Below are 514,894 nucleotides of genomic sequence, written 5' to 3'. Positions count from 1 at the left end.
TTGGGGGTGGGGAGGAAAAGCCAGAGAGCAGCAGGAACCCAGCCTGCCTGTGGTCTCCAAACTCGCAAACCACATCAGGCTGAAATATGACACATGCTCACTCGATTGAAAGGGAGGAGATATTTTTACTTAACATCCCCCAGCTGCCTGAACACTGGTCTCTTTCTTTCCCTCCTCTACAAAGTACATAGCTCCTGGGACCAGGTTTTCCCTGCTTCTGCTGGCGTTTTCTCAGGAAATAACCATGGGGAGGGGCGGGCCGGGGAGAGAGATGTTGCCCATTCTTCCTGGCTTCCTCAGAAAGCTTTCCTGAGCAGGGGCTCCAACAGTGAAAGGAGGCTGGGCCCCCAGCTAACTCTCTGAGTGAACCTGGGCAAGTCTTTGTCCTCTCAGAGCCTGGATTTCCTGAAATGGAGGAAAGATGGACCTACACTCTGAGTCCTGTAGGTAGTACAGAAAAGCGTGAATTTAGAGAGTCCCTTGGACTGCAGGGTAATCCAACCAGTCCGTCCTAAAGGAGATCAGTCCTGGGTGTTCATTGGAAGGACTGATGCTGAAGCTGAAACTCCAGTACTTTGGCCACCTCATGCGAAGAGTTGACTCATTGGAAAAGACCCTGATGCTGGGAAAGATTGAGGGCAGGAGGAGAAGGGGACGACAGAGGATGAGATGGTTAGATGGATCACTGACTTGATGGACATGGGTTTGGTGGACTCCGGGAGCTGGTGATGGACAGGGAGGCCTGGCATGCTGTGGTTCATGGGGTCGCAAAGAGTCGGACACGACTGAGCTACTGAACTGAACAAACAGTCCCGAGAGGCCCCTCCAGGCCTAAACTCCCCACGCCATGCATGCGGATCAGCACCCCTCCTCACAGCCCCAGCAGAACTCTCCCTGCAGTTCTCGTAACGTCAGGACTAGATGGCTCTGCCAGTAGAACATTTAAGGCAGTGATTAAGAGCTACCGCCCTACAGTCAGACCTCCGGAATCCTGGCACTGACACCTAACTGCCTCACAAGCCAAAGTGCATTCGTTAGCCTCTCTGAGCCTCAGTTATGTCCTCTACAGAAGCAGATAACAGGACCTAACTCAGACACATGATTGTGAAGAACCAACAAAGTAATTAACGCCCCAGCGCTTGGTTTACTAAAAGGTAGCTTTTTATCATGGAGACCAACATCTCCCCATTTCACAGACGAGGACACTGAGGCCCCGTGAGCCAGGACTTGCCCGAAGTCACTCAAAAGAACTCAGATTACAGCTCCACTCCTAAGTCAGTGCATCTAACTTCTCTCAGTTCTGCCATCTCTAATAACTAATCCACGCTCAGAGACTGTAGATATGGGCTGTCAAGTTCTCTTGAAGAAAACCAGAGACCAGTGCCCCAGCAAGGGATGACAGAATATGCAGAAATCATCTCTATGACCTGACAGCTTCTCACCAGAGACCCAAGCTGCCGACATGAAGTGGGGAGAAGTGACCCTCCAGCACTGGATGGCTAAGAAGCGTGAAGGCATCCAGTCTTCAGCTCTTGCTTGCGACAGTTCTGCAGAACTGCACACACAGCTGTCCACAGGGCCACCTCTGGGGCAAGAAGGGGGTTACAGGGATAAGGCTTACTCTATTCTCTAGGCTTGAATCTTTTTTTTTTTAGAGTTTATTTTCAATTGGAGGATAACTGCTTTACAATATTGTGTTGTCTTTGCCAAACATCAACATGTATCACCCACAGGTACTCACATGCCCCTCCCTCCTGAACCTCCCTTCCACCTCCCACCCCATCCCACTCCTCCAGGTTGTCACAGAGCCCCAGATTTGACCTCCCTGTGTCATACAGCAAGGCTTGAATCTTTAACAATATTTCTTTGCTTTAAAAGTACAACTCAATTCCAAAAATCTCAGAATAACTTGGCAACCTTGTCCAATAGCTACAAGCCCACTGCTTGCTTTTAGATAAAATTTGCTGCCAGTTCTGATGGGTTCTTCAGCTGGGATTCCAGAATCTACCACTCTGGTCCATCCCATGGCCATTGGTCTGGTTCCGACCTGCACTCTCTTTCACTCCACCATCCAGTAGCCTTCTAAGGAATCCCTGTATCTTGAGTGAAAAGTAAAGTGAAGTTGCTCAGTCATGTCTGACTCTTTGCGACCTTATGGACTGTAGCCTACCAGGCTCTGAGAAGCCTCTCAGTCCATGGAATTTTCCAGGCAAGAGTACTGGAGTGGGTGGCCATTTCCTTCTCTGGGGGATCTTCCCAACCCAGGGGTCGAACCCGGGTCTCCGGCATTGCGGGCAGACGCTTTACTGTCTGAGCCACCAGGGAAGCCTTCAGCGCAGCCCCTTCCAAAGCATCTGCTACAAAGCCACCAGATTACTAAGAGTTTTGATCACTGCCCTCAGGCAAAGTCCAAGCCCTTAGTTTACAATCTAGCTCCCTCTTGATTATGGTCTTCCCTGGTGGCTCAGACGGTAAAGCATCTGTCTACAATGCGGGAGACCTGGGTTCCATCACTGTGTCAGGAAGATCCGCTGGAGAAGGAAATGGCAATCCACTCCAGTACTATTGCCTGGAAAATCCCATGGACAGAGGAGCCTGGTAGGCTACACAGTCCGTGGGATCGCAAAGAGTCAGACACAACTGAGTGACTTCACTTTCCTTTCCTTTTCCTTTCCCTCTTGATTTACAGTCTCAACTCCCGCCACTCCACCTTTCCCTCATCTGCATCCTCGCCTTGTGGATTGCTCAGAAAGCCTCAGTGCCTTTGCACGAGCTGTGCCTGCTTCTCAGCATGTCTTACTGCCCATCGCCTTATCTCCTGGGAAACTTTTACTCATTTCTGAGGTCTGGGTGACCCAAACAGACTTAGTCCCCCCTTTATAGGCTGAAGTTAATTCTCAGTATTGCAACTTTGTTCCGACCACTATAGATGAGAAGCATCTTGAGGACAAATATCTTTGCCTTCCTCAAGGCTCTTAGGCCCTCACAGGGCAAGACACTGAACACAAGCCCTGAAGAGTGCTGAATCAAGGAAGAAGGGAAGGAAGGAAACCCCTCCTGGGAGATGCCTGCTTTTCCAAATTCATGTCAGTCCCCAGTAAAAAAGACTATGGAAAATTCTGGAGTAAAGTTCCTTTCCCTGATTCACATGGTAACTTTTTTTGCTTCGAAACTCACCCGGGTGCCAATTCAAGCTCCCAGGGCTGTTTATGATTTCCCTGGCATTTATAAATAGTGAGGCCTCAAAAAGGAAAATGGAGTTTCAGGGGAACTGGAAGCTGCCGTTCCCCCTCCCAACCTTCCTCCTCCATTCCAGGCCTCTTCCCCTTAATTAACATCCCCAAGAAACGTCAACCAGCACTCCAGAGTGTGTGTCTTGGGGGGGGGGGGGGGGCGGGTGCGCGCGCGCGTGCGCAGTGCTCAGTTTCTTAGTGAATGGAACTCGAGGCTCAAGAAGAGTCTAAAGCCCCCAGGGGCTAGAAGTCAGCCAAGTGCGAATGGCGCTGGGTCCCAGGCCGGCCCCTTCCTCACCGTGTATCAGCCGCTCACCAACCCTCAGGGCCCTGCAGCTTTCTCAACGGTGGAACTAGGCTGGTGAGATTCCATCAAGCTGTGGTTACTGTAAAGCGCAGCGCAGCAAGAGTTCACAGGGCTCTGGTTAGAAACACGGTCCTGGGAGAGCCGGACCCGCAGGGTTAGCCTCAGAAAACTCCCCGGAGGCCCTGGCTTCCAGAAAAAGCCGAAAAGCAGTCACCCACAGGGCACCCTGATTGTCCCCGGCTCTCCTGAGTTCTGGGTGTCATAAAGCTGTCCTCCCTGTTTTGAGTTAGATGTGAGGGCGGAATAAAGGGCGGATGTCTGGGTGTCTGAGGCCGAAGCTCCCTGCAGCCTCGCCAGCCTCCTCGGCCCGGGGCCTTGCTTTCGGCCACTGCCGAGAGCAGCCGGGCTGCGCCGGGCCAGGGGACACGCAGTTATGAGATTCTGAGGCGTGTGGACCCAAGCACAGATGGGGGCCCCAGGGAGAAAGTCTGGTTCCAATCCCTGTCCTCACCTCAAAGAAGTTTCCGTGTGAGTCAGGGAAGGGCCCGTGCTCTGCAGGGCGGAGGACGGACAGCGCCGACAGGTAGCAGCGGCAAGCCGATCCCAGACCAGAAAGAGGAAGAACTTTCTAATAGTGCTGGGCCCAGAAAGAGGAAGGAGGTGGGGGTGGGGGCTCCTCATCTCCAGGGGAGCGCAGGCAAAGGCATTACTTCTGGAGATGCGCGAGGCAGACTCCCCGGCGGAGCCGCCGCCCAGACCTTTGCAAGCCTGAGACCACCTGTGGGCGAGTGCGGGGCTGACCCCGGGCCCACGCACCCCACCGGAGCTAAGTGGGTCAAAGTCAGCTCGAGCGCACCACGGGGCCTGTGGGTGGAGGCCTGAATCCCCTCACTTCCCACCCGAGCCCCCCAACTCTCCCCGACCCCCGGAAGACCCGCAAGGTGGGAGAAAGGGGGGCCCTTTTCCCGCGATGCCCCGGCTGCGGGGCCGAGCTCCAGGCGCGGGCGAGCTCGGCCCGCGCGCGGAGGGAGAAAGGACCCAGAAGCCCGGGATCCCCGGGCGTCCCGGGGTCGCGGTCGCTCCCCTCGCCTACCTGCGGCTGCGGCGCTGGCGACGACGGCTGCTGGGTCCAGCTGTGCTCAGCTGGCTGCGGGCGGCGGGGCTCGGGCGCCGCGGGCGCGGGCGGGGCGGGCAGGGCGCGGGCGGGGGCCGCCCTCGGGGCGGGGCCGCCGGGCGGGGCGGGGGAGGAGCGCCGGCCCCGCCCACAGGCGGCAGGGAGCACGGCGACTCTGGCTCCGGACCCGCCTCGGTGTGCTCTTTGCCTAAGGAAAGGATCGAGCTACCTGCTTCACACGGGAGGAAACTGAGGCCCGCAGCGCCACTGGTGGATCGACAGGAGCCTGGGGAGAGGGGAGGAGACTCGGGGGGCACTTGGAGCTGGGCTGGGGCCAAAGAGCTCAGTTGGGATGGGCAGCCTGCGGGGTGAGATTCAGCTCTGGGGTGGTCGGGCTCCAGGAGGCAAAGCCCTCAGAGGATGACCCGGGCAGTTCACAAAAGCAGAAGCGGAGTGTGGGCAGCAGCGAGGGACCCTGAAGGGAACAAAGGAGCAGAATGAGTCCCGGTTGCCTTCAGGAACGAAAAGTAAACGAAATGCCAAAGTGCAGCCCTGTCCTTAAAATGTTAAGCTGGGGCTTTGGAGTCAGACCACCTGAGCTTGACCCCCTGACCTACTAGTCCTGAAACGTTGGACAAGTGACCTAAGGTATCAAAGTGTCAATTTCCTTATCTGTAAAATGGGCATCATAATTTCGTCTTCATGCGTCTGTTGGGAAGACTTAATGAAAGTCTTAACACCATATCAAGTACTGTGAGTTCTCTGTAAATGGAAGGTTTTATTAGTGTGATGTGAAGTCGCTCATTCGTGTCCGATTCTTTGGGACCCCGTGGACACCAGGCTCCTTTGTCCATGGGATTTTCCCTGCAAGAGTACTGGAGTAGGTTGCCATTTCCTTCTCCAGGGAATCTTCCTGACCCAGGGATCAAACCCAGGTCTCCCGCATTGTCAGATGCTTTACCACCTGAGCCACCAGGGAAGGTGGTATTCGTGTGATGGCAGATATTATTTTAGGTGACAGAGCAAATGCACATTGTCAAAAAGATGAATGCAAGGTCACTTCTAAACAAATGTAGTGTTTTATTTATCATAATAGCATCTCTTGCATTTGAGAGAGAGCCATTTATGATGGATAAGGGATTCCCAGGTGGTGCAGTGGTAAAGAATCCACCTGCCAATGCAGGAGACGTAAGAGACACAGATTTGATCCCTGGGTGGGGAAGATCCCCCAGAGAAGGGAATGGCAACCCGCTCCAGTATTCTTGCAGGGAAAATCCCATGGACAGAGGAGCCAGGCAGGCCCCAGTCCATGGAGTCACAAGAGTCAGACACGACTGAGCGACTGGGCAGGCAGGCATTTACAGTGGAGCAGGGCGTAGAACTGGAGAAGGCAATGGCAACCCACTCCAGTACTCTTGCCTGGAAAATCCCATGGATGGAGGAGGCTGGTGGGCTGCAGTCCATGGGGTCGCAAAGAGTTGGACTTGACTGAAGCGACTTAGCAGCAGCAGCAGGGTGTAGAGCAGCTTCTAACAGTCTTGGTGCATGTAAGAGTTCCCCGTCTCCTGCAGCTGCTCTGTGACTCCAAGTTGGGAGACCCACATTGCAGATGAGACCAGAGGACTGAGGTGTCCATTCCCAGCCTAGGTGCTGGCAGCAGCCCCATGTTGAGCTGAGTACATCTCCCTCCAGCACAAGAGAAAATATACGAAGTCAATAATTGCTGGCTGCTGGGAATCAGACAGGAAACCTGGTGTTAGTTAAGTAGCAGAGAGGCTAAGAGCACAGCACTCACTTCCTGGTTTTTCCTAGTTTTTTAATTAAGTAGCAGCCAGGGAGCCACAGGACCTGGAGATTCCCAGCCAGGTTCTTCCCCTGCGGCAACCGTTTTCTACATCTCTAGCCATGACAGGGATGTGATTTAGGTCATACGTGAATGGTCTAGTGGTTTTCCCTACTTTCTTCAATTTAAGTCTGAATTTGGCAATAAGGAGTTCATGATCTGAGCCACAGTCAGGTCCTGGTCTTGTTTTCGCTGACTGTATAGAGCTTCTCCCTCTTTGGCTGCAAAGAATATAATCAATCTGATTTTGGTGTTGACCATCTGGTGATGTCCATGTGCAGAGTCTTCTCTTGTGTTGTTGGAAGAGGGTGTTTGCTATGACCAGTGGGTTCTCTTGGCAAAACTCTATTAGCTTTTGCCCTGCTTCATTCTGTATTCCAAGGCCAAATTTGCCTGTTACTCCAGGTGTTTCTTGACTTTCTACTTTTGCATTCCAGTCCCCTATAATGAATGAAAAGGACACCTTTTTTGGGTGTTAGCTCTAAAAGGTCTTATAGGTCTTCATAGAACCCTTCAACTTCAGCTTCTTCAGTGTTACTGGTTGGGGCATAGGCTTGGACTACTGTGATATTGAATGGTTTGCCTTGGAACGAACAGAGATCATTCTGTCATTTTTGAGATTGCATCCAAGTACTGCATTTTGGACTCTTTTGTTGACCATGATGGCTACTCCATTTCCTCTAAGGGATTCCTGCCCACAGTAGTAGATATAATGGTCATCTGAGTTAAATTCACCCATTCCAGTCCATTTGAGTTCGCTGATTCCTAGAATGTCGACGGTCACTCTTGCCATCTCCTGTTTGACCACTTCCAATTTGCCTTGATTCATGGACCTGACATTCCAGGTTCCTATGCAATATTGCTCTTTACAGCATCGGACCTTGCTTCTATCACCAGTCACATCCACAGATGGGTGTTGTTGTTGCTTTGGCTCCATCCCTTCATTCTTTCTGGAGTTATTTCTCCACTGATCTCCAGTAGCATATTGGGCACCTACCAACCTGGGGAGTTCCTCTTTCAGTATCCTATCCTTTTGCCTTTTCATACTGTTCATGGGGTTCTCAGGGGAAGAATACTGAAGTGGTTTGCCATTCCCTTCTCCAGTAGACCACATTCTGTCAGGTATGACCAAAATAAAATCCCTTATGATTATACAGTGGAAGTGAGAAATAGATTTAAGGGACTAGATCTGATAGACACAGTGACTGATGAACTATGGATGGAGGTTCCTGACATTGTACAGGAGGCAGGGATCAAGACCATTCCCATGCAAAAGAAATGCAAAAAAGCAAAATGGCTGTCTGAGGAGGCCTTACAAATAGCTGTGAAAAGAAGAGAAGTGAAAAGAAAAGATATAAGCATCTGAATGCAGAGTTCCAAAGAATAGCAAGGAGAGATAAGAAAGCCTTCCTCAGCGATCAATGCAAAGAAATAGAGGAAAACAACAGAATGGGAAAGACTAGAGATCTCTTCAAGAAAATTAGAGATGCCAAGGGAACATTTCATGCAAAGATGGGCACAATAAAGGACAGAAATGGTATGGACCTAACAGAAGCAGAAGATATTAAGAAGAGGTGGCAAGAATACACAGGAGAACTGTACAAAAAAGATCTTCATGACCAAGATAATCACGATGGTGTGATCACTCACCTAGAGCCAGACATCCGGGAATGTGAAGTCAAGTGGGCCTTAGAAAGCATCACTACGAACAAAGCTAGTGGAGGTGATGGGATTCCAGTTGAGCTATTTCAAGTCCTAAAAGATGATACTGTGAAGTACTGCATTCAATATGCCAGCAAATTTGGAAAACTCAGCAGTGGCCACAGGACTGGAAAAGGTCAGTTTTCATTCCAATCCCAAAGAAAGGCAATGCCAAAGAATGCTCAAACTACCGCACAGTTGCACTCATCTCACATGCTAGTAAAGTAATGCTCAAAATTCTCCAAGCCAGGCTTCAGCAATACGTGAACAATGAACTTCCAGATGTTCAAGCTGGTTTTAGAAAAGGCAGAGGAACCAGAGATCAAATTGCCAACATCTGCTGGATCATGGAAAAAGCAAGAGAGTTCCAGAAAAACATCTATTTCTGCTGTATTGACTATGCCAAAGCCTTTGACTGTGTGGATCACAATAAACTGTGGAAACTTCTGAAAGAGATGGGAATACCAGACCACCTGACCTGCCTCTTGAGAAACCTATATGCAGGTCAGGAAGCAACAGTTAGAACTGGACATGGAACAACAGACTGGTTCCAAATAGGAAAAGGAGTATGTCAAGGCTGTATATTGTCACCCTGTTTATTTAACTTATATGCAGAGTACATCATGAGAAATGCTGGACTAGAAGAAGCACAAGCTGGAATCAAGATCGCCGGGAGAATATCAATAACCTCAGATATGCAGATAACACCACCCTTATGGCAGAAAGTGAAGAGGAACTCAAAAGCCTCTTGATGAAAGTGAAAGAGGAGAGTGAAAAAGTTGGCTTAAAACTCAACATTCAGAAAACGAAGATCATGGCATCCAGTCCCATCACTTCATGGGAAATAGATGGGGAAACAGTGGAAATGGTGTCAGACTTTATTTTTTAGGGCTCCAAAATCAGTGCAGATGGTGACTGCAGTCATGAAATTAAAAAACGCTTACTCCTTGGAAGGAAAGTTATGACCAACCTAGATAGCGTATTCAAAAGCAGAGAGATTACATTGCCAACAACGGTCCATCTAGTCAAGGCTATGGTTTTTCCTGTGGTCATGTATGGATGTGAGAGTTGGACTGTGAAGAAAGCTGAGCTCCGAAGAATTGATGCTTTTGAACTGTGGTGTTGGAAAAGACTCTTGAGAGTCCCTTGGACTGCAAGGAGGTCTAACCAGTCCATCCTAAGGGAGATCAGTCCTGGGTGTTCATTGGAAGGACTGATGCTAAAGCTGAAAGTCCAATACTTTGGCCCCCTCATGGGAAGAGTTGACTCATTGGAAAAGACTCTGATGCTGGGAGGGATTGGGGGCAGGAGGAGAAGGGGACGACCGAGGATGAGATGGCTGCATGGCATCACCGACTTGATGAACATGAGTTTGAGTGAACTCCGGGAGCTGGTGATGGACAGGGAGGCCTGGCGTGCTGCGATTCATGGGGTCGCAAAGAGTCGGACAGGACTGAGCAACTGAACTGAACTGAACTGAGTGATGGCAGGAACCATTTCTTGAGTGCTTGGGCCATGCTCTGGGCTTCCCAAATGCTGCCGAGCTTCATCCTCACCTCCTTGCCTGCTTGATTCGCCCCCTCCCCTGCACACTCCCCGTCCCCCACACACTCCCTGCACATTCCCCGCACACTCGTCGTCACACACCCTGCACACACCTCGCACACTCCCCATCCGCCGAACACTCCCTGCACACTCCCGCGCACAATCCCCCACCCGAGGCAGGCATCAGGGGTGTAGTTTTCACACGAGGAGACCCAGGCACCACGAGGGTTAAGCAGCTCTCAAGAGCTCACACAAGTGACACCATGCACATCTGGGTGCTTGGCCCCGTCTCTGCTCAGTGTCCTCTGTCTCACTCTGCTGCTCTCCCTGGCTTGGGAAACTGTCCAGTTCCACCTCCTCTGAGAACCAAGCAAGGCGCCTGGCTCACCGCAGGATGCCTCCTGCTCTCTCACTGCACCCTGCCTGCTTTTTCTGGAGGCGGCCTGTGGAACAGGTGGGGAGAAAGGCATAAACACAGACTACTCGGTTCTCAGCTCTCTGATTACAGCCCCTGGCACACACATGACCTGGAATTATCTAACGTGTCATTTCCAACCCCAGCAACTTCTCTCGGGCAAAGAGAGGGAAACCTCTGAATCTGTGTATCCAGAGAACTGGAAGATACGATGTTGGGAGGAAGGCCACATAGGGGAACATCTAGTCCCACCCCTCACTGTAGAAGCAGGGAAACCAAGGTCAAGAATGCAGAGAGGCTTGCCCGCAGAACCCTCTGATGGCTGCATTTGGTGCTGGAGAAGCCCGTGCATCTAGGCTCTCACCGGAAATAATGTAAAATAATGATTATGACAACAGTAGTGACAAGCAATGTGCCCTCAGAGGGCCGAGCACGTCGCCCCGCGCACGTCAGCGGGGCCGCGCGTCAGGGCAGACCAGAGCAGCCGCGCAGGCGTGCCCGACTCTGTGACCCCATGAATCGCAGCACGCCAGGCCTCCCTGTCCATCACCAACTCCCAGAGTTCACTCAGACTCACGTCCATCGAGTCAGTGATGCCATCCAGCCATCTCATCCTCTGTCGTCCCCTTCTCCTCCTGCCCCCAATCCCTCCCAGCATCAGGGTCTTTTCCAATGAGTCAACTCTTCGCATGAGGTGGCCAAAGTCCTGGAGTTTCAGCTTCAGCATCATTCCTTCCAAAGAACAGCCAGGACCAATCTCCTTTAGAATGGATGTGTTGGATCTCCTTGCAGTCCAAGGGACTCTCAAGAGTCTTCTCCAACACCACAGTTCAAAAGCATCAATTCTTCGGAGCTCAGCCTTCTTCACAGTCCAACTCTCACATCCATACATGACCACAGGAAAAACTATAGCCTTGACTAGACGAATCTTTGTTGGCAAAGTAATGTCTCTGCTTTTGAATATGCTATCTAGGTTGGTCATAACTTTCCTTCCAAGGAGTAAGCGTCTTTTAATTTCATGGCTGCAGTCACCATCTGCAGTGATTTTGGAGCCCCGAAAAATAAAGTCTGACACTGTTTCCACTGTTTCCCCATCTATTTCCCATGAAGTGATGGGACTGGATGCCATGATCTTTGTTTTCTGAATGTTGAGCTTTAAGCCAACTTTTTCACTCTCCTCTTTCACTTTCATCAAGAGGCTTTTGAGTTCCTCTTCACTTTCTGCCATAAGGGTGGTGTCATCTGCATATCTGAGGTTATTGATATTCTCCCAGCAATCTTGATTCCAGCTTGTGTTTCTTCCAGTCCAGCGTTTCTCATGATGTACTCTGCATATAAGTTAAATAAACAGGGTGACAATATACAGCCTTGACATACTCCTTTTCCTATTTGGAACCAGTCTGTTGTTCCATGTCCAGTTCTAACTGTTGCTTCCTGACCTGCATACAAATTTCGCAAAAGGCAGATCAGGTAGTCTGGTATTCCCATCTCTTTCAGAAGTTTCCACAGTTTATTGTGATCCACACAGTCAAAGGCTTTGGCATAGTCAATACAGCAGAAATAGATGTTTTTCTGGAACTCTCTTGCTTTTTCTATGATCCAGTGGATGTTGGCAATTTGATCTCTGGTTCCTCTACCTTTTCTAAAACCAGCTTGACATCGGGAAGTTCACGGGTCACACACTGCTGAAGCCTGGGGCCGTGTGTGTCGCCGTAACCGGGGTGTGTCTTGGCCTGACCCCTCAGTCAGGCTCAGGTGTGCCTGGCGTGGATGTACAGACACCCTCTCTTCCTGTCTTTTTCTCATTTCTTTCTAGACTCCTTTTGCACACTTCCCCATTGGTCTAGGGGTCAGTAAAGATTGTTTGCCCCGTGTCTCACCTTCAGAGTGAATGTCTTCTTGTTCTTGCCGACGTGATTCTCCTCTCACGGAAGCACTTTGACATCTTTTGTCAGAAGACCACTTCTTTCCTGGGAGTGAGGATGGGGGAGACAAAAGCCACACCCAGGCCATGCAGTAGGCAACTTGGGGTACCTGTTCCCTCTCTGAAACTGCCTTTCCCCACCCACAGGGGTGGCCCTCACTTGGCACCCATGATTTCATTTTAACTCCGAGCCCACTCCAAACACGTTGACAGCGTTGGTGGTTGACTCCTCCACCAAGCTAGACTATCAGAATGTGGAATTACAGTTTGGAACAGAACAATCACGGTTAGTTAACTGGGCCTGTGAGGACCAGTCATCTGTGAAGGCCAACTTATTAAGACAAGACTTTTTTATATATAATTTTATTTATTTATGTTTAGCGTGCTGGGCCTTCGGCTGCCTCTTGGGCTTTGCTCTAGTTGCAACGCGAGGGCTTCTCATTGTGGAGGCTTCTCCTGCTGCGGAGCACGGTCTCTAGAGTGTTCCCACTTCAGGAGTTACGGCTCCTCAGCTCTAAGAGCTCAGGCTCAGTAGCTCTGACACATGGGATTAGGTGCTCTGCAGTGTGAGGGATCTTCCCAGACCAGGGATCGGACCTGTGTCTCCTTCGTTGGCAGGCAGATTCTTAACCACTGAGCCACCAGGGAAGCCCAAGACAACTGTTTTTTGAGCAGTGAATGCCTTGTATCAGGTTCCTAGAAGCAAAGCCTAAGTGGAGATTTCATGCAAAGGAAGAATTGAAGAAGTGCTCTCAGGAGGTCCTGGAACATCCCAAAGGCCCCAGGGCAGGGATGCAACCGGGCCTCGGGGTCAGACTGAAAACATGGCCTGAGTACTAAGGAAACCCAGCAAGGACTGTCACTTCATCATTTGTATCTCCCCATCTGCTTCGCTGCTCTGCCTCACAACAGAAAGGAATCTCTGCCTTCCACAAAATGACTTTTACCAGCAGTGAGCTGCACTCACTGTCTTTGGCCCACATGCCAACTTGGGTCAGATGCCTACCGGCATGGTGGGGTCAAACCACCCCAAACTGGCCGCTCCCACTGTAACCTGTGGATGGAAAGAAAGGGGGAGAGGAAGCCAGGCAGAGTGATCAGCTTCCCTCGGGGGAAGGCCGTAAAAAGAGTGGAGGTGGAAATGGGATGGCATCTTTCGCTAACGGAAGATGCGGAGGCTGGGAGAAACCAAGGCTGGAGAAAGGGAGGAGCCTGCTTCAGCCTGGGTGCCTCTGGTGGTGTGCTGGAGCCAGCCTGAACTGGCTTACGAGAGCTGCTTATTAAGTTTCTAGGAATTTTTACAGCTAGCTGTTAAACACAGTCTTCAATAAAAATTAATGTTTATATGCTTATTATTGAAAAAATCATAAAGGTGATAATGTCTCAGAACCTGTCACTTCCTAATTATTTTACTCTACTATGACCTATGGGTTTCCTTGATAGCTCAGTGGTAAAGAATCTGCCTGCCCTGCAGGAGACCGGGGTTCGATCCCCTGCTGGTTCGATCCCTGGGTTGGGAAGATCCCCTGGAGAAGGAACTCGTGACTCACTCCAGTGTTCTTGCCCGGGAAATCCCTTGGTCAGAGGAGCATGGCGGGCTACAGTCCATGGCATCGTGAAAGAGTCAGATACAGCTTAGCAAGTAAGCAACAACAACTATGATCTGTCCATGCTCTTAAGGCTTTTGTTTCTAGCCATTTATGGTAAAAATACTATTGCAAATATTGTGCTGCTCCCCATCACTTCCCAGTTTCACATTCAGTGATGTCATACTGGTAACCTGAAATAAACCTTGGTGGGGATATTTACACCAGGGAAACCAGCAAAGGCTGCAGAGATCAGAGCTTCCCTTCTTCCTGACTTACCTCACCCCCCAATCCTACCCAGGAGCCTGTTGTTTAGCATTTGGCAGCACCCTGGGTTTCCCCCATTCAAGTCTCTGCATTGAGACTGCCTGTCTATGTGCGTCTCCTGCTTACTGGTTGGGCACCCGGTGGAAGGAAGAAGTGTGTTTGCTTGGTTTGTCAATATGTACTCAGTGTCAAACAGTGCCTGGCACAGAGCTGGTGCTTAGCAAGTTTTTACTAAATTAATTAATCAATAAATGAGGGAAACGAGACAAGTTTGGTCAGCAGAGTGAGTTGGGAAGCGTCAGAAGGACTATAGCCCTCAGGAGAGGGCTGCACTTTGAATTTCAAAAGCTGCCAACCCTAGTGTCTTCTGAATGCCCTGAGGAGGAAGCTGTGTGTCTTACTATTTTAATGAGGAGTTAGGAGTATGGGCGCCGTAAGGTCGCTGTCAGCTCAGTCCTAACCCATAGTTCATACGTCTCCACATCACTGGGATTCCCAAAAGGCCTGATTCTATAATTGTGCCCCATACATGCCAGTAAGATGTTGAACACCATGAGCTTCAGAGAGGATTCTAATTCTGATTCCCCCGCCATCCGGCCTCCCAGGTTGGATTTTCAAGGAAATTTCAAAAGCCCCCAGACGCCCTTCTTCCTTCTGCCATGCGTGTCACTGCCATCTGCAGCCACAGGTAGCTGGTCCTAAGACGGTAAGTAGCACTTTCAAGAACAAAAACTAGAATTGTAATTATGAGCACCACTTTTGGAATGCTTCTTGGTCACTTTACTATTTCAAGTAAGTCTTGCAGCTACCTCCAAGTTAGGTATCATCTTCAATATTACAAGTAAATAAACAGGCTCATGAATAATCCCAAGGAGATCAAACCAGTCCATCCTAAAGGAAGTCGACCCTGAATATTCACTGGGAGCGCTGATGGTGCGGCTGAAGCTCCAGTACTTTGGCCGCTGGATACGAAAAGCTGACACATCAGAAAAGACCCCGACGCCGGGAAGATTGAAGGCAGAAGTCTGCAGAAGGGAATGACAGAGGACGAGATGGTTGGATGGCATTGCCGACTTGATGGCCATGAGCCTGAGCAAGCTCTGGGAGTTGGTGATGGACAGGGGAGCCTGGCGTGCGCCGTCCACGGGGCTGCAAAGAGTCAGACGCGCCTGAGCCACCGAACAGCAACAAACGGGCTCAGAAGAGGGAAGGGAAGGTGCCTGACCGCGGCGCCGAGCGGCCGGCTGGGGTCTGAATGCAGGTCTGTCTCCAAAGCCCAGGCTCTTTCTACAGCCAAAGTCAAAGTCAAGGGGAAGATAAAGCCTTTTCCATGCCTCCTATTCATGATCAGGAATTTTTTTTCTCTTCATCTTGACAATATTAGAGACTGAGGTCGGGCCCTTGCCTGTAATGCTTTATGAATACTCACTATTTCTTTATGTGGAAAGTACCTGGGGTTGTTTAAGAAATGTAAGACTATTTTAAGAAAAACTGTAAACTGCTGTGCTATACAAATAAAAAGTAATTCATAAAACCCCTTCCACACACACACACCAAAAAAAAAAAAAAAAAAAACCCTTTGATACAGTCTATTTTTGTATTCTTTTATTCTGTACCCACACAGGAAGTTCATGTTTCTGGGTTTTTTCCTTATTTATTATTTACTTACTGTTTTTCTGTGTACAAGCCCTGTGCCTTGGGCAATGGGCATAGAGATGAATCAGTCATAGACTCAACCTTTGCAGGGCCTGTGGCCAAGGAAACGGATAATTACAGTAGGGTGTTACAGGAACTAAGAAAGAGGAAGCTCAGGCTGGGCATGGGAGGAGAGGCTGGGGACAGGATCCGAGAAGACTTCAAAGAAGGAGATGAGCTGGACCTTGGAATATACCTCTTTGTGCCCCAGTTTCTTTATTTGATCACTGTCCACCTCAAAGAGTGGTGGGAAAATGAAGTGGAATATCCATGTTAACTGCTAGCTGCAAGGCCTGGGGCATAGCAGGGCCTCTGTAAACAGAAGCTGGTATCATTCTGGGAAGCCTACAGGTAATGATGTGGAGGAGCTAAGATGGGTGAGCTTGTGCCAACGTGTCTGGAATGCAAGGTACCAGACTGAATTATGAAAGATGACGCCAGATAGCAAGAGGACAAATAGCCATAGGTTCCTGTTCTGGGCATTATCTCCTTCCGGAACTATTTTCACTCCCAGTTCACAGATGGAGAAACTGAGGCTCAGAGAAGTGAAGCTCCTCATTTTCATTGCACCGCTGGGAAATGGCAGGACCAGGAGAGAATCCAGATTTCACTCCCAAGCCACTGCTTCCCGGGGGGGTCTGAGAGCAGGCCAGGCTGAAGGGACGGGGCAGCAGGAAGCTGGCTCTCCTGCCGTGGAGCCCCACCATGGTAGCTGGATGAAGAAGGAGTTTCTGCGGAGGGGCGCAGGGGCCTGCTGGCCTCGCCGCCCTTGATGGCCAGGGATTTAGCAGGAAGAGCTGGCTTTTGTTCTCGATGAATCAGCCCTGCTGTTTCTGAAAGCCCAGCCCCACTCCTCTGGGCTCAGCGGACCAGAAGGCATTCAGCTGTCCCTGCAGGTCACCAGTGGGGTGGAGCGGGCAGCGCTGGGTGCCCTGGACTGCCCCGTTTACAGAGAGTTATAACATCGCTGCATGGAACAATGGGCTTTTCAGAGGCTGGGCTGCATCTTGGGTTGCAAGTCGTGGTAGAAACACAATCAGGCCATCAATGCATTATCTTCTTTGGGCTTTGAGGAAGTAAAAAACAAACAACAAAAGTCATGCATAACAGCTGATTCGGTTGCAGTCATCCCCAACCTTTTTGGCACCAAGGATGGATTTCGTGGAAGACAATTTTCCCACAGACCAGGGTGGGGGAGGATGACTTGGGGATGATTCAAGCACATTAGATTTATTGTGCAATTTATTTCTATTATTATTCCGTCAATGTCACCTCAGACCTAATTAGGCACTAGATCCTGGAGACTGGGCACCTCTAGGTTAAGGTTTTCATCAAAGGTTGATCTCTTCCTCCACTTTCCGGCTCCTCCCCTTCTCCCTTCCCTTCCCCCTATTCTTTTGTGCCTCTCTCTTTCTTTCCCTTCTACTTCTCCTCTTTCTTCTTTCTTACTGCTGTTTCAGCAGTGGCGGTGCTTTGCTGAAGTCCAAATAGCCTTGCCCAGGGAATTAGAACACCTGAGTTCACTCCCGGCCGCACCCCTAGCTTGCAGGATGATTCTGGGCAAGTCAGCCCTCCTTTGAGCCTCCACTGTCTCAGTGGCAAACGGGGACAATAGAACTAACCGCCTCTGAGAAAGCTTAGGCTCCTGTTGCCGTTTAGTCTTGAAGTTGTGTCCGACTCTTTGTGACCCCGCGGACTATAGCCCGCCAGGCTCCTCGGTCCGTGGGACTTCCCAGGCAAGAACACCGAGTGGGTTGCCATTTCCTTCTCCAGGGGATCTTCCCGACCCAGGGATTGAACTGGAGGGGGATCGAACCCATGGGTGATCAAACTCTCATCTCCTGCTTGGCAGGTGGATTTGTTACCACTGATTGCACCTGACTCATAAACCCTGGCGCTTTCCCAGCCCCGCCTTCTACTGCACTGGCCGGAGGGAGAGCCAGAGGGCCTCCGTCTTGTCTTGTAAGGTCTAGTCAACTGTCCTTCAGTTAGAATCTTCAGTCAAATTACTCCAGGTTGTTTTATTTTACAGCTGTGATTTGTTAGACTGTCTTCAAAAATTCAAACGTGCAAATGTGATCCCTTCTTTTTTTCTCAAATCAAAACCACCAACTTGAGAAAGGCAATACCTGATTAACAAGGAACATGGTACTTGGCTGATGGAGCTTTCCTCTCCAGAGCGTTCCCCTGAGCTCCCAGGCTGAAGCAACCCCAGCGGGGGGAGGTCCCCTAACCCCCACAGCAAGCAGGCGATCTGGAGTTTGCTTTCTCCCTGGTGCAGTCGTGCCATATTGACTTTGACGTTGGATGGACAGCTCTGCAGGTCCAGTTCCCCGGCAGGTGCCGGGGGTCTCCAGGAGCTGTCCAGCTCTCGCGCTGGTCACCACACACCCCACGCTCAGTTTCTCAGACAGCCATTCTCCAAGGTTCTAGCCTGCCAGGGGTCCATGTCAAAATCTGTGTGCATTTCTGCCCTTTGGGGCTGCAAACCTCTTTATTTTTGGTCTCCAGGTGTCTTACCTGTCTCCCTTCAGGGAGAGCAAACTTTAGGCCGTTAAAGGTGAGTTACCCAGAGAGGTCCTTTAAGCTCATCTTTCCCTAGAGATGAAAAAGAAAAACACAAAGTGGGCAACTTGTAACACTCTTTTAAAGTATACAACTTAATCATGGCATAAAATACAATCAGTACTGTCTGGTTTTATGAGACCCATAGAAAACTGTGCGAACTTTAAGTGCTGAGGGTCATAGGCTGGTAAGCTCTATACTTTATCATCATCTAAATTCCAAGTGTTTTTAGCCAGGCCTCAGGGGCCACACATGATCTGGCCTTGCTTTATCGCTGCGGCTGCATCTCGTGCCCTCCCACCCGAACCCTTCCCACCTGAACTCTGTACTCCTTTGCCACTGAATCATCTGTTGATCTTCCAGTAGACCCAGATTTTCCATCACCTTGACATCTTCAAACTTTTCTACCCCAGTTCTCTCTCTCTCTTAGGATTGCCCATCTTGACATTCTCCCCGTTTAACTCTTCCCTATCTTTTCAGATTTAACTTTGGGGGAACTCTCTAGCAAAGCCCTCCCCAACTCCTCCAGCATACATTATACTAGCTGCCCTTCCCTGCTCCCATAGTCCCTTCCAATGCCTCCATCATAATATTTCCTGGACCATTCTGCGAAAATAGAGTTCCCTGTCCTGATTATTTTTCATCGCCAAACCTTGTTTAATTCCCTTATAAATGACAGTTATTTGTAATGCATTAGTTACCGTTTTTTTGCTGAAGCTTAAGCTCCAATACTTTGGCCACCTGATGCGAAGAGCCGACTCATTGGAAAAGACCTTGATGCTGGGAAAGACCAAAGGCAAAAGGAGAAGGGGACGACAGAGGATGAGATGGTTGGACAGCCTCACTGACTCAGTGGACATGAATTTGAGCAAACTCCAGGAGATAGTGGAGGACAGAGGAGCCTGGAGTGTTGTGGTCCATGGGGTTGAACAACAACAACAACAATTGTTCACTGTCTTTCTCACTAGACTATGAGCTCCTTGAGGGCAAGGCCAAATCTCTAATTCTCTACTGTCTATGACAGTGGCCACCCCAGCATCCTGGGTTGTGTGGACCATCTGCACACACATTAAACTGCATTGAAAGGACACCGATCAGACTGTGTTATAATTATCTCTTTATGTTTCTAGTTCTACCAGCAAACCCCTCACGGGCAGGCACCCAGTGTTCTTCACTATTATGCTTCCAGTGCCCAACACAGAACTAGGCATACAATAGAAGACTAGGAAATGTGAAATGAATAAACAAAGGAATGAGGTAAATGACTAAGAAGCAGAACTAACATGAAGGCAGGGTGAACAAACGATCAAATAAAGATATCCCAAACAACCTTTCTGAAACAAACAATCGATAGCTGTTACTTTCACATTGGGAATAAACATAGGCCTCCTCTCTGGATTCTGTCTGCTTATACTACTGGGAAAAAATTATAATGGAGCTGGGCAAGGCTAAGCTTTAAAAAACAATCACCACAGAAATCCAGTGACTGGAGCAATGAATAGGTAAGACATTGATATCAATTTACATTAATTAGTAAGGCTAAGCTACTTGCTCAAAATGCCTGCTTCCTTGTATCAAATATCACCTGTAGGCTTTTCCCAAGTTTCATATTTTAAAAAAGTTTGAGTCATCGTAACAACCCTGAAATGCGTGCGTGTGTGTGTGTGTGTGTGTGTGTGTGTGTGTAAAGGGGAAACACTGTTTCTTCTCTACCCACAAAGAACTTTACTTTGTCACCAGATGTGGAGGCGTTTCCCCCACACTGACAACTCTGTGACACCAGCTGGGTGTTCTGCAGTTCAGTTCAATTCTGACATTATCAACTTGGAATTAGGGTCAGATCCCACAGGTTAAAGACAGGCCCACAGGACTGCCCACGGTCCCACTTCAGATGCCAAACGAAAGCCCTAGCCTCCAGTACTTCTGGCCGACCAGCTGTAAGTCAGGGGCTCTCATGACCCTCTCCTCTGATTTGATAATTTGACTGCAGTTTAGATCCTTGCGTGCTCAGTCATGTCCGACTCTTTGTGACCCCACGGACTGTGGCCCACCAGGCTCCTCTGTCAATGGGATTTTCTGGGCAAGAATACTGGAGTGAGTTGCCATGCCCTTCTCTGGGGGATCTTCCCTACCCGGGGATTGAACCCGAGTCTCCTGCACTGCAGGCAGATTCTTTACCACCGAACCACTGTGGAAGCTGGATTTACTTACTAGGTGACCAGTTTATAAAAAAGAATATGCGGGAAAGACTGAAGGCAAAAGGAGAAGGGAGTGGCAGAGGATGAGATGGTTAGATGGCATCACCAACACAATGGACACGATGTTGAGCAAACTCCAGGAGACGGCGGAAGACCAGAGTCTGGAGTGCCACCCGCGATGGAGCCTCAAAGAGCCGGACACAACTTAGCTACTGAACAACAACACGTCAGGAACAGCCAGATGGAAGAGATGCCCTGGGCAAGATGTGGAGGAGGACGGGCCCGGCTTCCATGCCCTCTCTGGGGCCACCACTCTCGGCAGCCGCATGTTTTCAGCAACCTGGAAGCTCTCAGAACCTCAGAGTTCAGGAATTTTTATGGAGGCTTCATTATATAGGCATGATCAAGTATTAACTCAATTTCCAGCCTTTCTCCCCTTCTCGGTGGATGAAAAGTTCCAAACTTCTAATCACAGCTTGGTTTTTTCTGGTGACCAACTCCCATGCTGAAGCATCCATGAGTTTACCAAGAGTCTCCTCATTAGAACAATAGGCACACCTACCCACCCAAATTCTCCTCCTTGAAACAACAGACACTCCTATCACCCAGGACATTCCTAAAGATTTAGGAGCTCTCTGTCGGGAACCAGTATCAAAGACCAAACATCAGTACAAAAGAACTGCCTAGGGACTTCCCTGGTGGTCCAGTGGCTACAGCTCCATCCTCCCAATGCGAGGGGCCTGGTCAGGAGACTAGATCCCACATGTCACAACTATATATATATATGGGCTTCCCTGACAGCTCAGCTGGTAAAGAATCGGCTGCAGTGCAGGAGACCCCGGTTGGATTCCTGGGTCAGGAAGATCCCCTGGAGGAGGAAATGGCAACCCACTCCAGTATTCTTGCCTGGAGAGTCCCCATGGATGGAGGAGCCTGGAGGGCTACAGTCCATGGGGTTGCAAAGAGTCAGACATAACTGAGCTACTAAGCACAGGACAGCATAGATATATACAAGCAAGGTGTATATGTGTGTATATATGTATGCGCCTAGCAACTTTATCACCTTAGGAAGGTTTTAGGAACTCTGTTTGTTCCATAATACTTACGTATTTAAATGTTCAACAGTATTGAAAATACTTAAATGCCTTCAATATAGTCTTTAGTTTTAAGAACAGTAGCCAAATTTCCCCAACTTCCCTAGAGTCAGAGAATAGCGCCAGGACTGCCTTAGACTATTCCAGATGGGTAAGCAGCAAACCCACAGGAATTTCTATTTTTACACAGTTGTGATCATCCTGTTTAAACAATTATGCACACAGTTCCCCGCCCCCACACACGCACTCTTATTTAGCAAACATTTTCCCTCGTTGCAATATATTCTTTGTATTTCCTCTGAAAAAGCCACAACTTCTTGAGTCTCTGTTTTTTCAATTTAATCATTTCATCTTTGCCTACTCCTTCTCCAGAGCTCTGGAGGGTTGAGCAAGCTAATGGGGAGGAGGCCATTTTAGTGGGTAAGAGTGCAGGCTTTGGGGTCACACTACTTTATGGAATCCTGGTTCTGCTACTTCCTTGTTAAGTTGCCTTCAGCAAGTTACTTGTCATCTTTGATTCTCAGTTTTGTCATCTGTAAATTGGAAATAATTGTGCCTAATGCAGAGTTTGTATAAGAATTAAATAGGCTTAAAGAAATGCATGTGTAATAATGCTTCCCTGATAGCTCAGATGATAAAGAATCTGCCTGCAATGCAGGAGACGTGGGTTCAATCCTCGGGTTGGGAAGAGCCTCTGGAGAAGGGCATGACAACCCACTCCAGTATTCTGGCCTGAAGAATCCCCATGGACAGAGGAGCCTGGTGGGCTACAGCCCATGGGGTCACAAAGGGTCAGCCACGACTGAGCAGCTAAGCACAGCAATGTATAATCCAGTGCCTGACACCTTCTTTAAGGAAAAATAGCTGCAGTTAATGCAAAATCGAAAAGCTTGAATTGCTCAGCCCAAGCTAATTCTTTTTCTTAGTCTTATTTTCATATATTATGCTAGTTTTACCAAGACATGGTACTAAACTTAAAGCTTATATGCATGTGTATATTTTTCAGATACAACTTTATCATGTGATTGCAAATCAGGAAAAAATAAATACCTTAGCAAGTATAGAAAACAATAGCTGCTATTCCTATTGATATTATTATTATCATTATACTTTTCTTCTCCATAAAGTTCACATATCATCATTACTTAACCCTCACCAAATGATTTCTTGCTCCTTATTCTTATAGGTAAGTCTGAGGTACATCCTTTAGCATGCAACATTTTTATCCCTCAAAATTATCTTTTCAAATCAAACTACCAGGAAGAGCCAGCCAGCATGGCCACACAGGCTTTTCCTCTGACTGTCTGGGAAACCCCTGACACTTCAAGAGCTTCACTTTCAGAAAGCCTTCTCTGACCTCCAAAGAGCAAATCTCCCCTGGACCACTTTACCTAGAACACACCATCTCCCTCAGGGGCACTTAGGCCTTCTTCCAATCCAATTTCCACATGGCCCCAGAAGCATTTTTTCTAGAAATACATGAAAACAATCTGGGAAAACACACCTCTTAACGGTTAGTGAGAGTGTAAATGGGTACAAGATGGGCAGTTGGAATACTTATCATCTGATCCAGCTATTCCACCCCCAGGAATTTTTTTTTTCTACAGATGTACTCAAAGGTGTGCAAATGGGCACATCTACAAGGTAATCAGGGCTTCACTGCTTACAGTGCTACTAGCAAAAATTGGAAATCACCAAAATGTCCATCAACAGGGATGATTTAAATAAATTATGTAATATACATGCACTAGAATACCGTAGATTGGTGATACTCTATGTAGTGAAATAGGAGCATTCCCAAACTCTATTTGTCAGTGAAAAAAAGCAAGGTGCAGGGACTTCCCTGGTGGTCCCGTGGTTAAGAAATCACCTTTCAGTGCAAAGGATGCAGGTTTGATCTCGATTGGGGAAATAAGATCCCACATGCCTCGGGGCAACTAAGCCCACACACCACAACTGCTGAGGCCACATGCTGCAACCGAGACTCAAAGCAGCTAGCCAAATAAATAAACAAATCTTTTAAAAAAGCAAGTGCAAAGCACCATATGCAATGCTAGCACATGTGAGAAGACTGACAAAAGAGAGAGAGAGAATAGATATGTGTTTGTTTGTTTGTATACTTGCACAATGTACTTTGGAAGGATACGTAAAAAACTAGTAATATTGCTCACCTCTGGGCAGCGTCTGGGGGGTACTTAGGGGCGAACAGAAGATTTTTCTGTGTAGATCCTTTGTTGCCTTTGAATTTTAAATCAGAATGTATCATCTATTCAGAATAGTAGTCATAGAAAACACATGTTGCACAGACAAGAAAATGACTGTATGTGCTTGTTCCTAAAGAGATGGCAGAAGAATTCCTGTCCTGGAGAAAATTGCCCTCGTATTGGGGAGAAAACTTTCTAATGGTCTTTTGGTTGTGCAAAGCTAAAGCCCAGCTAAAATCATCAGAAAACAAAGGGTGACCTCTCTGGGTGAGAAGTAGTTCTGATTTTGGGTAATTCTTTACCTCTTCTGGGGTGGATCCAAGAGCCAGGAGTTTAGGGCACTAAGAATTATGGAGAGAGAATGAACTACTTAAGAATAAAAAATAGGAATAAACCCCCAGGGCTGAAACGACTCCCCATAATGGTGTTAGAACAAGTAACTGTTGAGTTAGGGGAAGCCAGAGCTTGCCACTATGAACGTGGCAGGATGTGAGGGGTCAAACCTTTTCAATATCAAACTAGCTTGCAGATGTCTCCCTTTTTCACCTACTTACCACAGTTACTCGCCCTTATTGTGTGTTTTGAATGGTGAGTCCTCTCTATCCTTAAGAAAAGGAAAATCTTTTTCTTTTTTGGTTTGTTTGTATCAACTGATGATGATCCAGATTTAACAGATCATCACCTCTTCTGTGGACGAGCTAAAGAAGAACAGAGAGAGACTTTGCTGGCGGTCCAGTGGTTGGGAATTCTCCTGCCAGTGCAGGGAACGCGGGTCCCATCCCTGGTTCAAGGAAGATCCCACACGCTGCGGAGCAACTAAGCCCATGCTCCCGAGAGCCTGTGCTCCCCAGCAGGGAAGCCGATGCAGTAAGGAGCCCATGCACTGCGACTCGGACATCACCGAAGCGACTTAGCAGCAGCACTGCGACTGGAGAGCGGCGCCCACTCACCACAGCTCGAGAAAGCCCGCAGGCCCCAAAGAAGGCCCAGTGCAGCCAACAATAGACAAATAAATGAATAAAGGTTTTAGAAGAAGAAGAGCAGAGGGACTAGAATAGAGAGAAGGAATTGCCATGTGCGTGCATGTGTGCCTGCTAAGTCGCTTCAGTCGTGGTGACTCTATGTGACCCCATGGACTGTAGCCCGCCAGGCTCCTCTGTCCATGGGATTCTCCAGGCAAGAATCCTGGACTGCGTTGCTATGCCCTCCTCCAGGGGATCTTCCCGACCCAGGGATCGAACCCTCATCTGGCAGGCAGGTTCTTTACCGCTAGCGACAGCTGGGAAGAGCCATGGTGGAGGTCCAGAGCAGAAAGAAAGGTTTTCCCAAAAGTAGAAGGAGGAGGAGAGGAAGGTGACCGGGAGGCGTTGACCCAAGGACACCTCTGGCCTGGGAGGTGATCCGGGGGAGGTGATCAAAAAGGAACAGGACCCAAAGCACAGCTGGGCCAGGTGAATGGAATTAGCAGAGAGGGCTTCAAGGGAGATGTTTGAGCAACAAGGAGCAAGAGCTGAGTCACTGTCACACGTCGCTCAGGCATGACCCGACACGGCTCACTGCCCCAAGGCCACCCACCCATATTGTTTTTCTTGGGCAGCTGCAGAACAGATCACTCCATTAGCATCGGTAACTCGCTGGATGCCTGCCCAGCTGGACAGATGGCCGTCCATACCACACAGCAACATGAGCCTGCCCCATTACTGCAGGGGACATCAGGGCCCCGGGAAAAAACCTGTAAGCCCAAAGCAAGGGAATGGGGCCCTGGACCCAGTGGAATGGTGACAGGAAAACTGGGCATCTGTACTCAGTGCGGGAAGGGGAATGAGAAAAGCGGGATTTGAACTGAACAAGCTCAAAGCCTCCTGAGATGGGACAGCGGTTAATGACACCGCTGTTACACACAGGCAAGGACAACAGCGTCCGGCAAATCTGACAATGTTACTTTCAAGGGACGCAGGTGACACCACCCTTATGGCAGAAGGTGAAGAGGAACTAAAGAGCCTCTGGATGAAGGTGAAAGAGGAGAGTGAAAAAACTGACTTAAAACTCAGCATTCAAAAAGCTAAGATCATGGCATCCAGTCCCATCACTTCATGCCAAATAGATGGGGAAACAATGGAAACAGTGACAGACTTTATTTTCTTGGGCTCCAAAATCACTGCAGACGGTGACTGCAGCCATGAAATTAAAAGACACTTGTTCCTTGGAAGAAAAGCTAAGATAAACCTAGACAGAGTATTAAAAAAAAAAAAAAAAGCAGAGACCACTTTGCCAACAAAGGTCCGTCTAGTCAAAGCTATGGTTTTTCCAGTAGTCATGTATGGATGTGAGATTTGGACTATTAAAGAAAGCCAAGTGCTGAAGAATTGATGCTTTTGAACTGTGGTGTTGGAGAAGACTCTTGAGAGTCCCTTGGACTGCAAGGAGATCAAACCAGTCAATTGTAAAGGAAATCAGTCCTGAATATTCCTTGGAAGGACTGATGCTGAAGCTGAACCTGCGATACTTTGGCCACCTGATGTGAAGAACTGATTCACTGGAAAAGAACTGACTCATTGGAAAAGTGGAGAAGGCAATGGCAACCCACTCCAGTACTCTTGCCTGGAAAATCCCATGGATGGAGGAGCCTGGTGGGCTACAGCCCATGGGGTCACGAAGAGTTGGACATGACTGAGCGACTTCACTTTCACTTTTCACTTTCATGCATTGGAGAAGGAAATGGCAACCCACTCCAGTGTTCTTGCCTGGAGAATCCCAGGGATGGGAGCCTGGTGGGCTGCCATCTATGGGGTTGCACAGAGTCGGACACGACTGACGTGACTTAGCAGCAGCAGCATTGGAAAAGACCCTGATTCTGGGAAAGACTGAAGGCAGGAGGAGAAGGGGACAACAGAGGATGAGATGGTTGGATGGCATCACTGACTCAATGCACATGAGTTTGAGCAAGCTCCAGGAGTTGGTGATGGACAGCGAAGCCTGGCACGCTGCAGTCTGTGGGCCCACAAAGAGTCGGGCACAGATGAACAATGAACTGACTATACCTCATCTTGCATGGACCACCACTGCCAAATCCTATCTATTCTATCTCCTAAATCGCTTGTGAAATCAGATCAGATCAGATCAGTCACTCAGTCGTGTCCGACTCTTTGCGACCCCATGAATCGCAGCACGCCAGGCCTCCCTGTCCATCACCAACTCCTGGAGTTCACTCAGAGTCACGTCCATCGAGTCAGTGATGCCATCCAGCCATCTCATCCTCTGTCGTCCCCTTCTCCTCCTGCCCCCAATCCCTCCCAGCATCAGAGTCTTTTCCAATGAGTCAACTCTTCGCATGAGGTGGCCAAAGTCCTGGAGTTTCAGCTTCAGCATCATTCCTTCCAAAGAAATCCCAGGGCTGATCTCCTTCAGAATGGACTGGTTGGATCTCTTGCAGTCCAAGGGACTCTCAAGAGTCTTCTCAAAAAAAAAAAAAAAAAAAGAGTCTTCTCCAACACCACAGTTCAAAAGCATCAATTCTTCGGCGCTCAGCCTTCTTCACAGTCCAACTCTCACATCCATACATGACCACAGGAAAAACCATAGCCTTGACTAGACGGACCTTTGTTGGCAAAGTAATGTCTCTGCTTTTGAATATGCCATCTAGGTTGGTCAAAACTTTCCTTCCAAGGAGTAAGCGTCTTTTAATTTCATGGCTGCAGTCACCATCCGTAGTGATTTTGGAGCCCAGAAAAATAAAGTCTGACACCGTTTCCACTGTTTTCCCATCTATTTCCCATGAAGTGGTGGGACTGGATGCCATGATCTTCATTTTCTGAATGTTGAGCTTTAAGCCAACTTTTTCACTCTCCACTTTCACTTTCATCAAGAGGCTTTTTAGCTCCTCTTCACTTTCTGCCATAAGGGTGGTGTCATCTGCATATCTGAGGTTATTGATATTTCTCCCAGCAATCTTGATTCCAGCTTGTGTTTCTTCCAGTCCAGCGTTTCTCATGATGTACTCTGCATAAAAGTTCAATAAACAGGGTGAAATATCTCCCCTCAACTCTGCATGGCAACCCACTCCAGTATTCTTGCCTGGAGAATCCCATGGACAGAGGAGCCTGGTGGGCTATGGTCCATAGGGTCACAAAGAGTTGGGCACATTTGAGGGATTCAGCAGCACCACCTCCAGTGCCTGAGGTCTCACCCTCTTCGGTCTGGAGTGTTGCAAGAGTCTCTCAGCTGGTCCCAGTGTCTCCTATCTAACCTCATTCTAATCTTCCACCACAAGCTGGTCTCCAGAGGATCTTTCTGACAAACACATAATCCTAACGTTTCCCTGCTTAAAACTCTTCGATGGCCCCCATGACCTCCCAAGCTTTGTAGCACAACCTTCAAGGTCCCTTTTGATCCACAACAGCTTCATCAACTTTCCTTCTTTCCTAACAACCAGGACTTCCCCCACATCCTCCCTGCCAGCAGTCTACACTCGCATGTCTTCTCAAGCTTTGCTCTGTCTGTTCCGTCTGCTGATTATAACCTCCCCATTTCCATGATCTCTGTCTGTAGATGCTGCTTTCCCTTCAAGGTCTAGTTAAGTGTGCTCCCTCCTGGCGTGGCGCATCCACATCGTGTTCATTCTTAGCTATGGTTACACCTGACTTCAGCCTTGCACACTCATGATCACAAGGCGGCTACAGCAGCCCCAAGCACCACATCCTCACCCGAGATCCACAGATTTCCCCCCGTTGCTGTTCTTTAAGAAAAATACTGTTGTTGTTGTTTTATTTTGAAAAACTTAAATCGTTTTAAAATAAAATAGAATAGTGGTCCCAACACTCATCACCCAGGTTTCACAACTCTCACTACACAATCATCCTGTATCTTCTACATTTTCACACACCTTTCCCTTCCCCTCAGATTATTTTGAAGCAAATTCTAAACATTTACTTCTTTTGTAAATCTTTCATAATATATCATTGAAAGGTATAAATCCTTTTTTTAAAATTTCCCACAATATTATGGAGAAGGCAATGGCACCCCACTTCAGTACTCTTGCCTGGGAAATCCCATGGATGGAGGAGCGTGGTGGGCTGCAGTCCATGGGGTCATGAAGAGTTGGGCACGACTGAGCGACTTCACTTTCACTTTTCACTTTCATGCGTTGGAGAAGGAAATGGCAACCCACTCCAGTGTTCCTGCCTGGAGAATCCCAGAGATGGGGGAGCCTGGTGGGCTGCCGTCTATGGGGTCACACAGAGTCGGACACGACTGAAGCGACTCAGCAGCAGCAGCAGCCACAATATCACGATCACAAATAAAATATTGTCAACCATTTCCTACTGTCATCAAATCTGCAAAACTGTTCAATTTCCCCTACTAGTCTAAAAAAAATGTGTTTTCCTTTTCACTGTTTACCTGACTTTGAGTTCTTTTTAGTGGTTATAGCTCGAAAATACATATTATTTTCTAAAGATAAAAGGTATAACATGTTCATACTAATAATTTCAATTGAAATGGAGAATTACAGTTTTCAGTTAACCTCAACAATCCTAATCTGTATCTCTATGCCAAATAAATCAGTTCTCAAGGATGCCAACATGAATATATATTTTTTTATCCCATAATACCCAGTCTTTTTGTCCTTGGACACATCCCTCTAGGGATACAGAATCTAATGATGATGATTTAAGGTCACTCAAAGTCTTCTCTGTATGGTTATATCATCCATTGATTCCACATTTAGAACATTTGTATTTTATTTTACTTTCAATTTCTAAGGATTGCTTTCTAATTTTTTTGGTAATTATACAAAAAATTTTTGGTAATTAAACAAAATTTTTTTTATATAAGATACTTGCCTGGCTCCAAAGTTAAATCTACAAAACAAAGTATATTTTTTGAAGAGTAGATTCTACCCCATTCCTTTATTCTATAGTCCCTCCCTCTGCTATAGTAATATTTATTTTTTTTATTTTTTTATGGGTAGAACAGTTTTATTATGGAAATGAAAGGTTACAAATATGTAGAAGGATGTGGGCCTGTGGAGGTCTGAAAGAGAAATGAAATTTAGCAAAAGTCACTAATCAAGAGAATCTGTTTTGGGTGGGCTGATCAGAAATTGCAGAAAAGATTCAGAAGATGCACATGTCTGGTTACTGAACTGTGACTTTATATAAAGGGAGGTGTTTCAGAAGGGTCTGTGGAAGCTCCCACCTTGGTATAGCTTGGTAGTTGGCTTGGAGCTGCTGTTGGTGATCAGTTCAGTTCAGTTCAGTATTAAATTTTTATTTGTAAGTAAATGATAGCATACTCTACACATTTTCTCTTCCATTAATTTAATTTAATTTAATTTAATTTGCTTTAAAAATATATCTTGGGACTTCCCTGGTGGTCCGGTGGTTAAGAATTCACCTGTCAGTGCAGGGGGACATGGGTTCAATCTCTGATCCAGGAACTAAGATTCCACATGCCATGGAGCAAGTAAGCCTGCAGGCCACAACTAGAGAACGTCCGAGGGCCACGATGAAGACACAACATAGTTAGAAAAAAAAAAAACAACAACTGTATTCTGGAGTTCATACTGTAGTAATAGAGAATTCTCTTATTCTTCGCTAGACTTCATTTCGGGGGTGTATCATCATTTATTCAATTAGTCTCCTATTGATAGGCATTTGGGTCGTTTGCAGTCTCTTGCCCTTACAAAGACTGGGTAGCCTTGGACATGCATCTTTTCATCTTTTTGCCACTGAACCTGTCATAGATCTCCAGACGTAGGATTGCTGTATCACTGTACACCCATCAGAATGGCTAAAATTAAGAGAAGACAAAAGTAATAATACCAAATGGTGATGAGAATGCAGGGCCACCGGAGCCCTCATACATTCCTAGTGGAAAGCAAAATGGTGCAGCACTGTGGAAAACAGTCTGGCCGTCCCTTACGAAGCTCAACGCACGGTTACAATATAACCCAGCAATCTCTTTCCTGTATTTACTCAAGACAAATGAAAAGTCGTATTCACATTAAAATCGTGTCTATCTGAACATTTAGAAAGGCTTTATTCATAACTGACCCAAATTGGCAATAGCTCAAGTGTCCTTCAGCTGGTGGGTAAGCTGTGGCACATTACTACAATTGAACCCTACCCAACAATTAGAAGGAACAAGCTACTGATACAGTACAACATGGATGCATTTCCAAAGCATTCTTCTAAGAAAAAGAAGTCAGACTTAAAATGCTGCATACTCCATGGTTCCATTTATATGACATTCTCCAAAAGGTAAAACCACAGAGACAGAGAACACATCAGTGGTTGCCAAGGGCGGAGGTGAGGGGACAGTGGGATGCCTCAAGGGCTGCATGTTGGAATCTGGGAGGGGCGACGGGAGGGGGCCATAGCACTGTGGTAGTAACTATGCAATTATATGTGCTCCTTGAAACTCGTAGAATTGTATACTCAAAAGCGTGAATTTTACTATATGTAACTTATATCTCAGTAAACCTGATTGGCCTCCAAAAAAAGACTAGCGCACAGGTAGTTCTCCTAGTTCGTGCCAAATCCCCTCCATGGGAAGATGATTCGTGGCTCCCACAGATACCCAGGTCCTAATGCCTGGAACACATGGATATTGCCTTTTCATGGGAAAAGGGATTTTGTAGATGAGATTCAATTAGTAATCTTTTTTATTTCTTTGTATTTATTTATTTGGCTGGGGCATGTGGGATCTAGTTCCCTGACCAGGAATTGAACCTGGGCCCCTTGTGTTGGGAGCATGGAGTCTTAGCCACTGGACCACCTGGCAAGTTCCCTAAATTAGGAATCCTGAGGTAGGGAGTGTATCCTGGATTATCCAGGTAAACCCTAACCACAACCATAAGCGTCCCTTTTATAAGGGACATAGAAGGGGAGGCAGAAGATGACTCTGCTAGGAGGAGATGGCCATGTAAACACTGAGCAGGGAGAGCTTTAAAGATGCTGCATTGCTAGCCTCCAAGATGGAAGGAGGAGCCCAGGAACAGAACGAATGAGGCTCTAGAAGAAGAGCAAGGAAAGGAAATAGGTTCTCTCCTGGAGCCTCCAGAGGAAGCACAGCCCTGCCAATCACCTTGCTGCTACTGCTGCTGCTGAGTCACTTCAGTCGTGTCCGACTCTGTATGACCCCATAGACGGCAGCCCAACAGGCTCCCCCGTCCCTGGGATTCTCCAGGCAAGAACACTGGAGTGGGTTGCCATTTCCTTCTCCAATGCATGAAGGTGAAAAGTGAAAGTGAAGTCAGTCGCTCAGTCGTGTCCGACTCTTAGTGACCCCATGGACTGTAGCCTACCACGCTCCTCCGTCCATGGGATTCTCCAGGCAAGAGTACTGGAGTGGGGTGCCATTGCTAGGTAACAGCTAAATGAGGCTTCGGACCTCTGGAACTTTAAGAGACTTATCTGCATTGTTTTAAGTCACCCAGTTGGTGGTAATTTGTTACCATAGCAATTGGAAACTAACGTGCCCTCCATATGAGTTGGGCAGTTTTTGCAGTCCCAGAATGAGGAAAATTTTCCCAGAAGCCCGGGAGAGCACATCTTCTTCATATCTCATTGGCCAGAATTGTGTCACATGGTCTTCTCTAAACCAGTCACTGGCAAGAATAAGCGGACTTCCTTCCATGGCTTAGCCCTGAGGCTGTATCATTCTTTCACCACTCACGCAGCTGCCTGATCCTGACCACATCAGCTTTCTGCCCTCAAGGAAGGAGAAGAGCATAGCTTTGGGTTAACTACCAATGGTGCCTACCTCAAAAATTATTTGCAAAAAAAGAAAAACCCTCAGCTCAATATATATTTTATAAAAGTTAAAAACCCTTAGGCTAAACTTTCTGAGGGGCCATCGGTTGCAGCCTCCCAGGTCAAGGCTTTCCCATGTCCATCTGGCTCTGTCCTCCTCTCTCTTTTTCCACAGGAGGTAGGGCCTAGCTGAGCTCTATTTGTGAGTCACCAAGGTTAAATAAGGCCCCAAGAACACACTGGCCCGCCTTCCAGAAAAATGTCCCACTTGCAATACCGACTCAAGGCCTATTAAGGGAATGTTCTCTGTTCTCTCTATTCTGGCTTTTCTCTGATACATTATCCTAGAATGTCAGGTCCCTGAAAGGTGATAATAATAATAATAATATATGATAACAATAGTGTTTATTATTGTTGTGGTAATTACAACAGCTACATCTATTGAGCACTTATTATATTCCAAGCACTTTGTATTTGTTATCCCATTTAATCCTCAAGTCTTCCTGATGAAGTAGATATTATCATCATCTCCATCTAATAGATTTTGCAACACAGGAGAAAAGAGAATGACTTAGCCAAGATAAGTGATGACACCAGGGTTCAAACTGAGATCTGTGAAGATTCCAGAGTTTTTGCTCTCAAACGGCATGAAGTCCAAAACCTTCTTTCTAAGGGTGGGGGACAATAAATTGGGGTGGGGGAGCGGAGGAGACAGGGCACTAGGAGGTGTAAGCACCCTGCTCAGGCCACGTGTCCAGTGAGTGGGCAAGGGGAGGACTGCCCCTTTACTGTAGCCAGCGGCTCACAGAGCTTTTCTCTCTCTTCTAGAAGAATCAAGTATTTACAAACAGGGCTTCCATGGTGGCTCGGTGGTAAAGAATCCACCTGCCAATGCAAGAGACATGGGTTTGATCCCTGGTCTGGGAAGATCCCACACACCACAGAGCTACTAAACCCTTGTGCCACAACTGTTGAGCCTGAGACCTAGAGCCCTGAGACGCAGCTACTGAGCCCGCGGGCCACACCTACTGAAGCCTGCACGCCCAGAGCCCATGCTCCTGAGGGCGTTAACTTAGGCTCCCAAGGCCCTTCAAGGAGGAGGTGAACTCCAGGCCCCTTCAAGGAGGAGGTGAACATTCTCTTGCTTTAGGCACATAGGCCTCATAGGCTGCAGTATGTCTTGCTCAAGGACATGCTTTTTTTTTGAGCTCAGAACGTATGTAATGGGAGATGGTATGGGTAAAACTTCCACAGCCTTGAGCTTTGGGTTAACCGGTTCCTTCTGGCTAGTCTCATGCTGATGTCACCCCAGGATGTATGTTATGGGACAGGCTCCGGGCAACATTTTCACAGCCTTGAGGTGTTTTTTTTCTATTCTCAGCAGCTAGCAGACGAGGATAGTAATACTCTGCTTACACTAGGGAGGCGTATAATCTTCCCACCCTCTTCTGAGGTCTGTGTCAGAAGCTTTTTCTGCCACTACCACTTTAATAGAATTTCTACTGCACAAAGCTCTGGGTGACGGAGACTGCCTTTGGTCCTGGAGTTAAATCTTCTCCTTCAGAGGCCACAAATCCAGTGGAACACCATAAGCTTTCGTCTATCATCTTGGGGGCTCATCTGAGACCCCAAAACAAGGTGTAGGCTATCACTCCGCAATAAGAGAAACCACTGCGATAAGAACCCTGTGAACTGCAGCGAAGAGTCTCCCCGCTTGCCAAACACAAGCCAGCGTGCAGCAGCAAGACCGAGCACCGCCATGAATAAACAAATCCTTTAAAAAAGCTTTAAAAAATTATTTACAAATCAACTTTTAATTGAGTTTAATGAGATAAAATGTGTTTGTCTTTTTGGCAAAATGAAAGTAGTGAAGTAGAGACTTTCTCATTGTGATTTTGTCACATTTATCCGGTTTCACTGGGGGATTTCAAAAATTGTAGTTATAACACAAAGCCTGCCTGACAGCTTATAAAGCACTTTCAAATAATTTCTCTTACATGATCCTTGCAACAGTTCTTGAAGCAGGAAGATATGCTTATCCCACTTCACAGATGGAGAAAGTAAGTCCCCTAAAGAGTACATTATTTGCTAAAGGTCTCACAAATCAGTGAGTGACAGAGGCAGAATCAAGCCCTGGACCCTGTCCCTTGCAAGGAAACCTGTTGGCTATGAAGGCTTGCTGTCCAAGGACTAGGACTTTTCCTGTGAATTTTAGACTCATATTTTCAAGTTTAAATGTCAAGTCTGCCATCCTTTATCTTTTATGCCTCCAAAACAAATCTGATGGGTTTTGGTTTTGTTTTGTTTTTCACTGTGTTGGTGATAGAGGTGGAGTAAAGGGACAAAGTAAGTGATTAAATAATTAATCCACGAAATGGCAACCCACTCCAGTATTCTTGTCTGGAGAATCCCAGGGACGGGGGAGCCTGATGGGCTGCTGTCTATGGGGTCGCACAGAGTCGGACATGACTGAAGTGACTTAGCCGCAAAGGACTGTAAGCAGGAAAATATGGGACACCTCTGTAAGTTAATGGTTACTCAAGAAAGTAGATTTGCATAACCACAAAACCGAGCAGGCCTGCTTAGCAACAAGATCATCCAACATCAGACACGCCCCAAAGCAATAAAACGCCGCCGCCATGAGACCCACGACCGGCCCAGTGAGCTCAATAAGTTAATGATCCCTAGGACATGCCCTACACACACATACACACACACACACACACACAAGAACAGTAATTTGTGGACCTAGCTTGACCATCTAGGGACAAGAAAACTCACCTGCTCAACCTAGAGGAGGAAATGATGGTGCAGCCTGACGTCTCCTTGAGAAAGAAAAGGAAGTTCTTTTCCCTTCCTCTCTTTTTGTCTGACTTTAAAACGGTAGCCTACTAAGGTCTCGGGGTGCAGCGTGTCTCGCCCGCCCACTTGTAAACCTCACAAGCTTACTGTTCCACTAAATCACTTCTCATGTATCACTTTGTCTCTGAATTCTTTTCTACGCTGAGACATAAAGGACGGTGGTACCGGAGCTCCTCAGAGCGCTCCTGAATGACTCGGAGGCCCCTAAAATGACGCCAGTGCTTCCACTGGTCTTCGCCGCGGCACTGGGGCTTTGTCTAGTGTGGTAACGGGGTCTACTCTCTTGGTTCTGTGCGTGTCTTACTGCGGGGGCGTCTCTTGTGGAGCATGGGCTGTAGGCAGGCGGGCTTCAGGAGTTGTGCACAGGCTTAACTGTTCCAAGGCATGTGGGATTTTCCAGGACCGGGAATTGAACTTGTGTTCCTTGCATTCGCAGTCAGATTCTTAACCACTGGACCCCCAGGGACGTCTCTGATGTGTTTTCTTAGTAAAGAAAAAGCATTTTCTTAAGCTTTGCATTTTCGCTGAGTTGACCCCTTGGTCGATAATTTGGACGCCGCCTCCGGTTCTGTTATGCTTTCCCTTTAGTTGATTTATAATCCGTTATGGGTTTTTTTTCCAGTTAGTGATAACCTTCCTGTTGCTTCCAAGAGCTCTTCAGTGGATTCTCTTCAGTTTCCAAGGCAGAATTATACCGTCTGCAAATATTTTTAAAAAATAAAATCTGCTCTCCTGATCCACCATGAGTGCTTCTTTTACCACATGACAAGCCATTTTTCCACAACTCTGCATTTTCCAGATGACTAAATGGCTTCTTTAAGTGCCAAAATATTTAGAAATATAACTGTCTGAGCTGAAAATCTTCCTCAGATGAATTACAATGTGTAGCAAACAGTTTGTGGTTTTGCCTGCAAAACACATTCCTCTTGCATCTTTTGTAGCAGTCCCTTCCCTGTCTCTTTTGAGTGTCTGCCTCTCTCCTCAATACCCATGAGGTCCCAGCAGGACTGTCTGTCCCATTCACAACTCCCTAAAGAGGCCCTAGCTCCACCACAGGCTGACCCAAATGACTCTTCCAAGAATTCGTGTCTTGAGAGAAGGGATACTTGGCTGGTAGGATGCTGGAGTTGAGCCCTGCAGAAGGCAGACCCTAAGATGTCCCTGAGGTTTTGCCTGGGGCTGCCCTGACTGCTGATTCTGCCCAGACTTTCTCTACTAAAGCCTAGTTAAGTGCTCCGTTGATGCCAGAGGCTACCCAATATCCTTCCGATACATTCTTTGTTTAAGTCTGCTTTTGTTGTAAAGGATACAGAATATTATCAGTGCCCAAGAGTTGGTTGCAGATAATGTGTCTTTTTCTTGAAATTTCTTTGTTTTGGCCTCTCTGGTCTGGGTTGCTGCATGCAGGTTTTCTCTATCTGACAGCGGCGGGCGGCTAGTCTAGCCACGGTGCTCAGGTGTCTCATCGCAGTGGCTTCTCTTATTGAAGAGCACAGGCTCTAGGCGTGCAGACTTCAGGAGTGGTGGTGCTCCAGCTCAGGTACTTGGGCTCTAGAGCACAGGCTAAGTAGTGTGGTTCATGGGCTTAGTTGCTCCGAGGCATGCGAAATCTTCCCCGAGCAGGGACTGAACCCGTGTCTCCTGCACTGGCAGGCGGAGTCCCAACCACTGGACCACTAGGGAAGTCCCAATATATCTTGCTATGGATTAAATTGTGCCTTCCCACCAAAAAAGATATGTTGGAGTCCTAACCCCTAATACTTCTGAATGTTTACCTTATTTGGAAATAAGATCTTCACGGAGATAATTAAGTTAAAATGAGGTCACTAGGGTGAGCCCTAGTCCAATATGATCAGTGTCCTTAAAAAGAAGAAATTTGGTCACAGAGACACACAACCAAAGGGAAGACAATGTGCAGACACAGAGAGAGAAGGCCACGTTGAGGTGGAGAATTGGAACCACACGTCTACAAGCTTAGAATGCAGGAAATGTCTGGAAGCAACCAGAAGCTAGAAAAGAGACAGGAAGAACAGTTCGGAGAGTTCGGAGATAGCATGCCATGCTGAGGACACCTTAATTCCAGAGTCTTGCCTCCAGAATGTGAGACCATAAATTTCTACTGTGTTAAGCCACCTAGTCTGTGGTACTTCATTACGCAGCCCTAGGAAACTAATACAGACCCTCAGGGAAATGCGGACTGTTGGAATGATGCGTGGAAGAAATTGATAGCTGTTCACCAAAACCCTACTCCCCCCCCCCCTTTTTTTTTTTTTTTTGGCCTAGAAGTGGACTTGTAGCCAGTGATGAAAGTAAATTCGTATTTTATGGAAAGACCAGAAAAATACAAACACAAAATTTTCCTCTGTTTGTTTGGGTCTCCTCCCTCCCCTTTAGAGTATAATTATGCATGTGCATTAACCAGATCTTCTTAGGAGATAAGATTCTTTCTCCATTTTGTAAGGGGCCACAATGACTTACTACTTACTCACTTGTAAGGTCTGGATCGTGTCAACTGTCAGTACATCATTTGATGCATAACCTTCTCTTTCAAAAACACCAGTAACTGTGCTCTGACCTCCAGTGGGTAGCACAGTGCTCAGCATTTTCTGAAAGACTTCTCCAGGTTATAATCCTTTCAAGTTGGCTCAAATACATTTTCCATTTCTTTCTTAGATCAACTCTTAATTTTTCCATCGACACACGAACGGCACAGTCAGCTGGATGTCAGTGATTCCCACAGGACACCTGCAGTCTGCCCTGAACCAGCGGCTGCTACCAACACAGACCCCGTTGAGCCCCACCAGCTTCTCAGTGCCCCTCGGGTGTTCCAGGGCTTCCTCCTGATATCTAGATTTCATTGCTTTCAAGTGATGATCCTAAACGTTTCATCCGAGCTGTTTTTACTTGAGACTCGGAGTCTTAAAGGGCACCAGTGCATCTCCCAGAGACGTCGGGGGATACGGGCAGGAGGCCCAGGGAAACATGAGTGGCTGAGTTTTTGCTAAATTTGGTTTAAATGGAAAAACAAAACAAGCTGCTATATGGTCTGAACAAAACTGCTTGAAATGTGAGACTGATTCAACTCCAAAAAAACAAGGGACACTTGCTCCCTCTGGCCACAAGGTGTCCTCAGGCAAATGAGGGCCCAGAGGAAGTGTCTGAGGATTGATCCCCGTGACAATCCTGCGGTTCTACAGGGGACCCCGGTGCAGCCGTTAAGTAAACAGTGCTCTTCCGGGGGTGCAGGAGACAAGAACTGATCAAGTGCTCTGAGCACCCATGGTGGTTTTAGACTTTCCGAGGGAGAAACCGAGACACGTAAGAGTTAAACATACCTGAGGGTAATGTCCTGGGGAGCTGGACCCAGAAGCAGCCCACATGCGACCCACCACACAGTCTTCAGAAACTTGTTCATGGGTTCACACCCTGGTTGGGAAACTAAGATGGCCCCTGAAGCATCTCAGAGAAAGAAATCTTAAACTAATTAGGTTTCTTTGTTACGTTAAATTATAGGGGAAGCATTGTCAAATGAGTGGTAATAAACCTTCAGTTCAGTTCAGTTCAGTCTCTCAGTCATGTCTGATTCTCTGCAACCCCATGGACTGCAGCACTCCAGGCCTCCCTGTCCATCACCAACTCCCGGAGTTTACTCAAACTCACATCCATTGATTCGGTGATGCCATCCAACCATCTCATCCTCTGTCGTCCCCTTCTCCTCCCGCCTTCAATCTTTCCCAGCATCAGGGTCTTTTCAAAAGAGTCAGTTCTTCGCATCAGGTGGCCAAAGTTTTGGAGTTTCAGCTTAAGTATTAATACTTCCGATAAATATTCAGGACTGATTTCCTTTAGGATGGACTGGTTGGATCTCCTTGCTGTCTAAGGGGCTGTCAAGAGTCTTCTTCTTAGGTTATATTGTATGGGTTAATGTTACTAATATTAATGTTCTAGAAATTATATGAAATTTCTAAAAGTTGATCATACCCTGATAAAATATTATTGGTCATAATTAAAGTTATTATCTTAAACGTTGCAAGTTGCAGCAGTGACCACAGTTCTTCGTCAGTTGCGTTGCAGTCACAGCTCTAACCATGATTTTGAAGTCTTTTGTTGGCTGTAAACTGTTCAGTTCAGTCGCTCAGTCGTGTCCGACCCTTTGTGACCCCATGGACTACAGCACGCCAGGCCCCCCTGGCCATCACCAACTCCCGGAGTCCACCCAAACCCATGTCCATTGAGTTGGTGATGCCATCCAACCATCTCATCCTCTGTCGTCCCCTTCTCTGCCTGCCCTCATCTTTCCCACCATCAGAGTCTTTTTAAATAAGTCAGCTTTTCGTATCAGGTGGCCAAAGTATTGGAGTTTCAGCTTCAGCATCAGTCCCTCCAATGAATACTCAGGACTGATCTCCTTTAGGATGGACTGGTTGGATCTCCTTGCAGTCCAAGGGACTCTCAAGAGTCTTCTCCAACACCACAGTTCAAAAGCAACAATTCTTTGGCGCTCAGCTTTCCTTATAGTCCAACTCTCACATCCATACGTGACCACTGGAAAAACCATAGCCTTGACTAGACAAAGTAATGTCTCTGCTTTTCAATATGCTGTCTAGGTTGGTCATAACTTTCCTTCCAAGGAGTAAGTGTCTTTTAATTTCATGGCTGCAGTCACCATCTGCAGTGGTTTTGGGAGCCCAGAAAAATAAAGTCAGCCACTGCTTCCACTGTTTCCCCATCTATTTCCGATGAAGTGATGGGACCAGATGCCATGATCTTAGTTTTCTGAATGTTGAGTTTTAAGCCAACTTTTTCACTCTCCTCTTTCACTTTCATCAAGAGGCTCTTTAGTTCCTCTTCACTTTCTGCCATAAGGGTGGTGTCATCTGCATATCTGAGGTTATTGATATTTCTCCCGGCAATCTTGATTCCAGCTTGTGCTTCCTCCAGCCCAGCATTTCTCATGATGTACTCTGCATATAAGTTAAATAAGCAGGGTGACCATATACAGCCTTGACGTCCTCCTTTTCCTATCTGGAACCAGCCTGTTGTTCCCTGTCCAGTTCTAACTGTTGCTTCCTGACCTGCATTCAGGTAAAGTGTAAACTGTTATTATTTGGGAATTCCCTGACAGCCTAGTGATTCAGACTCTGGTTTCACTGCTGAGAGCAAGGCCTTGATCCCTGGTTGGGGAGCTTAGAGCCCGCAAGTCACCTAGCAGGGCTGAAACAAACAAACAAAAACAGGTATCGTTTGATGCTTCTGCAAAAAAATGCTTACTCTTCAAGAAGATTCACACAGAAGACTTTGTCAAGTACAGGTTTCTGATAACCCTCAGACCACACTGCTGAACTGGGGAAGAAATTAAAGAATTCGAATGGAAAATCTGACGGCTTCACAAGACTATTTACAAAATTAAAATCAAGATTTGGTAACAGAGGACTGAGTGGTAAACAAGTGAATATGATTATAGTTTTTATGGGACTTTTCTGAAATACTATTGGATTGTTTTTTTCTTTTGACTGTGCTGAGTGGCTTCTGGGATCTTGGTTCCCTGAAAAGGGATTGAACTGGGGGCCACAGCAGTGAAAACACCGAGTTCTAACCACTGGACTACCAAGGTTAGTAGTCATTGCCATTATTAGCCATTATTAGCGTTTAATCTGTGTTTTCCAAGTAATTCTGGGCTGCCTTGAAAACAGCTTAGTCAAATGTGTCAAACTTATCTTTATGACTTGTTTTATAAATCACTGAACTGATTTACTCATATTTTTCTTATAACCTACATTTTTAACATTAATTTACTTACATTTAGGTGCTTGGTACACTGGTGATGAGCTAGGAATTCAATTTTATTTTTTCCAAATGGCGTAGCTAATTAGCTAATCATCTCCATTGATTGTCTAATACAAAGAAGAGCTTACTTTTTTTCCTGTGCCACCTGGCACGCAGGGTCTTACTCCCCCCTCCAAGGATGGAACCTGCACCCCTTGCAGTGGAAGCTAGGAATCCTAATCACTAGACCGCCAGGGAATTCCAAGAAGAGCTTCCTTCTGATGGGTGAGAATACCCACTTGTATTCAGACTGAAGGCAACTTGAGGGGCAGGGAGGCTCAGGTAAGACTCTATTCCAAAAAGAAGTCAGACCCTGAGGAGTCCCAGGCCTGCCCTTAAGTCACAGGATGGCCTTGGACAGGTCCCCTCCCCTCCAGGCACCTTGCTCTAAGTTCCCAGCTCTACTAAGAGGTGGGGGTGGGGGGCGGCAGTAGGGAAGCGGGGCAAGATAATCTCTGGCTCTGATAATTATCCTTCTAAAAACGTACTGAAGAATTCTTGCCATAAAAAGAAATGTAGATTTTAATAACACCAAGAAAAAAATTTTTTCACCTATCAGACTGGCAAATATTAAAAGGACTGATAATACTTATTGTTGGCAAGGTGTAGGGCAATTTGCTCACATCAATCAAATGTAAAAAGCATGTTTTCTTGGACCTAGCCATTCCACTTCGAGAAATTCTGAGATGCGAAGAATGATATACTATCTTTCAATAATGAGATTATATTTACTGTCACCTTCATGATAGGAAACAGTGGAGACAACCTGGATGGCCCCAGTCAACAGTCGGACTAACAGCGGTGCCGTGTAGCAGCTTCTCACGTCCTACGTGCGTGATGCTGGCCAAGGTGTTTAACCTCTTTGTATCCACATTTCTCACGGCTCAAAGCAGGATGATAGCATGGTCTAGCTCACAGACTAGTTGTGACGATTAAATAAGATGACACTCTTATAAAAGTACCTACAACAGCTCCTGGCACACATCGAGCGCTCTCATGAAGTGACCTGTTATGCACGCATGCTAAGCTGCTTCAGTCGTGTCCGACTCTTTGCGACCCTATGGACTGTAGCCCACCAGGCTCCTCTGTCCATGGGACTCTTCAGGAAAGAATACTGGAGTGGGTTGCCATTTCCTTCTCCAGGGTTAGCTCTTATAACTACAATATATGTTCAGATGAAAAACTGAAAATTTATTGACTGTCCTTTCAGTGGAATGTTGGGTTTTATTGTTGGGGGCTCCCTAATACCATAGAGGCCTGAATCTTTCACTGTCTTGGACTAGGTTATTTCATAACTCTGTATATTATAGAAAAATGTTTCTATTCTTGCTCACAGAAATGCAAATTGACTTTGTCTTGTAATTTAAAAATTAAGAGATAACTTCAAATATCATGTTATTGTACTAAAGATAATAGCCAACTTTGTATCTATTAACAAATCTATTTCTGCATTACTGATTGCCTATACCTAATACTGCACTCAATATGCCAGCAAATTTGGAAAATTCAGCAGTGGCCACAGGACTGGAAAAGGTCAGTTTTATTCCAATCCCAAAGAAAGGCAATGCCAAAGAATGCTCAAACTACCGCACAATTGCACTCATCTCACATGCTAGTAAAGTAATGCTCAAAATTCTCCAAGCCAGGCTTCAGCAATACGTGAACCATGAACTTCCAGATGTTCAAGCTGGTTTTAGAAAAGGCAGAGGAACCAGAGATCAAATTGCCAACATCTGCTGGATCATGGAAAAAGCAAGAGAGTTCCAGAAAAACATCTATTTCTGCTTTATTGACTATGCCAAAGTCTTTGACTGTGTGGATCACAATAAACTGGAAAATTCTTCAAGAGATGGGAATACCAGACCACCTGACCTGCCTCTTGAGAAACCTATATGCAGGTCAGGAAGCAACAGTTAGAACTGGACATGGAACAACAGACTGGTTCCAAATAGAAAAAGGAGTATGTCAAGGCTGTATATTGTCACCCTACTTATTTAACTTATATGCAGAGTACATCATGAGAAACGCTGGACTGGAAGAAACACAAGCTGGAATCAAGATTGCCGGGAGAAATATCAATAACCTCAGATATGCAGATGATACCACCCTTATGGCAGAAAGTGAAGAGGAACTGAAGAGCCTCTTGATGAAAGTGAAAGAGGAGAGTGAAAAAGTTGGCTTAAAGCTCAACATTCAGAAAACTAAGATCATGGCATCTGGTCCCATCACTTCATCGGAAATAGATGGGGAAACAGTGGAAACAGTGTCAGACATTATTTTTTTGGGCTCCAAAATAACTGCAGATGGTGATTGCAGCCATGAAATTAAGACGGATACTCCTTGGAAGGAAAGTTATGACCAACCTAGATAGCATATTGAAAAGCAGAGACATTACTTTGCCAACAAAGGTCCGTCTAGTCAAGGCTATGGTTTTTCCAGTGGTCATGTATGGATGTGAGAGTTGGACTGTGAAGAAGGCTGAGCGCCGAAGAATTGATGCTTTTGAACTGTGGTGTTGGAGAAGACTCTTGAGAGTCCCTTGGACTGCAAGGAGATCCAACCAGTCCATTCTAAAGGAGATCAATCCTGGGTGTTCTTTGGAAGGAATGATGCTAAAGCTGAAACTCCAGTACTTTGGCCACCTCATGCAAAGAGTTGACTCATTGGAAAAGACTCTGATGCTGGGAGGGATTGGGGGCAGGAGAAGGGGACGACAGAGGATGAGATGGCTGGATGGCATCACCGACTCAATGAACATGAGTTTGAGTGAACTCCGGGGGTTGGTGATGGACAGGGAGGCGTGACGTGCTGCAATTCATGGGGTCACAAAGAGTCGGACACGACTGAGCGACTGAACTGAACTGATACCTATATTATATATATATATATATATACACACACACACACTATACATATACTAATTAATATATTAATATATAAAAGGATGGGAATACCAGACTACCTTACCTACCTCCTGAGAAATCTGTATGAAGGTCAAGAAGCAACAATTAGAACAGGACGTGGAAAAACAGATTCGTTCCAAATTGGGAAAGGAATATCCCAAGGCTGTATATTGTCACTCTGCTTATTTAACTTATATACAGAGTACATCTTTGTATCTTTGAGCAGTCTCCGGGAGATGGTGAAGGACAGGGAAGCCTGGCATGCTGCAGTCCATGGGGTCGCAGAGAGTCGGACACTGAAGGACTGAACACAGTGCAACCAGGCCTTTCGCAGACCGCCGGGCGTTTAACTGCATTGGAGGGAAACCTGGCTGCTCTTTTTGTTTGCTTGAGGGAGGACAATGTCTAGGGGACTTTTGTTATGCAAAAAGAGTTGGAAATCCCCTTTGAAATGGAGAAGTTGGGACCCTAAGCCATCAGAAAGGGAAGGCTGTGCTCCAGGTGGGTCTGGAATATTAAGGTGTTAACTGGTTAACTGGTTCTGCTTGGGGCTGGAGCTGGGCTGGGTCGAGGGGCCTCTTCTCGGGTCCCTGCCAGCCACGGAGGAGAGAGGTGGCCCCTTGGGACTGGAGAGGCCAGGCCATTCTTAAGTTCCTCCTTATTAACATGCACTGTTCCCCAGACTTGAGGCCGCAAATCTCACAGTTTTAGTCATTTCATTGAACTCACCACACTATGGTGGTGAGTTTTTTCACCATTTTCAACATTTTTCTGTAAATCTACTCATTTATAATAATTTAAATATATAAAGAGCATTTATACAGCTACCTCCATGGGAAATCGATATTCTTTCCCTAAAAATAAATACAAAGAAAGCAAAGTGGTGTCATAAAATTCCAGCTCGATTCTGTTGCTTGTGCTCTGGGCGATTGGCACATGTTAGAGAACTTTTAAAAGCTATTAGAAGCAACCCGAGGCTTTCCTTGATTTAATCAGAAGGAAATGAAAGGTAACTGAAAATAGAGTAACCATCTCACAGGCAGTTCAGTTACTTAATGCCGCTGTGAAACAGCTTAAGTGTGCTCTGGCTCTACCAGTGATCACGGCCAAACTCTGGACAGTGCTTTGAGACCTGCTCCTTGACCCATTAGCTGAATAACCTTGGAGTTTCTCAGCCTCTCTGAAACTCAGAGTCCTCATTTGCAAAAGGGATATATTGACAGGATGTATTACCTCCTCTGAAAGGGAATAATGGCGATAAAGGTGAGGATGATAGTGATGCTATTAGGAAAAAAGACTGGAAATGAAAGTGTTACTTGCTCAGTCATGTCCGATTCGTTGCACCCCCGTGGACTGTAGCCCACAGGCTTCTCTGTCCATGGACTTCTCCAGTCAAGAACACTGGAGTGGGTAGCCATTCCCTTCTCCAGGAGATCTGCCTGAGCCAGGGATTGAACCTGGCTCCCCTGCCGGGAGCAAATTGTTTACCATCTGAGCTACCGGGCAAGTCTGATACTATTAGAAACGCTTTGGTAAAATTCGTTAAGCTGAACCTTCAGACATTACTTTTGCTTTGCGGAACTGAATGAACAGTCTGGGTCTTTGCTTTAGTGAAGAGGGGGAGAGTGACCAGCAGAAGGCTGCATGGTCCACAGAATTAACTTCCACGAGGTGGATTTGTGGAAAATGGAAGCATTCCTCAGACTCTCAGAATTATCAAGGAAGTGAAACTGAATAAAGATGTTGGATTTTCATGGTCGTTCAGGACAGATGCTCAGACAGGACTGGTTGAGCAATAAAGTGTGAGTCGCTCAGCTGTGTCTGACTCTTTGTGACCCCACCAGGCTCCTCTGTCCATGGGATTCTCCTGGCATGATCGCTGGAGTGGGTAGCCATTCCCTTGCTGACCCAGGGATTGCACCCAGGTCTCCTGCCTTGCAGGCAGATTCTTTAACATCTGAGTCACCAGGAAAGCCCATTAAAGTGAATGGTGACCACTAAATGACATAACAAACCTACCCTATCCCGTGGTGCTGCCAGGAGGCAACGAGAGAGGATCAGTAAACTTCAGTCATTGCAACAAAGAGCTGCCTTCACACAACCTTCAGAAATCATGCTCCCAAGAGCTAAAGGGCAATTATTTCTCCCTCTCTCTCTCTTTTTTTTTCCCCTAGCAGCTAATTTACTAGGCAGTGCCTAATGAATTTTGTGGAATATACTTTATTTCATGGACAGATAACCAACAACCATTTTAAAAGATCGCTTCAACCTTATTGATGGGAAATACTGTATTGGGTAAAAATTTCAGAAAACATTTAAAATGAAATTAAGCTATCTGAATCTGTCATTCTGGTCCTGCAAACGCTGAGGTGTCCTGATGGTTATATGTGGTATTACAGACCTAAGGAGATGAGTATCATAATTACTGCTTTCCAGCAACGAGACAATGACACTATGATATCACATGATTTTGCCAGAAAACAGAGCAGACCCGTTCTCCACGCCTTCATTCTCTCCAGTATTTCAACAAAGGTTCTGAATATGCTTAAGCACCCAGAAAACTCTGGGTCTGGGCAGGAGGTGGGGTGGCTATATACATGACAAAAATAGTAAGATGAAGATTTGCAGAACAATATAGAAAATGTGATCTTATTTAGATGAAAGAAAACAAAACCCAGCAAAGCTATTCTTTATGTACATGCACCTGTGTTTATAAAAGCTTACAAACAGCTCTGGTAGCAGTGTCCACAGTTGGGTGAAGTGGAAGGGAAAGGAGGACTTTAGTTTTACCTGTGATTGTTTGAGATAATAATACTTACACATTTCTGTATTCTTTAGATTTTAAAAATTTTAAGTATATGACTGTTAACCAGTTGAATTCTGCTGCTGCTGCTGTGTCACTTCAGTTGTGTTCAAATCTTTGCAACCCCAAGAACTGTAGGCTGCCAGGCTCCCCTGTCCATGGGACTCTCCAGGCAGGAATCCTGGAGCGGGCTGCCACACCCTCCCCACGGGACCTTCCCGACCCGGGGATCGAACCCAGGTCTCTGTTTCCCGCACTGGCGGCGGGTTCCTTACCAGAGCACCACCTGTGTCCCCTCACAAATTCCTGTGCTGAAGTCCTGTCCCCCCATACCTCAGAAAGCGGCTATATTGGAAACAGAGCCTTTAAGAGGTAATTAAGCTAAAATAAGGTCATTAGGGTGGGCCATAGTCCAACATAGGGCTTCCCAGGTGGCTCAGAGGTAAATAATCTGCTGCCAATGGAGGAGATGCAAGAGACATGGTTTTGATGCCTGGGTCAGGAAGATCCCCTGGAAGAGGAAATGGCAACCCACGCCAGGATTCTTGCCTGAAGAATCCCATGGACAGAGGAGCCTGGCGGGCTACAGTCTGTGGGGTCACAGAGTCGGACACAACTATGCACCCACATACACGCTAATCTGACTGGTGTCCTTACAGCAAGAGGAAATTTAGGATACAGACACACAGGACCACGTGATGACATCCATCTCAAGCCAAGGAGAGAGGCCTCCAAAGGAATCAACTCTTGATTTCAGACTTGTAGTCTCTAGAATTGTGAGGAAAATGAATTTCTGCTGTTTAAGCTACCCAGTCTGTGATCTTTGTTATGGAAGATGTTAAAGAAAAAAAAATTCAATGGTATTTGTTAAAGACGGCAAGGCAGACTTTATTCAGGACCATAATGACAGGTATAGGGATTACACTGGGATTTCACAATGTGGGAGAGAGACTGGTCTAAACGCAAATACAGCAGGGGCAAGTGGGAATTTATAGTCAGGGAGCAGGGTGGGTTCAGTGGATGGAAAATTACTGGGAGGAAGTATCAAGGGTAAGAGGAATTCTGGCCAGAGCAACCCAACAGGATTTTTGCTGAAGGTGGGCTGGGAAAATCAGACATCACTTGAGAGATGGTAGGTGATAAGGAACCTGATCAGATATCGAGGGCTGGGGATTTGGGTTAAACTGACTTAGCGGGGTTCTGGCTAAAAGTTGATTTTAGAGGGAAGCGCAGAGATGTACCAGGAGCAGGGGCAGAAGGCTGACTACGGTTCGGTCAAGCAAGGAATCTTTGTCACAGGCCTGGTAAACAGATGCAACGACCAAGGCAATGCTCCTGACTTCTGGGAGCTCCTACCCTAGTGGGAGAAGAAGTGAATAGTACAACCTCACTATGATTCCAGAAAAAGTGGGAGAAGTGCTGCAAAATGCGGAAGCAAGATACTATGGAAGTAAGGGCGGGAGACAGTGTCATGCCTGGCAGGTTTCACAGAGAAAGTGGCCTTTGAGCTGGCCCTTGAATGATGAGCAGTGGAGAAAACGGGGGAGCAGGGGCGGGGAGGGTGGTGGTGGTGGGTGGTTTGGTGGGGGTGGGGAATGGGGAAGATGGGATCGTTCAGGAAACACAGAAGCCGGCCGTGAAGGTCCGTTCTGAGTCAGATTAAGACCAGGCAGCTACAGCTGAGTGCAGACCGCGCCAGGGGCCGTGGGCAGGAGGTAACCGAAGCCACTGAAGATAGCTGCAGGCCATCATAGGGGGAGCAACAGCTCATCGTGCTTAGTAGGCCATGCTGGAGGCCATGAGGCCAGGGTCGAAAAGGCATGGCCTGTGCGCCTTCTGGCTTCCCAGGTGGCACTCGTGGTAAAGAACCCACCTGCCAATGCAGGAGACATGAGACGTGGGTTCGATCCCTGGGTTGGGAAGAGGGCATGGCAGCCTACTCTAGTATTCTTGCCTGGAGAATCCATGGACAGAGAAGCCTGGTGGCCTACAGTCTGTGCTAAAGTCTGTGCTCAGGTGTAGCTGCCTGGTCTTAAGAGGGTCGCAAAGAGTCAGACACGACTGAAGCAACTTAGCACGTACACAGGCACAGGCCTCTCCCGTCCATGGGAATGTGTTCTTTGACTTGCGTAGCTATTTTTTAAAAATTAACTGTTCCAATAGTTCAGAAATTATAAATAATTTAGATTCACATTATAATTAATAATTTATTTATATGATTTGAATCTAGATAAGTTATATAATTTATAATATATTAATTTCACAGAAACTAATTAAAGAAAATTATGTTGATATACTTTATATATCAGATCAGATCAGATCAGATCTGTCGCTCAGTCGTGTCCGACTCTTTGCAACCCCATGAATCGCAGCACACCAGGCCTCCTTGTCCATCACCAACTCCCAGAGTTCACTCAGACTCATGTCCATCGAGTCAGTGATGCCATCCAGCCATCTCATCCTCTGTCGTCCCCTTCTCCTCTTACCCCCAATCCCTCCCAGCATCAGAGTCTTTTCCAATGAGTCAACTCTTCGCATGAGGTGGCCAAAGTACTGGAGTTTCAGCTTTAGCATCATTCCTTCCAAAGAACAGCCAGGATTGATCTCCTTTAGAATGGACTGGTTGGATCTCCTTGCAGTCCAAGGGACTCTCAAGAGTCTTCTCCAACACCACAGTTCAAAAGCATCAATTCTTCGGCGCTCAGCCTTATTCACAGTCCAACTCTCACATCCATACATGACCACAGGAAAAACTATAGCCTTGACTAGACGAATCTTTGTTGGCAAAGTAATGTCTCTGCTTTTGAATATGCTATCTAGGTTGGTCATAACTTTCCTTCCAGGGAGTAAGCGTCTTTTAATTTCATGGCCGCAGTCACCATCTATAGTGATTTTGGAGCCCAGAAAAATAAAGTCTGACATTGTTTCCCTTGTTTCTCCGTCTATTTCCGATGAAGTGATGGGACCAGATGCCATGATCTTCGTTTTCTGATTGTTGAGCTTTAAGCCAACTTTTTCGCTCTCCACTTTCACTTTCATCAAGAGGCTCTTTAGTTCCTCTTCACTTTCTGCCATAAGGGTGGTGTCATCTGCATATCTGAGGTTATTGATATTTCTCCCGGCAATCTTGATTCCAGCTTGTGTTTCTTCCAGTCCAGCATTTCTCATGATGTACTCTGCATATAAGTTAAATAAACAGGGTGACAATATACAGCCTTGACATACTCCTTTTCCTATTTGGAACCAGTCTGTTGTTCCATGTCCAGTTCTAACTGTTGCTTCCTGACCTGCATACAAATTTCTCAAGAGGCAGATCAGGTGGTCTGGTATTCCCATCACTTTCAGAATTTTCCACAGTTTATTGTGATCCTCACAGTCAAAGGCTCTGGCATAGTCAATAAAGCAGAAATAGATGTTTTTCTGGAACTCTCTTGCTTTTTCCATGATCCAGAATAATACTGATAAACTGGAAGAGCTCACAAAATTTCAAAGTTTTCAAAAAATCTTTTAACAAGTGTTGTTGGTTGATTGCATCCCCCCAGCAAGATTTGTTGAAGTGCAAACCTGTGGTGACTGACTTCAACTTACTTGGAAATAAGGTCTTTGCAGAGGCAGTTAAGATGTAAATTAAGATGAAGTCTTACTGGAATAGGATGGGCCCTGAATCAAATATGACTGACGTCTGATAAGAAGAGAAGCGAGGCAGATGCACGGTAGGGAGAATGCCACGTGGCTGGCGATGGAGGCGGAGATGGGAGTGATGCAACTGTCAGCCAAGGAGCAGCAAGGATTGACCCCCAGAAGCCAGAAGAGTCAAGGAAGGATCTGACCCAACCTCAGAGGGTACAGGGCCCCGCGACACCTTGATTTCAGATTTCTAACTTCCAACACCGTGGGAGAATGCATTTCTGTTGTTTTATGTGCCAGCTTGTGGTACTTGGTTACAGCAGCCACAGGACACAGATTCAACCGGGGACCTCTCTGTCCCCCTGGCAATTGTCTGGAGCTCAGGAAGGGTGCTCCCTGGAGGGGAGCCTGCAGCCGGCTGGCCTCCGTCATTCCTCTCAAGGTGGAGACTGCAGCCATAGTCCAGGGAGACGAGAGGTCTCAACGGACGCAGTAACAAGGGTGTGTGTGCGTGAAAAGCTTTGTTCTTAGAAACAATTATTCTTGATTTCATGCATGGGAATAAAGTGAGAATACTACTACTTACTTATCCAGCTGCCCTGAGTCTCAGCTGCGGGATGCGGGATCTTCAGCTGTGCTGTGTGAACTCTTGCAGCATGTGGGATCTAGTTCCCTGACCAGGGGTTGAACCCACGCCCCCTGCACTGGGATCGCAGAGTCTTAGCCACTGGACCACCAGGGAAGTCCCTATTATTACAAACTGCATTTTATATCACTACCCTGAGCCGGGTCCTATGTTGAGGGCTTTTTTATAAGGTGCCATTTAATCCTCCCCCCCCAGTGCTATGTAAAATTCTCACTCTGTAGGTGAGAACACTGAGGCTCAGAAAGTTACATGACTGAGACCTGGATTACAAATAAGATAGAACATCGGCGAGGTGCCAGGCACCTGGCTGAGCACTTTATGTCCGAGCTCGCTGAATCCTCACAACACCGTATGAAGCAGGTGCTGCTATTATCCCTGATTATCTCTCCCCTTCCCCACTGAGGTGAGGACAGAGGGCGGTGCAAGAGGCGCAGGAGGTCAGCAGCCTGGTCAAGCTACTCACCAGCGAAGCTGCATGGCTGATACACAAGTTTGTGTTTTTGTCTGGATCCAGAGTCCTTGCTGGCTTATCTTTTCATCCATTGATTCATTCATTCACTGATGAACGCTCTTATGTACTTTTTTTTTTGGCTATGCTGCACAGCACGTTAGCTCCCCAACCAGGGATGGAACCCGTGTCCCTGCAGTGAAGTGTGGAGTCTTAACCACTGGGCCACCAGGGAAGCCCCTGTCATATATTTTTGGAGGCAGCTGTGCTCTGGTGTAGCCTGGACCTCAGTGTCCCCGTCGGTGAAACGTGGGGCTCTGCTGGCCAATCCTGAAGGGCCCGTCTTCCACTGGAATTCAATGATTCCCTGGCCTTGGGAAGGATCGAGCAGTTATTATTAATACAGCAGCTCACAATGCTAACTCCTTTTCCAGTGTCTCAGCAAATGACCGAGCCAGGATTTTAATCTAAGTCCACCCGACTCCAAAAGCTTCTTCGCTTCCTCCTGGGCCAGGAAAAGAGAACTAAAAAAGAAGAGACTGAAGGAGTACTGTCAAGCCAGATTTGTGTGGGCGACACGGGAGGCACCAAAGCCGGGAGCTCCGACCGGGCTGGACCGGCGCGGGCCTGTGCCGCCCTCTTGTGGACCAGGTCCGAAATGCTCTGCTTTGCCAGCTTCTTCCTTTTGATGCCGGAATAGATGTCGGCACTGGGGGAAGCCGGAAGCGGTTTTCCCAGCGGTTTTTGCAAACCAGTGGCCCCGGTTCTTGTTGTAAAATGGAGACTTATTGAAGGCATGAGCCGCTTAGAGCTGCCTGTGCTCTTGATGAAACAAGTCCACAGCTTGCACATGCTTGTGTCGGGTATAAAGCAGTGAGCCCAACAGGAATGGCACTTTTCCTCCTTTGCACTCGGAGTGAAAGGTCAGACGTTAAACGTGTAAAACCCAGAATAAATACCCAGGCAGGAGAGAATTCTTCCTCCTTCATACTCCCTTTTCTCCTTAGCTCTCTTTCCAATATCTGGAGGGGGAAAGGATCTTTGGCAAGACTCAAGAAGAGAGAGAGAGACTTTTAAGAATAATGTAGACTTTTAAGAATAACAAAATGTCTGCTGCTGCTGCTAAGTCGCTTCAGTCGTGTCCGGACTCTGTGCAACCCCATAGACGGCAGCCCACCAGGCTCCGCCGTCCCTGGGATTCTCCAGGCAAGAATACTGGAGCGGGTTGCCATTTCCTTCTCCAATGCATGCATGCATGCTAAGCCACTTCAGTCGTGTCCGACTCTGTGCGACCCCATAGATGGCAGCCCACCAGGATGCCCCGTCCCTGGGATTCTCCAGGCAAAGAACACTGGAGTGGGTTGCCATTCCTTCTCCAATGAATGAAAGTGAAAAGTGAAAGTGAAGTCGCTCAGTCGTGTCCGACTCCATGACTGTGTGTGACCCCATGGACTGCAGCCTACCAGGCTCCTCCGCCCATGGGATTTTCCAGGCAAGAGTACTGGAGTGGGGTGCCATTGCCTTCTCCAAACAAATGTCTATCTGCTTTCAAAAGTTTCATTTATTTCACAGATACCCTGGGAATTGGAAAATAACTAAGTCCTCCTCTGGACTGAGGCACCAGGAGGGAGGGAATCCCTTCACCTGCAGGGAAGCCAGGAGCTGTGCCCAGAATCAGCCTTGAAGGATGCAGGGCCCTCTTTCAGGAGGGAACTGATGCCTGGCAAGGGCATAGAGGGGTGAAACATGGGGTGGGATTGAGGGTTTGGGGAAGAGGGATTTTATATGCGTGTCTGACCTTCACAGCAATTCAAAAAGCAGGGCCACCAGACCTATTTTACAGATGGGAAAACTGAGGCCCAGAGAGATTAAGGTGCCTGCCCACATCTCAGAGCTAATAGGCTGCACTGTTGGAATCTAAGTCTTGGAAAAGCTGTAGATTAGGAATCCCAAGTCTGGCTTCCAGTCCCAGCTCTGAACACACCCGTCGAGTTGGGCAAGTCAGCTAACAACTTGGATCTCTATTTTTTCTCTTGTGCATACCAGGGGCTCAGTTAGAAAGGCATCCACTGGTCTTTCCTTTGAAGGGCCCAAACAGAAAAATAGAAATGAAGCGCTGAGGAGCGCCAGTGGTCAGAAGGAGACAGGGGCCCAAGTCTGAACCTCAGGCGCTGCTGAGCGAATCCCTGATGGGCAAATGCTCAGTTATCTGTGATATGTGGCCTCCTGGCAGCCTCTCCTGAGTGGGTCTCACAGCTGTCTCAGTAAGAGAACCTCAGTAAGTCAGAGACTCCCTTACTCAGTTGATTTCTAAGAGGCACTATTATCTGTCCTATTAGACTCATAGTAGCATAAAAGCCCTTTATGGAAGGGCAGGACTGTACACTTTACAAACCACACTCATACCTGTGATCTCCTTTGAATTCTTACCCCTTTTCGGTGAGGTGCACAGGACAAGTATTGCTGTCTCCACTTCACAGAGGATGAAACTGAGACTCAGGAAGGCCCAGGGTCAGCCAATAAGCAACACTTCATGGCTGTCTACCCCTCGGGCATTTGAGTGTGTTTGGATAGGGAGGTAGCCCACTGTGGTAGATTGGATTTCTCCTCGCCTATGTAACCTCCCTGGAGGAGAATTATGAGCCCCAAATCTGTCATCATGAGGCCACAAGACTTGCTCTGGCCAATGAAACATGAGAAGTAACATGCATCACTTTGGAACAGAAGCTTGAAGATCCAGCATGTTGTTCGCCACGTCTCTTGTCCTTCTGTATTCCGGAGAAAGAGAGAGAGGGCTTCCTCAGTCTGGGTCCTGGCGTAAGGACAACATGGGACAGGACCCATCATGGACGTGGGGGTGAGCAGGAAATACACCTTTGTGGCTGTACACCACTGAGACTTGGGGGTCATTTGTTACACAGCATAAACCTAGTTTGCCCTAACTAATACATCTATAAAGACAATAACCTCTCCTGGGAATAGTGATGTCAGACCCTGGATGAGTACTGGCTGGTCTATGGTTCTGTATGCGTGCGTGTGTGTGTGTGTGTGTGTGTGTGTGTGTGTGTGTGTATGACACAGTGGGTATAGGAAGGACAGACCTAGCCAAGTTTGCCCTGGACTCTTTTCCACTCAGTTTTTCAAACCAGCTATACCTACAGGAGCCTGTTTCCTATTCTTCTCCTCTCCCCTCTCTCTCTAATTTTTATTCTCCTGCAGTAAATTTCAGATCTCTATTGCATTCCATGATAGCAGATAAAGGTTTTTTCCCCCCAATTTATATGGAGGAACTGCTTCAGGAGTTACTGATTGACTCTCAGAAATAATGATTGCAGCTACTGTTTCCTGAGGGCTTGCTGCCGATCAGGCACTTTTTAAGAACTTTTCACGCTTTATCTCGTTTTCTCTTCACAACTACCTGAGGAATTAGATCCTGCTTCTGCTGCTAAGTCGTTTCAGTCGTGTCCGACTCTGTGCAACCCCAAAGACAGCAGCCCACCAGGCTTCTCTGTCCCTGGGATTCTCCAGGCAAGAATACTGGAGCGGGTTGCCATTTCCTTCTCCAATGCATGCATGCATGCTAAGCCACTTTAGTTGTGTCCGACTCTGTGCGACCCTATGGACAGCAGTCCACCAGGCTCGTCTGTCCACGGGAATCTCTAGGCAAGAATACTGGAGTGGGTTGCCATTTCCTTGAATTAGATCCTAGATCCTAGGAATTAGATGCTACTGCTACTAAGTCGCTTCAGTCGTGTCTGACTCTGTGCGACCCCATAGATGGCAGCCCACCAGGCTCCTCTGTCCCTGGGATTCTCCAGGCAAGAACACTGGAGTGGGTTGCCATTGCCTTCTCCAATGCATGAAAGTGAAAAGTGAAAGTGAAGCCGTGTCCGACTCTTAGCGACCCCATGGAGTGCAGCCTACCAGGAACCTCCGTCCATAGGGTTTTCCAGGCAAGAGTACTGGAGTGGGGTGCCATAGGCTCTAATGCCTCATGTTAGAGGCAAGGAAATGAAGACTGAGAGACTTTAAGGAAGTTATCCGAAGCCACACAGCTGCTAAGAAGTAAGGCTGGGACTCGAGTCAAATTAGAGTGTAGGGTAGTTTCCGACTTGTCACTTGGGTCTTCTTTTATTTGCAGAGTCTATTACATTTGTCTCATCTGCTGTTTCTAGCTTCCCTGATAGCTCAGTTGGTAAAGAATCCACCTGCAATGCAGGAGACCCCAGTTCTATTAGGGAATGGCAACCCACTCCAGTATTCTTGGACTTCCCTTGTGGCTCAGCTGGGAAAGAATCCACCTGCAATGCGGGAGACCTGGGTTGGGAAGATCCCCTGGAGAAGGGATAGGCTACCCACCCCAGTATTCTGCCCTGGAGAATTCCGGGGACTGTGTAGTCCATGGGTCGCAAAGAGTCGGACAGGCTATTTGTACACTGCAGTCTTTGGTCACCATGGCTGGAAGAGCAGAATCCCTTTTCTCTAGTCCTGGTTTCAGTGAGGAAGGGTTTTGTTTGTTTGTTTTTCTGAGCATGTCCCTGACTCCTCTCCTTACTTCATCCACTCCTGAGTAGACGAGGGATTGATCTGCTTGGTAAACTTGGGAACACTTGGTCATGCTCAATTTGGCATCATCCTTCTTACTGGGAGGGGACTGCTCTAGAGTCCCCCCACCCCAACAGCGGGTAGCTGGCCCTGGTCTTTACAGCCCAGCTTTGGGATTCACTATTGGCTACCAGTCTAAGAGTGGCTTCTCCAACCTTATGTCAGCGATCAAGGTGATCTTTTGGCCTCCCTCTGCTTCTCTTTGTTTTATTGCTCAACTTTTTCAGAACTCGGGCAAGGCAAATGGGATGCTGTTCACTCAGAGTCTCCCTGAGGGAATTATGCTGATGGGAACGTTTCTGACCTACTGCTGGCTTCAGAGTTTGCCTTGGTGGCTTCAGAGCGTAAAGCCCGCTCCCAGGCCCGCCCTCTCCTGAGCAAAGCAGGGTGGTGTGGAAGAGATGGCCAGCTGCTTCTTAAGATCACTCTTTCCTTCCTCTATTTTTAACAACCCTCCCCAGAATAAAGACTAAGTTTCCCAGCCTCCCTCACAGTGAGGTGTGGCCACCTGACTCGTTAATGAGATGTGAGCAGAGGTGATAAGCACAACTTCTGGATCATATGAAAGGGAGGGTTTGTGCCATCCACTTCTTTTTCTCCCCTCTGCTGGCTGGAACGAGACAGGATTTGGCAGCTGGAATAAGCATTTTGAACCATGTGATGAAAACTATATATTTGACTGGCAGTTCAACCATCAAGGAAGAGCTTAAAAATTGTCATGAGCAACCTGCCGGAGTAGCCCTTGTACTGGTACAAACGTCTATGTGACAGAGGACTTAAACTTCTCACTTGTGAAATCCATTATCATTTCGGGGTCTCTTAGGTACAACATCTGAAGCCATGTATCTTAATTAAGTCAAGAAGGGACCCAAAAATTTCCTTCTCAATTAGGGGGAGGGATTTAAGGCTCCGGCAGGGGTCTAACTGCGTCTGATTCACATATCCGAGGAAGTCAGTGAATGAGGGAAAGATAGAAGGATTGGGCATTTGTTTAATGCTTAGAATATTCCAGATACTGTGACTAATTCTTCCTGTTACCTTTTCCTAGTTGATTTAAACCACAATTATATGGGGGAAGATTTATTATCCCATTATGTCATTGAGGTTCAGAGAAATTAAGTGCTTTGACTAAGGTCATTTAGCTTATAAAAAAGCTATGCTAGGACTCCCCTTGTGGTCTACTGGTTAAGAATCTATCTGCCAATGCAGGGGACACAGGTTCAGTGTCTGTCCGGAAGGATTCCACATGACAAGGGGCAACTCAGGCCATGCACTCCAACTACTGAGCCCACGAGCCCTAGAGACTGTGCTCCACAACAGGAGAAGCCCACCCACCGCAATTAAGAGTGCATTCCCCGCTTGCCGCAACTCCAGAAAGCCTGTGCACAGCAACGCAGACTCAGTGCAGGCAAAAATAAATAAATACATAAAATTTTAAAGTTATGCTAGACATGGAGCTAGGGTCAGTGTGACTCCCCAAACCATTTTCTTTCCTCCAGAGCAAACCATTTACTCACTCTCCCCTTCCACCAAATATAGTGCTATGAACATAATAAACTCTTGCCCTTCTGTGGATCTCTTCCGTCTCTGCACATCTTGCGAGCAGAGGCGCTGACTCTCTTGGTCCCAGACCGTCTTTACATGGATGGCTGGAGAGCAAATGGTCTTCGAAGATACAGGACTTCCCTCCAGAGCAAAGGACAGAAAGGCTTACTCCCCACTACAGAAGATTTGATTTCCCTAAGCTCAGGGTTCCTGATATTCAGTTCCTGATGCTCATGCTGCATATGGTGCTGTGAATAATAAAGTCCTTTGTCTCTGACCTGGAAGTCTCATATCTTCTGCCCATATCTATGAAACTGCATGACGCTAAGTTGTTGACTTGCAATTAGGATAAGATCTTGGCTCCTGACAGCACCTGCCATGTTTGTGCCACGGAAAGACTGACCATGTTGTGTCGCATCGCCAATGTTCTCCACTTACATTATCTCCAACGAAATGTGCAAGGTCAACAAAGCAATAAGGAAAGTTCAGGTGCCACTCTGCCTTCCCTTGTTCTGAATAAGTGCATGCTTTGGAGAGAGCATGCGATGAAAGAGCTGAATCTGCCTTTTCTTACCAGATCTTAATTTTCATGTGGATTTCATGGTGTGGTCATTTTGCCATACTAAGTATGATTCTAATGTTCAAAGATGCATATTATTTCATGGAACATGGCCTCTAAATCCAAACCATCCACTTCTGGTGGTCAACCAACAAGAAGGCTATCAGATCGAATACTGGAGGAAAGTCTAGAGGCGATAAACCTGTTTTCCGTTGACAGCTCTCCTAAGCCATTTTCAAGTACACCTTTCATCTTACACGATTCTCGTTGTTACACCCTCATAAGGGGCTGACCAGGTGGCTCAGTGGTAAGGAACTTGCCCGCCAGTGCAGGAGCCACAGGAGACTTGGGTTCGATCCCTAAGCTAGGAAGATCCCCTGGAGGAGGAAATGACAACCCATTCCAATATTCTTGCCAGTATAATTCCAGAGAGAGAGGAGCCTGGCGGGCTATAGTCCTTGGGGTTGCAAAAAGTTGGACGTGACTAAGCATGCATGCAAACACACCCTCATAAGCTATGACTCCAGAGGATTATATTATAGGGGTGCGACCCTATGGACTGCACCTCGCCAGTCTCCTCTGTCCATGAGATTCTTCAGGCAAGAATACTGGAGTGGGTTGCCATGCCCTCCTCCAGGGGATCTTCCCAACCCAGGGATTGAACCTGAATCTCATGTCTACCTGCATTGGCAGGCAAGTTCTTTACCACTGGTGCCACCTGGGAAGCCCCCATAAGGTGTGGGGTGGATATTTTAATAGTCACAAAATTTCTTTTATAATTCAGTATAGCATGTACTTATCTTTACATTTGTACATCACTTTTCTTCTTTTGTACCATAAATTTGAATCTAATAATTTTCCATATCCAGAGACTAAAGAATCCCATGGACTTAATTTTCATTTCTTGGTCAGTCTGCCAAATTGTGGAGTGCAGTACATAAATCTCCACTTCTTTTTTGATTAAACTAGCATTTTAAAATTATTCATCCTTATTCAATTGAATTATGTATCACTGGAAATTAATCAACTACATTTGAATATATATTAGCTTTTTTAAAATTAGGTAACACATGGTAATAGACATTAGAGTACAAATTGTATTGTTTCTCCTTTATCTTCAATATTACCTCAGGGACTGGGACATCAATATTTTAATATTTGGTTCTGGATTGATGGCAACTCCAAAACCACTACATAAAAATGGGGTGAGCAAAGAGAGAGAGAGAGAGGAAAAAGAATGTACAATCCAAGATAAGTCTAGGCATCAAAATTCTAAAACATACAAAGAAAATTAACAAATAAAGTTAAGCCTATAAAACCTACAAGGAGATGAATCGATTTGGTTTAACTAAACAACAAATAGAGAGATCTGAAAACGAACTTAAATGTTTAGGCTCTGGAAAAAGATAAAGGCCAGAAGAACATCTATTTTTACAAAAGAAATTATATAGGTATAAGTGAAACAAGAACATGCAGATATGGCAAAGAATCGGTGCCTGGAGTGCTCCTGTGCATCTCCTCTAGGAAAGATTGATGTCCCAGTCCCTGAACCCTCATACGCTGGCTGTGTCTTCCAGCTGACTGCCAGCTTGTGCTGTTCGATCTAAGATGGGGAGGTTAAAGGGCTGTGCGAGCATGGTGATCCCAGTTTCAGCCTCCTTCCACCCAGAGCCCTCCAGCATGTCATCCAAAGACCTTCCATGTGGTCTCTCTCCATTTGCATTTTCCTTCGCTTAGGAGGCAATGGGCAGAGCAGATTAGTAAGTAACAGACATCTGGGGGCTGCCAGTCTCCTCCTCCTCCTGCAGGCATGCCCACTCTTCACTAATGATTCTCTTGAGCGCTTTGCTCTTGCGTCTAAGAGACTACAACTCCCCCTGTCCACCCCTTCCCATGGAGGGAGAGGGAAGAGATGGATCTCTTTTCAGAAAACCGTATTTGTCTTTAAGACTGGTTTTCCTACCATCTCTCCATCTCTTCTTTTCATTGACCAGTGGTAATATTTTTGTCTGTGGGGAGATGGGTAGGAATGGGGAATAGGCAGGGAGAAGTAGAATCAGGATTGATGAAGGGCTGGTAGAAAATGGCTCTTCAATGCCCTGCTGGAAGACAGTGGGTTCCAGCCACTGGCAGCTCTTTAAATGTAGAATGTGGGCTCCTTAGGGACTTCTCGGTTCAGATTTAGGTTTCAGCAGCAGTTTCAGAACAATAGGAAAAAGCTCTCTCCATGTCCAATTACACAAGAACATATGTCTATTTTCCTCTCTTTTTAAAATTTAATATGCGTTGGCATGCTATTTATTTTTCCGTATCTTGTTTTTTTTACTTGAAGTATTTCCTAGAGATTGTTCCATGTCAGGACATGCACAAGTGGCCTCTTTCTGTTTTACTGCTTCATATATTCCACAATATGGACACACTAAAATTTGTAACAGTTCTCTAGTGATGGTCTCTAGTCTTTTGCTTTCACAAACAGTGCTGATATTTTGTGCACACTCTTTTCATACAAACAGTGTTTTGTTTTTTAAAGAAAAAGTTAACAGAAACACTGACAAATGTTTGTCATCCAAGGGACATTCCATCTTAATTATGCTGCAATTAGTGAAACACAGCCTCTTCCTACTTTGGAAACTCTGTGAATTATTACAAGAATTGACAATTTCTTCAGTGTTTAATTGCATCGCTTAGCACTGATAGGCATTCTGGATTCACAACAATGTTTCTCTTCAATGCAGCATCAAAGTGTAACGCTTTTGACACAAACTTAAGCAGCTTTAGGGATCTGCATTTAAGCTGCTACAAACACAAATAAACAATGAAGTACAAAGTCGTGCTTAGGATGGGCGACCTGAAGTCATGTGTGCCCGAGTTCAAATCCCAGTACCGATTTTTACTTATATGACTTTGGACCTGTATGACACTCAATTTTCTCATTCGTAAAATGGGGTGAACAGAGCACTGACTTCATCAGGATGTTGTAAGTAACAAATAAGAAAATATGTGTGATTCTTAGGACAGTTTCTGGAGCACAGTAAGGATTCAGTAAGCATGGGGGTGGTGGTTTAGTTGCCAAGTTGTGTCAGATTCTTTTGTGACCTCCATGCCTGCCAGGCTCCTCTGTCCATGGAATTTCCCAGTATTCTTATACTGCAGTGGGTTGCTATTTCTTTCTTCAGTGGATCTTCCTGATCCAGGGATCAAACCCCAGTCTCCTGCACTGGCGGGTGGATTTTCTACCACTTAGTCACCAGGGAAGCCCAAAATAAGCATTAGGGGTTTCAGTTCAGATGACAATTGTGTATATAGAAACTTATTGCTGCTGCTAAGTCACTTCAGTCATGTCCGACTCTGTGTGACCCCATAGACGGCAGCCACCAGGCTCCCCCGTCCCTGGGATTCTCCAGGCAAGAACACTGGAGTGGGTTGCTATTTCCTTCTCCAATGCATGAAAGTGAAAAGTGAAAGTGAAGTCGCTTAGTCATGTCCAACTCTTAGCGACCCCATGGACGGCAGCCTACCAGGCTCCTTCGTCCATGGGATTTTCCAGGCAAAGTACTGGAGTGGGGTGCCTTACTAGCCAGACACAAGTTTGTAGCTGGACAAGAAATGTCAGTTGGTTCACAGCTTTCTCCTTTATTTGGTACAGGCAAATATGATTTCAGAGATGTTAAACTGTGACCACAAACAAATTATACTTATTGGAATTAAAGAATATAGTAATAGAAGCATAGACCTACAGGGCTGGAATGGATTTCAATATTACTTTATATTAGATTATCAAGTATAGTGAAATAGAAAAGTGGCTCAGTCGTGTCCAGGTCTTTGCGACCCCGTGGACAGTAACCTGCTAAGCTCCTCTGTCCATGGAATTCTCTAGACAAGAATACTGGAGTAGGTAGCCATTCCCTTCTCCAGGGGATCTTCCTGACACAGGGCTCTCTGGCATCACAGGCAGATTCTTTACTGTCTTGAGCCACCAGGAAGCCCCATCATGCAATAACAATCCCATGTATTAAATTCTCATATGCCAAGCATTTTGAATATATTATCTTACTTTTCACAAAGACTCATGTGATATATATTATTATTATTATTATTCTTAGTTTTGAGGAGACTGAAGACCTGAGAACTCAAGTGATATGCCCAAAGACCTGATATCATTAGTAAGTTGTAGAGCAGAGATTCACTCTCAAGTCTTTCTAGGAAAAAAAAAAAGTTACTTATAAAGTCCAATACATTTTTTTCCAATTAAATCTTGCTTGCCCATGACAGAACTAGCTTATGAAAGGTTTTGAATGCCCAAAGCAAGCTTGAACTTCATTTTGGTGGACTGAGGCAGGGCCCTCTTATCCACAGTGAATAGGGTCCACAATATTTTTAGGGGGTCTACAAAATCTTTTAAATTCTTTCAAAATCAGAAGAGAAAAACTAACTTTTAGGTTGAAGAAAGTGATTTGCTATATAACAATTTATTCATCTGTATATAAATGCAGTTATAAAGTATGAACTATATATTAAACAAATATTACATATTACATAAATACATAAATCTACAGTTCAGTTCAGTCACTCAGTCATGTTCGACTCTTTGCGACCCCATGGACTGCAGCACGCCAGGCCTCCCTGTCCATCACCAACTCCAGGAGTTTACTCAAACTCATGTCCATTGAGTTGGTGATGCTGTCCAACCATCTCATCCTCTGTCGTCCCCTTCTCCTCCCACCTTCAATCTTTCCCAGCATCAGGGTCTTTTCAAATGAATCAGTTCTTCGCATCAGGTGGCCAAAGTATTGGAGTTTCACCTTCACCATCAGTCCTTCCGTGAATATTCAGGACTGCTTTCCTTTAAGATGGACTGGTTGGATCTCCTTGCAGTCCAAGGGACTCTCAAAAGTCTTCTCCAACACCACAGTTCAAAAGCATCAATTCTTTGGCGCTCAGCTTTATAGTCCAATTCTCACATCCATACATGACCACTGGAAAAACCATAGGTTTGAGCAGACGGACTTTTGTTGGCAAAGTAATGTCTCTGTTTTTAAATATGCTGTCTAGGTTGGTCATAGCTTTTCTTCCAAGGAGGAAGCGCCCTTTAATTTCATGGCTGCAGTCACCATCTGCAGTGATTTTGGAGCCCCCCAAAATAAAGTCTGACACTTTTCCCATTGTTTCTCTATTTGCCATGAAGTGATGGGACCAGATGGCATGATCTTAGTTTTCTGAATGTTGAGTTTTAAGCCAACATATATCCACAATCACAAAGCAAAAGTGTCCAGGGCCCACAAAAGTCAGCATGTGGTCTTGCACGGGTGTGCACTAAACTTTCGAGTGAGGTGATACAGAAGACTAAGCTGGAAGAGGGTAGGTGGTGGCCAAATTCTGAAAAATATTACAAGTTCTCTTTCATTAAAAGTACCCCTCAAAGGGAGGCTGTAAGGGACAGAGGTGAAACTGAGCAGAAAGTGTAACTTCCTAGCTGCAAGATCTTGGACAAGCGACTTGCTCAGTCTGAGCCTCAGTTTTACCATCAGTAAAATCGGGATATGCACATCCTGGGGCTGTTGGACATGGACCTAGCGTGTTCACCGTTAGGTACGAATCGCTCCATACATACATGTTGAATGAGTGCAGTAAATGTGTGCTTAGCATAGTGGCCGGTGTACGGCAAGCGTCCATTAAGTGACAGTAAACAAACAGTCCCCACCACAACAATCCTAGACACGAAGAACCAGAGGTACTTCAGCAGGTCCACGCGAACCTGCGCAGGAGCTCCCCCAGGAGGGCAGGACACGAGACTGCGCTTGCGCGTGAGTGCTTTCCTCCGCCCCTTCTGGCGCGAGGACCAGAGGGGCGGGCTCGGCGGCGTGGCGACGAGCGCAGAGGGGAGGACTGAGGAAGGGGCGTGGCCAACAGGCCGGCCCCGGCCGCCCTCTTCCGGGCTCCCCCAGCTGCGCGCGCATCCTCCCCCCCCCTTCTTTTGTGGTCCGACCCATCGCGAGGGTGACAGGAAACCCTGTGCAGGGAGCGCCGCCATCTTGGACCAGCCCGAGGAAGATCCTGAGGGAGCCGCGGGAGCAGTCGCCGCTGCCACCGCCACTGCCGCCGGCGCGTCTGCAGCTCCTCGGCCTGCCCGCTGCCTGCCCGGGCCCCGGCCGGCCGCCCCCGCCCCTGTCCCGCTGCGCCCGCCCTCCTCTTCCTCGTCCTGACGCCCCCCTCCCGCCCGGAAAGCTGCCCAGCCACCAGCAACCCCCCAGGTAACCCCGGCCTTCCGCAGGGGCCGGCCGGCCGGTCTCCTCGCCGGGCTCTCCCGGGGTCAGCGGTGGGGGCGACGGCGGGCTGGGGGCGCGGGCGCGAGGCGCCGCGGGGCGGGCGGCGTCAGGCCGCCGCGAGCCCGGGGTCGGCTGTGGGCTCCGCGGCGCAGGGCCTGACAGGCGTCCGTGCGGGGGCGAGGGTGTCCCCGCGCGGCGCCCGCCGGAGCCCGGGCCTCCCCGCCCAGCGGCGGGCTCCGGGCGCGGCGTGGGGAAGGGTGGGTGCGGCGTCGCCTTCCCCGCCTCTCTGGCCGGCCTGGGCCGACTGCACCTCCCGCGGGCCCCGTCTCCTTGCCGCCGCCGCATCTGTCCGCTCGAGCCGCGCCGCCCCGCAGCCCGCGAGCCCCGGACGTGGCGGCCCCGGGCCCATAGGCCACGTCTGGCCCGGGGCACAAAAGCCGGCCGCCCGGAGCCCCGCCGGCGTCCTGGCCCGACGCCGGCGTCCTTGCCGGTGGGGGTAGACCGGCGTGGCCTCGGGCTGGGCGGGGGTCTGGGGGTCCGTGCGGCGAGGTTCTGGTTTGGGGGAAGCTCTGTAGCGTCTGTGGCATTCTGTACGGTCTCGATCGTCGGTAGCGTGTGGAGATAACGAGGACAAAAAGTTTTTGGCCTTTCTAGAATTTAAGCAAAGAAGGCGGAGCCAAGTGGTTTCGGTGGTTTGCTCTTTACCGCGTGCTAGACGCGGATTTTAGGTATTTAGACCCGCAGGTTTAGCTTGCTTCACGTTGCTCTGGGTGGTGAGTCCAGGGTCTTCGTCTTCCAGGTGAGGAAGCTGAGGTGTGGAGGTGCGATGTGGCTGATGAACGATGTAACATGCAAACTCAGGTTAGGCCAGGGGTACAGACACGACCATTGAACATGTAGCTACAGTCTGATTCCTTTTTTCCTGTGTTTGCGTTTGGATAACAGCTGACTTCTCCTTTATGACCCAAAGTGCGCCTGCCACTACCCTGCTGGTTCACATTCTTAGAAGCCCAGAGGATAGACGACAAGGTTTCCGTTTTCTGTTTGAAGAAGAAACGAGTTCCCAGAGAGCACATGCTTTCCTGGTGGTCCCACAGCAATTCTCGAGAGTCCAGATTTGAAGTCCTGCGAAGGCCTGCTCGCTTCATCACTGTCAGAACTGCCTAGTATTTCGGTGTGGTGGTCGAGGACAAATTTGACCTTGCAGTAACCCAGCTCCCACTCCCCCATTCCTCAAGTACATGGGTCATGTACACCCATTTACTTGAGACTTGTAGTGGTTAGGAGTTTTGGAGGGTTCCTGCTCCAGTACTTCCACTTCCTAGTGACTTCAAGCAAATTCTTCACCTCTTCAAACTAAGGGTCCTTATCCATTCAAGGGATAACTGTACCTCCATTTTAGAGTTGTTGTGAAGATTTAAGTGGGGTTTAAAACCCTTAGCACATTGCTTAAAGTTTGGTCAGCTTCCATTGTCTCTGACAGTGCCAGGCTAGTAGTGAGTGTCTAAGATTTGTTGAGTGAGTGAGAGGAACATGGCTTTGGAGAGCTATCGAGTTAGATCTGAGCCTTAATCTTAGCTTTCCCTTTAGTGGTATATGACCATGGGTGTATGTCCTCTCTTGAGCTGGCTTCCTTATTTGTAAAGTGAGTTTTTAGAATTATAGATTGCTTATAAAGTAGCTGACATATATTAGGCACTCAGTAAATGGCAGTTACTGTAAAGATGTAAAACTTTTAGAATTTTAATAACCTAACAAATTCCCTTGGAATTAAACTACACTTAAAAACTTTTTTTTTACATTTCATGGTAAACTTCATTGTTGTGCATACTGCAGCCTTACAACAGAATGTGGAGTGATTTTACAACTGATTTTTATCAGTATTAAATATCTTTGCATAATTTTAGTAAAATATTATACAATTAGAGGAAACTTTGTGTAAGGCAAATAAGTTACTTTAAAACTAGGTCTACTGAGATATGTTTAATTTTTTTTAAACTTGAAACATTTTTTTGTGATTAAGAATGCTGTGCATTACTGGAAACAGCAGTGTACATACAAGTTGAGGTATCAAAGATACTATACTTTTAAGAAACTTTTTCTCCTAGATAGTTTTAAACATATGCAGAATAGAGTAGTATATTGAGCTTTCATATACTCATTATCCAGTGTTACCAGTGCTTAGTCTTATTTCATCTATATATACTTGTACCCTCTCCACCAAATTATTATTTTTAAAAGACTTTTCATTGGAGTATAGTTGGTTTACAATGTTGCATTAGTTTCTGCTGTACAGAAAAGTGAATCTGTTATACATACACATATATCCACTCTCTTATTTTTATTTTTTATTTACTTTTTAAAATTCTATTTAATTTTATTTTTGACTGAGTGGGTGTTCGTTGGCGTGCACAGACTTCTCATCGCAGTGGCTTCTCTTGTGAAGCACAGGCTCTGGGGCACTCGGGCTTCAGTAGTTGTGGCACAGGGGCTCAGTAGTTGTGGTGTGTGGGCTTAGTTGCTCCCAAGTATGTGGGATCATCCCGGAACAGGGATTGAACCAATGTCCCCTGCGTTGGCAGGTGGATTCTTATCCATTGCGCCACCGGGAAAGTCCTTCCACTCGACTTTAGATTCTTTTCCATCTACCAAATTATTTTGAAGCAAATCTCAGACATCCTTTCCTCAGTAAATGTTTCACTGTTTCTGATCCTTTTACTTCTAAGTGCAGGGTTTCAGTTTTGTTTTTTCTCGTGAATACTTTCCTTCTGTGCACAGAGGTACAGTATTACTTTATTTCCTATTCACAGCGTGCCATCACAATTAGCAGAAAAATTTTGTCTTTCTCTTGACACATGGAGAAATCAACTCTTTTCTTACCACATTAATTTATAAAAAACTGTGACATTAAATATCTTGTCAAAACTGAGGTGATTTTTAGGTGGGTCTCGGAAATGAGTGGGTTATTTTCAGAGGTTGCTTTAAGGTTGAGGACAGGAAATTGACCACAGATTTTGATTAGTTTAATAGCTTACCTCCCAAAGTTCTGTGTCCACTCGACTGACAGATCAAGTAGTGTCCACTGCAGTGGTCTCGGAAGCACACCAAAGGGCTTCTCTTCTTGAGTTGTATGAAGTGAGGGCCCATGCTATGCTAAGTCACTTCAGTCGTGTCTGACTGTGCAACCCCATAGACGGCAGCCCACCAGGCTCCCCCCCATCCCTGGGATTCTGTAAGTGTATTTTTTGATCATTACTGTATTGTCAAAACCTAACATAATTTAAAAAATTTTATATTGGAATCACAAAAGCAGTTTATCTTGGTTCAGGTGTTTATAACAGCATTTTTCATGTATAAAAAAGCCTCAGTTTAAACTATAAGGGTCAGAATTTAAGTCACCCAGAATATATTTATTTAGGGGTTGCTTTTTTCCTTTGTTGTCTTGAATCGGTTACATAGAAATTACACAGTAACACCTTATGTCCTAAGAGTGGAGTAAAATAGCTGTGTAACAGCTGTGAAAGGATTAGAAAAGCGTGTAAGTTAATACAGCAAGGAGTCAGACCATAAGAAAGTGAAAAAATGGACTCCATTATTGGGAATTAGAGCTGTTTCTAGTTTTTATGTATTTTGTTGTTTTTTGCTTTGTTTTTATTTTTGGCAGCACGAGGGGGCTTCTAGGGTCTTAGTTCCCCCGACCAGGGACTGACCCTGGGCCCTCAGCAGTGAAAGCAGAGTCATGGCCGCCGACAGCTGGCGGACCCCCCTTTTATTTGTGTTTTGACTCTGATCACGAGACACTTCGTATGCTGTTCCCCATATTATTGGTAAACATGGAAGTAATGTTGGAAATATGGCTGGGGATTTTTTGTTCTTGTTTCACATTAGAATTATATGTAAAAATGCTTAAAATATTTTAACTCCTTTTTTTTTTTACTTTTACTATTTTAGAGTATTACTAATGAATATAGTAGATGCTTATAGTGTCTTCCCAGTGATACATAAGTGCTTCCCTGGTGGCTCAGGGGGTCTGCCTGCAGTGCGGGAGACCCAGGTTCGATCCCTTGGTTGGGAAGATCCCCTGGAGAAGGAAATGGCAACCCACTCCAGTATTCTTGCCTGGAGAGTCCCATGGACAGAGGAGCCTGGAAGGCTACAGTCCATAGGGTTGCAAAGAGTCGGACACGACTGAGCGACTTCACTTTCTTTCTTTCTTAGTGATATGTAAAAAAAAATGGTTTTCCCCTTCCTTTTTTCTCTTTCATTCCATGTGTTAATTTTTTAGTTTGGTATGTATCCTTCTATATTGTATCCATATAGGATTGAGTGTGTGTATGTCTTTTAAAATGGGTATATGTTATCTCATGGAACTCTGCAGCATGGTTTTTTTTTTTTTTTTTTCACTTAAAATCATGAATATGCTTCCAGGTTAATGCATGTATCTAAATGGTTTTTCAGTTAGATGTGTATAATTTCATAGGACTGATGTACTTTATTTAATCAAAATATTTTGGCACTTCAGATTCCCACAAGCGCAGTATTTGAAAGTACCTACCTTCCTCTCTATTTGTACATTTCAAAACTAGTCATTTATATGTACAGTTCTATTTGGAACACTGTCTGATTCAGAAGATGGAGACAATGTGACTCTGTTCTGGCACAACAGTGATTAGTGTTTAACATGCGTTTAGTGACCATTAGGTCTATATGTATTGGCCTGGAAATAGATCCGTGCTGTTATGAAGTGAAAAAAAAAGCACCCGTTGTAGAGTTTCATTCAGTAGCATACTCCATTTAAATATATTTCTTACCTTAATAGTGGTATATGTTTCATGTTCACAAGATGAGGTTGAGAAGTCCTTTGCTAAAACAGTATTAATAAGGGCAAGTGTTCAGTCCTGTCCAGCTCTTTGCGACCCCATGGACTGTAGCTTACCAGGCTCCTCTGTCCATGGAATTCTCCAGGCAAGAATACTAGAGTGGGTAGTCATGCCATTCTCCAGGGGATCTTTCCCACCCAGGGATGGAACCCAGGGGTCCTGCACTGCGGGCAGGTTGTTTACCACCTTAGCCACCAGGGAAGCCCCAAGCGTAGTTACAGGGGGCCTCTTGAACATGGTTGTTGCAAATACATAATTCTGAGTGACCTCTGTCAGTTAACTCTGGGAACCTTTTTAAACCTTCTGTTGGTGGCTAGAGTGCTTGGTAGTTTTTGCCTGCCTATCTACTGCAATTAGTTAGTTTGAGTAGTTCTCCTTTAACTCTGCTTTTTAGGATTTTTATTGTAATTTTTAAGAAACTTAACCAGAAAATTGGGTGGTAAGGTGGAGAACAGGGTGCTGACTTTCAGTCTGAAATAGTGATAATTCTCTTTTATTTATAAATAGCTTACTAATTAATGGTTGGAAATAAAATTTCAAAATCAGTCATCTCAAATATTAACAAATGCTTGTATGATTAATTAGCAAGTACACAAATTAGTACAACTAGAACTGGTTTATAATTTCATGATTAGCCTTTAGAGCCTTTCAAGTAGAAACTGGGATTGTTATGAGTCCACAGTTTTAACATAATAAAATGAAAGGAAGCATAGTATGTACAGCTATAACTAAGTTAGAAGAAAGAAAAGATACAGCAACATCAGAGGAGACCCACAAGAGTAGCAGTCTTTTAAAGATGACTAATTACTTTCCCCCAAGTTTGAATGGGGAAAAAGAAGTTTAAAAGAGAAGTTAAAAATGAGTTAGAAGAGAGGAACCTGAAGGGAATGCAGCCCAAGAAGAAATTAATAACCTTTAAATATCGTTCTTATTGTGAGAGATGATTCTTTTCCTTGTCTTCAAAATTTGGTGAATAATACAGACCCGTTTGAACCTCAGGACCAAGGTCATTCTTGTTTCTGGAAAAAGGGAATCAATCATGGTCATGTATGATGTTCAGAATCACAGTTACTTTAACTAGAAACACTTTCTTTTCTGAAAGAACTGGTCAAGGGAGTTTTCTGTGGTGTGACTGATGACAGATGTGTTACAGCGTGTCCCAGTTCTGTTAAGTGTATTTCATACAGCTAAGCAGGAAGACTATTGTGTGAAATGATTGTCTGATAATTTACTATAATTAACAGCTTTCTCTTCCCTAATAACAATAATTCACTTATTTTAAATATGTACTCTTTCTGCAAGTTAAATTTTATTAGTTACTTAGAAATTTTATTTGAAATATAACATATAGTAAGCTGTTAATTACAGTAAATGAGTTTCCCCAATCCTGTTAAGTATCTGGCTTGTGTATGTGACAGTTGGCTAGAACAGTAAAAACCAGGTTAAAAAAAATATTGGAAAATCAGTTTTTGTAAAAATGAGGTTAAACCTTCATATTTATAAAGAATTTTCATCTTCAGCTGAAAACTGCTTTGAGAATAAATTTTTTTTCTTTCAGTTTTATTGGGGAATAAAGTTTATTGTAAGTTATTACCAGTATTAGAATTCACCTCTTATTTCTCTAGGACCTAGCACAGTGTCAGACACAGTCAAGGCATTCATTTGAATAAATTGGAGAGGTTTTTTTAAATTTATTAAAAGTAGGAGAGAAATTAGATTTCTTTAGGTTAAAGTCTTCTGTGGGGGTGAGAAATGAGCTGTGATCTTCAAACATATCTTGTAATACATAAACTTTCAAATTTTACAACTACAATATGTCATTATTTCTCTTAACTCCTGGAAAAATATATAGCAGACATATTTGTTAACCTTCAAATGCTATATTAGGAACTGTATGAAATGATCAGTAATTGACTTAAAAAAAATCTACAACAGAAACAGTTTCATGTGGTTCTATTTCTGACATTTCACTTAGAAATAATATAATTACTTTGGATGCTGTGATTATTTCAAGTAGAGTGAAAAGGTTTTTTGTGTTTATAAGTTGGTGGTTACTTTTTATGACATTCTATTGTAAAATCAAAGTGTTCCAAATAGATCATTAGACTTGAGTTAACAGCAATGGAGACCTTAACAGGGGAGGAGGACTATTTATAATGATACTATTTAAACTTAAATTTATAAAGATTTCCTTGATCGAAATTTTCCAGAGTAGCATTTCTTATCTGGTATTTCCTAAAGTGAAATATTGGAATTGTTTTGATATATGTTCTATTTCTGTGGATAATACATGAGAGTGTTGAAACAGTGTTCATTCAAGAGAATTTGTGTATTTGATTAATTTGGGAAATGCCATTTTTTCTGCTATTGTAACCTACATTTTGTTTATAATCACTGTGGTTAATTTTATATATCTTTACAGGATACACGGCTTGGATAACCTGAGCATACTTTTTCCCTGAAGTAACTCAGTTTTCTTTGTTTCTAGTGCCACCATGGCAACTGCCCCGTACAACTACTCCTACATCTTTAAATATATTATTATTGGTAAGTTTGTTTAACTTATACTCTTGTTCTTCAAAGGTTAAAATGCAAAATGTTTATACGCTAATACTTAACATAGTACCCCAGAGGAAGTGAATACTTGTCTTTTTCACTGCAAAGTTAAAACTCCTTTGGTAGGATTTATTTTTTATCAGTGACCTGTTACTTTGTGACCCTGGGTACAAAGCTGGCTACCTTTGAAGTGACTTGAGGGCTACCTGAAAGTTAATACTGGGAATGAGATTAATTTCCTAGGAGCGTTGATACATTCCAAAAATATGAAATTTCTCAGAGCCCCCTGGATTCCAAAAATTGATAAAAATTCAGAATAATTGTGTAAGATACATGAAATAAATGGTAGTTTTTCTCTTGCTGTTATCCATATGTAAGAGTAAGTTGAAATTTATGTATTTTTCTGTTAATTCTTCCTGTTAGTTTGGTTTAATATTGAGCTTATATGACCGTGTTGTAATGCTTCCTTCACCAAAGGTTAGATTGCTGTCAGTCCAGTCAGAGATGATACCTGTTCCATTCGGATTTTCATGTGATGCACGTTCTTTTGTAGAATTCTGTAAGAAATATGAGATAAAATGGGATCTAGTGAATCAGATTTCCAAAGCTTATTGTTTCTACTTGTTCTGTGCTGCCCTTTTGGTCACTCCTAGGAGTTTTTGGCTTTTATGCATGGGTTAAGGGAAAAAAACAAAAAGTTGTAATAGTTTAAAGTAGAAAACACTGTTACAGCAGTTTTTCTGTTAAAAAGCTTTTCCCAGCTGGTGTCTATTTATTGACATAATTCATAACCAGATTCTACCACCAGTAAAGGTTGGGAATAGTCAATTTATAGATCACAGTGAAAACCTACCTTTAGGATCTTTTGAACTCATTATAAATTATGAAAATGAAAATTTTTAAGTGCCCAGAGGTTTGTGATGCAATATGGTAAAAGAGGTATAGCAATCATTGCATGTAATTATAAGAGGATAAAATTGGAACTTTTTTTTAACAGGGGACATGGGAGTAGGAAAGTCCTGCTTGCTTCACCAGTTTACAGAGAAAAAGTGTAAGTTCAGTGTGTAAGACAAAACATCGGCAGATTCTTACTGTCACTTTCCTGCCTTTTAAAAAGTGTTATTTTCAGTATAGTCTATGCAATAAAATATAACTTTTCCCTATGTATATGTACTTTTGTCTTTAGGAAGTGATTTTTTTTAAAAATAGGTACAAATGGAATATACTTGTATGTATGGTGTTGTTTTTTTCTGCCATATATAGTCTGATTGACTAGATTTTTGATGATACAACCTTTGGTTTTAAATATATATACTATTAAAAAATAAACATATATAATTTCAAATTTAAATTATCTTTTTCTTGTTCTCTGACTTTCCATTGTAGAAATTATCTTATTAGGGGAAATGTGCTTATATATCATTTGCTAATAATTAAATAATAATAGATTGGAAATATTTAAAATGGAATTCTTTCTGCATTCATGACTGGTCATTTTAGACTCAAAGTGCTACTCTGTCTTGTGTGGTAGGAGAAGGGGCCATTTTATTTTATGTAACCGATAGGCTAAATATAGTTGAAATTGTTTCCAGTAGTTAAGATTATTTCTGTGGCATTTTTTAGCTTAATGTAACGTTTTATGAAGTGTTTAGCAGTCTGTGTACTGTAGAGGAGTAATAGTGGATATAGGTTTTCAGTGGCCTAGTTATAAAGAAAGGATTAGTAGACTTGTCCTATTGGATTAGACTTGCAAATATATAATTATAAATACATACTACATTTTGTGACCATCTTTGAAGTATTGATAACATTTTACAGAATAAATACTTGTTTGACTGAAAACACCTAGAGTCTTAAAACCGTTAATTTGTTATTAGGTAAGAATTGTCAGAAGGCTAAATAGTATAATGTTGTTATGAAGAGTTTATTAAGATTCTTTTAGCCCAGAGGTCAGTAAGTAGTAACCTGTGGGCCAGGTCCCGGCGCTGCTTGTTTCAGAAGTAAGGTTTTACTGGGGTGCTGTCATGCCTGTTTTATGTATTGTCTGTGGCTGTTCTTGTGCTTTAGCAGCATGGAGTCCTTGGAACAGAGGTCTTTTGGCCTGCAAAATGTGAAATATTTATTATTTGGTTCCTTGCAGAAATTTCTAAGCCTTGTTCCAGTCACATCCCTGTGACTCCTTAAGGGTTTTTGTTAATTTTTTTCTTTTCATGCAGGCTTTAACCTGTTTATAGCCTATAAGCATTAATGAGTCTTTTGGTTGTCTAGTAGATCATCTTCCCATTGATCTTAATTTGAAGCTTTCTGTAAGTTGGAATATTGTTATTTCTTTTCTTCCCTACCAGTTATGGCTGACTGTCCTCACACAATTGGTGTTGAATTTGGTACAAGAATAATTGAAGTTAGTGGCCAAAAAATCAAACTGCAGATCTGGGATACGGCGGGACAGGAGAGGTTCAGAGCAGTTACCCGAAGCTACTACAGAGGTGCCGCGGGAGCACTGATGGTGTACGACATCACCAGGTGAGAGGCCCGTGGTCCCCAGCCTGCATACTCGAGAAAGGAATCTACTTCAGGCAGTATGGTTTTTTTAAAATTGTTAGGCATTCTATAGTTTGTAATTGTGTATCTGTTAAATGACTTATTATTTGGGTTTTATGGTTTTTTTTCCTCTAAATTGCTGTGTGTGAGATTTTCAGATATATTATCTGAAAGTGGGTAAGACTAAAGAAAACTTTAGGAGATGCTGGTGGAGCTAGTGAAAGAATACTCTTCTGAAAAGCAGTATCAGTTGAATTATTTGAGGTGAAATATTTCACACCAAATATTTTTACTTCAGTAGAAAGCAAGCAAATCTTTAAGAGTTACTCTGTTCAGCCTCTTGCCTAGAGAATCCTGTGGACGGAGGAGCTTGGTGGGCTGCTGTCCATAGGGTCGCAGAGTCGGACACAACTGAAGCGACTTTGCATGCATGCATACATTGGAGAAGGAAATGGCAACCCACTCCAGTGTTCTTGCCTGGAGAATCCCAGGGACGGAGGAGCCTGGTGGGCTGCTGTCTATGGGGTCGTACAGAGTCAGACACGACTGAAGCGACTTAGCAGCAGCAGCAGTGTTAAAGTTCATGTCTTTTCAAAATAAGGCCAAGCAAAGGAATTAAGTAGTTTTGCTAATCCAACGTGGTAGATTATGAAAAATTCTCATACTTGAATCTGAAATATTTGTTTATTAAATTTTTTTGTGTCCTAAAATGGATTGAAGTAGCTCATGATACTTCATGCTGCAAGATTAAATTTATTTCAACTCTGCTATTTATGGAAACTCAAAAGTAATTGATACGGAATAACAAAACTGGACCTTAAATGTTTGATTTGGGAAAATTGAGCCACTTCATTAAACGCTGAGCTGTTTGTCTGCTGTAAGCTAGAAGATGAACTAGACCACCTTTCATATTAATGCAGAGTGTCTAAAGCAGAGGGACTCTTGTCTCACCTTTGAGCGGGTAGGAATCAGTAAGTGGGACCAAGTGATAGACTTTTCACGTGTATTTCCTTTTGGGAAATGCTTTGCCCTGCTTTTGAAGAGTCCCAGTGAGAAGTTCTGTAGTGAAGGGACTCTGCTGCTGCTACTGCTGCTGCTAAGTCGCTTCAGTCGTAAGTTTGTTGAATTTAGTGTTTCCTAAGGTTATTTTCGGAGAAGGCAGTGGCACCCCACTCCAGTACTCTTGTGTCTGGAAAATCCCATGGATGGAGGAGCCTGGTAGGCTGCAGTCCATGGGGTCGTGAAGAGTCGGACATGACTGAACGACTTCACTTTCACTTTTCACTTTCATGCATTGGAAAAGGAAATGGCAACCCACTCCAGTGTCCTTGCCTGGAGAATCCCAGGGACGGGGGAGCCTGGTGGGTTGCCGTCTATGGGGTTGCACAGAGTCGGACATGACTGAAGCGACTTAGCAGCAGCAGTAGCAACAAGGTTATTTTATTTATTTAGAATAAAGATAGTGGATGGTTATGATTATAGTGCTTGTAGTTTTACTAAATTTTTGAATTGGGTGGTCTCAGGGCAAAACAGAGGGAACAGCCTTAAGGCTCTTCACTGGAGCCAGGCAACTGGTAAATAGTTTTGTGGGAAGACAGGTAAAGAACCTGGCCATTTGTACGGACATCCTTTTATGCGGGATGCATTCCTGAAGGCTCTGCATAGTTGAAGACTGCATTCATTATTAAAATCTAACTATGGTGATGTGTACTTAAGTGTATCTATAGATTGTAGATTGTTTTGCTTTATCTTTGTGTGTTCTTTAATTCCAGCCTATTGAGATATGAGTGATAAGGCTTGTGCTTTTTAAAATTTATATTTGATCATTGTTTACTTGGACAAGTTGAAAACACTGGAAAAAAATTTTTATGTGACTTTTTTGACATGTAGGTGGTGGTTTGTGTATAATATGATATAGTACAGTAAAAAATTCTGAGTAAGGAATTCTTTTCAGTTCTCTCTGGGAAAGGAATATATCAGATTCTGTTTGGTATATCAGATTTTATATGAACACTGGCAGCTGGAGATGATGGAATATATTCACTAGACTGAACTCAAAACACTTGAAGGACACAGTGTCTGTAAAAGGCCCTGCACCTGGCTCTGAAATCATTTCTGCCTCTTTATGGGCCTCTGTTGCCTCACCTAATAGATTAATGTTCTATGAGTCTGTATAAATTAGAAATATTTTTAACCATCAAAATTTAAAAAATGTTTTGACCTTTTTGGTAAAGTCTAATAGTGGTAGTATATTCTGTATTAATTTAAATTATTTGGATTTGTTTGCTGTCTTAGGTCCTACTTGGCTAATGCAAAGGAGCCAGGAGTTTTTAAATTCTCAGATTGGAGAAAATGAAGAAATAAGGCATTATGAATCCTCAAATGATTTAGCTGCTGGTACATGAGAGTGTACAGTTAGGATAAACTCACTCTCTGATATATCTGGGGACTTCAGTTTCCAGTCAAATGTATTAACCTTCTTAAAGCCGATTTTTAAAATTCAGAGTTCAGAATTACTTTCCATCAATTTTTTATCTCGTTCTTGCTTATTGGTCTGTTTATGTTTTTAAATGTAAATAATTTACTCCTGACGTATAAGTCATTAGCAAAGTTGTTGACTGTTGAGTTATTTAAAACAAAAGGTTTGGCTAGATATTTGAAAAGTGTGTGTTTACATTCCACAATTCTCTAGGGCAGCAGCCTAGTCAAATCAAAAATATTTTTTAAGTATATATTTAAAATATATTTGATGAAGTTTCTTTTTTTTCCTATTGAAATGGCAACTGTATGTGGCAGTCACAAAAATAAACTTTAATTTTTGCAGAAGAAGTACATATAATCACTTAAGCAGCTGGTTGACAGATGCAAGGAATCTCACCAATCCAAATACTGTAAGTTAAATGATGTCTATTGTACAAAAAGCTTAAGATCTAAGTTGACCCAGAAAGGAAAGCCATTTGCTAAGTGGACTTTTTTTGTATTTGGGTACTAAGAATGAGAGAGTCTTTATTCTTAAATTGAAGAAAATGTAAAACCTTTTTTCGAATATGGACTATGCCAGGTTTCACACTTACACTTGGTTTTTGTTCATGTTTGTGGTTTAAGAAAAATGAAAGTTACTAGTGGGGTGGTGATCTCATGCCAAATGGAGACTATGAAATCTGAAACTTTCACTTTAATCTGCATTAATTTAATAAAATGTTATCATTAGAGGAAACTGGGCAAAGTGTACTAGGGATCTCTATTATTTGTTACTACATGAGTCTCAATAATTTTATTAATGTCAATTAAAAATAAAAACAGTTCTGCATATTATAAAAAATTAGCCAGTCTGAAAAGATAGTTATTTATTTGAGATTTTAAAGACTAGCTTCTCTGGTAGGCTCTGCAGTATACAAAAAAGAATGTGGGTCTTTGGCCAATACAAGGTCATCATCCAGCAGGGAGATCACCTGTGGGGATACAGATAACTACTGGGAAGCAGAGTGAAACAGGCTGGACGCAGCGTGGCCGGGGTAGCGCTCGCTGGTGGTGTGTTTGGGGGCAGCCAGTGTGAACAGTGCCGTCTGGAGAAAGCAGGTTGACAAAGGAGGTGTTGTTTGAGCTGGGACTTAGGAATAGAAAGGTTTTGGTAGATTCTGTGGAGGGTATTCCAGGAACAAGTGAGGAAAGGCCCTGAGCAGGGACAGACTGAGCTTTGTGAGAGTAAGGCCTGTGTCTCACTTAGCTTTGTGCCCCAGAGCCTGGCAGTGGCCTGGTTTAGTAAATATGTAAATCAGTGGTAAGATTGGCTTTCATCAGGGAACAGCAACTTAATTATTTTAAGAGTCAGTTAACATGGTTTGCCTTTTATGCCAGGGACTGTGTATGGAACTTTCCTATCCATTATCACAGTAAACCCACTGTAGGTATACATGCAAATCTATAGGTGAATGTTCATACAGCTTTGTTTGCAATAGTCAAAAAAGCAACCTAGATGGCTATCAGTAGGTAAATGGTGAGACAATTTGGTGCATCTGTTCTGGGGAATACTCTCCAGCCATACAAGGGAATCACCTGTAGATAAATAGATCTCATGGGTGTTGTGCTGAATGAAAAAAGTCAGTCTCGAAAGATTACATTCTGTATGATTCCATTTATATAAAACATTCTCAAAAAGAAAAGTTCTGAGTTGGAGAGCAGATTTGTGGTTGCCAGGGGTTAGTGACGGGGGTGAAAGGTGTGAGCTGACTGTAAAGAGGGCAGCACAGCCCAGTTGCTTTGTAGTGAAGAAGCTGATCGTGGGGACACAGACCTATACCTGCAGTAAAACTGCATAGAGCTACACACAGTAAAACTATACACAGTAAAACTACACACAGTAAAACTACACACAGTAAAACTGAACTCCCAGTGAGGGCTGTAGATTGTGCCAGTGTCAGTTCCCTGGTGTTGCGAGTGTGTTAAGATCCTAGCATTGGGGACGCTTGGTGAAAGGGATACAAGAGCTCTACTCTTCTGTAAACTTTTGTGATTCTTTTGTTATGTAAGTAAAATACTAAAAACATCAAGAAAACAACTTATTGTAGAGAGTCATTAGAGGAGCATAATAAAAAAAAATTAGCCATGTCCTTCTTGTTTCATTTATGCCTCTTAAAATCTTACCAGATTTCATTATAGAAGAAAGAAAACAAATCTGTTACATTTTCTGTAACTTTGCCTTTGATTTCTATGTGGAAGTTACATACTTTCTACTTTTGTTGATAGTGTATGTTGTACCTGTCTTGTTAGCATGCCACTTTGTGCCTCCCCTCTCAGGAAGATGGGAAGTGTGGTTTGGAAATGCTTAAGGGACGGAGAGAGGCAGTGTTGTCTCCATTAAGCAAACCTTTCTTACACTGAGTGCCTGTGTTATAAGGCCCTGTACTACTCAGCCATCGTGACTTGACCAACTTTGATTTTTTAAAAAACTTGATTTCATTTTTTAAGTGTTATTGCCTTATTCTTTACTGGATAGGTGGACTGACCGTATGTGAAAATGTTTTCCCATCCTCAGTGGGCACTTGTCCACACTGATTGAAGAACGCTAAAGGTGGACATTTGGGTCAAAATAGTTACAGTTCATGGACACCATGTTTTGAAAGGACGGCCAGGGACTGAAATTTCACGTGAAAAAAAGTTAGTGATGGACAACCCTTTTAGTTGAAACCATCCATTTCTAAAATATCTGGATTTACCACATCAGTTTTGAAGGGGAACATATTTTGCTTTGAATTTGAACTCGCTGTACAGACGTTCTCCCACCCCCGCTGTCCCCTCTCCTGGATGCAGTCATCGTTATCAGCTGCTACAGACCTCGTCTAGCCGAGGGATAGTGTAGGGGAGGACAGGATTGGAAGGTCACAGTTCAGGTTTTCTGCCTGAATTCTGATGTCCGCCTACCACGGACTCTTGAGTGATCTTTTAACAAGTCCTTATTTGCTTTGAGTATCAGTTTCCTTACTTGTAGCCTCAGAAGTTGAACTAGTAGTTTTAAAGCTTTCTGTGGATTCCAGGAACTTAGGAAAATCTAATGAAAGGCAGAACCCTTCTCTTCCAGGCAGTGTCCTGGAGACACCCTCTGTGCCTCTTCATAGTTACACCTTCACGATTCTGTGGTCATCGTCCGATGGCTCATCGCTAGTATTTAGTTTCCTTTTTAGACCTGCATGTTTTTTCCTCCAGATTTTTGGATTTTAGAGTTTTCATGTCTGATTTAAAGGTTGCTTTTGTGTAAGACGTCTCTCTTTCGGTTACAATCCAGGTGATAATCCTCATAGGGAATAAAGCAGATCTGGAGGCTCAGAGGGATGTGACGTATGAGGAAGCCAAACAGTTTGCTGAAGAAAATGGTGGGTTTCTTTTGAGACTTAATGGCTTTTTTGGGTCATACATGGGAGAATTTCTAAGGAGAAGGGGGGTTTTGACAATGCATATGATTTGACAGTTTTTTCTTTCTTTAAGTGCAAATTGCTCAAATCGAAGAATGAGGAAATACAAAATGCATTTGTATTTGGGATTCATTTTGAGGGCAGTAGAATTATTTAATGACATAAAGATTCCTTCCATTTCAAACTCAGAGCCTTTCATAAAACACTGTGGCAGTACTGAAAGCCGATGGGAGCGTTTTACTCAGACGCACTAAAGAGAACGTCCTTGTGAGCTAATGTGACATGTCTTTCATAGTCTGCATTTTATTTTTAGGTTTATTGTTCCTTGAAGCAAGTGCAAAAACGTAAGTATGACTAAAATTAGTAGATCATTTTAAGTTATATTCAAATTTCTCAAAGTAGAACCACATATATATATATATAAATGTATAATGTATATATCCATATAGTGTATAACATGTAAACGTGTAATGCTTATGGCAGGGAAAACAGCAAAAATCCCTTTGCTTGTTTCACATTTCAAAATAATGTTTTTTGTTACTTTCCCTAAAATATTATACCTTGATTATACCCATTGGTAATACAGGTTAATAAATGAAATTGTGTTAACACAAATTGTGTAAAGGCTAAAAGTGACCTTTACAACCAAGGCTGAATTGGGCATCTTGGACTCAAGGTTGTTCAACCTGTTGATTTAATACTTCTCATTTTAGTAAAAGCGTGACTTTAGGAAATATTCAATGTCTTAAGAGTAATTAGAAGCGTAAGTAAAATTTCTAATTGTTATTCCACGTCCATTATTGAACCCCAGCACTCCTGTCATAGTTCTTCATGTATTAACTCAAATACTCCTTGCAGTGGTGAGAAGCTGGCCCCTTTTTGTGTAGCCTCATCTATACTGTTGGTCCTAAAAGGGCCAATATCAAACGTGAACATGGCTAAGCATGATAAGAACAGCACACTTTATGCTTGGCTGATCAGGCCATACAAATCCTGGAATACTGATTGGAGATCATTTTATTTCTGTTTAGAACACCCCCTATTATGGCCTGCTTAATTATTGTTATATATTACTATATAGCATTTTAATGATTAGAGCACGTACAGTTTCAAATTGGGTTTGTAGAAAGAGCTGTTAGTATTGTTGATATGCTTTCCAAAGAAAATGTTCCCATGTTGTTCCCTTCGCTCAGTCTTCTGGTAATCCCTTATTAGATGACAGTGGCTGAGTTGAAGACATCATGGCAAAGGTTAGCCAAAGGTCAGTGTGTAACGTCTTATGTTTTGTAGAAAGCTATGGTTCGCCAATAAAGTTGTCGATTGCCTCTTAGGGGAGAGAACGTAGAAGATGCTTTCCTTGAGGCTGCCAAGAAGATCTATCAGAACATTCAGGATGGAAGCTTGGATCTGAACGCCGCCGAGTCGGGTGTACAGCACAAACCTTCAGCCCCACAGGGGGGCCGGCTAACCAGCGAGCCCCAGCCCCAGAGGGAAGGCTGCGGCTGCTAGTGACCTCCTCGCCGTGGCTCTCACTCGACCTTTCACCTCTGTCTGTTGGAAGCAGTACTTTTTACTGCCTCACTGTCTTCTGTACATCTTACTGGGTTTAATTAAAAAGAAAAAAACAATTCTGTTGTAAAAACAGTTTAACACAATACTAAACTGCTAAACAACTAGATGTAATCAGGTTATCAAAGGCAAGTAGAGTAATCCATCTCTCCTGCATGGCAAATCGAGACTTTTTTCCCCCGATTGTCCTCGTGATAGGTATGTCACCAGTCCACGATTTAGACTGAGCACTGATGCTGGACTTGATTTTTTTGCCCCTCCCTCTTTTTGGCAAGGCTTTGTCTCATTGTACGGTTTAATTTGATGGTATTTTAAGCTTTCTTCCCATCTTTAACTGTTCAGGTATGTCTGTTGTAACCCATAAATTTATTGCTGTGAAATGACTTCTGATGATAGAGAAAGGGTTCTTCAAAGCCTTTTGTTTTTGTCGGATAAATTCCCTGTTGTGTGGGTGGCATTTTTCTTAAGGCGGTTTGCTTCTGTCTTAGCCTTGCGCAGGGAAAATATCCATTTATCTTTTTTCTTATGCTTAATTAATAGCTTTATCCTTTTTTTTTTTTTTTTTACACCATTTTATCTTTTTCTCTTTAGCAGAAAGTAAATATGTATAAAATTTGAAGGAACCGAACTAACAATACATTCTGTGTATATTATTTTAATGAAGAAAATAAATTGATTACTGGCCTTGGAACAGTATAAAATACCAGTTTGTACAGTAGGACCTTATGTGACCATGTTACTCCCTTCCATTTCACACGAGGAAACAGACACAGCCTCTGTGCACACGATGTGCTGGCTCCGCCCTCTGGTGCTGGCAGGGTCTGGGGACATCACGCTGGAGCGCTCCCGGCGCGAGATGATTCACACTAGCAGGTTCTGTTCCGTCTCTGCGCTGTGGCTCACCTGCTGGTTTTCTTAACTGTTCTCGTGCAATCAGCAATGTGCTAACCTGCTTTTCTCTTTTTGTAAACATTTTGCATTACAGGCTGCATTTCTTGCCTTACTGTATAGAAGAAGAAAAAAGGCTGGTTTCTTATTGCACATTTTAAGCTTTTATACCTGTATCTCAGAATGGTAAGATTCTGAACCAGACAGCCAGAACCGCAGGTCTGCTGTTAAGGGATTTTAAATAGTGCATTTTTAACACTACAGTGAAATAATTTAAGATACCCCTTGTATTCTTAGTGTATTTATGTCATGTTGGCATAAGTTGTTCTGTGAAGGGGAAGGTGTTTCTCACCCTGTTTCAGTGTTTGTACGGATAAAGTAAGTTACTACTTTGCAGTAGGCAGTGTGGCCACTCAAGAATACTGTATTGCAAGGAAATGATCTCATTTCTGTAGACAGCAAACGTACGTTTTACCAAGTTCTTTACTTCTGTTGATTGATTCCTAATTGAGTTTATGGTTCAGGCTGGGAATTGAGAAGTTATTTGAAGTAGGATAGGTAGAACCTCAGCATATTATATAAAATGCACCCTCAGCTCAACTGCTGTGTTTAAAATACACATTTTAAATCCCTATTTACAGACACTAAAGTAAGAAATACTGCTTTCTGGGTTGTAAACGCGTGGTAGTACCAGAGTCTTGTACAGTCAATGTTAAATAAAAGCCACAACTGGAATGTGCAGAAAATAGGATTTGGTTAATTTGTGGACTCATCTTTATTTCTGTCTTTGTTTAACTTTTTTAAAGAACAAGCTACCTGGAGTGTATCGGGTATGTTCTGGTAAGGACGTACAGTGATCTGTTCTGCTTACACTGTTGCATCACGAGGGACTCACCCAGGGACCATGACCTGCTGGTATGTGTGTATATATTTACAAAATCAAAACAAACGAACCACCCACCGGGGTACAAGGCAGCCATCCCAGACTGAAGTCTGTGGCTTGTGCAGGTGCAGTGCCCTGGTTCCCAGAGTCAGTTACAGTGGGTCTTAACTGTTCTGTGACAGGATTTACTCAGACTGCTGTACTCTTCATTTGATGTAACAAAATGCTATTAACCTAAATATTTGTAAATAAAGTACCTGTATCTAGATTAAAGTAAAATTGTTTGCCTTATTTTCTAAATTATAACAGGATTTCATATTTTCTTCAGGCAAATAGCTATTTGGCATTAAGTTGCCAGTTTTTACTGCAGAACTGCCCTTAATTGTTGTTTAAAAAGAGACGTCTGCGTAAATAGTATATAAATCCACAGCACTCGGTAATGGAGCTCCGGTCTGACCCGTGCATTCAGATCCCACTCGCGGTGTTTTTTGGCCTTTTTCAATGTGAGGTCAGCACGTCTGGTGGCTGACACTGTTCTCCCTTGACTCTGCTCAGGACCAGATTCTGGTATTTGCATGTGTGATCCCCTGTAATAAACTTGGGTGCTCAAAGAGAGAGAGGCAGACTGTTGTAAACATCTGTGTGCCAGACATTGGGCAAGTACCTTGGGGAGAATGTGAAATTCTTTTAATTTTTAATCCACGGAGAGCTTATTACTTGTGTGGTCACCTGCTTTTCTGGGTTCCTTGTTGCTCTTGCACCTATGAGGCCCTCCTGAGTAGTACTTGGTGCCCGGTACTCTATGCGTTAGACATTCCGGGATGACGTTCAAGTATTTTTCATGGACAATAAAGTGATGCAGTGATTTTGATTTGGGGGGGGGGGGTGGCGGTGGCTGGTGATTTTTACATAATCCTAGTTGGAGGGAGTAGAGTTTCTTTGGAAAGACGTCTTTTGAGACCAGGTGTTTGGCTTCATACACGAATCACCTTCTAGGTCAATAAGACTGTAGTTTCGGGAACTTCTCCACATCTGTTGTTTTAAGTGTGCTCTTTTCTTATAAACATGTGGCTCAGTTCACAGCCTTAACAGAAGACCAAATGATTCCTGTTCACGTGGCAGTTTAGGAAGAAAATATTTTACTCTCATTCAGCACATGGACAGACCAGGAAACTATCCTTAAAGGATTTCAATAATTGTTGAATTAGGCCAGGCTTCTAAGCATTTTGCCAAGACTTGTGAAAATGAAACAAAGAATGTAAGTAAAAAAGACACCATCAAATCAATTTTACATCGGAAGTAGATGTTTTCTAGAACTTACTGGGTGTTAGTTTTATGACATTTTCACTGTCTTATATTCATCCCATGTCAGTCCCTATCCCAGATCTTAATGGTCCAGCTCTAGGCAAACAACTTCTTAGGAATATAAACCTCAGCAGGTGGTCAGAGAATAGTGCTATACTATATATAGTATAACATGGTATATAATGCCTGTTTTGGTTCAAAAGCTGTCTAGGAACCTAGAAAATAGGATTGTTTTAAAAGATTCCCAAGTCTGAACACAGTTTGAATTTACCACTGGGTAAGATTCTCCAAGGGCTTCCCAGGTGGCTCAATGGTAAGGAATCTAGCTGCCAGTGCAAGAGACACGGGTGCGATCCCTGGGTTAGGAAGATCCCCTGGAAGAGGAAATGGCAACCCACTCCAGTATTCTTGTCTGAATAATCCCTTAGACAGAAGAGCCTGGTGGGATGCAGTCCATGGGGGTCGCAAAAAGTTGGACATGACTGAATGACTAAAAATGCATGTGGATTTTCCAAAGTTCTCCTAATTTTCCACCAAAGAAATGTTTCTCGTTGAAGAAAGGCATCTGAAGTATATATTACAGTTTTATGACAAGTATTTTCAAAGCATTGACAGATACAACATACTTCAACCTGCAAACAGACGGAAAGCCATCTGAAAGACTTGACGTTCTCTTGAAATTAGGGTAAAAAATTTATGGCTTTACTGTAGATCTGTGAAATGTAAAGTCAGATGTCAGACCCACATTTATTTTATCTTTTATTTTCATATGAAAATAGATTTTAAACAAAATCCAAAAATAACTTTTGGCACTATAAATAAAGAGGAGCCTAAGCATGTTGTTTTTAACCTAACTATAGATTTTACCAGTTTATAGATTCAGATCAGCACTGGTTTTATAATAATGCATTTCAAAGGTTAAAAAAAAGAAAACCCTCAGCCATGTAAGACCCTGGTTTAAATAGTATACAATATTCCCATATGTACAGGTGACTTACAAAAACACTGAGAGTTGCTGTAGAAGTGGAATAAGCTACAGTGGAGTTTACAGCATCTGAATTGACTGGATCTTGATAAAAACCAAGTGGCATTCTAATGAAGTTCGTGAGGTAGTGGAGAAGGTTATTTCCTCATATTTAGGCAAGACAGTCTTCCTCCATCTGGCTGAGCCACTCGTCCTACAACAGGATGGGAAAGGATTAAGGGTGAATTCCTGCAACAGTAAAAACAGGTTTTAGCTAAATTCACAGAACTAGATGATAGCATCTGGCTAACAGGTAAAATAAATATATTTGAGTACTTCTTTGGAAAAATGTTTTAGGAAAAATGTTTTAAGATGAACCACCATACAAAATTACCCAGGATAAAAGTTAGATGGTTACTTTGCTTAAGACTATGATAAGCTACAACTCAACATCTGCCAATTGAAAGTGCTAGTTATTTATAAATAAAAGAACTTTTTGTAACATGTACCCTGTGAGCAGGAAGCTGAGGACAGCATCAGTGTCGGTAACTGTCTACTGATTGTGATGGACCTTGTGGAACTTGATGGAAGGAGCTCTGGAAAGAAGGAAGATAAAACTTTAGGCTCAGAAGCCAGCCCCCTAACTTCAACCTAGTTCAGATTTTCATCCCACATACCCCTAGATTAAGACTCCGGGACCCAACATACTTCTAACAAACCCCTCTCTACGTGCTGTGCCTCTCCCGCCACCTCTGTTCCCTTCCTGGACCCGGGGTGCCTCGGGTCTCCGGCTGCCACTGGAGCTGAAGACTTCAGCTGGTGCCCACACCCCCGCACACCTGTCTCCCGCTCTTCCGGGCTCACCTCCAAAGTCACCTCTACAAAGCTCTGTGCCTCTGACCTTCTTCCTGCCCTGAGGCCCCTGACGGTTTTGGCCTGTATCTGACTTGGGTCCTACCGTGGAAGATTTAAGGTGATCATATTCACATCTTGGCTCTGCTGCTAATGAGCAAGCTATGTGTCTATTAAAGACGCAGACTGGCCTTGGATGTTCTTGGGCTCAGACACACAATACACTGCTCTGTGGTAAAGAGAGAGGTCAGCCTCTAAATCCTGGTTTTGTGTTTCGCTGTGACCTTGACATCATTTTTTGTTTTCTACAGTGTCTTTATACAGGAGGACGAATGCTAGTTCCCAGGAGTAAGTGAGGCAGTACGTGTAGAGTGCTAGCACACACAGGCGTGCAGAGGCGCTTCGTCGCGTCCGTACGCACTGCGGCCTGCCCAGGCGCATGTCCGTGGGACTCTCCAGGCAAGGATGCTGGACTGGGTTGCCATGCTTTCCTCCAGGGGATCTTCCCAACCCAGGGATCGAATCCACATCTCCCACATCGCAGGCAGATTCTTTACCGCTGAGCCACCACACCCACACTCTAGGCATGCAAAATGGTAGCTATTATCTGTCTGACAGGAATACTGTCTTACTATTTACGGATTCCATGAATATATTTTATGTTCCTCCTAAATAATTACTAACCTCATCTAGGTCTCACACAGAAAACCTGTGAAATCTTGTGTTGTGCTTTTTTTTTATAGACTCTGAATTAAGAGTTCAGACTTCGCTTAGGACTAACAATTGGCACAATCACCTTTCCCAAGTGGACAGACTAAACTGGGACACAAGTTGGCTTCAGAGGTCCAAACTCTTATATTTTTTACTGTGCCACATGGCTTATGGGATTTTAGCTCCCCAATGAGAGGCTGAACCCGGGCCCTCGGTGGTGAGAACACAGAATCCTTAACCACTGGACCGCCAGGAAATTCCCTAAACTCGTTGTATTTACCAAATAGACGATAAGGAAATCCAAAAGTGGAGAGCCTTCATGGGAGAGTTAACTATGTCCCTGTTTCCTAGTTGATTTCCTAAATCAGCAGCTTATCCTCTTTACACATTTACTACCAACCAGTTGATTCCAGTTTCCCAGGGACCATGACAACTTTTGCGAGTCTTCCCTAAGACAAGTTTCCCCGAGATTTGAAGGTGACAGTCGTGTCCTTCCACCTTCAAATCTTGGGGAAACTCATGCCCTTTGGGCTTCCCTGGTAGCTCAGATGGTAAAGAATCTGCCTGCAATGCAGGAGACCCCGGTTCGATTCCTGGGTTAGGAAGATCCACTGGAGAAAGGATAGGCTACCCACTCCAGTATTCTTGGGCTTCCTTGGTGGCTGAGCTGGTAAAGAATCCGCCTGCAATGCGGGAGACCTGGCTTCAGTCTCTTGGTTGGGAAGATTCCCTGGAGAAGGGAACAGCTACCTACTCCAGTATTCTGGCCTGGAGAAAAACCATGGACTGTATGGTCAACAGCACCACAGAGTTGCACAGGACTGAGCAACTTTCACTTTTCACTTTTTCGTGTCCTTCTGAGTCTAACTCTAGGCTGTGGGCCTCAAAGCTTTCAGGGACTTTCCATGTACAAGTCAGACCACTTGTGAAGAGCCTCCTCCTACCTGACTTGGTCCAAGATGGGAGTCCTCTGCAAGGGAAGATTCGAGCTGAGACAGAGTGGCTGACGACGTGGACTCCACAGACGTGCTGGTGACCAGCTCCCCTAAGGCGTCGACCTGCCTCCTCAGGCTGTGTAACGTGCCCTCGGTCTGCCGCTTCCCTTTGCTTAACACCTCTGCCTGCTTGGACATACAGTGTCGGAGCTGGGCCTGGAAGCATTACGGGAGGACTTAGGGCTTTACAGGGGGAATGTGTCAGAACTAGTAACATTTGAAAGGCAAATCTGTCAGAACACAGAAGTGGCTGCTGAAAATCCTTGTCTTCAAAAGTTAAAAAAGGCGGAGCGGGTGGGCAGGTGCCAGACGGCTCTTCTGCGTCGTCACTAACTGGACCTTAAACTCGGCCTGTGCGCTCCAGTCACCACACTCGGGGTTTCCGCATCCTCCTCGTTAGACGCCTGCTCAGACTTGGATGATGGGTTTACACTGATATCTTCAGTGTTTCCCAGTGTTTGGAATCCTCAACCCCACACTGCTTCCTGGCTTCCCCACGGCACCTCTGAAATGATCCTCTAATTAACGCTGCCAGCAAGCACTGTCCCACAGAACCTTCTGTGACGACAGGAATGTTCCATGTTCTACATCTGCTGCCCTCTATGGTAACCACTAATCATGTGTGGCTGCCGAGCACGTGAAATGTGGTAACTGAATTTTTAACCTGGTTTAATGACAGTGAATTTCCATTTAAACAGCCACGTGTGGCCAGAGGCTATCTGATGTTAAGCGCCTTCACTCACTTGGAACTGCACGTGGCTCCCTCTTAGCCCTCGAGGCGAGTGGCTGCTCTCCAGAGACGCACACTGTCTGTCCTCTCTGGTTCTACCCGCCTCACTCTCATTTCCCAGCTCTCCACTATACTCTTCACTCCTACATTTTTAAGTCAGGCCTTAGGAAGCATCACTACAAACAAAGCTAGTGGAGGTGATGGAATTCCAGTTGAGCTATTTCAAATCCTGAAAGATGATGCTGTGAAAATGCTGCACTCAATACGCCAGCAAATTTGGAAAACTCAGCAGTGGCCACAGAAAGGGAAAAGGTCAGTTTTCATTCCAATCCCAAAGAAAGGCAATGGCAAAGAATGCTCAAACTACTCCACAATTGCACTCATCTCACACACTAGTAAAGTAATGCTTAAAATTCTCCAAGCCAGGCTTCAGCAATACGTGAACCACTGAACTTCCAGATGTTCAAGCTGGTTTTAGAAAAGGCAGAGGAACCAGAGACCAAATTGCCAACATCTGATGGATCATCAAAAAAGCAAGAGTGTTCCAGAAAAACATCTATTTCTGCTTTATTGACTATGCCAAAGCCTTTGACTGTGTGGATCACAATAAACTGGAAAATTCTTCAAGAGATGGGAATACCAGACCACCTGATCTGCCTCTTGAGAAACCTGTATGCAGGTCAGGAAGCAACAGTTAGAACTGGACATGGAACAACAGACTGGTTCCAAATAGGAAAAGGAGTACGTCAAGGCTGTATATTGTCACCCTGCTTATTTAACTTATATGCAGAGTACATCATGAGAAACACTGGGCTGGAGGAATCACAAGCTGGAATCAAGATTGCCGGGAGAAATATCAATAACCTCAGATGTGCAAATGACACCACCCTTATGGCAGAAAAGTGAAGAAGAACTAAAGAGCCTCTTGATGAAAGTGAAAGTGGAGAGTGAAAAAGTTGGCTTAAAGCTCAACATTCAGAAAATTAAGATCATGGCATCTGGTCCCATCACTTCATGGGAAATAGATGGGGAAACAGTGGCTGACTTTATTTTTCTGGGCTCCAAAATCACTGAGGATGGTGATTGCAGCCATGAAATTAAAAGATGCTTGCTCCTTGGAAGGAAAGTTATGACCAACCTAGACAGCATATTAAAAAGCAGAGCCATTATTTTGCCAACAAAGGTCCATCTAATCAAGGCTATGGTTTTTCCAGTAGTCATGTATGGATGTGAGAGTTGGACTATAAAGAAAGCTGAGTACAGAAGAATTGATGCTTTTGAACTATGGTGTTGGAGAAGACTCTTGAGAGTCCCTTGGACTGCAAGGAGATCCAACCAGTCCATCCTAAAGGAGATCAGTCCTGGGTGTTCATTGGAAGGACTGATGCTGAAGCTGAAAGTCCAGTACTTTGGCCACCTGATGCAAAGAGCTGACTGATTGGAAAAGACCCTGATGCTGGGAAAGATTGAGGGCAGGAGGAGAAGATGACGACAGAGGATGAGATGGCTGGATGGGATCACTGACTTGATGGACATGGGTTTGGGTGAACTCCAGGAGTTGGTGATGGACAGGAAGGCCTGGTGTGCTGTGGTTCATGGGGTCGCAAAGAGTCTGACAGGACTGAGCGACTGAACTGAACTACTCCTTGGAAAGAAAGTTATGACCAACCTAGACAGCATTTTGAAAAGCAGAGATATTACTTTGTCAATAAAGGTCCGTCTAGTCAAGGCTATGGTTTTTCCAGTGGTCATGTATGGATGTGAGAGTTGGCCTATAAAGAAAGCTGAGCGCCAAAGAATTGATGCTTTTGAACTGTGGTGTTGGAGAAGACTCTTGAGAGTCCCTTGGACTGCAAGGAGATCCAACCAGTCCATCCTAAAGGAAATCAGTCCTGAATATTCATTGGAAGGACTGATGCTGAAGCTGAAAGTCCAATACTTTGCCCACGTGATGTGAAGAACTGACTCATTAGAAAACACCCTGATGTTGGGAAAGATTGAAGGCGGAAAGAGAACGGGAGGACAGAGGATGAGATGGTTGGATGGGATCACTGACTCGATGGACATGGGTTTGGGTGGACTCCAGAGTTGGTGATGGACAGGGAGGCCTGGTGTGCTGCAGTTCATGGGGTTGCAAAGAGTCAGACAACTGAGCGACTGAACTGAGCTGAACTTACAACTAAATCCTAGACACCTATTTTCAGCTGCCTACAGACAGACACCCTTCCCTGTGTCTCATGAAGCCTTCAAGCTCAACATATCCTGAGCCAAACAGCTTCTCATTTGACACCCAAGCCTAGTTTTCTGGTTTCCCCAATCCCTACCCCGATCCTTGGCCTGTGAGCTGTGTTTTGATCAGCGCATCTCTATTTTCTGTCTGCAGGTCCTGTCAGTTTCAGCTGAGGCAAAGCAGCGTTACCTAGGGTTAGGAAGCCTGCGCTGAGCACCAGAGCACGTGGTTCTGAACCCCGGCCTTGGTGCTGACTAACTGCGATGCCGACCCCTCTGAGCTTCGAGCATGTGACCTACAAATCTGTTGCGCCGGCTGCGAGAGAGCACTCTCCCGCTCTCAGCAGGCCAAGCATCTTATACTTGTTTTTCTTTTAAAAGGGCCACCTTGAGTCGGTCCTCACGGTGCCGCAGCTTCTCCCGGAGCGCTTCTCCACGCCAGTGCTCATCCTTTTCAGAGGAAAAGGGAGCCATCAGAGAGTGAGCAGCACCGTCACAACCAGCCCGCCCTTCCCTCCTCCCACCCTCCAGTCCATGTCAGAACTCATCTGGGGCGGTGGGGACCAAAGGGCCATTTTAGGAAGTCCAGGGAACAGCAGGATAAACAAGCCCTTACCATTATGTGAACGCGAGAAAAATGTAGTTTCTCTTCCAAAGGTGATGGCTTCTCACTCAGGGCGAATGGAAAGTTCTCCTTCAAGCTCTCCAGCCCTCCGTCTAGGTGTTCGCTCCTTTCCAGAATGGCCTCCAGGTCTGCTGGCAGCTCCGGGAGAAACTGGTTGAGGTTCTTCAGGCTGGCTCTGATCTCGTCTTTCACTTCAGACTTAAGTGTCCTCATCGCTTCACTGATTTCTACTTGTCTTCTTTCCAGATCTTTCTGGTTTACCATCTACAGAGCGAGTGAGAGTCAAATACCACCAAGTACTGGAACTGAAGCGTTATTATTTAATGATTTAATATTTTAAATACAGGTATAATATACTGAAAGACCTACAAATGTTACTTATTATGATTAGAACTGTAAAAATTTGCGATTTTTCCAGCTACTCAAGTATGTCTAAGCTACGAGTAAACGATTTTACTGGCCTTCTGACTGGAGCCACGCCCGTTTGGAGAAGCCAGGGCGGCGCTGCCTGCAGGTGGCCCAGACTATGGCAGTCGGTCTCGCTGCCGCGGGGCAGCGCTGGGCGCCAGGCTCACTTCCAATAGCCGTTACCAGTGAGAGTTAGGGCAAGCTAGCTAACTTCTAAACCTCCCGTATCCTGCAACGTGAGAGCTACATGAGAATTTATATGAGGCACCTTACCGGTCCTCAAAGGAGAAAAGGGGCATTTACTGAAACAAGCTTTAAGTGGTCTAGGTTATAAATGTTAGCACGGAAAGGGGCTTAGAAAAGGTCTGCTTGAATGTTTTTATTTTACACGTGAAGAATCTGGTGGTGTGGGGAGAGATCCCTCTATGTGGCTCTGTCCATAAAGAGCTCGGTGAAGATAATACAGTCATCCTCACTGCTAACTGCCCTCCCAAATTTACAGAGGCCAAGGGGCCTTTAGAAGTAATTTTTTCCTGAGCCAAAGGGGTGTGTGTGTGTGTGTGTGTGTGTGTGTGTGTTGGGGGGGTGGTTATAGGAACAGATGAAACTAAATGGCCACGTGGGGTCATCCAAAGGACAAAGTGTAGCAGGGTCATTCGAGGCTCACTCGAGGGGCCCGAGCAGCCTGACGAGAGAGCTCTGGAGTGGGCCAGTCCCTGACACGGGCTGAGGGACACGGCGGGGTCTAGGGTGAGACCCTCCATCGAGGATGAACTATTCTCTCCTTGGCCCGGCTGCACAACAGGCCATCAGAGGTTTCCTTGGGAGTTTGTCTCTTACAGACTTGTTTCTGGCATAAAATCTAGTATTTCAACACAGCACTTTGGGACTTGATAAAATTTTATGCTGAAGAAGTGCCATTTTTCTTTCAAAAACTAACAAGTTTGGTGAACTTAACGCATTTCAAAAGTGTATCTTGGGGGCATTTTAAAAGTGTATCTTGAACAAATACTTTCTTGTGGAAAGTTCTAAATTTCAAGACTAGAAGAACAATCTGATCACTAGTCTGACAGTTTTCACAGAGCCGTGCTCCTTGTACGAGCGCGGCTGAGACACGCCCTGTGCCCAGGGCTGCGGGCGCACCTGCTTCTTGAGCTCCGCGTACTCCTGCTGCATCTGGCTGAGCTCCCGCATCAGGCGCCGGGCCCGCTCGTGGTTGTCCTGCGCCACCTGCTCGATAGTCGCCATCTCCTTCTGCATGGAGCTGTTCTCCTGCTTCTGCTCCTAGCACGGGAGGAGGAGAACGACTCTGGAGGCGCGCGCTGCTGCCTGGCACTCACTAGCTCTGAGAGTTCTTTTCCTGTCTGGCCTCCCGCTATAAAGGGATGATGGCCCAGCCTTCTGCAGCGGCGGTGGCAGAGCTGGAGCAGAAAGCCTGAAGCCTAGGTGTGCCGTGTTACCACTGAGATCAGGCGAGTCTCCCCTGCCTGGGAGACATGAGCAACGGCCACCATCACAGGCTTCCTGGGAGGCGTAAAACCTAGACATCTGCCCACTCTCTTCACAGTCCTGTTGCACGTCACTGGCTGTGAGTGGTATCGCCCTCTGGGAGACACATCCGGATGCAAAGCCACATTCACACTGCAGGGCGCCATGAACCCCTCCAAAGGGGGTTAGAAAATCCTCTTCTGGGACAGCACCTATCGCTGCCCGTTGGTCTCAAGGCATCTGAGTGCCACCACCCACAATTCATCTCAGGGATAAGAGCATGACAGATTGAGCCTCCTAGTTTTAGGATAATGACTAATTAAAGCTGATGCTGACCAAAAAGGGCACGATGAGAAAACCTGTGAGCACAGACTGCAGCTGGGGGAAGAGGCTCGTCAGAAGCTCTCCCACTCCCAAACCCCTGCACCCCCGCTGGAGAGGTGCGCAGAGGCTGGCTCGCCGACGGTGCTGTCTGAGCCTGTGATCAGCGTTCCAGCCAGCCAGCCAACTCCGCTAGGGCTGAGCCCAGACGCAGGCAAAATCTCCCATTAGCTTCAGGCACAAACTATGCACAGATGTACCCAAAACAACAGTTGGGTTAGGGACTGGGTTGCCGTCATTTATTTTCTCTACATGGAAGCTGTCACGGCACAAGCCGCCGGGGGGGGCACGGGGCACAAGCCGCCGGGACGAGGCGGGGGGCACAAGCCGCCGGGGCGGGGCACAGGGCACAAGCCGCCAGGGCGGGGCGGGGGCACTCACGAGAAGGGTCTTCTCATGGAAGGCGTCAAGGCACAAGCTGCTGGGCCTGGGCAGGGGGTATGTCATCGCACAAGCCGCCGGGGCGGGGCGGGGGCACTCACGAGAAGGGTCTTCTCCAGCTGGCTGCGCTGGGTCTTGAGCGCTTCCCTGAGGCTGGCTACCTGCTTCTCGGCTTTCTTCCTCTCCGTCAAGAACTGGTTTCGCAAGAGGCTGAAGTCTGCCCTCATCGAGTCTGCCTCTTTCTGAAGAGCCAGCAGCTCAGCTGACTTTTCCAACAACTGCTGCTCCCTTTCTGAGAGCTGTTGCTCTGAAACAGCAGTTCAGGCAGTTTAGCCCGAGGCCCTGGCTGGCTAAGGGCAGATTGCACAAGGACGTGATGCTCACTCATGCACTTTCTGCCACCAGCCAGTTGTCTAACTCTCCCCTGACCCACACCAGCGGCCCAGAAAAAGGTTCAGAGAAGGCTGCCTTTTGATGTAGTTTGTTCCTGAAGGACCTGATTCCAAAGTGACAGGCGGCCACCATTTTCTCTTTTGAGTCTTTGAGACCCGAGAGCACCAATTCTGTGAGGTGCAAGGAACACGGAGCAGACTACTGAGATGCTATTTATTTATTCACTTGCTTGTTTAAACATCTATTCAAGTCCTTCCTCCACTTTTAAAATTTTTGGCTGCTCCAAGGGGCACGTGGGATCTTAGTTCCCCAGCCAGGGACTGAACCCGTGCCCCCTGCATTGGAGTGCAGAGTCTTAATCACTGGACGCCCAGGGAAGTCCCTGGAACGCTTTTTTATAAACCTACTTTTACATAAAGGCAGGTACACGGTATTTCTTCCTCCATGGGAGGCCGTGCAGGAAAAGAACAGAGGATTTGGAATGGCATGAGTCTTATTTTCTATAGAGGAACCCATTTTCCTGGTATTTAATGGGAATCACGCATGCAGACACCCGGTGCATGGTGAGTACACTCAATAAACGATGCTCATACACCACAGTGGTATTTAACAGATTTTTCTAATCAACCTGTGTAAAGCAACACCCTGCCCAGATATCACTTCTCACGCTTCTGGCACGATCAGACTCAGCACATTTAGGTTTGTTTCAAAATGAAAAAGGTTGGGTCTGAATCAAGAGTTCCCAGGGAAAAAGGAGTAATAACCCTTTCAAAACCCAAGTCCTCAAAGTTTCCGCAGGGGAGAACATTTTGTGAACATTATTAAAACCTGAAGTCTAAGGGAAAAAAATTCATTTACTGACATAAGAACCATCTTTTGCCCTGGGGTCAAGTTCATTTATGTATGGCTCAAAAGAATAAACAGACCCAATGGCCAACAACTGTATCACAGAACTGTTAATATTGCTTTTTGTAACAGGTTGAGATGAAATGGATCACTGTTCCAAAGCTCGGAATTAATGCACTTTTATAGAAAGCCTTTAGGGCACCTTTTGGCACTTCTTTGCCTTAATATTCCACTTCCTTGAAAAAGCATTCTCAAAGAGCGACACAGTCAAGGAGAAACACCTGACCGTGTCGAGATCGAATTCCATCTCCATAAAGACAGAGTCTGCTCCCTCTGGGCCCGCCTCCTCAGCTTTCGCAGGACCCGAAGGACTGAGTGAGGGGCTGCACGGCCCCCATGCCGCTCCTGCCTCCTGCCTGGGCCACGGCCAAGGCCGGGCAGTCAGCGGGTGCCCCCCGCTGCCACGCCCCTGCCCCCGGCAGCGCTCCGGGATACTTACGGGTCTGGGAGAGCGTCTTCTCCAGGGTCTCACCCCACCTCTCCTCCTGCTGCAGAGTCCTGGCGCGTTCCTTGGCCCCCAGCACCTGGCTGAGCACCTGGTCCAGCACGTTCTTCTGGTCTGCGATTTCCTTTTCCAGCTGCTGCTGCTGCTCCTGCAGGGTCGCTCGACTGGCTTCTAACTTTTTTTCTTCACTTTCTCTCTCTTTCTGGAGTCTCTGAAATGTCTTATTAGAGAACAACCTGTTAGTCATCAACTAACAAACTGTGTCGCGCAGGAATCTTCATGGACACTAGTCGGATTCCAGTTCAAACAGAAAGTAGCGAACAGCCCACGGTGATAGAGAGGGAGTTCTCTTTACAAAGGGGGTCAGGTGGGGACAGAAAACGATTTGGCTAGCCTGTGAGGAGGGGATATGCAGGAACTGACACGTGGCCACCACGGTTCTTTATGGGGCCTGTTCTACAGTCTTAATGGTCCATAATATTAATACCAAGGGAGTCAGAGGGTTGGTGTGAAATGCCCCTCAGGTCACACAGGGCAGGTATGGGTGAGCGAGACCGCAAGCGGGAGCTTCTCAGCAGCGCCGCGCCAGGGGAAGAGCGCTCCCCGCGTGGCAGTGCCCCCCTTGCTTGCCACGCAGGTGCGGTACCGTCTCCTGCCGGGCCAGCTCGCTCTCGTTCGCCTCCACCTCAGACCCCAGGGGAAGAGCGCTCCGCGCGTGGCAGTGCCCCCCCGCGCGTGCCCGCGGGTGCGGTACCGTCTCCTGCCGGGCCAGCTCGGCCTCGTTCGCCTCCATCTCCGTCTGAAGCGCTTGCAGGTGCTGCCGCTTTGTTGCCTCTTCTTTTTGGCAGACTTCCAACTTCTTTCTGTGTTCCTGGAGGTCCTCCTGCAGCCTGGTCTGCTCGCCAAGCAGGACATCCTGGCGCTTGGTGGTGTGGAGCAGGTCCTTCAGGTCAAAGAACAAGCTCAAGCCACAGACAGAGCACCTTCTCTACCGGCGCTAGTGGCACGCTGCACCACCTAAGCCCGGCGGAACGACAGCCTGAGAGCTCCACAGCCTTCATCATCGCAGTAAACAGGCGAAGGCACCCAGAGCTGTGTAACCACTGATTCCCTCTGCCTAGTACCTAAGATGGCAGACCCTCAGCAAGAGACTCAGTTCCTCCGAAATTTAGCCATCTTGTCACTGAGGTGGGAATAAACAACACCCACCCCGCAGGATTGCTAAGACTAAGAAAAGCTGTGAACAAGCCTTAACTCGGACTGAAAATAAACCTAAAGTCATGGTTTTGTTACCATCTGAAATATTTATACAGGTTAAAAAAAATTCACAAAACAATAAATACTTTCTTTTTCAAAGAACCCTAATTAAACACTTTTGGAAAAGTTACCATATTTCTAGTAACATAGAAAATGTTCATAAGAACCTGTGTAAGACTTTTTAAAGGACAGAATACTTTAAGCTTTATACATCTTAGAAACACAGAATCTTCAAGGTAGAAGGAAGAGAATTTAGATGTCTAACCTGTAACGTACAGAGTAGAACTAAGGTCTAAAACGTGCTTGAGGTTCTTTGGAACTCAGCTCACGGCAATACCCTCACAGGACAACACTGAATCACTGCAGGAAGATGCTGAGAAGCATAAAGGCCTCATTTGTGCCACCGGGAAGAGAGGTCCGTCTGGTCCCTGAAGCCCTCAGAATGGCGGCTGACCAACTATGGGGCTCTTCTAGCCACCACCCCTTACTTACTAGCTTTGAGCAAAACACTGTTTGAATGGAGAATTCTAGGGCTAAAATAAACTAGAAAATTACTGCTCTGCATCAAAGGTTTTGTATATATTACATTTGTGTTAGATAAATGGCTCCAGAGGACCTGCTCACATGAGAAGGAACCAGCCTCTCGGACCTGTCACTCAGGCAGCCATCTGCACACCCGCAGGACACGACCAGAAGATCACATCTGTTGGGCTCACCTGTTTCGCTAGGTTCAAATGGGCTTGGACATCAGCTAGTTCCTCCTGTAATGAGTTTACTGCTTCTCGTTTTTCTACAGAAATAACATTTACATAGACTAAGAAATACATATGTATACATTTTCCAGTTTCCCATCAGTCCCCTTAAAAATGTAGACTGAAAGTGAATTTATACTTCCTTCTGTTAGGGTGTAACAGGTGACTACGCCACCCTATCTTATTCAAGGCCAAGAGAGAGGTACATGCACAAGCCAGATCTGGGCTTGGAGCCTTACGTTTTTTAAAGACTTAATATGTTTAAAAAAAAAAAAAAAAAGATTAACACGTTCAAAACCTCATGATAAAAAAAACTCACACACAATACCTAGTGTTGATGAGGTGTGTGGTTTAAAAACAGGTACCTTCCGCACTGCTGATAAAAATGTAAATTTGGTACAACCTTTCAGGAAGACAATTTGAAAATAAATTTTATTATCTGTACTGGTTTTGTCACTTACTAACTGGGTGAGCTTGAGCAAGTCACTTCTCGCTTAAGCAATTCCCAAGGAAACTAGGCTTAAGTTGGCTTCTTTAAATGGGTGAAACAATAGTTTCTACCTCATTAAAATGTTATAAGAATTAAATGATAAAATGCATATGAAACATCTACAATCATGCCCAATACACAGGAAGTGTTCAAGTATACTGTTGGCTGGAATTACTTAGTAACTTATAAATAAACAATCATGAGGATTCATAAAGATTTGGTCATAAATATGTTACTTCCATTTTTGCTTTTAAATCTACACACACACACCACCCCTCAAGGAAAGATCTGGAAGGATATTTACTACCTTGCTAGTAGAAATTATCTCTGAAGAGTGTGGTCAATAGTAATTTTTGTCACTTTGCTATGTTTTTAAAATTGTTCTCTAAGGAATATGAATTCATTTTTTAAAAAAAAAAAAGCCAGCTCTACTGAGATATAATTCACATATAATGCATTTCACCCATTTCAAGTGTACAATTTCATGGCTTTTGGTAAATTCAGAGTTGTTCAACCATCACCATACCTAATATTAGGACAATTTCTCACTTCTGTTTCTGTAATAAGAAAGCAAACAATTAAACAAAGACTCCGGCAGAAGGAAGACAGTCGCCTCCCCCGCCGTGCCCTCTCTTACCTTGGACCTGCTGCTGCATGGCCGCGATGTCTCTGTGCAGTGAGAGTTTGTTTCTGTTTAGCTGGTCTAGTTCCTGTTCCAGTTTTCTGATATCCAATTCCAACTTTTCTAAGTCTGATTGCTTTGCTTTGCTATTCTCTTCTGTGGCTGCTAAAACCCTATGATAGAAGCGAGACCATCAAACACAAAAGGTCCAAGCGCGAACACCAGACAGCGAGCAAGCAGTGTTACGTGTCACAGCGCAGCTGCGGGGTCTGGAGGACATTAATAAATTAATAATATTAATAATTTACTAAACTAACAAACATTAATAAGTATTAACAAACTGTAAGGCTCTTCAACTCATTCTCAAAAAAAACCCCTTATTTTCAGCTTTCCAAATAGAACATTTGGAAATGTTTGTCATTTCAAAAAGTGACTTGCTAAAATTGAAGTTTTATAAAAATCAGGGACAACATGGATAGCACTTATAATTCCAAGCGTGATTAAAATGGACTTATAAACTTATAAGTGAAAAAGCAAAAAACACAATTTTATGTATAATAAGATTTGTCAAAAAAAATATGTATGTATGAGCATGTGTTCCTTTACATGAATAGGAATCATACACTATGGACTGGCTTTGGTCTGGCTTCTCTCACTGAGCACAGTCACTTTGAGACGCACCCACGGAGCTGCGTGTTGTTAATACTCCATTGCTTTTTATTGCCCTGTAGTACTCTATGGCACGTTGCTACTGTATAGTCTCTAAGTCATGTCCGACTCTTTTGTGACCCCATGGACTGTAGCCCACCAGGCTCCTCAGTCCATGGGTTTCCTAAGCAAGGATACTGGAGTGGGCTGCCCTTTCCTTCTCCAGGGCATCTTCCCAACCCGGAGATCAAACCCACGTCTCCTGCATCGGCAGGCAGATTCTTTACCACTGAGCCACCAGGGAAGCCCATTCTATGGTATGCCTGTGTGTGTGCTCTGTCATGGCCAACTCTTTGTGACCTCATGGACTGCAGCCTGCCAGGCTCTTCTGTCCACAGAATCTTCCAGGCAATAATACTGGAGAGGGTTGCCATTTCCTACTCCAGGAAATCTTTCCAACCCAGGGATTGAACCTGCATCTCCTGCATTGGTAGGTGGGTTCCATACCACTGTGCCACCTGCAAGTCCATTCGATGGTATGGATACACTATCATCTGCCAATCCATTCATCAGCTGATGGGCATTTAGGGTGTTTTCAGTTTATGGCTACTGCGAATCAAGCTGCTATGAACATCAGTGTACAGTTTTTGTATGGACGTCGGCTTTAACCTCTGGACTTCCCAGGTGGCGCCAGTGGCAAAGAACCCACCTGCCAATGTAGGAGACACAGGAGACGTGGGTTTGATCCCTGGGTTGGGAACATCCCCTGGAAGAGGGCATGCCAACCCACTCTAGTCTTCTTGTCCGGAGAATCCCATGGACAGAGGAGCCTGGTGGGCTACAGTCCACAGGGTCGTGAAGAGTGGGACACAACTGAAGCAATTTAGCATGCTTGCGTGCGCACACACGCACACTACACGTTAGCACCTCTAGGTGTGGGAAAGCCTGATCTTCTGGGAGGTGTATGTTTGCATTTTTAAGTCTAACTGCCAAACTATTTTCCAAAGTGGTCTTCCTGACATTTTATACTCCCACCAACTGTGTATGAAAGTTCCTTGCTAGAATTTGGTATGGTCAGTGTTTAATCTATTCTAATAGGGATGTAATGAATATTTAGTTGTGGTTTTAATTTGCATTTCCTTAATTATTAATGACACTGACCATCTTTTCATGTGCTTATCTGCCATTTATCTATTTTCTTAAATAAAATGTTCAAATTTTTGCCTATTTGAAAATTGGGTTCTTCATTTTCTAATTACTGAGTTTTGAGAGTTTGTTATACATGTACATACATCGTGGGCACAAGTCCTTCATCAGACACACAGTCGCAAAGATTTCTCTCCCAGTCTGAGATGTCTTTTTATTGTCTCAACAAGTGTCTTTTGAGAAACAAGTTTTTTTTCTTCCAGCCACACTGTGCAGCTTGTGGGATCTTAGTTCTACAATAAGGGATTGAACTCGCCCTCTTGGCAGTGAAAACATGGAATCCTAACCACTGGATCACCAGGGAATTCTCAAGAAACAGAAATTTTAAACTTTGATGAAGTTCAATTTTATCAATTTACTTTTTTACGGATCATGCTTTCAGTGTCTTATCTAAGGAATTTTTGCCTAATCCAAGGCCACGAAGATTTTTTTACCTATGTTTTTTCTCTTACAAGTTTTATATTTTGGTTTTACATTTATGTTAACGATCCATTTTGAGTTAATTTTATACTCAGTGTGAGTATAGACAAGGTTCATTTTTTGCAGTGCTTTTAGCAACATCTTTTGAAAAACCATCTCTTCTCTGCTTTGCATCTTTGTCAGCATCAGTTGTGCACGTATTTGCGAGCTCACCTGCAGACTTGCTGCTCTGTTGCGCTGACCTACCTACCTATCTTTACACCGACACCACAGGGTTTTGATCATCATGGTTGTATACTGTCTTAACATCACATAGTGTTAGCTCTAAACTTTTATTCTTTGTTAAAGTTGCTTTGGTGTCATATCTAAAAAGTTTTATATTCTAGGTCCTCTGCATTTCAATATGAATTTCAGAATCAGATGGCCACTTTCTATTTAAAAAGTCTGTTGGGATTTTAATTGTGATTGTTTTGAATCTACAGATCAATCTGAGAAGAACTGAATCTTAACAATGGGTTAATACTGGGCCTTCCTACCCACAACAAGGTATATTTCTCTACTGACTCACATATTCCAAGTATACATTATTTTACTTAAATCACAAGTTATTAAAAAAAAGTGCTTTAAGGGAGGAAAAAAAAGCCTAAAAGGAAAATTCATCCCAAAATGCTACTGGTGAATTGTACTGTGATATTGAGTTTGTGGTGTATTTTTTTTTTTTTTTTTGTCTTTTCCAATTTTTAAAATAGTGTGTTTATAATGCTTTAGCCTTCCAGAAGGGGCCTTGCAAGCTTATTTGTTCCTGCTCTCACCGTTTGGTCTGTGCCAGCTTCTTCTCCCAGCTGTCACATTTCTCCTCAAGATCTTCCTTTTGTTTGCACAAAGACTCAACACACAACTGCAATGCTCGGGTCTCAGCAGTTATCCGCTCAATCTCTCGCTTGTCCCTCTCTAAGAGCTGCTTCTGCCACTCGATCTCCCCTTTCTGTCGCAGGGCTGTCTGCTGCAAATTCTCCAACTCCAGTTTCTCCTAAAGAAGAGAAAAGAGGACTCAGCTATACAAATGGAGACTGCGTGGTTTGCTACCAGTAAAATGCCTTTGCGTATTACCTCCAGCACTTCAACCTGAGCCTTCTCTAACTCAGACATCTTTTGCTCATGCTGTAGCTTCAAAGCTTGCAGCTCATTGTTTTCAAGTTGCAACATGTCCAGAATATTCTTAAGTTCTAAGAGAAACAAAGCATGGTCCAGGCTATTAATTGAATGCGGAAACATTTACAAAATAAACAGAAAATAATGCTATTGGCTGATATAAAAATAGGTAATAAAATACATATTTGTTGTGCTGAATTAATGGAACTAACTAATTGCATTTTGAATGAAAAAAATCCTTTAAAAGTATTGCTAAACATTAATTTGCTGGAAAAATTTAAACACATATTCAAAAAAGATCTAGTTCTAAAAGAACTTACCCTACCTAAAAGAATTTAAATCAAACAAAAACTTCAAACTATATCAGCTGAAATTTATATATCAATTCTTTTGTCCTTTGAAATATAGACTTCTAAATATTAACTATTTTTCTGATTATAAGAATATTTGTTCATTATAGAAAACTTGAAAAAAGTATAAAAGAAAAAAACTAAAGCCCATCGTTATCCTGCCATCCACAGATCATCACTGCTGCAGCAGCGCTTTGATAGCCTCCTTCCAGAAGCTCGTGTGCCGGCACATGCGCACCCCACACACGTACTTTCATATGCGCACCCCACACGCGTACTTTCAGCTTTAGTATTGTGGTGGCTCAGACTGTAAAAAAATCTGCCTGCATTGTGGGAGACCCAGGCTCGCTCCCTGGGTCAGGAAGATCCCCTGGAGAAGGGAATGGCAACCCACTCTAATATTCTTGCTTGGAGAATTCCATCAACAGAGGAGCCTGGCAGGCTACACAGTCTATGGGGTCGCAAAGAGTCGGACACAACGGAGCGACTTTCATTTCACTTAAGACTTTAACAGTCTTCTTTTTTTTAAGTTTTTTTGATGTGGACCATTTTTAAAGTCTTTATTGAATTTGCTGCAACATTGCTTCTAGTTTATGTTTTGGTTTTTCAGCTGTGAGGCATCTTAGCTCCCCGACCAGGATCAAACGTGCAGCCTCTGCACTGGAAGGGGAAGGCTTAGTCACTGGACTGCCAGGGAAGTCCCCACACACATATATTTTAAAACAAATTAAGACTGCATTCAATGTTTAGTTTTTATCTTTTTTTTCACTCTTCTTTTACCACTATTTCTGCATGTCATTAAATGTTAAACTATGGTTTTTAAATTGGTCATTTGTTTCCAAATTTTGTCATTATAAATTCTACTATAAGTAACTCAGCTTAATTTGTAAAACAAGGAAATTAAGGCTTATTTCTTAATAAAATTGAAAAAGAGAAATAAATATTGCTGTGATGTGCATAAATGCTTGCCCTCTCTGCTGCTGCTAAGTCGCTTCAGTCGTGTCTGACTCTGTGCGACCCCACAGACAGAAGCCCACCAGGCTCCCCCGTCCCTGGGATTCTCCAGGCAAGAACACTGGAGTGGGTTGCCATTTCCTTCTCCAATGCATGAAAGTGAAAAGTGAACGTGAAGTGGCTCAGTCGTGTCCGACTCTTAGCGACCCCATGGACTGCAGCCTACCAGGCTCCTCTATCCATGGGATTTTTCCAGGCAAGAGTAATGGAGCTTGCCCTCTCTAGATAAATAGAAATAGCTACCTAGTAAGTTTAACAGCTGTGTATTTTAAGAGTTTAAGACACTGGGAGGTTGTTTCATTTTATAATTCAATCAACAGCCTATAAGTGGTCTTCTTTCATCACACTCTAGTAGCAATGAAAATTCTGCTTTCAGAAAATTTAAATATTTCATTTATAATCTGCTTTTCTTTGATTAGAAATAAGGTTAAACTTTAAACTTACCAGTTTTATGTTTAGACATCTGCCCTAAAACTACCTGAAGATTTTCTTCCTCTTTTTCAATTTCTTGCTTTATAAGTGAAAGTTGATTTTTTTTCTCACTAATCTGGACATTCAGTTCTCCTTTCTGAAAACTCAGTTCTTCCAGAAGACCTTTTAGTTCCTATGCAAAGAAAAAAAAAGAAAAAAGTCAACCCACCTGTACCAAGTTATGAATAGAAAATACTTTAAAATCAATTCTATTATTAACTGTCTCACATATAAATTATCATTTGAAAACAAGCTCATCTTTGTGTTTTACATTAAGAATAGCACTGTATTTACACTAACATATTTTAGTATAATAGAAGTAAAAAAGTAATATAATATCTACATTTAAAATGTATATGCAATTATTACTATGGGCAAGGCTGTATGTTACAGAGAGAAAAGGCTGATTCAGATCCATCTCCTGCCCTCAAGGGGCTGTTAGCACCTTTTGGGGAAGTAAGGCCGGGAACAGAAACATGATCAAGAAAGGCTAAGGTTCTGAAGGAAATGTGCAGAGCGTCACCAAACTCAGAAGCAAGATAAATTGCATCCAGGAAAAGCTGGGGAAGCCCCTTAGTGGCGTGAAGCTGAACTATGCAACTAGGTCAGATCCGGGCATTCCCAGAAAGGGATTCCTGAAGAAACAGCATGGGAAACACAGAAGCAGAAAACCTCAGCACGTCCAGAAAGCATGGAGGGCCAGCTGCACACAGCAGCCCAGCGCGGCTAGAGACCACCAAGCTGATGGGACAGGGGCGGCGGGATTCGGGAATTCATATTTGCATCTTGGGGGGAACCAACGAGAATATCTCACAATAAATCCACAGAACTTCAGGACTCTTAAACACTACTGCAAGACATACCCTGATGTGGTTGCACTTCTCAGTTACTTCAGTTTCTCCCAGCCTCAGCGCTTCCTGGAGGTCAGCTCTGGCCTGGACCATGCTTCCCTGGAGTAGATGCAGCTCCTCCTTCTTATGCCCCAGCTGTCTGTCCAAGACAGCCATCTCCTGCTGCTGACTCGTTACCTGCATTAAAGAGAGGGAAGGAATACGCAGCTTGACAAAAGTGCTGAGATGGAGAACATCTCGTCCAGCCGAATGCTGTGCGGAGGTGGTAGTCTAACTTTAGTTATCTTAGCTGCAAGAGTCAGGGGCCGGGCTGGGGAACGCAGGCATGAAACGCCTGATAAAGGCCCTGAGCTCACTCAAATCACAGCAAACCAGGAACATGAGAACAACGATCGTCCCTCGAGTTACGGTTTTCAAAGAACCTCCCTACCTGTCCTTCATTCCAACTGACAGCACCCTGGCAATGCCCTACCTGTACTTCATTCCAACTGACAGCACCCTGGCAATGCCCTACCTGTACTTCATTCCAACTGACAGCATCCTGGCAATGCCCTACCTGTACTCCATTCCAACTGACACCACCCCGGCAATGAGAGTTAGGCAGGGATGTAAGAAATTTACTCGTTTTGTAAATTTAAAACTTACAATTTTAAGGGCAATACATATTCAGTTACAGAAAAGCAGAAAATGCAGACACGTGAAAGGAAGAAAACAGACAACATTCACTACCCTCCCTCGTCAGATGACCATGTTTGTACTTTGGCAGAGACTAAAAATTCAAACACAAATATTTATACACACATTTAACATAAATGATCTCAGAACAGATCATGTTTTGAGACTCACTCATTCAATAAGATATTGTATTGAGGAGATTCAAATTTGGGTTGGGCTCTATTCTTATCCGCTAGGATATATGGCCTCATTCGTACTTTACTATGTATTTTCCAGTCTCTTCCACAATCAGACACATATCATTTTTATAATCGCAACACGAATGGAGACTTTCCAGCAGCATGAACTGGTTTTCAAGGCAACTGCTGCATACCTGGCTCCTCAGCTTGTCCAGCTCCGCTCTCTTGGCCTGCAGGAGGGCCTCCGACTCTCTCAGGACCTGCAGGTGGTGATCCTCCGTGCGCGCTGCCGTCTCGATGTCTTTCTGCAGCTTCTGCAGCCTACAAGCACCAGCAGTACCAGAGCAAATCGGCAGGGAGACCGAGCCCCAGGAGCCCCCGCCCAGCACAAGCCCACGAAGCCGGGCAGAGGCCGTACTTACTCTTCTGTTAGTTTCTCCTTCTTCGTGTTTAAACACTGGAAGTCTGAGTCTTTTGCTGCAACAACTTTGTTTATCTCTTTCAAGATCTCTTCTTGCTCAGTTTTGTGCTGCTCCAAATCCTTTGTGTCCGCCTGTAACAATCTGAAACACATCGCTTTATTTCCCCCAGACTCCTTAGACTTGACATGCTATTTATCCTAAAGCAATTACCATCCTCTTAGAATCAAACCTCCCGTTCCTCTCACTGGGTGTATCAGTGGCCAAGCGCGTCTGCCTACCTGAGCTGCTGATCAGCCTTGACAAGGCTAACAGCTGTTTCCTGAGCTCTCCTTTCTAACTCCTCAGCATCTTTCTCAGTTTGCAACAAATTCCTCTTGGCATCAGTGAACTTTTCAACAGCATTTTTTGTCTAGAAAAGAAACTGTCATTAAAAGCAATTCAGCTGCAATATTCTCTTACAACTATTGGTATTGTAAATTGGCACAACTCTTGGAAAGCAACAATACCGAAAGAGTGATAAAAATATTCATTCACTTTGACCCGCCAGTTCTCAGAAAAGAATTCAGAAGAACTGCTATATAAAACTGCTCACTGCATACTGAGATAATGTACGACTTGACAAATAAGTGATAATGCATCAACACAATGCAATACTGTGAATACTGTGTAGTCTTTAAAATAAGATGACAAGGTAGTAACATGGAAGAATGTTAATGATAAAATGTTAACTGAAAAAAATAAATTTAAAGGAGTACAAGCACTATAAGAGTGACTATACAAAACTGTGTCTTGTCAACAAAGAGAAAGGCTTTGCAAAATTAAAAATAGTAATTTGAGGGTGGTGTGGTGAGATGGTAGATGATCTTCTATTTAAAAAAAGTCCGTAGTATTGTTATTTTTTCAACTAAAAATTATCTAAACCAAAACAACCACCCCCCCAAAAAAAAAAATTAAAAAAGAGAAGAAAAAAGTGAACAAATAGCTACCCATTTAAGTGGCAAAGACGTTATTTTACCAAAATTCCCTTCACAGAGATTTTTCTTTCAATACATTTACTAGTTCTGAGCTGGTGTTCCCTGCTGCCCGTGAGCTTTCTCTAGTCACGGTGAGGGGGGCTGCTCTCCAGTCGCAGCCGCAGGCTTCTCGCTGCAGTGGCTTCTCCTGTTGTGAAGCGTGGGCGCCGGAGCTCGGGCTCAGCAGCTGTGGCGCACCTGGAAGCCTCCCAGGCCAGGGCTGTGCTGGAGCCTCACACTCTAGCAGGTGGAAGCCTCCCAGGCCAGGGCTGCGCTGGAGCCTCACACTCTGGCAGGTGGGAAGCCTCCCAGGCCAGGGCTGCGCTGGAGCCTCACACTCTGGCAGGTGGGTTGGTTCTTAACCACCGGACCACGGGAGTCCCCAGAGACTCTGGCTTTACTCTCAATATTATCTTAAGTAAAATTCCATTACTCTAAGAATAATTTAATTATGACCAGGAATCAAATATTTAATACTTCTGAAGTATTTCAAAACCTTCCTATACAAGATTTGGCAAAAATAGCATTTTTTCCCCCCTATTAGCTTGGTTTCTTTTTCTGTCTAAAATCAGAGGCTTGAAAACAATGTCATGAGAGATCCAAAAACAGAGCATCGTCAGAACTTGGTTGGGCAGTGACTCACACTGAGCGGAAGCACTCTGTATTGCAGCTGCGTGCAAGTCAGACATGTCTGCATGTGAGGCTCATCTAGTAAATACTCTGTGTGGATGCAAGGGGGTTTGGCTGGCTCCCGAAGTGCTAAATATTTCACCACACTTCTTTCCACTTTGGACGGCCAGTTTCGACCAGATTCATCCGAAAACCACTGGACAGAACTCACTGCCCACTGTGGAAAGCCCGGTGTCTCCAGCAGTCTTTTATCTCCATGTATGTCAGGTTTTAACAAGTCTGGCACATTCCTTGCAGCACTTTCTCCTTCCTCTTCCTCCAGAGGAAGCTGCCTCCCTGAGTCATTTCGGGAGGATGAAGGAGGAGAAGCTTATTAGCCTGAACCTAGGTTCACTTCCTCTCTCTGCCAACTACCAGTCTCAGTAATCTTTTATACACCACCAATAGATTTTTCTCTGGTCCTGCTCACACCTATTTGCTCTCCCAGTGATCCACCATACGACAGAAGAATGGAAAAATGTCCCCAAAGAAGATGGGGACATTTTTCCATTCTTATAAAGCAACCACTCAGAATTACTTTCGTAAGTCCTTCGTTTCAGCTCCTGGGTAACAGATTTCTCATTCATTCAAATTGGTCCGTGTTGAAACAACAATATAAAAACAGTAGTTCCTGAGGTGCCCCGTATGGAAAAGGGACTTTTTTTTAACCCTGGAATTCCCATCTAGCTAAAAAGCTCTTTTGGTGAGGCAGGACTTCAGCTGTGTGCCCACAGGCTAGACCAGGCTCTGTGAGTTACACCTGTGAGCATCTAACAGGGTTGCCAGGAAAGGTAAACGAAGAGGTATTTATAAAACAGGCAACATGTGGCCTAACAGGGGCTCAATAAGAGGCAGTTTCTTTCCCTCCCCAAATTACTCTGTGTTTAAGTCTTAAGAATATTACTTCAGGCCAAAAATTACTTGATTTTGTATCAACTATCAACTTGGAGAATAAACTAAGAGTCTGACTGTGAGGTGCATTGTTATTTTATAAGACTATAAGAGTAACCCGTTTAATAAACATTACAGCCCAAGTAATTTTTAAAACACACAGGATAAGGAGGTGGGGTGTGTTAGGAACTAAACAACTTTCAGGAGCTTTAAGTATCCTACTTCATCTCACTCACACTGGACGGCCTAGGCTGGCTGTTTTTGCTGTGCTGGGTCTTCAGAGGTTCAGCAGTCCAAGCGTGCGGGCTTAGTTGCCACGCAGCATGTTGGATCTTAGCTCCCTGATCAGGAATCGAACCTGTGTTCCCTGCCCTGGAAGGCGGATTCTTAACCAACGGACCACCAGGGAAGTTCCCCAGCTTAGGTTTTCTTAGCCTGAGTTTACAGTTGAGGAAAGCAAAGCTTGGAGATGTAAGTGACTTGCCCAAATCCTCGCAGCTCCTTAACCAGCAGAGTGCAGCCTGACTCTGAGGCCTGCGCTCTCACACGCTCTCTTTCTAACCCATGCTGCTGATGACAGTAAGCCACCTCCAGCAAGCGCAACAGCACATACTTTCTCTGTTGTGCGTGAAAGTTCACTCTCGGCTTCCGCCAGCAGTCGGTCAGCCTCCCTGAGCTCTGCTCGACGTTTCAGGAGAGTCTTCTCGATGCACTCAATTTCATCTACAATATCTTCATGGTGCTTGAGTGATTTTTCTATTTCTAGTTCATTCATAAGACTCTCAACATTTCCATCAATGAAGTCTCTAAAAAAATTCACATACACACACATAGAGAGATTTCAAATGTGACCGTATCAATACCTATAGCCTAGTGATAAAAAGATGCACGGTGACTTTCTAATACAAGAAGGGATGGAACAGACAGCTACATCTGATTAAGCTCAAGCTCTATGTTTACCTTGGTTCAAGGTCTAAGTATACCTAAGTTTAAAGTTATGTTACCGTATTTTTACTCGATGTGGCATATTGCTGACAATCAGTGAATAGTATGTATAATGTATGATGCTGCTGTTTTGTCCTTTTAAATATAAAGATTTTTTTTTTAATCAGCACTTAGTCAAGACAATGCTGATACTTCAACTCTTCTGTGGTATAAAAATAAAGCAAGCCACTCCTAAGACAACCATCCATTTCCCTCAAAATTATTCTATATTTCTGCTAGAGTAAAATTATGGTGATGATATCTGACAAATCAAAAAGCATAACACAGGACTTAGTAACGCAAGGCTAAAGTCAAAACTGCTTGAAAATGGGACTATCTATATAGAAAAACATGAAAATAAACTTAACACATTAACAGTTTGTCTTTAAATGAATACAGACAATTCTTACTTTTTTCTTTGACCATTTTTGTGTTATCCAAATTCCCCCAGATGGTAATTTATTTTTATAACTAGGAAAAGAAGTGGCTGTCCCACTGGCCTACCTCCCCCTCATGTACAAAAATGAAATGACCGTCCTGTAAGCCCTCAAACACCTAGTCGCAACCTTCTCTCGGTAGCCCTCGCTTTTTCCTGCCAGGTCTGTTAGTCACTCTTGCATTTGCTCCTAGAAGGCAGAGACCCCATCTTACCCACCTCAAGGTCTTCCACAGGTCTTCCTCCAACCCTGGCACATGGGCCAGTCTGGCTAAATGGACAAAAACTTAGGAACTGTCATAATTCATGGTCTAGTGCAGAAGATGGGCTTCTGTGTAACTGACCCATGCAGCAGATACTGCATTAGCTAATGAACGCTATGCCAGACACTGGGGCACAGAGAGGGAGGCCCTGCGCCTGCCCGCCTGCCCTCCTGGGTACCTTACAACACAGTATGGACAGCACTATGCCCCATGCTGCCAACTCTTGATTGTGGGAGCCTGAGATGAGAAAGCTCTTATATCAGAGGGGATCCCTGACCTTCACCTGGAGAGACACACTGGAGTTGTGCAGGGCAGGTTGGGAAGCCACTGCAGGCAAAGGACAGTGCATGCAAAGCTGGGGAGGCAGGAGAAAAGGTGGTGCTCAGGGAAACTGCAGCCAAGTACGCAGGGCGCAGGGCCAGAACAAACACTGTATGGGAAGAGAAAGATGAGAGAGAGGCCGGGTTCAGGCCCTGGAGAGCAGCATGACCGCTGCTGGGAGCACGCACGGCCAGGTGTGCAGCCACGTCGAGAGAGGGGCAGAGCACAAGAGACTAGACCTGGAGAGCCTGACCGAGGATGAGAGTGTCTCAAGGCTGGGGCAGCGAAGACGGAGGAAGGGCGCCAGCGGGAGAGCCCTTTGTGCACAGGTCAGCGGGCTGGGAGAGCAGCTGGACGCCTAGGGGAGTGGAGGGAAAGCGGACTGCTGAGGACACCAGCAAGCCTGCAGCCGGGGTAACGGGGAGGGAGGGCCATTCTCCAACAGCGACCACAGGAGATGCTGATGTGGATTATCGGCCACGAGAACTCAGAAATCACCATGTGGCTATTAAATTAATTTAAATTCAATTCTGTTTCCCAGTTTCATTAGCCACATTTCAAGTGCTCAATAACCACACATGGCTAAGGCTATTGTTCTGGACAGGACAGATCTAGAACATTCCCAAGAACACAGAAAGTGCTACGGGACAACACCGATTTTGGTTACCTTAATGAACTAATTCATCTGAATCATAAAAGTAAAATGGCTAATAATTACTTTCGCTGTTGATGTTTCTGGATGGTTCTATGTAATTCTTCTACTTCGTGCTCTAAGTCTTTCTTCTCTTGCAAAAGTTCATCAATATTATGATGCAGTTCTTCTATTTCTTTCTCAGACTGCCGCTTGCATACTCTCATCCTCTGTTCCTGCTTCTTTGATTTTAAATGCTGTATTATGTCTTCCAATCTAGAAACCTCATTCTCCTAATAAAGAAAAAAATGCAATACTGAAATATCACATGAGGTCATTTCCCCTTTTTCCTGCTCCAAACTGAAATGAACTGTGGTTAAAGTGATATCTATGCCCTGAAAATAGTGGCAGCTTCCTAAGACTTCAGTTTGAAAAGAACAATTAAGTCAAGCCAATGTCTTCACACATCATAGATGACATGGATGGACCAAGAGATTCTACGACTCTTCCACCAGTCCAGCTGTGGCTGCCTGATACACAGTCAGCAGGCACCTCCTGCGGGTACTGTCTGGTCCCAGAGTTCAGCGTCTGACAGAGACACAGACATACATGTCTCCCCCTCCTCTGGACACATGGGAGGGGAGTGGGCTGAGAGGCTACTTAGAGGAAGGGGTGCTCTGCTTGGTCTTGAAGAACAAATGAAATAGGAAAAATCTAAGCCGAAGAAGTAATGCACAAACACAGGAGATATAAAGGCACACATGGGGAACCATATAAACAGCTGGGTACTAGTTGACGGTAGAAGAGCCAGTTTACGAGATTAACAAGTGCTGAGCCAACAGAATTGTTATAAAAACAGCGTGCACTAAACCACCGCAGGCTAACAGGAGTAACGACCATTTGTAACCATGTAAACAGCCACAGCTCTGAAACTAGGTTGACCGATTAAAATTGGGCTGGTGGCTTCACACCCAGGTACTAGAATCCTTTACCTTCCTCTCAGTTTGCTGAGAGGAAAAGGAAAAAATCAAGAGCTCGGAAAACATCAGGATCCAAGTGTCCTGAGTTAGAAGGAGGTACTTGTAATGCATTTTATTTCTTTAGTGCCAAAAGCCTGAAAAGTAAGCTAGGGACTAGGAAGGAATCATTTCTAGAATTTAGCCTAGAGGAAAAATATGAAATACATTAAAATTTACACTAAGTTAAATGAACTACACTGCCTACAAATAAAGAAGTGTTATGCAGTCATTAAAATACTGCTTAAAAATGTCTATGAAAACCATGGGAAAAATGCTTGTAACATTAAGTAGGAAAAACAGAACACAAAATTATGGGCACAATAAGAGAACCATGAAAAGAAAGAAAAAATCATCATCAATCTCAGCACCGAGGGGTGATGCCAGCAGAGCCTTGCTGTGTGCTGCTGCTACATGTGCTCACACGCAAACACACGCCTACACGTGTGTGCACAACTACAGGCAGGCACGCGCAGTGCCTGGTCAGAGTCGGACACAAGCACGGTGACTGAGCAAGCACACGCCTACACACACACACTCACTCAAGCACATGCCTACACACACACACTCACACAAGCACACACCTACACACACACACACAAGCACACGCCTACACACACACACACACAGTGCTTGTCAACAAGAACATGCACAGGAAGCCTTCTTTAAAAACGGCTAATTTCTGGGCTGAAAGCACTTTTGTTATAAAATGGTTAAACTAGGTGCACAAAGTGATCTGGCACCCGAACTTCTGACCAGAACAGTATTCTAATAAGAGAACGTCTGCTGGGTTCTGACCATCAGCCTTAAAAGCACACTTCTGGCACGCAGGCTCTGGGGCGGCCCCCGGGAAGCCGTGTGGACCGGGCGCGTGCGCCTCCCCACTTACTAAGGCATGGTGCTCCGGGACGTTGCAGTGCAGCACGCCCACTGGGATGAGGGGGACGGAGAAGCTGGGCGGTGGGGGCCCGTAGACAATGGGGGCACCAGCAGGGGGCGGGCCATACACAACAGTGCCAGGGCTGAGAGGTCGGCTATTGTTGGGCAAGGGAGGCGGCGGTGCGTAGAGGGCCATGCCCTGTGGTACAGGAGAGCCGTCGGGGAACACGGTGTACATCATGTATCCAGGAGGAGGGACGAACGGGCGGTCATCGTGGTCATCCAGCTCGCTCTCCTCCCGGCTCTCTCCTCCACTGTCTGCATCTTCAAACAGAAACACAGAGCGTGTCTTATTCCCGTGGCTTACTAGGTAAACACACTTAGCAGAGAACAGCAGCATTCAGGCCAAGATATCAGAGATGCAAAAATAAAACTTTGTAAAAAAGGTCAAAAGCAGTTTTGAAAAGTGGATCAAAACAGGGATTCCAATTCTTTCCACCAGGTGAACTTGAGTTTCTCCGACACCTATCCATTGGTTTGCCTCTTTACCGTCTTCATTCACTCATCACTCAGCAACATTTGGGTGCCTGCTCCGTGTTACGTGAAGGCCAGCAGAGAAGCGCTATGAGACCCACAGCTCCAAGCTCCACCACCATAAGGGCACAGCCTCTCTCGGTGCTTTGCTCACTCATCTCTCCAGGAAGCAAGAAGTAGCTGTGTGTGCCACTGACGACAGAGCACACAGCCGGCACTCCACTTCCTGAATGAACAGATTCGCAGAATGTAATATTCCCATTTTACAGATTAACACTCTGCTGCTGCTGCTAAGTTGCTTTAGTCGTCTCTGACTCTGCGCAACCCCATAGACGGCAGCCCACCAGGCTCCGCTGTCCCTGGGATTCTCCAGGCAAGAACACTGGAGTGGGTTGCCATTTCCTTCTCCAATGCACGCAAGTGAAAAGCGAAAGTGAAGTCGGTCAGTCCTGTCCGACCCTTAGCGACCCCATGGACTGCAGCCCACCAGGCACCTCCGTCCATGGGATTTTCCAAGCAAGAGTACTGGAGGGGGGTGCCATTGCCTTCTCCGAGAGCAGCTAAATCATTTGCCTAGAATGACACAGCTACTTAGTGAAAGAGCCGGGATTTACCCCAGGTCCGACTCTTTCTCTGGGGCTCCGGGATTTACCCCAGGTCCGACTCTGTCCTCCGGGGCTCCGGGATTTACCCCAGGTCCGACTCTTCCTCCGGGGCTCCGGAAGACAGACTGGCAACACTTCACTTCAGTTGGTGACTAATGCCCTGAAACAAGGATGTGAACTGCCATGTTCCAGCAGCACAGGTGAGCTGCTTAGTGTGCCTGCGTAAGGCAGTGAGGAGGAAGTGTCCAGAAGAAGAGTGCTTTTTGAGGACCTGGGTCTTGCTGAAGTCATCATGAGCAGGAATAGTTTGGGAGAGAAAAGAAGAACGTTCCGAACAGAGGGGTTCAAACGTGGAGGTGTGAGAAACACAGCATGCAGCTGGGTGTGGCTGACAGGCGGGAGAGCGGTGGGAAGCGAGGCAAGGGGCCACCGCCACGGCCAGGTCACAGAGGGCTCCCGAGCAGGCGGAGAGGCTGGACTGTACTTCATGGATTTCAGGGGACCAAAAGTCATTAACCAGCCAAGAAAAGTGCAACTTCCGGGATGTGATCTGACTTACCTTTATTTGAAAACGATTTATGTAAGCCGCTCCTGATGGGGGAATACACCCAGTATCCGGAGGCAGCTGGAGGGGCACCGTCTTCCCTCCCGTTCTGCTGTGGTTTTCTAATAGGAGTCGAGGCTGCGTACTTCAGCCCGACACCAGAGTCCTTTGTGGCCTGGGAGCTGTGGCTGGAAACCTAGACAAACGACAGAGGAGCACAGCGTCTCTTAGAAATAAAGGCTAATGTGGAGAAAGACCAGAGTCTACAGCAAGGCCGACAAAGAGCTGGTTTCTCTTCTGACATCATAATTCTCGTTCTCGCAGGGAGAAGTGAGACGTGGTCACATGGTCATATAACCTGCATGGGTGCCAGCCTCCTGGCTCCCATTCTCATCCTTCCTAGTGGTCTCTCTTCCTTTGGTAAGATCACAGAAAGCAGGTGCCTTCCAGGCTGCCTGGGGTCTCCGTCTCCTGTGGTGCTGGGGGCCAGGCCTCGCCTTAGAGCTCTACTGTTACGCTCCTTCTCCTTCCCAGTTGCAGGTCAGCCCTCCAAACCCTCGGCCAACTCGGGCTCTGCTCTAACTTACGCTGCTTCCGCCTGTGGCCCTGGTTGTGCCAAGATGTCTGGCTTCCTTAGAGATCTGGGAGGAGGATCTTAGATTCTGCTCTTGGGGTTTTGAGGAAGTCCACACGGCCCTGGGATCCCAGCGGGTGAGGGCTGCTTCTCCTGACTGTGGCTGTCAGCAGATTCCAGCAGGATGTCGCTCTCGGCTCTGGAGGAGAGCCTCTCCTTCCTTCCCACATTCAGGCCACAAACCTTCACTCTGTGCCCGCTGACACCCCTCAACCCTCCTCTCCTCCAGCTCCTCTGCTCTAGCCTCTTCCATCCTGCACCCGAATGAGTTCAAATAGCCCCACCAGCGCAGCTCACGCACTGCAAGTCTAGCCTTTGCACTCTGCCAGACTACTCCTCTGAAACTAGAGCTCTGATCATAGCACACACAGCCGCAGTTTCCCAAGGCCTACGTAATTAAGGGTAAGGGATTTTGAAGTCCCTTTAAAAAAAAATTCATGGCCCCAATCTACTTTGCCTTTCACTGTTCCCATCCCACCCTCAAGCCCCGCAAGGCTACCTGCCATGGCTGACCCAACGCTCCTCGTCCTCGCGGGCTGTCCCCTCGCTCCTGAGAGCACATCCCGTGAGGGCTGCTTAGCGCTCACTTCATGCCCCTGCTTGTGAAGGCGTCTCCCTAGACATCCCCGTGAGACGAATCTGTAACTCTCTGCGACGGGGGCAGAGGCTTCTGGTCTGCTGCCACGTGCCGTCACTGCTCCGTAATTGCACGGGGGTAACTGTGCTCCTCCCCAGCTCATCAACCCTTGGAGGACAGGGGCTCTATCATTCATCACGGCTTCCCACCAAAGTCCTGCACTTGACCTAGACCTCAGGAAGCACTGAATAAATGTCCGTTAAAAGGAAATGAAATCCAGGTGCCTATTTTTCTGTCTCAGCCTCTGTATAATTCTACTGCCATTTTCAACAGTTTCAATAGGCTCTCTGGGCTCAAGTCACTTTATCTCCCTTACAGGATCCTTATTCCAGGACCCCACCACATACACCTGAGCATGGGTGGGCAACTGCCACGCTCCTTGGGAATGCCCCATTTCCATCTCAGTATAAACACTTAAGAACCTCAACGCATGGCTTAGCCTAGATATGTTGTTCTTGACACCTGATCACAGATTTATGGCAGGCAACTTTGTTATATTTTCTTAAAGAAAACTTAGTATACATTCCCAACAACACAGACTTCCTACTTTTGATGATGATGGTGGTGGCATAAAGTACCAATAGCCTCGTCTTTTGAAAGGATCTGCCATGCTGCTGATGTAATCATTCTGGTAAGAAACTTCACGTCGGAGTTCAGCTATTTCTTCCAAAATATTTTCAATGCCTCCTCTGTTATCTGTAAAGGAAAGTTATTCCATGAGTTGGGCATGAAATCATCTACTTCCTTTCTCTCTCAAACGTGATTCCATGAGAGCCAATGATTCTTAGTTCCTCACAGCTGTCCTTTGGTAATAAGTGTTTGCTGACACTTAAAGAGGACAGACATATCCTGCTGCTATTCACTTAGAAAGCGAGCCAGAGAAAGAAACAGATTTGTAAACATTCCTTTTTTTGAAAATACAAAAATGAATCTCTTCTCTCTCTGTAATCAAGTCCCTTGATACTGCACTTACATACATTGGAAAAAGTTATTTATTTATTAAGCTAATTATCACAGCTCTATAAATCAAGCATGGGCTCGATTGGTAACAAATAAATCTGCTAAAGGGAAAAAACCAACAGAACGACCTGATTTTAAAACCAAAGCCCAGTACTTTACCCGCCCCGGTGCGGTCTAGTGAGTCCCGTAGCCTTGCGATCTCGCTCCTCTGTCTCTCCATGGTCTCATTCCACCTCTCGATTTCCAGCGCCTGTGAGCTTGCTCCTCGGGTGCCTGCCTCTACCTTCTCCATCTCAATTCGAAGATATTAAAAAAATCACATATGAGAAGTTGCCAGTGAATGTTCTTTCCCAGATGCATTTCTCCTTGCAGTATGATTTATAATCCCCTGATTTTTTACTTCTACTTTACTAATGAGGAACCCCATTACTCCAGACATTTAAACCCTGCAACGCCTGGCAGCCAGCAGAGGATCGAGTACTGACTGCCGACGGGACCTCAGAACCCTTGGAGAGGGCCCCTACTGCAATTCAGTCGCTTAGGAACTGAGAAGGACCCAAGAAGGAGGTGGTCTCACGGGGTCCCGGCACTGACCTGCTCCTCTCTCTCCCTGAGGAGGTTCTGCAGGAGTTCGATCTCCGCTTCCGCTCGGGTCAGATCCCTCGCGGCCTGTGCTGCCTTTCTGCTGAACCGCTCTGCTTCCTGCAGGTCCTGCTGGGACGGAGGCGCGGGGAAGGCAGCGCGGCACTGTGGGCTGCGCTCTTCTTCTCTCTCCCTCCCAGACTCAGCCTCTGCTCTCATCAGCTCGCACGCCTGGCTACCCCCTGCACAGGTGGCGCCCGGCACCACCTCGCCTACCCATCACTTGGCAGCTCCCCCAACCCCTCTGTGGGGTCCAAGTGGGCAGGGTGCTACATCAGAAAAGCACAGACCAGCTTTTCCTCCCCTGTCCTACAGTCTCCCATGACTGGGGGGGACTCTGGGCTCCCTTGGTGAGGCTTCTCCCTCCTACGACCTGTGGTCTTAATCGCATCAGCATTTGCGTCCTATACAGGTTGTGACAGACTTATCTCGGGCAGGACTCATAATAACACTGTGAAGAGATATACGATCCTCTATACATGATGAAAGGGCTGAGGTTCAGAAGGATGACATCGCAGGCCTGAAGACTTCTGCTTAGCTGTGCGTTGACAGCTGCCTCCCTCAGCGGACCCCTGCACTCTGAGGTGAGGACGGTACGCTTCATTTATGGTTCTTTGGGGACTCCCTAGAGCATCACACCCATGGCAGGGCTGTGATGGGGAACTGCACCCATCAGGTCTGAAGAGAAGCAGACAACTTTACGCAAGAGCCAGAGTCTCTAATGAGAGCTCAAAAACGCAAGTGGCTAGGTGTCTCGGCAGGGCAGCCTCGGTGGGCACTTGCTCTGTGCGTAGGACTCACCTCTGCACGCTCCTGGTTAATTTTCATAACAGTTCCATGAAGGGACTTGAGCTGGTCTTTGGCGATGGTGAGCTCAGCTGTGGCTATCTTATCAGAGGCGGCCACAGCCTTCTTTAGTTTCTTCAATTCTTTATCTAAACCTAGAACCTGTGCCTGAGATTTGGCATCTTCAAGTTTCTTCTGAGATAAAAAAAACAAAAAACAAAGAGAGATGACTCATTTGGTAGCAATGAACTAAGATGCAAGCCCCATGAGAGCAGGAACTCTGTTCACAAGCCCCACGCGAGCAGGGACTCTGTTCACAAGCCCCACGTGAGCAGGGACTCTGTTCACAAGCCCCACGCCTAGAACAATGCCGGGTACACAGCAGGGGCTCCGAGTGAAAAATAAAAATGCCTCCACACTGTACAGTAACTAAGAATGAAATCAGGACACCTCGTCTGGGGGCTTTGTGCCCCTAAACCCATTCATCTGTTGGGAAAGCATTTCTTGGCACCACTGTCAAGCAATGGACCAGCCCCTGTGATCACTGGGGCATGTAGTGGTAAACCAGATAGACTTGCCTGCTGCCCTCGAGGGGCTTATGAGACAGACATATTAAACAAATGCTGAGGCAAACGTGTAACTAAAACTGTGATTGCTGCTCTCAAGGGAGAGAACAAGGCACCCACCTCTGTGAGAGGCTGGCAGGAGAGACCTAGACTGGTGGAAGAGGGAGTCAGGGAGAAGAGAGGGGGAGAGACGTGGTGCAGGGGGGAAGCCAGAACTCAGGGTCTCGGGAACTGCAAGCAGCAGCACGGTGAGAAGAGGAGAGCGCTAACGGAGGCCAACCGCGCAGCGCCTCAGAGGCGAAAGCGCTTTTGTCTTTATCCTAGAAACAACAGAGGCTGCTGGAGAGAAGGGAAGATGGCAGGGACTGACAGGGGTCTATTTGTGCTTTGTGCTGGCTGCTCCTCGGAGCCGGTGTAAGTGGAAATGGGGGCTGTCCCGTGGCCGCAGCCGTTGTCCAGAAGAGATGACGCGTCAGGGTGGATGAGGGTGGTGACCCTGGAGAAGGACACCATGCAGATATTCCAGAGAGATTTTGGAGGCAGACTCGTAAGACTAGGGAACTGATGTGTTCTCACTGAAGCATGAAGCAGGCCACTCGCTGGGGCTGGGAGAAGGTACAGAACAGCGCAGCCTGAGAGCACGCTTCCAGAGGGCAGTGAGGCGGCCGCCAGCCGAGGCTGCAGACACTCAGTGCCACCGCTATGCCCGGATGGGTGGCTTTTAATTCAGGAATAGTCAGCCAGAGTGTAGGGCTAAAGAAAGCAGACAGCTGCTGTTTTGTCACAGAAGATAGGAGAAAGGAGCAAGGAATTTGAGGATATTTGCAAACAATGGTGATAGTGGGAGATCGTGGAACTTAAGTTGGACGACGAAGAAAGTAAAGACAGGAAAGCCGTACGCCAGGAAAGCTGGGGCTCAGGCACTGGGATCGTCCAGCGCGAGGGTGCTGACAGGAAAGGAGGCTGTGGTCAGAGCGGGGTGCTCCAGCTCATGACCTCAGAGACGCTGGGTGCAGCTTCTGAATCGGACAAGGTGTGACAAGGGGAGTAGTGGCTGGGGTAGCTTTGGAGAAGCTTAAAAAGAGGCCAGGGAATCAGAAAGAAAAGTGAGGAGTTGAAAAGTAATGTTCCACAGACATGTCCAGTTTGGAAAGGGGTGTAGAAGGAGGCAAATTATCCCAACAGCATTTAAGTACCACCCAGCCAACTCTCCACTCGCTCCTTACATCCCAATTGCCTTGTTTCCATCTACCACGCTCCCTCGTCTCAGGCCCCAGATCCAGTGATTTGCATCCAGCCGTCTCTAGGGCCCCCCCCCCCCGCCACCAGTGCAGCCAGAGGTGACCGTGGGTCACAGCCCTCTCAGCGGCCCCCGCGCTGACAGCAGGACCCGGCAGCAGGGACTCGTGTGTCTTTTTCCTGGTCTTGCCCACCTTCTTCTCTAACTCCTGGAGTTGGGCTAGAATTCTCTCCTTCTCTTCATCAGCTTCCTGCAGCTGCAGATCTGTAAGCCCTTGGATTTCCTCCATACTTTTTAGATTTTCTTGTAAATAGTGAATCTCATTCTCTAACTGCTGAATTCTTGCTTCATGTTGCCTCTTGTCAAAATTAATCTGTGAGGAAATCAAGTTTCAAAAATGATTTTTAAGCAAAATATTTTTTGAGCAAAATAAACATCTTCTGGAGAATTGCATTTCATTTTACTAAAGAGTATTAATGGCTTACTGTGGGTGGGTTAGTCACAACTATTCTCTAGGATCCATTTTAACATTTGCCTCATCATTAAAACAGTTACATCAAAAACTCAGATTCAGGCACCATACTGTGCTCTAGCAATGTGGTGTTACTGACCTGCACATTAAGAAACAGCTCACTTGCTTCCAAAGAAAGGAAAACACAGCGTCATGCCGAAGCCTGACTCTGACATCGGTCACCACACTCAGGGCTACATTTCAGTCACACACAGTCTGACTTACTAGAAGTGAAACTTAACAGCAATTACTGTATTTTTTAAAAACTATAGCTTTATTAATTATACCTTGAAGGTATAATTACCTTTATTAAGGTATCATTAATATAGCAAACACTTTTTTTTTTGTGGCCATGCCATGCTGCTTGTGGAATCTCAGTTTCCCACCCAGGGATCCAACCCCACTTTCTTGGCCATGAAAGTGAGGAGTCTTAACTCCTGGACCACCAGGTAATGCCCTACTCTGTATTTACACAAAAAAGGAAGCAATGTGACTTGCTGAAAAGCGTGCATGTTTTCTAAACGCTTCCCTCCGGCTGCCTCATGCCCATCTCTTACCCTTGCTTCTAGCGCTCTCTCACAGGCCTGCCTGAACGCTTCCTGTCCATCCACCAGCTTCTCCTGATGCAGAGCCATTTCTTCTTGGAGTTTTCTTTCCCTCCCTTGGGCTTCCTCTTTCTCCCACTGAGAACGTGTCAGCATTTCACTGAATTGTATCTGCAAGTCAGCAAGACTTTTCCCTAAGACATCTGAAGGACTGTGGATTCTGCTAAGGGGGGAGAGGAAAGATGGTATAAATGTGTCACTTCATTCTTGGCGCTGGACACAGGCATGCCAGTAGCATCAGTCCACGAGTAAGAAGGGCTGTGTGGACGGCAGCTGTTGTCAATCCACGGCAAATCACTCTGCACCTCTGGAGCGCAAAGCGTTGTTTTATCAACCGACTGCTGCCACTCTGAGAGCACAGACTACCTTCAGGCTAACAATGTGTGTTCAAAGAATAAACGCCCATTTCACATTTTCAAATTAGCCTGTTTTTCTTTAGCTATTTGTTTTCTACTTAAAGTGTATAATGTAACTCTACTTCCTGAACATCTGCAGTAAGCTTGCAAGAATGCGTTACTCATAAAACCTTTATGTTTTTTAAATTAAATAATAACAAAACATATAAAAGATTAAAAAAATCAGTGACGGACAACTTGAATTAAGTAATCTGTGTCTCAAACATGGTCATACGATAAGGAGAAAACCTTATAAAAGAAATCAGCCATGCACAGTTGCAGAAAGGGGATTTCATCACTGAAGCCCACATTCACGACTCAGCCCACTCTACACCTGGCGGTCCTAACCTTCTATTACCTCATCTCTCCAGCGCCTGATTTCAATTTTCTCCTTACTTCATCTACACGAGCTGCCACTTCTTCTGGACGAATCAGACCATCAGCTACCTGATTAAGGTGATTCTGGAAATCTTTAAGTTGCTGTTTTAACAGGTTATTGTCATCCTATGGAGGGAGGCAAAATGAAGAGGGCTAAAAGTTACCAAAACAAATTAAAAAATACAGTCACACACACACACAGCCTATATTATTTACCATATAATAATTCTCGTCAACTTCTTTTACCAATTTTTTAAAACCCTTTTCCACTATGGCTGACAATATCTGAATCTACTGATTAACCCAAAGTCACAAAAGACACAAACAAGCATGATGATGTGTGTCTTGGTGACGCAAAAGGAAGTGCCGTTGGACACTACCTTCTTCTTGCCAAAAACTAAACACTGTGAATCTAAATGAACCTCTGTATAAGAACACATCAATCAACGCCGCAGGGACGCAGCCAGCAAAATCTAGATTACGGGAAACTCTACAAGACAAAGACCCGGTCTTCTTCAGTATGGAACAAAGGTCAAAAAAGAGCAAACCCATAGATTACAAGAGACTTAAGAATCAAGTCAACTAAATGCACTGTGTACACATCATTTGGATTCCAAAAAACACTTCTAAAAAACCTATGAGACAATTTGAATATTCTTAAGGTATTTGGTGATATTAGGGAGTGACTATAATTTTAAGGTATCACAATGGCATCCATGTTTACTTTTTTTTTTTTTTTTTCCTGTCCATGCCACGCAGCTTGTGGGATCTCAGCTCCCCAACCAGGAACTAAACCCTGGCCACGGCAGTGAAAGCCCAGAAGCCTAACCACAAGGCCTTCAGGGAACTCCTTTATGCTTCTTTCTAAAGCCCTTATTTTTCAGAGACAGATACAGTAGTATGTTATTTACAGACAAAATCAGATGTTTTGGATTTACTTCAGAATAATTCAGTGTGAACAGATGTGGGGGTGGGGTGTGGAGGATGTTCAGTTCAGTCGCTCAGTCGTGTCCGACTCTTTGTGACCCCATGAATCACAGCACGCCAGGCCTCCCTGTACATCACCAACTCCTGGAGTTCACTCAGACTCATGTCCATCAAGTCGGTGATGCCATCCAGCCATCTCATCCTCTGTCATCCCCTTCTCCTCCTGCCCCCAGTCCCTCCCAGCATCAGAGTCTTTTCCAATGAGTCAACTCTTCACACGAGGTGGCCAAAGTACTGGAGTTTCAGCTTCAGCATCAGTCCTTCCAATGAACACCCAGGACTGGTCTCCTTTAGGATGGACTGGTTGGATCTCCCTGCAGTCCAAGGGACACGTAACAGTTTTCTCCAGCACCATAGTTCAAAAACATCAATTCTTCGGTGCTCAGCTTTCTTCACAGTCCAACTCTCACATCCATACATGACCACTGGAAAAACCATAGCCTTGACTAGACGGACCTTTGTTGGCAAAGTAATGTCTCTGCTTTTGAATATGCTATCTAGGTTGGTCATAACTTTCCTTCCAAGAAGTAAGCATCTTTTAATTTCATGGCTGCAATCACCATCTGCAGTGATTTTGGAGCCCCCAAAAATAAAGTCTGACACTGTTTCCCCATCTATTTCCCATGAAGTGATGGGACCAAATGCCATGATCTTAGTTTTCTGAATGTTGAGCTTTAAGCCAACTTTTTCACTCTCCGCTTTCACTTTCATCAAGAGGCTCTTCAGTTCCTCTTCACTTTCTGCCATAAGGGTGGTATCATCTGCATATCTGAGGTTATTTATATTTCTCCCGGCAATCTTGATTCCAGCTTGTGCTTCCTCCAGCCCAGCGTTTCTCATGATGTACTCTGCATAGAAGTTAAATAAGTAGGGTGACAATATACAGCCTTGATGTACTCCTTTTCCTATTTGGAACCAGTCTGTTGTTCCATGTCCAGTTCTAACTGTTGCTTCCTGACCTGCATATAGGTTTCTCAAGAGGCAGGTCAGGTGGTCTGGTATTGCCATCTCTTTCAGAATTTTCCACAGTTTATTGTGATCCACACAGTCAAAGGCTTTGGCATAGTCAATAAAGCAGAAATAGATGTTTTTCTGGAACACTCTTGCTTTTTTGATGATCCAGCAGATGTTGGCAATTTGGTCTCTGGTTCTTCTGCCTTTTCTAAAACCAGCTTGAACAACTGGAAGTTCACAGTTCACATTTTGCTAAAGCCTGGCTTGGAGAATTTTGAGCATTACTTTACTAGCGTGTGAGATGAGTGCAGTTGTGCGGTAGTTTGAGCATTCTTTGGCATTGCCTTTCTTTGGGATTGGAATGAAAACTGACCTTTTCCAGACCTGTGGCCACTGCTGAGTTTTCCAAATTTGCTGGCATATTGAGTGCAGCACTTTCACAGCATCATTCTAGAACCTCCAAACAAGCTCTCAAGGTGGAGGATGTTACAGATTAAATAAGACTGGATGTGTGTTACTGATGAAGTAAGATAGGCCATGTGTGGAAACTGTTGAAGATGAGTGATGTATACATTTGGGCTCACTTTGGTACTCTACTTTGGTATACACTGGAGAACGCACACAATTCAGAGTTAGAATAAACAGAAACAGAACCAGAACCAGCTCCCCGTAACACCAAAGCTTCTCTAGCAGCTTACAATGCTCTGTGGGAGTATTCGTTATCTGCGAGCATACTTTCATGAACAAACTAGTGAACATATCTAGACCCCAGAATTAAATCCACATAATGTCTCTTTCAAGTGAAAAAAAAAAACAAAACTGATAAAATTGCCCTAAATTAGACAGAAAAATAGTTCTACATCCTAAGTTCCCCCAAATACCTATATGCTACTTCAGTGATTAATTTTCTTCAAACCTGGTATAATATTGGGTTTTTGTTTCAACACTGTTAGCTCAAATGGTGAATTCAGCGCTACAGTGCACAGGTGTGTCCACCTGGAGCCTCTTATGTTACCTGTCCCTGCCCTTTGCCCCGAGGCACCCGTACCTGCACTGCTGTCTAATCCTGGTCCCAGGTGACCTGACCCGGGGGAAGCCAACCCGCTGACTAGATGAGTTCTCACTCCCTCCAGCATTAGAACCAAAATCCAGTCCAGCAAGTCTGCAGGAGAGCTAGTCCTGTAAAGCCACGCTGGCGCAGGGCTGGAGTCGATGCTGGGTCCAGGGAGACAGAGCGGGAGAAACGAGAGCCGCCTCGACAGGAGGCTGGCAGAGCAGCTCTGGTCACCAGCGGGCTGCCCGCCTCCTCCCTCGAGCTAGCACTAGTAGGTTTTGGCTCACGGCAACGAAACCATTTCTGACAAAGATAAATGCCGTGAGTTTAACTTGAACTCGGTATCAGGAGTTTAGAAGGCCAAGCAACCAAACGACCCAGTTCCAACTAAGAGAATCTCATAGCATGGACCAGCATTCTGGAAAGCTGCTCTCAGTTTCTCCTTTGCATAGAAGGCTCCTGAAGTCCTTTTCTTTAAGAGATATATACTGAAGTACTTAGGGTTGAAATAAAGAGGTATGATATTTTCTTTAAAGTATCCCAGCAATAAAAAAAAAAAGTGGACTAACTGAAACAAGAATGGCAGAATGTTGACGACTGTTTGAGCTGAGTAAACAAAAGGGCATGAGGCTATTTTTTCTCTGATTTTGTAATGATTTGCAAATTTCCATAGTAAAAATAAAAAATAATACAATGAATACCTAACAAACACAGAACTCACACAAGAATAGAAAGCATGTATATCTTTTATGATATTCACTTCAGAAGCTGAAATGATAGCAGTAAAAACGAGATTCTAGGTAACTAGATTTCCTTAAACTTCGAGAAAAAAATATTCTATGCATTGGGAGAAAAGAGAGAATTCAGGTGAGCTCATATAGTCTTACTTGTCACAAACCCCCTACATGAATTTTTGGAGCCCTCCTCACAAATAAACACAACTCTGCCCCTTGGTTTCTGGTGACGTGGAACAGCTGGCGCCTCAGCTGTGAGGCCCCCGACCTCACAGACCTGGAAACCTGTGTGTTGGTCCAGGTACTCATTTTTTCAGACATCTGTCCTCTTTGAGAACGTTTAATTACCTGGAAAATCCTGTCCACCTGCTTCTCCTGCAGTTTATGGGGCAGGTTATTGTGAAAATAGCTGTAAAATTAATTTGCCCAAGAAAACTCGCATAAATGTAAAATGACTGCAATTTTAATGACATCACTTCTGAGAAGGGGACTGTGAAACCTTTACAATTAAGAGGTTCTACTGCAACCCATTCTAGTTATATTCCTGGATAATTACAAAAATATTTCAGTGGAGGAAGAATGCATCCAACTGCTTACTTTAGCCCAGTCTGGTAATAATGGTATTATTAGGGGAAATGCAAGGTATTGCTGTGATCCATCAGTTTACAGTATTCTCTGTTTATGATCAACACAGCCTCCATCTCTTAGCACCATCTGCTACTGCTAAGTCGCTTCAGTCCTGTGCGACTCTGTGCGACCCCATAGATGGCAGCCCACCAGGCTCCGCCGTCCCTGGGATTCTCCAGGCAAAAACACTGGAGTGGGTTGCCATTTCCTTCTCCAATGCATGAAAGTGAAAAGTGAAAGTGAAGTTGCTCAGTCGTGCCCGACTCTTAGTGACCCCATGGACTGCAGCCCACCAGGCTCCCCGTCCATGGAATTTTCCAGGCAAGAGTACTGGAGTGGGCTGCCACTGCCTTCTCCGCTTAGCACCATCATAACAACACAAAGGACATACACAGCAATCATCTCAAAACATTGGGCTCACAAGGAACAGAAGCTATGGTGCTATCCTAGCTCAAATTCCTTTTTTCAAATAACTTACTGCATTTAAGAGCAGGTTGTAGAGTGTCTGACTAATGGATGGCAACATCTCTGGGCGTCCCAAGTCAGAATGTATCTGGAGCCAGCAAGTCCCTACCTGTAGCTGTTTAAGCTGGGTGCGGAGCTCACTGTTTTCTTGTTCTTTTTCTTCCGAGAGCTGGGCTTTTCCCAGGGCGTTCTTGAGGGCTTGTTTTTCTTTCTCAAGTTCTGTTTGTAGAGTTGACTGTTCTAGCTATTGCCATAGGAAGCAATGATACAAAAAAGTAAAACAGCAATGATTTATGATCTAATAAGGCATAAATAAACTGAAGGGACTTAGCACGCATGCATAAACTTACATACACATACAATCCCTTGGGAGCTTTGGTTTTATAATTCAGTTTTATGTTTGTACCTCCAAATTAAAAGGCCCAAGGTAGGTTTTTCACAGGCCTCCTTCAACTATTAATACATAAGGAAGGGTAAGCATCAGAATCTCCAGGAGGGAGCCCAGATACCAGATACAGGAGGGAGCTCTGTGAGGGAGTCAACAATTACTGCTCTCCCTTCCCTTAGACCAACATTTCTTACACTGTGGTCCTCAACCACCTGCATCAGAATCACTTGGCATGCTTGTTAAACACGCAGAGGCCTGGTCTCCATCTCAGACTTGATGGGCCAGAGTCTCTAGGATGTGGCCCAGGAACCTGCATTTAACAAGCATCACAAGTGACTTCAACAACTAAAAGGTGCCAATCAGAGACCTGTAAAGCTGAGAGAGAGGAGGCCTGTCACGCCGTGCTCTCAGCATGTGGCTGGAAGACCAGTGCTGGTAGTCTTGATGCCAAGGAAGGGAATGCCCTTTTAAATGCCACATGAATTTGTGAAAAGGCCTATTTTTGTCAAGACTTTTAAGAAAAATTAAAAAAGGACAAGGGAAGTACAAAAGATTTTTAAGTTAGTAAGGGCTGGCTTAAACATTTAAATTTTATTTCAAAGGAGATACCATCTAGAAATTGTATTTACTATTAGTTACAAAATATATTAATATTTACTGCTATTTTAATTGTTTTTCTTCCCAATCTCCTCTTTTCCACACTCTGATCAGGTCAACTACAGTTTTATAAAACTTGGTACTCTTAAGAAATATAATGCTGTCAACTGGTAAATGGTCATTTAGTATTTAATAAGTAAACGAATGGAAAGTAACACAATTACTATAATAAGCCAACCTATTTTTATTTCCTTTTCTAATCATATGAAAGCAATTTTACATGAATTCCTGGGATTCAAACTACTTCATTTTTTATTTAACTACCTTATTTTTAATTGACATATAATTGATTTATGTTTCAGTGTACACCTATTCTTTTTCAGATTCTTTTCCATTATAGGTTACTATAAGATACTGCATACAGTTCCCTGTGCTACAGGGTGGGTCCTTGTTTGCCTATTTTAAATGCAGCAGCATGTACATATTAATACCAAATTCCCAATTTACCTCTCCTCTTCCCTTTCCCCTTTGGTAACCATAAATTTGTCTTCTATGTCTATGAGTCTATTTCTGTTTTGTAAATAAGTTCATTTGTATCATTTTTTTTTTAGATTCTTCATGTAAGTGATATATGCTAATTGCTTTTCTCTGATTTACTTCACTTAGTATGATCATCTCTCGGCCTCTCCACTTTACTGCAAATGGTATTTCATTCCCTTTTATGGCTAAGTAATATTACACACATACACTGCATCTTCTTTATCCATTCATCTGTTTATAGACATTTAAGTTGCTCCCAAAGTCTTGGTTCCTGTATCAATAAATAGTGCTGCTATGAACACTGGCATGCATGTATCTTTTCAAATAGTTTTCCTCTTTTCCAGATATAGATCCAGGAGTGGGACTGCTGGATCATATGTAACTGTTTTCAGTTTTTTAAGAAACCTCCATACTGTTCTCCACAATGGCTGTACCAACTTACACTCCCCCCAGCAGTGCAGGAGGGTTCCCTTTTCTCCACACCCTCGCCAGCATTTACTGTTTGTAGATGATGGGCATTCTGATTAGTGTGAGGTGGTACCTCACTGTAGTTTTGATTCGTATTTCTCTAATAATAAGCAGTGTTGAGCGTCTTTTCCTGTGCCCGTTTCCAACTATCTTCCCTAACTCTCACCCAGTGAGAAGCTATCACCCTGCTCGGGTGTGGGTACTGGACAGGCACCTACAGTCTGGGCATTCACTGTGCTGAGTCTAGCAGGAGAGACGGATGGTCTAAACAGATGCTTTCACACGCAGGATAAAATGCTTTGAGCACAAGTTAAAGGAAAATCAGAGTCCTGAACCCAGATTTTCAGCAGATACAGTGGAAGGTCTGAGTGGGCTTCCTGGTGGAAAATGCAACCCATTTGTCTAAAAGCTAAACAAAATTGTATTTTAATGAGATCAAAAATACACTATAACTGGTCACTGTCTGCCTCTCTGCCCTTATTTCTCACTCATTCCCTACTCCTCTCCTCATCCCTGGCATACTGGAGGCATACTTTCAGTATTTCAAATGCATTATGCTCTCTCTCCTTGCCTCTCTGCCTAGAACACATCCCTGACCTCTGCTCATCTCGCCCCTGCACCCTCTGCACGGCCAAGCCCTAGTCAACATCATTACCACGGGCAGTTTTCCCTGACCACTGCTCCCCTAGCACAGGGCCCTACCCCTTTCTCCCTCTAACACCTGTTTCACCTACTGGACTGTCAGCTTCACAAGGACTGTAACCATGGCTGTGCTGCTCTCTGCAGCAACCAGGGCATCTGGTCTTTAATGGCCAATCAATAAGTGTTTATTGGATGAATAAATATTTATCTAATTTTCAAGGTATAATTTAAACTAGCGGATGTTTCACCCAAACAAAACAGAAAGCAGCACAGTAAAATTTAATATCAACTTGAAAGAGGTCTCTTGAAGCTGGTTTGAGAAAGAAAAACTAGAATTTACTGATTACCAACTGTCAGTGCTTCCTGTCCATTGTCTCACTTATCCTCACCATAACCCACATGACAGAAGAGGTCAGTATTTGTCAGAAGCGCGGAGCCATGAAGTGACTTGCCCCTGTTCACACAGGGGTCATACTTAGGCTCAGACCGTCTGACTCCAAACATGTGCTCTTCTCATCACTTCACACTGTTGTTCAGTTGCTAAGTTGTGTTTGACTCTTCTGCGACCCCATGGACTGTAGCCTGCCAGGGTCCTCTGTCTATACAATTTCTCAGGCAAGAATACTGGAGTGGGTTGCCACTTCCATCTCCAGGGGATCTTCTCAACCCAGGGCTTGATCAAACCTGCATCTCCTGCATTGTGGGTGGATACTTTACCACTGAGCCACTGGGGAAGCCCATCAGTCCACATGGGCTTAAAAAGTGTTTAATATAACAGTAAATGAAAGGAAAGCTGTTATGTTAAGGCCCAGGCTACTTGGTTTCTACATGGCTTCTGCTCTTACTCACCTGGCTGAGCCTTGTTAGTTCTCCCAGCTCTTCTTTGAGCTGGCTGGCTTCGGCATCCCTCATCCTCAGCTGTGCCTCTAGCTCAGCCTCGTAGGCACTGAGGTCTCCGTGGGTCTGCTGCAGGGACGCGTTCACCTCATGCTGCTCTTGGAGGGCGCTTTCTAGCTCTGCAAGCTCCTGCAAGGATTCAGTGTATGTTTAAGTACAGAACCCTCATTGTGCTGCTTAAGCATCTGCAAGTCATTATAAGTAACCCGAGCACTTAAACCAAATGCTGGCCAGCCACTGCTGCCCAGGCGCGGAGAGCATTCACCGGCCATACGAGGAAGCCGCAGGCTGTGTGAGTCCAGGATGGAGAACAAAACCCTGACTGCCATCAGAAAAATCAGCAAGCTACAACGTGTTTTTCAGAGTAACCAGATGTGTGATCCTTTAAACGAGTCTTATGTATTCATAAGAAGAAAAAAAAAGGAGGATAAAATTTAAGGCCTATTTTCCTTCAGACATTGGAATAAATGTTTTCACATTCATTATTTCACTATACTCTCAGAGTAACTATGTAAGGCAAGGTATTATCCCCGATTTACAGATGAGGAAGTGGAGAATGAACATCGAGGTAAACAGCACCGGGCTGTGCAGCTAAAAAAACGATGAGTCAGAATATGAACTGGGATTTCTGACTCCAAAGCCCAGACTTTCTATTAAACCATAGTATGTTCACTTACCAGAAGAGCGAAATGGGACCATCCTCTAATATTAAGGAAGATAGAGAAACGTAAACCAATGTCGACACGGGTAGTACATACTGATTAGTATGCCACAGTTCTGATCCACTTTAGTCCATTTTTTAATGATTAAACATTATAATTTTCATCTATTTATTTGGGATCTTGAAGAATTAGACCAAACTACTCTGGATTACAAAGGAGAACCTTGTGATGAGAGCTTCTTAGAAGAGTTTCTCAGTGGGCGATAGAAGACCACCCTGCATCTGAACCACCGGGGCCGGTTGTCTGGACGCAGACGCTACACATAACCAACAGAGGATTCACATCCAGAAGATACAAAGAGCTTCTACAGATCGTTAAGAAAAAGACAGGCAATCCAACAGAAAAAAACGGGCAAGGAATATGAAGAGGGAATTCACTGAAGAGAAAAACTGAAGGGCAAATAAACAGATGAAAAGTACTTAACTTCTGCAGTAATTCGGGGGAAGCGCAGTTAAAACAAGACAGTATTTTGCACAGAGCATAGAGGAACAAGCTAAACCAAGCATGAGGAAACAATCAGACGAATCTAGACGCTGGGGTGCCATTCAGAACCACTAGCTGGATTCTACACACACACAAGCTATAAACAACAGAAAAAATGGCTCAGATATTAAACAGTATTAAGGAACTGCTGCTGACTTTCTAGGTGTAATAATGGTATCATAGTGATGGAAGAAAATAGCCCCGTTTTAAAGAGATGTGGACTAAAGGGATGATGTCTTAACACCTGCAACTTTCAAATGACCCAGCAAAATATATATATATATATATATGGTAAACTATTTGTTTGATTTAGGAGAACACACAGAAGCTCAATGAACTCTTCTTTCAACTGTCCTGTAAATGTAAAAAATACAAAGATCATTTCAAACCCAGCAGATTGGCAAACACTAAGTCTGGCAAAATATTATATTTCCTGAACTTGATCCTTATTCTGTGCTTACGTTAGAAAATGTGCTTGTTCTTAGGAAAGACATGCTGAAGTATTTCAAAGCTCAAGACCATGACTGCCTACAACTAATTCTAACATGATTAAGAAAAAAATTAATATAAAAATGGACATAAAATCATGTAAAATTAAATATGAGATAAAGCAAATGTGGTAAAGTATTAATCGGTGACTCTGAATGGAAATTACATTGAGTGATTCTTGCAACTCTCCTGTATGCTTGAAATTATTTCAAAATTAAGGCTTACAAAATAGAAGTTAGATAACTGTAAGGTCATGGCAAGGACGTGGTGTAATGGTAGCTTTCACACTGCTGGTGGGAACAGAAGCTCACAGAATGCTATGGACAGTAATTTGATAATGTCTAGTGAACCGGGGAGGCACACACACTCTGACCCACAGCCCGCCTGTGAGCGCAGTCCCCATGCTCCGGATATACGTAAGAATGTCACTCTCAGTATCGTAATAGCGCAAGACTAGAAACCATCTCAATATCCCCCAAGAAGAGGATGAATAAGCAATGAATTCTGCGGTATGCACAGACAATGGGATGTTACATACATCGAAAAAAAAAAAAGTAGAGCTCTAAATGCATCAATGTGCACAATTCTCAAAAACATAAACATGAAGGAAGAAAGGAAGTGGCCAAAGAATACACAATGTGCTTCTTATATAAATCCTAAAACTATGCAAAACAATACTACATATTTTTATAGATGGCCACACATAAAATAAAAGAAGAGATATAGAGGGAAATAATAACCATACTCAGTGTTTCACTACTTCTAAGAGGCAGTACACAGAGGGCTTCAAGGATGTCTGTATGTTTTATTTTTAAGCTGAGTTGTTGGTACATGGTGCTAAATATTTTTGATATTCTTATATGCCTGATAAATTTCATAACATTAAAACACGTTAATTCAAATTTTCAAAGACATGCCTACTGGGCATGAGGTTTGGGAACCTGGATTCTCTTGCAGTATAAAGTCTGCCAAACAACTAAAACAAAGCAAATGAAATCTCTGAATGAATGTCAACAAATCAAGTATGGAAGGGTTTAATTTACAATGCTGTGCCTGTCTTGTTATCTGTAAAATAACACTAACATTACGAAGTAATAACAACAAGGATAAGAAAAATTATGTTGTACTTAATTTTGCTGCACAAATAATAAAATATGAACATCTAATATAGTAATTTGAAAAGCTACACTTTCTTATCCTTTCAAGTTATTTGAACACAGTACTTTTCAGGGATAGAAATTCTGCTAAAATAATCTTCCTTTTCTTAGTAAAGTAAAAAAAAAAAATCACTCCAAGCATATCACAAAGGGGAAAAAAGCCCAAGCTCTGCACGGCCACTGCCCGCTCTGTCACCTACAACCGCAGGGCCGCTAGCGCCCCTCACCAGCTTCATCTGGACGCCACCTGCTTCTGAGGCGAAGAGCAGACAAGAAGAAACAAAGCACACCTTCCTCATAGCTTCTGCATCTAAGGCGACTGCTTCCAGCTGGTCCCTTTCCTGCTCGACCTCGGCCAACCTCTGCAGCAGCGCCTCTTTCTCATCCTGCAGCCTTCTGCACTCGCTCTGGGCCTGAGCGGCCTGGCCCTTCACAGTGCCCAGGTATTCTTGCAGGCCACTGATGACGCCTTCTAAGTCCTTCTTCAGGGCTTCATTTGCTGCTATCTGGCCTAAGCAAGACAGAGAAAGGGAAGGTGATGATGTACACAAGAAAATGCTTTCAGGGATATATTATTACTGCATTTAGACTCCTTAGCTATTTGTTACTAGCTAAGAATGAAATTCTAAGCTTCCAATTATTTCCTACTATCTTATTTTTCATATTTAAGATACAATAACAGCTTCCCCCCTATTATCCATGGAACAGGACTATCAAGCACATACACAGTAAAAATAGTGTAGTCATTGGCATTGCTTATGAAATGCTTAATTCATGCTGTAAAAAGTTTAAAGTAGTAATTTCCAAATAAAATAATGAAGAATGTGCAACAAAACTGAGATCTTACTACTGGACACACGAAACAAAACCAAGTCAAGCAGCATTAACCTATAACCTGAAGACTTAAGAAAACAACCACCAATCACATACTGGGCACCTACTATGTCCAGGCACTTTATGAACACTTTCTCATATAATCCTCTCCAAAACTAATGATCACGACAAAAATAACTTGTCCCAGGTCACACAGCTGATAACAGCAAAACAAGGACTGGGATCTTTTTACACCAAGCCAAGGTGCTTATCACTACGGTCTAGTATCTTCCTCTATTTTGGCAATGTCACAATTTAAATTTGCATTGAAAAAACAGATTCAAAAATTCTTTCTGCACTCTCCTTATAACCAGATACTGAGTGCTTGATAGCAGGGATAAGTGACAAGGATTTTATGCCTTAGAAGAAGACAACCACGTGCCAGTGTTTATCATGATCATGTATGGACTTCCTGCCATAGTGACCTGACTCAGTAGGACATCAACCCAAGAAAACCAAAATAAAAATGTTTACCTTTATTAAACATTTTTGAGAACTCTGTAAATATTTCCCTATCAAATACTAGCACTAACAGCTGAAGCATATTCAGCTAATATGTGGATTAACGCCTGTCATTTGTCTTTTACTAACACTGAAACCGATACACCTCAAATCATGCTTAGAATTCTCACCTTCAGTAAGCTGTTGTTCAAGGTCCTTAATCTCTTCAGTTTCTTTAGCAATTCTAGAAAGTATCTCGTCCAAACGGCTCTCAAGTTGTTTGTACTGCTTGTTCATAATGTCAAATTGTTGTTCTTTACCCCTTTTCTGAGCCTTCATATGGCACTAAATTGAAAAAAAAAAAAAATCCAAATTCTTTTAATGTTTATAAAGATAATAATCCTTAATAACATTTCTAAGGAAGAATGGAAAAGAAAATGTAACAGTTTGCATCTGTTTTGTGTCAGACACTGTGTTGTTTCCACATGAGCAGTTTTCTTTGCAACCCCGTGGACTGTAGCACACCAGGCCTCCCTGTCCATCACCAACCCCTGGAGCTTGCTCAGACTCATGTCCATTGAGTCAGTGATGCCAGCCATCTTGTTCTCTGTCGTCCCTTCTCCTCCTGTCTTTAATCTTTCCCAGCATCAAGGTCTTTTCCAACGAATCAGCTCTTTGCATCAGGTGGCCAAAGTATTGGAGCTTCAGCTTCAGCATCAGTCCTTCCAATGAATATTCAGGACTGATTTCCTTTAGGATTGACTGGTGTGATCTCCTTGAAGTTGAAGGGACTCTCAAGAGTCTTCTCCAACTCCATAGTTCAAAAGCATCAATTCTTTGGCACTCAGTGTTCTTTATGGTCCAACTCTCACATCCATACATGACTACAGGAAAAACCACAGCTTTGACTAGATGGATCTTTGTCGGCAAAGTAATGTTTTTATAATATTTTGGGGGAGATAGAGACATGGAATAAATACTTCCTTAGAATTCAATTTTATTTTCAATTCTTTATACAAAGAAACATTTTGCTTTTAAGTTCTATAAACTGGGAGTTGAGAGAGGCCTCAAAGACCATTTAGGCCAGTCATCCTCAAGATGGAGGGCCCTATGGAGGCACTCCCTTCTCCTCCAACCACTACATATATTCCTGGTACAAAAAGAGCTTTCACACACCCACATATACCTTGACATTGCGTTCGGGAGCTACTGTTAACTGAAAGGATTGGATTGTATTTCTCAGGTGTGCTGGGATAAAAAACTGAGAACCAATGATCTAGTCTTAACTCTTTCTTTCACGCATGAGAACTGAGTCTCAGGTCCACCACATGACTCGCCCAGGTCTCCTCAGGCAACTGTTCATGTGGAGACAAAACAATTCCCCGGAGAACCTGTGTCCTCCCACTCACACCTGCACAGCTCTAGTTTGCCCCCACAGGACCAGAGGAACAGAACAAAAATAACTCAAGAGAAAGTTATCAGGAGAAAGAACTATATCCATCTGAGTAACAAACTCCATTCTTCTCAAGTCTAAGACTAATTTGACTACAAAACAACAGTCCTCAATTTTACATGCTGCTGCCTCCAAAGACAAGAAAGTCCCCTCATTTCTGAAGAACAGATGAGAGCCAGCTTGACTCTGTGGGATTTTCAAAACTCCTCCTACTCTCCCAAAATACCCATCTGAAATCTTTCTCAAAAGGTAACTAAAGATAAAAGCTTAAATTCTAAGTAAATTTAGGATTTTTGTGGCTCAGAGTGAATTTTTAATATCTTCTGCCCTCATATCTGTATCAACAAATCTTAAAAATTCACCGTTAAAACTTCTATTGAAATCTCTACATGCAGGACAAAAAATTAGTTCAATACATCAATGATCTGCATTAAACACATGGGAGCAAAAGTATATTCAGCGATTTTCACTACGGTGGAGCTCACAATAGAGGTATTGTAAAAACAGGAACTTACATCTCTGACTCCTCCTCCTGTCTAAGTCCTTTGTACACAGAGAGAGAGAAAATGATCATACCTTAACTTAGAATGTGTCCTGTTAAAACTGAGCCGTTGAGAACAGAGAAGCTGTGGGCGGAACGCTTTCTAATGTTGCCTTGAAACTCATGTGCACTTCCCTGACAGCCACATTTTTGTAAGCGCCTCCGAGCCTCTAACCTCCCAGCACTTCAAACCACATTCCTGGCGGAGACTGAGCGGCAACCTAGCCCGTCCAATCCCAAGCAGCCTCTGCAAGCAGGCCCCACCCTCCACGCTTTAAATCACAACACAGGAAGCTGCCCCAGGCCAATCACGAAAACCTCTGCAACAGATTACTACAGGCGGATTCCCTCTAGGGGTACCGGTACCTTTTGCTTCCATAGGGCATAGCTAGATAGTGAACAGGGATACAAATCTCCCCTTATTCCGTTTGTCCCTTGTTCCTCTGATATTTCTGCTTCTAGCTAGCTGTGAAGCGTTTTCTCTAACTAAAAGGGGATTTGATTTTCACATAGTATCTTTTGTTTTTGAAAACTAGTTAAATGCTTACGTTTGTTGAAAACTTGATTAGGCTTGGCACTGAGCTAATTTTAAAAGTAATTAATCTCTTTAGATGTGTAACTCCTTTGTGAGCAGAAAGTCATCTAATAGCATAAGCATGGACTCTGCCTCTTCCTAAAAGGGAGACTTGGGAAATCATTTAATCTTTCTAAATCATATTTTTATCTTATTTGTTGTTATTCAGTCACTAAGTTGAGTCTGATTTCTTTTGTGACCCCATGGACTGTATGTAGCCTGCCAGACTCCTCTGTCCGTGGAATTTTCCAGGCAAGAATACTGGAGTGGGTTGCCATTTCCTTCTTTAGGGGATCTTCCCGACCCAGGGATAGAACCCACATTGCCTGCATTAGCAGGCAGATTTTTTTTAATTCACTGAGCAACTAGGGAAGCCCCACCCCCCCACCCCCCCGCCTTTTTTTTAATCTTATGTAAGTTAAAAAGTCACCAATCTCATTTGGATGCTGTAATAAAATAAAGTTCCTCACAGTATATGCCTAAAACCAAGTGCAATGCAAGACACATCATTGTCACTTAATACATGTTTCTCATCATATCTCATTTACTGCTTTCTGATCTCTCAAGCTTTTACTTTTAAATTCTATTTGCAATTCAGAAAAATACTTCATCTGATTAGATAATAAAAGTTAGTCTATATCTGCAGAAAAATATGCACAATACCATGCTTGATTCTTTCCCTCTTGCTAAAATGTTCACATTCTGCAGCAATAAAATGGGGTGCCAGACACTAGCCAATAAGGTAACTATGTGCAAACTAGAAAAAAGATGCTCCTTCTGGATAAATGAATTAAAAAGAGACATCCTCTGATACTCAGACTAAAGCTACAACCCTAGAACTAAACTTCAGGAGTCTTAAAATCCGGCCTGCATGCTTCATCTCCACTAACACACTGATTTTGACTACCTTCAAAACTTGCATGCCTTTCCTACTTGTCATTTAACCTCTTTCTATATGTAATGCTTTACAGACATCCAGTGTGTATTAGACTCCCTGTATGCCAAGACCACCACAGGTGTCTGTTGAAAGCAACAGACAATCTAGGGTTTAATTCGGAGAAGGCGATGGCATCCCACTCCAGTGCTCTTGCCTGGAGAATCCCAGGGATGGGGGAGCCTGGCAGGCTGCCGTCTATGGGGTCGCACAGAGTCGGACACGACTGAAGTGACTTAGCAGCAGCAGGGTCTAATTACACTCATAGATCACAGAACTCAAACAGGGAGAAAAGGAGCTTTGGGTAGTACCTATAAGGCCTGTTCGTGACTATTTTCCTTAATGCAATCATTCTAAACATAGGATTGGCCCCTGGGGATACAGTTCCTGTCCTCAGGGGCCTTACATGGGGTGGTCGACTTTTGAGCAAATAAACGTGATAAGGGAAGATATTATAGGCCATATTATATATTATTTAAAGTCTCTAATTTATCATGTGGGCTTCCCAGTGGCTCAGTGGTAAAATATCCGCCTGCAGTGCAGGAGATCAGGTTCGATCTCTGCATTGGGAAGACTCCCCAGAGAAGAAAATGGCAACCCATTCCAGTATTCTTGCCTGGGAAATCCCAGAGGAGCCTGGCAGGTTACAGCTGGGTCGCGCAACAGTCAGATATGACTTAGTGACTAAATAAAAACAACAAACAATATGTATATACACACATGTTAAATACACACACATAGACATGTCGCTCACATTTGTGCACCAAATTAAGAGATCTTCAGAAAGGACTCTGAGGCTAAAAATGATGAGACATAATATCTATTAACAAAAAAAATGATATTCTCACTCCCACAGAACAAGCCAGAGCTCTCTTCATTTACTTACATGTTTTGGGTCTTTGGAATCCAGACTATCAATAACTCTTTGGAGGTCCTTGATTTCCTCCTGCTTTTCAGCAATTTCTCCTCTTTGCTTTTCCATCTGCATTTCTAGATCAAGAGCTTCCTGGCGTAATTTATTTAGAAGCTGTATCCTGCCACTCAGCTGCTTGAGAAGAAAGTCTTTCTCTGCTTCTGAAATCTAGTTCCCCCCACACCCCAATACACAATTAGCAAAGGACAGAAACGCTGATTTTCAAATTTACAGAAAACAACTAGTACAATTTTAAAAAGTATAATCGCATGCTCTGCCAGATTTTTTTAGTAAAAGTAAAATGTAAGAGTTATCTAGGCAATCCACGCATATCGTATACTTTTATCTTTATTACATGTAAAAATGTTTATTTTATAAGAGCTTATTAAAAAATAAATGCAGGTAGTAATGAAATTTTTCATTCTAGTACAAATAACATAAATTATTAATAATAATAACCACAGCTTTAATGGTAGTTGACTTTATATAACACTTACCCTTGTATTAGAATATAAAACTGACAGTGTAATGAAAAGCCTTTATTATATTTAAAAATATAAATATTTAAAAAATATTTAAATAACTCACTTAAAATAGCTATTTTTTTCCTAAGGACATTTTATAAGGATCTATTAAATATTTTGTACACTTTTGACTTCTATCAATTTATCCATATAAAGCTTTGGCCAGTGCTGTTTTAAAACATTCTTATTTAATTATTCTTATAAATTGTAAATTCTTATAAACTATTCTTGACAGCTCTGTCCGCCTCATCTCCCACTTTCAATCCTTCTTTAGCTCCCGTCATTTCTCCTGCCAGATTTTTACCTAATCTCCTTTCTCTCCATGACTGCCATCACCTTGGTAGTCCAGGCCATTACCACATCTTGCCTGACCTAGCAACAGCCTCCAAACCAACGTGCACACCTCCATTCTTTCCATCTCCCTCAGCCCACTTCACTCTCATCAAGTAGGAGAGTGACCTTATAAAAATACAAAGATCAGCCACTCTACCACCTAAAGTCCCTCACAGGTTTCCTATTCCATTCAGGATAAAACTTGTACCCCTTAAAGTGGTCTATGATGCCTGGCATGAGCTTTAACCTCATCTGCCACTGCACTCTCCCTCACTCTGCAGAGGACTCTTCAGTCTGAAGCCTTTTGCACACTCTGTCACCTCTGCCTGGAAGGCCTCACTGGCTCCCCGTCATCCTTTCTCAGCCTAAGTGTCGCCCCCTCAGTGAGGCCTCTGTGGGCTGCCACACTCTACAAACTTTTTATTGTTCCTCCTAATTTTAGTTTTTCCCTCCCTACAACCTGTGCTGTTTATCTACACATGTCTTCTAAACTCATTTTTACTATCTGTTGCCTACTTCCTGTCCCTGGGGGAGGAACACGGCTGCTCATTACTCAGGGCGCAGCCAGTCAGCAACTGCCACACAAACCCGACTCAGTTTCTGGTTACTCAACAATCTGGAAGTAGCAACACAGGGCATCTTTTTAAAAGAATATATAACTTGGACTTCATGTTCTTTTCTACTTACTGTGGTGTGAATACAGTTACCATCATAATTTTGAAATACTGATTTTTAGAAGTTGCAAATAATTAAAACCTTTTACATACTTAAAAACTAAAATGTCAGAATACTTCCTTTTTTGAACTTTCTTCCTATTCAACTATGTCACAGGTTTTGAGCTGTTTACTTCTTCATGACATCATCTTTTAATATACTGCATTTTATATCACTTATATTTTTGCTGCCTGTGTTTAATAATGTTATTACAGAGATGTCTTCTGGCTCTTAATCTAGGTCCCAGGATCTTAATGGTGGGGACTGTTTAATTAAATTAAGAAAGATATTAGGAAGCAGCTTCCCTTGATAAATTAGACACTTTCATAATAGAGTAGATGGAATGTATCTTTTTTATGTAATAGGATGTAATATCATGTCTGACTCGAAATGTGTTATTCCACAATTAAATAGGCAGCACTGATTTCAAGACTGTTTGAAGACAGTCTTTACACGTTATGAAGAGGGAAGCACATTTCATTCCTGGCATTTCCTCTTAGCAATGCAGCTTTACTTCTACCTACCTTTTTAAGTTGTACAGCTTCTTCCAGTTGTTTAAATTCTTCAGTGGCTCTTAAAATTTGTTGTTCTGCTTTTTCTATTTCATCATGCAGTGCTGATAGTCGAGCTTGTGCTACAAATTTAAAAACCATGCACAAAGACACACACAAGAAAAATATTTAATTCTCAAATTTCTACCTTTTTATTAGCAATAACTTCCCCTACCCCAATTCTGTAATTATACATCACATGAATAAAAAAAGTAATTGCTTATGATGGTTTTCCTCTCTATTAATCTATAGAATAGTTTTATGATATGACATAGAGCTATAATTGATCCATTTACCTGTAAAATTATTAACATAAAAGGGGCATTACTTTATAGTCCCAAAATTAAGGAACTTTTGAGAGACTAAGGATTTTACTTGAAAATATGCACTTACAAATCAATGATTTTCTACCTCAAATTTCTAATTTATCTCTCCCTTCCTCCTTCCCCATCTCCTATAAAACTATGAGCCCCTTGAAGCTAGTCAGTACATATATCTGATTTAGTTTTGCTTTTCCCTTCCAGAGCCTTGAATATAGTATATGCAGACATGGACAGCCAGCCCTTTTTTCCTGTCTCCAGGTCAACCTCTATTGGCCTTCTGAGTTTTTCCATTTAGCTGCCAACCAAGGGAAGATGGACCACTAATCTCACTGACTGAGATCCCCACAATGGGCCATGATTACCAGTGAGATAGATGCATGAACTCAAGACTGCTTTCTAATTCCTTCATATGCATACAGCTAAGTGGGTAAGTGCATTCAAAGTCTGCCATTTGGAAGTTCTCTAAGTGTCCCCTTGGGTTGATTTCTTTCTCTTTATGACTTGCCAGGAAGTGGTAAGATTCCTTGAATAACATGATTTGGGAGGCAACTGAGGAGGTGGAGTGTGGGACAGGTCAGGAAGAGTCAGAAGTCAGCCTTAGACCCAAGCCTAAGAAGAGGACACTAATCCGGCTTACCCAAAGCACTGCTTCAGGTTTTAGCAACATGTATAGGAATCAATAACCGTACTTGCTTCAGTCATTACTAAACGTGCCTTTGAATGTGCAGGTCCAATGGTGAGAAGAATCTGTTGTCACGACAACCAGATTTAAGCATTCTTGGAGCCCCTGGACATGTTGCCAAATTATGGTCAGATTATAATTCTCCTTTGTAACAGGATTAAAAAATAACCTGGTCAATGAATCACTACTTTTGTTTTAAACTTCTCATGTAAACGCCATCATAATAAATAACTTCATCATGTTTAACTAGGAGAATTTAAAAAATCAGCATATATATTCAGTCTTTTTACATATTTAAAGTATTCAAAGTAACTTGTTTTAACCTGTACTTATTTTGTTCTCTTTGTCTTCCAGCTCCGTGTCCAGTGGCATATGGGCTTTCAAGCTCACATGCTCGTTTCTAAGTTGCTCCCCTTCCTCTGGCTCCATCCTCTTGATCTCAACTGGCTGGGCATTATTCACAATGTAACTCTCTGTGGCGAACATATTTCTCTTGTATCTGGACTTGCCAATGTAAGGGCTTTCATCTGGGGCTTTATCAACGTCAACATACTAAAAACAAAATGAACAGAGCTTATGCTTTAGTAAGTAACTGCTATGCAGTCAAGTGACATTTTTCGTTTTATTAGTGAAGAATAGAGCCCAGGATTGTTTAAATACTAATCTTGCATATACAGAAGTTAAAAATATATATATAATTATATATAAAATTCTTGTATCTTATTCTTAATACTAAAAAGGAACTAGAACAAAAAAATGGTCTCAAAAAGATTCCTCTTCCTATCCCTGAAGAGTGAGCTGGATTGATTGATTATGGAAGTACCTACAGATATGTGCTTTTTTAAGTACTGCTGAATCTCTCAAATCAGAAGTCTAGGTGTTGTGTTTTGGTTTCTTGGCTGGCATATAAGTAAAATCTCAGTCTAATAAATTGTAATTACTGAATTTTTACTAAATGATATATGACATTATTGGAATCACTGGATCTTGGAAGTTAAATGGCTGTCGTTTGCAGTGACATTCACGGTATTTGTATAAATAATGACCGATGAATAGTGAACCCAGTGACTCCTGAACACACAGTGCAGGGAGATGACTGTGCCATGGACACCGAAGCAGGCAGTGCAGTTTTCCTGGAAGTCTGCATTTAAGGAAGCCGATCGAACTACACTTTTGAGTGAGGTAACTGAGGATTAGAAGGTTGCTCCAGGTTATAAATATGGATGTGGGCAAATATCCTTTTGGGGCTTTTAAACTCTTATGGACACTGCTCTATCTCACTGAGCTAGATAATTCACAGATTGAACCAAAATACATTTACTCTGCTGATATCCTCATTAAAAGAATGTGATTAACAATAAAATTTTTTTAAACATCACCACTACCCTGCCCTCCCCTGCCCACTTCTATCCTGACTTTAATTTGGATTACTACAAAATTAAAATAACTCACCTCTGAGGGATAATAATTCAGTGGCTCAAATTTAGCATCGATTTTGTAAAAAGCCAACTCCTGTTCCAGTTCATACTGTTTTTGACATGCTCGCGTTAGTTCCATGGTCTTCTGTCTTAGCTGTTGGCCCAATTTGATAAGAAACAACACACAGATTCAATAAGTTAGTATAAAGGTAGACTGGTGTGGCAAGTTCTAATCATAACTGATTATTTGATTTCAAAAAATCCCACAGCAGATAGAACACTAAGAGCATTTTATCTTAATTCTAAAGTATTTTAACAAATGAAATACAAAATTATCACTTCATAAGAGATCACATAAGAGACCTTTGAAGTTCATTATGTTATTTTAGGATATAATGAAAAGTTTTTTTAAAAAATCATTTAAATTTGTTTTATCCAAATGTGAAAATAATTCTTATCAATTATTTTTAAGTAACTAGTCTACCAAGGATCTGCTTCCTGATTTTTCCAATAATCGGTACTAATTCACTTAATTTATTTACGATAGCTTCATGGATAGGCATGATATTAACATTAATTACAAAGAAATTAGAAGGAGTGAGAAGGATGAAAATAGGAAATTGGTTTTAACTGTTGTACTGCTCTTGCTGTCATATTTTGGCTAACAACATCTTGGTTTTAAGTGTTCAGAACATTATTTTTGTAATAGAGGATAAGGGATATAAATAAGCTCAATCAGATCCAAATATGTGATATTATTAAATTTTTAATAAAGTAATTCTACTATATTACAACTTTTTAGTTATTCTTGGAAATTTTAGGAGCTAAAAGAAAACAAATCATCTAATCTTCTGAATTTATAAATAAACTACAAATGCCCAAGTATTGCCTTTTTTTTTTTTTTTTTTTTTTTTGCCAGAGCTCCAGATTTGTTTCTAATGAGCAGCCATGTTTAAAAACAACTGGAAAAAAAAATAAAAATAAAAACAACTGGACTATATGAGGATCTTTTACATTTATCTAGTTTGTTTCACTCTTTCTATTTCATTTTCAGTGTTCCCATTTCATTTAGTTTGTTTTTCAATTTCTCCATCTCTCTTTTTTTTTTTTTTTAATGTTCTCAAGACTTTATCAAGGGAGAAGGCAATGGCACCCCACTCCAGTACTCTTGCCTGGCAAATCCCATGGACAGAAGAGCCTGGTGGGCTGCAGTCCATGGGGTCGCTAGGAGTCGGACACGACTCAGTGACTTCACTTTCACTTTTCACTTTCCTGCATTGGAGAAGGAAATGGCAACCCACTCCAGTGTTCTTGCCTGGAGAATCCCAGGGACGGCGGAGCCTGGTGGGCTGCCGTCTATGGGGTCGCACAGAGTCGGACACAACTGAAGTGACTTAGCAGTAGCAGACTTTATCAAGCACAGTAGAAAAGCTTTTGTACACACACATATATAAATATATGAATTATATATATATATATTTTAGAAAACTTATGAATTCTTGCCTAACTAAAAAATTTATGACATTTTGATTTCACATGTTTGACAGTATGACTAGAATGCTATATTTCTCATTTAAAACAATATGCAACAAGCGACAAAGGTTTACTATATAGCACACGGAACTACAGTCAATACCTTGTAATAACCTATAATGGAAAATAAATTTTAAAATAACACATATATATGTGTTACAAAAATAACACACATATATATATATAACTGAATCACACACACAAAAAAAGAATTCTACTTTTTGAAATTTAGTAATGCTTATCTTTTTGCCAGTTTTCTACATGTCCTATGGACATCTAATAACAGTGCATGAGATAAAAAATTTTAAATATATTTGTGTAGGATATGATTAACATAGATCAGTTAAATATAAATCTACTATATTTAAATTATTAATGACATCACTTACGATGCTCCTATTCTTATTTTTTCTGCACTTGATAAAATATTCTCAGAGAAATGTATCAATATGATTATGTATTTTTTCTTTTCCCTTATATGTCTTCTCACTTTTGCTTTATATATCTTTGTTTCTTTGCTGTTAAGGTGTCCAGTGGTTTATGATATCTTCTTTGTAAATTGTACCTTTTATCATTAAAAACATTCATCCTTGTTTCACTTAAAATAAATAAATTTAAAAAAGAAACTGAATCCCAGATTGGTTAACTGACTTGCCAGACATTAAATAATTAGTGGTAGAAATTAAATATTTTATTAACTACCAGTACCAGCTCCCTTTCTACTAAACCAATTCTTGATTCATTTCAAAGGTCCACTAAGTGATTTCTGCTTTTTCATTGCCCCCAGCATCCAATAGTAGACACTAGACAAAAAATATGCATGCAGAAAAACTTCTTTCATACAAAAACGCAAGCTGAAGAGAGTAAAACATAAACAAAACATTTTATAAGGCCCACAAAATCAAAGTCGTGCATGATTTAGCTTTCAGTCATCTCCTGACTATCCACCCGAGGGGAAGAAAGGCTACCGTGGATAACAGGCCATCCTGTTATCGCATCATGGTATGCGAGACTCTGTGCTAAGCATCTGGCATGTGCTATCTCACTACATCTTCACCACCACCCTATGAGACGACAGAGCTGCACAAAGAGGTTAAATAAGTTGCCCAGCTGGTAGTGGAAGGGGCAGAGCTCAATTCCAAGTCTCTTGATTTCAAATCTAACACTTATACTACACTGCCTTCTGTGTCCCGCTGCGGGTGCCAAGCACATCAGCCACACAGATGCTTTCACCAATGCTCACGAGTCCCTGAGTCTCAAGAAAGCAACTCATAACCCACAGCGTCAACGACTCTTGGGGTCTTCTCCTCAAAGATCAGCGGCAGTGTGCTGAATCGCCCAGTCGTGTCCGACTCTGCAGCCCCATAAACTGTAGCCTGCTGGGCTCCTCTGTCCACGGGATTTTCCAGGCAAGAATACTGCAGTGGGTTGCCATTGCCTTCTTTGGTGGCAGTGGGGAAAAACAAATGTGACTGAACCATGGAGGATACATGAATTGGCCTCTGCAGGCAAATACAGTCTGACCTTTGAACAATGTGGGTTTGACTGAGCAGGTCCACTTACACGTATTTTCCAATAGTATTTACTGTAGGACTAGACAGTTAGTGGTTGGCTGAATCCGCGGATACCAAGAAACTAAGGATACTGAGGGTCAACTAAAAGTTATACGTGGGTTAGCCCCCATGTTGTTCAAGGGCCAACTTTACCAGTAAATTGTCTATGCTCTGTGTCTTTTACAGCAGTAGGCTTAGCATACAATAAGCACTCAGTAAATGTCCAAGAAATGCATAAATGAGAACAACTGGGAGTCTAAAGCCCTGGAAAGTAGGCTAGTCACAGTATCAGCTGTGGATAATCAAGAGTTGACTGAAGTTAACATATTTACCAGTAGGAAAAATAATACAAATTCTTTCCCCCACATTCATACTCACTCTCCTATGTATACATTCATTAAAAAAAAATATGTACACACACAAGCACATTTCTCACAAGGCAAGCCAGTTTCAAAACTTAAAATGGACGTAAGTATATTAATACAAGTTATCATGCAAACCATGAAAAACAGTATACAATTTAGCCCTGAACAAACTACCTTTAAGGAAGAATAAAGAATCGGCAGACAAGGGTCCGCAAGAAACCGAGACAAGGGCTGGAAGGAGAGAGAGGCAAACAGACAGTGTCACCTGCGGGATTCTAGAGAGTGAGGCCGCGGCGATGTGAGCCGCTAGACAGCGTCACCTGCGGGATTCTAGAGAGTGAGGCCGCCACGACGTGAGCCGCTCTTTACTGACGACTTACCTTAGGAAGATATGTTACTAACACCTGCATTATTTTTATATGGACGCATTTTATCATTATCCTACCTATGAGTTTCAAATTTACTACCATATTACTTTAGTTCCTTTTAAATCATTTTCAGATTCATAACCTCACTTAGTCCCAGGGCAGGTAAATAGTCCTCATTTTAAAACTGAGGAAACAAGAACAAGAGTTAAATAACTTAAATAACTTGAAAAAGACAATGAGAAATATTAATATTAAAGTTAAGTATTTGTTGGTGGCAGGAGAGAAGGACCATTACAGGTTAAATGACCACCAATTTTTCCTTCAATGTTATGACGTTCCACTTAGAAGTTAATCTGCATACTGCATGAGGAATTACTTCATGAAACTAGAATATTTTACAACTACAGATGATATTACCACCAGACATTCTGCATAAGACAATGGAAAATGTTTTTCAAATGTAGGTTCTTAAATAAGACACAGAATTCTTTTTTTAAAACATAGAACAGTTCTTTGGAATCATAAAATAACAAGTAAACCAAGATGAATTTAAAGAAGAAATATAAAATAGCTAATAAACATATATGCAGTACTTCAATAGCTAAAAACATTGTGAAATTAAAGCAGTGAGATTCTCTTTTTTTTCTATCCTATTTACAAGTTCAAAATAATATCAACTGAATAATATCAACTGATTGGGTTCCTTCACCCATTCCTATAGAAGTGTGAAGCAATTATAAGCTTTTTGAGGGGTGCATTAATATTTATCAAAATTAAAAATTTTTAAACTTACAGAGATTATGCTAAGGAATTACTAATATGAATGTATAAGGCATAAAGATTTTTTTTAAAATAAGATTTTATCTACAGTTCTGTTCCTAATAACAAAAAAGTGGCAGCAACCTAAATATTCAGTAGACTGAATAAATTACGCAAAATCCATATAACGGAACACAATACAGACTTTGAACAGAAAAAGAACTTATGTGTGTGTGCATATATGTGTGTACACAACTACATGTGTATGTAGTTTTGGAGAGCTGTCCAATGATATACTCTTATTTTTATAAAAAATAAAAAATATTTTTATTTTATTTATAAAAAATAAGAGGCAGAATTTTAAAAAATATACAGTAAGATCCTTTTTAAATCAGAAAACATTCAAAGGTATATATATGTGTATATATATTCAATTACATGTATAATTAATATATATCACATAAGCATAGAAAACAAAATGGATACATATTAACCTCCAAAGAATGGGATAGGAAAGAATGTCATCTTCATTTTCCGCTGTATACATTTGTGTTGTCTGAATTTGTTATAATAAACATACTAACTTCGTATATAATGTGTTTTAAATAGTTAATGATAAAAATAACATAAAGACTTAAAGAACAGCACAGTCTGCCTTCTAACCAAAAACAGTTACAGAAAAGAAACAGCAAAAACTGTTGATGATTTATAAAACATTTATTTATAGCACAAACACAGCAACATTATAAACAAACAAAAGAGAAAACTAGGTAACTGTAAGAACTCATAATTTTGGGATAGCACACAAATATAAAATACAAATGGGAGGGGACATGGGTAAACCCATGGCTGATTCATGTTGACGCTTGGCAGAAACCAACACAATATGTAAAGCAATTATCCTTCAATTAAAAATAAATAAATAAATAAATACAATACAATACTTTGCCAAGGTTTTCAACAGGTTGACTAACATGCATGGAAAATCTCAGCATATGGAAATGATAATATTCCTTTATCTTAGTAATAAAAGTGAATTTTATATCACCAAAAAAGGTCAGTAACTCAGGAAAATTCATTAAATGATCACCAATGTAATGTGATACCAAAAACTTACCACAGTAAGTACTGTTTTTTGTATTTTAAATACAAACATTAAGTGATGGCACAAAGAGTTCACTGCTAAAATAAAACCGACTGTAATATGTCTTCAACGACTTAATTACTCATCAATCCATTCTATTCTGGAAAGGAGTACAACAGATGTATGTATAAGACCATTGATAATCACTGAATTATTAACATCATATATAATGTGCCTTCAGAATACGGTAGGCATATTTGAAATAAAAGGCATGTGAAGAAAGCCACAAATGTTATGAATGTTTGGCTAACAGAGCTGGGGAAGCTGTCCTGATTTTTACCATGTCCCCCACTGATAAAGAAGTGCTCAAGAAAGAGGTATGTAGACTTCAAGCAACAATTTCTCTCTCCACACAGAGAAGGGAATGTTTCCCTCCTCCTTGCTTAAAAATGCAACCGTTTAGGCAGAATTCTTGTCAACAAATCAAGTAATTAAGCTAGAATGCCAATTTTGAAAGGGATGCCAAAAAAAAAATTAACTGTATACAGGATTCTATTAATTATATGAGAAATACAGTTCTCTAATGGAGAAGGCAATGGCACCCCACTCCAATACTCTTGCCTGGAAAACCCCATGGACAGAGGAGCCTGGTAGGCTGCAGTCCATGGGGTCGCTAAGAGTCGGACATGACTGAGCGACTTCACTTTCACTTTTCACTTGCATGCATTGGAGAAGGAAATGGCAACCCACTCCAGTGTTTTTGCCTGGAGAATCCCAGGGACAAGGGAGCCTGGTGGGCTGCCATCTATGGGGTCGCACAGAGTCGGACACAACTGAAGTGACTTAGCAGCAGCAATAGTTCTCTAAAGTTATGCTTAGATCAGAGAAAGAATTGCCAAATGAAAAAAAAAAGAAAAAAGAGTACCAACAGCTATTTTTTCCTTCAAGGAAAGTAGCCTAATAATATTACAGGATCAGATTCTCTAGGTTGAAAAAGTCTTATAAGGTGATTTAGTCATCTCCCTAACTTTTTTTTAAATCTTTTTCCTAAACCCTGAGTACATGCCTGTTTCAATGAGAGCAAACACAATCCAGAGTCATCACATTTTATCTCAAGACAGCTATTAGATTTCCTCTTCGTTACTAAATGAAAAACTGCTTCCCTATAATACTATTTGCCATTTAGTTTTATCTTGTGGGAGCTTCATCAGTAACTCCAGCCCCTCTTCCATGAAACAGCCCTTTGACTATCAGGCTCCAGGCACAGTCCCAGACAGCACGCACCTTTGGGCAGCCGTACCACGCAGTGCGCAGCCAACTGCGATGCGTCAGGACTGCAGCACGCTGTTTCCGTTAAACCACATCCTCCCCATTCTACGGCCAGGAAGTTGTGTTTTCAGCCCTAAGAACAGAGAATTTTCTATTTCAAGAGAATACAGTCATGGCAATGTAAAACACGGACTTACCAGTTCATTTTTCGTGTTAAGGTTACTCTCGAGCTCCTCACAGCTCTGTTTTTGTAGCATAGCCTCCTCTTTTAACGATCTGTTCAACTTATCTTGATTTTTAATTTCTTCAAGGAACTGTGCTTGTTTGCTTTTAAGCTCTTCAGTTTCCATCATCTTCTTCTCCAGGTCTCTTTCCAGTCTTTCTACCTCTTCTACCAGTACAAATTGAATAGTTTATGAATCATTATATTTTCTACTTGAAGAAAGGCAGGACTATTTCTTAAATAACAGCAAAAGAAGTCTTAGAACAGTAAAAATACAATTCTACTTTTTAAATTATTCACTATGGCTTAGGAAAAAAAAGACTATTTTGAGCTAGAAAGTGATTTATACTAAGAGGAAGGAAGGCATAATCATCTGGATAACGATTTTAAAAGATAACATTTTCATTCCAATCATTTAATTAGTGTTGATAAATGAGGGCTTTTTCCAAGTCTCTTAGAAAAAATTTTATTTGACATTAGTGATTACATTTTAAAGGATGCTGCAAGCATGCTTACAAAATAAAATACCATGTTATCCTTCATGACAGGTGGATTCTTTACCAGCTGAGCTACCAGGGAAGACATCTTAAGAATCCTTCTAAGGCTTCCTATAATGCTTGGGATAGGATCCAAAAGGTTTACATCAAGAACTGACAAGGCTTTTCATGATTTGGTCCCAAATCCCCTCTCCAGTCCCATTTTCAAGCACACATTTCTGAAATGATTCCACTTCTTCAGTTTTCTGATGCCTGTTCTCATCTACACCTTCTGCCTGGAACTGTCTTCCTCCATCTCCTACTGGCCTGTTTTGCATCTTCCAGGTTTGGTTTTTTAAAATAAAACACTACGAGAACCCAGCCCCGACTCTACCCTCCCCAGATAAGATGCTTCTCAGGAATGCTATGATGCCACCCTGCACCTCTGCCGTGGCCCTCGTCACAGCGGGAGTTGGTGTCTGCCTTCCCCACTATAGTTTTATGAAAGCAGAAACTGCATCTATCTGTGTTACCACTGGATCCCAAGAGCTCAGCATCACTAAAAGCTCCTAATTAACATTCAGAGTTGAGAACGAATCATAAGTACTTTAAACACTTCCCCCAACATGACTTCCCTTTGCATCATTTATGTTTTTTAATGATTCCAAAACATCACCTTCTGGGAAACAAATGTTGAGTTAGGGGGATTCCAAACTAATGAAAGTTTACCACATATCTCAAGTGTTGGATCAAATCACATAAAACTGCTGTTTTTATCAATAAACAAGGACTAATGTCAGTTTCAAATGGTTGAACATACAGGTTCATAGCCTGCAACTATTACATAACTATTGTGTTAGGCTATTTCATACCTTCTCTTCTCTTCAAAACTCCCATACTTCTATTTTATTTTTTCAGTTGATGATCTCATACTTTAGACAGAGCCCACCAGAAGAAACTCCTCATTGTCTTACCACCAAAGCAACAAAACTAACACCTACACACATCTTCTCTTCCTTCTGATGGAGAAAGTGTCCCACCGCACTTTTCAAGAGACACTCTTTATGCTTCTTCTCTGGTCTCATCTCCTTGGCCTCCCAAGGACCAAAGAAACTAAGCCACGATTTCTCTCTCCACTTCGCTCTTGAATGTTCTTGATTACCAGCTCTGATGCTTCTGACAATTTCCTGGTGTGGAAGTGATTGGCGAAATTTTTTTTAACTTTTTAAAACTCATTTATTAGGTACTAGGGGAGAGAAACTGTGGGAGGAAATTTCAAATCTTTATCCAAATGTCTTCCTCCCATTCATTCTTCAATCTATAATCTAGCATTTGTTCCAACCACTCCTTAACTGCTCTTGTTGAGCTCATCGTTATGTTGCCAGTCTAAAGCCCTTCTCTGTGCTCATCTTTCTTCTTCCCGTCTCAGTGACATTCAACATAGTTGACCACTTCCTCTTCTGAAAACTTCAGACTTTTGCAACCCACTTCCTGGTTTTGTCCTCCCTTGATGGCCTCTCTTTCTGTTTTCTAAGCTGGCTCCCCTTTTTGCTCTCCCCAAGGGCTGCCCTACCCGACAGAGCTAGTTGATTCAGGTGGAATTAAGTATCATTTTTATGCTGACGACTCCCAAATTTACATCTCTAGGACAGATCTCTTTGAACCCCAGACACACATTTCTGATTCTCTTCTTGACTGCCTCACAGACATTCAAACTCAGAGTTTTAATTCTAAGTTCTCCCATTTTCAAAACAATATTACCAGCAAACTACTTACTTAAGCCAGAAGCCTGAGGATTATGTAATCCATTAGAAAGCGCTGCTGACCCCACTTCCACAGTGGGCCTGCCTGTTCCACATCCATCATCTAAATACAGGCCGCCAACATTCCTAAGCCCATAGCCTTCCAGCTCGCCCTCTATCACCATTTTGCCCTGCTTTAAGTCATTCTCCATCCTGCATCAGAAATAATCTTAAGATGCAACAGCTGCTTAAATGCTGTCAGTACTTCCTGCGGCGCCTGGAACACACCCAAAGCCCAGGCCCCGTGTCACCTCACCAAACTTCAACTTGCGCTATCCTCCTGTCAGATTAATCTTCTTTCTGTCTCTTAACTCACCAGCATCTTCCCAACGGCAAAGTACAAGCTTTTCCCTCTCCCTCCTCCTCTCCCACCTTTGCCTTCAGCTTATATGTCATTTCCTCAGACAGCCATTCCTTTACACCACTTTCCATAAAAGGTGTTTTTTTCCATAAAAGCTGTTACTTTATCTGGGTTTAGTTGTCTTTTGTCTGTCTTCTCCACTGAAACAGAAGCTGCGTCAAGGCCAGGGCCTTACATCTTGCTAGCCGTACCTTCACTGCCACACACAGAGCCTGGCTCGCAGCACATGCCTGATGAGCATTTGCTGAGTCCACTGATCTGTGGCACCCTTTTCTATGCAAATTTTAATAGCATTATAAAGTTAATAACAAATATATCTTTTCTGGATCATTTCTGAAAATAAATTCCTCTCCCATCTGAATTTAGTTTTTTAAAAAATATGTCACCTTACCTAAACTGAATCTCTCAAAAGCTTCTTGCCTGTCCTGAGTGGTTACTGGCTGACCTTCCAAACTTTCCAGTGATCGGAGGTGAAAAATGGTGAACTGAAGGTAATGGGGAAGGGTCACAACTGGATTTTCAGCTAGGATCAGAGAAGTCAAATCTTGAAGTGGTTTCAATTTGCTTACATCTTGGAGCTAAAATGATATTAATAATATTATTGGCATAATTGAATTTAAACATCATAAACATATGTAAGGAAAGTAATAAGTCAAGGAAATTGCTATTATCATGACAAGGAACCTATTCATAAAACCCATTATCCAATGGTAGTTTGAAGGGAGGAACAGAAAGGAATATTTGAGGATCTAGAATGTATCAAGAGCAATATTTGGCATTTTCCACATGCCATGTCATCTGTGACTCCTCACAGAAACCTATGACATAGTGTCTGAATTTTATAGATCATGAAACTGAGGTTCAAAGAGTTTAGGTGACATGCTCAAAGCTCAAAGAGTATATGTGAATGAAATAGGATTTGAATTCAAGACTGGGTAACTCTAATCCTATTATCTTTTCATTACACTGAATGAACAAATCAAAAATATAAATGGCTATAAAAAAGAAGTTTTGTAAATCTTCAGATAACTCTTATAGTTGATAGTTAAAAGAAATAAGGATACATAGAAACATTCACAGTTCTGAAGTGAGGTTTTGCATTTATCCAGAGAGGGATTTCAAAAGGTTGAGAATACTACTACTAATAGCCCGTGCAGACACATCTCCCTGAACGGATGCTCTCGTTGAAGCCAATTCAAACACGAGCTGATGAGAGAGTGGACAAAACTAGAAATGATAATAGGTAAGCATTTATTGAATGAGCTTCCTGATAGCTAACAGTACTATCTAGGGATCAACTACTTTAGGAACATGTGAGGCAATGTTAGATGAATTCCTGACTACCTCCTCCCATCACCCGCTAAACTCCGAGATCTCCACGGTGACGCAGTGTAACCTGGTGTGGGGCTTGGCTCTGAGTCTTTTGGGCTGCCACAGTGAAATGGCAGAGTCACCTTATCAGACCTCCATAAAGATGAAACAGGAAAGCAGAGACACTGCACAGAAGTTACTTATTATTACTACCTTATGCCGGTAAAAGTTTAAAATACTAAATAACTCTAAGGCTATATTCCTTAAAGTTTTTATTTTCATATTTTATCATTCCATCTGAGCCCTATACCACTTCCATAAAGAAGGCAGGGGAGAAACTATTTTTTTCCAATTTAAACAGTGAGTTTTGGACAGATGAAAATTTATCCAAAGATCACAGAAGGCAAATCTAGACCCATACTGGAAGTCACCTCTTTTATTTTCTATTCTAAGGCTTAAGTTCTTTAAATTACCAGAGGATTGTTTCCATTTTAATACAGATTTAAATAAATTAATGCTTTCACTTTGCAATGTTTATTGAATATCTAACTGTATAAATGTTACAAGAAAATTATAAAATATACTCATATATTTTATGACAGAGAAAAATACATGTCACCATCAGCTTATATGAACCGTGATAAAGTTGCTTTACTACAAAAAGCTAGTGATTAACAATTCCTGTAACACTTAATACTATAATCAAGGTTAATTCAGATTAATTCATAAATTAAAAAAAAAAAACTCTTCTCCAGGCATTCAGTGACATGGATTCTGGCACAAGCTGAATGACTTTGGGTAAGAGAGTTAACCTCTCCAACAAGACTTTACTTAAAAATGGGAATAAAAAAATGGTGCCTAATTCACAGAATTATAAAAATAACCCCTGCACTGTCTCTGTAAGAAGAGTACTCAGAGGCTCAAACGAAATGAAAGATGGGAAAATGCTATGGGATCAACTCTCAGTTACTATGTAATCATGCAAAACCAGGTCTGTGTATATTTAATTACCATAGAGAATACTAAGTTATGTCTAAATTTGATGTTTGGTCAAGGACATCAGAAGAAGTCCCATTAAAAAAAAAAACACTTAGATTTTAATCTTTTTACCTCAACAAGTCCAAAAAATGTAAATATTCTTGCTACTTTGAATAACTTACAGATGATATCTTGTTGGCTTTCAGATTGAGGACTCGCAAACATTTTAACTTCTTCCCTAACCACGCTGGAATATGCTCAATTTCATTTCCTGCAAGGTTCAGCTTTTGTAGATTGTGCATATTTTCTATGCCTTCAATTTTGCTAGAAACCAAAGGGTAAAATCAAACTTAGTAAGTACAATGATAGTGTCCCTTCACTGTATTTTAAAAATAAACAGGCTTGGTTTTATGTGGAGTTGCTTTTCATAACTATAATTTACAAATGAGAACTTTAAAATAGTGGCTAAAAACAAATTTAGCAGAACAGCTCCAGTAAACTCTTCATTACTGTCCGTGCCCAGGAATCCCAACTATCTTACTATTGGACTTTAGTGTCCCACAACACAGAAAAGAAGAGGCCGCTTGGGAAAGTCTCCCCAAACACTGTGAAGACTGCCAGTGGACAGCAAGGGGAGAGCCGGGAAGCTCAGCAGCACACACCGTGCTGTGCAGCCTTCTACAGGCTTCCACAGCCCTGCACTCGAGAGGAGGTCCTCAACTGCGACCTTAAGTCACCACCAAAGATCAGCTATGCCAGCCAGGAGATACGGCTGCCATTGTGAGCGGGTGGAACCCCAGAATGTACTGTATTTATGAATAAAGCTGTTTTAATCAATATTTAATAAAACATTTATCACCTGCATTGGTGAATTTTCATTGATGAAATATTTTCCTGAGTTGATTCCAATTTAATTCGTTTGTCAATTCTCTATACTGGGCAAACTTACTTACAGTTTTATTTTGTTGAAAATATTTTCATCAGGATCAATTTTTTTTATACAAACTTTACATTAAGAATTTAATCCATTAATCATATTTTCCCCCCATTTCATTTTTTCCATATTAGAGCTTCTGCTACAGTTAGGCTGTTTTGTTCTTTGGCCATTATATATATACCAAGTCTTACGTGGAGGGAAAATATACAGACGTCAAGATTTTCAACACTTGATAATTGTATCATTTTGCCTAAAATGAGTTTTCTATGTGTACTTTTAGCCTCTGTCAGTTTTATTATGTTTATTTCTCAGAGTAATATATATTATGAAGTAGAAACAAGACTGAGGGCATATTTACTACAGAAATGAGCAAAGAACATCAGGATAAAATGCATAGGCTCAAAACAGGTCGAAATATCTTTAGGATCAAAATGACAGGGTTAAAACATTCTGCTTCATGCCAACTTTATTAATGAATAAGGCAGTTCATCACAGACTACAGCTGGGAAAACTTCCTGTCAAAAATGGAACAAAGATAAAATTTGGTAATCAAAAAGTGTATCTCCTTCTTTGGTAATACTAGGTATTATTCTGTACTTTAGAAATGCCAAAACACGACAATTCTCCTACGTGAAGGGCTAGACTACAAGTGAATAACCAAAGTGCTGGCTCTTCCAAAGGCTTCTTTCAGTAACTTGGGCAGTGTGAACCCACCTCATTAACAAAGATGACGACCCTGCAGTGCCACCCAAAGAAGTATTTACTCACCAGATTTTGTTATATGATAGGTTGAGTTCACGTAACTTTAACAGCTTGTCCACCTTCTCAATCTTCCCTATTAGATTATGGCTGAGATTCAGTATTTCAAGCTTAGTACATTTTTCCAAATTTTCGATATACTAATTGGAAACAAATGAATAAATGCTTTATACAACAGACGCCTTGTCATAAGCTCGACATATAAGCATATGCATCAGGGGCTGTTCTGATCAGTCACAGGAGATTAAGCCATTACTGCTCCCCTTGACAGTACCCTGGTACGGCTCTCTTTGGTCAGGAGGGGCCACTCTCCCCAAGCTGCCACACTTTTCTTGCCCTACAGGAGATGACACTTCCTCCATACTAAGAAACTGAAGACTGTTCAGTGAGAAATTTCTCCATCAGTCCTTTCCTCCTTCTCCACTTTTCTATGCCTCTCCCTCTCTCCCTTCCTTTCTTCAAAGTTCAGCTAAGGTACTCATGCTCTGCCATAATGTTCCTCATCTCCTCTCCTTGTGTTCTTGGTTCCTCAACCTTTCTCTCTCCTGGGTCTTCCCTCAAGTTTAGAAACAGTCACTATTTGGAACTTCCCTAATGATAGAGTGGTTAGGACTCCAAGCTGCCAATGCAATGGGCATGGGTTTGATCCCTGCTTGGGGAACTAAGATCCCACATGCCACGTGTGGTATGGCCAAAAGATAAAAAAAAATAAAAACAGTCACAATTCAACAGATATTCACTACACACTTGCTACATGCCAGATGTGGCACCAGGCAATGGCAACATACCAGTGCACCAGACAGTTTCCCTGTCACTGGAATCTACGTTCAACACACTCAGTTCAGTTCAGTCGCTCAGTGTGTCCAACTCTTCGCAACCCCATGGACTACAGCACGCCAGGCTTCCTTGTCCATCACCAACTCCCAGAGCTTGCTCAAACTCATGTCCATCAAGTGGGTGATGCCATCCAACCATCGCATCCTCTGTTGTCACCTTCTCCTCCTACCTTCAATCTTTCTCAGAATCAGGGTCTTTTCAAATGAATCAGTTCTTCGCATCAGGTGGCCAAAGTATTGGAGTTTCAGCTTCAGCATCAGTCCTTCCAATGAATATTCAGTGTTGATCTCCTTTAGGATGGACTGGCTGGATTTCCTTGCAGTCCAAGGAACTCTCAAGAGTCTTCTTCAACAACACAGTTCAAAAGCATCATTTCTTCAGTGCTCAACTTTCTTTATAGTCCAACTCTCACAACCATACATGACTACTGGAAAAACCATAGCCTTAACTAGACAGGCCTTTGTCGGCAAGGTAATATCTCTGCTTTTTAATATGCTGTCTAGGTTGGTCATAGCTTTTCTTCCAAGGAGCAAGCGTCTTTTAATTTCATGACTCCAGTCACCATCTGCAGTGATTCTGGAGCCCAGGAAAATAAAGTCTGTCACTGTTTTCATTGTTTCCATTGGAAACAAGCTCAGTCTCCTTTATATGATACAAATCACCTCACACAAAACCTGTTCCCTACCCAGCTTTCATGTTACCACCCTTATTTGCCACTCAGTTCAGTTCAGTCGCTCAGTCATGTCCAACTCTTTGCAACCCCATGAATCGCAGCACGCCAGGCCTCCCTGTCCATCGCCAACTCCCACTGTTCACCCAAACTCACGTCCATTGAGTCCGTGATGCCATCCAGCCATCTCATCCTCTGTCGTCCCCTTTTCCTCCTGCCCCCAATCCCTCCCAGCATTAGAGTCTTTTCCAGTCAGTCAACTCTTCGCATGAGGTGGCCAAAGTACTGGGGTTTCAGCTTTAGCATCATTTCTTCCAAAGAAATCCCAGGCCTGGTCTCCTTCAGAATGGATTGGTTGGATCTCCTTGCAGTCCAAGGGACTCTCAGGAGTCTTCTCCAACACCACACTTCAAGAGCATCAATTCTTCAGTGCTCAGCTTTCTTCACAGTCCAACTCTCACATCCATACATGACCACAGGAAAAACCATAGCCTTGGCTACACGGACCTTTGTTGGCAAAGTAATGTCTCTGCTTTTCAATATGCTATCTAGGTTGGCCATAACTTTTCTTCCAAGGAGTAAGCGTCTTGTAATTTCATGGCTGCAGTCACCATCTGCAGTGATTTTGGAGCCCAAAAAAATAAAGTCTGACACTGTTTCCACTGTTTCCCCATCTATTTCCCATGAAGTGATGGGACTGGATGCCATGATCTTCGTTTTCTGAATGTTGAGCTTTAAGCCAACTTTTTCACTCTCCGCTTTCACCTTCATCAAGAGGCTTTTTAGTTCCTCTTCACTTTCTGCCATAAGGGTGGTGTTATCTGCATATCTGAGGTTATTGATATTTCTCCTGGCAATCTTGATTCCAGCTTGTGCTTCTTCCAGCCCAGCATTTCTCATAACGTACTCTGCATATAAGTTAAATAAGTAGGGTGACAATATACAGCCTTGACGTACTCCTTTTCCTATTTGGAACCAGTCTGTTGTTCCATGTCCAGTTCTAACTGTTGCTTCCTGACCTGCATATAGGTTTCTCAAGAGGCAGGTCAGGTGGTCTGGTATTGCCATCTCTTTCAGAATTTTCCACAGTTTATTGTGATCCACATAGTCAAAGGCTTTGGCATAGTCAATAAAGCAGAAATAGATGTTTTTCTGGAACTCTCTTGCTTTTTCCATGATCCAGCAGATGTTGGCAATTTGGTCTCTGGTTCTTCTGCCTTTTCTAAAACCAGCTTGAACATCTGGAAGTTCATGGTTCACGTATTGCTGAAGCCTGGCTTGGAGAATTTTGAGCATTATTTTACTAGCGTGTGAGATGAGTGCAATTGTGGGGTAGTTTGAGCATTCTTTGCCATTGCCTTTCTTTGGGATTGGAATGAAAACTGACCTTTTCCAGTCCTGTGGCCACTGCTGAGTTTTCCAAATTTGCTGGCATACTGAGTGCAACACTTTCACAGCATCATCTTTCAGGATTTGAAATAGCTCAACTGGAATTCCATCACCTCCACTAGCTTTGTTCATAGTGATGCTTTCTAAGGCCCACTTGACTTCACATTCCAGGATGTCTGGCTCTAGGTCAGTGATCACACCATCGTGATTATCTGGGTCATGAAGATCTTTTTTGTACAGTTCTTCTGTGTATTCTTGCCACCTCTTCTTAATATTTTCTGCTCGTGTTAGGTCTATACCATTTCTGTCCTTTATCGAGCCCATCTTTGCATGAAAAGTTCCCTTGGTATCTCTAATTTTCTTGAAGAGATCTCTAGTCTTTCCCATTCTGTTGTTTTCCTCTATTTCTTTGCATTGATCGCTGAGGAAGGCTTTCTTATCTCTGCTTGCCATTCTTTGGAATTCTACATTCAGATGCTTATATCTTTCCTTTTCTCCTTTGCTTTTCACTTCTCTTCTTTTCACAGCTATTTGTAAGGCCTCCCCAGGCAGCCATTTTGCTTTTTTGCATTTCTTTTCCATGGGGATGGTCTTGATCCCTGTCTCCTGTATAATATCACGAACCTCCATCCATAGTTCATCAGGCACTCTATCAGATCTAGTCCCTTAAATCTATTTATCACTTCCACTGTATAATCATAAGGAATTTGATTTAGGTCATACCTGAATGGTCTAGTGGTTTTCCCTACTTTCTTCAATTTCAGTCTGAATTTGGCAATAAGGAGTTCATGATCCGAGCCACAGTCAGCTCCTGGTCTTGTTTTTATTGACTGTATAGAGCTTCTCCATCTTTGGCTGCAAAGAATATAATCAATCTGATTTCTGTGTTGACCATCTGGTGATATCCATGTGTAGAGTCTTCTCTTGTATTAGAGATACAAAGAATACCAGGCAGAAAAAAAAAAAAAAAACAGCAAAGACCCTAAAAGAATGAAGCTGGTGGGCTTCAAGAATGGAGAGGGCTTTTTACACTGCCAAATCAAACAACTTCTTCCAAGTTTTCGTGCTGCTAGATGTTGCTCTGACATTTTACAGCACAGCTGTTTCTCCTGAAGTTCTTCCTCTTCTGGTCTCCATCCATCACACTCTTGGATCTTCTATTCCAACAGCCCCTTCAGACTTTTTCACTGGGTCTGTCTCTCCCAGACCCACTCACTTCCTTTGATTCCTCCTCAGTATTTCTCCTCTTAATTCTAGGCATTTTTCACACTAAGTTCCCAAAATCAGAATAGGCATTTTTCACACTAAGTTCCAAAAATCAGAAACTAAGCTTATTCACGTCTATATTTATTCCTACAGCCTAATGTAATACCTGGCATATACAGAAACCACACAGTAAGGATTTATTAACTTGATATTTTATTTTTATAATCTTTAAACTCCAGGATGTCTCCTTTTTTCCTATTTAATTACATAAAACATAAATATATTCTAATAAAAATTTCAAACAAAACATAAAAAGCTCTCTTCATCAGGTCTCCAGTTCAGCTTCCCCACCAAAAAATCTCACTGCTCAAAGGTAACCCTTGTTAACAGACCAGTGTATATACACACAGACCTTTCTATTCATTAAAAAAAGTATTTTTAATGAATTAAAAAAGTACTTTTAATGAATTAAAAAAGTATTTTGAGACCTTACTAAAAATATTTTAGAATTTGTTTTTTCCATTAAATATACTGGACCATTTTCCCACATTAATACATAGAGTTCTGGGAGTTTTTGTTTCTGTTCTTGTTTTCCAAGACACTTGATAGTATTTCATGGTATGCGTGCATGCTAAGTCACTTTAGTTGTATCCAACTCTTTGTGACCCTATGGACTGTAGCCCACCAGGCTCCTCTGTTCATGGGATTCTCCAGGCAAGAATACTGGAGTGGGCTGCCATGCCCTCCTTCAGGGGATCTTCCTGACCAGGGATTAACCTATATCTCCTGCAACTCCTGCACTGCAGATGGATTCTTAACCACTGAGCCACCAGAGAAGCCCATTTCATGGTATACTGCACCATAATTTTTAAGCAATTCCCTACTGACAGACAATTGGTTATTTCCAATTTTTCTATTTTAAATAATGCCTAATAAACATTACTTTTCAGATACTTTTGGATACATGTGTAAATATTAATAGACATCAAGAAGTAGAACTGCTATGTTGGTGAGTATAAACTCAGTAAGTATAAATTTAATTGCTGGATCAAATAAGTACATTTGAAATTCTGATAAATACTATCAAACTGTTTTCCTAAAATGCTGTAACCATTTATACATCCACTAAGACCAAATGAGAAGATCCATTTCTCACATCTTTCTGAATGCTGAAATAATCTTTTTAATTCTTATCCATTAGACATACAAGATGGAAAATGGCATCAAACCACTGTTCTATTTCTCATCTCTTTGACATTAATGAAACTGAATATACTTTCATGTTAACAGCCATTTATAATCCTTCTGTGAACAGACTTATCCTCTGCACATTTACCATTTGGTGTCTCTTTCTACTGAATCACAGGCGCTCTTTATATTATGCGGATCCTGTTACACACGCTGGAGACACTACCTGCCAGCTTGTTGTTTTTCTTTAACTTTTTAAAAGATAATAATTCGTTAAACACCACTTTTTAATCTTTATGTAAGCTAAATCTGTCAATATTTTTCTTTGTAGTATTAGGGTTGGTGTTCGATTAGAAGGGCCTTCCCAACTCTAAGATTTAAAAATATATTCTTTCCTAATACTTTTATAGCACTTTTGTTGGTTGATTTTTGTTTTGTTTTCATTAAGATTGTCAATCTCCTGGAATTAATTTTTGTGACTGGAGTAGGAGGCATCTAAGTTTATATTTTTTCCAACCAAAAATATTATGTTGTAAATAATAAAAATAATAATAATAAACAAAAATAATAAAATAAACAATAAGAAATTATTTTTATTTAAAAAAATAAAAATTAAATTCCAGTGTACTCATGGTGTATGCTGCTAAGTCGCTTCAGTTGTGTCCGACTCTGTGTGACCCCACAGACGGCAGCACACCCGGCTCCCCCGTCCCTGGGATTCTCCAGGCAAGAACACTGGAGTGGATTGCCATTTTCTTCTCCAATGCATGAAAGTGAAAAGTGAAAGTGAAGTCGCTCAGTCGTGTCCGACCCTCAGTGACCCCATGGATTGCAGCCTACCAGGCTCCTCCGTCCATGGGATTTTCCAGGCAGGAGTACTGGAGTGGGGTGCCATTGCCTTCTCCACATGGTGTATAGTTTATGAATAGAATAAAGTAGTAAACAGTTTGGAGCAGGGATCAGTAATCTTTTTCTGCAAAAGGCCAGGTAGTAAATATTTTTTGGCTTTGTGAGGCATATATAGTTACTTTGACAATCACTTACTTCTGATATTGTAACACAAAAACAGCCACAGGCAATATGTAAATAAATGTGTAGCTGTGCTCCAATAAAGCTTTATTAACAAAAACAAGCAGTAGGCCTAACCTGGCATTTAGACTGTAGTTTGCTGACCCTTTCTAGAGAGAATCACTAACATGTAGAATAACAGGAGGTTATGAATTTGAAGAAGTCACACTTCACACTTCTGATGGAGGACTGTCACTAGAAACAGTAAAAGATCCGCAACGAATCCAGCGACATTAGGATGAAATAGTACTGTAAATCCCATATATATTTATGTTTTCATTTTAAAGCACAAAAATTAAAATAATGTCTGTATTCAGAAATGTTGGTAACCTACCTTAAATTTCTTGCCACCATCTTTGGAAAGTGAAAGGTTCAGAGATTTTACCAAGGTCAAATTTTCCTGTTTAGTAAGTTTTTTAACAAGGGCTTCTGTAATATATCGAACTCCTGCATGTGAATCAGCTTCTGAAGTTATGCAAACAGATCATTATCAGAAGAGGAAGACATGAATACTTTGAGAAACAAACTGTCTTAATGTTAAACAACAACAACAAAAATTTAAACCATGCAATTGTAAAAACAGCTGGCTAGTTCTAATTGGAATGTTTAAATAATATTTTACTTTATGTAGCATTTCATAATGATGACAATAAGTTATATTTCATAAATATTAACTATGTATAAGCTTTGTATTAAATGCTTTACATTAAAAAATGAAATTTGTACAACAAACCTTTGAGATAGAAATTACTATTCTCCTTTATAAAAAAAATTAGAAAAACAATTTGTTCAACCCTTACAGCTAAAAATGTGCAAATCTAGGACTTGAACCTAGCAGATGAATCTAAAATTTATACTTTTAAGTATGGGCAGCACTGAGGTTTTTAGCAGTATTTTAATGTTAGTTTTTAAAACTAACAACTTAGCAGCAGCAGCAGCAGTATTCATCAATAGAATTTGATGACCATGATTTCATGACATAGCAAAGAAATCACAAAAAAGTTTTCTTTGTATTTAATCACAGTAAGTAAATTTCTTAAGAAAAGAACCCATTTTTGAAAACAGATTCCTAGACTGACAGAATGCTTTTAAGAAAAACATAAAAACCTTGGTGAACATTCATGTGTGTCCCTGATGTGTGAATCAGTCCATTCACAGATTGGAAGCTTGCGGATAAGCAGACTGGAACAGCCCAGGGGTGGACAACATGTTTATACTGAATGAAGGCATCCATTCTGAAGTGACCAGATATGCCTTCCCCTCAGCCAAGGACGATGGTAAACTGGCATATGAACTTTAAAGCACTCTCCTACCACAGGAAATAAAGCTTCCTCTTTCTGGAAACCCTTCTCCTAACCCTTCACCCTCAACCAGAAGCCTCCATCCTCCACTGTCCTTAGACAATTTCTGTCAAAAACAATGGGTCAAGTTACTAGTAGGATGGATACATGTTATATTTGGACCAAAAATGTAAGTTCAGTATTTTCCATCTGTACTTAGAAGAGTATTTGGTGAAATTTGCAGATTAAAAAGCATTACCTTTCTGGTCATGGTAGTCCAAAAGCATAGAGTTTTCACCTATAATCTCGACTTGCCCATACCACTGTCTTCCAGAATGAAAAGGCAGAGTCTCAGATCCGTTTAAAGGTGAAAGTGACCTAGATCTCATATTGGACGTAAGAGATGATGGACTAGGAGAGTGAGATGATGGTGGCATCTTTGTTTTGGAAATTTTTTGCTGAGGACCTTTCTTCATTGCAAGAATAAAGCCAGGTATCCATCAAAACCTGTAAGAGTTTCCAGTATATTTAACAATGTTAATTTTTAGAGTTATCAAAACTATTAGTCTATTTCTAGAATTTTCAAGACTACAAAATTTTAAATTCAGAAGTTATAGATGCTAGAACCCACACTACTCCAAGCTGATGGAAGCAGACACCATTTCAGACACTGCTGATTACCTTACCAGAGGGAAGAGAGACCTCCAGAGGGTCTTGTACTGACATGTACTCCAGCCAGAAGCCTCATCTGTCACTTTGGTTCTCAGTTTATCAGACCAAACTAGTCACAGTGCCTCTTCTACTTACAAAGAGTTCTAGAGTGCATAAAGCTGGAAATACTGGACAACCAGCAGCATTTCATGCTGATCAGTGCTCTCTCATTCCTGCAACAGTTTCTTCCTCTGGTTTCTGGTACACCACACTCTCCTCCCATCTCCCTGGCCACTCCTCAGCCTCCTTTCCCGGCCAAGGCGCATCCATTCACTCTTTAAATGTCAGAGCTCCTCAGGTCTCCTCTGATCTCTCTCTAAACTTAATTGAGACAACCTAATGTACACCCATGGTTCCCAATGCCACCTTTTTACTGATGTTTATATTTTCAATCCAACTCTTCTGAGTCCAGACACCTATTCTCAACTGTCTACCTGACATCTCATTGGCATCGTGAATCAACATGTCCAGATTGAACATATCATTTCCCTCATCCCGCCCTCATTTTCTTCCCATCCTGTTCCTCCCCCAGCGTTCCCTTACTAGTGGACAATGCTCTTGGGAATAAGCCAGAAACTGGGAGTCACTTCCTTCTTCCCAAAACCAATCAGTCACCAAGTTTTGTCAATTCTACTTCCTAAGTATCCCTCAAATTAGTCCTCTTCTTTCCATCTCCCCTCTCTTCTACTCTAATCCACACACTCATCAAACTACTATAACAGCTTCTAGCTGATTTGTCTACAAGCTCTCTTCCCTTCCTCTTCCATCACTACATTGCGGCCAGAGTGATCTATTTAAAAGGTTAATCTATGGGTCTGTAATAAATGAAACATTTATCATGACTTATGAGAGCCCCCGGGATGTGGCCCTGTCTCTCTAGCCTCACATCTGTCACTACTTTCCTAGACTCTGTGGGCTGGAGCCGCACCGACCTCTGTATCTAATTTCTGGTGTTGCAAATGCTTGCCTTTGGTCTTTCTTTTTTTAACCTTTTCAGGAGTTCTCACTATATAGTCTGCATATTAACTTTAGTCAAATAAATAATTTGTAAAAGTTTTCTCCCACCCCGTGATTTCCTTTCTACTAATTGATATTGTCTTAAAAAATAAAACTATTTATTTTTAGTGTGCTGGGTCTTCTGCTGCTGCCTGGGCTTTTCTCTAGTTGCAGTGCGGGGGCTTCTTGCTGTGGTGGCTTCTCTTGTTGCGAAGCATGGGCTCTAGGGTGCTCCGGCTTCAGTCACTGGGGCTCCTCTGCTCTAGAGCACGGGCTCAGTAGTTGTGGCACACGGGCTTAGCTGCTCTGTGGCATGTGGGATCTTCCTGGCCTACGGATCAGACCCGTGTCTCCTGCACTGGCAGGCGATTCTTTACCTCTGAGCCACCAGGGAGGTCCCTGAGATATTGTCATTTGATACTCCTTTAAAATTTTTAAAGAAATCCAACTGGTCTATTTTTCCTTTTGCCGCCTGTGCCTTTGATTTCATATCCAAGAAATCACTGCCAAATCCAGTGGTATTAGGTAAAAGTCCAAATTCAGATAGAATGCTAGCTGGAGTAATGATGAGAATCAGTTCTTCTCTCAAATTAACTTGTAAGTCAAATCACACAATTAATCTAGTAGAATTTAAGTTCCATGAAAGTAGCGATATTATTCACTGATGTATTCCAGGCCAAGAACAGAGCCTAGAAGATGGCAGATAATTACTATTTATTGGATGCATTATTCATAAAGAACCTAGAAACAATAAAATGCTATTCAATACTTCAACAAAAGGCTATCTTCATGGGCAGTATCAGTCCTCAATACCAAGAGTCCTAACTTACAAGTTAGGTTTATGCAAAAAAGATTTTCATGATATACAACTGCTCTTATAAGTACATTGCAAAAATTATAAATCTGCCAAACTTTTGAACCAAAAAATGTTATAAGATGTATAGGTCTTGAACAAGCTGCATTAACAATGATTCTACTTTGCTCAATATCCATAATTTCCCATACCCTCACTACTGAAAATGTAGTGTGTGTACGTGTAGATATTAGTCACCCAGTTGGGTCTAACTCTTTGCAACCCCATGGACTGCAGCCCACCAGACTCCTCTGTCCATAGGATTCTCCAGGCAAGAATACTGGAGTGGGTAGCCATTCCCTTGTCCAGAGGATCTTCCCAACTCAGGGGTTGAACCTGGGTCTCCTGCACTGCAGGCAGATTCTCTACCAAGCCACCAGGGAATTCCTAAAGTGTGAAGACAAAACACAAACTATTTTTTAGAAAAGTAATCTGCAACCCAAAGTTTTTGGATAGCTCAAATCCTAATGCCAGGGACTTTTCCAGCTGTCCAGTGGTTAAGTTTCCATGCTTCCAATTCAGGGGCTGTGGGTTCGATCCCTGGTCAGGGAACTAAGGCCCCACAGGCTGTGTGAGGCATGGCCCAAAAAAAGTAATAAAATAAAAACAGGAAGGAAGGAAAATAAATAAAAATAAATGGTAGCTTTTTAAAACATTTTAATTTTTTTGAAGGAAAAACAGAAAATTTAATACAACGAAAGCATCACTGAACTCACGATCTAGCGTCTTAAGGAGACTAGTTTGAAGGTAGCAAAAACCTGCTAAATTTTTTTAAAAAGTGATTATTGTTTCACAGGTATACAGTACAACAAGGACAACTGCCTTGTTCCACAATCTAGATCACTTCAAACTGCAGATCTATGTCTTTACTTTCTCTTTAGTTTTTTCATGTCAAATCATCCACAAAGGTCAGAAAAGCTTCCCTCAATTCACACAACTGCTATTGATGTCTTAATCACAAAGCTTTAGGACCTAATTTCACAAGTGTGGCAAACAATTTCTATCTTAACATTCTGCCAAGGCAAAAAGTCTCTTTGTAATACGCCTCATTCTGTGTTATATTGTACTGGTGCTCTCTTTCTAAATAATGATATACTCAAGCTTGAAAAGAGCTAAGAGGCATGTGCTTTAGTAACACAATTTTATTCATTCCTGAGTTAAATACAATTTTCATAAGGGCAAAGGACTTAAAAAATAAAAGAGAGTGGTACAGGGCCCAGTTCCCACTTCTGTATGTCTTTCTCTATCTCATAGCATGACAGAAAATGATAAAATTAGAATGACAGCATGCTACATGCTCCAGAGATATGCTTTATACACATTTTTAGTTTCTTGGTTTAAAAATGCACGTACATCCTACATTTTTATGCAACACAATTATTCTACACCCTGCACTTTAGTCTTATCTCTAACTTCTTAAAATATTGAACCATCCTGAATTCCTCTCACAACATCCTAATGATCAAGACTCTTTGGGCCTCACTAGAATATCGTGAGATCCCTCTTGATTCGAAAAACTCTGCCTTACTCAATAACAGAGTTAAATAAATACATTAGAATGGATTCCAGAAATCAAAATCAACTCCTTCCTTTAATGAATTGTAACCTGAAAGATTAAATGATGGCTTTGAAGTCACAGTGCATTCCCAGACCTCCTCCCTGGGTCGCCATAGCCCCTGTAAAGCCTGGACATACGATCTCACAGAAGAGCTAACTCAGTAATATGGGCTTAAGGATTTACTGTACTTGAGGAAGGACACCTGGCAGCAGTAAAACCTTGAACCACGAGTTTAAGAGAGAGAGCGATGTTGCTTGACCAAGGCTGTGGTCTGCAATTACATAAACAACAGAAAGACCGAGCAATAGAAAAGAGAAGACAGAGACAAGAGGCAGGGCTAGTGTGTGTGAAGGGGCAGTATAAACTGAAATCAAAACAAGTCCAGAGCTGGAGATACATTTTGAAAACCCAGAAGGTAAGTCTGCAGAATAAAAGAAAGCCACTGGAATGATGTGATAATCAAAGTCATATGATTGAGCATCCTGTCCTCAGATTCAGAAACTGGCCTTGATCTAACAATCCCCTCCACCACAGCTTAGTAGAGTCTACACCTTCACCTCTATCCAGCCTTTCTAAGATTCCATCATCTCTTATCTTTTCCAAATTAGGCTGTTGCTGCTGCTGCTGCTAAGTCACTTCAGTCGTGTCCGACTCTGTGCGACCCCATAGACAGCAGCCCGCCAGGCTCCCCCGTCCCTGGGATTCTCCAGGTAAGAACACTGGAGTGGGTTGCCATTTCCTTCTCCAATGCATGAAAGTGAAAAGTGAAAGTTAAGTCGCTCAGTCGTGTCCGACTCTGCAACCCCATGGACTGCAGCCTACCAGGCTCCTCCATCCATGGGATTTTCCAGGCAAGAGTACTGGAGTGGGGTACCATTGCCTTCTCCGTCCAAATGAAGCAGATCTCTATAATTCCCAAACCTTCCATCTCTCTTCCCAGCTACTCCAATAAGCAAATATCCATCCCTATTTCTTGACCTCCATATCCCTCTCCATGGCACCCCTTAGCCCTTTAATCACATCTCAGTACTTTCCCTATAATTCGACTTCATCCCATACCCTCTGACACATTTAAACACTCTTATTCTCCAACTAGTCCTTTCAAATACCCTGACTCCTATTCTTCACCAAGGGCAATTCTCCCATCCTGTGCTCGTCAACCTTTGCCTCCCACCCTTCATCCCATTCTGATTGCCAAGTTCTCCCACAAAGTCTCTTCCCTAACACTGTACTAGTCTTCTCCATTTCTCTACAGTTCTCTCTAGTGTCCTGCCTCCACATTTCTGTATTCATCCTGATTTCCCAAACTGCTCATCACAGCAAATATTCTGACATCCTAATTCATTCGAATACTCTGGCTTCTAATTATCCCCTCTTCAAACAAAATACTCCAGTCTCCATCCATTCCACTTCATCTCAACCCAACTGGCTATCTATGTGCCTCTCCCTTCTAACGCCCTGACATCTGTGTCCCTCCATATCCTATTAACATCCCGAACTCTCCTCTTACATCTCTCTCCATGCTACTCAGGTATGGGAGAAAAAAAGCTTCCCAAACCTTTCCATGAGTTTATTTTTTTTCAGTCATTCCATTTTATTCCACAACTTTAAGGCACCAAGAACTGTGAGGCTCTAAGAATACAGGGCTGGGAAGGCAGGACTTCCACACTCAAAACACACAACAGGATCAGGTCTCTGCTCCAAATAGCATCCTTCCCAACACCTTACAAGTAGAATTAAATGATTATTTGTGAAACAACTTGATTATTGCTTGTTTCTCCTTCTAGAGTTGAGGCTACAATACAGTAGAGGCTGTATTGTTTGGTGCACAATAAATATTTGTTGCATGAGTGAAGAAAGGCCTGTGCTAAGCACTCTAAAAGACATTACCAAACAAATTCTTGCAGATAATGTGTATTATGATCATTATTAACCTCATTTATAAGTGACAATGTATCCTGAAGAACTAAGAGCTTGGGTTCTACAATTAAGTCTGAGTTCAAAGGTTAATTTTCCACTTTCTGTGTGACACAGACAAATTATTTAACTTCTCTGATCCACAGTTTCATCACTTTTAAGATGGGAATGATAACCTCGTTCAAGTTAAATTCTAAATCAGTTAATGGGAAGGACTAAAGGATGCAGAACCGAATCTGGCACACAAGGTACACTCAAAAGTAGTCAGTGAGTATTTTCACAAACGAGAAAACATGAGCAAGCCCAAACCTCACAGACGGTCAGTAGCACAGGTGGCAGAATCAAGACGTGAAGCCAAGCTTTGACTTGAAAACGCACCTGTCCCTTAACCGTTATAAGACAAAGTATTTACTCTTCCCCTTCTTTTTATTCCCCATATCCCAACTCTCCTTTTTCTCCATGTACTGTGTTCCGGTCGATTTCAGGACGCCCGTCAGGGTACCCACACCATCCTGTATCCCAGCCATTCCCCGCAGACCCCTGGCACATCTCCACCCCGCTCCGCTCGGCAGCGGGACCCTACCTTTCACTCGCCGAACCCCCGCGTCCACACCTCCCCACACTCCGGCCCTTCATCCCAAAGCCCCCACCCCGGAACCTCCTCTCTTCTAATCCAAACCTCCCTCCATCCTCCTCCCCCGCCCCACGCCGGTTCCGGGCCCTCCCCTCCTTCCCATCCAATCCCAACTCCAAGGCACACGCCCCCGCCCCGAATCCATCCCTCGCTGGGTCCAGGCCTTCCCGCCTTCGCCGCTGGTCCCCACCCGCTCCGCCTGGAGGCCGGAGAACGGCCTAGACCAGGCCTGGCACTCACCACGAAGGAGCGAGGCCGAGCGGAGAGGTGCCGGCAGTTCCCTTCAGGCGCCCAGCGGCGCAGCAGCCATTTTGTTGTGTTGTGCCGGTTGCCGTGGGGCCGTGCGCGCCGCGTGGGCGGAGCCTGCAGCGGTCACGCCCCGCCCCGGAGCTTGGGGGCGGGACCAGGCTTCCCGCCTCTCAGTCGGCCAGGGCCGCGGGCGCGCAAAGGCGGGTGGGAGCCCGCGGGAGCCCGCGCGAGGCGAGATTTCCCGCTGCCGGCGGCGAGAGGCCCTGCTCTTTTCTCTGAGGCGAAGCGGCCGACTCATGCTCAGGCCTTGACACACTCCGCGGGGGCTGGGTCTGAGGACGACCTGAGAGACCCATGTAGCTGTCACCAAGCCCCCGCATGTCCATTGCTGGCCGTCTGGCTTTGAACTAGTGTGCCTCGCACGCTCTTCCTTCGCACGGCCCGTTTCTGAGGCGAATTCTCTCCTTCAGGGGCCAGACAGGTCAGACGTAGATGAACCTCTGAGGGAACGCAGTTTAGGCTTCAGATGCACCCGAGAGGTTACGGGAATGAGAGCGGCCTCGGAGTCCTGGCTGAGAATAGTCCTCCGGTTGTGACAGGAAAGCCAAAGCAGCGGAAGAAACTTCGGCTGTGGCCTGCCTGAAAGGGCTGCATTTCACCACATATTTTTAACACATAGTTTAAGAGAATTTAGCACTTACTGTGCTGAATGCTAGGGAAATACGGTGAATTCTTTTTAAAAACGTGGTCTCTAAGGACACCGTTCCTCCATTCCAGCTTCCCATTTCCCAGCTGGTACCCTGGACAGTATTAGGCAAAGGTCATTAGGCAAATGACCTTTGCCAAATGATGCCTCATCCTTCCTTAAGTCTTGTAAGAACCAAAGAACTTAGTCAAGGAGCATGGGAGTGGGGAAAATTTTGCTTGGCAAAGAGAGCAACTTGTGCAAACCCCAGGAGGAATGGGGAGAAGGAGCTTGACAATGAGCTGATGTTAAATAAATCAGGATGGCAGCCAAAAATCTGGAGTGCAGAAGCTAAAGCAAGAATAGAGGCCTTATTATGAACCATCTTGCTGCTGCTCTGCTGCTAAGTCGCTTCAGTCGTGTCCGACTCTGTGCGACCCCAAGGTGGCAGCCCACCAGGCTCCCCCGTCCCTGGGATTCTCCAGGCAAGAATACTGGAGTGGGTTGCCATTTCCTTCTCCAATGCATGAAACTGAAGAGTGAAAGTGAAGTCGCTCAGTCGTGTCCGACTCTTCGCGACCCCCTGGACTGCAGCTTACCAGGCTCCTCCGTCCATGGGATTTTCAAGGCAAGAGTACTGGAGTGGGGTGCCATTGAACCATCTTAAGCCCTTGTAATTTTTCTGAAAGGCAGAGATGGATTTAGGAATCAGAAGTTCAGGTAGTTTTCAACAGGGGGCGCCATTCACGTTCACATTTAAGTGAATGCTTCTCTCTCCCCCACTAGTATTTAAGCGACACAGGAGACCCTTTGAGCTCTAGAAATGTCAAAATTCATGAAAAGCCCCACATTTTAAATTGAAAGGAAGATCTATCCTTTCTTAAAAAAATTCTAATCTTAGATGATATTTATTAGTTTGGAATGTGTACATTGCTGACTTTCAGTTCTATTATTTTTTGTTTTGTTCTGACACTTGGTTGTTGTTTTTTTTCTTCTCTTTTCCCACAGAGAATTAGATTTATTGTGTCACCTCACTGCTATACCCCTTAAAGTCTGTAATGATATTCAGGTAGGATCCATTATCAAAACATGGTATGCTGGTATAGTTCATTATCAATCTAATAAGTAGCTGTCGAAAATATACACAAAATCCAGAGAATGGTCACTCAGTCAATTCAGTTGCTCAGTCATGTCTGACTCTGTGACCCCTTGGACTGCAGCACACCATGCCTCCCTGTCCATCACCAACTCCCAGAGTTTACTCAAACTCATGTCCATTGAGTCATTGATGCCATCCAACCACCTCATTCTCTGTTGTCCCCTTCTCCTCCCGCCTTCAATCTTTCCCAGCATCAGGGTCTTTTCAAATGAGTCAGTTGTTTGCATCAGGTGGCCAAAATATTGGAGTTTCAACTTCAACATCAGTCCTTCCAATGAACACCCAGGACTGATCTCCTTTAGGATGGACTGGTTGGATCTCCTTGCAGTCCAAGGGACTGTCAAGAGTCTTCTCCAACACCACAGTTCAAAACCATCAATTCTTCAGCACTCAGCTTTCTTTATAGTCCAACTCTCACATCCGTACATGACTACTGGAAAAACCATAGCCTTGACTAGACGGACCTTTGCTGGCAAAGTAATATCTCTGCTTTTTAATATGCTGTCTAGGTTGGTCATCATAACTTTCCTTCCAAGGAGCAAGCATCTTTTAATTTCATGGCTGCAATCACCATCACTAGATCATTCAGGTATGACCTAAATCAAATCCCAAAGTGACAAATAGATTCAAGGGATTAGATCTGATAAACAGAGTGCCTAAAGAACTATGGGTGGAGGTTCATGACATTGTACAGGAGGCAGTAATCAAGACCATCCCCCCAAAAAGAAATGCAAAAAGGCAAAATGGTTGTCTGAGGAGGCCTTACAAATAGATGAAAAAAGAAGAGAAGCAAAAGGCAAAGGAGAAAAGGAAAGATATACCCATCTGAATGTGGAGTTTCAAAGAATCGCAAGGAGAGATAAGAAAGCCTTCCTCAGTGATTAGTGCAAAGAAATAAAGCAAAACAATAAAATGGGAAAGACTAAAAATCCCTTCAAGAAAATTAGAGATACCAAGGGAACATTTCGTGCAAAGATGGGCACAATAAAGGACAGAAATGGTATGGACCTAACAGAAGCAGAAGATATTAACAAGAGGTAGCAAGAATACACAGAAGAACTATACAAAAAAGATCTTCATGACCCAGATAACCATAGTGGTATGATCACTCACCTAGAGCCAGATATCCTGGAATGTGAAGTCAAGTGGGCCTTAGGAAGCATCACTAAAAACAAAGCTAGTGGAGGTGATAGAATTCCAGTTGAACTATTTCAAATCCTAAAAGATGATGCTGTGAAAGTGTTGCACTCAATATGCCAGCAAATTTGGAAAACTCAGCAGTGGCCACAGGACTGGAAAAGGTCAGATTTCATTCCAATCCCAAAGAAAGTTCAAACTATCACACAATTGCACTCATCTCACATGCTGGCAAAGTAATGCTCAAAATTCTCCAAGCCAGGCTTCAACAGTATGTGAACTGAGAACTTCTAGATGTTCAAGCTGGATTTAGAAAAGTCAGAGGAACCAGAGAAGAAATTGCCAACATCCATTGGATCATCGAAAAAGCAAGAGAGTTCCAGAAAAACATCTGCTTCATTGGCTATGCTAAAGCCCTTGACTGTGTGGATCATGACAAACTGTGGGAAATTCTTCAAGAGATGGGAACACCAGACCATCTTTCCTGCCTCCTGAGAAATCTGTATGCAGGTCAGGAAGCAACAGTTAGAACCAGACATGGACTGGTTCCAAATTGGGAAAGGAGTACATCAAGGCTTTATATTGTCACCCTGCTTGTTTAACTTATATGCAGAGTGCATCATGCAAAATGCCGGGCTGGATGAAGCACAAACTGGAATCAAGATTGCCAGGAGAAATAGCAATAACCTCAGATATGCAGATGACACCACCCTTATGGCAGAAAGTGAAGAAGAACTAAAGAGCCTCTTGATGAAAGTGAAAGAAGAGAGTGAACAAGCTGGCTTAAAACTTAACATACAAAAAACTAAGATTGTGGCATCTGGTCCCATCATGGCAAATATATGGGGAAACAATGGAAATAGTGAGAGACTTTATTTTCTTGGGCTCCAAAATCACTGCAGGTGGTGACTGCAGTCATGAAATTAAAAGACACTTGCTCCTTGGAAGAAAAGCTATGACCAACCTAGACAGTATATTAAAAAGCAGAGACATTACTTTGCTGACAAAGGTCTGTCTAATCAAAGCTATAGTTTTTCTAGGAGTCATGTATGGATGTGAGAGTTGGACCATAAAGAAAACTGAGTGCTGAAGAATTGATGCTTTTGAACTGTGGTGTTGGAGAAGGCTCTTAAAGAGTCCCTTGGACTGCAAGGAGATCAAACCAGTCCATCCTAAAGGAAATCAGTCCTGAATATTCACTGGAAGGACTGAGGCTGAAGCTGAACCTGCAATACTTTGGCCACCTGATTCGAAGAACTGACTCATTGGAAAAGACCCTGATGCTGGGAAAGATTGAAGGCGGGAGGAGAAGGGGACGACAGAGGATGAGATGGTTGGATGGCATCACTGACTCGATGGACATGAGTTTGAGCAAGCTCTGGGAGTTTGTGACAGACAGGGAAGCCTGGTGTGCTGCAGTCCATGGGTCACAAAGAGTCAGACATGACTGAGCGACTCTGTAACTCAATGCAGGAGCTTGAATTCCTCCTAATTCTCTCTCATAATGATTTCTGAAGACCTTCTTAGTAATTAGGCCTTTGATGGCCTTCACTTAGAGTGACACTTAGGTTCTGGCTGGTAGGTTTAAAGGATAAAGTGAGAGACCAAACTGAATCTTAGGAGATGATCCCTTAGTATTCCCTTCCTCTTATTGAATGTTGGAAGTAATGTCTCCTGTTTCATTTGTGATTTTAGCAATTTGAGTCTTCTCGTTTTTGGAAAGAGCTTAACTAAAACTTTGTTAATTTTGTTGCTCTTTTCAAAGAACCAGCTTTGGTTAGGTTGATTTTCTCTACTGTTTTTCTACTCTTTTGTTATAATTCATGTTGATATGCTGCATGTTCATTTTTATTCAGTTCAATAAATTTTCTTTTCTTCTTCTTTTTTCTTTTTTTTTTTTGCCAATTGGCATGCAGGATCTTAGTTCCCCGACCAGGGAACCAATCCACATCCCCTGCAGTGGAAGCATGGAGTATTAACCACTGACTCCAAGGGAGTTGCTCTACTCTTTATTTCATTAATTTCCACTCTAATCCTCATCATTTATTTCCTTCTGCTTGCTTTGTATTGGTTTACTCTTTTCACTGTCTTAAAGTGGAGATTAGGTTTTTTATTTGAGATCTTTTTTCCTTTATAATGTAGGCATTTATAACAAAAGATTTTCTGCTAAGTGCTGCTTTAGCTGTATCCCTTTTGTTTTGGTGTGTTGTGTGTTTCATTGTCATTCTTCTAAAACTATTTTCTAATTTCCCTTGTAATTTCTTCTTAGACTTATTGTTGGTTTGTTTTTTTTTTTAGGAATGCTTTGTTTAATTTTCACAGATTTAGAAGTTCCTCAAATTTATCTTGTCATTAATATTTAATTTTGCTCAATTGTGATCAGAAAAATATGTTTTTTCAGTCCTTTTGTACTAACTGAGGCTTGTTTTATAGCCTAGCATATGATCTATCCTGGATAATGTTTCATGTGCACTTGAGAAAAATGTATATTCTGTTCTTTTGGAATAAAACGTTTGTCTACCAGGTCTTGTTGATTTGTGGTGTTGTTCTAGTCTTTTTCCTTGTTGATCTTTTACATAGCTGTTCTATCCATAACTGAAATGATTATTGTTGAAATTTTCTGTTTCTCCCTTCAACTGTCCATTTTTGCTTCACATATTTTGGAGCTCTGGTGGCAAGTATATATGTTTATAATTGTTATATCCTCCTGATGGGTTGACTCTTCTGTTCTTATAAAAATCCCTCTTTATCTCTAGCAATTTTTAAAATTTCAAAGTCTGTTTTGTCTAACATAGTATAGCCACTCCCATTTTCTTATATTAATAGTTGCTGTTTGCATGATATATCTTTTCCTGTCCTTTTACTTTCAACCTATTTTTATCTTTGAACCAAAACTGTATATTCTGTAGATAGCATGTAGTTGAATCTTATTTTTTATTTGCCTGGAAGTTTCTAGCTTTTAATTGTACAATTTAATTTATTCTTTTATTTTTATAATTTATATACCTTGATTTATAGCTGCCATTTTATTTTTTGTTTTTATGTTTTATTTCTTTTTTTCTTAATTCCTCCTTCAGCTTTCTTTTACTTTAAATAAATATTTTGACTATTTAATAATTTTCTAGTTTTAGTATTTTAATTAACTTAAAAAAACTTCTTTTTTAATGATTACTCTAAGGCTTACCATATACACCTTAACTTATACAAGTCTCCTTCATATTTGTACTAATCTAATGCCAGTTAAACATAAAAATGCTACTCCACAGAAATAGCTTTATTTCCTCTTTCCCCATTTTTGTGCTATTATTATAGTACTTACAACCTGCATATATGTTACTAACACACCAAGTAATTTGTTATTATTACCTTATATAATTTAACTTTATTAAAGAAGCTGACAAAAGAAAGGAGAGCACATAAATATTTGTAGAATATATTGTGTTTACCTTCCACTTAGGTTTGATTTTTCTGTAAAAAGTACTCATCACTCTTAAAATGTGTTATTTAATCTTTTACATGGCATTTATCATTTATCACATATATAGAAGAGGTTATAAAAATTTAAATACAGCTTAAAGAATAATAACATAATGAATACTTGCGTATCTACCACCCACATTAAGAAACAAATGCTCTCTTTGTAACCCTAATGTACCCATCCCCTATATCATTTCCCACCCTTTTTCCCAAAGGAAAATGACTTTTATATTAAAAATTCTGAATTTTATTTTAATAATCTTCTTGCTTTTCTCTATAGTTTTTTCAAGTATATATTTGTCCTTAATATAATGTTTGGACTTCCCTGGTGGTTGAATGGTAAAGAATCTGCCTGCCAATGCAGGAGATGTGTGTTCAGTCCTTGGGTCAAGAAGATCCCCTGTAGAAGGAAATGGCAATCCACTCCAGTATTCTTGCCCGGGAAATCCCATGGACAGAAGAGCCTGGCTGGCAAGCTACAGTCCATGGGGTCGCAAAAGAGTCAGACATGACATACTGACTTAACAACAACAACAAATATAATATTTAGCTTTGAATAACTAAGTAGAAAGCCAAAAGTAGAAAGTCTACTTAAAGAAAGGTCAAGATTGCCATTATTAGGATCCCTAAAGTAGATAGGTGAATATTTTCTGGATCACAACCTTGTTTTATCTCTTGAGAGTATACAGGAACTGCTTCTTAGGCTGTCAGTGTACATGGTCACATAGTAAGAACAGAAATCATGGCAACTAGGCATCTGATAGGGAGTAGTGTGGGTCAGGAGCAAAAAGCAGGAATTTCAACAGAATGTGATTGGTGGTGGTGGTTTAGTCGCTGAGTCGTGTCCAACTCTTGCGATCCCTATGGACTGTAGCCCACCAGGCTCCTCTGTCCATGGGATTTTCCAGGCAAGAATACTGGAGTGGGTTGCCTTGCCCTTCTCCAGAGAATGTGATTACAACAAGCCAATACAAATAGGAACCTAGATCAGACTCACGTGGACATTCTTACCTCAAGTTAGAAAAATGATAGAACAGCAACATAAATCTAGGTCCTTTGAGTCCCAGCTGCTCCAAGTGTTTGGGTTTTCCTGTAAATCTTGCATACTGCTGTCATCAAGGATTTTCCCTTCATTATCCTATTGAGAAATCCTTTTGCCTCCCTCTTGCATTTGATCTTCTATTACATGTATCCCATATCTCTATTCTGTTGGTTTTTTTCTCTTTTTTGGTAGAGCACATTCTCTACCTCTCTTTGGTAGTGACACATTTGCATAGTGTTACAGAAGGAAAAAACTTTTTCTAAATCTTGCATTTAAAAAAATGTCTTTGTTGTTACAGTTGATGGATAATTTGGTTGTATATAGAGTTCTACATTAGAAATAATTTTCCTTTAGAACTTTGAAGATATTACTTCATCGTCATCTTCTCCCCATGCTGAAAAGCCCAAATCTTTCTCCATTCTAACTCCTAATCCTTTCAACTCCTACTCCTTTATATGTCACCTCTTTCCTTCTCTCTCTGGAAACTAGTAGGATCTATTTTTCTGTTCTTAGTGTCTCAAAAGTTTCAAATGACATGCTTTGGTATCAATATATATTCATCTTTCTGCTTGGCACTTGGAAGGTTTTTCTAATCTAACAACTATGTCCTTCTGTTGTTAAATTTTTTTCTTATTATTTCATTGATGAAAGTTCCCTCCATTCTTTTCTGTCCCCTCTTTCTGGAGCTCCCATTATTCATGCTGGTCCTCTAATCATCTTATCCTCCATCCCTTTGTCTTTTTGCTTTAATTTTTTCTTTGAAGATTTACTTTACTTTATCTTCCAAAGTTTTCTGCTTATGCTGTCATGTCTTTCATATCCAAGAGCTCATTTTGTTTCTGAATGTTCCTTTTAATTGTATCCTATTCTTGCTTCATGGATGTAATATATCTTTACAAGAATGTTGCATCTTGTTTGTTTTGTGGAAAGGGTAATAGTCTTCTTCACTTTGTATAAGCTATATTTCCTCCAAAGTTTTCCCCTCCTTAATTTTGGGGGGAAAGTTTATGTTAACAAATTTATGTTAGAGGCTTTTTTCAGACATCTGACAATTTTTCATTGTTTGCTCTGTTGTGGTGGAGGAGATCTTTAGAAGTTCAGTTCAGTTCAGTTCAGTCGCTCAGTTGTGTCCGATTCTTTGCGACCCCATGAATCACAGCACGCCAGGCCTCCCTGTTCATCACCAACTCCTGTAGTTCACTCAAACGCATGTCCATTGAGTCGGAGTTGGGATGTATTAAATTTAAGATGCTAATTAGATTGCCAAGTAGAGATTTTAAGTGAGGCAGTAGATATTCAAGTGGAGATTTTGAGTAAGACAGGTAGAAGAGAGCTCCAGGGAGTGAAATTTAGATGTATTGGTGTACAGAGATGGTATTGAAATCCATGCCATTAAATGAGATTGCCTGCCAGTAAATGTATGTAGAAAAAGATTTTTAAAAAGACCAGAACCCTGGAGCAAACCAACATTTAGAAGTAGAGTTTCTCACTGGAGATATCAATTTGGAAGTCATCATTGCTGCTGCTGCTGCTGCTGCTAAGTCAGTTCAGTCCTGTCCGACTCTGTGCGATCCCAGAGATGGCAGCCCACCAGGCCCCCCCATCCCTGGTATTCTCCAGGCAAGAACACTGGAGTGGGTTGCCATTTCCTTCTCCAATGCATGAAAGTGAAAAGTGAAAGTGAAGTCGCTCAGTCGTGTCCGACTTCTAGCGACCCCATGGACTGCAGACTACCAGGCTCCTCCATCCATGGGATTTTCCAGGCAAGAGTACTGGAGTGGGGTGCCATTGCCTTCTCCGAAGTCATCATTAGAGAGATGGTTATTTGAGGTAATATCTTTATGAGGGAAGTCGAGGGAATTGTAGTTTGCAATGTTAACTTAAAATACTCAAACAGCTCAAGTGAAGAGCCTGCTAAATTCTGTATCTTTGATAGGAGCCTAAGTAAGTACTTTCCTCATTCTCCCTTTAAATGCTAAACCATACAGCAGCAACCCACTGATTCTCAACCAAGGGTTATTTTGCCCAGGGGACATTGGTAATGTCTGGGACATTTTGTTTCATGACTGGGAAGGTTCTACTGACACCTAATGGTGCCAGGCATGCTGCTGCATAGCCTGCAGTGCACAGGGCAGCCACTACAATACGCAACTCAGCCCACATGCCAGCGGTGCCATGACTGAGGAAGTCTGAGATAACCTCAGTTGTTATCAGTTTTTGTTCATTGTTATTATCATAGTTTTGTTTATTTGTCACAAGTGGGGAGGAGGGGAATATCCCTCCTCAGTATTAGGGAATGACAAATGTTTGTGGCCTATTTCAGTACTGTGTAAATTAAACTGAAAATGGTATGAAATTTGATCAGAAGCTCTTTTGGCTCCATGTCTGTGTCACTGTCTTTGTTTCTTCTTAGTTATAGTTTAAGTCCATGCATGGGCCTGCATACAAAACAAGAAAAACACATTGTCTTCTTGTGACCAAAGTTTTGAAGCTTGTGTGAGAAGAGTTGGCATTTATTAAATATGACCTTGAAATAAAATGTTTTTCCCTTTGCATGGCTTCAGTTACAGAACCAAATGGCCAAAAATTAAAATACAGCTACAGTCACTCTCAGCAGAGCTGAGAGTTTTTCTGACTCTCAGTGTGAAAATGTTCTGGACTGAATTGATGCCAGACTTATCAGTTGCGCCAGTTGCAATCTAAAAATCTTTTTACATTAAATCTTTTTAGTATACTTTTGCTTAGTAATTGTCTTATCATTGTTCCTGCTTGATATGATTCAGACCTCAGTGGTTCAAATATTAGCCTACTGGTCACAGTTTAGAAGATGGTCTTGCAACATCATAAATGTCAGTGGCATCAATTCCATGAGACTGTTCATTCACTACTCATACAATTGCATTATTATTACAATTACCAACAAAATGAAGTCTCACTTAACAGCAATGAGGTTCCTACTTAACAAACACGATCAAAATCTTATGCTTTTATGGTAGATCATTTTTTAAAGTTGCTGTTGTGAATTAATGTTTGACATCTCACACTTTCAATAATTTCTGCTTGTGTTTTACCTTAGAGAACAATTTTCTTAATTCTTTGTATAGCATGTACTACCTGTCTATTCTTTTCATAAAATAAAGAATACTTGAAAGTCCAAGTAAAGTTGCTCAGTCGTGTCCAACTCTCTGCGACACCATGGACTGTAGCCTACCAGGCTCCTCTGTCCATGGGGTTTTCCAGGCAAGAATACTGGAGTGGGTTGCCATTTCCTTCTCCAGGGGATCTTCCCAACCCAGGGATTGAACTCGGGTCTCCTGCATTGCAGGCAGACGCTTTACTGTCTGAGCCACCAAGGAAGCCTATAAAGAATATTAGTACATTAAAAAGGATAGCTACATCTTCAGTGTCAGAGCAGCAAGTTCAAAATGTGCTTAATTTCCATTCTACGCTCCTTACTGTGACATTCATGGCCATATACAATCCGGCCCTCAACTGCCCTTTCAGCATCATCTTCTTTGGACGCACCTGATGATGCATTTATTTGTTCATTCATTTAGCAGCAGTTTGTTAAGTGGCTAAGTACGTTTTAGGTGCTGTGAAAAGTTCTGTGTGTATCCCTATTGTATATGTTAGACTCAGTACCTGTCATCATACAGCTGTAATCTAGAAGGGAAAACAGACAAGTGAAGAAGCAACTACACAGTCCATCATCGTAACCACCAGCCATCCTGATGACATCTGAAAACTTGTAGTTTAGGATGAATCTGTATAGGTAATTGAATGCAACCTTGAGGAAAATAAGACAACAATAGCTTCACAGTTTCCTTGCCCATATCCTGGTCACTGATGGGTCACATCTGACAGAATGTGGTCCACTGGAGAAGAGAATGGCAAATCACTTCAGTATTCTAGCCTTGAGAACCCCATGAACAGTATGAAAAGGCAAAATGATAGGATACTGAAAGAGGAACTCCCCAGGTCGTAGGTGCCCAATATGCTACTGGAGATCAGTGGAGAAAGTAACTCCACAAAGAATGAAGGGATGGAGCCAAAGCAAAAACAATACCCAGTTGGAATGTGACTGGTGATAGAAACAAGGTCGGATGCTGTAAAAAGCAATATTGCATAGGAACCTGTATTGTTAGGTCCATGAATCAAGGCAAATTGGAAGTGGTCAAACAGGAGACAGCAAGAGTGAACGTCGACATTCTAGGAATCAGTGAACTAAAATGGACTGGAAAGGGTGAATTTAACTCGGGTGACCACTATATCTACTACTGTGGGCAGGAATCCCTCAGAAGAAATGGAGTAGTCATCATTGTCAACAAAAGAGTCTGAAATGCAGTACTTGGATACAATCTCAAAAATGACAGAATGATCTCTGTTCGTTTCCAAGGCAAACCATTCAATATCACAGTAATCCAAGTCTATGCCCCAACCAGTAATACTGAAGAAGCTGAAGTTGAACAGTTCTATGAAGACCTCCAAGACCTTTTAGAACTAACACCCAAAAAAGATGTCCTTTTCATTATAGGGGAATGGAACGCAAAAGTTGAAGTCAAGAAACACCTGGAGTAACAGGCAAATTTGGCCTTGGAATACGGAATGAAGCAGGGCAAAGGCTAATAGAGTTTTGCCAAGAGAACCCACTGGTCATAGCAAACACCCTCTTCCAACAACACAAGAGAAGACTCTGCACATGGACATCACCAGATGGTCAACACAGAAATCAGATTGATTATATTCTTTGCAGCCAAAGAGGGAGAAGCTTTATACAGTCAGCAAAAACAAGACCAGGAGCTGACTGTGGCTCAGATCATGAACTCCTTATTGCCAAATTCAGACTTAAATTGAAGAAAGTAGGGAAAACCACTAGACCATTCAGGTACGACCTAAATCAAATTCCTTATGATTATACAGTGGAAGTGAGAAATAGATTTAAGGGACTAGATCTGATAGATAGAGTACCTGATGAACTATGGACGGAGGTTCATGACATTGTACAGAAGACAGGGATCAAGACCATCTCCATGGAAAAGAAATGCAAAAAAGCAAAATGGCTGTCTGAGGAGGCCTTACAAGTAGCTGTGAAAAGAAGAGGAGTGAAAAGCAAAGGAGAAAAGGAAAGATATAAGCATCTGAATGCAGAGTTCCAAAGAATAGCAAGGAGAGATAAGAAAGCCTTCCTCAGCGATCAATGCAAAGAAATAGAGAAAAACAACAGAATGGGAAAGACTAGAGATCTCTTCAAGAAAATTAGAGATACCAAGGGAACATTTCATGCAAAGATGTGCTTGATAAAGGACAGAAATGGTATGGACCTGACAGAAGCAGAAGATATTAAGAAGAGGTGGCAAGAATACACAGAAGAACTGTACAAAAAAGATCTTCATGACCCAGATAATCACAATGGTGTGATCACTCACCTAGAGCCAGACATCCTGGAATGTGAAGTCAAGTGGGCTTTAGAAAGCATCACTACAAACAAAGCTAGTGGAGGTGATGGAATTCCAGTTGAGCTATTTCAAATCCTGGAATATGATGCTGTGAAAGTGTTGCACTCAATATGCCAGCAAATTTGGAAAACTCAGCAGTGGCCAGTTTTCATTCCAATCCCAAAGAAAGGCAATGCCAAAGAATGCTCAAACTACCGCACAATTGCACTCATCTCACATGCTAGTAAAGTAATGCTCAAAATTCTCCAAGCCAGGCTTCAGCAATACACAAACCATGAACTTCCAGATGTTCAAACTGGTTTTATAAAAAGCAGAGGAACCAGAGATCAAATTGCCAACATCCGCTGGATCATGGAAAAAGCAAGAGAGTTCCAGAAAAACATCTAATTCTGCTTTATTGACTATGCCAAAGCCTTTGACTATGTGGATCACAATAAACTGTGGAAAATTCTGAAAGAGATGGGAATACCAGACCACCTGAACTGCCTCTTGAGAAACCTATATGCAGGTCGGGAAGCAACAGTTAGAACTGGACATGGAACAACAGACTGGTTCCAAATAGAAAAAGGAGTACGTCAAGGCTGTATATTGTCACCCTGCTTATTTAACTTATATGCAGAGTACATCATGAGAAATGCTGGGCTGGAAGAAGCACAAGCTGGAATCAAGATTGCCAGGAGAAATATCAATAACCTCAGATATGGAGATAACACCACCCTTATGGCAGAAAGTAAAGAGGAAATAAAAAGCCTCTTGATGAAGGTGAAAGAGGAGAGTGAAAAAGTTGGCTTAAAGCTCAACATTCAGAAAACGAAGATCATGGCATCTGGTCCCATCACTTCATCGGAAATAGATGGGGAAACAGTGGAAACAGTGTCAGACTTTATTTTTCTGGGCTCCAAAATCACTGCAGATGGTGACTGCAGCCATGAAATTAAAAGACACTTACTCCTTGGAAGAAAAGTTATGACCAACCTAGATAGCATATTGAAAAGCAGAGACATTACTTTGCCAACAAAGGTCCGTCTAGTCAAGGCTATGGTTTTTCCTGTGGTCATGTATGGATGTGAGTGTTGGACTGTGAAGAAAGCTGAGCACCGAAGAATTGATGCTTTTGAACTGTGGTGTTGGAGAAGACTCTTGAGAGTCCCTTGGACTGCAAGGAAATCTAACCAGTCCATTCTAAAGGAGATCAGTCCTGGGTGTTCTTTGGAAGGACTGATGCTAAAGCTGAAACTCCAATACCTTGGCCACCTCATGCGAAGAGTTGACTCATCAGAAAAGACTCTGATGCTGGGAGGGATTGGGGGCAGGAGGAAAAGGGGACGACAGAGGATGAGATGGCTGGATGGCATTGCCAGCTCGATGGACATGAGTTTGGGTGAACTCTGAGAGTTGGTGATGGACAGGGAAGCCTGGTGTGCTGCAATTCATGGGGTTGCAAAGAGTCAGACATGACTGAGCAACTGAACTGAACTGAACTGATGGGTCAATTCTAATCCCAGAGTAGATTAGAGTAATCCCTTGGGAACACCCCAGGACTTGGGAAGACTGTCTTGGGATTTCAGATCTGCTCTAAAGTGGATCAGTACAGGTCTTGTGGGCACAATTCAAACCAGACTCACTATAGGGAAACCTCAGAATCATTTCCGTATCTAAGACTTTCTACACAGAGTCCAGGAAGATAGTCCCCTTTCATGTTCATTAAATTTTGAATGGTTTCCTAGAAGCAGAGCCTGAGACTGGGAAACACTCTCTACAAGTGGTTCATGGTTAGACTTTTCTTAAGAGAAGTTTGTAAGTAGCGAGGGAAGCAAGACAGGGCAGGAGAGAAGATAAGCAAAGGTGTGGCTTCAAGCAAGATCTTGCTTCAACCTGATCCCATGAGAGGCTCTGTAGCATGAGTGGTACTACAAGGTTGTCCCAGCTTAAGTCACGGGAGTCATCTGTTGTATTCCCAGAACCGGTCCATTTTAACTGTGGACCAGTCCCAGGAAAAGGATATGACTTCTCAGGCATTTCTGGGCAAGCTGTGTCCAGTGGCTGAAGTGAGTTAGTAATCCCTGGAGAAGTGAGCAATTAGAAAAGTTAAGCAACTGATATTCCCAGCATCTGTAGTGTGCATATACCAGGCCCAGAAAAGGGGATCTGACCAGGGCATCAACTGCATTTACTATATCAGGAAATTGTTCAAGACCACAGCAGCCTCCAAATATTATGTGTCTGTGTCCATCTTTGAAACATTTTTCCTAGAGACTCCCATTTGGGTATCTTTTCTGTTTTAGTCATCAAAACAAGTTTCTCTGCTTTGAATTCCAAAATTATCTGTGGACATTAAAAGGTTATCATTTAAATTCTTAGGTTTCCTTTTCAGTGATCCCATTATCTGATATTAATAATTAACTTGAGGACTTATTTAACCAAATTCTTCAAACTGAGTTCACACACAAAAAGGGCAGTTTCAAGAAAGGTTGTATCAACAGTTGAATCCTAACCCAGCCATGGACATTTTAAGCATAGTGTTTATTTTTTTCTGCTTGGGAAGAAGTTGGGAACAGGAGCAAACGTAAGTTAAGGGTCCCCTTTTCATTTACAATGTGTTTTGATTATAGTTTTATAGACAGCAGAATTCAATCAATGCCACATGAAATTGACTTTCTAGTCCTGAGAAATCCAAGTGAATTCCTTTTCTCTGTTGTCTAATGTTATTTCCCTGCTTTTTAATATGAATACTTTGTGAGCTAGCATAACTTGTATTCTAGTACTCTGTATTTTCCCAGACTATTGCCCATGCCCTGAGGAAGAGTAATTTACTGATTGATGTTTGGTTAAAAATTCCAGACAGAAGCATGATCCCTATTTTCACTTCTTATAGAGGACTCTATTAAGTGTTGCCCTGGCTGCAACTGATTAAAATAATTTCCATCTGCCTCTTTGAAATATCATCCTTAGGATGAAATCCTGCTTTTCAGGACACTGTCCTGGCTTTATCCTAGATGATAAAATTTTGAGAAGTAAAACACATATTGTTAAATGTAAGAAAATTTGCTAATTTGAGTTAAGTAAAAAACATTAAAAATTATGTTGTACTAAATAATTTTAACAGTTTCAGCAGATATGTTGTCCCAGCACCTAATGTATTCTATGTTGGAGCCTCTGAAAATGTAGTAATGCAAGTTCATGGATACACAAAATCATTTCCAGTGACCATTGCTGTTAAAAGTTATCCTGACAGAAGTTTTACATATTCTTCTGACCAAGTTAATTTATCTCCAGAAAATAAATTTCAAAGCTCTGCAAGCCTAACTGTATGTATTCTTCTTATAGTTTCTTTTTACATGCAAAATGTTTCTTTATAAAACCCATATGTAGATGGTACACTGATCCTTGTTACATATGTGGATAAAGATGTGGATACATCACACTATTGAGATCATTAGTTAGTGAGATAAGTGCCATATGATTTTACATGCAAGTAAGTGGGAAATGTTAAATAGAGAATCTGCTTCTGACTTGGGGGCAATGTAGAAAAATGTAAAAGTTTGAATGAAGCAGATAAAGGTTATTAGGTGAAAAGATTTGGTGACATCAGTTGAAAACCAAATTAACCAACACATGTACTTGTTTTAAAATTACACAATAAATACTAAAAAGAGATAATTTAGATACTTGAATATTTAGATACTTATTTATTAGGAGGAAAACAAATGTTAATATATAGAGGCATAAAAATAGGTTTGACTTGATTTTAGAAATTCAGAGAAGTTAATAGAGAACACTTTGAACATTTGTTTTCCTAAACTATATTTAACATTCTAATCCCATGGTATTCTAGAAAAATTATTTTTTTCCCTAACATATGTATCTATCATAGGCTTTTACTACTTTCTGTTTAGACTTGAATCAAGCAAATTTTCTTCTAAACAAATTTGTTAACAATGCTCAAAAAAAATGTCAAAATTCTATTTCTATAAAATATACTGATCATATGCAGTGTACTTGAAGAGGGCTACTTACTAATTATATAATGACCAATGGACATGAAAATCATCATGAAAAGAAAGATTTTGATTTTCAATAAAAGTCGAGGTATAACTAAATAAACATGAGATATTTTATTCACTTATACTACCATGTGATAAGTGATTTAGTCCATTCTCTACCTGATATCTGAATCCTCCCATTCTTCCACTCATCCATTGCTGATTAACTTTTGAGCTTCTTAATGTTTCTTAATGACTTTTGGTTATCTTGTTTATTAAAAATTGAATTCTTTAGTGATTGTCATTTTTAATAGACATTTACCCTGGATCAACTTTTTAAAAATGATTGTTTCAAATGAAATTTGATAAGAAACTAAAATATAGAGGTGTTTGTGGAAAAATACATGTACTGTTTAATTTTATAAAATTTTTATATGTTGCATATAGATAACAACTCATTTTCATATATACCTAAAAGACATATGTTTTTATTATCTTAATATATTTATATTTATATAAGTTAGTTAATAACATATGATTAATATAATCATAATTAATATAATAACTTATATTATCTTAATATCTCAATTATATAATATTCATCCATTAATTTTTTAACAGATACAACCAAAAGAGTTATCTGGAGGACCAAATGCAATTTCACATGTATATTTAGAAGCTTTATCTGCTCATTTTTCAAAAGCAGCAAAAATTCCACTACGCTATGACAATGGATTTCTCGTCATTCAGACAGACAAATCTATTTACGATTCAGATCAGTCAGGTATAATAAAAAAAGAATTATAATTTCTGGGAGGAAAGTGAGATGGTTAATGGTTAATACCTGATTAATGGTATTAGGACAAGTGGTTTATTTTGCGGTGAAAAAATGGAGTTAATTTCCAAATTACACCTTACACAAAAGTAAAGATCTGACAAACTAAAGGTTAAATTATAAAACAAAGAATCAGCAAAATATGAGTATAATTTAGAGGTAGAAAGACCTTTGTTAGAATGATGCCAAGACTCCTTTCAAAATAGTTTTTTAAAAAAACAAAGTGATGTATTATAGAACTTAATACAGAGGCTGAATTTTAACTTTAAAAAATCTAATTTTTAATTCTCAATATCATCTTCCTCTATAAAAATATTTCAATTTCATACTAACATTGAAAATTGTGAACTATATTGCAAAGTTCACCTAGCTATGTCTGCCTCCTTGTTTCCAGTTCGAAATGGTTTCAGTTCGAAATGGTTTCAGTCTTCTTTTGGGAGATTTCGTCTACAAGTTATCTCAAGTGTGGGAAGAAAGGTTGATCTAATGGGGATGTACTGAATGCAGCTGCCCTTTATGAATGACCATTGAAGATGGTGTTAATTAGATAAACAGAATAAGATAAGATGGAGATCAGTTCAGTTCAGTCACTCAGTCGTGTCTGACTCTTTGCTATCCCATGGACTACAGCACGCCAGGCTTCCCTGTCCATCACCAACTCCCAGAGCTTACTCAAACTCATGTCCATCGAGTTGGTGATGCCATCCAACTATCTCATCCTCTGTCATCCCCTTCTCCTCCTGCCTTCAATCTTTCCCAGCATTAGGGTCTTTTCCAATGAGTCAGTTCTTCGCATCAGGTGGCCAAAGTATTGGAGCTTCAGCTTCAGCATCAGTCCTTCCAATGAATATTCAGGACTGATTTCCTATAGGATGGACTGGTTTGATCTCCTTGCAGTCCAAGGGACTCTCAAGAGTCTTCTCCAGCACCATAGTTCAAAAGCATCAATTCTTCAGTGCTCAGCTTTCTTTATGGTCCAACTCTCACATCCATACATGACTACTGGAAAATCTATAGTTCTGACTAGACAGACCCAAGATGGAGATCACCGACATAATTTTAGCATCAGGTCCCTGCCAATACACAATTAACCTGGCTTTAGACTGTCAGAACTATTTCTTAGACACATGATCAGAAATGCCTGTATCTAAGGAAAAGCTTCCATCCTTCTATCCACGTGTGTGATGCTCAGTCGCTCAGTTGTGTCTGACTCTTTGCAACCTCATGGATTGTAGCCCGCCAGGCTCCTCTTGTCCATGGAACTTTTCAAGCAAGAGTACTGGAGTGGGTTGCTATTTCCTCCTCCAGGGAACATTCCCAAACCAGGGATCAAACCTGAGTCTCCTGCATCTCCTGCTTTGGCAGGTAGATTCTTTACCATTAAAGCCACCTGGGAAGCCCCCCAAACTTTGTTTTCCTCCCTCTTAGATTTTGGCATGGGATGGGGTTGGCCTTGTTCAAATTTGAAGCCTGCAGTAGCCTTCCCTGAATGTGTAGGCCTACTTTGTCATTGTTTAGTCGGTAAGTTGTGTCCAACTCTTTGGCGACCACATGCATATAGTCCAGCAGGCTCCTCTGTCCATGGGGTTTCCCAGGCAAGCACACTGGAGTGGGTTACCATTTCATTCTCTAGGGGATCTTCCTGACCCAAGGAGTGAACCTGTGTCTCCTGCATTGCAGGATTCTTTACCGCTGAACCACTGGGGAAGGCCTCCATGTACTCCAGTACTTAAACATGCAGATTTTGTATTACAGAATGCTTCACTAGGTTCTGTCAACACAACTTACTGCTTATGTTCTTTCTCCTCTACTCTATAGTTAATTCAGACACCAGTGAGCTGCAGTCTTTCTTATCTACCAGTGGTTAAAAATACAAAAGGTTGTATAAAGCTACTTTTTAATAAATTTAATACTATTTTAAATGCAAAAAAGAGAAATATTTAAAGGAACCCCATCCAGGAAATTTTTGGTGAAAAGAATATTTTTTTCCACTTTGCAGTTCATGCACAACATGCTGATTCATCTTTCCCTTGGAACTTGGATTTAATGTTTTTTACTTTCTTAATTTTACTTTCAATTTCATGGCCCTCATATTGTAGGATTATTAATAATGTTGTCAGCTTGTGAGTTGAACAGAGTTTCTAATAATGACCATTTTTTTCTTACAGTAAACGTTAGAGTTTATTCATTGGATGAAAACCTAAAACCATTGCAAAAAGAAATTACCTTAACTTTTATAGTAAGTATGCCACTAATTTACATAAAAATTTAACTATGGCATTTTCATTATATGAATAGCTTTCATTATTATAATACCGGTAAAATATGGCATTAAATTATCCATTATTGAATAGAAGCAAGTATATATTTAGCATCTATTGTGGGTACAATTGGTAATTTTACACTTCTGTTATCCTGACTGACTTTTTGTGTGTGTAAATTTAATGTCAGTTGAAATACGTTTTGATGGCCCCGTTAAAGAACGCCTTTTGGTGGTGGTCTTTACACTCTTAAGTGAGTCCTATTAGTTCATACCCTCTTGTTGTTTGTGAAGCGTGGGTGGACGTGGCGCGGGCTGTAGCAGTACAGCTGTGGTGCCAGTGAGAGGCGCATGGTGAGCCTTAGATCATCATACAACCGCATAGCGTCAATACAACCATCTCCTGTTTATAGACGAAAAGACTGAGGCTTAGAGAGGTTAAGTAGCCACTCAGGTTATACTCATCATTATTGGCTGAATCAGGCTTCAAATCCAGGTATTTCTCCAGAGCTTCCACACTTAGCCTTTCTTGATTTATTTGGGGGATTATGGGATGTGTCCTTCATAAGCGTTTGAGTTCAGAAGGGCAAATAAGCACACATACCACAGTAAGCCGAGTAGGGGATGATGTAGGACCAATAGCAGATCAGCCCGAAGGGAAGGAAGTGCTGGAGATGATTATTAGATTACTCTGGAGGGAATTATGAAAGGATGAGAGCAGGTCCTGAGCTTGGTCTTTAAGACCGAGAGAGGCCTTTAAACCACAGAGAGGGTTTGATAGACGTTGGACCACGTTTTGGGTCCATGTTAAAGGTGCAGAGGTCTGGAGCCAGGAAGAAGCAAGGTACAGAGATGACCATGGCAGTGAGTGGACTGGCGGCTGCCAGGCCTAGAAACTCCCAGGAGAATCAGTGGTGGCTTTGGTGGATTATTTTACACTGTGGAAGTTCTTGGAGGGGACAGCAGGTTCAGATGAACTTGTCATAGAGGTAAATGGCCCCACGGAACCCATCGTTCCCTTGTTAGAATTCCCCACGGAGAGAAGACATTGAACAGGTCAGAGGCCATTGCTGTGGCATTGTCCCAAGGTGATCTTGAAGACAAAGGGAGCCCAGGAAGTCTTTCGGGCATGGCATGACATCGTGTAAACGGTGTTTGAAAATTATCCTGGAGGTCCTGTTCAAGAAGAAGCATGGTGGAGAAGAACCTCACTGGGAGTTTATTTAACATATTCTAAATATCTACTGTGCTTCTTTTGTCTGTTGAAAATGTGCCTTTCTGCCTTAGACATTAGTCTTTTTTAACAAGCCTGACCAGTTGACAGCCATCGCCTCAAATCCACATAAACACCATATGGGCTCAGTTTCAACAAAGTTTCATAGAGCTTAATGAATATTTCTATAAGAACTACCAATTACATATTGTGCTCAATGTGTGACCTCTGTACTTAAAGATAGTTTTTAAAAATGAAACTTTTTTTCTTTTCATTCAAAGGACCCAGAAGGGTCAGAAGTTGCTGAGACAACAAAAAAAATTTTACTGGAATTATGAGTTTTCCTGGCTTCAAGATTCCATCTAATCCTAAGTATTTTAAATGATTTGTTGGTACAGTTGTTTCTCTTAAAAGCAGTGAAGGTAACTGGGTTATTGAACAGCCTGCTGGAGCCATCAGCATGTGACTGAAAGATGCTGATGTTCCTTGGCTAATCTGAACATGCCAGTGAATGTCCTTCCTACCTAATACAGGGTGGCACCTGCTGGGACTCTTCCACACTGAGATGGGGGTCAACTGCCAGCTCTAAGCACCACGCTAGACTGCTCATTCAATTTAGTGGGCACCTTCTGCAGCAAAGTCCAGGGACTAGACACTGGCAGATTGACCATACTCCTAAAATGTTGAGCATGAAATACAAAAGAGGAAAAAAACGTGCAAATGGAAGATGTCTGCTAGCAGTGTTTAATATTACATAGATGCTTTGGAATTTTCTCTGACATTTATTCTTAGAACTTGGAAGATATTCTGAGGCGTGATTTGAGGCTTCTACATTGCGTAATGCCTTGAAAATGTAACACTTCAAAGCAGTGAGGGAAAGGACATTTATGGTTCTCCTGTTATGTGCGGAGCACTTTGCTAAGTCCTATATCATTCCTGTTTTCAATATAAGGAAATTTAGGCTCAGAGAAATGTATAAGCTTGTTCAACCACACAGCCTTTGATGGTGGAGCTGAAATGGAAACCCAGATTTCACTAATGACCAGATTCATCCTTTCTCTTTCCTTCTATAATATAATGCTGCAGCTCAAAAACTGGTCTTAAATTGTAAAATTTCCAAAGCTATATACTTATATTATTTTGACACATTTAACCTGACTAAATGGTCCTAGAAATGATGTCTTGATTTTCTAGTATATTATATAGTATATCTATTAGTATGATTAAACTTAAAGATTGCTTCATTAACTGTGTAATCAATGCCACTAAGTGAAAAATATTTTCTAGCTCAATATGTATGTGTACAACTTTTCTTAAAATAACTTTTTGTTTATGATTTTAAAACATTTTTCAAATATGGTATATTAATTAGATGGAGTGTGGCCAAGAACTTTGGAACTGAATGACCACGTTTAAATCCCAGCTCTACCACCTTTTAGCTGTGTGTTCCTGGGCAAGCTACTTTACCTCTCTGGGCCTCATTTTTCTGATAACAAAGTGGTGATAATAATACAAGCTACTCTCTAGTATTTTGGTGAGGATGCAATGTGTCAACATACGTACAGCACATACCAGTGCCTATGTGAATAGTAGCTACAATCACTGGGTGAATTACAGATATGTTATCTGATGATATCTAAAATTTTTAAATGTGTCACTTCCACAGGTATGGCTTATGGACAATTAAAGCTAAATACAAAGAGGACTTTACAACAACAGGAAGTGCGTATTTTGAGACTAAAAATCATGGTAATCTCTCATAAATTACTGAGATTTCCAATGTATGTTTTCACTAAACCATTCTCAATAACTTTGTTGACCAAGAACTCATTAAGAAATAAAGGGCTGAGGGGTGGGGACAGGGCTGGCCTGGGAGTCAGAAGGCCACAGGCCCGGGACTCACGGCCTGGCTCACCTCAGTTCAGTCACTTGACTCTCTGGACCCTAGTTTCTTATCATCGTTCTGCAAAAGTCAAGTCCTATAAGAAGGTAGGATCAGATAATGTTCTTGCAAGATCCATAGTTCTTTGACTCTCTTAAGGATGACCTAGTCTGAGCTCCTCATCTAAAGATGAGTCCAGGTAAGAAGAATCAGACCCCAGAGAAATGGGGAGACTGATCTAGGTTCTCACAGCCACTTTGTCCAGTTGAGAATGAGAATGCAGAATGCCTCCTCTGAATCCCAAGCCAGTGCTCCCTCCTATCAGTCCTAAAAATTGATGATGTGTTTAGACAATTACAAAATATACTTATTTTGGAACTATCTATATTAATTTTACTAGCAGTTTTCTTATATTTCCTTCTGTTCACTTCTCAGAGGCATTTACTGGAATGTTAACATGTATGTTCTTATGTAAACTTGTTAAAGCTATTTAAACGATGATTTCTGCCCATCAGATTGAGCGAGGCAGAGAGGTGTTTATAATGCAGAAAGGGCTGCTGCTGCTGCTGCTGCTAAGTCACTTCAGTCATGTCCGACTCTGTGTGACCCCATAGACAGCAGCCCACCAGGCTCCCCTGTCCCTGGGATTCTCCAGGCAAGAACACTGGAGTGGGTTGCCATTTCCTTCAATGCATGAAAGTGAAAAGTGAAAGTGAAGTCACTCAGTCGTGTCCGACTCTTTGTGACCCCATGGACTGCCGAGGTCCAGCCTCGGCTGATCCAGGGAGTTCGAAGGAGAGACGATACGATAGCTTTAATTAAATATTAATTAGAGATATAAAGAGTAATAGAATGAGGATAGCTCAGCAGGAAAATTCAGTGGAGAAAAGAGGCTGAGTAGCTTGGTTTATGCGGGAGACCAATAAAACTTCAAGACAAGAAGTTTGCACCACTTACGTAGGCCACAGGCATCCTTCCATTCTTCCGAAGGAGAGGAGACACTGAGGCCTCTCCAGTCGGATTTTAGAAGCCCAGGCATAATTAGTAAGCTTGGCGGGCTCCGCGCTCCAGATGGAAACTCAGCTAGAGTTTGAGAGAGAGAACAATATGGGGAGACCAGTCTTTTGAGGAACTGATCCCATTTTTTATTTTTCCAGGGTCTGTTTTTATACACTGAGATGTTATACAAAAGTCACGCGGGGACAGCAGTCCTGACTTTTATTAAAGTCAGGTGCTTCATACAAATGTATACAGACGTCTTAGGGGTGTTACATCATCTTCTGGCCGGGGGGCCTGTTGACAATTTATGACCCTCTCCTTGTGACAGTGGTCAGAAAAACAGAACACTTATTTCTCCAGGGGTGATTCTTTTTGAAACAGACGCTACCTTCTGAAGGTACCAGATAAAGTTACATTCCTATAGGGTGAGGGTGTAGTGGGTTTTAATTAAGGAAAGAATTTGCTTAGCCTTAGGTCTAACGTGATTAATATCAAAGGTTAATACTTATTTCTTCTATATATTCATTAATGTGTATAAGGGCAGGGAATGTGGAGACTTAGCAGTAAACATTGGCTCAACGAATGAAAAATCCTTCACCAATACAATTTCTAATCAGCCCACTATACTTATACTAATAGTTTTCTAACTTCTCTAAGGAACCTGTTTTTAGAAGGTTTAAAGCATCTCGTGCCTCTCACGGTTGGGAGGCTGTGAGCAATCACATGTGGCCGGACAAGCCTGTCAGGCAGGCTAGAGAACCTTCAGAGGAGTTTGTAGGTTGAAACACTCCTATCACGCCCAGGAATTATTATTAACTGGAGCTCTAAGTTAACTCCTTCTCCAAAAGAGGTGGTGGGGGACAGCCCCCCGTAAAGTCAGAGGTGTAGGTGAGAGCACAAAGTAGTAAAGTAGGCAGGCTCTGGTTATGGGGGTAGATGCTCAAGAATTTCCAGGGGGACTCCTGAGGCTTGATCCCGCCTTTGCGTACGTCGACCCTCTTTCCTCATGACCTTTGCCATGGGTGGAGGTCCTCACGCTGGCCCCCTGGCAATGGACTGCAGCCTACCAGGCTCCTCGGCCCATGGGATTTTCCAGGCAAGAGTACTGGAGTGGGGTGCCATTGCCTTCTCCGGAAGAAAGGGCAAGCATATGTAAAAATCTGAAATATTTACCGTGCTAAAATCACAGCAACAGAATGCACTCTGAACCAATTAAACTCAACTTTGGAGTTGTTTAATAGCACTCTTGGACGCGGCTCGTAGTTACCAAGTCCTTGCTCTGTTTTTTCGCCAGTGTGCCAGAGGGCACTTTTCTCTGACATAGAAAGGGCAGCTGGAAGAGTGAGACACTCACACTACCCTTGAACAGTCAGCCCCTCACCATCTGCCCTGGTCACCCTCGAGCCAAGGCTCCTTTCTCTGAAGGGCAGCCTTCTCCCATTGGGTAATCAGCCTGCAGAGCAGTGCATGATAAACAGGATTGTGAAACACAGAATCACTTCCAGGACAGGCATAAGGAAAACACATAGATCTGTAAGTGGTCAGAAGTGTTATTTGTGAATTATAGTATCAAAGAGTTGGAAAGTCTAAAACTCCCCTTTGTTCTAATTCATTTTTGTGAAAAAGTCATTTTCTACAGTTAATAACTAAAAGATGTCTCTCTGATATGTGATTTATGCTCATACTTTGGACACTGAATGGAAGAGAATTGCTAAACACAAGATGCAATTTAATAAATATCTGTCAGACATTATTAATATGTGAAAGGCTTTATGAAGATAAACAAGATCAAGACATAATATCTTGATTGTTATTTAATATCTTAAATATTACTATCATAATTTGACAGTAACACACATGCTTTAGTAAGGACATGACTGCTGGAGCAGAGAGATGAGCTTGACCCCTTAGGGAAGGATGAAGAGACCTCCTGGGGTACTGATGACCCTTATGATGAGGAGGGAAATATGTTACTGAGGTTGCTCTAGCTTATTGTGCTAAAGTTTCTTGTTTGAAATACAGTTACAAATATAGTTTAAACTGTATAATTTTTTTTTGCTTAGGTTTACATTCAGTGAAACCACACTTCTTTATCTTAGTAGAACTAGAGAATTTCTTCATTAGCCATAAAACCTTTGAGGACTTCAAGATTACTATAAAAGCTAGGTAAGAAAATTATTATTTTCATATTCATTTAGCCTCTGAATGGCAAGCAGTTTCCATTCAAGAGTTAAAAAAATGACTTATAGTGCTTGCCTGGGGTCTTGTGTTGAGAAAGACTCTGAGGTTCAGTGTCAAAAATACTGTGGTTAATAATATCTGCCATAGCTGTGGGAAGTGGGTTCAAGGAGATTTGCCTGAAGGGCATTTGCTGATTCCAGTCTTACTGTTGTTTAACAATCTTACAAGCAAAGAATCCTAAAGATTGAAATATCATGGTGGCTGTTCAGGTGACTGTAACTGTTTAAGTATGAAAAATATGATATGAAAATATTCACTTATTTGTTAGTATTAATTGATCATACAACTTAATTAAGAAAAGTGGTTATGGAATTGATTGAACAGGCCCAGAAATCACACTTGGCAGACAAATTCATGGGAGCACTGGCTTGCCTGTTTAATATTTAAATAAGGAAAGTTAATGTTTTTCTTTGACTCAAAGGAAAAATATGAGACTAAATTAAAAATAACAGCTCCAGTACACATTAGGAAGATGATGTCACCCCTTTTGCTAAAAGTATCACTCGGGAGACACATCTGCTGTGGTGTGGAAGAAGTGTGGCCTCTCACAAATAGGAGACCCAGGTTCTAGTTCATTCTCCACTAACTCGCCATGAACTTAAAAACTGTGGGAAGTTTGAGTAAGCTCTTTTTATACCTCTGGGATTCAATTTCCTCATTTGTCATAGGAATAAAAATACATCTATATCTCTTTACAATAATTGCTTTATCAAAAAAGGGGGTAATTCTTTTAAAACAGGTATTCTTACAATAAGAATGTAACTGAAGCTAAAGTTTCTGTTTCTTTTGGGATAAGAGAAAATTTAAATGACAGCAGAAAGGAAATGATGCTTGAAGCAACACAGAAAACAAAGGTAAAGAAGAAATCAAGTTACCTTCATAGAAATGGAGAATTGGGGGTCAATTCATCACAATGTAGAGATTAAAAATGAGCTTTCACCCCCAAGAGTTCACAGCGCCAAACAGAACATAGCAAAACCACTAAAACTTGGGACTTTGGGAAGTTCTGTTAATGAAAGCAGAAAAATTGCAGTGATGTTTGTCTTCCATTTTGAGGCTTGAGTTTGCTAAAACCTACTCCCAGAGGCAGTTTTCTCCCTTTATAGATATGGTATCCTGGACCTGAGGTGAGCTTCCATCAGATAGAGATTGCAAATTATAGTCTCAGTTTCTGAACAGGATGAGACATGGTTTTGAGTCAGAGATTTTCAGCCTCACCCAGGGTTATTTCTCCATGACCGGAGGCTTCAAGCTTAAAAGAAATGACCTAAATATTAGTCAGTTAAAAATATATGCCATAGATGTTGGTGTATGGCAGAAACCAAAGCAATGTTGTAAAGCAATTATCCTTCAGTTAAAAATAAATAACTTTTAAAAATATGTATGCCATAGAATCAAGCTTATACTTTGTATTAACACTAGCTGTAACTATAACATCATTGTTAAGTGAAGATTTTGCAGGCTGATGAAAGCCAATTTGTTAATCCCTGCTGCTGCTGCTAAATTGCTTCAGTCATGTCTGACTCTGTGCGACCCCATAGATGGCCTCCTACCAGGCTCCTCTGTCCCTAGGATTCTCCAGGCAAGAACACTGGAGTGGGTTTGTTAATCCCTAGCAGTGAATTATTCTCTAATACTGTATCTTCTACATTTTTGTCCTCCTGTCAAAAACAGTGGATTGATGGGGTTGCACAAATCATTTTTAACACCTCATAAGTAATTGAAAAACTGTCATATGAAAGTCTAAAAGATTTAAATAACAAGTATCTTAATATTTTTGTGGCAGTCCAAGAAAGTACAGGTGAGTTCCAAACTGATCTATAAATTCTTTTCTCACATTTCTTTCTTTTCCAAAGTTCAGATAGAAATCTGAAACTTATTATTGGTGCAATGTTGGGCAAATACAGTTACCAGATATGCTCTACCATCCATCAGCTCTGTGCAGGGGAAATGCTCATGAAAGACATCTTTCTGCAGTGATGACCCCTACTCCCACAAGTAAAGGAGAGCCTTTTAAGTCATTGAAAAGAATAGGTAATGCTGGTACCAGACAGTTTTGCTTGCAACAAACAAATGATATATTACAATTATTCACATATGAAAGCATTCCTGAGTCACTTGAGTGTTTGCCTACATATTATTAAATATTTAACACATATTTTCTACCACACTACCTGGTACATTTTTGAATGTTCCCTTGGAGATGATAACCAACTATTTCACAAGTGAGTGTCTCTTCTCACAGGATTATTGATATTCTGCTCCATTACTTGAAAAAAAGGGAGGGAGGAGGGATGAATGATCTGATAAACAGTCTAGAGCAGGATGTGCTGTGTTTAGCCGCTCAGTTGTGTTCAACTCTTTGCGACATCATGGACCGAAGCACACCAGGCTCCTTTGTCCATGGGGATTCTCCAGGCAAGAATACTGGAGTGGGTTGCCATGCCCTCCTCCAGGGGATCTTCCCAACCCAGGGATCAAACCCAGTTCTCCTGAATTGCAGGCAGATTCTTTACCAGCTGAGCTACCAAGAGAAGCCCAAGAATCCTGTAGTGGGTAGCCTATCCCTTCTCTAGAAGATCTTCCCAACGCAGGAATTGAACTGGGGTTTCCTGCATTGCAGGTGGATTCTTTACCAGCTGAGCCACAGGGAAGCCCCTGCCGCAGGATACTGTAGTTGAAATTGAGGAATGAGCATCTCACCAACCTCATGCAAATTTAACTTTACTGGTTCATGGAATGGCCAGATTCTTTCAGGGTAACCATAGCAACAATCTGAACTTAGATTCACAATTGCACGTGAAATGACCAAGGGTTTGACGAATGGCATCTCCTTATCCAAATTAAGAAATAGAAAATGAGAGTGGGCTCCAGTGCAGATTAATGGACTACATTGTGCTTGTCAAATTCTCAGATTGATCAACCTATTGTTCCACTAGGTAGACTCTTCCAAGAAACCAAACTAACTGATGTCAAATATGTCCTCTCTCCTTACACACTGGATCTGGCTGCTACTTCACTTTTCCTGAAACCTGGGATTCCATATTCCATAAAGGTTGTTGCTGCTGCTGCTGCTAAGTCATTTCAGTCATGTCCGACTCTGTGCGACCCCATTGATGGCAGCCCACCAGGCTCCCCCGTCCCTGGGATTCTCCAAGCAAGGACACTGGAGTGGGTTGTCATTTCCTTCTCCAGTGCACGAAAGTGAAAAGTGAAAGTGAAGTCACTCAGTCGTGTCCAACTCTTAGTGACCCCATGGACTGCAGCCTACCAGGCTCCTCTGTCCATGGGATTTTCCAGGCAAGAGTACTTCCATAAAGGTTCAGTTCAGTCAGTTCAGTCACTCAGTCATGTCCGACTCTTTGCGACCCCATGAATCACAGCACGCCAGGCCTCCCTGTCCATCACCAACTCCCGGAGTTCACTCAAACTCACATCCATCGAGTCGGTGATGCCATCCAGCCATCTCATCCTCTGTCGTCCCCTTCTCCTCCTGCCCCCAATCCCTCCCAGCATCAGAGTCTTTTCCAATGAGTCAACCCTTCACATGAGGTGGCCAAAGTACTGGAGTTTCAGCTTTAGCATCATTCCTTCCAAAGAAATCCCAGGGCTGATCTCCTTTAGAATGGACTGGTTGGATCTCCTTGCAGTCCAAGGGACTCTCAGGAGTCTTCTCCACCACCACACTTCAAAAGCATCAATTCTTTGGTGCTCAGCTTTCTTCACAGTCCAACTCTCACATCCATACATGACCACTGGAAAAACCATAGCCTTGACTAGATGGACCTTTGTTGGCAAAGTAATGTCTCTGCTTTTCAATATGCTATCTAGGTTAGATGATTATAAAATCTATTACGTTGGACAGACCATAGGGGTGTTCACTGTGGGGGTGAGGAATAGTACAAGCCAATCACCAAGTCTGTGATGAAAAACAGCAGTCTACACACGGTAATCATTTCACCCAATCAGTGGCATGACTGAGCAGGCAGGTGTGCGCGCACATGCTCACACACATGCACGCACGCACACACGCAGCTTACATACAAGCACATAGCACAGTGTCAGGTTCTTATTAAAAAAGCAATATCTATACATTGAATTGACTGTAATTCATATTATATATCCCTGAAGTGGTTAAAGTACCAACTTAAGAGACCCACATTTGACTACTGAGCTAAACTCTGCCAACGTCTTGCTTGGGGCTTAGTCTAGGTTTCCCTTTGGTAAAAGCTTCAATACTAACTACTGAAATGGATTTGACCCAATAGGTCCAGGTGAGGGATGTGTTCGCCCATTTCTTAGGAGGGATTACAGTAACCTTGAAAGCAAGAACAGTGGATAAAACTCAGAAAAAGACAGATGTGGTTCCAAGAAAAAGTACAACAAATTATATTGATGGAGTAGTTTCGTTTATGGTTAATATTCCCTCTGATGTGACAGCTCTGGAGTTTCACGTGAGCCAAATTCTCATTTGTTGTATTTTCTAATAGCCCTTCAGTCTGTGTGGTGGCTAGAATACAAGAAAGATGACGGAAATTTTATATGGAAGTCTAGTCAATTTCTCTGAAACTTTTGACTTGCGGACCCAAGAAATACAACTTAATGTACTGAGTATCATGTAAAGGGTATGAGTTTGTCAATTTTATATTTTAGAAATAACTTTTTTCTTCTTATGCTAAATAGTGCTATTCAGACCTGGACAATTTAGGGTAAGAATTGCCAGTGGAATACAAGAACACAAATAGAGTGTTCTCTCGTCCATTATTTCCAGCTACTATCGTTTCTCCTTCAACCCACATGCTAACTCTAGTAAAGAATACTTACGTTCTCTTTCAGGGGGCACTGCGTATAACCTGGTGTGGGCCCTGTGACTTCACATTTCCTTGCTTTTTTGGTTTAGTTTTGTTTTCTTCTTTATAGTCTCCATTTTGAAGCCACAATCCCTAACTTGCCCTCTAAATGAGGGTGATCCTCAGGGTTCTACTCAGATTCTCTTCTCTTCCTACATGAGATTTTTCTCTATGGTTCCCATAGCTTATACTGAAGACTCATCCTAAAACTCAAGATTCTTATAGAACTGTCTCTTCATATCTTTTTCTTGCTCTTTTGAAGAAGCATAAACATCGCTTTGTCCAAAATTGAGTACTGCCTGTGAGCCTCAAGCCTGGGCCTCCTCCTCCTGCCTGTTTTAGTGAATGGCCCCACAGCCAGCCAGTTCGTCACCCTCCTCCCAGCCACTGTCCTCACTGTGCAAGGGAATGGAGTGATTTCTCTGACACAAATCTCATCTCAACTGACCCCATGCTCCCCTCTCCAAACTCGTTAGTCACCACTCTTTCTATCACCCTTCAAACCCCAGCTACACTGGACAATTTGCAGCTCTCCTGCAGACAATCTGCTGCCTCTTGCCACAAGGCCTTTTAACCCACCTTAGACTCTCCTTCCCAGTTTTTTTATTCTCTAACGCCTACATATTTGGGGGTCAGCTATTAAATCATATCTTCCAAGGAGCCTTCTCTAACTACCCTCTGCTGATCAAGGGAGGTATTCTTACTCCATGAAAGTCTCATGGATTTCAAGTTTCTTGAGGGCAAGAGCTGTGTCTGTCTTGTTCATCTTTGTGTCCCCAGCATCTGCCATAGTTCCTAACATACTATTCAGTTCAGTTCAGTTCAGTTCAGTCGCTCAGTCGTGTCCGTCTCTTTGCGACCCCATAAATCGCAGCACGCCAGGCCTCCCTGTCCATCATCAACTCCCGGAGTTCACTCAGACTCACGTCCATTGAGTCAGTGATGCCATCCAGCCATCTCAGCCTCGGTTGTCCCCTTCTCCTCTTGCCCCCAATCCCTCCCAGCATCAGAGTCTTTTCCAATGAGTCAACTCTTCGCATGAGGTGGCCAAAGTATTGGAGTTTCAGCTTTAGCATCATTCCTTCCAAAGAACACCCAGGGCTGATATCCTTCAGAATGGACTGGTTGGATCTCCTTGCAGTCCAAGGGACTCTCAGGAGTCTTCTCCAACACCACAGTTCAAAAGCATCAATTCTTTGGTGCTCTGCTTTCTTCACAGTCCAACTCTCACATCCATACATGACCACAGGAAAAACCATAGCCTTGACTAGATGGACCTTTGTTATCAAAGTAATGTCTCTGCTTTTCAATATGCTATCTAGGTTGGTCATAACTTTCCTTCCAAGGAGTAAGCATCTTTTAACTTCATGGCTGCAGTCACCACCTGCAGTGATTTTGGAGCCCAGAAAAATAAAGTCTGACACTGTTTCCACTGTTTCCCCATCTATTTCCGGTGAAGTGATAGGACCAGATGCCATGATCTTCGTTTTCTGAATGTTGAGCTTTAAGCCAACTTTTTCACTCTCCTCTTTCACTTTCATCAAGAGGCTTTTTAGTTCCTCTTCACTTTCTGCCATAAGGGTGCTTTCATCTGCATATCTGAGGTTATTGATATTTCTCCTGGAAATCTTGATTCCAGCTTGTGCTTCTGCCAGCCCATCGTTTCTCATGATGTACTCTGCATATAAGTTAAATAAGCAGGGTGACAATATACAGCCTTGACGTACTCCTTTTTCTATTTGGAACCAGTCTGTTGTTCCATGTCCAGTTCTAACTGTTGCTTCCCGACCTGCATACAGGTTTCTCAAGAGGCAGGTCAGGTGGTCTGGTATTCCCATCTCTTTCAGAATTTTCCACAGTTTATTGTGATCCACACAGTCAAAGGTTTTGGCATAGTCAATAAAGCAGAAATAGATGTTTTTCTGGAACTCTCTTGCTTTTTCCATGATCCAGCGGATGTTGGCAATTTGGTCTCTGATTCCTCTGCCTTTTCTAAAACCAGCTTAAACATCTGGAAGTTCACGGTTCACATATTGCTGAAGCCTGGCTTGGAGAATTTTGAGCATTACTTTACTAGCATGTGAGATGAGTGCAACTGTGCAGTAGTTTGAGCATTCTTTGGCATTGCCTTTCTTTGGGATTGGAATGAAAACTGACCTTTTCCCTTTCTGTGGCCACTGCTGAGTTTTCCAAATTTGCTGGCATATTGAGTGCAACACTTTCACAGCATCATCTTCCAGGATTTGAAATAGCTCCACTGGAATTCCATCACCTCCACTAGCTTTGTTCATAGTGATGCTTTCTAAGGCCCACTTGACTTCACATTCCAGGATGTCTGGCTCTAGGTGAGTGATCACACCATCGTGATTATCTTGGTCATGAAGATCTTTTTTGTATAGTTCTTCTGTGTATTCTTGCCACCTCTTCTTGATCTCTTCTGCTTCTGTTAGGTCCATACCATTTCTGTCCTTTATCGAGCCCATCTTTGCATGGAAAGTTCTCTTGGTATCTCTAATTTTCTTGAAGAGATCTCTAGTCTTTCCCATTCTGCTGTTTTCCTTTGTTTCTTTGCATTGATCGCTGAGGAAGGCTTTCTTATCTATTCTTGCTATTCTTTGGAACTCTGCATTCAGATGCTTGTATCTTTCCTTTTCTCCTTTGCTTTTCACTTCTCTTCTTTTCACAGCTATTTGTAAGGCCTCCCCAGACAGCCATTTTGCTTTTTTGCATTTCTTTTCCATGGAGATGGTCTTGTTCCCTGTCTCCTGTACAATGTCACGAACCTCCATCCATAGTTCATCAGGCACTCTATCTATCAGATCTAGTCCCTTAAATCTATTTCTCACTTCCACTGTATAATCATAAGGGATTTGATTTAGGTCATACCTGAATGGTCTAGTGGTTTTCCCCACTTTCTTCTACTATTAGGGAACATAAAGTATTGACTGGTTAGTGCATGTTTCTCTTTCCAAACCTACACAAGAGCCAAGTGTCACAGTCCCCCTTTACTCTAACAGCATGAACTATGTTTTCTTTGTTCTTTTGTTCATTAGTTGTCATATTACCTTCACTAGCAAATAATATCAAAATGTTCAGCTTCAGGAAAAACACAGATGGTTCCAATCTCTTGTTTGAGCTGGCACAGCGTAACTCTTGTATTTATGAGTTCCCCACTACCCTGTACTTTGCCATCATGAACAGATGTTTACTGTCCTAGATTCTTCTCCCTGTCCCTTTTCTGAGAAGTAGGGAGATTATTCACCACTATTTCCATTCAGAACCAACATTGCTATTAACTTTTAAGAACCATTGCCACATTCCTACCCACATTTTCCCACTCGTCAAATTCCTAATTCCTACTAGCCTATGGCAGAAGGAAATGAGTCAGTAAGTTGGCATGTCATTTAAGAAAGAAGGTCAACCTAGGTCTAGGATCTTTTCTCTCTCTCTCTGTCTTTTTTTAAATTGTTTATTTAATTTATTTGTTTTGGCTATGTTGGGTCTTAGTTGCAGCACGTGGAATCTTCATTGCATCATGCGAATCTTTTGTTGTGGAGATGGACTTTCTACTTGCGGTGTGTGGGCAGTGTGTGGGCTCCAGAGCATGTAGGCTTCAGTGGCTGGGACACCTGGGCTCTCTAGTTGTGGCACGCAGACTCGAGCATGCGGGCTCAGTGGCTGCAGCACGGGCTTGGTTGCTCCACTGCATGTAGGGTCTTAGTTCCCCAGTTAGGGATCAAATTGGCATCCCCTACACTGCAAGGCAGATTTCTTAATCACTGGGTCATCAGGGAGGTCCCTGGGATCTTTCCTCTATTTTACTTCACTGGACTCTTCCACAGTTAGGCTAGACATTCACATATAATTTTATTATTTTTTAAAATCAGTAGCCTTTCTGTAGTTACTTGATAACATAGCTTATCATGATTAGGGCAACAGAATGCTAATTTACCTTCTCGTAAGATGTTTTCACAGAACCAGACCTGGCACTAAGTGAATGCTAGCTAAGTGCTAATAATTACCTCCCCCGCCACTACGACCACCATCATCATTATTAGCAATGCAAAGTAAAGTAGCAGGTTTTACATGTTTTTGACACTGTCTTCTTTAGGTTAGAACTGATGACCAGGCCTTCCAGAAGAATATCAGGCCAGCAATGACTATCAAGCAGTAGCCTACTCATCACGCAGTCAAAGTTTCCTTTCGCTTAGCTGGACAGACAGTTACAAGAGTTTGCTTGTGGGAGAACATCTGAGCATAACAGTTACCCCTGAAAGTCCATATGTTGACAAGATTACACACTGCAATTATGTGGTAAGTTCAGTATCTTACTCGCATCTAGTCCCCTACTTGCAACATTTTCTTTACTTATGGAAATAATCCTTTAAATGATTCCTTACCCGACACACAGCACTTGTTGTTGTTGTCGTTTAGTTGCTAAGTTGTGTCCGACTCTTTGTGACCCCATGGACTGTAGCCCTCCAGGCTCCTGTCTCCATGGGGTTTCCCAGGCAAGAATACTGGAATGGATCGCTATTTCCTTCTCCAGGGGATCTTCCCGACCCGGGGATTGAACCCCCCCTCTCCTGAATTGTTAGGTGGATTCTGTACTGCTGAGCCACCAGGGAAGCCCCAGCACTGGGCAGTATCTAGTGGATATTTAGCAAATAAATGGATGAACTTACATCATGCCTTAGAGTCCACAGAGCACGTTCACAAACATCTTCTCCACAGAGTCTCATGACGCCTTTTTGAGCTCAGCAGACAGTGAAACAGCCTGGAGAGGCTGAGTGACCTGCCATATTCACAGGTAGTTAGTAGTTTTAGGATTTCCTTCAAGATCTTCTGACTTCTAGACAGATCTTTCTTCCAGGGCACAATGCCCAGGGTTTGATCAGAGCCTGCGTTCAGTGCCCAGACTAGTCAGTGACCTCAGCAATGTTTTATGGCCAAGCAGAGCATTACCGAGCATTGGACTGCTAAGCCTTGCCAACATTTCTCAAGAACACACCATGTTTACAAAGGGAAGAGTTTAAGTCCTATGCTCAAGGACAGATACAGTGATTCCAAGCATTTTTCATAGCTTTTCAAAATATACACTAGCAAGGATGGCAACATGATATACTGGAAAAGGCGTGAGCTTTGAGTCAACAAGATCAAGGTTCCCCTGCCTCGATAAATCTGCGTTTAGAAGCGAACCTTTGAATACAAACAACTCCAAACTATCTTTCTTTCAGTAACTGATAACATCTTGTTTACTAAGCCCTTTGTTGGAATAAGCAATAACCTTATTGATTCCGAGAGAGGTACCTTTTAATCTAACGGGACAGTTTACATCCGTGAGCTTCAATTTCTGTAACTACTAAGTGGGGTTAGTAAAGCCTCAATATACAGCTGTGAGGATTGAATGTGTTCAAGTACGTGTACCTAATGTATAGAAGATGCTTGATGAACATCAATTCTCTTCCGTTTTATCACCTTCCTAGTTCGTAGCTCAGCATTAGACCCACTCTGAGGCACATTTGTTGCTGTGTATTTTTAGATTTCCTCTAAGGGCAGAATTGTCGGAGAAGGCAATGGCACCCTACTCCAGTGTTCTTGCCTGGAGAATCCCAGGGACAGGGGAGCCTGGTGGGCTGCCATCTATGGGGTCGCAGAGAGTCAGACACGACTGAAGCGACTTAGCAGCAGCAGCAGCAGCAAGGGCAGAATTGTACACTTTGGCACACAGAGGAAACTCCCAGGTTCATCTTACCAACTTCTAAACCATGTGACCCAACACACGGTCCCTGCAGCCTGTGCGCTGGTCCACTGTCTTGTCACAGGAAAGCAGCAGCAGCAGGAGTGTTGGACCCACTCTGCCTAAATGCTGCAGAAAAGTGAGGTAGCCAGCTCCAGGCGAGCCACAGATACTCTCCGCAGCCAGAGTTCCTCTTGAATGACTGTTTAATCTCACACTAAGATACTTTCTTTTTCAGTAGAAAATCACTTTTAATTTTAGATCTGCTGCTGCTGCTAATCTCTGCATAGAGTAGAGTCAAACGAACTTGGTTGGTTAGAGTTAACCCCTTTAGTTATCCTTATAGGTATACAAAGGGTGACTGTCCAGTTAAATTACTGGCTAATTACTTTGTATTAGATGAACACGTATTTGGGAATAGCCTCAATGAAATGCTAAAATGCAGTGTTCTCTGGGAATAAATTAAAACATAACTCAATCTACATTCAGCAACAAACTTTTAAGTGCAACCAATCCCAAACTATCTTCCTTTCAGTGACTGATGACACCATCATGTTTATTATGCCATTCGTTGGAATAAGCAATAACCTTACTGACTTTTAGAAGAGGGTACCTTTTAAGCTAACGCATAAAATTAAAGTTTCTTGCTCACTCCAGGGAAGTTATATGACTGAAAATACTAGAGTTCTGGTGAGTTGAGTGTATTAATTAATTGGAAAAGTGATAAAGAGGGGAGCAGAAAATAGGGGCATGGTTTGGGAAACTACATGGTTACCCATGAAAGCTGCAGCCATGAATCTCTCTTTGCTCACCTGCCCTTTCCCCCTCCTATCCCCTGTTGCTGCTGCTGCTGCTAAGTCACTTCAGTCGTGTCCGACTCTGTGCGACCCCATAGACGGCAGCCCACCAGGCTCCCCCGTCCCTGGGATTCTCCAGGCAAGAACACTGGAGTGGGTTGCCATTTCCTTCTCCAATGCATGAAAGTGAAAAGTGAAAGTGAAGTCGCTCAGTCGTATCCCCTAATAACCCATAATAACTTCTTTTGGGTGCCACAGGTCATGGTCACAAATTTTGATGAGGAGTCAACCCTTCTTATCAAAAATAATTCATTGAGTATCCTTATGCCCTCTGTGCTCTGCTCTATCCTGAGTGGAACAATAAACTAGAGGATGTCATCTGATTCAGAATCTAGAAACTAGGGCTGGTAAGGACCATGAGGGGTAGCCAGTATTTACTTATTCATTCATTCATTCAACTGCTCAAAGGATATCTTATTAGTTAATGCATTGCATAAAGCTCCAAGAAAGGAGAGTGTAAATTGTTTTCTAGGAACTTCCATATCAATGTTATATGCCTAAAGCCTTAGCTGGTGAACAGCGTGTATCTGTAGATACATGAGGTGAAAACTAGGGAAATCAAGAAAGGCTGGGAAAACTGGAGAATTAGATTTTAATATTCAGTCAGTGAATGACTTGAACAGTATCCGTAAGTCAATTGTTTCTTGTAATAGCCACCGAATATTGTTTTTGAGGGAGCGATTTTCTTTCTGAACAGACGCTTCAGTCTTTAGATAACGATGAGCCTGGCTGTGGAATAGGTGGTGGCAGCAGCAATGCTGACGTCCACCGAGCAGGACTCACTGTCCTCACCCGTGGACATGCAGACGGCGCCCAACAAGACGGTGAGTAACAGTTCTCAGCCAAGTCACGTGAAGATGCTTTTTATGAAAACACGCTACCTTTTCTGGACCCACATTGATTCTCCCTCTAAATCCTCACTGCTCCCACAGCATGATTTTTAAAACTAAGTCAAACTTTTAACATTTTATTGTGGTAAGAACATTTAGCATGAACTTTTCCCTAATAATAAATTAAGTGTACAAAGCATTATTTTTTCTTTTTAATTTACTTTTTTATTGAAGGATAATTGCTTTATAGAATTTTGTTGTTTCCTGTCAAACCTCAGTATGAATCAGCCATAGGTATACATATATTCCCTCCCTTTTTGAACCTCCCTCCCATCTCTGACCCCATCCCACCCCTCTGGATTGATACAGAGCCCCTGTTTGAGTTTCCTAATCCATACAGAAATTTCCCATTGGCTGTCTATTTTGCATATGGTAACGTAAGTTTCCATGTTACTCTTTCCATGCATCTCACCCTCTCCTCCCCTCTCCCCATGTCCATAAGTCTGTTCTCTATGTCTGTTTCTCCATTGCTGCCCTGTGAATAATTCTTCAGTACCATTTTTCTAGATTCTTTACATATGTGTTAGAATATGATATTTATCTTTCTCTTTCTGACTCACTTCACTCTGTATAATAGGTTCTAGGTTCATCCACCTCATCAGAACTGACTCAAATGTGTTCCTTTTTGTGGCTGAGTAATATTCCATTGTGTCTATATACCACAACTTCTTTATCCATTCATCTGTTGACGGACATCCAGGTTGCTTCCATGTTCTAGCTATTGTAAATAGTGCTGCAATGAACAACGGGATACATGTGTCTCTTTCAATTTTGGTTTCCTCAGGGTATATGCCTAGGAGTGGGATTGCTGGGTCACATGGTGGTTTAATTCCTAGTTTTTTTTTTTTAAGAAATATCCATACCATCTTCCATAGTGGCTGTATCAATTTACACTCCCACTAACAGTGCAACAGTGTTCCCTTTTCTCCACACCCCCTCCAGCATTTATTGTTTGTAGACTTTTTGATGATGGCGATGCTTACTCCTTGGAAGGAAAGTAATGACCAACCTAGATAGCATATTCAAAAGCAGAGACATTACTTTGCCAACAAAGGTCCGTCTAGTCAAGGCTATGGTTTTTCAAGTAGTCATGTATGGATGTGAGAGTTGGACTGTGAAGAAAGCTGAGCACCAAAGAATTGATGCTTTTGAACTGTGGTGTTGGAGAAGACTCTTGAGAGTCCCTTGGACTGCAAGGAGATCCAACCAGTCCATTCTGAAGGAGATCAGCCCTGGGATTTCTTTGGAAGGAATGATGCTAAAGCTGAAACTCCAGTACTTTGGCCACCTCATGCGAAGAGTTGACTCATTGGAAAAGACTCTGATGCTGGGAGGGATTGGGGGCAGGAGGAGAAGGGGATGACAGAGGATGAGATGGCTGGATGGCATCACTGACTTGATGGACGTGAGTTTAAGTGAACTCTGGGAGTTGGTGATTGACGGGGAGGCCTGGCGTGCTGTGATTCATGGGGTCGCAAAGAGTCGGACACGACTGAGCGACTGAACTGAACTGATTCTGACCGGTGTGAGGTGATATCTCATTGTGGTTTTGATTTGCATTTCTCTAATAATAAGTGATGTTGAGCATCTTTTCATGTGTTTGTTAGCCATCTGTATGTCTTCTTTGGAGAAATGTCTGTTTAGATCTTTTTCCTACTTTCTGATTGGGTTGTTTGTTTTTCTGGCATTGAGTTGTGTGCTTATACATTTTGGAAATTAATCCTTTGCCAGTTGTTTCATTTGTTATTATTTTCTCCCATTCTCAGGGTTGTCTTTTCACCTTGTCTATAGTTTCCTTTGCTATGCAAAAGCTTTTAAGTTTAATCAAGCCCCATTTGTTTACATTTGTTTTTATTTCCACTACTCTAGGAGGTGGGTCATAGAGGCTCTTGCTTTGATTTATGTCATTGAGTGTTCTGCCTATGCTTTCCTCTATGAGTTTTATAGTTTCTTGTCTTACATTTAGGTCTTTAATCCATTTTGAGTTTATATTTGTGTATGATATTAGGAAGTGTTCTAATTTCATTCTTTTACATGTAGCTGTCCAGTTTTCCCAGCACCATTTTATTAAAGAGGCCGTCTTTGCCCCATTGTATATACATACAATGAATATATTTGGACTTGATTGACTATTTCCTTTTCCATGTTGGGGAAATTTTCAACTATAATCTCTTCAGAAAATTTTATCATACCCTTTCTTTTCCTCTCTTCTTCTGGGACCCCTATTATTCGAATGTTGGTGCATTTGGTATTGTCCCAGAGGTCTCTGCAAGTATCCTCAGTTCTGTTCATTCTTTTTACTTTATTCTGCTCTTCAGAAGTTATTTCCACCATTTTACCTTCCAGCTCACTGATTTGTTCTTATGCTTCAGATAATTCTGCTATTGATTCCTTCTAGAGTATTTTTAATTTCAGTAACTGCGTTGTTTGTCTCTGTATGTTTATTCTTTAATTCTTCTAGGTCTTTGTTAACTGATTCTTGAATTTCTCCATTTTGTTTTCAAGGTTTTTGATCATCTTTACTATCATTATTCTGAATTCTTTTTCAGGTAGTTTTCCTATTTCCTCTTCATGAATTTGGACTTTCCTTCATTTGTGTAGTATTTCTCTGTCTTTTCATTATTTTTTTTTAAGTTATTGTGTTTGAGGTCTCCTTTTCCAATTCAAGGTTGAATTCTTTCTTCCTTTTGGTTTCTGCCTTCCTAAGGTTGGTCCAGTTGTTTGTGTAAGCTTTGGATAGGGTGAGATTTGTGCTGAGTTTTTGTTTGTTTGTTTGTTTTTCCTCTGATGGGCAAGGCTGAGTGAGGTGATAATTTTGTCTGCTGATATTTGAGTTTGTATTTTTGTTTCGTTTGTTGTTTGGATGAGGCATGCTGCACAGGGTGCTACTGGTGGTTGGGTGATGCCGGGTCTTGTGTTCAAGTGGTCTCCATTGTGTGAGTTCTCACTATTTGATGCTCCCTAGGGTTAGTTCTCTGTTAATCTAGGGTCTTGGAGTCAGTGCTCCCACTCCAAAGCCTCAAGGCTTGATCTCTTTTCGAATCAAGCTTCTTCATGTACCAGAGAATTCCTTATAAAGCCTTTTGCATGTTTGAATCACTGTTTCATACTTAAAATATACACTGGTCCCAGTTTCCAGAATCCCAAGACAGCAGAGGAAAACATGGCTTTTCCTGAAAGAACTGGGCACAAACTTACAAAACATTGTTGTTGCCTAGAGGTACAGTGTTGCACAGCAGCTCTCTAGAGCTTATTCATCTCACTTAATTGAAACGTTATTCTCATTGATTAGTAACACTCTATTTCCCCCTCCCCTGAAAGTGAAAAGGAAAGCCACTCAGTTGTGTCTGACTCTTTGTGACCCCATGGACTATACAGTCCATGGAATTCTCCAGGCCAGAATACTGGAGTGTGTAGCTGTTCCCTTCTCCAGGGGATCTTCCTAACCCAGGGATTGAACCCAGGTCTCCTGCATTACAGGCAGATTCTTTACCAGCTGAGCCACCAGGGAAGCCCTTTCCCCTAGCACCTGACAACTACCATTTCACTCTTTGATTCTATGAATTTGATTGTTTAGATACTTCATTAAGTAGAATCATACTATTTGTCTTCTTTCATTTAGCATAGTATCCTCAAGGTTTATCCATGTTGTTGCATAATGCAGCATTTTCCCTCTTTTTTAGTGAATAGTAATTCAGTGCATATATATATATATATATACACATACATACATATATATAATAAAGAAAATTTGTATATATACACACAATGGAATATTATGTGTTTGTATACATATTTATGTACATTTCCTTTATTCATTCATCTGTTAATGGACATTTAGGCTGTTCATACATGTTGGCTATTGTGAATAGTGCTGCAGTGAACACAGAGTGCTAATATCTTTTTGAGACCCAGATTTCAATTTTTGGATAATTACCCAGAAATAGGACTCGGAGAAGGCAATGACACCCCACTCCAGTACTTTTGCCTAGAAAATCCCATGGACTGAGAAGCCTGGTAGGCTGCAGTCCATGGGGTCGCTAGAGTTGGACACGACTGAGCGACTTCACTTTCACTTTTCACTTTCATGCATTGGAGAAGGAAATGGCAACCCACTCCAGTGTTCTTGCCTGGAGAATCCCAGGGACGGGAAGCCTGGTGGGCTGCCATCTATGGGGTCACACAGAGTTGGACACGACTAAAGCAACGCAGCAGCAGAATTGCTGGGTCATATGGTAGTACTATTTTTACTTTTCTGAGGAACTTCCATACTGTTTCTCAAGTAGCTGCATCATTTTGCATTCCCACCAACAGTGTGCAAATGTTCTTTTTTCTCCAGATCCTCTCCAACACTTATTGTCTTTTTTTTTTAATAAGAGCCATTTTGATAGGTATTAGGTGATATTGTGGTTTTGCATTGATAATTAGTGACTTGGAGTGTTTTTTTATTCATGTTGGCCATTTTTATGTCTTTCTATGGATAGGGACTGGACTTTACCGATCTTTTGTTCCCAAGCTGCAAGACAGAAGGCACTCACTAAACCTGTTTTAAAGAGACGAATAAAACAACCTTAAAAATGCATGCATTCACTGATTTTTGTCTTGTACTTGTAATTCTTGAGGTAATACTTCTGCAAAGAGCAGATAATGTGTGCCACCAAGAACTCCGCTCACTCTACGCATGTGCACGCCTATACAGAAGGAGTATATAGATCAGAATTGTTGTGGGAGCTGGGACATGCTCTCTGATAAAATGTGCTCAGTCTAATTCTCTAAACTGATAATTTATGTAATTTGATGGAAGTATTTATTCTGGGGCATGTTCTCTCTATTTTGTTACAGATGGATCATTTAAGAAAATTCTCCAATCAAGAAGAAATTTGAAAGAGAAAATTGAAAATCTAGGTGGTTCAAAGATTCGTGTTGTTTTCAGAGTTATAATGGAATAACCCAGGATCTGCTGCATTCTAACCGATTGATGTAAGGCAGTTGAAAAAGATCTGTGGGCACTTCCAACTTTTACTTTCCACAGGGGTAAAGCAGAATGATAAATTAATCACTAGTTATTTAGCACAGTCTTGATCTAAAGGAAATAGGTTACCAGTATGGCCTTTCTCTATAATTAGAGTTAGTTATTAATTGTCTCATAGATTTTACTCTCTATCAGAGTAACTGGTACGCAGTTAAATGCATGGCTTCCATTAAATTCTTGCAAAAGCTAGGTATGATGGACTTCAGGATGAAATAATAATCAGTTCAGTTCAGTTGCTCAGTCATATCTGACTCTTCCTAACTCCGTGGACTGCAGCATGCCAGGCTTCCCTGTTCATCACCAACTCCCGGAGCTTGCTCAAACTCAAGTCCATTGAGTCCTTGATACTTTGTAGCTACTGTTCTACAGCAACAGCACTGCTGAAACTTCCAACTCACTGACTTCACTACTTTTTATTCTTCATTAGCCCTCTCAGGAGAAGGCAATGGCACCCCACTCCAGTTCTCTTGCCTGGAAAATCCCATGGACGGAAGAGCCTGAATTCCGGCTGCAGTCCATGGGGTCACTGAGGGTCGGACACGACTGAGTGACTTCCCTTTCACTTTTCACTTTCATGCACTGAAGAAGGAAATGGCAACCCACTCCAGTGTTCTTGCCTGGAGAATCCCAGGGACGGGGGAGCCTGGTGGGCTGCCGCCTATGGGGTCGCACAGAGTCAGACACGACTGAAGCGACTTAGCAGCAGCAGCAGCATGGGTTATTACCATTCTGCTCCTTGATTTTTATACTTAATATATTTTAGACACTTTAAATCAAGAATTTTATTTTTCTATTTAGATATAACAAAAATTAAATGTTTGGTAAAATTCCTTAAAATTTTTAATTAAAAGTTGAATGACGTACTTTAACAAATCACTCTATTGTATATTATGTTACCCTATCTTTTTATATTTCTAATTTAGATGTATCGAACACATACATAAGAATTGCAAGCAGAATTTGCTTGGAAAATTGGTTATAGAATGTATATCATGTTCCTCAAAGGTATTCTAAAACTTTACTTTTAATTGCCTTAAGAAATTTTAAATTATCTGAGCCTGACAGATAAATGGTCTGTCAGTCTTCCAAGGACTCCCTGGTAATTAAGGAGAGCACTGACATTTGGTCACAGTTAACTTGGTTGATCACTGAGTTGGTTTTCCCCTCAGCACTTAGAAGAATTAATGATCTTTGCAGAAGAGTACTAATTCACTTGGCTTCCCTGGTGGCTCAGTGGTAAACAATCCACCTCCCAGTGCAGGAGACCCAAGTTTGATCCCTGGGTCCAGAAGGTCCCCACTCCAGGATTCTTACTTGGAAAATCCCACGGACAGAGGAGCCTGGCTGGCTACAGTTCATGGGGCCACAAAACAGTGGACATGACTTAGCAACTAAACAATAATAACAACTTTACTCACCTTAAACTTTTACTAAGCAAGTAGTTTAGGGTGGTCTGGGCTTTGCATTTCTACATAATTATTTGAGTCTTTCTAGACAACTGCTTTGTAATAAACACTCTAACAATATATCATCCATTTTGGTATGTATTAAAGTACTGTAAATACTCCGAAGCTACTTATCTAACAAATAAAAGGAGGTGTTATTTTCCTCACATAATGAACACACACTGTGAAACGCTGATGATCTGTAGGCCTTGGGAAGCAGTCAGTTTCTGTTCAGTTATTGTGACCTGTCTGATGCACAACAGCCTCCTTTATGCCATTTCCCTAAAACCATGGTAGATCTCCTTGACCTACCATGCAGAGTCTATGCAGATTAAGACACCCTCAGCAGTGCTCTTGCTTACAGCTCCAGCTTATCTGCCAGCAACCCTCACCACCATCCCTCCACTGTGCACTTTCTGTATCATCAGTACCTGCTCTTTGCAGTCTTCATACTCTTTCCTTGAAGTCCTTTCTTAATCAACACCCACCTCGCCCCTGGCGATCTGCATTTCACATTTAACAACCCAGCTCAGACACTGACCTCTCCAAAAAGTGGCCCCAAAGAATTAAATACTTCTCTGCATTCTCATTACAGTCTGTACACGCTAATATTGAAGCCCTTATTACCCTCTGTGATAACGTGTTTGTTTACCTATTTCTCTCCTTTTATTGAGTGAATTCCTTCAAGGCAGACCCTCTATTATGTATTCCCATACTCGGTCTTAGGACTGTACTATGCACATGATAGACACTTAGGAAATGTCCTTGGAAAAGATAACTAACCAATGGACTCTGGTGTTATGAAAATTCCTTTTGTTTCAGCTCTTTTGTGTACTCTACTTTTCTTAGTAGGGTTCACTGAATGTAATTTAATTTTTATTTGCTAATTTACCACAGTCCTGTCAATGTATGGCAATGAAAACAAAAAGAGGGCCTATAGTCTAGGCTGAACCAGTTCACTCGGGCTGCTATACGAGCATACCACAGACTGTGGCTTACAGACAACAGAGATCCACTTCTATCAGTCATGGAGCCTGGGAAGTCCAAGGTCAAGTTACCAGCAAATCCAGCGTCCGACGAGAGACTGCTTTCTGGTTCATGCACGGCTGTCTTTCATTCCAGCCCCTCATGGCAGAGGGACAAGGGAATTCCCAGGGGTCTTTTTTCTAAGGGCACTAATCTCATTCATGAGAGTTTTACCCTCATGACCTAATCACCTCCCAAAGACCACACCTCCAAGTAACAGCACTTTGGGAATTAAATTTCAACGTATGAATTTGGGGGTGGGCATTCAGTCTATGGCAAACCATATGTATCTGCCTGATCTAAACAATTTTGACCTGCACAAACAGCACTTTCAAGTGGTTCAACCTAATAGATATTCAGGTGATTGGTCTGAATATGTAAGAGGACCTTGTCAGCCTCTTCTTGTCTTAACTTCATTCCCACCTGTGGCCACTGATTTAGCTTTGTCTGTGGTTTGCCTAAAGACCCCATATGGGAAAAGCACAAATATTCTAATTCATAGGAGAGCATGTTAAATTGATTCCAAGTTAATCAAGAATCACCTATGTTTGATGGCTTTGAAATATTTTATTTTCCATCAGGCATCAGCTAGAGTTGATACTACCTGATTTTCTAACACCTGGGAAATTCAAGCTGTTGGTGTTTCAAATAAAGGTAAGCAGCTAGAGGGATATACTGAATTAGGGGGCAGTTCGTTCATCACGTTTGTCATTTTATCAACAGTTCAACCAGGACTTTGGCAATAATATATTTTAGACTCTCATCCAAACCTAGAATAAAAAGAAATATCTATGTATTTGGACATACTTTGTTCATTTAAAGCTTTTACAGGCCAGCCATCATGTTGTGAGCAATGATTTCAAGTTCCAGCTTTCCTAAAATCTTTCTGATTTGCTGGGGAGTTGAGGTAGGGGATTAAAAACAAGTCTCATTACTGAGTTCTCCCCCAAGTTATGGGTAACAGTACACACCCATACCATTTGTAAAATTATTTTTAAAGAAAATTTATTTGATTTTTCACAAGTCAGTATTTTCACCCAATAAATGAGTTCCATAATAATTAATGACTTTTTTGCTACATTGAAAAACAGGATTGGGACAACTGTTAAAAAATATCTATGCAACTGGGTAACCAGAACACTAACAGCAGCAACACAAGAGCAACAATCTGATAAAGTTAAGAGGATATTAAGTTCATCATTAAAAACAAAAAAGTAAGCACAGTAGTGTATCACAAAGAAAAATAGCAAAGGTAGCTTGACAGGAAGTGATGTGAGGTAGGGCTGAGGTGGCTGAGTTATGAAGACTATGAAGTACACAGACGTCTGGACAAGCCGGGCCAGACTGAACCAAGAGGGAAATGCCATAGTGCTGTCCTTCTCATCTGTTTGCTGCATCCAGCCGGTTCATGTGCTTTGTCTTCAGCTGCGCGTATGTGGTAGCAAAAACTTTAAAGTGCTAGGGGGAAAGTGCATATGAATCAGTGGGAGACACTGCTACCCTTCCCTTACTTATCAGTCATTATGAGCGCAGCAACATTCAGTCCTATAGCTACATGTGGTGGGTGTGCTGTGCTGTGCTTAGTCGCTCAGTCACGTCCAGCTCTTTGTGACACCATGGACTGTAGCCCAGCAGGCTCCTCTGTCCATGGGGGTTTTCCAGGCAAGAATACTGCAGTGGGTTGCCGTGCTGTCCTCCAGCAGATCTTCCCAACCCTGGGATTGAACCGAGGTCCCCTGCATTGCAGACAGATTCTTGACCATCAGAGACACGAGGAAAACCCATATGTTGTGGGTATATGTTTCTACCACAGTGCCTCAATGTAAATTACTCTAGAGCTAATGGAAGTGACTCCATGTTCTTTTCTGCTTTCTTTGTTGTTTGTTTCTATAAGTTCATGAACTATTGGTATAACTATAAACTCTGACTATATATTTGATGAGATTAAAAAAATAACCATTGTTTTTGAGGGTGGGGTTTTTAAAAAGGAAGTTATTGTTTTAGAGACATAAATAAATGGAAATGTTTATAAATAAAATAATATGCTGCTGCGATTTGCTTCAGAATAATTCAGGGAGTGCTAGATGAGGTGGGAATAGAGGGGAAAAAACTGACCATGAGTTGATCATCACAGAAGCCGGGTAGTAGACCATTCTCTCTACTTTTTATATAGGCTTGAACTTTTCTGTAACAAAAAGTTTTTTTAACTTTACAGGTAATCATAATACTCTTCTGAAATCTTCTGAAATACTCTATCTGAAATCTTGAGTTGATCATCACAGAAGCCGGGTAGTAGACCATTCTCTCTACTTTTTATATAGGCTTGAACTTTTCTGTAACAAAAAGTTTTTTTAACTTTACAGGTAATCATAATACTCTTCTGAAATCTTGTATGTTTGTTTAGGTCTTTCAGACTAGAGGGAAGATTTTGCTTGTCTCGTTCACCACTGTTATCTGCTTTGGACAGTATGCGGGCTGGCCCTTGGCAGACTCTCAATATATTAATTGATGAGGGGGGAAAAAAGTCACTAAGTAGAACTTTCAGGAGGAGAGAGAAAAAAGGAAACTCAGTTCGTGTTTTTCTTCTCCTCCAAATAAAGAACACATAAGAATTTTAGAGAAGGGAAAGCCCTCCGGGAGGGCCGCAGCACACCTCTGTGCCCTGCCGCCCCTCGCAGGTCTGCGCACGGCTGATGCACTGCCGTGTACAAAAATGTACAAAGATGATTTCCCGGCCATGAACAACAGCGTTACGAGAGTCCATGAAAAGGGCCAATCTCCAGCACGAAAACTCCGGGAGCTTGAGTGAGTAGGTAAGTGTGGCAGGAGAAGCAACGGCTGGGAAGCCTGATGGTGAAAGCCCCGCACGTGGTTCACTTCACCAAGTGCAGGCTGCCCCGCGCACCGGGGGTGGAGAGGGCGAGGGGAGGCACGAAAGACTCAGACTGTATGTGACTCACGTACCGCCGCGAAAGCTTAAGTGGAGGTTCTGGAGAGGGTCAATTCATATTTCTGTTGAGAATGATGGGAGGCGAGAAAAGTCTTCCTTCAGTAAATCGACAGAAACTCTAAGAGGCTGGTGGTTGTCAGTGGTGGGGATGGACTAGGAGTATGTGAAATATCTGCTTACTGGGTAAGAGGTTTTATTTCAAAGCAATGAAAATATTTTGGAAGTAGATAAACGTGGAGGTTGCAGAACATTGTCAGTGTACTAAATGTCACTGAATTGTTCACTTTGAAATGGTTAATTTTCTGTTAGTGAATTTCACCTCAATACAGAAACTACAGAAACGCTAGTGTTGGAGCCAGGAGTGGAAGGCGGCCCCTCTGTAAAAATAGGAAGGTTGGCAGATAAAATCATCAGTGAGTTGATGGCATAGCTAAAACTAGAACCTTGGTCTTTTGATTTCCAGGACCATACTCTTTTTACTAAAAAAAAAAAGAAAAAAGGTTCCAAATGCTCCGGACCAACAAATTGGCCTTAAATTAATTGTGCTACGAACTGCAGTGCAGGGCAGGGGCGTGTGATGGACTGGGAGACAGGCTGACATGTGTGCACTGCTATGAGCAAAACAGATAACTGATGAGAGCCGCTGCACAGCACAGGGCGCTCGGCTCAGCGCCGGGTGGTGGCCTCGATGGGAAGGAAGTCCAAAAAAGAGGGGATATATGTGTATCACTGAGTGCCTTTGCTGTACAGCAGAAACTAACATGTTTAAAAGCAACTATATTCCAATAAAAATTAATTAAACAATCTCAGTGTGTTAAAAATGAATATGTAATACAGGAATTAAAATCCCAAATTCTAGTCTATAATGCTCACTTAGTTAACACCAGTTTGTTTTCTCAGAGCACCACTTACAGCCATTTTCTAAGCAAAACTTCCATGGGCCCCAAGCCCAAGCTCTGATAGAGCTTTTACTTTCCTGTGAATTATTTATCTCAAGTTTATCATAACACATTTAAAATGATGCTTGTGTACTTAATGTCTGTCTCTCTCACTAATTTCTAACAGGGGACTTACTTAAGGTCAGATTCTGTCCTGAACTTTCTATCAGAACTAATCTATCTAATTCTTGCCACAGCCCTATGAAGCAGGTGGCTTATCTGCTCCCCCTTCATAGATAAGGAATCCGAGGCACAAAGTGATGAGGTAATTTGCCTGAGGTCAAACAGCTAATAGAGTCAGGACCCCGCGCAGCCTGATTCCTGAGCCCACGTTCTGACGCTGCCTGGGAGTGGTGACTGTGTTCACTTCCTCAGCACCGGGCACGCACTACATATCTGTCGAGTAAGTGCATGATTTGGATTCTAGCTTAGCAATCTCTCATATTGGGCTGTGTGGTCCTGAGCAAGTCACTTGACCTCTCTGAATTTAACTTTTATAGTAGCCACCATGCTGAGAGTCATAAAAACCCAAATAAGTTTATGGATGTGAAAACAAGTTGAACAAAAATGAATTTTTAAATACAAGTGTAGAGGATGACAAAATAAATATGTTTCATAAATTACATTCTTCTAAATACTTCATCTGGAGAAAGCAATGGCACCCCACTCCAGTACTTCATCTAAAGACTAATTTGTTTAGTGCATATAGGCAGAAAACTTCACTTTTTTCCTCTTAAAATCAAGGTCTTAAACTGAAATATTTAAGTATATTTCTTTATGAACTCTGCCTTCTGCTAGAAGGGAATTCTCTGTATTTCCCAAAATAATAATCTTTCATAGATCTGAGCATCCCATCCTCAGTATTCCTGAATAGCAAAGGCAAAAGATGAAAACTCTGTGTCAGAGACTGCTAGCTAACCAGAATTAATTCTTTCTTTGCTCCTTATTATCAAAACCTGAATTTTAGATTCACATTTTAGATTTTTCACAATCTTAGATTTACATTGCTGCCCTGTTTCCCTTGGATTTGAGTACAGCCAAGTCCCAGGTCTCCAAGGAAATGTAAATTGTATGAGTCTCTCTCTTTTTTTTTTGGCTTCTTTTTTGTTTATAACCCTCAACTCAGAAACAATTGTTGGAGCTCCAGCAGCCATCTTGGATCACGAGGTAGCATTGAGGATGGAAGCTAGCATGGTGGAACAAAATTATAACAGCGCCTGCTTTCGATGGCATGTGGATCTGCCATTCCAGCCTTGGCTCTCTGTTATGTGGGAAATAAATAAATGCGTATTTCATTTAAGCAATAGTTATTTTAGTTGTCTGTTGTATATAGCAGCACCTAATTCTAATTAACATAAATTCATTTTTCTTCACCTTGTTTCCCCGTCATAATACTCATCGCAGGTTGGTATAACTGCTTATTTGATGATCAATCTTCAGTGCTCGACCCAAGCTCCTTCTCTGGTTCCCCATGGCTACTTCACGCCTGGCTCAGTGTCTGGCACATTTTAGGCATTCAGTAAGCATTTGTGGAATGAAGGACTGTAGAAGCGCCTAAACCTCCACCTTGCACCTCTTTTCCCTTTCCTTCTTCCTTTAGAGCTCATCCCAGCTGCCAACCACTTCCGTCCGATTGAGCCACTGTTTATCTCTTCCCATCCCTAAAGCAAACCCAGCCTCCCCTCTACACCATCCAAGCACCTCATCCCCCACCATCCCCTCCGTCTCCACGCAGCTCTCTTCTCCAAGCTAGGGATGGCTGGATGCACTCTGCCAGTTACAAGGATGGAGAAGCTGACTCTTAAAAGGAGGCAGGAGGCATGGGTTCCAATGCAGACCTTCTTGCCAAGCACACAACGCTAGATTCCACGTGGCCCTGCGGGTTTGGGTTCCTACGGCGCTGAGGGAATTTTGAGAGGTAATTGCCTACCTAAATCAGGACCTTACAGCTTCTTGAGGTGCCCCTTAGCCATGGCCTAGGCCTGGACTCCATGGGAGGGGCCCTCCTCACAGGGCAGAGTTCACCCTCAACCTTGCCCAATCCCCGTGGTCTCAGCCCCAGAATCTGTCTCCAGGACCTGGTGCAGTAGCTGCTGAGATGAGGAAACCTGCCCAGGGAAGGGCAGAGGCTGCCGAGGTGTCCATCTCAACCTGCTTTGCCTCCTCCTCTGAAAGAGGAGAAAAGAGTTTTTAACAGCCCTCACCCCATATATATACCCTATGGTATATGTAACTTAATTCTAATCTTTGGATAGCTGGCTCCTCCCTGGTCTGGTAAACTTAATACTCTACTCTATTTCTTTTTTTTTACCTAGAGGTGGTTTTTTTTGTTTTTTTTTTTTTTAAACTATGGCAAAATATACATAACATAATGTTTACCATTTTAATTATGCACAAGTACACAACTCGATGGCATTCACATTCACAATATATTCACAATGTTATGGAACCATCACCACCATTTATACCCCAGACTTTCTCATCATCCACAACAAAAACCCTGACCTACAGACAGCGTCTCTACCTCTCCGTCTGTTTCCTTATCAGGGACTCCGCTTACACTTGACTGTTCTCTGGCCTTGGCCTTGTCGCTGATCCTACCTGTATGCCTGGCCTCCTGAGGAATGCATCCCAGGACTGCCCTGGCTCTTGTAACATCATTTCACTGGACTCCTGATACTGGCTGCCTCTCTGCTCTTGTCCCTTTTGGAAAGGACCCTATAGATACTGGCTGCTAAAAGGGGTGCTCCCTAAGCATCAAGAGTTTAGGACATTGTCTGTCCCACCCTTGGGAGCTGACCTACCTTCAGGTCATAACCCTGACAATCTACATCCACTGTAGGTAATGAGACTGCTCTGTCTTTCTAACCACCATCTCCTTCCAAATACTCAGTACCTCATCCTTCTCCTCTGGGTTTTAATCCCTTCACCCCTACTCTCCCAACCCTCATCCTAATTTTACCCGTTCCCATTATCCTAGTCCTCAGTCCTTCTGTATCTTTGGAACTTCTCTAACCTTCCTGGAGTCAAGACCAGCATTTCAGCGTTGCCTATTGTATAGCCTTTTAAACCTTTCTCACCATCTTGGCGATCTCTGTCACTCTGCCGGTGCCTGCCCTGTGTTGTTCGAGGAGGCCTCCGTGTGATGTGCTGAGACTTGCCCTTGGGGTCAGATGTGAGTTCTTTCCTGGCTTAGCTGCTCCAGAACCGGCTCTGTGGGCCTGAAGCCTATGCAGCGGAGCAGGGCCTGGCACTCTGCAGGGCCCCACGCTAAGTTTGGGGCTCTGTTGTTCCTGTCTTGAAATTATTAATAATTTTATCTTTTTAACTTGTTTTTTGTTGTTGTTTTGTTTTGGTTTCTTTTTCCTTGCCGCACACAGGCTTCTCTGGTTGTCATGCAGGGGCTTAGTTGCCATATACAGGAATCTAAGTTCCCCAATCAGGGATCAAGTCTATGTCCCCTGCACTGGATGGCAGATTCTTAACCACTGGACCACCAGGGGTGTTCCTGAACTTGTGTTTTATAAGTAAAATCTGACAGGACAATGGAGAATGCATTTGAGTTGCCGAAGATGTGTGTGATACAGGTGCCCGTCTCCCCTGGCCACCCCCTTCCTGCGGAGCATTCATAATGCTCTGTGAACACAGGGTTTCAGTGGACCCACAATGAGCAGAGGTTTAATGAGACTCGAAGTGAGTGCACAGTGAGGAGTCATGTCTATGATGCAGTCGGGGGGTGCTGACCCCCTGGAGGCCACATTTCCCACAGGAACCAGAACGCGGTTTGAATCCAGAAAGACGACAGTGGCATTCGAAGGAACGCAGATGTCTGAGGCGCTTCATCACAGTCTTTCTTGTGCTGTTGTTATTAGCCGAACACGTGCATGAAGTATGCTGACACAGAAGGACAGGGAAAGACGGGGTACTCAGTGGCTGCCCTTCCTTTCAGGCCCTTCTTGTTTATCAGGAAGCAAAGGTCTGAGTGCTGACAGAGCGCACACAATCAGGAGGTAAACTGGGGCAGCTGAGGTGGTTTTGTGCAGCAGGTGCGCCTGGCCAGCTAAGGGAAACACCACAGAAGAAAAGGCTTTGTATTTCAAAACGTTTAATAGCTCTATTCTTGCTTAATGGATAAGCAGCTCTACATTTTTTGCCTTCCCTGGGACCTTCAACTTTTACAGATGGCCTTGACTGCTCCTTTCTGTGTGATTCTGGGCAGCCCTGCCCTTCTTCCTTCTTGCCTTCCTGCCATTCTTTTAACCCTTTCTGAGCATCAGTTTCTTTATCTGTAAAATAAAATAATGCCAAACCATGCCAACCATTATCAAGTGGCCTCTGCCGCTGCTCATTCTATTTATTTCTTATATAACTTCCATGCAGATATCCAGAAAACATTCTGAAGGGGTCTATGGATAAATGAGGGAAACAAAAATTATACAAAGTTGTGGGTGGGCAGACCAAACCTTTCAAAGTTATTTGGGGCGAATCCATCAAAAAGCCTTTTGATATTTGCCTTTTTCCTATTAATGGAGACTTTTGTATGTTTGCTGAAAGAAAGGAGTTGGTAAAGCAGGAGAGATACGATGCTAGAGAGAATGGACATATGAGCTCCTTAAATGTTTATATGACTTTTCATTGCTCAGGGATATCACCTTTAAGCATTCCCATGAAGAATTCAGGGCAGGTGTTCTTATTTCCAGGAACTGTAAAGCCTAGCTCTCAGAAGAGACATAAAATGAGAAGCTAGAATTTACCTTGGAAAGATGTCACGGATTAGCTCTGACCCTTAGCTCTCGTTATTCCAGCCGTCTTGGGGTGCTATTAAGTTACTACCAGCAGAGGGCGCCTTTAAGCAGGCCTCTGAGCCCGTAGTTAAGAACTGAAAGTGCACTTGGAAATAAAAGATTTTTTTCTTTTTAACTGAAGTATGACCAAACAGCAACAAGAATAGTTGATTTATAATATTGTGTTAATTTCAGGTGTACAGCATAGTGATTCAGTATTTTTGCGAATTATACTCTATTTTAGGTTATTACCAGAGAATGGGTATAATTCCTTGCACTAAATGGTATATCTTTGTTGCTTATTTATTTTATATATAGTAGTTTAGGCCCCGTGTGGAAAGGAATTGGGGCCTCCTGCTCAGAGTCAAGAGAGTGAGCCACCGCGCAGGGAAATCCTCCAGCCACAGTCAAGCCTTTCGGAGACCGCAGCCTCAGCTGACAGCTTGACTGCAAACTCAAGAGAGAACCTAAGCCAACATTACCCAGTTAAGCCATTCCTGAATTCTTGCCCAATAAAACTGTGAAGATAATTGTTTATTTTAAGCCCCTAAATTTTGGGGTAATTGATAACATAGCAATAGTTAACTTGTCCTCTGTAACAGCTGTTTTTCTAAAGATGCAAGTCTCATGAAAGTGCCTGTATTCACCACCACCAATGGGCAATTGCTCAGTAGAAATGGCTTTGCTGCATAATTTTGTGTTGGGTTCATGTTTTCTCAAGAGTTCACAATCAAGTTGTAGCTGGGGCTGTGGTCACTGAAAGGCATGACTAGGGCCGGGGATTTATCTCCACAGGGACTCACTTGCATGAGGCAGGAGGCCTCAGTTCCTTTCCACATGGGCCTCTCCACAGGCTTCTTGAGTGTCTTTACTACATGGTGGCTGGCCTCCCCCAGAGCAGGCAGTCCCAGAGACAGCCAGGTGGGAAAGGCGACATCTTCCATGACTCCTCTGAAGCCACACACCTCTGCATTTGCTGTATGCTATTGGCCAGATGAGCCGACCCTGATTCAGAGCAGGAGGGGGTCACCCAAGGCCATGAATACCAGGGAGGCAGGGACACTGGGGCCATCCTGGAGACTGGCTACCACGTCTAGCCACTGGATGAGTGGATGAGTACCAGTGCATTACAGGCACTAGAATTATATAAGAGAGCTCATGTTGAACAAGAAGTATATTATCTGAAACAAGTGTGTGACGGTGCAGCCAACAAGAGGTTAACGGCCTGAGCTTCATTCTTCACAAGGTCTAACATATAGAAAAAACAGCTTCAGTGAGGTTGTGAAACTGAGACACACATGGAGAGTGGGCACCTTCTTTTGTCTCTTTTCGTTTCCTCTGAAGAAACGTGCTTAACTGCATTCTATCACAATCAGAATGATTGATTTTCTCTTTGGGCCTTATTACTTTCCACTTCCTCTACATTCTGTCCTCAGAAATCCTCCCCTATTCTGTTGCTGAGTTAGGAACCCGAGTGTTATTTCACTCCACCACTCTGGAGATGTACAAAAATAGTTTGAGCAACAGCTTTCTTCTTTATCTTTCTTCAGTTACCATTTGGGAACTTAAACGCTAAATCATCCCGCCTTGGATTTAAACTTCCTCTGACATGGCTCATCTCACTGCTCTTGGTTCTTCCCTTCTCTAGACTCTGCTACTAATCTCCCCAATACGTCATCTGCCTGGCTGCCCCTCCAGCCAGTCTCAACCTGATGCTCTATGAGGGAGACCCAGAGCAGTGCTTCATTTAGGTCACATCTCTTCCCAACTTGTACTTTTGAACCTTCACCTAGAATGTACAGTGGTATCTAAATGAGAATCAAAATGCGTGGAGTAGGCTACAAATCCTTAAAGAGTCTGTTAAAACAGAGACTCAATCCCAGACAAAAAAGTTGGTGTGTGTGCTAAGTCGCTTCTGTCACGCCCGACTCTTTCAACCCTATGGACCATGGCCCACCAGGCTCCTCTGTCCATGGGGTTCTCCAGGCAAGAATACTGGAGTGGGTTGCCATGCCCTCCTCCAGGGGATCTTCCGGATCCTATCGCCATCTGGGAAGCCCAGGTGGATGAAGACTGTGTCAAAGAGAAGGACAGACTTCAGCAGGGCTTGCTGTCTCTCTTTTTCCCATTGATCCCAACACCGTCAAATCCCCATCTCTGCAAGTTACGGGATGTGTTCCTTGAGGCGAATCACTGTGTTTCTCTGGGGAATCACTGTCTACTCATGGGTCCCCTGAGGTCACAGTACCTTTCAGAGTGGGTGTGAAGATTAGAAACAGTTTATGTAAGTTAATTATCACAACGCCTGTGACATGGAGCTAATAATTGGTATCTGTTGTGTTGTCATTTTTTGGATGATCTCTTTAAAGGTTCAAAGTGTATTCTCCATGTCTGAATTTCATATAGCACCTGGTAAAATGCAGTGGAGTTTGTAGCCCTTCTTGAAATTGCGAATTAACATTTATAAGCTTTCTTCTTAATCACTAGACCTATTCCTGGGCAGTAAGAAAAACGCTTCAGCCAATATCTTTGATACAGAGACAGGAGGATCTTTCCAAGTGTCGATCTTTTACAGCTTATGAGATAAAAGAAGGAGGGTACACGTAATCTGCTAATGGCAATCAACGCCATAAACAAGAGGAAAAAATTCTAAATCTTCTAAAAAATTTCTGTTCTGTTGGGGACTTTTTGTGCTCTTTCACTCACTAAGTCAGAATGTCAGACTCTCAGGAAGTAGCAGTTATTTGGACTTCAAGAGTTCAGTCATCTAATCTCAGATCTTTAATTGACAGCAAATGAACAAACCAGAAAGGAAGTGGGGGCAAAATTCTGCTGGGCCCAATGATAAAGAGATTTTTCATCCTGATAGCCAGTTCTGACTGGCTGCTGTCAGAGGGTAGAACTGTATTTAAAGACAGATTGGTGTGATTCTATACACACACACACACACATATATATATATATATATATATATATTTAAAGTAGAAGATCATGACTGTATCTTACACTACTAGTAAATAATAGAGACTATTTTCAGGTTCATGCTGTGTGCTAAGAGCTTTATACATATTTCATTTCATTCTCCCATCACACTATGGGGTTTTACTGTTTTGATTTTATAGATAAATCACATAGCTAATCAGACAGAGCCAGGGTTTGAATTCAAGCCTGCCTCACTGCAGGCCATACTTCTTTCTCAATGAAATATTTAAAATATTTAGAAAAATACAGCGACTCACCTATACACCCGTATAACTACCACTAAACTTTACTGAATTATTTGTAAGATATTGCCATACTGGCTTCAGAAGTTCCTTTAAAACAAAAGGTAATAGATACAGTGGAAGCATGTGCTTCTTTCCTATCACAAATGTCTCCTTCCCTTCACAGACATAACAACTATTCTGATTTAGTATTTACCTTTCACTTCCCAAGTGGCACTAGCGGTAAAGAACCTGCCAATGCAGGAGACTAAGAGATGCAGGTTCAATCCCTGGGTCAGGAAGATCCCTGGAAGAGGGCATGACAACCCACTCCAGTATTCTTGCCTGGAGAATCCCAGGGACAGAGGAGCCTGGAGGGCTACAGTCCATGAGGTCACAAAGAGTCAGACACGACTAAAGCAACTTAGCATACATGCATTTCACACATATGTGTATGTCATTGCATGCATGCATGCATGCTCAGTTGCTCAGTCATATTCAACTCTTTGTGACCTTACGGACTGTAGCCCGCCAGGCTCCTCTGTCCATGAAATTTTCCAAGCAAGAATACTGGAGTGGGTTGCCATTTCCTCCTCCAGGGGATCTTCTAGAATCAGGGGTCGAACTCACGTCTCCTGCGTTTCCTGCATTGGCAAGCAGATTCTTCACCACTGAGCCACCTGGAAAGCCCATGTATGTTCTTATATTTGCATAAATATAAAAGTTATTATGCTTTTTGTGTCATCCCAGCCAACACTGCATTCCATGGTATGAATACACAGTAATATATTTATCATTGTGACCGTTGCTTTAGGTTGCTCCCAAGATTTTGCTATTGCAAATAATAGTGCATTCCTATACTAGTGTTTGAGGCAAATGTGTGAAAGTTTTCTGGGATATAAACCTAGAGTGTTTATTTTCCTGTTACTCTCTAATAAGGTTTCCTGCAGGCTGGGGTGAATTCCTGATTCAATGTTGGGATATCAGAGTCTTGGATGTGGGATAGACGTACAAGATTGAGAAAAAAAGGGGGGGTTTTAGAGGGTGTGATGTTGATAGCCCAGGTCACTTGAGAGAGGAATTTCACGACGCAGCTAAGCAGTGGATCTTGGACTCAAGGAGAGAGATGCTGGTTTCTCCTTTGGCCTGATCAACTGAAAACTAATTTCAAGGTGGTTGTGGGGATTTATTAAGAGACGAGGGAAATAAGGAATGGGCCAAGTGAAACAGGAACACTTGGAAGAGTGTTATTAAACCAAGTGCCCAGGGACCCTCGGGTTCCCATGGCGCCTCCTAAGGCCATCTGGGAGTGCCCCTGAGCAGACAGCAGGGCCATCCCTTCTACTCGCCTGGAGCAACTCCACTCTAACTACTTTCCACATTGGACTTCCCTGTAAGACTTGGTTTCCATAAACTTGTTGTAGCTAAATGTCTTTTCAAATTTGTTTAAATATTTTGGAAGACAAGTAACCAATGAGAGGCATTTACTGATAAGGTTCCACAGCTAGCTGCGGTGTACACCCCAAGATTCCTCTCCTCGCTGGTGTTACGGGCAAGCACGCGTGTAGATTCCGAGTGAGCCGCATCCCGCAGTGCCGGTAGCAGTGACCCGTATTTAACCCTCGTTTCTGAAAGTGAAAGTGAAGCCGCTCAGTCGTGTCCGACTCCTTGCGACCCCGTGGACTGTAGCCTACCAGGCTTCTCTGTCCATGGGACTCTCCAGGCAAGAGTACTGGAGTGGGTTGCCACTGAAGAGACACCTAAGTGAAGGTATAAATAGGTTAAGCATAATAGTAATAGTACTTGACTGACTGTTTACTGCCCTGCTAGGAGCATTTTCATGTCATGGTGACTTCAGAGAATAATAAGTAATTCAGCTACTTGGCTGCAGTGAAGAAGAGATGCATAGAGGCTGGAGAATCAAGCAAGACTCAGATTAAGAAAGGCCTTGTGAGCTAAGTGAGGTCATGTCGGGTCCATCTGAGGGTCAAACTGAGGTAGCATTAGCAGGAAGGTCAAGAGACCACCAAAGTTCCTGCCAGACCTGGTTTCTCCTCTTTAGAGAGGGGAAGCCCAGGTGGTGCAGTGGTAAAAATCTGCCGGCCAATGCAAGAGATGTGGGTTTGATCCCTGGGTCAGAAAGATCCTCTGGAGTGGAAAATGGCAACCCACTCCAGTATTCTTGCCTGGAAAACCTCAGGGACAGGGAAGCCTGGCGGGCTATAGTCACAGGGTCTCAACAAGTTGGACACAACTGAGCACCATCCACACATCTATATAAAAACCAAAGACTCCTCCAGAGGTCAACATTTTAAAATGTAAAGAATGATCCATCTTTGAGCCATGTTTGTAAGGCAGATTAAAACATTTTAGTTGAAGGCAATTGGAAATCTGTAAGCGGCTGAATTCTAGTTCTATTGAGAACCTGTGAAATCCACTGTTTTTTAAATGTTTTCTACCAGAGAAACATGCCAATGGTAAGTGACTAATATCACTGATCAATATTGACTCCATAATACAAGCAAATAAATTTCCTTCACTTCAGATATATCTATGGTCATTTGAATGTTCTCGCTTTCTCCTGAAGATCTTTTCCCGAAAATGATGGCAAAAGTATTTTGTTTGTTTTAACTTGCCCCATCTTTCGCAACCCAGTTTAATTATTTTACAGATTTCCTTCTGAAACAAATAGGTCAGATAATGGTGGTGGTTTAGTCTCTAAGTTGTGTCCGACTCTTGCAACCCCATGGCGTCTCTGTCCATGGGATTCTTCAGGCAAGAATACCAGAGTGGGTTGCCATTTCCTTCTCCAAGGTCAGACAATAGGGACAGATTTTTGCCATTTCAATAATCTATGTAAGAGACACTGGTAGTGAACTTTGTGTATCAAATTTTCCTTTGTGCACCTTTTTCCCCAATGAATTCAGTACAAAGTGTTGGTAAAATAGAACCTTATTAATTCAAAAGAAGGGTCACCAATGTGAACATAAAACATATGAATTATAGAAAACTGTTTAGAGAAATCTGTTTTACTACTTTGAAATAGAGTACTTATTACATACTAAGCTAGACATCAGTCCTAGTAGAAGGGAAGTAGTAAATAAAAACTTTCTAGCAAGCATCATAAGGCTTCCCGGTGGCTCAGACAGTAAAGAGTCTGCCTGCAATGCGGAAGACCCGGGTTTGATCCCTGGGTCAGGAAGATCCCCTGGAGAAGGGAATTGCTACCCACTCCAGTTTTCTTGCCTGGAAAATTCCATGGACAGAGGAGCCTGGTGGACTACAGTCCCTGGGGTCACAAAGAGTCGGTCACGACTGAGCGACTAACACTTTCACTTTCGAGCATCATAAAAATCTTAAAATTTTTTTTCTAAATTAAGTACAAGACTCATATCATAAGAAGCTTTTTTTCTCTAGGCTCTTATATGAAAATGATTAAAACCTCATTGAAAAGTATAGCATAAGTTTATTTTTTAGAAAAGAAAGATATTCTGTGCCTGAATGAATGCAAATTTTGAATTTGTGGTGTCTGAATTAATAGATATGGAGGATATCCATTCCCTGCTAAAAACTAAAGTATTTGATTCATCATTTATTTTGTAGAAAATGATACAGCATCCTCAGCAGAATATTTTCATTGCCAGTCACAATCTTTTCTCCATCTAACATTCAGTTTCTTTTCTAGACTGGGACAGATGGACAGGGAGGCCTGGCATGCTGCAGTCCATGGGGTCGCAAAGAGTCGGACATGACTGAGCAACTGAACTGACTGAACTGAACTGAACGGACCAAGGACTTATTCCTTTGCAGATCTGTCTTCTTCTGCCATTTCCAACGCCAATGACGCTACCATTCAAGTCTTCTCTGGAAAGATAGCTCACAAGCCCTTCTACACCAGGCCCATTCTAAAATCACCTTCATGTGAAACTGAATCCCGGTGGGTCTCCATCAGAACGTCTCCAGAGGCATGCTTTCATGATAAAACTTTCAGAGCAATTGCCTGGTCAAGAGACAAAAGACAATCAACTTACTGATTTTTAACTTTGAGGCATTCATTGCAGTGCCAAACTTTTATGTTAGACTCCTTTATTTGTATTACTCAAAATAAATTCTCTAGGTGTAAATCTGTATAAAATATCTTCCCATAAAAATCTTCTACTTTTATACCTGGGCATTAAAGAGTGTTTCCATTCCAATTTTACTTTTCCTGCTCAGAAGTCCCTCTTCTTGACATTAATAATTAACCAGTAAACCAACTTACCCAAGTTCTTCAATCTCGGTTTCTTTAAAAAGGAGAGTAACTTCAGGAAGTTCATATCGATGGTTTAACCACTGCCTCCAGCATGGGCCTGTGGGGCTTACTTTGTTTTTTAATCTTTCTGGGGAAGAGTTGGGGCCAGGAACAAACGTAAGTAAAAAAAACTATCTTCATTTTTCAGTGCATCTTATCAAGGCGATGAGTGAAAAATCAAATACAACAGACTGTGTTAATTTGTACATTACTTTCTACTTCTGGGAACACCAGTAGTCTCATCTCTGAATAAGAAAATCATGCAGCATTTTGACTTGATGTGAGGCTAATGATGGGACAGTTTTACAGGTTTGTTTGTGTGTGTGTGTGTGTTTTAACTTTAAATTTTGTATAGGGGTATCGCCTATTAGCAATATTGGGCTTGTTTCAGGTGAACAGTGAAGGCACTTGGCCATATATATACATGTATCCATTCTCCCCCAAACACCCTTCTCATCCTGACTGCCACATAACTTTGAGCAGAATTCCATGCAGGAGTTTATTGGTTAACCATTTTAAATATAGCAGTGTGTATATGTCCATTGCTGCTGCTGCTGCTAAGTCACTTCAGTCGTGTCCGACTCTGTGCAACCCCATAGACGGCAGCCCACCAGGCTCCGCCATCCCTGGGATTCTCCAGGCAAGAACACTGGAGTGGGTTTCCTTCTCCAATGCATGAAATTGAAAAGTGAAAGTGAAGTTGCTCAGTCGTGTCCGACCCTCAGCAACCCCATGGACTGCAACCTTCCAGGCTCCTCCGTCCATGGGATTTTCTAGGCAAGAGTACTGGAGTGGGGTGCCATTGCCTTCTCCGATATGTCCATTAGGGGACTGTTATTTATAAAACTTTACATGAGTTAGTGATCAAATTCTTCTTCAAAAAAAGCACAACTAAATTCAAGATAGCAAACTTTCTTGCATTGATTGCTTATTTCTATTTGGTGTAGAGTTTTCCTGTGTTTTCTGTGTACTCTACTTAGTAAAGCAAGAGTTACTTGGGGATCAATTCTAATACTATGGTTTAAAATCTATTGATGTAAGTACTTCTAAATTTATGAGCTCATGCTTCACAAATTACACACAATAGTTTGTTGAAAATTATTATTGAAACAATTGTATTTAAAACTAGGTCTTAAAATATTGATCTCATATCTAGAAATAACATCTTAGTATTGAAAAGGAACTGGAGAGTATCTAATCAAACCTATATCAAACGTAAGTATAAATCCAGACAGAGGCAGTAACTTGCCAAAGGTCACACCACTAAAACAAACAGAAGTAGAATCTGTATTAAGGACTCCTCTTTATTACTTCAGATTTTTTCCATTTTGTCATAAATGTACACACGTAAAATACACAATAAATATCCATGTGTACCTGAGATGTCGTGAACTTGAGCACTCTCCCACCCCTAATCTCACACGGCCACCCCATTTCCTAGATTCTGTTATTGCGTCTGAAAAGACAGCCAACTGAAGTCAGAGAGATCGGATTGAATGCTTCATTGGATTAAATGCTTCAGATCAGTGGTGGGGCGAGCAGTGGAGCCGAGGTCTCGTGACACTGATTTTCAACTACACTGTACTGACCCTTAATAAGCACATTCTCTGTTTCTCTGAAAAAGTAACAGTATATTATATACAACATGGAAGTCAGTAAATTTAATTGATTCAGCTAAAACTTTTCGAGAACTTGGCACAGAGGATGTACTGGGTTGGCCAAACATTTCGTTCGGCTTCTTGGGGAAAAGCCAAATGAACTTTTTGGCCAACCCAACAGTAGGTGGTGTAGAGCTTGCATTTAAGGAGAGGAAAATGACTCGATGAACAACCAGTGAATGAATGAATAAGGTCAGGTGGCTATTGGTACCAGGAAGAAAAAAATATGAAGGACAATAAGAGGATAAAGAAATGATTGGGCACCATACAAAAGTGTAGACAGGGAACATTCTCTACAGACGCGACACTCGAGCAGAGCTTGCAGGAAGTAACACAGCAAATCAGGCAAACATTTGTGGAAAGAACATTCCAGAAAAAGGCCAAGCTAGCATTTGTGCCTCTTTGCAAGTTCAGTGGCCAAGTTCTCTACAACTATTGAAAGAAAATAAGAAAAATGCAAAATACTTTATATGATAGATTGTGTTGGCATTGCATCAGTAAGGATCAAAATACGTATGAGTAGATGGTTGCAGAGCTATCTTTTAGGGACTTGTGAACATGAATTACATGAATTAGCTAAAAGTTCCTTGGACAGTAAGGAGATCAAACCAGTCAATCTTAAGGGAGATCAACCCTGAATATTCCCTGGAAGGACTGATGCTGAAGCTGAAGCTAGAGTATGTTGGTTATCTGATGTGAACGGACGACTCATTGGAAAAGTCCGTGATGCTGGGAAAGATTGAGGGCAGAAGGAAAAGAGGGCATCAGAGGCTGAGATGGCTGTACGGCCTCACCGACGCAATGAACGTGAACTTGGGCAAACTCCAGGAAATGGTGAGGGACAGGGAGGCCTGGCGTACTGCAGCCCATGGGGTCACAGAGTCTGACACGAGTGGGTGACTGAACAACAACAACAGCAAACATGTATTATTCTCTAGTTCACCAGTACTACCACACAATCAGAATTAAAACAATACTAAACTGAAAAATATAAAACTTCTAATGCTGCTGCTGCTAAGTCGCTTCAGTCATGTCCGACTCTGTGCGACCCCATAGACGCCAGCCCACCAGGCTCCCCCATCCCTGGGATTCTCCAGGCAAGAACACTGGAGTGGGTTGCCATTTCCTTCTCCGATGCATGAAAGTGAAAGTGAATTCACCTAGTCGTGTCTGAGTCTTAGCGACCCCACGGACTGCAGCCTACCAGGCTCCTCCATCCATGGGATTTTCCAGGCAAGAGTACTGGAGTGGGGTGCCATCGCTTTCTCTGAAAACTTATAATAACACCAATTTTAAAAATAACTTTTATTTCAGTTCAGTTCAGTCGCTCAGTCATGTCCAACTCTTTGGGACCCCATGGACTGCAGCACGCCAGGCCTCCCTGTCCATCACCTCCCGGAATTTACTCAAACTCATGTCCATTGAGTCAGTGATGCCATCCAACCATCTCATCCTCTGTCGTCCCCTTCTCTTCCTGTCTTCAATCTTTCCCAGCATCAGGGTCTTTTCAAATGAGTCAGTTCTTCACATCAGGTAGCCAAAGTATTGGAGTTTCAGCTTCAGCATCAGTCCTTCCAATGAACATTCAGGACTAATTTCCTTTAGGATGGACTGGTTGGATCTACTTGCAGTCCAAGGGACTCTCAAGAGTCTTCTCCAACACCACAGTTCAAAACCATCAGTTCTTTGGCGCTCAGATTTCTTTATAGTCCAACTCTCATATCCATACCTGACTACTGGAAAAACCATAACCTTGACTAGACAGACCTTTGTTGGCAAAATAACGTCTCTGCTTTTTAATATGCTATCTAGGTTGGTCATAACTCTCCTCCCAAGGAGCAAGCGTCTTTTAACTTCATGGCTGCAGTCACCATCTGCAGTGATTTTGGAGCCCCCCAAAATAAAGTCTGACACTGTTTCCACTGTTTCTCCGTCCATTTGCCGTGTCTTTCAGAATGTTCCACAGTTCACTGTTACTTATTTATTTACTTTGGTTGTGCTGTGTCTGTGTTGCCTCGTGGCTTTTCTCCAGTTGTGGCAAGCAAGGGCCACTCTCTAGTTGTGGTGCTCAGGCTTCTCCTTGCCGTGGCTTCTCTTGCAGTAGAGCACGGGCTTTCAGGAACTCAGCCTTCAGTAGTCGTGGCTCCTGGGCTCCTGAGCGCAAGAGCACAGGCTCAATAGTTCTGGCACACAGGCTTAGCTGCTCTTTGGCATGTGGGATCTTCCCGGATCGAACCCATGTCTCCTGCATTGGCAGGCAGATTCTTTACCACTGAGCCACCAGGGAAGCCCAATGCCAAAATTAAAACAGCTTTCCCCCACCCCACCCCCTGACTAAACTTCTCTTGAAAAACTCTTGATAAATTCAATTTAGTCTAGCACTTGAAAGTGTTAGTTCAGGAAACAGGTTGCTCAGGTTCAGTTACTAATTCTGTAATTTAATAGCTGTGTGATCTTGGGCAAGTTAACTACCAGCCTCCTCCTCTGTAAAATCAGAATAATAATAAGGTCTTTTTCATAGGATGGTCGTCACAGCACAGTGACGTATATACATATATAAATACATATGTGAATGCATAGTGCTTAAAATAGTGCCTAGAATTGAGTGAGGTTTCAGTAAATATATCTTAGTATCATCAAACCTGAACATTTCTTGTTTTCTGATGTTCCTGCATAAATACATGGGAAATTGAGAAGATGGTTGGAAAACTGGAGATTCTTTTCCCCCTTTTACAATTTTTCTGTAAATGGTTCCAAATTACTTGTCATGTAGAAGAATTATCAGGTGCTTTTAAAGTGTTTATTTGCTTCCAAATTAGTTTCATTGTTATTAGAGACTTGCTGATTTTTAAGCCTTTTGAAATGTCAGTGTTGTGCGCGCATGTGTGGTATGTTGCTTCAGTCGTGTCCAACTCCCTGACCCCTTGGACTGCAGCCCACCAGGCTCCTCTGTCCGTGGGATTCTCCAGGCAAGAACACTGAGTGGGTTGCCATGCCCTTCTCCAAGGGATCTTCCCAGCTCAGAGATCAAACCCGCGCCTCTTACTTCTCGTGCATTGGCAGGCGGGTTCTTTACTGCCAAGCCACTGGGGAAGCCCATAGTGTTGTGAGGAATCTGCAATAATTCTGCCCACTGGCCTGTGCCCTATAGCCCTAATCAGCTGCTTGAATTATTCAATCACATTTTGGGTTGAAACACACTTCTTTTTCTATTAATAGCATAGGTAGCTCTCACTATTCCAATTAGATACTTTTACAATATACAATTAATAACCTTGTTTATATTTGTAAGTTTTCTTTTAATAAAACTATGAAAATTCATCCATTTTAAGATTTCTATTTCAAAAACTTATATTGATTCATGTCCATTCTTGATACATCACATAAAATATAAAACTGAGGGAACAGCCCACTGTTTGCAAACATAGTTTATAACCTTGACCTCAGTTATGCACATAATAGAGAGTGAGGCCTGAATATAAAGACCTGCCTCATTCACTTATAAGCCATGTGACCTTGGTCCAATTAACCTCTTGTCACTTGCAAAATAGGAATAATAATGGCGTCTACATCACTGGCCTGTTGTAAAGATTAAGAGTTGTATGTAAAGCCCTCATACAGCCTTTCATTTCTCATTTTTTGTTATTATCATTATGTTGTATGACTGTTATCATTTGTTCTGCAAGGACCTCCATTACTACTTCCATTTCTAAACGCATTTCCTGGCTCACTGTTATTCTATTCATTTCTTCATCCACCCACTGCTGCTGCTGCTGCTGCTGCTGCTAAGTCGCTTCAGTCGTGTCCGACTCTGTGCGACCCCATAGATGGCAGCCCACCAGGCTCCCCCGTCCCTGGGATTCTCCAGGCAAGAACACTGGAGTGGGTTGCCATTTCCTCCAGTGCATGAAAGTGAAAAGTGAAAAGTGAAAGTGAAGTCGCTCAGTCGTGCCCGACTCTTAGCGACCCCATGGACTGCAGCCTACAGGCTCCTCCGTCCATGGGATTTTCCAGGCAAGAGTACTGGAGTGGGGTGCCATCGCCTTCTCGGATCCACCCACTAGGATAACATAATAGTTATAAGAGTTATTTCCTTTCAACTAATTCAGCAAACATTTATTGAGTACTAAGCATGCTTACTCCTTGGAAGGAAAGTTATGACCAACCTAGATAGTATATTAAAAAGCAGAGACATTACTTTGCCAACAAAGGTCTGTCTAGTCAAGGCTATGGTTTTTCCTGTGTTCATGTATGGATGTGAGAGTTGGACTGTGAAGAAAGCTGAGCACTGAAGAATTGATGCTTTTGAAGTGTGGTGTTGGAGAAGACTCTTGAGAGTCCCTTGGACTGCAAGGAGATCCAACCAGTCCATCCTAAGGGAGATCAGTCCTGGGTGTTCTTTGGAAGGAATGATGTTAAAGCTGAAACTTCAGTACTTTGGCCCCCTCATGCGAAAAGTTGACTCATTGGAAAAGACTCTGATGCTGGGAGGGATTGGGGGCAAGAGGAGAAGGGGACGACAGAGGATGAGATGGCTGGATGGCATCACTGACTCGATGGACATGAGTCTGAGTGAACTCTGGGAGTTGGTGATGGACAGGGAGGCCTGGCGTGCTGCGATTCATGGGGTCGCAAAGAGTCAGACATGACTGAGCGACTGAACTGAACTAAAGTATGCTAGATGCTTTCAGATAGGTATTCTTATTTCCTCCTTAGCACCCTGGTAAAGAAGGTGACTGGGCTTCTGCGCTGGCTCAGCGGTAAAGCATCAGCCTGCCAGTGCAGGAGACGCAGGTTCAGTCCCTGGTTTGGGAAGATCCCTTGAAGTAGGAGATGGCAAAACCCACCCAGTATTCTTGTCTGGGAAATACCATGGACAGAGGAGCCTGGCGGGCTATGGTCTATGGGGTTGCAAAGAGTCAGACACCATTTAGTGGCTAAACAACAAAAAAGGTAATATTTAAGGTATATTATTTAACTCTTCAGAGAGGGTTAGTGACTTTACCATGGTCACTCAGCCAGCAGATGGCAGAGCTGGAATTCAGTCTCTGGTACCTATGTTGCTTTTTTCTGTGTCAGGCAAAAATATTGAACCTATTTATCATTAAAAGTTTTCCTTTGCTACAGACACTCAGGGAAGGTGTTATCACTACCTTTCTAGAGGTTAACAAAGTCACCAGCTGTATTTCTAAAGTCTTAATTCCAAGCTATTTTTTCTTGGAAACTGTGCTGAAATGATTGTAGATAGCAAATAAATGTTAATTTAAAATATCACTTCAAGTTGAGAAAAAGTGCCCATTGTAAATCTAATCTATCAAGTGAGATAAAAAGTCAGAAATATAACAAAAATGTCATATAAAAATACTGATCCTTCTCTTTCCTGTTTCAACAGGTATGTCATTTCAGCACCAAAAGTATTCCATGTTGGAGCATATGAAAATGTTGTAATTCAAGTTTATGGATACACTGAAGAATTTGATGCAACAGTCTCAATCAAAAGCTTTCCCGACAAAAAAGTTACTTACTCTTCAGGCCATGTTACTTTATCCGCAGAAAATAAATTCCAAAATTCTGCTACCTTAACAGTATGTATTTATCCTTCAGTTTCTTTATACATACAGAATATTCTCAATAAAATGTGTATCCAGTTTGAATATTGATAACAGAGATTTCGTCATTTACACCAAACTACCACTGTGTGATTCCTAGATGATGTCAGTCACTAATGATGATATGGGTGGAAAAGAAAATTCCAAATAGGAGAGTTGTATCTGCTTTTTAAGTAGTATATGAAAACTTTAACATTCTTATTGGAAAATAAAGTTGTCCTAATGTGAGCATATGGAGAAGGAGGTGGCAACTCACTCCAGTATTCTCCTGGACAGAGGAGCCTGATGGGCTGCAGTCTGTGCGGTTGCAAGGAGTCGGACACGACTGAGAGACTAACACCAATGTGAACAGATTTGGAAATGAATGGAAAGTACTCGTTTACTGTGAAAATTACTAATGCAAAGAAACAGACTGATATGAACACGCATATTGATCTGTCATGCATTGCCTACAAAAATCCCTGGATGCTATTTGTTTAAACTCCAATATCCTACAATCAAAACTTCTAAAACTAATGAATTATTGATTACTAAAGTGAATAGCTCTTATGTATAACCATAGTTAAAAGAAAGAACAACCTGTATCAAATAAATTTTCCTTCTATTGGGCTTCCCTGGTGGCTCAGACGGTAAAAGAATCTGCCTGCAGTGCAGGAGACTGAATTTCGATCCCTGGATCGGGAAGATCCCCTGGAGAAGGGAATGGTAACCCACTCAGGCATTCTTGCCTGGAGAATTTCATGGACAGAAGAGCCCGGAGGGCTACAATCCATGGGTTCAGAAAGAGTTGGACACAACTGAGGGATTAAGATATTGCTGTATAGTTTGGTTAGAGAATTGCTCGTAATTCATTTCTTATTAAGAACTCTGATAACTAAAAATAACTTTCATATTTACTGTTTCTTTATCCAAGTGAAAAATATTGTTTTAAATTCTGATATAAATTCAAAAATAAAGAACCAAAAAATCAAAGACTTCTAGACTTGGAAGGGCCTCTGAGGCTTATTAGACCAGTGTTTCTTTAACGTGAGTTCTTTAAAAAGAGATTAAACTTTGAAATTTTATAAAGAGCTGAAAGTTAGAATTACGTTGATATTTACCATTTTGAGTTTATTTTATAAATGTTTAGATTTTATAATTATAGAAAAGTGATAAGCACAAGAATATTATACTGACTTTTAGGTCTGTACATATTTAACATTGTACTGAAAATATTTCTTTATTTTTATAAATAACAAAAAGTCAACACTTGAGAGTCCTCCAGAATATTTTATCCTTTAAAAGAGTTCTATATATTACTCAAATTTCAGAAACACTGATCTAAATAAATTCTAACCAAACGTAGGAATTCTTTGCTTCATGTCCTTGATGATAAGTGCTCTAACCTTTTAGCAAACAGGTCCACTTATTAGGTTTATGAGGAAATAAAATTCATTTCCCCAAAGAAGTCACTTTTATCTGCTGCCATTAGCCACAAACATGTGGCTGTTATCTTTAAATTTAAATCAATCAAATGTAACTAATATAAAAAATTCAGTTCATCACTCATACTAGCCATGTTTCTAGTGCTTAAATAGGTACAGATGGCCTGTACTGAGTAGCATAGATATAGGACATTCCCCTCACCACAGAAAACGCTATTGATCAGTGCTAACTTAAATGGCTAATTTGGAAAATAAATTAGGGTGGGGAAATCATAAAAACTGATGCATATCTTAAGCATTTAAATTTATCTCAACATTACAATGTATCTTTATTTGCTAATCGTTTGATGTTGTGCCAAGGTCTTTTCTTGGGTCCACTTGCAGCAGCCAGCCTTATTCATAATGGGTCACACCTTTAACGAATCATCTGTTCTGCAGTTTCTGTTTCCTTGAAGTAGAGAAAAAACTTAGGTACTCACAAAGCAATCTGAGTGCAGAATCTTTATAGATTCTTACTGCTTTTCCAAACGTTTACAGTACTCTCATATATCTAATTCACCATGGTTGGTTGTATTAATTAGCTTTTATCTCAAACTGGAAAGTGTACTGCTCAACCGTGGGAACAGAGGATGTAAATATAATACAGTGTCCTGAACACCAGTCAGGATGTTGAACAGAGGGAGTGGAGAACAGGGACTAACCCAGCAAACGGAAGAGGTTAAAGCTTGTTAGGAGAGCTGTGGTTCAGATGCTAAAGGACCTGCCCACAGTGCAGGAGACCCAGGTTTGATCCCTGGGTCAATTCTTGCCTGGAGAATTCCATGGACAGAGGAGCCTGGTGGGCTACAGTCCGTGGGGTCACAAAGAGTCAGACACGACTGAGCAGCTAACACTTTCATAGTAGTAGTTTTAATAAATGTGTATAAAATTTGGGAAACATAGAACCAAAAATTTTTAATTACTTAAAGCTGAATGTTGATTATGATGTTTGATACTGAAGGGCTTGGAGCAAAATTTATTTACTACTTTGGCTCCTATACTACTTTTTAAATAGCAATGTTTTATAACTTTGGAATTATTATACTCTTTGCCATCAACATTTTCTTTTACAGATACAACCCAAACAGTTGTCTGAAAGACAAAGCTCCGTTTCACATGTGTATCTGGAAGTTACATCAAAGCATTTTTCAAAAGCAAAAAAAATGCCAGTAACCTACGACAATGGATTCCTCTTCATTCACACAGACAAACCTGTGTACACTCCACACCAGTCAGGTAGAGTATGAGATGCCTCTTTCTCTGGGGAGCAGTGGGACGGGCACTGACACTGTGCTGTGGAGCTTTATCCTTCAAGCTGGAGCAACTGGATAGCGGACGGCGGCATTTGTTCAAACTGAACTCTGGATGTGGGGAAGAATCATTTATTTTTAATGTTTGTTTTGCATTGGAGTAAAATTGGTTTACAAAGCTGTCTTAGTTTCAGGTGTATAGCAAAGTGATTCATTTGTACATAAACATGTATCAAATTATTTTCACTTTTAGGTTATTACAGACTGTTGAGCAGAGGTCCCTGGGCTATGCAATAGGTCCTCGCTGGTTATCTATCTAAATACAGCAGCATGAACACTGCCAAGCTCATTCTATGAGGCCACCAGCACTGTGATGACAGAAGCAGACAGGACACCACGAAATAAGATGACAGGCCAATGTCACTGTGAGCTTTTAACGCTTGCGTTTAAGTGGAGACGGGCTTCCAACTTGATCAAAAGAGTCTCAATCCCCAGTGATTTCTACACTTATAAATATAATTTTAATTTTAAATTCATATGGAAATTGTTAAATAATTATATGGAATTTAGTTTTTAAATTTTAAATATAAATCTCAGATTCATATGGAAATCACAAAAGTCAACAAGTACATTATCTACCCTGTCAGTTGTTCCCACATAGGAAAAAAGCTATTTAAGAATTGTGAGATGTAGTGTTAGGTTTTATTATTAAACAAGCTATAAGAGGTAACTGCAAATATAATTTTAGCAATGTGAAAATAATTTGTTATAAAGTAGCGATCATAAAAACATTCTATTACTTTGCAGCTAATTCTCAAATTCAGAAAACAAATCAAACCCTAGGGTATCAGATGATTCAGCAAAAAGTAAGTGAAGTCACATAAATAAATGGATATTAATTTTCTAAGGAGATCTACCTAAAGAAAGTTCCTATTAGAACACTGGTTTGTATTAGTGGTTTATCTGTTAGAGTGGGAAAGGACAGGGTAGCCCATCAAACCTCTGATTGGTGAGTGGCTGGATTTATTCCCAGTGAACGAAAAACGAAACACAGAAAAGTGTGAATGCTGCCCACATATGTTCACGTATCTGCAAAATCTTCAATTCCTCCATCACTCCCTGTTGCTAAAATTAACTTTTGAGCAAATCAGGATGGAATTATAAGAGTACATGGAAGGGGGAGGTTCCAGAGTTTCAATAATGGCATTATTGGTGAAGGAAAGAGGACGAGAGGCCAGACCAGCCAGTTTTGTTGAAAACCTTTCAGGTAGCACATGCTTGCTACATGTTGACTGATGCTGATGACAGAATGGAGTGGAATGGGCCTGCACCATTGCCTTTCAGCAGGAGCTCCTGTTATGACCATCTCAGAAAGAAAAGGCCTAGAAAGGTTGGGGTATCGCTTCCAGCTTGGACATAATGTCGTTGCCAGAATAGCATCCTATTGACTCCAAGAAGATGACTTGGTGTTCATTGAGATAGTCTCTGCCCATAAAGTTTGAGCCCTTTTTAAACATCATACCCTGAAACAAATATACCCTCACCCTTGCCCTGCTCCCATATTAGAGGATGCTTCTTTAATTGGGTCTTGCTGACACTACTTACCGTTTAGGGTTCTCATCTTTCTTTTTCTTGTTTAATTTTTGGCCGTGCCCCATGGCATGCTGGACATTACTTCCCTGACCAGGGATTGAACCTGTGCCCCTTGCAATGGAAGCATGCAGTCTTAACCACTGGCCCTCCAGGCAAGTCCCTAGGGTCCTCATCTTTGTCCATCAAGCAGCCTGATACCCAGACCCTGGGACTTCTGTTAGCTCTCAAGTTTTCCCTTAAGAACAGCCCCATTTATTATTTCTTTATCAGAACTTTACCATAAAAATATGTAGTGTCTTCATCTTAGAATAGAGATGAGAGATCTCCAAGATCTCTCTAACACCTATTCTATCTTAGAATAGATCATACAGAAAACCAGAGCACCTCCCTCTAAATTTTGACTCATTATTGAGAGGTAGTGAAATATAGTTGTGAACAGCAGACTCTGGAGCCAAATTGTCTGGGTTCAAATCACGGTTGGGGCTCTTATTAGCTCCATGACCCTGTGTGAGTTAATTTTTCTGAGTCCCGTTTTCCTCATCTGTATAGTGGAGATAGTAATAGAACTTACCTCACAGAGTTGTGAGAGTTCGGTGAATTCATATGTATAAAGCACTTGAAACACTGCCTACCCCAGAGTAAGCATCAGGAAAGTATTTTCCATTATCATTTAATCTATGGAATAGCACAAAGCCTTATTAACACAGAAGAAAAAAGAATTACTGAAAAGTAATTCTTTTAGAAATTAATTACATCTTGCTATTTATAACTCTAATGTCCCAGTTCTCACATTTTAATCTGAAGATCCTGGAGGGATTTTTCATATAAGTATCTTTAGGATAGAGGCTTAGATCTTCAAAGCTTTACAGGATGAAGGATATCAGAATATTGACCAAAATGCTTCCAGTTTCACACAGCCTGTGTCCTGCCTGCCCCTCCTGCCTCATCACCCACCGTGCCGGCTCTCGTCCATGGACAGCAGCCAAACTGACGTCTGTGCAGTTGCTTTCTTGCACCGTTTTCCCGTTCGTAGTAAGGCCTGTGCGCCTCTTCCCGGTACATTCATCGCCCTCCTCGCTCTCTGAACTTCCACTCACCTCTTCCGTGCCATCACACAGAGGGCAGCCTTCTCTGCTTCAAAGCTCCCTCTGTCGGCCTCAGAAAGCCGGGGAGTGTCCTTGGCAGCATTTCCCAGCCCTGGAGTTTGCAGTTACTTGTGGGAGCTTGTGTTTGCGTCTCTACTCCACTGCATTGGAGGAGTTCCGCGTCCGATTTGCCACCATCGTGTCTCGGTGCCTAGCATAGTGTCTGCACATAGAAGGCATTCAATATATATTTTAAACGTCTATAAGCTATACCTTTGGTACAAAAAGCATTTATTGAACTTGCCTTTGATATACCATCGCTATGAAGACAAGATTAATTTTCTAACCTAGCACAAACTGAGTTAGGAAGTGGACAAGTGGTAGCTATAGAAATAATAAAAATAAAATAAAAATAATAAGCATTCATGGTTAGTTATTATGCGCTGGGTTATGCAAAGCTTTGTCTCATTTAATCTCACGTGCTATGAAGCAGATACTAGCAGTCCTGTGTTACAGATGTGGGACCTAAGGGCTAAGAGGGATTAGGTATCCTGTTCTGGGTCACGTTAGAAAGTGGCAGAGATAGGAATGAAACCAAAGTTTTGAATTTTGGGGCCCAAACTCTTAACTTTTGCGGTGCACTGCCTCTGGCAGCAGCTCAATGATGCTCAGGGCTGGACCAGGTATGTTCATAAAGCAGGAGAGAGGACTCGAGCTGAGAGACAGGGGTGAGCGGACAACAGGGCAGAGGGATTTACTGAGCATTTCATTTTGATCTTAAGGTCTTAGTGAAATCAATTTTAGAGAGCTTAATATGTGGCTTCTTAGGTAGAGCTTTGCATAATACTGACCCTTTAAAGGTTTGTGACGTCAGTTCAGTTTTATTTTGTGGTTCAAGTTTTGGCCATGAAATGATTTGAGCATCAGAAAAACCCTAGAGAAATTATAATATGTCATTGGAAGGAATTAAACCAGCATGTTCAAGCAGCTAAGAGTTAAAAGCTAAGCAGACGTATTTGTTTAAAAGGCAGGGATCTATTACCTGACAGGAAGAAGTGGAAGGGAACTAATTGTTATTGAGTCCCTGCCATTATTCTTTTAACAATGTGTGAATAATTGTAGGATCTGGCTCAATAAATGTAACAAAACTGTACAATTCAAAACTATCCTTAGCAACAGTAAAAGACAATTTGGGGCCTTGCTGTAAGAGTATATAGTCTGAAACAAATCACCTAATTTTTCATTAAAATCTTCAATTCTGAGATGATTTATTATACTCCCAGTGTAACCACTCCAGTATTCTTGGGCTTCCCCGTGGCTCAGATAGTAAAGAATCTGACTGCAGTGCAGGAGGCCTGGGTTCGATCCCAGGTTGGGTTGGGAAGATCCCCTGGAGGGGTGCATGGCGACCTGCTCCAGCATTCTTGCCTGGAGAATCCCATGGACAGAGGAGCCTGATGGGCTACAGTCCATGGGGTCGCAGGAGTCAGACATGACTGAGTGACTAAGCTCAATATAACCATAGGGTAGACATCACTATTTTGCTACTGTGAAATTTCTTATAAATACTGGCCTAATTACAGGTATAACCAATTTTGTACTATATATTTGTTCCCCAAAAGATATATGCAAATACATTTTAATAAAGTGAACTGTTCTTTAAATTCATTAGAAGTAGCTCTTTAAAGAAATCCAAAAGGATTCTCTTTAAAAGAAAAAATTTTTAGTGATGTGCTGGGAAAGACTGAGGGCAGGAGGAGAAGGGTACGACAGAGGATGAGGTGGTTGGATGGCATCACCGACTCGATGGACATGAGTTTGAGCAAACTCCGGGAGTTGGTGATGGACAGGGAGGCCTGGCGTGCTGCAGTTCACGGGTTGGAAAGAGTCAAACATGACTGAGCTACCGAACTGAACTGAACTGAAAAGGATTCTCAATAAAAGAAAAAGTTTTTAGTGATGTATTTGTCTATAAGCTAACTTTTTCTTTCTTTTAAATACGAATTTTCATATATGATTATATATTGAATCTTTAAGATGAGGCTCATCTCTTTTAAGGATGATTATTGCATTTATCAAAATACTGTGCTTCACAAAGTTATTGATGATATCAATTATTCTTACAGTAAAGGTTAGAGTTTATTCACTGAATGATGACCTGAAGCCAGCCAAAAGAGAAACGGTCTTAACTTTCATAGTAAGTATGTTTATTTAAATAATAATTTTATATAAAATTTTTTTAATTATTTAAATTTTCATCAGGACAAGATACTTTGCTCCATAACCCTGTCCTGACACCATACTAATTTATTCAGAAATGGCTATTGAACACCTTCTATGTGTATAACGTTGTAGGTTTATTCCCTTTACAATATGTAAAAATCTCATGAAAATGAAAATCTCAAAAAGTTATGGTTTTGAACTAAATCATTTAAATACATCCTTCATGATACATTTCTTAAAGACCACCCCTCAATCACTAAGAATTCAACTTAGTGAATTAATCCATCAACTAAGAATTAGTTGAATGTCTATTAAGTACGATATTTTTGATTTGCACAATACAAGGTAAAGAATTACAGCCTGTGGCACTTACGCTTGAGGAGTTTAGAGTTTAGTAAGTAACACACACTAGCGCATGGAAAATAGTGCTAACCCCACGAGCTAAAGATCAGTAATTTTCAGCCTTTCGCGAGCCATGATGTACATAACAGATGTGTGCAGTAAATTCCCATGGTCTTCCCAGTTCGCGTCAGAACCCTACAAATGCTTGTGAGGACATAGCTGCTCACCTATTAACAGGACGTCCCCACTGCAGGTTGCAGCACCGTTTTCCTACTCAAGGAACCAAAAACCAAAAACCTTAACAGAACACGAGTGAAAAAGAGGGCTGTACAGGAATAACCTTGAACCCTTTATAACTTACAAAAATTATGAAACTTTCATCAACTTTCACATCTGAGTATTTTATAAGGAATGATTTGAGAAGCATTAGTGTGTTCCAAGACTGTGGTTGATAATTATTGACATAACCTGTAAACTTTCAAAATTTCTAGCTAATAAATGAATTTTACAGCATATTTTCTTTGGAAAGTTCCAAATGAACACATACAAAATTTAGATTCCGGTATCTATAAAGTGTGTAAGATATTATTTGGTTCATTATAACATCAGTTTTTGTCATAGGTCTTTTTTTAACCAAACAATAGAGAGTTGAATCTCTTCTAGATAATTGAGACGAGGATACCCTGGACACTGATTTACTTTTTTTGTTTTTGTTTTTGTTTTTTAAGTGAGGCAGGAGATGAAAGAAAGTCAAAAAAAGGAGGAAATGCCTTAAATGAGCCATATTTGTCTTTCACAACATTTAAATGGTTTTCCTCCTTCATATTTAATTCGAAGACATGGATATTTGTTAGTAAATATTTCTATCAATCAAAGACAACGTAATCAGTTAATTTTTTAAATGTGATTTATATGCTTGGAAATTGTCTGTTTTTATTCAAAGGATCCCGAAGGATCAGAAGTTGACATGGTAGAAGAAAATGATTATACTGGAATTATTTCTTTTCCTGACTTCAAGATTCCATCTAATCCTAAGTATTTTAAAGTTTTTTGTTGTTTTTTTAATAAAGTTTTCTGTAAAACAGACATCTGGACCTTTTGGTCGTGAGGTAGATAACCAGTCAAATGGAGCCACCTAGTGTTAACAAAAAGTAAGTGTGAGAGAAATGAAGATGGGCAGTCTTTTCAGGTCTAATGAAAAGCTAGGCTCGGGTTCTGGCAAAACAAACAAACCACTCCCAATACTTCTCACCAATCTTCTTTACAGATAGAAATTAAAATTTGGAAGAAGCAAAAAAATAGTTCCCAGGCCTTTTTCTATCAAAACCATCAACCTTCCACCCTTCAAGGAATCTAATAGACTATCAGTCTAAAAGGCTGGTGTTGTCCCATGTCTTGCTATGACCAATAAAAATACTGGTCTTCTGTAGTCTTTACTGCATAGACTACCAGTAGACAGATTTCAGGAGGGAAGATCTTAGTGAAGTCATTTCCTCCATTTGGTCTCATGCTAGAGGATTAAGAACATGTTTAAACAGAACCCAATGCGATAAAAATTTAGTGAACACATTCCTGGGAAATGCAAAGTACAACGGGAATGAGAAATTTAAAATAGAAATAAAAAATTCATAGTCCCTGTCTCCCACAAACTTAAAGAAGGACGAATAAGTGCATATAAAAATGACTGCAATATCACTTTAAAATCTTCTTATGGTCGTTTTTGCTCTGCCCTCTAGAAGGGAGTTCACAGTTAATTAACTGTACTGAAGATCTTCTAGAAATTTGGATGAAATTGGGGGATTTACATAATTTGGGTAATTTTAAAATTGTGTACCTCCTTGAAAATATTCCATAATAGGGAAGAGTGGAGCCAATTATTGTATAACTCTTATCATTTCTCCACCTCCATCTTATGCCAAGTGGTAGATCATGCCAGAGTATGCATCAGCCATGATAGCCTCCTACAACCATTGCTTTCCTACCCCAGTACCTTTTCACAGGTCGTCCCCTCTGCTTAAAATGTGCTTCGTCTCACTCTTTACAAAGCTGGCTTCCTCTCATCCTTTAGGACGTGGGTTAAATGCTCTCTTTTCTAAGAAGCTACCTTGGATGCAACATCGAATGCAGTCCCTCTCTTCCTTTTTCTTTTCTCTCTCCTCATTTTACTGTCTTATTTTCTTCATGGCACTTGTCTCAATTTTGTAAGTAATTCTTTATTAATTTACTTGCCTTTACTCCCCACTAGACTATAAACTTCTTGAGGACAGGGGTCTTGTCTCTATTGGTCACTTTTGTATCACTAGCCCCTCAATGTAACAGGCACATTTCATGACTTCCATAATTTTAAATATTTTGCTTCCATAGATACGGTGTGTGGACCATTCGAGCTAAATATAAAGAAGACTTTTCAACAACTGGAACCGCATATTTTGAAATTAAAGAATATGGTAATTTCTGATGATTAAAAGTTTACCTATGTAGAGTTAGCATTTTTGCAATAATTCTTTTCATGAATGAACTTAATGTTAAATCACTCCCAGATGAAGATGAGGCTGCTTTCTGGTATGGTTAGAAGTACTGATGGAGGCGGTGGGAGGATGGGCGTTGTCTGAATGCCTAAGCTCTGGGTGTAGCTGCCCTGTTGGCCTTAAACAAGCACACCAGCCCTCTGGACTTGTCTTCCTCATCATAGAGCTCCAAGAGACCCAGCCCCCGAGGAGCTCGACTGGTCCAGGTCCTTTCCAGAATTAGGCTTTTAGAAGCAACCAGAGTTGAGGTGAGCGGAACCTGGTTAGACTGACAGGTGATTTACTCACTTCATCCCAACCTGTCAGTGACAGAACAGGAACGTCTGGATTCCTTACCCGAGTCCAGTGTGGTTTTCCTGCTGACTCAGAAATTCCTAATACATTGATCCAAAAATGTCAGATAGTCTTACTTTGAAATCAGTCATGTTAATGGGTTAATAATTAAACATATAAACCGCTTAACCTTCCCATTTCTTGTAGTTGTTGAGTATCTGTGTGGTCTGATACAGAGTTTCTGTATCAGAAGTTTCTGTAATAAAAAACTTTATTTTGTTTGAAGTCATATTTTAATTCTCCCAATAGACTCATAATAATGTGGCGAATAAACACGTGAATTTTAACAATTAACAAACAGTGACAAAACAAATTTACTATGATGAAGCTCAACTTTAAAGATTACAGGCTCTAAACAACATATAATCCTAACTGGTCCCCTTTCCTCCAAGCGTTTTTGCTGCTTCTTGTGCATATCTAAAAGTTATCCACCTCTTATTATCTGCAGCCACACGTTGATTTTACCACCAGGCTCCCTCATGGACTACTGCAAACCCACCCTCAACCCCCAGCTGTTATCTCTGCTTTGAAGCTATTCTTGCCGTCGTGTTATTTCATTATTGAAGTCCCCAACGCCTCCTCATCGCCATCCCCTCCTCAGCCTCGTTTATGCCACTCCAGTAACGGTGACTTTGCATATGATCTGCCTACAACCCCCTCCCCCTCCCTCTCACCTAGCCAACTCCTACTCACCTGCAAGTCTTGGTTGAAAAACCATTTATCCAGTGACGTTTTCCCTGAATTCTCTTTCCTGGGAAGGACTCCCTGTACTCACTTATAAATATCAGCTTTCATAACGGTCTTAAGTGTTTGTGTAATTCTTTGGTTATGCTTGTCTTCCCTGCTCGACTATGAGCTCATTGAGGGCAGGGTTTGTCTGTTGTGTTCATGGGTGTGTCCGTCTTGGTAGGAGTGTGCAGGCTACATGGCGGGTGCTGGATGAAACGATGAAATATTTTCCTCTACTTCATATCTTAGAGAGAACATATCTGCCTTGATCTTTAATAACATAGGAACGCAGCCCAGAGCAATAGATTGCATTGCTCTTTGACTTCTGTTTCCTCCCACATTGCAGGCAGATTCTTTACCGTTTGTGTTATGCAGGAAGGCCCTTTCACCATCTAGAAAACATATAAGCCATATCTGACTCCATCTCACTTACTCTCATGTGACAGTCTTTATCTACAATATCAAGGTCATACAATCACCCAATTTCTGTTAGGTGTTGTGCAGGTTAATAGAATCTGTAAACCTTACTACACAGGTTATGTTAGAACAAAGAGAAGACCGTGCTTTTTTGGACAGGTGAAATTGTTTTCTCTTGGGCAATCAGAATACCAAAGAGACAGGGAAAAAACTCCTCCTTCCTTTCTGCCCTAATTTTTAATTTTACATGAAGCTTTTTTCTTGTAGCTAATCGTAAGCTCTCGCTTTTTGACTAAAGGGAGAGTTTTATGTTGGAATTTGGAGACTGGGTGGATTTTATCTATTAGGCAATAAAGGGAAATGTTAAACAAGCAAGAAATTTCTTTTTCCATTTTCAATTTAATAAACATTTGTTGAACACATGCTCTATTTGTGGCTCATGAGAAGGTTGAGGGAGGAGACACGCAAAAATAAAGAGAATAGTCTTTTTTGTTTCAAGGAGCCCATCCTCGAGCGGAGGAAGTAGTCAGTTGCCTGTAAGTGCTGAAATCAAAGTTGAAGTCAAGTCTTCCAGCACGTAGCGTATGAACTAGCCTCTGATTGGTGGGACAGGAGGCTCCCCGAGATCCTGCTGTTGGTGATGACAAGGTGGATGCTGCGCTGATGTTGCAGCTTATCCAGCTATACCAGAAATACAGTTGGTTGCTATGCTTTAAAGACTACTCTAATTCAAATGGTAACGTTGCTTCTTTGTTTTTATTTTCAGTGTTGCCACATTTTTCTATCTCAATAGAACCAAAGAGTAATTTCATTGGTTATAAGGACTTTACTAATTTTGAAATTACTATAAGAGCAAGGTAAGAAAGTGTTTTGTTTTGTTTTCAGATTTTTCAGTTAAACTGAATGCTAACTTTGCCCAGAGTGAGATCTTTGATTTTTACCCCCAGTTTCATTGAGATATAATTGACCTATGACATTGGGAAAGTTTAAGGTGTACTGTGTGGTGAGTTGATACATTTATATATCGCTGAGATCTGTGATTTAGTGGCAATGTCTGGCATGACTTTGAAACTACCTGACTGAGAAGACATCACACCTATGGTTTATTTGCTCATCGTCACGCCTATGAGTTTATTTGCTCATCCTGATTTTAGCTGATTCCGATTTTAGTCTGGTTGATTATTCACCAGCCAAAAAAAAAAATCCTAAAAACGTAAGTTCAGTGTGTATGTTTAGGAGGCAGCATGCCTTAGGATACTGGGACTGAGACATGAAACTTTAACTTCTTATCATTTTTAATGGCTTCATCCGCCAGCTAATGCTGCATAACTACTTTGGGACCCAGTGCCTTAACACCACAACTACTTACGAGTCAGCTGGGCAGTTCTGCTGTCTGGGCCAGGCTGGTGTCAGTGGGGCTCACCCACGTGCCTGCAGTCAGTTGGCAGGTCAGCTGGGGGCTGGCTGGCCTAGGGAGGTCTTACTCAGATGCCTGACAGTTAACTGGCAGTTGACTGAAGCTGCAAGGATGACTGGCCCATGTGTGTTTCTCATCAACCAACGGGCTAGCTTGTAGCAGCAGCAATGCTCGAAGAGAGACAATGGGAGCATAAAAGTCCTTTTGAGGTCACTTCCACCACATTCTTTTGTCCAAAGCAAATTGCAGCACCAGCCTGAAGGAAACAGCCTCCCTTCACACCATTTGCAGGCAAAGAGCTGCAAAGGCAGTAGACACATGGGGAGGTGGAGAATTGGGGTTATTTTTATAAGCGACCTACCTTTTAAAAATGACCTAGTATAATTATTAAAAACAATAACCAATTTATGTAACTATATATGTCAGGCACTTTTCAAAGCATTCTGTATGTATCTGCTCATTTAATCTTTACAAAACTCTGTGTGATAGATACAATTACTATCCCCACATTACAAACAGAAAACCGAAGGTACATAAATGTTAAGTAATATGCGCAAGATCATACAGCTAATAAATCACATGGTCTCTCTTGTTCCAGAACCCATGCCCTCAAAGGCTACCATAGACTGCCTCTCTTACTAGTGTTTATTCCTCAGATAGAGTGTTTGTCACTTAATCTAAGCCACTGTAAAAGGCTCACTTGACAGAGAATTGTAGAAATGGACTTCTTTTAACGGAGAGACTTACTTTTTTTGTTCAAACTACGAATAACAAGAGTAAGATCTTGCTATCATGTTGGCTATACAGGAAGTTTTCTTTATCATTGTTTTAATTCTAAACTGAAAAAGGAAATATGCAGTTAGAGTTTTTAAAAAGAACTTATATAACTGTGAGACTGGGCATGCTGCTTTAAAAGATGTAAAAGAAAATAAAGAGCAGTTCTCCACTGTTATCAAAATCATTGAGGAAGTGATGTGTTTTGTAAGAAAGAGGCCCAGAACTGACTCTTTTGATCTCCTCAAAATCAGTTTATTTCATCTAGCACATAGTAATAAAAATCTGTACTTTGGCTTTATTATGGTGGCTTTATGAGGATAAAATATAATAGTGGATGGAAAGGCACTTTAAAGTATGTCAAATGCTTTATGTGATTTTAAATTGTTATATTTTATCTGGATTTTATGATTGTAACCGTGTTAGCAGAACAGTTTTATGGTATGATTGTTTGACAGATATTTTTATAATAAAGTCGTCAACGAGGCTGACGTTTATATCACTTTTGGAATAAGAGACAACTTAGAAGATAATCAAAAAGAAATGATGCAAAAAGCAATGCAAAGCACAGCGGTAAGAGGTTCACTTGTACCTAAAGATCCGTCATGAACGCTAGAGCTGGAAAGTCACTTCTGTATCATCTAGTCCACGGTACTGTTTCGTGTAGGTGTGGAAATTGAAGCTTAAAAACCTTCCATTGACTTCTCACTGTCCTGAGGATAAAGTTCAGTTTCCTTGTCACCAAGCCCCCTGCCGGCCCATCTCTCCCTTTCTTCCCCCTTGCGCTGGTCACCCCAGTTTTGCAAACTCCCCCCAGTCTCCCTCGCCTCCAGGTGTCTGCAGAGCTGCTCCTTCGGCCAGGGAATGCCCTTTCCCGTTGTCACCTGCTGGCTCTTCTCTGCCTGGCTGAGCCGTCCCGTTCTTTGTCTCCACATCATCAGCCACCCGCCCCTCAGGCCTTGAGTCGCTCTTGGTGGAGTGTGTTTCACACTTTATATTGCAGTGGTTTTCAACCCAGGGTGATTTTTACCCCCAAGGAGGCATTTGGTAATGTCCAGAGACATCTGTGGTTGTCACAACTGGGCAAGAGGGTCACACGAGCATTTCGTGGGTCGAGGCCAGGGATGTTGTGAAACTCCTTCAGAGCAGTGCTCCCCCAACAATGAATTACCCTGTCCAAAATGTCAATAGTGCTGAGGTTGAAAAACCATTACAATTAGTAATGCTTTATTTACTCTATCGTTCTCTACACAAAACTCTTTGGGGGTCTGAATCATTCCCACTATATGCCTAGAGCCAGCTTGGTTGCTGGCAAATTCTGCAGGAGCTCTATAAAAATTTATAAGTGAGTGAATTAACCGTGAGCTTGCTGAGAAGCTGTCGGCCAACAGTCAAGGCCCAGTGGCTGCTGGAGCTCAGAGTGCCCTGTGGCCCTTGCCCCAGCTCAGTGCTCTCTGCGTCGCCCTGGATGGTAAGGGCTCACGTCATTTTGTCCACTGCTGCACTTTCACAGAGGAGAAGGCAGTGGCACCCCACTCCAGTGCCCTTGCCTGGAGAATCCCATGGATGGAGGAGCTGGCGGGCTGCCGTCTATGGGGTCGCACAGAGTCGGACACGACTGAAGCGACTTTGCAGCAGCAGCCACACTTTCACAGAGCTTCTATCACCAGTTACTGAGCCCTTGCTCTTTCAAAGTACAGTTTTATTTAAGATATAAACGCCTCTTTTTTAATGCAAGATTCTATGTTAAACACTGAGGTTTAAAGCTACGTAAGACAAAAATCCCTGGCCTCGAAGTACTCGATTTTAGAAGAAAAAATAAGGCAAAATCTGTCTTACTGTTGTGGTTAATAATTAAATAATATCATATGCTTTGCTGGTGGCTCAGACAGTAAAAATCTGACCAGGGTTTGATCTCTGGGTCGGGAAGATCCCCTGGAGAAGGAATGGGAACCCACTCCAGTATTCTTGCCTGGAGAATTCCATGGACAGAGGAGCCTGGCAGGCTGCAGTCTGTGGGGAGGCAAGGAGTCGGACACAACTTAGCGATTAACATATCGTAGATAACCCTATATCCCATTATCCACTGTGCGTTTTTAAATTAGTGTCTTAATATGCAAGCAGTAAAGTACAGAGTAAATATCATAAAATCCCATAAACTCTCAGTTAAGAGCAAAAGTAGGCTGAGAGGCCTAGAAAGATGATGATGACTCAGTGATGTGAGGAAGTCATCTTTGCCAGCTAGTACAAAAAAGACCTGTGGAACCAAATGATGTTTAAGATTCTTCCACATCTATAATTCTAAACAAATAGATTAGAAGATAACACTCTGGGCTTAACTGTGGACTCAGTTACTCGCGTTAGTGCTAAAGCTTTCGTCTTTGTCTTTGATTGAGAGGCTAGTAAAGGCATATTTTATTCATTTTTTCCTTATAAATTCTCCTCTGAAATAATTTGTTTATTTTCCCCCTTTAAAAAGTTGATAAACGGAATGGCTCAAGTCACATTTAACTCTGAAACAGCAGTTAAAGAATTGTCCTATGAAAGTCTAGAAGATTTAAACAACAAGTACCTCTATATCGGTGTGACAGTCATAGAGTCTACAGGTAAGCTTGTTTTCCCTCTTAAACTTTCTCTTGGCAAATATTTGTTGTCGTTTATTTGCGAAGTCGTGTCCGACTCTTTTACAGCTCCATATACTGCAGCCCACCAGGCTCCTCTGTCCATGGAATTTTCCAGGCAAGAATAGTGGAGTGGGTTGCCATTTCCTTCTCCAGGGGACCTTCCTGACCCAGGGATTGAACCTGCAGCTCCTGTGTCTCCTGCATTGGAAGGCAGATTCTTTACCACTGACTGAGCCACCAGAGAAGATTCCCTGGAGGAGGGCATGTCAACCCACTCCAGTAGTCTTGCCTGAAGAATCCCATGGACAGAGAAGCCTGGCGGACTAGAGTCCATGGGCTCACAAAGAGTTGGATATAACCGAAGCGACTTAGCATACACCAGAGAAGGGACTTTCTCTTGGGAAATATTTAGACAGCATATTAAAGGTATAAATAATTACTACATTCTTTCACATTTTACTTCCTTTCATAGTTAAATTTTATTTTTCCATCATTAAAACTGGGATTGGAGTGTAGCTTTGTCACTCCCTAGCCACTGGGTCTTACTGTCTTGATGTCAAGAAGGGATGACACCCGCCCACTTAACACTCCAAGTGGCTCACAGCCTGTCTGGCTTGAACATCTGGCACCTCAGTTTTCTCACCCAGGAGGAATCAAAACCAAAGAGATTATGTGTGTAAAGACATTTGGTGAAGTACCATGCAAACGAAAGTTACCACGACTACCACAGTTTTATCCACTTAGTTGTATGATGATAGAGTTGAACAAAGTACATCATAAAGCCCTTTTCTTCTGGAATAGTAATTCTATCCAAAACTGGAGGTAATGTTTCTAACATGGGTCCAGTAATGGTATATGCCTCTCAGTGTTACAGCGGGAATGAAAGCATCAGTGTGCGCAGAGCACTCTGACCAGCACCTCTTTCCCCCTTTCTCCTTGTCCTCCCCTCCTTCCCACCCCTCTTCCCCTCCTAGTTCTCCCCTGTCTCCATCTTCCCCTCCTCCTCTTCCTCCCCGCCTTCCCTCTTCTTCTTTCTCTCCTCCTCACCACCTATTTTCTTTCCTTAGCATTCTTAATATCTTGTCTAGTACTCTTAACCCTCACTCCAATGGTTTTAATAGTTAATAATCATTACTCCCAGTTGGATTACTTTGTCTTACTACTGATATATCTTGATTACTAATGTACCTTATATTTGCAGGTCTATATTGAACCCCCATGAACAAATAATTTAAACACACTAAGTCCATTTTTTTTTTCAATAAAATGACTGTTACACTAGAAGGTTCCTAAGTCTCCTTCTACCTCTTTCAGTTTGTCCTCCTAGGGAAGCAGAATGAAGAACTGAGGCAACTGCAGAGTTATTAAGCACTTTGTATACAGCAGATTATCAATACATGCGGGAGAATGATGGTGACTTTAGACTCCCTGCCCTCTCTATATTGCTGACATTATTTTAATGTTTCTTTCTTACTGCTATTTTTCTCAACTTATTTAAAATAAATTCAGTTTAAGCAATATTTATTAGATATGCAAAGGGCGCTGCTAAATGTGCAGGCTTACAAATGTTAATGATGCAGATTTCACTACTCAAGTGGCTTGCAAACACGCATCAGCTTAAAGAAAAACAAAGAACTCTTTCACAAGAAGGGATTCCACGTGTGCTCCAAGCAAAGTGCTTAATGCCACTGACCTTCAGAAGAAGGCGAGCTCCTAGATGATCGCTGAGCAACCAACAAAGGTGTCCTGGAGCTGATTGGCCTTGTCTTGAAAGACCAGTAGGGTTTTGAGGAAGGGGTGACAGGCAGGGTGAAGTGGGGCAGTCTTCAGAGAGGGGATGGGCCAAGGGTGACCGTTGAGAATAGCAGATTACTCGTTGGCTGAAGTATAGGATATATATGTAGGGGTGCGTATGTGCACGCTAAGTCACTTCAGTTATGTCCAACACTTTGCGGTCCCATGCACTGAAGCCCATCAGGCTCCTCTGTCCATGGGATTCTCCAGGCGAGAATACTGGAGTGGGTTGCCATGCCCTCCTCCAGGGGCTCTTCCTGACCCAGGGTTCAAAACCATGTCTCTTCTATCTCCTGCATTTGCAGGCGGGTTCTTTACCACTAGCGCTTACCTGGGAAGCCCATATGTGGGAGTATCAGGGATATAATCCTGGAAAGAAGTTAGGGATACTAGAGCTCTGTATATTATTCTGATAACTTGTTATATACAAGTTTTAGCTGAAGGGTAACACTATTGGGTCTTGCCAGTAGACCCTCTGGGTTCTCTCTACCTGAAGCTATTTTTTTATGTTTTCTCCAATTCTCTCTATATTCCTGCTGCCTAAAGATGACCTCCCTGTAAGGCTTAGTCTCTGGCCGACCCTTTCTTCTCTCCTTAATGCCTTCTATGTATTTAAATGAAACTCAAGCAACTGGTGAAAAGTGGCGTCCCCTCCTCAGATTTCTCCTCAGTCCAATCCCATTGCTCTACTTCCACAAGGGCCATCTCTACACAGAAGCCCTGAGCATAAGGCTTTGGAAACTCCTGAGGAGGGTTTAAACTCTTCTCTGCACTGCCCCTCTGAACCAAGACCCCTGTCTACTTGCTGCTGGTAAATGAATGAGTGCAGGAATGGAGTGAATGAATGAATGAATGAGTGGGTCTGTGGAGACACATGGAGACCGACATAGCTCCCCACACAGATCAGTACACTTCTAATAAATTTTTGTCATTTCTTTAGGTGGATTCTCTGAAGAAGCAGAAATTCCTGGCATCAAATATGTCCTTTCTCCCTACAAACTGAATTTGGTTGCTACTCCTCTTTTTGTGAAGCCTGGGATTCCATATTCTGTCAAGGTTACGTTGGGGGTGGGGGTACTGCTGAATGTGATTATCTTTCTCTAAAAATATGGGGGGATGACAAGCAAAGGAAGGATAAGGGAGAGGCAAAGCACAGAGGGAGCTCAACCTGTGCGTGAGATCTGCCTCTCTGACAGTGTAGGCAGCAGTGGGAAACTGCCAGCCGGCTTCTCTCTTGGGATAATATCAAACCTTAGGACAGTATCAGCATTTAGCAGGATAGCCTGTGTTAGGTATTCCCTAAATGAGCCTTACATTAACGGTATGTATTATAAATAAAACTCCATATGTCTATGGTTCAGAAAATACTAACATTTAAAATTATTTGGCAACACATTCTCAAAAAGTCTTAAGACAGAGAGATCATTTCTTGAGAATAGAGCCTTTGTCTCTGTGTTTATTTCCCGCGGTCTGAGGGTGCATGCTGCGCTCTCCACTCTGCCTTCTCTTGGAGCACGACGCTGTCGGAGCGCATCTCTCTATCATTCCCTGTCCTCTCCACCTGACACTTTTCTGTCTGTCCCTGACTCTTTTCTCTCTGGTTTTTGGTTTTTTTCCTCCTTTTCAATATTTTCTCTCCTTCTTCCTCTTTTCCTTTTTAAAATGCTGATAGTATGGAGCTAAAACATTTATCTGATTTTGTAATTATATTTTATTGTATTTAGTATTCTATATCTGATTATATATTATATAAAATATATGCTATTACATATACTGTGTTTTATTATATTTATAAAATGAATATTTTTATTCCCTATCCTTTAGAAAACTGTAGATCACTGGCTTTTAAGAGAAAAAGATTCACCAGACCCCAAGCAACCTTTGGACATGCTTATAACTTCTTAAAACATATACAACACATTTAATAATATATAACATGTTACTATATAATGCATATGATAATTTTATGATTTACTATAGAGTATAATAATATATACAATGATCATAAAAATGTCACTATATAGAACATATTTATTATTTTTAAATGTCTATATATTATATTTATCTTTATATAAACTATATTTATATACTATATATCTTTATATATTTCACATCACATATAAAAATAAATAATGTAAAATATACCTTTGTGGAAATTCTATATGAATTTAGCATATGCATGGCAATGAGAGGTAGAGTTTATGGAGAAAAAAATGTATTTATTGTTCCTCATGGGGCTTCTCTGGTAGTTCAGCTGATAAAGAATCTTCCTGAAATGCAGGAGACCCTGGCTTGATTCCTGGGGGAGAAGATCCCCTGGAGAAGAGCATGCAACCCACTCCACTATTCTTGCTTGGAGAAACCCCATGGACAGAGAAGCCTGGTGGGCTACAGTCCATGGGTTGCAAAGAGTCGGACACAACTGAGCGGCTAAGCCCTAAACTATTATTTCTCATATCTAAGAGATTAATTCCCAGAAGTGATTGCTTCATTTTCTCTTTTATCTAGTTCTCAACCAATTGAAGAAACACAGAAATTAAATAACAGGAGTCCTTATCTCATCTACTTGGCAGGCCTAATACAATGTTTATATTCTGAGTCTTCTTGATATACAGGGGAATCCATTCAAGAATGATTTAACTAAATAACATTAGACCCTTTTATATATAAAATGAGAACATGTTTCTCTTTACTGAATTGAATATGAGTAATTTATACACTGGTGAGGAGAAAGGAAAATTATTTCAGAACTGTTTTGCTTTAAAAGAAGTGATGAGCTGTGGAAATGAATTTGGACTGTTCTGGCAAACAGGTGCAAGTTAAGGATTCATTTGACCATTTGGTAGGAGGGATCCCGGTGACCCTGAGTGCAAAAACGCTCGACGTGAACCAAGAGATAACTGACTTGGAGTCGAAGAAAAGTGTAACACATTCCAGTGACGGAGTAGCTTCTTTTGTGGTGAATCTCCCATCTGAAGTGACGGTGCTGGAGTTCAATGTGAGCTGAATTCTCCTGTTAAATTTTCTAGGACAGTGTGTACTTTTGACTGTGTGTTTTGGCCAATGTGCAGAAAAAAATGTGGCAGATTTTAGACATGAGTCCAGCAAACAGTTCCACAATTTTGCAACCAAAGGAAAAAAAAAAAAGCACCAGAGGCAATCTTCAAATTAATTGAATGGTCCTTTAGGAAGATAAATGTATCAGTTTTTTATTTCCAGTGAATTATTTTCTCTTGCATGAGTAAGACTGTATTAAAATCTAAAAGCATGAAATAGGAATAGCAGTGAAAATTAGTGATAGAAAGTCTCTCTTTCCCACTTCACAGCCTTTCGTCTCTCTTCAGGGCCACAAAGGGGTCAAATGTGGAAACCTCTCTTTTTTTTCTAGCTATATGAATCACTGTATCTGAAAGTTCACTTAATAGTCTTGTCTCCCAGCAAATAATATTTAGGTTCCCAACTCCAGATAAAAAATAACTTAGTAATGTGTGTCAACGACATCGGCAGCATGTCAGCGGCACAGATTCACTGTCGTCTGCTGAGCCCGTATGAGGTGCCAGACGTCATACTAAGAGCTTTATGTAGAACACGCTCAGTACCCATTTAATCAGCTCTCTGAATCAGACAATATTGTCTTTGCCATTTTGTTGCTGAGGAAACAGAGGCTTACCTCTCTTGTGGTTAAATAACTTATCCAGACTTAATAAATGATGGCCCTTGAATGCAAACCAATGTATATCTCACCCCAGATATTAACCCCTCTGCTGTCAAAGGCCAGTATCACTGCCATGATATCATTCCTGCTCCACTCTGAGTTTGTAAGCCCATGTCTATGCCACGACTTCACAGTGAAACTGGGCCAGAAAGTCTGTGTGATGTCCATTCATAACTCCTGTCCCCAGTCCTTGGGACCTGCCCAATGCTACCCCTGTAACCCATAAGAAAAGAACCCCAAGCTTGCCAAGACACTTCAAGAAGGATGCAATATTTGCTCCATGAGCATCATTCTGTTTTCACGGCACCAGACTTTTCCACCATAACCCGCAGTCCCAGAACACCCCAGCTGCTGCCCAGAGCCTCTGTAAAGGTATTTGATGCCACACCTGTACAAACACATGGGAGGAGTGGATTTCTTTTTCTTTAGCAACTGGTGTTGTGAAATTTAGAAATGTATAAAGCAAAGAAAGGAATTGAAAAGGTATGTTTCACAGAAAACATACCTTTACATCACAGTCCATGTATCTTTGTTTAACTTTTTTTTCCTTTTCAGATCAAGACCGAGGATCTAGATCTTCCCGAAGAAAATCAGGCCAGTGAAGATTACCGAGCAGTAGCGTATTCATCTCTCAGCCAAAGCTACCTTTATATTGACTGGACAGAAAACTATAAACATTTGCTTGTGGGAGAACATCTGAATATTGTTGTTACACCCAGAAGTCCATATATTGACAAAATAACTCACTACAATTTCTTGGTAAGTATAATAGTGATAGATTTACCTGATTGTCCTTTGCTTACAGAGAGGTGTTAGAATGATCCCTGACATATGTTTTCACAAAGCACTTCCAAGAACATCACCTAAATAAATAGTCAGTTTTTTAAAAGCCTTTGAGACAGGGCATGATTTTCATGACTATTTCACAGAAGAGGAAACTGAGGGACAAAGGACTTGAGACTCACCACAGTCATTCAACTTGGAAGAGAAAGGTTGTGCTCAGAACTGGGAACCTCTGATTCTCTGTGTGACGTGCCTTTCACCAAAGAGAGCGCGATTCCTCAGCACAGAGAGCCTGATTAAATTCCCACATTACCTCTGCTCTACTTCATGGCCACAGATTGCATTCCTAGACCCGTTTAAAATACGTGCATTTCAGTGTAATACAGGAGGGACCCAAATCCTGCTCTTAAGGGTTGAGTCATTTCAAACCTGCTCCAGGAATATCCCTATTACATCACTTACATTAAACAGAGGTATCAGTCAAGGCTGTCAGTGAAAGCTAGGAAAGAATGTACAAAAAATGTTATAGGCTTCATGACAATTACCAAAGAAATGGGATTAATTATTCTGATGTTAGGGCCAAACAAGTGATGATGACTTTCTTTTCAACAGTTTTAAGGAAAAAATTTAAATGACATTTAGTTAATTCCTGAACTGCACCCCTTCATCTGCACAATGGAGATAGTATTCCCATCCTTCTGGTTATCATGGAAACTAAAAGAGTTAATTGAACATGAAGTTCCTGGCACATTGTAGGCCCTTGCAATGTTAACTTTCTTTTTCTTTAACATAATTTCTACTCCCACTCCCAAGCTCTATCCTAAAGCAAAGGTTATGTTTTATAATTCCCATTTCTGCTGCTGTTTATTTTTAGATTTTATCCAAGGGCAAAATTGTTCACTTTGGCACAAGGGACAAACTTTCGGATTCAGCTTATCAAAGCATAAACATCCCGGTGACGCAGGACATGGTCCCTTCCGCTCGTCTCCTGGTCTATTACATCGTTACAGGAGAGCAGACTGCAGAATTAGTGTCCGACTCAGTCTGGTTGAATATTGAGGAAAAGTGTGGCAACCAGCTTGAGGTAAGCCACAAATTATAAGTCCAGTCAGATTTTCTCCTGAATAAAGGGGCTGCAAATGCAGCTATCTGTGAAGTTTTGTGTCGTACAAATGATTATTTTCTTTTCCAAATGTCCTTTAGGTTCATCTGTCTCCAGGGACAGATACATATTCCCCTGGCCAACGTGTATCTCTTAATATGGAAACTGAGTTGGATTCCTGGGTGGCTTTAACAGCAGTGGACAGTGCTATATATGGAGTGCAAAGGACAGCCAAGAGACCCCTGGAAAGAGTTAAGTAGTGTGTGGCCTTCATTACTGGGGTGGCCCTAGGCAGTGCTTCACAAATGGGGCCATTAGGGTAAGTTGTGGGGAAAGAACTAAATGAAGACTAGACTTGCTTTTCTACTGATACAATCTTCTCAGAACTGGGGCTCTTAGGAAGGTAAGCCATCCTCACGCCCGTCTCTAAAGCCCAGGTCTGTCCTTTTTTACTTTTCCAAGTATGGAGTTGAGCACTTTAAAAGCATATGATGATGATAGTAATGATCATGGGCCAAAGTACCCCTGACTGGTAGGTTTGGAGATTTGGGAACAGGGGACTTTCCAGTAGCAGCACCAGGGAAGAATGAATAGGCAACCTCTGGGGGATTTTGGCTTTTGTTTCTTTTTTTTAACTCATTAAAATCTGTGGCCCAGAAGAATCTGAAAATTATTCATTTACTCTGAAAGTGAAAGTGAACATTGCTCAGTCGCGTCTGACTCTTTGCAACCCCATGGACTATCGGCCCATGGAATTCTCCAGGCCAGAGTACTGGAGTGGGTGGCCTTTTCCTTCTCCAGGGGATCTTCCTAACCCAGGGATCAAATCCAGGTCTCCTGCATTGCAGGCAAACTCTTTACCAGCTAAGCCACAAGGGAAGCATAAGAATACTGGAGTGGGTAGCCTATCCTTTCCCTAGGGGATCTTCCCAACTCAGGAATCGAACCAGAGTCTCCTGCATTGCAGGCGGACTCTTTTCCTCTAAGTTCCCATTTACCTCCCCTATGTGAAGTGAAAGTTGTTCAGTTGTGTCCAGCTCTTTGCCACCCCATGGACTATACAGTCCACAGAATTCTCTAGGCCAGAATACTGGAGTGGGTAGCCTTTCCCTTCTCCAGGGGATCTTCCCAACCCAGGGATTGAACCCAGGTCTCCCGCATTGCTGGCAGGTTCTGTACCAGCTGAGCCACCAGGGAAGCCCTTACCTCCCCTATGCTCTGCTACTATTTTCTAGACTTGAATTTCTTTGAAGAAGGAAGAAAGAACTGAGAAACTATTAAGTTAAAAATATTCAGAAAGGAAAAATTATTTGGAGTCAAAATTAAAACTGGGAAAAGCCTTCCCCCAAACAAATTCTCATTCACTTAGAACCTAGCGCCCTCTTTCCCAAAATACAAGAGATTGTGCTGTTTTTTTTTTCTTTCAGTGATTTAAAAGCTAGCTTATTAATTCACTTATTCATACGTTCACTCATTTATTCTTTTTTGGACATTATATTGATTACAGTATGCACTCTATGTACAAAACAGCATGGGTCGATTTCAAAGCATCGTCTCATCAAAGCTTAAAACTTAGTTCTTGATTTCATTTTGAATAGGCATGTATTTTTAAAAACAAAAGAACAAACTAAAGGAAGGAAGTTGGGAAATTCGGTCTTTGGCCATTTGATAAACGATAGGCCTGTGCATTTCACAGATTTGTTAGAGTCATGTAACAGTCTGTACCTTTAGTTTTTCAGAGGAATGATCTCCATATCTGATTAGGCTTACTATTTTGCCCTTTAGGAATTGTGCTAAGAATTATTAAATTAACTAAGTACCTCTGAACAGGTATTTCAAACTTTAGAGAAGAGTGACCTGGGCTGTGGGGCAGGCGGTGGCCGAGACAATGCAGAAGTGTTCTACCTAGCTGGACTCACTTTCCTCACCAATGCAAACGCAGATGACACCCGAGAAAATGGTAAAACACACCGCTTTTTGGTTATTCTTCAAACTGGTTACTGAAATTTACATGAACAATTTGCCTCCCAGACATCGTTGTCCCTCCTCCAGAATAATTCACTACACTGATCTTACGGTGACATGACTAGGTAACTCCTCTGTATAAACGGTTTCATTAGCCTTCAAGATAAAGCACAAATTCTTTTCTGTAATACTCCAGGCCCTCTGTGATCTCCCTGGCTCTTTGCAGCTGTTTCTCATCCCACTGTACGTGACCTTATGTTTATGCCGTAGAGAACCAAGTGTAGCTATGGGTGGCACTAGCCTATTTTACATTATTAGGACTGCTTTCCCTTTTATTAGCCTGCAGAAGCTAGTGGAAGAATCATCTCCTCTATGCAACCTCTTCCTCATATAGAATTGACCATTTCCCCTCCTTTAATAGGGGGACTACTATAGGGACTAGATCTATTTATAAGTAATTTAATAGAAGTACATCACTCAGTTCAGTTCAGTTCAGTCGCTCAGTCGTGTCCGACTCTTTGCAACCCCATGAACCGCAGCACGCCAGGCCTCCCTGTCCATCACCAACTCCACTATACAGCCTTAAACTTAGTGACCCATCTTGTTTCAGTCACTGCACTGGGAACTCTTTAAGGGCAAGGACCACACCTTAATTGTTTTATTTCTGTGGTTTTAAAACTGTTCATCATTATACTTGATACTATTATTTATAATAATATAAGCACAGAAAATAATTAAAATAGCATACCTAACAAAAACTTGGCTCACTAAGGTCTCAGGTATTTCCTTGTAATGAGTGGATCAAAAAGGTTATAGGATCTAAAACCAAACTCAGATCAAACAAGTCAAACTGTGTAACAACAGATTGTGGGCCAGTATTTGTTGAATGAGTTATGTGAATGGTTTAAAAAAAATAATTTCATGGAATTTTGTGTTTTTTGAGATTTTTATCTCTTTTCCTCCTCCTTTTTTTCTTTATCTTTTTAAAACAGATGAACCTTGTAAGGAAATTCTCAGGCCAAAGAGAATGCTGAAAAAGAAGATAGAGGAAGAAGGTATTATAAAGGTTTCATGTGATTGTCAAAAGGTTATGATCATGTAATTCAAAAGCTGGGGAAAATTAAACATCATCTAATTTCTCCTCGTTCAGATGAATGGGTGAAAAGGAAGCTATATACAGACATCTAGCTCATCTCCCTTGGAAAGATTCATCTAAAGAAATCCAATAGTTCATTTGGCATAACCTTAATCTAAGGGAAATAAGTCTTTGTTATTTCTATCTCTAAAATATAAAAGATTAACTTTTATTTGTTACAAATATTTCCTCTCTGCAAACTTCATCTAGTGACTAAAATGACATTCTTCCATTTTATTCTAACAAAATCCATGGTTTAATTAACTTTGAGATATACCTAGATGTCTATCTCTTCTTGCATACTTTTATTTTTTTTTATTTAACTTTACAGTATTGTATTGGTTTTGCCATATATCAACATGAATCTGCCAGAGGTATACATGTGTTCCCCATCCTGAACCCTCCCTCCTCCCTCCCCATACAATCCCTCTGGGTCATCCCAGTGCACCAGCCCCAAGCATCCAGTATCGTGCATAGAACCTGGACTGGCGACTCATTTCATATATAATATTATACATATTTCAATGCCATTCTCCCAAATCATCCCACCCTCTCCCTCTCCTACAGAGTCCAAAAGACTGTTCTATACATCAGTGTCTCTTTTGCTGTCTCGTATACAGGGTTATTGTTACCATCTTTCTATTGCATGCTTTTAATACTTAAGAATAAGTTGGATTATTGGGAGGAATAAGCCCAACAGAAATTATTTTTAAGTATTATTTAAACAGAGATATGATAATTGGGAATGATACAGTAGAAAGAACACTGAACCAGGAGCCAGTGACCTGAGCTCAACCAATAAGGATGTTTATAGTAATACAATAATACTTTGCACTTATATATGAGTCATTTTAATTCTGGCTTTCATTCTGAGTTTTAAGTTGATCCAAGCATTTATGACGAAGGATGATGCCACTGGTGAAGGTGCACCAACTGCAAGAAACGCTGGAAAAGCAGGGTGTTTAGCCTGAAGAAGAACATGCTTGTATAGTGATAACTATCTTCAAAGGTTTTGCAGACTTCTCAGATTAACTTACTTTATTCAAAAGGGCGCTGAATCCAAGGTGCTCGTTTCAAAAGCCAGTACTTCGGTTAGTTGCAGGAAGCCCATAAACATTTAGTGTGCATCAGAATGGACAATGGACTATTTTATGAGGCCACACTCTCCCCATTCCTACGGTAGTTCCACAAGGGGGCTGGACAGTCCACCAGCTGCGACTGTTGTGGGCCAGGGGTCCTGTGGCAGCAGAAACCGGGTATCCCTCGAGAGCCCTTCTAAGCCTGAGATGTTTGACTCTATGCATAATCAAGGGCATTTGAATTATGATCATTTCAGCTGCTAAATACCAACACGCAAAGGTGAAGAGATGTTGTTATGATGGAGCCCATCGGAATGACGATGAAAGCTGTGAGCAGCGAGCCGCTCGGATTAAGGCAGGCCCCATATGTATCAAAGCTTTCAAGGAGTGCTGTGCCATCGCAAGCCAGTTCCGGGCTAACGAGTATCACAAAAATATCCAACTAGGAAGGCTCCGTAAGTTTGGCATTTTCTATCGGAAAATATGGAAAATTTGATGTAACTTTATGCTGCCAAAAAAGGCAGTGTTCATGCTCTACTTAAAATGGAAGGTAGAAAAGGTAACTTGTGGACGCTCTTAAGAAAGCAGCTGCTGTTACTTTCGGGATCAGAAGAGGTGAGTACAGTACAGAGCAGAGCGCTCTCGTCCGTGCTTGAGACCCAGGCAGGTCTGAAGCGGACTCAGCCCATAAACGCGAATGGCTTTCATCCTCTCTGAGCCTCACTCTCCTCATTTTTAAAGCAAGAAACTTGGGCCAGATGATATCTAATATGCCTTTGGGTTCTACAATTTCATGATTCTGTGATATTACAACCATTAAAATCCTGTTTGTACCTATACTGACCAAGTATAGCAGAAGATTTCAAAGTGTAGCATGAAGTCAAATGTACTTACGTAGAAGTTGAAATCTTATTTCAATTGAAACCACCATATACATCTTCAGAATCAACAGGTTTTCAGAACTTTTAGGACTTTCAATTCATTCACATACAGTAAAAACAAACAAAAACAGAATGATAGACCCTGTTTGACTGTTTTGCTTAACAGTACGTCTTAAACGTTATCGTTCTGAGTGGGTTTATTTCTGCAGAAATAAACTCCTGTGGCCATTTGTTGAAACCAAGTCATTAGATAGATGTAGGCTGTTTTCAGATTTTTGCTTATTACGCGCATTTTTTTGTATGAACATTCTAGTGCATATCCCTTTCTCAAGGTCCAGGTCTTCAACTCTAATCATCTGGGTTGGCATCAGTTGCCTGGAATTCAGCCTCTCCAGTTTCCGCCTCTGTTCCTTGTTCTAGACAGCTTAGCCTCCCAAATCTCACGCCTGGTGTTGCAACTCCGCCGGGGTCTATATGGGTTTCTCTCCCTGCTCTGAAGCTTGTAAACTGCCTCCAGACAGTAAACCTGGATAATTTTGGGGTTTACCTAATCTGTCTCCCTTCCCTGAGGGATCCCTGATCTGGCTCACTTGGGCTCTAATATCTGAAAGCAAGCTATTGTGTCTGGTTTTCTAGTTTTTTTGAGGCAAAGAAGTAACTCTAGTCCCTATCAGAACATCCTGGACATAAGCAGATATTCTGCTCATTTTTATTAAAGGAAATATAAATAAATGTCTGCAGTAAGGCAAAGAATCACATAAACTTCCCTATTTTATAAAATAATAACAATTGTTGCAATTTTTAAATGTAAATAACTTTTTAAATTTTTACTTATTTATTTATTTGGCTGCACCGGGTCTTAGTTGTGACATGTGGGATCTAGTTCCCTGACCAGGGGTCAAACCCAGGTCCCCTGCATCGGGAGCCCAGAGTCGTAGCCACTGGACCACCAGGAAAATCCCTGCAATAGACAGGAATAGACTTTATAGACTAATCAGTATTTTGTACAATTTTCAGAACATGAAACATTTAGCAATTTACAAAAAAAGTTATTAAATATATTTTTATGCTTTATTCATTTTGTCAGTGCTGCTAGTGGAGAAATCGTAAGGCCTTTATTGTTCTATTTTGAAACTGCTAAACAAAATGTTTCACTGACCTTTCAGAAAATACTTAAGCTACTGATTAATGTCTACATTTAAAAATTCAGCCCTAGGTAGAATTTTTGCTGTTTTTCCATAATCATATTTACTTTCCCCCCCAGATATAAAGTCTCTTTTACCAGTAACCAAACCAGAAATAAGAAGCTATTTTCCAGAAAGCTGGCTATGGGAAGTTCATCGTGTCCTGAAAAGGTATTATATTTCTTTGACATTCCTCTGAAAAATATGGGAAAATATAACCAAAAATCTGAAAGCTACCCATTTCCCAACAGTTTATTTAGGAGTTAAGATCATACCACCACTGGGTCAAATTTTATTTTACTTTTTTTTTTTTTAACATGTGATTTGCTCTGAGAGTTAGTTCCACGGCAAGATCAGCTCTTGGGGAAGAAGGGTGCTATTCCATTCAACTTCATTCCATTTAAATTAGTCTTTGCCGAGCACAACTGTATGCTTTATGCTGTATTACACAGCTGTTTTCATCCTGAAATATCTATAACCACAAAACAAACATTGATTAATAGGGAGCAAGGCTGTTTTCTTGTTAAAGTTCCTGTTCAACACTTGCTTATGGAATGCCTACTCTGTACCAGGCATTGGAGACAGTGCTGCTTCCCTGCACGTCACTCTTCCTCAGGTGGCCAAGAGCGGGGATGGACGGGATCTCAAAGCACAGACTTTCCAAGGAGCAGTCAAGGCAGTGAGTTCAGGGCCTGACATCCGACTTCTCCTGGGTCCCCTGGTCTCTACCCTTGTCCCGCAGATTCCTCCTCCACAGTGTTGTCCACTGCATCTGACATTGCCCCTTGGATTGCATTTCCCTTCATAAGCCTTTCTACCACTGTTCCCCCACCTAATGACTGGATGTATTACCCCTTCAATGAACCCTGTTGCACATATCACGCAGGATAATAAGGTCCTGTTTACCCAACTACCTATCACATTAAAATGTAAATACTTCCAGAGTAAGGGCTAAATTCAGACCAGTTTTATATCCAATACCTGGCATAGGGTCCAGCTTGCAGAGGCCCTAAAACGAATGTGTTGAATCAATGCACACTGTCTCTGAACTTTTTTTGTTTTATTGGTACAAGTTATTTACTGAATATAGACTGTGAACTAACTGCTTGAGAGCAGAACAGTGTCAGTGAGTGCTGTATACTCAGTATTTAGTGCTATGCTTGACACAAAGTTGATGCACAATCGTTTGTTGAATGAGTACAAGCTTGAGCCTCATCAGAAATTTTTAGTTATGTCAGCTTTGTTATGGGCAGTTTTAAGATACATTAGTAGTTTGCTTCCCTATTTTAGAACACCCTACACAATACACAGCCCATGGGGTCACAAAAGAGTGAGACACGACTTAGCAACTAAACAACATGATAAATGTAATTTTTTCTTTGAACTGTATGTTTTGCAGTGTTTCAAAGGTATCCTTCCGAGTTTGAATTCTCATCATACCAGTAAAATATGTAAAAATATGGAACAAGTATAAGAGTCACTGGATATATTTTTCTTGCTTGATTTCTCCTTAATACCTGTTGTGATTTTTTTCTGGTGTAATTTTTTTTTTTCTTTCTTCTAAAGTAGTATGAGGCAAAAATTCTGCAAGTTGTCAATTTTGGTTAGTGAATGTCCCATTGTATTTGAATATCAACATTTTAACTTTCAGGAACCAATTGCAGTTTGTGCTACCTGATTCTCTAACTACCTGGGAAATTCAAGGTGTTGGAATTTCAAATAGCGGTAAGCAAATTGAAGTTATATATTTACGTGAGAAGTGATTTGATTTGGCAAAGCGCAGGGTTTTTAAAATTACTGTCTTTTTAGTTTATCCAGAACTTAAGGGTACCGTTTATTAAAGTCTATTTATAATGTATTACAAGGAGGCTTAGAAGTGCTCACATCTTGGACTGTATCCGTTTCCTCTTTTTTCTTCTATTAGTCATCATTTTATAAAGACTGAGGTGAAGCCCCCACTTTTCTTGTTTTATTCTCAGTGACTAGAAGATGGAGTAGAGTTAGAGACAAATACAGGATTTCTCTCCTGGCCTAGTCCCCTTCTGTGGTGATTTAGTGCAGATACTTTATAAATAACCTCAGGCCCGGCTTGTTTGTTCGCTTGCTGTTTTGTGTTCTTATAAATCTTGGCTTCCACAACCAAAATTTGATGCCTGTTAAATGGAACCTATAACGAGTATCTAAAAAAGAGATTTGGTGCTTTAGTTAGTAATCATTCTCACTCCTTGAATAGAATTAAATACTTTTTGGACAAACGCAGTTTTCTGTTAATACCAGTAATTACTGAACAAAGATCAATGATATAAGAATAGACCTTAAACTTTCTCACCACAAGAAAAACATTGTGTAGTACGTATGGTCGTGGATGTTACCTAGACTTATTGTGGTGATCATTTACAATGTATACAAATATCGAATCTCTATGTTGTACACCTGAAGCTACTATAATGTTATATGTCAATTATAGCTCAGTTTTTAAAAATCAGTGCATAGAAAATTCAAGGAAAATTCCATAAGGAGAATAGGGCAGAGAAAAGACATGATCTGGCATTCATTTTTCCTTGAAGCAAAGCAAATCTGAGACATTTTAGTACTGATAAGGTATTATGGGAACTCCCTAATTTGCTTCAACTTTGCTTTTACTTGGGCTGAAGGTATATGTGTTGCTAATACTCTGAAAGCAAAGGTGTTCAAAAGCGTCTTCCTGGAAATGAATATACCATATTCTGTTGTACGAGGGGAACAGATCCAACTGAGTGGAACTGTTTACAACTACAGAACATCTGGAATTCAGGTAAGTAAATATTTATGGTATGTTCAAATAAATGGGAAAAAATGAAGATGTCCCTAGTCTTCTGAGAATTCTATTAATGGAATTACCATGTACACAAAAAATAAAAACTCAGTGAAGGGAAGAAGAAAAGTTAAAATTATTCATACAATTCCCGTTAATGAAGAACACGAGTCCTTAAGATAATCGGCATGCTGTGCAGGCTCACTTTGGTTCATCCGTCACCCTGGACTTTGAGTTTCCTGATTTTGCCTCTAACAACCCTTTCCTGTCCTCTTTCAGCCATTCACACTCTTCACTTTGCACATCTTGCCTTCCCCTTGGAAAACTTTATTTCAAACCTCTCACCTATGGACCACAACCTCCTACCTGTCCTGATTCATGAACCTTGATACTTTGTAGCTACTGTTCTACAGCAACAGCATTGCTGAAACTTCCAACTCATTGACTTCACTACTTTTTATTCTTCATTAGCCCTCTCAGGAGAAGGTAATGGCACCCCACTCCAGTACTCTTGCCTGGAAAATCCCATGGATGGAGGAGCCTGGTAGGCTGTGGTCTGTGGGGTCGCTAAGAGTCAGACATGACTGAGTGACTTCACTTTCACTTTCCACTTTCATGCATTGGAGAAGGAAATGGCAACCCACTCCAGTGGGTTGAGAATCCCAGGGACGGGGAAGCCTGGTGGGCTGCCGTCTATGGGGTCGCACAGAGTCAGACACGACTGAATCGACTTAGCAGCAGCAGCCCTCTCATGCTAAAGCCTTTACTTCACTCCTCATTCAGGTTAGAATTCATAAGCCATCATTGTAATCTCACTGATTAAAAATATGTCAGCTCCCTTTATCTCCTTTTGCTCTGGGTACACTGTGAAAAACTCCAACCTTGGTCAGATCCACCATTTGTCTTCTTTTTGCCAACACATTTCTAAACAGAATTATGCATTAGGCTGACTGATTTCACTTGAAAAATCACAGTCACAAGACTTTATCCAGGAACTCAATGCAGTCTGAAAATCTGACTTTATTAAAAAAAAAAAAAGCTGTGATTTCATTCTTAGACATAAGTATTCCAGTGGTCTCCAAAAATTTTGCTTATAGCTCCCTAAATTTTTTTCAGAAAAAAATGTACCCCGTTGGCACATTTTTAAATTGGCATCTAAAATTATTCATCATAAATTCAAAGAATATGCAAATCTATAACTTTGGAAACTCTGCTGCTGCTGCTGCTGGTGCTAAGTCACTTCAGTCGTGTCCGACTCTGTGCGACCCCATAGACGGCAGCCCACCAGGCTCCCCCGTCCCTGGGACTCTCCAGGCAAGAACACTGGAGTGGGTTGCCATTTCCTTCTCCAATGCATGAAAGTGAAAAGTGAAAGCAAAGTCGCTCAGTCGTGTCCAACTCCTAGCGATCCCATGGACTGCAGCCCACCAGGCTCCTCCGTCCATGGGATTTTCCAGGCAAGAGTACTGGAATGGGGTGCCATTGCCTTCTCTGTTGGAAACACTTAAGTATTGATATTTTAAAAATAAAACTATCATATCAAACTTTTATAGAGCAGAACCTAAATACCATAACAATCCATTTTAAAATATGCAAATAAACTCATTAACAACAGATTATATACCCTTCCTTTTATCTGTGAACTTATATTTCCATTCCACTCTCCTAAAGTTATATGTTTTAAGCTTGAATGTTTTCTCTCAATTAATCATACTCTGATACAACAAAAATATGTACATACACTGAAATTGAATTATTTTAAGTTTTCTGATTAAAAGATTCTAAGTGTCAAGTAATTGCTTGCTGATTTAGTTAAAAATGTATTTGGGTTTTGGTAGGTATTATCCTGAATTTGGGCTTCCCAGGTGGTGCCAGAGGTAAAGAACTTGCCTGCCAGTGCAGGAGACTTAAAAGACTCAGGTTCGATCCCTGAGTCAGGAAGGTCCCCTGGAGGAGGGCATGGCAACCCACTCCAGTATTCTTGTCTGGAGTATCCCATGGACACAGGAGCCTGGCCAGCTACCATCCATAGGGTCACAAAGAGTTGGACATGACTGAAACGACTTAGCAGGCACATCCTGAATTTAGAAATTACTGTAAGGGAAACTGATGCTGGGAAAAGACTCTGATGCTGGGAAAGATTGAAGGCAGGAAGAGAAGGGGATGGCAGAGGATAAGATGGTTGGATGGCATCACCAACTCGATGGACATGAGTTTGAGCAAGCTCCGAGAGTTGGTGATGGACAGGGAAGCCTGGCGTGCTGTGGTTCATGGGGTCGCAAAGAATCGGACATAACTGAGTGACTGAACTGACTGGTAAGGGAAACTGACCTGCTTACAATATTGAATATTTTACATCTCTTCATTCTGTTGCTTCATGTGCTAGGTCAGGGGTCAGCAATCTGTGGCCTGTGGGCCAAAACTGGCCTGCTCCCTCCTCTTCTATGGCGGATAAGCTAAGAATGTTTTTCACATCTCTAAAAGTTTGGGGGGAGGGGGGTGGGAAAAAGAAGAATATTTCAATGGCACATCAGAATTATATGAAATTCAAATTTCCATGTCCATGAGTGAAGCTTAAAGCTGCACTCATCTGTGTGTATTACCCACAGCGGGGTTTGGTGGCTGGGACACAGCCCACGCGCAGCGCTTTCATTCCACTGCACTACTGCTCAAAGAGCAACGCAAACCGCGACGACATGATTATAACCAGACGCAGCTCACGGTATTGCCATAGCTTATTTCTTTTTTAAATTGTCGGTGCATTCTTCTTCGTCACATCAAAACAAGAAACAAGAACATCCATGATATCTTCGGTTCAGTTCAGATCAGTTGCTCAGTCTTGTCCAACTCTTTACGACCCCATGAATCGCAGCACGCCAGGCCTCCCTGTCCATCACCAACTCCCGGAGTTCACTCAGTTCATGCCCATCGAGTCAGTGATGCCATCCCGCCATCTCATCCTCTGTCATCCCCTTCTCCTCCTGCCTCCAATCCCTCCCAGCATCAGAGTCTTTTCCAATAAGTCAACTCTTCGCATGAGGTGGCCAAAGTACTGGAGTTTCAGCTTTAGCATCATTCCTTCCAAGGAAATCCCAGGGCTGATGTCCTTCAGAATGGACTCGTTGGATCTCCTTGCAGTCCAAGGGACTCTCAAGAGTCTTGTCCAACACCACAGTTCAAAAGCATCAATTCTTCAGCGCTCAGCCTTCTTCACAGTCCAACTCTCACATCCATACATGACCACAGGAAAAACCATAGCCTTGACTAGACAGACCTTTGTGGGCAAAGTAATGCCTCTGCTTTTCAATATGCTATCTAGGTTGGTCATAACTTTCCTTCCAAGGAGTAAACGTCTTTTAATTTCATGGCTGCAGTCACCATCTGTAGTGATTTTGGAGCCCAAAACAATAAAGTCTGACACTGTTTCCTCTGTTTCCCCATCTATTTCCCATGAAGTGATGGGATGGGATGCCATGATCTTCGTTTTCTGAATGCTGAGCTTTAAGCCAACATTTTCACTCTCCACTTTCACTTTCATCAAGAGGCTTTTTAGTTTCTCTTCACTTTCTGCCATAAGAATTGTGTCATCTGCATATCTGAGGTTATTGATATTTCTCCCGGCAATCTTGATTCCAACTTGTGCTTCTTCCAGCCCAGCATTCCTCATGATGTACTCTTCATATAAGTTAAATAAGCAGGGTGACAATATACAGCCTTAACGTACTCTGTTTCCTATTTGGAACCAGTCTGTTGTTCCATGTCCAGTTCTAACTGTTGCTTCCTGACCTGCATACCGATTTCTCAAGAGGCAGGTCAGGTGGTCTGGTATTCCCATCTCTTGAAGAATTTTCCACAGTTTATTGTGATCCACACAGTCAAAGGCTTTGGCATAGTCAATAAAGCAGAAATAGATGTTTTTCTGGAACTCTCTTGCTTTTTCAATGATCCAGCGGATGTTGCAATTTGATCTCTGGTTCCTCTGCCTTTTCTAAATCCAGCTTGAACAATCAGGAAGTTCACAGTTCACGTATTGCTGAAGTCTGGCTTGGAGAATTTTTTACTTTACTAGCATGTGAGATAATATCTTGGGTTAATTACCGGTTAATCACCTTTCTACTTGTGTGCAGATCACACTTCCCTATTTGTTTACATCTAGTAACTTTGCATTGACCCTTGGGCTTTTTTCAGTTCAGATCAGTTGAGTCGCTCAGCCGTGTCTGACTCTCTGCGACCCCATAGACTGCATCACTGCCAGGCCTCCCTGTCCATCACCAACTCCCGGAGTTTACTCAAACTCATGTCCATTGAGTCAGTGATGCCATCCAACCATCTCATCCTCTGTCGTACCCTTCTCCTCCTGCCTTCAATCTTTCCCAGCATCAAGGTCTTTTCCAATAAGTCAGGTCTTCGCATCAGGTGGCCAAAGTATTGGAGTTTCAGCTTCAACATCTGTCCTTCCAATGAACACCCAGGACTGATCTCCTTTAGGATGGACTGGTTGGATCTCCTTGCAGTCCAAGGGACTCTCAAGGGTCTTCTCCAACACCACGGTTCAAAAGCATCAATTCTTTGGCACTCAGCTTACTTTATAGTCCAACACTCACATCCATACATGACTACTGGAAAAACCATAGCCTTGACTAGACAGACCTTTGTTGGCAAAGTAAAGTCTCTGCTTTTTAATATGCTGTCTAGGTTGGTCATAACTTTCCTTCCAAGGAGTAAGCGTCTTTTAATTTCATGGCTGCAGTGATTTTGGAGCCCAAAAATTAAAGTCTGCCGCTGTTTCCCCATCTATTTGCCATGAAGTGATGGGACCAGATGCCATGATCTTAGTTTTCTGAATATTGAGCTTTAAGCCAACTTTTTCACTCTCCTCTTTCACTTTCATCAAGAGGCTCTTTAGTTCCTCTTCACTTTCTGCCATAAGAATTGTGTCATCTGCATATCTGAGGTTATTGATATTTCTCCCAGCAGTCTTGATTCTAGCTTGTACTTCATCCAGCCCAGCATTTCTCATGATGTACTCTTCATATAAGTTAAATAAGCAGGGTAACAATATACAGCCTTGATGTACTCCTTTTCCTATTTGAAACCAGTCTGTTTTTCTATGTCCAGTTCTAACTGTTGCTTCCTGACCCACATACAGATTTCTCAAGAGGCAGGTCAGGTGGTCTGGTATTCCCATCTCTTGAAGAATTTTCCACAGTTTATTGTGATCCACACAGTCAAAGGCTTTGGCATCAATAAAGCAGAAATAGATGTTTTTCTGGAACTCTCTTGCTTTTTCAATGATCCAGCGGATGTTGGCAATTTGATCTCTGGTTCCTCTGCCTTTTCTAAAACTGGCTTGAATATCTGGAAGTTCATGGTTCACGTATCTCCTGGCTTGGAGAATTTTGAGCATTACTTTGCTAGCTTGTGACATGAGTGCAGTCATGCTAATTTGGGCTTTTTTAATGAAATGATATAGAGACTCGATTCTATTGCACTCCTCTGAAGAGCTTTCATCTTGGATTGCAGTTGGCTTAATCAATCCCAAATTTGGCAATCTCAGTCCAGTTCTTTTAACCTTAGCTAGGATGCTTGGACACTGTGCTGTGCATAATTCAAGGGTTGGCCAGGTTTGAGCAAAGTTTATACACAAGTTGGAGCTCCTTCATTTTTCCACTGTGGTGGCTGTGCTGTGCTCTGTCCCTGGGTCTTCACGCCAATAGACGGCAGGTTCTAACAGAGGTTCTCAAGGAGAGGACTCCTCAGAGTCCCTGGACTGCAAGGAGATCCAACCAGTCCATTCTGAAGGAGATCAGCCTTGGGTGTTCTTTGGAAGGAATGATGCTAAAGCTAAACTCCAGTACTTTGGCCACCTCATGCAAAGAGTTGACTCATTGGAAAAGACTCTGATGCTGGGAGGGATTGGGGGCAGGAGGAGAAGGGGACAACAGAGGATGAGATGGCTGGATGGCATCACGGACTCGATGGACGTGAGTCTGAGTGAACTCTGGGAGTTGGTGGTGGACAGGGAGGCCTGGCGTGCTGCGATTCATGGGGTCGCAAAGAGTCGACTGTCGCAAAGGACAGTCGCAAAGGACATGACTGAGCGACTGAACTGAACTGAACTGAACAGAGGTTCAGCTACTTCTCAAGGGACTTGCCCATGAGTGTCCGGGAGTCTGCTGTGGCGGTGTGGGTGGGCGGTGGCCTGCTGCAGGGTCGGGCACTGAGGGCAGCAGTGTGTGCACGGGGCCTTGAAGGAGGTCGCCGTTATCCTCATCACCTCCACCTGTTTGGCCTCAGGTCAAACAACAGGGAGGGAACACAGCCCTGCCCATCAACAGAAAATTGGATTAAAGATTTACTGAGCATGGCCCCACCCATCAGAACAAGACCCAGTTTCCCTCTCAGTTGGTCTTGCCCATCAGGAAGCTTCCATAAGCCTCTTATCCTTCTCCATCAGAGGGCAGACAGAATGAAAACCACAATCACAGAAAACTAACCAATCTGATCACATGGACCACAGCTTGTCTAACTCAGTGAAACTATGAGCCATGCCGTGTAGGGCCACCCAAAATGGATGGTCATGGTGGAGAGTTCTGACTAAACGTGGTCCACTGGGGAAGGGAATAGCAAACCACTTCACTATTCTCGCCTTGAGAGAACCCCATGAACAGTATGAAAATGCAAAAAGATAGGACACTGAAAGATGAACTCCCCAGGTTGGTAAGTGCACAATATGCAACTGGAGGTCAGTGGAGAAATAACACCAGAAAGAATGAAGAGACGGAGCCAAAGCAAAACAACACCCAGTTGTGGTATGCCTGGTGTTGGAAGTAAAGTCCAATACTGTAAAGAGCAATATTGCATATGAACCTGGAATGTTAGGTCCATGAATCAAGGCAAATTGGAAGTGGTCAAACAGGAGATGGCAAGAGTGAGTGTTGAAATTTTAGGAATCAGCGAACTAAAATGGACTCAGTTCAGTTCAGTTCAGTCACTCAGTCGTGTCCGACTCTTTGCGACCCCATGAATCGCAGCACGCCAGGCCTCCCTGTCCATCACCAACTCCCGGAGTTCACTCAGACTCACGTCCATTGAGTCAGTGATGCCATCCAGCCATCTCATCCTCTGTCGTCCCCTTCTGCTCTTGCCCCCAGTCCCTCCCAGCATCAGAGTCTTTTCCAATGAGTCAACTCTTTGCATGAGGTGGCCAAAGTACTGGAGTTTCAGCTTTAGCATCATTCCTTCCAAAAAATGGACTGGAATGGGTGAATTTAACTCAGATGACCATTATGTCTACTACTGTGGGCAAGAATCCCTTAGAAGAAATGGAGTAGCCATCAGAGTCAACAAAAGAGTCCAAAATGCAGCACTCGGATGCGATCTCAAAAATGATAGAATGATCTCTGTTCATTGCTAAGGCAAACCATTCAGTATCACAGTACTCCAAGTCTATGTCCCAACCAGTTATGCTGAAGAAGCTGAAGTTGAACAGTTCTATGAGGACCTTCAAGACCTTCTAGAACTAACACCCAAAAAAGATGTCCTTTTCATTATAGGGGAATGGAATGCAAAAGTAATAAGTCAAGAAATGCCTGGAGTAACAGGCAAATTTGGCCTTGAAGTACAGAATGAAGCAGGGCAAAGTCTAACAGAATTTTGCAAAGAGAACACACTGGTTTTAGCAAACATGCTCTTCCGACAACACAAGAGAAGATTCCACACATGGACATCACCAGATAGTCAACACGGAAACCAGATTGATTCTATTCTTTGCAGTCAAAGATAGAGAAGCTCTATACAGTTAGCAAAAACAAGACCAGGAGCTGACTGCAGCTCAGATCATGAACTCCTTATTGCTAAATTCAGACTTAAATTGAAAAAAATATGGAAACCCCCTAGACCATTCAGGTATGACCTAAATCAAATCCCTTACAATTATACAGTGGAAGTGACAAATACATTCAAGAGATTACATCTCATAGACAGAGTGCCTGAAGAGCTATGGACGAATGTTCATGACATTGTACAGGAGGTGGTGATCAAGACCATCCCCAAGAAAAAGAAATGCAAAAATGCTTGTCTGAGGAGGCTTACAAATAGGTGAAAAAAGAAGAAGAAAAAGGCAAAGGAGAAAAAGGAAGATATACCCATCTAAATGCAGAGTTCCAAAGAATAGCATGGAGAGATGAGAAAGCCTTCCTCAGTGATGAGGGCAAACAATAGAGGAAAAGAGCAGCATGAAAAGACTCGAGTTCTCTTCAAGAAAATTAGAGATGCCGAGGGAGTATTTCATGCAAAGATGGGCACAAGAAAGGACAGAAATGGTATGGACCTAAGAGAAGCATAAGATGTTAAGAGGAGGTGGCAAGAATACACAGAACTATACAAAAAAAGATATCCATGACCCAGATAACCACTATGGTGTGATCACTCACCGAGAGCCAGTCATCCTGGAATGCAAGCAAAGTCAACTGGGCCTTAGGAAGCACCACTACAAACAAAGCTAGTGAAGGCAATGGAATTCCAGTGGAGCTGTTTCAAATCCAAAAAGATGATGCTATGAAACTGCTGCACTCAATATGCCAGCAAATTTGGAAAACTGAGCAGTGGCCACAGGACTGGAAACAATCAGTTTTCATTCCAATCTCAAAGAAAAGCAATGCCAAAGAATGCTCAAACTATCACACAATTGCACTCATCTCACATGCTAGCAAAGTAATGCTCAAAAGTCTCCAAGCCAGGCATCAACAGTACAGGAACCGTGAACTTCCAAATGTTCAAGCTGGATTTAGAAAAGACAGAGGAACCAGAGATCAAATTGCCAACATCTGTCGGATCATCAAAAAAGCAAGAGAGTTCCAGAAAAACATCTGCTTCTGCTTTATTGACTATGCTAAGGCCTTTGACTGTGTGGATCACAACAAACTGGAAAATTCTTAAAGAGATGGGAACACCAGACTACATGATCTGCCTCCTTAGAAATCTGTCTGCAGGTCAAGAATCAACAGTTAGAACTGGACATGGAACAACAGACTGATTCCAAATCAGGAAAGGAGTATGTCAAGGATTTTTCTTGTCACCCTGCTTATTTAACTTATATGCATTGTACATCATGAGAAACACTGGGCTGGAGGAAGCACAAGCCGGAATCAAGATTGCCGGGAGAAATATCAATAACCTCAGATATGCAGATGACACCACCCTTATGGCAGAAAGTGAAGAAGAAGAGTCGAACATGACTGAGTGACTGAACTGAACTGGACCTGAGGGCAGCCACCATTAGTCCCTTGTTAAGTTCAGTTCAGTTGAGTTGCTCAGTCATGTCCAACTCTTTTCGACCCCATGGACTGCAGTATGCCAGCTTCCCTTTCCTTCAGTATCTCCTGGAGTTTGCTCAAACTCATGTCCATCGAGTCGGTGATGCCACCCAATCATCTCAGCCTCTCGTCCCCTTCTCCTCCTGCCTTCAATCTTTCCCAGCATCAGGATCTTTTCAAATGAGTCAGCTCTGTGCATCAGCTGGCCAAAGTATTGGAGTTTCAGCTTCAACATCAGTCCTTCCAATGAACACCCGGACTGATCTCCTTTAGGATGGACTGGTTGGATCTCCTTGCAGTCCAAGGGACTCTCAAGAGTCTTCTCCAACACCACAGTTCAAAAGCATCAATTCTTCGGCACTAAGGTTTCTTTATAATCCAACTCTCTCATCCATACCTGACTACTGGAAAAACCATAGCTTTGACTAGATGGAACTTTGTTGGTAAAATAATGTCTCTGCTTTGGATATGCTATCTAGGTTGGTCATAACTTTTCTTCCAAGGAGTAAACGTCTTTTAATTTCATGGTGGCAGTCACCATCTGTAGTGATTTTGGAGCCCAAAACAATAAAGTCTGACAGTGTTTCCACTGTTTCCCCATCTATTTCCCATGAAGTGATGGGACCGATGCCATGATATTAGTTTTCTGAATGTTGAGCTTTAAGCCAACTTTTTCACTCTCCTCTTTCACCTTCATCAAGAGGCTTTTTAGTTCCTCTTCACTTTCTGCCATAAGGGTGGTGTCATCTGCATATCTGAGGTTATTTATATTTCTCCCAGCAATCTTGATTCCAGCTTGTGCTTCTTCCAGTCCAGCATTTCTTATGATGTACTCTGCATATAAGTTAAACAAGCAGGGTGACAATATACAGCCTTGACGTACTCCTTTTCCTATTTGGAACCAGTCTGTTGTTCCATGTCCAGTTCTAACTGTTGCTTCCTGACCTGCATATAGCTATTCTTAATTATTCCTAAACCCTAAGTTCAGCAAATTTCTTTTGCCATAAACCTTTCCCTCACAAATAGGTCTCAGATAACAATCCTTCCTATGGCCTCAAGCCGCGGCCTACTGTGCTATCCTGGAACACTCTTTGTAAGGATCCTTGAACATATGTCAATGGTTACTTTATAGATTATTTTCTGGGCACAACTGCAGAAGGCTTTGTGCTTTCTCATGCTTCTCTCAAGCACCTTAACATTCTTTCCAACCAACTCAACCGAAGAAAGGAAAGAACAAGTCAGAATCACAAGGCCTAACTCCTTCATCCCGGGGCCATGCCTGCGAGATGAGAAGGGGGTGTTGGGACCGTGCCTCCATTTTGTCAGTAATGCCTAATGTGGCTCCCAAAGCTGCAGTCACCATCTGCAGTGATTGTGGAGCCCCAAAAAATAAAGTCTCCCACTGTTTCCATTGTTTCCCCATCTATTTGCCATGAAGTAATGGGACCGGATGCCATGACCTTAGTTTTCTGAATGTTGAGTTTTAAGCCAAAATTTTCACTCTCCACTTTCACTTTCATCAAGAGGCTCTTTAGTTCTTCTTCACTTTCTGCTGTAAGGGTGATGTCATCTGTGTTTCTGAGGTTATTGATATTTCTCCCAGCAATCTTGATTCCAGCTTGTGCTTCATCCAGTCCAGCATTTCTCATGATGTACAATGCATATAAGTTAAATAAGCAGGGTGACAAGAAAAATCCTTGACATACTCCTTTCCTGATTTGGAATCAGTCTGTTGTTCCATGTCCAGTTCTAACTGTTGATTCTTGACCTGCAGACAGATTTCTAAGGAGGCAGGTCAGGTGGTCTGGTATTCCCATCTCTTTAAGTATTTTCCAAAGTTTGTTGTGATCCACACAGTCAAAGGCTTTGGCATAGTCAATAAAGCAGAAGTAGATGTTTTTCTGGAACTCTCTTGCTTTTTTGATGATCCAACAGATGTTGGCAATTTGATCTCTGGTTCCTCTGCCTTTTCTAAATCCAGCTGAACATTTGGAAGTTCACGGTTCATGTACTGTTGAAGAACAGTATTCTCCTGGCTTGGAGAACTTTGAGCATTACTTTGCTAGTGTGTGAGATGAGTGCAATTGTGCGGTAGTTTGAGCATTCTTTGGCATTGTTTGGGATTGGAATAAAAACTGACCTTTTCCAGTCCTGTGGCCACTGCTGAGTTTTCCAAATTTGCTGGCATATTGAGTGCAGCACTTTCACAGCATCATCTTTCAGGATTTGAAATAGCTCCACTGGAATTCCATCACCTCCACTAGCTTTGTTCGTAGTGATGCTTTCTAAGGCCCACTTGACTTTGCATTCCAGGATGTCTGGCTCTAGGTGAGTGATCACACCATCGTGATTATCTAGGTCATGAAGATCTTTTTTGTACAGTTCTTCTGTGTATTCTTGCCACCTCTTCTTAATATCTTCTGCTTCTGTTAGGTCCATACCATTTCTGTCCTTTATTGAGCCAATCTTTGTATGAGATGTTCCCTTGGTATCTCTAATTTTCTTGAAGAGATTTCTAGTCTTTTCTTTCTCTTGTTTTCCTCTATTTCTTTGCATTGATCACTGAGGATGGCTTTCTTATCTTTCCATGCTATTCTTTGGAACTCTGCATTCGAATGGGTATGCCTTTCTTTTTCTCCTTTGCCTTTAGCCCTCAGGTTAAAACTAAAAAACCAGGACCCTTACCCAAGGTCCTTCCTTTCTTCTGAGGGTCACCTTCTCTTCCAATCTCTAGTGACTTCAGATAGTTTTTTTTTTTAAATACATGTTTTGTCTAGAGCTCATAATTTTATTTTCAGAATAGTTATCTAGTAGGAAATACTTGGTTATTTCCGAAAGCAGAACCACTGCCAAAGTTTTTGTTTTTTGTTTTTGATAATTTGTATTGGTTTCAGAAGTTCTTTTCTTATCTCATTTACTAAGAGTTTTTATAATGAATTCATGTTGAATTATCAAATGTCTCTTCTTATCTGTTCTTACCCACCCTACCCATGATCTCCTGAGGGAATCATTGGCTTCAGGTGACCCTAAAGTCCTCTTTTAACTCCTGCCTCAGCCACCCTGGCTGTTGTGTTTCCCAGGAAGATAGTTAAGAGGAAAAACGAACTTGCCGTTTTTGAGAAATTCCTCAAAATTTGTTGTTGAATGTTGGTACGCCTTCTTGTGTACCTGCTTGATTTATTCTGGATCATACAGATTTATTCTTTTGGGGATAATCTGTCGGGTCATTAGATTTTGGAGAGCAGATGGAAAATGTTCACTATTTGAGCCGTAAGTCAGTAGGTATCATTATTCTCCCCATTACAAAGCTGAAGAAGTGAAGGTCATGTGCTCTTGGCACACAGAATGTGGCAGAGCCAAGATTTGAGCTTAGATCTTCCTGGAGCCACAGTCTGGACGTATAATGGGATACAAATGGGAAGTTAATGAGAAGCGAGATTGGAAAAGCTAGTGGGGACATATTAGTCAGGGCCTTGAATGCCAGGAGATAGAGTTCTAGTCTTTCATAAAACCACTTACTGAACACGAAAGGCTGAGCTGTAAGATACAAAGATGAATAAGACACACAGCGTACCTGAGCCCCGGTTCCCACTGCCGGAATTATAAACATGTAAAGAGATGGTGTAACAAATGCTATCGTGACAACATGAACAGAGAACTTCAGTAGCATTATACTCGATTCAGTAGGTAACAGTCTAAGGAAGATCAGACGTTTCTGAGCCAGTGCTGAGCTTTCTGGGACATCATGGCACCTTGCTGAATGCATGCGTGCTCAGTCACGTCTGACTTTTTGTGATCCTATGGACTGTAATCCACCAAGCAGCAACTGGTATGCATGCTTTAGAAAGTCTGAAATGAACTTTCTCTACCGCCTTAGGATATGAGGGATTATTTGACAGGTACCGGGGAGAATCTGTGTCCAGACGAACATAGTCAGGGCGTGCTTTCCTTATCATAAAGTGTTTTGAAATCATTGTTCACTGGTGATATTTCAGTTCTGTGTTAAAATGCATCCTGTGGAGGGGGTCTGTTCATCAGGAACCCCAGTCACTGACTCTCAGGGGAGAAGATTCTCCAAGTGTGTGCCCCAGAAAATCGAGGGTTCCTCCAACCACTTGGTGACCTTCACTGTGCTTCCTCTGGAAATCGGCCTCCACAACCTCAGCTTCTCACTGGAGACTTCGGTTGGAAATGAAATCTTAGTAAAAACACTACGAGTGGTGGTAAGAAAAATATGCTTTTTAAAAATTCTTTCATAAATACTTTTTTCTTTCTGGAAAAAGAAGTTATCAGCAACTCATGTTTAAGTGATTCAGAAAGAGAGACAGAAAGAGAAAATGATAACACAAACATAATAAAATGTTAACATGTGGGGGAATCTGGGTGGAGGTTATCTCAGATATTTTTAGACTGCTCTTGTAACTTTTAAGTCTGAAATTATGTTTTTAAAATTTAAATAAAACAATGATACTTGCTTACTGTAGAAAGCATGAAATACCAAAAAACTACAGAGAGGAAAATTAAAATCACCAATAACCCCTACAACCAGAAACATCCAATTTTAACATTTTGGTATTTCGTTTTTTGAAGTATTTTTTCCCCCAACGCTTTTGGAAAATGTTTTGAAATCCGTGCCAGACATTATGCTAAGTACTGGAGCTACAGCAATAACTAAGACAGGACTTACGAACTTATAGTTTAGAATTTATAGTCAAAATTTTCCATTCTGTAAATGAGTAAACAGGTTAAAAAAGGGGAAGAAAACTATCATTCCTTAAATGCCATCATTCTTAAATGCTATTAAGTCACATGCTTTCATGTTATTCTTGACAAGAATCTTAACGACACAGCTGGGCCTGCCGAGGTCTTCATTCTCGGAGTCCTGTTTTCAGCTGTGAAATCCACTTCAGTGAGTGTACATCGCCTTATCTTGTGCAAGGCATGTTCTGCGTTCTGTGCATCTCTGCACGGTGTTCCATGCGCAGATTCTGGAGCCACTCTGCCTGAGCTTGAATTCCAGCTCCACGACCTCCTAGCAGAGTGACACCGGATAAGTTTCTTGATCTCTCTGGTTGTCAATTTCCTCATATGTCATGTGGGAGTAATAATAGCACTTACTTCATAGAGTATTTTTGACGTTAGATGAGCTAATACCTACAGAGCACTTAGATCAGTTATCTGACACATATAATAACTTCTATTTCAGTATTTGCTCTGATTATCATGCACATAGCCAGAAACTTTGGTTCCTGGATGTATGCATATAAGTATTAAAGCGTATTTTGCCTTGTCCAAAACATCAATAAATAAAAAAAAAATTTTAACTGGAAAAGTAGTCACGTTGACCCAAGCATTCAAGTCATATATGTTTAGTTATGTTCTTAACTGGATGTTTTTTGCCTTTATTTTAGCCAGAAGGTGTCAAAAGGGAAAGCTATGCTGGTGTTACTCTGGATCCACAGGGTGTCTATGGTAGGCAAGATGGTTTTGTATTTTATATGTTGTCTTTTGCTCAAGAGAGATGTGTGACCTGAAATATGATTTTTAAAATGTTAAATGTCCAGAATCAGAAGTGTCCCCTTCTTGGTTTGCTGTCATTTCTGGCAGCCGTGCTGGAATCTGGATGGATTTAGAACAAAGGAAAACCCCATTGGTTGCGGTTTTGGTTTGTTTTTGGACACACTTGGCTGGGTTTGGAGAGCTTACTTCCCGGACTAGGGATCAAACCCAGGCAGTGAGAGTACCAACCCCCAACCACTGGACTGCCAGGGAATTCCCCAGATAACCACATTAGTTTTAAACGCAAAACATCGAAATAGTAACAGCAGCCTGACTTCCCTTAAACATCAGTCATTTTATCCTTCACGATGATATTTTCTTATAGAACCATCAATCTAAGGAACACCCAAGAAAAAGTCATTTACGTTCTTAAATTTAACATGCTTATTTGAAAACACAGTAATGCTGATTACTTAACAAAGCCATTCCTCATTGCTCCTGCTTCCTTGCTTTCCCTCCAACTAAGATATTCTAAATGAAAGTTAGAACTGTGCAAGCATTTGAGCACTTAATCAAAGCCTAAATACACAGGTATTTATGAAATTTAGAATGTTCTCAGTTAACAGTTCTTTTCACCAAAAAAGACAGACTGCTGTAGTTCTTAATAAATGGTTAAAATTTGCCTATTATTGCATTGTATCATTTTTATTTTCTTTCAGGGATACAGCAATAGGGAAAAAAAGTTTGTTTGTTTGTTTGTTTTAAATAAATCAGGACCACTATACTTAGAGTGATATTTCCTCTGGCAAAGCAAAGAATTAATATTTACATTTCAAATCAGCCCAAATTGAATAAGGATGACTTCATGCAAACTCTTCTCTAATTTTATCTTCACACAAATTTCCTTCCACCCTGTGAAGGATCTATGGGGAGAGTTGCTGGGGGGCAGGGGGCGGTCGGGAGTGGATTTCTCTCCACACCAGCCTCCTCTGGGAGAATGGAAGGTTAGAGGAGCTCTCTGAGGCCAGATCGCCAGGGACCTGCTGCCTTAGGGCCGTGCCCCGAACATTCTGAGGTTCTGGCCTCATGTGGTCACGCCACACCTCAGAGCTACTGCTTCCTTTGTCTTCTTTTCCTCTTCACCCTTAAGCCTACCATACTCATGTTACTGCAAACAGCTTTCCAAAGCAGCCCTGCCTTACCCATCCTAGGTGTGAACCTGAGGACCACAAGATGGCAGTGATCTTTTATCTGGGAGTAGATCTCTCCATCAAAAATCTTGGTTAAAAAAAGAATCTATGCCTCTTTCCAATCTCATCATGTGACTTTTTTCCCTTGTTATTTTAGACAACTTGGATTCACGCACCTTTTATTACTTTCCAGAGTGCTAAAAAGGGTAAAGATGACTATCAGTTCTTTCCAGTTTATTTCAAAGATTTTATTAAACACTTCTAATCTGTATATACTGGAGTTGGTATACCAGTATGATACCTTATGGGCTTCCCTGGTGGCTCAGCAGTGAAGAATTCTGTGCAATACAGGAGATACAGGAGACATGGGTTCATTCCCTGGGTTGGGAAGATCCCCTGCAGGACAGCACGGCGCCCACTCCAGCACTCTCGCCTGGAGAATCCCGGGGACAGAGGAGCCTGGTGGGCTACCGGCCACAGGGCTTCACAGTCGCACCTGAACAGGACACGACCAGGGCGACTGAGCACACGTGCGCACGTGACACTTTAGAGAGGTTGTTTTTTGTTTTAAGGCTAAAAAACTTGGGAAGAGTAAACAGACAATGACGGCCGAGGAGATCTAGGAAAAAGCGATGAGAGAGTGAGGCACCAAAACAAATTGCAAAGTAGTAGTGATTACAATTATGTGACATCAGCGTAAAAAGAGAACTAAACACAGAAACTCAAAACACAAGACTAGCCTAGCCTTTGGTTCCTGCTTTCTCTGCCTGACAAGCTTTCTCCCCAGTTCTTATCTTGGGTGCAAAGAGTTCAGCTCTTCAGCCCCCTCAGTCCCAGCACATGGTCACCATCGGTGTGGACACGGCCTTCCTGTGTTTTATTTCCTCATTCCTGACCCCCACAACCACTTCCCTTTCTTCACACGCCCCCAGTCTGATATGCTTGGTATATGTCTTTGAGTAGGGAAGTAAGGTTATTTCGTGTGTGTATGGTTTTTTCCAACATATGAAAGGTGGTGTGCTATAGAGCCTGTTCTAGTTACGTTTTTAACTTTGTTTTAACTCAGTACTTTGTTTTAACCTGGTATTTCTATTGCCATGCATACATTTGATTCACTGCTTCTTACACAGTATTTCAGAGTCTATTCTGTTACCAAACTCAAGTTCAGCTGCTTGCTGCTCAAAAGGCAATATTTTGAGAGGCAAATGTCAACAGAAAGGAAAGATGTTTTAATCAGAAAAGCTGGCAATCTGGCAAGAAAGTACACTCATGTCTGAAGACCAACGCCAAAGATTCCGCTCAGCTATGACAGTTTTTTGGGCTTCATAGATGGCTCAGTGGTAAAGAATCCACCTGCAGTGCAGGAGATGCAGGTTCGATCCCTGGGATGGGAAGATTCCCTAGAGAAGGAAATGGCAACCCACTCCAGTATTCTTTCCTGGAAAATCTCATGGACAGAGGAGCCTGGTGAGCTACAGTCCATGGAGTCTTAAAAGAGTCAGAGTCAGACACAACTTACCTACTAAACAATGGCAGTTTTTAAAGGAGAAGAGGGCAGAGTGTCAGTGAATCATGGAGGCAGGAGGTTCAGTTCTGCATCATTCTCCATTGTGTGCAGACTGGCTGACTCTTTCTGGAGATGTTATCTTGCCCACATCATTTGCCTAGGTGTAGAGAGCTAGTCATTCTTTCATAAAAATTTTTTTTTGTTTCATATTGGAGTATAATTGATTAACAATGTTGTGTCAGTTTCAAGTGAACAGCAAAGGGATTCAGTGACATATATATATGTATCCTTTTCAAATTATTTTCCCATTTAGGTTCTTACAGAATATTGAGTGGCGTTCCCTGTGGAGCTGGTCATTCTCTAAACTGCTTAACTCTTCATTCTTGGTTCTTTTTATCCACAGGTTAGGCAAGAATCAATAGCTTAGGCAAGGCATGGTGTGCATTTCAGTTCAGTTCAGTTCAGTCGCTCAGTCGTGTCCGACTCTTTGCGACCCCATGCATCGCAGCACGCCAGGCCTCCCTGTCCATCACCAACTCATCTAGGAGAGCACAATTTAGGAGTTAGGTTAAGCAGCCTAGTGATCCCATTCCTATAGTTGTTGATAGGTTCCTTTAAAGTTAGAGGGGGACACAAATGGGCAAACAGGAAAGGGGCATAAGAACTGCTGTCAATTCCCTATTGTCAAATATCATTCCATTTCTATGGGATCAGGGGTGATGGTCCATCGTCTGTAATTTCTCCACGCTGACACACAGCACTGTATTCTCAGAGTGAAATATGTCAACACGAGTCTGTAGCATCTCTGATGACAATCTTAGTTGCCTGCTTACATATATGGGCAGAGCAAGCTACAGTTATCTTGATGCCCACAAGATATAGTTTATTATGAGCAATAATGTTAATCCCATTCTCTTGGAGCCAGATCTTGGAATTGTGCTAGCCAGACATTCAAGACTGCTCAAGATGGAGCCGCTTAGGTCATGGCTACAATCTGGCCATCACACAGTTTTTTCCCCTCTGGTCCTAGTCACAGTATCTGTAAAACAGTTCAGGAACGTGCATCAGACACTTAAACTGTGACCATTGTCTTAATCATCAACTACTCTTTTGTACTTGGTTGGGAGCGGGGTGCTGCAGGGCTCTGCTTGGCTCTGATTCCACCACCACTTTGCTCATCCACCTCCTGCTGACAGACTCCCCACTACCATCAACAGTGCTGCAGTGAACATCCTTTTTCATCTCCCTTTACAGACCTGTGTGAGCATTATCTGGTCTGTTTCTCAGAGTTGAACTGCTGGGTCAAAGGGCATATGCATATTGAATATCATTTACTTCTGTCACACTGCTCCTCAGAATGGCTCTACTATTTACAGCACTGCATGAGGATTCTTCTCATTCCACGCCCACTCACCTCTAAAATGTGCCATTTTTGAGGGGCATAAAGCAGTATCTCATTATTGTTTTATCTATAACTCTTCTGAATACGATGATATCTAAACATTTATTCAAATGCTTGCTGGCCACTTGGGCTTCCCATCTGTGAATCACCTATTCCTATCTTTTGCATTTTCTCTATTTTCCACTTGGGTTTTCCTGTCTATTTTTTGTTGGTTTTTGTCTCCAGTGTACTTCTTTGAGCAGTAATGAACTTCAGTGGGTTTTGAACAGGAATCCTTCATTCTGATATAGTCAGATTCATTATAATTTCACTTTACAGTTATATATCTTAGTTCACAAAAACATTGTTGTATATTTTGTCCCCTTGGTCTTACAGATTTAACTTTTACGTGTTTTAATCTCTCTGGAATCTGCCTTTATATGTGATGCCTTGATGGATCTTTTTTATGATCTCTGACAGGAGTAAAATTGACTTCCCTAATATTAGCTTTCTCTTCTGTACCTTTTCCATTTGGTAGAAGAGTTGCTAACGAGAACTGAAATAGTCAAGGGCAGTTATCAATGGAAAAAAATCGTGGAGAATCAAATATAAATAATCTCAAACAGGCTACTGTCATAAGTACTGTAAAAGGAGCACAAACTCTTTGCCAGGCTCTTTGTTATTATTTTTATCTTCACAAAAACCCTTTGAGGAAAATATTATTTCTGTTTAACTGGTGAGCAAGCCAAGGCATAGAAAGGTTCTGTCTTGCCCAGTGTCACATTCTGGAATGAGCTCTTTCTGAACTCAATGCTCTTTCAACCACAATGAGATACTCACAAATGCCCTTCACTCAGTGTTACTTTAACATTATATCCTTGGCATTTATCAAAGGTTAAAACTTACCTGAAGAACATTCCTGTTCTTGTCTCTTTTGCCAGGTGGTTTGGCTATTAAATTATAAAATGTCGCTTTATTTTCTTTAGCATGTCCCAGGGACTAAGTGCTTGGGACTATAGCATTCAAGATGGTTCCAGCCCTCAAATTGCTTTCTTACCAGGACAATGGGAGAAGTGTCTTTGCGGTGACTACTATGGGCTCTGCAGTAAAACCTCCTGAGTTCAGATGCAGCTTCATCTGTGCTAGCTCTGTGACCTTGAGCAACTTGCTTTCTGAGCCTCATTTTCTCATCTACAAAATTAAAAGAATAAGAATAGACCCAGTACATAGGGTTGCTGTGAGGATCCATTATAAAAAGCACACAAAGAGCTCAGTCGTGTGCTTGGTTCTCTATCAGTAGGATGATAAATACTACCATTTCTATGAGATAAGCCACTGATTGCAGTAAAAAATGCTCTGACACAGGCATGCTTAAACTTGGGGGCTTCCCTGGTGGCTCAGACAGTAGAGAATCTGCCTGCAACATAGGAGACTGGGATTTGATCCCTGGCTCGGGAAGATCCGCTGGAGAATGGAATGGCTACCCACTCCAGTATTCTTTCTTTTTTTTGAATTTATTTTTTTAAATTGAAGGATAATTGCTTTACAGAATTTTGTTGTTTTCTGTCAAACCTCAACATGAATCAGCCATAGGTATTGCCTGGGAAATCCCACAGACAGAGGAGCCTCGAGGGCTATAGTCCATATGGTCGCAAAGAGTCAGACACGACAGAAGCGACTAAAAAAAGAAAATTGTACAGAGAGAAAAAGTGTCTAAGTTAGATGGAGAGGAAAAGGTGGAAAGGATTTCAGGGCATGCTTCCCAATGGAGTTAATCTTCACATTTCCTTGACTAAGGATTATATGTTAGTTATTTTTAGATTTCAGTTCCGAGAACAATTTTCTCTCTTTGGACAAAATGGCATGCTCCCTCTTACTGGTGAAAAAGATTTACATAACCTATTTATTTCCTATCCTGTAATGACCAGGAAGTTTGAAGTCAACTTTAATGCTTTATTTAATGAGATTATGTAAGCCTAGGGTTTGATCAAAATCTTTGATTATTTTTAACTTCCCTTTTAAATTTTAATACTGTGATTATAAATGAGTCTTTTTTTTTTTTCAGGCATCATTAGCAGGCGAAAGGAGTTTCCATACAGGATACCATTAAATATGGTCCCCAAAACAAAAGTCAAAAGAACTGTGAGTATAAAAGGTAAATTAACCAGTGCCATTTTTATTTCTTATTTCACTGTGTTTCAAACAAAAGTCAAGTATTCTCATGACTTTCCCATTTCTCCTCTTCTCTACTCAGCTGCATATCCAACGGGGGCTCTGGGAGTGCCCTGTTCCTGCCCTCACCTTCACTTCCCCAAGCACACTTTCAGCTCTCTTCTTCCAGGGGAAGATTTCATGGAGATTCATGCTCCCGTGATGGAGGGTGGGGGCTGTCACTGGCCCAAAGACTTCTCTAACATGAGAGTGCAGCTGCGTCCAGATTTAAAGGACTTTCTATGATCCAAGTGGGCAGTCTTAGTCCCGAAACAGTTGCAGGCCCTGCAAATGGCCGCAGGAAAGCAGCTCTGGGGCCATTTGTAGAACTGGTGCCTTTAGTGGGCTTTATCCCTGGCCTCCAGCCTTTAAAAATTCAAGGACTTATCATCACAAGAATAGAATGTCCTGACTACATTTTATCTCAGATAAAAGCTTGGAATCACAGAATGTTAGGTCTGGAAAGGACCTTTCTAAGCATGCCCCACCCTGCTGTTGGATATACAAGAGAGTGGTTTTCCCAGGTCTCACGATGAGATATAGACAGAGCTCTCATGGCATTCACAGAGTGTTCACAGTTCAGACTCTTGGCTTTGCACTGGGGAAGTGATTGATTCACAGGGTTTACAATATGTAAAGCTATCACGTTGAAAGTGAAAGTGAAGTCGCTCAGTCGTGTCCAACTCTTTGCAACCCGTGGACTCTAGCCCACCAAGCTCCTCCGTCCATGGGATTCTCCAGGCAAGAATACTGGAGTGGGTTGCCATTTCCTTCTCCAGGGGATCTCCCCGACCCAGGGATCGAACCCAGGTCTCCCACATTGCAGGCAGACGCTTTAACCTCTGCGCCACCAGGGAAGCCCTTAAATACAAGAATCAGAGATTTCAAGGGAGGAAAGGAAGCCAGGTTGAAAGAAGAAGCGGGAGGAAGCAGGAGAGGGAGGCGAAAGGGGTGGCCTTATCACTTTGAATGGCAACTAATTTGCCTTTTCCAGTAGGCTATAATCCGGCCACTGTATTACATACACCATCTTACCTCTATGTCACGGTGGTATGTTTAGGCCTGGTGTTTCTTTAAATCCAACTGTCTAATCAGATATTTTTCCCTCTCCCCAGTTCTGAGAAGAAATTCAACTGCTTAGATTAAAAAGGAAAGAATAAGGATGGTTGCTCTTATTGCCACTGAAAATATACCCTTACTCAGAAGCTGATAAAAGCTGAGTGTATCGACTTTGAGTTTTTGTTTGTGTGCTTGTTTGTTTCAGGACTGCTTATAGGCGAGGTCATGTCTGCAGTCCTGAGTCAGGAAGGCATTGATAGTCTTACCCGCCTCCCCAAAGGCAATGCAGAGGCGGAGCTGATGAGCGTGGTCCCAGTATTCTACGTTTATCACTACCTGGAAGCGGGACATAATTGGAACATCTTTTCTACGAACTCATTAACTCAAAAACAGAACCTGAAGACAAAATTAAAAGAAGGTAAAAGAAAATCTGTTTCACATATTGTACATTAAAATCTTGTGATTTTTTTAAGCTAAAAGTTTGATTAAACTAATATTTAAGTTATGAATTACACAAAACCTTAGTTGTAAAAACATTTCCGCCAAAAAAAAAAAATCACGAGGTGGACTCTGTTCCACAAATAAATAGTTCGATGCAGCGTTTTGGCTTAACTTACTGAAACGCCTGGATGCGAGACAAGACACCTGGATTCCAAACTCTGCAGAGCACTTCCTTCCTTCTCGAATGAGCTCAAAATGTTCTGCTTGATAATTCCCAGCTCAAGCGATGCATATACCTCCTTCGAGAAGTTCAGTGTTGGCCACAGAGCATATGTTCGCTGCCCAACACCAGAGGAAGCTTACCTTTCCCAGGGGCTCATACTGCGCTGAGTAGAGACGGGGGTCACTGAAGCACTGTGTTCTTTTCCTGCTGCCTCTCAGGGATGGTGAGCATCATGTCCTTCAGAAATGCTGACTATTCCTACAGCATGTGGAAGGGTGGCAGTGCGAGCACCTGGTAAGTGGGACGTTCTGACTTGCATTTTGACACGGTAGTGAACTAGAGAATAACAGCTCTAACGGGCGCTCCGTCCAGCGGCTCAGGCTGAGACGCCCAGTCATCTTTCACTTGCAAGCCTCATCTGACCCAGCAAATACTTCTGGCTGCACCTGCAAAATACATCCTGAACCTGACTGCTGTTGCGTCGTTTAGTCACTAGTTCCCGTCAGACCCTTTGTGACCCCGTGGACTGCAGCCCTCCGGGCTCCTCTGTCCATGGGATTTCCCAGGCAAGAATACTGCAGTGGGTTGCCATGGGCTTCTCCAGGGGATCTTTCTGAATCAGGGACTGAACCCGTGTCTCCTGCATTGGCAGGTGGATTCTTTACGTCAGAGCCACCAGGGAAGCCCTGAACTTGACTACTTCTCACTAACACCAACACACCACCCGGGTCCAAGCCATTCTCACCTCTGACTTGGGTTATGACCCTAGCCGCCCCTGGTTTTTCAGCCTCAACCCTGTCTCCTCTTCAGTCTGTACTCAGCACAGCAGCCAGAGTGAGTCTGTTAGAGCATAAGTGGTCACATCGCTCAAAACCGTTCGGAAGTGTCCCATCTTGCCCAGGGTAAAAACCAGACTTCTTACTATGATTTACAAGACCCCACATGATCTAGTGGCACCTCACCTCTCTGACCACGTCCCCCACTACTCTCTTTCACCCGACCCGAGCCCCGCTGGCCTTCTTGCTGTTCCTTGAACATGCTGACCACGCCTCCACCTCAGCGCCTGTGCACTGCCTGCGCCCTGCTCCCTCTCGTCTGGGGAGCACGCTCCCCCAGGTGTCAGCGAGGCAGGCTCCCCGCTGTCCCTCAAGCCTTTACCAAAACTCACCTCCTCAGTGAGGGCTCTAGTAATCACTCTATCTAAAATTACATCCCATTCCAGTACATCATTTGCTTTACTTCCTCCTATTCTCCTAAAAATTTATCCCTAACATTCTCCTTATCTCCTTATTGTCTGTCTGGTCACTAGAATGTAAGCTCCACAGAGGCAGTTTCAAGTATTCCTGCTGCCTGGTATTGTAGGTCCTGAGCAAGTACTTATTCAGTGAGGCACGATACCTTCCAAAATTCTGATGATTTGAGGGAAAGACAGTCTCAGTTAATAAATCTGAATTGGTTTTGTTGTTGCTATTTAATTGCTAAGTCGTGTCCAACTCTTTGGGACCCTATGAACTGCAGCACTCCAGGCTTCTCTGTCCTTCACTATCTCCTGGAATTTGCTGAAATTCCTGTCCACTGAGTTGGTGATGCTAATTATCTCATCCTCTGCCGCGCCCTTCTCCTTTTGTCTTCAATTTTTCCCAGCATCAATTTTTCCAGTGAGTTAGCTCTTAGCATCAGGTGGCCAAAATATTGGACTTTCAGCTTCAGCATCAGTCCTTCCAATGAACACCCAGGACTGTTCTCCTTTAGGATGGACTTTTTGGATCTCCCTGCAGTCCAAGGGACTCTCAAGAGTCTTCTCCAACACCACAGTTCAAAAGCATCAATTCTTTGGTTCTCAACTTTCTTTATAGTCCAGCTCACATCTATACATGACCACTGGAAAAACCATAGCCTTGACTAGATGGACCTTTGTTGACAAAGTAATGTCTCTGATTTTTAATATGCTGTCTAGGTTGGTCATAACTTTTCTTCCAAGGAGTAAGCGTCTTTTAATTTCATGGCTGCAGTCACCATCTGCAGTGATTTTGGAGCCCAGAAAAATAAAGTCTGACACTGTTTCCACTGTTTCCCCATCTATTTCCCATGAAGTGATGGGACCAGATGCCATGATCTTCGTTTTCTGAATGTTGAGCTTTAAGCCAACTTTTTCACTCTCCTCTTTCACTTTCATCAAGAGGCTCTTCAGTTCCTCTTCGCTTTCTGCCATAAGGGTGGTGTCATCTGCGTATCTGATGTTATTGATATTGCTCCCAGCAATCCTGATTCCAGCTTGTGCTTCATCCAGCCCAGCATTTCTCATGATGTACTCTGCATATAAGTTAAATAATCAGGGTGACAATATACAGCCTTGACGTACTCCTTTTCCTATTTGGAACCAGTCTGTTGTTCCATGTCCAGTTCTAACTGTTGCTTCCTGACCTGCATACAGATTTCTCAAGAGGCAGGTCAGGTGGTCTGGTATTCCCATCTCTTTCAGAATTTTCCACAGTTTATTGTGATCCACATAGTCAAAGGCTTTGGCATAGTCAATAAAGCAGAAATAGATGTTTTTCTGCAACTCTCTTGCTTTTTCCATGATCCAGTGGATGTTGGCAATTCGATCTCTGGTTCCTCTGACTTTTCTAAAACTGGCTTGAACATCTGTAAGTTCACGGTTCACATATTGCTGAAGCCTGGCTTGGAGAATTTTGAGCATTACTTTACTAGCGTGTGAGATGAGTGCAATTGTGCGGTAGTTTGAGCATTCTTTGGCATTGCCTTTCTTTGGGATTGGAATGAAAACTGACCTTTTCCAGTCCTGTGGCCACTGCTGAGTTTTCCAAATTTGCTGACATATTGAGTGGAGCACTTTCATAGCATCATCTTTTAGGATTTGAAATAGCTCCACTGGAATTCCTTCACCTCCACTAGCTTTGTTCGTAGTGATGCTTCCTAAGGCCCACTCGACTTCACATTCAAGGATGTCTGGCTCTAGGTGAGTGATCACACCATTGTGGTTATCTGGGTCATGTACAGTTCTTCTATGTATTCTTGCCACCTCTTCTTAATATCTTCTGCTTCTGTTAGGTCCATAGCATTTCTGTCCTTTATCGAGCCCATCTTTGCATGAAATGTTCCCTTGGTATCTGTAATTTTCTTGAAGCAATCTCTAGTCTTTCCCATTCTATTGTTTTCCTCTATTACTTTGCATTAATTGCTGAGGAAGGCTTTCTTATCTCTCCATGCTATTCTTTGGAACTCTGCATTAAAATGGCTGTCTGAGGAGGCCTTACAAATAGCCATGAAAAGAAGAGAAGTGACAAGCAAAGAAGGGGAAAGATATACCCATTTGAATGTAGACAAAGATATATATATTTACATATAAATGGCCAACACATGAATACCCCAAAAAAATTTTTTTAGAAATACAGGGAAAATAAAAAATTAAAGAGAATAATATTCATTTTAAAAAGAAAAAGGAAAACAAAATTTTAAAGTAAGGGAGAGAGTGAAGTGGTTTGAGTCTTGGTGGTTTCTGGCCCCTGGGCTGCTGAGTGAAGGAATCAGAGAGGAGGAGAGGAGGTGTAAGAGGCACTTGGGGTCATGAGGTCGATCCCCTTGGACAGTCTCTGCGGGACGTTAGTAGAGACTGAGCTGGTTTGTTTGGGGCGGTGCCAGTCGTCGCTCTGCGCGCCGGCTTCCTTGAGCGCAGGGGGCGGGAGCTGCTCTCTAGCTGAGGCGCAGGGTTTCTTGCTGTGGGTGCCCCTCTTGCTGCTGAGCATGGGCCGTAGGGCAGGCGGGCTCAGCAGTCCCGAGGAATGTGGGATCTTCCGGGGCCAGGAATCGAACTTGTGTCCCCTGCCATGTCAGGTGGATTCTTAACTACTGGACCACCAGAGAAGTCTCCTGAACTTGTTTTTTGACTAAGTAATCATAATAAATAAAGCTTCCTTGAGAGGTGGCGAGTTCTCCATCAATGGCGTAACTCAAGGGGAAGCGAGATAAACACCCCCATGGGTGTAAGGGAAGAGAATTCAGACCTCAGGTGGGGATTTAGATCAGATAGCTTGTACAAATTTTACAATCTAGAATTTTATAATTTTGCTCCTCAATATCTCATGTTTGTGAGTCAGTGCTTTGACTCTATTTGTTTGAACGCTATCCAACGTTAGAGAATAATTTTTGTATCATCAGGCACCAGTTTTCAGCTTGTGCGCAGGCTAACAAAGCTGCCCTCACAGAAGATGTGTTGCTTACATTTGGTTGTTTTTGGGGATCTTCCTGATATCTTCCCTGATGTTTTGAAATAGTAACATCTTACTTCGGAATTGCGTGTTTTGAAATGTTTTCTTTTCAAGAATAAACACTGTATGAACGAAAACACACTGCAGGTTGAAAGCCAAAAGGGCTTCAGTGTCTAAATGTTTATTTATTTGATTTTCATCCCAAAGGTTAACAGCTTTTGCTCTAAGAGTACTTGGACAAATAAGTAAATATGTAGATCAGAACCAAAATTCGATTTGTAATTCTTTGTTGTGGCTGCTTGAGAAATGTCAGCTGGAAAATGGATCGTTCAAGGAAAATTCCGACTATCAACCCGTGAAGTTACAGGTAAGGAAACCAAACGCACAGGTGAACAATAGTTTGATTTAAAATCTGAGTTGTGTTCTCATTCATTTTTAGAAGAAGGGGGACATATATGCAATCTGCAAGAAACCTCTCTTGTGTACAGGCAGAGAATTTGAAAGGTCTTCTCATCCTGTTGTTCAGATAATTCACAAGAGGTCAGATGAGGACGGCCCTGGACACCTGCTGTCACAGCCAGTAGTGGGTCGCGGGCACAAGCGCTGGAGCTCAGAAGGGGCAAACGGGCCCTTTTGTCTACAAGCACCTGGTGCAAAATCTGCACTTGAACTTCAAGGCCTTCTCATAGGTCAAGGCTGTAAGATGTTGTTGTGAAAGATGGAAGGGATCCTACGTACACTCTGTTAGAAAGAAGGTTAGAGTCAATTTATTAAGAAATACAACAAAGTGTTGTTTGACATTGGAATCCACTTACATGTTTAAATTGCAAAATCTCTCCAAAATACTGCTACAGCATCTTCTACTCCTAGAATGTATTTTTTAGGATCCAACAGCTTTCCTGTATTTATTTTGCCTGCCCCGATCCAATCCCTTTCATGTCACAAGCGGCCTTCCTGGCTGACCGGGTCCCATAATTAGGACCGATTAGGACTCACGAGAAGTGAGGGCAGCTGACGTCATCTAGGTGCTATTTGAAAAGGAAGATACTACAACAATTTTTTTTTTAATCCTACCCATCTATCCAGCTGTTCATATCCATTCAACAACCATTCACTGAGCACCTGAAATGTGCAAAGGCCTCTCTGGGGGACCCTGAGGGAGGAAGAGTGGGAAGAATGGATCAGAGAGCACCCCTGCCACAAAGGAGCTCACACACTGGTAGGGAGAGCAGGGTACAGATACTAACAACTCTAATCAAGATTTAAGTTTATGTGTTCATTTATTTATTCAATAAATATGTGCAGAATGTGTGCAAAGTGCTGCCTGGTAGGGATATAATAGTGAACAAAACAGGTATGACCACTGAGGCCATGGCGATTGTTACCATCTAGCAGAAAAGTCAGACATTAAGTGATTTCAAGCGTGTGATTCACACTAAGAAAAGGTCAATATGGTTTCTTTGAAAGCAGGAGCTCTCACTTAGATTGGGGAATTTGAAAAAACGATTTGACCAGGTTCCTAGGAGCTAGGGAGGAGGGAGGCAGGCAGAAGGTTCCAAGTAGTGCAAGCAGCGTGCCTGTTCTCTTGAAGTGGAGAGAGGTTCATTCAAAGAGCTGGAGACTTAGAGGACTCAGGGGTGAGTGGCACAAAATGAAGCTGGAGAGATGAGTAGAAGGTCATCTCCTGGGAGGTCTTAGAAACACGGCCTTGGAACGTCACTGCCCTAAGAGGAGAAAATATGGGCGGACAGAGGAAGAATTGCGCTTTGTAGAGGAGGCGGCATTCTAACAGGGTCCTGAAGGAGAAGGTGAGCTTGGACGTGGTGGAGGGGTGTGAAGTGGAGCTCCAGGGTGGAGAGGTGGAGGAGAGAGGAGCAAGTGAGAGCATGTAAAACTTAGAGCTTTGAGAAAACGCCAGGGGCCCCGCTGGCCCGCAGGAAGGGAGAGAGAGGGAGGGGAGGCCAAAGTGGAGAGTCAAGCCAGGTCAGTTCGTTTGAAAGACACCATTTCACTCTCCTTTTAAAACATTGCTTATTTTTAGGGGACCTTGCCTGTTGAAGCCCGAGAGAAGACTTTGTATCTTACAGCCTTTGCTGTGATTGGAATTAGAAAGGCTTTTGATATATGCCCCTTGGAGGTAAGTCTTTTCTTTCTCCAACACCCATTGTCTATTTCTGTACCATATTCAGGGAACAGAGCAGGGGATAGGACAGGGGGCTTGAAAATAACCTAAACTCCAGAATTTAAGGAATTCAGACGTATGATAGATACTAAAGAGCGTCTAGTCCAACCCACTCATTGACAGCTGAGAAAACCGGGGCCTGTAAGGAAGGTGAATTTAATTGTTGCATGTCACAAGATACTGAATTGTAGACCTGTGATTAGAATAAATGACTTCTGATTGTGATGAGAAGACGACCCCATGTCCCTGAGATCCTACTCTTACCCCTGCTAACTCTTACGCTACGTATGGGACTGTTCTTTTATTACATGGAATCAGTTCAGTTCAATTCAGTTGCTCAGTTTTGTCCGACTCTTTGCAACCCCATGGACTGCAGCACACCAGACTTCCTTGTCCATCACCAACTCCCAGAGCTTACTCAAACTCATGTCCATTGAGTCGGTGATGCCATCCAACCATCTCATCCTCTGTCGTCCCTTCTTCTCTTACCTTCAGTCTTTCCCAGCATCAGGGTCTTTTCCAAGGGCTCAGCTCTTCGCATCAGGTGGCCAAAGGATGGACTCACATGGAATACTGAGCACTCAAGTGCTCTGGGTCTCAGAACTGCTAAGGACACCCCCTACCATGCTTTCTGCCTGGGGTTGTGCTGTTTATTTGCTTGGAAGCTGAGGGGAGAAAGGAGAGGATCCACTTAAGTGAATCAACGTAGAAGATTCTAAAGATTAACAGAAATGAGAACCTGATCTGGGAAGTAGATTAGACCTGTCCTTCAAACCAGCTGACAGAACCAAGATGGAAAAACCCAAGGGGACTGATAGGACTTGAACCACAAAATGAAATAAGTTTTTCGTTTAGTTCAGGAGAATTGTTATAGGTGTGTGCTGTTGTTATTGTTTAGTTGCTAAGTTGTGTCTGACTCTTTTGTGACCCCATGGACTGTGGCCCACCAGGCTCCTCTGTCCATGGGATTCTCCAGGCAAGAATACTGGAGTGGGTTGCCATTTCCTTCTCCAGGGCATCTTCCTGACCCAGGGGTTGAACCCACATCTCTGCATCAGCAGGTGGATCCTTTAGCACTAAGCCACCAGGGAAGCCCTAAATATATATATATATATATATATATATATATATATATATATATGCATGCTAAGTCACTTCAGTCGTGTCTGACTCTTTGTGACCCTATGGCCTATAGCCTGCCAGGCTCCTCTGTCCATGGGATTCTTCAGGCAAGAATACGGGAGTGGGTTGCCCTGCCCTCCTCCAGGGGATCTTCATGACCCAGGGATCAAACGTGCATCTCTTACATCTCCTGTGTGTGTATACGCACACACATATATATAAACACATGTGGGGCTTCCCGGTGGCTCAGTGATAGAGAATCTGCTTGCAATGCAGGAGACACAGGAGACATGGGTTCAGTTCTCAATCAGCAAGTAATTCTCAATCAGCAAACGCATATATACATGTGGTGGCACTAGTGAACCCGGCCGCCAGCGCAGGAGACGTAAGAGACGCAGCTGATCCCTGGGTGGGGAAGACCCCCTGGAGGAGTGCACGGCAGCCCACTCCAGCATTCCTGCCTACAGAATCCCATGGACAGAGGAGCCTGGCAGGCCATAGTCCATAGGGTTGCAAAGAGTCAGACATGACTGAAGCAACTTAGCATGTATATATATATATTCAACAAGACAAAATAATCAACAAGTAACATTGCCAGTGGCTGGTGGTATGCGAGTGAGAGACAGATGGAGCTGGCGAGAAGGTGCCAGACGAGGAGTCAGGAATATCGCACCATAGCGCCTCCTCATCCACTTATCCAAAACAACTATTTCAGTTGTCTGCAGGCAGAGGCATAGAGATTATTTTCCCAGGAATCCTTAGGATCAAAAAGCACTTTGGCAGCTTGGCTGTTTTTTTTTTGCTGCTGATGGTTTCTTTAGTAGAACTTCTGAAAATGTGACTCTGTCTCAGCTGTGCTGGGTGCAGCAGGATGAAGAAAGCCATGTCTGTACTTGATGCTTCTTCTTCCCAGAGGCCAGGTCTGACATGGGAAGCAGAAACTAAATGGAAAAACCTCTACCGAGGAGGGAGGCTTCAGAAGCAAAAACTTAAACCGATTTGGACAATCTTATTTTCATTTTCCAGGTTACACTCTGCTCCTTCTCCCAGAAGGACTTGCCTCAGGGAAACACCATCCATTTCCACTAGGTCATTTTCCTTTCTACCCTTCATCTTGCCTGCAACCTGGGCTGGTGCAACCTGGGGGTAGATCCCACCAGTTGGTAGGTAACATCTTGTCAAAGAAGCTTAGGTATCTTCTGCTCTTGTTTCCAGAAAATCAGCAGAGCTGTAAGTAAGGCTGACGTCTTTCTGCATGAAAATGCCCTCTCATCCCAGAGTTCTTTTACACTGGCCATTGCTGCTTACGCGCTTTCCCTAGGAGATAAAGCACACCCACAGTTTCGTGCAATTGTCTCTGCTCTGAAGAAGAACGCTTTCGTCAAAGGTATGACTCGTTTCTGACATTTGTTCAGCAAGTGTCCAATAAGCACACTGTTGAGTCACTCAGTCACGTCTGACTTTTTGTGACCCCATGGACTGCAGCACACCAGGCCTCCCTGTCCTTCACTATCTCCTGGAGCTTGCTCAAACTCACGTCCATTGAGTCAGTGATGCCATCCAACCATTTCATCCTCTGTTGCCTCCTTCTCCTCCTGCCTTCAATCTTTCCCAGCATCAGGGTTTTGTCCAATGAGTCAGTTCTTCACATCAGGTGGCCCAAGTATTGGAGCTTCAGATTTAGCATCAGTCCTTCCAGTCAATATTCAGGGTTTATTTCCTTTAGGATTGACTGGTTTGATCTTCTTTCTGACCAAGGGGCTCTTAAGAGACTTCTCCAACACCACAGTTCAAAGGTCAATTCTTTGGCGCTCAGCCTTCTTTATGGTCCAAATAAACATTTAGCCTCTGCTAATTCTGGGAAAAGTGGGTGCATGCAAAGTAGAGTGAGACAGAATCCCTGCCCTCAAGGAACAAAGACATCACAATACAATGTAATAAGCCCTACTATTCATGTATTTAGTCACTCATTCAGCACATATTTATGCATTCCTTAATTCAAAAAATGTGTATGGAGTACCTCCTACGTACCAGGCTTTGTTCTAGGCTCTGGGGATAAAGCAACAGACAAAAAAGAAAAAAGTCCAGGCCTTCATGAAATTTATGTTCTGTTCAGTGAGAGAACATGATTAATAACTAAAACATTGCATATAGTGACTATTCAGTGATATAGTAACCTATTTAGTGATGACTGATATGAAGAAAAATAAAGCAAGGAAGGGAGAGAAAGTGAGGGGATTGGTTGTAATTTTAAACAGGGTGGTCAGGCTTAAGCCTCATTGAGAAGATGGTATTCGGGTCAAGACCTGAAGGAGGTGAGAAAGCAAACCAGTGGCTTTCTGGAAGGGTACTTCCTGATAGAGAAACAGTGTAGGAAAATGCCTGAGGCAGGAGCTTGCCTGGTGCTCCAAGGAAGGCAAGGAGGTCAGGGTGACTGGAGAGGTGAGGGTGAGGGCAGGAGGGTGTCAGGGAAGGGAAGGGAGAGCAAGCACAGTGCAGGACCCCGGGGGCATTACCGGAGCTCTGCGGGACTCCCATATACAGCTGTGTAATCTACAAAGCATGGGCGAATGAAGGCTGAAATCCAGTTTCTGCTCCACTATCCCAACCATGCTCCCTGGTTTGGATCGGCCTCTACGCAGAGCAAGCAGTTCCTGAGTCTTATTCATATCAAGGTCCTGTGGGGGCCAGTGGGATTCCCCAGAACCTTTACTTCCACTTCAAGTGAGAAGGGAAGTCATTGGAGGGCTTTGAGCAGAAGAGTGCATGACCTAGCTTATATTGTACCAGGCTGACCAAAAGGCATATATTTCATTTTGAAGAATAAAGACATTGCTTCCTATGGGTCAAGAGTAAAGAAATAGAGAGGAGCAGTGGTCATTGGCCAATGTGCCTTGACCAGCACTGGCATAGTTGGGTACTTCTGAGCCCTCTTCTGGCTGAAGTTTCCTAAAAGTTTAATAAATACTACATAAGGTTTATCACCATCTACAAAATTTGGCTCCTGTCATCACTTAAAAAATGACTGAATCTCAACATATACTTCAAAACCACTTCTATAATATTTTTCAAATAACACAAAAGAAATATCTAGGTATTATAAGAAATGAATCATAAAATAATAGAATTTAAGAGCTAGAAGGGAATATATTAGTTTACATAATGTTTGAACTGGAACTGTCTTTAGAAATCAAAACCTTCCTTCCAAAAAAAGCTTTTAAGAGGGAGGGAAAACATTTTGTTCCTCAAGTCAAGTAAGCAAGGTAATTCTGAGTTGTAAACAGATACATCAGAATTTTGAGGGGGGGATGTTGGAGTGATGGAGTTGGAGGTTGGGGTTAGCAGATGAAGAACTGTTACATACAGAATGGATAGCAGCAAGGTCCTATTGACAGCACAGAAACTATAGTCAATATCCTAGGATAAACCGTAAGGGAAAGAATACTGAAAAGACTATGTGTGTGTGTGTGTATATATATATATACATACATATATATATTTGTGTGTGTGTTAGTTGCTCAGTAGTATCTGACTCTTTGCAAACCATGGACTATGTAGCCCATCAGGGTTCTCTGTCCATGAAATTCTCAAGGCAAGCCATACAGGAGCGGGTTGCCATTTCCTACTCTAGAGGATCTTGCCCCAGGGATCGAACCCAAGTCTCCTGAATTGCAGGCAGATTCTTTACTGTCTGAGCCACCAGGGAAGCTCATATATATGTTTATGTGTAAACACACACACACACACACACACACACACACACACACATATATATACACTGTGCTCAGGCACTCAGTTGTGTCTGACTCTTTGCGACCCCATGGACTGTAGCCCACCAGGCTTCTCTGTCCATGGAATTTTCCAGGCAAGAATATTGGAGGGGTTTGCCATTTCCTCCTCCAAATAGATATAGATATAGATATAGATATAGATATAGATATAGATATATAAGGCTTCCCAGTGGCTCAGTGGTAAAGAATTCACCTGCCAATGCAGGATACCTGGGTTTGATGCCTGGGTGGGAAGATCCCCTGGAGTAGGAAATGGCAGCCCACTCCAGTCTTGTTGCCTGAAAAATCCCATTGACAGAGGAGCCTGGTGGGCTACAGTCCATGAGGTCGCAGAGAGCTGGACACGACTGACTGACTGAGCACAGCACACACAGCACAGAACAATAAAAACCATATATAATCTAGAAACTAACTTATGAAAAGTGCTGCCTATATGAAATTGTCTTCAGTGTTTCAAATTGGGAGGAGATAGAATAGTTAAGGTTTGGGTGTGAGCTCAAAATTTCCTAACTGTAGTTTTTTTTTTCTATCAAGGAGAAAAGTTCTCTAATTTTTTTTTTGGTAGTGTCAATAATAATAACAATAAGCATATATATGCATCTATCTATATATATATGGTGCTTTTTGGTTTATAAAAACATTTACATTTGGTATCTCCCTTGAGTTTCACTGCAAGGAAGAAAGCACTATCTATTCTTCAGGGAACTGAAAGACTCACAGAATGAAAAGAACCCATCCAAGTTTACAGGTCTGTTAGTAGCCGAGTAGAGACTAGAACCTGGATACTATTAATAATTCCGGTTCACTGCCCTTTCCATTCTACCATACAAAAGTACATGTGGTACATGTAGATGTTCCATGTTGACGTTTATGAATAAAGACAAACAGCCTTGTTTTTTTTTTATTTATTTTTATCGAAGTATAGTTGATTTACAGTGTAAGTTTCAGGTGTACAGCCAAGAGATTCAGCTGTCTATCATCTATCTGTCTGTCTGTCTATGTGCTCATATTTAAATTCTTTTCCATTATAGATTAAAACAGCCCTGTATTAAGAGATCTTGTTTGTATTGGTCACCTTGAGAAAATTCTTCTTACAAAGAATAGGAAACTTGGAAACCAGAAGGCCACTACCAGAAGAAACTTCTAGAAACCTGCTAGAATTGTTATGCCAAATTCACATTTTTCATGATACTTACCAGTGTGATTTGTTGGTGTTAGGTAATCCACCCATTTATCGTTTCTGGAAAGATGATCTTCAGCAGAGAGACAGCTTTGTGCCCAACACTGGCACAGCTCGTATGGTAGAAACCACGGCCTACGCCTTACTCACCAGTCTGAACTTGAAAGACATGAATTACGTGAATCCAGTCATCAAATGGCTATCGGAAGAGCAGAGATACGGAGGTGGCTTTTATTCAACCCAGGTGGTGTTTCTTTCTCTGGTGTTATCTTCCTGGAGATGCCCCTAGTGCCTCCCACACCGCACACTCCACACTCCTTCCAGCCTCCGTGGTTCTGTCACCAAACAAGCGCGCTAAAGGTGTGAATAAATGACTAGAATCAGGGCCCGAAGGAACGTCTGCATGGACGCCCTTCTCACGCAGAGGGGGAATTAGTGCCAGGAGGTGCGCTCACAGAGCTAGTGGCAGAGCCGGCATCAGAACTCACACCTCCAAACGCCAAGCCCAGAACTGCCTTTACGACTCTTAGTTACCATGAAAGGCTAGGAGAGTTATCCGCAATTATATTAAACCCTATACAAGAAACAGTGGCTGCCACATAAATAAAGGCGCCGATGTTCCTTTCCACAATACTAAGTGAAAAGTAAGAGGAATGCCAATTATTCGCATGTTTATCTGTCTAGCTACCAGTGTGAACTCACTTGAGTATGTGTATTTTGCATTATAGCTACCATGTCGTTGTATAGTGTACATCTACACTCAAGTTTATCTCAAATGTTAGCATCTTCCCTGTTTCCCGGATGCTTGGGCAATGACAGGGTGTGTGTGTCAGTATATAAACTGTAGAGCTAGAGGGGTCCTTCAGGGTGCTGTTGGTGATCATCTAATTCTAATCAGGGGAAGGAAATGGGTTTCGCCATGGGCACAACTGGAGGCTTATAGAAAAGAGGACCCCACTGATGAGCACTGGCTGCTTGGACATGGGAGAGAAGGCAGTCACAAATCTGCTCTCTCTGATTTAACCACATCTCCCCATTCTGTAGACGAGGAAGACAAGATCTAGAAAAATTAAGTTCATTCCGCTAGGGTAAAAAGAACCTGCCTGCCAATGCAGGAGACATAAGAGACATGAGCTTGATCCCTACGTCAGGAAGATCCCCTGGAGGAGGGCATAGCAATCCACTCCAGTATTCTTGCGGAGAGAATCCCATGCACAGAGGAGGCTGGCAGGCTACAGTTCATAGGGTTGCGTAGAGTTGGACACGACTTAGAGTTGGAAGCGACTTAGCACTCACGCACACATTTATTCCTTCAGCAAATATTTGTTGAATAACTACCATGTGCGTACCTGCTAAATGTGGCGGATGCCAAGAAAGATGTACTGTTGCCCCCCAAGAGTGTCACATCACAGTGGGGGGAAGCCCATGATAAACTCTACATGAAGTATCACCAATTGAGAAGAATACTCTGAGGAGCAGAAGGGAAGAACACTGAACAGAATGATGAGAAGGGGGAGATGCCTTATGTCTTCCCTGTGGGGCTAGTTAAGCATAGATATGAGGATGGGAAGGAAATCCACAGTTGTTCAAGGAGTTGGAGGCATTCTGGAAAGGATGACTTGCCTGAGGTCACGTGCTCAAGACACATGGAGAACCCGGATGTGAGCCACACTGCTTTCTTGTCCTGCAACCAGGAGCATCCTCACTGGCGGAGGGAGACTCTTCCTCCCCCTCCTCACAGGGGCCCTTAACTAGTTCCACTCAGTCACCCGGAGTTTCATCTCCAGACAGCGCTGACTCACCTTCTCGTAAGAAAGTGTATTTGTAAACAGGGGGTATGTAAATGAGTAAACCTATTTTTGAACCTTGCTGTTTGTTGATAGGATACAATTAATGCCATCGAGGGCCTGACAGAGTATTCACTCCTGGTTAGAAAACTCCGCTTGAACATGGATGTCAAAGTGTCTTACAAGAATAAAGGTGACCTCTACCACTATAAGATGTCAGAGAAGTATTTCCTTGGGAGGCCAATAGAGGTAAATAAAGGATTTTTTAAAGTAATATTTTATAACTGGATGGGGCCTTTGAGATAATCTGTTCTGCCCTTCTTATACAAATGCAACTATTCACCCCTTAAACCCAAGATGAGTGCCTAGTGTGTCCTAAGCAGGGACGCCTGCTCTGTGCTGGGCGCTGAGGATCCAAAAGTAAAGCACAAAGAACCCTTGTGCTATAGAGGAGACAGTCATTTCAACAAACAGTGAAAAGTAAGACCTTTGCTAGGTTCACGGAAGGACAGAGGGGAGCCTCCTGAGCCAGGCTGAGAGGTGAGGGCCGTTTTTCAAATGCATCCAATGGGCAGGGTAAATCTGGAAGAATCAGAAGGAGTTAGCCGGGCGAAGAGAAGTGAAGAGTGTTCCAGACGCAGCGACCAGCACACACAAAGGTTGGCAGAAGAGTAAGAGAAAAGGCCACTTGGGAATCTGCCAGTGGTTCCAACGACCCTGGCCACACATGCAGACTGTGGCTGAACAGGATACGGTCTGCAGGCCGCCCAACAACCTACCCCGTGTCCTTTGCCACTACTGGATTTTTAAAAACGAAAACCCTGATGGCCAATGAGAATTTCCCAAGGGAAAAGATACTTTGGAAAAACTAGGTTCCGTATCAGTAATAGTAGCTATCGGTATATAGATGCTGGTATGTATTTTTTTAATTACCACATTTTAGATTATTTAAGGCATATTTAAACATACAAATAAGTGGGAATAGTTGTTGCTTTCCACAGCCTTTTGTGCAAAGTAAATAAGCATGAGGAATAGTACTGAATGCAAAACTCTTTCCAGGTACCTCTCAATGATGACCTCGTCGTCCTAAGTACCGGACAAAGCAGTGGCTTGGCTACAGTGCATGTGAGTGTTTTGTGGAGAACAACTTGATTGAGGTTATATGTCAGCTTATAGTAAGTAATCTAAAAGAAAGACTTTGACACAAAGTTATGGAAATCTGGGCTTGGGTAACCATAACTGAGGTAAGAGTCATTTACCATTCTTTCTGGTTATCTTGATAGCTATCTCCACAGTTTCTTTTTGAAAATGGCTGTTAATCTTCATATGTGTGTGTATTTCTAGAAATTATATATAAGTATGTGCATAGTTGTATAGAGATAAATAATATTTATGTTTACATGTATATGTATATGACATGTGTATGTATGTATACATTCACACGTATATACATGGATACTGAGGTTAGTAACAGTTACATCTCATTTATCCAGCATCACTGCTGACTAATGTGTATATGTATGGCCTTAAGTGTCTTCTATTTTTAACCACAGGCTGCAAGGACACAGATAAACAGCTTAGGAAAACTAAGCTGTAAATGCCAAAGGCCTGAAATAATACAAACTACATGTTCTGAGCATAAATTAACGTTCTCCTGGTTATTTACTTGTGCGCTCATCTCTAGTACATTCATTCCTTCAGAGACTGTTTGTAAGCCACGTGCCGGTGGGCAGATGCACGGTCCGCTGTGGTCACTTCCGGTCGCCCTCCCTACACCTGCTCCTGGCGGCAGCCCTGCCCTTCCATGAACACTGTAATTTGTTGTTCCCACGGTGGTTTGTGGGCTGAGAAAACCATACTTCATGACCTTGCGGCGCTCTGTGTAAAATTAGAGTGAACAGGCGCAGGGATGAAAGTCTTAAAAACTTGCCTGCAGAGTGAGGTGCTCAGAGTTGACTGCGTGGACTTTGGACCAAGGTTCTGCCTGGAGAGAGACCATTTTTAGCTTACTTTGGGCTTCTCAGTTATGTTTCAAATCGTGGCGTTTGCCGGAAGTCCAGGTGCTGAGAAAATGGGTCTGTGAGTCATCCCGTGTGCACTGGGTGATGAGAACACCCGCGCCCCGTTTTCGGCCGCAGTCCCACATAATGCCTTTTCCACTCCCCATTTTAAACAGTCCTCTTGTTTACTTGTCCCCACGTAGGTAAAAACTGTGGTCCACAAAATCAGCACCTCGGAGGAAGTTTGCAGCTTCCATTTGAAAATTGAAACCCGGGAAATTGAAGGTAAAACAGCATGATTTACACTATAATGTTGGCTAAGCATAAAGAATACCGAAGAGCTTCTCTGATTAGGAAAAATGTGCTAAAGTAATTTCTCATTCAAATTCTTTAATAGGTTGACATCTGAGTAAACATAGCTGCCATTTATTATAATAGAGGTAGCTCATTAATAACAGTTGGAAACTGATACTAACTAACAATAACTAAGTTAAATGTATCCACTGTTGATCCAGAAATTTTTTTGACTAAAGAAAACTTTTAAAGATGTAACAAGGATCTAGAGAAGTGGGATGGGGCGGGGGCCAGAGGGGAGGTTCAGGGGAAGAGACATGGATGCTTCTGGCTGATTCATGTTGCAGGGCAGAAGCCAACACACTGTTGTAAAGCAATCCTCCAAATAAAAATCGATTAAAAATAAAAGCTAAGGGGGAAAAGCGTGTGACTAGGGCCTTCCCTGGTAGTCCAGTGGGTAAGGCTTTGCCTGCTGCCGGCTCAGCCCCTGCTCAGTGAACTAAGATCCCACATGCCTCCAGCCAAAGAACCAAAACATGAAAGAAAAAAAACCCAAAACAGAAGCAATATTGTAACAAATTCAATAAAGTCTTTAAAAGGAAGAGAAGAATGTAACAGGCAATAAGGGCCTACTTTCAGAACCTTGGATTTCTGTTAATTGTTTTATGTCTGTGTTCCATCCTCAAGCCCTGAATTTCTCTCATCAGTCTGCTGGGCTTCTATCCCATACCCTTTCTGTATCCCTAGGAGTCTGGCAAATGCACATTTCTCTGTCTCCATCTTCAGCTTGGTCTCTTCAGGACCAATGAGTCTTTCTTAATGCACCTGTCTTTTTTCTACACATGGCCCTCACATCCCTCTTCTCATGGGCTGGTTCTCCCGTCCCAGTCTAGAAGCAAGGCCACTTGAACACCCCAGTCCTCCTTAACCCATGCCCTGGGACCAGGGAGTGTACTTTTCCTCTGCCCGGTAGCTTCTGTTTGTGACTCCGAGTCCTGTTCCTGCAGGAAATTTCCAACTACCAGAGAATCTAGATATGGGCCCTTCCTCCCTGCCACCTCCCCAGACACGTTACCAACACAGATCCACCTTAAATGCCTCCTTCCTTATTAAGTTCTTGGAGAGCAAAGAACTGTTCTAATGATTTCCACAGTTCCTGGATTCTCAGGAGCCAGTTGACCGCTCCATTAAAACCAGAGTTTCCATTAAAATCATCAAAAGTGCCAACTTCCAAATCTCAAATAATTTCTAAGTGTGCTCATTAATGATTCTGCTCTGACGTGTTCCAGAACAAGCTAAGAACAGTTTCCTCTTATTTTTGTCTGTCTGTCTGTTTTGTGTGCCAGCCTTCGGCTACAGCGGCTCAGAATACAAGCGTATAGTGGCCTGCGCCAGGTGAGCCCGCATCCACCAGGGGGACAGTAGACCTCAGGCTTCACTTCTGCCAGAGCTTTCTCTCCCCAAATCTTTTTGAATGATAAAGATGTCCAGAAGATGTGAAATTGTTCCCTTTTTTTTCATGTGGAATACACCAGGTATTCTTAAACAGCTACTTACTCTACAGAACAGTTTTGTTTTGCTCATGTACACTTTTCTCTCCCATTTTTTGGCCTGTTTCTAATTCGAACACTATATTATTAATTTGTCTTCCAGAAAGGTAGATTATGATATATAAGTGTTAGGAAAAGAGCAAAGCATTCTCTCAGAAGCAACTCCCACTCTTTTACTTAGAAAAATCATGTTCGCCCAACAAAATCCCTGGTCATTAGCAGCCAGCCTGCTGCTAAGCTGCTGCCAAGTCGCTTCAGTCGTGTCCGACTCCGTGCGACCCCATAGACGGCTGCCCACCGGGCTCCCCCATCCCTGGGATTCTCCAGGCAAGAACACTGGAGTGGGTTGCCATTTCCTTCTCCAATGCATGAAAGTGAAAAGTGAAAGTGAAGTAACTCAGTCCTGTCCGACTCTTAGCTACCCCATGGACTGCAGCCCACCAGGCTCCTCCGTCCATGGGATTTTCCAGGCAAGAGTACTGGACTGGGTTGCATTGCATTCTCCGAGCAGCCAGCCAGTGGTTCCCAAATCAGGTTGTACATTGAACTCATCTGGAGAGCTTTTAGAACTCTGCAGAACTCTGTCCGACCTCACCCCCTGCAGGGTCTTCTAATGGTAGCCAGGGCTAAGATTACCCTTAGCAGACTAACTCCAAGGCCTGATTTGACCCTAGTTGCTACTAGTAACAATTTACCATAAATATTATGACTTACAGGGGCTTCCCAGGTGGCTTAGAGGTAGAAAGAATCCACCTGCCAATGCAGGAGATCACTTGCAATGTAGGAGAAGCAGGTTCAATCCCTGGGTTGGGAAGATCCCCTGAAGGAGGAAATGGCAACTCACTCCAGTATTCTTGCTTGGGAAAGTCCATGGACAGAGGAGCCTGGCAGGCTGCAGGCCATGGATCTCAGAGTTTGACACAGCTGAGCAACTGAGCACGTGCACACACACACACACACACACACACACACACACACACACAATGACTTAACTTAAATGTATTATCATTCTGGAAGTCAGAAGTCCTCAAATCAAGGTGTTATTGGGGCCCTGTTCCTTCTGGAGGCTCCAGGGGAGCCTTTTCCAGATTCTAGAGACACCTGCTTTCCTTGGCTTGAGCCTCCCTCCCTCTGTCTTCAAAGCCAGCAGCATAGCATCTTTTAGTATCTCCCTCTGACTCAAACCCCTGATTCCACCATCATATCTCCTTCTCTGATTCTCCTGCTTCTTTCCCTTATCAAGACCCCTGTGATCATATTGGACTCACCTGGATATTCAGGAGACTCTCCCTGGCTCAAGAGCCTTACCTTAATCACACTGCAAGTCCCCTTTGCTATTTAAGGTAACAGATTCACAAGTTTGGGGATTAAGAGATGGACACCTCTGTGGGCCATTGTTTTGCTTACCAAGCCACCATCCCAAAATGTTTATGAAAATATGCCTATATAACTTGGTGACCACACAGAGTGAATCAGGCAGCGGAAGAGCCAGAACTAGAACACAGGCTTATTCCTTCTTCTTTCTCCCACCCCTGAGGACCTCCTGTTCTGTTCTATTTTCTTAATTCTTCCTGTTCTCAACAACAGTGATTTCTATGGCTGGTATTTTGCTGTTTATACTTGTTATCACACATGATGCAAAGCATTCAGAATGGGTAATTTAGAAATCCCATGCAGTTATGTCATAGATTAGAGCTGAAAAGGATTTTAGGAACGATATAGTAATCCCCTTATTTTAGTGGTAAAGAAGCTGAGGCACCAGGAGGTGAAGGAACCTGCCAAGTTTTCACAGTCAGAGGCAGAGCATGCCGCCCAGTCCAGTTTCCGAGTCACCTGCCTCAGGCAGCGTTTTCTGAGACCACCAGCCTTAAGGAACGCTGCTTCTCAGCTGCTCGATCTCGTCTCCCAGCCTTGTCTGTGATCCCAGGCCGGTCCCTCTCCTCTCAGGGTCCCCTCATCAGCTGGTGAAGCCCCGCCTTCTGTCCTGGGCCAAGCTCTGCCCTCTGCTCCCCCTCCACACCCTTCTTCATTCCCTGAGGTCCTGCCGAGGCCACGCTTTCTCGGGCAACCCCACTGCTGCCATTCCTCCTTCGGGTGCCTCTCCTGGCAGACGGGGTGTGATCACTGTCTAAGTCCCTAACATGTGTTGCGGGGAGGTATGAACAAACTCATTCTGGGCAAAGCGAGAATCAATGTGTGGGATACAGGGAGGCACCCCGAGTGAGCACAGGAAGGGCTCTGGGGTAGGATAGCTAGACTCCTGAGGGCAGCTTCTGCCATGAAGGACTCAGGTAACTATCAGCAAATCACCTCACTTCTCCAGGCCTCTTCTGTAAAGCAAGAATATAGGACTACCTGATCCCAAAGCACCTTCCAGTATTTCCACAACGCTGCTATGCATAAAAGGGCTCGCATCAAAAACGTATTAATTTGCATTCCAGATTGTTAGTCTACAAAAGAAAGCAATAGAGATATGGTATTCAGTACTGTATCCGTTCTCTTTTGTTTGTTTTAAATAAACTGGGGACAGAATGTTCAAAAAAACCCAGGTAGAACATGCTTTTGGCTTTATGATGCTGAAGCTGGGTTGGACAAATTCCAAATGTAGCTGTGTAGTGCTTATTCATGTGAGAAGTTCTTTGCCTTCAAATGCACACTCTCCTGGTTTAAGAAAATGCCAGCACAGCGTCTATATTGAGAGGGTCTCTTTCGTGCATTTAGCTTTTTACAACTTCTCTGTTGTATTCACAAGAAAAGAAAAAAGGATTTCACTTCTCTCCTTCTCTTGGAACAAAATGCCTTTGGGAAGGATTGCTGTCTTTGGCAGCAGGCAAAGGCTTCTTGAAAGGAAGGTTTCTGTTCCATGGGTGAAACAGTTGCCATGGCAACCAGTCATCACGGCTCCAGCAACGTTTCATAGACACTCTCCACTCAGGAGGCCCTTTTCCGTCGTGTTGACAGAGTATTTGCATCTGTGAGCCAGAGTTCTCCACTTTTGGTGACATTCATTCATCCAATCACGGGGATGCTGGACGCCATATTTTCAGTTACACGTTGCCTTATATTTTGTTCCAAATTATTAATTTGGTGAAGAATGGGGTTAAATTTTATACTATTTACATTTTTATGGCAAATATGATATCTCAAACTTCTAATAGGGTCTGCTTTATGCATGCTAGATAAGATAAGATTGGGAAAAGAGAGTCCTTATCACCTCTCTAATTTGAATAATAGCTCCCATTTCACTCATACTTATTTTGGGGGGTGAGATCAGTTCACCTTCCCCCTGTGAAGCTGTCTGCTCAGGCTCTTCCTTTAGTCCTGACTCCTCTCCGAAATTCTACTCTCAAATGTTCAGCTTTCTCTCCCACATCTTGAGGCAGGAATCTAAAACTCAACCTTTGCAGAACACACGCCGATCCAGTCCCTACCCCACCAGCGTTCTCTTTTATCATTAACTCTGCTTAACTGTAGCAACAGGCCTCTCTGCCTCTCAAAACTAAGTCTTGGAATTATAATTTTAAAGCACAAGTTTATACTTTTTCACAATTAATTTTAAAAATAAGAAAATGAGCTCTAGAAAGGGGAAGTAATGTGTAGAAATCTCTCAGCAGAACTGGGATAAAACCCAAGTTTCCTAATTCCCCATTTCAGTATTCTTTTCTCTTATACCAGAGAAGCACAAACAAAATAAATCAAATTGCCCCTGTTACTCCCTCTGCCTTTCTCCTCCGCTTCCCCACAAGCACAATTCCTAGACAAAGGGTAGTCCTTGAAACATTTTTTTAAAGATAAAATATCTATTGTGAAAATTTTAGAAAATAGAGAAAAACATGAGAAAGAAAAGAGATAATCCGTTATGATCTCATCATCCAGAGGAAGTAGCTGCTAACATTTAGTGTGTTCCTTCCAGTCTGTTTCTGAACATGCTTATCGAGTCTCTTGCCAATATACAGTTAATTTTTTTCTTCGAACATGCTCTGCTAGAGAAAGAATTCGGATGAGAATCAATAGACTTATGAAGCCCTGAGGCGAACTAGTCGTGCGACCTTGAACAAGTACCTTACTCTCGCCCGCAGTCTCCTCAACTAGCTAATTAAGAGACTGGACTGGATACCTTTATGGTCTCCTCCAACTCCAGAATGGTAGCCCACCAAGGTTACTGATCAAGTGAGGCAAGGGTTGGGGTAGATGATGCAGAGGTCTGTTTAAACTTCAGAGACTATAACACATGTATCATAAAGAAGCAAATACTTGGAGACTCAAATTAGCGAGTTAAAGCCTACCAAGGAACAGGGCCTTTCCTTCAAGAATCTTATCCATTTACTTGTTTCATGTCCTTATCTCTACTTTAATTCAGCTACATGCTCAGCAGCGAAGAATCGTCATCTGGGTCCTCCCATGCGGTGATGGATATCTCTCTGCCTACTGGAGTCAATGCAAACCCAGAAGACTTAAAAGCTGTAAATGTCTTCTCTTAAATATTGTTATGGATACTTGCTTTTATTTACTGCATTATTTTACAAAGCTATTTCCATTCATTCTATGTCACTTTCTTAGACTCTCCCAGAATATTCTTTTCAAACTGATAATCTACCTAAGTTTTTATTTTTCAAAGTGAAACTGAAAAATATTCAGTTTTATATTTATATAAATATTCAGGGGCAAGTATTATGCTTGCACGGACAGAATAATGTGCATGCATGTGATGACATGTTCAGACTCTTTCAAGAGGAGGAGCTGCTCTTCACTGTCTTTAAATAGTGGGTTACATCCCCACGACCTCACATTCCATCACTGGGTGAATGCACTTAAACAGAAAGGTCGTGAAGTTAAATTTGAGCTTCTCTCTTTGTTCCCTTAGCTTGTGGAACAGGTGGATCAATTATTAACTGACTACGAAATCAAAGATGGGCATGTTATTCTGCAACTGAACTCGGTAAGTTCCACCTCTCACCATTTTTCATTTATTATTACTATTTAACAGCTGCTGCCTAAAATATTTTGAGTCTTTTGTCTCTCATGATTTTCTTAATCTTTGCATTTGTCAAACAGATTCCTTCCAACGAGTTCCTTTGTGTTCGATTCCGGATAATTGAACTTTTTGAAGTTGGGTTTCTGAGCCCCGCCACTTTCACAGTGTATGAGTACCACAGACCAGGTAATCAACTCTAACGTTTCTTCCAAAGACTGCTCTGTATTTATTATGGAATTTGAAGAAAGGCGCTTGAGGCCTGCAGATTGTATACATTTCTTCTCTCGGGGCTCTCTCTTCACAAACGTCCCCACTGGGACAACCAGTGGGTGAGCGAGTCCCTCCACTGCTCCGGCCCTCAGTCTCTTCATGTTTAGAATAGGCGAATGGACTCGACGGCTCCCCTCACATTCTTCGCCTCAAGTCTATCTTTGGTGCTTACTGTTCCCCTTGCGTCTCTCCTTTTCAGAGAAGGCCATTGGCCCTGCTGTTATTTCCAGCCTTCACAGAGCCAGCTTCCCCTCCGTCCACATTCTCAGTGCACTTTGCAGAGAGCCCTAGCACAGCGCCTCTCACGCTGCACCCTGATTGTGTGTTTGCACATCTTTGTGCGCACCCCCAGAACATTCTCATCCTTCTGTCCCAAGCATCTAGCCCAGGGTCAGGTACATGCTGCTGCTGCTAAGTCACTTCAGTCATGTCCGACTCTGTACGACCCCATGGACTGCAGCCCACCAGGCTCCCCTGTCCCTGGGATTCTCCAGGCAAGAACACTGGAGTGGGTTGCCATTTCCTTCTCCACAGGTACATAGTGTGTATCAATAAATGATGGATGAATGACCTCTGCGTTTGGTCATTCAGCCACGTCTGATAACTCTCCCCTTCTGGAGAGCCCTTTGGTTCATAAGGCAGACAACTTCACTTTGGACAGTTCTACTTGTAACAAAACTCTTAAAGTGAACCAAAACTCTGAGACCCATTCAATCTAGTTTTACTTCTGAAATCATAGATTATGATACTTAGCCTCTCCTTGAAAAAGAACTACACACACACACACACACACACACATATGTGTGTGTTTCTTTTCTCCTCCTGAACAATAGGAAAAACCAATGCTTTTCATCTGTAGCCTAAACAATTACCAATTGTAATTCTTTCGATAGACTCTCGTGTGACATAATTTATTTCTTCTCATTCATTGAAACACCAAACACTTGCATTCTCAGAAATGAGTATGGAAGAGTAAGATTTCAAGCACAGAGAGGGAGAATATTTTGAGTGTAGAGGGGCCTGTGTTAGGACAGGCAGTTCATAATTTAACTTTCCTGGGCCTCAGCTACAGAAAGAGGGTTAGGAGTGGGTGATGAAGGAGCCATGGGCGAAATTCACTGACGGGTAAATTGCGTGTCCGCCAGGCGCCTCTTCTAACTATGCTTTCATCGCCGCAGATAAACAGTGCACCATGTTTTACAGCACGTCAGACACCAAGCTTCAGAAAGTCTGTGAAGGAGTAACATGCAAGTGTATCGAAGGTAAACTTCGCTTACTGTGTTCAGGCTGTATACTTGTTTAAAGCAGCCACTCATAATCTGGGGCTAATCTGGGGGGAGCTGTTTGACAAACTGTCATTTCTCAGAAGTAGAAATGTAATCTCACCTGGTGGAAAGTGCATTCCTCGAGCACTGTAAGGCTGCATCGCAACGGCTCCAGAACAAGCCGATAGTTCCTACCGTGGGGAGAAACACCATCAGGCGGTTGTTGGGTATCGGAAAGATAACATGATGTGACATTCTTACCTTTTACCTGGTCTTTTTGGTGCAATAGGACCATTGCTTAAGAGAACAGCGGCTCTGGAATAAGCCACTATCTCCTCTCTCCTTCCCCTGGCCCTCCCCAGTTAGAGACGCTCTCCATTCAATCTTTTGCCAATCAAGGCAGCCTTATTGGCCAAAGAAAAGCCCCAGAACTCAACAATAATCAACTGCAGACTCCATGAGGGTCTGAGTTGATTTTGGTTTTCTTTTGTTTTTCAAAATCCTTAAAATCTACACATTTTCTAGGTACATATTTCTCCCTCTTACAGCATAAGTCAGTCATCAGTTTGGTTCCTTCAAGAGATTTTTGATTACACTCAAAATGGGAAAATGTCCTCCTTTCTTCAGTGAAGTATATATATTTCTAAAGAGCTCAATGTGGAGTGACTACCCATTCTAAGTCCCGTGTTCAAGATTTTGTTTTTTGTTGGTTTTGTTTTTGCTTTGCATATTGTTTCACTTTATGGAAGAGGAGAAAATGGGGACAGGTCTTAGGAATCTGATATTTGTAAGATTATACTGGATTGTCTCAGGGCAGATGAGGAAAAACTGTGTTTACTCCCAAAGGTGCCTGTTCCTTACGTTAACCTAACGCGTGCTGTCTTTCACAAAATCCAGCTGACTGTGGGCAAATGCAGGCAGAATTGGATCTGACAATCTCTGGAGCTACTAGAAAGGAAACAGCATGTAAACCAGAGATTGCATACGGTAAGTTGGAAAGTTTAATATAAGTTCCATTAAACATGACATTTTATGAAAACTTGATCAGGTAGGAAGACCTACAATTTTACACAGTGATTATGTAGATGCAGCATTCCATGTGCTCCCTTGAAGGAAAATGTCATCAATTTTCAGCATTAACATGCAAAGTTATTTATCCTTCAGCAAAGAAATATGATTTTCATTAAAAATGATGGGAGTGAGGTACACACACAGCCAAAACATTTTATTCCACCAGACTCCATTGAATTAAAAGTGCTAAAACATAGTCAAAGAGAACATTTGAGAAGCCGCAGAGGTATATGATTTCACTCCTGCATTCTTCCGGTTGATGGAGCAGAGAGAGAAACAAAGATGGTTTGGGGGTCTGAGTGTTTTCCAAACTCCTTCCAAAGACAAGGTACAAGTGTCAGTACTAATTGTTAATATATCACAATTGCAATCCACATTTGAGACTCTCTCCATCTCAAAAGGAGCATCTCCTTCTTGTTGGCCAAATCTCAGAGCTAAATCAAATGCCCAAGTAGAGTTGCAGACACAAGCTCCTCATAGAATTAGATCCTTTATTTTCTACCTGTAGCTTCCAATGTTTACTTCTGTCTTTTTTAAGAAAAAGAGAATGAACAGATAGTACACTATTTCAAATTTTTCTTGACAGCTGGTAGGAGGGTTTTTATAAATAAATAAGCACAGTGCTGTTCACAGAGCCTTTCCTGTTGACCAATTGTTTTTGTATATGGTCTCTCACTGGTGTCCCATGAGCCTCCTTGGAGGTAACAGTGAAGAAACTGAGGCTCTGAGAGATGCAATAATTTACTCAAAGTCATGCAGGAAGTAAGTAATAGAACCAGGACACATTCTGGTCTCCAGTATTATTTCCAGTAGGTAACACTGAATTCTATTAATGGAAATAACAGCCATGAGAATAACTCTTGTGTGGCTCATGATCTTTCTTTCCTTCAAATTCATCTTGAGTTTTAAAAAATGCTGAAAACTTGCCTAACTCAGCCAAGACCCACTGCAACTTTTAAAATATATTGAGACTTGAAGAGAATTCTGTATTAACAATTTTCCCCTAAAATTTAGATCCAAATTATTTCTTTCTATGACAATAGAACAATTTAAACTCTTAAATTAAAAAAAAAATCTGTTTTAACACAGAGAGTACATGCAATCAGGATCTAGTTTACCACATTCAAGAAAAAGCTTAGTAGGCTTTTTTGGAGCTACAGGTTAATGATGGAATCACAGAATAGAAACAAAATTAAACGGTCCTTTACTCCGCCTATGCCTACAGTAGGTTCGTTGCCCTTATCTACTATAAATAATTAAGAATCTGAAATTCAGGACATTGTTTAAGCCACTAATTTACACAGCCTTTGGTTCTGCCACACTGAGTTCGTTCACTGAGCTCTATGTCTTGCTAGCTAGCTGCTGCTGCAAAGTCGCTTCAGTCGTGTCCGACTCTGTGCGACCCCATAGACGGCAGCCCACCAGGCTCCCCCGTCCCTGGGATTCTCCAGGCAAGAACACTGGAGTGGGTTGCCATTTCCTTCTCCAATGCATCAAAGGGAAAAGTGAAAGTGAAGTCGCTCAGTCGTGTCCGACTCTTGCTAGCTAGCTAGGATCTCAAAAATGAACAAAAAATTTTAGGTCATTCACTTTAACCCCAAAGAAAGCAAGAACAAGAGGAGTTTTTCTCAGGTCACAAAGAAGAGATGCGTCTCTTCAAGCTGGTCATTTCAGACGCAAAGTCAAACGTACCATAGATTAAAAATTGATGCCTGAATGAAGGGAAGTGAGAATGTATCATATCAAATAGCTGCCAATCCAAGCAAAGATGAGTTGGAAAACAGAGTCCTATCAAAAACCAAAGATCAAAACCAATAAAAGTCATAGAGGCATGGAGGTGAGGGAACACGGAGACTCCTACGACAGGTGAGGGTGATAGATACAGGACCCCTCTGTGGACATGCAGAGAAGGAAGAGGCTCTTCATCTTGAAAGATCAGAATCTGAACTTTACATCTAAGGCTTATTTTGTTTTGTATGCTTTTTAAAATTTAATATTGCTCTTACCCTAATCAGCCTGTTCTGTAACAGTGGGCAGAGTGACTCTGACTCTAAGCAGAGTGATCCCTTAGAGTCATGACCAGTAGAATCTTGCTGGAGTGATGGGAAGCCTTCTTGGAAGACATAGATTTACCACAGGGTGCCCATAAGAGCTTGCCACACCTCATTTTTTGTTTGTTTGACAGACTCTGGCTTCTATTGGACATAGAATGTGGTAATAAGCATAAAGTATTGTGCGTGTGCTTTTTTTACCAGCTTATAAAGTTGAGATCGTAGCTGTCACTGAAGAAAACGCTTTTGTTAAGTACACGGCAACTCTCCTGGATATCTACAAAGCTGGTAAGAGTTCATTCATTAGTTCTTTCATTCAACAAATACTTACTCCTTACTACGTGGCAGGCATTATATTAGACACAAAGGATATAACTTGAATAACACAGCCAGAGTTCCTGCCTTCATTAAGTTTATATTCTATTCGAGGAGACACATTTTTTTTTTAAAGGAAATGGACAAAATAAATAATCAGAAAGTATAAGTGCTATATTTGAAACAGACATGGAGTTAATAAGGGAAATACCTTCAGAGTGATAACAGATGGCATCTTTTAGGAAATGCTGTTAAGAGTTCAGATCAGATCAGTCGCTCAGTCGTGTCCGACTCTTTTCGACCCCATGAATCGCAGCACGCCAGGCCTCCCTGTCCATCACCAACTCCCAGAGTTCACTCAGACTCACGTCCATCGAGTCAGTGATGCCATCCAGCCATCTCATCCTCTGTCGTCCCCTTCTCCTCCTGCCCCCAATCCCTCCCAGCATCAGAGTCTTTTCCAATGAGTCAACTCTTCGCATGAGGTGGCCAAAGTACTGGAGTTTCAGCTTTAGCATCATTCCTTCCAAAGAAATCCCTTAGCCATTCTTAAAGGCGGGAGTAGAGGGAATCAGATGGGCAGGAGCTGGGTCGTACCAGGGTTTATAAGGCAAGGTGAGAAATTTGGATTTTATTCTAGAAGTTCAAAGGGTAGCTAATAAATGGTTTTAGGTGGGCAAGGAACGTTTTCTGATTTATGATTTTAAAAATCATTCTGGCTGCAATTGAAGGGAGCAAGAGTTGGAAGAGGGAAACCAGTTAGGAACATCTGTGAAGTGCATAGCCTTGGCTCAGAGGCCACGTAAGTTTTGATAGGCTAAATGAGCTTTAGTAACCAATACAATAAAATGAATTCATGTGGAACTAGCACATAAAACAACGGTTTAAAATATGTTCCCTTTTATTCCCTAAGTAAGATAACCTACAAATATTATAAAATTGCTTGTCAAATGATGTAAATGGTAAAAACAAATGATTCATTAAATCATATTTAATTCCAAATAAGTTATTGTTCATTTGTTTGTTTTATTTAGAAATTGTCATTTTGTTTGACTCACTGTAGGGGGCCTCTGTTTGAGCTTTGATTTGGCAACAAGGAACCACATCAGATTTTTCCAGTTATGTCTCTATTGAATTGATAGTCATTACATGACATCTAGCCTCAAAAAGTACTTTCTCCTGACAGTGACAGTATTGTGCAAAGTACGGAACCCTTTCTCAGTTTCTGCTAAACTAGCAGTACTTACATTCAAATGTTTCTCATCTTTGTGATACCACCTAACATTTCCAGGTATTTAATATCAATTATCAGCTAAATTATAAAAACAGTTTATTGAAATGTCATGTTTAATTTTCCTAATTTTCTTAATTTTTATTCCCCTTCAACCCTCAGAGTTTTACAAAATTATTTGATGAAGTTTCAGGATTCACGTTTTAAAAAACTTAAAAGTTCATCCGTTTTTGCTTTTGTCACTAAAACCAAAAACACTTTCATACAATTAGCTTTTCTGTTAAGTTGATATTTTGTTTTATGTCAAATGGCATACCATTCTTCACTTTGTAACAACTCTTGCTTCATTTTCATATTTCCTTTACTTATTTTTATATGATCAGTTTTGCCATTTATTCATTAATCTTTCAGCTTATTAAGGCTGAAATATTTTTTCTTGAATATCTAAAGATAATATTGACGTAATTGCTAGAATATCATACACAAATCACTAATATATATATGCGTATGTGTGTATATTTATATATATACACTTTCTAAATGTTATCACCTGTGTCTGTGAAAGTGAATCTATCAGACGATGTGATTTATAAACTACCTTTGCAGTTTTAGCACTATTGGCTGCGTTTCAAAATGCCAATATTTTTCCAATTTTTATTATTGCAATTTTTGAAGTCTCCACGCTATTTCTTTATTCCGTCTAGCGTATATTAGGTATATGGTAGTAAATATCAAATTTATGAAAACAATATTTAAAGTGATTCTTGTTTGCCTTGTTTCTTTCATCGCATTATCCGGAGATGCTTGACTCAGAAGGTGCCAAACTGAAACAGCTGTAAATTTCAGGATTTTTGCTAAAGCCCCAGATTTCTCCCTGACATTACATTTGCGCCAATAAGGTGTTCTTATAAATATTTCTCATTGACACCTTTTTTCTCAGTTTGATATGTTGTCCTTCCTGTGCTTTGAGTTCAACAAAACCCATGAAGCCATCTTCAGAGCCTCTAATTTTTAATTTTAAGTTATTTAAAACATGTTTTATATTAAATAGTTGATTTTCTAGGAAATGATTGAACTTTTATTACCTCGTGTATATTTCTCAAAAGCTGTGTTCTCATTTCAGTAGGTAAGAAATTTTGCTGTAAGTGGGACCATAACTCTAAGTTGTGGCACTGGGTTTATTCTTTTTTTTTCCTTTTGAAATGCTACCAAGTATTTCGAATATGAAAATGTTTATTTTTAATCATACACTAGAGTTTAAAATTCTATTAATACTTTCCAAATTTTTCTTTGCTTGATCGACACTCTGACATTTTTTTCTGACTTTTTTCAAATGTTTCACTGTGTGAAGTTGATTTGTGATGGTGCTCATTGATGATCACAAGTGTTCTTTATTTGTAACATGATTACCATTTTGACAAAATAGGTAAGCACTCTTAGCGCTCTGATCTTTTCACAACCCAATTTTCAAGCACTTTTGCAACCAACATACATATTATAAGCAATAAGACATTCCTATTTTTACCAAAATAATCAAGTTCTTTTCATTCCAGAAATACAAATTACTTATTTTGTATCAATTATTGCCTAGTATCAAAAGATATTCCAGACTGTTCTGAACTTCGTGCAGAATCAGATGATTCCCAAGCTATAGTTCTTTATCGCTATCATTTCTTCTCTGTTATGTCTGTTCAGAAGACTCATGTTTATGACATTTAAAAGGAAATGTTAAGAAAGTTTTGCATAGTTTGTTATCTTTTCATTCTGGCTCTTCATTTTTAACATATATAGATTTTTAATTTATATAAAATAGCAAAACACCACACATTTACCACTTACACAAGAAGTGCTGCTAAAAAGAAGCCAAAATAAGAACTAAACTACTTTGAATCAAGGGCAACTATGTAGTTCAAGGATAATGATGTTATTATCCTGTGACCGGTGTTTCTCCTAAAACACAGGTGAGGATATAAATGAAAAAAAGATGAGTGGTTGTTGAAACTGAGGTTAATTATTCTCCCTTCTGAATATGCTTGACATTTTCCATAACAAAAGGTTTTTAAAAATAATAAGATGCCCCGCAGTAACACAGCTTACCGTGACAGGGGCTGACTTGGCAGATAGTGCTGGGAAGGTTGCTTGAACGTTGCTGCAACGGGAAGTCATGTATGCAGGGTCCCCAGCAGAGCCTCAGAACATTAGCTTGAACTAATGTGGGTACACTGTAATTTATTTTACTAATTAAAGTTTACCACCCGTGCAGTTTCTATTGTGTGCTATTTAGCAACAGTTTCAGAAGTTTTTCAGGATTTAATAATTAGGATAACTCAGCCAGAGTTTAATAACTGGATACCAGTCCTGAATATATAGCAATGAATGCCCTGGCCTGGCCTCAAGAAGTTTCCAGCCTAGCAGGAGTCAGGCATGTGGAGGGAAACATGAAGATAGAAACTCAAGTGTAATGGGGATGAGGAGAAAACATGTACTTAGGACACAGAGCATCAGGGAATATTTCCTGAATACTGGGAGGATTGAAGACGTCTTTAGAGATGGCCGAAAGAAAGAAAGTGAAAATCGCTCAGTCGTGTCTGACTTTTTGCGACCCCATGGAATAGTTCATGGGATTCTCCAGGCCAGAATACTGGAGTGGGTAGCCGTTCCCTTCTCCAGGGGATCTTCTCAAGCCAGGGATCGAACCCAGGTCTACCACATTGCAGGCGGGTTCTTTACCAGCTGAGCCACCAGGGAAGCCCCTCAACTCTGGAAAGGTTCTGCGAATTCCTGGTTCTAATGAAATAATGAAAAGCACTTAAATAAGCCTCACAGCAGTTCTGCAGGGTAGGTTTTACTGTGATGCCTGTTTTGGGAATGAAGGATCTGAGCCTCATTTGTTCAGGTACACAGCTAGGAAGTGGCAGAGCTGGGGTTTAGCTTGGGGAGCCTGATCCCAGAGTCTGAAGTCTTAACCACAGGGACAGTGCCAATAGCCATTAGCCTGTCGATAGAAATTTACACCAAATAATGAATAGCCACGAGGAACAGGAATGCTCAAGAGCTGAAAACTGTGGCCTGTGATAACCTTGCTGTGCGTCTCTTAGGAGAAGCTGCTGCTGAGAGAGACGCTGAAATCACCTTCATCAAAAAGACAAGCTGCTCCAACGCCAATCTGGAAGAAAGAAAACAGTACTTAATCATGGGTAAAGAGGCCCTGCAGATAAAACACAACTTCCGTTTCAAGTAAGTCACCTGTATTTTGGACTCTGATTTTCCATCCAAAACTGAGTGAAATTTATTCTTAAACCCACTACATGTTTCTTTCGTGCCCTGCTGTTAACCAACAGACCATTAGGAGCCTACATGAAATAATGTGAGCTTAAAACAAAGAACTCCTCAAAACCACCAGGGTAGCTGAGGTCTCACTGAGGATAAAGCAACTGAGTGCCCAGGTCTGACGATTAATCTGGGCTCACTCATCAACTCCCCCTTTACCGCATCTGCCATCTCAGTCCTCAGACTGTTCTGTTTGTAAGGAGGACAGTGTTTGGATACATGTTTTATTATCTGTTTTTTGAAAAACAGACATTGAAACAGATGTTGTTCGTGCCTTTAACCATGGGATCCCCGAGCAGCTCATGATCTCCAGGGTTTGTGGACCTTCCCAAGGAGATGCCAGTTCAGAGGAGTTTGGCCAACAGCCTGACCCCCTGGGCACCTGAGCAGCTTGGCTCAATTGAACTCAGCTCTTCTCTATCTGTGGCCACCATCACAAGTGATTCATTTGTATTATTCCTTGGCAGGTACGTCTACCCGTTAGATTCCTCGACCTGGATTGAATATTGGCCTACAGACTCCAGGTGTCCATCGTGCCAAAGATTTTTAGCGAATCTAGATGAGTTTACTGAAGACATCTTTTTAAATGGCTGTGAGAACGCCTGAAGGTCGGCTGCATCCAGCTTGCACTATGGACTCCTGTTGTTGGAGTTTCTTCTTTTTTTTCCCCAACATTCACAGCTGGTCTTATTTGGAAAGTTCATTCTACTTAGAATGGGGGACACTTGCTTTTATTAGAGAACAATTTAAGAGCAGTAACTCTCCGAAACAGCCTATCCTTCAGGGGGCCTGGAGACAGACACTCATTCCAAGGTTACTGGACACCAGAAGCAATAAATTGGAACCCTCCTGAAACCTACCGCTCAGGAATGCTTGCCGGGGACAAAGAATAGCCCCATTGAAATGTAGTATCTTACAAAAACATGGCCTTTGCTTGAAAGAAAATACCACGGAACAGAAAACCGATCATTAAAGCCTGACTTTGCTTTCAAAATGTGTAAAAAAGCGTGTTATTTTATGCTAGGTCAGCTGCAGCCGCACAAAGACAGGCAAATTGAGAAAGGTGCAGAAGGCTGACCCTCAAAGCCCTCAGCAACCTGAGAAGGTAGGAGCCTTGTCCTGGCCACCTCCCTTCCTGTTGCCCTCTCTGTACCCCCATGCGGATGCCCTACTCCCTTCCCCGCCCTCCCAGCGCCTACTCCTTCCCCCTGGAACTTGCTCTCCTGGAAGGCAGGCCCCAGGGCAGCCACCTGGTGAAGAGAAACCTAGTGGAAATCCAGACACCTCTGCTCTTGCTCCAGCCAGGTCTCTGAGCCTCCCTTCCGGATTTATCAATGAGGATTTCTAACAGCAGTCTCGTTTGTAAGTGATATTCTGCAGCACTTTAGATCTTATGGAAGAGTGCTCATATTTATTCCCATTTAATGTCTCCAGAATCTCATGGAGTACGAGAATTATTATTACCCTCATTCCAAGAAGACTTGGAGGCTAAGGACCCAAAGGGCTTTGAAGATGAGGAATTTGAGGCTCAGAAAAGGAAGCGATTTGCCCAGCCTAGTAAGGGGCAGAGTGGGAGACCAAACCCCAAGGCTTGCTCACAGTCCGAACATCTCCCTCTTCCACCTCACTGCCCCATCCCATTGCTTGTCGGGTTTGATTTCCTAAGAGCAAGGCAGGACGCAGGTGGAGTGTCTTTCTTCCTTAGCTATAGTTTAGCCAGCCCCGCTGAAGCGTCGCAAGGAAACACAAGCCCTGGATGGAACGGCAGCACTGACTGAAATGCATCCCCTTTCTGAGAAACCCGCGCCTTACCGGTTAGCCTCGCGAAGCTACACAAGGCCTTGCACTGTGCCTCGTAAGTTAAACTAAGATTTTCCAGCTTCAAGGAACTAAGGATTTATTTTTGTAAATGTCAGAACTCACGTTGAAGGCACTCCCTTGGCAAAAACAACCCTTGTGTCCAATATGCCCCAACTCGCTGCCAACGAGGGGTGAGGGGCCCCCAGAGCAGGTCTGCGGCGCCTCCAGTCACCTTCTCGCTGAAGGCCGGGCGGCAGGACCTCTGCAGTAACCTCCCCGTGGCCCCAGCGTCTCCGCCTTCTCCTTGAGCACTGTTTCAAGTAGGTCGGCCACAGCGGCCTAATTAACTCACAAAGCAACTGAACTTCCAAACTTCAAAGCAGGCCTTTGTGAGTGAGCCTGGCTCCGCTGAAAAACTCACCAGCCCCTCTTCAGCAAACTGCTAAGGACTTAGACATACGTCCTGTTGGAGGCTTTTGTGGTCCTTCTCACAGCTGGGGCCCCTCCTCAACCCTGTACTCCTCTTCTAAGGCACTTGCAGTTATTTGCTTGCTCGTGTATAGTTGTTTGGTGTGCAGCCTCCTGGCCTCACTGTTAGCTCCAGGTGGACAAAGTCTGGGTCCTCTCTCTCCTGCTGTGTCCTGTGCCTGGCTTAACGCCAAACACTTTCCAGGGACTCAACAAGTGCTGCTGCTGCTGCTGCTGCTGCTGCTGCTAAGTCTCGTCAGTCGTGTCCGACTCTGTGTGACCCCATAGACGGCAGCCCACCAGGCTCCCCCGTCCCTGGGATGCTCCAGGCAAGAATACTGGAGTGGGGTGCCATTGCCTTCTCTGCAACAAGTGCTGGTGGATTCTAACCCTGGCAGGGGTTTGGGACAAGCCTCTTCATCTTTTGGATGGCCTGTGCATCAGGGGAGTCAAACACCTTAATGCCTCTTTTATCTAGAGCCCCAAGAAGAAACACTATAATCTTTTGTTATGAAACGGAAGACAAAACTGCATGGCATGTCAGCGTCCACATGTCAGGCATGTATTTCTTCCTGTAAATGTAAAGGGAGCTCAGAGAAGTGAGTGAGCATATGAGTTGGAGGAGCTTCCAGAGGCTTTCTGGAGGACTTTTGGAAAGGTAGAGAGAGGCACAGTGTATTAGAAGCTGGTAAGAGGTATGCATGGGAAATAGATGGGTAAACAGTGGAAACAGTATCAGACTTTATTTTTCTGGGCTCCAAAATCACTGCAGATGGTGACTGCAGCCATGAAATTAAAAGACGCTTTCTCCTTGGAAGGAAAGTTATGTCCAACCTAGATAGCATATTCAAAAGCAGAGACATTACTTTGCCAACAAAGGTCTGTCTAGTCAAGGCAATGGTTTTTCCTGTGGTCATGTATGGATGTGAGAGTTGGACTGTGAAGAAGGCTGAGCGCCGAAGAATTGATGCTTTTGAACTGTGGTATTGGAGAAGACTCTTGAGAGTCCCTTGGACTGCAAGGAGATCCAACCAGTCCATTTTGAAGGAGATCAGCCCTGGGATTTCTTTGGAGGGAATAATACTGAAGCTGAAACTCCAGTACTTTGGCCACCTCATGCAAAGAGCTGACTCACTGGAAAAGACCCTGGTGCTGGGAAAGATTGGGGGCAGGAGGAGAAGGGGACGACAGATGATGAGATGGCTGGATGGCATCACTGACTTGATGGACGTGAGTCTGAGTGAACTCCGGGAGTTGGTGATGGACAGGGAGGCCTGGCGTGCTGCAATTCATGGGGTCACAAATAGTCGGACACGACTGAGCGACTGAACTGATCTGAACTGAAGAGGTATGCTGCTGTTTTGCTGCTACGTCATGTTCAACTCTTTGCAACCACATGGACTGCAGCCCACCAGGCTCCTCTGTCTATGGGATTTCCCAGGCAAGAATACCCCAATGGCTCAGCAGATAAAGAATCCACCTGCAATGTAGGAGACACAGGAGATGTGAGTTTGATCCCTGAGTCGGAAAGATCCCCTGGAGAAGGAAATGGCGACCCATTCCAGTATTCTTGCCTGGAAAATTCCACAGAGGAGCCTGAAGGTCTACAGTCCACGGGGTCACAAAGAGTCAGACACAACAGAGCATACGGCACATGGAGAGACATGGGGGACCTTTCTGGTTAAAGGAAAAAGCATAAGGCAGTTTTCCACTAGGGGTAAGCAAGACAATTTAGGTGGTAAACAGCTATATGCTTATTTTAACATGTGTTAGAAAAAAATATACAACTAGCACATCAAAGCCATGATATAAAATTTTCTTTGAAAATAAATGTATTCGTCAAAAAGTCTATTTAAGGAAAAGTTTTTAAGTAAATAAAAGTCTAGGTTGTTCCTAGGGCAAAAATCATGAGGTTGGCATGCACACACTTGAAGTTTAGGAAACCCTGTCTTAAGAAAATATGTGGAATTGACAACCCGCCAAGCTTAAAGCGGGCAGCCTGACTCCTGATTTCCCGGGGAGGGATCTAAGCCAAAGTCATGCTCAGTTTTACTTTCCAGTCCTTGTGATGCTAATTTATTCAGCAACATCCAGAAAAATATGTACTGACTGGTCATCGAAGGTTGGGCTCCAGTTCCCTAGATCCTTGCCCTTGTGGAACTTGGATTCCAATGAGAGGAGGTGCATGGTAAATAATGGTCAGTCATTAGGGGACTGAGTTTGAATATCAAGTGATAAAAGAGCTGTGAGAAAAAGAAAAAGCAGAGCAGAGCAAAGGAGCCTGGGAGTGGTGGAGAGAGGGGCTGAGTTGTAGTAGAGCAGTGAGGTCAGGGTGGGCTTCAGTGAGCAGTGAGACTCAAGCAAGGTGAAAGAGGGAGCCACTTGGTGATCTGAAGACAGTGTTCCAGGCAGAGGGAACATGCCCGAGCCTGAGGCAGGAGCTCGGCCGGGGTGCTCAGGGGAGAGCAGGGAGGCCGACGTATCAGGAGCAGATGAGGCAGAGGTGAGGCTGGTGGAGCTGAGGTCAGAGAGGTCACAGGGACAAGAGCATGCTGGTCACGGATGGGGTGCTGCTAATCTTACCCAGAGGGCAGGGTTTGGAGCAGAGCAGTGATGTGGTCTGTCTTATCTGTTAGAAGGACAATGGTAACTGCTGCATTGAAAATGAGGCAATGGTAAAAACTGACCAGTTAGGCTACTGCTGAAAACCAGGCAGAAGCTGATGGTGATTAAACAAAGCTGAGTTTCCAGAGCTTCTCAAAGGATGTTAGAAAGAGCTTGTTATAGGATTTGGGCTTGTGCTGGATTATTTGGGGAGGGCTCAGGGAAGTGGACTTGGCTCCGGGTTGGATGCTGTCGGCAAGCAGGGGTAATCCTATGATTGGGGGTACTGGTTGTTGTCTAATTAGGAGGAAAAGAAGGAGCAGTCACCCTTATGTGAGACGGGAAAGGGGGATATTTGGTCACTTTTCGTGATTTGGATTACGTACTTGTTTTATCCTCTGCTCAAACATGATTAAGGAGCAGTCTTTTTTTTTTTGGTAAAGATTCATTTGGTCTGATGCTGATGTTCTGTGACATCAGACTCTGAGAACACCACAGCCTGGCTCTGAGAACCAGGCCGGGTCCAAAGGACATCAAGGCTCAGCTGTCAGGGCGGCTCTTCCCTTTCAGACCCTTCTTCCTGGAAAATGCACATGTGGGACTCCCTGGCAGTCCAGTGGGTAGGATTTCCCCTTCCACTGCAGGGGGCATGGGTTTGATCCCTGGACTGGGAACTAAGATCACGCATGTGGCAAGGTGCAGCCAAAAACAATGTCTTTAAAATGCATGTGTGCGCTAAGTACACAAATCCGAATGCTATTTCTGAGGCCCCTGCAAGTCCATGCATTGACCTTGTGACTGAAAACCTCTGTCTCAGAGCTGGAAATTTAGCAGTCAAATCTGGAAGGTTCTCAGAGATACAAAGCAACTCTGCATCCTAGGGTTTTCCTAGTCCTGAAATCAGATGGATTCTGCGGGTTTAATGTGATGTGAGTACCTTGTCACCAGTGGCCTGATCTTTAACTTTGACTTGAGATTCAATTATCCCTTTATGCCTCTGACTCAGAAAGAAGGGAAGTTAGGAGGAAGAAAGGAAAAAATGAAGCAGAGAGGGTGGCGGGTAGGAAGAGATGGGAGGGAAGAGGGACAGGGTTTTGTTTAAGGACAGGAGGATAAGTTGAGAGCTCCGTTTCTAAGAACCTTCTGGATTCGTCTCAGCTGGCACGGTGCCCACCCTGACAGACATGTTGGCAGAAGCCGTTCTGCTCTTTGGATCTTGGTGTCCCCTCCTTCACTGGTTCCGTCATTATAATCAGACACGTGGTCTATTACCTACACCATCAGGAGGTATAGGATCCTAAAATGTCCAAAACAGGAAGGACCTAGAGCTTACCTCCTCCACTTCCTTCATTCTCACCTGGGAAATGGGCCCAGAAGAGCGGCTGCCGCGGTCACGGCGCTGCTCAGCGAGAGGGCTGGGGCACAAGCCCGAGGCCTCTGACTCTGCTCAGCGTTGTTTCCACGGTGCAGACGTGCGGAGGTTACGGAGAAGTCGAGTGGGGCTCTCTGTAAGGAAGCGTTTTCTTGGAGCCAGAGCCGTTCAAATATAAACTAGGCTCTCCAGGGGGGACCAGGTTCCCCATCAGTTCCGCCGTCCAGGGATGCCGCAGAAGCATTCAAAGTAGGAGGCTGGCCCCAGTGATGTCCAACGTCCCTGCGGCTCTGAGAGACCGTTGATAGAAAGGAAAACATCTGCTTTCCTTCCTCAAGCCCCCGTGTTCACATCTGAAAACAATTCCCCCTTGAGAGGCTTTCTGTGAGACATAAGTGAGATAACATAGACCTTGCACGTGGAGTGATGGGCACAGGGCCTGGCACTCTCAGTGTAACTGGCAGTTGCTAACAATACAGCCCTGATTCACGACAAGGGATGAACGCAACAAGGTTCTTGCCTGGCATGCTGCTGATTGTATTTTGTGGAGTATCCTCTCACGTCGCACACCCACCGTGTGAGGATTGTCATCATCTTTAGGAAGGAAGCAGCTGAGGCCCCAGGAGGCTGAGTAATTGGCCCCGGGTCTCATACCTTTACAAGTGGCAGGGCCACGGCTCAGATGTGCATCTCTGGGGCTCCGGGGACCCTGCTTCTAGCCTCTGAGCTGACTGCGTTTTCCCACACAGGAAGGGAGAGTAGCGTGGTCACTGTGTAATCCTGGCAAAGCTTCTGCCTCCCTGGGCCTCAGCGATGCGTGTTCATTGGAGGCTCCGAGCCGTCCCTGTGCTGGGACTGCAGGTGAGGCAGATGAGGGCTCTGGGTACAGGGTCCTGGGGCAGTGGGAACATGTCAGAGCTTTGTAAAATAGATCCTGGAATCAGCTTCCACGCGGAGAAAACACAGCTGGCAGAACTCTGGATTGGCAGGTCCTCCTACGTCACCTCAAGGATTTTAAGTTGCCAGTAGAGTTGACGTTTTTTCCTTTGTGAGCTTCCTACACAGAATCATAAAGTCCTAAAGTTAAAGCCTCCCTAGAGATCATCTCATCAAGCTCTCCCCATTTCACAGAGGAGGAAACAAGCCAGGGAAGAGCAGGGACTCTCCCAGGGTCCCATGAGGGAATCAGGGCTGGACCAGAGCGCCAGGCTCCGCTTCCCCATACCAGCACCTGGGGTCTGTTCCCACCGGCTGGGCTGAAGGGGCAGGAGGGCAGAGTCCAAAGCCAGGGGCTGGGGTCCAGGGCTCACATCGCTAGCAGATGAGATGAGAGGAACCAGAGCTGTCCTGGAAAGAGTGATTTTCATTTGGCTGGAGTTGTGTGTGTCTACGTGTGTGAGTGTTTTGGCGTTGCTGGGGGTGGATGGAAAGGGGGGTTGAAGCTGACTAAGACAAGGAAATCGGAGCTGAGGAAAGAATTATATGGCTTAATAAACTTTTTTCCAAACATAGAAGCTTTAGGAAATTAGAGTCAGGACTGAACCCTCGTTTCTGAGAATAGAGAAAGGAGCTGTGGCCAGGGGGCAGGGTTGGTGGTCATTTCTCCTCCTCTTGCCAGCCCCTACCAACTCTAAAGGCAGAGGTCAAATTGTGGCTTGCTCCGTAATTAGATGTTGGGTGTGGAAATTACAGCAGCCTCTCCGTTTGACTGGGCTTCCCAGGTGGCGCTAGTGGTAAAGAACCCACCTGCTAATGCAGGAGACTTAAGAGACGCGGGTTCTATCCCTGGGTCTGGAGCGGGCATGGCAACCCACTCCAGTATTCTTGCCTGGAGAATCCCATGGACCGAGGAGCCTGGCAGGCTACCATCTATAGGGTCACAAAGAGTCAGACACGACTAAAGCAACAGCCTGTTCCATGTGACTACAGCGTGTGTGTGTGTGTGTGTGTGTGTGTGTGTGTGTGTAAGAGACGGACACAGAGAAAGAAGTGGTTACCATGGGGAAGAAGTAAAAGCTGCCCTGTGGGGGCCAGCTGGCTGTGGTCTCTAAGTCACACAGCTTCCTCTGCGTCTGTTCTCTGTTTTGGAAGTGAGGTTCTCATTCCAGCTGGCCCAATGGACAGGGTTGTTGCAGGATGAAATTAGATCAAACAAGTGAGAGAACTTTTAAGCTGTAGAATTTTGAACAAATGTGGTAATGGCATTAACAATCAAAAGCATCTTTGTTAATTAGGTCCCATTTGTTTATTTTTGCTTTTATTTCCAATATTCTGGGAGGTGGGTCATAGAGGATCCTGCTGTGATGTATGTCAGAGAGTGTTTTGCCTATGTTCTCTAGGAGTTTTATAGTTTCTGGTCTTACGTTTAGATCTTTAATCCATTTTGAGTTTATTTTTGTGTATGGTGTTAGAAAGTGTTCTAGTTTCATTCTTTTACAAGTGGTTGACCAGATTTCCCAGCACCACTTGTTAAAGAGATTGTCTTTAATCCATTGTATATTCTTGCCTCCTTTGTCAAAGATAAGGTGTCCATATGTGCGTGGATTTATCTCTGGGCTTTCTATTTTGTTCCATTGATCTATATTTCTGTCTTTGTGCCAGTACCATACTGTCTTGATAACTGTGGCTTTGTAGTAAAGCCTGAAGTCAGGTAGGTTGATTCCTCCAGTTCCATTCTTCTTTCTCAAGATTGCTTTGGCTATTCGAGGTTTTTTGTATTTCCATACAAATTGTGAAATTATTTGTTCTAGCTCTGTGAAGAATACTGTTGGTAGCTTGATAGGTAGCCTAATTAACCTTAAAAGCTTCTGCACATCAAAGGAAACTATTAGCAAGGTGAAAAGACAGCCTTCAGAATGGGAGAAGATAATAGCAAATGAAGCAACTGACAAACAACTAATCTCGAGAATATACAAGCAACTCCTACAGCTCAACTCCAGAAAAATAAATGACCCAATCAAAAATTGGGCCAAAGAACTAAATAGACATTTCTCCAAAGAAGACATACAGATGGCTAACAAACACATGAAAAGATGCTCAACATCACTCATTATCAGAGAAATGCAAATCAAAACCACTATGAGGTACCATTTCACACCAGTCAGAATGGCTGGGATCCAAAAGTCTACAAATAATAAATGCTGGAGAGGGTGTGGAGAAAAGGGAACCCTCTTACACTGTTGGTGGGAATGCAAACTAGTACAGCCACTATGGAGAACAGTGTGGCGATTCCTTAAAAAACTGGAAATAGACCTGCCTTATGAGCCAGCAATCCCACTGCTGGGCATACACACTGAGGAAACCAGAAGGGATAGAGACACGTGTACCCCAATGTTCATCGCAGCAATGTTTATAATAGCCAGGACATGGAAGCAACCTAGATGTCCATCAGCAGATGAATGGATAAGAAAGCTGTGGTACATATACACAACGGAGTATTACTCAGCCGTTAAAAAGAATACATTTGAATCAGTTCTAATGAGGTGGATGAAACTGGAGCCTATTATACAGAGTGAAGTAAGCCAGAAAGAAAAACACCAATACAGTATACTAACGCATATATATAAAATTTAGAAAGATGGTAACAATAACCCTGTGTACGAGACAGCAAAAGAGACACTGATGTATAGAACAGTCTTATGGACTCTGTGAGAGAGGGAGAGGGTGGGAAGATTTGGGAGAATGGCATTGAAACATGTAAAATATCATGTATGAAACGAGTTGCCAGTCCAGGTTCGAAGCACGATACTGGATGCCTGGGGCTGGTGCACTGGGACGACCCAGAGGGATGGAATGGGGAGGGAGGAGGGAGGAGGGTTCAGGATGGGGAACACATGTATACCTGTGGCGGATTCATTTTGATATTTGGCAAAACTAATACAGTTATGTAAAGTTTAAAAATAAAATAAAATTAAAAAAAAAAAAAAAACAACAATTCGGCAGTTCCTTAAAATGTTAAACACAGGATTACCATAAGACCAAGCAATTAAAAAATTATTCCACTCCTAAAAAAAAAAAAAAAAAAAAAGCATCTTTGTGCGAAGATACCACCGGCAAAGACTGCCTGGTGAGCTTCTGAAAGACTGAGAGGGTCTGCTATCTTCATCGCCCCAGTGTGTCAGATTTCCCTGTTAGAGCTTCATTCCTTTGGCTCTGCAGGCTGGCAGTCTTACAGCAGGATTTTCAAAGTGCTGAAATATGCATTCTCAGTCACCACCTCAGACCGACTGAATCAGAAACCCTAGAAGGGAGTACCAAAATCTATATTTTAAACATCTTCAGGAAAATATCATAGGTACATTAAAATTAAAGAAGTGTTGTTCTAGAGCTCGTGAAAGTGCAGAGTCTGATTTTGCAGGTCTGGGGTGGCCGGAGACTCTGCATCTCCCAGGCGATGCCTCTGGCGCTGGTTCTTGGACCTAACAAGGTTCCAGATTGTTCCATAAAGCCAGGGATTCCCGCATGAACAGAAGCAGCTGTTTATCAGCCAGCACTTTAGTTGAGAACCATTGTGCCCAAGGCCTTGCAGAAAACTCTGAGGGATTCTGGGAACAAGAGAAACACAGCTTCAAAGAGAAAGAGGGCTTGAGAAAAAAGAGGAGGTAGGAAATGCTAAAAGAAAACTACATCGCCTTTGTAGAATGTGGCCCGAGCAGGTCTGGGCGTCAATTAACCCTTTTACCCACCAAGAGCCTGCCGTGTTAGGGACTGATGTGTTCGTCTCATTCATCAGCTTAATGAATCCACAAACAACCCCCCGAGTTTGGTACAGAGGAATAAACCAAGGAAAAAGAGGTTAAATAACTTGGCCCAATAAGTGGTGGAGCAGGGATTTAGAACTCAGACAGGCTGACTCATTAGCACTAATTCTGCCTCAAATTTGGTCTCTGCCCTCAGGAAGCTTACAGTCCCATGAGGAATATGGGCGAGGCCTGATAACTGCCCAGCCTGGATGATGTCCGTCTGGTCCTGTATTTCGAGAATCTTACAGACAACTGCTGCTTTAGCTCCTGTAGCAATTCTTCCAGACCGGGCAAGGCACAAATGCACAGGCCTGGCTGTGCGTGAAAGTCCTGAGACGGGTGTCTGTGTTTCTGTAGGCGGATGTTTAGTAGAGTGACTCGTATTTCCCCACGTTCAGTGTCCCGAGCAGGAAAGCTCCAGCCCAGGAATAGCTTAGGCAAAGAGACCTCCAGAACTGAGTCCGAGCCCTGCTCTGCGTCCTCAGCTACTCACCCCTCACAGCTCCCCAGGCCTGCCTCCCTGAAGGGCAGGGGCACCTTCTGCCCACCATGGCTCCCACACAAGACCCACATTCACACGGCAGAAAGCCCTGCCCGCCCCAGGCTGGCCTGCAAAGGCCAGGCGGTCACCCCTGCACACAGGCACTGGGGAGGGCCCGGCCGGCTGGCTGATCACTGCTGCGGCCGCCAAAGGCCCCGACCCCAGCTCCGACTTGCCCCCACCCCCATTTCTGGCACATGCCCTCTCTCCCTCCCTCCCCCGCATACCAGAAATCACTGCCTTGGCACTGGGGATTCAGAAGGATGCCTAACAAATGAACACTGACCCAATATCTTGGCAAACCTATTTGACGATACATTCCAAGAGCCAAGATATGTTTACATCCCTTGATCCAGTAATCTTCCTCCTGCTGGATTATTTATATAAATTCCCAAAAGTAGGGGGAGAAAAAAGTTCATACACAAAGATCGTCTATGCAGGATTATTTATTCAGTAAATATTTACGGAGTTATTTCTATGTGCCAGACACAGTTCTAGATGGTGTAATCAAGATAAACAAGGTCCCTGCTTTCCTAGGAATTCTGGGGAGAAGGACAATAAATATCCACATAAATGAGAAAAATAATCTATTTACTAAATTCTCTGCACGGAATTAAAGGTCAGCAATGGAGAAAAACCAAGTGACTGCTCTCAATGGGGTGGTCAAGGTTCTCTTTGTTGTCATTGTCCAGTCACTAAGTTGTGTCTGACTCTGTGACCCCCATGGACTGCGGCGCACCAGCTTCCCTGTCCTTCACCATCTCCCGGAGCCTGCTCAAACTCATGTCCATCGAGTCGGTGATGCCATCCAACCATCTCATCCTCTGTCACCCTCTTCTCTTCCTGCCCTCAATCTTTCCCAGCATCAGGGTCTTTTCCAATGAGTCAGTTCTTCGCATCAGGTGGCCAAAGGATTGGAGCTTCAGCTTCATCGTCAGTCCTTTCAGTGAATATTCAGGCTTGATTTTCTTTTGGATTGACTGGTTTGATGATGGGGCAGTCGGGGAAGTTCTCTTAGATGTCACTAAATAAGATGACGTTTAAGCTGAGAGTCTCAGACAAGAAGGGGTGGTCACACAAAGACCTAGAGGAGATCATTCCAGAAAGGAGGCCAGTGATCCAGGGAACTGCAAGCAGGCTACGGATCAAAGCAAGCAAGTGATGGGAAATGAGGTTGGAGGACTGCAGGGAGCAGATCAATAGGGCTTTGTAAGCATGAGTGAGGTGTTTGGATTTGTCAGTAGAGAGCAATAAACAAAGCGGGTAAGACCACGTCCCAGACAAAAGGGGGCAGGGAGGGAGACCGGCTCAGGCGACTGCAGGTGTCTTGGCAAGAAGTGAAAGCAGCTTCAACCTGAATGGCGGGAATGAAGAGACGCGGATGGGTCCCGGATATTTTTGGAGCTAGGGCTGAAAGAGTTTGCTGAAGGTATTGGGACGGGGTTGCTGAACACAGAGGACTCGAGCTTTACTCAGGGGTTCTTGGCTCAGGCTGCTTTAGGTGCCGTTTACACACCTGGGGGAGGCAGGAGAAAATGCAAACTTAGGAAAATGAGAAAGGAAGATGTTGTGGGTTGAACTGTGTCTCCCCTAAAAGATCCGTCGGCATCCTCCCCCACCCAGCACCTCGGAGTGGAAATAGAGTTGGAAATAGGATTGTTGCAGGGGTCATTAGTCCCGGTAAGATGAGGTCATACTGGAGGAGGGTGGGTCTCTCCTCTAATGTGACTGCGGTCCTAAAAAGAAGAAAGACAGAAACACACAGAGGGAAACCCAGACTCTCGAAGGAAGCCAGCCACGTGCGGAGCTTGACTGGCGGGCATAGTGACTGCAGGAAAGGCGCTTGGCTACTGAGTCCCCCCACCTGTGGCTGTGAGGCACTGTCAGATCTCTGTTAGGTCAGGATATGAAGCCTGAGACACAGCTGAACTTTCAGGCAGTGGTTAAGTGGCTTCACCTGAGGGGAGCACAGGGACTTCGTTGTTTGGAAGTGATAGAGAAAATACCACCAATTAGAAAAACACGATGGAAGACAACAACCCATTTACAACGGCAAATGTGATCAACACCTACAGTGAACAAAGCTTGAAGTTTGTAATCATAATCAACTTCCCTTTGTCTCCCACCCCACTCTATACATGTGTTCAGAGGGAAGGGAGAGAAGCCCTTTTCCTGACCTTTGATAAAAATTCACACATCTTACAACTTTTCTGATCATCTGCTCGTTCTCAGGACATAAGAAACTCCTGTTGTCCCTTAAGTCACTCAACAAACTCTGTTTATAAATCAGTCCCATGCTGCTGCTGCTGCTAAGTCGCATCAGCCGTGTCTGACTCTGTGCGACCCCATAGACGGCAGCCCACCAGGCTCCCCCGTCCCTGGGATTCTCCGGGCAAGAACACTGGAGTGGGTTGCCATTTCCTTCTCCAATGCATGAAAGTGAAAAGTGAAAGTGAAGTCGCTCAGTCGTGTCTGACTCTTAGTGACCCCATGGACTGCAGCCTTCCAGGCTCCTCCATCCATGGGATTTTCCAGACAGGAGTACTGGAGTGGGGTGCCATCGCCTTCTCTGAATCAGTCCCATGCAAAAGCAAAATCCAAACTTGATTTAAAGTCCAGTCTTTTCTCCCAGTCAGGGCTTGCTGCAGCTGGGACCACTATAGCTGGGAATGGGGGCATGGACCACTGCTTCCCTTTCTCCAGACTGCCCTCCCCAGTTTGTGAGCTGACCTCTGACCTCTCCAGGGCTAAGGTCGGCAGCGAGAAGAGGAGAGTAAGGGGAGCAGGAGAGACGTCCTGGACAGTCCTGTGGTGCGACGGCTCTCTGGCTGCATGGTCTTCGTCGCAGCGCGCCGGTGTCTGTCGCGTGGCCCGTGGCTCTAGAGCGAGCAGGCTCGTCAGCTGCAGCACACGGGTTCAGTTGGCCTGCAGTGTGCGGGATCTTAGTTCCCTGACCGGGGACAGACCCGTGTCTCCGGCATCGAAAGACGTATTCTTAACCCCTGGACCACCAGGGAAGACCCTGTCTTAAGCTGGCGTTAAAGCTGACTTTCATGTGGGCACATCCAAGCTCTGAGGACCTCTCACCCTTACACAAGTACCACACGATCTTGTATCCCACGGGTGAGCCCTTCTGAAGCCCTAAGAATCAATGGTACCCGTCCCCCTGTTGGACAGACCAGAGAGGCCTTCTCGTCAGTCCTTCCTGTGCCTGTCCCTTGTCTAGTCAACAGCAGTGGCATCCTGTGCGTAAACTGACTTTGGGAGTTCAGGCTTATCTGAGCAGCAGCGTCTCTTCCTTGCCTTGTCTGATGCAACTTTCATCTCTCATCTCCTCAATGCCTCCAGTGGCTGTTAGATGAATCCATGTGCCTCCACATCTCAAACCCCTGTGGATACATCTCACACTCTAAAGTAGACTGCGTAAAGTTCTTTTCTCTTGACTTGAGAAGCAGCTCTCGTCAACACATTCAGTCTTCATTCAACCCTAATCTCCTAATGAAAGACTAGGAGGTCTCAGGGATGTTTCTATGGGCCTCCCAGATGGCGCTAGTGGTAAAGAACCCACCTGCCAATGCATGAGACGATCCCTGGGTTGGGAAGGTCCTCTGGAGAAAGGCATGGCAACCGACTCCAGTATTCATACCTGAAGAATCCCATGGACAGAGGAGCCTGGCGGACTACAGTCCATGGGGTTGCAGAGTCAGACATGATGAGAGAATAAAGACTCTCAGGGCTCTTTCTACAGCACCCTGCCTCCGGGCGGCGCACCCACAGCACACATACACGTGTGCCCAAATAGGGGGTCAAAGGTGAATCCAGCACTTTCCCAGGATCTCGGATGGTTAGGAGGGCTACTGCCGGCATCCGTTAGCACAAGGCAAGATGGTTCCCCCTGGGCACAGTGGAGAAGGCTCCATGAAGAAGGCAGCTTCTTAGTTGGCTCTTAAAGAATGGCTGAGATCAGGACAAGCCAAAATGCAGTCTTAGTAATGAGAGCAAATGCCGAGCAGGGAAGCGGAAGGAAGAGTGCACAGAGACCCCTGGGCAGCTTCCTTCAGTGCAACACACAGAGGTTAAGGCCAAGCTGGACCAAAGATGAACAAAACAGGGGGTCTGGATTTTTTCCTGCCGGAAGTGAGAAGTTTTGGACGCTTTGGAAAGGGCAGCAGGATGGAGGGTTGGGAAGGGCAGTGACTAATTCTCGGTGAAATGTGTTCTTCATTTCCTTGAGTCATTAACTAGGGCCCCATTAAGAAGAAAAACAAAACAAAAACCTTCCAGGACCTGCTTTCTTTTCCAGGAAAACCCTTACCCTTTGGCACCGCCCACAAGTCCAGTTTATAAAGACACCCAGGCCTGTTTCCCGTTAGTGAAGGGGCCTTGGCACAGCTGCGAGCAGCCTCCTCCGAGCCCTGGGATTCTCAGCTTGAGGCCTGATGGGGCCGGTCAACCCATCTCCCCAGGGTGCCCAACACTGCCCTCTGGAAGGGGCTGAGGAGAAGGGCTTCCCTCCACGAGCAGAAGGGCCACAGAAACCTTGCCTTGATGAGCCCAGCCACAGAGGCCCCGCCTTGGGCCCTCGGGAGCCAAATGGGAAAAATCCAGAAGGCTGCACAGCCAAAAAAACAGCGGGCTTGGATGCAATCCGAGCTCTCCCCTTCTTTTCTGGTCTTGAGGCCTCGCGCGGCTCTATGTCTTCACCTGTAAGATGGAAGCACCACCACCTGCTCACAAGCTTGCTGGGAAGACTAAACGGGAGCTTGTTAGCCAGCCAGCACGCAGCAGATGCTCAACAAATCTGCCCCTCCTCCCCCCAGCATCTCTCTGTGTCTCGGTTTCCTCGCCTACCAAACACGGTGGGGACTCAAGGAGGAAGTTGAATCTGAACAGGTTCCCAACCTCTGCCATCTGCTCCACATGCAGGCCCCGGGGAGAGCGGAGGGCCTTTCTCTGCCATGTCTGAGCTCTGGGAGCTCTTTCTTCTATAATTTTCCAAAAAACAAAAAATCACAAAGCACTTGGTAGTAGCACAGCCTGGCGCGTGCTTGGAGGGAGTCCACAGCCCCGCCCCCAGCACCTCCCCCAGTGCTACCACCTGACTCAGTGTCCCCATCTGGAAAGCAGTTGTAACTGGACAGGTACCCCCTCTGGAAGTGCCCACTAGGTTGGGAGGACAGTGCCCAGCAGAGGGCGCTCTGAGTGTGACCTCCTGGCCGGGGCCCTGGGGAGAGGCACCCAGCCAAGGAAAATTCTAGTGGAAAAATCGAAGAAAGGATTCCAGGTTTATGAGTCCCAGACTTTGAAAAACAGAACTGCTGAGTTGTCTCCTGAGTTAGGGGAAAAGAACACCACAGCCGCCTCAAGATTTCCAGGAAACAATTTGCGAAGGCTTTGGGCAAAGCTGGGGGACTGGGGAGGCCTGGTTTGGGAGGTGGGAGCTGGGGGTGGGCATGTGCCTCTGGGAGCGCTCCGTGAGCGGTAAGGTCTTCCTGGGCGGTGCTGGGGGCGGGGTGGCGTGACTGTGTGGGTTTACATGCACTTGCGTCCATATGCATTTGTGTGCCTGTAGGCAATCCCACAGGTGTTTATTAAACACCTTCTATAGTCTGTTGGGTGATGAGGATGCAACAGCAAATAGAACACAGCCCCTGAACTCAGAGCTGAGTTTACGGAGGGGTGCAGAGTAGCCGGCATTCCAGTTCAGTCGCAGGCTTCCCTGATGGCACAGCAGGTAAAAACCCACCTGCAATGCAGGAGACACAGAAGACGTGGGGTTCAATCCCTGGGTCGGGAAGATCCCCTGGAGAAGGAAATGAAACCTGCTCCAGTATTCTTGCTGGAGAGTCCCATGGACGGAGGAGCCTGGCTGCAGATTTGCACACAACTCAGCACGCAGACATCCCGGAGGTGAGTGGGCAGCCAACACCAGGCAGCCACCAGCGACGCAGCCCTGGAGACCGCTGACGCTCAGTCCCCTTAGCTGGAAAGTGGACGTCCTAGGAGACAGCTACTGCTGCTGAGTCGCTTCAGTCGTGTCCGACTCTGTGTGACCCCATGGACGGCAGCCCGCCAGGCGCCCCCGTCCCCGCGTGTGCAAATGTTGGGTGACTCGTGTTGGTTGTGCACAAGGTCTGCACCTGGATAAGCACACGCAGCGTGCAGCCCAGTGAGCTTCGTGCAGGCCGGTAGCTCACCTGCTTAGGCCGTGTGTGCGATGTGCCGGGCTCTACCAGAGGCTGCATATCGTGGCCCTCAGATACGGTTTATGAGGATGCTCATTTGGTTAGGGTTTGGCTTTTGGGAGCGTTCTAAAATTTAAGCTATTACACATAAAAATCCAGATTTACAATTTCTCTAGAAACCTTGGAAGATCTGGCCATCCTGCAAGCATCTGCGTGTGTGCCTATATGCCATGGTTCTGCTTCACAGAGATGTGTCCTTTCCAGGAGCACCCTCCCCCTGGCCAGCCTCCAGACCTGTCCTTGGAGGGACTCCAGGGTAGCTTGGGAGCGCTCGTGCGCAGACACGTTCTCTGTGAACGGAGAGGCAGGACCCTGAGAGAGCTGGTGCCAGGCCCTGGCCTCCCCAGGCAGCTCCGGTTTCAGTAATCAGAGGGGCTGGAGAGGCCCAAGGGCCCTCCGCACGGCCCTCTGTCTGTATAGCTGGATGCTGGTTACAGAAGAGAGCAACCAAGGATGGGAGCCAGACAGACTAGGTTTTCTTGTGTATTATTTGATTTTGCATTTTAAAAATTCCTGCATTCTAGCTCCAAAACGCTTGAGGCAATGATCTCCGCAGAAAATGTGGCTAAATGTCTATACTATGGCTCTTCTAAAAAGGAGCAAATAGATTTTTGGTAGAAGTGAAAACTGTTAATTACGTTTGTGGAACCCACAGATGTGAGACAGGATGGACATTTTCCTAACATTCCTGGATCCTCTTAAGATGGCTAATTAGTCTCTCTTAATAGATATTTACTAGAGTGTGAGACAGGCTGAACACGAGGGGCCTACAAAGATGGATACACCCTGCTGTCTGGCCCTCGGGAAATACAGTTTTGTGGAGAGACAGCCAAGGAGAGATGAATGCAGAAATAAGAAAGGACAGGGGTATAACTGAGACATCTGGGGACAAAAGACATCAGAACATAGAGGAAGATGCCTCTGAGACTCTGACTTACTGTGCAAGCTCTTTTCCCAACCTGAGCCCCCATTTCACCTTTTTTAGACAAGAAGCTCAGAAAAGATGAGTAAGCATCAACTCCACGTGTTCACGATCCAAGCCCCGAGCTTGGGTATCCTTTGAGGGAACACAGGTCACAGCCCTGGTTCGTCGCCCGTTACTCCCTGCCCCATATTCTTGTGCTGTAAATTCATCTAGCTTGAGCTCTGAAAGAAACTCATCAGGTTTTTTATATTGCTTTGTCTTGAAAAAAAATTGTTTCTGGAGTCCAAAAATATGTCTGGAGTTCAAAAAGACCAGGCATCTGGTGGAAGCTTCTAGCATCCATTATAGACGTTCCTGGTCCAGGTGGGGAGAGCAGCCCCTCAACAGGTGGGAGAGTTGCACCCCTTCCCCAGAACCAGGTTTGAATGGCTAAGGAATTTGTCCTGAAGGATTGCTCTGAGGTCATTCACCCACTTTGCAGGTGGGAAAAATGAGGTCCAAAAATGGAACCGAGTTTCCCCACTGTCCTGAGATCAATGTCAGAGGCAGGTCTCCTGATTCCTGAGTAAGAGCTCTGCTCACACACTGATTTTTCTCTCTCAAGTTGAGTCGTCAGGACAAAGTGAGAGAAGGATCCCCAGGCTTATGCCTCTTCAGGCAGATGTCGACTGCTTTGCAGCTAGGACATCGAGTCATCCGTGTTCCACTCGAGCCAAGAGCCTGGGAAACCCACCCTCTCAAAAGTATGAGGGAAGAGCAATAATTCTATAGCCCAGCAAAAGGCCTCAGAGGGCCGGGCATCCACCTTCAGAAGCATTTGTAATTGTCAAGAGTCCCTGAAAGAAGGGATGTGACACGTAGAAAAACCAAATTTGTAGAACAAGGCACCTGGGTGGCCAGAGGTGGTGAAGAGAAGCAGCAGGTGGACTATTACAGACCCGTCTGCCTTCCTCATCATTGGCCTCGTAAGAGCTTGTCGATAGCAGAGGGGCTCTCTGCCAAGCTCTTTGCCTGGACCACATTACCATCCCCGTGAACGTCATTGGCACCCCCGTCACAAACTGGAATCTCCATGGCACTCTCAAAGTGACCAGTCCCACAAATAGCTGGAAAACCCCTAGGGACAGCTCTGGAGCCTACAATTCAAAGAACTTCTGAAGTGATTTGTTTCTTTCCTTAAAATCTGGAAGTCTGTTGAGATACGAAAAATCACTAGGCATAGAAACTCCTTTCAGAGAAGAACCCCAAATTTCTTATCAAATTTTCACTAGAATGCTATTTCTAATTTCATAACACCCTAAAAAATCAGGCCAAAGATACGTAATATTTTGTGACGATGGTGAGATCATCATTAATGATCATTACCTCAAGTAAAAATAATTATGGATGGTGTCTTGAGTATTAGCCATTGATTGAACAAATGTTTATTGATTGCCTCTGTGCTGAGTCAGGGGAAAAGATAAAGAAATGAGACACAGCTTTACTTTAACACCTTTAATTCCTTATATTCATGTAATTCACAAATTCTAGTGATACAGGAAAAAAAACCTGTAAACAAGCATAGTTTATAAATTGCCACTTATAACAAGTATAGAAAGAACAAGACAGAGAGTAACAGAAGGAAGCTTGGGAAATTTTAAATCATCACATCAAAGCAAAGGATGTGTCTTATAGGCTAAAGGTTTTACAAGATCATTGGGTAGATTGTCTCATTGTTCATATCAGCTGTGTATAAGTCACCATGGGGAGGTGCTTAACTTGGGTTGAGGAACTCAGGACCATTTGCTCTTCTAATCTACCAATACTAGATGTCTGATAACCTGTAATCATCTGTCTAATTAAATTTCCTGGCCCAGGAATCAGAAGTTTTCAGAGGAGATATAGACGATGTTCCCAGGAAAGCTGTTCACTAATTGTTTTTACTAAAGACAGAGACAGGGACAAAGCCTGCAGCTGGCAGTGGAAAGAAGGAATATGGGGCAAAGAGGGGAATGTCTGGCATTTATGAGTAGAGGAGGCAGTAGCCCATTCTGGGCCCCCGCTAAAGGCTGACAGATAGAAACAGGACCGTCCCTAGCAGGCCGGGGTGAAGACTCCGTTTCCACTGCAGGGGGCACAGGTCTGATTCCTAGTCAGGGAGTCAGCATACACTTAATATGTTCGGTCACCTCCGACTCTGCTGCTTCCCAAGCGCCATGGTGATAAAGGATCTGCCTGCCGGTGCAGGAAACACACGAGATGCAGGTTCGATCCCTAAATCAGGAAGATCCTCTGGAGTAGGAAATGGCAACCCACTCCAGTATTCTTGCCTGGAAAATTCCGTGGACAAAGGAGCTTGGCAGGCTGCAATCCATGTGGTGGCAAAAAGCTGGACACGACTGAGCCCTGAGCCCCAACCCCCGGCCCCCTGCCCCCCGACCGCCCCGCGCGCGCACACACACGCACACACAAACAGAAGCAGCATGGACGACTGGCATCAGGAGAATGGACACACCCCGTGCATTCACCTCTAGGAGCCAGCGGCCATGAGACCAGCAGCCCCGTCTGCTTCACTTACTGCTATAATCTGGGGCCTGGCTTTTAGAGAGGAGAAAATAGTTTTCTCACCTCTTCTGGATGATACCAGTAAACGAGCAAGGCATGTGACGTGCTCAGGTGAGAGCAGCGTCCTAGTAACTGATACTAAGTCAAGTGTAACCACTGAAATTGTCACTGCTATTTTTACCAGGACCACCAGCTTCAGTCCTCCAAATGCTTCGGCTCCACTCTCGTCCTGCCCCCCGCCCTCTGGAAGGCTAATGACCCTGGCAGTGCAATCTCTTCCTCCTCCGATGCCCATCAGGACTATAACACCTAGAAAGGCTCAGTTTTTGGGAAAAAAGTTTGAACGGTTGGGACAGCAGAGGCAAGCCAGCTCAGGAGAGAATCCCAGTTTCCACCTCTGGGATCTGGGAGTGCTCATTATATCCACCATTTTTAAACCATGTTTGTAGAGCCTAGAGGTCAGGATGGGGAGCAAAGAAGCCCAAGGCACAGACTCCTAGCTGTCTTCCTTGCTTAAGAGAAAATCCGTGCTTCTAGCTGGTTTGTAGGCTTGGGCTCTGGGCTTCCCAGGCCGCACCAGCGGTGAAGAACAGGCCTGCAGTGCAGGAGACACAAGAGACATGGACTCGATCCCTGGGATGGGGAGGTTCCCTGGAGGAAGGCGTGGCAACTCACTCCGGTATTCTTGCCTGGGGAATCCCATGGACAGAGGAGCCTGGCGCACTACAGTCCATGGGGTCTCCAGAGAGTTGGACACAACTGAAGCGACTTAGCATGCATCCTTGGGCTCTAGGTGAAAAAGCATTTGAAGACAGTCTCATAGCTAATACAAATTTTGAGATAACCCACGGCATTCCACCCAGGTCATTTTCCACTTAGAAAACAAAAACAACACTATGGACTATAATTTGTTGAACTATTGAGCATTCATTTATTCATCTACTCTCCCCCAAAACTGCTTTAGTGACAGGGAGAAAAAAAAAAAACACACAAATGTCCTGCCTCCTAGTCCAGTGCTCATTCCAAAATATAAATATATCCTTCAAAATATCTATACAGGTTTCAGCTGGGGGGAGGTGGGGCAGAGAGAAGGAAGACACAATTTCACTTTAGTACTAAACTGTCAGCGCCTTGTCAATTTTCACTGTTTTTCTATTCTACCTCTTAGAAGGGATGAAAAGTCTCTCCTCTAGGAAACAGGGCAGGCCAAGGAGGTGATCAGACACTTAGGGGGCTTGTCCCCCGTGCTCTACCATCTTCAATGCAGAACGGCACAAAAAACTTAAATTTTCCAGAGTCCTCCTAACTACTCAATCCTTAGCTCCCTGCAGGAGCCACAATCTTAAAAGGCTACAAGGCTCGCAGGCAACCTCAAGGTCAAGAATCCGACAGCTAAAGGACCCGGGGAAGACTGGAAACGGAAACCCTCTGGTGCCTCTTGGAACAAGGAGAGCAGACAGGGGTGTGAGAGGCACGCTGAGGCTCAAACACCCCCTTACTTCCCTGTGTGTCCTTTCTCGTTCCCAGTTGTGGCCCAGGCTCATACCCCCAGATCTTAGGCCTTAGCCACATGCACTACTTTTCTTTTCAACTTATTTTTGGAATTTTTTTTTCTACTGGGTAGAGATGAGTGGTCTCCAAAAGGTTTTGATTCCTTTTTGAGTCACGTTCAGCCTCATTGGGCTCTGCTTTCAATATGCTGCTCCCTGATGGCTCAGAGGTCCCCTGGTGATGCCCCCTCTGTTTCAAGAGCCCCCCAAAATAAGTCGAGTGACTACAGATAAGTTTTTGGTACTTTCCAAAATTAAACTATTTCCCTTGGTAAATTTCCACCAAATGAGCTCATTAATCTGAAAACAGGATGTGGCACATGAAGAGACTAAGGTCAGGTTGGCTGCTTACTTAGGCTGGCTTGGGGCAGAGAGGAAGGGGTGGGTGGGACAGAGATGGGACCAGAGAATGGCTGTTAGAGGCCCCAAAGCCTTCACGGATTGCACTAAGAACCAAGGAGTTTTTAAATCAGAGACTCCAAGCTCTAAATCCTTTTCTCTTAGAGTTGAGAGTGACCACAGAAGCCACCTCTGGTCAATGTCCCACAGATTGCCAGCCGGGAGGCCCCTTAGACCCTCAGCTTGTCTGCAGGCAGGTGTCTCCCCTCCAGGACAGACTGGGGGCCCTCCTTTCTCCAGGAGGACTGTCCTGCAGCATCGGCAGAAGGTGGGAGTTCCACCCCAGGTGAGCTAGAGGCTTAAACACATCCCAGGTTAAAACCAAACCAAACAAGAAGTAACACACAGTTCCCAACTCCAGTTGGGTGTCAGGACACAAAAATGAGATCCTAACACGTAGAGAATGTAATGGATGGCTCCGAGTAACGAAGACAAAACCAGCAAAGAAGGCAGGCTCACTTGGTCCTTAGCTAACAGTCCTGCAGATATTGATGGAGGAGCCTTTATCAAATTCGCAAAAATAAAGGTTGTATATTTAAACAAAAATTCTATCTGAACGCTAAGTACAATTATTTTAATTGATATACACAAAATTCATAGGGAATAAGTGATCGTTCGCGCGCGCGCGTGTGTATTTAGACAAAACTAGTCTCGGTTCCTGAAAACACCGAGTTTTGTGGAAGCGCCAAGCGCTCGGAACCGCTTTGTACATCTCTTTGCTGATTGCGTCCAACTCAGTCAGCGCTGAGCTAGGATCTCTGCCGGAACCCAAGAGGGCTAAGACGCGGGTGTTACTACTGCTCGCCCCACCCCGCAAGGGGCTGCAGGCAGGCAGGGGCCGGGATAGTTCGAGGCCCAGGTCTGCATTCGTTTATTCCGCGAATACTTCATACTGAGTCCCACACGTGTGCCATGAACTCGCGCGGGGAGAAGGGGAACAGAAGCAGGTGGGTTTTCGGTGCAAAAGCAGACCGCCACACCATGGGTCCCGCCCCGAGCCTCAGTTTCCCCATCGGGGAGCGCTCGCCCCGCCCCCGGGGCCGCCTCGGGAGGCGGCTCGGGATGCAGGAACCGGCCCCGGACCCGCCCTCCCCGGCTTCCGCCGCCGGGGCCAAGTCCTCCCGCCACCGGAAGCTCCGGCTGGGCCGCCGGGAGGAGGCGGCAGCAGCGAGGTGGGTGCAGCGCACCCCGCCCCCCGCCTGCCCCGGGACTCCGGGGGCCCCCGCTCCCCGTTGGGCTCCCCAGGTGCTAGCCTCCCCGCGCCTCTGGGACCTGGAGTCCGGGCTGCGGAGCCCTGCCCCGGACTCGCTGCCCCCTGCCCTTCCCCCGGCGGCCGCCCTGCGGTCGCTCATCCTTGACTAGCCCGGGCCGGGCTCTGCTCGCAGCGCTGCGCACGCATCTGGAGATGCGGCGGGGGGTGACGGCCGCCCTCGGGGGGGACGCACGAACCGGGCTGGGGAGCTCGAACAGGCCCTCTGGCCTCACGGAGCCAGGAGGCGGGGGACTGGGCTCCGGTGGCGGGGTGCAGTGGGATCGCTGAGCCAGGAGTCCACCCATCCCTGGGGCAGCCCACGGGGACCCCCGGGGGGAAGTGGTCTAGTCCAGCTGCGGCCCGAGAGACACGAAGGGAAGGCCGGGCAGACGCGAGTGCGCCGCGCCAAGAATCCTCGGGAAGAGAAAGGGGTCAAGGAGAATGCGAGGGTGGGGGTGGGGAGCCCCAGCAAGGAAGGGAATTAGGAGGCGCCCGGAGGCGTGGCATGGGCTGGCCACAGGGCCAGGTGGATAGAAACTGGGGCAAGCCGCGGGCCTGGGGCAGCCTCGACTGGAGTGAGGAAGCGGAGCGTCTGTGTAGACAGTATTTTCTAAAAGTTCTGTTCAACTGAGGAGAGCATGTAGATAGATGCTGGAGAGGAATGTGTAATGGGTTTTAAAGCACCGCGTGTGGTTAGAACACAGGGATCCGGAGTCCCCATTCACTATCTGTGAGCCCTTAGGCAAGTCACTGAACTTCTTAGAGCCTCAGTAAGATGGGGATGAAGATGACAATACCTGCCTCCCAGGGTTCCCTTGAAGATGAGATGAGATGTGCCTGTAAAAGCGCTTAACACGGCACCTGCTACTTTTCGCTTCTAATCATTAGAGCAGCTTGGGCATACGTCGAGGCCGATAGGAAGGAGCTGGGAGGCGGTGAAGGCAGAGGAGAGAGAACGGGACCCAAGAACTTGGACAGAGAGAGAAATCTGGGATGCCGAACCAAGGGAAGGAGGGAACAGTTGGGGATGCAGAAAAGTTGGCAGGTTTGGGGTGTATGGTTAAGGGAGTGGCTTTTGGACAGTCTTTCCATGAAGCAACCTTCAGAGTCATTTGCTGAAAGGGCCAGGCCAGGGCTGGCCCGGGTGAAGCTGGAGAACCTGATCTCCACGGCAGCAGTATCGCAGGATGCCCTGCCCTTTTTGCCAGCAACCCCTGGCAGACTCAGCATCGTTCCAGGGAAGGTGGGCAGTTGAATTTACTAGACTCAGAGGATAACATCTGACCTACCTTGCCCACTTGTGAGGCTCCACTAAAGTTGATGAATGTGAAAACACTATAAGCATAATTTACCATTTTAATCTTTTTTCCTGATCTTGAGGAGCTGGAAGGGCTGTGCCATCAATATCAAAGCCTTCTGAGCACTTCACTTGGGCTGTGCACCATGCCACGCTTTCACCCACAATCTCATCTGGTTATTACGACAGTCAGGTGAGGCAGGTATTAATATTATCCCCATTTTGCAGATGCAAAAACTGAGGTGCAGAGAAGTTACTGACCTTGCCCCAGGACCCAGAGCTAGTGAGTGATGAACTCAGGACCCCAGCTGAGATCTGTCAGATCTCAAAGCCCGTGATTTGAGACTGCTGTGAAAGTTTGCGTTACCCCTAACAGCGGCCCAGCAGGACAGAAAAACGTGGAGGGGTTGATTGCCGTTTCCATTTGTGCTGTGCTCAGCCGCTTGATGGTGATAGTGAAGCCGCTCAGTCGTGTCCGACTCTTGGCGACCCCATGGACAGTAGCCAACCAAGCCCCTCCATCCATGGGATTTTCCAGGCAAGAATACTAGAGTGGGTTGCCATTTCCTTCTCCAGGGGATCTTTCCGACCCAGGGATCGAACCCGGGTCTCCCGCGTTGTAGGCAGACGCTTTACCGTCTGAGCCACCAGGGAAGGCCGTGTCCAACTCTTTGTGACCCCATGGACTGCAGGCCACCAGGCTCCTCTGTCCATGGGGATTCTCCCAGGCAAGAATGCTGGAGTAGGTTGCCATGCCCTCCTCCAGGAGATCCTCCCAACCCAGGGATCCAACCCAGGTCTCCCATAGTGCAGGTGGATTCTTAACCATCTGAGCCTCCAGGGAAGCCCGTCTTTTCCACTTGATAGAAAACAGAGGCTAGCAGCTTGGACCTCCATCCTGGACTCTGCAGGCTCCACGCTGCCTTGCTTTCTCCTCTCTTGAGCCGGAGAAGGAGCACAGAGCTTGGAGTCGCACAGACCTGGCACTAGTCGGGCTCTGCCGCTGGCTGCTGTATGACTCCAGACCAGGCATCTGGCTTCTCTGTGCCTCTTTGCACCTGCGGAATTCCCAGCAGCTTGCTCTAAGGAATGGGAAGGAAAATGTTGCCCGGGGCACAGGAGGTGTGCCAGGAGCCATGCTTCCCACACTGCCATGGATCTGCCTCCCACTGGGCTGCTGAGACCAAGTCTCCGTGACCTTGTATTTATTTAGACCTTTGTTCTCCTCAGTGCCAGGAAGTGGTGGTGGCTGACCCGAGTCTGTGGCCACCTATGATGTCCTTAGTGGGGCCGTGGGGGTAGGGCCCTGAGCAGTCCATGGTGTCATCACCGTGCTGGTGAAGAATGCCCCGGGCAGGGCTGGGCCATCAGGGGCCTTCCTGCTGCCCCTGGTTACCTTGGCCATGGGGTCCTGGAATTTTAGTGCCCACAGAAGGCTTGGAGACGCCCTGTTGCGATTCCTTTTTTAGTTTTTTACAGACGGGGTAACTGAGACCCACTGTGAGGAAGTGACTTTCACCTCTGGATGGGGCAGAACTCATACGCAGGGAACTTTCATTTTTGGACCTGCCTCCAGAACCCTGGGGATTTCCACTGGAGTGGTGATCACCCCCACCGAGAATCCCAGACTGCTTGGAGGGCCCAGGGAACACAGACAAGTCAGGGACTGGAGCTCTCTCTGCCCCTGTCCCTGGGGAGGAGGTGGAGGAAGCCAGTGGCAGCCTGAGGTCCCCCAACAGGGGAAACTCTGAACTGCCGTCCCTGAAAGTCCGTGACGCGGTTCTTCTCTCTGTCTGACTTGCTCTTCACCTCCCTCTCACTCGAAAGAATGACTGGACACTCCTGGAGCCTGCAGTTACCATCCAGGGGATTTTTTGCACCACCAAGGGTAATTCCTGTCTCTTCCCTGCTGTGACTCAGCTGTGACGTCAAACCATACAAGCCAGCGAGAAGATAAAGGCATCAGCTGCCCGCATATCAGAGCCGGTGGCCCAGCAGAGAGCACTTCTCCAGCACAGACTTCGCAGGGCTGGGCCCCTGCCCCGAGGAGCTTTGACCAGGCCCCGCACCCCCGGCCCGCCTGGGACCCCGGGATGGCCTCTGGCTCAGCCAGCAGCCCCCGCCCGGCCCCCGATGAGAACGAGTTCCCCTTTGGGTGCCCCCCCACCGCCTGCCAGGACCCCCCAGAGCCCGGGCCTCTCTGCACCGTCTGTCTCTCTGAGAAAGTGAGGTGAGGGGTCGGAGGAGAAGGGGCGGGTGGGGAGGAGGCGCCGGGGAGGGACTCCTGATGGAAGGCGAGGGCAAGCGGACCCCTGGCTCTCAGGCAGGTGACTGCATGTCTCTGGCCTCGGCTTCCCCGATACCGCCCCGTCTGACTTCTGGTGGAAGGAGAAGGGGCCACAGAAAGCCCTCATCTCCCTCTGCTGAAGGCCGTCAAGGGTGACAGAGCCTCTGAGCCCAGCTGGGCTACTTACTTACTATATGGCCTGTGCGCATGGCTTAATGTCCCAAAACCTCAGCCCCCTTGTCAATAAAATGCCCGTAAAGTGATTTTCTACCTCCCAGGGTTGTTACAAGGCCCAAACAGTAACATTTCACAAGATTCTTATAATAGGGAATTTATCTATAAACTCCTGGGTAAATGACAAACCTCTGGACAGATGTATCTCCTTCCACAGTATCACCCATCACCTCAGACTGTGCTGAGAACTCTTCCAAAGGGGACAGAAATATCTAGTTCACTATTGTATGTTCATGTATTATAGATTTATATATGTGTATATTGTCTTCGTTCAGTTGCTAAGTCATGTCCAACTCTTTGCGACCCCATGGACTGCACCACGCCAGGCTTCCCTGTCCTTCACCATCTCCTATATATTTGTACATAAATATCTTTATATTTTATATTGTATACAAATACCTTTATATTTCCCTGGTGGCTCAAATGGTAAAGAATCTACCTGCAGTGCAGGAGACCTGGGTTTGATCCCTGGGTCAGGAAGATCCCTTGGAGAAGGGAATGGTGACTGACTCCAGTATTCTTGCCTGGAGAATCCCGTGGACAGAGGAGCCTGGCGGGCTGCGGTCCCGGGGTTACAAAGAGTCAGATGAAATTGAGCAGTGAACGCATCTTTATATGTAATACATGCATTTGGCATATGTATAAAAATATACATATATAATATACACCATATATATTAAAATGTGTATATTATAAGTAATTCAGAGAGGTGTGACATCAATATGATCATCAGTATCCCACCTTATTATGCAACTATTATGTACCAACTGTGTGCCAAACACTCCTCAGAAGAGCCTTGGAAAGGTGGACCCTGTTATAAGAGGACAGCGAGGCCTAATGGAGAGATGAGGTCAGTTTCCTGGCAGAGGTGTTCTTAAACGGCCATGCACCCCCAGCGTGACCTTTGCTGGGGACTTTACAGGTTAGGGAGGTGGGAAACTTCTGAGGCAAACTTGAGAAGTTCAAATGCTTTGACAAAGGAGAAGGCTAAGAGAAAGAGAAGAGAGGTGGTGATGCTGGCAAGGGCAGATGGGGCGGGGAGCAGAGCTTGACTGGTCTTACCATCCTGGGCTCGTCTCAGGCTTTGGCAGTGGGTCTCTTGATTTCCTTCCCTCTTCTTCCAAAACGTGGTGGGGCGGGGAAGGGTTCCAGGTCTGCCCTGCATCTCTCTACCTCGGCCCACCCCTACGTCCTCTGAGGCCTCGTTCTCCTCCCTGTGAAATGGGCCTGAGTGGGGGCGCTCGCTGGGCATCAGATCACTTTGCAAAAGCATGTAAGCCCGTGTGCCATGGCATTCAGAATCTGACACCCACTCCTGGTTAGGAATCCCAGGCTGGGCGTTCTCGGAGGCCCCTTCTTATTCTGAGAGGCCGGGGTCATCTGTAATTACTAAAAATAAGAGACCAGAATAAAATAGAGGAACCTGCGAAGAACTAATACAGTACACACCCACAATCCCTTAACTGAACCCCTGGGCTCAGATGTATTGAAGAAAAAAACGAAGAAGTTTTTCAGATTTTTGAAAAGCCAGTCAGTACATTACTCTGCCATTCTCCCAGCAGGGACTGGGGACATGCCTTATGTTCAAGCATCAAGCTGTGATATTTCTGCAAATGTAAATATTCATACTAAGTGGGATAAGAAGGGCTTTAACAGCCTAGTCAGTTCAAATCAGGTTTGGCTGCCAGAGAAGCTCACTGCAAGCTATGGGAAGACGTTGGGTGACCAGCGTTTTTTAGGTTTGGGAATGGTGGGTCTGGGATGGAGCTATATGCTCATGGGTATCAGCTGCCATGCTGGGCAAGGCCCAGGCCTCTGGGGCTCTGGGGATGGAGGTTGGTGTCATGGAGTCTTGAAGGCTTTGCTCAGTGGCATTTGTTCTCGTGTTCCCAGGAATGATGAGGATCGGATCTGTCCCAAATGCAAAGGGGATGACACCCCGTCTGAAAGTCCAGGAAGCCTTCTGTCTCAGGAGAAGGTAAGCTGGTGCTGCCAGGAAAGATTGTCCATTGTCTCCGCTAGCAGGCACCTCCCTGCTTGTCCTGAGTCTAGACTGTTCACAGCGGGAAAGCCGCTTGTCCCATGCCCCCTGGCTGACCTGCAGGTTCAGGGTGAGAGTGGGAGTGGGAGTCTGTTCGGGGATCCACACACCACGGCCTTCAGGCCCAGCCCGGCCTGCCCCCTGTTTGTACACGGTCATGAGCTGAGAATGGTTTTTACACATAAAGGGTTTTCAAAAGTCAACAGGGGAATGAGATTTTGTGACGCATGAAAATGATCCAGCCTTCAAGCTTCCAGATCCCTAAATATAGTTGGATTGGGTCACAGCCACAGCTCAGTCATGTATGTCTTGTGGCCGCTTTGGCCCTGAGAAGGCAGAGGTGAATAGTTGTAACAGAGGCCTTCCAGCCCCCAAATATTCACTCTCTGGCTCTTTCCGGAAAGAGTTTGCCAACTCTTGGTGCAGACAGCTCTTTCTGACCCTGTTTGCTCTCAGACAGGGTCAGGCCAGCCTCAGCTCACTACTCCGGCTTCCCCAAGCTGTATAGAAGGAGTAAGAGGGGCCAAAGAGACATCCTCAGGCACCGTTTTAGAACCCTGGCCCTTCTGAGCTGGAAAGACCCTTGCGGGTCATCTGTCCAGCCCAGAGGTGCCCACATGGCAACCAACCCGGTTCATTCCCAAACCAGTTCATGACAAAAATGGTAAAAAAAAAAAAAAAAAAAAAGAAAGAAAATTGCCGTGACTTTTTCTTACAAAACTAAGTTCTTTGCATTTATAGAATCACCCTTTACTCTGAGACGATGCCTTTCCTGTGCTTGTCTTTGTATAAAGGAAATGATCGTGACAGATGATAGAATTGGGGGTAAAGCCTTTTTTGGGGTAAAATTAAAAAACGGCAATCTTTATGTTGATCTCCTAATTTAAAAAGCAAACAAAACTGGTACTGATCTGTGAATCCAGAGCTTTTAACTCCGGCTCTAAATCTAACCCCCTTTTCTTACATGTGGGGCCCCGACACCCACTGGGGATCCTCATTGCAAAGCTCCCTGGTGACCAAGGTCTCACCAGCCCAGCCACCGGAGCTGTGCACACTGCGAGGCACCCGGCTCCTTTGGACCAAAGCTCTACCCGTGGCCAAACTGTGGCCCTGGGTGGGGGTAGGGGGGGTCGGGAGCCTGGTGTCCAGGATGGCTATATAATTCAGCGCACGGCTGAGATGGCTCCTGTTTGTCTCCCTGTGAAATGAAGACGCTGCCTTGGACGCGGCCTTTTCAGTGCCGGCGATGTCCCACTGCGAGTCACTGGCTGGCGGGGCGCTCTCCCTCCTGCTCTCCAGGTCTCCATGCCTCCTTCCCCCTTCCCCGCTCCGGCCCCCTCTCCTCCAGAGAGTTGGGGGAACGCCTGTCCCACCAGGGCTGGTTTTGAGGGCTTTCCTGTCTTCTCTTCAGCAGCCCTCTGCCCCACAGACCCTCAAGGGAATCACAGTAAGGATCTAATGCAGGTTTTGAGGGCTTTCCTGTCTTCTCTTCAGCAGCCCTCTGCCCCACAGACCCTCAGGGGAATCACAGTAAGGATCTAATGCATTTTCCTCTACCACTGGTGAGAGCTGATAGGATTAACACCCCTGGAATAACTTCCCAAACCTCCCTCTAGGGCATCTTTGTGCTCAGTGCTCCACCCTCCAAAGAGGGATAGGCTATCTGCTTTCTAAGGCAACTACCTGCCTGAAGGCATCAGGACGATTGTTTCTGGTTTGCTTTAGTCTTGCCTCTTAACAGAATGAATCCAGATTCATTGTATAAATCCTAGATAACATAAAGCAGAGATATTTTAATATCTCCCAATTCAGTAGTTCTAATTTTTTCATCTTTATTAGTGTGAAATCAGATGTAGAAGGGGAGCCTGGACCCCTGGCCCTGCGGTCACCCCTCTTCCTTCTCCTGCCCCAGCCCCCGGAGACTCTGTGGATTCCTAGGGCCCTGCAGGGTGCAGTGTGAAACTTGATGCCTTTGACCCAGTGGAGTGACTCGAATGATGGAATTACAGGCTCTCAGCAGGCTACAGCGGTGGGGTGGGGGGGGAGGGTGCACCCCCGTGGAAAGCTGGGGGGCGGCGTGAGCCAGTGGTCTGACACCTGCACAAAGCCACAGTGGAAAGACCAGGGACTCCACCAGCTCCTGACCCGATGGGAACTTTGGGGGGACTTTTGACCAAAGGAAAGCAGCTGATGATAAATCAACACTTTGCACACGTGTCTGAGGAAACCTGGGGAGTGGAGGTGGGTGGGGCGGAGGGGCCCAGCCGGAAGCCGGCTGAGCTGAGCCCCGAGCTGCCCGTCCTTGCGGCCCTCTCTGCGCCACGCGCTCCTCAGTCTGTCCTCCTCCTCCGGCTTGGTTAAGAGTCACGTCCCTCCGAGAAGCGCTCAGAGCCCTGGACTGATTAGCTCATGTAAGAAGCAGACGTTAAAGGACGGTTGTTGAGCCAGTTAGAGACTTGGTTCTGGCTGGAATGACCTTCCCCCAGGAGTGACAGTGAAGTCGGGACGGCCTGCGGGACAGCCTGGGAAATAGCAATCTGTCCTGGCTGCGGGAGACCCTGGGGACGGGATTGTTGCACTCATCTCTTCCCTCTGAGGCCACTCGAGAAGATCGAAAGCAGGCTGGCCTTTGCTGCCAGTGGCTTACAAGAATGCCTCAAATTATCCTAGAATCTGAGAACCATCAGAGATCGAGCCGTCTAGTCCCATTTCTGTTCTGTACTGGATTCCTGCCAAGTGGCTTGGTGTCCCTGCAGTGACGGGCAGCTCATCGCGGCACAAAAGCACCGTGTCCACTGTGAGGAACTAACTGCCGTGCCTTTTCTTCTCCCTTTGTACTGAGCTGATGTGTCTCCCTTGGGCCGCAAAAGGCAAGGCGGTCAGCCTCCTGCGCACCGAGGCCGTCCTGCGTCTGTGTGAGGACGCTGACCGCTTCCCTCACGAATCCGTCTTTGGCCTCCATGCTGATTGTGTCTGTTGAAATCCAGCCCCTGGAAATGAGGCCCCTCACACTTCTGAGCTTGGCAGTTGCATCTGTGACCTCATCTGTCCTGTGACATCCTACGTCATGGGCTGTGGCGATACCAGTGGGTGGCATATGGAGGCTCAGGGAAGAGGTGTGCCTGCACCAGTCTTAGCGCAAAGGGGAACCAGAGCCAGCCTCCCTCTTCCTGCCCCCGGGCCTCCGGCACCTCTCCACTGCCTCCAGAGGGGGGATCACCCCAAGTGTTTTGTTTACACAGGTTTAAATACCCAGTCAGTCTTAAGTGCTGGAATCCAGCAAGTACTGGGAAAACAGGAATGGGCAAGACTCCTTTCAACCAGGAGAATCAGGCAGGACTTCCTAGAGGAGGTGGCAGTTGAGCCAAGCAGAGGTTGCCAGAAAGGAAACTGGCTCAGATGCAGAGGAGGGCAGGACCTGGCGGGTGGACCGGGCCCACCCCATCCTGGTAGAGAGCCTCTCCCTCAGCACTAGCTGAGACGTAAGCAAAAACACCCCGTCCAGCCCTCAAAGACCTTGGCCAGCCTCTGTGCCCAGCACAGCAGTGTGGGCAGTGCCTAGCACATTGCAGGCCCTCTCTTCCGTGCAGTGGCTTCACGGAGGCTTCTCTCGTGCCCCCAGTATCCTCTTAACACCCACATTATCAGAGGCCCCCGGGTCCTCAAGTGGGGGCCCCCCAACAGCCCTCTGCTGACCCCGTCCCAAAGGGCCTGGGTCAGTAGGCAGCCGGGAACACCACACCCCCTGACTTCTCGGACGTGGACAGAAGGACAAGTGTTCGCTCAGGGCTGGGATTGTGTTTTCTCTGTTTCCTCCTCAGAGGAAATTCCACCGCAAGTTTTATTTTTAGCGGTTTGCCAGCCATGAGGCCGCTCGCACAGGGGCCGCCTGTGGCACAGGCTCGGCCCAGGACGGATGCCCTGTTCTTCCTCCGTGGCCCCAGCCCGCTTGCCTCTCTAGTGCCCTGGGCGCCCTGCCTTCAGATGAGCTACCCATCTTTCCCCAACGGGCAGGAAGGGCCCTGGACGTGGATCCCAGGCGCCTGGCCTCCACCACAGCTTTGCCCCAAACTTGCATCATCTCCTATAAGTCAGCAGCCTTCCCTGAGCTTCAGCTTCGTCACCTCTGTGAAGAGAGGCAGAACTTCAGAGCCCCGACCTCCTCTGGGTGGTCCTGGGAGACCCAGCAGGGCTGTGCTCACACGGGGGTGGAGAAAGCCGCGGCCCTGGAAGGGCTCGTGCCTGCGGGACACTGGGCCCCTCTCTTGTACAAGCTCTGCATGACCCAGACTGAGCCACTCGCCTAGGTCTCCCACATGTACTGAGGTGAAACCAACTCCACCCTGCCTGCCTTGAAGGATGACTGCAGGGATCCTAGGAGGTGGCTTGCAAAAATGCTTTGGTTCTCTAGAAATACACGTGCATGTAGGGATGCTCCTCGCCTCGACCAGCCCCTGAGAAATCCAATGGAGAAACAGGGTTTTAGAGAATTCCTACAACTTTGAGGTGTGAAGATTAAATAGGTGCATGCGTGTGACAGCCATGAAGGGGGAGGAGAAAGATGAGGAGAAGCACGGGCAGTGCTTCATCCACACGAATAATTATCCTAATAGCAGGTCTACCCCTGCTCATCAGGGCTTAACCAAGTATGTGTCAGGTAGAATGATGCTCCCCAGAGCTGTCCACGTGTTAATCCCGGGAACCTGTGAATACGTTGCCTTCTGTGACTGTATTAGTCTGCTCGGGCTGCCGTGACAAAGGACCACAGACTGGGTGGTGGGAACAGTAGAGATGGATTTCTTCGCAGTTCCGGAGGCAAGAAGTTCAGGCGGGGTCGGCTTCTCCTGAGGCCTCTCTCCTTGGCTTGTGGATGCTGTCTTCTCCCAGCATCTTCGCATCCTCTTCCCTCTGAATGTCTGTGTCCTCGCTTCCTCTTCTTATAAGGACACCAGTCACACTGGAGCAGGGCCCATCCTAATGACCTCATTCTAACTTAATCACCTCGTTAAAGACCATGTCTCCAGGGACTTCCCAGGTGGTCCAGTGGTTAAGACTCTGAGCTTCAAATGCAGGAGGCACAGGTTCAATCCCTGGGTTGGGAAGATCCCCTGGAGGAGGGCATGGCAACCCACTCCAGCATTCTCGCCTAGAGAATCCTGTGGTCAGAGGAGCCTGGGGGGCTGCAGTTCATAGGGTCACAAACAGACAGACATGCTGAAGCGACTTAGTACGCACAGACACTACTCAGCCCATGACAATGGCAAAAGGGTCTTTGTACTTTGCAGACGTTACTAAGTTAAGGATCTTGTGATGGGGAGATGACTCTGGGTTATTTGGTGAGCTCATTGTAATCACAAGGGTCCTCAAAAGAGGAAGACAAGAGAGGCAGAATCAGGGAAGCTGGAAGATGCTCTGCAGCTGCCTCTGACTCTGGAGGGAGGGACCATGAGCCAAGGAATGCAGGCAGCCTCTGGAAGCTGGAAGAGACCAGAAAACAGGTTCTCCCCTCTGGTCTCCAGAAGGAACACAGTCCTGCTGACACCTTGATGTTAGCACTTATGATTTCCAGAACTGTAAGACAATAAATGTGGGCTGTTTAAGCCATTAAATTTGTGGTATGTTATTATAACGGAATAGGTCACTCGTATCAGAATTTACGTGTATTGTGGCATTTAATCCTCACCATAACTCCATGCGGTGGGGGGTTCTATTATTGTCTCCATTCTCCAGATTGGGAAACTGAGACGTGGGGGAGTTAATAAGTCCCCCAGGACCACACAGCTAAGTGTGTGAACTGATAGAAACGTGCTTTGCACCCCAACGGGGCGGCTCCAGAGCCACCCCCTGTAGGCACCCCAGGGAACGAGAGGCAGTGGCTGGCGGTGGCAGTCTGGCTGGCCCCCAGCAGCCTCTGCTCTGCCTGCGTGAGCGGCCGGCCCCAGGCTCCTCTGCCACACGTGGTAACCAGGATGCCTGCTCCGCGCACGCAGCACTTGCCGGTCCGCCCAGGCGCTCACTGCACGGCACAATGCCACGAGGCTCAGCTGCCAGCGGGACACGCACCCCCACCCGTGTGCGACTCTGGGACCACTCAGTCAGTCTTCTCACTTGCATCTTCTTACCTCCCTCTGCCTCTCACTTCGAGCCACAGAGGATTCGAATTGTGGGCTTGGAGGCAGTTTCAGGGCCTGAGCAGTCACCCCTCATCCATCACCAGGTCCCCATCGGCCTCGGGTCCTCCGCCCTCCCTGCACATCAGGAAGCTACCTGCTGGGAGAAGCTGCATCACGGGGCACTTTGCGGAGCCCGCCTGGTCTCCCTGCCAAGGCTGCCTCCCTCCTGGAAAACATCTGTTTTCTGTTCCTTGTTGGGAACATCTTGTGCCCGAAGCCTGAGGCGGTGGGGCACCGCGGGGCGGCCCTCTGCTGGGCTGTGCTCTGTGTTCCAGTCAACTGTCTCATTAAGCCCACAGCTCTCGCTTTTTTAACTTTTACAGAAGGACGACTAGTGTGACTTTATATTTGCTCAGCCCAAAGACTTCTGTCATCCCGTCCAGATCTCCCCTCACATCACCCCGTGAGGTTATTAAAAACAGCAAGAAAGCTCTTGGAAAGTCAATATATTATTTATGTGTAATAAAATTCACTCATTTTAAGTGTACAGATCAATGGATGCCGGTAAATACCTGCAATCGTGTGACCTGCAGTTAAGAACGTGCGTGTTTCTGCACCAGATAAAACTTTCTTGCGCCCCTGGCTGGTCAGTCTCCCCCAGCTGCAGCCCCAGGCGGCTGCCAATCTACTTTCTGTTTATGGTTTTGCCTTTTCTGGAATCTCATGAGAATGAAATCCTAGGGACTTCCTTGGCGGTCCAGTGGTTCAGACTCCGCACTTCCAAAGCAGCAGGCACAGGTTTGATCCCTGGTCGGGCACCTAAGATCCCACATGCTGCATGGTGAAGCCAAAAAAAATTTTTTAATATCAGAAGAAAAAATTAACTTGGAATAGAATTCTAGTATGCGGTCTTCCATGTTTGGCTCTTCATTTAGCAGAATGTTTTGAGGTCGTTCTGTTACTGTGCACGTTAGTAATGTAGTCCATCCAGTTGCTGAGTGGTGAATGTCCTTGGGTACGAACACCCCACACTTTGTTCACCCGTCTACCAGCAGATGAAAACTCGGACAGCCTCCAGTGTGGGCCTGTTACGAGTAAAGCGGCCGAACATTTACATAACACACATGGAAACATTTTCAGTTTCTCCTGGGTAAATCCCTAGGAGTGGAATGTGTGGGTTATCTGCTGGCTTGGTAAGCATGGTCTGTAAGTTCCTTTATGATTTAACTTTATGAGATGCTGCATAGTTTGTCCCAAAGCAGCTGCACCGTTTTGCATTCCCACTCTGTTCAGTTCAGTTCAGTCGCTCAGTCGTGTCCAACTCTTTGCGACCCCGTGAATCGCAGCACACCAGGCCTCCCTGTCCATCACCAACTCCCGGAGTTCACTCAGACTCACGTCCATCGAGTCAGTGATGCCATCCAGCCATCTCAGCCTCTGTCGTCCCCTTCTCCTCCTGCCCCCAATCCGTCCCAGCATCAGAGTCTTTTCCAATGAGTCAACTCTTCGCATGAGGTGGCCAAAGTACTGGAGTTTCAGCTTTAGCATCATTCCTTCCAAAGAACACCCAGGGCTGATCTCCTTTAGAATGGACTGGTTGGATCTCCTTGCAGTCCAAGGGACTCTCAAGAGTCTTCTCCAACACCACAGTTCTAAAGCATCAATTCTTTAGCGCTCAGCCTTCTTCACAGTCCAACTCTCACATCCATACATGACCACAGGAAAAACCATAGCCTTGACTTGACGGACCTTTGTTAGCAAAGTAATGTCTCTGCTTTTCAATATGCTGTCTGGTTGGTCATAACTTTTATTCCCACTAGCAACCTGCAAGTATTTTCCAGTTCCTCCACATTCTCCCCAAAGCTTGGTATTGCCATTCTTTTTAAATTTTAGCCATTTAGTGAGCGGACAATGGCATTTTATAATAATTTGCGTTTCTCTGACAACTGGTGATGATGAACCTACTTTCATAGGCTTGTCATTTATGTGTCTCCTTTTATGAAGTATCTGTTCAGTGTTTTACCCATTTTGTGTTAGGCTGTCTGTCTTATTATTGAATTGTAAGAGTTCTTTATATATTCTGTATTTAAGGCCTTTACAGGTGTATGTTTTGGGGGAAAAAAAAGTCCTCCCAGTCTCTCTTGGGTTTACTTTTGGTAAGAGACAGAGATGGCATCACCAACTCAATGGACATGAGCTTGAGCAAATTCTGGGAGATAGTGAAGGACAGGGAAGCCCAGAGTGCTGCAGTGCATGGGGTCAAAAAGAGACCGACACGACTTAGCGGCTGAATGACAAGAGATATGGGGTGGGAAGAGTCCTGGAGCTGTGCAGCCTCCTAGCTGTTCCTCCTTGAGTAAATCCCTTCCCCTCTGTGAGCCTCAGTTTCTTCATCAATCAAATGGGAACAGAAAACCTACCCTGCCATCCCCGAGTGTTGTTTGGGGCCCTCAGAAGAACTATGACCATGAAAGCCATTTTCCAAACTCCTCAGACCTACGCATAGGTTAACGGTATTGCCAGGTTGCTTGTTTGGGACCCTCGTCAAGCTCCCAGACCAGTGGGGGCAACCAAAGAGTGAGTTGGGTGGAACCCGTCCCAGCAAGAGGGGCGGCAGTGCTTCCCAGGATCACAGCAGGAGCTCTGATCTCATTTTGAAGGAGGGTCACAGAAGGGCTGAAGCTTGAAGGGTGGAAAGAAATCAGCCAGGTAGACCGAACAGCGTGTGCAAAGTTTCGTGGCCCAGCCCAGCCCCTGCCTGGTGGATGTTGGTGCCTCACAGACAGCCCCCATGCCACTGGGACCCCAGCAACATCCAGTGACGTGGTTCTTATTTCCAGGATCACCCCGAGGTGGCTGAGGCTGGAGTTGGGTGCCCCTTTGCAGGTGTTGGCTGCTCCTTCAAGGTAAGTATCTAGGTGTGAGAAAGGAGGTCTGTACCCTGCAGTCTCAGACCTCCTTGCTCAGCCCCTCAGGTTTTCCCCCAACATCCAGCTGCTGCTCTGGATGTACCTTACGTGGCTCACAAGCCACAAAATCACTAGTAAATCATCTTTGTATTCAGGGGAGGTCTTCTTAAAGTCTCACCTGAGCATTGTAGTAGCATCCCAAAAATGACCCTCCCCTCCCCACTACCCCCAACCCCTGTGCCTCTCTCCATGGTCCTGAATCGTCACTGTGCTTGAGGGCAGGACAGAACGGCTGCTCTGGAAGCTGGAGTGCACACGGCTCAGCATGGGCGTGTCTAACGCCAGGGCCCTTCTCCACATCCCTCTCGCTGTGTACTTCCCGTTGCTGGGTGAATGGATATGACATCCCTTGGTAACCTGTGATGGCAGGACTCTCCTTGGCTCCTTGGTGCTCCATCCTCCTCCTCCTCTGTTTTCACTGATCAGCCCCACTCTCTCGGTAGGGAAGCCCAAAGTTCGTGGAGGAGCATGAGGTCACCTCCCAGGCCGCCCACCTGAACCTGCTGTTGGGGTTCATGAAGCAGTGGAAGGCCCAGCTGGGCTCTGGCCTGGGGTACGGGCCCATGGCCCTGGAACGGAACCTGTCAGACCTGCAGCTGCAGGGGGACGTGGAGGTGGCTGGGGACCTGGAGGTGGACTGCTACCGGGCCCCCTGCTCCGAGAGCCAGGACGACCTGGCCCTGCATCACTTCATGAAGGAGAAGCTCCTGACCGAGCTGGAAGGGAAGCTGTGCGTGTTCGAGAACATTGTCGCCGTCCTCAACAAGGAGGTGGAGGCCTCCCACCTGGCCCTGGCCGCCTCCATTCACCAGAGCCAGCTGGACCGCGAACACATCCTGAGCCTGGAGCAGAGGGTGAGCCTGGGAGGCAAGTTCTCCTTCAAGGCAGCTCAGGGTCCCCCCACCCCTTGCCCCATCTGGTCTCCAGAGCAAATGGACCAGCCTTCCTCCTATGCCTCCTCCCTGCAGAGACCAGCCATGCCCCCATCAAAAATCTCTCTCCTATGTCCTGAGACCTTCTAGGAAGAGGACTGAAGCAGAAGTGATAGTTCAACCCCCCATCCAGCTCTTCCTTTTGTTTGCGTCAATTCTTCTTCAGTAGACTATTCCCACCCCAAGCACCTCATTCCACTGTCGGACACTTTTCACGCTTAGAAAGCTCTCCCTCATACTAAGCCAAAATTAGTCCCTCTGTCTTCCCTGCCCCTTGGGGCCCACAAAACATCTGACTTCTAGCCCCCATGGAAGTTCTTCGGAGATGAGAAGTCAGTAATAATGCCCTGCCTGAATGTTTCCTTCTTTAGGCTAAACACCCCCAGTGTCCACACTTCTTCAGAGCACCGTGTTTCTTGTGTTCTGGCTCAGTCTCTAAAGAATTCCACCCTTCAGCATGATGGTACCACACCACCAGATAATTCACTTATCTGACAGTTCTTGGTTGAGTTAGACTGTAACCTCCTTTGTTGCAGAGCTTCTCCTTCTCTTAATATGACCAGTCACAATGCTGTGTTGCTTCTTGTGGGGCAACAATATTACATCACCATCTTATGTTGAGCTCAGCCTGGATTTTGGTTCCAGGCCCACCATTCACTTGCTATGTAGATCTGAGCAAGTCACAGGACTGTGACTTTTTCATCTGTAAAATTAGGGATTTGATTTTCTTTAAGGACACTCACTTCCATTCCTGACTTCCCTACCTGAGTATCCCTGGGAATAAATTTGTATTTTTTTTCAAATGTCAGTGGAGGAACTACTAGAAGAGCCCAACACGGGCTTTGAGGGACAGAGTGAAGGATTGATTTATGCAATTCTTGCCCTTGTTGGAAGGCAGTGCCTGCCCGCTCCCCACAAGGGCAGTGACCATGTCTTCAGTTCCTTGACAAGTTTTGTGGCTCAACCCTTACATGCCAGGCACTATGCAAATCATGTGGAAGTCACTCAGTCATGTCCAACTCCTTGGAACCCCATGGACTGTAGCCCGCCAGGTACCTCTGTCCATGGAATTCTCCAGACAAGAATACTGGAGTAGGTTGCCACTCCCTTCTCCAGGGGTCTTCCCAACCCAAGGATCAAACCTGCATCTCCTGTGTTGCAGGCACATTCTTTACCGTCTGAGCCAAATGGCCACAGATAAAATGAGCATGGGCCCAGCCCTTGATAGGGGAGACCATCTATCCTGTAGGAAAAGCAGAAAAATATACCGCAGATGCTTGTAAGAACAGAGAAGAAAGAGGGAAACCAGCGGAACTAGGGCAGGTCAAAGACTTCCCAGAGGAAGGGCTATGTGAGCCAGGTTCCTGACGGATGAATAGGAGTTGGCCAGTGGGGAAGGGAGGGAGAGGAATTCCAGGCAGGAGGGCAGCATATGCAGAGAGAGACGCCTGCGGCTGAGGGAGGCAAGGTCAGGAAGGCCATCTGCGGAACAGCTGTGTCTGTCTCTACATCCCGCCGTCCCTACCTCACACTCAGGCTGGGTTCTGTGCCTCTGGCTAAATGGGCTCCCCCGCCTCAGGTTCTGGAGTTGCAGCAGACCCTGGCCCAGAAGGACCAGGCCTTGGGCAAGCTGGAGCAGAGCCTGCGCCTCGTGGAGGAGGCCTCCTACGACGGCAGCTTCCTCTGGAAGATCACCAACGTCGCCCGGCGGTGTCACGAGTCGGCCTGTGGCAGGACCGCCAGCCTCTTCTCCCCAGGTAGCTGCTCCCGGGGCGGCAAGCGCGGGGCGGCAAGTGCGGGGCAGCGGGTACCGGCACCCGCAGGGGAGGCAGACCCCACGGGCCCAGGAGACGAGCGGTGGGTAGAGGGTGGTCCACTCTGACAGCCGTGCTGCGTACGGTGAGGCCTGAGGCCGTTCAGAGGCCCGGCCCTGCCAGGCCCGTGGAAGTGGTGGGCTCCTCCTCACCCCGCCGTGTGGAGCAGAGGCTTTTGGCACCAGGCTGGCCTTCTGCCTCCGTGAACACCAGTTACATTCTGCAACTAGGAATAAGTCATCTCAGTCGTTTGTGTGGATACCAGTTTTGAAAGAGAGTGCACTGTGAACCCGAGTCTGTGCAGACTCAAGGGGAGTGGAGAATGGCTTTCACAGGTGCCCCAGCCCTCCGAGACCCAGTGACCTGAAATCAGACAAGGGGAGATCTAGGTAAAACCACAGGCATCTGTGTGCAATTGTGGGGAGCATGTGAGTGAGTATTGTGTAAATCAGGGCAGTTCTTACTCATTTCTGGGATCCCGGGGCCTGGCACACTATCTTGTGTAAAGCAGGCAGTTACTCGGTCGGCGTTGCTCTTGCTTAGCTGAGCCCTGCTTACGTAATGCTGTGCATGTCTGTGCTCAGACCTTGTGCTTTTCCCCTTGCCTCCCTCGTGTGCGTCTAAGGAAAATGGGTGGGTTGTTAAGGAGGATTTCTGCTGAAGGCAGTGTTAACCCCCACTCACGTCTACTCCAACCTCATTCCTTTCCGGTCCGTCAGGTCCTCTGACTCACCCAAGCCCAAAAGCGCTAGGATTAAGAGGGAGCATGGGCCCCCAAGCCAGGCGCCTTGCCTCAGGAACCGGGGCAGCTCTTTCGTGGGGTGGCCTTGCCCTCTACACGTAAGCTTTTTGTCCTGGCTGCTTTCCAAAGAGGGAAAAAGCAAGCAGTGTCTCTGGCTTCCTGTTCTACCAAAGCACAGAGGGCAGAGATGAGTCAGACCGTCAGCCTGTCCCCGCTCCATGCCTTCCTGCCCTGCACAAGCTGTCCCCGCTCTGCCCCTCCCAGACGGGCCCTCATGGGGGCAGCTGCTGGAACCCACACTCAGATGGCTCTTTCAGCTGCCCAGGGCGAGAGCCCACAGGCCCTACACCTAATCACCAGGGGATGATTCATCCCAGGGGCCTGTGCTGAGGAAGGCTGTGAGCCTCCCCACTCCTCCCAGCCCCCAGGAGACCCCAGCTGCTTAGCCTGGGGCCGCAGAAAGAGCTGCGTGTTGGGACATAGGAGGCTGGGCCCCTCACTCTGGCCCTGACCCCAGCTCGCTGTGACTTTGTGGGGTGGCCACTTCCCCTTGCTGGGCTCCGGCTCCTGACTACGAAGTGCACGTAGGTTAAATCGGGAGTGTGGTGGGGCCAGCAGCACCTCTGTCCCCTGGCAGAATCGTAAATTCTCAGTCCTCACCCTGCACTGCTGAGTCAGAAACTCCAGGCCTGGGTCCTGGCAGTCTGCGATTCTGGTGGCCCTTGACATCCAGCGGTTCAGGTGGTCTCCAAGATTTAATGCTCTATGTTTTTGTTTATTGTTGAGTCATGTTCAACTCTTTTGCGACCCCATGGACTGTAGCCCGCCAGGCTCCTCTGTCTGTGGGATTTCCCAGGCAAAAACACTGGAGAGGGTTGCCATTTCCTTCTCCAGGGGATCTTCCTGACCCAGGGTTTGAAGCCGTGTCTCCGGCCTTGCAGGCAGATTCTTTACTGCTGAGCCACCGGGGAAGCCCCTGATGCTCTATGGTGGAGAAGCGGCTCCAATCCCAGATGTCACAGTCTGGGGCCATGACCTGGGCCTGCCTAACTGCCAGCCCCAGTTTCCTCATCTGCAAAGTCTAGCACTGGCCGGCTGCCCTGGCGATGACTCTGGCTTCCGCATTTCAGCTTTCTACACCGCCAAGTATGGATACAAGCTGTGCCTGCGGCTGTACCTGAATGGGGATGGGACAGGGAAGAGGACCCACCTGTCCCTCTTCATCGTGATCATGAGAGGGGAGTACGATGCTCTGCTGCCATGGCCTTTCAGGAACAAGGTACGGGCCTGGGAAACGAGGGGCTTCCTCGGGTGGAGGAGACCTGGGTCCTGCTCCTGGGTTAGCCACAAGCTTACCTGTGTGCAGAGAGCCCTTCACCTTCTGTGTTATCAGTTTCCCCGCTTATGAAACAAGAGCCTGAGTTCCCCCCTAGTAGCCAAGGCTGCTGCTTGCATGAGTCCAGGAGCTGAAATGCCTGGACCAGCCACCCTGGAAGACATGTAGAGATGGAGTTCACACAGCGGGGTGAATAAAGAAAACTTCTATAGGAGGTACTGTGGGTCTAGCCTGCCAGCAGCACTCTCAGAAAAAGGGCGAGAGGCAGATGCCACCATATCCATTTAAGAATGGCCAAAATCCAATGCTGACAACACCAAGTGTTGGCAAGGACGTGGCGCAGCAGGGCCCTCATGCATTGCTGGTGGGAATATAAAATGGTCCAGCCACTTTGGATGACGGTTTGGCAGTTTCTTACAAAACTGAACAAACTCTTACCATGTGACCCAGAGATCACATGCCTTGGCATTTACTCAAATGAGTTGAAAACTTAAGTCCACCCAAAACCCTGCAGACGGATATTGATAGCACCTTTATTCATAACTGCCAAAACTTGGAAGCAGCCAAGATGTCCTTCAGTAGATGAATGCATGGATAAACTGCGGCCCATCTAGACAATAGAGTATTACTTAGCACTCCAAAGAAATAAGCTAGGGAGCCACAAAAAGATATGGAGGAACCTTAAATGCATGTTAACTGAGTGAAAGAAGTCAATCTGAAGAAGCTACATACTGCTGCTGCTGCTGCTGCTGCTGCTGCCAAGTCGCTTCAGTGGTGTCCGACTCTGTGCGACCCCATAGATGGCAGCCCACATATGGTAGGATTCCAATTATATGATATTCTGGAAGAGGCAAACTGTGAAGACAGTGAGAAAATCAAAGGTTGCCAGGGTTTCATGGAGGAGAGGAGAGATGAATAGGTGGAACGCAGAGGATTTAGGGCAGTGTAAATACTCTGAGGGACTTCCCTGTAACTCAGACGGTCAAGAATCCGCCTGCAATGCAGGAGACCTGGGTTCGATCCCTGGGATCAGGAAGATCCCCTGGAGAAGGGCATGGCAACCCACTCCAGTATTCTTGCCTGGAGACTCCCACGGACAGAGGAGCCTGGAGGGCACCGGTCCATGAGATTGCAAAGAGCGGACACGACTGAGGCACTAACGCTCACTACTAGATACTCGGATACGATAATGACAGAGTCCTGTCCTTGCACATCGTCCAGACCTGAGAGTGTACAAAACCAGGCGTGAACCCTAAAGCAAACTAGGGGCCTCGGGTGAACATGATGTCTCAGCATAGGTTCATCAGTTGCAGCCAATGTTCCTCTCGGGTGGGGGACGTTGACAGCGTAGGAGGCAGCGTGGCGAGACTTGAAATCTCTGTATTTTCCATTCAATTTTGCCATGCACCTAAAACTGCTCTAAAAAATAAAGTTTGCCAAGAATGTTTCAAAGGGCAGCCGGAGGCGGAGGTGTGGCAGGCATTCCCCCGCAGGTGAGCAGCAGCAGCAAGAGGGTGGGGGAGAATGTGGACTCCAGACCTCAGCGGGGGTGAAGGGGGATGAGGGAGAGCCAATAGCTGGGGGCAGGGTGCCACAGGGTCTGGGTATGAGTCAGTAGGTCAAAACCGGTTCCCATACGTTCTGGGGGAGTTTTAAAAATTCTAATGACTGGGCCCCGCTACGGTAAACAGTGAGCCCTTGGGCACTGGGAATTTTCAGACCTTCCCAGGGAATTCTAAAGTGCAGCCGAGTTTGAGAACCATTGCGGCGGGGGTGACGGGTATTTCAGTGGTGTGGGCCGGAGGGGAGAATATATGTCACTTCAAGATCACTGGCTTCCTGGGGACACACAGGGCCCCTGTGCAGAACAGAAGCTGGGTTTGTGTTTCAGGATGGGATTGACATCTGCTCAGTGGAAGGCCTGGCTGCTCTTACTCCTCTGCCTTGTCCCAGAGGATCCAGCTGCCATTGAAGGGTCAACCTCTCCGAGCAGAAAGGGGCATCTTGGTTTAAGGGGTCCAGCCTCCTTGTCAGGACTCAGTCTCGCCTTTAGCCCCTAACAGCCAACCACAGTTGACAATTACCCCTTCCTGTCGGATAGAACGTCTGAGCCCTGATTGTAGAACACCCCTGGAGCCGGCTCACAGTACCAGGAGTTTCTACTTTCAAGCTCTCACCACGTGCCACGTGTGGCTCTTATTTCTTTCTTTGGCTTCTGCTCAGTGTGAGCTCAGGCTTTCCCGGTGGCACAGTGGTAAGGAATCCACCTTCAGTGCAGGAGATGTGGGTTTGATCCCTGGGTGGGGAAGATGCCCTGGAGAAGGGAATGGCTACCCACTCCAGTATTCTGGCCCAGAAAATCCCGTGGACAGAGGAGCCTGGCTGGTTATCATCCATGGGGTTGCAAAAGAGTCCGGAGGAGCTAAATCAAAGCAACAGCAGTGTGAGCTCAGCATCAGAGGGATGGCCTGGGTCAGACCTGGGCCTGACCTCCTAGCACACTGCCCGGCAGGTCACCTTCATGCTGCTGGACCAGAACAACCGTGAACACGCCATCGACGCCTTCCGGCCCGACCTGAACTCCGCTTCCTTCCAGCGGCCCCAGAGCGAGACCAACGTGGCCAGCGGCTGCCCGCTCTTCTTCCCCCTCAACAAGCTGCAGTCGCCCAAGCATGCCTACGTGAAGGACGACACCATGTTCCTCAAGTGCATCGTGGAGACTAACACTTAGAGCTGGCGGGCCGAGCCATCCACGCCCAAGTCCTCGGGGAGACCAGCTCGGAAGAGGGCTCAGCACAATGACCGAGGTCCCGGCCCGCATGCTCAGGACCCCAGGGCATGATGATGGGCCGGGGCTGGCACCACCTGAGCCAGGCTGACAGATTGGCCGGGACTTGCCGTCAACTTAGTGGCGGGACCCTGGGGCCGACCCATGAAGGTGGAAGGTCCAGAGGGAGGTGGTGCGGGACTGACCCCCCAGCACTCACCGCGCAAAACTGGAGGCCAGAGAGCCACCCCAGCCCTGAACGTGGAGATGGACTCTGGCCAAGAGCGGGAGGGTGTGGGGACCAGGCTGGGGCATGGATGCTGAGCTGGAGATGCGGGACCTCAGCCAAGGGCTCCAGGGATGGGGAGGCCTCTGCGGGTCACCATGGAGACCATGCTTGCTCTCTTCCTGCTCGGGGGTCAGAACCGGAACCAAGGGTGGAAGGGACAGAGCCCAGTGTAATTCAATCTGTCCCGGGCTGGACTGAGTTCCCCAGCACTGGAGGTGAACAAGCAACCGCAGAGGGCTACGCTTTGGGGAGGGCATCAAACGGGGGGTGGATTTGAAGACCTTCAAGGTTCCTTCCAAGCCCAGAAAGTCTCTAACTCTCGGCCCCCTGGGCCAGCTGAGGCCATGGGCTGCAGCGTTCAGGAGCCCCATGCCCTCCAGTGTCCTGACTCACCTTCAGCACCTTGAGGTGGGCGAGCTGGCCCTCATGGCACTGCCCCTCCTGGGCCTGGCAGTCGGCTTCCCCTCTATGCAGAGCCACACGCAGGCCCTGTGTCCTGCGCCTCCCCCAGCAAAAGGCCCCTCTGCCTCCTCCAGGTGAAACCAGGGCTCTGAGCTCCCAGGAGCAGCAGGTCGGAGCGTGGATAAGGAGAGGGACCCACACTCCCTGTGCTGCCTGCCTGGGGGCCCCACCCTCGGCCACGTCCAGAATCCCATGTCACCCGCTGAAGCCAGGTAACCACATCTCTAGTTGACAGGTCAGGACCTCTGAGCCACCCACAGATGCTGTCCTTTTGTGTGTATAAAACCAGAGAAAGAACTGTTCTTTAATCTCGTTTGCAGTTTTCATGAAGGGTTGTGGGAGTTGGTGGTGACTTTTGAGCTCTGGGTGGACTGGCGAGTTTTGCAGGCGGCACCCAAGTTTCTCCTCCTTGGTCCTCTGTCTGTAACGGGGGAACCGCCCCGCCTGCCTCACTCACCAAGTTCGCTGACCTCAGAGGAGATGCTACACAGGAGAGGCTGGCAAGAAGCGGGGGCACACTGGCTGCCTGGCTGGGCCAGGGCTCGCTTGTCTTCTCACCTTGGAGGTCGCTAAGCAACCTGCTGCAGGACCCTGGCCCATCCTCCCAGAGCCCTGAGGCTTCATGTTGCCACGCAGAGCTCCAGAGCAGCCCCCTCACCTTTCCCCCTCCAGCCTTCTCTGCAGCTTACTCCTCCTGTACCTGCTGAGGCTGTGAGTCACTCCTCAGACCCTCAGTGTTCTCATCTGTGAAATGGGTTAGCAGCCCTGCCTGTCCTCTCCAGCCTGGTGTTTCTGAGGCTGGCCCTCCCTGGGAGGTGAGGGGGCAGCACAGCCCAGTGGGCTCAGTGTATCAGAAAACCAAGAGCCCAGCCCCCAGGGCAGACCTGGTATCCCATCTTGCCTCAGCCTCTTCACTTACAAATGCAGAAGCGCCCTGCCTGGCCCCGCCCCGCCCACAGGGGTTTCACGAGGCTGAAATAAGATGCCAGAGCTCCAGGGTAGTGGCATCTCGCCAAACACGACAGGCTACCAACACGTCAGGACTTCTTTTTCTCGTCCCCAGTGCTGACAACCTGTCATGAGGCTGACTTGCTTCCTTGACGTGTGTGGAAAGCAGAGACGAGTGATGGGGACACTTGTCTCAAAGCTGGTGTCCTGACAAAGGACACCATCCCTGCTCGCTGAGCTCATGAGGGCTTTGTGGGACGAGCACTTCTAGAGACAACTGTCACGCTGTCCCTTTCACCACTTGTGTCTGATGGGAGGAGACACACGATCTCTTCAAACAGTGTGAGCCACAGCCATTCTTTCGTCCGAGCTTTATTGAGATCTACTGTGCTGGACCCTGATGGGTGGGGAAAGATAATCGATGCACTCTATCATCATGGAACTCTTAGCTCAGTGGGCAAAACAGATCCATAAGTAGATCAATGAAAGTGATACATAAGAAGCTCAGAGAAAGCATGGGAAGTCCAGACCCATTGGTTGAAGCAGGGAGGGCTCCCTGGAAGAAGTGGCGTGTAAACTCAGCCTTTAACTATTTGGAGATGCAGAGGATAGGGGTGTGGGGAAGAGTAAACGCCCAGAGATGGGATGCTGTCTTGCCTTCAGGTAATGTGTGGAAGGCAGAACCAAAGAGGAAGAGGCAAGAAGGTAGGATGGGCTGGAGTGCAGAAGGCATCCAAGGTGGTCCCAACTGCCTGACATTATCAGCACTGGGTGGGAGGGCCTCAAATCACCTGTGTGTGACCCTTCAGGCTGTTGATAGCAGGGTGAGATGATGATTTTAAACCTTTACTAATTTATCTTCCACCAAAGCCCTGTGTTAAGTGCGCCGTACCCCTGAGGCCCTACCATTTACAGGTGGTTCAGGGGGCCGGGAGGCAAGACGCTGGCAAATCCACTCTTTCGTTGTCTCTTCATAAACCCCTATGAGGCAGGCAGAGCTGAATATCCTTTGAGAAACTGGGAACCTGAGGCCGGGGAGACCAGGTGCCCTCCCTAAGGTCAAGTGGGAGCAAGGGAGGCAGTGGAGTTAGGAGCCAGGTCTCTGGCTTCTAATTGCTCTCCTTCTAGACTGATGAGGAATTTCCGTTCCTTTTGTGTCTTCAGCCAAGATGAGGTCACATCTTCATGGGGGGCCTTGGGAGGAGATGGGTCCCTCTGCTCCCAGCCTGTGGGAACCACCCTGTCACCCCCACGGTGCCCATGAGGAGGGGCACGTGAGCACAACCGCGGGAACTTCACTCTCACTGGGGACTCACAGGCCAGCTCAGTGGGGTCTGCCGGGCATCCCGGACCACCCTGAGCCATAGGGCAGCTATTATGTCTGCCTTTAATTGTCCATTTCTAATGGGAAGAGACATGTCCTCTGGCAGAAACACTGGATAACTACAAAAGTGATATACAAAAGGAAGTCAAAAAAAAAAAACAAAACAGTCGTGAGCCCAGTGTCCTGAGAGAGCTACGGGGAACATTTTAGTAAATGTTCTTTGTCGTTTTGAAACAGTACGTACACAGACACACACAGAGAGAGACTTAAAAAAAATCCATTTAAATCATACTAATTACAGCTTTACTCTCGTTTTTTCACTTAACACCCCCTTATCACACCCATCCGTTGGCTCCTGTTTAGTAGGCAAAGACACGGAAGCTAAGAAGAGGGAAGTGATGTGTTCAAGCCCCATCCGGGTCAGTGGTGGGGTCAGGATTCACTCTTCCGGTGTGAGTCACACTCAGATAGAGAAACCAAGGCCCTGAGAAGAGGTGGTCATGCGAGGCCACGTGACTATGGGGCTCCTTGACCCTTCTCGGCCCGCCTGGGGAAGTCTCAGGAGAGGATCTGCCCTCTGGGTCTGGAGGAGATGGTGTGTGCAGGAGCCAGAGGGTGGGATGCTGGGCCCGCCCGGGCAGCAGGAGAGAGAGACGTCCTCTGCCTTCCCGCAGCTGTACCCCAGGAGAGCAGACAGGCCCTGCAACACTCCTCATGGCCCCTGCTCCCTACGGACCTCCAGACCAGAGACCTGCTGAACCTCGGTTTCCTCTTCGGCGTGGAGGTGAAAATCCTAGCCTTGCAGGGTTGCTCTGAGGGTGCCAGGGTCCGGGAAACCACTCACTTTGTATCCCGTGGGGTCCCAGTCTAGTAATAACAGAAACAAGAATCCCAGACAGTGATGGAGTGCCTGGCCGACTGACAGACACCAAGCTGAGCGCTCACAGGCATCATTTCATGAAACTTGCATTAAAAAACCCCACGAGGAGGTGGGATTATGATCGTCCTCTTTTATAGAGGAGGAAACCCACGCTTTGAGGGGTAAAAATCACTCACCCAAGGTCACACGAGGGCCGGAAGCCAGGACTTAGACTGAAATGCCAGATTCAGACCCGTAATCCCCTGATGTCATCAGCGTAATATTGTGGTAACAGTACAGAAAGATGAGATGGCTTTTAATTCTGCACAGGCTGCAGGTCCATTTTTAAACAACCATGAAATGATGAGAACTCCCGTTTACTGAGCGCCCCCTGCACTTGCTTCACTCGCGAGCACCACCCTTAAGTTGGTGACTGACCTGGGAGGAAGGCATGTTTTCCCCACTTTATAGATGAAGATACAAGCTGAGAGAGGTCAGGCCACTTCCCCAAGATCACACAGCTAACAGGCAGACTTCTGTTTTATCCGTGACAGTCAGAGGTTTTACCCGTGGCAGGGTCCTCTCCAGTGCCTTGGGAGCAGGAAAAGGTCAAATGGATGTGATGTCCCTTCTGGACGGACGGTCAGCCCTTCTCCTCCAGGGGAGATGCCCCTGCCTGGAGTGCTCAGCCTGGCAGGACCCCTTTGGGTGGGATTGACACAGGCCATGGGGATGAAGAACGAAGTTGGGGGAGCCACTGATGGGCCAGTGAGCCTTTGCCAGTAGCTGGATCTCCTTTGCTGCCTCGGCGTCTGGGACCTGAGAGTTCATTTTAACCAAAGCACAGTTAGGTGGCACAGAGTTAGGGGTCATTCCAGAGGGGCCGGGGCGTCACAGTCGTCTGGGGTGATGACAGCTTTCCCTTTTCTGGCCCTTTTCTCCAGCCCTACCCACTTCAAGGCACTTTCCTCGTTAGAAAACCTGGGGTGTCAGGTGCTAAAGTCATCATCACCACCCCAGCTGATCTTGGTAAGGCCGGGGGGAAGGTCACCCGGTGGGTCAGGGGCTCCGCTGCGGTGGCCTGTGATTCCTCTCTGGTGGGAAGAGGTCAGCTGAGCCATCATCCCTCCCCGTCCATTGCTCTCTCCCTCCTGCCGACTTCTGGGCAGCTGGATCCATTCTTTTGGCAGTAGGGCCCCGGCTACCTTTGTGCAGATGAAAAGAAGGTGCTCAGAGAAGAGAGACTCCCTTGGGGCAGCAGGTGCCTAGAGGCAGAGCCACCCAGCCCCGGCGTCTTCTGCCACACACACCCCTGCTGCACCCCCTAACGTGGTGACGTCAATACTGCAGAGTCTCTTTATGGGGACAGCTGGTTTCTGTCCCTCACGAGCACGGCCCCATTGGTGCAGGAATCCCGGGACCAGCATTGGAGGGGAATCCACGTGGGACACGAGCGTCTGAGACTGGGCTGAGTGAGAAGAGCTCTTCTCTGCTGCTGCTGTGCCCCCTGGAGGGTTGCCTGCCCTGTGGACATCTCCTGGGGCTGGGGTGGGGGCCTGAGGACACTCCCAACCCCCTAGACTATCGAGTGCCCGGTGTCCCGCCTGCCGGGGACTCCATTCTCTGGCTGTGGGACCTTGGGCCAGTCACTTGCTGCCTCTGAGCTCACGTTCCCATCCGCACAGTGGATGGGTGGTTGGGAAAGATACAAGGCTGACCATGTGGGATTCTGGGACAAAGAGAGCGACGGAGGTCCTCTTCCCCTGGCACAGGAGAAGCATGCCCATGCACAGGTCAGGGCGTGCAGGTCACTTCAGACCGCACCCCCCAGCCTCACACCTGCGTGTGTTGGGTCAGGAGCCCCCCCAGCCTCACACCTGCGTGCATTGGGTCAGGAGCCCCCCCAGCCTCACACCTGCGTGCGTTGGGTCAGGAGCCCCCCCCAGCCTCACACCTGCGTGCGTTGGGTCAGGAGCCCACCCGGCCTCACACCTGCGTGCGTTGGGTCAGGAGCCCACCCGGCCTCACACCTGCGTGCGTTGGGTCAGGAGCCCACCCGGCCTCACACCTGCGTGCATTCGGTCAGGAGCCCCCCCAGCCTCACACCTGCGTGCGTTCGGTCAGGAGCCCCCCCGGCCTCACACCTGCGTGCATTGGGTCAGAAGCAGGTGTTGGAGTCCGGCAGTCCAGTTCAAGTCCTGGTTCTGTCACTTAGTAGCTGTGTGTCCTTGGACAAGTCATTTAACTTCTCTGTGCCCCCATTCCCCCAAGGGTAAAAAGGAGATATGAAATTCCTACCTCGTGCGGGTGTGGTGGGGATGAAGCAGACCAACACACAGGAGGAACTTGGACGGAGCCCCGAGGGTGAGGAGTACCTAGCATGCCTGCTACAGCCATCGTCAGGGTCCTGACCCGCGGGCCCCAGGAGTCAAGGCCGTATAGCTCTCCTCCCACCAGCCCTGGCTGCCTCCGGATCACTGACGGAGCTGGGGCCAACCCGTTCCCCTCGTGGGGCCTGGGTGACCCCGCCCAGAAAATGACGCTCGGACTGTAGGAGGGCGGGAACCACGGTGTCTTCACTCTGGGTCCCAAGACGCAGAGCCGAGCTGGCACTGAGACGACAGTGAACAGATCCGCCGGCCAGGCACCCTTGCCCCTCGGGGGATGTTTCTGCAAAGTCCGGGGTCTCCAGCACCCCAGGGGGGCGGGGCATGCCCATCCGCTACTCCCTCCAGCGTGGAACTTCGCTAAACAGCGAGATGGGTTGTTAAGACCTGGAGAGGCCCGTTCTCAGCTGCAGTAAGGTGTTTTCTTTTCCTTTATTTTTAAATGAAACAAAGATGAATATTCTTAATGATAAAAGGTACAATTCACAAAGAAGATAGACATCATAAACCACTAGATACCTAACAACAAAGAAACATACATAAAGCAAAAATCAGAAGAAATATAAGGGGAAAGAAAAAATATATATATATAATCATAGTGAGACATATTAACATTTCTCTGATAATTTAAATATAATACATTTATAATTATAGTAATTTATATTAATCTTATAGTCTACACAAATATATTTAAAATTTTGTAGCTCATACATTGTTATTAGATTTCCATAGGACAGTTAGAAAAATTGGCAAAAAGATAAACATGACTAAATTTCAAAAAGCAGAACTCTGATTTTGTGTGATTCAGTTGTGCATATACACATATATTATTTTTGAATTATTTTCCATTATAGATCATTACAAGATATTGACTGTAGTTCCCTGTGCTATGCAGTAAACCTTTGTTGCTTGGTGCATATCTATTTTTGTAAATTAGCAATCTAGCATTCTATTCATTAGTCAGGCTTTTTCAGACCTCCCCACTGATGCCGATACCCACTCCTCCCGACACAGAGGCCTCTTTGCGGCTCCGCAGGACAGCCCTGCCCCCTGCCCGCTGCCCGCTGCCCCCGGCCTCGGTTCAGGTTGGAGCCGGAAGGCTGGTGGGAGGAGAGAGCTGGACACAGATGGAGGGCCCCCTGCGTTCCTGCTTCACCCTGCCTCTCCCCAGGGCCCCTGCCATCCCGCCAGCCCTGCCCACCTGTGCAGCTGGGAGTTGGAGTCAGGAATAGATTGTCTTTCGGCTCCTGTGAAGACAGTGAAGGGAGCCCCAGAATCCTAGGCTCACGGGGCTGTGGGTATCTTCGCCCCCTCCCACCCTCTATGCAACCGGACACAGGGAGGCCAGGAACGTGCAAAGGCTGCTCAGCCAGCAGGGGAGTGGAGCTCCTCCATCCAGGCCTGGGAGAGTGCTCACCTGGCCCCCTGCCCCAACCAGAGCACAGCACCACCCCCCACCTCCCCCCAAGGAGGAGCAGAGCTTGGGGAGGGCCATGCCCACAGGAGGTCACGTTTCGGGAGAGGGCTGTGGGCCCTAGTCAACCAGCAGAAAGCCTGCCTCCTGCCTCTCTGAGGCTGGCTTCTAGAAATGGGAACCAGGATGGATAAACAGGACTGACGCCCTCCGAGGTGCCCAGAGCCTTGCAGGCCAGGTAGGTAGAGGGAGCAGCCAGCCCTGCCCTGGAGGGAGACCATAATCACCTGTGCTCAGGTGTCATCGTGACCTTCCTTTACCCAACCCTCTAGATGCTCCTCGAGCATATTCACACCTGAGAGTTCTTTTCATCTCCACAAAGCCTGAAAACATGTCATTATTATTTGCATTTTATAGTTGAGGAAACTCAGGGGGTGGGCAGGGAACAGTGTCCCACTGGATCCCCTCCCTGGCTCAGCTGCCAACTCATGGGGCGCTCTGGCAAGCCTCCTCTCCACTCTGGGCCTCAGTTTTCCCATCTGCAAAATGAGACAGCTGAACCCAATGGCCTCTGAGGACCCTCCTAGTATTCAATTCTCCCACCACAGGGCAACAACCCTCAACAACCTGTTAACTGAACTGCCCCCAACACCTCTTACAGGTAAATAAGCACCTGCGTCCCTCCCAGCTTGTTGCATTTTCCCAAGCATAGGTTATTATCACCCCCATTCTGCATACAAGGAAAGTACAGGCAACCCGGGACAGGAGGAGACTTGCTTGAGATCCCACCAGGAGTTAGTGGCTAAAATGGAGTGTGAAGCTAATAGATCTAACTAGATTTCCCCCCAACTTCCCTAGAACTGTGCTGTCCAGTCCGGCAGCCACTGGCACATGTGGCTGTAAAGTGTGTGTGGCTGGCGGAATAACGCCCTCCACAGGTGCCCACATCCTAATCCTCGGATCTGTGAGTACACTACTTTACATGGTAAAAGGGACTTTGCAGGTGTTATTAAGGATGTTGAGATAGGGGAGGTTATCCTGGATTTTTGAGTGGACTCAGTATCATCCCAAGGGTCCTCATAAGAGAGAGTTGAGAGGTTTAGAGTCAGAGAAGGCAAAGAGACAACTAAAGCAAAGAGAAAGAAGATGTGACAACAGAATCAGAGTTTGGATTATGCACTTTGAAGATGGAGAAAGGGATAGATGGATGGGTGGATGGATGGATGGATGGGTAGATGGATGGATGGATGGGTGGGTGGATGGATGGGTGGGTGGATGGATGGATGGGTGGGTGGATGGATGGATGGATGGATGGGTAGATGGATGGATAGATGGGTGGGTGGATGGATGGATTGGTGGGTGGATAGGTTAATGGGTGGATGGGTGGATAGGTGGATAGATGGATGGATGGGTGGGTGGGTGGATGGGTGGGTGGATAGATGGATGGGTGGATGGATGGATGGATGGGTGGGTGGGTGGATAGATGGGTGGGTGGGTGGATGGATGGATGGGTGGGTGGATAGATGGGTGGGTGGATGGATGGATGGATGGGTGGGTGGGTGGATAGATGGGTGGGTGGATGGATGGATGGGTGAATGGGTGGGTGGATGGTGAATGGGTGGATGGATGGATGGGTAGGTGGGTGGATGGATGGATGGATGAGTGGGTGGATGGATGGGTGGATAGATGGATGGATGGATGGATGGATGGGTGGATAGATGGATGGATGGATGGATGGATGGATGGGTGGATAGATGGATGGATGGATGGGTGGGTGGGTGGATAGATGGATGGATGGGTGGGTGGGTGGGTGGGTGGATAGATGGATGGGTGAATGGGTGGGTGGATGGGTGGGTGGATGGATGGATGGATGGGTGAATGGGTGGATGGATGGATAGGTGGGTGGATGGATGGATGGGTGAGTGGGTGGATGGGTGGGTGGGTGGATAGATGGGTGGGTGGATGGATGGATGGATGGGTGGGTGGATAGATGGGTGGGTGGATGGATGGATGGATGGGTGGGTGGGTGGATAGATGGGTGGGTGGATGGATGGATGGGTGAATGGGTGGGTGGATGGTGAATGGGTGGATGGATGGATGGGTAGGTGGGTGGATGGATGGATGGATGAGTGGGTGGATGGATGGGTGGATAGATGGATGGATGGATGGATGGATGGATGGGTGGATAGATGGATGGATGGATGGGTGGGTGGGTGGATAGATGGATGGATGGATGGGTGGGTGGGTGGGTGGATAGATGGATGGGTGGATGGATGGATGGATGGGTGGATGGATGGGTGGATGGATGGATGGATGGATGGGTGAATGGATGGATGGATGGGTGAATGGGTGGGTGGATGGGTGGGTGGATGGATGGATGGATGGGTGAATGGGTGGATGGATGGATAGGTGGGTGGATGGATGGATGGGTGAGTGGGTGGATGGATGGGTGGGTGGATGGGTGGATAGATGGATGGATGGATGGATGGGTGGATAGATGGATGGATGGATGGATGGATGGATGGGTGGGTGGATGGATGGATGGATGGGTGGATAGGTTGATGGGTGGATGGGTGGATGGGTGGGTGGATGGGTGGATGGGTGGGTGGATGGGTGGATGGGTGGATGGATGGATAGATGGATGGGTGGGTGGATAGATGGGTGGGTGGATGGATGGATGGGTGAATGGGTGGGTGGATGGGTGAATGGGTGGATGGATGGATGGGTAGGTGGGTGGATGGATGGATGGATGAGTGGGTGGATGGATGGGTGGGTGGATGGGTGGACAGATGGATGGATGGATGGATGGATGGGTGGATAGATGGATGGATGGATGGATGGATGGGTGGATAGATGGATGGATGGATGGATGGGTGGGTGGATGGATGGATGGGTGGGTGGATAGGTTGATGGGTGGGTGGGTGGATGGGTGGATGGGTGGATAGGTGGATAGAGGATGGATGGGTGGGTGGATGGATAGATGGGTGGATGGATGGATGGATGAATGGGTGGGTGGATAGATGTGTGGGTGGATGGATGGATGGGTGAATGGGTGGGTGGATGGGTGAATGGGTAGATGGATGGATGAAAGGCAGTCTGGAGAAGACAAGGAACCAATTCTACCCTGGAGTCTCAGGAAGAAATACAGCACTTGATGACATCTTAACTTTCATCCCATGAGACTCATTTCCAAACCTTTCTAACCTCCGGCTGTAAGATAATGACTTTGTGCTGTTTCAAAGTATTAGGTGTTAATTGGAAACTAATATGGCACTTGACATTGACAACTCCAAACTGAGACGAGCCATGAGTCTAAAATACACACCACGTTTCGAAGGCTTGGTACGATGAAGAGGATTTCATTGATCTCCTTAATATTTTTTATGTTGATGACATGTTGAAACGATCAACATTTCATTATATTAGATTAAATAAAATTTATTAAAATTAATTTATCCTGTTCTTTGTTTAGTGTGGATATTGAGAAGTCATACGTGCAGCTCACGTGATATTTCTACTGAACATCCCTAGAAGGCTCTTCTCATCGCCCTCGTGAAGGGGCAGGCCCTACCCCGCTGTTGCAGCTGGGGATGGGGCCTTACACTGGGTGAGGGAATCACCTCACACACACACACACACACACACACACACACACTGCAGACTGGGGACCTTGGTGGTGGGCGAGAGTCCCGGCCCCCCCCCCCACTCCCATCTGCCTGGGCTGAGCCCTGCCTCTGGGCCAGCCCATGTCCCTGCTAGACGTGACTTCTATTTTTAGCAGCTGTACTCACTGCCTCTGCACAGCTGGCTCCAAGGCTTGCTGGGTGGGGGCCAGCCCCAGGCCTGCCCTCTCCCCACCAACGGGGGTCTCAGGAGAAGCCGACTCCCTGGCACAGGGGCCTCTCAGAGCACAGAAGCTGGCCTAGCGGCATCTCTGGCAAATGAAGACTGTCTTCCTCTCATGTTGTCTGTCATGAGGCCGGGCTCAGAGGCTCTCCAGGCTGGGAGCGGGCAGGGCAAGTCTGAGTGTTCCTCCCCAAGGCCAGACCTGCCCAGGGAGGCGGGCAGTCACCTGCTCTCAGGGGGGCCTTTCTCTGGAGCATTTTCTATGCTGGAAAGTATTTTAGGCCAACGAAAAGGAGAGGGAGGGAAGAAGGGAGGAAGGTGGATAAAGCCTAGCTCCAGGGTGTGCAGTTGACCTCTCCTGATGCAGCCGGTCCTGAAAGGACCAGCACACAGGGAAAGGCAGCATGGCTCGAAACCCAGGGCTGCCTTGTGGTTAGAACTCAGGCCCCGGCCCCCAGGACAGCTGGGCTCCATTGCTGCCCGTCTGTTGGGGCCCTCCTCCCCCTCCTCCACTGCACCATCGGCAACAGGGGGAGTTAGAGGGCACGGTGAGGTCCTGGGCGCAAGTGCCCAGCCCTGGGTCAGGCACCCGGGAGCCCTCCTGGGTAAACACTTGCTATTGGTAGTATTTCCCCAGGGCTCAGAGTCCTCGTGTCAAAAGACCCCACAGCGCGTGAGGTCCCTGTGCTCATCATCACCATTCAACAGAGGAAGAGACGGAGGCTGAGGGCGGGGAGGCCAGTCTTCAGAGTCGCGGCTGGTGAGGGGCAGATCGAGAAAGCTTTGGGTAACAGTCCTAGGAAGGTATAATTAAGATATAACTCACATAGCGTACAGCTCACCCATTTAAACGTGCAACTCAATGGCATTTATATATATTTTTTCTGTTTCTTTGGTGGAACCCTAACTGATACAGCTACAGTCTAGAAGGCTTGTTTTCAGTTTTAAATAATGTTCTATTCTCTAAACATAAATTTGTTTTTAAATGGACAAAATACACGATCATTTAAAATTATATAAAGATAGGGTGCATTTTATGAGAAGTAAGTCGTACTTCAATAAAGCCATTTAAAATAATAATATAAAAGTGATAGCTGCTCATTTTTTTTTTTTGCTCAGTATTTTTAAATGGAAGAGAGAAATAGAGAAAAGTGTCTCACTGCTCAGAAATAAATACTATTAACTTAGTGGTGCATTTCTTGCCAGATACAGATAGATAAATATATACCAAATACACACACACACACACACATGCACAATCTTCAAATTGGTATTATATGTGTATACCAATCTTTATCTTTCATTTTCCATTTCATATTATTATTATTAACATTTTTCCATACCATTAAAGATCTATGAAAAATTATTATCATGACAGTGTTGTGTTCCATTATATGGAGGGGACAGAAGAAATTTAGCCATCCCCTACTTGCCTCTTGAGAAATCTGTACGCAGGTCAGGAAGCAACAGTTAGAACTGGACATGGAACAACAGACTAGTTTCAAAGAGGAAAAGGAGTACGTCAAGGCTGTATATTGTCATCCTGCTTATTTAACTTATATGCAGAGTACATCATGAGAAACGCTGGGCTGAAAGAAGCACAAGCTGGAATCAAGATTTCCAGGAGAAATATCAATAACCTCAGATATGCAGATGAAAGCACCCTTATGGCAGAAAGTGAAGAGGAACTAAAAAGCCTCTTGATGAAAGTGAAAGAGGAGACTGAAAAAGTTGGCTTAAAGCTCAACATTCAGAAAACTAAGATCATGGCATCCAGTCCCATCAGTTCAGTTCAGTTCAGTTCAGTCGCTCAGTCGTGTCTGACTCTTTGTGGCCTCATGAATCGCAGCACGCCACGCCTCCCTGTCCATCACCAACTCCTGGAGTTTACTCAAACTCATGTCCATCAAGTCGGTGATGCCATCCAGTCATCTCATCCTCCGTCGTCCCCTTCTCCTCCTGCCCCCAGTCCCTCCCAGCATCAGAGTCTTTTCCAATGAGTCAACTCTTCACATGAGGTGGCCAATGTATTGGAGTTTCAGCTTTAGCATCAATCCCACCCAGGACTGATCTCCTTTAGAATGGACTGGTTGGATCTCCTTGCAGTCCAAGGGACTCTCAAGAGTCTTCTCCAACACCGCAGTTCAAAAGCATCAATTCTTCGGCGCTCAGCCTTCTTTACAGTCCAACTCTCACATCCATACATGACCACTGGAAAAACCATAGCCTTGACTAGATGGACCTTTGTTGGTAAAGTAATGTCTCTGCTTTTCAATATGCTATCTAGGTTGGTCATAACTTCCCTTCCAAGGAGTAAGCGTCTTTTAATTTCATGGCTGCAGTCACCATCTGCAATGATTTTGGAGTCCCCCAAAATAAAGTCTGACACTGTTTCCTCTGTTTCCCCATCTATTTGCCATGAAGTGATGGGACCAGATGCCATGATCTTCGTTTTCTGAATGTTGAGCTTTAAGCCAACTTTTTCACTCTCCTCTTTCACTTTCATCGAGAGGCTTTTTAGGTCCTCACTTCATGGCAAATAGATGGGGAAACAGTGGCAGACTTTATTTTGGGGGGCTCTTTTTACACACTGAAAATTGTTTTCCAGAAATGATATATTAATTAAAATGTTCCCAAGTACTATATTGTATTGAGGTATGTATATCTCATCCAAGTGTTGCTATATGTGTTAATATACTAGATGCAAAATGGCATTTTCAATTGCCTTTGTATCTGGGGAGGATAAACCTGTATCATACCGTCAGTAACTATCTACATTTCATATGAATTGTCTACACGCATCCTGTTTTCAAATTTCTATATACATGTTAGTATTTTTCTCACTTTGCTATTTGGTTTTCTGATTTCTTTCATGATTTTTAATACACTAAAGATTTTAATTTTTTAAATAGAGTTGTATTTCTTAGTGTTTAAAATGATCCCATCCAAATAAGGCACATCGTTGGTTAACAGTGTCACACTACCTTCAGTCCCTTTGTTTTGAAAGTGCACTATGGTTATGTCAGAGGTTGTGATGAGGGGGAACCATGTGATGACATGCACAGGAATTCTGTACTATTTTTGCAACATTATGTGAGGCTTAATTTTTTTGGCCACACCATGCAGCATATGGGATCTTAGTTCCCAGACCAGAAATGGAACCTTCACTCCTTGCCCTGGGAGTGCAGAGTCTTAACCACTGAGTCATCAGGAAAGTCCCTATGTGAGTCTTAAATTATTTCCAAACACAAGGTTAAAAATAATTAAGTTGAAAAATGTTCATTTAGATTTTCGTTTAAGGTTTGTGGACTCATATTTAAACTCTTTCCTCCATCAGTAATTTATTTGATATTAAGTGAGAGGTGAGACACTGATGTAATTCTTAATTTCCAGATGGCTGGCCGACTGTCTTAGCCTTCAGGCCAAATCATCCCTCCTTTACCTGGTGATTTGGGCACCACCTTGATTATACACTGAAGCCCATAAATGATAAGGACTGTTTCTGGGCCGTTTTTGTTCTGATCCATTACCAGATACATTGATAATGGATTCTGATGCCTTATCCATTCCTTATACCCTTGCCTTGCTGTTTTGATTACTACAGCTTCAGAGTATATTTTATAATGTGACATGATAGGTGCCAGTTTCCTTCATGCATCAGAGTAACCCTTTTTTATTACTCGTATTTTTCAACATTTTAAAATTCTTATTCTTCCAGTTGGAACAAACACAATAAAAAAATATTTCAGAGATTTTTATGGGAGTCTCATGAAACTTGCAAATTACCCTGAGAAAAGCTGACATCTTTACAACATCCAGTTTTCCCATCCAAGACCACAGTAGGAATGGAGCCCCATTTATTTTTTAATTTATTTTGTTTCTCAGAGAAGATTTGCTGTTGTCTTCTCAGCTTTTCACATTTCTTGTTAAGGTTAGTTATTGATGTATTATGACTGATGTTTTTTTAAAATTATGTTTTCCAATTGGTAATGCTGGTATGTAGATGGTATAGATATACAGGACAGTGGCTGTCTTTTATATCCAATCATCTTGCTGAATTCTCTTATTTATTCTAGTAGCTTTTTCAGTGAATTCTCTTGGTTTTCAAGATGGACAAAGACCCTCTTTAAATCAGCATAATTTGTCTCCTTTACAATGGCAGTAACACTGTATAGCCACAAGGGGCATTTGGTGGATACATATAAGAAAGTTTCTGATTATCTTACTTCAGTTCCTTTACAAGGAAAAAAATGAAAATAATGCTAATATATAAAATAACTATCTATCTTGTTAAGGTGCTATGAGTTTTCGGGAAAATAAGATATTTACTCCAATTTCAGAGTCCTTAAGAAGTGATAATCTTTTTGCTAAGTGCTTGCTTCACGTCTTACTGCAGTGACTAAAACTTTCAGATCAATGTTGAATAATGGTATGGGGTTTCATTCACTATCAAGTTCCTGATTTTGACTGGAGAGCTTCCAGGGTTTTACCCAAAGAGCCTGTTAATCAAGCAATGGTGCCTCTAAAGCTGTTACATAAATGCAACACGAAAACCACAGACTCCTCTTTAAGACAACCTTAAATCTGAAAGCTCAAAACCTCTAACAAGTCTGTTATTTATACATCAATAAAGTTGAAACTAAAAAATTTTTTTAAGGTTGCTGGAGGTTTCTGTGCCTTGTTTTCTTAAGGTGTTAGTTCCTTGCTGCAGGGGTCTTAGGACCTGACTGAGGACAAAGCCCAGGAGGTCAGAGCACCTTAAACCTTCAGAGGAGTTTCGTTCCCTTTGGAGTTTGGACAGAAAGGGCCCTGGACCTGTAATTCTTTCACTGGCTTGCAGATCCTGACCAGCTCCTTGCTGGTTGTGAGACCTCGGGCAAGGCCCATCACCAGCTCTGAGCTCCACCATCCTCATGGGCAAAGCCGGATGGCACAGTCCCCACCAGCCAGGTTATGAGGGGCAGCTGGGATGACACATGAAAAGTCCAGGCACGCAGAAGAGTCCCCGGAATGTTAGCTGAAGCTGAGCATGCTGAGGGATTGTGTGCTGGGTTTACTAAGAGGAAGAATCCCTCAAGCCTTCTACCACGAAGCTGTTTATTAGGTGTTCACTCATCAAATCCTCCCAACGTCTATGTTCCTGGCACCAGGCTAGGCTCTGTGATCAGGGCTCCACATCCCAGCGCAGGGCGGAGGGGAGACAGGCAGTAAATGAGCACAAATAAACGTGCCTCCCCTCAGGGCGGGGCTGGCAAGGGCCTAATGCGGGGGCGGCGGACTGCCAAGGTCGGCCCCGCCCGCACCCGCACCCATATGGAATGCATTGAGCGGCTGGCGCATTCCAAACGCGAGGTTCGGCTCTCCCAGGCGCCTTTTCCTGGACCTCACCAGGCCTTCTGCAGGCAGCCAGGGCCTCAGCGCCTGATAAGAGGGCCTCCTGCGGCTGCCTTCCACGAGAGCGCTGCCAAGGCCAGCGGGGGAGGTGGGAGGGGTGTCCTTGATGCTCCGTCTCTTCCCTCCACAGCCCCACCAGGGACCGGGGGATGGCTGGAGAGAAAGGGCCAGTGGCCCAAGGGGCCGCTGGAACCAAAGCGCTGGGTTGCTTTGCTGTAGGAAAGTAATGTTGAATAACTGAGTCAACCCCACGAACTGTAGCCCGCCAGGCTCCTTGGTCCATGGGAGTCCCGAGAATACTGGAGTGGGTTGTCATTTCCTTCTCTAAGGTATCTTCCCGCCCCGGGGATCGAACCCGAGTCTCCGGCATTGGCAGGTAGATTGGTTACCGTCAGGGAAGCCCAGAAAATTAATAGAAATATTTCAATTAAAAGTTCCACGGTAGAGCACAGGGAACTCTATTCAATATCCTGTGATAAACCCTAATGGAAAAGAATATCCAGATTTTTCTTTCATCTTATTTTTCATATTTCATATTTATACATATATATATGAGTCTATATGTATATAAGTGAGTCACTTTGCAGACATATAACTCAGTTACTTTGCTGCACAGCAGTACTTAACACAACATTTGAAATCAACTACACTTCAATTTTTAAAAAGGAAATAAAAATCATAAAGTGGTCATGTAGGGTGCCCCCAAACTTTCTAAGCAGGTCTCCCTTAACTTGGTCTCCCTTCCCATCCTTGATAGAGTCAGGACTCTAGGGGTCCGGCATTGATTCTGGGCCTGTCACAGAACAATGTCAGCTCATCCTTGAGCCTCAGGGCTTGGTTTAATGAATGACTGGGTGAGGGATGGCTGAGCACCAACTTTGTGTGGCCACAAGTCCCAGGCCAATCTCATCTCCCTGACAGATGGCCCCTGCTTTAAGCATGGTCCCTATTTACAGAGGAGACAACTGAGGCTCAGAACTGGAATCCAGGCTCCACCCTTCCCTCCACTCCAGAGGTCAGGAAGCTGCCATGCATCTGGACCAGGTTGAGGGCTTGTTAAAACAGAGTGCTAGGGGACTTTCCTGGCAGTCCAGAGGTTAGGACTCCATGCTTTCACTACCAGAGCTGAAGTTCGATCCCTGGTTGGGGACCTGAGATCCCACAAGCCATTTAGCTGAGCCAAAAAAGGGGAAAGGAGTGCTGGTCCACCCAGATTTTTTTTTTTCAGCTCAGTATTTCTGGAGTGGGGCCAGAGAATTTACATTTGTCACATGTTCCCAGTTAATGCCGATGCCCTTGGTCTAGGACACACTTTGGGAACCCTGCCTACAGTATGGCACCCCCTCTGAATAAACATTTAGTGATTAGGCAGACCTGACATCCACCACTGGAATGTGAGATGGGCTGCCATCCCTATACCGATATTAGAGAGTTCTGTTCTGTCCCGCCCTCTGGGGAGCACCCCCCGCAACACGCGGTGCTACACGCAGTTCTCTAAGTGCTGCTCCTGGATACTAGGGGACACAGACTTCCTCAAGGGAGGGTGCGCCCATCAAGCCTTGAGAACAAGTGATTGTCGATGATGAATTTTCTTCTGTAAGTGATCCCTGGGAGAAGGGCTAGTCAGAGCCAAACAAGAGCTGGAAGGCTTGGAGAAAACTGCCCAAGGCTTTCAAAAGAAAGGATGTGCAGGAGCAGGGCTGGGGAGTTGAGTGATGGGGAAGGCAGGCCAGGGGCCGAACATTCTAGGAAGAGGTGATGGGGCAGCTGCTGACCTGGACAGGAAGCTAGTGTGTCACCCTGAAACCAGGGTACCCTGGTCAGCAGAGAGCTGGGACAGAGAGTTGAGGAAATGGAGGGTTTCTCGGAAACTCCATTTTATTTCCCCAGTGGATACTTGTGGCTTCTTTTTCAGAGTCTAGCAGACTTGAGCAGGGCGAGAGTACCCCACCCGTGCTGCACACATTTTAATTAGACTATTAAATAAAGACACAGATACATGAGGGGGTTTATAATTAATCATCACAACTGCCATTTAGTGTGTCTATTATGTACCAGGCACTTTATATATAAAGCCTCAATCAGGTCTCCTAATGACTCCCAGAACGTGGGTGCTGAGATTATCCCCTTTTTTCAGACAAGGAAACTGAGGCTGAGAGAGCTTAAAGAACTTAGCTGAGGCCCTAGTCGCTAGGAAATGATGGGGCTCCTGTCTCATCATCTCTAAACGGTCGCTTTCCTCTCTACTGTCCTGCCCCGCCTTTCCTGAACACCTGCTCCGAGCCGGGCCTGGGTGGGACCATAGATGAATCATTCAAGTAGTTATCAATTCAGCAAGCTCTTTTTTTTTCTCATTGAGCACCTACTCTTCTGTAAGCGCTTCTTTATTTATAGCATGCCTTATTCCAGAAAGCACTTAATATAACTTCTTGATATACAAGGGAATAAAATTTTAGAGGCATGGTCATGTGACAAGGAACAAATGGAAACAGAAGCTGGGAAGGTCTGAGGAATCCAGGAGTGAGACGGGCGGACAAAAGGGGGAACACAGGGTCCTCTGTCTGACGGGGGACAGACCCCAAATTGTCCTGAGCTTTCCAGAGGCCAAAACCGAATCCACGAGGTTCAGTGTTTGTGAGATACCCATGACTCAGGGGCTACCGCGAAGGAAGACCTTCCTGGGGCCCTGAGACCAGAGAGGCCTTCTCCTGGGGTGCAGGCACGCAAAGAACACCATGGACCCTCGGGAGCGACGTCCCCAAACGGCGTCCCTGCTGCCCCTACAGCGCGGGCCCCGGGCGCTGTTTCCTCTGCCCACTCCGTGCTGGCCCGGGTCCCAGAGCGGCTCGGAGCAGAGATCACAGCGCAGGGCGAGGCGGCCCCTCTCCACCCTCCAGTTTAATCCCCCTGCAGCCTTTATAGGAAACATTTAGAACAAACTGGCATGCCACTAGCTGCCCGCAGTCCTCAGGTAAGCTCTAGTTTGGCTTGAGAAGTATACTTAAATGATTTGGATTCGTTGTCAACTTTAAATGGTTAGGAAACTTCACCTAAAAAGCCAGATTGGAAAAAAAAAAAAGGATATGACTACCCGGAGCCTACATTCCCTAAGGATAAGAACCGGCTCAAGCTGAGTAGTTTTCCAATGAGCCCCCCATGGTTCCCTGAAGGCCCTTTGGTTTGCAACGTCCCTGCCTGGCTTACAAGTCTTCAGGAGCTTGCAGCCTAGGTTTGGGGTGTTTTGAGTTGTGTCCCTGCATGCGTGTTGGGAGCAGTCAGTAACCGGTTTACAGTGGGGGCTCCCAGGCCGGGCTTCTGGGATCTGAGCGCATGCGGGGGGCAGGCTCAGACAGTCTGACAGGCGTCGAGGTACAGGGGTCTCTCCTGGGAAGCTGGAAGCCTGGGTGGCACCCGAAGGTGGTTGTGTAGCTGTTCAGCATCACCGATCCAGATAAAAGGGTGAGCAGTGTTCTTTCCAACTCAACTTTTGGCGAGTGTAGTGGGGCGGCGAGTTCAAGATCATGAACTTGGCAAATGCTCTTCTGAGTTGCTGGGGTTAGTCCTGAGTCAGGTGCTGTCGGCCACAGTGGTGCTCGCCAGGTGTGAGGGGCCTGGCTTAAAGAGGAGCACTTCCCCAGGATAGCTCTGGTGCTGGCTGGAGAGACGCTGAGGCGAGGAAGACGCCAGGGACAGAGGAGAGGGCGAAGACAAGTCTGTGGATCGTTCAGGTAAATGCGACATGTTCTCTGGGATCCCCCAGAGACCCACTAAGCGAGGCTGGGGAACTCAAACCCTCCACCACCCCATCCTCCGGAGGAGAGGCCTGGGCTGAGTTTGGGGAATAAATACCATCCAGCCACATAAAGAAGAAGAAGGAACATCCCAGCCAAAGTGAGGGTACAATCCAAGGCTCTGAGAGGCCCAAAGGGAGGCTGGGAGGAGACAGAGGGGAAGGCGGTCTGGCGCAGCCCAGACAAGGGTAGGAAGGATATGAGACAAGACCACGGCGGTGGGAAGAGGCCAAATCACAAAAGGCCTTGCATGCCAAGCTAAGGAGAGGGAACTTGGCCCCGAGGCTCAGAGGAACTTCTGCAGGGTTTTAAGTTCAGGCGACGTATGGATGAACGAATCCATAATAGGCTGAGGTTATCAAGGAGGGCTTCCTGGAGGAGGTCAGACTTGAACTGAAGGAGGGGGAGGATTTGGAAAGCTGGCAGGGAAGGAGAGGTGTGCCTATTCTGATCAACTTGTTACAGTTAAAACTCTTCAAAACCCTCCCTCCCCCATGGCCTTTGAAACGGTTTGAATCACAAGCTGCCTGTGTTTAAAGATGTGTTTGTCGGTTATTTGAAAGCTGTGGTTTCTCTTTAGCTGATTCTGGGCCCCATCCTTTGACTAGGAACCAGAAAGGAATGAAGAACGCATCCTCTTGCCCAGAGAGCTAATTATTGAAATACTGTGGGCCTCACCAGGGTTTATGGCGTCACTGAGCTCTATCATCCAACAGCTCCTAATTTCTAACTGGTCAAAGTTTTCAGTACATTTTTATGGGCCATCCCAAAGCCAGCTGGAAGCTTTTTTTCCATAAACTCTCCCTGAGACAAGTAGCCAGGTTTCACATATTAAAATGAAAACGTCAAAAGGTTGTTAAAAAAATAAAATGCAGCTCAGCTCACACAACCCACATTGGAGTCCAACAGCATCTGCCTGGTTTTTTCTGCAAAGCTGAGACTCAGGTCAGAAGATGATGTTAATCCCTTGATCACTTTATCCATTCACTTAACAAGCACTGGGGGTATTTATTGGGTACCCAGACTTGAGCAGGGCCCCAAGATCAGAAGGTGCCTCAGGCACAGTTACTCCATCCCCGGGGCCCTCTGGAGCTCAAAACACTGGGTCGTTTAGAACGTGTTTTCACGTGTAATTTTGTGAGCTGTAGGTACTGTTATTATTCCCATTTTTTTCAGAGGAGAACATTGAGGCTTGTGGAGGTTAGGTGACCTGCCCAGAGTCACAGTAATAGTATGTGGGAGAACTTGACCTTGGGTCACACACATTCAGGCTTCCTTGGAAGCTCAGACGCTGGGTTCGATCCCTGGGTTGGGAAGATCCCCTGGAGGAGGGCATGGCAACTCACTCCAGTATTTTGGCCTGGAGACTCCCCATGGACCGAGGAGTGACTGGGCACTGAGTGACTAAGCACAGCACAGCCACATTCAGAACCTACATTCTGTCCACTTCTCCCTGCCCTTTTCAAGCAACACCATCCGTTATCAGCTTAGGTTGAACGACGGCTCTAAAAGGTTTAGCTGCCACTTATCTGTCCAGTATCTGCCCTCATTTTCGAACCTAATTTCTCCTCTGAGGGAATTCCCCCATTGTGAGGCCACCTCCCGCTGCACCATCGCCATAGAAGCCTAGCGAAGCCCGGTGCCTCCCCAGCACCTCCCACCTGCTCAGTGGGTGTGAAAGACACAACCTCCACCAACCAGACATTTGCTCCTGGGACTGACTCTTGAGTGAGTGGTGAGATGACCCGTGGAGGTCAAAATCACCCTCAATAAGGACCCCAGATCAGACTGTCTGCAGTATTCCCTTGGCTGACTTCCTGTGGCTCTGAGACCTCTCAGCCCTTCAAGCTGACACCAAGCTTGCTCTTCCATGGGATTCCATTCCCATCTGGGTCCTTCTAGCCTGTTAAGCAGAGAAGGCAATGGCACCCCACTCCAGTACTCTTGCCTGGAAAATCCCACGGATGGAGGAGCCTGGTGGGCTGCAGTCCATGGGGTCGCTAAGAGTCGGACATGACTGAGCAACTTCACTTTCACTTTTCATTTTCATGCACTGGAGAAGGAAATGGCAACCCACTCCAGTGTTCTTGCCTGGAGAATTCCAGGGATGAGGGAGCTTGGTAGGCTGCCGTCTATGGGGTTGCAGAGTTGGACACGACTGAAGCGACTTAGCAGCAGCAGCAGCCTGTTAAGGGTCAAGAGTGTAAGGGTCAAGAGGCTAAGGGAAAACCCATGGGTATGAAATGCTGAAGGAGCAATGGGCTTGAATACACAGAAGGGCAGGAGAGAGAGGAATAAGGGAACCTGAGTATGTGCCAGGAGATGCTCAGGAGATGGGCTGGGAAGGGCCTGATCTCTGTTCTCAAGACTCTGAAAGAGGGTTCATCAGTCAGGATTCTCCAGAAAAACAGAACTGTTGGGGATAAATAGCTATTGATGCACAGATGCATATATATATATATAGATACATGCTGTGCTGTGCTTAGTCGCTCAGTCATATCTGACTCTTTGTGACCTCATGGACTGCAGCCCACCAGGCTCCTCTGTCCATGGGGATTATCCAGGCAAGAATACTGGAGTGGGTTGCCATGCCCTCCTCCAGGGGATCTTCCCAACTCAGGGATCAAAACTGCATCTACTGCATTGGCAGGCGGGTTATTTACCATGGAGCCGCCAGGGGAGCACAGATAGATACAATGATAGATATAAAATGAATATGTATATACAATTTTAAAAAGAAATACCTTAATTTTAAGACACTGGCTCATGGGATAGTGGGACTTCCAAGTCTAGAATCCATAAGGCAGGTGGATAGACTCAAACGCAGACAAGAGTTGATGCTGTGGTCTTGACACAGCATTTTTTCTGCAGGAAACCTCAGTATTTGCTCTTCAGACCTCGAAACGATTAGAACGAGGCCCCCCTACACACTGTTAGGGTCTTCACTGACTTCTTTTTTAATGTATGCTGCTGCTGCTAAGTCGAGTCAGTGGTGTCTGACTCTTTGTGACCCCATGGACTGTATGTAGCCCACCAGGCCCCCCTGACCATGGGATTTTCCAGGCAAGAGTACTTTTATGTATGAACACTTTGTAAAGTCTTTGTGGAATTTGTTACAATATTGCTTCTGTTGTTTCTGTTTTGGGTTTTTAGCCATGAAGCATGTGGGATCTTCGCCCCCTGATCAGGGAGTGAACCCACACCCGCTGCATTGGAAGCGGAAGCCTTAAGCACTGGATCACCAGGGCAGTGCCTTCCCTGACTGTCGATGTTAACTGCACCTACAAAATCCCTTTACAGCCGCACCTAGACTCAAGTTTGATCACCTAACTGTGTGCCAGAATTAACACCCCTGGAAGGGTCATCCCAGGTTGGTACCTCCTGGGACTGTTAGAGAAGGATGACTGCGGACAGGACCAGCAGTTGGAGTGAGAGACACTCAGGGTGGCATCCAGTCGTCTCCTGGGTGCAGAAGAGGACATGGCTCCTCAGGCTTACCAAGGGTTCCTTGCCAAAGCCGAGTCGGCGGTGAAGGGTTTGTGCACAGCTACCTCCTGGCTTGAGTCTGTGTTCTCTCTGCTTCCCCTTCAGCCACACAGAGCCCCTTGCTGCAGACCTGTCCCTGCGTCTCCCGCTCCTGTCCCCCTGCCGCCCCCCATCCCCGCCACCAGGCCACTTTATGTCTGGCTGCCTCGGCATCTCTATTTCAGCTGCCTGTTCAAACAACCTGTGCCTGCCATCTGCACCAACCTAGGTCCTAGGGCCTCTTTCCTGGATGCCCTCTGCTTTGGATTCCCTCCCCCCTTTCTCTAGCTGCCCCCCACCCCGGCCCCCAAAACACACCCTGGGCCTTTTGAACCGTCACAGGTGGGATCCAGACCTCAGTGGTCTGAACTGCGTCTGAAATGAAGAGCTCTTGGGTTTCCCTGGTGGCTCAGTGGTAAAGAATCCACCTGCCATTGCAGGAGACACGGGTTCAATCCCTGATCCAGGAAGATCCCATATGCTGCGGAGCAACTAAGCCCGTGCACCGCACCGATGGAGTCTGTGCTCTGGAGCTCGGGAGCCGCAGCTACTGAGCCCATGACGACTGAAGCCTGTGCTCCCCAACGAGAGAGGGCACCGCAGTGAGAAGCCTGAGCACGGCAGCTAGAGAGCAGCCCGCACAGCATCAAAGACCCAGTACAGCCAAAAAAAAAAAAAAAAATACACTTAAAAAAATCAGGTTTCTTTAAAAATTCAAGTGAAATGAACAGCTCTTGGCTCACAGGCTCCTTACTCAGGGCGTCTCCCACACAAATTGGGCTCCATCCACACGGCTCTGGCCCAGGTGTTTCCTGTCCATGGCAGGAGGTATATGGGATCTTGAACTGTAATCTTGAAGGGGGCAGCTGTAAAACACAGATCCAGGTGGTCCTCGCTTAGGCCCAAAGATTAGGGAGCAGAACAGATCACAGAGTGAATGAGAGTTTCTTGTGAGGGCAGCAGCAGAATAAAGGTGCTCTTTAGACCCATAATAGACACACAGCCTCTCTAAGCTGATTGTTACCTACACATGCCCGCACCCAGGCAGGGACGCCCTCAAAAATTCGCAAGAATGTCGCATATCACAGAACACTCAAACAGAAAGGTTTAAAAATAAATTTTGGCAGTAGGAAAACTCTAGAGGACCGCTGGAGATCTGACAAAAGCAACAAGACATAAATCTCTTCAGCAGGGAGGCAGAAACTTTGATCAAATTATGGCTCATTGACTGATTTACCGCTTGACCTTAAACATGTCTTTTCCTGGATGACCTTGAGCAAGCCTCACCTTCTCTCCCCATACCAATCTGCCCATCTGAACATGAGGAGTTGGGAACATGACTTGAAAAGTCCTGTGTTGAGGAAAAAATAATTTTAAATTGTAAAACATTAATTTAGAAACCACAAAGTTACTAAAATAATAACATCAAAGTGAAATTTACCCCTTCACAAGACTAATATTTAAGGAGTTATTTTGTTTTAGACAATTATTTAAATATCACCCAAAAGTCTATGAAATGGAGACTAGTTAAACTGTAATAATCCATACAGTGGATTATAATCAGACAAATGTAACAATATATATAGGGAAATACATTGCAATAGTTTTAGTTCCTTTTTGCTTTTTGTTAATGATGTAGATATCTACAAACTGATATAGAAACATTCCCAAAATGTTTCTAGAAAACATTGTTATAAATTACAAAGTGAATAAAGATGGGGGAGAACAGTTTATTACATTTGTTACACTTGTGTTCACAAAAGGAAGTGTTTTTTTTTAGAAATTGAGATGTAGTTGACATAAAATTGTATTAGTTTCATGAGTATAACATAATGACTTGGTATTTGTATATATTGTGAAACGTTCACCACAGTAAGTCTCGTTAACATCCATCTGCATGCCCTGTGCTTAGTCGTGTCTGATTCTTTGGGACCCCATGGACTGCAGTCTGCCAGGCTCCTCTGCCCATGGGACTCTCCAGGCAAGAATACTGGAGTGGGTTGCCATGCCCTCCTGCAGGGGATCTTCCCAACCCAGGGATTGAACCCAGGTCTACCCCATTGCAGGTGGATTCTTTACTGTCTGAGCCACCAGGGAAGCCCAAGAATACTGGAGTGGGTAGCCTATCCCTTCTCCAGGGGAGCTTCCTGACCCAGGAATCGAATCGGGATTTCCTGTATTGCAGGCAGATTCTTTACCTGCTGAGTTACCAGGGAAGCCCTATCCATCTGCATATATAGTTACAATTGTTTTTTTCAACACACAAAAAAATCAGTTTTATTCCTATACATTAACAATAAACTATCCAAACAGTAAATCAAGGAAACAATCCCAATAATGGCATCAAAAAGAATAAAATATTTAAAATCAAACTTTACCAGAGAGGTAAAATACTGGTACATGGAAAACTACAAAATACTGATGAGCGAAATGAAAGACGCGAATATATGGAAAGTCATCCTGTGTTTACGTCCTGGAAGAATTAATATTATCTAAATGTCTATACTACTCAGGTGGTTATATTTTGTCTCCTTCATGAAATGCCCAGCAACGGGTTTGACTCCCGGGGACCAGGTCTTGTCTGTTTCCCATCCGCTCTTTGTGGAGCTGGGCGCTCAGCCACCAAGTTGACAGATTCATGAATTGCTTGATTCTAGAAAAGAGGCCTTGTAATTATTGGAATTCACTAATAAATGCTTATCTGTATTTTAATGTTTGATAATTTGAAAGATATCTTTACTCCCCCCACAGAAGTATCTGCTGTACAGTGGCATAGATTAACAAAAGAACCAGCACCCTAGCTTTGGACTAGAATTCCATGTACTTATCTATTTAATCCTATCTTTTATAATCACATTCTTGTATCATACCAATCAGAAGCTCTGCTTGAATGTAATGTACTCGAGTCTGACTCGAGCCCATGGGCAATAGTCTTCCAGGCTCCTCTGTCGGTGGGAGTAATAGATGGACCTAATTCATAAAAACGGAGAAGGAAATGGCAACCCACTTCAGTATTCTTGCCTGGGAAGTCTCATGGACACAGGAGTCTGGTGGGCTACAGTCCATGGGATTGCAAAGGATTGGACACAACTTAGTGACTAAGCCAATTTGTGAAAAAGAGAAGAGCAAACAACTCTTAAATAATCAGTGTGGTGTTTCATGGATCAGATCTTTATATAAGATCATTTGCAGAGAATGAGTAGAAACTCTTCGTTTATTTTAAATATTATGTTCTGACCAGTGAGAAAATCTAAAGCAGAGACTGGAAAAGTGACTTACTCAGGGTGAGGGAGAAACAAAGCTTAGATTAAGTTCATAAAATCAAATACTTTTGTAGTCAGAGGCACCTTAGAGCTCATTGGTATTTACTCAGGACTGACCACTCCTTGTCAAGAGCCCATTTTATTCTTTTTTTTAAAATAATTTTTATATGAAAAAATTCATTTTAACAGTATTTTTCTAGAAATAAAAATGTAAACATAATGAGAAGTAAAAATACAAAGTTTTTATTGGAAAAAAATAAAATTTCTGACAATACTGAGTGTTGGTTGGTTAGATATATTCGTTGGAAAGACTGATGCTAAAGCTCCAATACTTTGACCATCTGATGAGAAGAGCCAACTCATTGGAAAAAACCCTGATGCTGGGAAAGATTGAAGTCAGGAGGAGAAGGCGTTGACTGAGGATGAGATGGTTGGATGGCATCATCAACTCAATGGACATGAGTTTGAGCAAACTCTGGGAGGCCTGGTGAAGGACAGGGAAGCCTGGTGTGCTGCAGTCCATGGGGTCGCAGAGTTGGACCTGACTGAGCGATCGAACAACACCAACCAAGACTGCCAAAGTGACCTGTTGATGTGTCTGTCCACCAACCCTATGGCTGGATCTGGGCTTCTGAAAGCCAAAGACTGGAACTTATCCATCTCCATGGCACATCTCCCTCTGCCCCTAGGAATACTTGGCATGCTTGCCCCTCATGGGCTGCTGAATGTTGCAAATGTGAATAAAGCTGTTCTTTAACAGACAGGGAGATCAATCCAGAGAAGAGAAGGGACCCACCCCTGGTTCCACTGCAAGCTTGGGAGGCACGGGGTGGGGCCACCAGAATCTCCTGCATCCCAGCGGAGGCGCTCCTGGGCTCATGGAGAGGACAGACACTTGATGTCTCTCATTTCCCCCACAAAAGCCACAGGTAAAGCTGTTTATGGCCTGGCAGCCAACCAAGGCCACAAGCACTTCCACAGGCCACAGTCTAACCCTGTCAACTATTTATTTCTTTAAAAAAAAAAAAAAAGAATTTAAATTGTGTTAACAATCATCCTTTCTACCATAATTTGAAAGCTCTCAGCACCTCCCTGCCGAGGCCATTATAAACTGACCCCTAAATTCAGGCAATAAAACACAGGCCCGCCCCGCTGGCCACCCACTCTCAACGATGGAAACACCAGTATGTTAATTATTTCCAAAAATTTTATTAGAATCATAATTATTTGAATTCATGAAAAGCATTTTTCTTCTTTGTAAGAGCACTGCCATACACGCTAAGTGGGCTAGTACTCAAATATTTCCAAACCAATCATGTCCTCTAGAATGAAGAGACTGTTGCACATTTAAAGTAGGTGAATTTATTTTGTGTGAATTATTTGTTGTTGTTGTTCAGGTATGTCCGACTCTTCGCGACCCCATGGACTGCAGCACGCCAGGCTTTCCTGTCCTTCTCCGTCTCCCGGAGCTTGCTCTAACTCATGTCCGTTGAGTCTGTGATATATACCTCAATAAAGCTGAATTAAAATGTAAGACAGTGCAGGGACTTGACTGGTGGTCCAGCGGTAAAGAATCCACCTACCAATGCAGGGGACGGGGGTTCAATCCCTGGTCCGGGAACCAAGACCCCACATGCCTCCGGGCAACTAAACCTGGGTGCTGCAACTACAGAAGCCCACACGTTGCAACAAAGGCTCAACATAGCCAAAAATGATAAATAAATTTAAAAAATAAGACAGTGAAAAGCACAAGTCACTTTCATTTTCTCCCTTGGGCTTTTTTATATTTTCTGAGGTGTCCTTAATTGAAAGCAAAAACAGAAATGGCCAGCAGTTGGAAGAAGATTGATTTTTGCAAGGTGGGAGACCTCTTTCTGACATTCTTCGGCCTTTGCCGGTCTCCCCTGAGACACAGCTGACGGTTAGAGGACTCCTCCCTCCTGTGTGTGGCCTTTCGGAAGTCACCCCATCTCTCCAAGCCTCTGTCCCCTCGCCAGTGGACAGATTCAACGCCTGCCATGCCTGTGTCACCAAACTGTGGGACCAGACATGTCAGGACTCTGTGAGCTCTGATGGCCCAGCACATGCGACAGGTCAGTGCTGAGACCAAACCTTCTTTGCTGTAATCTCTCTGCACATCCCATCTTTAAAATTACCAAATATTTCAAACATACAGAAAATAGAGGAAAAAAGTTTTAGACCTGAGAAGAAGGATCAATGCAAAGAACTACAGACAAGCCACCCAACTTTGCCAAGTCTTGACACCTTGCCATAAATGCGTCAGATTTTTTTTTTCCCTGAAAAATAGAACAGTACAGATTAAATCCTCTGTGTTCCTCTTTCTGGTCTCATTCCCATCCTTCCCTACCCAGGGGTAACTGCTGTTTCTAAATTTAGTATCTTTGATTTCCTATGCATGTTTTAACGTTTACTGTAGGGTATCCCTAAAAATACATACGCAGCATAGTTTTGAATTAAAAAAAAAACCTTTTTGTATCACACTATTCTACCACTTTTCTAGACGGTATCTATGTTGAGGCAATAGCCTGAGTTTCTTTTCCCTCCCAGTAGATTATTCCATTGCACAAATAGGTCACAGTCTATTTATCTGTTGATGGACAATTCATCAATTCCTCAGTTTTTACAACTACACGCTGAGTGAGGGGAGGGAAGTCACTGAACAGTAGGTAAGAGCATCTTCAACTTTATTAGAATTTGCCAAACTTCTTCTCCAGAGAAGCTGTATCCTTTCACTTCTCCATCAAGATGGTACGGGGTTCCCAGGGTGCCACATCCTTACTCCCTTCATCCCTTTCCCCACACTGAGAGACTGCTGACCGCTCGCCAGTTTGGTGAATGCGAAATGGTGTCTCCCAGCTCTTAGCATTTGCATCTCTCCCATGACCAGTGAAGCTGAACGTCTTTTCATATTTTTGGCCACCTAGATTTCCTCTTCTGTGAATTGCCTGTTGATACCCTTAACCCATTTTTTAAAAGTGATTATTTGTGTTTCTTTCGTTTGTCCATACTTTCAACCTACTTCTGCCAGATCCTCCCAAAGCAGACTCAGTTCATGGCCCTTCTCTGTTCTAAACTCCCTGTGGCTCTCTCTAGAATATGCACAACTCTAGAATATGCCACAGGGCCTTGCTCAGTGGCCCTGATTCGCCTGTGGGCTGAAAACCAAATTCAGACCAGGACACTCAGCTCCTCCTCCTCCAGGCTTGACCTGCGCACCCTGAACTCCAACCCGAAGGACACCCAACTCGCTCAGTCCCAGGCCTCCAGCACACACCACGCCCCCAGCCTGGAATGCCTCCCTCCTATCTCCACATTCCATCTGAATGCCACCTTTTCTGCAATCCTTCTCCTCTCTTCTCAACTCAAAGCTGGATTTGCCTCTGAATCACAGGTGAAACTATACCTTTCCAGTGGCATTTATTATTTCTCCTTTTGTCATGTTTAAACAGCTTTGCATTTTGCCCACTACTTTTTCATTTACAAAAGCACAGCTTTTTATTGTGCTGTTTTGGCCTCATCTCTGCGGTGGTCCTGTGGGACAGGGTAGTCATTTACCCTCTTTGAACAGATAGGGAAGGTGGTTTACCAGGGCACTAGTTCACCCAGCATCTCCCTTTGGCTCAGAGACAGAGCTGGACTTGAAGCCAGGACTCCTCCGACTCCACGGCCAGCTCCACGCACCATGCCCCTCCTGTTCACATCCGTGCTGTTGCTGCCTGGGCCAACCCTTGACTCCCCCTTGAGACCGTGAGTCCCGCTGCCCCCAGTTCTAGTCTCACTCCTGGGGGGGGGGCACTCAGTGAGTACACGATTTCTTGACAAAGTTACAATCATCACTTATTGCACACCCACTGGCTGCTGAGGGGTTTGCATACATTAACCCCAACCTTCCCAACAACTCTGGATGAGGAGACTGAAGTTTGAGTTGAAATGCTTTCCTCAGGGTCCCACGCCCCGTGGAGCTGGCCTATGACGTGAGTGCCTTATGCACAACAAGGGTAGACCCAGCCAGCCAGAGAGACCGTACCCAGAGGTCCTCCCCAGACAGTGAGTCCGGATGCGGACATTTCTGCCCATCCTCCCCAGGGCCAGGGCCGATAATGACTGGATCCATGCCCCCAGCCTCAACCCGCTATTCCTATGACTCTGTATGCTCTTTCGCCGTGTGCCACTTATTTAAATGTTGTGTATGTTGGGGGGGGGGGGTGGTTTCCAATTGTATCTTTGTGTTGTGTTTCTCCGCTTCGCGTTTGTGTGCAATCTGTTGCTCGTGTGTGTTACTGTGTTGTGACTCTGTGCCTGTCTGCTTTATATGTCTGTTTTGCTGTGTGTCTACGCTGTGTACACTCTTGCGTATCTGTGTCTAGACTCTCTAATGTGTGCTGTGTCGTGCAGATCGTGTGTGGTCAGCTTGCGTTTGTGCCGTGCGCTGTGTCTCTACGCAGGCCGTCTCTGCTGCAAGCGCAGGACGTCTGTGTGTTTCTGTTGTGCTAATCCCGTTTGGGTTGTTCCAGGTCTGTCCGGGCAGCGCGTCCCTGCGCCTCCGCACCTCCCCGCTGTGTGTCCCCGCCGGCTGACGTCTGCGCCCGGCGCGCAGAGCTGGGTTTCCTCAACAAGTGTGTGCCGGCCCCGGGCGCCGCGCGCGCGCCTCCGCCGAGTGGCCGTGCCGGGGCCCCGCGTCCGTGTGCGCCCGCGCCGCGTGTCTGCGCCGGGCGCGCGGTGGCGGAGGATGCGCGCCCGCGGGGGCGGGGGCGGGGGCCGGGGCGCGGCGCCGGGCGGCCCGGGGGCGGGAGCGGGCGAGCCGGCGGGCGGGCGGTGCGGCGGGGCCCCGCGACCGCGGGCTCCAATGGCGAGGCCGGCGCGGCCCCCGCTAATTACATAAGCGGGACGTCAATAATTCGCGGGAAAACGCGAAAAAGATGGCGCCCCGCGCCCGGGGGGCCCCTTCCTGAGCGCCCGGGCCCCTCCCTCCTCCTCCTCCGTCCCCCCTCCTCCCCCCGGCGCCCCCGCCCCGCCCCGCCCCCGCCGAGACCCCGACCCCGGCCCCACGGGCGGACACTCGGCCGGGCAGCCGCGGGCCGAGCGCAGCCGCCTCCGCCGCCGATGCGCCTGGTGGCCAGACTCCAAGTGGGACCGGCGGACACGCAGCCTCGCGGTAAGTTCAGCGCTGCAGGCGGCCGGCCCGGGCCGGGGACTCCTCGCCACTCTCGCCTCTCCCTGCAGTCATCCCTCTTTTGGAAGTTTCCCTGGACTTTGGCGGGTCAAACGCCTCGGGGCCGGGAGGGGGGTTTGGAGTCCTGGGGAGATGCACGCCTAGGGGGGGCGCAGGGTGGTGGAGAGGGGGGAACGGTGTCTGCGGGGCGGCGGGAGCCCCGCCCGGGTTCCCGAGCCTTTGCGGGCGGGGGGGTGGGGAGGGCGGGGGGCCGTGTGTGACAGGTCGCTGTTCCCGTGCCCCAAATCTTTACTTTTCCTGTTCGGTGGGGGGACGGGCCTGGAGACCGACGGGGCCGTTTGGGATTTTGCTCACGTCCGAAGTCAGGCTGCAGCAGGATGGGGATGGGGGGAGGCCTGGCGTCGGAGCGATTGAAGATCAGAGCGCTTGAACCCGAAGGGGGGTCCTGCTGCAAGCGTTTTCCCCTCCCGAACACCCTTTTTAAAAAGCCAACGGCCGCCCTGGGAGAGGCCCCGGCGCATGAATCATCCTCGCTTCCTGCCCCCGCCCGGCCCCGCGCTCCGGGTGCCGCGGATTTGAACTGGACGCCGACGAGAACCCGCAAACAGGCATTTCTTTGCAGATGGGTTTGAATCAGCCAATCACAGCCCGCGGGGGCCCGCTCCGGGAGGATGGAGGCGCGGGTGGGGGGCGGGGGGGCCCGCCACCCGAGGGCCCCCGCCCGGTGAGGGAGGGGGGTGCGGCGACTGGGCCTGCTCCCAACGGCGCGGCGGGGGAGGAAGTGTCAGTTTGTGAACCTGCCGCGGGCCCGGGCCAGGCCCGGCGGGGCAGGACCTTGCAGCGCTCGGCAGCCAGGTGGCAGGGAGAAGGCAGAGATTTGGACCGCACACCCTGCCCAGCGCCTGTGCGCTGTGCCCTGGAGAGGAGGGAGGAATTGGGGGGTGGGGGGGCGGGTGGAGGGAAGAGGATGCGGCCGCGCCACCATCTGGAGAGCGAAGACCCCAGCAATGCCCTGCATGCCCCGGGGCCCTTGACATGCACACACATGTGCTCTGTTTCCTATACTCACCGCCACAAAGCTGTAGACATCAAACACCGTCTCACAGGAGCACACACACACACGGAAAAACACACACGACTGTCTCCCTGTAATCTACAAGTAATCATAACACCAGGTGCCCAGCGCCTGGGCAGAGAGGGAGGGGACTGGAATAGTGGGTGCAGAGAGCAGAGGGGGCTGTGCTTAGTGGAGAGTGTGGAGCCGCCTGGAGCCAGGTGAGCCCAGATTGAGGAGGAGGGGGCCTTGGGGTGGGGGACTTTGAATGCCACTGAAGGCTTTGGGGAACCACAGAAGGTTTCTGGGAGAAGAAGATGGGAATTGTTGGCCCTGGGGAGAAGTCTGGTGGGGAGGCAGGAAGACAGGGAGTGGCCTGTTTAGGGCTGTGCCTAGGTGGTACCATTCTGCATCCCAGGTGCCCAGCAGCTGAGTGAGCATGAAACCATTATTGAATGAATGGCCCAGGCAAGATGAGGCCTGAACTCAGACCAGGCCAGGGAGATGGATAAGAGGAAGCCAAAAATCACTGTGCTTGAAGTTGGCTGCTTGTGGCAGGCAACTCATCGGTTAGAGAAGTCAAAGATGCTGGGGTGTTCTGGGGACCAGAGTAGTACCGCTAGCAGGAAGTGGGAAAGCAGCAGCAGCAGTGGGTTTCATAGGATGGTGAGAGACAGATGTAGAGAGCTTGGCATGGCGATGACTTCACTGCTTGGAGCCAATTTGCATCTGAGTAAAAGCATAAGTGAGTTTAAATGTCCCAGAATTGGTTTCCATTAAATCATCCCATAACTGAGAACAGAAAAGGAGATTACAGAAGACACAGATGGCCAAGTCTATACCAGTTCATAAGCCACCAGGAGTTTTCCTTTCTAGGTGAGTTTTCTCCAGCTAGCTCTCAGGGGAGGGAGCAGGGGTCTGAAAACCTCCCACTGCTCTCCTGGAGAAGGCCCTCCACTCAGAAAACACGGGGTGTGTTTGCTTTAGGGATTAAACCCCTGGCTCCAAAGCCAAGGGGTATGGTTCAGATCCGCCCCATACACACCTGGGCAGGGGGATTTTGCTCTGTGGTTGGCTGAAAGAGCCGTTCTCTGTACAAGGCTGCGTGGTAGGGGTGGAGCAAGTGCAGAGTAGAGAATCGGCTCACCTGGTTAAGGACCATGGCTCTGCCTCTGAACCCAGAGCCACTTCCCCTTGCCAGACTTCAGTTTCCTGACCTGTAAAACGGGAATAACAGTGACAACCTCGCAGGTTGTCACGAGAATCCAGTGAGATGATAAAAGCATCTGGCACAGCACAGGTTACATAAATGGTTGCTGCTTTCCTCTCTCCCCTCTCTCCTAAAGTAAGGAGTAAAAACCCTGTTCCTTTCTCTCCCAGTGTCAGTGGAAGCTGATGGAGAATCGAGCTCTGGACCCAGGGACTCGGGACTCCTATGGTGCCACCAGCCACCTCCCTAACAAGGGGGCCCTGGCAAAAGCCAAGAACAACTTCAAAGACCTGATGTCCAAGCTGACGGAGGGCCAGTATGTGCTGTGCCGGTGGACAGATGGACTGTATTATCTCGGGAAGATCAAGAGGGTAAACCCTTCCTCCCTGGCCCCAGTTCCCCAGGCTCAGCATCTCTCTGCTCATTCCTGGTGCCAGCCTCAGACCAGGGGTGGAGGATGGGAGATTGCTGGCAGATTCCTGCTGTGCCCTCCTGCTCCAAAGCTGAAAGTGGAAGGAGGCGGAGCCTGCAAAAGTAGGTGCCATCCTTAGGGCAACTAAGGACATCTTTAGACAAGTGCTCTGTGAGCCTACAAAACAAAACAAAATCAGGTTGGAGAGATCATCTGGCCTCGGTGTTCCCACCAAGTTGCCGTCACCTAGCCCCTCGCTGCCCAAGTCCAGGGAGTGGGCATGCGCAGTCTTCAGGGCCGCCCTTCTCCTTCTGGCCTGGCTCTACTTTTTGGAGCACAGAATGACTCTTTGTGACCCCATGGACTATTCCAGTCCGTGGAATTCTCTAGGCCAGAATACTGGAGTGGGTTGCCATGCCCTCCTTCAGGGGCTCTTCCCAACCCAGGGATCGAACCCAGGTCTCCTGCATTGCAGGCGGATTCTTGGAGCACAAGGAGGGAGTCTGATCTCTCTGCCCTGTGGGGGCAGAGATGGGAGAGGAAGACCGTGTTCAAGTGGCTTTCCCCAGCTACTGTCTCACCCTGCTCCTCCCTCTCTCTGCTCCAGGTCAGCAGTTCTAAGCAGAGCTGCCTCGTAACTTTTGAAGATAATTCCAAATACTGGGTCTTATGGAAGGACATACAGCATGGTGAGTGTTCCTGTGATTCCTCACCCCTGCCCCACTCTCCTCTTCTGCCTCCATTTTCTTCCTGCTCTCCTTCTGTCTCGTAACTTCCGGCATCTGGCCATGTCCTTGGAGATTACCAGTTGTACGTTTACACGAGAACTCATTTATGACACCTGTCATCCTCTTGAGCATTCATCCCTCACGAGGGAGGCAGGCAGATGGAGAAGGCAGCTTGAGGAGGGGTGGGAGCAGGGTTGTGTCCCAGGCCTGTGTGTATTTCCCGGCTGCCCAAAGCTCTGGGTCCCTCTGGGGCTAGGAACAGAAGGGGCCCAGGCAATCGGAATTGAAACCTTTTGGTGTAAGCACAGTGTCCTCTATCAGCACGTTAAAAAACAAGGAGGCAGCTCTCTCCATGGGGGAGAGACCCACCAAGCCTGGAGCAGGCAGCGTGATGATGATGTAGTGGGATGGAGCTGGGCCCGTTTCCAGGGCTGAAAGGGAGCTGGGTTGGGTATCATCCCTGCCCTCAGAGGGCTGACACTGTCTTACAGAGATGACAAACTGGGGGCATTCTTGCCACCATTCTGCCCTGCCATGTGCATGACAGACATCACTGATCAATCACAACACTCATTTTCAACATGGAGCACCAGGTAGCCACTCCCAATGAGTTACCATGTGAGAACAGACCTTTTTACCATGTATGCTCTAACAGGAGGACTGACATGGTGGTATGTGAGGAAGAGACAGGTTTTGGAGCCCGCCTTGGACCAGGCTTCCCCGATGGCTCAGCAGTAAGGAATCCATCTGCAATGCAGGAGACACAGGCCATACGCGTTTGATCCCTAGGTCAGGACAGTGCCCTGGAGAAGGGAATGGCAACCTGCTCCAGTATTCTTGCCTGGGAAATCCCATGACAGAGGAGCCCGGCGGGCTGCAGCGCATGGGGTCTCAGAGGCAGACACGACTTAGCAACTACACCAGCAGCGGTGTTGAGTCACAGGGAGGCAGTTTCTGAAGAATCGGTTACCTTGAGAGATGATTTCAGGAGCTTGCCAAGCAAAGACCACAGGACCCAGCCTGTTAGAAGAGTTTCCAGGGTGCCTTTTTCTCCAAGATGTTGTGCCTAATGCAGACTGATGCTTCTCCAGGCCCTTCTCACCCTAAATGTACTGTTTCAAGATCCAAAGCAATGAGGGTCTCCTCTCCTGGGCTGCCTTCTCATCGAAAGCAGAAGGAGCCAGCTGATGAGGAAAGACAGTTCACCTTAGCAAACCGTGAATGTGCCAGGCACCAAGAAGGTGCTGCAGTGCTCATCGGAGGAGCTGCGTGGCTCCCAGATCACTGCTCCTCACGAGGGTCGGGGCCCTCTGCATCTACCCGGTGAGAGCACAAGGCTGAGCTTGCTGTAGGTACCGATCCACGGCTTCATTAAGCCAGTGGAGACTTGCTGAGACCACGGTGCTCTTGGTGCTCTTAAGAAATATAACTGCTGTCAACTGGCAAACGGTCATTTAATATCTAATAAGTAGTAAAGGAATGGAGAGTAACACAATTACTATAATAAGCCAACCTGTTATTTCCTTTTCTAATCATATGAATGTGAGTTTACATGAATTCCTGAAAGTCAAACTTTTCATTTTTTAAGTAACTGCTTTATTTTCCTGGGATCATATTCAGGAATAAGAGGCAAGAGACCATTTATTCAACAAACACGTCTTGAACACATGTGATGTGCCATACCCACGTGAGGTCCTGGGGATACAGATGAACAGATACCTTTTGTGTCCTTACGGAACTTTCCATCTGCTGAGGGAAATGAGACTGAAACACACATGAAAACATACTTACTTTATTCATTCAAACCCTTCACACACAAACACATGTTTATTCTTCAACAGCAATTGAACAAACTTAAAATTGTTATGGACCATTGAGACAATTTGAAATGTGAATGCTGAATTTGTTGATGATATTAAGAAATTATTTTTAATATTTGGGTTCCATAGAGGTACTTGATTCACAATAAAACAGGAGGGGTAGTGGGTGGGAATATAGTCAAAACAACACTGGCTGTGAATTCGTGACTGTTGATAAGAACACGGAGTTTCATTATAACATTTTATTATTATGCAATAATAAAAAATGTTTAAAAGTTATTTAACATAAAAACTTTAACAAATCTAGTTAAATTAAGCAGGAGAGGCAGAATGGTATTGTCAAAAGAACAAATGATTTGGGGGACTTCCCTGGCGGTCCAGTGGCTAAGACTCTGTGCCCCCAATGCAGGGGGCCCAGGTTTAATCCCTGGTCGGGGAACTAGATCTGACATGCCTCAACTAAAAGAGAACCTTTGCCACAATGAGTATTAAAAGATCCTACATGCTGCAACTAAGACCCTGCATATCCAAATAAATAAATACAAAAAAAAAAAGAAAAATTATTTGGGACTTCCCTAGTGGTCTAGTTAGGAGCATTCCCTGGTGCCTCAGACGGTAAAGCGTCTGCCTGCAATGCAGAAAACCCGGGTTCGATTCCTGAGTTAGGAAGATCCCCTGGAGAAGGAAATGGCAATCCACTCCAGCACTCTTGCCTGGAAAATCCCATGGACGGAGGAGCCTGATAGGCTACAGTCCATGGGGTCGCAAAGAGTCGTACACGACTGAGCGACTTCACTTTAGTGGTCCAGTGGTTAACACTCTGGGCTTCCAATGCAGGGGGTGTGGGTTCAATCCCTGGCTGGGGAACTAAGATCCTGCATGCCTTGAGGTGTGGCCAAAACAAAAATCAAACAAGTTGATGTCAAACAGTGGTGGATTTGAATCCCCCTTCTGCTTTCTAGCTGAGCAAGGGACTTAACCGCTCTGAGCCTCAGTTTTGCCCATCTTTAGAATGGGGTGCTGGTCACAGGCAGCTCAGAGTGGTTGGAGAGGCTCAGTGAGTCGGCCTCTGGGGCCCAACACTCAGACCCAGAGGTGCGGCGCCTGGTTTTAAGACCGTGGGTCATTCCCATGAACCCAAGCTGACCACGCAGGGCGCCTTTCTTTCAGCTGGTGTTCCAGGGGAGGAGCCCAAGTGCAACATCTGCCTGGGGAAGACATCAGGGCCCCTGAACGAGATCCTCATCTGTGGGAAGTGTGGCCTGGGTGAGTGTGACCAGACCTGGGGGTCCCCGGCCCCCGCTGGCTCGGGAATCACTCCACGTCTGATCCTCGGGGCCTCAGCCGGCTTCCTCTTTCTCTTGGCGGGGCAGAGTGACAAGGGGGCCAGTCTCTGGGAATGGGGGCCCAGGGAGGTGATCCTGGGAGAGAGCTGGGGCTTCTGGAAAGTGAGAGATGTTAGGCGCTTTGGAGGTGGAGAGGATGGGTAGCAGAGATGGAGCACAGAGGCTGAAGTCAGACCCTGTGTGCTTCCCGCACGGGGCCCATGCCGGCTTTGGGTGGCCTGCTTGGACCCCAGCTTGGCTGCTGTGCCAGCCAGTAAGCACCCTGGCAGCTGGCAGGCACACGGCTCCCAGCGCTCGCTGCCGCCCTCGCTAGCCTGGGGCCGCTGCCCCCGTGGGCGCTCACCGCCCCCTTTGCCCCGCGCCCCTCTGTGGGCACTCACCGCCCCCCTTTGCCCCGCGCCCCCCCCGTGGGCACTCACCGCCCCCCCGTGGGCACTCACCGCCCCCCTTTGCCCCGCGCCCCCCCGTGGGCACTCACCGCCCCCCCATGGGCACTCACCGCCCCCCTTTGCCCCGCGCCCCCCCGTGGGCACTCACCGCCCCCTTTGCCCCGCGCCCCCCCGTGGGCACTCACCGCCCCCTTTGCCCCGCGCCCCCCGTGGGCACTCACCGCCCCCTTTGCCCCGCGCCCCCCCCGTGGGCACTCACCGCCCCCCCGTGGGCACTCACCGCCCCCTTTGCCCCGCGCCCCCCCGTGGGCACTCACCGCCCCCCTTTGCTCCTAGGCTACCACCAGCAGTGCCACATCCCCACAGCGGGCAGTGCCGGCCGGCCCCTGCTCACACCTTGGTTCTGCCGACGCTGCATCTTCGCGCTGGCTGTGCGGGTGAGCCCTCCATTCTTCCCACCTTGCCCCCCCCCCGCCCCGTCCAGTCTGGAAGCCCAGAGACTCTCTGGACTCAGGCCTGACTCCTGGTCATAGCGCCTGGCTTTGGAGGCAGACAGCCGCTGCCACTTACCGGCTGTATGCCCTTGGCCCGGTTCCTTAGCCTCCCTGAGCCTGTTTCGTCCGCTGCTAAATGGATACAGGTTTGGTGTCAGGTGTAGGAGGCCCCCAACAAATAGCGCTTTGCTAATAACAGAAAAACCCATGTAAGTGCCCACTGTCGATATATATTGGCTCTTGTGACTTTTATTGTGCTTATTCCTGTTAATACTCCTGAACATGCAGATCCTTGGGGATAGAGAGAGGACGGATCTGAGATCGATGAGAAAAGGCTCCGTGCGTTTCTGACTACATTGGAAACGCTTGTCCCACCTGGTCCGGCATTAACCTTGATAGCTTTGATGGGGATCCACGTGTGGCCCAACCGGGACCCCCGGGGGGTGACTCCGGCCCTCATCTCCCCGCAGAAAGGCGGCGCGCTGAAGAAGGGCGCCATCGCCAGGACGCTGCAGGCCGTGAAGATGGTGCTGTCGTACCAGCCCGAGGAGCTCGAGTGGGACTCCCCGCACCGCACCAACCAGCAGCAATGCTACTGCTACTGCGGCGGCCCTGGAGAGTAAGGCGGCGGGGCGGCGCGGGGCGGCGCGGGGCGGGGCGGCGCCTCCCGGGGGCGTGGCCTCCCTGCTGGGCGGGGCTCAGGGAGGCAGGGGCGAGGCTGGCTGGGGTAGCCGCACCCCCAGAGAGGAGCCTGCGGCCTCCCACAGGCTCGCGAGGCTGGAGAGCCAGAGGCTCGCACTAGGGGGAGGAGGGGCGCTGGGGGTGGAGGTTTTCTTGGGGCTCCATGGAAGAGAAGGAAGTGTCGAACAGCGGTTAACAGCCTGGTCCCGAGTGTCCACATTCTCCCAGCCCGTTACAGCTATGCTGTCCCTGAGCTCCGTTCTCATGGTGGCTGTCCCGTGGCTTGGGCGTTGTGAGTAGAGCGTGATTTGGATCATTCATGTAGAGGCTCACACAGTGCCTGGCACTTGGCAAGCACTTAATAAATGTGAGCTCTCACTGTCGGTGCATGGACGTTTGGATAAACCTTTCCATCATCAGAAGCAGTGAAACAGGTTGCTAGTGAGAGATGAAGGTCCTTTTCCCTGGAGGTGTGCAAGCAGGGACTGGGCATGTTTGAGGATGCTTTGGAGGGTGTTCTCACCCTGACTATAGAACAGGAGCCTTTCTTTGATTCTTCCTTGTGGCCTGGGCCTGCATGTAGCCGTGGGCGATTGAGCCGGTTCCCTTGGGTTGACTGAACCAACCTTGTGGGAGGAACCACAGGAGTGAGAGATGGAACCTCTGCTCACAGGAAACAGCCCACAGGGCGCCCTGAAGTCCTGAGTCTCAGCCCCCAGCTCTGCTGACAAGCCCTGGGGGTCTGAAGGCCGTGCTTATGACCTAGCTGGGTGATTTGGGCAAATCACATGAAGTTCTTCATCTCCCAAGTGAGATTAATAACCTTGGCCCATCACCTTCTGTGGGTGTTGTGGCCTTTGGGATTGCAGGTGGAGACATACTTATAGAGACCTTTGCAGCACTGAGGTGGTGGTTCTCAATGCTTACTGGGCAGAGTTGCTCGGGCAATTGTCAAATATGCATCTCCCAGGGGCTGCCCCAAGACTGAGTAGACCTGGAACAGGTCCAGGAATCTTCTGCATTTTAACCTAGACTCCAGGTGATTCTGACGCAGGTGGTCCATGGACCACACCTGTCAAGTGTGTTAATTAAGAAAATACCTTTTTTGGTTTTCATTCTTATTCAGTGAGTAGTTTTTGAATGGTTTTAACAGGATGGATACAGCCTCAGGTGAGCGGCTCACAGGAGCCTTTATTTTCCCATGAAATGGCCTGGGCAAGCCTTTCCCCATCAATGGTGTTTGGGAAGCAACGTGTGGGGCACAGACCCGAGAAGAGGGCTCCAGTGTGTAACAAAGAGCATGGGCTCTGGAGTCAGGAGGCTAGGATCTGAGTCACTCTCCACTCCTTGCCTCCTGAGCAACCTTGAACAAGCTATCTGTAAAACGGGAACAGAGGCCCGTGTTTGACCAACTGGGGAGAGCAAACGATACCATGTTATGTCCTGCTGCTCGGTCCTCCCCTGGCACAGCCCAGGGCTTGGTAACTGTGAGTTCTCTTCCCTTTTCCCCGCTGGAGGGCAAGTTTGTGTTGGGGAAGTTTGCTGAGGCCGATTCCTGGCTGGGAGTGCGGGCCTGGCTGACCCTGGCTCCTCTGGCTCTCCAGATGGTACCTGCGGATGCTGCAGTGTTACCGCTGCAGGCAGTGGTTCCACGAGGCCTGCACCCAGTGTCTCAATGAGCCCATGATGTTCGGTGACCGGTAGGTGCTTGTCTGGTCCGACTCAGCCTCTGGGTTGTGGCGGGGGATGGGGGCAGAAGCTACAGCAACTCCTTCAGATTGCCTGCCAGACCTCAGAACCCTGGGCTCTGGGACAGCGTAGCCTCCTGTCTACGGAGGCTGCTCAGGGTTGGGAGGTCTTCTCAGTAGAGGGACCGGCTGAACCACATCCCCAGTCTCCACTGACTTGCGGGGGACCTTAGACAAAGCCCTGCCTTCCCCAAGCTCCAGTCTCTTCAAGGGTCTGGGAAGTGGGAGGGACACAGGCCTGCCCCACCCCTGCCCAGGATTGTTGGAGGAGCCACAGCGGGGATGGATGACTTGATCTGGCCTCTAACAAGGGGGCTAAGCTAGTGGAAGGCGTATGTGTGTCAAACCAGAGACTGTGTGTGTCTTGGTTGGCGCCTCATGTGGTTTGTGACTGAAGTAGGTGTGCGTGCATGCACCTGTGCACGTGTGTGTGTCTGTCTCTGTCTCTCTCTCAGGCAGAGGAGAAGTGGGGGCCCCTGCAGCCCAGCCGTGTTTGGCTCCCTCTGAGCTCAGCCACAGTCCAGGGCAATGCTGTTTGGGAAAGGGTTTGAGGTAGCGGTTGGAACGGGTGGGGGAACAGTTCTTGGTCCCTGTTCTGTCCCATCTTTGTCCCCTCAGAGGAGGAGATGAAGACAGTGCTGACCATGAACAGTAGGTCGGGGGCGAGGGTGCAGGACTAGGGTGGGATGGCAGAGCCCCTCCTACCACTGGGCCCCTTTTCACCCCCACAGGTTCTACCTGTTCTTCTGCTCCGTGTGCAACCAGGGCCCAGAGTACATCGAGAGGCTGCCCCTGCGATGGTGAGAGGGTGGGGCTTGGCCCAGGCCCCTCCTGGCCCCTCTCAGCGTCTCCCCTCCGCGTCCCTCCGGGAACAGTTCTGCCTCCAGCCCCCAGGTCCCAGCCTTGCCCCCGCCCTTCAGCCTGGGTCCAGGGCGTTGCGACTCACACCGGCCCCACCTCCGTGCACCCTTGCCCAGGGTTGATGTGGTTCACCTGGCCCTCTACAACCTGGGCGTGCAGAGCAAGAAGAAGTACTTCGACTTTGAGGAGATTCTGGCCTTCGTTAACCATCACTGGGAGCTCCTGCAGCTTGGCAAGGTATGCACAGCCGTGGGCCATGATGAGGATGGAGGGAATCCTCTCCACAGTGGGGTGCCCTGAGTCCAGAGGGGTGAGGGCTGTGCCCAGGGTCACACAGTGCAGAACCAGGGTCTGGGTCTCTGAGCACAGCTTTTCGAGAACACTGCCTGTCTGTGAGGGCTGCTGAGCGGGTACCAAGGTCTAGTCTTTGAACTGCTGTATCCCTGGGTCCAGGCTTCTGAGCCTGGGCCCTGCAAGGGGCTTCCTGACCCAGGCTTTGGTAGTAGGTGGCTTGGGGCCTCACTGACTCAGCTGTAGGGAGCTGGGGGTCAAGTCTGGCTGGAGAAGGCCTCTCTGCAGTGACCCACTCCAAATTGCCTGGCTAGGATGGAAAGTGAAGTGGGCCTGCCCCCTGCTGGCCGTACTCTGAATAGCAGCATATTCAGAGTACACGCTGAGTACTCTGAATTCTCAGGGGTATTCACCAGGGGTCCCGGGAGCTGGGAGTCACTAAGTGCAGTAACAGACCAGAGACTTCCAGGATTTCAGAGGTGGAGAGCCACTTGCTGGTGACCGCACAGCTTTGGAGCTGAGCCAGGGCCTCCCCAACCACTTCCCTGGCAGGGCCATGCCGCCTTCCGTGACACCCTCAGACCCCCTCCACCATATCCAGAGGGAGGCGTCTTCTCCACTGACTGCCCAAATCCTTTCATGAAACGGGGATTTTTAAAGTAATCTTTATTCTTGGCAGAAGTTTCTCGTGTAATAACATCTTCATTTACAGTGTTTGATAATTTATTAATGACATACATATTATTAATGTCAAGCCCTAAAAGATAGGTAGAGCTGATATTTTTTTAACAAATTTTTTTTCTGATTTATATACATAAAAAAATCCTACATGTTCCTGGTAGAAAATTCTCAAAGTACCAAAACGTATAAGAACGTATACTTAAAACCATATGCCTGCATCACGCCGCTCAGAGACATCTACTAGTAATGCACACAGGCACACATCATTCAGTTCTTTCTTCTGCGTCTGTTTTTCTTTTTACATGAGATTATACAGTATTTGCAATTTTTTATTGAAGTAGAGTTGATTTAAAATATTGTATTCGTTTCAGGTATAGACAGCAAAGTGATTGTTATAATTTATATATGTATTATCGGATTATTTTCCATTTTAGGTTGTTACAAGGTATTGAATATAGTTCCCTGTGCTGTACAGTAAATCCTTGTTGCTTATCTGTTTTATATATAGTAATATGTATCTGTTAATTCAATACCCCTAATTTATCTCTCCCCCATCCTTTTCCTCTTTGGTAACCGTGAGTTTGCCTGCATGCATGCTAAGTCCTGCAGTTGTGTCTGACTCTTTGCAACCCTATGGACTGTAGCCCACCAGACTTCTCTGTCCATGAAGAAGGGATTCTTCATGGCAAGGGATTCTCCAGGCAAGGATACTGGAGTGGGCTGCCATGCCCTCCTCCAAGGGACATTCCCAACCCAGGGATCAAACTCTTATGTCTCCTGCATTGGCGGGAGGTTTCTTTATCACTAGTGCCACCGGGGAAGCCCAGCCGTAAGTTTGTGGGCATGTAAATTGGCGCAGCCACTATGGAAAACAGTATGGCAGTTCCTTTAAAAACTAAAAACAGAGCCACCATATGATCCAGCAATCCCACTCCTGGGCATATATTCAGAAAAGATGAAAACTCTAAGTTTAAAAGATAACGCTCTTCACCATGGCCAAGACAGAGGAACAACCCGAGTGCCCACCAGCGGATGATTGGTGTAAGAAGATGTGCAAATATAAAGAATGGAAATATTCCCGTGTGCAGTGCAGCATGGATGGACCCAGAGAATATCGTACTAAGCGAAGTCAGACAGGCAGAGAAAGACAAATACGTCACTTATGTGTAGAATCTAAAACATAAATAAGCCTGTATATAAAACAGACTCATATACAAATTTAAGTCACGTTTTTCAGCATGCATTATATCATAAATACTTTTCCACATCATGAGAGTTTTTGTCAACATTTCCCACGGCTGCATTGGTTCCCTCCATAGTTTATTTACTTGTCTCTGTCCTGCTGGGCACATAGTTTTTTTCCCACATTTTTCATATTTGCCCATCGTTAGGAACATGCTGCAGTGAACTTTTTTGTATATAAAACTTTGTTGGTGTGTCGTATCCGTACGATAGGATCCATGAAGCACCATTATTGGGTCAAGGGCAGGGACATTTTTAAAGCTCTTGGTACATTTACGACAGGAGATATTCTCCTCGTTTACAGATGGGGGTGTGAGGTCAGAGAGGTGAAAAGACTTGTCTGAGATCATGGAACAAGTCAGTGGTCCTCACCTGGAGGACTCAGAGCATCCAGGGCTTGAGGGGAAGGGAGGGGACAGGGACTGAGGACTTCTCGGAGGCCACGTGCTGGGTCTGACTGTCCTGCTCCCCTGTAGCTCACCAGCACCCCTGTGACGGACCGAGGCCCACATCTCCTCAATGCACTGAATAGTTACAAGAGCCGGTGCGTACAGGGAAGGACGGAGTGCTGCGTGGGGTTGGGGGTGGGGGGCGGGAACTGATGGGCTGTATTTCAAGTGTCTTCCTGCCGCATTACCCTCGTACCAGCTGTGCTCCCATCTGGGTCTCCCTCTGCTTCTCTGTGACTGCCATCACCCATCCTTCAAGGTCCAGGGAGCATTCGTCTTCTTTGGGATGCCTCCCCTGACCACTCCAGCAGCCTGACCCTTTTTGCTGCTGGGTTCAGCTCCATAGGGGGCTGCCCCCCTGCTCTAGCCATCTGGGGTTCTGGGCCAGGCCCTGAGGCCTTGGTTCATCGTCTTGGGTGGGCTGCAGCCTCCTAACTGTCCCCAGCCTGTGTCTTCCCACCTGGACTATTGAGTTCCTCTTGGGACACACATGTCCCCACCACAGGGAGTGCCCAAGCTCCTCAGCTCGGCAGTCTGGGCCCGGAATGATCAGATCCTGCCCACACCTTCCGCCACGGGCCCTGTGCATGATTTCCTGAGTGCCACCCACTCTGAACCCTTTGCTTCCCTCCCCAGTGCTTTTCTCACACTCCTCACCCCAGATGCTCTTCAGTCCCTTTCGTTCATTTGCTCCATCAGCGACTGTCTGTTGAACTGTGTCAGCCCTGTGTGGGTGCTGAGGCCACAGCGAATAAGACACGGTCCCTGACTGCTGTAAGACCTCCCCAGGCCTCTCTAGAGAGGGTTATCCACTCTGTCTTCCATCTTCTCCGGCTCTGGGGCCTGGACACAGCCCTACCTACGCTTGAGCACAAGGGGCCTCTTGCCTTCTCCATGGGCAGTCTCCTGGGGGTAAACTGCAGCGAGGCCCCTCTGAGGCCCCCACGCAGCTCAGCCCGTCGCGGAAGGGTGAGGGCACTGCCTGCAGGAGCTCTCTGGACTCCAGGGCTGCGGAACCCCGTGTTGCCACCATAAGCGTCCCCTGGGGGCGGGGTGAGGCCGTCCTGCAGGCAGAGCTCTCGGGGGCTGGTTGAGGCAGAGAAGTAAGGGGAGAGGAGCGTGATGCCTGAGATGAGGAAGGACAGGGAGGAGCCACCTGAGCCCCCAATCCCGCAGGCCTTGCGGACTCAGTGTCTCCATGGGCCGCTCTGGATTTTAGCGCTGGGTCCGGGGAGGCAGAGAGGGAGGTTTTTAACACTTGGCTCTCCTCCCCAGGAGGATGGACGGACAGGCTCCAGAGCTTTCTCCTCTCCCTGCCCACCCCCAGGTTCCTCTGCGGCAAGGAGATCAAGAAGAAGAAGTGCATCTTCCGCCTGCGCATCCGCGTCCCACCCAACCCACCCGGGAAGCTGCTGCCCGACAAGGGCCTGGCGCCCCCCGAGCACGGCGCCGCCTCCGAGCTGCGGAGGAGAGGGAAGAGCAAGCCCAGGTCAGTGCCCGGGACCCCAGGGCGGGGCTGCGGCCGGCCTTGGGCTCTCTGTGCTCCGCTCCAGCGCCAGCCCCCTCCGACGGGCTGTGCGGTGACATCCCAGGGAGCGAGGCAGGACTCCGGCCCGTTAGTCCCAGCCGGAGGCGCCCTCGTGGGCCAGTCCGTGGCTAGGCCGGGGCCTGACCCAGGCCCCACTGCCTCCACCACAGCCCCTCGGTGGCCTTGCTCGGAGGGGAAGCCGGGACCCAGTCTTGCTGGCTTAGGGCCAAGCCATCGAGGCGAAGGGCAGTGAGAGTGGGGGAGGGGTCCCTAGCCCTCCTGGCTTCTTCCCAGGTGGCGCTAGTGGTAAAGAACCTGCCTGCCAACACAGGAGACATAAGAGATGCGGGTTTGATTCCTGGATCGGGAAAGATCCCCTGGAGGAGGGCAGGGCAACCTACTCCAGTATTCTTGTCTAGAGAATCCTCATGGACAGAGGAGCCTGGCGGGCTGTGGTCCATGAAGTCACCAGGAGTCGCACACGACCGCAGTGACTTAGCAGCAGCAGCGCTCCTGGCTGAGACCAGCCCTGCTGCCTGGGCATTGGGGGTGGGGGCGGGGCTCCTGGACGCCTGGGTGAGGAGCGGTGCCACCATACCCGCCTCTACCTCCCACGCCTGCGGCCCCCAGTTCCCCAGGGCTCCCCCGGAAGGACAGCCTGTCCCCACGCTGACCCCACCCATCCCCTGGGCTTCGGGCTCTGACCGGGCTACCCTCTCCTTTTTCTGTCTCCACAGTTTGTTGCCTCATGAATTCCAGCAGCAGAAAAGGCGAGTTTATAGAAGAAAAAGATCAAAGTTTTTGCTGGAAGACGCTATCCCCAGTGTTAGTTGCTCGTTTTCTCACTCTCCACTTTCACACGTAGGGGCCACACCCACTAGGGATCCTGGCACAGAAAACCGGGTCTCCCAGACCCGGGGACTCGCCCACGTCCCTGAAAGGAGAAAACCGGTTCCTCTGACAGCTGGTTATACAAGGAGGTGCTCCTCCTGTCTCCCCAAGTTCTCCTGAGAACCCAGAGTGGGGCTGGGCCAGGGCGGGTCGCAGCCTTGCCCCGCTGTCCAGGTGGGGAAACTGAGGCCCCAGAGAGCAGTGACTCTGCTGAGGTCACACCCCAGGCGGTGGCAGAGCCCGGCCCAGAACCAGGGCTCTGGAGCTCTCTTGCATCCACACTGGGGCCCTCGCTGTGGGCAGTAATATGAGCAGTGCCTCACATGTCCCCAGGCCGTTTATAAGGCGCTTTCATGATCCTCGGGCTTCCCTGGTGGCTCAGCTGGTAAAGAATCCGCCTGCCATGTGGGAGACCTGGGTTCGATCCCTGGGCTGGAAGATCCTCTGGAGAAGGGAAGGGCTACCCACACCAGTATTCTGGCCTGGAGAATTCCATGGAACATGTAGTCCGTGGGGTCACAGAGAGTCGGACACGCATGAGCGACTTTCAGAATCCTCATTCCCTTCTGCCATGCTGACACCTCTGGGAGTCAAGCTCGGTAGGGGTCGTTACCCACCTCTGCAGTGGAGGGAACCAAAGCCCACAGATGGGCCGGTCGGACAGTCAGCTAGAGACAGAGTCAGGACTGGCACCGGCGTGCCCGGCCTCCCGGGGCAGCACTGGAAGAGAGAGGAAGTGACAGGCGTGGTCCTCAGGGAGAAGGGTGCTGGGGGCGGGGCGTGCGGCTCCCGGCTGACCCCGCCCCCTGTGTCCACAGAGCGACTTCACCTCGGCCTGGAGCACCAATCACCACCTGGCCAGCATATTTGACTTCACGCTGGATGAGATCCAGAGTTTAAAAAGGTAACAGTGAGGGGCCCAGCAGAGAGGGCTGCTCTGGAGACGGGAATAGAACTGAGCAGGGAGACAGATGCCCCCTGTTCCCCCAGCCCTGCAGGGGGCGAAACACAGAGCCTTGGAGAATGGGGACACTCTGCTGGGGTCGCTGAGTTAAAGGCTCTGCACTGCAGAAGGCTGCCTGAAGGGTCTTTCTGCATCAGGGCTTTCAGCCTGACACCTCGCCCCCACCCCCGGAGGCCTGTGGGGCTCCCGGGGATAGCCCCCAGAGCCCAGCCCTCCCTACACCTCCTGCCCCCCTCTCCCCGCTGCTTCACATCTGGCACCAGACTTGCTGTGGTCACCCCACATTCACAGTCCTCTGGGGAGCCGCCCCTGACCCTCTGCAGGCCCTGGCGGATGCTCCCTCTGCCCCACGGCACCTCGTCCTCGGTGCCCCCATGGGTGGGGCCGCATCCAGCAGTTTTATTCTCCTGACTATTGAAGGTCATCTCGGGCTCTCCTGTAGGCACGAAGGAGGGGGCCAGGACTTCGGTCAATGAGGCCTGGGCCCCAGCCCCTACTTGCCAGCTGCCAGCTGTGTGACTTTGGCAAAGTTCTCTAACCTCCCTGAGCCTCCTCCGTGGCCGCTGCTTGGCTGTTGGGAGACTCAGAACCCTCTTTATCGTCTCTCGTTGTCACAGTGCTGTGTTGCTGACCAGGGAGGTGGTCAGGGAAGGCCTCTGTGGCCTCTGGGGCTTTGAGGGCTTGGTGGGCAGGCAGTGGACGGGGGAGAAGGCGCACCTACCGCTGTGGTGGCGGGCAGCTCGGGGGGAAGGGGCTCGGCCGAGAGGAAGGGTGCCGGGCAGAGGGGCCAGAAATGCCCAGGAAAGCCCTGGGGCACTGAGGGCTGGCCGTAGGCTCACCGCTCCTCCCCCTCAGCGCCAGCTCAGGCCAGACCTTCTTCTCGGACGTGGACTCCACCGATGCCGCCAGCACCTCTGGCTCCGCTTCCACCAGCCTCTCCTACGACTCCAGGTGAGCGCCTGGCGCCCCTACCCCCACCTGTGACGAGGGGCTCACCCTGCGCTCCTCAGTGTCGGGACCTGGCCTTCTGTCCGTGTGGGCGTCGGGGTCTGAGACCCGCTGCTTCTCCCACTCCTCTTCACCTGCTGCTGCGTGTGTGACCCTCTCACTGGGCAGTCTCAGATCCGGGTTCTGCCATTCTCGGGCTCTGGCCGTCATGTGCCAGGATTCTGTGACGTCTGTGCCTCTGCCTGTGAGGTCCCCAGCCGTGGTTCTTGGCTGTCTGAACCGTGTCTGTCTGCTGGGGGTCTTTCTTTAAGGAGCAGAGCCTGACAGAGAGGGGAAATGTTCTCCTGCAAAGTGTGAGGACTGGGAGAGGGGACAGGAGTTCCCAGGAGCCTCGCGAAGGGTACCAGGTGCTTCACCACAGCAGGTCCTCAGCAGCAAAGGGCAGGGGGGTGCTGCAAAGTGCACGGACCCGCTCTCAACCGAGGCTCCTTTAACGGTGTTCAGGGCACTCGTGGCCCTTGCAAGAGGGGAATTAAAAGCATCATGCCCATCGAAGTCCGTCGTCTCCAAACACCTCTGGGTGTCATTCTCTGCTGCCGCCTCCGTGTTTTCATGTCCTTCTTGTTTCTTAGGTTCTTACTGGCGCTTTGGATCTGGGTCTCTAAGTGTCCGTGAATGTGTACTCTTCTTTAGTTTCTCTCCCCTCTGCCCTGTGGGGGTGGGGGGAGTGGAGACACGTTTGTTTCTTGGACTCAGGCAGCGCTGAGCTCAGTATAAAAGAGTGAGGCTCTGGAGATGGACGCAGCTAGGGTTGGGTCCCGGCTCCGCCACTCCCGGCTGGCACTTTCCCCCTCTGGGGTCTCCTCAGGGCTGCCGTGAGGATTCAGTGAGCTACCTGGGGCCTGGGGCCGGCGGAGCTCAGGGACGGGGACCCGTGGGGGTGATCCCATCTCATTCCCATCCTCCCCGCCTTGCCCCCTCCCCACGCAGACGGACGGTGGGCAGCCGCAAGAGGAAGCTGGCAGCCAAAGCATACGTGCCGCTGCGGGCCAAGCGCCGGGCAGCCGAGCCGGGCGGACGCTGCGCCTCGGACAGCAGCGCAGAGGGGGCCTCAGGCCCCGAGCGGCCGGACGAGGGCGTCGACAGCCACACGTTTGAGAGCATCAGTGAGGACGACTCGTCCCTGTCCCACCTCAAGTCGTCCATCACCAACTATTTTGGCGCGGCGGGGCGGCTGGCCTGTGGGGAGAAGTACCAGGTGCTGGCTCGGAGGGTCACGCCAGAGGGCAAGGTGCAGTACCTGGTGGAGTGGGAAGGGACCACCCCTTACTGACCAGCCCCCCAAGGAGGCCCAGAGCCCTGGAAACCAAAGGAGAGGCGGTGGAAGCCGCAGGCTCCCCGGTCCTCCCCAGGCTGCAGGAGGGAGGGACAAGACAGAGTCGAGGGCCCGGCTGAGCCCAGCCTGCCCGCCTGTGCCTCTGCCGCCCCGTCTGCTCTGGGCCCTCAGGCTCACCGCCCCTTCGCCCGTGTCTCTGCGGTCCCGCCGGCTGTCTCCACATGCTCCCTCCAGCTGTTCACCTGTCCCTCCAAGTTAGCATCCCTCCTGGCTCCCCCATGTATCCCTCTCCCTTTCCCCTTTTGGGTGTGTGCATTTGCACACCCAGCCCTCCCCTGGACATCCTTCACACCTGACCCATCCTGGGGCCACGCGAGGAGGACGGAAGTCTTTGAGAAAAACGGGGTGAAGGTGGGTAAGAAGAGGCCTTGTGGAGCTCTTCTCCCGCGTTCCCACCCCTCCTCCTGTCCCAGGGAGGAGGTGGTGAGGGTGGGAGAACGCCTCTGGGAAGCCTGCGGGGCAGAGACCCTGCGACTCTCAGGATCCAAGGAGGAGGAGGCTGGGTCTCTGCTTCAGAAGGCAGGGGGTGCAGGCTGCGGTGTCGGCTTCTGAGAACCCTGTTTTCCCTTCTTGGGTCACGTTCCCTCTCTGTTGCCGTGGAGCGGGGCCTGGCCTTGCAGGCGGAAGGCATGAGGAGAGGTAGCTGTGTCCTGCTTGCTACATCTCGGACTGTCTCCTCTGCCTCCTACCCCACACAGCCCGAGGGCACGCGCACACGCACGCACGCGCGCACACACGCAGGTGCTTCCGTCTGTGTGTGCGCTCTCACCTCCAGGCACACACATGGGTCCCAGCCTCCAGGTGTACACACACCACACACACAGCCACACATCCCTTTGGGTGCCAGCCTGGCTCCTGCCCTTGGCTTTTCCTGGGCCCTCATATGGGCACCATGTGCTGCAACAAAATGTGAACATCCAGCTCGGGCCGGTGAACCAGCCTGGGCCCGAGAGAGAAGCAGGGGGACTCACACCTTCTTCCGTACCCCCTGCCCAGATCTGAAACTGACAATCACTTTTGGGGGCAGGTTGGGATTTTTTTTTTAAGGGCCTGAGTCATTACATCCCCTCAAAAAAAGGGAAGCCTTTTGTCAGTGGGAGTACAGTTCTTAGAACCGACGTTAAAACTCAGACCCATCTGGAGGGAGATCAAAAATGGGAGGGGAAGGAGACCCCTCATTTTTGCTGCTTCCGGAGGCATTAGAAACTGACTCACTTGATTGGAAAGAAGTGCCTTGACTGGGGCGAGGGGTGCGCCAGATGGGGGCCAGCCTTGCCAACTGCTGCCGCGGCCTCTGGCTTGGCTGGGTTTTGGAGGCTGCCAGCTGCAAGGCGAAGGGGGATGAGCACTGAGGGGGCAGCTGCAGGCCTGGAGCTGGTTTTTCCATTATTAGGCCACCCCCCATCTGTGGGCTTTTGGGGTGGGGGGCGCCGAGAGCGCTCAGATGCCCCTTGCCTCAGACCCCAGCCCCAGCAGCGCCTTGCAAGCGGGCCCTCACCTGCGGTGCGGCCCCCACTTCCTCCGCTTCCCAGCCTGGTCCAGGCAGGGGTGGCTGCTTGGGCCCAGCTTGCCCCCGTCTCAGGCCCACCGCTGGTGCCTCTGACGCTGCCTGACGGGGGCCGGGTGGAAGGGACGCTGAGAAGCCAGCCCCCGCTAGCCACGGGGTGGGACCGAGAACCAGTCCCTGGCTTCCTGCCTGGCCCCAGAGCACAGCAACCTCCCAGCTCTGCTCCCAGGCTTCTGAGAAGGTGCGGGACGAACACGGCCTGTCGGTGCCCCTGCGCCGCCTCTCCCCAAGCTCCAGAGGCTCTGGCCCGGAAGAGGGGGAGGAGGGAGACAGGGTGTTCCCCACTGGGAGGTCAGCGTGAGGCCTGGCAAAAGGCCACCCTGACTCCACGCCCCAGCCTTTCATTCCTACCTGGCGATAGCTGCATTACTGCCAACTGACCTTATAACCCTGTGCACCTTCAGAAAGATTTATGGTTTTGAATTGCTGCTTTTAATAACATTTGTTATATTAAAATTATAATTAATGTGTCTGATTTACATTTTAAAGGCTCCCTCTGAAAAACAACCTATCATTGCTTTAGTGAAGTATCAGGAAGGTGACGGGGGAATGGTGGGACCCTACCCCCTCTCCAATCACCCTGCCGCTCCGGCACCTGCCACCACATTCTATTAGCGGTGTTCTTACCTTTACCACCAGGACAGAGAACCTTTTTTCTGCTCTGAGGACCCTGCCCATGGGGGCAGGAAACATCAGCTGAGAGCCACGGAGATAAAAGCTGGGGCCTGAACCTCGAATGTGACCCCGTGAGGATGCTTCGGTACGGGCGTTGTAAAGCTGCACTAAGTGCTGGCGGGCACAGGGCTGCAGGAATCTGAAATGTGCTCCTGGCCCCGCCCATCAGGCTCCTTTGCTTCAGCCCCTTCCCGCACCCCCCACCCACCGCTTCACCTGCCTGGGAGAATCCCTGCTGGTGTTCAGCCCCCTAGATGCTGAGGGGACAACCTCATAAACACTACAGATTGCCACCCTACATAAACTTCTGTAAGTCGGGTAGTTTGGAGAGAGAAAAAGAGGGGGATAGGAAAAAGCTACAGGCAGGTGAAGGCCATGGGCCTAACTGAACTCTGTTTCCAAAGTTACTGTAGCCTGTTAAACCCTGAGTGTTAATGGCTGACCTTAAAACCTGCTGGCCAGTTCTTTACGGTCTGACCTGCCAGGGACGCCCTTGTTAACTACAGCTCCCACTTTTTCCTGCCACTCCTGCGACCTTCGACTGCCCTGGGAACAACCCGCACTTGAGGCCAGGGCGGGGTGGGGGGCTCAGTCTGGGAGATCAATGGAGTGGAGGGACAGGTGGGTGGCCCCAGGCACACAGAGACTCAGGCTCTCGCCCAGGCTGCACAGTGAAGGGCCCTGGAGACCCCTCTGAGGTCGCGGGTTTGCCCCAGGCTGGAGGGTGCCCATTTCTGCGTGGTTTATGTGAGTGCTTACAAACTCGCAACACACTTCTGTGTGCCTTTAGCATTTTGGAGCAAGAAATCAGAATTCTCACAAATTCCCTAAATCATAACTTACTCTTAAAATATGTCAAACATTCTTCATACTTTTCCTGTTATTACAGAAATCTGAAAAAAAAAATCTGTTTAACAAATAGGATTATTAAACTTAGTAGTGTTTACAAAGAACTTCAGTCTCTAGGGAATATTTAAACCCTGGAAAACACCAGAGAACGTATTGGATAGTATTCAAATGTTAACATTCAAATAGCCTAACAAGGTTAAGAGTACAGACGAGTATCAGAATTGCCAAATTAAGAATTTATTTTGCTTCCAAAGCTTATTTCTTAGAACACCACTCACAGGATTTGTATAAAGCATACTACGTGTATACATTTATCTTATTTGCAGGAGTAGCTCAGGGTTTGCAGTGGACAGGGCTAGACAATCCCAGGCAAAAGGAGATGCGAACCACTCCTCTTCTATATTCCTGTCCTGGCTAGGTAACTGTACACTCAACTCTATAAGCAACTGTTTCTTGCTCTAGTTTTTATCTGACGGAGATGGGTTCCTTCAAACCAGTAGCAGCTTTATGCTTTTAAGCTTCAGTATTCATGGATACTTTACTACTTCTTCTCGTTCCCTCAACTGATTCTCCCAGGGTTCTGGAGTCATAAACCGTGTTTCCTGAGAAGTGCTAGGAAGGAATTCCCGGGTGGAAACCCTCATGTCTAGCCCCTGCCCCCACAGCACATCGAGGGCAATGTGGCAGAGCTGGGCAAGCCTCTCAGGCTGTTCCCTCATCTACAGAATGAAGACATCATCACTGGCCTCCAGAGCTGTGGGGAGAAGGAAACCACACAACATGCCAACTCACCACACTGTCAAGGCGGATGTTTTAGGAAGGAACAGCTCTTCCTTAGAGACGGCTATAGCAGGTTCTCTGGCCTACAAAGAGATATAGCCAGCCTCTTTAAAAGAGACTGTAAGAGCATCAGATTTAGAGTCAGACACTTGGTTTCAGAGCCCATTTTGCCACTTATTTTAAGCGTCTCTGCTCTCCAATCTCAGGTTTCAACTGCAAAATGAGGGTAAGCTGGGTTACAAGGATAAATGTTAAGACCTAGGACAGTACCTGCAGAGAGAGCTGGTGTTCTCTATTTCCTATAGTCAGCTGTGACACTGAGGCAAAGGCAGGCCACCAAGAAACAGTTTTCAAAGCACACTTGGCACAGAAAATGAACCAATGATAGTCAGAGACAGGAAAATCTCGGGAATTAATCCCACTTTAAGAAAGTTCAAGGAAAAAATAATTGGATTTTGCCAGCCTGGTAAATGAGAAAGTAACTGTGGAAAGTAGAAAAAGCTTTAGTTATTCAAATCCTTGAAACATCAATTTGGGAAATATATACCAAACCGTGTGCAGGAGCCCAAGTCGCTGTGCGCATGCCCCTCACCTAGCGCAACGCACAATCCAGGAGGAGGAGGACCCGGATGCGCAGAGGGAACAGGATGCCAGGGCGGGGGCGACTCCCTCCAACTGGACACCAGGCCTGCAGAGGAGCAGCCACACTTCTCCGGCACTGGCGCAGAGGGTGCTCGGGCAGAGGCGACGGCCCCAACACAGGGCACCAACCTGGCACCCACGGGTGCCAGGCAGGAGAGGAGAGGTGGAGGTGGCGGTGGCAAAGTGAGCTGGGGCAAGGCTCCGAAGGGCCCTGAGGGGGGGGTAATCCTGTGGCAGAGCCGGGAGGGGGCCTAGGTCAGGCTCTCTTCTCACCCCCCGGGGCTCCACCAGCCCCACGCAGCAGGGTTAGGAGAGCAGCCTACGGAATGAGCAGCCTTGGCTCTCCCCTCTGTAACACAAGCCGCCCCTTTTCTGGGCCTCAGGCCAGTTCAATTCCCTTCAGTCATCTATAAAACCGGCTTTATAGATTCCACTGGGTCCTTGCTTGGCCTGACTGGCCCCGCATCCTCTTCCAGCCTCAGGGGTCTTAACCTTACAAAATCTATAAGACTGGCTTAGGCTATTGGTTTACAAACTTGTAACAGCAAAAACTTAGCTCATTACATAAAAATTAATAATAAAAGCACGGGTGCGCTGGCTGAAGTATGAGCAGACCTCAGGGTCCCTCCTGTGAACCCCTGGGGTTCTGATCTGGCAGTTCCCGCAGGTTCTTCCCACTTTAGGATGCTTGGTTTCTGTGCTCACATCAGAAGGTCAGTGTGGTGGGCTCAGAACCCATGTCTCTGTTGAGCAAGGGACCACAGCTTTCTGAGGTCTGTCACCTTCGGGCTAGGAAAGAGTCAAGACCAACTCTCAATCCTTGGGGCTGTGTCTAAGCCCTCCCCTCCCAGTCCTACCTGCATTCATGAAGCCCTTTCCCAGGCCCACTTCCTCAGGACTCGGGAATAACAACCACCACCTTCAGCTAGAGGAAATAATCCTGCTTGTCCCTGACATTCCACCATTAGCGATTCATCCTGTGGATAGAGTGCTTCCAGCTCCCCTAGAAGGTGACCTTCACCCCCACACACTCCTGGGTGACGGGTCGCCAGGTCATTCCTCATCAGAAGAGGAGAGTGATAACATACGCGGCACTCAGTTTAGGCTCAATGAACACAGAAGACCAGCCGCACCCTCACTGTGACCTTGCCACTCCTGGCCACCTTTATGCATGAGGCACTCAGAGACAAGTTCCACCGGGTCCTTGCTTGGCCTGACTGGCACAGCAGCCTCTTGTAGCCTCAGGAGTCTTGGACCTTCAGCCTCCGCAAGTTACTTAGCTCCTCTGTGCTGAGAAATGCATGGAATCCAGAGATGCGAGGAGACAGACAGAAGCCGCCCTTCAGCTGGAGAACAGATAATGATGGCTCTTAGGGGCACCCAGCAGGAGGCACGAAAGCCCCCACTCACTCCTCCTCCATGCCCTCCTCCAGCCACTTTAAATAGCGCACATCTCCTTGGTCCATGGGAAGACTGAAGAGCTCTGGGATTTCAAAAGGATGCACCAACCTTTGGAAAGAAAGCAGAGTCCCGTGAGTGGCATATAAGCCTGTGCCATAAAACCCAACTGGCCAGCCTCCCTTGAGCCCCTCCACAGTCGGCCTGCAGCCCACCTGTCCGGCCCCACAGCCCACCACTCCTAAGCCTGTGACCCATCTGTCACCAAGTAAAATTAGGCCAGATGGCATTAGAGTCTCACAGACATGGGTTCAAATTCTAAGTCTGCCACTTACTAGTGGCATGGTTACTAGTTACATGTTTACTAGTTACATGGTTACTAGTTACATACTAGTTACATGCTAGCCATGTAAGCATGGACATATCTCTTCATTTCGCTGAAGCCCCCACAAGAGGAGGGTGAAAATAGTACTGGATTGCTGGGGATTAAATGAGGGAGGTATACACGGCACTTAGCAGCCACACCGACGGGCACTGTGCGCACCGACTGGCAACTGTCAGCTGCTGTCTTTATTTATCACTACCCTTCACTCTTCACCGCGCCTGCCCCCGCACCTCTCTGTTGTCCTCCCTACTCCTGCTTGCTAAATCGAAAGCCTCTCTACTCCTCAAGGCTCAATGCAACCAATGACCTCTCCCCAGGGATCTTCCTTGACCATCCAAACCCAAAGCAGTCTCTCCCTTCTCCTCGTCTCTCTCACCCAGTCCTGAGCACACGCGCTGTCTTCACTTTGCAAACTGACAAAGCAAAAGATACGGCCTCCGTCCCACCTGTCGAGCTGGGGCAACAGGCCTCTCTCTCCTGACTTCAGGCACTGAAAAGCTCTCGTGAGAGGGTGCTTATAAATCACAACATGTGCACGCAGTTGCTTGAACAGTAGGAGCAGGTCGCGTAATTTTATCCAGTGCCTAAGAAGAATGAATTTTCCTAATTTATTTAATGGAGACCTAGACCAGTGGTTCTCAAAGTGGAGTCCTCTGACCCCTGGGGAACTTTCAAGGCTATTTCAGGAGGTCCAAGGGGCCGAAACTATTTTCACAACAATATTGTTATTTATCTTTTCACTATGTGGACATTTGCACTCATGGTGCAAAAGCAGTGATGGGCGAGACTGGGCACACCCAGGGGCACCGGGGCAGCAGCCCCACACTCGACTGGGCACACCCAGCAGCACTGGGACAGCAGCCCCACACTCGACTGGGCATACCCAGCAGCACCGGGACAGCAGCCCGAGACTGGTCACACCCAGCAGAATCAGGACAGCAGCCCACACTCGACTGGTCACACCTAGCAGCACCGGGACAGCAGCCCCACACTCGACTGGGCACACCCAGCAGCACCGGGACAGCAGCCCGAGACTGGTCACACCCAGCAGCACTGGGACAGCAGCCCCACACTCGACTGGTCACACCCAGCAGCACCGGGACAGCAGCCCAAAGCTGGTCACACCCAGCAGCATCGGGACAGCAGCCCCACACTCGACTGGTCACACCCAGCAGCACCGGGACAGCAGCCCAAAGCTGGTCACACCCAGCAGCATTGGGACAGCAGCCCCACACTCGACTGGTCACACCCAGCATCACCGGGACAGCAGCCCAAAGCTGGTCACACCCAGCATCACCGGGACAGCAGCCCGAAACTGGTCACACCCAGCAGCACCGGGACAGCAGCCCAAAGCTGGTCACACCCAGCAGCATCGGGACAGCAGCCCCACACTCGACTGGTCACACCCAGCATCACCGGGACAGCAGCCCAAAGCTGGGCACACCCAGCAGCATCGGGACAGCAGCCCGAAACTGGTCACACCCAGCATCACCGGGACAGCAGCCCAAAGCCGGTCACACCCAGCAGCATCGGGACAGCAGCCCGAAACCGGCCACACGCAGCAGCATCGGGACAGCAGCCCGAAACTGGTCACACGCAGCAACATCGGGACAGCAGCCCGAAACTGGTCACACCCAGCAGCATCGGGACAGCAGCCCGAAACTGCCACACCCAGCAGCATCGGGACAGCAGCCCGAAACTGGTCACACCCAGCATCACTGGGACAGCAGCCCGAAACTGGCCACACCCAGCAGCACCGGGACAGCAGCCCGAAACTGGTCACACCCAGCAGCATCGGGACAGCAGCCCGAAACTGGTCACACCCAGCAGCATCGGGACAGCAGCCCAAAGCTGGTCACACCCAGCAGCATCGGGACAGCAGCCCGAAACCGGCCACACCCAGCAGCATCGGGACAGCAGCCCGAAACCGGCCACACCCAGCAGCATCGAGACAGCAGCCCGAAACCAGTCACACCCAGCAGCATCGGGACAGCAGCCCGAAACCGGTCACACCCAGCAGCATCGGGACAGCAGCCCGAAACCGGTCACACCCAGCAGCATCGGGACAGCAGCCCGAAACCGGTCACACCCAACAGCATCGGGACAGCAGCCCAAAGGTGGTCACACCCAGCAGCATCGGGACAGCAGCCCGAAACCGGCCACACCCAGCAGCATCGAGACAGCAGCCCGCAACCGGTCACACCCAACAGCATCGGGACAGCAGCCCGAAACTGGCCATACCCAGCATCACCAGGACAGCGGCCCGAAACTGGTCACACCCAGCAGCATCGGGACAGCAGCCCGAAACTGGCCATACCCAGCAGCATCGGGACAGCAGTGCAAAGCTGGTCACACCCAGCAGCATCGGGACAGCAGCCCGAAACCGGCCACACCCAGCAGCATCGGGACAGCAGCCCGAAACTGGTCACACCCAGAAGCATCGGGACAGCAGCCCAAAGCTGGTCACACCCAGAAGCATCGGGACAGCAGCCCGAAACCGGTCACACCCAACAGCATCGGGACAGCAGCCCGAAACTGGCCACACCCAGCATCACCAGGACAGTGGCCCGAAACTGGTCACACCCAGCAGCATCGGGACAGCAGCCCAAAGCTGGTCACACCCAGCAGCACCGGGGCAGGAGCCCGAAACGGGTCACACCCAGCAGCATCGGGACAGCAGCCCAAAGCTGGTCACACCCAGCAGCATCGGGACAGCAGCCCGAAACTGGTCACACCCAGCAGCATCGGGACAGCAGCCCGAAACTGGCCACACCCAGCAGCATCGGGACAGCAGCCCGCAACCGGTCACACCCAGCAGCATCGGGACAGCAGCGCAAAGCTGGTCACACCCAGCAGCATCGGGACAGCAGCCCGAAACTGGTCACACCCAGCAGCATCGGGACAGCAGCCCAAAGCTGGTCACACCCAGCAGCATCGGGACAGCAGCCCGAAACTGGTCACAACCAGCAGCATCGGGACAGCAGCCCGAAACTGGCCACACCCAGCATCACCGGGACAGCAGCCCGAAACTGGCCACACCCAGCAGCATCGGGACAGCAGCCCGAAACCGGTCACACCCAGCAGCATCGGGACAGCAGCCCGAAACCGGTCACACCCAACAGCATCGGGACAGCAGCCCGAAACTGGCCATACCCAGCATCACCAGGACAGCGGCCCGAAACTGGTCACACCCAGCAGCATCGGGACAGCAGCCCAAAGCTGGTCACACCCAGCAGCACCGGGGCAGGAGCCCGAAACGGGTCACACCCAGCAGCATCGGGACAGCAGCCCGAAACTGGTCACACCCAGAAGCATCGGGACAGCAGCCCAAAGCTGGTCACACCCAGCAGCATCGGGACAGCAGCCCGAAACTGGTCACACCCAGCAGCATCGGGACAGCAGCCCGAAACTGGCCACACCCAGCAGCATCGGGACAGCAGCCCGCAACCGGTCACACCCAGCAGCATCGGGAGAGCAGCGCAAAGCTGGTCACACCCAGCAGCATCGGGACAGCAGCCCGAAACTGGTCACACCCAGCAGCATCGGGACAGCAGCCCAAAGCTGGTCACACCCAGCAGCATCGGGACAGCAGCCCGAAACTGGTCACAACCAGCAGCATCGGGACAGCAGCCCGAAACTGGCCACACCCAGCATCACCGGGACAGCAGCCCGAAACTGGCCACACCCAGCAGCATCGGGACAGCAGCCCGCAACCGGTCACACCCAGCAGCATCGGGAGAGCAGCGCAAAGCTGGTCACACCCAGCAGCATCGGGACAGCAGCCCGAAACTGGTCACACCCAGCAGCATCGGGACAGCAGCCCGAAGCTGGTCACACCCAGCAGCATCGGGACAGCAGCCCGAAACTGGTCACAACCAGCAGCATCGGGACAGCAGCCCGAAACTGGCCACACCCAGCATCACCGGGACAGCAGCCCGAAACTGGCCACACCCAGCAGCATCGGGACAGCAGCCCGAAACCGGTCACACCCAGCAGCATCGGGACAGCAGCCCGAAACCGGTCACACCCAACAGCATCGGGACAGCAGCCCAAAGCTGGTCACACCCAGCAGCATCGGGACAGCAGCCCGAAACTGGCCACACCCAGCAGCATCGGGACAGCAGCCCAAAGCTGGTCACACCCAGCAGCATCGGGACAGCAGCCCGAAACTGGCCACACCCAGCAGCATCGGGACAGCAGCCCAAAGCTGGTCACACCCAGCAGCATCGGGACAGCAGCCCGAAACCGGCCACACCCAGCAGCATCGGGACAGCAGCCCGAAACTGGTCACACCCAGAAGCATCGGGACAGCAGCCCAAAGCTGGTCACACCCAGCAGCACCGGGGCAGGAGCCCGAAACGGGTCACACCCAGCAGCATCGGGACAGCAGCCCGAAACCGGCCACACCCAGCAGCATCGGGACAGCAGCCCGAAACCGGTCACACCCAGAAGCATCGGGACAGCAGCCCGAAACCGGCCACACCCAGCAGCATCGGGACAGCAGCCCGCAACCGGTCACACCCAGCAGCATCGGGACAGCAGCGCAAAGCTGGTCACACCCAGCAGCATAGGGACAGCAGCCCGAAACTGGTCACACCCAGCAGCATCGGGACAGCAGCCCGAAACTGGTCACACCCAGCAGCATCGGGACAGCAGCCCGAAACCGGTCACACCCAGCAGCATCGGGACAGCAGCCCAAAGCTGGTCACACCCAGCAGCATAGGGACAGCAGCCCGAAACTGGTCACACCCAGCAGCATCGGGACAGCAGCCCGAAACCGGCCACACCCAGCAGCATCGGGACAGCAGCCCGCAACCGGTCACACCCAGCAGCATCGGGACAGCAGCGCAAAGCTGGTCACACCCAGCAGCATAGGGACAGCAGCCCGAAATTGGTCACACCCAGCAGCATCGGGACAGCAGCTCGAAACCGGCCACACCCAGCAGCATCGGGACAGCAGCCCGCAACCGGTCACACCCAGCAGCATCGGGACAGCAGCGCAAAGCTGGTCACACCCAGCAGCATCGGGACAGCAGCGCAAAGCTGGTCACACCCAGCAGCATGGGGACAGCAGCCCGAAACTGGTCACACCCAGCAGCATCGGGACAGCAGCCCGAAACCGGTCACACCCAGCAGCATCGGGACAGCAGCCCGAAACCGGTCACACCCAGCAGCATCGGGACAGCAGCCCGAAACCGGTCACACCCAGCAGCATCGGGACAGCAGCCCGAAACCGGCCACACCCAGCAGCATCGGGACAGCAGCCCGAAACCGGCCACACGCAGCAGCATCGGGACAGCAGCCCGAAACTGGTCACACCCAGCAGCATCGGGACAGCAGCCCCACACTCGACTGGCCGTCACGATATTCTTCATCGTCGCATATATACATGCATTTTTTTATTTTTTCATGCATTTTTTTTAAAGTCAAATTCACCTAGAACATTTCTGATAATGTGGCCAAAATTACTATTTGTATTAAAGTTTGGCTCTTGAGTGTGTCTTTGTAAGATTCTGTGACAAAATGCGAAGTATACATACAGTGCTTCTGCTGTCACACCTGAGCTCAGTGCTGTCTTAAACTTGCCTGACTTGAGTCACAAGCTAAACCAGACCTTTCCCCACAGTACACCATTTTTACTTTCCAGCTTGAGTAACCATCATTTGTCTGTCAATTTCACAAATAAGGTGACTCAGGTTTGAGTATTAGGTATACATTTTCTCAAATATGAACAAATATTTGGCCCATCACTCAAATGAAGACAATTTACATCGTTTATTACCAATCAAAAAATTCACTTAAAAAAAATTCATGTTTTAGGGGTAGGGGAGGGAAGGGTTGGGAGTCTGGGATTAGCAGATATAAACTGTTATCTGCAGGGTGGGCAAACCACAAGGCCCTGCTCTGCGGCACAGGGAGCTCTATCCAGTATCTGGCGATAAACCATGAGGGGAAAGAACACGGAAAAGAAGATCATATGTACAGCTGAGCCTCTCTGCTGCACAGCAGACTACACACTGCATAGGGCTGTGTAGTGTTCAGTTCAGTCGCTCAGTCCTGCCCAACTCTGAGACCCCATGAACACTAAATAAGAAAAAATTCATGTTTTTAAGCAAAAATCAGAAGTTTGGAAAATTTGAATATATCACTTTCATAACTTGAAAGTGTCTCAGAACTTAAGAGATGCTTTTGAGGAGATCCAGCTCTCTTATTAAGCCAGATTTTGCAAAAATGTAGAAAGATGCCATTCTTCGCACTTTCTTTACTTTTGGAAAATATGGTTACTTCCCATAAGAAGGCATTGCCAGCACACTGTTTCACTGCACTACACTTCACTGCAGATACTGCGTGTTTTACAAACTGACGGTCTGTGGCAACCCCACACTGGACACATCTACTGATACCAGCTTTGCTCACTGTATGTTTCTGTGTCACGTTTTGCTAATTCTTCCAAAATTCCAAACTTTTTTATGATAATTCTATTTCTTATGGTGATCTGACAGGGGTGATCTTTGATGTTACCATAACTGTTTTTTGTTTTGTATTTTTAAATTAAGGTACGTACTTTGCTTTCTTTAGACACAATGGTATTGTTAGCACACTTATACTGCAATGTAGGGTAAACGTGTAACTTTCACACGCCCTGAGAAATCAAGAAGTGACATCACTTGCTTCACTGCGGTGGTCTGGAACCAAACCTGCAATATCTCCAAGGTACGACTGTATTTACTTCCGTCCATATGTTATTATTCTATTACTGTTATTTTCAATGAACTAAAACTATATATCTTAAACATTTCTCAGCTTTAATTTCTAATACAGTAAACTTTGAGAGATCCAACATAAGTGAAGCTCTTTTGGGTCCTCAGTAATTTTTAAAAGTGTAAAGGGATCCTGAGACCAAAATTTTTAGAACCACTGGTTTGAAACTAATAATTCATATTACAGGAACTTCCCTGGTAGTCCAGTGGCTAAGACTCTGCACTTCGAATGCAGGGGGCCTGGTTTCCATCCCTCGTCAGGGAACTAGATCTCACAGACCTCAACTGAAGATTCCGCACGCTGCAATGAAGACCTGGTGAAGTGAATGAAAGTTGCTCAGTCTTGTCTGACTCTTTGTGACCCCATGGACTACACAGTCCATGGAATTCTCCAGGCCAGAATACTGGAGTGGGTAGCCTTTCCCTTCTGCAGGGGATCTTTCCAACCCAGGGATCAAACCCAGGTCTCCCGCACTGCAGGCGGATTCTTTACCAGCTGAGCCACCAGGGAAGCCCAAGAATACTGGAGTGGGTAGCCTATCCCTTCTCCAGCAGATCTTCCTGACCAGGAGTTGAACCGCATTACAGGCAGATTCTTTACTAACTGAGGTATCAGGGAAGCCCTAATATCAGGGAAGACCTGGTGCAGACAAATATATATTTTAAAAAATAAACTAGTTAAAAAAATAATAATAACTCATTTTACAGATAGAGAGTCTGTGGGACACGGTCATAGCCAAGGTCACATGGGAGGCTGGTGACCAGGCTCAAGGTCACCTACTTTGCAAGGTCATTCACTTAGTTACCAGCAGGTCCCTGGCTAGGGGGAGATGGCGCTATTACCTGATGTAGCTGGAAAGCATATGGATCTTGGAAGTCTTTGTCTTTATTAACTGTAAAAGAAAAAAAAAAAAAAAACCACTGGTTTAGGATCTCAGCTCCAGCTCCACAGCCCTCCATTCCTCTGGCTTTTTAGGAAACAGCACTCCTCCAGGTCCCCAGCCCAGTCACTGACAAATGGGTATAGGGCATCTTGTGTGGGGCAAGAACCTCAGTCAGTTATCTTTGCTAATATTTAATTGGAACTTTGCTCTCACTCTTTCCCGATTAAGGCCCCATCCCTCCAGCTTCACTCACCAACAGGATCTCAGTGGCTTCTTCTATTTCTCCATTCCAATAGTATCTGGAGAAAAGAACAAAAAAAAAGAGAAGTATCATACTTACAAGATGTGCTGTGCTTAGTCACTCAGTCATGTCTGACTCTTTGCAAGCCCATGGACTGTAGCCCACAGGCTCCTCTGTCCATGGGGATTCTCCAGGAAGAACACTGGAGTGGGTTGCCATGCCCTCCTCCAGGGGATCTTCCCAATCCAGGAATCGAACCAGGGTCTTCTGCATTGCAGGCGGATTCTTTACCAGCTGAATTACCAGGGAAGTCCACTTACAAGATGAGCTCAGTGAAATAAACCTGGCCCAATTTGCTGACTTGCTAAAGTGGAAACTTTAAAATCTTTCCAAGCTCATATGAAAAAGCCTGGAGTTGGCCAAGGCCCTACAGGTCATCTAGTCTAAACATTCTAATGCATGCCTCGAGCTCCTGACTGAACTTTCCTGGAAGTAAGAGGCTCATGTCTCTTGAGGAAGCCCATCTACCTTAACGGTTTTCACATGAGGTGGTTTTTCTCATGGTGTGCCCACATTTGCCCAGAGAAGGCGATGGCACCCCACTCCAGTACTCTTGCCTGGAGAATCCCAGGGACGGGGGAGCCTGGTGGGCTGCCGTCTATGGGGTCGCACAGAGTCAGGCACGACTGAAGCGACTTAGCAGCAGCAGCAGCAGCCGACATTTGCCACCCAATTGTCTTCCCCAACGTCCACTTGACAGCCCTGCAGAAACTCCTGTACGTTCCCCTCCACAGCGGGCGTCTGCAGCTCATTCAGTGCCCAGCCCTCACTGCTGGCGCCCGCGCGCCTCCCATCCTCTGGGCTGGTGCTACTTGCATCACTGACTCAAAGCTGAGCCCACCGAGCGATCGACGGAGGAGCTCAGGGCTCATTCGGGGCAGCGAGCCTTATAAACACAGCAGCGGGTCTGAAAGTTCAAAACACAGTCAGTGACCATGATCAGAAAAAGCTGAGCCCACCGAGCGATCGACGGAGGAGCTCAGGGCTCATTCGGGGCAGCGAGCCTTATAAACACAGCAGCGGGTCTGAAAGTTCAAAACACAGTCAGTGACCATGTTCAGAAAAAGCTGAGCCCACCGAGCGATCGACGGAGGAGCTCAGGGCTCATTCGGGGCAGCGAGCCTTATAAACACAGCAGCGGGTCTGAAAGTTCAAAACACAGTCAGTGACCATGATCAGAAAAAGCTGAGCCCACCGAGCGATCGACGGAGGAGCTCAGGGCTCATTCGGGGCAGCGAGCCTTATAAACACAGCAGCGGGTCTGAAAGTTCAAAACACAGTCAGTGACCATGTTCAGAAAAAGCTGAGCCCACCGAGCGATCGACGGAGGAGCTCAGGGCTCCTTCAGGGCAGCGAGCCCTATAAACACAGCAGCGGGTCTGAAAGTTCAAAACACAGTCAGTGACCATGATCAGAAAAAGCTGAGCCCACCGAGCGATCGACGGAGGAGCTCAGGGCTCATTCGGGGGCAGCGAGCCTTATAAAACACAGCAGCGGGTCTGAAAGTTCAAAACACAGTCAGTGACCATGTTCAGAAAAAGCTGAGCCCACCGAGCGATCGACGGAGGAGCTCAGGGCTCCTTCAGGGCAGCGAGCCCTATAAACACAGCAGCGGGTCTGAAAGTTCAAAACACAGTCAGTGACCATGTTCAGAAAAAGCTGAGCCCACCGAGCGATCGACGGAGGAGCTCAGGGCTCCTTCAGGGCAGCGAGCCCTATAAACACAGCAGCGGGTCTGAAAGTTCAAAACACAGTCAGTGACCATGATCAGAAAAAGCTGAGCCCACCGAGCGATCGACGGAGGAGCTCAGGGCTCATTCGGGGCAGCGAGCCTTATAAACACAGCAGCGGGTCTGAAAGTTCAAAACACAGTCAGTGACCATGTTCAGAAAAAGCTGAGCCCACCGAGCGATCGACGGAGGAGCTCAGGGCTCCTTCAGGGCAGCGAGCCCTATAAACACAGCAGCGGGTCTGAAAGTTCAAAACCCAGTCAGTGACCATGATCAGAAAAAGCTGAGCCCACCGAGCGATCGACGGAGGAGCTCAGGGCTCCTTCGGGGGCAGCGAGCCTTATAAAACACAGCAGCGGGTCTGAAAGTTCAAAACACAGTCAGTGACCATGTTCAGAAAAAGCTGAGCCCACCGAGCGATCGACGGAGGAGCTCAGGGCTCCTTCAGGGCAGCGAGCCCTATAAACACAGCAGCGGGTCTGAAAGTTCAAAACACAGTCAGTGACCATGATCAGAAAAAGCTGAGCCCACCGAGCGATCGACGGAGGAGCTCAGGGCTCCTTCAGGGCAGCGAGCCCTATAAACACAGCAGCGGGTCTGAAAGTTCAAAACACAGTCAGTGACCATGTTCAGAAAAAGCTGAGCCCACCGAGCGATCGACGGAGGAGCTCAGGGCTCCTTCAGGGCAGCGAGCCCTATAAACACAGCAGCGGGTCTGAAAGTTCAAAACACAGTCAGTGACCATGTTCAGAAAAAGAGTACGAGAACAGCATCATGCGAGGGAGAGAAATTCGGCCTGAGAATATCTGTGCTGACCCAGGGCAGGTCTAACAAGGCTCAGGCCCCTGGCCTCACCCCACAGAGCTGTGGTGAAAGCGTGAATCACAAGGAAGGACGAACATGAGGAGAGTGGCAGGCTGAAATTCCAGTCCAGCTTCCCAGCACTAGCTCCCAGACTGGCTTTATGTGAATCACTTAATACGACCTCTTAAAAATTCAGAGACTCAAGCCCCATCTCAGGGAGACTAAACAGATCCAGGATGGAGCTCAGGCATCTAAAGTACGGCCAGACTTGGGAGCCACGGCGACAGGTGACGGGCGCACGCGGCATGTCACTGCTGGGCAGGGGCAGCTTTCATGCTCCAGCGCTTCTGTCCTCACCGGTAGCACCGGCACCTCTCCCTCTCTCATCAGGGCAGGAAGGAGGTAAGAAGCAGGCTGACCAAGAGAGTTAAGGCACAAGACAAATCCTGCACGGGTGGTACTAGGGTGCTGAGATATCGTTTTTTATCGTTTTATTTACTTTTAATTGGAGGATAATTGCTTTACAGTATTGTGTTGGCTTCTGCCAAACATCGGTGTAAACAGGCGTTTCATGTCCCCTCCCTCCCTCCTGAACCTCTCTCCTACCCCCCACCCATGGTGACGCATTTTGATGAGGGAAATGGTGTAGGCCTGGCTTAAGTAAAAGAGCTGATCAAATAAAAGGCAGACAATACACAGAAACAGCCTGTCACACATGCCAAACTCAAAGTTTTTCAGAGAATCCAAAAGCAATAGCAATTATAATCTCTGATATCCTTAGCTGGCTTATCAGACTGGCTTACCCAGTCTGACTTCTTTGCTAACAGCAAGCTAATTGATTGACTGATTTAAACAAAGAATGAGGAAACAAGACTCACTGTTCCTAAACTGTAGATTTTTTTTTCTGCTTTCTCTGTTGCTGCTGCTGCGAAGTTGCTTCAGTCGTGTCCGACTCTGTGCGACCCCATGGACGGCAGCCCACCAGGCTCCCCCATCCCTGGGATTCTCCAGGCAAGAACACTGGAGTGGGTTGCCATTTCCTTCTCCAATGCATGAAAGTGAAAACTGAAAGTGAAGTCACTCAGTCGTGTCCGACTCTTAGCGACCTCATGGACTGCGGCCTACCAGGCTCCTCTGTCCATGGGATTTTCCAGGCAAGAGTACTGGAGTGGGGTGCCATTGCCTTCTCCCTGCCTTCTCTAAACATAGCCTGTTTTTGCTTTGGTTGAATGGCATAAACCCACTGGTTGATTTCCTTTGAATACAGATCGACAGTGAAGTACTGATTAAGTAAATGCCTTTGCGTTGTTCTTTTACAGTTTCCCATTAGTTCAGTGCCTGAATTTCCACCAGGCAGAACCTGACAGAGCACTCTCACACCCCCCCACTGGCCAGAGCAGAACTCACAGTGAGGAGGCCTTAGGCAGGATGTTCACAGAGGCAGCCAGCTTCTTATCCAGGATAGCCCTAAAGCAAAGAGAGAGCATGCTAGTTACTGGGGCAAGTGTCCAGCATCTGAAGAGATGGAAGAGGATACAGGAGCTCCTGGGAGTTTCCCAGGAAACCTAAGTCTAAACAGATAACCATTTAGAGTGCCCCTCCCAAGTCAAACCAATACGTTCCATAACTGCCACGCACAGACCCTCTGCAGACAGAATTGTTTAAGTCCTTCCCTGAGTGGGAGAAGTAAGGAAGCAGCTACGCAAAGGCTATTTCAAGGACAGGCGCAATCGGCTTGGAGAATGGGAATCTGTTAGCCCTGGAAGGAGAACAAAAAGACCCGGATTCCAATCCAGCCCTGCAGCAGGATGGCTGTGTGACCTTATGCAAGCTCCTTCTTTCATTCCAGAAATCAGTATTTGAGCACCTATCCAAGACAGGCATGACTGCCTCACTCAACTTGACTCTCCTGCTGTACAACCAGAGGAGTGATTCAGTTGATGGGTTCCAACCCTTTTCACCACCAAATACTCCTTTTATCATGTCAACTTCTTTTCCTCTTCTCTCTTGGATACGTGCTAGGCTCTCAAATGATATCTACAGATCAGAGGTGTCTGATGACCACATGGAACTGATACAACTCGAAGGAAAGGCAAAAAAAAAAGCAAAAAAAGGGCATCCTGTCCTGCGACTGGCAAACATAGGCTCTGCACACTTGTCCTTTCCGTGACGCTTCCTACCACAGTCCTGAGAGCTCCACCACCACCTGTGCAGGCCTCTAAGCACTGGGTTTGTTTTTGACAGACCACAGACTGGAATTCTTGCTCTGAGAGTCTGACTCCTGTGCGGGGCCCTGGTGAACACGGTACAATGTGCCTGAACCACTGCACAGTGTCACAGAGACAAGACTACCGCGTCGCCCTGCAGGGAAGTGTCCCCAAGGCTCAAACCCTAAGCCCTGGGGATCAGGCAGGCTGGACAAACCCGCCTCGGGTCTGCCGTCAGCCACGGAGGCCCGTCTCAGTTCTCTGAAGTGTGTGGCCCCTGCCAAATACAACGCGTCTGAGGCCTGAGCCCTGATCCCTCCTTTCCTTGACCGCTGCCAAGAGAACTGACCTACTTTCTCTTCTCCCAAGTTCCCGGCTGAACAGTGTTCTATTTAAGGCTCCACATTAATGTGGTATTATCACCACCCTCATGCCCTTGGAAAGTTCCAGGTGGTAAATAAATCCCTGACTCTAAGGAGAGGCACACGGCCCAAATTTGTTTAAGCAACTGCTACAAGTCTTGCTCACTCAATCAAGTCGTCTGCTGAGAAATCACACTGCACTGGTTCTGAAAGTGACATGCAAACACAGGGAATGAGTTAAACCTTTAGAAAAAAAAGTAATCCATTGCTTCACGGGCCTCCAATCTCTTTGGCAGTGTGAACTCCTCAGTGACTAATCACAGCAACAAGTTAGGAAACAGACTGTAAAGTTCTGGAGGACTGTGTTATTCAAAATGCCCCTGTGGCGAAAAAGAAAAAAAAAACATCAGAGAGAGAAAACAAATGTACAAGCTGATGGATAAAACATGCACCGAAGTCCAGCGGTGAGTCACAGAGCGGGAGCTCAAGCCCCCGTGCTTGTCTGAGTAAAGTGGAAGGCAGGCCTTCGAGGGTCTCCAGAAACTGCAAAGGTCGCAGACTAGAGGCTTGTGGACCAGACACATGGTTTGGGTCTCACGGCATTTAAAAAAAGTCTTGACTTTGTTACCAATATTTACTATTAGGGTACTTTACATTCAAAAATACACATTACCTAGCTTCTCACCAAAAAATGAATCTTAGAACATTTTGGACCCGTAGTCCTACAAGGTCACATTCAGCCAGAGCTGAGCAGGGGCTACCACCTGCAGGCATGGCCGGAGCTCCTCAGGTCAGTCAGTTTCCACTCCCCCTCCTCCCACACCTGGGACACACAAGGCTTGCTAACTACAGCCATTCTTCATCATGACCCCCAGCCCACTTCGCGCAGGCTGAAGCGGCCTGCCTGTCGGCACCCGTGCCTGTGGTGCTGGTCGGATCTAATCCCCTTTCCCTGTGAGACCAAGGCCCGGGAAAAGGATGCAGAAAGAATAAAGTAGAGAGAGTATATTTAAAAAGTTAACAACTGAACATTAAGATACACTCCTGAAAACTAGCAGAAAGAAAACGCATCCCCTACAGAGGAATGAGATCCATTGCTGCTTTTCATCAGCAACCTTGGATGCAAGTAGGCAGAGACCTCTCTCCAAGCTGAAACCAATCCATTCCCCTCAACTGGCCTTTCCACTATTTAGAATCCATGCCTTAGAGCCCTTTTCCTCCCAATACCCAACACCTTAAAGATGTCACCTGAAGTTGCTCCTGACAGGACCCAGAGTGGCTGGTCCAGGGGTCCAATGAGTTCAGCAGAGGCCCTGGGTATACCAGAAGCACGGAGGGGATTTCAATTCCCAGCTGCTAAAAGCTGAGGTCCTATTTCTGGAGTAATCACATGCTCATTCAGACAAGAGCTGTTCTCCAAAAGCAATGTTAATAAGGAAAAAAACTGACATTCTGGTTAGGGGCAGGAAAGATGTAATCAAATCAAAAGTTAACCTGTGACCATCGATTTGGAAGCGGTGTGCCCCCAAAGACCAGATTCAACACATAAAACACTATAACTACCACCAAACTTCAAGAATGCAGAATTGCAGAGCAAGAAAAGGAGCTAGGAGTCAAGTTTATTACCCCTTGGCCCCACTAACCCTCTTCAGAGCTGCAGCTATAAAGGAGGGGCAACTTCCCCAGCAGCTCAGCGGCCAGGACTCGACTCTCACTGCCGTGCCTCTGGGCTCAACCCCCATTCCGGGAACCAATATGCCACAGGCTGCACAGTGCAGCCAAAAAACAAGAGGAGTGAGGGGGAGGGGGTGGAAATCAGATACAACCCTTACTGAGCATCTGTTATATTTGAGTTCCTGGAGTAAGGACTGAACAGATATCATATTTAATCCTCTCAAGAAGGATAATTCAAAAACTCAGGTTTAGAGAAGAGGAGCAACCTGCCCGAGGTCACACGGTCAGCAAGAGACGGAGCCAAGATTTCAACTCTGTTGCCGTGCTCTCTCCACCACTGCTTTCAGTTATTCGCCAAACACCTGGAATTGGTCTCCTCCTCCTCCTGTCTCGGTCCACATCTCTGGGACTGAGCAAAAACTATCTCCAAAAATAAAGAGAGCTGGGTCAGGAATTAGAACTGTTAAATGCCCAACCTGCAGGCTTCCATCTGAGCAAGGCGCCTTGCGCTCTGGATCTCAGGTCCCTTATCTGCCCCCAGGCACCACTCAACATTTTCAGGCCCAGAAGCAGGATCCATCCAAGTGCCATTCACGCATGCCTCTCCAATCGCCCCAGTTAGACAGCTGTGCAGCTCAGCACTGGACAGATGGGGTTGTCAAAAGCAAAAGCAGAGTCCCGAAGTGGCCCCTCTGGAGCCTCCTGAGCCCCCTGGGGCAGTACCTGAGCCCCCTCCCCATACCTGGCAATATCTCTGGCGATCTGCTCGTTGGGACAGTTGACAAAAACAATGGAGTACGTGCCGGACACATAGCTGCCAGTGACAACGGAGAGGAGCTGCAGGCTGAGGGTCCTGAGCACGGAATATGTCAGGAGAGAGGCTGTCAGGATCTGCACAGCGGGAAAAGAAAAGCACAGATCAGCAGAGGTGTGACCAGCTCACCACCGGCAAGCTCGAGCAGACTGGAACCAGCGCTGGGCAACATGCTTTTATCCCCACTTCCCACCCACAAAATAATTCCTAGGATCTGCATTGAGCTTTAGTGCTTAATGTTTTCATGCCTAGATTGTTTTCCTCCGCATTTTGCAAATGGTTTAAAAAAAAAAAAAAGGCTTAACAATCAAGACACTTGCTCAAAGTCACACAGCTTTGGGAATCCCCTGGTGATCCAGTGGTCAGGATTCTGCGTTTTCACTTCCAGGGCCCAGGTTCGATCCCTGGTTGGGGAACTAAGACCCTGTGAGACCAAAACAGCCATGCAGCATGGCCACACACACACACTAATCACACAGCTTTTAATTGGTGAAGCCAAGAATAGGAGTGGAGCCTGGATAACTTGAAATCCATTCCCACTGCAAAACACTGCTACTACAGGTCATAGCAACTGGCGTCCACGGGGCTGCTGTCATCCTGTGGAGATTATGGCTGGCAATAAACTCCTCTATCTGCTGATGTGACTGTTAGGGAGTTAATTTCACCGCCATTCAATTGTGTACATGCCAGGTGCTGTGGGGAGTCCAGTGGAAAAGGAAGCCTAATTCTAAAGCAGTGGCGCCTGTGCTACTCTGACAGACAACCGGCGGCGGGGGAGGTCCAAAAGGAAGGCTCCACCTGTTGGGGGCAGGAGAGGCTTTGAAGAGAAGGGACCATCCAACTTGGAGCTGAAATAATAGGTAGGACTGAAAAAGAAGATGTGGTTAATAATGTACAAACTCAAGAGGTATTTGGGGACAGACGAATTATCTAGACTGCATGGGTCTTAGTCAGTGGGCATGAAGCTGGGAGGAAAATGAGCCTGGCTAGAATTATAAAGGGTCAGGCTAAGCAATGTGGGGTTTGTACTCAAGTGATGGGGTGCTTTTGGAGGTTTTTTAAATAGAAGAGTAATAACATGATCAGGCTGAGTAGAGTAATGTGAAGGAGGATGGGGAGTGATCAGAGATAGGTGATTCAAAGGCCATTACAATGTTGCAGGAAAATATTAAGATCCTGAGCTAAGAAAATGACAGTGATAACAGGAGAGGAAAAGACAGTCAAGGTATAATTTTTCTTGCTACTTTAATGATAAAACATCTAAAAGAAGAGGAAATTAAAAGAATTGGAGGACATCTTCCAGGGTTCTTTGCTTGGGGGATACAAAAGAGTCATTAATAGAGATGGAGGCAACTTGCAAGGAGCCCCACCGTGAATCAGGCAAGACTGGACAAGAACACGCTTCTCCCGCCTGCCAGCCCAGGCTCATGTCTCCCTCAAACAAACCTCTGTCCTCCCACTCCTACATTATCGCCTGGCCCTGCCTGCCTCCTACTTCTTGGCAGGGCCTGAGTAGCGTTTTTATGTCTTTAGCTTCAGTCTGGGGTGGGCTTCTCATTCCCTCCCATGACCTCCCCCAACACCTCCAGTCCAACATGCTAGTCCTCTGAACTGAACCAGTGACCACACAAGAAAAAACAACCAGGGTTTTCAAGGAAGTTGTTAGTGACAACTCAGATTATACAGGATATAAAAAAACAAAGGCACTAAACAGCAGGATTTAAAACCTAGTGTTAGTACAGCTCTCTGCAACTCAACCAGTTACTTCCTCTCTCTTCTATAATGGTTACCTAGAAATTGGAGATTACAACATTTGTGCCGCCTACCTCCGAGTTGCCATGGGCTTAAACAAGATAGGAAAAACAGTTTTTGCCCACTAATCCAATAAAGAAAGGAACCACACTTTGCTCATCACTGTGTCCCCAGGACAGTTCACGGCACACAGAAGCTTCTCAAGAAATAACCTGTAGACTGGTGAATTCGCACACCAGCAAGATGCTGAGATGGAGACTAAACGGTCTTGTGAAGTAAGTAGGGCTTTTGGTGATCCACAGAGCTTTTGGCAGAGAATTGGACATACTAGAACACTCTAAGGGGTCAGATACATGACTCTAAGGTGGCTTTCAGCATGGACTCTAAACAAAAGGAGCAATGGTCTGTCCCCCAACCAAAAAAGCCATTCCTAGGGGAGATCTAGGGCATTTCAGCCAGCAGGTATCAGTGGAACACAGAGCTCACAGGATTAAATACAAACTCACCTAAAATGTATTGAAACTCTTGTGTGAACTCACAGTGAGACACTCAGAGGTAGTCTGGGCACTTGGGTATTACCTAAGACAAGCCTTCATTTAACAGATAAGGTAACTGAGGCAGTTCTGTGACTGAACCAAGACTTAAATCTAAACTCCTGCCTCCCATTCTGGGCTCTCTGAACTGCAAGGAGCATCACTAGGAAGTGACACAGCGGGCTTATTTCAGCTTCACTTAATCTAGTGGCTCTCAGCTTGAGGCAATCTTGCCCCTGCCCCAGGGGACATCTGGTCACATCTAGGGACAATTTTGATGTCATGACTGGGGAGGAAATGCCATTGGTAGAGGCCAGGATTGCTGCTGAACATCCTTCTACTGTACCATCGATCACACTGAAATAATAGTGGTTTACATACGTCTCCCTCATTGGATGTGAGCTCATTCATTTCTGTATCCTCAGCACTTTACAAGCCCTGATAAGACGTATGGACTTGAGAAGTGTTTGCAGACCATATCAACAAAGAATCAGAAGATATGAAAGGTCAGTTTGGAATCAAAGGTGGACTACAGTACATTAGAAAGTGATATTACATGAATGCAAAATACAGATATCAACATATTTCCTAATAGAGACAGACTCATTACTGTAAGTTTATAACATTTTCATATTTATATCTTTACATCTTTTCTAAGTTTACACTGTTTCAAAATATTTTATGTATCCTTTCAATTACTTCATTCTGCCTTTTTCCTTTTTTTTTTTTTTTTTGGTACTGGAGTATCTGCCTAACCTTTAAGAGGTTATGGTTTTGTTTTAGTTTTACGGTCACACCCCGAGGCATTTGGGACCTTAGCTCCCCAACCAGGGATCACACCCAACTCCCCTGCACTGGAAGGTGGAGTCCTAACCACTGGACCATTGGGGAAGTCCTTAAGAATTCATGGTTGACTTTACAATTTGTGTTAAGGCAGAAGGGGCCTCAGAAACCACCTAGTGTTTCTAAATTTATAACATACCTAGTTTTAAGGAATTTGTAAATACTCTGAAATTAACATTGTGTTTATCTATACACTTTCCTTGGGTGCAAATCCAGAATTTTCACACACAACCCCCCCCACCCCAAGAAAATCTATAGTCCCCCAAAATATTAAGCATCACTGATGTGTGCCAGTTAATTAAGGGCCAGAGAGGGGAAGAAATCACCAGAAAGGTGAGCAGTGGAGCTGGGCTAGACCCCTGGGCTTCGACAGTTCTCCTTTCCACCACCCGGCCCTGCCCCAAAGGGCAGCTACCACCAGCACCACCAACAGGCACTCTGCAGCCACTGCCAACCTTTACATGTTAAGATACTTCAGAGATGAGACAGCAAAGCCCCCAGAAAAATGAGGCGGTAACTGCACCGGGAAGAGGAAAAGAAACTAGCATGGGACCCTTAGATGAGAATGCACCAGCAAACACCCCTCACCATCCCACCCTCCTGGGCAGTGAAACAGCCCAGTCACTCCTCCTCAAAGGCAGGGCAGAAAGGGGTGCTGGTAAGCTTCAGAATCACACCACAATCTCCAGGACACTGGGTGGTGCCCCCAGGGATTTCACCATCCACCCACTACCCGCCTGCCCCCAGCTCAAAATCCCAGGAGTATACAGCACAAATGCCCCTTCTTCCCTCAGTCCCCAGGCTGGAGGTTTAGAGGCGAGAGGATTCACAGCATCGTACTGTGGAACACTCACCAAGAAGCATATAAAGATAGAGGGCCGAGTGGAGCCTGGCAGAGGGCACCGTGAGCCCAGCCTGTCCATGGCGTCGCTGGTGACTGAGCCAGCACAGGCTATGGGAACTGCAGCCTGAGGGAAAGTCGCTGGCGGATGGATGGGCTCCAAGGGCCTGAGCCCCTCTCCTCTTACCACCTGCTGCCTGCCACTGCCCGGCCAGGTCCCAGCCAGGCTGGCCGGAAGGAGAGGGTGGAGGGGGTGGGGAAAGAGGGACTCATTTTTCACTGGGCAACTCTCTAGAAACATATAACCCAAACAGCCTGTGCAAACCTCCAACCCCTGCAAAAATAAAAATACTAATTTTCCCTCCCCATTCTCACATATACCAAAAACCATAAAATCCCCTGAGGTGTACAGATTAAAGCTTCTTAGATATATAAAACTTTCAGAAACCACAGCCCACAAACACAAATACACAAAACTCTTCCACTGAGGCCCATCCCACCAAAAAAATAAAAAATAAAAACAAACCCAAATAAATGAAGCCCATACGTGGCTGACTTCATGTCCCCCAACAGCATTTTAATCCTCCCTGGTTTAAAACAAACACTTCCACTGCTGACCTCTCTCCCTGTAAAACCACCCATCTTTCAAGGCCAGCTGGTCTGTGCAGCCTTTACCAAGGTTAATCCCAAGATCCCATTTCCCCTAAGGCACTCTGTCCACACTTTTGAGGCAGCATTTAACGTCAGCTGCTAAAACAAACTCAAAAGCAGCAAGCTAATGACTGTTACCCTTTGGGGATGCAGAGTCCACTGTTGTCAGGGTTTCCAATTTTTTAATCCAGCTTCTTAGTGTGAAATTTCTTAATTTTTAAATGACCACACTGCTGGTAAGACCCTAAGTAAATTTTAAGCCAAGGAAAGCTACTTTTTGTCTAGACTGTAGTGGTGATTACACAAACATTAAAAAATTCAACAAATTGTACACTTAAATTGGTAAATTGTATTCTACGTAAATAGTACCTTAAACAAAGCAGGTGGGGAGGGGAATGCTGAAAACCAATTAGGAATTGTTTTAAACTGGGCAGACAAAACAAAACCTACCTGGTTCCCAAACTGGCGGGCAAGCTGCCAGTTCACAGCTTGTGTTTAACTACCTGTTTACCTGTCTGCCTTATTCCTTGGGACTATTATTCTTAAAAGGCCTGATAACACTTTCTAGCAAAGTGCCTGACAAAGCCAGCTGTAGCCCTAGTTCTATCATTTATGATGGCTGTGTAGACTCAGGCAAATTTCTTAACCTCTCTGAGCTTTGGGGGCTTTTTTTGGTAAAGAAAGAGCTAATACCTCTTTCATAGATCTAAAGTGAAGATTAACAGAAGATAAATGTAAGAGTGTTTTATAAAATATAAGACCACGTCAGCATTTCATGAGCCATCTCATGCCACTACCAAACAAGGTTAACTCAGAAAATCTCCAGTTGTGATTGAAGAACTTAGCATGTATGAAAGAAACAGGGTTAGAAAAAATGAGGCTGAGTGGTCCTTAAAAAACCCTTTATATTCAAAGTCCACTAAAATCAAGATTGTGATCTCTTAAATCCGTTATATTAATAGGAAAGGTCACTGTTAATCACCATTTTACCTTAGATCCTGAGATGATGTCCCAGAATTTAGCACAGGTTCCTGCACAGAATATGTTCAATAAATATTTGTTGAATGACTAAATGATACGGATGTGTGGCTGGTGATGACAAGGATGGTCATGATGAAGGTGATGCTGGGGCAAAGGATGGCAAGGGATGAACTGCTATCTGGAAGAAACCACCTCTGGATTCTCTTCTTTCTGCAACTCAGGCACCTCTACTCTCTTCAGAGTCAATTCCAAGGTCAGATTCCAAACGTCCAATTCTGCATTTATGACCTTGGCAGAAGGTCTAGTAAGAGTTCAGATCTAATAAGAGCCTCAGTGCCCCCTGCCTGAGATCACAGGCTCTTCTGGAGGCATCTTGCCTTCTCTCTTTCTTTCCTCCTCCTTACTGGATTCAGAGGTGAACTCAGACTCTTCAGAGTCAGATTCTGTACCCGTCTCTTTCATCCGCAATACTGTCTGTATCTTCCTTCTCTTTCTTCAGCTCCTCTACTTTATTTTGAAAGTTCTTCTGCACCTCTTCTATAGGTATACAATTTATTGAAGCCTCTTTTTTAAAGGCCAAACCTCGATCCAGGAAAGAATCCACATCAATCGCAGCACGGATGAGGTCTGACGCCTGGTGTAGGACAGCATTGTTTCCTTAGGTTCATCTTTCTCTGGTTCCAAAGATTTGCCTTCTTCCTATCAAGGTACAGACGTGTATCTATCATCTCAAGATACAGACTCTCTGTTACTGCCAAAGTTTGAAACTTAAGTTTCATATTGATGAATTTAAAGCCCATCCAATTTGCAGACCATGATTTTTTTTTCAGCTTCTTCTTTAGCTCCAGGGAAACATGCATAATCATTCATAACATCATAGCAAAGCTTCCACCAAGCTTTATCAAGAGCATCTGGTTTATCATCCATCACCTCTTTTATTATTACCAAAGCAACAGCAATGTTGAATTGTTGCCATGTTTCTTTTAAAGTGAGCAAAGGTTTTTTGTTTTTTTTTCCAATACCATGGGCAAAATGGTCAAACATATGCTTGGTGTACCCCATGAATGCTTCCATTACACTCTGATCCAAAGGCTAAAGATAGCTAGTGTTCCAGACAGAGAAACATAGTAACAACGTTGGGATGAGCAAGGAATAATGAGTCTGGGTGATTGGGAACACTATTAGCATACTCTGAAGGCAAGATCTGGGGGAGTTAAACAATTCCAAGCTCAAAGAATAAAACAATTATGGAGCCAATCCAAAATGAGGGTAGCTGTTAACGATAAGATTAGTGATCGCCAGAAAAACAAGAAAGCATATCTTTTTTCACAAAACAAGTGGAATTTGGGGTCTTCATAAAGCAGCAACGGGTTTATCATTTTGTCACCTGCGGCACTGACACGAAATGTAAGGGAAATCCTGTCCTTAGCGTCCTCTAAGTTTCCCGGATTTCTGTCTTTTCCCCCAAAAGTACACAAAGGCAAGCACTTCCAAAGCAGACTCATTTCCTTGATGTGAAGACCTACTGAGGTTAAAGCCTCTAGCTCTGATCAGTTTCTAGAGTTGCTTGGAATACGTGGGTGGTGACTGGGTATTTAACGGATCTTCCATCAAACTCGAATTTCGCAGTCTATAGTAATGTCTAAACTCAAACCACCCCTGGGTCGCATGAAAACTCATCTGGGTTGTCCTTGCCAGTGGTTTCCACCAGCTGCAAGTAAACCTGTTTGGCCTGGCTGCAGACAGCCTTCAGCGATCGCTGCCCCCCACCCCGCCCCCAATCCTAGACCCAAAAGATTAACTGAAGTTTCCATCTTCTCGATGTTTACATCCTTGGGAATGCACAGCACCTAGGAGCAGACGCGCGAAAAACTCTCCATGCTGGCCCCGACGGCCTTCTCGTTTTGCGTAAGGGTGTGCACGGCCCCACGTCGGTGTTACTCACGCCTTCTTACAGCTTCTCGAGAATTTTCATCTTCCAGAGGCCTTGACCCTTCGCCTCCTCTTAATACGTGTTTGGCCGGGGAGCAAGATGTTCACCGCCTCCGCTCCGCCCTGGCGGCCTAAGCCTCCACCACAGCCTGGTTTTAGAGCCAGGGGGCCGACAGCAAGGCCGTTTAACCTTCGGTTCGTTCGCATTCTCACCACTCCGCTTGCCGCACATTGACCCAGCCTTCGCTCTCAGTGCGACAGAAGCAACCAGACCAGAGACTCGGGCCCACTCTGTGGCACCCATGACGACGCACAGCTGCGACCCCGTAACTAGCAGCGACCCTAGTGAGCCACGGTATCGCGAGGCTTGGCAGCTCCCGGACGCGCGCGGCCCGGCAGCTGGGCAATGCTATTGGTGCGGCCGGGGCAATTTGGGCTCAGCCAAAACTTAAGGGAAGGGAGGCTGCGCCGGGCAGATCTCGCGAGGCTCGAAGAGGCGCCCCGCGAACTAGGAGCGGGGCGGGCTGACTGGCGAGCCCTGGCGGGAGGGGCATCATGGCGGCCCAGGCGCTGGCGCTCCTGAGGGAGGTTTCGCGGCTGGAGGCGCCGCTGGAGGAGCTGCGCGCTCTGCAGTCGCTGCTGCAGTCGGTGCCGCTCAGCGAGCTCCGCGAGCAAGCGGCGGAATTGCGCCTTGGCCCGCTTTTCTCCCTGCTCAACGAGAACCATCGGTGAGAGGACCCTGCAGCTTGAGCGGGGGAGAATGACACCCCTAAGTATGGAGCCGGGGATGGGGGGTGGTGACGGGGGAGGCTTTTCCCAGTCTCATTGAGGGCTGAACATAGATGAAATTTCAGAGAGGAAGGATCCAGGGCCGAGAGGCAATAGACGGGGTTCAAGTCCAGGCTCTGAGGTGTGCCCCTGACCGTCGTTTGGACTCGCTGCCTTCATCCTTGAAATAGGAGGCGAAAGGCAAGGTTGCCCATCTATAGGGAGGGCTCCTCCAACACGTATCCCAGTCCTTGACTTTCTCTCTCCTCTTTAGCAGAGGTCCTATCCTGGCGGCTTGGTAGGCTATGTCGATATTTTAAATTCACGTACTCTTGATCCCGTAATTCTTGTTACAGAAATTAACGTGCAGGTATACTCACACACAAAATGTACTGTATCTACACGTTTATTCACACAGAAGTTGACAGCAAAAGGCAAACAACTAGGAACAACCTGAATATCTATTAAAAGGAGATTCTTAAATTATGACATATGACTATGGAACAGTATGCAGCTGTTAGAAAAATTGAGTAGATATATCTATCTCTCTCTATATATGGACATAGATCTCTAATATATATTGCTGAATGAAAAAATTGTTGGAGTTTATAAATCCATTATATGTAATTTTTAAAAAAGAATTACAACCCTCTCACACCCACATGAACACTGGCCAGTGTAACATTAGAAATACCTGAAAGGTACATTAGAAGCTATTAATATGGAAATGGAACTTAGCATGGTAGGAAGGCATTTTACTTTTCATTTTATGTACATCTGTAGTATTTCATTTTTAAATGCTTTGTAATTGATCATCTGATAACCTAAAAGACTTAAAATGTTTGTGATCCAGAAATTTAAAAGTGACCTTCTTTTTTGAAAAGATAATGAATCACTGAGTCAAGACTGGGTGATTTCAGAGGACTTTTTTGGCTCTGACCTTCTAAGAGGTCTCTCTTTTTCATTTGTGTTATCCCTCCATTAATTCTGTTAGTCAACATTATTTAGACCTGCTTATTAAATCCCTCTTATATGTGCGTTTTATTTCAGGCCCTCATCTTCTCCCTCTTGCTAGACCTGTTGCATTAGTTTGATTTCTCATTATTCCCGAGTTTACTTTTCTAGTGTGTTCTTCCAACGTTGAAACCACGGTGAACTTCGCAGGTTGTTTGACTCCCAGCTTTTCCATGGTTTCCCAGTGCCTTCGGTGCAAAAGTAAGACTTGTCAGTCTGGCATCTGGACCCGTACAGTTTATTTTCACCCTGCTTTTCCAGCCTCATCATTTTTCTCCACTCTACACATATTTCATCTGCTCCAGCTGCCATGTGGCGATAATTACGGTTCCTTAAGCATGACTTGGCACTTTTCTAACTTTGTTTATGCCAGTCGTACTAACGGAAATACCTTCTTTCCTTCTCTCCAAATCTGTCCATCTTTTAAGGCCCAGATGAAGTGCCTTCCCCTCCAAAAAGTCTTTCCTGGTCACTCCAGTTGCAGTGACAGATCTCAGATCTCCTTAAGGACATGATGATTATTTCTCTTAAGGATACTTGATATTTTTGCCTTATGTTGTAATTCCATATGTGTTTCATTCTAGTTTGTAAATTCTTTGATGACAGGGGCCATATTTTGTTCATCTCTGCATCCCTCCTAGGGTGCAGCACATAATAAGATATATGCCAAATAAAAGATGCATAAATTTTAGACAGCCCAACTAGTCCAGCCACTTTATATTATAGATGAAGAGACTTTCAGTGGTCACACCATAAGTTAACACCAGGAATGCAAATGGGACTGAAATGGAGTGGAGTGTGAAGAATAAGGTCTGCGGGGGAGGTAGTTTGCTGGAAGGAGCAGTACTCTAGAAAACAGTGTCACTGGAAATTGAAAGACAGGGTAGTAGATACCACCTGCAACTTGTGGGAATAACTCTCTGTATATTGAATTGGCAATCTCTAGATATTTTTCTGTTTCTCTGGGCTATATATTGCTTCGGGATCTTTTCTCAGTTCAGTTCAGTTGCTCAGTCATGTCTGACTCTTTACGACCCCATGGACTGCAGCACACTAGGCTTCCCTGTCCATCACCAACTCCTGGGGCTTGCTCAAACTCATGTCCATTGAGTTGGTGATGCCATCCAATCATCTCATCCTCTGTTGTCCCCTTCTCCTCCTACCTTCAATCTTTCCCAGTATCAGGGTCTTTTCCAGTGAGTCAGTTCTTCGTATCAGGTGGCCAAAAGAGTGCAGCTTCAGCATCAGTCCTTCCAATGAATATTTAGGACTGATTTCCTTTAGGATGGACTGGTTGGATCTCCTTGCAGTCCATGGGACTCTCAAGAGTCTTCTCCAACACCACAGTTCAAAAGCATCAATTCTCCCGTGCTCAGCTTTTTTTATAGTCCAACTCTCACATTCATACATGACTGCTGGAAAAACCATAGCTGTGACTAGATGGACTTTTGTCGGCAAACTGATGTCTCTGGTTTTTAATATGCTGTCTAGGTTTGTCATAGCTTTTCTTCCAAGGAGCAAGTGTCTTAATTTCATGGCTGCAGTCACCATCTGCTGTGATTCACTGTTTCCATTGTTTCCCCCTCTGTTTGCCATGAAGTGATGGGACCGGATGCCATGATCTTAGTTTTTTAATGTTGAGTTTTAAGCCAACCTTTTCACTCTCCTCTTTCACTTTCATCAACAGGTTTTTTAGTTCCTCTTCACTTTCTGCCATAAGGGTAGTGTCATCTGCATATCTGAGGTTATTGATATTTCTCCCATCAATCTTGATTCCAGCTGGTGCTTCATCCAGCCAGGCATTTCTCATGATGTACTCTGCATGTACTCATCTCATACTCTAGCAAAGTAATGCTCAAAATTCTCTAAGCCAGGCTTCAATAGTACATGAACCATGAACTTCCAGATGTTCAAGCTGCATTTAGAAAAGACAGAGGAACCAGAGATCAAATTGCCAACATCTGCTGGATCATCGAAAAAGCAAGAGAGTTCCAGAAAAACATCTACTTCTGCCTTATTGACTATGCCAAAGCCTTTGACTGTGTGGATCACAACAAACTGTGGAAAATTCTTAAAGAGATGGGAATACCAGACCACCTGACCTGCCTCCTAAGAAATCTGTATGCAGGTCAAGAGGCAACAGTTAGAACTGGACATGGAACAACAGACTGGTTCCAAATAGGAAAAGGAGTACATCAAAGCTGTATATTGTCAACTTGCTTATTTAACTTATATGCAGACTACATCATGAGAAACGCTGGGCTGGAAGAAGCACAAGCTGGAATCAAGATTGCCAGGAGAAATATCAATAACCTCGATATGCAGATGATACCACCCTTATGGCAGAAAGTGAAGAGGAACCAAAGAGCCTCTTGATGAAAGTGAAAGAAGAGAGAGAAAAAGCTGGCTTAAAGCTCAACATTCAGAAAACTAAGATCACGGCATCCAGTCCCATCACTTCATGGCAAATAATGGGGAAACAATGGAAATAGTGACAGACTATTTTTTGGGGCTCCAAAATCACTGTAGATGGTGACTGCAGCCATGAAATTAAAAGACGCTTACTCCTTGGAAGGAAAGTTATGACCAACCTAGACAGCATATTCAAAAGCAGAGACATTACTTTGCCAACAAAGGTCTGTCTGGTCAAGGCTATGGTTTTTCCAGTGGTCGTGTATGGATGTGAGAGTTGGACTGTAAAGAAAGCTGAGCACCGAAGAATTGATGCTTTTGAACTGTGGTGTTGGAGAAGTCTCTTGAGAGTCCCTTGGACTGCAAGCTGCTGCTAAGTCGCTTCAGTCGTATCCGACTCTGTGCGACCCCATAGATGGCAGCCCACCAAGCTCTGCCATCCCTGGGATTCTCCAGGCAAGAACACTGGAGTGGGTTACCATTGCCTTTTCAAGCAGATCCACCCAATCCATCCTAAAGGAAATCAGTCCTGAATATTCATTGGAAGGACTGATGCTAAAGCTGAAACTCTAATACTTTGGCCACCTGATGCAAAGAACTGACTCCTTGGAAAAGACCCTGATGCTGGGAAAGATCGATGGCATGAGGAGAAGGGGACGACAGAGGATGAGGTGGTTGGATGACATCACAGACTCAATGGACATGAGTTTGAGAAAGCTCCGGGAGTTGGTGATAGACAGGGAAGCCTAGTGTGCTGCAGTCCATGGGGTCCCAAAGAGTCAGACACAACTGAGCAACTGAACTGAACTCTGCATATAAGTTAAATAAGCAGGGTGACAGTATACAGCCTTGTCATACTCCTTTCCCAATTTTGAACGAGTCGGTTGTTCCATGTCCCGTTCTAACTGACCACAGGTAAGGTGCTCTGGTATTCCCATCTCTCTAAGAATTTTCCATAGCTTGTTGTGATCCACACAGTCAGAGGCTTAATCATAGAAACCTATAGCCATTTGCAATCACTCTATTTCCCCCTCTCATCCCTCCTCCAGCCCCTGGCAAGCAGGGTCTATGAACACTGATGTACGGTTTTTGTGTGGACATACGTTTTGACTTATCTTGAGAATAAAAAAATTAACTACTCTCTTGGGCTTGATTGTACAAAGTGCAGTCACTAAGTTAAAAGGATACGTTCATTTGCTTTGAATTGCTGTGTGTTTCTGTGCTCAGTCATGTCTGACTCTTTGCAACCCCAAGGACTCTAGCTCTCTAGGCTCCCCTGTCCATGGAATTTTGCAGGCAAGAAAATTGGAGCAGGTCACCTTTTCCTTCTTCAGGGGATCTTCCTGACCCAGGGACTGAACCCGTGTCTCTTGCATCCCATGCATTGGCAGGCAGATTCTGCGCCACCTGTGGAGCCGTATATTACTATATTGCTTAATTCCCTTTTACACAGGCACAGTTTAACTATATACTCCTGTTAGTAGTATATAAGTGCCCATTTATTTGTACAGCCTATTAAGAGACAAGGAAATTACTCGTGAAACACCTCTATCTGCATCTGGTGGTCATCAAGTTCTGCTTCATTTGCCTCCTTAATAGCTCTTGAATCTTTTCCCTCTTTTCCTTTCTCACTGTTACTTCCTCGTTTTTGCTCATTTATCACCTCTCACCATCAAATAACTTCTAACTGAAAGTTTTTTCTCTAAAACTGATGCAGTGATTTCTACAAGTCAGATCTCATTGTGTTCCTTCTCTGCCTTAAAACCACTTAATGGCTTTCCGTTGCTTTCTAGGAAAAGGCTAGATTCCATAGCAGCATGTGAAAGACCTATCAGAGCCCAGCTTCTGTGCATCTTTCCTGTTTCACTTTTTGTTATTCATCCTTCTCCCCACTTCTCTCCCACCCTGTCATACCAAGTGACTTGTGGTTCCTTGAATGCATAACACTGTCTCATTCCTTTGTCTATTCCTTCGTGCTCACACCCCCTTTGCCTGGAACACTTCTCTTAGATAACTCCCATGTTTTCTTAAAGTTTCATTTAGGTGTTAACCTCTGGGGGGCCTTCTCTGAACCGCATCTTCTTTTCTGAGCTCCCTCAGCTTCTAGCCCTAACCTGTAGCCATTATCTGCCTGGATTATAGTTGCCTATTTTTCTGTGTCTTCCATTAAATGAGCTCCTTGAGATCAGAGAATATATCTTTTGCTTAGAGAGTATATATTATATATATATATATGTGTGTGTGTATATATATATCTAGCACAGACATGGTACAGAATAGATACTTAGTAAATGTTGAATAAATTAGTAGAAGTGGTCTTTCAAAGGGAAGTCTCTGTGCGGAGGAGAGCCTTATTAAGCATGGTGTCAGATATTAAGGTTGTTCAGTTCAGTCGCTCAGTCGTGTCCGACTCTTTGCGACCCCATGGACTGCAGCGCACCAGGCTTCCCTGTCCATCACCAACTCCCGGAGCTTGCTCAAACTCATGTCTATTGAGTCGGTGATGCCCTCCAACCATCTCATCCTCTGTCATCCCCTTCTACCTGCAGTCTTTCCCAGCATCAGGGTGTTTTCCAGTGAGTCATGTCTTCACATCAGGTGGCCAAAGGATTGGAGCTTCAGCATCAGTCCTTCCAATGAATATTCAGGACTGATTTCCTTTAGCATGAGGTTGTTACTTCCTACCTGGTAGGACAGGAACTGATGATATCCATGGTGTCTCCTTTAGGGAGCAGACTACTTTGTGTGTGTCCATCCTGGAGAGATTGCTGCAAGCTTTGGAGCCAGTTCATGTGGCCCGGAACCTCAGGGTTGACCTGCAGAGAGGACTGACTCACCCTAATGATTCTGTAAAAATCCTCACTCTGTCCCAGGTATGAATATTTCAGTAGCACGTAATGGAATCAACGTTTAGTGACCATCTGCCCTGGGCCAGGCTCTGTGCTGAGCGCCAGAGGCAGAGAGGTGAAGAAAATGCGTGCTCTCTCTGTCTGTAAGAATTGTCTAGTCTAGTGTGTGTAGCTGATTATAAATGCGGAATGCAAGCTGAAGAGCTTCCAATAAGCACCATCTGAATCAGTTTTTCGTCAAATACGGAGTTGCTTTTGTCAGACATTTTACCATATGATGTTAGTATATGGTAAAATGCCTGATACAAAAGCTATTAAATAAAGCCTGTTTCTCTCCTCCAAGGAGCCCCAAGTCTTAAAAAAAAGATTGCCATGGTAAGTCTTATTACAGTGACATGAATGAAGCACTGTTATAAAGGTCACTATTCCAACAAATTGGCAGCAACTCTTACCAGCGTGGTAACCAAACGTGCTACTGTTTGGGTGAAGAGCTGCTGCTGAGGATTATTGTGAAGGGACAGAAGCCGAGCAGTTAGTTATCCAAGAGATGTTCAGTTACTGTTCGTTCTTTTTTCCTCTTAAGTATTTATTCAGGAAAAGGGGAAGGTATCAAGTTACCCATTAACCATTTCCTTGCAGACACTCTGGCTTTACCTATTTAAGTTTCATTTAATCCTTATGATCCTGCAGCTAAGTGTTGCATTCCTATTTGACAGACAAAAAGTTAGGCTCACAGAAGTTATTTAATCTGCTCTCTCGATTAACCACTGAAAGCCGACAGAACTCGGATTTGTACTGTGTTCACTCACTGAGGCGTCTCAAACCTTAACTCTCCTGTGTTGCTTTTTTCTTTCAAAGATGTGACTGTGCCATCTGTGTGTTTGACTTTAATGAATCTGAGTCATTTGGAATTTTTAATGACTCATGGCTATAGTCAGTAACTCCTAAAATAACTGTACACTAAGGAAATTTGACTGTCATGTGTTTCCATGTTGCCCAGCCTTGGAAGAGTATTTCTGATTGTTTTTTTCCTTTCAGGTTGGAAGGATTGTTGAAAATTCTGATGCTGTTACTGAGATTCTAAATAATGGTGAATTACTGAAACAAATTGTTTATTGTATTGGTGGAGAGAATCTGTCAGTAGCTAAAACGGTGAGTCAGCTACATGCAGTGACGATGTCCTAAAAAACAGAAAGGCCTTCTGGATTGAGAGGTGAAGGTTTAGAATTAATAATTTGTGTAACTGAATTTGCAACTTCGTATTGATGGGATCAAATAAATAAATGGTTGTCAAAAAAAAAAAAGCTAGTAAACCCCTTTTATTTTCTAGAATACACATGTCTAAATTTTCCATCAGAGAGCTTACATAAGTTGTTTGGGTTGCTTGATAAGAAACTGTTTCTATTTTCTATTGAAAATACAGTGTATCTTTTCCAATTATAAGTAATTATACGTAAAATGTAGTGAATGCTCTTTGGATAAGGCGCATTCCATACACTAATTTTCACTTCAATCTTAGGAAGTAGAAAATACAGTTTGGCATTTTGACTACTTAAGAGATATTTTCTTTCCTTATAAGGCCATTAAATCCCTGTCAAGAATATCACTGACCCAAGCTGGACTGGAGGCTTTATTTGAAAGTAATCTGCTGGATGATTTGAAAAGTGTCATGAAAACAAATGACATTGTTCGGTATAGAGTGTATGAGGTAAGACTAAAAGCATACTCTCTGGTGCCTGTAGTTCAGAATGCGGTAGGGCTTACATAAAAAGGCAAGATGGCTCATTTGACATGTATTTATTGAGCCTGTAGTCTGTGTTAGGTCCTATACTAGGCGCTAGCAATGTAGAGGTGAACTCCCAGCCTAGTATGTGAGACAGTCACATAAAAAATATTTATATCGCCTGCAATGTTGGAGACCTGGGTTCTATCCCTGGGTTGGGAAGATCCCCTGGAGAAGGGAAAGGCTACCCACTCCAATATTCTGGCCTGGAGAATTCTACAGTCCATGGGTCACAAAGAGTCGGACACGACTGAGCGTCTTTGACTTTCACTAAGTACTATTGATATGATAGAGGAGATACCTTTGAAATTACACTTTGAAAAAATTAGTGTAGTAGTGGTAGTAAGAAGAAGCTTTGTATTGAGCAGTGTGCTAAATCCTCTCATCTATATTGTCTTCAATCTCACAGTAAACCCTATACTTCATTATCATTAATCTCACTATTAATGGAGTCATTTACCCAAGACCATTCAGTTAGTAGACTGTGTATTCAAAATGAACCTTCTATAGTCTAATTCCCTTTTCAGAACAGTCTTTGCATGTCTTAACATGTAAGAATCTTAGTTTTCCTTCTGTTTATATAGCCATTTCTTCTTGGTGTCCTGAATCCTTAACCTCTATTGAACTTTTAATTGTTGGGGTTTGTGAAGGCAAGCTAGGCTGTGCCCATGTTCAAAACAAAGCCCTGATTCTGTCCATTCACCTCATACCCCTAAAGAGACACAGCAGCAACAAATTGACCCTGTCTCACAGTCCACACAGCTGGATCTTGGCCCTCCAGCTCATTGTCTGCGGCCATGTCCTCCGTACCACATATCCATTCGGTCATCACACTGCGTCAGCTTTAGTGAAACCCACGCACTTCTCTTCATTGGCGTAGCTGCCACAGCCCCGGTCTTAAGCTCTCAGTGTCTGTCACCTGGAGCACTGGATTTCCACCCAAACAGGTCTGCCGGTTTGTTTTGTCACTGCTAGTCTGTTGCCACATGTAGTCAGAATGACCTTTTAAAAGTCGAAATCCGATTCTTTCGTTCCTCTGCTTAAAACCCTTGGTGTCCTAGATCTCTCGCTGAGCGCTCGGAACATACTTATTGAATGAGTAAGGGAATTACTGACGGATAGAATACATGAATGAATGAATGATTTTTACAATCTGTTTATTGTTGCCGACAGGGGCTTTTGTCCCAATTAATGGTTTCTTTTTGAAAAAGTCAAGATATGCCCAGGTATATGGAGTGTTTCTGTGCCAGAGTAATTTCTTATGAGTTCAACAAAGTTGTCCTACTTTTGGAGACAAATTATGGATTTTTAAAAATTCAGTTATATTAAGTATATATGTAATTTGTACCAGTGTATAATATACTTCCTAGCCCTGCATTTAACTTAAAATGCCATCTAACAAACAAGTTTGGTGCTCTTTTCACCTTTCTGCCTTTTCTGTTCTTTTCTCTCAGCTGATTGTGGAGATTTCTTCTGTGTCACCAGAGTCTCTGAACTACTGTACCACCAGTGGGTTGGTAACCCAGCTCCTCCGAGAACTGACTGGTGAGGATGTGCTGGTCAGGTATGTTGATGGAGAAAGTTCTTAAAGCAGAATGTCCTCTTCTGGAGAGCCAGAAGACAACCTCAGGACTTAGCATGACCTCCCCTGCCTGGATCCTATGCTCAGGTTGCAGTCTCATGACTGATGTATGTCCTGAAGAAGGGGCGTTTAGAACACGGCTCACCTTACATGATCACAATGTCCTGGAACTTAGCAAAGCCCTTCATGACTATTTAGCTCCTTTTGAATGACTGTCCCCTGTCCTTAGGCCTGTGTGCACTTTAGAAGGTGCCAACCACATGGCAACTGTCGTTTTGTATTACTTAACATGTTAGCATGCACATGGGGTGTGCGTGTGTGTGTGTGTGTGTGCACGCAAGCGCGCACGCATATATGGTTGTTCAGTCACTAAGTTGTGTCCGACTCTTTTGTGACCCCATGGACTATAGCCTTCCAGGCTCCTCTGTCCATGGAATTTCCCAGGCAAGAACACTGGAGTGGGTTGCCATTTCCTTCTCCATGGGATCTTCCCAATCCAGGGACTGAACCTGAGTCTCCTGCATTGATGGGTGAATTCTTTACCACTGTACCACCAGGGAAAGTAAAGTGAAAGTCACTCAGTTGTGTCTGATTCTTGGTAACCCCATGGACTGTAGTCCGTTAGGCTTCTCTGTCCATTGAATTCTCCAGACAAGAATATTGGAGTGGGTAGCCACATCTTTCTCCAGGGATCTTCCCGACCCAGGGATCGAACCCAGATTTTTTGCATTGCAGGTAGATTCTTTACTGTCTGAGCCACCAGGGAATCCCATGTGCATATATATATTTTTGTTTGTTTGTTTCTTTTGGCCATGCTGTGCAGCTTGTGGAATCTTAGTTCCCTGACCAGGGATTGAACCCAGGCCCTAGGCTGTGAAAGTGCTGACTCTTAACTACTGGACTAACAGAATTCCCGACATGCATATGTTTTGATATTGTTAAGTAATAGCACTACAGCATGACAGAATAAAACTTGGGACTCTTAAAAATGAGGGAGAGACTTGGTTTGCATGCATCTCTACTACTTAGTAGCTGTTTGACCTTAGATTATTGTAACCTTTCTGGACCTGAGTTTTCCTCATCTCCTCGATGACAACAACATGTATGCCAGCAAATTTGGAAAACTCAGCAGTGGCCACAGGACTGGAAAAGGTCAGTTTTCATTCCAATCCCAAAGAAAGGCAATGCCAAAGAATGCTCAAACTACCGCACAATTGCACTCATCTCACACGCTAGCAAAGTAATGCCCAAAATTCTCCAAGCCAGGCTTCAGCAATACGTGAACTGTGAACTTCCAGATGTTCAGTTCAGTTCAGTCACTCAGTCCGACTCTTTGCGACCCCATGAATTGTAGCACGCCAGGCCTCCCTGTCCATCACCAACTCCTGGAGTTCACTCAAACTCAACGTCCATCAAGTCCGTGATACCATCCAGCCATCTCATCCTCTGTCGTCCCCTTCTTCTCCTGCCCCCAATCCCTCCCAGCATCAGAGTCTTTTCCATTGAGTCAGCTCTTCGCATGAGGTGGCCAAAGTACTGGAGTTTCAGCCTTAGCATCATTCCTTGCAAAGAACAAGCTGGTTTCAAAAAAGGCAGAGGAACCAGAGATCAAATTACCAACATCTGATGGATCATCGAAAAAGCAAGAGAGTTCCAGAAAAATATCTATTTCTGCTTTATTGACTATGCCAAAGCCTTTGACTGTGTGGATCATAATAAACTGTGAAAAATTCTGAAAGAGATGGGAATACCAGACCACCTGACCTGACTCTTGAGAAACCTGTATGCAGGTCAGGAAGCAACAGTTAAAACTGGACATGGAACAACAGACTGGTTCCAAAGAGGAAAAGGAGTACGTCAAAGCTGTATATTGTCACCCTGCTTATTTAACTTATATTCAGACTGCATCATGAGCAATGCTGGGCTGGAGGAAGCACAAGCTGGAATCGAGATTGCCGGGAGAAATATCAATAACCTCAGATATGCAGATGACACCACCCTCATGGCAGAAAGTGAAGAAGAACTAAAGAGCCTCTTGATGAAAGTGAAAGAGGAGAGTGAAAAAGCTGGCTTAAAGCTCAACATTCAGAAAACTAAGATCATGGCATCCGGTCCCATCACTTCATGGCAAATAAATGGGGAAACAGTGGAAACAGTGGCTGACTCTTTGTTTGGGCTCCAGAATCACTGCAGATGGTGACTGCAGCCATGAAATTAAAAGACACTTACTCCTTGGAAGAAAAGTTATAAACAACCTAGACAGCATATTAAAAAGCAGAGACATTACTTTGCCAACAAAGGTCTGTCTAGTAGTCACGGCTATGGTTTTTCCAGTGTTCATGTATGGATGTGAGAGTTGGACTATAAAGAAAGCTGAGCACCGAAGAATTGATGCTTTTGAACTGTGGTGTTGGAGAAGACTCTTGAGAGTCCCTTGGACTGCAAGGAGATCCAACCAGTCCATCCTAAAGGAGATCAGTCCTGAGTGTTCATTGGAAGGACTGATGTTGAAGCTGAAACTCCAATACTTGGCCACCTCATGCGAAGAGCTGACTCATTTGAAAAGACTGATGCTGGGAAAGATTGAGGGCAGGAGGAGGAGGGGACGACAGAGGATGAGATGGTTGGATGGCATCACCGACTCAATGGACATGAGTTTGGGTAGACTCCAGGAGCTGGTGATGGACAGGGAGGCCTGGCGTGCTGCAGTCCATGGGGTCACAAAGAGTCAGACACGACTGAGCGACTGAACTGAACTGAACTTGTTGACAACTCTGTAAATGTTGTCATTTACAACATTAAATGTGAAGGACAACTCTGAAAATGAGGATTAAGTGAATTAACCATAGAGACCAGTACAATGGCTGATACAGGCTCTATATTGAGAAATGTTAATTCCAGTCTCTATTCCCAGCTCCCTACTCCTCCCTGAGTCCCCTTTGATATCTGCCAAGTGCTTCCTTGGATATTCCGCAGTTTACCAATACCTCCTCACTCTTAAACACTTGGTTTGTTTCAAATATTTTGCTATTATAAGAGTACTGTAGTTACCTTTGTGTGCACAGGACTTTGTTTTCCTTTTCTTAAATGATTTTCTGATTGTCCTCTGTTCTTTAAACCTGACTGAATTTGTTAAACTCACATGTATAAAGCAGTCCTCAGTTAACCCTGTCTCAAAGCATTGGAGTTACGTTGTTTCAGAGCTTTCATGATAAGGAAATTATTTTGTTAAGTTTCTTTAACTTAGTATCAGAGTTAGTGACATAGGAAAAAAACTTGCAAGTAGTCAGTTAATATACCTTAGGATCAGCTATAGAAGTACTTGTTTTAGTTAATTGAGGAAGTTCGTTCATGGTTAGGCTTTAAATGATACCAAAGAATTATTTTTTAAATATGTGGTAGAGGTAATTGTGTTTAAAAAAAAGTCATGTTTGACATTTCAAAATAAAACACAGGTTTAGAAACTCTTTGAGGAGGGTTGTGTTATAATGGAAACAAGCAGCAGCCTTGGGCCTCGAATCAGAAGAGCTCAGTTTGAGTCATAACTGCCTCGGAAAAACAGTACGATTGTGATTCTGGACAAGTTACAATTTTCTCATCCTTCTGTCCTCATCTGAAAAGGAGATCCAGGATCATTGACCTTTGACATTTGGTGGGAAGAATTAAATAAAATAACCTGTATGAAAGCAGTTTATAAACTGTCGGTCACATGCAAAACCTTGGCGTTTCAGAGCCACCTGTATAGAAATGGTGACGTCGCTGGCCTGTACTCACCATGGACGACAGTACCTTGCTCAGGAAGGAGTCGTCGATCAGATTTCTAACATAATTGTCGGGGCAGATGCAGACCCTTTCTCTGGCTTCTATTTGCCAGGTAAGAAATACTTGTGGAAACGACAGCCTGTGTTTTGATTCAGAATTAATCTTGGACAGGGGAAGCCAAGCATTGTTTTCTTTAGAGCCAGTTTCCTCTAGATGATGCCCACGGGCCCTTAATGAAGTGGAATTTATTGCTCTGGGAGCCACATGCTGCTGATTCTGATTTTCTAGAAAAGTTGCTATTTAGAGCATTAGGATGTTTCCCTTGACCCTTAGCCAAAAGAGTCATAAATAAAACTACCAGAATGACGTTTAGAGTATGTTTCACAGATTTGTCAAAGCTTGAGTTGAAATCTTTAATATAGAATTGTTCTAGTCATTCTATTGTAGGACATGGTTGGTTACTTTTTCTTGAGCACATTCAGAAATTGAAGGTTTATTTTAGAGAGCCTTGCTTGTTTTATTAATGAACATCTCTGTTTAAAGTTTTCTTCCTGAAAATGAGTGCAGACTTGCCTTCCTCTGACCACACAGGCCCTCGTTCTCTCTTCTCCTTTCTTCGGTGACAGTGCTCGGTGTCGGGACTGAGACCAGCGGGCAGCTGGGCCTCTGCTCCCGCGGGGCCGCACAGGTCCTTCAGTGTCTTCTCGTGGCCTGTCTGATTTCTGGGCAGCACAGCACCATAACCTTTCTCCCCTTTGTGGCCTGAAGGTTGTTACTGTCCTGAGAAAATGTGGGGCCCACAATTTGTGTTGTCTTCTTTCTCTATTAAAATACATTCTTCTAAATATCTTCAGGGTTTGTGAAGTTCTTTGGAAACCTGGCCATAATGGATAGTCCTCAACAGATCTGTGAGCGTTATCCTATCTTTGTGGAAAAGGTCTTTGAAATGACAGAAAGTCAGGACCCCACCATGATTGGTGTAGCAGTGGACACGATTGGAATTCTGGGATCCAATGTTGAAGGAAAACAAGTTTTACAGAAAACAGGTTGGTATGACTTGTTTTGGTTTTCCTTAAGGTGCTCTTTTTTAAAAAATAAGAATTCATTTGCTGCTATGCTTAACTTCATTGTAGAAGCTGCTTTTATAGGACAGTCTTCTTACCATGACCTGCAACTAACCCCTAAAAAGTCTCATAATTATTACTGGATTTTTTTTTAGCTTGGCTGGATCAAATACTGTTTCCCTTCTACATCTTCTTAAATAGTATTCATGGTACAGAGACTGTAGTCTGGAGTCAGAAAGACCTGGCTTTATGTCTCAGTTCTAACATTGACGTAGCCTTTTCAGCTTCTCGTACTCACTTCACTGCTCGCGGCTTCATTTTCCTCATATATAAAAACAGCATAACAGCTGTTAATATTTCTCAGGGTTGTTCATATTTAATGAAAAGACACATTTGTTTAATATTTATATGTCAAGGAAGGTAAACAAAACATGTTACAAGATTTTATGCCAAGATTGATACTTTCATGGCACATCCATGGGTATCTTGCAAGTACTATGAATTCCACGCACAAAAAAAATGCACAACACTGTTAAAACCCTTGAGAAATAGATGTTAAAAATTATTAATACATGTGCCGTCATGTTTCATAGCTGGTATCCATGTTATGTGTGCGTTTCTCGGCGCTGGTGCCTGAAACATGCAAGCTGCTGCCGTGGTGCAGGGCGCGCCGCTGCCGCTTATTTCACAGATGAAGTGGCCGAGGCTCAGACACGTTACGACAAGTGTTAAGATCATTCCGATTGCGGGGCAGCTGCTACTCAAATCCAGGTCCACTGATCCCAGATCTCGGTACTTTTATTGCATATGAAATCTCATTGTTCACTTAACACCCATTAGGATGGCTATTGTAATGTTGTTTTTTTAAACAAAATGAGTGTTGACAAAATAACAAAGATGTGAAAAATGGGAAGCTTGTGCACATCTGGTGGGAATCTAGAATGGTGCAGCTGCTGTGGAAACTATGATGGTTCCTCAAAAAATTAAACATAGAATTACCATATGGTCCAGCGATGCCACTTCTAGGTATATACACCCAAAAGAATTGAGAGCAGGGACTTAAATAGATACACCTGTGCTCGTTAATAGCATTGTTCACAGTAACCACAAAGGGTAGAAACGAGTCACTGATGAATGAGTGGATAAACAGACGTGGTGCATATGCATCCAAAGGAACATTATTCGGTCTTGAAAAGGAATGCAGTGCTGACACATGCCGCAGCACGGGGGCCTTGAAGACGCGGTGCCAAGGGAAACGAGCCAACACAAAAAGACGTTCTGTATGATCGCGCTGATGCAGCGTACCTGGAATGTCAGATTCACAGAGACAGGAAGTGGAATGGTGGTTACCAGGGGACATGGGGCAGGGGGCAAAGGGAAGTTGTTATTTAATGAGTGCAGTTTGAGGGGATAATAAAGCTCTAGAGGTGGGTGGGATAATGGTTGCACAACAATGTGAATGTATCCTTTTAAAAATGGATAAAGTGATAAATTTTATGTTACATGTATTTTACCACAATAAAAAGTATCTTGTTTTTCTTCACAGGAACTCGCTTTGAACGCTTGCTCATGAAAATAGGATATCAAGCAAAGAATGCCTCAACAGAGCTCAAAATGAGATGTTTGGATGCACTGTCATCTCTTTTTTATTTACCAGTAAGTGGTTTGGGAAATTAACAGAGGACAGTGGGATATTTGGGGGAGAATAAATCTGTATAATACCAGTTAACTTACTCTAAATTTCGACCAAATAAATGCCATCTTTCTCACTCTTAGTGAAAGAAGATATCCTTCATTATATGACTAGTGGCATTTTTTTAAGTTAAAATGGAATCATAGAGTATTAGAGCTGGAGAGGACCCTAGAGATTGCTTAATCAACCCCATCAAAACAAAATTAAAAAGCAAGCCAAAACAAATCTGGGGAAGTCAGGGCTGTGTTTGGGGAAGAGTGCTCCAGACTTGGCAGAGACCAGACAGCTGGCTAATGGCAGGGTGTGATCCGAACCCAGGTTTCCTCACTTCCTAATGTCTTGAGATTTGCCTTTTGTTTCATGTAGCCTGAGCAGCAGACTGACGACCTCCTGAGGATGACAGAGTCCTGGTTTTCTTCTTTATCTCGGGACCCACTGGAGCTCTTCCGTGGCATCAGTAATCAACCCTTTCCTGAACTACACTGTGCTGCCTTAAAAGTGTTCACGGTAGGCAGCCTGTTCTTTTCCAGATGCCCTTCTGGGACTCTGCTCCTTCAACACTTGAGTACTTACAGTGAGCCCATAAGTTTCTGCCCTCTGCTGTTAGCGCAGACTAATGAGGGAGACAAATGTGTGAACAGATGGTTTCGGTGAAAGCTATTAGGTGCTGTGGCAAATGTTTGGGGGTGCTCAGGGATCACAGAATTAACTCCAGATTCCTTACCTGCCATCAAGCAAGCCCTTACTGTCCTAGCCCTGGTCTTCCCACAGCCTAATTTCCTGCCATTCCCTTTTGGTCCTGGATGCTCTAGTGATAAAAGAGACTGCTCCCATCATATCTCTGGACCTTCATGTATTCTCTGCTGCTGCTGCTGCTAAGTCACTTCAGTCATGTCCGACTCTGTGCGACCCCATAGACGGCAGCCCACCAGGCTCCCCCGTCCCTGGGATTCTCCAGGCAAGAACACTGGAGTGGGTTGCCGTTTTCTTCTCCAATGCATGAGAGTGAAAAGTGAAAGTGAAGTCACTCAGTTGTGTCCGACTCTTAGTGACCTCATGGACTGCAGCCTACCAGGCTCCTCCGTCCATGGGGTTTTCCAGGCAGGAGTGCTGGAGTGGGGTGCCATTGCCTTCTCCATATTCTCTGCAGGCAGCACTCTTCCCTGACTCTGCTTGTTAACTTCTATTTATTCTTCCAAGGGCTAGCTCAGATATCTTTTCAGCAAGCTTTGCCCAAACTCATAAGGTTGACTTCAGCATTGCTGACTTTCCTACTTTGCATTTCCTAATTTATTCAGCAAATATTTATTGAGCTTCTATGTTAGGTTCTGGGGATGTAACAGTGAACAAAATAGACAAGACCTTCCTTTCGTGTAGCTCCCTGTCTGTGGAGGGACCTGGGCAGTAAATATATAGTTAATTGTATAGTTGTGGTGAGGGTTATGCCTCTGTGTTTTATTTATTACACTTGTTGAAAATGTTTATTTGTTGACCTGTTAACAGGGTTTATTGAAAAATAGGAACCATATCTGATTTAAGTTTGTAGCTTCAGCACTTACTGTGGTTCCCTGGGCTGGTGAAAATGTGGTAATACGCCCTTTAGTAATCTCATCAGTGGCATCTCAGGTAGCATGCTGGGCCTGGAGAGGGAAGGAGCAGGAGAGGGGCGGCCAGACAGGGAAGGCGTCCTCCAGGATGTGCGACAGTCTGCGTCTTGAAGGACACAGAGTACCTGCCAGCTTCAAGAATGCAGTTTTTAGACTGTTTCACTCTTGTTAGTAGCCACTGTGATGGGCACTTTGGCTCCTGCACTGGTATTCTTGTTTTAGTCCGTAAGTCGCGTTTGGCTCTTTTGTGACCCCATGGATTGTAACTTGCCAGGCCCCTCTGTCCATGGGATTCTCCAGGCCAGAATACTGAAGTGCGTTGCCATTTCTATTTCTAGGGGCTCTTCCCAGGGATCTAACCCACATCTCCTTCATTGATGGAGCCACCTGGGAAGCCCATTCTCTTTATTGCTTTATTTTTTCCTAGTCTTCTACCTTATGCTTCACTTATTCAGCCATAGTTGTAGAAATAATTTTTGATGTACTGGTTGGGGCAGCTGTTTTTATTTCAAACCCCCCATCCTCAAATATTGTTGAACAGGCTGATGATTCTCACACTGAAAGGTTTGTTGTGATGCAGAGTCTCAGCCAGCGGCTCTGGGACACAGCCTGAGATCCTTAGTTTCTAACAAGTTCCCAGCTGATGCTGATGCTGACGGGCTGCGGAGCACCTTTTGAAGGGAAGAGACAGGCTGTAAACTTGATTGTTCCTTGTTAAAATATAGTAGTGAGGTTTTAAAAAACATTTTTAATTATAAAAGTTGCTTATTCATTACTTTTAAATTTGGAAAAGATTGAGAAGCAGCAGGTTTTTAAAGCACACAGCACTCCTGTTTGGTGTGCTTCGCCTCAGTGCTGGTGTCAGCGTTGGTGTTAGAGTCTGACTGTGTATTGGGGATACGTTCAGACACACGGTCACACTTGCTGCCTCGGCCCGCCTCACTTCCCCTTCCTCGCGTTCTCAGTGTTTGCACTGTCGTGAGTTCAGGGTTTACAAGCGCGTGTGTGATTTCATACTTGTACTGCTTATGCATATATCCTTAAAATACAGTATTTCAAATATGATTGAACTTTACAAATGCTATCATGCTCTTCATATCATTCTGCAACTTGCTTTTTCTCTTTAGCATTATGTTTTTAAGATTTGTCCGTACTAAAAGAGGCAGTTGGAAAGTCATCAGCATTTCATTGTGTAGCCGCAATGTGTCATTCTCCAGTAGATGAAGATTTAGATAGCATCTATCACAAATGATGCTGCAATGAACATTCTCTAAAATACACTCTTATGCACATGAATGAGTTTCTTTAGGGTAGTCTTTTCTTCTCTAGTCTTTCATTTTTCCATCTTTGTAATTATGCCATGTGTGTAATTTGGATCTATTTTTTTCATATAACAGATTTACCTATCTTTATAAACATTATTCTTAATATATACTTAATTTTTAATTTTTCATTGCTAGATACCATAATTTACTGACCCATCTTCCCACTATAAGGGATTTATAGTGTACCTTTCACGCTGTAATGAGCATGTCTGTACACAAAACTTTAAAAAATATTTTGAGTATTTTCTTAAGTTAGAGTTTTAGGAGGAATTTACTTAGGTAAAAAGTAACATTTTTAATGTTTGTGTTACCAGATTTTTTCTAAGGTTTGTGCCATTCCATTAACACACCTAACTTCTTAAGGCTCAGACGAATTGTGTTCTTTATCCCCTTCCATTTCAGGCCATTGCAAACCAACCCTGGGCTCAGAAGCTTATGTTTAACAGTCCAGGTTTTGTAGAGTATGTGATGGATCGGTCCGTGGAGCATGACAAAGCTTCAAAGGATGCTAAGTATGAACTGGTGAAAGCACTTGCCAATTCCAAGACAATTGCAGAAATCTTTGGGAACCCAAATTACTTGAGGCTCAGGACTTACCTGAGTGAAGGTCCATACTACGTGAAACCTATTTCCACAACAGCAGTGGAAGGAGCGGAATGACTTCTTCCAGAGCCTAGACCCTTTATTGACCAAAATTTCTCCTAAGGCATTTGACTCCATCTGTATTCTTCAAAACAGAAACTGCCCCCGCCCCCCCAGAACTATCATGGAGTATCTAATATAACTTTATCACCCACATTTGTTGTCTTTCCGCATTGAAACTCAGTGTAAAACCAGGAAAGCAGGCAGACTTCGTCATAATTGAACCAGATGTTTCTCAGATTCCTTTTACTGCCTTAGTCTCTGCAAGAAGATGGAAGTTTTGTTCTCCTCCCAAAGAAATTTCATGGACTTACTCTCTGTCTTATTTTAAAATCCACTTTAACTAAAATGGAACCAAATTGTTTCTGAATTGTTTTCATCCCTGCCCCCTCACCTTTTTTCGGGTTTTTTTTGGGGTTTCGGGTTTTCTTTTCTCCCTACTGATTCTACTTTCAAAGTCTTGGATATTTAATATTCTTTGAAAAACAAGTAATATGCAATCTTAAAATTATGTTCCCTATACTAAGAATAAATACTTTTAATAAGATCTCTTGATTTTTTGTTACTATTATTCCTTTGAAAAATAAAAAATAAATCTTTTGAAGATGTTTCTAGTGTTCCTTGATGCCCTTTTTGCTGTTTATCAATGCATTTTACTCCGTTGTGGTTTTGGGTGGGAGGGAGTGATAACATGCTAAACTGGAAAGGTCCCCAAACTATCATCTTAGTTATTGGTGGTCATCGTTGTTGAGACCTTTAATTTATGAGGTTCAAGTCAATATTGAGTTGATCAAAGAGAGGGAAATTGACTCCTAATAACCAGGGTCAGAATGGAAGGCTCCCTTTGCCTAAACCAGGATACCATCTCACAGATTAACAAAGGATGCACTTGTTTTTCATTGACAAAAAATGTTCCCACCTGTTTTCTAATGTTCTGCTCTCTAAACGGCAAAGCAGTCACCAATCCAGAGGTTTTTATGTGAATATGTTATCGGAGTGTGATGGTTCAGAATATAGAAATAGGTTTCTTTCAAGCCATGGTGACACAGATAAACCAGCCCTGCTCTGTTACAAAATGATTCTCAAGTGACTGGAATTTTCTTGTCCCAGATTAGTTACCTGTCTTTCACCATCTCTGGTATCCCTGAGTTCCGTTTGTCCATGTTCCCATACTGGCCACTTTCCTACTGCTAACACCAGGAAATTTCTGTGGTTTTAAGCCACCTAGTTGGTTGTATTCTGTTAAGCAGCTCTAGGAAACTAATAGAGTACATGGTTGTTGTTTAGTCGCTAAGTCATGTCCAACTCTTTGCAGCCCTGTGGACTGCCAGGCTCCTCGTCCATGGGATTTCCCAGGCAACAATACTGGAGTGGGTTGCTATTTCAGGGATTCTTCCCAACCCAGGATCAAACCCCTGTCTCCTGCATTGGCAGGCAGGTTCTGTACCACTGAACCACGCAGGGAAGCCCAATAGAGTGTCTACATAACATGAGATGTGTATTTGTTGCATCCCATTTGTAAAACACTGCCTAATTAGGACTTGATGGAAATTGTTTAACCAAGAGAGCCAAGTCTTTATGGTAGTGAAATAGTTAATATATGCTGCTGCTGCTGGTGCTGGTAAGTCACTTCAGTCGTGTCTGACTCTCTGTGACCCCAGAGACGGCAGCCCACCAGGCTCCCCCGTCCCTGGGATTCTCCAGGGAAGAACACTGGAGTGGGTTGCCATTTCCTTCTCCAATGCATGCATGCATGCTAAGTTGCTTCAGTCGTGTCCAACTGTGTGTGACCCCAGGCTCCTCTGTCCACGGGGTTCTCCAGGCAAGAATACTGGAGTGGGTTGCCATTTCCTTCTCCAAGTTAATATATACTAGGTAGCTAAAACTTTTAAATGTGATCCCACCATCCAGATTACGAAAAATGTTTCCTGCTTGCAGACAAGATGAACATTTTGTTAAATTCCTTATTTATTATTTCTCTTTAATTCTGAGCATTCTAAAAGGTCAGTCACTGTTGTGATCACTGGAGTCATGACAGTTCCATAGAATGTGATTTTTAGAAACCCATTAATTATAAAAACAAAACAAGACTTCTGAGTTACAATTCAATTTTATGTCCTCTCTTTTCTAGACAGAAGGTTTTATTTTGAAGAGAATCACATTACACCAATTTAAATTTCTTAAAATGAGATCTCAATTCAGTGTAGTACATCAGATGAATAAGACACTTTGCACCTTGCTGAGTACAATTAAAGATTCAGAGAAACTACACAAAAACACAAGGAAGGAGGGACATTTTCTGTAACACGGTTGGAGGTAGTTTTACAAAAACACACTTTGAAGAAAAACAAAGAAACCCTAATCTTCATAAGACATGGCATTATTTTTTATGGTACCCATGTGAAAGCGTTTAAAGCTGTCAAGATACGTCAGAAGTTTGCAGGAAACAAGCCCATAATAGGTTTCAAGCAGCGTACATTCTTTTCCACTGTTAATTTCCTTCCATGCTTGGGGCATTTCAGCATCTGTGGTTTCTGAGGATGTGAAAATGAACTTATAGCAACATCTGTTGTATCTGATGTGCCTTTTCCCAGAAAACCTTGAACTGTGGATGGGTATAAGGCCAATGGTCTTAGCACAAATTCCTACGAACACATCAGCAGGCACTATAATGGGTACTTCTTTGAAAACTACATACATCATCCGAGCCGCATCTTGGGACATAACAAAGGCCTCCCTGCTGCAGTAATCTGGGTAGTACTTTTCTGGGTACTGACTGAAAGGGACAAATTCTTGGCTATTAGGGTCTCTGTTGGGCATATCCTGATGGATAACTCTTCCAACATAGATATCTTCAAGGTGTTCTTTCAGATTGAGAAGATAGTCCACCAAGCTTGGTATATTGACAAACATCTCTTCATCAACCTTCAGGACAAACAGGGCATTGGGACAGAAAGCCACAGCCCACTGCATCATGGCGATAATCTTCAGAGTCTGGTTCTCAGCACTGTCCAAGAAGATGCCTTCAATTATGTCATTATTCTTTTGGGACTCTTTGTCTATCTCTTGCTGAGTGGTTACCAAAACAGGCATTCCCAAAGCAAATAGAGTGAGAATGGGGTGCCCTCCGACACTGGTCACGTTACCCCAGGTTTTCCTGATGAGATCCCGCCTTGTTCCATTTTCTGGGCTACTGAATATAAGAGAGAGCAAAAATACACTCTTCCCTTTACACACCTCTGACTGGCTCAGGATATAGTATTTGGAAAGATTGCTTCTCAAGGGATCCGTGTTCAATTTTCTTGCCTTATCCTTAATTTCAAGAATTTTCTTATCTACATAAGGCAAAGCATGCAGAAAATATTCTTCCACAAAATCAGCCCCAAAAAGCAAGGCATGAAACAGAATAACATTAAACAGGATGAAACACCACTGGTGAGTCCGAAGTCTGCAGAAAGTCACCTAAATGAAAGAACACATTCATTCGTTCAAGCTCCATCCCCATTTCTGTATATATACTCCCGGAATACTGTGTGTACACCTGAAAGTACGTAACAGTACACTATTTTAAGTGTTTACTATAGTGTTTCTGTTACCTCTCTCACTAGATCTTGGTCCCTGGACATCATGCCTCTCTCTTCTCCAGTACTGCTGAGACCCGTATTTAGCACAAAGTGGAAACGGAACAAAATGCTGGCTGTTTTCTTGCTTGGATGAAACCTACTTACTATACTCGAGGCACCTGTGTTAGACACTGGGGAAACAAAGAGGAATCAGACGTAGACACATGAATATAAAGTAACAATTGGTATCATTTGGCTAAAAACTTACGGAAAAATATATGACCGTCCTTTCCAGAACCAATGTGCTTGGGTCAGTTTCTTCTCTGATTACAAAGGTCCAGGGCTATTTGTCAATGGAGTGGCAGCTTTTGTTGACCACTGCCAATGGCTATGGTCAAACGTTTACATTCTTCTAGTAAGAGTTTTCAATTTAATACTGAATTCTGACATTATCTGTTTCGACAGTGTCCCCTAATCTTTCTGACATGTCTTTTTCAATATGGGCAGATTCCTGCTATCTGCACAGCACCTTTTCCGAGATCTAGGACATACCTGATGCCACGCTTATTCCATCTCATTAAAGGAGATGGAAACTTTCCATCTGGAAGAACATATACAATATAGTATTGCAATATAACAGAGCCAGAGACATTAGAAGAATTTAGTCTCTGTTCATCGGAGCTTCAATCAATAAAGACTCCCATAGTGACACTTAATGTCTTACTGAGCACCGGCTGTGAGCCAGGCCCTGTGCTACACACTTTACATGCCTTAACTCTTTCAGTCTTGCTAATATCCCTTTCAGATAGGTTATCTTCAGACTTAAACTGAGCATCCATGTGGTTAAGGCATTTGCTCAAGATCATTCAGTGAGTAAGAAGAGGGTGAGATAGGGCCATGATATAAACTCAGACCTGTCAGTTTCAAAGCTCACTCTTAACCACTAGAAACTCCTGAAGTCCATCTTTTACTTCCCTATGTCTTTTTAATAAGAAAAAAACAACAAAGCAAAACAAATTCCCACAATTATAATCTGAACTCCTTTCCATTTTTTTTCAGTTCATCTGATGATTTACACAAAGAAGAAACTTTAGCCTACTCAAAAGCTTATTCTAGTAGATATAAAATGCTACAGAGATTATAAGAAACTTACATGCATGTTGTCTGTGAACAATCTGGGGGCTTCGGAAATTATTGAGCCCAGAGGCCAAAGTGTGTCCAAATGTATCTCAGGATCACTCAGTCTAACAGCAATTGAAGTACAGTACCTCGTGCCTGAGACCTTCAGGATAAGGTTTCTTGTCAATCAACCTGAGCTTTTGTCCCAGAATACCTTCTATCTAGCTCTATAGGAGAGCAAGTGCTGATCATGTTACAGCCACAGTGAATCCAGAACAAAGAATACAAAGCAAACCTCTTCAAATGCCTCCAACCTTGTGTGCCTCTTGAAGCTGACCCCTTGTCTTTATATGGAGTTCCTGGTGAAGTATGTGTGGGAGTTGAAAGAACAGTTCACACATATGTCTCCATAGCATCATCACACAGGGAGTGTATCTCAAGAAACTAAACAGAGTCGTTTCTGCTCCCTGGTACATGCACGTGCAGGAAATGTGTTAAACATCAGTGGGTCCTTGTCATCCCTGGTGGGTGCCTTTCTTCTACCTAAAGAAACTTATGGTGTAGTTTGATACATGTCTCATCAGGAAGGATTTTGAATTCCTAGTGTAGGCCATGTAAGATTGTTCTTAAATCAGTTATGTCATCCATCTACCTCTCCCAGGCAACTTTATCTCAAAATAGAAAACAACCTGTAATCCCTTTTAGCCTGAACTGGAAAAACTAAGCATTTGATGTTTGCAATATTTCTATTGTCTCTATGTGTAGAAATTACTCCAAATACCATTTGATCAGCAAGTTTATTAAAGAAAGAAAGAAACAACATCCAGCATATTTTTATGTTCCTGTCACAAACAGTTGCACTGAACCTTCTGTTCCTATGCCAGGCTATGTTTCATGTTTCTCTTTTTGCATGTTGATCTTCCTGCCTGCCATTCATAGCAGTTTTTGTAGTTATTTGCCTAGGAATAATTCATTGCATTTTAAAGCTGGCTGTTTTCTCAACAATCATTGTGGATTCTTGGAGATTTTTTTACAAAGTGGGGAATATATATCCTAAAAAAATTCAAATGAGAATTTTTTACATATACAAAAGTGAATGATTACATGGGTCTTGGATTTCATTAAATACAAATTCCATTTTGCAATTTTCATTTTTTAATGAGCCATAAATTTTGCTCCAGGATATCCTCTGGACTTAAACTGAGACAGTTTGGTTTCTTTGTCCATGAGAGGTTCAAACAATATTATCTCTGGGCCAGCTCCATCTAGAATTTTCAGTTTGATTCAGCAAACTCTTAGGGTATTAGGGTTGAGATCATTTGCTGCAAATAGAAGTGCCTGGTTTTCTTGATTACCTTAGCACTGCCTTCTCTTTCATTAAAGCTCACCCAAGCTGACATGTCAACTCATGTCTTCCTAAATTTTCCTGTAATATCATCATCAGTCACCCGCTGCCTTACAAGTTCTCAGTCTTCCTGTTGTCTACCAAACCAAACCAACTCTTTTAAGACCTGACTTTCTGAACTCCATACTTAGTTTCCACCACCACAAAGAATCAACTTTTTATTTCCCACGTGTTCAGTGCCCTAGATGTACTCCGGACGCATGGAGCCTTCGCTCTGCTCTACCACGAACTGCACATACGACTGTCTGTCGTATGAGTAGTTCTTTGGACATGTGTCTTACATTCCCCCTCTCCTCGTAAAGCGAGCATAGTAAGAAAAAGTGTCGCACAGTCGGTGCAAGATCAGATTGGGTGACGGACATAAATTCACTGGACAATTTGTTTATAACGCCTGGAAGTAAACTTCGGGCCCGGTGCCACAGGACTAATGCATCCGGCGCGTGCTCCGTTTCCCTCTACGATCCTCTGCCCTCCCACTTCCGCTTCAAGGCGGGGCCGGAAGTGCAGCCGCGTCCGCTGGGCGCCGCGGGTGGAGGGACGCGCGGAGATGACGCAGGCAGCACCGGAAGCCGCTCCCTTGTGAGGCTGAGGACCCGGAGCGGCGGCCGCCGGTCCAGGTCTGTGTTCTAGGCGGGGCCGGGTCGCGGAGGGGGTTGTTTGGCGCCCGCGCCTCTGCTGACCCTCCGCGCCTCGGGCTGTTTGCCTTTCTCTCGCTGCAGGCGCCATGGCTGCGGAGCTGACCCGGCCGCTGCGAGGTTCTGGCGGCCCGAGCGCGCCTAGTTGGTGTGAGCCCGGCGCGAGGTCCCGGGCCCCGGGGCGCTCGCTCAGGTCAGTGCCGCGCGGAACACGGCTCCGGGAGTAGGGAACCTGGGAGCGGCGAACGGGTTGAAGGGATCTGGAGTTGATTTAGAGATGGGAGAATTGAGTGATTGCCTCCTGGAGCCTCAGTTTCCTTAGCTGCGAAATGAGTTAACCATGATGTCCCAGGGCTGTCAATGAGTTTGAAGGATGAAGCAGTGTGGAGAGGCGGTTTATGAAGTACAAAGCGCTGTACTGATGTGAGGGACTGCGCCATAATTGTGGGTATGCCATGGAAACAGGTGTGTATGTGGAGTGCTGCTTGCAATAAAGATAGTAAGGTTAATGCTAAATAATGGTGGTAACCAGCATTCTTGTAGGCTTCTACTGTGCGGATACTATGCTAAACGTTTTATGTGTATTATCCCGTTTATTCCTTGTAAAAACACTTGTAGATAATGCTGTTAGTGGTTACCTTTTACCAGTGAGGAAGTTGGGTTGAGATAGGTGAAGTGATTCGCCCAGGGTCACCCAGCGACAAGTGGGGTTGCAAAGCCCTGTTTCAGAAACCCTATTTGTATTCCTTCAAAGCTTTTAAAAATTCGTCTTAAAACTGAAGGTGTATATAAACAGATCAGATATTCATACGGTCTTAAATTCATAAAGAGACCTTCACTCCTATTCCTCAACCCTCCAGTATTCTCTGGAAACAACCAGTATTAACCAGCTTCTTGAGTATTCAAAAGATATTTTATGTATATGTAAGTTTATTTAGATAAGCTCAGAGCCTCTGTTCTCTTTAACCCTGGTTGTGCTTGATAAGAAAAGAGAGGGAAGATGAAGCCTCCCTCGCAAAGATAGCAAATGTCTTGTTTTCTCTCTTGATTAGGCCAGGTCCTGAGAGAGGAGAGGTAAATGGCATTCATCATGTTCAGTCAGGAGTGTTCTATCTTTAGTAAGACCTGAAAGTATAAGTTTTGTTTTGCTACTTTGAGAAGGGTTGGGGCTGGGCAAGATGTGCCTGCTGCTTCCTGTGAGACCCAGGGAAAGTCACTCCACTTTGGGGGCCATAAATTTTTTCATTTATTAAGGGCAGTTCTCATACCTTCCACGAGGTCGTGAAAATCACGTGAGGTAACATCTATGGGTAGTACTCTGGTGTTTCAAACCAGTACTAAGATGAGAGTTACCTGAGGGAACGTAGGGACTTAATAGCAGAACCAGAGACCAAACCCACGTTTCCCATCTCCCAGTTTAGGAATCTTTTCACATCTGTCTGTTTCGGAGCTTTGGGATTGTTAATACTGAGGGCCAAAGGGCAGGTTTTATGTTTCGTCTGAAGCTGGGGTCTGGGGGAAAGGATGGGACACCATGGAGTGTGGAGAGGGTGGAAAGAGAATGCCTCTCCTGGGAAATCAGTCTCATGTCAGTAACTGCCCTTAATTATAAAATTAAATTCCCAGTAAGTTTGAGCACTTGAGGTTTTTCTTTTTTTCCTGTATATTTTAATCCATTTTAAGAAAAATGGGGGTGGGGGGTGGGGGAACGGACCAAAAAGAGAAACTGGTAATGTGCTGGGGTTGAAGGGCATGTTACTGGAGCTTTCCTGCCAGGTACTCATAGTAATAAAACTAACAAAAAGTGCCATTTGGGTTACCCTACTGGGCTGTGTTCTAAGCTTGTCCCTACTGTTTGTGATTCGTGCAGTGCTCAAGATGAGCTGGCTTCCATTTTACAGATGACAGAACTGAAGCTCAGAAGTTAGTCGAGTATGTCCATAATCACATAGGAAGTGGCTGAATCTGCGGAAGATTTGATTGACTTCAAAGCATTTTCCTTTACCTCAATCCGCCTCTATAGTTAGCCGTCCTTGACTATTCCCAGTAATGGGAAGCTCAGCACCCTGGAGGCAGCTGTTCCATTATTGGAAAGCTCTGGTGTTGTAAAAACTCCTCCTTCAGTTGCATTGAAATCTCACTTCCTGAGGGTTCCCTGTGGGGCCTTGCGCTGCCAGTGCGTGATGTTCCTAGAGGCTCTCTACGGGTTCAGCTTAGACCGATGACCTTAAGAAAGTTCTCTCCAGAGTCAGTTCATGTTTTAGAGAAACAAAAGCTGATTTAAAAAAAAAAAATAGTGCATTCTGCAAAGCTAATGGGTCCTACTTTATTTTTAAAAGATGCCTTTTTCATGAGAGTGAGAGATGAAGAACTGGATAAGACCTTCCCATAAAGGGTTCAGTAGCTTAAAGGGCAGTCTTTAAGAGTTGGAAGAAAAAATCTTGTTAGGAGAATGTGTAAATCTCAGAAATGCCTGGGTTTTTAAAGGTGCTCAATGGCAAACTCATCCCATAATCTCTGTGGTGTCATGGGTTCATTGATTGGGTGTGCTGTACAATGTCTCTTAGTTATTTGGTAATGATACTGTTTTCATGGGTATTATAAATTTGCCTTGTGTCCATTTAAGTAACAGTTCATTGTACACAAATGTCAGTGTTCCTAAGATGTGTATGTGGCACACTTTGTGTGTGTGGCCGGGCAGATGTGATAGAAGAAGTCCCTCCCCCCACTTCTTCACGGTAAAACATGATTCCTGGGCACATGTTTTGGTTATATTTTTAATTGGCCAGGATTAATTAGCTGTTGGCGATATTTTGTGACTGTCCACAGAAACTTTTTTCTTATCTTGCTGTGAATGATTTTTTTAAAGTAAAACTTTTCCAGAAATATTACAGATAAAAGGTTGCTAGGATTCAGAAAAAGGAGGCTTGTTAATGTTGTTGGTGGCTTCTTTTTTTCCTGCTGTGCCAAGCAACCTGTGGGACCTTAGTTCCCTGACCAGGGATCAAACCCAGGCCCTCTGGCAGTGAACATGCAGAGTCCTAACCACTGGGCAACCAAGAAATTACCAGGACACTTGTTATCTTGTGTTAAGTTCATATAACTTGCCATGAACTCATTAGTTTTTGGCAGCCAAGTAAATCCTTAAATTAATGAATCCTACCTAGCCCAAACCCTGCTGCTGCTGCTGCTAAGTCGCTTCAGTCGTGTCCGACTCTGTGCGACCCCATAGACGGCAGCCCACTGGGCTCCCCTGTCCCTGGACCCTGAGACTTATTAAAATAAGTCCATTCACTATTCGATAACATTAGACACCAGATGATGTGATTAGAAGTGGTTTGTTTGCTTTAACTGCTTTTTGTCTGGTAACAAATGTTCCTGCCGCATTTGATATTGGGAAATTAATGAAAATGATCTTTACAAACCTTAATATTAATGAAGTTGGACAGTGAGATCTGACTATTTGTGTAAACCTGGTAAATTATCATGGCATCTCGTCCCATCACTTCATGGCAAATAGATGGGGAAACAGTGGAAACAGTGACGTTATTTTCTCGGGCTCCAAAATCACTGCAGATAGTGACTGCAGCCATGAAATTAAAAGACACTTGCTCCTTGGAAGAAAAGCTATGACAAACCTGAATAGCATGTTAAAAAGCAGAGACATTACTTTGCCGACAAAGGTCCTTCTAGTCAAAGCTTTGGTTTTTCCAGTAGTCATGTATGGATGTGAGAGTTGGACCATAAAGAAAACTGAGCGCTGAAGAATTCATACTTTTGAACTGTGGTGTTGGAGAAGGCTCTTAAGAGTCTCTTGGACTGCAGAATCCTAAAGGACATCAGTACTGAATATTCATTGGAAGGACTGATGCTGAAGCTGAACCTCCAATCCTTTGGCCACCTGAAGTGAAGAACTGACTCACTGGAAAAGACCCTGATGCTGGGAAAGATTGAAAGCAGGAGGAGAAGGGGACGACAGAGGATGAGATGGTTGGATGGCTTCATCAACTCAATGGACATGAGATCGAGCAAGCTCTGGGAGTTGGTGATGGACAGGGAAGCCTGGTGTGCTTCTGTTCATGGGGTTGCAAAGAGTCGGACACAACTAAGTGACTGGACTGATAAATGAATTTATTTTCCTCTTTCACGTTAATTTGGACATTAGGTTTTTAAATTAGTATGACAGTATGATGGGAAACTGGTCAGATTACAAGTAAAGTTTTTTTTTTTTTTAATCATTGAAATGTTCCAACACATGAAAATCTAATTTTAAAAAAACCCCATGTACTTATTGCCCAGCACTAATATCTATCAACATGGCTGATCTTGGGAAAGATGGTTTTCACAGATTTGCTTTACTTTTTCTTCTCTTCCCATTAGTTTAGTCCCCATGGTGAAGAGTGGGTAGACACTTGACATAATATGGATTGATGGATACTTTTATTTGGGGGGGGGGTGGTTACAGTTAGCCTTAAAGGGGGAGGTGGTATAATCCGATGGACTGGGTGTTCCCAGATCTTATCACCAGGTAGCTGGCTTCATAAGAGCCAGCTTGGTGTGTCTGGAAGAGTCCTGATCTTGAGAGCACTGGCTTTCGGTCTGTTCTGTTGCTATTTTAATAGCACTGTTGGCTGTAGGCAAATCACTTACCTTCTCTGGCCTGCAGCTTCCTCATGTGCTAAGTGAAGGGAATGGTACCTTTCTTTGTGCGTCTTGTAAGCATCAAGATGACTGATTTGTCTTGTTTGTGCACACCTCCAGGACCCTCATGGTTCTTGGGGACACATGAGGTTAAGAGATGTCACCAGCTCATATTAACCTTATTAAAACAGACCATGTAAGGCCAGATAAGGCTTTTGGTAATTCATGTTCTAACAGGCAATGCCATAAAGGAAGTGAAAGAACCAGAACACCTGAGCCATATAACTTACTGCATCTGCTTATTTTTCTTCCCCAAACCTTTTTGCCTAAGCATCTATTGCAAAAGCTAGTGGTCAGTTCTGTGACTCCTGTAACAGGTCAGGTTATACCTAGCCTGCTAACTGATGTCCCAAGTTCTGGCCTAGAGACTGACTTTCTGGGGGTCACATCCTTGTGCTTATTTTTGTGATTTTCGTGCCCAAATAGAGTGTATTTAAGAAAATGGTGTCATGCTGATTTTGATGGGGTTCTATTATACAGAATACACTGTTTCATAAAGAATGGATACTTTGTAAATCTTCTACTGTGAAGATGCGTAGCAAGTGCTAGACTTCAGGAGGAGTGAGGCACACATCAAAAGTACTTTCACTGAGTTATGTCTTGGAGGTCATGATTTGTTAAAGTGTATTTTCTCAAATGTTTTCTTCTGTGCCATGGAAATTATTTCAGATACATACAGTGTATTAACTGTAAAGTTGTAATGTAACTAAGCTCTAAAGTTGTAACAGTTTTTTGCACTAATTTTTAATACTTCATTTGTTAGCAGTCTTGCTTGAACGGTCTTTTTGAGCAGAACTAATACAATATTTTGATGTGCCACAGGTAAATTTTTCCATAACCTTATGGAGAGAAAGGACTTTGAGACATGGCTTGATAACATTTCTGTTACATTTCTTTCTCTGACGGACTTGCAGAAAAATGAAACTCTGGATCACCTGATTAGTCTGAGTGGGGCAGTCCAGCTCAGACACCTCTCCAATAACCTGGAGACTCTGCTCAAGCGGGACTTCCTCAAACTCCTTCCCCTGGAGCTCAGTTTTTATTTGTTAAAATGGCTCGACCCTCAGACTTTACTCACATGCTGCCTCGTCTCTAAACAGTGGAATAAGGTGATAAGTGCCTGTACAGAGGTGTGGCAGACCGCCTGTAAAAATCTGGGCTGGCAGATAGATGATTCTGTTCAGGACGCTTTGCACTGGAAGAAGGTTTATTTGAAGGCTATTCTGAGAATGAAGCAACTGGAGGACCATGAAGCCTTTGAGACCTCATCTTTAATTGGACACAGTGCCAGAGTGTATGCACTTTACTACAAAGATGGACTTCTGTGTACAGGTAAGAGAGCCTGACCTATTTTTTTTCTTTTTAATTTTTGCGTTTCGTGGAGTGTAATCTTACGGACAGAACAAAATACTCCTTAGGCTTGAGAACGGCAGTCGTTAATTATCTGAGATATCTATGATGGCATAGATAGATGCTCCATCCCTGACTGGTTCCTCCTCTCCCCACCACCATCCCTTTATCCTTTTTCACTCTGAGAAGACAATTATTTTTATAAAATTTTATGAGACGAAAGCTCCAGACATTCTTATAAATGTGATATGAGTCTGAAAGCTCTGACTACATTTTTCTATGCTTTTTTTTCCCATATACGGTCCTTCATGTTGGTTAAATTTTTTTTTTTCTTCCTATTAACAGTAATTTTGGGGGAAAAAAGCTGTAGAAAAGTTGCTGTGTGGTCCTAGCAAATAATTCATTTTGAAAGAATTATGAAACCTCTCTGTGTTTGTTTCCTTGTATTTAAAATATGCAAAGGGAGCTATTTCTCTTGCTCTAAGATCCTGTGGTTCTGAGAAGAATTTAGAAGAGTTTGGGCATGGGAATGAAAATAGTTGGATATTTTAAAACTCAGCAAGCAGGGCTTCCCTGGTTGCTCAGTAGTAGAGTTTGCCTGCCAGTGCAGGAGATATGGGTTTGATATCTGAGTCGAGAAGATCCCCTGGATAAGGAAATGGCACCCACTTCAGTATTCTTGCCTGGAAAATGCCATGAACAGAGGAGCCTGGCGGGCTATGGTCCGTTGGGTCGTCAAAGAGTCAGACACGACTTAGCGACTAAACAACAAGAACAACAAGTAGTTAAGTAACTTTTTATTATAAATGTAATGATTAAAGTTAGAATTATGTGCATCTTCCAATTATAATGGGTGTGTGTTTCTACATATGATGATATAGTTAGTGCCCGTGTGTCAGGCAGTACATGTTGATAGCTGTCGCATACAATGACTAAGCAAAGTTTAGAAGGGCTCGAGGTTCTAGATCGCCTTATCAGTGATCACAATGCTATTCACTTCCATCATACGTAATATACAGCATTGGGCTTCCCAGGTGGTGCAATGGTAAAGAAGCCGCCTGCCAATGCAGGAGACACAAATTGATCCCTGGGTCAGGAAGATTCCCCGGAGTAGGAAGTGGCAACCCACTCCAGTATTCCGGCCTGGAAAATCCCATGGACAGAGGAGCCTGACGGGCTGCCATCTGTGGGATCACAAAGAATCAGAACCAGCTCAGCAACTGTGCGCAGCACCGCAGCACGGGGACATCCCGTGTGCTTCCTCCAGAGTGATTTCTGACAAACACTCGAGTGCCACCCACACCACACGGCTCTCACATGCTGCTGCTTTGTGCAAATGTGTTATCATTTAGCCATTTCCATACTCGTGTGTACTCAGGTTGTTTCTGTTTTTATGGATAGTTTTGTCTGCATTATTTTTTCCCTTTGGATTATTCATTTGAGGCAGAAGCCTCAGAGCAGAATCACCAGATCCAGAAGTGTGGATGATTTCATAGGTCCTCTTAGTGTCCTTTGCAGGTGTACTGAATTGATGCTATGCCCGCAGCAAAGTCTGGGGTAAACCTGCTTCTCCCTCAGAGGCCTACCATACTCAGTTTAATATTTTCAGTAGTTAAGAGAGGTACGATTTCTGAAGACTGTTTTATAATTGAATTTCTTTATTCATTGAGGATGTCCATTTTCTTATGTGGTGACATTCTCTGAAATGCTCAACACTTTGTCAGTTTTATAAAATAAACATTTAAGGTATTTCATGGTTTTGTCATCCTGAGATTACTTCATGCTCATGTTATTTCCCTGTCCTATTAAAAGCCTGATTATTGGAACACATCATCTGTTCTTCTATACCTTGGTATACTTTGCCACCTGTGGTGATGACTTTTCAATATTCTTTTTGCCTCATAATCACTGGCAGGTTTTTTTTTTTTTTTTAAGATTAAGATGCCATATTGCCTTTGAACTTGGCACTTACTCACACACTTGGATCAATACTGGCAGTTGACTCATTTTCAGAACTAGCTCCAGCTTTTTTTTTTTTTAATGTCTTGTTAAAGTTCACTTTTGAAATGCAATAAAACCTCAGTTACTTGGCCCAGAAGTGAATGGAATACATTCACTGAATTCCCTAATTACCTGGGCAGTTAATACCTACAAATGACTGTGGCCACAACCCCACATTTTAAGATTGTTCTCCAGGTGAGGCTCTGTGCTGTCTTATTTTTAGTATGATTAAATTCACGGGCTTTGCTTATGGAAAAGTATGCTGTTGAAAATGATTCAAAGCATTTGTTTAAAGCAGCATTCCTGAGACTGTTACTAGCAAGAAATATTTGTTAATAGAATTAAATGTGTTTGTATCACCTTATCACTTAAGAGCTTGTCTTTTCACCGTTGTTGAATTGGGAACTTCTGAATTTGGCAGTAAACTTAGTGACTCAGGTCAGCCCTTAAGCAAGCAGTGGAACAGGATCACCAAAAGGGCTAATACTGCTAACATCAGCCCAGTACAGATTGTGTGATTGTATGAGATTGTATGTCTGTACAGACTTTCAGAAATTCTGCTCATCTCTGAAATGGGAGGAGAGGAACCTATTGTGCTTTGTGCTGTTTGTAGATATTTATTTCTAAAATGCCTACTGTGTGACAGGCAGCTGTGTGACAGGCAGCGTAAGCATACGATCAGAATTAGAATTGTTCTTTCCTCAAAGAATGTACATGCTGTGATCAGGAAGGTAACCTGATTGAGCGAAAGTCTGTGTGAACTGTGGCTAATAAGAAAACACTGACATGGGGAGTTGCTGCTCTGCTGCAGTAGAGAATTCCCGTGTGGAATTCAGACTCAGAATTGTCAGATCTGACTTTCCAGGAGAAGCCCCAAGCCTAGGTTTTTGTGAAATAGCCTCATTTTTTAAAAAAGTATTAATTTTCTAAGTATTATTCAAATTTTAAAAATATTGTGGTTGGATCATATTCAACCTATAAATGCCTATATTGTGACCTCTGACTTGCAGGCAAACGAGAAAAACAAGAGCTATAAAGGAGGTATGATCAGATGCTGTATTTAACTAGTTTTGTTATGGTGAATATTTCACCTTATATACAGATGTCAAATCGTTACATTATACACCTAGAATTAGTACATTGTTGTCTGTCAGTTATATCTTAATTAAAAGAGAGACCAACCCAAAAATGATGTAGTTGAATTGTATGAGGAAAATAAAGTTATGTAGTTTTTCAAAAGAAGGAATGGTTTCTTCATTTGAGAAAGTAGAGTAGTGTTTATGTTGGGTCTTGAAGAATGTATACATTTTGGAGATGTGAGATGCAGTAAGGGTTTTCCAACGGGAAGAGAAGCATTCTAAAGGCATGGAGAGGTCCAAGCATGGAGGAGGAAATGCCGAAATCTTAGAATATCAACGGGGACTCTAAGACTCTTAAAATATGATCTGAAGAAATAGGTTTGGGCTGGAATGCTGTGAACATGTATTTGGACAGTTTCTGTGAACTCTGAATGATTTTTGAACAGAAAGTCTGGTTCAGAGCCTTCCACTTCAAAGAAACTAGTGTTTCTTGTTTCTGTCAGACTTGGGTCCTCTTTTTACAAGATTTTACAATATCCTCCTATCATGAATTAAAAGTCATGGAAGCAACTTATCTATACATACACATTTTGGAAATCAATATAATAGCCAAAGTCTGACCCAGAGGAGAAATAAGAGAACTGTAATTTACAGTAACGTTGAACACAGGCTCCACCGTGGCTGTTCTGGAAGGTGGTAACCAGGTGTCTGCACCTGTGTGTACTGTCGTTGTGAGCATGGCAGCTGTGAATATAGAAGGTTGTATTTGTGTCACAGATACCATCCATGACTTGATCTTTTCAAATGCTGAACAGCCCTTAGCAGAGTCCCCAGGAAAGGACATCTTTCCTCAGTTTATCTGATGGTTACACTCATAGAAAATTAAGCACACAGTTAACCTGCTCGTGGGCTTTGTAAAACAGCAAAAACTGGGCTCAGGTAACTAAGAGTAAGCCTTACACTTAGGAATGTCCGGCAGGACCTTCGGGATGCCCTGCAGAGCACAGGCTGACTCTCTTTGTGTGCTGCAGACGCTGCAGTGTGTCCAGCGTCCTCGGGCTCTGCCGAGTGGAGGCCAGTAATGTCCTCGCTGCGACAGTGAAGCCACCCTGCCATTGCTAAAGTGTTCTCCAGAAGATATTAATTCTTCTAATAACTTTTAACAGATCTCGAGCTTCCAAATTAAATTACTAGTCCATTGCAGTTCCAATGAGTTTAAATAGGTCTAGATACAGGATACTAACGGTAGAGATTTTTGAAAGTAGTAGTTGAATGGAAGAGCAGCTATTGAAATAGAAATGACAGGATTTGGCAGTGAATTGGCTATGTGGCAAGGAATAGGGATATTTCAAAAACGACTGAAGTCTTCTTGCTGCATGTATAAATGCGAAGATAGTACTAGTAAAAGACTAGAAACTGAGGATAAATTCAAGAGGATAGATGGAGTTCCATGTGGGATGAACTGAATCTAATTGGATGTGTAAGTGGAGATTCCCGTAATACTTGGAAATGCAGGGTGAGAGCTTTCGAGAGTGCTCAGGGCTAGAGAGAATGATTTAGGAGTTAGTCACATCATATCTGTGGCTGCAAGTGAAATTTTAAAAGGAGAGAGGAAAAAGAATGCACAGAGTGTAGGGTGGATCCTTTGAGTGTGTACCCAGAGAAAGGGGAGAGGCAAAGAGACAGAAGGCTAATAGGGTTTTAAAAAGGAGAATGAAAGGTGCCTGTCTTAAAGAGGCACTAGTAAATGTTTATTCAGTTGGTTAACAGAGTCAAATGACTCAGGTGGTTGGAGAGCTGAGATCTGATTCTACCAGTTAAATGTTTCAACTTAGCTTGATAAGATAGCTTACTCTATTTGCGTTGCAGCTCCTTTTTCTGCTTTCCTTTGTTACGTTACCCATGTCTGTAATTTTTACGTCAAAGATTGTTTTCACCCTGTTTTCTGAATTGAGAGGGCTTTTTTCCCCTTTCATGTAATGACACACATTACTTTCCCACTACTTCCCGGTCACACTGGGCTGCTGCCAGCGCCCCTGTTTGAGGCAGCACATTCTGACAAGCGTTGTCAGTAATTCCTGCATAGTTTTTAATAGAATGGGTTCAAGGAGTTCTTTATGAATCGATCCTAATGTGTGTTCACATATATTTATATAATAAGTAGAGGTATTTAGTATGTACTTAAAAGTTACATTCTAGGGATTGGTAAACCACAAACCACAGGGGCCAGATCCAGCAGAGTGGAGTAATGGCCCCAGAGACTGTGGCTCAAGAAGACTAATGTATTTACTGTCCAGTCTTTTATAGAAAAAGTTTGGCTGAGCTCTGCCATAGACTGTTGATATTTTATTTTTTTGATTGGGGAGAGAGTGCTGATCACTGTATTCATCCTTTAGATTTCAACTTGTTAATATTGAAAAATTGTTTAATTTTGTAGAGTATTTATTCTTATTTATTTATTTTTGGTGGAGCCATGTGGCGTGCAAGGTCTTGGTTCCCTGACCAGTGATTGAACCCATGCCGCTGGCATTGGCAGCTCGGAGTCTTAACCACTGGACCAGGGAAGTCCCAAGTTTGGGTATTTTTTAACCCATGAAACTCCTTCTTCACACAATCCTATACCAAGGCCTGGCTTCACAGCAAATCAGAGTGAACAAATATATGTGAACACCCATTAGGGTTGATATAGTGTGGAGCCAGGCGTGCCTTCTCCTAGGGCGTGTCTGGGGAGCACCTTAATGTTGAGGAGCATAGCCATAAGCCCAGCGGAACTTCACCTGGGGCGCTTTCTCCTTTCATCCCCTCCTCGTTCCTGCTGTGGACTTTTGTACTGCCCACCACTTTACTGAGTTGTTACTGCTTGTTTAGCCTTTCTGTCTGCCTTGGAAGACCAAGCACCATAAGACCAGGATCCCTGCCTGACATAAAAGTTCTCTAAATATGGGTTGAATGAATGAAGGCGACCCTGTGAAACACTGGCAGTAAATCAGAACCAAGCTCAGTTAGGACCAAACATGTTCTCTTTTCCTGCTTTAGCTTCCTAGAAATACAGTCACAAAATGTTGACTCTGCCAAAAATCTGAGAGGACCTTAAAGGTTATCTGGACCTGTGCTATCCATTGTCCATTGTGGTAGGACTCACGAGCACCTGAGATACGGCTAGCTCAAACTGAGATGTGAAACAGGAAGTACTTGCTGGATTTTGAAGATTTAGAATATAAACCATTTCATTAATAAATTTCTACATTGATTACATTAGCTGATAATGTTTCTTTTTGGCATACTGAGTTAAAAATTAAATTATTTCCCCTTTTTTGTACTTTTTAAAGTAAATATTAGAAAAATTTACATTGCGTATGTGGCTTGTCTTCTCTTTCTGCCGGATAGTATTCTTAGATCATTGGTCCTCAATGGGTGCTAGTAAGTTCACTGGCAAGTTTTATGATTATTGGCTCCTGCCTCAGATGTTCTGAGTTAGAATCTCTGAAGATAAGGCCTAGCATGTATGTCTTGATAAAAGCTCTCCAGTGGATTCTGATGCCTCATATGCCATTGAGAACCGCCAGCCAAGTCCCACCTTTCATGTTATAGAAGGAAACGGAACCCCTGGTTAGTAAAATGACAGCAGACCGGGCCTCCATTCCAGCGTGCTCTCACGGGGTCCCAGGGTGAAAGTTCTGCTCTCTCATAACTCATAGATAGTTTTCCATTGGCTGAAACAGTGGCTCTTGATCAGTCCTTGAAGGTGGAATTGTGGCTGGCTTTCTTTAGTCATTTAGGCTTTTTGAAAACTGATCAGTTGGTGCTTTTCCAAGATACCATGTCCTTATTACAGCAGTTACATTTATGTATCTTCAAAATAACTTTCTTTGTCAATTCTTAATATTTTTATAAAGGTGAATTGTGAAACATGAATTAATCATTACGATTTTAAATGTGATTTCCCCAGTGGCTCAGTGGTAAAGAATCTGTCTGCAGTGCAGGAGACATGGGTTCAATCCCTGGGTCTGGAACGTCCCCCGGAGGAGGAAATGGCAACCCACTCCAGTGTTCTTGCCTGGGAAATGCCATGGACAGAGGAGCCTTGTGGGCTGCAGTCCATTGGGCCACAAAGAGTCAGGCATGACTTGGTTACTAAGCAGTAAAGTTGTGAATTGTTACACGATTTTCATCAGAGGCAGAAGTGAAACCTGCCTTTTATCTTAATCTTAAGAGACTTTACAAGCTCTTTGCTGAATTGTTGTGAATGTCTGGGAATAGTTTATGTCTTGTTTTCTTTGAAGCTCCTTCACACATTTCAGGATGGCTCAAGAAATTAGCAGTTAGCCTTTATAGACATTAACCTGTGATCGGGGCTTGTCTTTGACTTGCCTTAGAGTGGACATGTTCCAGCCTACAGCTTTACTATTTCAGCGTTCTTTGTTTGTTCAGAGTTGTTGGATAATGGACAGGCAGGCAAGTGTGTACATGCAGTGACAGGTAATACCCAGCATTTTAAGCTTAAGTCAGAGAGCTCATGATAGCCAGAGAGTTAGGGAAATTTACAAGGGACGCACCAAGGGGTGCGCCAGTCTAACACGGCTCTATAACCTCGAGCGTTTAGGGAAAAGGACTAAGGCTTGGAGTCGGTCCCAGGGCTGCTAGCACTGTTTTGGCCACGCAGAACAGGCTGTGTTCCTCTCTCTCTGCTTTGGTTTTCCCTAGCTATAAAGTGGGAGTGCTGGAGGAGGTTAAGGTTCTCCTTTAAGGATGCGATTTTGGGGACTGATGTTACTTCTTTAGCGTTTGTCTTCTTACTAACCTCCCTGTTTTTCTCTTGAAGGGTCAGATGACTTGTCTGCAAAACTGTGGGATGTGAGCACAGGGCAGTGTGTTTATGGCATCCAGACCCACACTTGTGCTGCGGTGAAGTTTGATGAGCAGAAGCTTGTGACAGGCTCCTTTGACAACACTGTGGCCTGTTGGGAGTGGAGCTCCGGAGCCAGGACCCAGCACTTCCGGGGGCACACGGGGGCGGGTGGGTCGCCTTTCTTCAAGGCTTTCCACAGTTACTTTAACCACACTGCTCAAGGCCAGGGGCCAAGAATGTGATCCCTCTTTTGTTTTTGTTTTTTTAATTTAATCTGTCATTCCCCCTACTTCTTTTTCAGTCAGTACAGTTAATCCCTTTACTCAGGTTATTCTTACAATTTTACCTCGAATTTTGCTTTTCCTTGGCCCATTTTTTAACTCGTAATGCCTTTGTACCTTTAGGCTAGGAGAGGCAGTTCTTCTTTTCTCCTGTTTCATTTATTTCCTGTTTGCACAGTCAGCCCCCTTTGTTTTGATCAAATTCCATACCTCCAAATTGAGTAAATGTAAATTTAGTCCACTTTATTTGTAGAGTTAGGACTGGAAATCCTTAGTAGTGACTACACAGATTACATCCAGTTGGAGCTTGGTTGATGATAATCTGACTGCTGAGAGACCAGATGAAAAGGAGGTCCCCGCGTGTTTCCTGATGAGGTTGCAGCAGCCTTAGTCTGTAAACTGGCCACCTGAATGAAACCTTGTGACCAGAGCATCTCCTCTGCCGCGTCGTATCCTGGAGCTTTGTGCAGAAATCACGTGGTCTAGTTCCCTTCTCCTCCCCCGCCCCCATTACCCACTGCATTAGCCTCTGAGAGTCACAGTCTGTGCTCTTGAGCATCACAGTTATGAGCGCCTTCCTGGACACCCTAAACAGGTTGAGTTTCTCTGCTGTAGGCTTCCAGTAACCTGTGTAACACCTGTCATCCAAGTGAGTATGGTAACTGGTTCCCCACCAACCTGTCAGCTCTGGAACAGCAGGGATCCCACCTGTCTTATTCACCCTTAGGTCCTGAATTCTTTGCATGGTGCTCAGTAGTTCTTTAAATTTAGCTGTTCTATGGCAAAACAACAACAACAACAACAATAAACCCCACCGAATCTGCACCCCCCCCATTTTGTTTGTCATCCTGTACATTTTTCTTCAGTCTGCTACCACTTGTTTGTAGTAATTAATATTTGAAGATATATGATTTAATATGGAGCTTATGTAGCAAACTGAGTGCAGTATTCCACATCGTCAAGGATTGAACCTGTTCCAGGTGAGTTTACACCTGGTCAGCTTAGAGAGCCCTGTTCTAAAAAATTTCCTCCTTACTGTTCCCAAGACATTGCTGTGGCTTTTCCTAACTCCATGCCTTTGCTGTTCCCTCTACCTGCAGTATTCTCTTTCTTTTCTTGATAAACTCTGCTCATCCTTCAGGGCCCACCTCCAATATCGCCTCTTCCCTGAAGTCCTCCCTGATACCCCTGGGCAGAGTTAGTCATTCTCCTTGGTGTTTCCCTAGCAAGAGGTAAACATTTACTTTTTTTTTTGGACTTCCTTCTCCATCCTTCACTTAGTCAGAGTTCCTTAAAGAAAAGAGCAGTGTCTTCATCTCTGGGTCCCTGGTGTCCCTTTAGAGCTTGAGGCATTTGAAAACAAGTACTTGTTATACTCAGGCACTGTTTTAGGTGCCAGGGATATAGGTCTGAAGAAGATCAGACAGTTGAGAGAATGGCTCAGTCTGAACTTAAGATCTTTGCTTTGTTTTTCTCATTACCCTGACTTTTCTTGAGCATGAGTGCTCTTGACATTTTATCTTACGCAGTAAATAGTACAAATCTCAGCAGGTCCACCTGTTTTTCTTCTCAGTCCTGAGAAGAAATGCCTGTATCTCCTACACTTGTCTGTCTCTGACTCTGAAGCTAGTACAGATATGAGAGATTGTATATTCCAGGGACTTTCCATCCTTAGGATAATAAGCTATAATAATAAGAATTTTGCAATGGGTTTTTTTTTAGCAAAAAATTGCTAGTTGAGAAAGCACCCTTCTTACAGTAGTTCTGGTTAAGAAATCACACACTTGGGCAGCTAGGAAGAATAAGTGTTATTGAACTCTGTTATACGAGACCTGCAGGCAGAGGCGCATTTTAACTGTGTGTGTGTTGTGTGTACTAGTGTTTAGTGTCGACTACAACGACGAACTGGACATCTTGGTGAGTGGCTCTGCAGACTTCACTGTGAAAGTGTGGGCTCTGTCTGCTGGGACGTGCCTGAACACACTCACCGGGCACACAGAGTGGGTCACCAAGGTGAGAAGGTTACTGATGTGGGCATCACTCTTGCCGAGGGTGGGGAAGCTGGGCGCGGGTTGGAGGATGGTAAGAAGACTTACTGATGTTGGCATCATTCTTGCCGAGGGTGGGGAAGCTGGGCGCGGGTTGGAGGATGGTAGACAGTGACTCATAAGTGGTAGATGAGTCATAAGATGGAATAGATGCAACCCCAAGGCATGATGGTGTACAGCAGTGGCCAGCATGTGAAAGACGCTCAGTAAACTAGTGAATGAATGGCTGTGGACATGGGAGGATGCTCACAACATATTAGGTGGATAGAGGGAGTGAATAAAACAGGTTATATCAAAAGCTACCTAGAGTATGAAGATAGTTTCTGAATGTGTTTTTGCACCGAAGTGTTGAAGGTGATTATTTCTTGTGAAGTTGTGAGTACTTTTTTCCCTGTAGGATAAGCACGTTTCTTTTTAAATCAGAAAAGCAGTTTTCATTTTGAAAAAGAAAGCTCTTGCTGGAAGTGGAACAGAGGGAAATGTTCAGGCTCTTTAAAACACCATTGTGCTGGTCTCTAGCCACTTTTATTCAACATATAATTGGAAGTTGTAGCCAAAGCAGAAGAAAAAAAGGCATCCATGTTGGAAAGGAAAGCTAAAACTCTCAGGATTTGCGAATGGATGATAATATTTTGGTGACGGCATCAGAAATCTGTTAGAACTAAAACATGTAAAATTGCAAGATATAAAATCTGTATACAAAATCTGTTGCATTTCTGTACACTAATAAAGAACTATCAGAAAAAGAAGTAAAGAAAAAACAGTCCCATATACAGTTGCATCAAAAAGAATGAAATACCCTGGGAATAAATTTAGTCAGTGTATAACAGAAAGACCTGTGTATTGAAAACTGAGACATTAATGAAGGAAATTGAAGTAGACAAATAAATGGAGAGTTGTTTCATGCTCACAGATTTGAACAGTCAAATGTCCATACTTTCCAAAGCAACCTATAGATTCAGTGCAGTCTGCATCAAAATTCCAATGGTATGTTTCAAGGAAATAAGACAAATAATCCTAAAATTCATATGGAACCACGAAAAAAAAAACACAAAACCCTTTAAAGGGCACAAAGCTGCAGGCATCATGCTTTCAAACTATGTGACAAAGATACAGTAATTAAAGCAACGTGATGTTAGCAGAACAGACGCTTAGATCCGTGGAACAGAATTGAGAGCCCAGAAGTAAACCCTTGTGTCCATGGTCAATTCATTTACGACAAAGGAGCCAAGAATATATGATGGAGAACAGACAGTCTCTTCCATAAATTTTGCTGGGAAAAGGGAACAGCCACATCAAAAGAATGAAACTGAACCACTGTCTTAAACCGTACATAGAAATTAACTCAAAATTGATTAAAGACTTAACACACCTGAAATCATAAAACTCCTAGAAGAAAACATAGTGAGCATCTTGACATAGGTTTTGGCAGTGATTTTTTGAATCTGGCAACAAAAGCAAGAATAAAGTGGGGTTGCATCATACTAAAAAGCTTCTGCGCAGCAAAGGAAGCCATCGACAAAATTAAGAGGCAATTACTGAATGGGAGAAAATATTTACAAATCATAGGTCATGGGCTAATATCCAAAATATATAAATCATACAACTTAAGAGCAAAAAACCAAACAGTCTAATTAAAAAATGGGCAGATCTGAACAGACATTTTCCCAAAGAAGATGTATAGATAAATGAAAACAGCGACTAACAAGTAAATGAAAAGATGTTCAGCATAATCATCAGGATAATGCAAATGTGAATCGGAACCAAAATGAGATACCACCTCATACCAGTTGGAATGGCTATTACCCAAAAGACAAGAAATAGCACGTTGGTGAGGTTGTGGAGAAAAAAGGAACTTTATTCACTTTTAGGAGAATGTAGATTGGTGCAGCCACTGTGAAAAACAGTTTGGAGGTTCCTCAAAAAATGAGAAATAGAATTTCCACATGATCCAGCAATTTCCCTTCTGGGTATCTATCCAAAGAAATTGGAAAACTCAGAAAGATGCATGCATCCGCATGTTCATTGCAGTATTATCTGTAATAGTCAAGATACAGAAACAACCAGAGTTGTTCATTGATGGATGGATGGATGTGTATGTATATTGAAATATTATTCAGCCATAAAAAAGTGAAAACGATTTATGATAACATGGATGGACCTCAAGGACATTATGTTAAGAGAAAATCTTGCAAGAAGTGAAACAAAAATTTACAGCATCTTTCAAAGAATATTGTGATATTTTCTAGTTTTAAAGAAAAGAATTGCTGTGAATATCAAAAGCCGTGTTAATGGAAATGTCATGGAGAAACACTTCTTGAGCCTACCTTGCTGTTCTGTGAGGGGCCGAGTATATATGAGTGAGCATATATGAGTGAGCAAAGTAGACCCAGGCCTAACATGAGTGTTAGTCTAGTAGGGGAAATAGTTATTAATCTGTAATTTCACAAATAAATACATAATCTCAAATTGTATTACGTGCTTATGGAGGAAGAGTGTGGTGTTCTCTGAGAAAGTCTAGGAAGTTGTCTGATTTAGTTTGATTGAGGGAAAGCTTTTAGAAAAGGTGCCAAATATGAAGAATGAATTGGAGGTAGCTGTGTAAAGAGTAGAGGAGTGTTTCAGAGGGTGCGGTGTGTGCACAGGCCCTGCGGTGGGAAAGAACCCAGAACTTTTGATAACCTGATGCCCTGGAAGACCAGCGGAGCTGAGCTGCAGTTGGGGGAGGTGTGGGAGCGGGAGCCGTCCGGTGTGCTCTACCAGACCTTGTTAAGGGTTCTGTGTGATTCTAAGTGTAGTAGCAAGCCATCGATGAGTTCTGAGCACGAGTCTGGTGTGATTCATGTTTTAATAAAATAATTGCTGAGTGAAAGAATGAATTCGAGTGGGGCACAAATGGGGCACAAGCGGATGCTCGGTGGCCAGTTAGACTTTTGCAGTAAAAGCAAAAGAGACCCCTGGCTTGGACTTGGACGGCGCCAAGGACAGAGGAGGACACATGCGGAGGCTGTGTCTTTGAGGCAAAGCCAGCTGAGCTTACGGGGACAAAGGAGAAAGATGACTAGTGGCTTTTAGACTGGGTGGGGCGGTGACTCTGTGAGAAGACCAGTAATACCACCGAACTGCACACTGGAAAATGGTTACGATTCTGCATTTTATGTTCTGTGTATTTTACCACAATTAAAACAAACTGGAAAGAAAAATCTGTGCTGGGCACATTCGGTTTTAAATAGAAAAGTTACATAAGACAATTTAGTGTTAGTTAAAAAACAGTGGATTTGGGGCTAGGACCTGACTATAATGTCTTAGACAAGTGACTGTCCCTTCAGGGTCTGAGTTTGATCATCTGCTCAGTGTTCTTGTAAACATTAAATGAGGTGATGGGACAGCTCCCCACAAATTTCATTTGTATCAGCAACCCAGGCTTCTGAGTGAGCCTGGCCTCCCTTCTCACTTTATGCTGATTTAATGCTAAAATAACCAGAACCTAGTGTTTACAGATTATCCCAAGTGCTCATGGGATTTTAGCTTCTATTACATTTATTTTCATTGTTTTATTTCATTTTCAGTGCGGTTATCTGAGATGCTAGGTGCCCCCCACCTCTGTTTTTAAAGATGAGGAAAGAGATGAAGAATTTAGATGGCCCGCCCAAGGTTGCCGAGTCAGCATAGGACAGATTCTGGTCGCAAGTAGAGTGTCGTTTCTCTTTATGACGCACGTACCTACGAAAACAGGTCATTTGTACCTATTATGTGTATGGATTTTTTAATTTCCTATTCCTTATCATTTTATGACGTCACATTTTATGATTTGAAAAATCAGTCCTAATGTCTGCTTCCAGACCAAAGCTAAGAGTAAATGCTGCCAATATTAGACACTTTTGGATCCTGCTGGTAGCCTAGAGAATCTGGTTATAATAAAACTCTTAGTAAAGGTTAACTTGAGTTATAGTTAACATAGAGTTATAGATTACCCACATACCATATCATTTCGAGCTCTTTTTCATATTTCACTTAAAAGGGATGAATATAGTACTAAAAGCGTCTTTCTATAACATGGATATGTATTATTTCTAGGTGGTCTTGCAGAAGTGCAAAGTCAAGTCTCTCTTGCACAGCCCTGGAGACTACATCCTCTTAAGTGCAGACAAATATGAGATCAAGGTGAGGTTTTTTTCCCTCGATTAATTTGCTTCATGAAAGAGTGTGGTACAGGGAAATATTTCAAGGGAGGCAGGAATGTCTTTAGTCTAAGCCCTCTTAAACCCATTGGAAAGAGAATTAATTCATTTTCTCTGTGCTCTAGGCAGTTTCTAACTCTTATTTATAAATGAAGGGGGGAAAATCCACAGAAATATATCTTCAATGCATTCTTACCATTTTCTTAAGACATATATCTCCTGCCCTCCTCCATTCTTAGATATGAAGTATGAAAACATAAACATCTATTTGTATAATAATAAAAGCAATTTGCAAAAAGTTTGCAGAGCACTCTGGCATATATTTTTATTGCATCTTCTAAAATGTTCCATATGGTAGGCACTGTCTTCATTGCGGGAACTTGGGTTCAGAAGAGGTTGAATATTTTACCCAAGATTACACAACACATAGGTGCCAAATAAGAATTTGAGCCCCTGCCTCAGCTGTGAAGCCTGTGGTGTCTCCAGTTCACGTCACTTTGTTTCTGACTTAAGCAGACACAAGCCACATTGTTTAAAAACGGGTTTTTCTCTGGTGATGCGATCTATCATCTTTCCTAATTTTCTCTTATCTGTAGATTTGGCCAATTGGGAGAGAAATTAACTGTAAGTGCTTAAAGACGCTGTCTGTCTCTGAGGATAGAAGTATCTGCCTGCAGCCAAGACTTCATTTTGATGGCAAATACATTGTCTGTAGTTCGGCACTGGGCCTCTACCAGTGGGACTTTGCCAGTTATGATATTCTCAGGTAATATTTCCTTGGGCCTTTACTGTTAATAGTCTGTTGCAGTTTATTGATAAAGACAAAACAGTATTTGGATAAACTAGTTAATAACTTGCTTTGGGGAAATGTTTACTCACATCATCTGTGCTGAAAATCTCAAACAAAAATATTTTAAAGGCAGTAATTAAACTAGGAAGAGTTATATGTTAGAACGTAGAGACTCTAGCTTCTAATTCCTCTTCTTATGTGCTGTGTGCTCAGTCACCTCTGACTCTTTGAGACCCATGGACCGTACGTAGCCCACCAGGCTCCTCTGTCCATGGAATTCTCCAGGCAGGAATACTGAAGTGGATGGTCATTTCCTCCTCCAAAGGATCTTCCCCACCCAAGGATCAAACCCTCGTCTCTTGAGTCTACTGCATTGGCAGGTGGATTCTTTGCCACTGCACCACCAGACAAGCCCAGTCCCGCTTCTTAACTCTGAGTTAACTTCCCCTTTCACAGTGTCTGGATTCTCCTGCCAGTTTTTCTGGAAAATGAAGAGTTTGGATGAAAAGATCTTTCAGATTTCCTCTAGTTGTAATATTTTAAGTTCTACTTCCTGGTCATTTGAAACTGTGCATTGAGGAATCAAGTGACCTTCTTTTGACTAGTAGAAAGACAGAGGTACTTAGAGAATGTTACAGCCTGCGGGCTTTCTCCACCGAAATAGAGGCCTGTGGACAGTTTTGTGATTCACTGCATAGACCCCTCTGGAGACGGCAGTGTATGATAGTGTATTGGAGGCTGGGGGAAGCCAGTCCTGTGTGGTGATTAAGAGAACTGACTTTGGTGATAAATAAACCTTGCTTTAAGACCTAGTTCTGTAAGGTTCTTAACCTCTCTCTGCCTCAGTTGTCTCACCTGTAGAGATTAAATTAATTGCCTCTAATGAGGATCAGTCCTAAATGAAATCAGTCCTGAATATTCATTGGAAGGACTGATGCTGAAGCTCAAGCTCCAGTACTTTGGCAACATGATGGAAAGAGCTGACTCATTTGAAAAGACCCTGCTGCTGGGAAAGATTGAAGGCAGGAGGAGAAGGGGATGACAGAGGATGAGATGGCTGGATGGCATCACTGACTCAATGGACATGAGTTTGAGCAAGCTCCGGGAGTTGATGTTGGACAGGGAGGCCTGGCGTGCTGCAGTCCATGGGGTCGCGAAGAGTCGGACACGACTGAGCGACTGAGCTGAACGGGGATCCAGCTCAGGACCTGACAGTCTGTGTTATTAATACTTCTGAGAAGTCCTACGTAAAGGAACCTGTTTTAATTTGTTTAACCTACTGTACCTCCCACACATTGGCATGGTGCCCTTGCTTGGAGGCGTGCCTATTGACAGCTCAGAGAATTAGTGTTCCATAGCGTGCTTCCCTGGTGGCTCAGACGGTAAAGCGTCTGCCTGCAATGCGGGAGACACGAGTTCGATTCCTGAGTCCGGAAGATCCCCTGGAGAAGGAAATGGCAATCCACTGCAGCACTCTTGCCTGGAAAATCCCATGGACGGAGGCGCCTGATAGGCTAGAGTCCATGGGGTCGCAAAGAGTCGGACACGACTGAGCGACTTCACTCACTCACTCACTCAGCGTGCTTCAGAAAGGACTGCCTGGAGACAAAAATTGAACACTTTATCTTCATTGTTTTTACGTGTGACTGTTTAGAGGTCAACTCGAATGGGATCTTATCCTGCCAGCCAGCAGCTGACCACCCATCTTTGGTCGTAAAGTTACAGCCTCATTATTGTCTTCCTAGAGTCAGACATACACTACTACTTTGTTTTTTTTTTTCCTAACCAGTTAGATTTCCAAGCTATCAGAATAATTTCTAGAAATAATTGATAATTGCACCCTGACAAAACAAACTGGAACAGATCCTAGAAAACATTAGTCCAAGCTCTTCATTTTACAGGTTGGGGAACTGAAGCTGAGAGAGGTTAGGGGCCTGGCCGAACATCCCACAACTCACCCTAGCCCAGCACCCACCCCCCACCCCCCCCCAATCCGTCCATCCATCCATGGCTGGATCATCCAGTAGACATATGCCCAAGGTAGCAGCAAGCCAGAGAGAAGGAACTTTTGAAAGAACTTGATTCTTTGCAAAGTAAGAAATTCAAGTACAGTTGGCCATGGGTTTTGCACCCACAGATTCAACCAACTGAGGATGGAAAATTTTTTTAATTTTCAAAAAGTTCCAAAAAGCAAAGTTTTGAATTTGCCATGCATCAGCAACTATTTTCATAGTATTTACATTGTATTGGTTAAAAGTAATCTAGAGATGAATTGAAATACACGGGAGGGTGTGCACAGGTTATGTGCAGATACTGCACCACTCTGCACAAAGGGCTCGAGCCCCGATGCATGTGGTATCTGAGAGGGCTCCGCAGCCAGTTCCCCCAGAGACGACTGTAGTCAACATGGGGAAGTCAGGTCTTTGATAGTTTGCTAATGTTTTTGTTTGAATTAAATTTTGGAAGAGAGGGGTGTTGAGGCAGAGTGGAAGAAAGGTGTTGTAATCTTTCTCCTGCTTGGAGTCTATAAAGGTTTCATTGGATCCTGCACCTGCTTTTCTCCTGTAAGAATGGCAGGTGGAGTCCAGATTCCAGACGAAAGTTCTGTTAGTTTTTGCTGTTTGGATATACAAACAGGAACTTTTGGAAAGAACTTGATTCTTTGCAAAGTAAGAAATTCAAGTACAGTTGGCCATGGGTTTTTGCACCCACAGATTCAACCAACTGAGGATGGAAAATTTTTTTTAATTTTCAGAAAGTTCCAAAAAGCAATAAACAGCTGACTGCATGCAGATGTTTTAATGATTGGGAGAAGAGCAACATGGAATGGGGTACTCTGAGACTCTGCCTAGTTTGAGAAGTAAAGGAAAGCTGCTTTGAGGAGGAGGGTCAGGCCAAGCCATTAAGGGTGAGGAGATGCAGCTGGCTAAGCGCTGGGGGTGCGAGTGTGCGGTGAGGATCACGGTAGACCGAGCGTGCAGCCTGCTGAAAGGCCCGGGGCCCACCGGAGCCCAGTGCCCCTGAGTGACTGAAAGGCCAGTGTGGCAGATGGGAGTACAGTGGGAGCCAGGGAAGGGGTTGAACGTTTGAATCAGGTGGTAATAGGTGTAAATTTAAGTGTGAGGTTAAATGATTGACAGCGTCCAAAAGCAGAGTGGGGAGACCAGCTGAAAATCCTGGGCGGTAGTGCAGGCAGCAGGTGATGTCCTAGATCAGAGCTGTGGCAGTTGAGGTCGCAGTGAATAGCTCAGAGGAAAATTTAGGAGGTAAAACCAGTAGACCTTGGTGGTTCGATTTGTGGGTTTAGAGTTGGATGACTGCCACATTTCCTGTCTTGAGTGTTTGGGTGAATGAGCAAGCAAGGAAACAAAGAGAAGCAGGTTTGGCTACGAAGTTTAGTTTTGGACCTGAGGAGTGTGAGGAACAGGTCTTTGTCTTCATGCTGAGTCCCCCTCCCTTCCTGGTCCCAGACTGGAGTCCGATTCTGTGTACGCTCTTTCCCGTCGACCTCCCCGCTGGAGCCCCTCGTGCGGGGCCTCATGGATCCTTCACTATTGAAGGGTGATGCCTGTGGTGGTTTTCTCCGTCTCCTCTGGTTAGCGTCTGTGCGCACTCGTTGCTGGTGTCCTTGTTAAGATATAGAGCAAACGGGATGTCACCTGGGCTCAGGCGGACGGGCGCAGCAGTTTGCATAGCTCTGTCTTGTCGCTCTTTTCCCAGCGCTTCTGAAGAGAACGCTGACGTTTCACCTTACTGAGCGTGCAGAGACTGAGGGCTGTTGTTTTCGTTCGTGTGCCTGTTCAGCACGGCCTCTCCCCCCTTGTGCCTTTGTCATCAGTGTTTTTTGAACTGCCAGCCTGAAAAGGTTAAAGCTGTCCTCCCTGCTCTCCCAGTTTTCTCTAACTTACTACGAATCTATTATTATTAAATGTTTCTGAATTATTTGGGAAACTTTATATTTTCAGCCTCTAGACTATTTTGAGCGGAACCTGTGTTTGCTGCCTGCAGAGCAGAGCAGCACCCAATCACTTGATTTTCCGCCTTCTTTCTGGGCTTGGGGGGGTTCCCCTCCGCCAGTGCAGTCTGCCCTCCACATCTGTGTGCTCTGTATCCACGGCCGTGGAGGGCCAGCCATACTGCGCCGTTCTATGCAAGGGACGCGAGCATCCTCAGATCCTGGTATCTGAGGGGTTCAGGAAGCAAGGGATGATGTATAGCAGTTTTTACCCAACGGTAAGAATGGAGTGTTAGACTCTCCTTCTGACTAGTAACTAGCTAGTTGTAAAGCCTTAGCCAGAGTATTTACCCCCTGGCTGGACTTCAGTTTTCACATCTTAGAAATGAAAATATTAAATGAGATAATCTGAAGGATCCTTTCCAGCTTAGATGGGCATTTTATGCTTTTATAAATGTTTATTTCCTTATATGCCTGTGTTATGTTATTATGAAGGGTTTTTTTCCCACACCTTTTTTCCAAAGTAGGGTGAGTTTTATGTCCTCATATTTTCCTTTTTATAAGAAAGTTCATTTAGTTTTAAATTTGCTTGAATTTTGTATTGTTTTTTCTTGGACTGCACTGCTCACAGGATGGACGATCTCACTTTCCCGACTGAGTATGGAGCCTGCGCCCCCTGCAGTGGCACCGTGGAGCCCTCACCACTGGACCGCCAGCACATGCCCTGTATTGGTCTTAAATGTCTCCAGAAAAGATGACAGCAGCATAGCAGATGCACAGTGGCCTTCATGCCTGGTTCACGTCTCTTAACTCTCATCCTTGCAGGGTCATCAAGACTCCTGAGATAGCGAACCTGGCCTTGCTTGGCTTTGGAGACATCTTTGCCCTGCTGTTTGACAACCGCTACCTGTACATCCTGGACTTGCGGACAGAGAGCCTGATTAGCCGCTGGCCTCTCCCCGAGTACAGGAAATCCAAGAGGGGCTCCAGCTTCCTGGCAGGCGAAGCATCCTGGCTGAACGGACTGGATGGGCACAACGACACGGGCTTGGTCTTCGCCACCAGCATGCCCGACCACAGCATCCACCTGGTGTTGTGGAAGGAGCACGGCTGACACCGCGAGCCGCTCTGCCCGCTGACTTCGGGTGCCGGGGCTGCGGGTTTGGGGTGCAGCCTCTGTGGCAGCCGACTGCATGAACCAAAGTTCTCACCTCATGGTATCATCGCGCAGCGCACAATCATGTATCTGTTTGCGGGGGCCAGGCTCGGGGCGGGGGCTCGTTCTGGCGACGCACGGCGCGGCAGGCTGCGGGTGCACCGCCGGCTCATCTGTCCTTAGTTTGCGGGTCAGTGTGAGAGGCTGCATCTGGGCTTCCTCTTTCTTGAATATTGGTTTTAAGTAAAGAAATTTAAATGGCTCATTAATCTGCTAATTGGTTGCCTATAAAAACACAGTCTATGATTAAAGCTTTTTACCATTGCCTTTTTCTCTTTTGAACTTGAAGCAAAGGTGCTATGATGTTGTTAGAGCAACTTTTCTCACATGGGGCTCAGCTTTTATAACAGCCCGTGTTGTAAAGACCACCAACTTCTGTGACATTCATGTTCTCCGCCAAACACCAGTTCTAAAGAGAATGTGTCTGCAGTGCAAATGCAGTTCTATAGACTGATGGTTTGTGACACATTTTAAACCCTAGTTCTTGTCAGAGCCAGGATTGGCCATGTCTGACTGCACAAAGTTCCGTAGTCTTTGTTTCTGTGGAACAGGCTGGCCCTGGGTCACCTGCCACCTCCATGACTGCGTAGAGGTGCCATGGTGCAGTGGAAAGCGCCAAGCTGGCAGACCGAAGCCTGGCTCTGTTACCTGGGAACCCTGCCGCCCAGGAGTGTCGTTCTCTGGGCCCCGTTTCCTGTCTGTATAGCTAGTTGTTAGGCTGTCGTTTGATTTCTGGGATTCTCTCTGGTCCTGTGTCTCCCGAGCTGTGCAGAAGTTGGTGCTTCAGTTTTGTCTGATTGCTAATTCATTGTTTCTTGGCATTTGGAGATCATCTGCAAATGAAATCACTGATACAAAGTTGTCATCTCTAAGGAAATCAAACATGCAAAAAAAGAATGGATAAAAGGGAATGTGGAAAATGTTAACACCGTCTGCTTTAAAAAATGTAAGCAGTTGGTGGAAGAAGTGCTGAGAGGAGTTGGGGTTCTCTGAAGAAGCAGGGTGCCAGATCAGAGAGAAAGACCCCTGACCCTGACTCTCCTTGCTCCTCTGTCTCTATCTTGATGTGTAGCCTCCGGCAGGCTAACTTTCTGTTGAAAAGGAAGGAATTGGCGCTAGCTGAGGGTTTGCAGACGCGCAGGCCTGGGGAGCCACGCAGATAGCGTGAGTGAGCGCAGTGCTCTGGGCAGGAAGGCGCTGTACCTAGGGAGGCGCGTCTGCAGGGCAGTTTCAGAGCCCTGAGCGTCAGGCAGGAGTAAGCCCAGTGTTGGCGCAGGTCTTCTGACTTTCCATCCGGAGGTAGGCATCCAGAATTGTATTTGTAATTCCGTAATTTTAAAGATGTGGACAGTGGCTTGGAGTAAAATGCAGTGGGCTAGTAACGCAGCGAGTCCGCAGGCTGCCAGCTCCATTCCCCAGCTTCTCGTCCTGCAGCCTAGACGCTGCCGTGACTCGGCAGGGCAGGGTTTCATGTAATGGTCACAAACGTTAGGGAGGAAGTCGAGGGAGCAGGTGTTGGGAAGAATTCAGGAGTTCCCCGTTGTGTGACAGAGGATTGGGGGGGCGGGGGTCGTTTCATTCACAGACCCACAGCAAAGTATGAATAGTTAGAAGATAAATTTAAGAGCTGGAACCTGAGTGGGAGGCTCTGCCTGGGAATATGAGGGATTCCTTCTTGTTAATTTTGATATTAA

General features: G+C 44.9%; 11 protein-coding genes, 6 long non-coding RNA genes and 1 pseudogene across 40 annotated transcripts; 11 read left to right on the top strand and 7 right to left on the bottom strand.

Annotated features, from left to right (window-relative positions):
* The first annotated feature begins 64,236 nt into the window (after positions 1 to 64,236).
* On the top strand, positions 64,237 to 84,039 carry RAB14 (RAB14, member RAS oncogene family). 2 transcript variants are annotated; one of them, XM_055579521.1, is made up of 8 exons: positions 64,237 to 64,519; positions 71,903 to 71,961; positions 72,968 to 73,021; positions 74,316 to 74,493; positions 77,336 to 77,402; positions 80,294 to 80,381; positions 80,734 to 80,764; positions 81,752 to 84,039. In XM_055579521.1, the coding sequence occupies exons 2-8, from the start codon at positions 71,910 to 71,912 to the stop codon at positions 81,927 to 81,929; spliced, it is 648 nt and encodes a 215-aa protein (XP_055435496.1). In that variant the 5' UTR covers positions 64,237 to 64,519; positions 71,903 to 71,909; the 3' UTR covers positions 81,930 to 84,039. The 2 variants fall into 2 exon arrangements, with proteins under 2 accessions (XP_055435496.1, XP_055435497.1); XM_055579522.1 differs by lacking the exon at positions 72,968 to 73,021.
* LOC129651071 (collagen alpha-1(I) chain-like) lies at positions 64,579 to 65,764 on the bottom strand. Its single transcript, XM_055579792.1, has 2 exons — positions 65,630 to 65,764; positions 64,579 to 65,184 (listed from the first exon to the last, which is right to left on the bottom strand). Exons 1-2 carry the CDS (start codon positions 65,762 to 65,764, stop codon positions 64,579 to 64,581), a joined length of 741 nt encoding a protein of 246 aa, XP_055435767.1.
* A 1,769-nt stretch (positions 84,040 to 85,808) lies between the features above and the next one.
* Positions 85,809 to 173,435, bottom strand: CNTRL (centriolin). Of its 5 annotated transcripts, none has more exons than XM_055579515.1 (44): positions 173,026 to 173,435; positions 166,376 to 166,623; positions 165,171 to 165,301; positions 158,488 to 158,618; positions 156,965 to 157,106; positions 154,885 to 155,071; positions 151,829 to 152,022; positions 144,735 to 144,854; positions 143,606 to 143,834; positions 142,251 to 142,360; positions 140,129 to 140,323; positions 135,932 to 136,085; positions 134,717 to 134,937; positions 131,528 to 131,704; positions 128,153 to 128,287; positions 123,203 to 123,348; positions 122,402 to 122,612; positions 121,527 to 121,706; positions 119,543 to 119,722; positions 118,694 to 118,810; positions 118,259 to 118,391; positions 117,687 to 117,835; positions 115,884 to 116,064; positions 114,196 to 114,509; positions 112,378 to 112,583; positions 110,269 to 110,461; positions 107,361 to 107,491; positions 107,083 to 107,223; positions 106,855 to 106,981; positions 105,819 to 105,983; positions 104,929 to 105,088; positions 103,079 to 103,194; positions 102,781 to 102,998; positions 99,710 to 99,867; positions 98,547 to 98,620; positions 97,328 to 97,516; positions 96,568 to 96,793; positions 94,931 to 95,136; positions 93,723 to 93,863; positions 92,163 to 92,435; positions 91,934 to 91,996; positions 88,537 to 88,743; positions 86,539 to 86,625; positions 85,809 to 86,243 (listed from the first exon to the last, which is right to left on the bottom strand). In XM_055579515.1, exons 2-43 carry the CDS (start codon positions 166,590 to 166,592, stop codon positions 86,566 to 86,568), a joined length of 7,008 nt encoding a protein of 2,335 aa, XP_055435490.1. In that variant the 5' UTR covers positions 166,593 to 166,623; positions 173,026 to 173,435; the 3' UTR covers positions 85,809 to 86,243; positions 86,539 to 86,565. The 5 variants fall into 5 exon arrangements, with proteins under 5 accessions (XP_055435490.1, XP_055435493.1, XP_055435492.1 ...); XM_055579518.1 differs by having other exon boundaries at positions 112,378 to 112,580; XM_055579517.1 differs by having other exon boundaries at positions 122,402 to 122,609.
* A 125-nt stretch (positions 173,436 to 173,560) lies between these two features.
* Positions 173,561 to 211,794, top strand: LOC129651070 (complement C5-like; annotated as a pseudogene).
* A 7,646-nt stretch (positions 211,795 to 219,440) lies between these two features.
* LOC129651800 (uncharacterized) lies at positions 219,441 to 235,377 on the top strand. Of its 2 annotated transcripts, none has more exons than XR_008714321.1 (3): positions 219,441 to 219,897; positions 221,922 to 222,056; positions 234,804 to 235,377. It is a non-coding gene; the product is annotated as an uncharacterized LOC129651800 (long non-coding RNA). The 2 variants fall into 2 exon arrangements; XR_008714320.1 differs by lacking the exon at positions 234,804 to 235,377 and adding an exon at positions 224,258 to 225,041.
* An 84-nt stretch (positions 235,378 to 235,461) lies between these two features.
* C5 (complement C5) lies at positions 235,462 to 332,565 on the top strand. The gene is made up of 41 exons (XM_055579514.1): positions 235,462 to 235,526; positions 242,460 to 242,652; positions 245,213 to 245,375; positions 250,194 to 250,264; positions 251,576 to 251,667; positions 252,997 to 253,079; positions 255,406 to 255,496; positions 257,289 to 257,403; positions 259,310 to 259,436; positions 262,189 to 262,304; positions 264,061 to 264,246; positions 265,519 to 265,722; positions 266,621 to 266,830; positions 266,950 to 267,099; positions 268,679 to 268,808; positions 269,806 to 269,868; positions 271,285 to 271,482; positions 273,173 to 273,263; positions 274,744 to 274,817; positions 275,747 to 275,886; positions 289,199 to 289,426; positions 290,615 to 290,675; positions 296,846 to 296,935; positions 298,256 to 298,468; positions 298,933 to 299,008; positions 303,151 to 303,310; positions 304,985 to 305,080; positions 307,463 to 307,634; positions 311,257 to 311,462; positions 313,102 to 313,254; positions 314,065 to 314,130; positions 315,209 to 315,290; positions 316,646 to 316,694; positions 321,210 to 321,312; positions 321,714 to 321,788; positions 321,905 to 322,010; positions 323,273 to 323,356; positions 324,257 to 324,346; positions 326,686 to 326,769; positions 331,126 to 331,264; positions 331,825 to 332,565. The coding sequence occupies exons 1-41, from the start codon at positions 235,462 to 235,464 to the stop codon at positions 331,961 to 331,963; spliced, it is 5,034 nt and encodes a 1,677-aa protein (XP_055435489.1). The 3' UTR covers positions 331,964 to 332,565.
* LOC129650728 (uncharacterized) lies at positions 323,052 to 330,256 on the bottom strand. The gene is made up of 3 exons (XR_008713970.1): positions 330,125 to 330,256; positions 323,481 to 323,550; positions 323,052 to 323,324 (listed from the first exon to the last, which is right to left on the bottom strand). It is a non-coding gene; the product is annotated as an uncharacterized LOC129650728 (long non-coding RNA).
* Positions 332,566 to 338,325: 5,760 nt separating the features above from the next.
* On the top strand, positions 338,326 to 342,737 carry LOC129650729 (uncharacterized). Its single transcript, XR_008713971.1, has 2 exons — positions 338,326 to 338,462; positions 342,498 to 342,737. It is a non-coding gene; the product is annotated as an uncharacterized LOC129650729 (long non-coding RNA).
* A 575-nt stretch (positions 342,738 to 343,312) lies between these two features.
* On the bottom strand, positions 343,313 to 347,165 carry LOC129650726 (uncharacterized). Of its 4 annotated transcripts, none has more exons than XR_008713966.1 (2): positions 346,453 to 347,165; positions 343,313 to 344,400 (listed from the first exon to the last, which is right to left on the bottom strand). It is a non-coding gene; the product is annotated as an uncharacterized LOC129650726 (long non-coding RNA). The 4 variants fall into 4 exon arrangements; XR_008713969.1 differs by lacking the exon at positions 346,453 to 347,165 and adding an exon at positions 345,615 to 346,442; XR_008713968.1 differs by lacking the exon at positions 346,453 to 347,165 and adding an exon at positions 344,511 to 345,055.
* A 7,297-nt stretch (positions 347,166 to 354,462) lies between these two features.
* On the top strand, positions 354,463 to 381,666 carry TRAF1 (TNF receptor associated factor 1). 4 transcript variants are annotated; one of them, XM_055579512.1, is made up of 8 exons: positions 354,463 to 355,719; positions 358,924 to 359,326; positions 361,511 to 361,595; positions 370,612 to 370,677; positions 371,184 to 371,594; positions 373,252 to 373,429; positions 375,359 to 375,507; positions 378,077 to 381,666. In XM_055579512.1, exons 2-8 carry the CDS (start codon positions 359,190 to 359,192, stop codon positions 378,293 to 378,295), a joined length of 1,245 nt encoding a protein of 414 aa, XP_055435487.1. In that variant the 5' UTR covers positions 354,463 to 355,719; positions 358,924 to 359,189; the 3' UTR covers positions 378,296 to 381,666. The 4 variants fall into 4 exon arrangements, with proteins under 4 accessions (XP_055435487.1, XP_055435485.1, XP_055435486.1 ...); XM_055579510.1 differs by having other exon boundaries at positions 355,670 to 355,719; positions 358,576 to 359,326; XM_055579511.1 differs by having other exon boundaries at positions 355,687 to 357,289.
* LOC129651069 (uncharacterized) lies at positions 381,642 to 385,783 on the bottom strand. Its single transcript, XM_055579790.1, has 3 exons — positions 385,762 to 385,783; positions 384,512 to 385,002; positions 381,642 to 383,418 (listed from the first exon to the last, which is right to left on the bottom strand). Exons 1-3 carry the CDS (start codon positions 385,781 to 385,783, stop codon positions 383,203 to 383,205), a joined length of 729 nt encoding a protein of 242 aa, XP_055435765.1. The 3' UTR covers positions 381,642 to 383,202.
* Positions 385,784 to 385,806: 23 nt separating this feature from the next.
* Positions 385,807 to 389,436, top strand: LOC129650725 (uncharacterized). 2 transcript variants are annotated; one of them, XR_008713964.1, is made up of 3 exons: positions 385,807 to 386,252; positions 386,873 to 386,978; positions 389,257 to 389,436. It is a non-coding gene; the product is annotated as an uncharacterized LOC129650725 (long non-coding RNA). The 2 variants fall into 2 exon arrangements; XR_008713965.1 differs by lacking the exon at positions 385,807 to 386,252 and adding an exon at positions 386,331 to 386,675.
* Positions 389,437 to 398,842: 9,406 nt separating this feature from the next.
* On the top strand, positions 398,843 to 404,496 carry LOC129651799 (uncharacterized). The gene is made up of 3 exons (XR_008714319.1): positions 398,843 to 398,982; positions 402,199 to 402,415; positions 403,011 to 404,496. It is a non-coding gene; the product is annotated as an uncharacterized LOC129651799 (long non-coding RNA).
* A 6,315-nt stretch (positions 404,497 to 410,811) lies between these two features.
* Positions 410,812 to 432,183, top strand: PHF19 (PHD finger protein 19). 4 transcript variants are annotated; one of them, XM_055579499.1, is made up of 15 exons: positions 410,812 to 411,009; positions 413,462 to 413,662; positions 414,311 to 414,392; positions 417,422 to 417,517; positions 418,323 to 418,423; positions 418,951 to 419,099; positions 420,766 to 420,861; positions 421,641 to 421,709; positions 421,887 to 422,007; positions 424,461 to 424,528; positions 425,761 to 425,922; positions 426,699 to 426,786; positions 427,671 to 427,756; positions 428,672 to 428,767; positions 429,755 to 432,183. In XM_055579499.1, exons 2-15 carry the CDS (start codon positions 413,477 to 413,479, stop codon positions 430,095 to 430,097), a joined length of 1,743 nt encoding a protein of 580 aa, XP_055435474.1. In that variant the 5' UTR covers positions 410,812 to 411,009; positions 413,462 to 413,476; the 3' UTR covers positions 430,098 to 432,183. The 4 variants fall into 4 exon arrangements, with proteins under 4 accessions (XP_055435474.1, XP_055435475.1, XP_055435478.1 ...); XM_055579500.1 differs by lacking the exons at positions 410,812 to 411,009; positions 413,462 to 413,662; positions 414,311 to 414,392; ... (1 more) ...; positions 418,323 to 418,423; positions 418,951 to 419,099 and adding an exon at positions 419,188 to 419,453; XM_055579503.1 differs by lacking the exons at positions 410,812 to 411,009; positions 413,462 to 413,662; positions 414,311 to 414,392; ... (1 more) ...; positions 418,323 to 418,423; positions 418,951 to 419,099 and adding an exon at positions 419,477 to 420,331.
* Positions 432,184 to 433,472: 1,289 nt separating this feature from the next.
* LOC129650723 (protein CutA homolog) lies at positions 433,473 to 457,597 on the bottom strand. Of its 4 annotated transcripts, XM_055579504.1 has the most exons (7): positions 455,976 to 457,597; positions 451,922 to 452,070; positions 448,344 to 448,403; positions 444,355 to 444,400; positions 444,061 to 444,110; positions 436,833 to 437,040; positions 433,473 to 436,182 (listed from the first exon to the last, which is right to left on the bottom strand). In XM_055579504.1, exons 1-7 carry the CDS (start codon positions 456,351 to 456,353, stop codon positions 436,165 to 436,167), a joined length of 909 nt encoding a protein of 302 aa, XP_055435479.1. In that variant the 5' UTR covers positions 456,354 to 457,597; the 3' UTR covers positions 433,473 to 436,164. The 4 variants fall into 4 exon arrangements, with proteins under 4 accessions (XP_055435479.1, XP_055435483.1, XP_055435480.1 ...); XM_055579508.1 differs by lacking the exon at positions 436,833 to 437,040 and having other exon boundaries at positions 433,473 to 436,019; XM_055579505.1 differs by lacking the exon at positions 448,344 to 448,403.
* A 2,390-nt stretch (positions 457,598 to 459,987) lies between these two features.
* PSMD5 (proteasome 26S subunit, non-ATPase 5) lies at positions 459,988 to 480,635 on the top strand. 2 transcript variants are annotated; one of them, XM_055579497.1, is made up of 10 exons: positions 459,990 to 460,254; positions 466,449 to 466,593; positions 467,608 to 467,721; positions 468,149 to 468,277; positions 469,807 to 469,916; positions 473,666 to 473,808; positions 474,551 to 474,742; positions 476,307 to 476,416; positions 476,820 to 476,960; positions 479,788 to 480,635. In XM_055579497.1, exons 1-10 carry the CDS (start codon positions 460,082 to 460,084, stop codon positions 480,043 to 480,045), a joined length of 1,515 nt encoding a protein of 504 aa, XP_055435472.1. In that variant the 5' UTR covers positions 459,990 to 460,081; the 3' UTR covers positions 480,046 to 480,635. The 2 variants fall into 2 exon arrangements, with proteins under 2 accessions (XP_055435473.1, XP_055435472.1); XM_055579498.1 differs by lacking the exon at positions 468,149 to 468,277 and having other exon boundaries at positions 459,988 to 460,254.
* A 1,750-nt stretch (positions 480,636 to 482,385) lies between these two features.
* B3GALT9 (beta-1,3-galactosyltransferase 9) lies at positions 482,386 to 486,840 on the bottom strand. The gene is made up of 2 exons (XM_055579789.1): positions 486,592 to 486,840; positions 482,386 to 483,489 (listed from the first exon to the last, which is right to left on the bottom strand). The coding sequence occupies exons 1-2, from the start codon at positions 486,838 to 486,840 to the stop codon at positions 482,386 to 482,388; spliced, it is 1,353 nt and encodes a 450-aa protein (XP_055435764.1).
* FBXW2 (F-box and WD repeat domain containing 2) lies at positions 486,584 to 513,466 on the top strand. Of its 4 annotated transcripts, none has more exons than XM_055579493.1 (8): positions 486,584 to 486,731; positions 486,834 to 486,942; positions 492,273 to 492,782; positions 500,703 to 500,897; positions 502,890 to 503,023; positions 507,136 to 507,222; positions 507,836 to 508,005; positions 512,810 to 513,466. In XM_055579493.1, the coding sequence occupies exons 3-8, from the start codon at positions 492,293 to 492,295 to the stop codon at positions 513,096 to 513,098; spliced, it is 1,365 nt and encodes a 454-aa protein (XP_055435468.1). In that variant the 5' UTR covers positions 486,584 to 486,731; positions 486,834 to 486,942; positions 492,273 to 492,292; the 3' UTR covers positions 513,099 to 513,466. The 4 variants fall into 4 exon arrangements, with proteins under 4 accessions (XP_055435468.1, XP_055435470.1, XP_055435467.1 ...); XM_055579495.1 differs by lacking the exons at positions 486,584 to 486,731; positions 486,834 to 486,942 and adding exons at positions 486,952 to 487,214; positions 512,616 to 512,710 and having other exon boundaries at positions 512,810 to 513,063; XM_055579492.1 differs by lacking the exons at positions 486,584 to 486,731; positions 486,834 to 486,942 and adding an exon at positions 486,959 to 487,214.
* The last annotated feature ends 1,428 nt before the right edge of the window (positions 513,467 to 514,894 follow it).

This window comes from Bubalus kerabau, chromosome 4, assembly GCF_029407905.1.
Source record: "Bubalus kerabau isolate K-KA32 ecotype Philippines breed swamp buffalo chromosome 4, PCC_UOA_SB_1v2, whole genome shotgun sequence".
NCBI classification, from domain to species: Eukaryota; Metazoa; Chordata; class Mammalia; order Artiodactyla; family Bovidae; genus Bubalus; species Bubalus kerabau.
The sequence above is the reverse complement of the archived record's forward strand: the minus strand, read 5'-3'. Positions and strand labels throughout refer to the sequence as shown.

Coding starts and splice junctions, on each gene's coding strand:
- LOC129651069 (XM_055579790.1), bottom strand. CDS start 385,783: ATGGCAGGGGCCCTGGGGAGAG. Junction 385,003..385,761: donor GGCAGGGGCCCTGGGGAGAG/GCAGGGTGAAGC, acceptor ACTGCAGCTGAG/AACGGGCCTCTCCAGGTCTT. Junction 383,419..384,511: donor CCCCACCACACCCGCACGAG/GTAGGAATTTCA, acceptor ATCTGCACAAAG/GTAGCCGGGGCCCTACTGCC.
- TRAF1 (XM_055579512.1), top strand. CDS start 359,190: ATGGCCTCTGGCTCAGCCAGCAGCCCCCGCCCGGCCCCCGATGAGAAC. Junction 361,596..370,611: donor GCCTTCTGTCTCAGGAGAAG/GTAAGCTGGTGC, acceptor TCTTATTTCCAG/GATCACCCCGAGGTGGCTGA. Junction 375,508..378,076: donor CATGGCCTTTCAGGAACAAG/GTACGGGCCTGG, acceptor ACTGCCCGGCAG/GTCACCTTCATGCTGCTGGA.
- B3GALT9 (XM_055579789.1), bottom strand. CDS start 486,840: ATGGCGCCTGCAGCGAGAGAAAGGCAAACAGCCCGAGGCGCGGAGGGT. Junction 483,490..486,591: donor GGCCCCGCCTTGAAGCGGAA/GTGGGAGGGCAG, acceptor TCTTTCATTTAG/GTGACTTTCTGCAGACTTCG.
- PSMD5 (XM_055579497.1), top strand. CDS start 460,082: ATGGCGGCCCAGGCGCTGGCGCTCCTGAGGGAGGTTTCGCGGCTGGAG. Junction 473,809..474,550: donor CTCTGGCTTCTATTTGCCAG/GTAAGAAATACT, acceptor AAATATCTTCAG/GGTTTGTGAAGTTCTTTGGA. Junction 476,417..476,819: donor CATCTCTTTTTTATTTACCA/GTAAGTGGTTTG, acceptor TGTTTCATGTAG/CCTGAGCAGCAGACTGACGA.
- C5 (XM_055579514.1), top strand. CDS start 235,462: ATGGGCCTGTGGGGCTTACTTTGTTTTTTAATCTTTCTGGGGAAGAGT. Junction 266,831..266,949: donor AGTGTGGCAACCAGCTTGAG/GTAAGCCACAAA, acceptor AATGTCCTTTAG/GTTCATCTGTCTCCAGGGAC. Junction 275,887..289,198: donor ACAGAACATCTGGAATTCAG/GTAAGTAAATAT, acceptor GTGATATTTCAG/TTCTGTGTTAAAATGCATCC.
- PHF19 (XM_055579499.1), top strand. CDS start 413,477: ATGGAGAATCGAGCTCTGGACCCAGGGACTCGGGACTCCTATGGTGCC. Junction 413,663..414,310: donor ATCTCGGGAAGATCAAGAGG/GTAAACCCTTCC, acceptor TCTCTGCTCCAG/GTCAGCAGTTCTAAGCAGAG. Junction 419,100..420,765: donor TACTGCGGCGGCCCTGGAGA/GTAAGGCGGCGG, acceptor CTGGCTCTCCAG/ATGGTACCTGCGGATGCTGC.
- LOC129651071 (XM_055579792.1), bottom strand. CDS start 65,764: ATGGGGGAGTGGGAGCTGGGTTACTGCAAGGTCAAATTTGTCCTCGAC. Junction 65,185..65,629: donor CTGGACTCTCGAGAATTGCT/GTGGGACCACCA, acceptor CTTAAATTCTAG/AAAGGCCAAAAACTTTTTGT.
- FBXW2 (XM_055579492.1), top strand. Junction 503,024..507,135: donor ACACAGAGTGGGTCACCAAG/GTGAGAAGGTTA, acceptor TATTATTTCTAG/GTGGTCTTGCAGAAGTGCAA. Junction 507,223..507,835: donor CAGACAAATATGAGATCAAG/GTGAGGTTTTTT, acceptor TCTTATCTGTAG/ATTTGGCCAATTGGGAGAGA.
- CNTRL (XM_055579515.1), bottom strand. CDS start 166,592: ATGAAGAAAGGTCCTCAGCAAAAAATTTCCAAAACAAAGATGCCACCA. Junction 128,288..131,527: donor AACTAACAAGGCTCAGCCAG/GTGAGTAAGAGC, acceptor CTATGGCAATAG/CTAGAACAGTCAACTCTACA. Junction 88,744..91,933: donor ACCGTGAGGACCGACTCAAG/GTGGCCCTTTTA, acceptor TAATGCTTCCAG/GCCCAGCTCCGACACTGTAT.
- LOC129650723 (XM_055579504.1), bottom strand. CDS start 456,353: ATGGTTTTTGGTATATGTGAGAATGGGGAGGGAAAATTAGTATTTTTA. Junction 452,071..455,975: donor CTATCTTTATATGCTTCTTG/GTGAGTGTTCCA, acceptor CCCGCTGTGCAG/ATCCTGACAGCCTCTCTCCT. Junction 444,401..448,343: donor CTGCCTAAGGCCTCCTCACT/GTGAGTTCTGCT, acceptor TCTTTTCTCCAG/ATACTATTGGAATGGAGAAA.
- RAB14 (XM_055579521.1), top strand. CDS start 71,910: ATGGCAACTGCCCCGTACAACTACTCCTACATCTTTAAATATATTATT. Junction 71,962..72,967: donor CTTTAAATATATTATTATTG/GTAAGTTTGTTT, acceptor TTTTTTTAACAG/GGGACATGGGAGTAGGAAAG. Junction 73,022..74,315: donor CCAGTTTACAGAGAAAAAGT/GTAAGTTCAGTG, acceptor CTTCCCTACCAG/TTATGGCTGACTGTCCTCAC.